The 576716-nt window shown below is 44.9% G+C and overlaps 3 protein-coding genes across 18 annotated transcripts; all 3 read left to right on the top strand.

Annotated features, from left to right (window-relative positions):
* The first annotated feature begins 109083 nt into the window (after positions 1 to 109083).
* On the top strand, positions 109084 to 194420 carry tmem39b (transmembrane protein 39B). 7 transcript variants are annotated; one of them, XM_068011027.1, is made up of 9 exons: positions 109084 to 109189; positions 128207 to 128389; positions 135162 to 135381; positions 148830 to 148913; positions 151784 to 151938; positions 153396 to 153732; positions 190720 to 190907; positions 191658 to 191778; positions 193934 to 194420. In XM_068011027.1, the coding sequence occupies exons 2-9, from the start codon at positions 128262 to 128264 to the stop codon at positions 194168 to 194170; spliced, it is 1470 nt and encodes a 489-aa protein (XP_067867128.1). In that variant the 5' UTR covers positions 109084 to 109189; positions 128207 to 128261; the 3' UTR covers positions 194171 to 194420. The 7 variants fall into 7 exon arrangements, with proteins under 7 accessions (XP_067867128.1, XP_067867131.1, XP_067867126.1 ...); XM_068011030.1 differs by lacking the exon at positions 109084 to 109189 and adding an exon at positions 109483 to 109507; XM_068011025.1 differs by lacking the exon at positions 109084 to 109189 and adding an exon at positions 109752 to 109866.
* An 11486-nt stretch (positions 194421 to 205906) lies between these two features.
* On the top strand, positions 205907 to 444718 carry LOC137347346 (importin subunit alpha-7). 9 transcript variants are annotated; one of them, XM_068011813.1, is made up of 15 exons: positions 205909 to 206009; positions 271981 to 272103; positions 288871 to 289004; positions 289785 to 289880; positions 290994 to 291093; positions 311977 to 312071; positions 323532 to 323663; positions 326817 to 326905; positions 327465 to 327564; positions 327774 to 327937; positions 330489 to 330567; positions 330866 to 330991; positions 334474 to 334601; positions 377673 to 377851; positions 377943 to 382739. In XM_068011813.1, exons 3-15 carry the CDS (start codon positions 288906 to 288908, stop codon positions 378128 to 378130), a joined length of 1575 nt encoding a protein of 524 aa, XP_067867914.1. In that variant the 5' UTR covers positions 205909 to 206009; positions 271981 to 272103; positions 288871 to 288905; the 3' UTR covers positions 378131 to 382739. The 9 variants fall into 9 exon arrangements, with proteins under 9 accessions (XP_067867916.1, XP_067867912.1, XP_067867917.1 ...); XM_068011812.1 differs by lacking the exon at positions 271981 to 272103 and adding an exon at positions 235786 to 235925; XM_068011815.1 differs by lacking the exons at positions 271981 to 272103; positions 377673 to 377851; positions 377943 to 382739 and adding exons at positions 390591 to 390688; positions 391237 to 391890 and having other exon boundaries at positions 205907 to 206009.
* Positions 413459 to 554792, top strand: LOC137347345 (alpha-taxilin-like). 2 transcript variants are annotated; one of them, XM_068011810.1, is made up of 9 exons: positions 413459 to 413915; positions 456311 to 456402; positions 456908 to 457078; positions 490939 to 491133; positions 493408 to 493527; positions 515465 to 515539; positions 530507 to 530599; positions 531439 to 531534; positions 548321 to 554792. In XM_068011810.1, the coding sequence occupies exons 2-9, from the start codon at positions 456331 to 456333 to the stop codon at positions 548726 to 548728; spliced, it is 1230 nt and encodes a 409-aa protein (XP_067867911.1). In that variant the 5' UTR covers positions 413459 to 413915; positions 456311 to 456330; the 3' UTR covers positions 548729 to 554792. The 2 variants fall into 2 exon arrangements, with proteins under 2 accessions (XP_067867911.1, XP_067867910.1); XM_068011809.1 differs by lacking the exon at positions 413459 to 413915 and adding an exon at positions 444655 to 445291.
* The last annotated feature ends 21924 nt before the right edge of the window (positions 554793 to 576716 follow it).

Below are 576716 nucleotides of genomic sequence, written 5' to 3'. Positions count from 1 at the left end.
ACCCTCGCCACACTCAGAACCCTCGCCACACTCAGAACCCTCGCCACACTCAGAACCCTCGCCACACTCAGAACCCTCGCCACACTCAGAACCCTCGCCACACTCAGAACCCTCGCCACACTCAGAACCCTCGCCACACTCAGAACCCTCGCCACACTCAGAACCCTCGCCACACTCAGAACCCTCGCCACACTCAGAACCCTCGCCACACTCAGAACCCTCGCCACACTCAGAACCCTCGCCACACTCAGAACCCTCGCCACACTCAGAACCCTCGCCACACTCAGAACCCTCGCCACACTCAGAACCCTCGCCACACTCAGAACCCTCGCCACACTCAGAACCCTCGCCACACTCAGAACCCTCGCCACACTCAGAACCCTCGCCACACTCAGAACCCTCGCCACACTCAGAACCCTCGCCACACTCAGAACCCTCGCCACACTCAGAACCCTCGCCACACTCAGAACCCTCGCCACACTCAGAACCCTCGCCACACTCAGAACCCTCGCCACACTCAGAACCCTCGCCACACTCAGAACCCTCGCCACACTCAGAACCCTCGCCACACTCAGAACCCTCGCCACACTCAGAACCCTCGCCACACTCAGAACCCTCGCCACACTCAGAACCCTCGCCACACTCAGAACCCTCGCCACACTCAGAACCCTCGCCACACTCAGAACCCTCGCCACACTCAGAACCCTCGCCACACTCAGAACCCTCGCCACACTCAGAACCCTCGCCACACTCAGAACCCTCGCCACACTCAGAACCCTCGCCACACTCAGAACCCTCGCCACACTCAGAACCCTCGCCACACTCAGAACCTCGCCACACACTCAGAACTCGCACCTCAGAACCCTCGCCACACTCAGAACCCTCGCCACACTCAGAACCCTCGCCACACTCAGAACCCTCGCCACACTCAGAACCCTCGCCACACTCAGAACCCTCGCCACACTCAGAAACCCTCGCCACACTCAGAACCCTCGCCACACTCAGAACCCTCGCCACACTCAGAACCCTCGCACACTCAGAACCCTCGCCACACTCAGAACCCTCGCCACACTCAGAACCCTCGCCACACTCAGAACCCTCGCCACACTCAGAACCCTCGCCACACTCAGAACCCTCGCCAACACTCAGAACCCTCGCCACACTCAGAACCCTCGCCACACTCAGAACCCTCGCCACACTCAGAACCCTCGCCACACTCAGAACCCTCGCCACACTCAGAACCCTCGCCACACTCAGAAACCCTCGCCACACTCAGAACCCTCGCCACAACTCAGAACCCTCGCCACACTCAGAACCCTCGCCACACTCAGAACCCTCGCCACACTCAGAACCCTCGCCACACTCAGAACCCTCGCCACACTCAGAACCCTCGCTCAACGACAACAGAACCCTCGCCACACTCAGAACCCTCGCCACACTCAGAACCCTCGCCACACTCAGAACGCGCTCGCCACACCTCAGAACCCTCGCCACACTCAGAACCCTCGCCACACTCAGAAACCCTCGCCACACTCAGAACCCTCGCCACACTCAGAACCCTCGCCACACTCAGAACCCTCGCCACACTCAGAACCCTCGCCACACTCAGAACCCTCGCCACACTCAGAACCCTCGCCACACTCAGAACCCTCGCCACACTCAGAACCCTCGCCACACTCAGAACCCTCGCCACACTCAGAACCCTCGCCACACTCAGAACCCTCGCCACACTCAGAAACCCTCGCCACACTCAGAACCCTCGCCACACTCAGAACCCTCGCCACACTCAGAACCCTCGCCACACTCAGAACCCTCGCCACACTCAGAACCCTCGCCACACTCAGAACCCTCGCCACACTCAGAACCCTCGCCACACTCAGAACCCTCGCCACACTCAGACCCTCGCCCACACCTCAGAACCCTCCGCCACACTCAGAACCTCGCCACACTCAGAACCTCGCCACAACTCAAGAACCCTCGCCACACTCAGAACCCTCGCCACACTCAGAACCCTCGCCACACTCAGAACCCTCGCCACACTCAGAACCCTCGCCACACTCAGAACCCTCGCCACACTCAGAACCCTCGCCACACTCAGAACCCTCGCCACACTCAGAACCCTCGCCACACTCAGAACCTCGCCACACTCAGAACCCTCGCCACACTCAGAACCCTCGCCACACTCAGAACCCTCGCCACACTCAGAACCTCGCCACACTCAGAACCCTCAGCCACACTCAGAACCCTCGCCACACTCAGAACCTCGCCACACTCAGAACCTCGCCACACTCAGAACCCTCGCCACACTCAGAACCCTCGCCACACTCAGAACCCTCGCCACACTCAGAACCCTCGCCACAACTCAGAAACCCCTCGCCACACTCAGAACCCTCGCCACACTCAGAACCCTCGCCACACTCAGAACCCTCGCCACACTCAGAACCCTCGCCACACTCAGAACCTCGCCACACTCAGAACCCTCGCAATCAGAACCTAGCACACTCAGAACCCTCGCCACACTCAGAACCCTCGCCACACTCAGAACCTCGCCACACTCAGAACCCTCGCCACACTCAGAACCGCACTAGAACCCTCGCACACTCAGAACCCTCGCCACACTCAGAACCCTCGCCACACTCAGAACCCTCGCCACACTCAGAACCCTCGCCACACTCAGAACCCTCGCCACACTCAGAACCCTCGCCACACTCAGAACCCTCGCCACACTCAGAACCCTCGCCACACTCAGAACCCTCGCCACACTCAGAACCCTCGCCACACTCAGAACCCCTCGCCACACTCAGAAACCCTCGCCACACTCAGAACCCTCGCCACACTCAGAACCCTCGCCACACTCAGAACCCCTCGCCACACTCAGAACCCTCGCCACACTCAGAACCCTCGCCACACTCAGAACCCTCGCCACACTCAGAACCCTCGCCACACTCAGAACCCTCGCCACACTCAGAACCCTCGCCACACTCAGAAACCCTCGCCACACACTCAGAACCCTCGCCACACTCAGAACCCTCGCCACACTCAGAAACCCTCGCCACACTCAGAACCCTCGCCACACTCAGAACCCTCGCCACACTCAGAGACCCTCGCCACACTCAGAACCCTCGCCACACTCAGAACCCTCGCCACACTCAGAACCCTCGCCACACTCAGAACCCTCGCCACACTCAGAACCCTCGCCACACTCAGAACCCTCGCCACACTCAGAACCCTCGCCACACTCAGAACCCTCGCCACACTCAGAACCCTCGCCACACTCAGACCCTCGCCACACTCAGAACCCTCGCCACACTCAGAACCCTCGCCACACTCAGAACCCTCGCCACACTCAGAACCCTCGCCACACTCAGAACCCTCGCCACACTCAGAACCCTCGCCACACTCAGAACCCTCGCCACACTCAGAACCCTCACAGACACGCACACTCAGAACCCTCGCCACACTCAGAACCCTCGCCACACTCAGAACCCTCGCCACACTCAGAACCCTCGCCACACTTCAGAACCCTCGCCACACTCAGAACCCTCGCCACACTCAGAACCCTCGCCACACTCAGAACCCCTCGCCACACTCAGAACCCTCGCCACACTCAGAACCCTCGCCACACTCAGAACCCTCGCCACACTCAGAACCCTCGCCACACTCAGAACCCTCGCCACACACTCAGAACCCTCGCACACTCAGAACCCTCGCCACACTCAGAACCCTCGCCACACTCAGAACCCTCGCCACACTCAGAACCCTCGCCACACTCAGAACCCTCGCCACACTCAGAACCCTCGCCACACTCAGAACCCTCGCCACACTCAGAACCCTCGCCACACTCAGAACCCTCGCCACACTCAGAACCCTCGCCACACTCAGAACCCTCGCCACACTCAGAACCCTCGCCACACTCAGAACCCTCGCCACACTCAGAACCCTCGCCACACTCAGAACCCTCGCCACACTCAGAACCTCGCCACACTCAGAACCCTCGCCAGCACTCAGAACCCTCGCCACATTCAGAACCCTCGCCACATCAGAACCCTCGCCACACTCAGAACCCTCGCCACATCAGAACCCTCGCCACACTCAGAACCCTCGCCACACTCAGAACCCTCGCCACACTCAGAACCCTCGCCACACTCAGAACCCTCGCCACACTCAGAACCCTCGCCACACTCAGAACCCTCGCCACACTCAGAACCCCTCGCCACACTCAGAACCCTCGCCACACTCAGAACCCTCGCCACACTCAGAAACCCTCGCCACACTCAGAACCCTCGCCACACTCAGAACCCTCGCCAAACTCAGAACCCTCGCCACACTCAGAACCCTCGCCACACTCAGAACCCTCGCCACACTCAGAACCCTCGCCACACTCAGAACCCTCGCCACACTCAGAACCCTCGCCACACTCAGAACCCTCGCCACACTCAGAACCCTCGCCACACTCAGAACCCTCGCCAACTCAGAACCCCGCCACACTCAGAACCCTCGCCACACTCAGAACCACTCGCCACACTCAGAACCCTCGCCACACTCAGAACCCTCGCCACACTCAGAACCCTCGCCACACTCAGAACCCTCGCCACACTCAGAACCCTCGCCACACTCAGAACCCTCGCCACACTCAGAACCCTATTTGTTCCTAGCTAGTTGTTGCACTTATAATTATGACAGTTACATATGCCTGGCAGACGTCTTAACTGCCAGAGTGTTTGGTAGGATCTGTAACCTTTGCACTGTTTGATATCATGTAGTCAATTCAGTTGGTTTGAAACTGCCACACACAATGCTTCATATTTCAGGCAGAGGATCCCCCACCACTCAGTGGCAATATTGGTACAGGCAGCTCTTTAGATGTTAATAAGAGTGGGACAATTCAAATAATGTGGCAGAATTGCCAAAGCTTAGATCTGATTTGTTACTTGCGGGATGCTTTCGCTCCGTCAGATGCTGCTTCTGCTCTAGGCATACTAATAGTCTGGAGTTGTTGCTTCAGGAGGTTGACAACTCATGGTGGTATTCCTGGCATGCGTCAAACTTAAATACACCAGAAGGACAAAAGTTCCAGGAGCTACAATGTACTGTACAACTCCAATGCAATTACTACTCTTGGCAGAGAACTATTTTGGGATATTTGAAGTTATTAGTTCCAGTCCTCCTGATGGCTAGTCAGGGCAGTCACCAGCCAATTCTCCCACACAACGTACTAATTAGTTTTGCTACTGGGGGCAATTGGATATATCAATTCATCCTTGTTTTACACTCCAAGTTGCCAGTACTACTCAAACTGTACTATCTCCTGGCAACACAATTTATGGCCTGCATTTTCCACTGGCAATGGTTGATGTGGTAGAGGAACTTCCAAAGAGTCCCTGCAACATTTGCATGAGGCTCCTCTTTACTTCTGGTCATCTCCATTCAAGACCAGCTTGGGCAGATGACTAGAGCCTATATGGGCAACATTACATGTCCAACAGTAAGCTTTGCAGGAGGATGGGCTTGATGCTCCTGTTAGTTTTTTCCATGAAAATTTTGTGATGCAGTCCTGCCAGCAGATCTTGAAACTGCCAAGGCAATGATGGGAGTGTTTCTTCAAAGTGTACACAGACAGCATTACAGGACACATTACTACCAGCCACATGAGCAGCAAGGACAATGGATTTGTCCCCTTCTGTCCACAGGTTAAGCCTGCCAATTTTTTTCTTTATCATTAAATATGTTAGACTAGGAAATAGACAATGCTGGCATCAAACTAGAGGGTACTCCCCAAATCAGTAAATTCTTTTAAAGCCTTCAGCTTGGTTAACTGACAATGTTTGGCTATCTGTATTCTGCTTAGATTGCTCCTTCAGCCCGACAGTTGTGCTGGCTCCAAAAATAAAAAAAGCATTGTATTTGACTGTGGGCAAACAAAGTGCTGTGAAATGACTGAACATTGTACAGAACAGTCTTTGTATTGAAGCCTGAAGACAAGTTTGAGAAGGGTTTCAGTCCAGCTGCTTACATAAACACCCTCCGTAAACTCTGGCATTGCCTGCTGCAGAATTATGCTCAAAAAGATGGTCAACATGGTTGGAGCCAGTCCATACCATTAGAGATACACAAGGGATGGAAGGTCACTTTTGCTGGACTTGAAGTTTACTTTCATGCAACTGTTTCACAGAAGCTAGGAATCTGGGTGGGAAAAAGTATATGAAATGTTTGAAGTCCATCTTATGACTGTCAAATGACTTTCTCAGGCACAGCAAATTAAAAACATACAGGCCTTTGTTTTGCTCTCCTATTACTAGTGTCAATTGAATGTTTTTGGTACCTGTTTGCTCTGAAGCTATACTGGCTCTAAAATGGTCTTAGACAAAATGGTAGGCAGAAACCCATTCTCAGAATTTCTCACCACAATCTTCCCAGCAATAAAAACACAAGGGTGAACCCATTGTCGATGGAACAGTCCAGATTTTTTTTTATTTTGGCTCCAGGGGCTTTGTTCTTTTTCAATCTGCTTGATGGCAGTTTACTGCAGAGTTGGGCTCTCATCCACTTATTTGAAAGGCTGTTTTGTGATTGATGGCAGTATCATGCACTGCACACTTAGGACCACAAAGAATTTCAAATCACTCAGACCAGCTTTCCACTGCTGATTCCTTGTCAGTGTGCAGATCTTTTGCCTTTGGTGTGTTGGTGAAACACCAGATTTTAGTGCTTCAGGGAAAGTTGTCAGTCTTGGTGTAAATTTCAGTTTTTTTTCCCACCTGAAAACCGACAGTCCTTTCAGATATTCAACTTCGATTGAAAGGTGCTGCAGGCTTTAGCCAGACAGTCTTTGCCCCTTGGCTTGTGAACCCAATGAGCATGAGCCTACAGTTTTATTCGCTCAACTTAAATTTCCTTGTCATTTTTTAATTAAACCAGTCCCCGGTTTTCTTTAAGTTTGATGTATCTAGTACTGCAGCTTTCCTGTGTTCACGGAATTCTTCTACAACAAAATCAATGAAGTCAGGATGTTCCAGTTTAGGCTTGAAGATCATTTAATATCTCACTCTAAGCCTGTTTCTTGGGTTTAGGCTTGAAGACAAACAGCTTAGAATGACAAAGCCAGTGGTCTGATGTGCACAGTGCAGACTGGGCACATCTCATGTGCAGGACATCCTTTAAGTCACACTTGCCCAAAGATGCAATCTCAGGTACCAGTATTAAGAGTGAGGATGCATCAATCTGTTCTTGAAGCAATCCAATTCTTCAAAAGAAAGCATTTGTTATGGACAGCTACTTTTCTGCAGAATTCCATCTGTAAGTAAAAACAAAGAAATGCTGCACTCCGGAAGCATCTGTGGAGAGAAGCAGAAATAACGCCACATTAGTGACCCTTCATTTGAACTCGCAATTGTTTATAATGTAACAGGTGAATCAAGTCAAGTGGGGTGGGGAAAGAAAAAATATATAAAGGCAAGGTGATTGGATACAGGGCCACAATACATGACTAGGTCATGCAGCAAAGCCAAACAGTATCTTAATGGTGTGCTGAAAAGACAAAGCCTTACTGCAGAAGTTTTTTTTTTTTTTAATATAAATTGATGCAAATGAAGAGCCCTGACTTAAAACACAAAACACAGGGAGCAGGCACCTTATTTTTTTTCCAAGTAACAAACCAAAGGGGGACAGTGATGCTCCGACATTGAAAATAATGTTCAGTCTGGCAGGCTGCTGAGTGACTAAAATCAATGATGCTGTTCAAGCTTGTGTTGATATTCACTGGAACACTACAGCAAGTCCAGGACAGGTATGGCTATGAGATTATGAGGGGGGTGCTGTTGCAATCGAAAGCAACTGGAAACTGTTAGGCTTTTGCACAAAGCCAAGCTGTTGTTCAAAGCAGTCACCGCATCAGCGCTTGGTCTCCAGTGAGCACATGACAACCAGCCGATACAGTATACTCATTAAAGTGCAGGTAAATTGGGCCGGCACAGTTGTTAGCACCTTCGCCTCAGCGCCAGCAACCCGGGTCCAGTTCTGGGTACCGCCTGTGTGGAGTTTATAAGTTCTCCTGGTGACCATGTGGATTTCTGCCAGGTGCTCTGGTTTCCTCCCACAGCCATAGACTTACAGGTTGATAGGTCAATTCTAATTTTCCCCTAGTGTAGGTAGGTGGTAGGAGAATGGTGGGATGGTGTTAAGTAATATGGGATTAATGCAAGATTAGTATAAATAGGTGGTTGTTGGTCAGCACAGACTCGTTGGGCCTGTTTCAGGGCTGTATCTTTTCGTGTCCAAGTCTGTCTAAATTGCTGCTAAACTTGAAAAGGAGTGCTTGGGCCATTGGATAGTGAAGAGAAGGGAAGTTTTAAAAAAAAGGCAGGCGTCACATTCTGCAATTGCATGAGAAGCTGCTGTGCAAAACGGGAAGTAGTGTTGGGATAATGGAGGAGTGGACCAGGGTGTCAGAGGGAATGATCCTTAGAAATGCTGACAGGGGAGGAGGAAATATGCTTTTGGCAGTGGCATCACACTGGATGTGGCAGTAATGGCAAGGCCGAATGCTTTGGATGGAGGCTTGAGGTGGAAAGGAGGACAAAAAGTAACCCTTGTATGTTAGTAGGAAGGAGGCAAAGGGGGCAGGGTAGAAGTGCCACTAACATGCTTGACACTGGTCAAGGACCCTGTTGAGCACAGTGGTGCTGAGCGAGGGGAATTTGTTGAGGGAGCGAGGGAGGGAGGGAGGATGGATGGAGTGAGATGTACCAGAAGCCTAGTTGTGGAGGGTTGCATCATCCTCAGAACATAATGGAATTAAATAAGTTTCCTGACTATGTAGATAGGCTGACTAGAAGGGAGACCAGGTTGGACTTGGTGCTTGGCAACGAATCAGGCCAGGTGGCAGATCTCAGTGGGAGAGCATTTCAGTGATGGTGACCATAACTCCCTGACCTTTATTATAGTCATGGAGGGGGACAGGAGCAGACAGGGTGGGATAATATTTAATTGGGGGAGGGGGAAATTACAGTGCTAATAGGCAGGAACTGGGTAGCATAAATTGAGAACAGATGTTCAAGGAAATGCACAACAGAAAGGAGGAGGTTTTTTAGGGAGCACTTGCTGCGACTGTGGAACAAACCTATCCAGATGAGGCAAGGAAGGGATGGTAGGGTAAAGGAACCTTGGATGACAAGAGATGTGGGGCAGCTAGTCAAGAGGAAGAAGGAAGCTTACTTAAGTTTGAGGAAGCAAGGATCAGACAGGGCTCTAAAGGGTTACAAGGTAGCCAGGAAGGAACTGAAGAATGGACTTAGGAGAGCTAGAAGGGGACATGAAAAAGTCTTGGCGGGTAGGATTAAGGAAAATTCCAAGGCCTTCTACACTTATGTGAGGAACAAGAGGATGGCCAGAGTGAGGGTAGGGCCAATCAGGGATAGTGGAGGGAACTGGTGCCTGGAGTCAGAAGAGGTAGGGGAGGTCCTTAATGAATACTTTGCTTCAGTATTCATTAGTGAAAGGGACCTGGTCATTTGTGAGGACAGCATGGAACAGGCTGAGGTTAAGAGGAAGGATGTGCCGGAAATTTTGAATGATATGAGGACAGATAAGTCCCTGGGCCCAGATGGGATTTACCCAAGGATATTACGGGAAGCGAGTGAGTGAAGAGATTGCCCCACCTTTGGTGATGATCTTTGCATCTTCATTGTCCACTGGAGTAGTGCCAGATGATTGGAGGGTGGCAAATGTTCCCTTGTTCAAGAAAGGGAATAGGGATAACCCTGGGAATTATAGACCAGTCAGTCTTACGTCGGTGGTGGGCAGATTATTGGAGAGCATTCTAAGACAGGATTTATGATTCTTTGGAAAAGCATGGTTTGATTAGAGACAGTCAGCATGGCTTTGTGAGGGGCAGGTCATGCCTCACAAGCCTTGTTGAATTCTTTGAAGATGTGACAAAACACATTGATGAAGGAAGAGCAGTGGATGTGGAGTATACAGATTTTAGCAAGGCGTTTGATGAAGGTTCCCCATGGTAGGCTCATTCAGAAAATGAGGCATGGGATTCAGGGAATTTGGCTGTCTGGATACAAAATTGGCTGGCCCATAGAAGTCAGAGGGTGGTAGTAGATGGAAAGTATTCAGCATGGAGCTCGGTAACCAGTGGTGTTCCGCAGGGATCTGTTCTGGGACCTCTGCTCTTTGTGATTTTTATAAATGACTTGGATGAGGAAGTGGAAGGCTGGATTAGCAAGTTTGCCGGTGACACGAAGGTTGGAGTTGTGGATAATGTGGAGAGCTGTTGTAGGTTGCAACGGGACATTGACAGGATGCAGAGCTGGGCTGAGAAGTGGCAGATGGAGTTCAACCTGGAAAAGTGCGAAGTGATTCATTTTGGAAGGTCGAACTTGAATGCAGAATACAGGCTTAAAGACAGGATTCTTGGTAGTGTGGAGGAACAGAGGGATCTTGGGGTCCATGTCCATAGATCGGTCAAAGTTGCCACCCAAGTTGATAGGGTTGTTAAGGCGGCATATGGTGTGTTGGCTTTCATTAACAGGGGGATTGAATTTAAGAGCCATGAGGTTATGCTGCAGCTCTAAAGGCCCTGGTTTGACCACACTTGGAATATTGTGTTCAGTTCTGGTCGCCTCATTATAGGAAGGATGTCGAAGCTTCAGAGAGGGTGCAGAAGAGATTTACCAGGATGCTGCCTGGACTTGAGGGCATGTCTTACGAAGAAATATTGAGGGAGCTGGGGTTTTTCCTCATTGGAGCGAAGAAGGATGAGGCGCAACTTGATGGAGGGGTACAAGATGAGAGGAATAGATAGAGTTGATAGCCAGAGACTTTTTCCCCAGGGTGGAAAGGGCCATCACCAGGGGGCATAATTTTAAGGTGACTGGAGGAAAGTTTTGGGCAGATGTCAGAGGTAGGTTCTTTACACAGTGGTGGGTCTGTGGAATGCACTGCCAGCAGTGGTAGTATAAGCAGATACATTAGGGGCATTTAAGCAACTCTTGGATAGGTACATGGATGATAGTAGAATGAAGGGTAGGTAATTAGTTTGATCTTAGAGTAGGTTAAAGGTTTGGCACACTGTGGGCCAAAGGGCCTGTACTGTGCAATGTTCTAATAGCAGTAGGCAATTCAGCCCCTTGAAACTGCTCTGCCATTCAAAACCATCATGACTGATCTCACCTCAGCATAAACTCTACTTTCCTGCCCATTCTTCATAACCCTTCAAGCCTTTAGTAAAAATCTGTCACATTTACTCAATGCCCTGGCATCCACCACACTCTGGAGTAGTGAATTCCACAGACCCTTTGAGAAGTAATTTCTCCTCATCTCTGGTTTAAATCTGCAACCCCTTATCCTAAAACTATGACTTCTCATTCTAGTTTGCCCCACCAGAGCAAACATCCTCTCTACATCTACTTTGTCAATTCCCTTAATCATTTATGTACCTCAATTAGATCTCCTCTCATTCTTCTAAACTCTGGAGTCAAGGCCGAAACTGCTCAATCTCTTAAACAAACCCCTCATCTCTGCAGGGTTAAGTAATATCCCAAAGCCTTTTATTCATATATAAAAGGAGCAAGAGGGTAACTAGAGCAAGGATTGGCCCACTCAAGGACAAAAGGAGGAAAGTTATGCGTGGAGTCAGTGAAAATGGGAGAGATTCTAAACGAGTACTCTGCATCAGTATTCACCAAGGAGAGGGACATGACGGATTTTGAGGTTAGGGACAGATGTTTGATTACTCTAGGTCAAGTCGGCATAAGGAGGGAGGAAGTGTTGGGTTTTCTAAAGGGCATTAAGGTGGACAAGTCCCCAGGTCTGGATGGGATCTATCCCAGGTTACTGAGGGAAGTGAGAGGGGAAATAGCTGGGGCCTTAACACATCTTTGCAGCATCCTTAAACACGGGTGAGGTCCCAGAGGACTGGAGAATTGCTAATGTTGTCCCCTTGTTTAAGAAGGGTAGCAGGGATAATCCAGGTAATTATAGACCGGTGAGCCTGACGTCAGTGGTAGGGAAGCTGCTGGAGAAGATACTGAGGGATAGGATCTATTCCCATTTGGAAGAAAATGGGCTTATCAGTGATAGGCATGGTTTTGTGCAGGGAAGGTCATGTCTTACCAACTTAATAGAATTCTTTGAGGAAGTGACAAAGTTGGTTGATGAGGGAAGGGCTGTAGATGTTGTATACATGGACTTCAGTAAGGCGTTTGATAAGGTTCCCCATGGTAGGCTGATGGAGAAAGTGAAGTCACATGGGGTCCACGGTGTACTAGCTAGATGGATAAAGAACTGGCTGGGCAACAGGAGACAGTAGCAGTGGAAGGGAGTTTCTCAAAATGGAGACGTGTGACCAGTGGTGTTCCACAGGGATCAGTGCTGGGTCCACTATGTGATATATACAAATGATTTGGAGGAAAGTATAGGTGGTCTGATTAGCAAGTTTGCAGACGACACTAAGATTGGTGGAGTAGCAGACAGTGAAGGGGACTGTCAGAATACAGCAGAATATAGATTGGAGAGTTGGGCAGAGAAATGGCAGATGGAGTTCAATCAGGGCAAATGCGAGGTGATGCATTTTGGAAGATCCAATTCAAGAGTGAACTATACAATAAATGGAAAAGTCCTGGGGAAAATTGATGTACAGAGAGATTTGGGTGTTCAGGTCCATTGTTCCCTGAAGGTGGCAACGCAGGTCAATAGAGTGGTCAAGAAGGCATACGGCATGCTTTCCTTCATCAGATGGGGTATTGAGTACAAGGGTTGGCAGGTCATGTTACAGTTGTATAAGACTTTGGCTCGGCCACATTTGGAATACCGCATGCAGTTTAGTGATACAGCACTGAAACAGGCCCTTCGGCCACATTACCAAAAGGATGTAGATGCTTTGGAGAGGGTGCAGAGGAGGTTCACTAGGATGTTGCCTGGTATGGAGGGCGCGAGCTATGAAGAGAGGTTGAGTAGATTAGGATTATTTTCATTAGAAAGGCGGAGGTTGAGGGGGGACCTGATTGAGGTGTACAAAATCATGAGGGGTATAGACAGGGTGGATAGCAAGAAGCTTCCCCCCCCCACCCCCGAGTGGGGGATTCAATTACTAGGGGTCACGAGTTCAAAGAGAGGGGAAAAGTTTAGGGGGATACGAGTGGAAAGTTCTTTACGCAGAGGGTGGTGGGTGCCTGGAATGTGTTTCCAGCAGAGGTGGTAGACGTGGGCACGATAGCATCTTTTAAGATGTAACTAGACAGATACATGAATGGGCAGGAAGTAGAGATTCAGACCCTTAGAAAATGGGCGACATGTTTAGATAGAGGATTTGGATCGGCGTAGGCTTGGAGGGCTGAAGGGCCTGTTCCTGTGCTGGAATTTTCTTTGCTCTCAGGAACCAATCTAGTGAACCTCATCTGAACTGCCTCCAAATCCAACTACTTCCCTTTTCAACTCAGGGGACCAAAACTGTACACAATACTCCAGATGCAGTCTCATTACTGCTTTGTATAGTTGCAGCAACACTTCCCTACTTTTATACTCTATTCCTTTAGTAATAAATGCCAACATTTCTTTGGCCTTCCTTTTTACTTGCTGCACCTGCATACTACATTGACAACTCATTTATCAGCACACTCCAATCCCTCGGCATCAAAGCTGAGTTTTCTCTTGTAGCTAATTTACCTTTCTAACCCTTCAACAAAAATGGATAACCTCACTTATCCACATCGAAATCCATCTGTAAAATTTAGGCACATTCACCTAACAAAGAACGAAGAAAATTACAGCACAGGAACAGGCCCTTCGGCCCTCCAAGCCTACGCCGATCCAAATCCTCTATCTAAACATACCGCCCATTTTCTAAAGGGTCTGTATCTCTACTTCCTGCCCATTCATGTATCTGTCTAGTTACATCTTAAAAGACGCTATCGTGCCCGCGTCTAACACCTCTGCTGGAAACACGTTCCAGGCACCCACCACCCTCTGCGTAAAGAACTTTCCACTCTTATCCCCCTAAACTTTTCCCCTTTCACTTTGAACTGGTGTCCTCTAGTAATTGAATCCCCACTCTGGGGAAAGAGCTTCTTGCTATCCACCCTGTCTATACTTCATGATTTTGTACACCTCAATCAGGTCTCCCCTCAACCTCCACCTTTCTAATCAATAATCCTAATCTACTCAACCTCTCTTCATAGCTAGCGCCCTCCATACCAGGCAACATCCTGGTGAACCTCCTCTGCACCCTCTCCAAAGCATCCACATCCTTTTGGTAATGTGGCGACCAGAACTGCACGCAGTATTCCAAATGTGGCCGAACCAAAGTCCTATACAACTGTAACATGACCTGCCAACTCTTGTACTCAATACCCCGTCCGATGAAGGAAAGCATGCCGTATGCCTTCTTGACCACTCTATTGACCTGCGTTGCCACCTTCAGGGAACAGTGGACCTGAACACCCAAATCTCTCTGTACATCAATTTTCCCCAGGACTTTTCCATTTACTGTATAGTTCACTCTTGAATTGGATCTTCCAAAATGCATCACCTCGCATTTGCCCTGATTGAACTCCATCTGCCATTTCTCTGCCCAACTCTCCAATCTCTATATTTTGCAGTATTCTTTGACAGTCCCCTTCACTATCTGCTACTCCACCAATCTTAGTGTCGTCTGCAAACTTGCTAATCAGACCACCTATATTTTCCTCCAAATCATTTATGTATATCACAAACAGTGGTCCCAGCACGGATCCCTGTGGAACACCACTGGTCACACGTCTCCATTTTGAGAAACTCCCTTCCACTGCTACTCTGTCTCCTGTTGCCCAGCCAGTTCTTTATCCATCTAGCTAGTACATCTTGGACCCCATGCGCTTATCCATAGCCATTTGTACATTTATTTATTGCAATTCAGTTTCACCATTTTAATGTTAGCTTACGATAGCAACATTTCAGAGGCATGTTGACAAATACAATGGGAATATAGGGATACAGTCCCCAGAAGGTTTTAGTTTAGACAGGCATCAAGATCAGTGCAGGCTTGGAGGGTCAAATGGCCTGTTCTTGTGCTGTTCTTTGCTCTTGTTAATCTGCAAATTTGGCAAAAGTACCTTCTATCCCTGCATCCAATTAGTGATAGATTGTAAACAGTTGGGGCCTCAAGGAACTAACCTTGTGGCACCCTACTAGTTACATCTTGCCAACCATAAAAAGGTCCCATCTATCCTATCCTCTATCCAAGGGGATAAGTTGTCCCTACCCACAGTTGATCTTAAGTTATGCAGCACCTTATCAAATGCCTTCTGGAAGTTCAGATATACTACATGTACAGGATCCCCATTATTCTCTTCACTTGTTACATCTGCAAAGAACTGTAGCAGATTAAACACAATTTACCCTTCATAAAACCATGCTGACTGACGGATTGTGTTTTGACTTTATAAGTGTCCTATTGCTTCCTTAATAATGGATCCCAACAACTTCACTGACCTGTTAAACTAATCTGTAGTTTCTGAATTTGTGCCTCCCTCCCTTTTGAATAAGAGCATTTTTCCAATGCACTGGAACCTTGCCCACATCCAGGGAATTTACAATTTGTTAACTACTGCCCCTGCCATATACTTCAAGACCCCAAGATGCAAGCCATCAGGCCTTGAGGACTTTTTGTCCTTCAATCCCAATAGTTTGCACAGTTCTTTTTCCCACCCCATGACATTCAGAGCAGATGACATTGGCAACAAACTAACAGAATTCTTCCAGGAGCCAAGGTGGGACGTCTAGTTGACAGCTGTTGGAGCATGTGGCCTTTAATATTTGTAGACAACCAATCCCTATTAGATGGAGGGAGAAGTCGAGAAAGGGATAGGTCAGATGATCGGTGTTTTAAAAAAAAAGTGATTTAAGGGGGGGGAGGGGGGGGAGAAATTGGAAGTCAAGTTCATCAAGTTTTCCAGTTCCTGGCAAGAGCAGGAAACTGCACTGTTAGTCAATGTACTGGAAAAAAGTTGGTAAGGGAACAGAGCAAGCCTAGAACATGTTTGACATATCCCACAAAAAAGACAAGCATTACTAGTACCCATGCAGGTACCCTTATCATTTATTTGAAAGTAAAGAGTGTAGTTGTCAAAGTGGTTCAATTTGAAAGCAGGTTCAGCCAGGGGGAGTGGGGCAGTGGCAGTGGTCAGGGTAGATGGGGACTGATCATGCTTCTTTAAAAGGAAGCAGAGAGCCCTCACACTGTCTTGGTGGGGCACGGAGGTGCAAAGGCATTGGACGTCCATAGTTTAGAGGCAGCAGTTTGGGGGGGGGGGGGGGGGGGGGGGGGGGGGGGGGGGAAGAGCAGCAAATTAGAAATTATCCTGATGAAATATGGTATCTGAAGAGTCACCGATGTACATGTTGGAGACTGGACCACGGAACAATCTATAGTGTCAGGATAGCAAAATAATAATAATTCAGTGGGACAGGAACATGCAGAGAACAATGCATCTATCATGATGGTCATGTTAGTGGATTTTATGCAAGAGGTGTAAGTGGGCTGTCTGGGGTTGCAGGATTCTGAGTTTGGAAGCTGCAAAGGGGGGTTGGGGAGGGGCAGCAGTTGGAGACAGTTTGTGAGCTGGTACTGAGCTTCTGCAAGTTGTAAGTCAGGACAACAGAGGAGAACAGTACTCTTGTCTGCAAGTTTGTTGACAAGGTCAGGGTTAGACTAGAGACAAAGTGAAAACAGGTTGAGTGAGCAAGGGTGTACAGGAATTTAGACAGCTGATCTCAGACAGAGACAGTCTTCAATGACAAGATAGAGAGCAGCTAAAGAGGCACAGCTTGAGAGAATGCTGGAGGTGGTGGAATGAGTCTGCTGGTCAGGGAGATGACACCAAGTCAAAAAAAAGAGAGCCTAGAGGCTAATTATGACTAACATTACTAAGTTCAAGCAGACTCTATCTTACCTAGTTATTGAAAACATGCCAGGTGGCTTTGCCTGCTGACACTTCAATGCTCAGACTATTTTAATTTTATACTACAGCTATGACAAGATACAAATTATTCCACAATAGATAACATTAAACTAAATACACTTTCACACAACTTGGTTGCTTTTTTATATTTCAGTTGTAATATTTTATGTCCAACCATACTTTTGTGCTTGTACATAATGATTATTACAGGATCCTTTACAGCATCATTGCCTTTGTGTTTTAAGGCTTTGTGATGAGCAGTGTCTGGTACCACTGTTTTCTTCATATTCAATCCTGCATGGTATGCAATAGATAACTATGCCCAACCCCTGAACAAAAGCATAAATGAAACCTGTAATAACCTACATTCTATACTGTTTACTGCAATAGGTGTTAAGTGCAAAAACATTGTTTTTGGATCTAATCTGTAATTTGACCATACATTAGACTTGAAGATTTATATCTATGGTAACATGGTCAAGTTAAGCTACATGCATCATTACTTCACATTTGCAGTCTGTGGGGAATTGGTCATTAACTAGTAATTTACTGATAGACCACATTCTATAGTAGCATCTACTTCATTTAGTCATTAGATACATAAAGTTCAATTTGATTGAAGTATAGTTTACCAAAGTGTACTTAATCCTCAGGTCCATTAGCAAAAAAATTAAATGGTTTTACCTACCTGGAATGTGTGTAACCCAATTGCACTACACACCCAAGCACCAATCTTTGACAATACAAGCTACCGAGATTAACTGCACTAAGAAATAGCAAGTTTCTGATAGCATTTGCAACATTGTAATTAATCAAACTATGACAAGTATCAGCAGGATTTAATCTCTCACCTTCACTTGGTTTTACCAAGCTTCAGCCCAGTAGCTTTTCACTGACTGAAGGTTATATGTTTGAGCATACCTTTGTCCCCAAAGAGGCCAGAAAATAAAAAAAGAGAACGGGCGGCACAGTGGCTAGCACCGCAGCCTCACAGCTCCAGTGATCCAGTTTCAATTCTGGGTACTGCCTGTGTGGAATAGAGTAGAATAAATCAAACTTCCTCGCATGAGTACTCGCAAACTACTTTATTAACTTGTGCACAAGGAGAACAAACACAGTAGAGCTCACACTGAGACTCAGTGCAATGTTCTAAAGAATTACAGTCAAACAGTGGCAATTATACTATTCTGCAACCAATAATCTTATTTTAATTAATTTGCATTCTAAAGCACCAATATTACAAATTAATTCTTGCTCTAAATGAACAGTCATTTTCAATCCTTCATTTACATATCTATCTCACCATTGGCCGTGCAGCTGGTACAGCGCAACAGAAAGACATCAGGCTTCAACACTCTTATCAGCCAGACATGATACATTCCTAAGGAGCAGTTTGCATGAGAAACATACTGACCAAGCAAACTCACCACTAGTCCAAGGATGGCTCACCTCAAGTTCCACACCAGTGTGGAGTTTGCAAGTTCTCCGTGGGTTTTCGCTGGGTACTCCGGTTTCCTCCCACCACCAAAAGACTTGCAGGTTGATAGGTGAATTGGCCATTATAAATTGCCCCTAGTATAGGTAAGTGGTAGAATATACGGACAAGTAGGGATGTGGTAGGAATGTAGGCTTTGTATAAATGGGTTGTTGGTCGGCACAGACTCGGTGGGCTGAAGGGCCTGTTTCAGTGCTGTATCTCTAAAGAGAAGAAAAAAGTACAAAACAGGATCAGGCCATTTGCAAGTTGACAAATCAAAGTTAATCCAGCTTCAAAAGGCTGCCTACTAATCTGGAGGACTGCAATATTTCCCTTTAGAAAAACATGTCTTTGCAAAACCAAGACCCACTTTTAATCTGGCAGCTTGAACTTAACAGAAATGTTAAAGTTTGGGCCTCTTAAAATGGCTACTTTCTTGCTCCAACTTTCAATTTTTTTTTTTTTTTTAAACCTTGTGCTTTGACTAACCTTAGAGCTCAACAGTTTCTTTAATAATGTTGGCAATGTTTTTTTCAGGTCCACTTTCTTATACAAACCTGTTACATCCTTTGGTAAAAGTAAGGTTTTTGCCTAATTTTTCTTCATCTCCATTTTGTACCAATTTTGAGCTCTGCAGCATTTGACTCCGATTGAGTAACAGCTGAAAAGGGAGGTTCAGATTTAGTCTGACCTATGTTACAGACCACATTTCATACCAGCTCACTGAACAAGGTTGCACCCTATCTAGTCTTAAAAATCGCACCAATTTTTTTTAAAAACTAGTGGTACCCCCAGTTTTTCAATTTGTGAACTGCTAGTTTTTCCTCATTCTTAAGAGCAAATTTGAACTGAGTTTATAAAGTTAGATTGTTAAATAAGGATGCTTGAGCACATCTTTCAAGAGACTTCAAAAATGCTGCCTCATTTTACAAAGCTATTCTGACCCATATAAGATTCTGGACCCAAGCTGCTTTTTACTGAGTATTGCAGATTACACTGATTTCTTTTTTCCATAATTAATAGTGCAGAATTAAATGCAGCAGCTTTTTACAAAGCAAGGTAAATGACTAAGTTTGAGCTCCCCTCTAATAGACAGCTTTAACAGATTTACCAAAGTTTCACACTACAGCTTTTCAAAACCTTAACACAGACCAAGCTGGATTTTCTCCAACCAAGCTTTAAACAGCAGCTATTCAGATACCTTCACATTTGCACCCCCAGCTCAATTTAAAGCCCTGATGCAGACTGATAGATATCTCATGGAAGCACAGCTTCCAGGCAGTATTGCCAGCTTTCCACATACCTGGATCATTTGACATTTGAACCAGACTAGACATTGCTATCTGCTTTTATTTGCCAAAGTGTTGCAAAGCTCAAGTTAAATGCAGCAGCTTTGCCAACAGGTTTAAAAATTAGACTTCTGACACCACGCTGGAGCCAAGCAGCTTTTCGAGACTAAAGTTACAAGCCAAACTTGAGCCTGCAGGCTGTCATTTTTAGTGACCTGAAATTATGAGTTCATGATACCCAGCTTTTATTGCAACTGCAGTTTGAGGCCAGCAGCTTTTTCATGACTAACATAACAAAATTGTTTTACTTTTATGTTAAAGAAACTTACAATGTTAGAGAAACTGCTGCTCTGTTAATTACCAGTTGCATACAAAAATGGTTACCACCTAGCCTTTTACTGTGCAGTAGAGAATTTTCAAACCTACGATTGTTCCTTTTAATGAGGAGTTTGCTACCCAGTGCTTTTGGGGCACTTACAGTTGTAAGTGACCAATTTCACAGCCTTTTGTTGAGTGCTATTTACACAGTGCTTGAGACCAAATTTGTAGCCTGCAGGTTTACACAAACTAATGTTGCAGACCAATGTTTGATACTAGATCGGAGGCCCACACTTGCATACATGAACACTCCAATTTTTCAGTCAAAATTGTTAAAGCTAAGCAGTGTTTTTCTTCAAGCCGCAAGACAAACTGCTTCCTCTACGCAAGTGTTGTAGACCATAAGACCGAAGTTTAAACCGGACTTAAAATTCAATTACAAAATGGTTCAGCTCGCAGCTTTGTGGTTTATTACTAAATTCATATTTAGACATTTGCAACCCACTGGCTTTCTACATACCAAGGATAGACTAGGGTTTTTAAAACCAGCAGCTTGTCCCAGATGGAACTATGCAACTTGGTAACCAACCGTGCAGATACAATTAGCTAAAACACACGGGCACAAGCTTCCAAGCCAAAAGGTCACATATGAAGCTCAAGTCACCCAGCTTCTTACTGACTAAAGTTGCATCTTGCTTTTATTCGCACCTCTGAAGACCAACGTTCAATCCAAACATCAATAGCTGGAGCTTTTTCACAGTCACATCAAACTGGTGACCCATGTTAAGGCCCCCTAGATTTTTAACCTTGGATTTGTGAAAGGACAGCTGAAGACTCAATTTGACCGCAGCAAATTTTTACTGCTCCAAATAATCAGGAGATGCCCTGGCTTTTTAATAAAAAACATAGCAAAGTTGAGCCCTGCAATTTATTTACAGACAAAGGTTGCATGCCCAGCTTGTTGCCAAAACTCATGTTACACATGAAGGTTGAAACCCCAACTGCTTTTCACAGCAAAGTTCCAGGCCCAGCTATTTTAACTGCAGTTTTTTTTTCTCCACGCCTCTTGAGTATCAATCTGACCAATGTTGATAAAAATATGAGGGCAGTTCTGACTGGAGAATCAAAGTGGAACTCCAGCATGGATTGATTTTTTTTTTTTTTTTTAAATATAAAAAAGTCACCAGACCCTGACATTTTGTCCACAATCCATCAACAGACCACATTTGAGCCTGGTAGCTTTGGTTAGACACAAGGTTGAATGCAGAGGTAGAAGCTGGTAGATTAGAACAAGGTTGCAGGCTAAAGTGTAACCTGGCTTACTTTCAAAATTACCACCATTATTTCACACCAAGTTTAAGCAAGCAAGCTTTGTAAAGCCATTGCACACCATGTTTGACAGGTACAGCTTTAACACACTAAGGGTTCACATCAGCTTCAGTGAAGTTACACCCCAGCCTTTTTTTTAAAAAAAAGTTAACATGCGAAGCTTCAGATTCCAGTTCATCCCACATTAATACAGACAAGAGTTGATCACTGCAAGTTCAGACCAAAACTGATTCTGGCAACTTTAAAAAATTGAAGTTGAAACCCTCATCTTCCGGCTGACAAATTCCAAACAAAATGCTCTTGACATTTTTGGTAGAAACATTTACATGCCAATGTTGACTTTCATGACCAGAGTTCTAGATAAATTTTGACCATTGCTGCTTTTGGAGTCATGATGCAGACCAAGTGATTCTCCATCCACTATATAATGACAACAGATGTACATACTTATTTACCTCAATATACTGGAGACACAATTATCTCATGTTAAAGGGAGGAGCTCCATACGCTCAACTGAGGCATGCTCTGGAGGTTTGCTACCAAATTTTATTATGCTTTGAAACATTTGCACTTCTGACTGTAGAGTGCCTTTTATTTAAGCTCCCATCATTAATGTGCTTTTTTCTCCTTGATCTTGTTTAAATCTTTTCCATACAACACGTGTAGTTTAACCCAACTCCACATTTAGCATGGTCAGCATCTTAATGTTAAGAATTTTATTGTTAAGCTCATGTTCTCTTCGAATTTGTTGACAAACGAACACTCTTGCTTGGTACCAACTCATTAAGCACGTTGTGTTTTACATTGAAAAGCACATTTACAGGCAAGATAAACGCAACATTTCACTGCATAACCTTTATAATCCAGAACATTTGTATGAATGACGAGATGCTGTGCAAATACTTAATACACTGGAAGCACATTTAAACTGCATGTGTCGAAGCTGGTTTATGATCGAATAGTGATGATACCAAAAAAAAAAGAGTTCTTGACACACCCAAATAAAGTCAATTAAATGCTCCGAAACATTGAAACGGTGTCCCGTTGGGCAGTACGCTACCGTGAGCTCTATTACTGACATACTCACATCTCCCAATCTGCGCTTCATGCTCTGCAGTTTACCATGATCATGCAGTTATATTTAAAATCATCCCTATTTGGATCAAGCTTGACAGCGCCAATAGAACAGTACTCAGCCAGTGCAGTTTAATGTGTTTCAACATCGCAAGTCCCTTCTCTGCTCACACCTTTAATGACCTTGGTCTCTAATTTAAATGAGATGACACTAAAAACACACTTTTCTTAACACTAAAAAATGCGACATTTTGCTACTACAAAAGGACCTCACTTAGTTAATTGGAAAGGCCTTTGCTGCACTCTTGTCGGATTATTATCTTCCAGACTGAACGTACAAACTAAAAACTTATGCCAGCAGGACTTACAGATGATTTGCACAAGCGAGCGGCATTATTTGAGTTTATAAAAACATTCACATGACTTCAATCTCAATTCAACATTGTCGAGTTAAGGATAGCCACCAAAGCCCCTCACATATCCACTACCTCCCGGTGTGCATCTTTCCACATTACCAAGATTGCAATATTTTGGTCTTTGTCATTAAGACCTTTGAACGAGTCATGAATTTTGCTCCTTTTCCCTCGTTTGTGGCATTGAGGAATTGATTGAACTCTCGTGACTGAGCTAACAAAGTAATAAACAATAAATATCCAAGTTAGAACTAAAAACGTGAACACTGCAGTTCTCCCGTTCTAATCTGCTGACTGCTCGATGTGAATTCTGCTTTGTCTTATTTTTGTCCAACCAATTCTGAATTCGCACCACCGCCGAATAGGACTTGCTGTTAATACCGTCTTTACCAAGTATTTGCAATGTACCAACCCTTAGGTTTCCTTAAAACATACTGGAAATTGAGCGTACCATTTCACTCAAGAACACGACAAATGCATCATTTCTGACTGAACCGTTTGAGGAACGAAGAGCATAACAGTTTTTTTCTGTAGTATTTAAGTAACCACTTGGCCTTCCAACCGTTTCAGGCGGTCAAATTAGATAAAAGTTTAATCCTGCGTTAGGCGATTCAATTTAACTGAACCGAACTGAAACATTGACGCTCAGGCTCAATTTCAGCCCTACCTCGTATCCGCAAACAATCTCCAAATCTAGAGTACGAACACTCAGACCAAGAGGCGGCGACTTAAACTATTTTTTGAGGGTGTTACTGCAGAACTAATAGTCACCTTTAGTAGAATACGTTATGAAAACCCCAATAGCATTTTAATTCAGCGTTACAAATTTCATGCTTGTTCCACCCCTTCAAACACTGTTGAATGAATGAGTTAGCTGGAACGACCGACGATGAGTGCGAGTTCCAGCTGTAGAAATGAAGACAGAGCTTGAATCGCAATTCCACGGTCATGAAGCAAGTCGGATCAACAGAAGTTAACCGTTTTTAACTATTACAGGCTTCAGTTCTCGCCTCTTTCTCCCCACTTCACACAAACAGTATAGCTAAGGAAATAAAACCTTTTCTTTCCAGATGCGTTTCTAATGACTACACAATACTTAACAGCATGGTGAAAATAAACATTTTGTATTTTTGGACGTTTCCGTGTATTCTCCAAACAAGATATTACTAAGGGTCGGTTGCCACGCTCTCCACTCAAGGTTCTTTACCTTGACTCTCATCGACATGAAGCACCAAGTACCAAACCAATTATTAACAAGGAGCCATTATGAAGGCTTTGGAGAATTCTATTTCAACCTTTAACATTTGTAATTAGAGTTGAATAAAACTTGACGAGTTATGTAATCGGCATAAAACAGGAGAATTAACACCGAAAAATGCCATGACAGAGACGCATACAATTGGGACTCTGGCTGGTGAGATCGCTTCAACCTTTAAATTACTCGCCACGAATACACAGAAGCACAAATTTGATCACAAACCCATTTTGCACACGAATGAGTTTCTGTAATCATTGACTTGCATTGTATTTACACAACGTCACTTCATAAACAGCAAGTTCAGATTTTTCTCACCTACTCCTAGGCAAAAAACGTTTACTGACTACATTTATTCCAAGAATAAAGTTTGGTTTCTAACTTCAAAGTGACGTACTTGACCATTAAAAACGTATCTATAAGCAAACAGAACAACCGTTTCTGTTTGAAACTGCAAATATTAGGATCAGGATTTCTTAAACCAAGTCTGAGGCATTAGACTAAAAACATATGCAGTGCGGTCCAGAGATAATTCTCATTAATTTGTGAAAACTAATGCCAAGTGAAAGACACCATCCCAACTACTTAAAAACTTGAATAGTCAAACGTATCACTATTAGATCTCCACCAACAGTAGTATCACTATTATTAACATTTACATAGCGCAGAGAAAAAAAAGCAGACTAGCATCAATTATTTGCAGAAATAAAACAAGCCGAAGCCACGGAAAAACAGAGCAACGTTATTGTTAATTCCAAGAAGCTGCACAAGTACTCAATAAACTAAATGACTTCATTAAAAACGCCTGAAAAAGCTGCAAACCATGAAATCATTCGAACTCAAACATAGAACATTATCAATCTTAAACGAACATTTCAACAAAACGCAGTAAAAAAAAAAGCAATCCTAGATATTTCTCGGTTAAAAACTCTTCAGTCCCCAAGACTTTAAAAGAACTATAACCCGGACACCTGCTTTACTCAATTTCAAAACCACTTTTGTACCTTTCAGAAAAAAAAGACGTCAATAACAAATATTTCAGAAACAATCAAAACGTTGCTGTTACAACACTCAGTCCTCACTTTCTCAGTCACTCAATCGTTCCCTCCCCCCACAAAAAAAAAAGCAAAAAACCTTAACTTTCAATTAAGGTCTGTCCAAAGTCTTCTAACACCAGTTCTGACTCCTCTCTCCGGCCTCCCGGAGTCCATTTAAATCACCCGCGCCCTGTCAATCATCCCCAGTCCCGCCCCGCCGGCACAAACGCAACAAAACATTTGTCTTTTTATATCTTATTTATCTTCTCCTTCTTTGGCCTCCTTATCTCGAGAGACAATGGGTAAGCGCCTGGAGGTGGTCAGTGGTTTGTGGAGCAGCGCCTGGAGTGGCTATAAAGGCCAATTCTAGAGTGACAGACTCTTCCACAGGTGCTGCAGAGAAATTTGTTTGTCGGAGCTGTTACACAGTTGGCTCTCTCCTTGCACTTCTGTCTTTTTTCCTGCCAACTGTTAAGTCTCTTCGACTCGCCATACTTTAGCCCCGCCTTTATGGCTGCCCGCCAGCTCTGGCGAACGCTGGCAACTGAGTCCCACGACTTGTGATCAATGTCACAGGACTTCATGTCGCGTTTGTAGACGTCTTTAAAGTGGAGACATGGACGGCTGGTGGGTCTGATACCAGTGGCGAGCTCGCTGTACAATATGTCTTTGGGGATCCTGCCATCTTCCATGCGGCTCACATGGCCAAGCCATCTCAAGCGCCGCTGACTCAGTAGTGTGCATAAGCTGGGGATGTTGGCCGCCTCGAGGACTTCTGTGTTGGAGATACGGTCCTGCCACCTGATGCCAAGTATTCTCCGGAGGCAGCGAAGATGGAATGAATTGAGACGTCGCTCTTGGCTGGCATACGTTGTCCAGGCCTCGCTGCCGTAGAGCAAGGTACTGAGGACACAGGCTTGATACACTCGGACTTTTGTGTTCCGTGTCAGTGTGCCATTTTCCCACACTCTCTTGGCCAGTCTGGACAAAGCAGTGGAAGCCTTTCCCATGCGCTTGTTGATTTCTGCATCGAGAGACAGGTTACTGGTGATAGTTGAGCCTAGGTAGGTGAACTCTTGAACCACTTCCAGAGCGTTGTCGCCAATATTGATGGATGGAGCATTTCTGACGTCCTGCCCCATGATGTTCGTTTTCTTGAAGCTGATGTTTAGGCCAAATTCGTTGCAGGCAGCCGCAAACCTGTCGATGAGACTCTGCAGGCACTCTTCAGTGTGAGATGTTAAAGCAGCATCGTCAGCAAAGAGGAGTTCCCTGATGAGGACTTTCCGTACTTTGGACTTCGCTCTTAGACGGGCAAGGTTGAACTGCTATTTATCTAAGATCAAAATAACATCAACAAAATCTCTTTGTAATAGCTAGAGAATATTGACAGAATATCTGAATAATATTTCACAGATCGAAGGTCTGATTGGCAGAAAGACACATAAGCACCAGCCCCGCCCCCTACGGGTTGCTCGCATCTGCCCCTGTCCCGCCCTTCTCGCCAATGGGTTAGTGCAGGCCCCGCCCCCTTTCAACCCCGGTTTACTGCCCCTCACCATCCCCTTCCCCCTCCCGCAATGATCACTCCGAACCTTGTGACATTCCTTTCTACATTTTAGACGCTGATATTCGCATTTAATTCTTCTTCTTAAAATCTCTAAATTAATTTAAGGTGACGTCATTTTATAATCAGTAAATGTCAATCGTTTCCGAATTTCATGTACTTTTGGCATTTTTTACTTTGAATTTGATCTCCAGTGAATTTCTTGATGTAAAGTGATGTTATATGACTTATTATTTGGAGTGAGATGTAAGAACTGTGAACTGTTACTAATTGAATGTTGTGTCAAATTCTTAGCTCACGAGTTTAATCTTAGTGTCATGCGAAGATTGAGTAAAGTGGTCATTTTATTTAAATTGAGCAATTATACTTATCAATTAAAGATAGTTACTTGTATTGTGTATAATTTGAATAATTGAGTTATTACATTTTGAGTGAAATGAAATCATTTGATCAATTTAATGTGCTTAATCTTATTTCTTCTTTTAATGTGATGTACCTTCACTAATTTCTTTTCTAAACTTTAATTCCAGCTGATCTAATTATATTCATGGTATGACGAATGTTCGGGATAGGACAATAAATACTGGAATAGCCGGCGACGCCCACATTTCCCGATAATAATTAAAAAGAAAAAAGGTCATTTATTTAGTTTAATGAAGTAATTTGATTAATGTTGAGTTAAAGTTATTTGTTAATTGACAATTACATTATATTGACTTGATGGAATATTATTTATGAATTGTATAAGTAATTTTACTTTAATGTGATCTCACATGATTAATTTCATGTCATTTCATTTAAGATGTTATTGCAATAACTTTCAACTAACTTTACTATTTCAATGCGATTTTAGGATTACTCAATTTATTGTGGTGTGATTAATGTAACCTGAGTTAATTTAATGAAATAATTTTATTGCTTGCAAATAGTCATTTGTTTAATGTTTCATTTTTTCAATGTGTTGCTATTCATTGAAAACGGAATAATTTTGTTTCCTCAATTAACGTGAAATAACTCTTCGGGACTTTGCAGTCAGGGTTCTGTACACGGAAGTTGGGTCAGGTTTTGGGTTGGGGTGAGATTTCATAGCAGCATTTTCTGCAGGTCATTTAATTTTACAGTCTAGCTGAAAGTTTTGCTGCCTTCTTTCTGATTGAGACGATCTGGGGGAAGGACATTTCGAACTTTGCAAACGAATCTCTGTCTCCTCTTGTCCACTTCATACTTGTTTCAAGCCCCATAATTTCCACGAATTAAACCCCACATTCCATTGAATTTCCAGTAATAGCTTGGTATTCATTATGGGGGCATGAGCCTGTTCCGTTTTCATTATATGTGACACAAGATGAGCTAACAGAAAGGGTTAATTACAGACTTCCGAAAAGCTTTTCATCCAAGTCCATTAACGTCAATAAAATGGACAGTGGAAACCAGGTACAAAAACAAGAAATGCTGGAATCACTCAGCAGGTCTGGCAGCATCTGTGGAAAGAGAAGCAGAGTTAACGTTTCGGCTCAGTGACCCTTCTTCGGAACCGGATGCTGCCAGACCTGCTGAGTGATTCCAGCATTTCTTGTTTTTGTTTCAGATTTCCAGCATCCGCAGTATTTTGCTTTTATTTTAGTGGAAACCAGGTACTAAGTTTGCTTCGAGAAGGGAAACAGAATCGTGATGAAAGCTTGTTTTTCACACTGGATGCCAGCCCCCAAGGGTGGGTCCGAGGACCTTTTGCTTTCCTTGCTATATATTAATGAATTAGACTTGCGTCAACAGGGCACAATTTCAAAAGTTGCAGTGCGACGGGATCGAGCGGCGGAATGGGAATGACTGAAGAGCTCCGTTGGAGACCCGGCATGGACTCGACGGGCCGAATGGCCTGCGTTTGTGGTGAAAATGAGTCTGAATCTGACACAAAACCTTGAAGTCGTGAGAATAGTGGCAGATTTCAAAAGTCCATAAATAGGCTGATGGAATGGAAGAGGTGACGAATTGAAATGTAACTCTGACCAGCGTGAAGTATGGTTGGAATAAGTCATCGAAACCAGTCCATTGCAACAGGCATGCAGAAACAGAAATCTGGATGGAGGTTTTTATGGACAAATTGTGGAAAGTGCCATGGCTGTTTCAGGAACTGGTGGAAAAGGCATTTCTGATCCTTACCATTATCAATGTGCGCATTGAGTCCAAAGTATAGTAAGTTACAATGAACCTTTGAATAAATTATTGCTTCAGCCGTTATTACGGTATTGTGTCCAATTCTGGTGCACAAATATTCAAGAGTTACATGGAGGAGGGATTCCCATTCATCACATGAACAGATTAACAAACTTTTTTTGCCTCTTTCAACCACAAAACGTGTATTGCACTTTTAAGTGAGTTTCAACTTATATAAACTTACCTTTTTGTTTCGGCAGTTTCTTTTTGCAGCAGCGACAGGGAGAGCGAGGTGGCAGCTGGGTAAGTAAGTCCTATATATTTGGGCAGCGGCTGAACCTGAGACACGACACCTGTAGTGTCTTCCACCCACCCTCCTCCTCTAACCAAAAAAAAAAGGACTCGGTGGTGTGTAGATAAGGTAAGACTTTTTCTATTTCTCTTTTTTTTCCCCGTGTGATTGGTAAAAACTTTTCGTTCCTTTTTCATTTAACTAAGTTAAGCTTAAGATTGAAAATGGCAGGAGAACTCAGACCCGTGTTATGCTCCTCATGCTCAATGTGGGAGCTCAGGGACACGGCTGATGTCCCTGACTCCTTCACGTGCTGGAAGTGTTTCCAGCTGCAGCTCTTGTTAGACCGCATGACGGCTCTGGAGCTGCAGATGGACTCACTTTGGAGCATCCGCGATGCTGAGGAGGTCATGGATAGCACGTTTAGCGAATTGGTCACACCGCAGATTAGGATTGCTGAGGGAGAAAGGAAATGGGTGACCAAAAGGCAGAGAAAGAGCAGGAAGGCAGCGCAGATGTCCCCTGCGGTCATCTCCCTTCAAAACAGGTATACCGTTTTGGATATTGTTGGGGGAGATGGCTCACCAGGGGAAGGCAGCAGTAGCCAGGTTCATGGCACCGTGGCTGGCTCTGCTGTTCAGAAGGGCGGGAAAAAGAGTGGAAGGGCTATAGTCATAGGGGATTCGATTGTAAGGGGAGTAGATAGGCGGTTCTGTGGTCGAAAACCAGACTCCCGAATGGTATGTTGCCTCCCAGGTGCACGGGTCAGGGATGTCTCAGATCAGCTGCAGAACATTCTGAAGGGGAAGGGTGAACAGCCAGTTGTCGTTGTGCACAGAGGCACCAATGATACAGGTAAAAAATGGGATGAGGTCCTACAAGCAGAATTTAGGGAGTTAGGAGCCAAGTTAAAAAGTAGGACCTCAGAGGTACTAATCTCAGGATGGCTACCAGTGCCACATGCTAGTCAGCGTAGAAATGAAAAAATAGTCAGGATGAATGCGTGGCTTGACAGATGGTGCAGGAGGGAGGGGTTCAGATTTTTGGGACATTGGGACCGGTTCTGGGGGAGCTGGGACTATTACAAATTGGACGGTCTACACCTGGGCCGGACTGGAACCAATGTCCTTGGGGGGGTTTAAACTAATGTGGCAGGGGGATGGGAACCAAATGAGGAGGTCAGTGGACAGTAAGGAGGTAGCAACTAAAGCCTGTAAGGAACTCGATAATGAAGTCAGCGTGACTAAGGGGAAGAGTAGGCAGGGAGCAGATGATGAACGCAAAGGGACTGGTGGTCTGAGGTGCATTTGTTTTAATGCAAGAAGTGGAGTAGGTAAGGCAGATGAACCTAGGGCTTGGATTAGTACCTGGGAGTATGATGTTATTGCTATTACTGAGACTTGGTTGAAGGAAGGGCACGATTGGCAACTAAATATCCCAGGGCATGAAAAATGCTTGGCGGGTAGGATAAAAGAAAACCCCAAGGCCTTTTACGCGTATGTCAGAAATATGAGGATGACTAGGGGGACCGTAGGTCCGGTCAAGGACAATAGCGGGAGACTGTGTGTTGAGCCGGAAGAGATAAGTGAGGTTTTGAATGAGTACTTCTCTTCGGTATTTACGAATGAGAAGGGGTGTATTACTGAAGAGGACGGTGTGAAACAGACTGGTAAGCTCGAGGAAGTGCTCGTTAGGAGGGAAGATGTGTTGGGGTTTTTGAATAACTTGAAGATAGACAAGTCTCCCGGGCCTGACGGGGTATATCCAAGGATGTTATGGGAAGCAAGGGATGAAATTGCAGAGCCGCTGGCAATGATCTTTTCATCTTCTCTGTTGACGGGGGTGGTACCAGGTGATTGGAGGGTGGCAAATGTTGTGCCCCTGTTCAAGAAAGGGAATAGGAACAACCCTGGGAATTACAGGCCAGTTAGTCTTACTTCGGTGGTAGGCAAGTTGATGGAAAAGGTGCTGAGGGATAGGATTTCTGAGCATCTGGAAAGACACTGCTTGATTCGGGACAGTCAGCACGGTTTTGTGAGGGGTAGGTCTTGCCTCACAAGCCTGATTGAATTCTTTGAGCAGGTGACCAAGCAAGTGGATGAGGGTAAACCAGTGGATGTGGTGTACATGGATTTTAGTAAGGCATTTGATAAGGTCCCCCATGGTAGACTTATGGAGAAAGTCAGGAGGCATGGGATAGTGGGGAATGTGGCCAGTTGGATTAAGAATTGGCTAACTGATAGAAGGCAGAGAGTGGTCTTAGATGGTAAATACTCAGCCTGGAGCCCAGTTACCAGTGGCGTGCCACAGGGATCAGTTCTGGGTCCTCTCCTGTTTGTGATTTTTATTAACGACTTGGATGAGGAAGTCGAAGGGTGGGTCAGTAAATTTGCAGATGATACAAAGGTTGGTGGAGTTGTGGATACCGAGGAGGGCTATTGTCGTCTGCAAAGGGACTTGGATAGGTTGCAGTGCTGGGCTGAAAAGTGGCAGATGGAGTTTAACCCTGAAAAGTGTGAGGTCGTCCATTTTGGAAGGACAAACACGAATGCAAAATACTGGGTTAACGGTAGGGTTCTTGGGCATGTGGAGGAGCAGAGAGACCTTGGGGTCTATGTGCATAGATCGTTGAAAGTTGCAACTCAAGTGGATAGGGCTGTGAAGAAGGCATATGGGGTGTTAGCGTTCATTAGCAGAGGGATTGAATTTAAGAGCCGTGAGGTGATGATGCAGCTGTACAGGACCTTGGTAAGGCCTCATTTGGAGTACTGTGTGCAGTTCTGGTCGCCTCATTTTAGGAAGGATGTGGAAGCCTTGGAGAGGGTGCAGAGGAGATTTACCAGGATGTTGCCTGGAATGGAGAATAAGTCTTACGAGGAAAGGCTGAACATTCTAGGCCTCTTCTCATTAGAACGGAGAAGGATGAGGGGTGACATGATAGAGGTTTATAAGATGATCAGGGGAATAGATAGGGTAGACAGTCAGAAACTTTTTCCCCGGGTGGAGCAAAGCGTTACAAGGGGTCATAAATTTAAGGTGAAGGGTGGGAGATATAAGGGGGATGTCAGGGGAAGGTTCTTTACCCAGAGAGTGGTCGGGGCATGGAATGCCTTGCCTGGGGAAGTTGTTGAGTCAGAAACTTTAGGGACTTTCAAACGGCTTTTAGATAGGTATATGGATAAAGGAGAATGATGGGGTATAGATTAAATTGTCCTTGACAGAGGACAAAGGATCGGCACAACATCGTGGGCCGAAGGGCCTGTTCTGTGCTGTATTTTTCTATGTTCTATCGATGCTTCAGGCGGGATAGAGAGGGAGGTAAAAGGGGTGGAGGAGTTGCATTACTGGTCAAAGAGGATATCACAGCTGTGCTGAAGGAGGGCACTGTGGAGGACTCGAGCAGTGAGGCAATATGGGCAGAACTCAGAAATAGGAAGGGTGCGGTAACAATGTTGGGGCTGTACTACAGGCCTCCCAACAGCGAGCGTGAGATAGAGGTACAAATATGTAAACAGATTATGGAAAGATGTAGGAGCAACAGGGTGGTGGTGATAGGAGATTTTAATTTTCCCAACATTGACTGGGATTCACTTAGTGTTAGAGGTCTAGATGGAGCAGAATTTGTAAGGAGCATCCAGGAGGGTTTTCTAGAGCAGTATGTAAATAGTCCAACTCGGGAAGGGGCCATACTGGAACTGGTGTTGGGGAATGAGCCCGGCCAGGTGGTTGAAGTTTCAGTCGGGGACTACTTTGGGAATAGTGATCACAATTCCGTAAGTTTTAGAATACCCATGGACAAAGACGAGAGTGGTCCTAAAGGAAGATTGGGGGAAGGCCAACGATACCAAAATTCGGCAGGAGCTGGGGAATGTAGATTGGGAGCAGCTGTTTGAAGATAAATCCACATTTGATATGTGGGAGGTTTTTAAAGAGAGGTTGATTAGCGTGCAGGAGAGACATGTTCCTGTGAAAATGAGGGATAGAAATGGCAAGATTAGGGAACCATGGATGACAGGTGAAATTGTGAGACCAGCTAAGAGGAAAAAGGAAGCATACATAAGGTCTAGGCGGCTGAAGAAAGACCAAGCTTTGGACCAATCTGAAACGAGCAATTAAGAGGGCTAAAAGGGGTCATGAAATATCTTTAGCAAACAGGGTTAAGGAAAATCCCAAAGCCTTTTATTCATATATAAGGAGCAAGAGGGTAACTAGAGAAAGGATTGGCCCACTCAAGGACAAAGGAGGAAAGTTATGCGTGGAGTCAGAGAAAATGGGTGAGATTCTAAAGGAGTACTTTGCATCGGTATTCACCAAGGAGAGGGACATGACGGATGTTGAGGTTAGGGACAGATGTTTGATTACTCTAGGTCAAGTCGGCATAAGGAGGGAAGAAGTGTTGGGTATTCTAAAAGGCATTAAGGTGGACAGGTCCCCAGGTCCAGATGGAATCTATCCCAGGTTTCTCAGGGAAGCGAGAGAGGAAATAGCTGGGGCCTTAACAGATATCTTTGCAGCATCCTTAAACACGGGTGAGGTCCCGGAGGACTGGAGAATTGCTCATGTTGTCCCCTTGTTTAAGAAGGGTAGCAGGGATAATCCAGGTAATTATAGACCGGTGAGCCTGACGTCAGTGGTACGGAAGCTGCTGGAGAAGATACTGAGGGATAGGATCTATTCCCATTTGGAAGAAAATGGGCTTATCAGTGATAGGCAACATGGTTTTGTGCAGGGAAGGTCATGTCTAACCAACTTAATAGAATTCTTTGAGGAAGTGACAAAGTTGATTGATGAGGGAAGGGCTGTAGATGTCGTATACATGGACTTCAGTAAGGCATTTGACAAGGTTCCCCATGGTAGGCTGATGGAGAAAGTGAAGGCGCATGGGATCCAGGGTGTACTAGCTAGATGGATAAAGAACTGGCTGGGCAACAGGAGACGGAGAGTAGCAGTGGAAGGGAGTTTCTCAAAATGGAGACGTGTGACCGGTGGTGTTCCACAGGGATCCGTGCTGGGACCACTGTTGCTTGTGATATACATAAATGATTTGGAGGAAAGTATAGGTGGTCTGATTAGCAAGTTTGCAGACGACATTAAGATTGGTGGAGTAGCAGATAGTGAAGTGGATTGTCAGAGAATACAGCAGAATATAGATAGGTTGGAGAGTTGGGCAGAGAAATGGCAGATGGAGTTCAATCAGGGTAAATGCGAGGTGATGCATTTTGGAAGATCCAATTCAAGAGTGAACTATGCAGTAAATGGAAAGGTCCTGGGGAAAATTGATGTACAGAGAGATTTGGGTGTTCAGGTCCATTGTTCCCTGAAGGTGGCAACGCAGTGGTCAAGAAGGCATACGGCATGCTTTCCTTCATCGGGCGGGGTATTGAGTACAAGAGTTGGCAGGTCATGTTACAGTTGTATAGGACTTTGGTTCGGCCACATTTGGAATACTGCGTGCAGTTCTGGTCGCCACATTACCAAAAGGATGTAGATGCTTTGGAGAGGGTGCAGAGGAGATTCACCAGGATGTTGCCTGGTATGGAGGGCGCTAGCTATGAAGAGAGGTTGAGCAGATTAGGATTATTTTCATTAGAAAGACGGAGGTTGAGGGGGGACCTGATTGAGGTGTACAAAATCATGAGAGGTATAGACAGGGTGGATAGCAAGAAGCTTTTTCCCAGAGTGGGGGATTCAAATACTAGGGGTCACGAGTTCAAAGTGAGAGGGGAAAAGTTTAGGGGGGATATGCGTGGAAAGTTCTTTACGCAGAGGGTGGTGGGTGCCTGGAACGCGTTGCCAGCGGAGGTGGTAGATGCGAACACGATAGCGTCTTATAAGATATATCTAGACAGATACATGAATGGGCAGGAAGCAAAGAGATACAGACCCTTAGAAAATAGGCGACACGTTTAGGTAGAGGATCTGGATCGGCGCAGGCTTGGAGGGCCGAAGTGCCTGTTCCTGTGCTGTAATTTTCTTGGTTCTTTGTTCTTCGTTTAATACTGATGGGACATGTCACCAGGTGAACAGTATAAGTGAGGCGAGTGTGGTTCCCTGATGGTTTAATGCACAATGGATTTGTCACCAAGAATCCAACCCCAGATCCTCTCTATCACCCAGACGACCTACTTCCACCTCCATAACATCACCGTCTCTGTCCCTGATTCCAAACCCTGATCCTCAAATCACCCAGACCACCTACTTCCATCTTCATAACATCACCGTCTCTGTCCCTGATTCCAAACCCCAGATCCTCAAATCACCCAGACCACCTACTTCCACCTCCATAACATCACCGTCTCTGACCATGATTCCAAACCCAGATCCTCAAATCACCCAGACCACCTACTTCCACCTCCATAACATCACCGTCTCTGTCCCTGATTCCAAAACCCCAGATCCACAAATCCCCCAGACCACCTACTTCCACCTCCATAACATCACCGTCTCTGTCCCTGATTCCAAACACGGATCCTCAAATCACCCAGACCACCTACTTCCACCTCCATAACATCACTGTCTCTGACCCTGATTCCAAACCCAGATCCTCAAATCACCCAGACCGTCTACTTCCACCTCCATAACATCACCGTCTCTGTGCCTGATTCTGAACCCCAGATCCTCAAATCACCCAGACCACCTACTTCCACCTCCATAACATCACCGTCTCTGTCTCTGATTCCAAACCGCAGATCCTCAAATCACCCAGACCACCTACTTCCACCTCCATAACATCACCGTCTCGGTCTCTGCCTCAGCTCCTCTGCTCCTGAGTCCTTCGTCTGTGTTTTTTTGGCTCCACACTCGACTATTCCAATTCTCTCCACCTTGTCCCTCCCATAAACTGAGCTCATCTGAACCTCTGCTGCCCGTATCCTACCTTGCACGAAGTCCCGTTCACCCATCACCCTGTGCTCCCTAACGTACATTGTCTCTAGGTCTCAGTTTTAAACTTTTCATCATCCTTTTCAGCCCCAGCTCATTGTCAATAGCCTAGAAAGTGAACTGCATCCCCAAATGTCAACCCTTTGTGTTTGGTATTTTACCATAAGTACTTTTCACGTGCAGGGTGACAGTAGGATTCCTACAATTGGCATAAAGGGGACAGGAGACAGAGGGGAGGGGGTGGAATTTGGCTCAGACTCAAATGAAACACCATCACCTCCATATTCCCTCCTCCAGGCCACACCCCATCTAGACTTGGACATGTATCACTGTTCCTGCATCATCACTCGGTCAAAAGCCTGAAATCCTTTCTGTTACAGTATTGTGGGAACACCTTCACAACAGGGACTGCAGTGGTTCAGGATGAAGACCCACCATTTTCTCACGGTAACACGGGAAAGTAATGCCATCCTTGACAGCGTCACCCATATCCTGAGAACAAATAGACATGAGATAAAATCAATGAGTTTATAATTGACTAACTGAAAGCAGGCGAGGGCTGCGATCACAGTGGGACGTCATAACCCCATAAACAAATTGTTAGCACAACTTGCCTCACCAGCATCTTGTGCTTGCCTTTCTGCTGTTGTCTTCATCACAAAACAAGCAACATTTAAACTCTGACTTAAAAAACTACTGAACGTCAATTGTACACACGAGATACATGCTCAATGGTTTCTGTTACCAGACAGTCAGAGAGTCTCCTCTGTGCTCACTGACCTACATTGGCTCCCCGTCTGTCAGCACCTTAATTTTCTCATTCTTGTGTTTGAATCTCTCCATGGTCTCACCCTCCCCCAATTCGTCCCATTGCCCTGTCCATTCCCCTATTCCTGTTAATCTTATGCCTTCGAGTCTTCTTTTCCCAACTCCCTTTTTAAAGTGAGTTGCTTTCCCTCTCTCTCTCTCCCAGCTGTAATTTTCACTCTATGGCACGACTGGTGCCAACCTTACAGAAACTTGGATCTATAAAGTGATGTGAACTGCACAGCTGGCCATTTCTGGTGCGGCCAGCACAGTGTCCTATGCTCGGCTGGGCTCTAGTGCGGGCATACCATGTATGTGCTGTTAGTGTGAGGAAGGGTTTGAAGTAAAGCCTGGTTACCCGACCAAACCCGTTCAAAGTGTTTTTAGTGTTTGATTCACTGCTACTTCTCTTCCAGGAATGCCTACCTTGAAGAGGTTCTGCTCTTCTCTCCGATGGGATTTTCGTTTGCGTTTGCATTTGCTTAAAGCCTGTTAACATTTCTAACATTTGCCTGTTCTGAGGAAGGGTCACTGAGCTGAAACGTTAACTCTGCTTCTCTCTCCGCAGATGCTGCCAGACCTGCGGAGTATTTCCAGCACGTTTTGGTTTTATTGCAGATTTCCAGCATCTGCAGCAATTTGCTTTTATGTTGCTGAGCTCTGATTGACGACTCCCACGTACGTCAGGTGGAGGGTGTAGGGCAGACCTGTGCCTGGCGGGCAGGGGGAAGGGGATTAGTCACTCTCTCTGACTGACAGGGGCTGCCCAGGTAGCGTTAGCGCTGATTGGTGGAATGCAGGACAGGTGTTGTGGGAGCAGCCGTCCCGACTGCTTTTGCACAGTTCAGTAAATCCTGCAAACTGGACAGGTCACCACCTCCACTCAACACAATTTAAATAATACAGGCATGGTAAGTGTCGGGTTGTGGAAATGGCTGCTGCAGGGAACACTGAACGGGGAATGGGGAACTCAGAAGACACAGGGGGTGGGGAGGTGGAGAAGGGGAGAGAGTGATAGAGGAGGGAGAGAGACAGAAACAGACAGAGAGGGGGGAGAGAGACTCCTCAGATACAGAAGCAGTCCGCATAGAAATGCAGCAAGACCTGGACAATATCCAGGCTTGGGCTGATAAGTGGCAAGTAACATTCGTGCCACACAAGTGCCAGGCAAATGACACTTGAACCGCTGCAGTCCATTTGGGGTAGGTACACCCACAGTGCTGTTAGGAAGGGAGTTCCAGGATTTTGACCCAGCGACAGTGAAGGAACGGCAATATAGTTCCAAGTCAGGATGGTGTGTGACTTGGAGGGGAACTTGCAGGTGTTGGTGTTCCCATGCGTCTGCTGCCCTTGTCCTTCTAGTTGGTAGAGGTCGTGGGTTTGGAAGGTGCTGTCTAAGAAGACTTGGTGCATTGCTGCAGTGCATCTTGTAGATGGTACACACTGCTGCCACTGTGCGTCGGTGGTGGAGGGAGTGAATGTTTGTAGATGGGGTGCCAATCAAGTGGGCTGCTTTGTCCCGGATGGTGTCGACCTTCTTGAGTGTTGTTGGAGCTGCACTCATCCAGGCAAGTGGAGAGTATTCCATCACACTCCTGACCTGTGCCTTGTAGATGGTGGACAGGCTTTGGGGAGTCAGGAGGTGAGTTACTCACCACACAATTCCCAGCCTCTGACCTGCTCTTGTAGCCACGGTATTTATGTGGCCGGTCTAGTTCAGTTTCTGGTCACTGGTAACCCCCAAGATGTTGATAGTGGGGGGATTCAGCGATCGTAATGCCATCAAACATCAAGGGGAGACGGTTAGATTCTCTCTTGTTTGAGATGGTCATTGCCTGGCACTTGCATGGGGTGAATGTTAACTGTGCTGACACTTGGAAGAAAACAGTCATGCTTAGGTTCACACCTGTTTCAAACCTGGAAGTTATTAATCCTCAGAAACACGACCAATTTCTGCATAACTCCTTAAATGAAAATAAAAATTCAGAAAATAAAATGAACTTTTAAACTCGACATATTAGCATAGCAGTGTTATTGTCACATAGTGCCAAAACAGGAAGGTAAACTATATCCAAACCTCTACTCTACTTTCCAGTTTGGAAAATTATTTTACACAGACCTGTAGGTACCTTGCAAAACAACTAGATGGCAGTGTTGTATTACCCTAAAACAAAATAGAAAATTTAACAAAGTCTAAAATGAAAGAAAACACTTTGTGAGTTCAACTAGCTTGGGGCAGGAGACAAAATAGTGAACAACAAAACGTCGGAGAGAATTATTCTCTGCGAGGATACCAACTGAATCAGGGAGATATATTTAGGTTAAGTGAGTGGGAAAAGACCTGGCAAATGGAATATTTTTTATTTATTTTATTTTAATTTTATTTAGAGATACAGCACTGAAACAGGCCCTTCGGCCCACCGAGTCTCTGCCGACCAACAACCACCCACTTATACTAATCCCATATTCGGTACCACATCCCCACCATCTACCTACACTAGGGGCAATTTACAATGGCCAATTTACCTATCAACCTGCAAGTCTTTGGGAGGAAACCGGAGCACCCAACGGAAACCCACGCAGTCACAGGAAGAACTTGCAAACTCCGCACAGGCAGTACCCAGAATCGAACCCGGGTCGCTGGAGCTGTGAGGCTATGGTGCTAACCACTGCGAAAGTGTGAAATTGTCCACTTTGGCAGGAAGAATAAAAAAGAAGCATATTATCTAAATGGTGAGAGGTTGCAGAGCTCTGAGACGCAGAGGGATCTGGGTGGTCCGAGTGCACGAATCACAAAAGGTCAGTATGCAGGTACAGCAGGTAATTAGGAAAGCTAATAGAATGTTATTGTTTATCACAAGGGGAATTGAATACAAAAGTAGGGAGGTTATGCTTCAGCTATACAGGGCATTGGTGAGACCACATCTGGAGTACTGTGTACAGTACTGGTCTCCTTATTTAAGGAAGGATGTGAATGCATTGGAAGCAATTCAGAGAAGGTTTACTAGACTAATACCTGGAATGGGTGGGTTGTCTTACAAGGAAAGATTGGACAGGCTAGGCTTGTATCCACTGGAATTTAGAAGAGTAAGAGGCGACTTGATTGACAGGGTGGATGTGGAAAGGATGTTTCCCCTTGTGGGAGAATCTCGAACTAGGGGTCACTGTTTAAAAATAAGGGGTCACCCATTTAAGACAGAGATGAGGAGAAATTGTTTTCTCTCCCAGGGTCGTGAGACTTTGGAATTCTCTTCCTCAAAAGGCAGTGGAAGCAGTCTTTGAATATTTTTAAGGCAGAGGTAGATAGAATTTTGATAAGCAAGGGGGTGGAAGTTATCAGGGGTAGGTGGAAACATGGAGCAATCAGTTCAGTCTTGAACTTATTGAATGCGGAGCAGGATCAAGGGGTTGAGTGGCCTACTCCTGCTCCTAATTCGTATATTCGACACATCAGTGGTAGGCTGGCGGGAATCCCATGGTAACATCTTTTCAACCTCTTTTTGCACTTTCTACACAGAGAGTGGACAATATAATGGACGTCATGCGGGCGTGAAGGTGTTCCAACTTTGGTACACACACATTTCCGTTAGCTAGACACAGCTTTCCTATCACAGTTGGACCAGTTTATAAAATGGCCCAGACAATTCACCATCTATTATTGGCAGAGAGTCAAAGCCAGCCTCATAAAGGCATTGTAAGACAGGCAGATACATTAACAATTTTCCTAAAACCAGAAAACCCCATCATGGAAAACACTGAGAAAAAAAAATGGCTTCAAATTCCCAAAACTGGGCAAAGCAGACAAAACAAATTTTAATTGACCATTACAAAACTAACCTTCAAAAAAAATTGGATGATTTTATTTTATTTTTATTTACAGATACAGCACTGAAACAGGCCCTTCGACCCACCGAGTCTGTGCCGACCATCAACCACCCATTTATACTAACCCTACACTAATCCCATGGTCCTACCACATCCCTACCTGTCCCTATATTCCCCTACTATCTACCTGCACTAGGGGCAATTTATTATGGCCAAGTTACCTATCAACCTGCAAGTCTTTGGTGGTTGGAGGAAACCGGAGTAACCGGCGAAAACCCATGGAGACACAGGGTGAACGTGCAAACTCCACACAGGCAGTACCCAGAATTGAACCCGGGTCGCTGGAGCTGTGAGGCTGCGGTTGATATCGGGCTGACCGCCTGCAAGAAGCTATTGCCAAAGCAAAAAGTTGGAACCCTAAAAAAAAACCTTTCAAGGCAAACTTAAAATAAAAACAATGGTTGAGGTTAAAGGGAGTCACAACAAACCACGGGAAACCGGATTACAAATAATCCAATCCTAACACCAGCCGTATTGGATGACGCTTGACCCCATTCCCTCAGATTAACAGAACACTCACATTGTCACTGCAATCCTGGACAAATTGGAATCACAGAAATGTGAAAAATCTTGCTCAATCCAGGAGTTAAATCAGTGATAAAAACCAGGAGCTACATTCCAGCACCAGCGGCCAAATCTTTCCAGGATTAGTTTCTGAACACATTCACTGGAGAGAGAATGCAGCAAGTATTATAGTTAATAAATGGATGAAATCCTTAAACAGCAAAAGAGTTTAACCCGAGGAAAGCAGAGCCTTGGCCGAGGGGAAATCTATCAAAGGCATTTCCCACCCTACAGGACCACAGGAGAAGGTTAAGATTAAACTGACAGATTACTTCAGTGACTCAGTTTCAGACAATCTTTCACACAAACGGGCAGACCGAGGTTTTAATTTCGACTAAAGAAAGTCAATCAGAAACAGAAAAAAAAATCCCTGCATCAAAAGACAAACAAAGTCTCACCGGAAGAGAAAGGCAGGTGATTAGGGAATTAAAAACTAACCCAAACGTCATTATAAAACCAGCAGATAAGGGCAGTAGAATAGTTCTCATGGACAAACAACAGTACCTGTTTGAAGCACACAGACAATTAAATAATACAGACCACTACATTAAATTAACAAAACCCATCTTTCACGAAACACAAGAAGAGATTGACAATATATTAGAATGACTCCAAAAGTCTAAATTTATTAAACGGAAACAGGTTGAATACCTGAGAGGGGAACAACCGCGGCCCAGAAAGTTTTACATACTGCCCAAAATACATAAACATCCAGAAACATGGACAATACCAGGGGAGATACCACCGGGAAGACCCATTGTGTCAGACTGTGGTAGTGAATCCTACAGGGTAGCTGAATACATTGATTCATTCCTGAACCCCTTGGCCCAGAAACATCCCAGTTATATCAAGGACACATATCACTTCACAGAAATAGTTAACTCGTTGACCGTACCCCCTAATGCCCTTCTTTTTACCATGGACATCGAAAGCCTATATACAAATATTGAAACAAACAGAGGTATACAGGCGGTTAAAAATGCCCTCGCTAAATTTCCCCACCCTAAAAGACCAGATGAAGCTATAATTCAGCTACTACATCTGGGTTTAACAAAAAATGACTTTGAATTCAATGGGGCATTTTACCTCCAAATTTAGGGCACAGCTATGGGCAAAAAGTTTGCCCCGGCCTATGCAAACATTTACATGGCAGACTGGGAGGAGAGTGTCTTCAAAAAGTGTCCCAAGCGCCCAATGAGCTATTATAGGTACTTGGATGATATATGGGGGGTTTGGACCCACACAGAATCAGAATTAGAAGATTTCATCAACACTCTCAATAATCATCACCCCTCCATTAAAATTAAAGCCACAACACACAAGGAAAGCATTAACTTTCTCGACACTACAGTTTTTAAGTTGCCACTAGAGAACAACAGTCACAAATTAGCAACAAAGGTATTCTTCAAAGTAACTGACACACATACACTCCTGCACACTAAAAGCCATCATCCCAGGCACACCTTTAGGGGACTGGTAAAGTCACAACTCATGCGGTTCCACCGCATATCCACAAAACTGGAGGATTTCAACAAAGCGGTCACTACCCTTTTCACCGCACTGAGACGGAGGGGGTACACAAAGAGATTCCTCAGACATATCAAGTCCAATTTCCTGAGGGAGATGGAGAACCCACAGCCACGGGATAGGCCAACTACAAGACTACCACTTGTTACAACATATGGCACAACAACTCAACAGATAAATAGGGTGGTGAGAAACCATTTTGAAAAGTTAAAAGGGGATGTTAACTCACTGAGCCAATATAGCATAACATCAGCTTTCAAAAGAGGCAAAAACCTAAAAGACCTATTGGTCACCAGTAGCGTAAAGGCAGAAGCCGTACCAAATTGCGGTGACAGACAATGTGGAACATGTAAACACCTAAAGGTCTTAAAAATCTTACAAAATGAGAACACAGGAAAAACTGCTTTAATAAATTCGATGTAAACAGTGCCACATTTTATATATCGGGGAAACAGGGAACACTTTAAGAACTAGATTTACGGGACACCTTAGTTCCATCCGGACAGGGAAGGAAGACAAGGCGATAACCAGACATTTTATGCAACATGGAATTCAGTCCCTGGAAATCATGGGGCTTGAAACTAACTTGAATTGTTTACCAATACAAAGGAAAAGGAAAGAGAGATGGTGGATCTTAACATTACAAACCCAGTTACCAAAGAGTCTGAACCAAATGTAGGACAGCAAATATTTCTTCACCCATACTTAAATAGTAACACATCCAAAACAATCCTGAACTCCACATACCCCTAATCCATGGGAACACAGCACACCATCCACAACCATCTCGGACAATAACACCAGCCTTAGAAGTAGCCCATCTACCCAAAGAAAACTGGTGCACTGGGGAACCCAATTAAACAATATTAATAATATAAAACCCAAAAGCCCAAATGGACTAGGCCGAAAATGACAAAAGTCATAATCGGTTGACCGCATTTGTTGACAACGCGAACGGTAGGTGGCGCTGTTTTGGCACATGCGCAAATACAGCATGTGCCACGAACACGTCACAGATTGCGACTGTAGCAGCTTCCAGGACTAAAGATGGCGCTGCTCAAAGAATCACACAGAGGCAACCTAACAAACACGTGGCAGTATACAATGGCCGGAGTGAGAGAGCAGCGGGGGGGCCGGGGAGAGCAGCGTTGAGGGTGTCAGGGGGGTGCGGGAAAGAGAGGAGGAAGGGGGGGGGAAAGAAAGGAGGGAGGGGGGGGGAAGAGAGGAGGGAGGGGGGGGAAGAGAGGGAGGGGTGGGGGTGAAGGGCAGGAGTGGGGGTGTGGGGGAGAGTGGGGGGGTGGGGGAGAGTGGTGGGGGAGCAGCGGAGCGGAAGAAGAGTGCCTTTTTCTGTGCATTCGCCAGAAACACAACAGCAAAAGACTTACCGGCCAGTCCCTGGACCCGGCGACACCGAGGTCTTCGCACACTCGCTCCCCGCAGCTCTCTATGGCCTCTCGCATCCGGCCCTCTCCATTCAGCCGTTCCCTCCAGCTGCGGATGCCCAATCCAGTTGCTTCTCCCCTACTTCTCCACAGTACTTCAGGCATTGCAACTGTCTGGTCCCTGCATTTTGCATGCTCCCTGTCCCCACCCCTCCCTGCTCTCCCCACCCCTCCCCCCCTCCATCTACCCCCCTACCTCCACCCCTCCACCACAGTTGAATATCTGAAGTGCAGTTGCAAAGTCGGGGAAATAGCATGTAAAACAAAGCCTCAACAATTCTGGGGATAATTATTGAGAAGTTTTATTAAGTTCATTAAGCATCTGAGGCACTGCTGTGCATGGATTCATGAGTGTTGTGTCCAGCATTCCCGTTAGACAGACAGGCCGAGTCTCTGCTATGCACAGCTAAAGAGATTGTTCCTGGAGAGCCTTGTGGTGAATGAATGCTTGGCTCTCTATTCCACTACTGTATTGTCCATGTGAAGAAGGCAAAGTCACAAGAGTCTGAGCTCAGTCTATTCTTGTTGAATGTTCCCCAAACGCATCCCAATGTGCACTCCCAATTCATCCATAAATGCAATGTTCCTTTCCACATCGTGACCAGCTCCGCAGCATGATCCAGTTGCCTTCGTTGCTTGAATGCTGATCTTAAGTCTCAAGGATTGTTTTCTCGACGGCATGTTTTACATGAAAAGAAATAAAGCAAATCAAAGTCAGAGCTTGCCTCCCTCCATCCACTGAAATTACTGTTGTGCACACCTTTTTAAGTTCTGCAGTGAAGGCACCAATTGATAACGTCGCCAATGAAGCACTTATTACCCACCTCAGATGCAGGAATCATCACATCCTTGCGTCCTCTCCTGCACTGCCTCCTTTGCTTGAATGCCGTCCTTAAGTGTCAAGGATTGTTTTCTCAAGGGCACGTTTTACATGAAAGGAAATAAGGAAAGAACATCAGTGTCAGAGCTTCCCTCCCTCCAATGAAATTACTGTTGAGCATGCTTTGTGTTCTGCGGTAAAGGCATGTACTGATAACACAGCCAATGAATCACTTAGTACCCACCTCAGCTGTAGGAGGCAGGATGATGTTACTGCCCCTATCTCGTGATGGTTCAATGCTGCTCTCAGGGAAAACATGAATGATGTGAGGGTGCTGGAAAAGAAGCACATTTCTTTTGGCCTATGAACATAAAGCTGGCCATTTAGCCCAGCAGTTCCCTGCTAGTGGTTATGTTACTCGTGCGTCTTCACATCCATTCCCATTTAATCCTGCCTACTACTATCACCAGTTGTGTTCACAGCAAGAGCATTCACATTTCTGCTACCACTGGACACAGCATGCTTGTTTCTTTTAGTGCTCAGTCTCTTCTTGCTGAATGTTCCCCAAGTGCTTGACCCCTTTGGACGCCCTCTCTGCTTGACAGGCAGCAGCTGGCAATTGCGGAGTCTCACAAGGCTCTGCATGGTTGTTTCAAAGGCGGATGGGTAAACAGGTGGCTGTGTGCCCATGTGCACTGCTCTGATGGGTGTAGGAGCAGGTAACTGTGTGTCCATGTGCACTGCTCTGATGGGTGTAGGAACAGGTGGCTGTGTGCCCATGTGCACTGCTCTGATGGGTGTAGGAGCAGGTGGCTGTGTGCCCATGTGCACTGCTCTGATGGGTGTAGGAGCAGGTGGCTGTGTGCCCATGTGCACTGCTCTGATGGGTGTAGGAGCAGGTAACTGTGTGCCCATGTGCACTGCTCTGATGGGTGTAGGAGCAGGTAACTGTGTGTCCATGTGCACTGCTCTGATGGGTGTAGGAACAGGTAACTGTGTGTCCATGTGCACTGCTCTGATGGGTGTAGGAGCAGGTGGCTGTGTGCCCATGTGCACTGCTCTGATGGGTGTAGGAGCAGGTAACTGTGTGCCCATGTGCACTGCTCTGATGGGTGTAGGAACAGGTGGCTGTGTGCCCATGTGCACTGCTCTGATGGGTGTAGGAGCAGGTAACTGTGTGTCCATGTGCACTGCTCTGATGGGTGTAGGAGCAGGTAACTGTGTGTCCATGTGCACTGCTCTGATGGGTGTAGGAGCAGGTGGCTGTGTGCCCATGTGCACTGCTCTGATGGGCGTAGGAACAGGTGGCTGTGTGCCCATGTGCACTGCTCTGATGGGTGTAGGAGCAGGTAACTGTGTGTCCATGTGCACTGCTCTGATGGGTGTAGGAACAGGTGGCTGTGTGCCCATGTGCACTGCTCTGATGGGTGTAGGAGCAGGTGGCTGTGTGCCCATGTGCACTGCTCTGATGGGTGTAGGAGCAGGTAACTGTGTGCCCATGTGCACTGCTCTGATGGGTGTAGGAGCAGGTAACTGTGTGTCCATGTGCACTGCTCTGATGGGTGTAGGAACAGGTAACTGTGTGTCCATGTGCACTGCTCTGATGGGTGTAGGAGCAGGTGGCTGTGTGCCCATGTGCACTGCTCTGATGGGCGTAGGAACAGGTGGCTGTGTGCCCATGTGCACTGCTCTGATGGGTGTAGGAGCAGGTAACTGTGTGTCCATGTGCACTGCTCTGATGGGTGTAGGAACAGGTGGCTGTGTGCCCATGTGCACTGCTCTGATGGGTGTAGGAGCAGGTGGCTGTGTGCCCATGTGCACTGCTCTGATGGGTGTAGGAGCAGGTAACTGTGTGCCCATGTGCACTGCTCTGATGGGTGTAGGAACAGGTGGCTGTGTGCCCATGTGCACTGCTCTGATGGATGTAGGAGCAGGTAACTGTGTGTCCATGTGCACTGCTCTGATGGGTGTAGGAGCAGGTAACTGTGTGTCCATGTGCACTGCTCTGATGGGTGTAGGAGCAGGTGGCTGTGTGCCCATGTGCACTGCTCTGATGGGCGTAGGAACAGGTGGCTATGTGCCCATGTGCACTGCTCTGATGGGTGTAGGAGCAGGTAACTGTGTGTCCATGTGCACTGCTCTGATGGGTGTAGGAACAGGTGGCTGTGTGCCCATGTGCACTGCTCTGATGGGCGTAGGAACAGGTGGCTGTGTGCCCATGTGCACTGCTCTGATGGGTGTAGGAGCAGGTAACTGTGTGTCCATGTGCACTGCTCTGATGGGTGTAGGAACAGGTGGCTGTGTGCCCATGTGCACTGCTCTGATGGGTGTAGGAGCAGGTAACTGTGTGTCCATGTGCAATGCTCTGATGGGTGTAGGAGCAGGTGGCTGTGTGCCCATGTGCACTGCTCTGATGGGTGTAGGAACAGGTGGCTGTGTGCCCATGTGCACTGCTCTGATGGGCGTAGGAGCAGGTAACTGTGTGTCCATGTGCACTGCCCTGATGGGTGTAGGAGCAGGTAACTGTGTGTCCATGTGCACTGCCCTGATGGGTGTAGGAGCAGGTAACTGTGTGTCCATGTGCACTGCTCTGATGGGTGCAGGAACAGGTGACTGTGTAACTGAGCAGCAAGGAGAGGGTATCGCAGGTAGGGGAAGTGGAGCTTTGAACAGGCAGGCATATATATGGTCCATCAGATCATTAGGCAAGGGGGTGAGACGCTCAGGATCCAGGGTTTGTGTCACGTGACTGATGTCCAGCGCGTTGCCACCTCCATCCGAAGGTGCTTCCGGGCAATTGTTGGGCATAGTAAATGGCTCCATCTCATCAGCCAGTCCTTGCTGCCAGCGGAGAGTCTGTTGCCGCAGCCAGTCCAGTCTCCTCAAGGGAAACATGAGATGAGATAAGAAATACAGAATGCACGCCATTAAAACGTAACAAAAACGAAAGTGACCGTTAAGACGGTAGGTTGCAGCACATGTACTGCCTGCACACAGCAACTCACAACAGGGACTGGAGAACATGCGGTGCCCAGACAATGGAAATGTTTTCAAAGCAACTTACAAAGGCAGAGCAACTTACCTTGGAACAATCTCCTGTGTCAAATAAAAATGAAGCAAGTCTCCAAAACGAATAAATAATTCAGATAAAATGCGAGAAAATGCCCGACGAAACCTCTCCTCCTTCCACTTTCAAAAACTCGCGCCGAAGCTTTGACGCATGCGCAGAGGTCAACCTGGCGCGTTGCCCGAGGAAGACGACGTAACGCGATGACGTCATCTGCGCATGCGCAAAACGGTCCTGGCAAGCCGGACCGCAGCGCATGCGCAGAGGGCATGAGACCATCTGCGCATGTGCGTACCGCGGCGCATACTGATGACGTCGGCGATGATGTAGCGTTGTCATGAATTACTTTGTAATCGGTTACACATACTATGGCAGAACCCTAGACAAACCCCTGTTGCCCAAATACCCTAATGCTAACCTAGAACTTAATGTAACCAAACCCTGAGGCTGGCCCGGATTCCTGACCCGCACCTGCGACCGTGACTGGCCCGCTGTGGCCCTCGCTCCCTAGACCCAGCCCTAACCTTAACGCCCCCAACCCTAAACCCAAAGACCGAAACCTAAGGCCCCGACCCCAGCCCCAGCCCTAGCCCTAACCCAAATCCCCACAACACTCATGTAACCCCCACCCCAGACCCATCCAGGACCCTAAAATCTAACCCCAAAACCAACGGCCCGACCCCAGCCCCAACCCGAGCCCAACCCCCCGTAACATCAATTCCCATCGAGACTTCCAGTTGTTTTATTTATGTGTCTGTAAAATATTTTACTCTTTTGTTTTATATTCCTTGATAATTTAATTTCACACTTCCTCTTTGCCCTCATTGGTTTTTTTTTAACCTTCCTTCTAATCTTTGTATTTGCCCTTGTCTTGCTGTCCCCTGCACTCCATGTATTTAGTGTATGTCTCTTTCCTTCCCACCAGTTTGTATTTGGGCAAGTTTTGGGTCAGGTGGGACTGACTGGGTGTGCGGCTCCAGTCAAGATCTATCACAGGCACGATGGGCCGAATGGTCTTCTGTGCTGTACCACTCCATCACTTGTCACAGGCTCGTCACCCTCCGGAACAAACATGTGTAACAGAGAGACCTTTAAAAGAGGAACTGGCTAAGTTCCTGAGAGGACATTGTGAGTTACATGGAGTTAGTGGCCAGGTTAGATTATGATGTGTCCTCCTGGAGTCTCAGGGTGTTGACAGAGCAGCTGCCCAGAGGATTTTCCTGAATTGGCGAGGGTCCTTTCCATTCCAAGAGATTACATTAATTTGTAAGGAGGGATGGGAGAGCGTGAGGTTCTACTGTCTACTGGATGGGGCGAGCTCGATGGATCTGATAGTCTTTATGTACGTTTGTATAGCTGACTGGGGATTCAGTTCAGGTCGTACCTGGTAAGTGGCTCAGAGAGTTCACCCAATCAGCAGCTCTGTCTAAGGGCAATAGACTGGCATCGTGGTCATATTACTGGACTAGTAATCCAGAGACACGAGTTCAAATCCCACCAAGACAGCTGGGGAATTGAAATTCAGTTAATCAAATCAGAATTTGGAACTAAAAATCTTGTATCAGTGATGGTGTTCATGAAAGTAGGGGATTGTTGTAGCAAACCATCTGGCTCACTAATGTCCTTCAGGGAAGGAAATCTGCCATCCTGGTTGAATCTAAGCAGCCCTCTGAAATAGCCTCACAAACCACACAGCTTTCTTCAAGAAGGGATGGGCAATAAGTGCTGGCCTTGCCAGCAATGCCCGCATCCCGTGAATGAATAAAACAAACTGAAGATGAAGAGAACTCTTCTTTTCTTCGCTTTTCTGGTCCTTATTCTAGCCCGAAAAAAACACAGAAAATTTGTCCAATTTGAATCCACGTTTATTTCCAGATTTCACATTGAAGTTGTTAAATTAACGTGACTTGATAGAGAATTGACGGATGGATAGGTTCCTGTCTGCTCCGTCCAGCACGTCCCACACAACTGCGATACCTTCTCATCACAACACAGATTGACTCCCCACCCCACCCTCGACCATGTGATCTCCTGAGAGAGGCGAAAAACCAGACATAAAAACCCAGGCCAATTTGGGAAAAAGATCTGGGAAATTCCTCTCCGACCCCCTTAGGCGATCGAAACGAGTCCAGGAGATCACTCTAGCCCTCTTCAGCCACTGCTTTCCAAGACAATAGCTTTCCCAGACACCATCTGAACACACTGCCTCAGAGCTTAGTCTCCAACTATCTGCACTCTAGCTCTGTACTAGCATGTCCAGGGTTCCCACTTCCCTGCTAACTGTGACATCTTTGAATTTGTTGGGAACTGATGCCATTCCTTTAGTCTGTGCTGGGCTCTCAGTGGATTGGAACTGAGTTACAGAACCAGCAATGTTTGGATGGAACATCAGCTCTGAAATATTGACGGCCAAATGGGGGGGAATGTGGATCTAATTATCGGGGTGCATCGGCACAATTTCCCTGGGGAAAACTTGGTAAGGCGTGACCTTTTTCAGCCATTTTTTCAATGCCTTATCCGTGGAGGGCACGCCCACATGCTTTTCGCCTCCCTCCGTCCCTCCCCGGCTCCTGTGCTGTGTTCAATTTTAGCACACCCCAGAACTCAGCTTGTTGACACCCAAAGACAACCCAGAACGAGGAAACTACATACCAAACACCCCCTCCAATTCCCAAGGGGGCACCCAGGTGGGTGGAAAAAGCCTCGTCACTCGGAAAATGAAGAGAACCTTACAAGGGAGCAGCTTGCAAAGGATCAGCTTCCAAGGGCGCTGATCATCATTCAGACATTCTAGACGCACTGCTGCCGACGAACCAAGTAGTGCTGAGGGCGAGGAGGGTGGAGGGGCCTGTCTGTGAACAGGGGCTAAAGAGACCAAGGACAGACATGATAAAAGTGAGCATCACAACCATGAGTGTCACATTGCTGCTCTACCCTAATCTGATGGGCATTCCATCTGAACAGCCAGACCGTCAATCAGAAGCTGGAGAGACCCAAATCTCCTTCAGCTTACTGTTTGGTTCTGGCGCTGGCTCCCACGAATAACACTCACTTTCATCAACTTGTCCTGGGAGCCGGAGTCTGTTCCCATGCAGGTTCCACCCTTCTAACCCTGAGCACCAGTTGGACAGTGTCCAGCCGTGTGTGGAGGACGCTGGAATGAAAACTGATGTTTCCCTTACTAAAAGTAGGGTCGTCTTTAATCTCCAAATAACTTGGCTTTCTCCGTGGGCTCCTGAAATCAGACCGGCAGTATTCAACACCAGGATGCAGAAGGAGGACGGTTTGTGAGGTCAATGAAGGGTTAACCAGAACCACCATCTGCTGTAAATTTGCCGAGCATCCTGGAGATCAGGCTATCCTGAGCAACAGAATCTCGAAACGAAAGAACCACAGACAGTTCAGCCTCCACCATGACTGCCTGAGGTCCCCCAGCAGATTGGGGATTGTCCGGTGATACGAGCAAGTCGATCGATCTGGTAAACCCCCCCCCCCCCCCCCCGCCAAGTCCTGAAGATATTCTGGACCACCTCAGTGTGGATCATCCACTCAGAAGGTGAACTACACAGCAGCTGAGTGTGTCGATTGTTGTGTTGTTCACCCCGGCCAAATGTGGCAGCAAAAGTGTCACCCCGTCCTACAAGCACCAATGGGAAGCAACGTATCTCCTTGACAGAGGGATCCAGGAGGGAGTCCCACCCTGTTGACATACCAGACTGCTGTCATATTGTCTGTCTGCAGACACACTGACTTACCCCGCCGTCCCGAGTCTGAAAGTGCACACTGTCCTAATATACCGTTCACACCCTGACCGAGCCTGTTAAAATGCCAAGTGAGCTCAAGCACGCCCACTGGCCTGGAAGCCCATTCATCCTGAATGTGACCTCCCCCAACATCACCCATTTGTCAAAGTATTTGCTGAAGAACCTGGAGAAGACAGTGTTCCCCAAGAGCATCAGCTCGAGTTCAGATGCTGTGACAAAGGCGAGCTGTGGAAACATTACTGGCAGTGGGGTTAGTTATCCAGAAGTTTCACCTGGAGAAATCTACCCAACAGTTCTCTTCTGGAGAATTATCCCTGACTCTCAGTCCCAATACTAAAAGACCATGGTGTCACCTGCCAGAATGGCCACTGGTAGATGGTTCCTCTGAGCATCAAAGCAAACCACATTGTGAGAAACATGGAGGCTCAAGCTGCCAATCCAGAGGATACTCACTACTTCTGGTCTCTTTAACCCAAGAGTGATCCCTCCCTTCCAACTGGCAAAGGCAGGATCACTGCTTGGGGGGGGTGCAGCCGGACAGGGTATCAAAGATGAAGTGTTGCTAGCTGCCTGAATTCCAGGTCCTAATCTGCAATGCAGGGAGCTAGCATGGTACAAAGGACATTCCGTTCCGGATACAGCCTGGGAAAGGCTGTTGGAGGTGAGTGTACTGGTGGGTTGATGGAAGGGGCCTACAGACTAAGTTCTAGAGTAAGCAGTGTCCACGTCTTAAAATGCCAATTGGGGAATGCCTGAAGGTTCTGCCGCAGCAGCTCCTCCACTTGCTCACCAAAGAAGGCCTCGGCACCAAGGGGCATCTGCAGTACCTGAAGAAAGCCCAAGGTGCTTGGCCATGCTAATCGGTGATGCAAGATCCACTGGGCGATAGACCCTGCTCCTACATTGAGGGCACCCACACAGCCAGCTGCTGCAGTCGATGTTCTCTGTAGGTGGTCCACACACCGTACCCACTCACCTGCCGGTGAGGCCGCCCCCCAGTGGATATGGTGGTAGGGAATTGGGGGAGATGTGCCAAACCCCGCAGGAAGCTGCGCCAGATCCCACTAGTGGGTGGAACCAGGCGATAACTTTCCTTCTGATACCTTCACGACTACAGTTGACCAGATACCAGTAAACTGCAAGGTGTGAAGCAGGGTGCTGGAGGTCCTATGGATATTGTCTAACTTGGCCTTAACTGGAGGACGCTTATCAAGGGAAAGAGAATCCAGCAAAGGTCGATGCTTGTGGCCTTTTGCAAAACCCCAAGCATGGACTCAAACCCCCAAGTGAAGGGACTTCCGGAAGCCACAGTTTCAGACTCTAGGTCACCCTCGTGTTAAATACATGAAAGCCTAAACGACTGGAGGTCGTGGTTCGACTCAGGCTCCCAACTGGGCTTCCGAGGCAGGATGCCTCCAGGAAGCTTTCAAGGGCTCAACCGACAGGGAAGGTTGATAATAGTAAATCTCAGGGAACAGAGTCGAGGGCGGCTGGATTAGCTACGAGCTCATGAACACGAGGGCCGATGGAGATAAACCCTCGAGACATGTTCCCCTGCCACTCGGGGGAGGTGCCAGTGAGGCACACATACCCTCCCTGCGTGAGAGAGCCCTTGGAACCTAGATACCCCTTAAGAATTGCAGGGAGTGGCTGAAGGTGAGTCCACAGAGGTGAGGAGGCAGACACAGATCTATAAATGTGAACGGAGACCTGCGACTGCTCTCACCAAAGTGGCAATCGCCCCCAACATAGGTGACCCTGAGTGGGGTCGAGTCCCCCAAGGGTGGTGTCCCCCAGATAAGCTGCCGCCAACTGGAGACCAATGTCCCAGGGCTGGGTTGGTGTCCACAGAGGATGGCTCTGGTGAAGGACCACCAACACTAGCTGGTGGCGCTTGGGGGAACCAGCCTTATACTGGCACCAGTCGGCACGGACTCCTCAGAGCCGGCTGGCGCCAGGGGAGGACTCTTCCTCATATTCTGGGAGGTCTCGGTACAAGTTGGTACCGGGGCCTCAACCGATTGTGCGGAGGGGATGGCAGCAACTGGCAGGCGAGTGGCCTGAACCAGCCGGTCCCACTCTACACAATCGAGGCAACAACCAGAGCGTTCCCCCCTCGAGACCTTCAACTTCAGTCCCAAGGTGGGGCTCCAGCCGATATTGGTCAGAGCTGACTGTACGGACTGGGTCCTAGCCAGTGCCAGTGCAGTTAGTCCTGAGCAATATCAAACTGAGCCTGGAGTTGGAGCAGGGTTACTGCTTGATGCCGATGCGGGGACATGAGGGCCAGACGTGAAGGTCCAGCCTGGGGGCTAAGATGGGGAAGAGGGTGTGGGGCAAATTTCCCAATGAACAATAAAAATAGATGTCAGAGTAAATCTAGGAGGAGCTGATGGGGATGATAGACCTGGTGGGGATGGGAAATAAACCAGAAGGGAGAGAGAGTCGGTTTCACACCATCTCCAGCCATCGGAGGAGTGTCTAGATGGACCAGTGGCTGGGTTGTTGTTGGCCGTCAAATTAAACCAACAAATGAACAGATGTGGAGTTGGCACTGAGAAATGGATGGGACACAGAGGGATGGGGTGAGGAGAATTTCAGGGACACGGCTCCCTCCTTTGTAGTATTTTGAGTTGATTTGGGGCAGGATGTGCTGCTTGTTGTGTGTCGTGCTGCACTTGTTCTTTGTGCTTTTGTTACTCATCCTTTAGTCTGTGGGTCATTTGATGGAAATTTCCTCTTGCTCATCCTGACACCAACCATGTATGTCTGGAAGAAGAAGCAAAAAGCAGATCAGAATCATTGGATTGTAACGAGACATCTCTCGGCATTTTCTAATTCCACTGCTAGTTAAACCATTTAACCTGGAAATGCTGAATGCAGATTCAGAGTGCACCATTACTTATGGACGTGTCTCTTTTCTGGTGATGTTCCTGGCCACAGATTCTGATGTTAGCTGAGTATTAAAGATTCTGGAATCAATCAGTTGATTCCTTCTCCAGAATCACAGTGAAGCTCCAGAATGGCTGCAATACCATCAGGTGATCCAGGGTCACTGGCACCAGGAGCTTGTCTGACACAATGAGAGGCTTTCAGAGGGCAGTACCTGTGGCATCTGACCTGGGAGGAGGGCCTTGGCATGGAGCGAGGGATTGATGAGGTCAGAGGACAGCAGAAATGCTTGGGACAAGTGTTTCTAACCGATTCCTTCAATATCATTGACTGAGGCCCAGACTGAGCTCCAGATTTTTTACAGTTTTAAATAAGATCTAAACTTTTTTGGAACGGAACTCGAGCAATATTTCCATGATCTGTTTAACAGGACCACTCCCTTCCCTCACCCCCTGGAAGACATGACTACCTACAGACCATGTTACCTACAGCTCCAAAGAATGGAAGGGATTGATAACGTACCTCTCTGCTCCAATAGCTGACTCTGTCAGTCGCACCATCTTGTGAAGGTTTTCTTCCTCTCTCCCTCTCTCAGCTCGCTGTCTTCTCCATCACAAAACTGCTCAGATCTTCTCCCCGACCACCTTCACTCCTAGACAGATCAGCCAGTTAGTTACAGTCAGTGCAGCTCCCTTTCCTTCACTCAAACTGCTCGTACAGCCTCCTGCCTCAAATTAACTCAGTTTACAAACCGATTGTGATGTCTGATCTCACTGTGATGTACAGTGTGAGGGTCAGACTTGCTCTGTGATGTCACGGTTTGACCCGTCCAGTTAAACAAGTCTCACCTTGATCAAACTGAGTGTTACAAAACCCTGTGAGTTTCCTTGGATTACAATAACTTGATATTTCAGAATGCACTAACACTTTCCCAGTTTCTGTAATCCACTGATTTTGAACTGTCTCTGGGATCCGTTCGTTTTCCAATGCCAGTTAAGTTTGGGGTGTGTTCAAAGCTGACAACTTCAGTTTTATTCTTTGGAACTGCAGTCTGAGTTGCTCATGAATCATTTTTTTGTTTGTGAAATATTTCATTAGAGAATAGGAATTATCATGGGAAACACCAAATTGTCTTTGAAAACTCTTTGATAAACCAGATTGCAGATGCTTAACACATTCATATGATGCTATTGCCAAAATATAATCCATGTTGAAATTCTTTTGCCAATTATATGCCCATTCTGAACGTTTGTTCATAGCTTCTTGCACTGTCGCAGTCTTGCACGATGTTGACACCCCTCTCTCCCTCCCTGTTTGGTGTAAACTGCATTCATATACGTTATGAACAGCACTGATTCTTGTGGAACATCACTTCCCACCTTCTGCTGCTCCAAATAACAACCCTTTACCCCGACAGTCTGTCTTGCAATTGGCTAACTAATTATTCTGCTACTTGTCCGCTGACTCCTCATTCTCTGAGTCTATTATGTGGTATCATATCCCAGATCTTTGAAAACTCACAGAATCACAGAATTGTTACAGTGCAGAAGGAGGCCACACAGCCCATCGTGTCTGCACGGTCTCTCCGAAAGAGCAATTCGCTCAGTTCCATTCCCCCGCCTTCTCCCGGTCACCCTGCACATTCTTCCTTTTCATATAACTGTCTGATTCCGTTTTGTATGCGTCAGTTGAACCTGTCTCCACCATGTTCTCAGGCAGTGCGTTCCAGACCTGAACCACTCACTTTGTGAAAAAGTTTTTCCTCGTGTCACTTTTGCTTCTCTTAGCGAATACTTGAAATCTGTGCCTCTCATTCTCGATCCTTTCACGAATGGGAACAGTTTCTCTCCATCTACTCTGTCCAGACCCCACATGGTTTGAATACCTCTATCAAATGACCTCTCAGCCTTCTCTTCTGCAAGGAAAATTGTCCTAACTTCTCCAATCTGAAGTTCCTCATCCCTGGAACCATTCTGATGAATCTTTTCTGTACTCTCTCCAATGCCCTCACATATACCCGAACGTGCGGTGCCCAGAACTGGACACAGCCTATATAATATATCTTCTTTATCAATTTTAAACCCCTCCAGTGTCTGAATACCTCCTCTTTCACCATTGCCTGGGTTGCAAGGAGGGAGACAGAAAGCAGGAAACTACAGGCCAGTTAGCTTAACATCTGTCTTAGGGAAAATGTTGGAAACTATTATTTAAGATGTAATAGCAAAAATTGGAGGATTAAGGTTATCTTGGAGAGTTGTGGGGCTGGACGAGATTACAGACGTAGCACCTGAACCACAAGGCTTTCACATCTGTCTCCATTCGCTAAAGTGGCAATGGTCCCACCGCAATATGGGCAGTCAATGTGAGAGGCTTGGTACCATCAGGAAGAATTGGTCATGTCCTGTATTCTCGTGAGTGTGTTTGACAAGTGCCTTCAGCTCCAAAATCAAGTAAGATATCTGACTAATCAGGTGCCATTTTCTCAGTGGTGGGAAAACCGCCGTTACATCTGGGCACATCCCCGACAACGGTCACAAATAAAATGCAGGGAACTAACAACCAAAGGAGCCTTACTGTGCTCTTTACGGCATTCATTGAAAACAATCTCAAAATTGCTTTTTCCTTTCAAAGCTTCATCTGTGAAAGTGGAGACCAATTTAGCCACCAGATGCTGAATCCCCAACAGTCCTCAGTGTTATCCTCTTGTGACATGCTAACAGTTAGAACATAGAACATAGAGGGCGGCACAGTGGCGTAGTGGTTAGCACCGCAGCCTCACAGCTCCAGCGACCCGGGTTCAATTCTGGGTACTGCCTGTGTGGAGTTTGCAAGTTCTCCCTGTGTCTGCGTGGGTTTCCTCCGGTTGCTCCAGTTTCCTCCCACATGCCAAAGACTTGCAGGTTGATAGGTAAATTGGCCATTATAAATTGTCCCTAGTATAGGTAGGTGGGAGGGAAATATAGGGACAGATGGAGATGTGGTAGGAATATGGGATTAGTGTAGGATTAGTATAAATGGGTGGTTGATGGTCGGCACAGGCTCGGTGGGCCGAAGGGCCTGTTTCAGTGCTGTATCTCTAAATAAAAAATAAATAAATAAAGTACAGCACAGTACAGGCCCTTCGGCCCACGATGTTGTGCCGACCCTTTAACCTACTCTAAGATCAAACTACCTACATACCCTTCATTCTACTATCATCCATGTATCATCCAGTTAGCTGGCATTGCCTGTGGGTTTCTACAGCTGAGGCATTTCGCACGGGTTTTGCGACCTCAGTACATTTTCGCAGAGCCACAGGACAGCTGGGCGGAAAGGAACGGAAGAAAGTAGTACAGTTACTCGCAACTGAACTCTGCAGGTTTTACCCAACCAGCCTGATCTTACATGTGCTGTGGTGTGAGGTTACATTCTCCATCCTCGACCATGAACGATACGCAAAGTTCTGGTGTTCTGCAAAACCTGCGAGGAGCTTCACTGCCTTCTTTAGCCAGTCTGTGTGATACTAAGAAACATGATTATCCCCTCAGCACGGAATAGTTTATTCTGGAACATTATTCGATGGAAACCACCTCCCAGATAAATGATGCATTCAGTAAGGCACCGGCATGTGTCCATAGTTTTACGACATACCTACACGATATATAGAAACTGTATAAGTGACTGTTCATCATTGTATCTCAATCCAAACATTCTACGTAGTGGTAATTTAACACAGTTTGAATTCTGATTGTGATTTTTCCATAGAATTTGCTGTGCGTAAACAGGCCATTTGGTCAGAATATGGGTATGGTAGCCTACTGCTGAAAGTAACCCAGAATGCCTGGACTAATGATTGGAAATTGTCAGCTCAAACCCCACCGTGACCACTGGGGAGTTCAAAATTCTGTTAATTAAATACATGATCCCTCAGACATATCAAGTCCAATTTCCTGAGGGAGATGGAGAACCCACAGCCACGGGATAGGCCAACTACAAGACTACCACTTGTTACAACATACTGCGCAACAACTCAACAGATAAATAGGGTCGTGAGAAACCATTTTGAAAAGTTAAAAGGGAATGTTAACTCACTGAGCCAATATAGTATAACATCAGCTTTCAAAAGAGGCAAAAACCTAAAGGATCTATTGGTCACTAGTAGCGTAAAGGCACAAGCCGTACCAAATTGCGGTGACAGACAATGTGGAACATGTAAACACCTAAAGCTCTGAAAATCTTGCAAAACGAGAACACTGGAAAAACCGCTTTAATAAAGCAAAGAATTACATGCGAGCAACAAAATGTAGTCTATGCAATTCGATGTAAACAGTGCCACATTTTATATATAGGGGAAACAGGGAACACTTTAAGAACTAGATTTACGGGACACCTTAGTTCCATCCGGACAGGGAAGGAAGAAAAAGGCGATAATCAGACATTTTATGCAACATGGAATTCAGTCCCTGGAAATCATGGGGCTTGAAACTAACTTGGATTGGGCACCAATACAAAGGAAAAGGAAAGAGAGATGGTGGATCTTAACATTACAAACCCAGTTACCAAAGGGTCTGAACCAAATGTAGGACAGCAAATATTTCTTCACCCATACTTAGAACGTAACACATCCAAAACAATCCTGAACTCCACATACCCCTAATCCATGGGAACACAGCACACCATCCACAACCATCTCGGACAATAACACCAGCCTTAGAAGTAGCCCATCTACCCAAAGAAAATTGGTGCACTGGAGAACCCAATTAAACAATTTAAATAATCTAAAACCCAAAAGTCTAAATGGACTAGGCCGAAAATGACAAAAGTCATAATCGGTTACGCATACTATGGCAGAACCCTAGACAAACCCCTGTGGCCCAAATACCCTAATACTAACCTAGAACTTAATGTAACCAAACACCGAGACTGGCCCGGATGCCTGACCCGCGCCTGCGACCGTGACTGACCCGTTGTGGCCCTTGATCCCATACCCAGCCCCAACTCTGACGCCCTCTGACCCTAAACCCAAAGACCTAGACCTAAGGCCCCACCCCTAGGCCCAAGGCCCCGACCCCAGCCTCAACCCCCTGTAATGTCAATGTAACTCTTGCCCCTGGACCTAGACCCAACCCTAAGGCTTCACCCCAAAGCCTAACGCCCCGACCACAGCCCCAACTCCAACTCCAACACGTAACCCTAAGCCTAACCCGAGACCTAACTTCAACACGTAACCCGATCCCTAACTTAACCCTGAGGCTGTCCCGGATGCCTGAACCGAGCCTGCGACCGTGACAGACCCGGGGTGGCCCTTGCCCCCCAGACCCAGCCCTAACCCTAACGCCCCCTAACCCAGAATCCAAAGACCTAAATCTAAGCCCCGCCCCAAGGCCCAAGGCCCTAATGCCCCCTAACCCTGAACCCAAAGTCTGAAACCTAAGGCCCTGCCCTTAGGCCCAAGGCCCCGAACCCAGCCCCAGCCCTCGCCCTAACCCCAATCCCCACCACACTCATGTAACCCCCGCCCCAGACCCATCCAGGATCCTAAAATCTAACCCCAAAACCAACGGACCGACCCCAGCCCCAACCCGAGCCCAACCCCCCGTAACATCAATGTAACTCTTGCCCCTGGATCCAGACCCAAACCTAAGGCTTAACTCCAAAGCCTAATGCCCTGACCACAGCCCCAACTCCAAGTCCAACACGTAACCCTAAGCCTAACTCCAACACGTAAACCTAGCCCTAACCCTAACCTGCCCCCAACCCTAAACTTAACCCTAAAACCCCCCCTAACCCTAACTCACCCCAACCTGAACCCTAACCCAAAATCCCCCCCATCCTAACCCTAACCCACCCCAACCCGAACCCAAACCCAAAACCCCCCCATCCTAACCCTAACCCGAAGCCTCATCCAAACCCCCCACCTAACCCTAAACCTAAACCCCTAACCCTAACGCCTAACCCTAACGTCTAACCCCGACCCTAACACCCCCAATCCTAAGCCTAAACCCCCCCAGCCCAAAACCCTAAACCCAAGCTAAGCCTCGTCCTCATTGACAAAACTGCCCCCTCCCCACCACCTATTCCTAACCTACCCAAAACACCCCCACCCCCGACCCGGATGCGGACCCTGACCTAACCGCTGAATCTTCTTGATGGACCCCGCCCTAAACTCCTAACTTTGTCCAGCCCTTAGACACGACTGATCCTTCAATTAGATATACTCATTGCAAGATTAATAGCACATGCTATTCATTGGCTTTTAATTTTGGTGACTGCAGCTTGACAGTAACGAAGGTGCGAGAGCGAGCTTACAGCTGGGAAGTCAATTTCAGTGGAAGTTTAAAAGTTAATTCCCTTTTGTTTTCGGAGGACCAGGGGACTGCTGGGTAAGTAAAAACTATATTTTTGGGTGGTGGCTGTGAGTACCCGAGACACTACACGTGTCTAACCAAAAAAAAAGGACTCTGTTGTGTTGATAAGGTAAGCTTTTTATTTAAGAAGTTCTGTCCGTTGGATTGATAACCTAACAAGTTGTGTCTTTTTTTTTTTGTTTTTTCAGTAGATTTGTTGGGAATTTAGAATAGAGGGAATGGAAGTTAAGGCAGTTGTATCTTCCTCCTGCAGAATGTGGGAGGTAAGGGTCACCAAGAGTGTCCCTGCTGACTGCATCTGCGGGAAGTGCACCCAGCTCCAGCTCCTCGAGGACCGCGTTAGGGAACTGGAGCTGGAGCTGGATGAACTTCGGATCATTCGGGAGGCGGAGGGGGTTATTGAGAGGAGTTATGGGGAGGTAGTCACACCTCAGGTAAAAGAAGTAGGTAGATGGGTTACCGTCAGGGGAAGGAGAGGGAACCAGCAGGCAGGGCAGGGATCCCCTGTGGCCGTTTCCCTCAACAACAGGTATACCGTTTTGGATACTGTTGCGGGGGATGACTTACCAGGGGTAAGCAATGGGGTACAGGTATCTGGCACAGAGTCTGTCCCTGTTGCTCAGAAGGGAAGGGGGAAGAGGAGCAGAGCATTAGTCATTGGGGACTCCATAGTTAGGGGAACAGATAGGAGGTTCTGTGGGAACGAGAGAGACTCACGGTTGGTGTGTTGCCTCCCAGGTGCCAGGGTTCGTGATGTCTCGGATCGTGTTTTTGGGATCCTTAAGGGGGAGGGGGAGCAGCCCCAAGTCCTGGTCCACATAGGCACCAACGACATAGGTAGGAAGACAGATGGGGATTTAAGACAGAAATTCAGGGAGCTAGGGTGGAAGCTTAGAGCGAGAACAAACAGAGTTGTTATCTCTGGGTTGTTGCCCGTGCCACGTGATAGCGAAGTGAGGAATAGGGAGAGAGAGGAGTTGAACACGTGGCTGCAGGGATGGTGCAGGAGGGAGGGTTTTGGTTTCCTGGATAATTGGGGCTCTTTCTGGGGTAGGTGGGACCTCTACAAACAGGATGGTCTTCACCTGAACCAGAGGGGTACCAATATCCTGGGGGGGAGATTTGCTAGTGCTCTTCGGGGGGGTTTAAACTAATTCAGCAGGGGAATGGGAACCTAAAATGTAGTGCCAGTGTACAGGATGTTGAGAGTAGTGAGGTCAGGGATAAGGTTACAAGGACGCAAGAGGGCACTGGCAAGCAAGAACCTGGTTTAAAGTGTGTCTACTTCAACGCCAGGAGCATCCGGAATAAGGTGGGTGAGCTTGCAGCATGGGTTGGTACCTGGGATCTCGATGTAGTGGCCATTTCGGAGACATGGGTAGTGCAGGGGCAGGAATGGATGTTGCAGGTTCCGGGATTTAGATGTTTCAGTAAGAACAGAGAAGATGGTAAAAGAGGGGGGGGTGTGGCATTGTTAATCAAGGAGAGTATTACAGCGACTGAAAGGATGTTTGAGGACTCGTCTACTGAGGTAGTATGGGCCGAGGTTAGAAACAGGAGAGGTGAGGTCACCCTGTTGGGAGTCTTTTATAGACCTCCAAATAGTTCCAGAGATGTAGAGGAAAGGATAGCAATGATGATTCTCGACAGGGGCGAGAGTAACAGGGTAGTTGTTATGGGAGACTTTAACTTTCCAAATATTGACTGGAAATACTATAGTTCGAGTACTTTAGATGGGTCAGTTTTTGTCCAGTGTGTGCAGCAGGGTTTTCTGACACAGTATGTAGACAGGCCAACCAGGGGCGATGCCACATTGGATTTGGTACTGGGTAATGAACCCGGCCAGGTGTTAGATTTAGATGTAGGTGAGCACTTTGGTGATAGTGATCACAATTCGGTTAGGTTTACCTTAGCGATGGGCAGGGACAGGTATATACCACAGGGCAAAAATTATAGCTGGGGGAAAGGAAATTATGATGCGATTAGGCAAGATTTAGGATGCGTAGGATGGTGAAGGAAACTGCAGGGGATGGGAACAATCGAAATGTGGAGCTTATTCAAGGAGCAGCTACTGCGTGTCCTTGATAAGTATGTACCTGTCAGGCAGGGAGGAAGTTGTCGAGCGAGGGAGCCGTGGTTTACCAAAGAAGTTGAAGCGCTTGTCAAGAGGAAGAAGAAGGCTTATGTTAGGATGAGACGTGAAGGCTCAGTTAGGGCGCTTGAGAGTTACAAGCTAGCCAGGAAGGATCTAAAGGGAGAGCTAAGAAGAGCAAGGAGAGGACACCAGAAGTCATTGGCGGATAGGATCAGGGAAAACCCTAAGGCTTTCTATAGGTATATCAGGAATAAAAGAATGACTAGAGTTAGATTAGGGCCAATCAAGGATAGTAGTGGGAAGTTGTGTGTGGAATCAGAGGAGGTAGGGGAAGTGTTAAATGAATATTTTGCGTCAGTATTTACAGTAGAGAAAGAAAATGTTGTCGAGGAGAATACTGAGATTCAGGCTACTAGGCTAGATGGGATTGAGGTTCACAAGGAGGAGGTGTTAGCAATTTTGGAAAGTGTGAAAATAGATAAGTCCCCTGGGCCAGATGGGATTTATCCTAGGATTCTCTGGGAAGCTAGGGAGGAGATTGCAGAGCCTTTGTCCTTGATCTTTATGTCGTCATTGTCGACAGGAATAGTGCCGGAAGACTGGACGATAGCAAATGTTGTCCCCTTGTTCAAGAAGGGGAGTAGAGACAGCCCTGGTAATTATAGACCTGTGAGCCTTACTTCGGTTGTGGGTAAAATGTTGGAAAAGGTTATAAGAGACAGGATTTATAATCATCTTGAAAAGAATAAGTTCATTAGAGATAGTCAGCACGGTTTTGTGAAGGGTAGGTCGTGCCTCACAAACCTTATTGAGTTTTTCGAGAAGGTGACCAAACAGGTGGATGAGGGTAAAGCAGTGGATGTGGTGTATATGGATTTCAGTAAGGCGTTTGATAAGGTTCCCCATGGTAGGCTATTGCAGAAAATACGGAAGTATGGGGTTGAAGGTGATTTAGAGCTTTGGATCAGAAATTGGCTAGCTGAAAGAAGACAGAGGGTGGTGGTTGATGGCAAATGTTCATCCTGGAGTTTAGTTACTAGTGGTGTACCGCAAGGATCTGTTTTGGGGCCACTGCTGTTTGTCATTTTTATAAATGACCTGGAAGAGGGTGTAGAAGGGTGGGTTAGTAAATTTGCGGATGACACTAAGGTCGGTGGAGTTGTGGATAGTGCCGAAGGATGTTGTAGGGTACAGAGGGACATAGATAGGCTGCAGAGCTGGGCTGAGAGATGGCAAATGGAGTTTAATGCGGAAAAGTGCGAGGTGATTCACTTTGGAAGGAGTAACAGGAATGCAGAGTACTGGGCTAATGGGAAGATTCTTGGTAGTGTAGATGAACAGAGAGATCTTGGTGTCCAGGTGCATAAATCCCTGAAGGTTGCTACCCAGGTTAATAGGGCTGTTAAGAAGGCATATGGTGTGTTAGCTTTTATTAGTAGGGGGATCGAGTTTCGGAGCCACGAGGTCATGCTGCAGCTGTACAAAACTCTGGTGAGACCGCACCTGGAGTATTGCGTGCAGTTCTGGTCACCGCATTATAGGAAGGATGTGGAAGCTATGGAAAGGGTGCAGAGGAGATTTACTAGGATGTTGCCTGGTATGGAGGGAAGGTCTTACGAGGAAAGGCTGAGGGACTTGAGGTTGTTTTCGTTGGAGAGAAGGAGGAGGAGAGGTGACTTAATAGAGACATATAAGATAATCAGAGGGTTAGATAGGGTGGATAGTGAGAGTCTTTTTCCTCGGATGGTGATGGCAAACACGAGGGGACATAGCTTTAAGTTGAGGGGTGATAGATATAGGACAGATGTCAGAGGTAGTTTCTTTACTCAGAGAGTAGTAGGGGCGTGGAACGCCCTGCCTGTAACAGTAGTAGACTCGCCAACTTTAAGGGCATTTAAGTGGTCATTGGATAGACATATGGATGAAAATGGAATAGTGTAGGTCAGATGGTTTCACAGGTCGGCGCAACATCGAGGGCCGAAGGGCCTGTACTGCGCTGTAATGTTCTAATTCTAATTCTAATTCTAATTGCAATCCCACTGATAATCCGAGCTAGAAAGGCAAGCGGACATGGATGGACACTAACTTAAGGCGTGAGCCGAATAAAAGTGGCAGCTGCTAGTGAAATTAAACTCAAGAAATGAGTATATAAACACAAGAGGGGAGGCTTTCCCACCCCTACTGCCCGTTCACCCTACCCTAACTTTAAAGTGACACGCCGTCCGTTGTGACTGTCCAAGCAGTGCCAAAAATAAATGCCTTACAGGCAACAGAATCCAAGTTCAGCTGGTCGATACACAGAAATGGCGCGTGCCATTAAACAAGACATAAGAAAATTAAATTCTGCACTTTCAAGGCCATCTGGCCTGTGCTGCCAGGGTCTCTACTGGGGAACAGTCGTGCCTAAGCTCACACCCCAATACCAAACTTGCAGGCCCTTCACCCCCAGGAATACATCCAATTCCCATTCCATTCCCAAATAATTATGTAACAAATAAACCAAAGTTTTAAATTAACACCTGAGTGTAATGGGTGTAGGGTTACAGACCTCTTAGATAGGCAGGTCAGTTTTAATTATAATTATAATTAAATCCCCCCTCTTAGATAGGCAGGTTAATATTAATTATCATTGAATCCCTCCTTTCTGCATTTTAAATTTAGAATATAAATGTATTGCTGTTACAAAGACCTACCACACAGTGGCGCTGGGGAGCTAAAGCAGCCCATTAATGTCCCAGGACTGGGTGATTTACTGTTTGTTTGTTTTTGATGGACTTGGGGTGACCCAGCTTGGGGTAGGGCTCTGTTACCATGGCAAACAGGTTATTTTGCAGGGCCACAAATGCACAGATCGGGCTTCCCATGGGACCATTTAAATTTAAACTTTAAAAACTTAAAAAAGGTGCAATTGACCCATCAAGAATTTAATTGACCCAGTGAGTCAAATAAAATTAAATTTAAAAGCAGCCTAATTGTTTCAGGACAAGGAGAATTTTCCCACCAATCACATTCAACATGGAAGGGGTCAGCCAACTCACTCACCTTTATTCCACAGATTCTGCAACGAATCGTCCATTTTCCCCTGATGAAGCTACAGTGAACAGCGAAACGTCGGGAAATACTGTTCCCAGCCGGAGCACTCATAGCGTCAAAGAGATTTTTTGTCCGCAGGTTGGAGAGAGAGAGAAAGGGAGAGAGAAGAAGCGACAGCGTAGAGGGACTTCGGGAAACCGGAGAACCTTCCCGGAGAAGGAGAGAGAGAGAAAGGGAGCGACCAGGTAGAGGGACTTCGGGAAACCGGAGAACCTCCCTGGAGAAGGAGAGAGAGAAGGAGTGACCGGGCAGAGGGACTTCGGGACACTGCAGAACCTTAGTGCGGTAGAGTATTGTTACGAGGGGACATCCCACAGTAACTTTTCTTGCACATTTTACACCCAAGACAATGCAACGTAATACACAAAGAAAACATGGGCCTTTCCCACCACGTCGGAATTACGCACACACGGTTCCAGTAGGTAGAGGTAATTTAATTAGAGATAGTTTTGCTACAACGGTTAGATTAATTTATCAAATAGCCCAGACAATTCACCATTTAGTGTTACTAGAGAGCCAAAGCGAGCCTCCAAAAGGCATTATAAGACAATCAGATAAATTAACATTTTTTATAAAGCCAGCAAACCCATCACGGGAAACGCTGAGAAAATTGGCTTTAAATTCAGAAAACTGGGCAAAACAAACAAGACAAATTCTAATTGAGCATTACCAAATTAACCTCAAGAAATTGGATGATGACTGGCAAACAACAGAAATTACTGACCGGCTCCAGGAAGCCATTGCCAAAGCAATAAATTGGAATTAAAAAAATCTTAAGAACAGATTCAAAGCTCAAACAATGGATGTGGTAAGAAAACACATCCGGCATCTGGCCACACGGGAAAACACAGGACAGCAGGTCAGCCCACAGACCAGGACTGCCTTTCCCCTTAGACCGGGTACCCGGACCTCCAATGTGGCCACCACCTTGAACCTCGACATCATGCCTGCTTCCCAAGAGTCCGAGCCTCAAAGGCCTCAGCAGAGCAAGGGCAACGACCGACAGCTGGCTATACCAAACCGGACTATGACTAATCGAACACACCAAGTCCCAACCTCCACCAAACCGAGCCATCCCCCTCCCCACCCCCCCAGACCATCGACGAGTCGCTCCCCCACACATTGCTTCCCTCAGACCGTGGTAGAAGAACAGCCCGTGCCACAGAGACAGGACCAAACCAAGCCAACCTCTCCAACTCCACTGTCAACCGCCTTAGTTAATTGGTACCCCGACATTACAGTGGTACGTGAACCCCTCCCTCAGAGACGGAGAGAAGGCCGGAATGAGCCGACGGCCTCCACTTCCACAACGGCCCCCTCCACTGGACAGATGAACCCCTCCCCCACGAGTTTACACCCTAGGGCTACAGGGATACCCCCACCACAGAGGCAAAGCAGGAGCCGAGCTCAGGCGGCATCCTCGACCTCACCGACAAATTCTGTGACTGCATCCGCAGGCCCTGCGCCTGTCAGGGTGGACCCCGAGACGGTGACGACACGCTCACCCCCGCTACAAGGACAGAGTGACGACCATTCTGAATCTGACACTGATAGGGACAATCCACAGCCAGTGACAAGGCATCCTAATACTTGCCAGAAAAACAGAAATTGGCAACTCAAACCTGTTAAACCAATCTTGATCATGGGGGACTCTAATCTCTCCCAAATAAAAAGCTGCCCAAACCCAATCACACAAATTGACAGCTTTCCAGGAGCTAAATTCATTCATGCCACGGCTGTCCTAAACAAGTTACAACCTTCCCCAGAAATTAAGAAAGTGGTGCTGGCAATTGGCATTAACCACCGCACGCAAAGACCACTGACTGCAATTAAGCAACTACAAATTCTCCTAAAAGTGGCTAAAACTAAATTCCCTAATGCTCAGATTTGGGTGCCCGAAATAAATTTCAGCCAATCACTCCCAGAAGGGGAGAAGGATACAATCCGTCAGTTAAATCAATTCATTAAAACCCAATCTTACATACCAGCCATAGCTGCCAGGTCCTTCAGGGTAAGCAGGGATCACATTCACTGGACGGAGAACACGGCACTGATCATGATCAATAAATGGATGAAACATTTAAACAACCGAAGTAAGGCTCACAGGTCTATAATTACCAGGGCTGTCTCTACTCCCCTTCTTGAACAAGGTGACAACATTTGCTATCCTCCAGTCTTCCGGCACTATTCCTGTCGACAATGACGACATAAAAATCAAGGACAAAGGCTCTGCAATCTCCTCCCTGGCTTCCCAGAGAATCCTAGGATAAAGCCCATCTGGCCCAGGGGACTTATCTATTTTCACACTTTCCAAAATTGCTAACACCTCCTCCTTGTGAACCTCAATCCCATCTAGCCTAGTAGTCTGTATCTCAGTATTCTCCTCGACAACATTTTCTTTCTCTACTGTAAATACTGACGAAAAATATTCATTTAATGCTTCCCCTATCTCCTCTGATTCCACACACAACTTCCCACTACTATCCTTGATTGGCCCTAACCTATCTCTAGTCATTCTTTTATTCCTGCTATACCTATAGAAAGCCTTAGGGTTTTCTTTGATCCTATCCGCCAATGACTTCTCGTGTCCTCTCCTTGCTCTTCTTAGCCCTCCCTTTAGATCCTTCCTGGCTAGCTTGTAACTCTCAAGCGCCCTAACTGAGCCTTCACGTCTCATCCTAACATAAGCCTTCTTCTTCCTCTTGACAAGCGCTTCAACTTCTTTATTAAACCACGGCTCCCTCACTCGACAACTTCCTCCCTGCCTGACAGGTACATACTTATCAAGGACACGCAGTAGCTGCTCCTTGAATAAGCTCCACATTTCGATTGTGCCCATCCCCTGCAGTTTCCTTCCCCATCCTACGCATCCTAAATCTTGCCTAATCGCATCATAATTTCCTTTCCCCCAGCTATAATTCTTGCCCTGCGGTATATACCTGTCCCTGCCCATCGCTAAGGTAAACCTAACCGAATTGTGATCACTATCGCCAAAGTGCTCACCTACATCTAAATCTAACACCTGGCCGGGTTCATTACCCAGTACCAAATCCAATGTGGCATCGCCCCTGGTTGGCCTGTCTACATACTGTGTCAGAAAACCCTCCTGCACACACTGGACAAAAACTGACCCATCTAAAGTACTCGAACTATAGTATTTCCAGTCAATATTTGGAAAATTAAAGTCCCCCATAACCACTACCCTGTTACTCTCGCTCCTGTCGAGAATCATCTTTGCTATCCTTTCCTCTACATCTCTGGAACTATTTGGAGGTCTATAGAAAACTCCCAACAGGGTGACCTCTCCTCTCCTGTTTCTAACCTCGGCCCATACTACCTCAGTAGACGAGTCCTCAAACGTCCTTTCTGCCGCTGTAATACTTTCCTTGATTAACAATGCCACACCCCCCCCTCTTTTAACATCTTCTCTGTTCTTAGTGAAACATCTAAATCCCGGAACCCGCAACATCCATTCCTGTCCCTGCTCTACCCATGTCTCTGAAATGGCCACAACATCGAGATCCCAGGTACCAACCCATGCTGCAAGCTCACCCACCTTATTCCGGATGCTCCTGGCGTTGAAGTAGACACATTTTAAACCAAGCTCTTGCTTGCCAGTGCCCTCTTGTGTCCTTATAACCTTATCCCTGACCTCACTACTCTCAACATCCTGCACACTGGAACTACAATTTAGGTTCCCATCCCCCTGCTGAATTAGTTTAAACCCCCCCGAAGAGCACTAGCAAATCTCCCCCCCCAGGATATTGGTACCCCTCTGGTTCAGGTGAAGACCATCCTGTTTGTAGAGGTCCCACCTACCCCAGAAAAAGCCCCAATTATCCAGGAAACCAAAACCCTCCCTCCAACACCATCCCTGCAGCCACGTGTTCAACTCCTCTCTCTCCCTATTCCTCACTTCGCTAGCACGTGGCACGGGCAACAACCCAGAGATAACAACTCTGTTTGTTCTCGCTCTAAGCTTCCACCCTAGATCCCTGAATTTCTGCCTTAAATCCCCATCTGTCTTCCTACCTATGTCGTTGGTGCCTATGTGTCCCACGACTTGGGGCTGCTCCCCCTCCCCCTTGAGGATCCCAAAAACACGATCCGAGACATCACGTACCCTGGCACCTGGGAGGCAACACACCAACCGTGAGTCTCTCTCGTTCCCACAGAACCTCCTATCTGTTCCCCTAACTATGGAGTCCCCAATGACTAATGCTCTGCTCCTCTTACCCCTTCCCTTCTGAGCAACAGGGACAGACTCTGCGCCAGTGACCTGTATCCCATTGCCTACTCCTGGTAAGTCATCTCCCCCAACAGTATCCAAAACGGTATACCTGTTGTTGAGGGAAACGGCCACAGGGGATCCCTGCCCTGCCTGCTGGTTCCCTCTCCTTCCCCTGACGGTAACCCATCTACCTACTTCTTTTACCTGAGGTGTGACTGCCTCCCGATAACTCCTCTCAATAATCCCCTCCGCCTCCCGAATGATCCGAAGTTCCTCCAGCTCCAGCTCCAGTTCCCTAACGCGGTCCTCGAGGAGCTGGAGCTGGGTGCACTTCCCGCAGATGCAGTCAGCAGGGACACCCTTGGCGACCCTTACCTCCCACATTCTGCAGGAGGAACATTCAACTGCCTTAACCTCCATTCCCACTATTCTAAATTCCCAAGTTTTTTACCAATCACACGATAAAACAAGAAGAGAAGATGAAGCTATAATTCAGCTACTACATCTGGGTTTAACAAAAAATGACTTTGAATTCGATGGGGCATCTTACCTCCAAATTAAGGGCACAGCTATGGGTAAAAAGTTTGCCCCGGCCTATGCAAACATTTACATGGCAGACTGGGAGGAGAGTGTCTTCAAAAAGTGTCCCAAGCGCCCAATGTGCTATTATAGGTACTTGGATGATATATGGGGTGTTTAGACCCACACAGAATCAGAATTAGAAGATTTCATCAACACTCTCAATAATCATCACCCCTCCATTAAAATTAAAGCCACAACACACAAGGAAAGCATTGACTTTCTCGACACTACAGTTTTTAAGTTGCCACTAGAGAACAACAGTCACAAATTAGCAACAAAGGTATTCTTCAAAGTAACTGACACACATACACTCCTGCACACTAAAAGCCATCATCCCAGGCACACCTTTAGGGGACTGGTAAAGTCACAACTCATGCGGTTCCACCGCATATCCACAAAACTAGAAGATTTCAACAAAGCGGTCACTACCCTTTTCACCGCACTGAGACGGAGGGGGTACACAAAGAGATTCCTCAGACATATCAAGTCCGATTTCCTGAGGGAGATGGAGAGCTCACAGCCACGTGATAGGCCAACTACAAGACTACCACTTGTTACAACATACGGCACAACAACTGAACAGGGCGGCACAGTGGCGCAGTGGTTAGCACCGCAGCCTCACAGCTCAAGTGACCCGGGTTCAATTCTGGGTACTGTCTGTGTGGAGTTTGCAAGTTCTCCCTGTGTCTACGTGGATTTCCTCCGGGTGCTCCGGTTTCCTCCCACAGCCTAAAAGACTTGCAGGTCGATAGGTGAATTGGCCATTATAAATTGTCACTAGTATAGGTCGGTGGTGAAGGAATATAGGGACAGGTGAGGATGTGGTAGGAATATGGGATTAGTATAAATGGGTGGTTAATGGTCGGCACAGACTAGGTGGGCCGAAGGGCCTGTTTCAGTGCTGTGTCTCTAAAATAAATAAATAGGGTAGTGAGAAACCATTTTGAAAAGTTAAAAGGGGATGTTAACTCACTGAGCCAATATAGCATAACATCAGCTTTCAAAAGAGGCAAAAACCTAAAAGACCTATTGGTCACCAGTAGCGTAAAGGCACAAACCGTACCAAATTGCGGTGACAGACAATGTGGAACATGTAAACACCTAAAGGTCTTAAAAATCTTGCAAAACGAGAACACTGGAAAAACCGCTTTAATAAAGCAAAGAATTACATGCGAGCAACAAAATGTAGTCTATGCAATTCGATGTAAACAGTGCCACATTTTATATATCGGGGAAACAGGGAACACTTTAAGAACTAGATTTACGGGACACCTTAGTTCCATCCGGACAGGGAAGGAAGACAAGGCGATAACCAGACATTTTATGCAACATGGAATTCAGTCCCTGGAAATCATGGGGCTTGAAACTAACTTGAATTGGACACTAATACAAAGGAAAAGGAAAGAGAGATGGTGGATCTTAACATTACAAACCCAGTTACCAAAGGGTCTGAACCAAATGTAGGACAGCAAATATTTCTTCACCCATACTTAAAACGTAACACATCCAAAACAATCCTGAACTCCACATACCCCTAATCCATGGGAACACAGCACACCATCCACAACCATCTCGGACAATAACACCAGCCTTAGAAGTAGCCCATCTACCCAAAGAAAATTGGTGCACTGGGGAACCCAATTAAACAATTTTAATAATCTAAAACCCAAAAGCCTAAATGGACTAGGCCGAAAATGACAAAAGTCATAATCGGTTACGCATACTATGGCAGAACCCTAGACAAACCCCTGTGGCCCAAATACCCTAATGCTAACCTAGAACTTAATGTAACCAAACACCGAGACTGGCCCGGATGCCCGACCCGCGCCTGCGACCGTGACTGACCCGTTGTGGCCCTCGCTCCCCAGACCCAGCCCCAACCCTGACGCCCACTAACCCTAAACCCAAAGATCTAATCCCTAAGGCCCACCCCTAGGCCCAAGGCCCGGACCCTAGCCTCAACCCCCCGTAACGTCAATGTAACTCTTGCCCCTGGACCCAGACGAAACCCTCAGGCTTCACCCAAAGCCTAACGCCCCGACCACAGCCCCAACTCCAACTCCAACACGTAACCCTAGCCCTAACGTAAGGTAACCAAACCCTGAGGCTGTCCCGGATGCCTGAACCGAGCCTGCGACTGTGACTGACCCGGGGTGGCCCTTGCCTCCCAGACCGTGCCCTAACCCTAACGCCCCCTAACCCTGAATCCAAAGACCTAAACCTAAGCCCCGCCCCGAGGCCCAAGGCCTCGACCCCAGCCCCAGCCCTAGCCCTAACCCAAAATCCCACAACACTCATGTAACCCCCACCCCAGACCCATCCAGGACCCTAAAATCTAACCCTAAAACCAATGGCCCGACCCCAGCCCCAACCCTAGCCCAACCCCCCGTAACATCAATGTAACTCTTGCCCCTGGATCCAGACCCAACCCTAAGGCTTAACTCCAAAAGCCTAACGCCCCGACCACAGCCCCAACTCCAACTCCAACACGTAACCCTAAGCCTAACTCCAACACGTAACCCTAATCCTAACCCTAAGCCTAACTGCAACACGTAACCCTAGCCCGAACCCTAACCCGCCCCCAAACCTAATCTTAACCCTAAAACCCCCCCTAACCCGAACCCAACCCAACCTGAACCGTAAACCAAAACCCCCCCACCCTAACTCTAACCCACCCTAACTCTAACTTACCCTAACCCCCAACCCTAAGCCTAATTCAAACCCCCGCCTAACCCTAAACCTAACCCCCTAACCGTAACCCCTAACTCTAACCCCTAACGCTAACGCCAACCCTAACCCTAACGCCTAACCCCTAATCCCCTAACCCTAATGCCTAACCCTATCACCAACCCTAACCCTAACACCTAACCCTAACGCCTAACCCCCAAACCCTTAACCCGAATGCCTAACCCTAATGCCTAACCCTAACGCCAACCCTAACGCCTAACCCTAACCCCTAACCTTAACCCCTAACCCTGACGCCTAACCCTAACACCTAACCTCTAACCCTAATGCCTAACCCTAATGCCTACCCCTAATGCCTAATCCTAACACCTAACCCCTAACTCTAATGCCAAACCCTAACGCCTAACCCTAACCCCTAACCCTAACGCCTAATCCTAAACCCTACCCTAAAACCCCCCAATCCTAAACCTAAACCCCCCCACCCCAAACACTAAACCCAAGCCTAAGCCTAGTCCTAATCGACCAAACTTCCCACCACCCCCCCCATCTATTCTTAACTGATCAAATCCCCCCCGCACCTATTCCTACCCTACCCAAAACACTCCCACCCCCGACCCGGATGCGGACCCTGACCAAACCTCTGAATCTTCTTGATGGCCCCCACCCTAAAATACAAACTTTGTCCAGCCCTTAGACACGATTGATCCTTCAATTCGATATACTCATTGCAAAATTAATAGCGCATGCTATTCATTGCAATCCCAATGATAATCCGAGCTGGAAAGGCAAGCGGACATGGATGGACACTAACTTAAGGCGTGAGCCGAATAAAATTGGCAGCTGCTAGTGAAATTAAACTCAAGAAATGAGTATATAAACACAAGAGGGGAGGCTTTCCCACCCCTACTGCCCATTCACCCTACCCTAACCCTAACCCTAACCCTAACCCGAACCCCAACTTTAAAGTGACACGCCTTCCGTTGTGCCTGGTCCAAGTGCTGCCATAACGCATTTCCCCTGATGAAGCTGTAGTTGACGGCGAAACGTTGGGAAGCATCTGTAATCCCGGTTGGCAAGGGAAGCGGACAGACACCAACTCAAGGCGTGGGCCAAATAAAACTGGCAGCTGCTAGTGAAAATGAACTCAAGAAATGAGTATATAAACACAAACCTGCCCGATTACCCGAACCTAAATTTAAAGTGATACGCCTTCTATTGTGCCTGGTCCAAGTGATGCCAGAACCCATTTCCCCTGATGAATCTGTAGTTGATAGCGAAACGTTCGGAAGCATCCGTAATCCCGATTGGCAAGGCAAGCGGACAGACACCAACTCAGGGTGTGGGCCAAATAACAGTGGCAGCTGCTAGTGAAATTAAACTCAAGAAATGAGTATATAAACACAAACCTGCCTGATTACCCTAACCTAACTGTAAAGTGACACGCCTTCCGTTGTGCCTGGTCCAAGTGATGCCAGAACCCATTTCCCCTGATGAATCTGTGGTGGACAGCGAAACGTTGGGAAGCATCCGTAATCCCAGTTGGCAAGGCAAGCGGACAGACATCAACACAACGCGTGGGCCAAATAAAAGTGGCAGCTGCTAGTGAAATTGAACTCAAGAAATGAGTATACAAACACAAACCTGCCTGATTACCCTAACCTAACTGTAAAGTGACACACCTTCCGTTGTGCCTGGTCCAAGTGCTGCCATAACGCAGTTCCCCTGATGAAGCTATAGTTGATAGCGAAACGTTGGGAAGCATCCGTAATCCTAGTTGGCAAGGCAAGCGGACAGACACCAACTCAAGGTGTGGCCCAAATAAAAATGGCAGCTTCTAGTGAAATTAAACTCAAGAAATGAGTATATAAACACAAGAGGGGAGGCTTTCCCACCCCCTACTGCCCGTTCACCCTACCCTAACTTTAAAGTGACACGCCTTCCATTGTGACTGTCCAAGCAGTGCCAAAAATAAATGCCTTACAGGCAACAGAATCCAAGTTCAGCTGGTCGATACACAGAAATGGCGCGTGCCATTAAACAAGACATAAGAAAATTAAATTCTGCACTTTCAAGGCCATCTGGCCTGTGCTGCCAGGGTCTCTACTGGGGAACAGTCGTGCCTAAGCTCACACCCCAATACGAAACTTGCGGGCCCTTCACCCCCAGGAATACATCCAACTCCCATTCCATTCCCAAATAATTATGTAACAAATAAACCAAAGTTTTAAATTAACACCTGAGTGTAATGGGTGTAGGGTTACAGATCTCTTAGATAGGCAGGTCAGTTTTAATTATAATTATAATCAAATCCCCCCTCTTAGATAGGCAGGTTAATATGAATTATCATTAAATCCCTCCTTACTTCTGCATTTTAAATTGAGAATATAAATGTATTGCTGTTACAAGGACCTACCACACAGTGGCGCTGGGGAGCTAAAGCAACCCATTAATGTCCCAGGACTGGGTGATTTACTGTTTGTTTGCTTTTGATGGACTTGGGGTGACCCAGCTTGGGGTAGGGCTCTGTTACCATGGCAAACAGGTTATTTTGCAGGGCCACAAATGCACAGATCGGGCTTCCCATGGGACCATTTAAATTTAAACTTCAAAAACTTAAAAAAGGTGCAATTGTTTCAAACCCAGTGGGTCAATTAAAATTAAATTTAAAAGCAGCCTAATTGTTCCCCTTTGTTTCAGGACTAGGTTTTTTTTGCAGAGGTTGTGGAGCACAGGTAAACCCAACGTGGTGGGGCTCTGCTACCATGGTAACCAGGATGTTTTTTTGCAGGGGCTCAATGCACAGACCACACTTCCCATTGGGTCAATTTAATTTTTTTAAAACAGCCCAATTGTTTCAGGACAAGGAGACTTTTCCAACCAATCACATTCAACATGGGAGGGGTCAGCCAGCTCACTCACATTTATCCAACAGATTTTGCAATGAATCGTCCATTTTCCCCTGATGAAGCTAGAGTAACAGCGAAACATCGGGAAATACTATTCCTAGCCGGAACACTCATTGAGTCAAAGAGAATTTTTTTCCGCAGGTTGGAGAGAGAGAGAAAGGGAGAGAGAAGGAGCGACTGGGTAGAGGGACTTCGGGAAACCGGAGAACCTTCCTGGAGAAGGAGAGAGAGAGGGAGTGACCGGGCAGAGGGACTTCGGGACACCGGAGAACCTTAGTGCGGTCGAGTATTGTTACGAGGGGACATCCCACAGTAACTTTTCTTGCATATTTTACACCCAGACAATGCAACGTAATACACAAAGCAAACGTGGGCCTTTCCCACCACGTAGGAATTACGCACACATGGTTCCAGTAGGTAGAGCTAACTTAATTAGAGATAGTTTGGCTACAACGGTTAGATTAATTTATAAAATAGCCCAGACCATTCATCGTCTAGTGTTACGAGAGAGCCAAAGCGAGCCCGAGCCTCAAAGGCCTCGGCAGAGCGAGGGGAACGACCGACAGCAGGCTATACCAAACCGGACTATGACTAATCGAACACACCAAGTCCCAACCTCCACCAGACCGAGCCATCCCCCTCCCCACCCCCCCAGACCATCGACGAGTTGCTCCCCCACACATTGCTTCCCTCAGACCGTGGTAGAAGAACAGCCCGTGCCACAGAGACAGGACCAAACCAAGCCAACCTCTCCAACTCCACTGCCAGCCCCCTTAGTTAATTGGTACCCCGACATTACAGTGGTACGTGAACCCCTCCCGCAGAGACTGAGAGAAGGCCGGAATGAGCCGACGGCCTCGACTTCCACAACGGCCCCCTCCACTGGACAGATGAATCCCTCCCCTACGAGTGTACACCCTAGGGCTACAGGGACACCCCCACCACAGAGGCAAAGCAGGAGCCGAGCTCAGGCGACATCCTCGACCTCACCGACAAATTCTGTGACTGCATCCGCAGGCCCTGCACCTGTCAGGGTGGCCCCCGAGACGGTGACGACACACTCACCCCCGCTACAAGGACAGAGTGACGACCATTCTGAATCTGACACTGATAGGGACAATCCACAGCCAGTGACAAGGCATCCTAATACTTGCCAGAAAAACAGAAATTGGCAAATCAAACCCTGTTAAACCAATGTTCAGCATGGGGGACTCTAATCTCTCCCAAATAAAAAGCTGCCCAAACCCAATCACACAAATTGACAGCTTTCCAGGAGCTAAATTCATTCATGCCACGGCTGTCCTAAACAAGTTACAACCTTCCCCAGAAATTAAAAAAGTGGTGCTGGCAATTGGCATTAACCACCGCACGCAAAGGCCACTGACTGCAATTAAGCAACTACAAATTCTCCTAAAAGTAGCTAAAACTAAATTCCCTAATGCACAGATTTGGGTGCCCGAAATAAATTTCAGCCAATCACTCCCAGAAGGGGAGAAGGATACAATCCGTCAGTTAAATCAATTCATTAAAACCCAATCTTACATACCAGCCATAGCTGCCAGGTCCTTCAGGGTAAGCAGGGATCACATTCACTGGACGGAGAACACGGCACTGATCATGATCAATAAATGGATGAAACATTTAAACTAAATAGTACTGCAACCCTAGAAAAGCGGTGCCTCAACTTAGGAGAAACTATTGTCAATATTTCCAAACTCTTTACCCCTACAGAAACACAGAAAGGGGTCCTAAACAAGGGTCTTACATTTGTGCCGGTCACAAAGCCATGTAAAAAGCAGATTCAGAATGACTTAGAAAGCTTTTACAGAAGAATTAAACTCTCAGATTACTTTAGGGACTCAATTACAGACAAACAACCCTTCATGTCGTCATCGGACTGGACCCCAGAAGACACTGAAATACACCCAGAGATAGTAAATTTTATGAGTGTAACTCAAAAGGAAATAGAAAAAATCCCCATATTAAAAGATAAACAGAATCTCACCAGAAGAGAAAGGCAGGCGATTAGGGAATTAAAAACTAACCCGAACATCGTTACAAAACCAGCAGATAAGGGCAGTAGTATAGTTCTCATGGACAAACAACAGTACCTGTTTGAAGCACACAGACAATTAAATAATACGGACCACTACATTAAATTAACAAAACCCATCTTTCAGGAAACACAAAAAGAGATTGACAATATATTAGAACGACTCCATAAGTCTAAATTTATTAAACAGAAACAGGTTGAATACCTGAGAGGGGAACAACCGCGGCCCAGAAAGTTTTACATACTGCCCAAAATACATAAACATCCAGATACATGGACAATTCCAGGGGAGATACCACCGGGAAGACCCATTGTGTCAGACTGTGGTAGTGAATCCTACAGGGTAGCTGAATACATTGATTCATTCCTGAACCCCTTGGCCCAGAAACATCCCAGTTATATCAAGGACACATATCACTTCACAGAAATAGTTAACTCATTGACTGTACCCCCTAATGCCCTTCTTTTTACCATGGACATCGAAAGCCTATATACAAATATAGAAACAAACAGAGGTATACAGGCGGTTAAAAGTGCCCTCGCTAAATTTCCCCACCCTAAAAGACCAGATGAAGCTATAATTCAGCTACTACATCTGGGTTTAACAAAAAATGACTTTGAATTCGATGGGGAATCGTACCTCCAAATTAAGGGCACAGCTATGGGTAAAAAGTTTGCCCCGGCCTATGCAAACATTTACATGGCAGACTGGGAGGAGAGTGTCTTCAAAAAGTGTCCCAAGCGCCCAATGTGCTATTATAGGTACTTGGATGATATATGGGGGGTTTGGACCCACACAGAATCAGAATTAGAAGATTTCATCAACACTCTCAATAATCATCACCCCTCCATTAAAATTAAAGCCACAACACACAAGGAAAGCATTGACTTTCTCGACACTACAGTTTTTCAGTTGCCACTAGAGAACAACAGTCACAAATTAGCAACAAAGGTATTCTTCAAAGTAACTGACACACATACACTCCTGCACCCGAAAAGCCATCATCCCAGGCACACCTTTAGGGGACTGGTAAAGTCACAACTCATGCGGTTCCACCGCATATCCACAAAACTAGAAGATTTCAACAAAGCGGTCACCACCCTTTTCACCGCACTGAGAGGGAGGGGGTACACAAAGAGATTCCTCAGACATATCAAGTCCAATTTCCTGAGGGAGATGGAGAACCCACAGCCACGGGATAGGCCAACTACAAGACTACCACTTGTTACAACATATGGCGCAACAACTCAACAGATAAATAGGGTAGTGAGAAACCATTTTGAAAAGTTAAAAGGGAATGTTAACTCACTGAGCCAATATAGCATAACATCAGCTTTCAAAAGAGGCAAAAACCTAAAGGATCTATTGGTCACAAGTAGCGTAAAGGCACAAGCCGTACCAAATTGCGGTGACAGACAATGTGGAACATGTAAGCACCTGAAGGTCTTAAAAATCTTGCAAAACGAGAACACTGGAAAAACCACTTTAATAAAGCAAAGAATTACATGTGAGCAACAAAATGTAGTCTATGCAATTCGACGTAAACAGTGCCACATTTTATATATAGGGGAAACAGGGAACACTTTAAGAACTAGATTTACGGGACACCTTAGTTCCATCCGGACAGAGAAGGAAGACAAGGCGATAATCAGACATTTTATGCAACATGGAATTCAGTCCCTGGAAATCATGGGGCTTGAAACTAACTTGAATTGGACACCAATACAAAGGAAAAGGAGAGATGGTGGATCTTAACATTACAAACCCAGTTACCAAAGGGTCTGAACCAAATGTAGGACAGCAAATATTTCTTCACCCATACTTAAAACGTAACACATCCAAAACAATCCTGAACTCCACATACCCCGAATCCGTGGGAACACAGCACACCATCCACAACCATCTCGGACAATAACACCAGCCTTAGAAGTAGCCCATCTACCCAAAGAAAATTGGTGCACTGGGGAACCCAATTAAACAATTTTAATAATCTAAAACCCAAAAGCCCAAATGGACTAGGCCGAAAATGACAAAAGTCATAATCGGTTACGCATACTATTGCAGAACCCTAGACAAACCCCTGTGGCCCAAATACCCTAATACTAACCTAGAACTTAAGGTAACCAAACCCAGAGGCTGTCCCGGATGCCTCAACCGAGCCTGCGACCGTGACTGACCCGGGGTGGCCCTTGCCCTCCAGACCCAGCCCTAACCCTAACGCCCCCTAACCCTGAATCCAAAGACCTAAACCTAAGCCCCGCCCCTAGGCCCAAGGCCCCGACCCCAGCCCCAGCCCTAGCCCTAACCCAAATCCCCACAACACTCATGTAACCTCCCACCCCAGACCCATCCAGGACCCTAAAATCTAACCCCAAAACCAACGGCCCGACCCCAGCCCCAACCCTAGCCCAACCCCCCGTAACATCAATTCCCATCGAGACTTCGTTGTTTTATGTATGTGTCTGTAAAATATTTTACTCTTTTGTTTTATATTCCTTTATAATTTAATTTCACACTTCCTCTTTGCCCTCATTGGTTTTTTTTAACCTTCCTTCTAATCTTTGTATTTGCCCTTGTCTTGTTGTCCCCTGCTCTCCATGTTTTTCGTGTATGTCTCTTTCCTTCCCACCAGTTTGTATTTGGGCAAGTTTTGGGTCAGGTGGGACTGACTGGGTGTGCGGCTCCAGTCAAGATCTGTCACAGGCACGATGGGCCGAATGGTCTTCTGTGCTGTACCACTCCATCACTTGTCACAGGCTCGTCACCCTCTGGAACAAACACGTGTAACAGAGAGACCTTTAAAAGAGGAACTGGCTAAGTTCCTGAGAGGACATTGTGAGTTACATGGAGTTAGTGGCCAGGTTAGATTATGATGTGTCCTCCTGGAGCCTCAGGGTGTTGACAGAACAGCTGCCCAGAGGATTTTCCTGAATTGGCGAGGGTCCTTTCCATTCCAAGAGATTACATAAATATGTAAGGAGGGATGGGAGAGCGTGAAGTTCTACTGTCTACTGGATGGGGCGAGCTCGATGGATCTGATAGTCTTTATGTACGTTTGTGTGGCTGACTGGGGATTCAGTTCAGGTCGTACCTGGTAAGTGGCTCAGAGAGTTCACCCAATCAGCAGCTCTGTCGAAGGGCAATAGACTGGCATCGTGGTCATATTACTGGACTAGTAATCCAGAGACATGAGTTCAAATCCCACCAAGACAGCTGGGGAATTGAAATTCAGTTAATCAAATCAGAATTTGGAATTAAAAATCTTGTATCAGTGATGGTGTTCATGAAAGTAGGGGATTGTTGTAGCAAACCATCTGGCTCACTAATGTCCTTCAGGGAAGGAAATCTGCCATCCTGGTTGACTCTAAGCAGCCCTCTGAAATAGCCTCACAAACCACACGGCTTTCTTCAAGAAGGGATGGGCAATAAGTGCTGGCCTTGCCAGCAACGCCCACATCCTGTGAATGAATAAAACAAACTGAAGATTAAGAGAACTCTTCTTTTCTTCGCTTTTCTGGTCCTTATTCTAGCCCGCGCACAAATCAGAAAAAAACACAGAAAGTTTGTCCAATTTGAATCCACGTTTATTTCCAGATTTCACATTGAAGTTGTTGAATTAACGTGACTTGATAGAGAATTGACGGATGGATAGGTTCCTGTCTGCTCCGTCCAGCACGTCCCACACAACTGCGATACCTTCTCATCACAACACAGATTGACTCCCCACCCCACCCTCGACCATGTGATCTCCTGAGAGAGGCGAAAAACCAGACATAAAAACCCAGGCCAATTTGGGAAAAAGATCTGGGAAATTCCTCTCCGACCCCCTTAGGCGATCGAAACGAGTCCAGGAGATCACTCTAGCCCTCTTCAGCCACTGCTTTCCAAGACAATAGCTTTCCCAGACACCATCTAAACACACTGCCTCAGAGCTTAGTCTCCAACCATCTGCACTCTAGCTCTGTACTAGCATGTCCAGGGTTCCCACTTCCCTGCTAACTGTGACATCTTTGAATTTGTTGGGAACTGATGCCATTCCTTTAGTCTGTGCTGGGCTCTCAGTGGATTGGAACTGAGTTACAGAACCAGCAATGTTTGGATGGAACATCAGCTCTGAAATATTGACGGCCAAATGGGGGGGAATGTGGATCTAATTATCGGGATGCATCGGCACAATTTCCCTGGGGAAAACTTGGTAAGGCGTGACATTTTTAAGCCATTTTTTCAATGCCTTATCCGTGGAGGGCACGCCCACATGCTTTTCCCCTCCCTCCGTCCCTCCCCGGCTCCCGTGCTGTGTTCAATTTTAGCACACCCCAGAACTCAGCTTGTTGACACCCAATGACAACCCAGAACGAGGAAACTACATACCAAACACCCCCTCCAATTCCCAAGGGGGCACCCAGGTGGGTGGAAAAAGCCTCGTCACTCGGAAAATGAAGAGAACCTTACAAGGGAGCAGCTTGCAAAGGATCAGCTTCCAAGGGCGCTGATCATCATTCAGACATTCTAGACGCACTGCTGCCGACGAACCAAGTAGTGCTGAGGGCGAGGAGGGTGGAGGGGCCTGTCTGTGAACAGGGGCTAAAGAGACCAAGGACAGACATGATAAAAGTGAGCATCACAACCATGAGTGTCACATTGCTGCTCTACCCTAATCTGATGGGCATTCCATCTGAACAGCCAGACCGTCAATCAGAAGCTGGAGAGACCCAAATCTCCTTCAGCTTACTGTTTGGTTCTGGCGCTGGCTCCCACGAATAACACTCACTTTCATCAACTTGTCCTGGGAGCCGGAGTCTGTTCCCATGCAGGTTCCACCCTTCTAACCCTGAGCACCAGTTGGACAGTGTCCAGCCGTGTGTGGAGGACGCTGGAATGAAAACTGATGTTTCCCTTACTAAAAGTAGGGTCGTCTTTAATCTCCAAATAACTTGGCTTTCTCCGTGGGCTCCTGAAATCAGACCGGCAGTATTCAACACCAGGATGCAGAAGGAGGACGGTTTGTGAGGTCAATGAAGGGTTAAGCAGAACCACCATCTGCTGTAAATTTCCCGAGCATCCTGGAGATCAGGCTACCCTGAGCAACAGAATCCCGAAACCAAAGAACCACAGACAGTCCAGCCTCCACCATGACTGCCTGAGGTCCCCCAGCAGATTGGGGATTGTCCGGTGATACGAGCAAGTCGATCGATCAGAATATAGGTATACAGCAGAATATAGATAGATTGGAGAGTTGGGCAGAAAAATGGCAGATGGAGTTCAATCAGGGCAAATGCGAGGTGATGCATTTTGGAAGATCCAATTCAAGAGTGAACTACACAGTAAATGGAAAAGTCCTGGGGAAAATTGATGTACAGAGAGATTTGGGTGATCACGTCCATTGTTCCCTGAAGGTGGCAACGCAGGTCAATAGAGTGGTCAAGAAGGCATACGGCATGCTTTCCTTCATCGGACGGGGTTTTGAGTACAAGAGTTGGCAGGTCATGTTACAGTTGTATAGGACTTTGGTTCGGCCACATTTGGAATACTGCGTGCAGCTCTGGTCGCCACATTACCAAAAGGATGTGGATGCTTTGGAGAGGGTGCAGAGGAGATTCACCAGGATGTTGCCTGATATGGAGGGCACTAGCTATGAAGAGAGGTTGAGTAGATTAGGATTATTTTCATTAGAAAGACGGAGGTTGAGGGGGGACCTGATTGAGGTGTACAAAATCATGAGAGGTATAGACAGAGTGGATAGCAAGAAGCTTTTTCCCAGAGTGGGGGATTCAATTACAAGGGGACACGAGTTCAAAGTGAAAGGGGAAACGTTTAGGGGGGATATGCGTGGAAATTTCTTTACGCAGAGGGTGGTGGGTGCATGGAACGCTTTGCCAGCGGAGGTGGTAGACGCGGGCACGATAGCGTCTTTTAAGATGTATCTAGACAGATATATGAATGGGCAGGAAGTAAAGAGATACAGACCCTTAGAAAATAGGCGACAGGTTTAGATAGAGGATTTGGATCGGCGTAGGCTTGGAGGGCCGAAGGGCCTGTCCCTGTGCTGTAATTTTCTTTGTTCTTTGTTCTTTGTTCTTTGATCTGGTAAACCCCCCCCCCCACCCCACCCCCCGCCAAGTCCTGAAGATATTCTGGACCACCTCAGTGTGGATCATCCACTCGGAAGGTGAACTACACAGCAGCTGAGTGTGTCGACTGTTGTGTTGTTCACCCCGGCCAAATGTGGCAGCAAAAGTGTCACCCCGTCCTACAAGCACCAATGGGAAGCAACGTATCTCCTTGACAGAGGGACCCAGGAGGGAGTCCCACCCTGTTGACATACCGGACTGCTGTCATATTGTCTGTCTGCAGACACACTGACTTACCCCGCCATCCCGAGTCTGAAAGTGCACACTGTCCTAATATACCGTTCACACCCTGACCGAGCCTGTTGAAATGCCAAGTGAGCTCAAGCACGCCCACTGGCCTGGAAGCCCATTCATCCTGAATGTGACCTCCCCCAACATCACCCATTTGTCAAAGCATTAGCTGAAGAACCTGGAGAAGACAGTGTTCCCCAAGAGCATCAGCTCGAGTTCAGATGCTGTGACAAAGGCGAGCTGTGGAAACATTACTGGCAGTGGGGATAGTTATCCAAAAGTTTCACCTGGAGAAATCTTCCCAACAGTTCTCTTCTGGAGAATTATCCCTGACTCTCAGTCCCAATACTAAAAGACCATGGTGTCACCTACCAGAATGGCCACTGGTAGATGGTTCCTCTGAGCTTCAAAGCAAACCACATGGTGAGAAACATGGAGGCTCAAGCTGCCAATCCAGAGGATACTCACTACTTCTGGTCTCTTTAACCCAAGAGTGATCCCCCCCTTCCAACTGGCAAAGGCAGGATCACTGCTTGGGGGGGGTGCAGCCGGACAGGGTATCAAAGATGAAGTGTTGCAAGCTGCCTGAATTCCAGGTCCTAATCTGCAATGCAGGGAGCTAGCATGGTATAAAGGACATTCCGTTCCGGATACCGCCTGGGAAAGGCTGTTGGATTGGTGACAGTGAGTGTATTGGTGGGTTGATGGAAGGGGCCTACAGACTAAGTTCTAGAGTAAGCAGTGTCCACGTCTTAAATGCCAATTGGGGAATGCCTGAAGGTTCTGCCGCAGCAGCTCCTCCACTTGCTCACCAAAGAAGGCCTCGGCACCAAGGGGCATCTGCAGTATCTGAAGAAAGCCCAAGGTGCTTGGCCATACTAATCGGTGATGCAAGATCCACTGGGCGATAGACCCTGCTCCTACATTGAGGGCACCCACACAGCCAGCTGCTGCAGTCGATGTTCTCTGTAGGTGGTCCACACTCTGTACCTACTCACCTGCCGGTGAGGCCGCCCCCCAGTGGATATGGTGGTAGGGAATTGGGGAGATGTGCCAAACCCCGCAGGAAGCTGCGCCAGATCCCACTTGTGGGTGGAACCAGGCGATAACTTTCCTTCTGATACCTTCACGACTACAGTTGACCAGATACCAGTAAACTGCAAGGTGTGAAGCAGGGTGCTGGAGGTCCTATGGATATTGTTTAACTTGGCCTTAACCGGAGGACGCTTATCAAGGGAAAAAGAATCCAGCAAAGGTCGATGCTTGTGGCCTTTTGCAAAACCCCAAGCATGGACTCAAACCCCCAAGTGAAGGGACTTCCGGAAGCCACAGTTTCAGACTCTAGGTCACCCTCATGTTAAATACATGAAAGCCTAAACGACTGGAGGTCGTGGTCCGACTCAGGCTCCCAACTGGGCTTCCGAGGCAGGATGCCTCCAGGAAGCTTCCAAGGGCTCAACCGACAGGGAAGGTTGATAATAGTAAATCTCGGGGAACAGAGTCGAGGGCGGCTGGATTAGCTACGAGCTCATGAACACGAGGGCCGATTGAGATAAACCCTCGAGACATGTTCCCCTGCCACTCGGGGGAGGTGCCAGTGAGGCACACGTACCCTCCCTGCGTGAGAGAGCCCTTGGAACCTAGATACCCCTTAAGAATTGCAGGGAGTGGCTGAAGGTGAGTCCACAGAGGTGAGGAGGCAGACACAGATCTATAAAATGTGAACGGAGACCTGCGACTGCTCTCACCAAAGTGGCAATCGCCCCCAACATAGGTGACCCTGAGTGGGGTCGAGTCCCCCAAGGGTGGTGTCCCCCAGATAAGCTGCCGCCAACTGGAGACCAATGTCCCAGGGCTGGGTTGGTGTCCACAGAGGATGGCTCTGGTGAAGGACCACAAACACTAGCTGGTGGCGCTTGGGGGAACCAGCCTTATACTGGCACCAGTCGGCACGGACTCCTCAGAGCCGGCTGATGCCAGGGGAGGACTCTTCCTCATATTCTGGGAGGTCTCGGTACCAGTTGGTCCCGGGGCCTCAACCGATTGTGCGGAGGGGATGGCAGCAACTGGCAGGCGAGTGGCCTGAACCAGCCGGTCCCACTCTACACAATCGAGGCAACAACCAGAGCGTTCCCCCCTCGAGACCTTCAACTTCAGTCCCAAGGTGGAGCTCCAGCCGATATTGGTCAGAGCTGACTGTACGGACTGGGTCCTAGCCAGTGCCAGTGCAGTTAGTCCTGAGCAATATCAAACTGAGCCTGGAGTTGGAGCAGGGTTACTGCTTGATGCCGATGCGGGGACATGAGGGCCAGACGTGAAGGTCCAGCCTGGGGGCTAAGATGGGGAAGAGGGTGTGGGGCAAATTTCCCAATGAACAATAAAAATAGATGTCAGAGTAAATCTAGGAGGAGCTGATGGGGATGATAGACCTGGTGGGGATGGGAAATAAACCAGAAGGGAGAGAGAGTCGGTTTCACACCATCTCCAGCCATCGGAGGAGTGTCTAGATGGACCAGTGGCTGGGTTGTTGTTGGCCGTCAAATTAAACCAACAAATGAACAGATGTGGAGTTGGCACTGAGAAATGGATGGGACACAGAGGGATGGGGTGAGGAGAATTTCAGGGACATGGCTCCCTCCTTTGTAGTATTTTGAGTTGATTTGGGGCAGGATGTGCTGCTTGTTGTGTGTCGTGCTGCACTTGTTCTTTGTGCTTTTGTTACTCATCCTTTAGTCTGTGGGTAATTTGATGGAAATTTCCTCTTGCTCATCCTGACACCAACCATGTATGTCTGGAAGAAGAAGCAAAAAACAGATCAGAATCACTGGATTGTAATGAGACATCTCTCGGCATTTTCTAATTCCACTGCTAGTTAAACCATTTAACCTGGAAATGCTGAATGCAGATTCAGAGTGCACCATTACTTATGGACGTGTCTCTTTTCTGGTGATGTTCCTGGCCACAGATTCTGATGTTAGCTGAGTATTAAAGATTCTGGAATCAATCAGTTGATTCCTTCTCCAGAATCACAGTGAAGCTCCAGAATGGCTGCAATACCATCAGGTGATCCAGGGTCACTGGCACCAGGAGCTTGTCTGACACAATGAGAGGCTTTTAGAGGGCAGTACCTGAGGCATCTGACCTGGGAGAAGGGGCTTGGCATGGAGCGAGGGATTGATGAGGTCAGAGGACAGCAGAAATGCTTGGGACAAGTGTTTCTAACCGATTCCTTCAATATCATTGACTGAGGCCCAGACTGAGCTCCAGATTTTTTACAGTTTTAAATAAGATCTAAACTTTTTCGGAACGGAACTCGAGCAATATTTCCATGATCTGTTTAACAGGACCACTCCCCTCCCTCACCCCCTGGAAGACATGACTACCTACAGACCATGTTACCTACCGCTCCAAAGAATGGAAGGGATTGATAACGTACCTCTCTGCTCCAATAGCTGGCTCTGTCAGTCGCACCATCTTGTGAAGGTTTTCTTCCTACCTCCCTCTCTCAGCTCGCTGTCTTCTCCATCACAAAACTGCTCAGATCTTCTCCCCGACCACCTTCACTCCTGGACAGATCAGCCAGTTAGTTACAGTCAGTGCAGCTCCCTTTCCTTCACTCAAACTGCTCGTACAGCCTCCTGCCTCAAATTAACTCAGTTTACAAACCGATTGCGATGTCTGATCTCACTGTGATGTACAGTGTGAGGGTCAGACTTGCTCTGTGATGTCACGGGTTGACCCGTCCAGTTAAACAAGTCTCACCTTGATCAGACAGAGTGTTACAAAACCCTGTGAGTTTCCTTGGATTACAATAACTTGATATTTTAGAATGCACTAACACTTTTCCAGTCTCTGTAATCCACTGATCGTGACCTGTCTCTGGGATCCGTTCGTTTTCCAATGCCAGTTAAGTTTGGGGTGTGTTCAAAGCTGACAACTTCAATTTTATTCTTTGGAACTGCAGTCTGAGTTACTCATGAATCATTTTTTTGTTTGTGAAATATTTCATTAGAGAATAGGAATTATCATGGGAAACACCAAATTGTCTTTGAAAACTCTTTGATAAACCAGATTGCAGATGCTTAACACATTCATATGATGCTGTTGCCAAAATATAATCCATGTTGAAATTCTTTTGCCAATTATATGCCCATTCTGAAGGTTTGTTCATAGCTTCTTGCACTGTGTCGCAGTCTTGCACGATGTTGACACCCTTCTCTCCCTCCCTGTTTGGTGTGAACTGCATTCATATATGTTATGAACAGCACTGATTCTTGTGGAACATCACTTCCCACCTTCTGCTGCTCCAAATAACAACCCTTTACCCGACAGTCTGTCTTGCAATTGGCTAACTAATTATTCTGCTACTTGTCCGCTGACTCCTCATTCTCTGAGTCTATTATGTGGTATCATATCCCAGATCTTTGAAAACTCACAGAATCACAGAATTGTTACAGTGCAGAAGGAGGCCACATAGCCCATCGTGTCTGCACGGTCTCTCCGAAAGAGCAATTCGCTCAGTTCCATTCCCCCGCCTTCTCCCAGTAACCCTGCACATTCTTCCTTTTCATATAACTGTCTGATTCCGTTTTGTATGCGTCAGTTGAACCTGTCTCCACCACGTTCTCAGGCAGTGCGTTCCAGACCTGAACCACTCACTTTGTGAAAAAGTTTTTCCTCGTGTCACTTTTGCTTCTCTTAGCGAATACTTGAAATCTGTGCCTCTCATTCTCGATCCTTTCATGAATGGGAACAGTTTCTCTCCATCTACTCTGTCCAGACCCCACATGGTTTGAATACCTCTATCAAATGACCTCTCAGCCTTCTCTTCTGCAAGGAAAATTGTCCTAACTTCTCCAATCTGAAGTTCCTCATCCCTGGAACCATTCTGATGAATCTTTTCTGTACTCTCTCCAATGCCCTCACATATACCCGAAAGTGCGGTGCCCAGAACTGGACACAATACTCCAGCTGAGGCCGAACTAGTGTCTTATACAAGTTCAACATAACCTCCTTGCTCTTGTACTCTATGCCCCTATTAATAAATCCCAGGATATTGTATGCTTTATTAACCGCACTCTCAACCTGTCCTGCTACCTTCAATGACTTATGCACAGATGCATGCAGGTCCCTCTGCTCCTGCAGCCTCTTTAGAATTGTACCCTTTGTTTTATGTTGTCTCTCCATGTCTTTCCTACCAAAATTAATCACTTCACATTTCTCTGCATTGAACTTCATCTTCCCATTCCACCAACCTACCCATGTCCTTTCGAAGTTCTACACTATCCTCCTCACAGTTCACAGTGCTTCCAAGTTTCATATCATCTGCAGACTTTGAATTTGTGCCCTGCACACCAGGGTCTCGGTCATTAATATATATCAGGAAAAGCAAGGCTCCCAACACTGACCCCTGGGAAACTCCATCACAAACCTTCCTCCAGCCTAAAATCATCCATTAACCACAACTCTCTGTTTCCTGTCACTCAGCCGGTCCATGCTGGCTTTCCTTAATTAACCCACATTTGTCCAAGTGACTAGTAATTATTCTTTTTAGCAATTTCCCCACCTGACTGGCCTGTAGTTGCAAATAAAATGCAGGGAACTAACAACAGAAAGGAGCCTTACTGTGCTCTTTACGGCATTCATTGAAAACCATCTCAAAATTGCTTTTTCCTTTCAAAGCCTCATCTGTTAAAGTGGAGACCAATTTAGCCACCAGATGCTGAATCCCCAACAGTCCTCAGTGTTATCCTCTTGTGACATGCTAACAGTTAGAACATAGAACATAGAAGGCGGCACAGTGGCGCAGTGGTTAGTACCGCAGCCTCACAGCTCCAGCGACCCGGGTTCAATTCTGGGCACTGCCTGTGTGGAGTTTGCAAGTTCTCCCTGTGTCTGCGTGGGTTTCCTCCAGTTACTCCAGTTTCTTCCCACATGCCAAAGACTTGCAGGTTGATAGGTAAATTGGCCATTATAAATTGTCCCTAGTATAGGTAGGTGGGAGGGAAATACAGGGATAGATGGGGATGTGGTAGGAATATGGGATTAGTGTAGGATTAGTATAAATGTGTGGTTGATGGTCGGCACAGGCTCGGTGGGCCGAAGGGCCTGTTTCAGTGCTGTATCTCTAAATAATAAATAAATAAATAAATAAAGTACAGCACAGTACAGGCCCTTCGGCCCACGATGTTGTGCCGACCCTTTAACCTACTCTAAGATCAAACTACCTACATACCCTTCATTCTACTATCATCCATGTATCATCCAGTTAGCTGGCGTTGCCTGTGGGTTTCTGCAGCTGAGGCATTTCGCACGGGTTTTGCGACCTCAGTACATTTTCGCAGAGCCACAGGACAGCTGGGCGGAAAGGAACGGAAGAAAGTAGTACAGTTACTCACAACTGAACTCTGCAGGTTTTACCCAACCAGCCTGATCTTACATGTGCTGTGGGTGTGAGGCTACATTCTCTATCCTCGACCATGAACGATATGCAAAGCTCTGGTGTTCTGCAAAGCCTGCGAGGAGCTTCACTGCCCTCTTTAGCCAGTCTGTGTGATACTAAGAAACATGATTATCCCCTCAGCACGGAATAGTTTATTCTGGAACATTATTCGATGGAAACCACCTCCCATATAAATGATGCATTCAGTAAGGCTCCTGCATGTATCCGTAGTTTTACGACATACCTACACGATATATAGAAACTGTATAAGTGACTGTTCATCATTGTATCTCAATCCAAACATTCTACGTAGCGGTAATTTAACGCAGTTTGAATTCTGATTGTGATTTTTCCATAGAATTTGCTGTGCGTAAACAGGCCATTTGGTCAGAATATGGGTATGGTAGCCTACTGCTGAAAGTAACCCAGAATGCCTGGACTAATGATTGGAAATTGTCAGTTCAAACCCCACCGTGACCACTGGGGAGTTCAAAATTCTGTTAATTAAATACATGATCCCTCAGACATATCAAGTCCAATTTCCTGAGGGAGATGGAGAACCCACAGCCACGGGATAGGCCAACTACAAGACTACCACTTGTTACAACATACTGCGCAACAACTCAACAGATAAATAGGGTCGTGAGAAATCATTTTGAAAAGTTAAAAGGGAATGTTAACTCACTGAGCCAATATAGTATAACATCAGCTTTCAAAAGAGGCAAAAACCTAAAGGATCTATTGGTCACTAGTAGCGTAAAGGCACAAGCCGTACCAAATTGCGGTGACAGACAATGTGGAACATGTAAGCACCTGAAGGTCTTAAAAATCTTGCAAAACGAGAACACAGGAAAAACCACTTTAATAAAGCAAAGAATCTATGCAATTCGATGTAAACAGTGCCACATTTTATATATCGGGGAAACAGGGAACACTTTAAGAACTAGATTTACGGGACACCTTAGTTCCATCCGGACAGGGGAGGAAGACAAGGCGATAACCAGACATTTTATGCAACATGGAATTCAGTCCCTGGAAATCATGGGGCTTGAAACTAACTTGAATTGGACACCAATACAAAGGAAAAGGAAAGAGAGATGGTGGATCTTAACATTACAAACCCAGTTACCAAAGGGTCTGAACCAAATGTAGGACAGCAAATATTTCTTCACCCATACTTAAAACGTAACACATCCAAAAATATAGATGAATTAAAAGAGAAACCAACAACCAATGCTCCCTTCCTTTAGGAACTGTGAGAGAAAAACAAAGATTGCTGGGAAGCAGAAATCTTAATGGGGGAAAAATAAAACCAACTTCAAGTTAGACACAAGAGCAGCAGTTTCTGTCATATCTGACAAAATACCATGGCTGAGGAAGAAAAGGCTCAGGAAAGCCAAGAAGAAATTATACAGGGCTGGGAAGAATTCAATTAAAGGTTGTAGGAAAAATACAAACAACCTTAACACACAGAAATAACACCATTCTGGAAACCCTGTATGTTGTAAAGAAGCAAACCTGTTTACTACTCAGTAAGAAAGCTTGTTTAGCCTTACAGCTGTTATGCAGTGTGGAAGAGATCAAGGGACAAGAGAAACAGCTCTGTGCTCTGAGCTGAATTCCTCAAACTATTTGAAGGTTTAGAAAAATTAAAAACAGAGTATCACATTATTCTCAACAGAGACAGAAGCAGTATGTCTGTTCACACCAAAAAAGGACCCACACCCACTCCTGGAAAAGGTAAAGAAGGAAATCGATGCCATGCTAAACCAAGGAATTACTTCCACAATAACTAAACCATTAGGTGGTGCTCTGGGATGATGCCAGTAAGGAAACCAAATGGGTCTATTAGGATTTGTGTGGACCTTATCCGACTCAATAAAGCTGGCGTCAGTCAACCTCAGCCTTGCCAAATTGGGGAAAAGCTCCATATTCACCAAGTTAGATGTAAATAGTGAATTCTGGCAGTTGCACATTTCAGTAAATTCTGTTTCAACAGACTGCCACTCGGTATTGCGTCAGCTCCAGAGATATTCCAGTGGACAATGTCCACAATCCTGGAAGGCTGAGTGGGAATCATCCGCCACATGGATGATGTTCTGACTCATGGAGCAAACCAAGAAGAACATGAAGCAAGGGTAAGAGAAGAATTACACAAATAGCAAGAGGCTGGTCTCACATTAAATGAGAAGTGTGTATTCTCAGTCGACAGTGAGGTTGCTTGGCCATATAATTGATGGATCTGGCATCAAGATAAATCTGCAGGAGACAAAGGCAATAAAGGATTACCCAGAGCCAAAGAACATAACAGATTTACAGCGATTCATGGGTATGGTTAACCAGGTAGGAAAATTCCTACCAAATCTAGCGACTATTAATGAGTCTTTACAACAACTACTAAACAGCAGCAACTACTGTTGCTGGGGAGACTGCTAGAAAATCCTTTCGGGAAGATCAAGGAAATGTTAACTTAATCAGAAGTATTGGCGCATTATGATCCAGAGCTAGAGATTATTATTGCAGCAGATGCGTCGGCAACAGGATTAGGTGCAGTCCTGTTCCAGGTTCAAAAAGATGGACGACACAGGCCAGTGTACTTTGCTTCTCATTAGCTGCCAGAGACAGAACGAAGATACGCAGTGATTGAAAAGGAAGCGTTAGCAGCAACATGGGCATGTGAGAAATTTTGGGACTATGTACTGGGCCTCAAGGTCAAAATCGAAACTGACCACAAGCTGCTAGTGGCGTTGCTTAATTCAAAACAGCTAGCTAAATTACCCCCAAGGGTACAAAGATTTCGACTATGACTCATGAGATATGACACAACAACTGAATATGTCCCAGGGAAACATCAAGTGACAGCTGATGTGTTACCAAGAGCATCAAGTGCTCAGGGAAATGCACGACAGAAATGTGGAGGTTGTTTAGGGAGCACTTGCTGCGACTGCTGGATAGGTTTGTCCCGATGAGGCAGGGAAGGGATGGTAGGGTGAAGGAACCTTGGATGACAAGAGATGTGGAACAGCGAGTCAAGAGGAAGAAGGAAGCTTACTTAAGGTTGAGGAAGCAGGCTTCAGAAACACCCCGTGTTGTTTGTAAATCTGTTTAAAATCTTACAGGGCTCTAGAGGGTTACAAGGTAGCCAGGAAGGAACAGAAGAATGGACTTAGGAGAGCTAGAAGGGGACATGAAAAAGTCTTGGCGGGTAGGATTAAGGAAAATCCCAAGGCATTCTACACTTAAGTGAGGAACAAGAGGATGGCCAGAGTGAGGGTAGGGCCAATCAGGGATAGTGGAGGGAACTTGTGCCTGGAGTCGGAGGAGGTAGGGGAGGTCCTAAATGAATACTTTGCTTCAGTATTCACTAGTGTGAGGGACCTGGTCGTTTGTGAGGACAGCGTGGAACAGGCTGATATGCTCGGACAGGTTGAGGTTAAGAGATGGATGTGCTGGAAATTTTGAATGATATGAGGACAGATAAGTCCCCGGGGCCAGACGGGATATACCCAAGGATATTACGGGAAGCGAGGAAAGAGATTGCTGCGCCTTTGGTGATGATCTTTGCGTCTTCACTGTCCACTGGAGTAGTACTGGATGATTGGAGGGTGGCAAATGTTGTTCCCTTGTTCAAGAAAGGGAATAGGGATAACCCTGGGAATTATAGACTAGTCAGTCTTACGTCAGTAGTGGGCAAATTATTGGAAAGGATTCTGAGAGACAGGATTTATGATGATTTGGAAAAGCATGGTTTGATTAGAGACAGTCAGCATGGCTTTGTAAGGGGCAGGTCATGCCTCACAAGCCTTATTGAATTCTTTGAAGATGTGACAAAACACATTGATGAAGGAAGAGCAGTGGATGTGGTGTATATGGATTTTAGCAAGGCGTTTGATAAGGTTCCCCATGGTAGGCTCATTCAGAAAGTAAGGAGGCATGGGATTCAGGGAACGTTGGCTGTCTGGATACGAAATTGGCTGGCCCATAGAAGTCAGAGGGTGGTAGTAGATGGAAAGTATTCAGCATGGAGCTCGGTGACCAGTGGTGTTCCACAAGGATCTGTTCTGGGACCTCTGCTCTTTGTGATTTTTATAAATTACTTGGATGAGGAAGTGGAAGGCTGGGTTAGCAAGTTCGCCGATGACACGAAGGTTGCTGGAGTTGTGGATGGTGTGGAAGGCTGTTGTAGGTTGCAACGGGACATTGACAGGATGCAGAGCTGGGCTGAAAAGCGGCAGATGGAGTTCAACCTGGAAAAATGTGAAGTGATTCATTTTGGAAGGTCGAATTTGAATGCGGAATACAGGCTGAAAGACAGGATTCTTGGTAGTGTGGAGGAACAGAGGGATCTTGGGGTCCATGTCCATAGATCGCTCAAAGTTGCCACCCAAGTTGATAGGGTTGTTAAGAAGGCGTATGGTGTGTTGGCTTTCATTAACAGGGGGATTGAGTTTAAGAGCCGCGAGGTTATGCTGCAGCTCTATAAGGCCCTGGTTCGACCACACTTGGAATATTGTCTTCAGTTCTGGTCGCCTCATTATAGGAAGGATGTGGAAGCTTTAGAGAGGGTGCAGAGGAGATTTACCAGGATGCTGCCTGGACTGGAGGGCATGTCCTACGAAGAAAGATTGAGGGAGCGAGGGCTTTTCTCATTGGAGCGAAGAAGGATGAGAGGTGACTTGGTAGAGGGGAACAAGATGATGAGAGGCATAGATAGAGTGGATAGCCAGAGACTTTTTCCCAGGGTGGAAAGGGCTATCACCAGGGGGCATAATTTTAAGGTGATTGGAGGAAGGTTTCGGGGAGATGTCAGAGGTAGGTTCTTTACACAGAGAGTGGTGGGTGCGTGGAATGTGCTGCCAGCGGTGGTAGTAGAAGCAGATACATTAGGGGCATTTAAGCGACTCTTGGATAGGTACATGGATGATAGTAGAATGAAGGGTATGTAGTTAGTTTGATCTTAGAGTAGGTTAAAGGTTCGGCACAACATCGTGGGCCGAAGGGCCTGTACTGTGCTGTACTGTTCTATGTTCTATATGTTCGATGTTCTAGACCTGAAGTGGGACATGTCTCATTCCTGAAGAAAGTGGAAGTCTTTGCTTTAGCTATAACCAAGGATTTGCCAGCAACTGCTCAAAGATAAAACCAAATTAGAAACCTACAGAAAGAGGATGAAGTCTGCGAAAAAGCAAGACAGTTTTGCCAAGAAGGTTGGCCAGAATATATGCTTAATAACACCGTTTTTACAAAATATCATGAGCAAAGAAACTATTGTGGACGACTTATTAGTCCATGATGAATGACTAGTTATTCCAAAGGCTTTAAAGTTGGTCATCCTAGAGAAACTATACCAAGGGCACTTAGGAATCACCAAGTGTACAATGAGAGTGAGAAACTCATTATGGTGGCCGGATGTTTCCACGGAGATTGAAAAGATGATTTCCAGGTGTATCACATGCACTAATAACAGACAAGACAGTGGAGAGCCACTGATGTCTTCTTTGTTTCTGTCCAGGCCATGGGAACACCTGCGAATGGACCGGTTTGAACATAAAGGGAAGATTTTCCTTATTGTCATTGACTATTATTCCAGATGGGTTAGAATTAGAATTAGAACATTACAGCGCAGTACAGGCCCTTCGGCCCTCGATGTTGCGCCGACCTGTGAAACCATCTGACCTACACTATTCCATTTTCATCCATGTGTCTATCCAATGTCCACTTAAATGCCCTTAAAGTTGGCGAATCTACTACTGCTGCAGGCAGGGCGTTCCACGCCCTTACTACTCTCTGAGTAAAGAAACTACCTCTCACATCTGTCCTATATCTATCACCCCTCAACTTGAAGCTATGTCCCCTCGTGTTTGCCATCACCATCCGAGGAAAAAGACGCTCACTATCCACCCTATCTAACCCTCTGATTATCTTATATGTCTCTATTAAGTCACCTCTCCTCCTCCTTCTCTCCAACGAAAACAACCTCAAGTCCCTCAGCCTTTCCTCGTAAGACCTTCCCTCCATACCAGGCAACATCCTAGTAAATCTCCTCTGCACCCTTTCCATAGCTTCCACTTCCTTCCTATAATGCGGTGACCAGAACTGCACGCAATACTCCAGGTGCGGTCTCACCAGAGTTTTGTACAGCTGCAGCATGACCTCGTGGCTCCGAAACTCGACCCCCCCTACTAATAAAAGCTAACACACCATATGCCTTCTTAACAGCCCTATTAACCTGGTTAGCAACCTTCAGGGATTTATGCACCTGGACACCAAGATCTCTCTGTTCATCTACACTACCAAGAATCTTCCCATTAGCCCAGTACTCTGCATTCCTGTTACTCCTTCCAAAGTGAATCACCTCACACTTTTCCGCATTAAACTCCATTTGCCATCTCTCAGCCCAGCTCTGCAGCCTATCTATGTCTCTCTGTACCCTGCAACATCCTTCGGCACTATCCACAACTCCACCGACCTTAGTGTCATCTGCAAATTTACTAACCCACCCGTCTACACCCTCTTCCAGGTCATTTATAAAAATGACAAACAGCAGTGGCCCCAAAACAGATCCTTGCGGTACACCACTAGTAACTAAACTCCAGGATGAACATTTGCCATCAACCACCACCCTCTGTCTTCTTTCAGCTAGCCAATTTCTGATCCAAAGCTCTAAATCGCCTTCAACCCCATACTTCTGTATTTTCTGCAATAGCCTACCGTGGGGAACCTTATCAAACGCCTTACTGAAATCCATATATACCACATCCACTGCTTTACCCTCATCCACCTGTTTGGTCACCTTCTCGAAAAACTCAATAAGGTTTGTGAGGCACGACCTACCCGTCACAAAACCGTGCTGACTATCTCTAATGTACTTATTCTTTTCAAGATGATTATAAATCCTGTCTCTTATAACCTTTTCCAACATTTTACCCACAACCGAAGTAAGGCTCACAGGTCTATAATTACCAGGGCTGTCTCTGCTCCCCTTCTTGAACAAGGGGACAACATTTGCAATCCTCCAGTCTTCCGGCACTATTCCTGTCGACAATGACGACATAAAGATCAAGGACAAAGGCTCTGCAATCTCCTCCCTAGCTTCCCAGAGAATCCTAGGATAAATCCCATCTGGCCCAGGGGACTTATCTATTTTCACACCTTCCAAAATTGCTAACACCTCCTCCTTGTGAACCTCAATCCCATCTAGCATCGTAGCCTGAATCTCAGTATTCTCAACAACATTTTCTTTCTCTACTGTAAATACTGACGCAAAATATTCATTTAACACTTCCCCTATCTCCTCTGATTCCACACACAACTTCCCACTACTATCCTTGATTGGCCCTAATCTAACTCTAGTCATTCTTTTATTCCTGATATACCTATAGAAAGCCTTAGGGTTTTCCCTGATCCGATCCACCAATGGCTTCTCGTGTCCTCTCCTTGCTCTTCTTAGCTCTCCCTTTAGATCCTTCCTGGCTAGCTTGTAGCTCTCAAGCGCCCTAACTGAGCCTTCACGTCTCATCCTAACATAAGCCTTCTTCTTCCTCTTGACAAGCTCTTCAACTTCTTTAGTAAACCACGGCTCCCTCGCACGACAACTTCCTCCCTGCCTCACAGGTACATACTTATCAAGGACACGCAGTAGCTGCTCCTTGAAGTCAAATGAACACATGACCAGAGCTCTGAAGCCGTAATCAAATGACTAAAAGAAATTTTCGCCATACATGGCATTCTGGACCTAGTGATTTCCGATCATGGTCCACAATTCGCGAATGAAGCCTTCAAAGATTTTGCAGAAACCTATGGGTTTGCCCATGTTACAAGTTCACCAAGGTATCCCCAGGAGAAGCGGAGAGAGGTGTTCGAACCACGAAAATGCTACTGAAAATGAATTAAGATTTTCAGCTGGCAATATTAAACTCCAAAACAGATTGTCTCCATGTGAGCTGCTAATAGGTAGGAGGTTGAGGACACAACTACCTACACTCCCAAGAACCCTTCAGCCAAAATTGGTGCAGGAGACCAGGAAAGGGTGAGGGTGAGAGAAGAGAAAGAGAGGTCAAACCAAACAGATAATCATAATAGACACTACAAAGCACAAAAAATCAATCAGACCTACAACCTGGAGGTTTGGTTTGGATTAAAGATCATATTGATATGGGGAAGTGATTTGATTTTGATTCAGAGATACAGCACTGAAACAGGCCCTTCAGCCCACCGAGTCTGTGCTGACCATCAACCACCCATTTATACTAATCCTACACTAATCCCATATTCCCACCACATCCTCACCTGTCCCTATATTCCCCTACCACCTACCTATACTGGGGGCAATTTTATAATGGCCAATTTACCAATCAACCTGCAAGTCTTTTTTGGCTGTGGGAGGAAACCGGAGCACCCGGAGGAAACCCACGCAGACACAGGGAGAACTTGCAAACTCCACACAGGCAGTACCCAGAATTGAGCCCGGGTCGCTGGAGCTGTGAGGCTGCGGTGCTAACCACTGCGCCACTGTGCCGCCCAATGATGGAGAAATCTCCATATCCTCGATCCTATATAGTCCAGACAGACCGGAGATGGATCAGGAGAAATAGAAGATCATTGGTACTGGCATCACAGAAAAAACAAATGGGAAAAAAATCAAGAGAATCAGCTACCAGAGCGCTGATGAACTGGTGATACATCCAACAACAGATCGCCCAGATGATAGTGAAAGCAGAGAACCTAAGTCATCCAATAGTTCCACTCACCCAGAGGAAAGTGAGGAAGAAGAACTGAAAGGCCCAATACCCCAAACAGTGAAAGAAGAACATGCTATGGCAGAGTCATGAGAACCCCACAGCGTTACAGACCTGATGAATGAAGTCAGAGACATGGGGGGAGATGTAGTAATATGTACATAAGCTGTGGCTCTGTAGATTATGTATATAAACCTTAAGCATCATCACAGGATGCAATGTCACGAGTCTGAACCTCCTGTTGCTCAGTGTTAATGTAGATGCCTTAGAGATAAGAACCCTGTAAATAAACTCCTGTTACTTTGACCCCAAAGTCTACTATCGTCATTTAATATTAACGGCACACTGACCAGTGTAGTACAATCCCCGAACCTGAAGCTAGTAGAACTTTCATATTTCCTGACCTTACTTCAATCCTTACTACTGAGTGAATCTAACATTTCAACCAATCCGTTCCACATACTGTGGATGTGCAACTACTGTCCAACACGGAGCAGATAGGGGAGGCGGTGGCACAGTGGTAATGTCATTGGGCTAGTAATCCAGAGTCCAGGCTAATGCTCTAGGATCATGGGTTCGAATCCCACCATGGCAGATGGTGAAATTTGAATTCAATTTGAAAAAATCTGGAATTAAGAAGCTATTCTAATGATGACCATAAAACCATTGTCGATTATTGTAAAGACCCATCTGGTTCATTAATGTCCTTTAGGGAAGGAAATCTGCTGTCCTTACCTGGTCTTGCCTACATGTGACTCCAGACCCACAGCAATGTGATTGGCTTGCTAGAGGCCATTTCAGAGTCATTCAGTTCAAGGGCAATTAGGGATGGGCAATAAATGCTGACATAGCGAGCGACGCCCACATCCCACAAAAACAACGAATAAAAAAAATTAAGTGAATCCGTGACAAGTAGACTCAGCACCAGACGGAAGCTTCTTGTGACCAGTACAATTCCCTCAGACTGATCAATATCATCTTCCATCTTCTGTGCCATGCGTCGCCTCAAAAACCCAATTGTTCCATTTTGGACAATTTACTGCATAATGATATTTCAAATCTAATCTGAAATACCTGTTAATAATTCCCTGGGGTTCATTCATCTGTTACTGTTCCTCCATTGCTGTCATCTGCCAGATCTGCCAAAAATGTTTCCATCTCCTTTTCTGTTGTCTGTGATTCTTTTACTGTATTGATGCCTTTGCCCCATATCTGAACAATCTCAAAATACCATGACCATTGAGTCCTCCATCTTCTACCACACTGCCCAATGTCCCAGTTGTGCCTTGCTGGAAAGGACTCCTTTCCCATGATTTTTTAAAAATGCATCAGACATTTGACACAAAAGCGTGTTTCTTTCTGAGAATCTCACTCCAGTTAGGACGAGGAACCTATCCATATGCGACACTTAAGCACAATCCAACAATTTGAAAGCGAGCGCTGAACAAGGAATTTCCAAACGGAATTTCTGCACTCTTCTATATAACTTGTTGAATTCCATTATATATTCCTCTACGGAAATAACTGTCCAACTTTCAAAATTTATCAAAGTCTGACCATGCCTAATATGCATTTAATAGATCATCTTTGTTATAAGTTTTATTCATAAAGCTCAATGGAAGCTCCAAATTGTCCTCAGTGTCCAACTCATGGGCCTCTAAATCACAAAGTACTTTGCAGCTGATCTTGCTTTTCTCAGGAAGCAACCTGAAATGACAATGCCATACCTTGTTTTCCCTTCGGCAAGGACATAACCTGTGTCCACATACCTACTTTATTTTTCCATTGGTCATAAGATGTAGATTCAGAGAATGTCATTTGGAAAATATACACTGACACTTTACACTTGGTTTCAGCCATTCTTCTCAAAAGTAACTCAAACTACAACTTTCTATCTTAAAAAAAAGTTCTTAGTTGCCAATCTTCACCTTGAGGCAACTACTCTCTGCTACAATGTTATCTGGATCCAAGCCAAATGAAGAATGAAACTAGACACAGATCCTTTTCTTGACAGTTGGTTTATTCACGGAATGCAGCAATCCATCTCTCTGCCTCCTGCAAACTCATACCTTATGTCCCAGCATGCTCTATTTATATCTTCTCTAAGTCCTTAATTGATCAATGCCCTTCACCTGTCTATAATAACAACATAATTAAATTGCCATAACACTCTTGAGGGGATAGTCCCAGGGGTTAAATGTGCTGACCGTGCATTTTGGGCTGTCCGGGGGGTGGGCAGGGGGTTGGCGACTACGTGTGGGTCCTGGGGGAAGGTCTGGTCACCGGGGAGATGCTCCTCTCTTGGCGCAGGGCCATCAATGTCCTGCTGCCCAAGAGGGGAGAACTTCACTTCCTGAAGAATTGGTGCTTGGTCTCCCTCCTCAGTACGGACTACAAAATCTTTGCCAAGGCCACACCTGTTCACCTTAGCACCATGCTGGCCTACATGATCCACCCTGATCAGTCCTACATGGTCCTGGGCCACCAATCTACAACAACATTCATTTGGTCCAAAACCTGGTCCACCATTCACAGAGGGCTCGGCTGTTGGTCTATTTCCTTTCCTTGGATCAGGAGAAGGCATTTGACAGGGTGGATCATCAATAGCTATTTGGGACTCTGTGGGTATTCAGATTCAGGATGCATTTTGTCGCCTAGATTCGACTTCTGTAAGCCACTGAGAAGTGTCTGATTAAGATTAATTGGTCTTTGACGGCACCACTTCGCTTTGGGAGAGGAGTGCATCAAGGGTGCTCCATATCCGGCCAGATATATGTCATGTGCCATCTGCGTGGAGCCTTTCCTGTGCCTCTTGTGGAGGAGGTCAATGGGACTGGCTCTGCATGGGCCAGGCATGGAGGTTATAGAGTCATAGAGTCGTACAGCACAGAAACAGGCCCTTCGGCCCACCGCGTCCGTGTCGACCATAATGCCTATCTATACTAATCCCACCTGCCTGCATTAATTCCATATCCCTCTATGCCTTTCTCATTCAAGTACCTGTCCAGATGCCTCTTAAATGTCGCTACTGTTCCTGCCTCCACCACCTCCTCTGGCAGCTCATTCCAGATACGCACTATTCTTTGTGTGAAAAATTTACCCCTTTGATCCCCTTTAAACCTCCCCCCCTCACCTTAAATCTATGCCGTCTAGTTTTAGTCACCCCTACCATGGGAAACAGACTCTGGCTATCTACTCTATCTATGCCTCTCATAATTTTATATACCTCTATTATGTCCCCTCTCAGCCTCCTTCGCTCCAGGGAAAACAGACCCAGCCTATCCAATCTCTCTTTATAACTCAAGTCCTCCAAACCAGGCAACATCCTTGTGAATCTTTTCTGCACCCTCTCTAGCTTAATCACATCTTTCCTGTAGTGCGGCAACCAGAACTGCACACAGTACTCCAAGTGTGGCCTAACCAACGCTATGTACAACTGTAACATGACGTCCCAACTCTTGTACTCAATGCCTCAGCCGATGAAGGCAAGCATGCCATACGCCTATAAGCCTTCTTCACCACCCTGTCTACCCGTGTTGCCACTTTCAGAGAACTATGTACTTGCACACCAAGGTCTCTCTGCTCAACAACACTCCCCAGGGCCCTGCCATTCACTGTATATGTCCTGCCCTGGTTTAACTTCCCAAAATGCATCACTTCGCACTTGTCTGCGTTAAATTCCATTTGCCAATCCCTTGCCCACTTTCTCAGTTGATCTATATCCTGTTGTAACCTTAGACAACCTTCTTCACTGTCCACTTTCCCACCAATTTTGGCATCATCTGCAAACTTACTAATCATGCCCCCTACATTCTCATCCGAGTCATTAATATATATGGCAAACAACATCCTCTTAGCTTATGCCAATGACGTGCTCCTCATGGCCACGGATCCTGCTGACCTGAGGAGGATGACCTCACTTACTTGAAGACAGGAGCAGCGGCGGCAGGTGGACCTGGGCGGAAGCTGATCCGGAGTGGGAGCTGTAAAAGAGAGCACGGGCCTCGAGGCCGTCACTTACCTGAAGACAGGAGTGGCGGCAGCTGGCGGACCTACTCTCTCTCTCGGCGCTCGCTGAGACTCGGAAAAAAAACTTACAGTGACATCACGGGAAATCTGCAAGTTCATTGGCTGGGTGAGTAGCAGCTGTTGGTGCATTTAAATAGCTTAAAAATATAAGGGGAAAGATTTTTTTGTTGGAAAAAACCTCTCGTGATAAGCTGAGTACGGCTAAAGTGTTTTTTTAAAATTCAGTATAACTTATTAAGGACTTTCGATTGTAGTGGGTAGAACAAGGCCCCTAGTGTAATTAGTATTTTTTAATTAAGGGAGTAACTAATTAATCTAAGGGTAAGTCATGGCAGGAGAGCTCTGCCCCGTGATCTGCTCCTCCTGCGCTCTGTGGGAAATCAGGGACACTTCCAGTGTCCCTGACGACCATGTGTGCTGGAAGTGTATCCATCTGCAGCTACTGGCTACCCACTGGAGCTGCGAGTGGATTCACTGTGGAGCATCCGCGATGCTGAGAACATCATGGATAGCACATTTAGTGAGGTGGTCACACCGCAGGTAATGGCTGCACTGGCAGAAAAGGGATTGGTGACCACCAGGCAGAGTAGTAGGCGCAGGCAGGTAGTGCAGGAGTCTCCTGTGGCCATCCCCCTCTCAAACAGATATACCACTTTGGATACTGTTAGGGGGATGACCTCCAAGGGGAAAGCAGCAACAGTCAAGTTCGTGGCAGCATGGAGGGCTCTGCGACACAGCAGGGCAGCAAAAGGGGTGGAAGAGCTATACTGATAGGGGATTCTATTGTAAGGGGTGCAGATAGGCGTTTCTGTGGCTGCAAACGTGACTCCAGGATGGTATGTTGCCTCCCTGGTGCTGGAGGTCAAGGATGTCATGGAGCGGCTGCAGGATATTCTGAAGGGGGAGGGTAAACAGTCAGAGGTCGTGATACACATTGGTAGCAATGACATAGGTAGAAAGAGGGATGAGGTCCTGCAACTAGAATTTAGGGATCTAGGTAGCAGATTAAAAAGCAGGACGTCAAAAGTTTTTATCTCTGGATTATTCCCTGTGCCACGTGCGAGCGAGTATAGGAATAGGATAATAGAGCAGATGAATGCGTGGCTGAGGAGATGGTGCAGGAGGGAGCGCTTTAGGTTCCTGGATCACTGGGTCTGTTTCTGGCAAAGGTGGGACCTGTACAAGTTGGACGGGTTGCACCTGAACCAGAATGGGACCAACATCCTTGCTGGGAGGTTTGCTAATGCTGTTGTGGGGGGGGGGGGGGGGGGTGGGATTTAAACTAATTTGGCAGAGGGAAGGGATACAGAGTGGAGGTACAGTAGGGGTGAAGCACAGCCAAATACAGAAGAGAAACTGTGTCAGTCTGGAAGGCAGAGCAAATATAGACCTGTTAAGGCACAAGTGAAAAATGCAAGGCTGGGTTGCGTTTACTTTAATGCAAGGAGTCTTACTAATAAGGCAGATGAATTGAGGGCATTGATTAGCACTTGGGATTATGATATTATTGCTATCACAGAGACATGGCTGAGGGAGGGGTTAATATTCCAGGGTATAGAATCTTCAGGCGTGACAGGGGAAGGGATAAAAGAGGAGGTGGCATTGCACTGTTGATCAAGGAGTCAATTACTGCAGTAAGGAGGGATGATAGAGTCATAGAGTCATACAGCATAGAAACAGGCCCTTCAGCCCACCACGTCCATGCCGACCATAATGCCTATCTACACTAATCCCACCTGTCTGCATTAATTCCATATCCCTCTATGCCTTTCTCATTCAAGTACCTGTCCAGATGCCTCTTAAATGTTGCTACTGTTCCTGCCTCCACCACCTCCTCTGGCAGCTCATTCCAGAAACCCACTATTATTTGTGTGAAAGATTTACCCCTTTGATCCCCTTTAAACCGCCTCCCTCTCACCTTAAATCTATGCCCTTTAGTTTTAGTCACCCCTACCATGGGAAACAGACTCTGGCTATCTACCCTATCTATGCCTCTCATAATTTTATATACCTCTATCATGTCCCCTCTCAGCCTCCTTCGTTCCAGGAAAAACGGACCCAGCCTATCCAATCTCTCTTTATAACTCAAGCTCTCCAAACCAGGCAACATCCTTGTGAATCTTTTCTGCACCCTCTCTAGCTTAATCACATCTTTCTTGTAGTGCGGCAACCAGACCTGCACACAGTACTCCAAATGCGGCCTAACCAACATTGTGTACAACTGTAACATGACGTCCCAACTCTTGTACTCAGTGCCTCGGCCGATGAAGGCAAGCATGCCATACGCCTTCTTCACCACCCTGTCTATCCGTGTTGCCACTTTCAGGGAACTATGTACTTGCACACCAAGGTCTCTCTGCTCAACAACACTCCCCAGGGCCCTGCCATTCACTGTATATGTCCTGCCCTGGTTTAACTTCCCAAAATGCATCACTTCGCACTTGTCTGCGTTAAATTCCATTTGCCAATCCCTTGCCCACTTTCCCAGTTGATCTATGTCCTGTTGTAACCTCAGACAACCTTCTTCACTGTCCACTATGCCACCAATTTTGGTGTCATCTGCAAACTTACTAATCATGCCCCCTACATTCACATCCAAGTCATTAATATATATGACAAACAACAGAGGGCCCAGCACCGATCCCTGCAGCACACCACTGGTCACTGGCCTCCAATCTGAAAAACAACCCTCCACTACCACCCTCTGCCTCCTGTCATCAAGCCAATTTTGTATCCAATTGCCTAGCTCACCCTGGATCCCATGTGTTCGAACCTTCCGGAACAGCCTACCATGCGAGACCTTGTCAAAGGCCTTGCTAAAGTCCATATGGACAACGTCCATCGCCCTGCCCTCATCAATCCTCTTGGTCACCTCCTCAAAAAACTCCATCAAATTCGTGAGACATGATTTCCCACGCACAAAGCCATGCTGACTATCCCTAATCAGACCTTGCCTTTCCAAATGCATATAAATCCTGTCTCTCAGAATCCCTTCCAATAACTTTCCCACCACTGATGTAAGGCTCACCGGCCTGTAGTTCCCTGGCTCATCCCTGCTGCCCTTCTTAAATAAAGGCACAACATTAGCTATCCTCCAGTCTTCTAGTACCTCACACGTGGCTAACGATGATACAAAAATTTCTGCCAGGGCCCAGCAATCTCCTCCCTTGCTTCCCATAGCATCCTAGGATACACCTGGTCAGGCCCTGGGGATTTATCCACCTTAATACGCTTCAGAACCTCCAACACCTCCTCCTTTGTAATGTTGATATGCTGGAGGCCAAGGTCAGCATTCGCCTAGGGCGCTGGACAGGTCTGCTCCGAGTCCTGTCTTACAGGGGTCGAGCACTGATTATAAACCAACTGGTGGCCCCTATGCTGTAGTTCTGGTTGGTCACTTTGATCTCTTGGGTTTGTCGCCAAGATACAGAAGAAGCTTGTTGAATTCTTCTCAGATGAAAGGACGCACTGGGTCTCTGCTATGGTGCTTAGTCTCTTGCTTAGGGAGGGCGGTCAGGTGCTGGTGTGCCTTCACCCCCAGGTGACGACCTTCCACCTTCATACCCTGCAGATTACTGTACAATGAGAATCCTCATAGATGGCATGTAGGCAATGGTGACATAATTCTTCTGCCAGCTACATGACATCAATTATGACGTGTAGCTCCTGTTTCTAAACCTAGGGGGCCTCTGCGCCTCCTTCTGGGAGCTGCTTTTTTTTTAACCAGCAACTGATCAGTGTCTGAAACGTGGTTGCCTCCAGCAAGAGTGGTGGCTATACTCTGGAAGCTGCTGTTCAAGAATCCGCACCTCCAATAGTACAGGTTCGTGTGACTGGCAGAGGAAAGGGCTCTGGGTGCCCTCTGGGATGTACTGGATGGCGGAGATGCGGGCTGAATGTCACCAGAAGAGCTGGCATGGCGCACATCCTTGGGTAATGTCTGGCTCGCGGCCAAAGCCATCAGGACGCTTAAAGTGTCACTCAGCTCTGACTGCGTTGGGAGTACTGAAGCGGTTCAAGCACAAGGAGCACTCCCATCCGAACTGACCCCCATTTGGACGATACTTCTCATTGGTGCCAGGCCCAAAAATCTCCCTTGGGAGCCTTCGCCCCACAACTTGAGTCGTCTCTTGGAAATTCCCTTCGTGCTGAATTTCCATGGGCTGCTCTTGCGCACTCTCCACTTCCTCGCTCACATCTGCAGTCTGGACACGTCGTGGCATTCCATCCTGCTATCTGGAAGAGGCGGGAGTCCCTGGTGGGAGGCTGTCTGTGTGGAATTCCTCCCCTTTTCTATTGGGGATTTGGCAGGGAGGGTATTGCATGCAGCAATAAATAAATATTTTAGTCAATTCACAGACTCCAGGGGGGCCTGTAATTTCTGTGGTCTGGAGGAGTCATCGAGCCATTTACGGCACAGAAGGAGGCCATTCGGCCCATCCAGTCAGTCCCACTCCCCCACTCAATCCCTATCGCCCCGAAAGTTTATTTTCTTCAAGTGTTCAAATGTCTTTCATTTTTATGTTATGTGTGAGAGATTGCAGCCTTGCTTCACTACTCCTTATTTTCTGACTGCAATCCAGCCCCACACTCCTGATTTTTGGGTACCAGGTGCAGAGGGGAGTGGGCAGATCAGAGGACCTCTTTGTGGGACAACTCCTGAGCCTGACCATCGTCCAGGAAGCGGGTGGTGGAGGGAGTTGTTCTATCTATCTCTCTTCGGTGGTTAGTCCGTGCCCAGGTGCCCCTGGAGACAGAGCATGAGGTGTCATCGGGTCGCCTGAGGCCTTCCGCGGCTGATGAGCACTGGAGGCGTCATCACCCTGGGTATATAATTTTAATTTGATTTGTTGTTTCCTTTAAATGTTTTGATTATGTTGCAGTTCATTAGTGTGTGCTCCTTTAAGAATGGGACACTTATTACCTTTAGTTAAATGTATTTAAAACCTGTCATCATTGAAAAATGAAAGATTTATAAATGCCAAGTATTTCTTGTGTTTTTGAAGTGTAAAGTGCCTTGGGGTCCTGAGCTCCTGAAAGGCGCTATATAAATGCAACTTGTTTTCTTTTGAAAAATATGCAAAAGGCAGGGAGCCAGGAATGAAAGGGTTTGTGTCGGCCCCGGATCCCCGCGACTATTACCGGGCAAGTTCCTCCGCTTCAGCGCCTCAGTTTGTTTGGTTGCAGCGTTTTCGGATTTACCGGGATCGCAGCCATTCATCAGGAATTAAAAGATCAGTTCTGACCGAGGCGCGCTCCCGGGGCGGGCGATGGCGGCGATTGCGCGCTCCCGGGGCGGGCGATGGCGGCGATTGCGCGCTCCCGGGGGGGGGGGGCGATGGCGGCGATTGCGCGCTCCCGTGGCGGGCGATGGCGGCGATTGCGCGCTCCCGTGGCGGGCGATGGCGGCGATTGCGCGCTCCCGGGGCGGGCGATGGCGGCGATTGCGCGCTCCCGCTCAGCGCTTCTCTTCAGTTAGCGGCCGGGCGGCGGCGGCGGGAAGGGTGAGTTTTGCTGCGCGAATATTTGGCGCTGTTCCCGGGCTGCGGCCTTGGTGTCTCGGGTTGGGAGCCGCTGTTGGGCGACGAGCGACCTGCCGTTTGCAGCAAACTGACTCCACTCCCGGATCCTCTCACTCCGACCTTACAGGTTTGAATGTGAATTTGTGGCAACAACCGCGACTCCAACGTTCCCCCCCCCCCCACCCCCAAACCCCCGAATCTCTTTCCCTCCCCCCCCCCAAACCCCCGAATCTCTTTCCCCCCCCCCAAACCTCTTTCCCCCCCCCAAACCTCTTTCTCTCCCCCCCCCCCCAAACCTCTTTCCCCCCCCCCCAAACCCCGAATCTCTTTCCCCCCCCAAACCTCTTTCCCCCCCCCCCAAACCTCTTTCCCCCCCCCCCAAACCTCTTTCCCCCCCCCCAAACCTCTTTCCCCCCCCCAAACCCCCGAATCTCTTTCCCCCCCCAAACCTCTTTCCCTCCCCCCCACCAAAACCCCGAATTTCTTCCCCCCCCCCCAAAACCCCCGAATCTCTTTCCCTCCCCCCCCAAACCCCCGAATCTCTTTCCCTCCCCCCCCCCAAACCCCCGAATCTCTTTCCCTCCCCCCCCCAAACCCCCGAATCTCTTTCCCTCCCCCCCCCAAACCCCCGAATCTCTTTCCCTCCCCCCCCCAAACCCCCGAATCTCTTTCCCTCCCCCCCCCAAACCCCCGAATCTCTTTCCCTCCCCCCCCCAAACCCCCGAATCTCTTTCCCTCCCCCCCCAACCCCCGAATCTCTTTCCCTCCCCCCCCCAAACCCCTGAATCTCTTTCCCCCCCCCAAACCCCTGAATCTCTTTCCCCCCCCCAAACCCCTGAATCTCTTTCCCCCCCCCCAAACCCCTGAATCTCTTTCCCCCCCCCCAAACCCCTGAATCTCTTCCCCCCCCCCCAAACCCCTGAATCTCTTCCCCCCCCCAAACCCCTGAATCTCTTTCCCCCCCCCCAAACCCCTGAATCTCTTTCCCCCCCCCCAAACCCCTGAATCTCTTTCCCCCCCCCAAACCCCTGAATCTCTTTTCCCCCCCCCCAAACCCCTGAATCTCTTTCCCCCCCCACCAACCCCCGAATCTCTTCCCCCCCCCACCAACCCCCGAATCTCTTTCCCTTCCCCCCCCCAAACCCCCGAATCTCTTTCCCTCCCCCCCCCCAAACCCCCGAATCTCTTTCCCTCCCCCCCAAACCCCCGAATCTCTTTCCCTCCCCCCAAACCCCCGAATCTCTTTCCCTCCCCCCCCAAACCCCGAATCTCTTGCCCTCCCCCCCCAAACCCCTGAATCTCTTTCCCTCCCCCCCCAAACCCCCGAATCTCTTTCCCTCCCCCCCCCCAAACCCCCGAATCTCTTTCCCTCCCCCCCCCAAACCCCCGAATCTCTTTCCCTCCCCCCCCCAAACCCCCGAATCTCTTTCCCTCCCCCCCCCCAAACCCCCGAATCTCTTTCCCCCCCCAAACCCCCGAATCTCTTTCCCCCCCAAACCCCCGAATCTCTTTCCCCCCCCCCCCCAAACCCCCGAATCTCTTTCCCCCCCCCCAAACCCCCGAATCTCTTTCCCCCCCCCAAACCCCCGAATCTCTTTCCCCCCCCCAAACCCCCGAATCTCTTTCCCCCCCCAAACCCCCGAATCTCTTTCCCCCCCCCAAACCCCCGAATCTCTTTCCCCCCCCAAACCCCCGAATCTCTTTCCCCCCCCCAAACCCCCGAATCTCTTTCCCCCCCCCAAACCCCCGAATCTCTTTCCCCCCCCAAACCCCCGAATCTCTTTCCCCCCCCCCAAACCCCCGAATCTCTTTTCCCCCCCCAAACCCCCGAATCTCTTTTCCCCCCCCAAACCCCCGAATCTCTTTCCCCCCCCCCAAACCCCCGAATCTCTTTCCCCCCCCAAACCCCCGAATCTCTTTCCCTCCCCCCCCCCACCAACCACCGAATCTCTTCTTTCCCCCCCACCAACCCCGAATCTCTTCCCCCCCCCCCACCAACCCCCGAATCTCTTCTTCCCCCCCCCCCACCAACCCCCGAACCTCTTCTTCCCCCCCCCACCAACCCCCGAATCTCCTCTTCCCCCCCCCCCACCAACCCCCGAATCTCTTCTTCCCCCCCCCACCAACCCCCGAATCTCTTCTTCCCCCCCCCCCACCAACCCCCGAATCTCTTCTTCCCCCCCCCCACCAACCCCCGAATCTCTTCTTCCCCCCCCCCACCAACCCCCGAATCTCTTCCCCCCCCCCCCCACCAACCCCCGAATCTCTTCTTCCCCCCCCCCCCACCAACCCCCGAATCTCTTCTTTCCCCCCCCCCAACCAACCCCGAATCTCTTCTTCCCCCCCCACCAACCCCCGAATCTCTTCTTCCCCCCCCCCACCAACCCCCGAATCTCTTCTTCCCCCCCCCACCAACCCCCGAATCTCTTCTTCCCCCCCCCCCCACCAACCCCCGAATCTCTTCTTCCCCACCCCCCCACCCCCGAATCTCTTCTTCCCCACCCCCCCCCACCCACCCCCGAATCTCTTCTTCCCCACCCCCCCCCCCACCCACCCCGAATCTCTTCTTCCCCACCCCCCCCCACCCACCCCGAATCTCTTCTTCCCCACCCCCCCCCCACCCCGAATCTCTTCTTCCCCACCCCCCCCCCCGAATCTCTTCTTCCCCACCCCCCCCCCGAATCTCTTCTTCCCCCCCCCCCCCGAATCTCTTCTTCCCCCCCCCCCGAATCTCTTCTTCCCCCCCCCCCCCCGAATCTCTTCTTCCCCACCCCCCCCCGAATCTCTTCTTCCCCCCCCCCCCCCGAATCTCTTCTTCCCCCCCCCCCCCCCGAATCTCTTCTTCCCCCCCCCCCCCGAATCTCTTCTTCCCCCCCCCCCCCGAATCTCTTCTTCCCCCCCCCCCCCCGAATCTCTTCTTCCCCCCCCCCCCCCGAATCTCTTCTTCCCCCCCCCCCCCGAATCTCTTCTTCCCCCCCCCCACCCCCGAATCTCTTCTTCCCCCCCCCCACCCCCGAATCTCTTCTTCCCCCCCCCACCCCCGAATCTCTTCTTCCCCCCCCCCACCCCCGAATCTCTTCTTCCCCCCCCCACCCCCGAATCTCTTCTTCCCCCCCCCCCCACCCACCCCCGAATCTCTTCTTCCCCCCCCCCCCACCCCCGAATCTCTTCTTCCCCCCCCCCCACCCCCGAATCTCTTCTTCTTCCCCCCCCCCCACCCCCGAATCTCTTCTTCTTCCCCCCCCCCCACCCCCGAATCTCTTCTTCTTCCCCCCCCCCCCACCCCCGAATCTCTTCTTCTTCCCCCCCCCCCCCCCCCGAATCTCCTCTTCTTCCCCCCCCCCCCCCCCAAACCCCTGAATCTCTTCTCCCCCCATTGATGCCAGTGTTGTAGCTGTACTGGAACAGCTTGGCTCGGGACACGGCTAGTTCTGGAGCACAATTCTTCAGTACAATTTCCGGAATGTCAGGGCCCAGAGCCTTTGCAGTATCCAGTGCCTTCAGCCGTTTCATGATATCACATGGAGTGAATCTGATTGGCTGAAGACTGGCATCTGTGATACTAGGGACCTCAGGAGAAGGCCGCGATAGACCATCTACTCAGCACTTCTGGCTGAAGATGGATGCAAATGCTTCAGGTTTATCTTTTGCACTAATGTTCTGGGTTGTCCCATTGTTGAGGATGGGGATATTTGTGGAGCCACCTCTCTTGGTTGTTTAATTATCCACCACGATTCACAACTGGATGTGGCAGGACTGTCGAACGTAGATCTGATCTGTTGGTTGTGGGATCTCTTAGCCCTATTGCATGCTGCCTCTGCTGTTTGGCACGCAAGTAGTCCTCTGTTGTAGCTTCATCAGGCTCATTTTTAGGTATGCCTCGTGCTGCTCCTGGCATGACCTCCTGCACTCTTCATTGAACATGTAAAAGATTCCATGACATTATTCAAAGAAGAGCATGTTGTCTTTGGCAATGTTTATCCCTCAACCGTCACTATCAAAAACAGATTATTTATGTCATTGCTATTTGAGACCTTGCTGTGCTCAAAATGGCAACGGCATTTTCCCTACGTTCCACTGCAAAATACTTAATGGACTGTGAAGTGCTTTGAGACACCCCGAGATCATGAAAGACACTATATAAATTTAAGTCTGTTCTTTTTTTCTCTTGTTTGATTTTGGGAAGTTAAAAATAAGTCAGTTTGACCTTTCTCTAAAAATAGTTCTAAAATGATAGGGCAAAAAGAACTTGCAATTATATTAGCACTTTATCATGTCATCAGGACATCCAAAAGCATTTCACAACCAGTGGATTTTGAATTGTATTCATTGTTAATAAATAATTGAATAAAATAATTAAGTAATTAATTAAAACACATTAAGGGTGGCAGGACAGGTGTGTCATGGCTGCAGCATGTGGGAGCTCCTGGATGCCAGTGTGATCCAGGGCAAACGTCTGCAGTAAGTGTTTGCGGCTCGAAGAGCTTCGACTCAGAGTCATTGAACTGGACTCCGAGCTGCAGACATTGCGACATGTCAGGCAGGGGGAAAGTTACCTGGACGTTTTGTACCAGGAGGTGGTCACGCCTCTTAGGATAGGGTCTTCTGATTTAGTCAGGGACAGGAGAATGTGGCTGCAGCTGAGGCAGGTAAGGGGACCCAGAGGGCAGGAGTGAGGAGTCTCAGCCTTTGCGATTGTCCAACAGGTTTGAGGTTCTTTCAGCTTGTTTTGGATGAGAGTGGGGGCTGCAGGGTAGATGAGCAACTTGACAATGGCACCATGATACAGGAAGCCATTCAGGTGGAGGGAGAAAAAAGGAATGTGGTGGTAGTAGGGGACAGTATAGTTAGGGGGATTGACACTGTTCTCTGCAGCAAAGAGTGAGAGTCCAGACGGCTGTGTTGCCTGCCCGGTGCCAGGGTTCGGGACATCTGCTCAGGGCTGGAGAGGAACTTACAGTGGGAGGGGGAGGATCCAGTCGTCGTGGACCATGTAGGTACCAACGATATAGGCAGGACAAGGAAAGAGGTTCTGCATCGTCAGCATGAGGAACTAGGCGCCAAATTAAGAAGCAGCACCTCAAAGGTAATAATCTCTAGATTATTACCTGAGCCACGTGCAAATTGGCATAGGGCAAATAAGATTAGAAAAATTAATGCGTGGCTCAAAGATTGGTGTGGTAGAAGTTGGTTCCGGTTCTTGGAGCACTGGCACCAGTACTGGGGAAAGTGGTGGCTGTACCGTTGGGATGGTCTACACCTGAACCGTGCTGGGGCTGGTGTTCTGGCAAGCCGCACAACTAGGGAAGTAGAGATGGTTTTAAACTGATTAGTGGGGGCAAGGGATCAAATTTGGGAAGTTATGGTAAATCAAGGAGTAGAGTCAAGGCAAAAGAGAAAGGTATTAATATGTGAAATGATAGACTGTGACAGGAAGGCACAGAGCGTACCAATGTAAGAGTAAATCAACAGATAAGGCTAGAGGTTACAAAAATAATAAAAGGACATAACTAAAGGCACGGTGGCGCAGTGGTTAGCACCGCAGCCTCACAGCTCCAGGGACCCGGGTTCGATTCCAGGTACTGCCTGTGTGGAGTTTGTAAGTTCTCCCTGTGTCTGCGTGGGTTTTCTCCGGGTGCTCCGGTTTCCTCCCACAAGCCAAAAGACTTGCAGGTTGATAGGTAAATTGGCCATTATAAATTGTCACTAGTGTAGGTAGGTAGGTGGTAGGGAAATATAGGGACAGGTGGGGATGTTTGGTAGGAATATGGGGTTAGTGTAGGATTAGTATAAATGGGTGGTTGATGTTCGGCACAGACTCGGTGGGCCGAAGGGCCTGTTTCAGTGCTGTATCTCTAATCTAAATCTAATCTAATCTAAAGGTGCTGTATCCGAATGCACATGGCATTTGAAACAAAACAGATGAACCAAGAGCACAAATAGAAATAAATAAGCACGATCTGATAGCCATTACAGAGGCATGGCTGCAGGACAAGATAGATTGGGACCTGAATATTGAAGGGTGTATGGCATTTAGGAAAGATAGGAAGCTAGGAAAAGTTGGAGGGGTAGCTCTGTTATAATGATGGTACTAGCACAATAGAGAGGGATGACCTAAGTTCTGGAGACCAGGATGTAGAAACAGTTGGGTAGTGATAAGTCACTTGTGGGAGTGGTGTACAGGTCACCTAACATTAACCGCACTGTAGGACAGGGTATAAAGGAAGAAATAATGGCAGCTTGTCAGAAAGGTACAGTGATAATTATGGGGATTTTAGCCTACATATAGACTGGAAAAATGAGATGGGCAGAGGTAGCCTAGATGAAGAGTACATAGAATGTTTTCGGGAAAATTTCTTGGAACAATACGTTCTGGAGCCAACCAGAGAGCAGGCTATACTAGACCTACTTTTGTATTCAATTCCCCTCGCAATAAACATTTACATTCTATTAGCTTTCCTAATTGCTGAACCTGCATACTAACCTTTTGCGATTTCATGCATGAGAACACCCAGATCCCTCTGCATCTCAGAGCTCTGCAACTTCTCATCATTCAGATGTTATGCTTCTTTTTTATTCTTCCTGCCAAAATGGACAGTTTCATATTTTCCAACATTATACTCCATTTGCCTGATCTTTGCCCACTCATTTAATCCACCTATATCCCTTTGTAGCCTCATTAGATCCTCTTCACAACTGAATTTCCTCTCTTTGTGTCATTTATTTTTAAGTGGTAGGGTTTATTGTATTATCAAGGTTTAAATTAGTACAGTAAGTGCTGGTGAGGCAAGGCATAATTTAAAAAAATTAAGAAAATAAGTTGTTAATTAAAACACCAAAGATGGCAGGGCAGGAGGTGTTGCAGCTGCAGTATGTGGGAGCTCGTGGACACCAGTGTGATCCACGGCAATCAGGTCTGCAGTAAGTGTCTATGGCTTGGAGTTTTGGCTCAGGGTAGATGAGCTGGAGGCTGAGCTACAGACACTATGATGCATCAGGGAGGGGGGAAGTTACCTGGACACTTTGTTCCAGAAGGCAGTCAGACCCCATAGGATAGTGTCTTCCGATTTGGTCAGTGGTCACAGACAGGAGAGTGTGACTGTGAGTGAGGTAGGTAAAGGAATAGAGAAGGCAGAAGTGAAGGCGCCTAAGCCCTTGCCATTGCCCAACAGGTTTCAGCTTGTATGGATGAGCGCGAGGGCTACAGGGTGGATGAGCAAACTGACCATGGCACCATAGTGCAGGAAGACATTCAAGTTGGGGAAGTAAATAAGAATGTAGTGGTAGTAGGAGATGGTATAGTCGGAGATAGGCACAGTTCTTTGCAGCCAAGAACGTGAGTTCAGAAGGCTGTGTTGCTTGCTTGGTGCCAGGGTTTGGGACATCTGCTCAGGGCTGGAGAGGAACTTGCAGTGGGAGGGAGAAGGATCTAGTTGTCATGGTCGACGTGGGTACCAATGACATAAATAGAAATAGGAAAGAGGTTCTGCATAGGGAGTATGAGCAACAAGGGGCTAAGTTAATACAATCTCAAAGGTGGTAATCTCTGGATTATTACTTGAGCCACAAGCAGTTGGCATAGGGTAAATAAGAATAGAGAGGTGAATGCATGGCTCAAAGACTGGTGTGGTAGAAATGGGTTTCGATTCATGGTGCACTGGCACCAGTACTGGGGAAAGTGGGAGCTGTAACATTGGGACAGTCTTCGCCTGAACCATGCTGGGACCAGTGTTCTGGCGAGTTGCATAACTAAGGCGGTAGAGAGAGCTTTAAACTGAATAGTGGAAGGAAGGGATCATTTCAGAGGAGACGTGGTAAATTGAAGGGAAACAACAAGGTAATGGAGCAAGGTAACTATTTGGGTAATGATAACCAGAGTGTGGCAGGAAAGCGTACAAACGTAAGACTACACCAGCAGATAAGGTCAAAGGTAGCAGAAATGGTAAAAAGACAGAGTTAAAGGCTCTGCATCTGCATGTAGCATTCGTAACAAAATGTGAATTGTTAGCGCAGATAGAAATTAATATGTATGACCTGGTAGCCATTGCAGAAACATGGTTGCAAGGTGACCAAGGCTGAAACCTGAATATTGAAGGGGATTCGACATTTTGAAAAGACGAGAAGCTAGGAAAAGATGGTGGGGTAGCTTTGTTAATTAAGGATGTCATTCATACAGTGGTGAGAGATGACCTTAGCTCAAAAGAACAAGATGCAGAATCAGATTGGACAGAGATAAGAAATAGGAAAGGTAAGAGGGCACTTGGAGTAGTTTATAGGCCCTTTAACAGTTGCTACACTGCAGGACAGCATATACAGGAAGAAATAAAAAATGGGGCATGCAAGAAAGGTACCACAATAGTCATGGGTGACGTTAATCTACATGTAGATTAGGCAAATCAGATTGGCAAAGGGAGCCTAAAAATGAGTTCATAGAGTGTATTCGGGACAATTTCTTAGAGCTGTACATTCTCGAGCCAACTAGCGAGAATTCTAGACTTGGTAACGTGCAATGAGACAGGATTAATCAATAACTGCATAGTAAATGAGCCTTTAGGTTACAGCGATCATAACATGATAGAATTTCATGTTCAGTTTGAAAGGAAGAAGTGTGGGTCCCGGACTAGTGTTTTTAACCTAAATAAAGGTAATTACTAGGGTATGAAGGCAGAGCTAGCTAAAGTGAACTGGGAAAGTAGGTAAAAAGGTAGGACAGTAGAGGTACAGTGGCAGGCTTTTAAGGAGATATTTAATAACTCTCAACAAAGATTTATCCCAGTGACTGAAAAGATTCTTTGAGAAGGATGCATTATCCGTGGCTAGCTAAAGGAGTTAAAGATAGTATAAAGTTAAAAATACTGTATAAGTCTGCAAAGATTAGTGGTAGGTCAGCAGATTGGACAGATTAAGAACCAGCAAAGAATTATGAAAAAAATTAAGAGGGAGAAAGTAGAGTATGACAGAAATCTAGCCAGTAATATAAAAACAAATAAGAAGAGTTTCTACAAGTACTTAAATAGGATAAGAGCAACTAAAGCTAGAGTTGGTCCTCTTGAGTTTCTGGGGAATTGATAATGGAAAGCAAGGAAATGGTGGAGGTGCGAACAGGTATTTTGTCTTTTCCCTGGAGAAGACTTGGGAAACCTGCCCAAGTTACTTAAATTAAGAGGTGAAAGGGAGGGAGGAACTTAAAACAATCGCAATCACCAGGGAAAAGGTGCTGGGAAAACTATTCGACCTAAAGGCTGACAAGTCCCCAAGACTAGATGGCCTGCATCCTAGGGTCTGAAAGAAGTGACTGCAAAGATGGTCGAGGCTTTGGTTATAATACAAAATTCCTTAGATTCTAGAAGGCTCCCAACGGAATGTAAAATAGCAAATGTAACACCTTTATTCAAGAAAGGAGGGAGACAGAAAGCAGGAAACAATAGGCCAGTTGGCCTAACATTTGTCAGAAGGAAATTAATGGAATCCATTACACTTTGAAAATCATAATGGGATCAGACAGAGTCGACATGGTTTTGTGAAAGGAAAATCGTGTTTAACTAATTAGAGTTCTTTAAGGCAGTAGCAAGTAAGGTGGATAAAAGGAAACCTGTAGATGTGGTGTACTTAGATTTCCAAAAGGCATTTGATAAGGTGCCACATCAAAGGTTACTACATGGGAGACGGTGGCGTAATGGTATTGTTACTGGACTAGTAACCCAGAGACCCAGGGTATTGCTCTGGAGGCATGGGTTTGAATCCCACCACAGCAGAAGGTGGAATTTGAAGTCAATTAATAAATCTGACATTAAAAGCTAGTCTAATGGCCATGAAACCATTGTCGTAAAAACCCATCTGGTTCACTACATGTGACTCCAGACCCACAGCAATGTGGTTGACTCTTAATGCCCTCTGAAATGGCCGAGCAAGCCACTCAGTTGTATCAAACTGCTACAAAGTCAATAAGGAATGAAACCGGACGGACCACCCGGCATCGACCTAGGCACTGGAAACGACAACGGCAAACCCAGCCCTGTCGACCCTGTCCTCCTTACTAACATCTGGGAGCAGGTGCCAAAGTTGGGAGAGCTGTCTCACAGACTAGTCAAGCAACAGTCTGACATTGTCATACTCACGGAATCATATCTTACAGACAATCTCCCAGATACTGCCATCACCATCCCTGGGTACGTCCTGTCCCACAGGCAGGGCAGACCCAGCAGAGGTGGTGACACAGTGGTATACAGTTGAGAGGGAGTTGCCCTGGGAGTCCTCAATGTCAACTCCAGACCCCATGAAGTCTCAGGGCAGAAGGTCAAACATGGGCAAGGAAACGTCCTGCTGATTACCACCTACTGCACCCCCACAGCTCAGCTGATGGATCAGTACTCCTCCATGTTGAAGGGTGGCAAGGGTGCAGAATGTACTCTGGGTGAGGTACTTCAATGTCCATCACCAAGAGTGGCTCAGTAGCACCATTAATGACCGAGCTGGCCGAGTCCTAAATGGCAAATTGGATCCAAAATTGGCTTAGTGGCAGGAAGCAGAGGGTGATGGTCGAGGGTTGTTTTTGCGAGTGGAAGCCTGTGACCAGTGGTGTACCACAGGGATCGGTGCTGGGACCCTTGCTGTTTGTAGTGTACATTAATGATTTGGACATGAATATAGGAGGTATGATCAGTAAGTTCGCAGATGACACGAAAATTGGTGGTGTCATAAATAGTGAGGAGGAAAGCCTTAGATTACAGGACGATATAGATGGGCTGGTAAGATGGGCGGAGCAGTGGCAAATGGAAATTAATCCTGAGAAGTGTGAGGTGATGCATTTTGGGAGGACTAACAAGGCAAGGGAATATACAATGGATGGTTGGACCCTAGCAAATACAGAAGGTCAGAGGGACCTTGGTGTACTTGTCCATAGATCACTGAAGGCAGCAGCACAGGTAGATAAGGTGATTTGGAAGGCATATGGGATACTTGCCTTTATTAGCCGAGGCATAGAATATCAGAGCAGGGAGGTTATGATGGAACTGTATAAAACGCTAGTCAGGCCACAGCTGGAGTACTGTGTGCAGTTCTGGTCGCCACACTATAGGAAGGATGTGATTGCACTGGAGAGGGTGCAGAGGAGATTCACCAGGATGTTGCCTGGGCTGGGCATTTCAGCTGTGAAGAGAGACTGAAAAGGCTAGGGTTGTTTTACTTAGAGCAGAAAAAGCTGAGGGGGGACATGTTTGAGGAGTACAAAATTATGAGGGGCATAGATAGGTTAGATAGGAAGAAACATTTTCCCTTAGTGGAAGGGTCAATAACCAGGGGGCATAGATTTAAGGTAAGGGGCAGGAGGTTTAGAGGTGATTTGAAGAAAAAAATTTTTACTCTGAGGGTGGTTGGAATCTGGAACGCACTGCCTGAAGGGGTGGTTGAGGCAAGAACCCTCACAACATTTAAAAAGTATTTAGATGAGCACTTGAAACGCCATAGCATACAAGGCTACGGGTCAAGTGCAGGAAAATGGGATTAGAATAGTTAGGTGCTTGATGGCCGGCACAGATATGATGGACCAAAGGGTCTGTTTGTGCTGTATAACTCTGACATATCTTCCAGTCTGGATCGGCAGCAGCTGGTGGAACCAACGAGGGAAAACATACTTGACCTTGTTCTCACCAATCTGTCTGTCGCAGATGCATCTGTCCATGACAGTATTGGTAGGAGTGACCACTGCACAGTCCTTGTGGAGACAAAGTCCTGTCTTCACATTGAAGATACCCTCCATCGTGTTGTGTGGCACTACCACCATGCGAAATGGGATAGATTTCGAACAGATATAGTAACTCAAAACTGGGCATCCATGAAGCGCTGTGGGCCATCAGCAGCAACAGAATTGTACTCAACCACAATCTATAACCTCATGGCCCAGCATATCCTCCACTCTACCATTACCATCAAGCCGGAGGATTAACCCTGGCTTAATGAAGAGTGCAAGAGGGCATGCCAGGAACAGCACCAGGGGCATACCTAAAAATGAGGTGTCAGCCTGGTGAAGCTACAACCCAGGACTATTTGTGTGCCAAACAGCGTAAGCAGCATGCGATAGACAGAGCTCAGCGATCCCACAGCTAACGGATCAGATCTAAGCTCTGCAGTCCTGCCACATCCAGTTGTGAATGGTGGACAATTAAACAACTAACAGGAGGTGGCGGCTTCACAAATATCCCCATCCTCAATGATCGGGGAGCTCAACACAGCAGTGCAAAAGGTAAGCCTGAAGCATTTGCAACAATCTTCAGCCAGAAGTGCCGAGTGGACGATCCATCTCAGCCTCCTCCTGAAGTCCACAGCATCACAGATGCCAGTCTTTAGCCAATTTGATTCACTCCACGTGGTATCAAGAAACGACTGAAGGCACTGGATACTGCAAAGGCTTCGGGCCCTGACAATATTCCGGCAGTAATACTGAAGGCCTGTGCTCCAGAACTTGCTGCGGCCCTAGCCAAGCTGTTCCAGTACAGCTACAACACTGGCATCTACCCTGCAATGTGGAAAATTGCCCAGGTATGTCCTGTACACAAAAAGCAGGACAAATCCAACCCGGCCAATTACCGCCCCATCAATCTACTCTCGATCATCAGTAAAGTGATGGAAGGTGTCGTTGACAGTGCTATCAAGCGGTACTTGCTTAGCAATAACCTGCTCGGTGATGCTCAGTTTGGGTGCTGCCAGGGCCATTCAGCTCCTGACCTCATTACAGCCTTGGTTCAAACATGGAAAGAAGAGCTGAGCTCAAGAGGTGAGGTGAGAGTGACTGCCCTTGACATCAAGGCAGCATTTGACGGAGTATGGCATCAAGGAGCCCTAGCAAAACTGAGGTCAATGGGAATCGGGGAAAGCATTCCGCTGGTTTGAGGCATACTTAGTGCAAAGGAAGATGGTTGTGGTTGTTGGAGGTCAATCATCCCAGCTCCAGGACATCACTGCAGGAGTTCCTCAGAGTGGTGTCCTAGGCCCAACCATCTTCAGCTGCTTCATCAATGACCTTCCCTCCATCATAAGGTCAGAAGTGGGAATGTTCACTGTTGTTAGCACAACATTCACCATTCGCGACTCCTCAGATACTAAAGCAGTCCGTGTAAAAACGCAGCAAAACCTGGCCAGTATCCAGGCTTGGGCTGATAAGTGGCAAGTAACATTCTCATCACACAAGTGCCAGGCAAGACTATCTCAAACAAGAGGGAATCTAACCATCTACCCTTGACATTCAATGGCATTACCATCACTCAATCCCCAACTATCAACATCCTGGGGGTTACCACTGACCAGAAACTGAACTGGAATAGTCATATAAATATCGTGGCTACGAGCAGGTCAGAGGCTAGGAATCCTGCGGTGAGTAACTCACCTCCTGACTCCCCAAAGCCTGTCCACCATCTACAAGGCACAAATCAGGAGTTTGATGGAATACTCTCCACTTGCCTGGATGAGTGCAACTCCAACAGCACTCAAGAAGCTCAACACCATCCAGGATAAAGCAGCCCACTTGATTGGCACCCCATCCACAAACATTCACTCCCTCCACCATCGACACACTGTGGCAGCAGTGTGTACCATCTACAAGATGCACTGCAGCAACACACCAAGGCTGCTTTGACAGCACCTTCCAAACCCACAGCCTCTACCACTTAGAAGGACAAGGGCAGCAGTTGCACAGGAACACCGCCACCTGCAAGTTCCCCTCCAAGTCACTCACCATCCTGACTTGGGTCAAAATCCTGGAACACCCTTCCTAACAGCACTGTGGGTGTACATACCTCACATGGACTGCAGCGGTTCAAGAGGTGGCTCACCACCACCTTCTCAAGGGCACTTAGGGATGGGCAATAACTGCTGTCCTCGCCAGTGATGCCCACATCCCATGAATGAATTTTAAAAAAAACAAAAGATAAGAGCACTTAGTGTAGTGGGTAACATATTAGCATGGATAAAGGACTGGTTATCTAACAGGAAGCAGACAGTCGTGATGAATGGGTCTTTTTCAGGTTGCAAAGCTGTAACTAGTGGAGTGTCACAGGGATCAGTGCTGGGGCCTCAAATATTTACAATTTATATCAATGACTTGGATGAAGGGACTGAATGTATGGTAGCTAAATCTGCCAATAATGCCAAGATAGGAAGGAAAGTAAGTTGTCAGTATGAAGTAAAGAGTCTACAAAAGGATATAGATAGGTTAAGTGAGTGGGCAAAAATTTGACAGATGGAGTATATTGTGGGAAAATGTGAACTTGTCCACTTTGGCCGGAAGAATAGAAAAGCTGTATACTATTTAAATTGAGAGAGATTACAGAACTCGGTGGTACAGAGGGATCGGGGTGTCCTGGTACATGAATCACCAAAGCCTGTATGTTGTGCAGGTCTTGCTGCATCAAATTCCGTCTGGCAATTGTTTTAACCTCACTCTTTGCCACACCTCCAAGTTTGGCATTGTTGGCAAATTTTTAAATTTTACTCTGTATTTCAATGTTAGTCATTTATATAAAATATAAAAAGCAGGACTCTCAGCACACACCCTTGGAACATCACTGTCTACCATCTGCCTAGTCTGAAAAAAAACAACCATTTACCGCAATTGTTTTTTGTCCTTAAGCCAATATTGTACCCAAGATGGCAACTGACCCTCCTATTCCATGAGACTTAATTTTGTTAACTAACCTTTTTATGTAATACTTTGTCAAAGGCTTTCTTAAAATTCATAAAGACAACAATGATTTGCATTCCCTTCATCTAAAGGCCTGCTACGGAACCGACGACATGTGTCGGGTTCGGGTCGGTCGCTCTTCTGGGTCTGGCTTTCGGACTCGGGTCCAGGTCGGGCCGGGCACACACAGTATTACCTTTTGCTCTGCTGGGAGGAAAAGGGAAGTTGAGTAAGTAAGCCTCAAAATTTGAAAAGCCTACCTGAGCTGGAAGTCCTGGATGTCGAAGAGGGAAACGTGCATCTCTGAAATGTACAGACTCTGAGTCTGCGCAGTGAGTGAGTGAACGTCTCTATGACGTCATCGCGCTCATGTTGTAGCTTCCTTCCATTTCATCCGAAAGTGGTTAAGTACAGTGAAGTGCACTATGGTCGGGTCGGGCTCGGGTCCGATGTGGTTCTGTTGAGTTTTTTTTTCCAGACACGAGCAGGCCTTTACCTTCATCAACCTTCTGTTACATCATCAAAAAATTCTTCGATTAATCAAGCACGATCTGCCTTTTAGTCGAGATACTAGATGGGCTAAAAATTAGTAGAGGAAATAAGAAAGGCTTTCTGTGCTTCAAGTTGATAAGTCACCGGGACCAGATGTGATTCATTCGAAGAAGCTGAAGGAAGTTAGGGAGGAAATTGTGGAGGCATTGACCATAATATTCCGATCCTTCATCGATACGATGTGCCAGAGGACTGGAGAATTGCAAATGTTGCATCCTTCAAAAAAGGTGTAAGGATAAACCCAGCAACTGCAGGCCAGTCAGTTTAACCTCTGGTGGGAAAGCTTCCAGAAACGATAATCTGGGACACCATTAACAGTCACTTGGACAAGTATGAATTCATTAAGGAAAGCCAGCATAAATTTGTTAAGGGCCAATCATGTTTAAGTAACATGATTAAATTTTTTGATTAGGTAACAGAGAGGATTGATGAGGGTAATGCTGTTGATGTGTATATGGATTTCCAAAAAGCATTGGATAAAGTGCCACATAATAGATCTGCCAGCAAGGTTAAATCCATGGAAAGTGGCAGCATGAATATGAATTAGGGTGGCGCAGTGGTTAGCACCGCAGCCTCACAGCTCCAGGGACCCGGGTTCAATTCTGGGTACTGCCTGTGCGAAGTTTGCAAGTTCTCCCTGTGACCGCATGGGTTTTCGCCGGGTGCTCTGGTTTCCTCCCACCGCCAAAGACTTGCAGGTGATAGGTAAATTGGCCATTGTAAATTGCCCCTAGTGTCGGTGGGGAATATGGGATTACTGTAGGGTTAGTATAAATGGGTGGTTGTTGGTCGGCACAGACTCGATGGGCCGAAGGGCCTGTTTCAGTGCTGTATCTCTAAATAAAATAAAAACTCTTACTGTCTTTTTTTATATTCCAGGCTAGTTTACACTCTATTTTTACCCTTTTTTCATCAACATTTTGGTCACCCTTTGCTGGTTTCCAAAACTCACCCAATCCTCAGGCTTGCTACTATTCTTTTCAACATTTTAAGCCTCTTTTTTAAAAAATCTAATGCTATCCTTAACTTCCCTAGTAAGCTATGGATGCATCTTTCTTGGAGTTTTTAATGCAATGTATTTTTGGTTGAACATTTTGAAGCATGTCTTTAAATATTTCCCACTGTTTATTTACCATGTCATACCTTTTAGTCTATTTATCCAATCAGCCTTAGCCAGTTCTCCATTCATACCTAAAGATTTTTGTTTGGTACTGGAGTGTGTCACACAAACCTGATATGGAATTCAATTGTATTATGGGATCTTTTACTTTGAAATTACTAATTTTACCTGCCTCATTGCACAATACAATATCTAAGATGGCTTTATCCCTTGGTTCCACATATTATTCCAAGAAACTGTTGCAAAAGCATTCTTAAAATTGATCATCCAGACTATCTTTGCCAATTTGGTCCAGTTTATAAAGATTGAGTTCCTTATGTAATTATTACATTGCATTTGTTACAAGCTCCAATTATTACTTGCTTAATACTCTGTTCAACAGTATAATTACTGCTAAGCACCCTATAAAGCACTCCCACCAGCGTTTTCTGACTCTTGTTATTCCTAATCTCCACCCATATTGATTCTAATTCCTGATCCTCTGAGCCAAGATCCTTTCTCACTACTGTCTTTATGCCATCCTTTACTATAAGGGCTCCTCCTCCTCCTTTTCCATTCTGTCTGTCTTTTCAGAATGGAATATTTATTTCCCAACCTTGTCACCTTGTTGTAGCTCTGCCTCTGTAATGGCGATTAGAACTAAACTATTTATCTCTGCACCGCTAGTTCAATAAATTACAACTGCTTTGCACATTCAGATAAAGAGCCTTTAATTTTATTCATTTGCTACAATTTTTGGCATGGAATTTTTTTATTTGCTGATGCACTATTACTGTTAAGCTCTCTGTCCCTTCCTTGTCTTTACCCAAATCACTACACTGTTCTATTGCCTCAATCTTTCTCTTGAGATTTCTAAATCTCCCTTCCCTGACTCCTCCCCTGCCCTCTTTTAGTTTAAAGCCCTGGTTATACAATTGGCCTCCTTCTGTGCTGTAACCATTCTATGACTTAACAGAATGTTGAATATTGTAGAGCCAAAAAAAACTTGCTCAAAGGTGACTCAATTAAAATGTTTTAATTGAATATTACTCTAGCTTGCAGCCTGTAAGGAGAACTGTTAAAATTAGAATTTAAATTGCCAATGTAATTTTAAAACTATACCATGAATTATTTTTGATAGGGTCCTGGCTGAAATTTTACTAAGCATAACATGTGATTGGGCAAACCTATATGAGATCATTAGCAGAGTAGTTCAAAGTACACTGAACATCAATAAGGACTGACCTTGGGGCTACAGCAGGTTTGCAGTAACCATTCTCCATTTTGTGTTTTGAATTGCATAGAAATTTTGTTATTTAATCATACTTGCCTTTTTTCCCCATTTCTTCAGTACTGTGCTGGTGGGGAGTATCATGCAATGCAAAACATACAATGTTAAAATGTAGTGTGTGCATTTTTGGGCTGCCTAGATATGTGGGACTGCCTCATGGGGAGGGGCTCAGGAAGGTAACCAGTTCCATCATCGGTTGTGCTGAATTAGATGACCTCCTTGGGAGGTAATAGGAGCACTGTATTCGTGACTTTGATGCTCTGGGCTTAGGGAGGAGTAAAGTCAACTAAGGATCCTGATTCTGATTACTATTCAGTAACCAGCACTGAAAAATGTTTATAAGTGAACTGGACTAAGTTCCACAGTAATGCTCAAAATATAACCCACTAATAGCTTTGTTGGTCTGTACATGTAGATGACAAAGGGGCCTACTTGTGGTAGGTACTGGAGGCAATTGACACCTGTGGAGCCAAATCCAAGTTGGTGTTTTCACAGACCAAGGTGGGGGTGGGAGGAGGGAAAATTGGATTCAATTTTTTAAATTCTATAACTTATTGTAGAATCTTCCTGTAGCTCATCTATGATATGGAAGTAACTTTTTTATACATTTACAATTTTTTCATATATATTGGTGGATTTTCTATCCATTTATAACCCAAGTTACACAAATGGTGGTGAACATTCATGTTGTTTTATTCAATTACAGCAAGCCCCCGTACCAAAGGTAAACTCCAAAGCTGAAATAAGTGCCTTTCTTTGGCATGGCAGGGGGCAGAAGAGGGCCAAGTAGGGCATCCTACTGCAGAACACCACTCAATGAATCTGGAACGTTAGGGGGCTCTAGCTATTCCACCAGCTCGCCCATTACAGGAGTGCGATCAAGGACCAGGTAAGGAGCTCCCGAAGGGGGAGAAAATTAGTATTTCTTTACTGTGGTCTCCTACCTAGCAAATAGCAACTGAGTCATTAATTTCTTCTTTAAAGATTTTGATCTCACATGTTTGGAAGTAAAGCACATGCAAAATCCTGCATTTGACTTCTAGAAGTAAAGGTTTTGCTACAATTTAAGTGCATTTTCCAAAATTATTTAATTTATAGAAGGAAATCAGCTTTTTAAAAAGAACTTCTCTTTGTGTGACCCCTTGCTAATTTTATCAGTCGCCAATGCAGAGGCCTGATAACTCCATTGTTAATTGAGTTCAACTGATTTTAAAATACTACTTTTTGTATTCTACCATTACTAAAATCTGCTGTTCTATTTTACATGTTCATGTGCGTAACAACAATTTTTCACTCAGCAGGTCTGGCAGCATCTGTGAAAAGAGAAGCAGAGTTAACGTTTCGGGTCAGTGACCCTTCATCGGAACTGACAAATATTAGAAAAGTCACAGGTTATAAGCAAGTGAGGTGGGGGTGGGGCAAGAGATAACAAAGGAGGTCTAGATTGGACCAGGCCACATCGCTGACCAAAAGGTCACAGAGCAAAGGCAAACAATATGTTAACGGTGTGTTGAAAGACAAAGCATTGGTACAGATTAGGTGTTAATACACTGAATATTGAACAGCAGCAAGTGCAAACCTGAAAAAAAACAGTGGGTAAGCAAACTGAACAAACTAAGATGAAATGAAATAAATGCAAAAAAAAAATTGTAAAAAATGTAAACAAAAGGAAGAAAAAATAACTAAAAATGAAAGTAAAATGGGGGGCTGTCATGCTCTGAAATTATTGAACTCAATGTTCAGTCCAGCAGGCTGTAGTGTGCCTAATCGGTAAATGAGATGCTGTTCCTCGAGCTTGCGTTGATGTTCACTGGACCACTGCAGCAATCCCAGGACAGAGATGTGAGCATGAGAGCAGGGGGGAGTGTTGAAATGGCAAGCAACCGGAAGCTCAGGGTCCTGCTTGCGGACTGAGCGGAGATGTTCCGCAAAGCGGTCACCCAGTCTGCGCTTGGTCTCCCCAATGTAGAGGAGACCACACTGTGAGCAGCGAATACAGTATACTACATTGAAAGAAGTACAAGTAAATCGCTGCTTCACCTGAAAGGAGTGTTTGGGGCCTGGGATAGTGAGGAGAGAGGAGGTAAATGGGCAGGTATTCCACCTCCTGCGATTGCAGGGGAAGGTGCCATGGGACGGGGACGAGATGGTGGGGGTAATGGAGGAGTGGACCAGGGTGTCGCGGAGGGAACGCTCCCTTCGGAATGCTGACAGGGGAAGGGAGGGGAAGATGCGACTGGTAGTGGCATCACGCTGGAGGTGGCGGAAATGGCGGAGGATGATCCTTTGGATATGGAGGCTGATGGGGTGAAAAGTGAGGACAAGGGGAACCCTGTCACGGTTCTGGGAGGGAGGGGAAGGGGTGAGGGTAGAGGTGCGGGGAATGGGCCGGACACGGTTGAGGGCCCTGTCAACCACAGTGGGGGGAAAACCTCGGTTGAGGAAAAAGGAGGTCATATCAGAAGCACCGTCACGGAAGGTAGCATCATCAGAGCAGATGCGTCGGAGACGGAGAAACTGGGAGAATGGAATGGAGTCCTTACAGGAGGTAGGGTGTGAAGAAGTGTAGTCCAGGTAGCTGTGGGAGTCGGTGGGCTTATAATGGATATTAGTAGACAACCTATCCCCAGAGATGGAGACAGAGAAGTCGAGGAAGGGAAGGGAAGTGTCAGAGATGGACCATGTAAAGATGAGAGAAGGTTGGAAATTGGAAGCAAAGTTGATAACGTTTTCCAGTTCGGGGCGGGAGCAGGAAACAGCACCGATACAGTCATCAATGTACTGGAAAAAGAGTTGGGGGAGGTGGCCTGAGTAGGACTGGAACAAAGAATGCTCGACATATCCCACAAAAAGACCGGCATAACTAGGACCCATGCGGGTTTGATGACCATGTCGGGGTTAGACCTGAGAGAACGGAGTGCCTCAAGTTCAGAGGGGGACAGGTTAGAGTGAGTGAGGTGGCAGAGAAATTGAGATGACCAATGTATCGCCGACAGTTTTCAATAAAGAGATCAAGAGCGGGTAAGAGGCCAGGGGGAGGGGTCCAGGTAGAGGGAGAATGCTGGAGGCGGGTAAATGGGTCTACTCTCGCCGCATCCTGAGATCCACACTCAGCGCTATGCGCCTCCCCCCGACCAGCAGGCACTCCGTTCTCTCAGTTCTAACCCCGACGTGGTCATCAAGCCTGCAGACAAGGGTGGTGCTGTTGTCGTATGGCGTACCGACCTCTACCTTGCAGAAGCTCAACGCCAACTCACGGACACTTCGTCCTACCTCCCTCTGGACCATGACCCCACCACCGAACATCAAGCCACCGTCCAAAGGGCTGTCACTGACCTCATCTCCTCTGGAGATCTTCCCTCTACAGCTTCCAACCTCATAGTCCCACAACCCCGGACAGCCCGCTTCTACCTCCTTCCCAAAATCCACAAACGGGACTGTCCCGGCAGACCCATTGTGTCAGCCTGCTCCTGCCCCACTGAACTTATCTCTTCCTATCTAGACTCTATCTTTTCTCCGCTGGTCCAGTCTCTTCCCACCTACATCCGTGACTCTTCTGACGCCCTACGTCATTTTGACAATTTCCAGTTTCCTGGTCTCAACCGCCTCCTCTTCACTATGGACGTCCAATCGCTCTACACCTCCATCCCCCACCAGGATGGTTTGAGGGCTCTCCGCTTCTTCCTGGAACAGAGGCCCAACCAGTCCCCATCCACCACCACCCTCCTCTGCCTGGCTGAACTTCTTCTCACATTGAACAACTTCTCCTTCAACTCCATGCACTTCCTTAAAGTAAAAGGTGTCGCTATGGGTACCCGCATGGGTCCTAGTTATGCCTGTCTTTTTGTGGGATATGTCGAGCATTCTTTGTTCCAGTCCTACTCAGGCCCTCTCCCCCAACTCTTTTTCCAGTACATTGATGACTGTATCGGTGCCGTTTCCTGCTCCCGTCCCGAACTGGAAAACGTTATCAACTTTGCTTCCAATTTCCAACCTTCTCTCATCTTTACATGGTCCATCTCTGACACTTCCCTTCCCTTCCTCGACTTCTCTTTCTCCATCTCTGGGGATAGGTTGTCTACTAATATCCATTATAAGCCCACCGACTCCCACAGCTACCTGGACTACACTTCTTCACACCCTACCTCCTGTAAGGACTCCATTCCATTCTCCCAGTTTCTCCGTCTCCGACGCATCTGCTCTGATGATGCTACCTTCCGTGACGGTGCTTCTGCTATGACCTCCTTTTTCCTCAACCGAGGTTTTCCCCCCACTGTGGTTGACAGGGCCCTCAACCGTGTCCAGCCCATTCCCCGCACCTCTACCCTCACCCCTTCCTTTCCCTCCCAGAACCGTGACAGGGTTCCCCTTGTCCTCACTTTTCACCCCATCAGCCTCCATATCCAAAGGATCATCTTCCGCCATTTCCGCCACCTCCAGCGTGATGCCACTACCAGTCGCATCTTCCCCTCCCTTCCCCTGTCAGCATTCCGAAGGGATCGTTCCCTCCGCGACACCCTGGTCCACTCCTCTATTACCACCACCACCTCGTCCCCGTCCCATGGCACCTTCCCCTGCAATCGCAGGAGGTGTAATACCTGCCCATTTACCTGCTCTCTCATCACTATCCCAGGCCCCAAACACTCCTTTCAGGTGAAGCAGCGATTTACTTGTACTTCTTTCAATGTAGTATACTGTATTCGCTGCTCACAGTGTGGTCTCCTCTACATTGGGGAGACCAAGTGCAGACTGGGTGACCGCTTTTCGGAACATCTCCGCTCAGTCCGCAAGCAGGACCCTGAGCTTCCGGTTGCTTGCCATTTCAACACTCCCCCCTGCTCTCATGCTCACATCTCTGTCCTGGGATTGCTGCAGTGTTCCAGTGAACATCAACGCAAGCTCGAGGAACAGCATCTCATTTACCGATTAGGCACACTACAGCCTGCCGGACTGAACTTTGAGTTCAATAATTTCAGAGCATGACAGCCCCCCATTTTACTTTCATTTTTAATTATTTTTTCTTCCTTTTTTTTAACATTCTTTTTTACATTTTTTACAGTCTTTTTTTTGCATTTATTTCATTTCATCTTTGTTTGTTCAGTTTGCTTACCCACTGTTTTTTTTCAGGTTTGCACTTGCTGCTGTTCAATATTCAGTGTATTAACACCTAATCTGTACTAATGCTTTGTCTTTCAACACACCATTAACATATTGTTTGCCTTTGCTCCGTGACCTTTTGGTCATCTATGTGGCCTGGTCCAATCTAGATCTCCTTTGTTATCTCTTGCCCCACCCCCACCTCACTTGCTTATAACCTGTGACTTTTCTAATATTTGTCAGTTCCGATGAAGGGTCACTGACCCGAAACGTTAACTCTGCTTCTCTTTTCACAGATGCTGCCAGACCTGCTAGTGGTTCCAGCATTTCTTGTTTTTATTTCAGATTTCCAGCATCTGCAGTATTTTGCTTTTATAACAATTTTTCACTAACTTATTGAAATAAACCTTGGATTTGAATGTCAAAATATTACTTCCCTTTTCTGGTCTACTCTCCTTTGGAAATCTATTACTGCTCATCTGAAGGCTGGTAAATACCATTTGCTTGAGTGTACGGGCTGCAAATCTTGTGTTATGTTCCGTTGAGGCTGCGTTATAAGAACTCCCAACATAGGGAATCTCTGGCCCTGCACTTATTCACATTGATGGACTTGCAGGAACGTGCGGAAGGTCTGCTCCCACAGGGCCATAGCTTCATGCAGCACAGAAGGGGGCCATTGTGCAGTGTGCCTCGTTGAAAGAACTATCCAATTCGTCCAACTACCTGCTCGTTCCTCCTAGCCCTGAAAATGTTTCTTTTTTTCTGTATATATCCAGTTCCCTTTTGAAAGTTAAAATTGAAATTGTTTCCATCACCCTTTTAGGCAATTCATTCAAGATCATCATAAAACACTGAATAAAATTTTCTCTCCTCTCTTCCATGGCTTTTAAGCCAACTATCTTAAATGTGTGTCCTCTGGTTACTGACTCTCTTGCCAATGTAAACAGTTTTTCCCCTAGGTATTCCATCAAAACAACTCAATTAAATCTCACCTTAACTTTTTCTGCTTTGAGGAGAACAAGCCAGCAACAAGAAAATCTCTGTATATAACTGATAATGGATTGGAATACAAAAGTGAGGATGTGGTGCTTCAGTAGTACAGGGCCTTGACCAGACCCCATCTGGAGTACTGCTTTCAGTTTTGGGCACTGAAAGATGTATTGACCTTGGAGGGAGCCTAGTTCAGATTCTATTCATGATACAGTAACAGAATTGTACCTAGTTTGTACAGTTGGGTAGCAGTCTGCATATACAAAGTTGAGGTCATTTCTTGCTGGATGGTGGCAGGCCAAACACAAGGATACAGAATCCTGAAAACTAGGCGCCACAGACTAGATCCAATATATCCAGCAGAGGCAATAGATTTTGGCCCCATTATCTCGGTTTAATAAAAGTAAACAGAGAGCTTTTGTCTTCTGTTATGCATCTCAGTTGATAATTTGACAAATGCTGCATTGTCTTCAGAAAAATACATTAATGAACCCCCTAAAAATTTATAATTTGCAAAGATCTCATTTATTTTCAATAAGTAAGAGAAGATGTTGCATTATTACATTCTGCAGGTGATGGGATGATATTGGTAGCATTCAGCAGGAATTCTTACTTTGTGTGTGTAAAAGAATGGTTGCAGAGAGCAATATTTGTGCTGTGTGCACATAAATGAACTTTTGGATCACTGCCATGGTGTCTTGAAGTACTGAACAAAGACTAGGTACTTGCCATCGCAAATGAGAGAAATTTACCCAGGGTCTTTCTTGTGCATCTCCCAGTGACTCTTCATACATTTCTTGCAACAGGCCAATTTTTCTCTCTGTGCTTTCGTCCAGAGATGATGCTTATCCCAGGGAGGCTAAAGTTAGATAAGCGGTTCTGTAAAATACTATCATTCAAACTGGCATTTATTTGGATGTTGCCAAGATCAGTTTAATGAAATGTTTATTAATATTAGGCAATTTGGACTATGGTAGCATATTGATTTAACTTTTACTTCTGAAACCTGGGACTGAATCTGCTAGCATGAAAGTCTTGTCTTTATAGGTGTAAGGGCCTACATGAAATGAATTTGGCAGCCTACGTTAAGTTCCACATGTCTACAATTCACTATGAATTGGGAGAAGACATGGTTGGTGTGGGAAACGGAAAAATTCCCACTTGTGCCCTTGAGTGGGGGGATGTGTAGGGAAGGGGGGTTGGTTTAAGAACATTCGGACAAAATAGAGGGAATTTGACTCTAGCCTAATATTAGAATGTTTGTTGACAGTGGGTATCCAAAACGGAGTGATGTTTTATTCGCCAGCAAAGACAACCAGACCCTTGACTAGGACTAAAATGTAATATAGCCAAAGTGTTTTCCTCATAATTGTTTGATTCATGCATTGATCCTCTGTGCCCCTCTGCCAACAGAGATTGGGTTTCTGGCCAGGTTGTAATACTTGCGGAACAATATTTTAATTAATTTACTTTTACTTCAAGGAGTGAAGAAACATGCCTTGACCGTTGTTTGTTTAAATAGTCTTTATATTATCATGACATTAGCAACTGCAGATTTTTGATTTTTTCATTAGGAGTGGCTCAGGAACTGGCTTGACAAGCCCTCCCCTGGCAACCCAGACTGTGATCCCTCTGAAACACAGTAAGATTCCTGAACTACCTCTTGACAAAGGCATTCTGTTTGAGCTTCACCTCCTCTTCTGCCACCTCATAGCTTTATTCGTTCATTACATCAACATCTATAAAACAGTATGGTGGTATCCTCCAGCTCATCCACCTTCACTTACATCACTGGTGAGTATCAATTTATTGCTCCTTGTGATCTAATAAGTGAGTACTTGTGGTAAAATGGTCCACTTTTCTTGGACTGTCTAAAATGCTACTCAAACTTAATGTTGATAGGTATATTTTCCCTTTACATTTGTTCATGTTTACTGTACACTGAAATGCATAGCATTGTGATGGTAAAATCTTATTTTTAGCCATGTAGTATGACTGCATCCTGAGCACTGCATAAAGTGTTTCCAGCATCTGGCCTGCTCCTGTTGTCCTCTGGCAATGGAAATTCTAGGCCAAGACATAAGAACGTAAGAAACTTAAAATGAGAAAAGGCTATTCACTATCAGGCCCACTTATATAACAAGCTTTTCCCTGATTGCCCTGCAAGTTCTCTATGCATATCTGAAAACTTGTGTATCAAAGTGCCTCTCTAATCCTCAATCCCCTTTTTTTTGACACGTGTAGATCCAGAATTCATTCTTAGTTGTCTGTTGCACACATCAGTAGTGTACACATCATTTAGTGTATCTTTTTCCAAAATAAATTGGAATATCTGGTAGTTTCCGTTTTTAAAGTGTTTCCTTTTGCACCTCTGACTTGTTTGTGTGTGTGTGTGGTTATGACCAAGGCGGGAGTAATGCACTGTTAATTCATTCCCTCTACTCCACAGGTCACAGCATATTAATAATGTTTCCCACCTACTGGAAAATAGCCAAATTAATCACTCTATTTGTCCCCCAGAATAAAGCACACCAAACCAGGTTTCTTTAAACAACAACAAAATTAACTATTTATTAATAAACTAAGTCTTAAACAATAATGCGATAACTCTATATGTGAAAGGATTCTTTTAAAACTTCTTATTCTTCCTAACCCTCATGCACAGACATACACATTCAAAAGAAAAATGGTGAATCAGTTTTAAAAGGATGTTTTGAATTACAACTGTTTCTTATAAATAATAAAATAATTAGGTTGTCACATTCTGGTAGGATATTTCTGGGTCGGTGAGGTGTCCCAGAGTCGAATAGTCGGATGCCACTTGAAATGTCTCCAGGCGAGGTTGATGAACAGTCTGTGATGGGTAGGCGTTCTGGCATTTCGTCTGCAGCAGACGACAAACGGATCTTTCAGCAAAGGGTGTAGCAAAAGGTCTACTTGAGTTTTGAAATAGCAGTCTAGCAAAAGAAGCTTTCTTGAGCTTTCAGGATCTCCCAAAACATAAGAAGCTACAGGAATCACTCCTGAGGCAGGGATTCTTCAGAGGCTGGAGGCAATAGGAATCTGCTGCCTTTAAAAATGCAGGGCTTCCTCTCAGTAAAGCAGCCTTCCTGCACAGAGAGCAGCAACTCCTCTTTTCCTGGGTCTTTTCCTCTCCAGGGGTCTTTTTCTCCTGGCAGGCCACAGCCACCACTTCAAATGTAGCATTTCTTTTTACAAGAGAGGCCAGTCAGGGAGAGGTCTTTTTCTCTGGTTTTCAAAAAACAGGTCCCAGCCAGTTTTTTCTGCCTCCTGCCTGTCCAGCTTACTGGTCTCCACAATGCAAAAGTGAAACCAAAACTCTTAATCAGGTCATATGCTCTGTCATTTCCCTTGCTGTTGTTTGGAACAGGTGTCTTGCAGTCTATCCCACTCAGTTCAAATACAAAGTTTCAGCATTCACAGAAAATCCTTTTGCTCAGTCTTTTTAAAACACACAGAATTCTAAGCTTTCAAATAAAAAACAATCTCTTGTGACACCTCAGCCCTTGGCGAAATGAAACGCCATTCTTGAATGCATTTCATTACAATGTAAAACAGAAATTGAAATAACATTTTATACATATTTTCGCATTCATACCCATCATTCACTCTACTGGTTTTTAACACAATTTTGCTTGTTCCATTGTTTCTAATGTAACTCAATAAGGTTAAATTCATGACAAAGCATTGGTGATAACATTGTACACATTTCAGGAAAAAAAACAATCTTCAAGTGATAAAGCTGTAACAATAAGGTTCATCTGAATATTCTGGCATTTTGTTTTTTAAATTTCTCCACAAAGTTTGTTCCCATCAGCCAATTGCAACCTTCCAAACATAGTCTCCCAGTTGTTTCATGTATTCCTTCCAAGTCATAAAGTCGTACAGCATAGAAACAGGCCCTTCGGCCCACCGCGACCATAATGCCTATCTATACTAATCCCACCTGCCTGCATTAATTCCATATCCCTCTATGCCTTGCTCATTCAAGTACCTCAATGGTCTCTATAGACCAGCACCTCTGCAAGGTGAACTGCACGTTTAGGAACACTGGCCACTATTGGGTTCACTAGACTCTGAGAAGTTTTTCGAGTATCCATTAACCTGTGTGGTATCACTTGACACTGTGACAAAAACTGATTCTTCCTTAGTTTGGGGTGTCAAAGGAATTTGCCAATATCCCTTTAACGAATCTATCTCTGTAACACACATGGCACTGCCGCTGTCAATACGGTCTTCTAAGTGAGGAAGTATTGGGTAGGAGTCTGCCTTCGTTACTGCATTGACTTTTTTGTAATAGGTTGACCCATCAGGTTTAGGCACTGGTACTATTAGTGAACTCCAGCTGTTTTGACTAGGTTCAATTAAGTTGTTTTCCAGCATGTATTGGATTTCTGCTTTTACTTGAGCCTGTTTCTCTGGACTTAAGCGGTAAGGATGCTGTTTTAAAGGAATGGATTCCCCGACATCCACATCATGTGTGGTTAAGGTTGTACATCCTGGCTTATCCCTACAGACTCTTTGAAATGCTGTGAGAAGCCTTGTTGGGTCTTCTTGTTGTTCTGCATCTAAGTACAAAAGCATGTTGTCCAATTTTCCTAGCCATTCTGTATTAGCTAACCGGATAGTTGGAGGTTGAATCTGAGAATTGCCCAGGCCTCCTTCTGCCTCATCCTCTCTATCCCTTTCATTCTCGACAGTCCCCATTACCTGACATAACTGTACTGGTTAACCTTCTCCCTGCGATAATATTGCTTTAACATATTGAAATGATACAGCAATTCTTTTTCCGATGATCAGGGCTGTCAATCAAGTAATTTACCTTACCAACTTTTTTGACCACTTTATACGGACCACTGATCCATGCTTTTAATGGTTTACCCTGTAACGGTAATAATACCAATACTTCATCCCCTGGTTGAAAATTTCAGATTTTTGCATTCTTGTCTGCCCATTTTTTCATATTGGCTTGGGATGCTTTAAGGTGTTTCTGAGCCACATTGCAAACTTTTGTGAGCCTTTCCCGGAACACAGATACATAGTCCAGTATCGAAGATTCATTCATTAGTTCTAAGAACCTGTCTTTGATGAATTTTAGAGGACCTTTTCCTTCATGTCCGTAAACCAATTCGAAAGGACGAAAGCCTGTCAACTCATTCTGTGAATTTCTCGTGGCAAATAAAAGAAAGTCTCGCCCTCTATCCCAATCATAGGGATATTCGTGACAGTGTGTTTTAATCATTGTCTTGAGAGTTTGATGGTACCTTTCCAAAGCTCCTTGTGTCTGTGGGTGATATGCTGAAGATTTTAACTGTTTGCTACCCAAATTACCCATGACTTCTTGAAATATCTTGGACGTGAAATTAGAACCTTGATCTGATCGACCTTCAAGTGGTAATCCATATCTCGTAAAGAATTGGGTTAACTTCTCTACTACTGTTTAAGCAGTAATTGTCCTCAAGGGAATGGCCTCTGGGAATCGAGTAGCCATATTCATGATAGTGAGTATATATTGGTGTCCTGCTTTTGTTTTTGGCAAGGGTCCTATGCAGTCTACCTATACCCTACTAAATAGTTCCTCAATAACTGGTCTGGGAATTAGGGATGTTGGTTTTATGGTAGGTTGCGGTTTTCCCACCATTTGGCCTATATGGCATGTCCTACGAAACTACCACTTCCTTTGTAAGGCCTGGCCAGTAATAATGTTGACTGATGTGATTTGGTCTTCTGGATCCTCATGTGTACTACTAGAGGAATGTCATGTGTTAACCTTAATAATTCCTGGCTATATTTAGGTGGTACCATTACCCATCGAACAATCGTCCAGTCTTCATCCGCAGGTCTGTGAGGCGGTCTCCATTTCCTCCTCAGAACACCATCTTCAACATAATAGCCTTCTGGAACTCCTTTTGTCTCAGCTTCTGTCAGAGCCATTGTGCTATTCTGAGTAACTCTGGATCAGCTTGTTGTGCTGCAATTAAAGAAGACTTGTCACACATCTCATTTGGATTATCTAAATCCTCAAGGAAAGTTTCAGATACTTGGCTATCTGTGGTGGCAATTGTACTTCCACCAATGGAACTTCCACCTGTGGCAATGATAACACTTCAGCTTGCAGACCTCACTTCTACCCTCAGCACCTTCCTTTCTGGCCTGAGGAGGGAATCCTGGAACATTTCCAGCTGTTCCTTCTTGTCTCCAGCTACTTGCCTTCCTTTCACTCTCTCACCTATCCTTCTATCCTTATATACACACACACACACACAGCGATCGGACCACAAACACTGAGGCAGACAGATATACAAACAAACACACACACACCGATCAGAACCCAAGCACTGAGGCAGAGAGATAGACAAACACACACACTCATCGATCGGACCCCAGGCACTGAGGCAGACAGATATACAAACACACACACACACACCGATCAGACCACAGCCATTGCTCGGTTTATTACGCACGCAGAAAATATTCCCGGAACTTGTTCCTGTAATTGTTCTGTTTCTTTAACTTCACTTGCTTTATTTCTGATGACGGGAGAAACTGATACTCTTGCTCCGGCCAAATCATTCCCGAGGAATAGGTCAATTCCCTCTACTGGCAAACTATGGGCAACTCCTACAGTTACCGTGCCAGACATTAGGTTACTCTCTAAGTGCGCTTGATACAAAAGTATGGGTATATACTCCCTGGCAATACCATTTAACTAAAACTTTAGCGTTCAGTGCACTGTCTGGTGGAAATGTTGTACTTTTCCCCAGCAAAAGATTTTGGGTTGCTCCTGTATCCCTAAGTATAACGATAGGTTTGCCTGCGTCACTTGAGGGATATGGAGTTACTTTTCCTTTCGACAAGAATTCTCTATAACTTTCAAGTATCTTATTCTCAAATCCTACACTCACTTTGGTTTTTGTGTCTGGTTTTACAGCTGCCGTCAATGCTACAGCCTGGTCTATTGTACTCTCAGTCAGAGCCCCTCTCTCTGCATTAGCTTTGTGTCCCCCAACAAGTTCCATGGGTTTACCTTGCAGCTTCCGGCATTCTGAACAAAGATGTCCCACCTGGTGGCAATGATAACACTTCAACTTGCAGACTTCACTTCTACCCTCAGCACCTTCCTTTCTGGCCTGAGGAGGGAATCCTGGAACATTTCCAGCTGTTCCTTCTTGTCTCCAGCTACTTACCTTCCTTTCACTCTCCCACCTTCTATCCTTCTTGGGTTTAAGGGGGTGACGGACAAAAGGTTTTGGCTTATTCACAAGCTCAAAATCATCAGTGATTTCCGCTGCTTGCCTGGCTTTTAAAACTTTCTGGTTCTTTACATGAGTTCTCACTACTGGGGGGATTGAATTTTTAAACTCTTACAAGAGTATTATTTTATTTTTTATTTTTTATTTAGAGATACAGCACTGAAACAGGCCCTTCAGCCCACTGAGTCTGTGCCGACCATCAACCATCCATTTATACTAATCCTACACTAATTCCATATTCCTACCACATCCCCACCTGTCCCTATATTTCCCTACCACCTACCTATACTAGGGGCAATTTATAATGCCCAATTTACCTATCAACCTGCAAGTCTTTGGCATGTGGGAGGAAACCGGAGCACCCGGAGGAAACCCACGCAGACACAGGGAGAACTTGCAAACTCCACACAGGCAGTACCCAGAATTGAACCTGGGTCGCTGGAGCTGTGAGGCTGCGGTGCTAACCACTGCACCACTGTGCCGCCCATAGTTCTCTAAGGTTCTCATACGTGGCTTCTACCTTTAGTGCTCGTACCCAATGATCAAAATTAATTTGCTTTACCCTCTCAAATTCTACATAAGTCTGCCCAACCAAACTCCATAGGTTCCGAAACTTTTGACGGTAAGATTCAGGGACTAACTCATATGCAGCAAGAAAAGCCTTTTTTGCCATCTCATAATTTGCAGAAGTCTCTTCAGGAAGCATGGCATAAAGTTCATGAGCACTGTCCCTTAACCTATTTTGCATAAGCAGTGTCCAGCTTTGCCTTTGGCCATTTCATTTGTTTGGCTATTTTTTCAAAAGAAATGAAAAATGCCTCTACGTCTCTTTCCTCAAACTTAGGGAGAGCTTGTATAAGTTTAAACAGCTTTTTGCTAGGTCCTGGGCTGGATTCAGATTCTTCCTGACCAGAATTTTTCCTGGAGTTAAGACTACCCCTTTGTCTTAGTTGCATCTCTCAACCTAAATACCCTGTCTTCTCTTTCACTTTCTCTCTGAAGTTCAAGTTTTCTTATTGCTATTTGTTTTTCTGCTTCCTGTTGAAGCCTAAGTTTTTTCCATTTCTAACTGAATCTTAGCCAATTCCACTGCTTCACTCTCTGACTTGCTATCTTCTAATTTTAAATGTTGGGCAATTTTGTCAATCATCTCTGCTTTTTTAGCACCTGATTTCAATCCAATTGTGCTGCCAATTCTTTCAATGTAACCTTGGTTAAAGTTGTCAAGTCAATGAGGGACCCATTCTCCTTTTCTCAGAAAAACTGCTGCAACTGCTAATGCCATTCCGATGATACAGCCTTTACCCTATTATACAAGAAACCTGATTCTTTTTTATTTTTTTCTCTTTCAATTATTTACTCCCCTGATCATTAATGTGATTAGCATTGGAAACAATCCCAACAAGAGCCCCCAATTAATATGTTATGACCAAGGCAGGAGTAATGCACTGTTAATTCTGTCCCACTACTCCACAGGTCACAGCATATTAGTAAAGTTTCTCGCCTATCGGAATATAGTCAAATTCATCACTCTATGGGCTGGATTTTAAAGCACCTCCACCATTGGGAACGTTGCGGGGGGGAAATGAAGATCGGTGTGGCAGAGGCCCGATGGCGACAGGCCCTGTTCTGATCTCGGTGGCGGCGAGGCCTCATGGCGGCTACCCCGTTGCTGAGCGACAGGACCCCCATTCAAATATGTAAACGAATTTACATAGCTGTTTTAATGAAGGTCCATCGCCTCCTTAATCACCGCGCCGATCTTCGTTCGGGCGCCGACAATGCCGCGCCTTCGAATCCCCTTTCAGGGAAATGTGGCGCGACACCTGTGGGGAGAGGGGAGGAGGATGTTTTTCTCTGTGCAGGAGGGGTAGAGCGGGTTAAAACACTGCAGATTGGTCGGGGGGGGGTTGATGGGAAGGGGCAAAGGTGTCGAACCTTGGTCGGGGGGGGTGCGGTAGTGGGGTGGGGGGGGGGGGGAGGTCAAATTTTAAATATCTGTATTCCGGGAGGATAAAAGGCAGGAATGTTGTGATTTACTGTTGTGGGATGGGAGAGTACATGGTACGTTTATTTTATTTAGTTTTAGGATACTTAAACTTGCCTGTCCCTTTAAATTTTACATGTGCATTGAGGGCTGAAATCCTTTTAAAAATGGTGCCTGCGCATTGGTGCCGGATGCCTTTGCCTGTGGTGGCTCGCCCTCGATGTCATCGTGGGGGCGGGCGCCGCGACCATGCAAGTGATCTGCCGCATTTGAAATCGCAGCGGCGCCGTGATGCGGCACCTGTGTGGGCGAGCCGAGTTTTTACATCAAATGCAGCCCTATTTGTCCCCCAGAATAAAGCACACCAAACCAGTTTTCTTTAAACAACAACAAAATTAACTATTTATGAATAAGCTAAGTTTTAAACAATAATGTGTGAAAGGATTCTTTTAAAACTTGTTATTTGTCCTAACTCCCATGCACAAACACATACATAAAAAAAAACGGTGAACCGATTTTCAAAGGATGTTTTGGAGTACAACTGTTTCTTAGGAATAATAATTAGGTTGTCACGTTTTGGTAGGATATTTCCGGGTCGGTGAGGTGTCCAGAGTCAAACAGTCGGATGCCACTCGCAGTCTCTCCAGGCAAAGTTGATAAACAGTCTGTGATGGGTAGGCGTTCCTGGCACTTCATCTGCAGCAGGCGTCACACACAGATCTTTCAGCAAAGGGTGTAGCAACAGATGTATTTGGGTTTTGAAATAGCAGTCTAGCAGTAGAAGCTTTCTTGAGCTTTCAGGATCTCCCAAAACATAAGAGGCAACAGGAATCACTCCTGAGGCAGGGAATCTTGAGAGGCTGAGGCAATAGGAATCTGCTGCCTTTAAAAATGCAGGGCTTCCTCTCAGTAAAGCAGCCTTCCTGCACAGAGAACAGCAACTCCTCTTTTCCTGGGTCTTTTCCTCTCCAGGGGTCTTTTTCTCCAGGCAGACTACAGCCACCACCTCAAATGTAGCATTTCTTTTTACAAGAGAGGCCAGTCAGGGAGAGGTCTTTTTCTCTGGTTTGCCAAAAAACAGATCCCAGCCAGTTTTTTCTGCCTCCTGCCTGTCCAGCTTACTGGTCTTCACATTGCAAAAGTGGAACCAAAACTCTTAACAATCAAATCATATGATCTGTCATTTCCCTTGTTGTTTGGAATAGGTGCCTTGCGGTCTGTCCCACTCGGTTCAAACACCAAGTTTCAGCTTTCAGTGTTCACAGAAAATCCTTTTTCTCAGTCTTTTTAAAACACAGAATTCTAAGCTTTCAAATAAAAAAAAAACTCTTATGACAGTGTGTGTGTATCACAAACAAATTGATGGTGATCCTGATGATACAGGATTTTATTAATTGAAGAAGAAAACAATAGTGTGATCAAATGCACAAAGCTCAAGTTCATCACAACACCACTTTGAGGGGACTTCGTGTCTTCCCATCCATCATTTATAGATGATGTGACAGCTAGTGGCTTCAATGAAAGGAGCTGATGTTACCATGTAGATTTTTCAATTCATTTTTCTTGTTCAACAGGGTTATAATTCCTGTCAGCAGATGTAATATGTTATGGGAACTCCCCCCCCCCCCCCCCCCCGCTTAAAGTTCTTGGGCCACTTCAAGCATCCTTACTACTAATGGGCAGCACAGTGGCGCAGTGGTTAGCACCGTAGCCTCACAGCACCAGCGACCCGGGTTCAATTCTGGGTACTGCCTGTGTGGAGTTTGCAAGTTCTCCCTGTGTCTGCGTGGGTTTCCTCCGGGTGCTCCGGTTTCCTCCCACATGCCAAAGACTTGCTGGTTGAGAGGTAAATTGGCCATTATAAATTGCCCCTAATATAGGTAGGTGGTAGGGAAATATAGGAACAGGTGGGGATGTGGTAGGAATATGGAATTAGTGTAGGATTAGTGTAAATGGGTGGTTGATGGTCGGCACAGACTCGGTGGGCCGAAGGGCCTGTTTCAGTGCTGTATCTCTAAGCTAAACTAAACTAATAAAGACTTGCATTTATGTAACACTTTTCACAACCTCAGGACATCTCAAAAAGGGCTTTACAGCCAATGAAGTACTTTGAATTGTAGTCACTGTTGTAATGTAAGAAACAATAATTAAGACAAGTTAACTTGGCTCAGACTGAGGAATCACAGCCAGGATCGTCCTGTATTCTATAGCTAGGACTTTACCACTGAGTGTCAGAACAGTCTGACAACTTTTAACGAACACACGGTAGCATGGGAAACAATTATGATTTGACAACACTGGACTGAGCTGTCATAACTGAGTGGTTAAGGTGTTGGATTTGAAATCCAGTGGGAATTCCCTGTGCAGGTTCAAACCCTGCTCACAGTGAATCTGATTCTGCTGTCTTTAATAAACCAGGCGGTGGTGTAGTGATAATGTCACTGAACAAGTAACCAAGGGACCTGGACTACTGCACTGAGGGCATGGGTTCAAATCCCACCATGGCAGGTGGTGAAATTTAATTAATAGCGGGGAAGGTGGTGGTGTAGTGGTATTGTCACTGGATTAGTAACTGAAAGACCCAGGGTATTTCTCTGGAGACAGGAGTTCAAATCTCACCACAGCAGAAGGTGAAATTTGAATTCAATTAATAACTGGAATTTTGGGTGGCGCAGTGGTTAGCACTGCAGCCTCACAGCTCCAGTGACCCAGGTTCGGTTCTGGGTACCGCCTGTGCGGAGTTTGCAAGTTCTCCCTGTGACTGTGCGGGTTTCCTCTGGGTGCTCCGGTTTCCTCCCACATGCCAAAAACTTGCGGGTTAATAGATAAAATTGGCCATTGTAAAAAAAAAAAAATTGCTTCTAGTGTAGGTAGGAGAATTGTGGGGATGTGATGGAAAAATGGGATTAATATAGGATTAGTATAAATGGGTGGTTGATGGTTGGCATGGACTTGGTGGGCTGAAGGGCCTGTTTCGGTGCTATATCTCTCAATGACTCTATAAGTGTGCCTCTTGGGGCTTCTCCGCTTAAAAAAATTAATTCCCACCCTGATGCCCAACCCTCCACTTCCCTCTGCTGAGCTTCTCCCCTTCACCTTTATGGGCGGCGCAGTGGTTAGCACCGCAGCCTCACAGCTCCAGGGACCCGGGTTCGATTATGGGTACTGCCTGTGTGGAATTTGCAAGTTCTCCCTGTGACCGCGTGGGTTTTAGCCGGGTGCTCCGGTTTCCTCCCACAGCCAAAGACTTGCAGGTTGATAGGTAAATTGGCCATTGTAAATTGCCCCTAGTGTAGATAGGTGGTAGAGAATATGGGATTAGTATAAATGGGTGGTTGTTGGTCGGCACAGACTCGGTGGGCCGAAGGGCCTGTTTCAGTGCTGTATCTCTAAATAAAAAATAGACTGAAAAAAAGGACTTGCATTTATATAGCACCTTTCATGACCTCAGAACATCCCAAAGTGTTTTACAGCATATTAAGTGCTTTGGAAGTGTAGTCACTGTTGTGATGTAGGGAATGCCACAGCCCATTTATGCACAGCAAGCTCCCACAAACAGCAATGTGATGATGACCAAATAATCTGTTTTACTGTTGCGGGATAAATATTGCCCAGGATACAGGGGATAACTTCCCTGCCCTTCTTCGAAGTTGCGCCATGGGATCTTTTATGCCGACCCGAGAAGGCAGACGAATGTCAGTTTAAAGCCTTGTCCGAAAGGCGGCACCTCCAACAATACAGCACTACTGCACTGGAGTGTCTGCCTAGATTTTTTTTTTTTGCTGTAGGCTGTGGAATAGGAAGTGACAACTGAAAGTGCTACCAACTGTGCAATATTCAGTCAGCCTTAACATCACAGATTTTATTCAAGACTTTAAATTTTCTGGTGATGATCAGCAGTCCATTTTGGTGTGCAAAGGTTTGTGTTAAATTTTTGAAGATAAAGGTTCCTTTTTTGCCAATTCGTGCCTTGTGCTCATTTGATGTCTAGTTGCTCCCTGATTAAGACTGAGATGAACGTCCTTCAATTACCACATGCCAATAGTATTTTTCTTTTAGATATACTTCTTGATATTAGACTTTAAGGTTTGATGTTGCTAATAATGGTCGTATATGAAGAGTAGACACTTGGATGAAGCACTGGAGGGTAATCGTTGCTGCATCCAGAATGAGAAACTGCTTTCAGGGAAGAACTGTGAGGAGAAAAAAAATGTTGCTAACATTTTTTAGTTTTAAAAGTTCATTTTATAAAAAAAAAAGGGGACAGTTGGTAGTTAATAACTAATCACAAGAACAATGTGGAGCTTTATGCTGGAATATGAATGAGGGTCTTAAATGTTAAATATTCTAATACTAGAGAAGCTTACCAGTGCAATGAAACCTTCGTGTGTGTGTTAAATTCTTCCTGAGTACACAAAAATTGTGTGGCTGCTATATAAAAATACATTCTACAATATTTTGCATCTATACACAACTGAATAGGACACAATGGCCAATGAAGTGCAATATTAGACTTGATGAAACATCTGTTTACAGTTCTTTTCATGATTTGAATTAACGTGACTGGAGACGAGAAAGGAGGGAGAGAGAAAACGGGGAACTACTCACCAGTTAACCTGACATCAGTCATTGAGAAAATGCTAGAATCTATTATTAAGGAAATCTTAAAAATGCACTTAGAAAATTATTGTATGGTCAGACAAAGTCAACATGGTTTTACAAAAAGGAAATGATGTTTGACAAATTTTAGTTTTGTGAAGATATAACTAGTAGGGTAGATAAAGGGGAACCAGTAGATGTAGTATACTTGATTTCCAAAAGGCATTCGACAAGGTGCCACACACAAGATTAATATGAAGGTAAGGGCTCATGGCATTGGGGTTAATATATTAGCATGGATAGAGGGTTGGTTAATGGACGGGAAGCAGAGAGTAGGGATAAACGGGGCATTTTCAAGTTGTCTGTCTGTAACGAGTGGAATGCCACAAGGATCAGTGCTGGGGCCTCAGCTATTACAATCTATATTAATGACTTAGACGAAGAGGCCGAGAGTAATATATCCAAGTTTGTTGATACAAAGCTAGGTAGGAATGTAAGCTGTGAGAAGGACGCAGGCTGCAAAGTTATCTAGACAGGTTAAGTGAGTGGGCAGCATGGTTGCAGATGGAGTATAATGTGAGGAAGCCTGAGGTTATTCACTTTGGTAGTAACAATAAGAAAGCAGAATATTTTGAAGGCATGAAGCTTTTAAATGTTCATGTTCAGAGGGACTTGGATGTACTCTTTCAAGGAACACAAAGTTAGAACGTAGGTGCAGCAAGCAATTAGGAAGGCAGATGGCATGTTGGCTTTTATTGCAAGGGGATTGGAATATAAGAAAGTCTTGCTATAATTGTACAGGGCTTTGGGGAGACTATACCTGTGTGCAGCTTTGGTCTCCATATTTAAGGAAGGATATACTTGCATTGGAGGTGGTACAATGAAGTTCACTAGATTGGTTCCTGAGATGAAAGTTGTCCTATGATGGGCTGGGTAAATTGGGTCTATACTTCTCTGGAGCTTAGAAGAATGAGAGGTGATTTCACTGAAATGTACAAGATTCTGAAGGGACTTATCAGTGTAGACACAGTTTTTTTTTTCTTGTTTGGGAACCTCGAACACTGAGGCACAGTCTCAGGATAAGGGGTCGATCACTTGGTAAGGAGATGAGAAATTTCTTCACTCTGAGGTTGTCTACCCCAGAAGATTGTGCCTGCTGAGCATATTTAAGGCTGAGACAAATTTTTGGTCACTAAGGGAATCAAGCGATATGGGGAGCAGGTGGGAAAGTGGAGTTGAGGCAGACGATCAGTCATGATTGTATTGAATGGTGGAGCAGGCTTGAAGGGCTGTATGGCCTACTGCTCTTCGGTTGTGTACGAATGACACCACAGCAGAATATTGGGTTATGTTGAAGTACTGGTTTTCTCTCCATTTTTTAGAATTTCCATCTGATTGACTACAATTTATTAGTCCTCACTAGTATTGTGTTGGCACGTCGTCTTATAATTGCAGTTGTGAAAGAGGTAAGTTCTATACATCTTTTGGCTTTGAGTAATGTTTGCATTTCCAGAAGGGTTTGGCTTGTATAAAAGCTTTTTTTCTGTTGAATATATTAAATATAATTTAACAAAGATTTCTACAATTTGCAGTATGAAGTGTACTTGATTATCTTTTTTTAAATACTTTCATCAGGCAATGTGGTCCATTGGATGAAAACAATTTCCTTCAACCTCCCATTCGGTCCATCCTAATAATATGAGCTTGATCAGTCTCCGCAGTCATGGTAGGCAGCATAAAGCTGTACATAATTGGGCACAATCTGCTCCAAACTGGGATCTTTTGGCTATGAAGACAGGTGGTGTGGAAAATGGATATTCTAAAAATAGAAGTGCAGGTTAAGATTTATAGCATTTTAGCTCATTGAATACTAAGTAGCAGTTTGAAGTTTTAAATTGATGGTGCACATATCTGGAAACTGGTCGATAGTTACAATTTTATTGAAATTATGTTACGACCTAGGCGGAAGGAGTGCACTGTTATTTCAGTCTCACTTCTCCGCGGGTCACAGCATATCAAATTTCCCACCTACCAAATAAACGGCCAATTACAAACTCTATTTGTCCCCCAGAATACAGCACACCGACCAGGTTTCTTTAATCAACAACAACATTAACTATTTATTACAAAAACAAGTCTTAATCATCATCATCATCTTTTTCTTTGGCCTCCTTGTCTCGAGAGACAATGGGTAAGCGCCTGGCGGTGGTCAGTGGTTAGTGAAGCAGCGCCTGGAGTGGCCCTAAAGGCCAATTCGAGAGTGACAGACTCTTCCACAGGTGCTGCAGATAAAATTGGTTGTCGGGGCTGTTACACAATTGGCTCTCCCCTTGCGCTTCTGTCTTTTTTCCTGCCAACTGCTAAGTCTCTTTGACTCGCCACACTTTAGCCCCGCCTTTATGGCTGACCCGCCAGCTCTGGCGATCACTGGCAACTGACTCCCATGACTCGTGATCAATGTCACAGGACTTCATGTCACGTTTGCAGACATCTTTAAAGCGGAGACATGGACTGTCGGTGGGTCTGATACCAGTGACGAGCTCGCTGTACAATGTGTCCTTGGGGATCCTGCCATCTTCCATGCGGCTCACATGGCCAAGCCATCTCAAGCGCTGCTGGCTCAGTAGGGTGTATATGCTGAGGATGTTGGCCGCCTTGAGGACTTCTATGTTGGAGATACGGTCCTGCCACCTGTTGCCAAGGATTCTCCGGAGGCAGCGCAGATGGAATGAATTGAGATGTCGCTCTTGGCTGACATACGTTGTCCAGGCCTCGCTGCCGTAGAGCAAGGTACTGAGGACACAGGCTTGATACACTCGGACTTTAGTGTTCCGTGTCAGTGCGCCATTTTCCCACACCCTCTTTGCCAGTCTGGACATAGCAGTGGAAGCCTTTCCCGTGCGCTTGTTGATTTCTGCATCGAGAGATGGGTTACTGGTGATAGTTGAGCCTAGGTAGGTGAACTCTTAAACCACTTCCAGAGCGTGGTCGCCGATATTGATGGATGGAGCATTTCTGATGTCCTGTCCCATGATGTTTGTTTTCTTGAGGCTGATGGTTGGGCCAAATTTGTTGCATGCAGCCGCAATCCTGTTGATGAGTCTCTGCAGACACTCTTCAGTGTGAGATGTTAATGCAGCATCGTCAGCAAAGAGGAGTTCCCTGATGAGGACTTTCCGTACTTTGGTCTTTGCTCTTAGACGGGCAAGGTTGAAAAATCTGCCATCTGATCTTGTGTGGAGGAAAATTCCTTCTTCTGAAGACTTGAACGCATGTGAGAGCAGCAGGGAGAAGAAGATCCCAAACAGTGTAGGTGCGAGAACACAGCCCTGTTTCACACCACTCTGGATAGGAAAGTCATAATCAATAGTGAGATAGATTTATATATAAAAAGCTCCTTATTTCCCTAGCCCTCATGCACACACATACATTCACAAAAAGCGGTTAACCGGGGAAGAAGGATTTTGGTTTACAGCTGTTTCTTCGGAATAGAAGGAACAATAAAATAACTTAGTTTGTCACGTTCCAGTAGGAAGTTCTTCAGTTTGGTGAGGTGTCCCAGAATCAAATGGTCGGATGTCACTCGAAGTGTCTCCAGGCGAGGTTGATGAACAGTCTGTGTTGGGTAGGCGTTCAAGGCAGTTCCATTGCAGCTGGCTTCACATAGGTCTTTCATCAGGGGTGCAGCAACAGGTCATCTTAGGTTTTACTGCAGCAGGATAGCATTAGAAGATTTCTTCAGATTTCAGGATTTCTTAAAACACGGGAGGCAACAGGAACCACACTTAATGCAGGGATTCTTCAGCGACAGGAGGCAATAGGAATCTGCCATCTTTGACAAACAGGATTTCTTAAGAGGTGCAGGATTCCTTTACAGAGAGAGGTAACACTTTTTCTGATCTGATCTCCAGGCAGATCAAAACCAAATTTCAAATGCCTGCTCTTTGTCCAACTCATTGGCTCTTTAAAGGGTCCAAAGTGAAAGCAAAACCTTCCTAAAGAGGTCACGTGTCCAGACAGCCTCCCTTGTCATTCAGAGAGTTGCTCTGAGGAGGTCAAATCCCTTGTTGGTTTCCGTGAAATTGCCTGCTTTCCTGTCCTTGTATACAAAGTCAGCTTCCTTTCAAAGCATCCAAAAATTTCAGCTTTTTGCAAGTGTCACTGTCCACTGAAAAATCCTTTTTTCAGTTTTTTAAAATGCACAGCATTCCAAGTTTTTAATACAAAACAAAAACCTTGTAACAATTGTCATGGTCAATAGGGGGGGGGAATGCAGCTAATGTACTATTTTTCAATTTCATTTTGCTTCACTGCTGCTTTCTGTTTTATTTCTCAGGCCTCCCATGGTGGTAAAATCTCAGTACCACAGTCTGTCATTTTTGTGACCACTCGATTTGCAGTTCTGACTGGAACGGGGTGGAGTCTGTGCCGATCACTCATTTACCTTTGCCGAACATATTCGTTTTTGAATTTATTGTTTCTGTGTTATCCGTAAGTTGCTGATTTCTCCAAGTGTAACCTTATTTGGTATAATCAAACAAAAACTGGCATTCATACAGCATTTATCATTCTGGAAAGAAGTCCTGGAGCAAGTAACAAATTAAAATATGAAATGGGCGCCAAGATGTTCGAAAAGAATACTTACTATGAAGTTGCGGGCATGGGGCTAAAACGGGTTGAAAGGAATAGTTGGACTTTCGTAAATTGCTAATCATGTTACAATAAGTGAATTTTTGTTTTTTCAGCACTTGTACTTACATAGTGTCTTCAATGTAGATGCTTTACAGGAAAGTTATCAAACAGAATTTGATTACATGGATGAATTACATTTAATATTTAAAATTCATGGTACTTTTTAAACTTGTAAGTAGTACAATGTACTCACACAAAGTATGTTTTGTTTTCATTTAAAAAAAATACAGCTGAGGCAAGGAAATACTGTGATTTTCCATATAATTTAAATAGGGAGTGATTGATCAGCTCTCCAGCAGTGGGTCATGTGTGAAATTGAATCTGAAATGAAGGAAAGCCAGGGGAGGTTGGATAATAACCACTGCATTGGAATGTAATTTAAAAAGATTTTGCCCTTATTAAGTGTTGGAATTTCATTTACCTGTGTTTCCAATTTGAGGTTCCACAAGTTGAAAATTGTCACTGCAATGTTTTACCTGAAAATTAGTATCATCTTTCTAGCTGATGTAGTTTGTAGAATTGCTCCAGTGCAAATTTGATTTGGGTGTGTGAGTGACCTGTACAGTAATTCAGATTTTCTCAAGTTATCCAGTTTTGACATTCTTAATCTGAATCCCTGCTTTAATGCCTAGATTTTTAAGTGTTTTCATGAGGCTTATTAAGTTTAATAACAGTACATTTCCAAATACTTTTTTAAAAATTTGATTTTCCTTTTTTACCTTGTTCTTCAGCAAAATGTGTATTTTGTGTTGCATAGAGCAGGAAGGTCTCTGGTTTGTGCTGAGTTAGGTGATCTCACCTAAGACAGCCACAAGTGAGCAACTACCTTCACCTATGTGTACACAGTGGAGCAGAAAGAAAAACCATAATTGCTGTCTGGAGCTAAGCACCTCCCTACCTATTTCTTCACTGCTTCACCTTTTTATCTCCTCCGTCTCCTCCCCTCATTTGCTCAGTTCAATTTTCTAGCCCCCACCGCTATTCCTTTTTCTTTCTTTACTATCTTAGGCTCTTATTCCCTGCTGGACTGGCTCACAACCTCCTAGTGCCTTAATTTGACCTACCATTGCTCACATCATTGACTGTACTCCAGAAGACATCATCACTCCATAATGCCCTATTCCATCTGCATGGTGTGAACAGGTCTCTGCCGTAAACTGATTTTCTTGGGTATGAATTAGTGAATAATTGTTGGTAAGAAATGTTATCATTTACTGACAGATTTGATATGTTTATTGTATTTTCTATGTTTGCAGGTTTGGAATGTACATATCTTTCTTCCGACTGAATTATGATCCAAAGAAGTCAAATCTCACAACATCTGTGACAAATATAGGCCCCAATGAGGCAGGAACAACTGTTGGAAGAAGTAAAGACTACTTAACAGTTTTAAAGGAAACTTGGAAACATCATACTAACCAGATGTACAGCATAAATGCTATGCCAACGCATGCATGCTGCTTGTCTCCAGACTTGATCAGAAATGAAGTGGAACACCTGAAAATGGACTTTAACTGGCGCATGAAGGAAGTTCTAGTCAATGCAATGCTGAGTGCATATTACATAGCCTTTGTTCCTGTTTGGTTTATAAAGGTAAGTAATAAATATAAAATGCAGTGGAGTCATTTTTAAAATTGTTTGATAGGCTGCTATTCCAGACAAGTTGCTCCACTCAGCATTTGTGAACAATGGCCCACAAGTTTTCTTAGGATTACAAAATGTTAGGATCTTGGACTTAAACATTGGTTTCATTTTCTGAAGTTAAGCTGCATTGTTGATGGGCAAATGCATGTTGCTTGCTAATGTTTCACCTGAGCCCTCCTGCACCTCAGCCAAGTGCCTATTCTCACTGTGTGTGTGTGGCTAATGACTCTTGGCAATGGGTGGTGTGCAATGTGGTGAGGGATAAGGGCCAGGACCATCACAGCCCAGCCAAATTCCATTCATGTTTACGGTGAGCAAGGACCAATGGATGGGAATCAGGAATGAAACCCTGTTACTCGTCTCTAGCCTTTGCTTCCTTGGAGGCGTTGAAGGTAGTTGCTCACTTGTGGCTGTCTTAGGTGAGATCACCTAACTCAGCACAAACCAGAGACCTTCCTGCTCTATGCAACACAAACGTATTGCTTTAACTAGTTGAGCTATTGGGTGACTCTCATTAAAATTAATGAGAAGAGTTGCTTATTGGCGCACATCAAAACTAAATAGTAAATACATAGAATTGCACTCTCTCATTCTTCTAAATTCTACTTGCACCATATATATCAGAAGGTAGTTGACAAAATCAAGTATGGACAACCTCTTTGCAATGTAACTTTCCTGCATTTTTTTGATTTATGCCTTCTGCAGCCTGATGGATTTGAGTTCAGTCATAAAGGCTTTTGACTGCTGTTAAAACAATGGTTCATAATCAGAATAGTTCAGCGCAGAAGGAGGCCATTCAGTCCATTTTCGAAAAGGAATCCAGTTTGTCCAACTCCCCTGCACTTTATGCTGTTTAATTTTCTTGAGTACTGAGAAATCCTTTCCGCTTTCAAAACATGTTTTTGTACTTAAATCCAATAATATAAAGCCTGATCATAAGCTTCTAATGTTGAATATTATGGAAAGAATTATCAGTAGATAAATGTGCAGAAAAATAGTATTTCCTTTCCCAACATTTGAGAAATACAGTAAATATTTCCCCAAATTTCAAATTTAAATAAGCTGTTCAGCACAGACTGAAATTCAAAGCTGTGTCCTCAAAAGATGTAATTTTCCTTGTAATCCTTGCTCTAAACTTTTTCTTCCTGTTCCAAATATGTTTAAGCAGTTAAAATAAGTCCTTTTTATTTCTTTAGTGAAGGGAATGCTTTTTCAGATGAAAATGTTGTGCTGTTTTACCCTGTGAAAATTCACACATCTGAAAGAGCATCCTAAAAGAATTTTTAGCATTACATATATTTCTGTAGCTATGGCAGCAGCATGCAGGTTTAACTATAGACTGTTTTTATTTTGCAACTGTAGTGATCTGCTCCAGGGCAGGTCCTCTGCTCATTTCTTCACGCCTCTTCCTCCTCTTCAGTTGCTCTTAAGAGCCTCTTTTTTAATTTCCATGAGAATTGAGCAATATGACGAGGGAGAAAAGTACATAGAATCATAGAATGGTTACAGCACAGAAGGAGGTCATTCAACCTGTCATGTCTGTGCCGGCTCTCTGCAAGAGCGACTCACCCGGTCCCACTCCCTGGTCTTTTTCCCCGTAGTCCTGCAAATTTTTACTGTTCAGATAATTATCCAGTTCTCTTTTGAAGGTCTCTATTTTTGAATCTGCTTCCACCAGACTCTCAGGCAGAGCATTCCAGATCCTAACTGCTTGCTGTGTTTATTTTTTAAAAAAAAGGTTTTTCTCATGTTGCAGTTGCTTCTCTTGATTCTGGAACCTTCAGCCAATGGGAATAGTTTCTCCCAATCTATTCTGTCCAGACTCCTCATGATTTTAGACACACCTTTCAAATCTCCGCTTAATCTTCTCTTTTCCAAGTAGAACAGGTCTCAGTCTGAAAACATGACCCCGGGCTTCTAGTTGCTTGCCATTTCAACACCCCCCCCCCCTGCTCCCGCCCCCCCACTGGTCTCATGTCCACATCTCTGTCCTGGGCTTGCTGCAGTGTTCCAGGAGCAGCACCTCATTTTCCGATGAGGCACGCTACAGCTTACTGGACTGAACATTGTGTTCAGTAATTTCAGAGCATGACTGGCCCTTTATTTTTATTTTTATTTTATTCCATCTTTTTTTTGTTTTTTTACCATGTGCCTGCCTACTGTTTTTTTTTATGTTTTGTGCTTTTGGCAGGGGCTGCTCATTATTCTGTCATTAAAACTCCCTTTGCACTAATGCTTTGTCTTTCACCACGCCATTAGCACACTCTCTTTGCCTATGCCGCATGAGCTCCTTGTCAGTTAATCTCTCCAGTAAAGGCCTGCTAGCCGAACTGAAGCCGACGGGACCCGACAACATGTGTCGGGGTCAGGTCAGGCCACTCTTCTGGGTCCGGCCTTCGGGGTCGGGGCGGGCTGGACACACGCTGTAAGAATTGCAGGTAAATATTAAAGGTTAAAAACTTACCTGAGCTGCGAGTCAGGAATGTCAAGCAGGGAAACTTGAGTCTGTGCAGTGAGCATGTAAGCGTCTCTGTTACGGCATAAAGCTCATGCTGCAGCTTCCTAAAGATTGGGAGTTGGAAGGTAAGTAAAGGGAACATTGTGGTGGTCGGTTCGGGCCGGGCTCGGGGGGAAAATGAAGGGATCCGGGCTGGGTTGGGCTCGGGTCCGATGATGGTTCCTTCGGGTTCGGGTCGGGGGGGTTTTTTTGCGACTTGAGCAGGCCTTTACTCTCCGGCCCTCTGTCCTTTTCACACACCTTCCCTTTTCTTCTCTTTCCCCCCCCCACCCCCGCTTTATTTGCTTAAAACCTATTACATTTCTAACCGTTGCCAGTTCTGATGAAAGGTCACTGACCTGAAACATTAACCCTGCTTCTCTCTCCACAGATGCTGCCAGACCTGCTGAGTATTTCCAGCACTTTGTTTTTATTCCAGGTCTCCAACCTATTCATGTAACTGAAGTTCCTTATCCCTGGAACCATTCTCTTGAATCTTTTCTGCACCCTCTCTAATGCTTTCACATACTTCGTAAAGTGTGGTGCCCAGAACTGGAAACAATACGCCCAGTTGAGGCTAAACGAGTATTAGAACGAAGAACAGTACAGCACAGGAACAGGCCATTCGGCCCTCCAGGCCTGTGCCGATCTTGATGCCTGCCTAAACTAAAACCTTCTGCACTTCCGGGGACCGTATCCCTCTATTCCCATCCTATTCATGTATTTGTCAAGATGCCTCTTAAACGTCACTATTGTACCTGCTTCCACCACCTCTGCCGGCAGTAAGTTCCAGGCACTCACAACCCTCTGTGTAAAGAACTTGCCTCGCACATCCCCTCTAAACTTTGCCCCTCTCACCTTAAACCTATGTCCACTAGTAACTGACTCTTCCACCCTGGGGAAAATGCTTTTGACTATCCATCTGTCCATGCCACTCATAACTTTGTAAACCTCTATCATGTCGCCCCTCCAGACCAGGCAACATCCTGGTAAACCTCTTCTGTACCCTCTGCAAAGCCTCCACGTCCTTCTGGTAGTGTGGCGACCAGAATTGCACGCAATATTCTAAGTGTGGCCTAACTAAAATTCTGTACAACTGCAGCATGACTTGCCTATTTTTATACTCTATGCCCCGGCCGTTGAAGGCAAGCATGCCGTATGCCTTCTTGACTACCTTATCCACCTGCGTTGCCACTTTCAGTGACCTGTGGACCTGTACGCCCAGATCTCTCTGCCTGTCAATACTCCTAAGGGTTCTGCCATTTACTGTATACTTCCCACCTGCATTAGACCTTCCAAAATGCATTACCTCACATTTGTCCGGATTAAACTCCATCTACCATTTCTCCGCCCAAGTCTCCAACCGATCAATATCCTGCTGTATCCTCTGACAATCCTCATCACTATCCGCAACTCCACTAACCTTTGTGTCGTCCGCAAACTTACTAATCAGACCAGCTACATTTTCCTCCAAATCATTTATATATACTACAGTGAGCAAAGTTCCCAGCACAGATCCCTGCGGAACACCACTAGTCACATCTCTCCATTCAGAAAAGCACCCTTCCACTGCTACCCTCTGTCTTCTATGACAGAGCCAGTTCTGTATCCATCTTGCCAGTTCACCTCTGATCCCGTGTGACTTCACCTTTTGCACCAGTCTGCCATGAGGGACCTTGTCAAAGACTTCACTGAAGTCCATATAGATAACATCCACTGCCCTTCCTTCATCAATCATCTTTGTCACTTCCTCAAAAAACTCAATCAAATTAGTGAGACACGACCTCCCCTTCACAAAACAATGCTGCTTCTCGCTATAAGTTCGTTTGTTTCCAAATGGGAGTAAATCCTGTCCTGTGAAAATGAGGGATAGAAATGGCAAGATTAGGGAACCATGGATGACAGGTGAAATTGTGAAACTAGCTAAGAGGAAAAAGGAAGCATACATAGGGTCCAGGCAGCTGAAGAAAGACGAAGCTTTGGAAGAATATCGGGAATGTAGGACCAATCTGAAACGAGGAATTAAGAGGGCTAAAAGGGGTCATGAAATATCTTTAGCAAACAGGGTTAAGGAAAATCCCAAAGCCTTTTATTCATATATAAGGAGCAAGAGGGTAACTAGAGAAAGGATTGGCCCACTCAAGGACAAAGGAGGAAAATTATGCGTGGAGTCAGAGAAAATGGGTGAGATTCTAAACGAGTACTTTGCATCGGTATTCACCGAGGAGAGGCACATGACGGATGTTGAGGTTAGGGATAGATGTTTGATTACTCTAGGTCAAGTCGGCATAAGGAGGGAGGAAGTGTTGGGTATTCTAAAAGGCATTAAGGTGGACAAGTCCCCAGGTCCGGATGGGATCTATCCCAGGTTACTGAGGGAAGTGAGAGAGGAAATAGCTGGGGCCTTAACAGATATCTTTGCAGCATCCTTAAACACGGGTGAGGTCCCGGAGGACTGGAGAATTGCTAATGTTGTCCCCTTGTTTAAGAAGGGTAGCAGGGATAATCCAGGTAATTATAGACCGGTGAGCCTGACGTCAGTGGTAGGGAAGCTGCTGGAGAAGATACTGAGGGATAGGATCTATTCCCATTTGGAAGAAAATGGGCTTATCAGTGATGGGCAACATGGTTTTGTGCAGGGAAGGTCATGTCTTACCAATTTAATAGAATTCTTTGAGGAAGTGACAAAGTTGATTGATGAGGGAAGGGCTGTAGATGTCATATACACGGACTTCAGTAAGGCGTTTGATAAGGTTCCCCATGGTAGGTTGATGGAGAAACTGAAGTCGCATGGGGTCCAGGGTGTACTAGCTAGATGGATAAAGAACTGGCAGGGCAACAGGAGACGGAGAGTAGCAGTGGAAGGGAGTTTCTCAAAATGGAGACGTGTGACCTGTGGTGTTCCACAGGGATCTGTGCTGGGACCACTGTTGTTTGTGATATACATAAATGATTTGGAGGAAAGTATAGGTGGTCTGATTAGCAAGTTTGCAGACGACACTAAGATTGGTGGAGTAGCAGATAGTGAAGGGGACTGTCAGAGAATACAGCAGAATATAGATAGATTGGAGAGTTGGGCAGAGAAATGGCCGATGGAGTTCAATCCGGGCAAATGCGAGGTGATGCATTTTGGAAGATCCAATTCAAGAGTGAACTATACAATAAATGGAAAAGTCCTGGGGAAAATTGATGTACAGAGAGATTTGGGTGTTCAGGTCCATTGTTCCCTGAAGGTGGCAACGCAGGTCAATAGAGTGGTCAAGAAGGCATACGGCATGCTTTCCTTCATCGGATGGGGTATTGAGTACAAGAGTTGGCAGGTCATGTTACAGTTGTATAAGACTTTGGTTCGGCCACATTTGGAATACTGCGTGCAGTTCTGGTCGCCACATTACCAAAAGGATGTGGATGCTTTGGAGAGGGTGCAGAGGAGGTTCACCAGGATGTTGCCTGGTATGGAGGGCGCTAGCTATGAAGAGAGGTTGAGTAGATTAGGATTATTTTCATTAGAAAGACGGAGGTTGAGGGGGGACCTGATTGAGGTGTACAAAATCATGAGAGGTATAGACAGAGTGGATAGCAAGAAGCTTTTTCCCAGAGTGGGGGATTCAATTACTCGGGGTCACGAGTTCAAAGTGAGAGGGGAAAAGTTTAGGGGGGATATGCGTGGAAATTTCTTTACGCAGAGAGTGGTGGGTGCCTGGAACGCGTTGCCAGCGGAGGAGGTAGTCGCGGGCACGATAGCGTCTTTTAAGATGTATCTAGACAGATACATGAATGGGCAGGAAGCAAAGAGATACAGACCCTTAGAAAATAGGCGACAGGTTTAGATAGAGGATCTGGATCGGCGCAGGCTTGGAGGGCCGAAGGGCCTGTTCCTGTGCTGTAATTTTCTTTGTTCTTTGAAGAATCCTCTCTAATAATTTCCCTACCACTGACGTAAGGCTCACCGGCCTATAATTTCCTGGATTATCCTTACCACCCTTCTGAAACAAAGGAACAACATTGGCTATTCTCCAGTCCTCTGGGACCTCACCTGTAGCCAATGAGGATGCAAAGTTTTCTGTCAAGGCCCCAGCAATTTCTTCCCTTGCCTCCCTCAGTATTCTGGGGTAGATCCCATCAGGCCCTGGGGACTTATCTACCTTAATGCTTTGCAAGACACCCAACACCACCTCCTTTTTGATAATGAGATGACTGAGACTATCTACACTCCCTTCCCTAGGCTCATCATCCACCAAGTCCTTCTCTTTGGTGAATACTGATGCAAAGTACTCATTTAGTACCTCGCCCATTTCCTCTGGCTCCACACATAGATTCCCTTCTCTGTCCTTGAGTGGGCCAACCCTTTCCCTAGTTACCCTCTTGCTCTTTATATACGTATAAAAAGCCTTGGGATTTTCCTTAATCCTGTTTGCCAATGACTTTTCATGACCCCTTTTAGCCTTCCTGACTCCTTGCTTAAGTTCCTTCCTACTGTCTTTATATTCCTCAAGGGATTCGTCTGTTCCTAGCCTTCCAGCCCTTACGAATGCTTCCTTTTTTTTTTGACTAGGCTCACAATATCCCGTGTTATCCAAGGTTCCCGAAACTTGCCAAACTTGTCTTTCTTCCTCACAGGAACATGCTGGTCCTGGATTCTAAACAGCTGACGTTTGAAAGACTCCCACATGTCAGATGTTGATCTACCCTCAAACAGCCGCCCCCAATCTAAATTCTTCAGTTACTGCCTAATATTGTTATAATTAGCCTTCCCCCAATTTAGCACCTTCACCCGAGGACTACTCTTATCCTTATCCACAAGTACCTTAAAACTTATGGAATTATGGTCACTGTTCCCGAAATGCTCCCCTACTGAAACTTCGACCACCTGGCCGGGCTCATTCCCCAATACCAGGTCCAGTACAGCCCTATCCCTAGTTGGGCTATCTACATATTGTTTCAAGAAACCCTCCTGGATGGTCCTTACAAATTCTGCCCCATCCAAGCCCCTAGCACTAAGTGAGTCCTAGTCAATATAAGGGAAGTTAAAATCACCCACCACTACAACCCTGTTAGCTGCACTATCTTCCTATTTCTAGCCTCACTGACACGTGGCACAGGGAGTAATCCCGAGATTACAACCCTCGAGGTCCTGTTTTTTAACTTTCTACCTAACTCCCTAAACTCCCCCTGCAGGACCTCATCACTCTTCCTGCCTATGTCATTGGTACCGATGTGTACCACAACCTATGGCTGTTCACCCTACCCCTTCAGAATCCCCCCCTGTCCATTCAGAGACATCCTTGATCCTGGCACCAGGGAGGCAACATACCATCCTGGAGTCTCTTTCACGTCCACAGAAGTGCCTATCTGTGCCCCTGACTATAGAGTCCCCTATAACTATTGCATTTCTGCGCTTTGTCCCTCCCTGCTGAACAACAGTGCCAGCCGTGGTGCCACTGCTCTGACTGCTGTTGTTTTCCCCTGATAGGCCATCCCCCCCCCAACAGTATCCAAAACGGTACACCTGTTAGAGAGGGGGATAGCCACAGGGGATTCCTGCACTGACTGCCTGCCCCTTCTAGTGGTCACCCATCTATCTGCCTGCACCTTGGGTGTCACCACTTCTCTAAAACTCCTGTCTATGACGCTTTCCGCCACCTGCATGCCCCTAAGTGCATCCAGTTGCCGCTCCAACCGATCCATGCGGTCTGTGAGGAGCTGCAACTGGGTACACTTCCTGCAGATGTAGTCGTCCGGAACGCTGGAAGCGTCACGGACCTTCACATCTCACAGGTGAAGCACTTCAACCCTCTAACTGACATTTCTAGCACTAATTAATTCTATGCAGGTTTATCATTAACCTCCTTGCTCTTGTACTCTATGCCCCTATTTATAAATCCCAGGGTTCTGTTTGCTTTGTTAATTGCACTGTCAACCTGCCCTGCAATCTTCAATGATTCATGCACATATATCCCCAAGTTCCTCTGTTTCTACACCCCCTTTAGAATTGTACCCTTTAATTTATATTGCCCCTCCTTGTTCTTCCTACCAAAATGAATCACTTCAGACTTCTCTACATTAAATTTCATCTGCCACTTGTTTGCCCATTCCACTAGCCTATCTATGTCCTTTTTTGAAGTTATCGCTATCCTCCTCACAGTTGACAATAGTTCTAAGTTTTGTGTCATCTGCAAATTTTGAATTTGTGCCCTGTACACCCAGGTCTCGGTCATTAATACATATCAAGAAAAGCAGGGTCCTAGCACTGTCCCCCTGGGGAACCCCACTATATACCTTTCTTCAGTCTGGAAAACAGCCATTCACCATTACTGTGTCCTCCTTTTCCTCAACCGAGGATTCCTCCGCACTGTAGTTGACAGGGCCCTCGACCGTGTCTGACCCATTTCCTGCACTTCTGCTCTCACCCCTTCCCCTCACTGAACTGCGACAGGGTTCTCCTTCTCCTCACTTTCCACCCCACCAGCCTCCACATCCAAGGATCATTTCTGCCATCACCAAACACATCTTCCCCTTCCCTCCCCTGTCAGCATTCCGAAGGGACCGTACCATCCGCGACACCCTGGTCCACTCCTCCATCACCCCCATCACCTCTTTCCTTTCTCACGGCACCTTCCCATGCAATCACAGGAGGTGTAATACCTGCCCTTTTACTTCTTCTCTCCTCACTATCCAATGCCCCAAACACTCCTTCCAGGTATAGCAGCTATTTACTTGTACTTTCAATTTAGTATACTGTATTCGCTGCTCACAGTGCGGTCTCTGCATTGGGGAGACCAAACGCAGATTGTGGAACGCCTCCATTTAATCCGCAAGCATGATCCCGAGCTTTCGGTTGCGTGCCATTTTAATTCACCACCTTGTTCCCATGCCCACATTTCTGTTCTCTGCCTGCTGCAGTGTTCCAGTGAACATCAACGCAAGCTCAAGGAATAGCACCTCTTCTTCCAATTCGGCACTCTGCAGCCTTCTGGACTCAATATTGAGTTCAATAATTTCAGACCATGAGCCACATTATTTTTTATTCATTTTATTTTTTAATATATATCTTTTAATTTTTTTAGCCACGTGCTAGTCTTAAATTTATTTTCCATGTTTTTGCTTTTGTACAGAGCTGTTCATTATTCTGCCATTAGCGCTCTCTACTCTCAGGCAGACTCTTGCTTTGTATTTCGCTACAACTATTTAGCGCTCCATTTGCATTCTGTTTCATAATATCTGTCATTTAATCTCTTTTCTCCCCCCACCTCATCAGATTCCTTCCTTCCTTGTTCTTCTTCTCCCAACCCCCTCCCCCACTTTCACTTGCTCAAAGACTGTTACATTTCTAGCTTTTGCCATTTCTGATGACGGGTCACAGACCTGAAGCGTTAACTCTGTTTCTCTCCACACAGATGCAGCCAGACCTGCTGAGTATTTCTAGTACTTTCTGTTATCATTTCAGAGTTCCAGCATCCACAGTATTTTGCTCTTATCTCATCTCATTTACGACTACTCTCTGTTTCCTGTCACTCAACCAATTTTGTATCCATGTTCGAATGTCCCTTTTATTCAATGGGCTGTAACTTTGCTGACAAGCCTGTTATCAAATGCCTTTTGGAAATCCATGTACACCACATCAACAGCATTATCCTGATGGACGTCATCCTAGGGTCCGAAAAGAAGTGGCTAGTGAGATAGTTGATGCGTTGGTTTTAATTTTCCAAAATTCTCTAGATTCGGGGAAGGTTCCATTAGATTGGAAAATAGCAAATGTAAATCCTTTATTCAAAAAGGGAGGGGAGGTAGAAAGCAGGAAACTACAGGCCAGTTAGCTTAACATCTGTCTTAGGGAAAATGTTAGAAACTATTATGAAAGACATTCTAGCAGGGCAGTTAGAAAAATTCAAGGTAATCAGGCAGAGTCAGAATGGTTTTCTGAAAGGGAAATCATGTTTAACCAATTTATTGATTGGATGTACTGTAGTTAGATTTCCAGAAGGCATTTGATAAGATGCCACATCAAAGGTTATTGTGGAAAATAAAAGCTAATGGTGTCGGGGGTAACATATTGGCATGGATAGAAGATTGGCTAGCTAACAGTAAACAGAGTAGCATAAATGGGTCATATTCTGGTTGGCAAGATGTAACGACTGGTGTGTCGCAGGGTTCAGTGCTGGGGCCTCAACATTTTACATTTCTATAAATGACTTGGATGAAGGAACCAAAGTTATGGTTGCTAAGTTTGCTGATGACACAAAGATAGGTAGGATATTAACTTGTGAAGAGGATGTAAGGAGGCTACAAAGGGGTGTGGATAGGTTAAGTAAGTGGGCAAAGATATGGCTAATGGAGTATAATGTGGGAAAATGTGAAGTTGTCCATTTTGGCTGGAAGAATATTATCTAAACATGTGAGAGATTGCAGAGCTCTAAGATGCAGAGGGATCTGGGTGTCCTAGTGCATTGTTAGGGCCAGGTGAGGAGGGGGGGTCACAGGCTCCCCTTTTGCCCTTCCTCTTGTTTGACCGCAACAGGGCTTATTCCTTTTTAAACCACCTCAGTGAGTGTTTACCTTTTACTTTTTAATGTGATCGTGAATGAACCAATCGGACAGGTTTTCTTGAGTTTAAACAAGAGGTGAGTTTATTATACTTAACAATCTAAATCCGATCTAAAAAAAAAAGAATACGTTACTCATTCACGCACACAGTCACACGAGAATCACACACACAAATAGGTTACAGAGTGAAAAGTAGATTTTGTGATTAGAGTCCAGAATAAATGGAAATTAAATACATAGTCTGTGAGGTTGGATTATTCAGTTGTCTTCTGCTGAAGTTGTATTCTTGAAGTCTTTGGCTGGTCGAAGTGCACTTTGTGGCAGGCCTGCTTGGCTCAGGATTTTCTTGGAGGCAGACTTGTTCCCTGGCTCTCTTTCCTTGGTGTCTGTCTGTAGCAATTGTAGGCTTGGAGGGTCCACAGTCGCAGATGGTTTTCAAACTTGTGTTAACTGGAGAGAGAGGGAGGGAGGCACCTCTGAGTTATTGGCTCGACTCTTTTTTCAAGGAAACTCTCAGATTTCACAGAGATGGACAGATGGTCACATGGCTGTCTCAATGTATTCTCTGGAACCTTCTAATGCGATTCAAGGTTCAGAATTGGCTCCCCAGGATGCCAAAATTTGCACCTTGGAGCGGTTTGCTCTTTCAAAGTCAGGGTGCTAGGATTGCCTTGAATTCCGTGCTAATGAAACAATCTTTGGTAGTTCAATCACTTAGAGCAAATTATTGTTCTGTGTCCATGCTCCTTACACCTTTGTCTCCGGTTGGAGCCTTGGAATGTGAAAAGGTGTTTCAGATGCAAATTGTTGTGGCCATCTTGGCTGCCATTCTTTTAAAAGTTAACTACAGTATTTTTTTCCGTTAAAACTTTTAATGTAAGTTTCCAAGCAATGAATTAATATTCCTTATTTGGCAAATCGTTTTTCTTGACCGCAAGAATCGCAAAAGGGTAGTATGCAGCTTCAGCAAGTAATTAGGAAAGCTAATAGAATGTTATCATTTATTGCAAGGGGAATTGAGTAGGGAGGTTATGCTTCAGTTATATAGGGCATTGGTGAGACTGTGTACAGTATTGGTCTCCTTGTTTAAGGAAAGATGTAAATGTGTTGGAAGTAGTTCAGAGAAGGTTTACTAGATTCATAACTGGACTCGGTGGGTTGTCTTATGAGGAAAGGTTGGACAGGCTAGGCTTGTATCCGCTGGAGTTAAGGAGAGTAAGAGGCGACTTGATTGAAACATATAAGATTCTGAGGGGTGTTGGCAGGGTGGATGTGGAAAGGATGTTTCCCCTTGTGGGAGTATCTAGAGCTAGGGGTCACTGTTTAAAAATAAAGGGTTGCCCATTTAAGACAGATGAGAAATTATTTTCTGAGGTTCATGAGTCTCGAACTCTCTTCCTCAAAAGGCAGTGGAAGCAGAGTATTTGAATATTTTTAAGGCAGAGGTAGATAGATTCTTGATAAGGGGGTGAAAGGTTATTGGGGGTAAGCAGGAATGTGGAGTCAAGGTTACAATCAGATCCACAGTGATCTTATTGAATGGCGGAGCAGGCTTGAAGGGCTGAGTGGCCTACTCTTGTTCATAATGCATATCTTCGTATGTACCCTCATCAACCATCTCTGTTATCTCATCAAAAAAACTCAAGCAAGTTAGTTAAACATGATTTGCCCTTAACAATTCTGTGCTGGCTTTCTTTAAGTAATCCACATTTGTCCAAGTGACTATTAATTTGTTCTGAATTATCGTTTCTTAAAGCTTTCCCACCACTGAGGTTTAACTATCTAGTCTGCAGTTACTGGGCTTGTCCTTCCACCCTGAAGAAGGGTGTAACATTTGCAATTTTCCAGTCCTCTGATACCACCCATGTATCTAAGGAGGATTGGAAGATTATGGTCAGTGCATCCACAATTTCCACCCTTCTCTCGTATTCTTGGATGCATCTCATCTGGTCCTGGTGACTTACCAACTTTAAGTACAGCCACCAATTCTAGTACCTCTTTATCAATTTTTAGCATGTGGTCGTTTCCCATTGCCTTCATATGTGCTCTAAAAGAAAAACAGATCCTCTTTCCGAAGGATCCTCTGCCTGTAAGCAGCCGTTGTCCCTTGAGGTTCTAGTTCTTACACCATCGCCAGTGCAAATTCGCTGGTTCTGTTGTTGGCCATGGCTTGTAATCCTGAGATGGGACCCTTACCTGGACCTAGGGCATCTCGCAAAAGGGTAGGGACGACCACCCCCTGAGGTCTCAAATGGCCCGGTCACCCTGATTTTTGCAACTGCATTGGAGAAAATACATCCTATCATGTCCCGTTGAATTGAATCACAGAATAATACAGCGCAGAAGAGGCCCTCCGGCCCATCGAGTCTGCACCGATGCATTAAAGACACACGACCTGTCTACCTAATCCCATTTGCCAGCATTTGGCCCATAGCCTTGAATGTTATGACGTGCCAAGTGCTCATCCAGGTACTTTTTAAAGGATGTGAGGCAACCCGCCTCTCCTACCCTCCCAGGCAGTGCATTCCAGACTGTCACAACCCTCTGAGTAAAAAAAGTTCTTCCTCAAATCCCCCTTAAACCTCCTGCCCCTCACCTTAAACATGTGTCCCCTAGTAACTGACCCTTCAACTAAGGGGAACAGCTGCTCCCTATCCACCCTGTCCATGCCCCTCATAATCTTGTACACCTCGATCAGGTCACCCCTCAGTCTTCTCTGCTCCAGCGAAAACAACCCAACCTCTCTTCATAGCTTAAATGTTCCATCCCAGGCACCATCCTGGTGAATCGCCTCTGCACCCCCTCCAGTGCAATCACATCCTTCCTATAATGTGGCGACCAGAATTGCACACAGTATTCCAGCTGTGGCCTTACCAAAGTTCTATACAACTCCAACATGACCTCCCTGCTTTTGTAATCTATGCCTCGATTGATAAAGGCAAGTGTCCCATATGCCTTTTTCACCACCCTATTAACCTGCCCTTCTGCCTTCAGGGATCTATGGACAAACACGCCAAGGTCCCTTTGTTCCTCGGAACTTCCCAGTGTCAGGCCGTTCATTGAATACTTACGTGTCACATTACTCCTTCCAAAGTAGGGAGTACTCCTTCACCTCACACTTTTCAGGGTTAAATTCCATCTGCCACTTTTCTGCCCATTTGACCATCCCGTCTATATCTTCCTGTAACCCAAGACACTCAACCTCACTGTTAACCACTCAGCCAATCTTTGTGTCATCCGCGAACTTACTGATCCTACCCCCCACATAGTCATCTATGTCGTTTATATAATTGACAAACAATAGGTGACCCAGCACAGATCCCTGTGGTATGCCACTGGACACTGGCTTCCAGTCACCAAAACAGCTGTCTGTCATCACTCTCTGTCTCCTACAGCTAAGCCAATTTTGAATCCACCTTATCAAGTTACCCTGTATCCCATGTGCATTTGCTTTCTTGATAAGTCTCCTATGTGGGACCTTGTCAAAGGCTTTGCTGAAATCCATGTAAACTACATCAACTGCACTACCCTCATCAACACACCTGGTCACCTGCTCAAAAAATTCAATCAAATTTGTTAGGCATGACCTCCCTCTGACAAAGCCATGTTGACTATTCCTAATCAAATTTTGCCTCTCCAAGTGGAGATAGATTCTCTCCTTCAGAATTTTCTCCAATAGTTTCCCTACCACTGACGTGAGACTCACTGGTGTATAGTTCCCTGGCTTATCTCTACAACCTTTCTTAAATAGTGGGACCACCTTAGCTGTTCTCCAGTCCTCTGGCACCTCCCTGGTGGCCAGAGAGGAATTAAAAATTTGGGTCAGAGCCCCTGCAATCTCCACCCTCGCCTCCCACAGCATCCTGGGACACAAATTGTCCAGACCTGGAGATTTGTCAACTTTTAAGCCTGCCAAAACTTCCAATACCTTGTCACCCCCGATGACAATTTGCTCAAGAGCTTCACAGTCTCTCTCTCTGAGTTCCATATCTACTTCCTCATTCTCTTGGGTGAAGACAGATGTGAGGTATTCATTCAACACCCTACCAGTGATTACAGGATTGCTTGATTACAGGAGTCACCCACTTTACCATATGGCAACTTTTTATTCCTTTGATCAAATATGAATGGCCTCCTGTGCTGTAACTGTTCTATGATTCTATAAAATATTCTATCAAGTGGGTTTGCCTCCATTTATATTCCTGATGCTGTATGTGATACAGTAAGAAGTACCATTGTGTAAAAGGTTAATTGTCCTGTCTTAAACCTAGTAGTGGGCCGAAAATAACTCATATATTCCATTCTTGCTGTCTCTCTGATTTTACTTTTTTTCATTCACACACTGTTAACTCTTTCAATGTCTCAGCCTTTTGTTTAGTTTGTCTGTTTCTCTCTCCTCTCTGTCTCCCACTCAAACCCCCTCTCACTCAAGTGTGTCCTGTTTTTTGATCTGTTTTACACTTTCCTCATAATCCCACTAATGGAGACCTGGAGTTGGACTGCACCTCTGACTATCTAACAGCTGCAAAAAAAAAGATCTTTCTTGTCCCTGGGTGAGCAAGGAACTATCCTCTTAGTAATTGCTGGGAATAGGGTATCAGGCATGCATGGGGGTAGGGGAGGGGGGATCTTTTACTGTAACGAGATGGAGTGCTTCCCCCGCCCCCCCAAACTCATGGAATATGGGCATTGCTGGCAAGGCCAGCATTTATTACCCATCACTTATTGTCTTGAGAAGGTGGTGGTAAGCCACCTTCTTGAACAGCTGCATTCCATGTGGGGTAGGTACATCCACAGTGCTGTTAGGGAGGGAGTTCCAGGATTTTGACCCAGCGACAACGAAGGCACAGCATTATAGTTCCAAGTCAGAAGGTGTGCATTTAAAGTTTTTGAAAAAAAAATCAAATAAACTAATCAAACTCAGGATTAAAGCCCCTGGTCCGGATGGATTGCATCCACACATTCTAAAAGAATCTAGGGAAGAGATAGCAGAGGCATTACTAAACATTTAATCATTTGTTAGGAAAAGCTGTAGTGTCAGAGAACTGACAGATAGCTAACATAATTCCCATATTTAAAAAGGGGGACAGAACATGCCCAAGGAACTACAGACTATTCAGCTTAACATCGGTGGTAGGAAAAATAATTGAATCTCTACTGAAGGAGAGGATAGAAGAACATCTAGAAGAAAGGAAAAATATAATAATTAGTCAGCATGGATTTCAAAAGGGAAAATCTGACTTGACTAACCTTGATTGAATTTTTTTGAGAAAGTGAGAGTGGACAATGGTAATGCAGTAGCTGAATGAAGTATCTGGATTTTCAAAAGGCCTACGACAAGGTGCCTTATAATAGACTAGTGAATAAGGTCAGAGAATGCGGAGTCGGGACAAGCGGTAGAATGGATTGCTAGCTGGCTTGAAGACAGAAAGCAGAGAGTGGGTGTAAGGGGTAGTTATTCAGAGTGGCAGAAGGTGGGAAGTGGTGTTCCACAAAGATCCGTGCTGGGACCACTGCTGTTTGCAATTTACATTCAAAGTTTGGACTTTGGAATCAGAACACAATTTATAAATTTGTGGATGACACCGTTTTGGGAGAGTTGTGGGGGGAAGAGACAGTCAATACTGAGGAGGACTGCAACAAATTACAGGAGGATATTAATAGACTTGCAGAATGGACCAATAATTGACAAATGTAGTTCAACACGGTTAAATGTGAGGTATTATATTTTGGTAGGAAGAATAGGGAGGTCAATTATTACTTGGAAGATGCAAGTCTAGATGGGGTAGAGGAACAAAGGGATCTCTGAGTACAAAAACACCAATTACTAAAAGTTGCAACACAGGTTAGCGAGGCTATTTTTTTTTTAAAAACCAAGCTAAGCACTAATCTTCATTTCTAGAGAGGTAGAATTGAAAAGTAGGGAAGCTATGCTAAACCTGTATCGTGCCTTGGTTCTGCATGCAGTTCTGGTCGCCATTATACGAAAAGAACATAGAGGCACTGGAGAAGGTGCAGAGAACATTTACAAGGATGATACCAGAAATGTGTGTTTGGGTATACGAACATATGAATTATGAGCAGGAGTAGGCCACTCGGCCCCTCGAGCCTGCTCTGCCATCCATAAGATCATGGTGGATCTGATTGTAACCTCGACTCCACATTCCCGCCTACCCCCAATAAACTTTCATCCCCTTGCTTATGAAGAATCTATCTACCTTTGCGTTAAAAAATATTCAAAGACTCTGCTTCCACTGCCTTTTGAGGAAGAGAGTTCCAAAGACTCATGACCCTCAGGAAAAAAATTCTCATCTGTCTTAAGTGGGCAACCTCTTAATTTTAAGTGACCCCTAGCTCTAGATACTCCCACAGGGGAAACATCCTTTCCATATCCACCCTGCCAACACCCATCAGAATCTTGTATGTTTCAATCAAGTCACCTCTTATTCTCCTAAACTCCAGCGGATACAAACCCAGGCTGTCCAACCTTTCCACACAAGACAACCCAATAATTCCACATATCAGGAAAGGCTGGATCTCTATCTCTTGCGAAAAGAAGGCTGAGGGGTGACCTAATTGAAGTCTTTAAAATTATGAAAGATTTTGAGAGAGAGTGAATACAGAGAATGTTTCCACTAGTGGGGAAGAGGATAACTAGACACTGTCAATATAAAAGTCACCAAGAAATTCATTAGGGAATTCAGAAGAAACTTCTTTACCACCAAAGAGTAGTGAAAATGTGGGACTTGCTGCCAGAGGGAGTGGTTGAAATTAATAGTATAGATAGACTTAAAGGGAAGCTAGACAAGCATATGAGGGAAAAAGGAAAAGAGGGTTACAATGATCGATTTAGATGGGAGGAAAATTGAGGAGAGCACCAGTACTGGCATGGACTGATTGGATCAAAAGGATATAAGGCACGGAAACAGGCCAGTTTGTGTGACTTGGAGGTGAATTTGGCAGGTGGTGGTGTTCCCATGCGCCTGCTGCCCTTCTTCTAGATGATAGAGGTCATAGGTTTGGAAGGTGCTGTCAAAGGAGCCTTGGTGAGTTGCAATAGATGGTACAATAGATGATGAAAAAAACGAACTCAACTAAAGGAAATAGTGGTCAAAATTTTTGTCAAAGGTGGGTTTTAAAGAAGGTCTTAAGAGAAGAGGGAGACAAATGAGTTGAGATTGAACTCCAGAGTTTGGGGGCCTAGGTCACTGAAGGCACAGCTACCAGTCAATGGTGGAGTGAAGAAAAGGAGCAGTGGGTAATGATGCACAAGTGGTCAGAGTTAGAAATGTAAACTTTTTAGAGGGGTGGAGGGAGGTGTTGTAGTAGTGAAGGTTGCAGAGATGGAGTAGGGGGAAGGCCATGGAGGGAATTAAACACAAGGATGAAAAGTTTAAATTTCGAGGCACTGGATTGGGAGTCAATCTAAGTTAGCAAAGATGGGGATATGGACAGATCAGGTCTTGATACAAAATAGAACATGTGAAACAAAGTATTGGATGAACTGAGGTTTTTGAAGGTGCAAGATGGAAGGTTGGCTAGGAGAGCATTGGAATAGTCAAGTTTGGAGATTACAAATGCGTACATGAGGTTTTCGTGACATTGGTCCATGACATCAAATGGATTTTGGACAATTAAATGAGACATGATCCATGGATAAAGCTTGCAGAGCAATGACAATGGGGGTGACTCAGTGGCAGCATTGCCTTACAGTTGGCACTTTAGGAACATAGGAGCAGGTGTAGGCCATTCAGCCCATGCTCTGCCATTCAATACGACCATGACTGATCATCCGCTTCAATGCCTTTTTCCCACTCTATCCCCATATTCCTTTGTCATTTGTATTTAGAAATCTGACGATCTCTGCTTTAAACATACTCAATGACTGAGCTTGCACAGCCCTCTGGGAATTCCAAAATTTCACAACCCTCTGAGTAAAGAAATTTCTCCCCATCTCGTTCCTAAATGGCTTCCCCCTTATTTTGAAATTGTGTCCCCTGGTTCTAGACTCCCCAACCAGGGGAAAAACCTTGCCTGCATCTACACTGTCTATCCCTTTAAGTATTTTGTAGGTTTCAATGAGATCACCTCTCATTCTTAGAACCTCGAGAGAATACAGACCCAGTTTCCCCAATCTCTCCATCTGACTGCCCCACCATCCTGGGAACAAGTCTGGTGAACCTTCGTTGCATTCCCTGTATGGCAATAATATCCTTCCTAAGGTAAGGGGACCAAAACTGCAGACAGTACTCCAGGTGCTGTCTAACCTAGGTTCTATACAATTGAAGCAAGACTTCACTACTCCTGCACTTAAATCCTCATGTGATAAAGGCTAACATACCATTAGCCTTCCGAATTGCTTGCTGCACTTGCATGTTAGCTTTCTGTGACTTATTGATGAGGACACCCGAGTCCCTTTGTACACCCACACTTTCTAATCTCTTACCATTTAAGAAATACTGTGCACATCTGTTCATCCTACCAAAGTGGAAAACCTCACATTTTTCCGCATTATATTCCATCTGCTATGTTCTTGCCCATTCACTTAGCCTGTCCAACTCATCTCGAAGCCGCTTTGCACCTTCCCCTCAACACACATACCCACCTAGGTTTGTGTCATCCGCGAACTTGGAAATATTACATTTGGTCCCCACATCCAAATCATATTTATGAATTAAAACAAGAAATGCTGGAATCACTCAGCAGGTCTGGCAGCATCTGTGGAAAGAGAAGCAGAGTTAACGTTTCGGGTCAGTGACCCTTCATCGGAACTGACAAATATTAGAAAAGTCACAGGTTTATAAGCAAGTGAGGTGGGGGTGCCACAAAAAGATATGGGATATGTCGAGCGAGCATTCTTTGTTCCAGTCCTACTCAGGCCCCCTCCCCCAACTCTTTTTCCAGTACATTGATGACTATCGGTGCTGTTTCCTGCTCCCGCCCCGAACTGGAAAACTTTATCAACTTTGCTTCCAATTTCCACCCTTCTCTCACCTTTACATGGTCCATCTCTGACACTTCCCTTCCCTTCCTCGACTTCTCTGTCTCCATCTCTGGGGATAGGTTGTCTACTAATATCCATTATAAGCCCACCGACTCCCACAGCTACCTGGACTACACTTCTTCACACCCTACCTCCTGTAAGGACTCCATTCCATTCTCCCAGTTTCTCCGTCTCCGACGCATCTGCTCTGATGATGCTACCTTCCGTGACGGTGCTTCTGATATGACCTTTTTCCTCAGCCGAGGTTTTCCCCCCACTGTGGTTGACAGGGCCCTCAACCGTGTCCGGCCCATTCCCCGCACCTCTACCCTCACCCCTTCCCCTCCCTCCCAGAACCGTGACAGGGTTCCCCTTGTCCTCACTTTTCACCCCATCAGCCTCCATATCCAAAGGATCATCCTCCGCCATTTCCGCCACCTCCAGCGTGATGCCACTACCAGTCGCATCTTCCCCTCCCTTCCCCTGTCAGCATTCCGAAGGGATCGTTCCCTCCGCGACACCCTGGTCCACTCCTCCATTACCCCCACCACCTCGTCCCCGTCCCATGACACCTTCCCCTGCAATTGCAGGAGGTGGAATACCTGCCCATTTACCTCCTCTCTCCTCACTATCCCAGGCCCCAAACACTCCTTTCAGGTGAAGCAGCGATTTACTTGTACTTCTTTCAATGTAGTATACTGTATTCGCTGTTCACAGTGTGGTCTCCTCTACATTGGGGAGACTAAGCGCAGACTGGGTGACCGCTTTGCGGAACATCTCCGCTCAGTCCGCAAGCAGGACCCTGAGCTTCCGGTTGCTTGCCATTTCAACACTCCCCCCTGCTCTCATGCTCACATCTCTGTCCTGGGATTGCTGCAGTGTTCCAGTGAACATCAACGCAAGCTCGAGGAACAGCATCTCATTTACCGATTAGGCACACTACAACCTGCTGGACTGAACATTGAGTTCAATAATTTCAGAGCATGACAGCCCCCAATTTTACTTTCATTTTTAATTATTTTTTCTTTTTTTTTAACATTCTTTTTTACATTTTTTACAATCTTTTTTTTGCATTTATTTCATTTCATCTTTGTTTGTTCAGTTTGCTTACCCACTGTTTTTTTTCAGGTTTGCACTTGCTGCTGTTCAATATTCAGTGTATTCACACCTAATCTGTACTAATGCTTTGTCTTTCAACACACTATTAACATATTGTTTGCCTTTGCTCCGTGACCTTTTGGTCAGCTATGTGGCCTGGTCCAATCTAGACCTCCTTTGTTATCTCTTGCCCCACCCCCACCTCACTTGATTATAACCTGTGACTTTTCTAATATTTGTCAGTTCCGATGAAGGGTCGCTGACCTGAAACGTTAACTCTGCTTCTCTTTCCACAGATGCTGTCAGACCTGCTGAGTGATTCCAGCATTTCTTGTTTTTATTTCAGATTTCCAGCATCTGCAGTATTTTGCTTTTATCATATTTATGAATAGCTGGGGCCTAAGCACTGATCCTTGTAGTTTTTTTTGTTCATTCATGGGATGTGGGCGTCGCGGGCCGGGCCAGGCCAGGCCAGCCTTTATTGCCCATCCCTAATTGCCCTTGAGAAGGTGCTGGTGAGCTGCCTTCTTGAACTGCTGCAGTCCATGTGGGGTAGGTACACCCACAGTGCTGTTAGGAAGGGAGTTCCAGGATTTTGACCCAGCGACAGTGAAGGAACAGCAATATAGTTCCAAGTCAGGATGGTGTGTGACTTGGAGGGGAACTTGCAGGTGGTGGTGTTCCCATGCATTTGCTGCCCTTGTCCTTTTAGTTGGTAGAGGTCGCAGGTTTGGAAGCTGCTGTATAAGGAGCCTTGGTGCGATGCTGCAGTGCATCTTGTAGATGGTACACACTGCTGCCTCTGTGCGTCGGTGGTGAAGGGAGTGAATGTTTTTAGATGGGGTGCTAATCAAGAGGGCTGCTTTGTCCTGGATGGTGTCGAGCTTCTTGAGTGTTGTTGGAGCTGCACCCATCCAGGCAAGTGGAGAATATTCCAACACACTCCTGACCTGTGCCTTGTAGATGGTGGACAGGCTTTGGGGCGTCAGGAGGTGAGTTACCCGCCGCAGGATTCCTAGCCTCTGACCTGCTTTTGTAGCCACGGTATTTATATGGCGACTCCAGTTCAGTTTCTGGTTAATGGTAGTGATCAATTGATAGTGGGGGATTCAGCAATGGCAATGCCATTGAATGTCAAGGGGAGATGGTTAGATTCTCTTTTGTTGGAGATGGTCATTGCCTGGCACTTGTGCGGCGCGAATATTACTTGCCACTTATCAGCCCAAGCCTGGATATTGTCCAAGTCTTGCTGCATTTCTACACGGACTGCTTCAGTATCTGAAGAGTCACGAATGGTGCTGAACATTGTGCAATCATCAGCGAACATCCCCACTTCTGACCTTATGATTGAAGGAAGGTCATTGATGAAGCAGCTGAAGGACATCACGGCAGTACTTAGAGAGGATATCCCGGGGGGAACGTCCACCGAGGCCATACAGGTAGAACTTAGAAATAAGAAAGGGGTGATCACTTTGAAGGGATTATACTATAGGCCACCCCAATAGTCAGAGGGAATTGGAGGAGCATATATGTAGGGAAATCACAGATAGGTGTAGGAATTATAGGGTTGTAATAGTAGGTGATTTTAACTTCCCTAATATTGACTGGGACTGCCTTAGTGCTAAGGAATCAGATGGGGAAGAATTTGTTAAGTGTGTCCAGGATAGTTCTCTGAAGCAGTATGTGGATGGCCCTACTAGAGAAGGGGCTACACTCGACCTCCTCTAAGAAAATGAGGCTGGACAGGTGGTTGATGTGTCAGTGGGGGAGCACTTTGGGACCAGTGACCATAACTCTATTAGCTTCAAGATAGTTATGGAAAAGGATGGGACTGGTCCTCAGGTTGAAGTCCTAAATTGGGGGAAGGCTAATTTCGATGGCATCAGACAGGAACACTCAAAAGTTGAATGGGAGAGGCTGTTTACAGGTAAAGGGACGTCTGGCAAGTGGGCGGCTTTTAAAAGTGAGATAGGAAGAGTTCAGGGCCGGCATGTTCCTGTTAGATGGAAGGGCAAGGCTGGCAAGTTTAGGGAACCTTGGTTGACGAGGGATATTGAGGGTCTGGTCAGGACAAAGAAGAAGGCATATGTCAGGCATAGGCAGCTGGGATCAAGTGAGTCCCTCGAGGAGTATAAGGGATGTAGGAGTACACTTAAGGAAATTAGGAGGGCGAAAAGGGATCAGAAGATTTCCCTGGCAGATAAGATAAAGGAGAATCCTAAAAGATTCTATAAGTATATTAAGAGTAAAAGGGTAGCTAGGGAGAGAGTAGGTCCCCTTAAGGATCAGTGTGGTAACCTATGTGTGGAGCCACGGGAAATGGGCGAAGTCTTAAATGAATACTTCTCGTCTGTATTTACCGTGGAGTAGGTCATGGAAGCTGGTGAGTTCAAGGGAGGGAACAGTGATATCCTGGAGAATATCAACATTACAAAGGAGGAGGTGTTGGAGGTTCTGAAGCGTATTAAGGTGGATAAATCCCCAGGACCTGACCAGCTGTATCCGAGGATGCTATGGGAAGCAAGGAAGGAGATTGCTGGGGCCCTGGCAGAGATTTTTGTATCATCGTTAGCCACGGGTGAGGTACCAGAAGACTAGAGGATAGCTAATGTTGTGCCTTTATTTAAGAAGGGCAGCAGGGATAAGCCAGGGAACTACAGGCCGGTGAGCCTTACATCAGTGGTGGGAAAGTTATTGGAAGGGATTCTGAGAGACAGGATTTATATGCATTTGGAAAGGCAAGGTCTGATTAGGGATAGTCAGCATGGCTTTGTGCGTGGGAAATCATGTCTCACGAATTTGATTGAGTTTTGGAGGAGGAGACCATGAGGATTGACGAGGGCAGGGCGATGGACGTTGTCCACATGGACTTCAGCAAGGCCTTTGACGAGGTCCCGCATGGTAGGCTGGTCCAGAAGGTTCGAACACATGGGATCCAGGGTGAGCGAGGCAATTGGATACAAAATTGGCTTGGTGATAGGAGGCAGAGGGTGGTAGTGGAGGGTTGTTTTTCACATTGGAGGCCGGTGACCAGAGATGTGCTGCAGGGATCGATGCTGGGCCCTCTGTTGTTTGTCATATAGATTAATGACTGTAGGGAGCATGATTCGTAAGTTTGCAGATGACACCAAAATTGGTGGCATAGTGGACAGTGAAGAAGGTTGTCTGAGGTTACAACAGGACATAGATCAACTGGGAAAGTGGGCAAGGGATTGGCAAATAGAATTTAACGCAGACCAGTGTGAAGTGATGCATTTTGGGAAGTTAAACCAGGGCAGGACATATACAGTGAATGGCAGGGCCCTGGGGAGTGTTGTTGAGCAGAGAGACCTTGGTGTGCAAGTACATAGTTCCCTGAAAGTGGCAACAGAGGTAGACAGGGTGGTGAAGAAGGCATGTGGCATGCTTGCCTTCATCGGCCGAGGCATTGAGTACAAGAACGAAGAACAGTACAGCACAGGAACAGGCCATTCGGCCCTCCAAGCCTGCGCCGATCTTGATACCTGCCTAAACTAAAACCTTCTGCACTTCCGGGGTCCGTATCCCTCTATTCCCTTCCTATTCATATATTTGTCAAGATGCCTCTTAAACGTCGCTATCGTATCTGCTTCCACCACCTCCCCGGCAGCAAGTTCCAGGCACTCACCACCCTCTGTGTAAAAATAACTTGCCTCGCACACCCCCTCTAAACTTTGCCCCTCGCACCTTAAACCTATGTCCCCTAGTAACTGACTCTTCCATCCTGGGAAAAAGCTTCTGACTATCCACTCTGTCTATGCCGCTCATAACTTTGTAAACCTCTGTCATGTCGCCCCTCCACCTCCGTCGTTCCAGTGAAAACAATCCGAGTTTTTCCAACCTCTCCTCATAGCTAATGCCCTCCAGACCGGGCAACATCCTGGTAACCCTCCCCTGTACCCTCTCCAGAGCCTCCACGTCCTTCTGGTAGTGTGGCGACCAGAATTGCGCGCAATATTCTAAGTGTGGTCGAACTAAGGTTCTGTACAGCTGCAACGTGACTTGCCAATTTTTATACTCTATGCCCCGACCGATGAAGGCAAGCATGCCGTATGCCTTCTTGACTACCTTATCCACCTGCGTTGCCACTTTCAGTGACCTGTGGACCTGTACGCCCAGATCTCTCTGCCTGTCAATACTCCTAAGGGTGCTGCCATTTACTGTATACCTCCCACCTCACCTGCATTAGACCTTCCAAAATGCATTACCTCACATTTGTCCAGATTAAACTCCATCTATGATTTCTCCGCCCAAGTCTCCAACTGATCTATATCCTGCTGTATCCTCTGACAATCCTCATCATTATCCGCAACTCCACCAACCTTTGAGTCGTCCGCAAACTTACTAATCAGACCAGCTACATTTTCCTCCAAATCATTTATATATACTACAAACAGCAAAGGTCCCAGCATTGATCCCTGCGGAATACCACTAGTCGCATCCCTCCATTCAGAAAAACACCCATCCACTGTTACCCTTTGTCTTCTGTGACTGAGCCAGTTCTGTATCCATCTTGCCAGCTCACGTCTGATCCCGTGTGACTTCACCTTTTGCACCAGTCTGCCATGCGGGACCTTGTCAAAGGCTTTACTAAAGTCAATTTAGATAACATCCACTGCCCTTCCTTCATCAATCATCTTTGTCACTTCCTCAAACAACTCAATCAAATTAGTAAGACACGACCTCCCCTTCACAAAACCTTGCTGTCTCTTGCTAATAAGTTAGTTTGTTTCCAAATGGGAGTAAATCCTGTCCCGAAGAATCCTCTCTAATAGTTTCCCTACCACTGACGTAAGGCTCACCGGCCTATAATTTCCTGGATTATCCTTACCACCCTTCTTAAACAAAGGAACAACATTGGCTATTCTCCAGTCCTCTGGGACCTCACCAGTAGCCAATGAGGATGCAAAGATTTCTGTCAAGGCCCCAGCAATTTCTTTCCTTGCCTCCCTCATCATTCTAGGATAGATCCCATCAGGCCCTGGGGACTTATCTACCTTAATAAAAGCAAAATACTGCGGATGCTGGAAATCGGAAACAAAAACAAGAAATGCTGGAATCACTCAGCAGGTCTGGCAGCATCTGTGGAAAGAGAAGCAGAGTTAACGTTTCGGGTCAGTGACCCTTCTTCGGAACTGACAAATATTAGAAAAGTCACAGATTATAAACAAGTGAGGTGGGGGTTGGGCAAGAGATAACAAAGGAGAAGGTGCAGATTGGACCAACCAGATAGCTGACCAAAAGGGCACGGAGCAAAGGCAAACAATATGTTAATGGTGTGTTGAAAGACAAAGCATTAGTACAGATTAGGTGTTGAATATACTGAATATTGAACAGCAGCAAGTGCAAACCTGAAGAAAAACAACCTGAAAAAAACAGTGGGTAAGCAAACGACTTATCTACCTTAATGCTTTGCAAAACACCCAACACCTCCTCCTTTTTGATAATGAGATGACTGGGACTATCTGCACTCTCTTCCCTCGGCTCATCATCCACCAAGTCCTTCTCCTTGGTGAATACTGATATAAAGTACTCATTTAGCACCTCACCCATTTCCTCTGGCTCCACGCATAGATTCCTATCTCTGTCCTTGAGTGGGCCAACCCTTTCCCTGGTTACCCTCTTGCTCTTTATATATTATAAAAAGCCTTGGGATTTTCCTTAATCCTGTTTGCCAATGACTTCTCATGACCCCTTTTAGCCCTCCTAACTCCTTGCTTAAGTTCCTTCCTACTGTCTTTATATTCCTCAAGTGCTTCATCTGTTCCTAGCCTTCCAGCCCTTACAAATGTTTCCTTTTTCTTTTTGACTAGGCTCACAATATCCCGTGTTATCCAAGCTTCCCGAAACTTGCCAAACTTGTCTTTCTTCCTCACAGGAACATGCTGGTCCTGGATTCTAAACAGCTGACGTTTGAAAGACTCCCACATGTCAGATGTTGATTTACCCTCAAACAGCCGCCCCCAATCTAAATTCTTCAGTTCCTGCCTAATATTGTTATAATTAGCCTTCCCCCAATTTAGCACCTTCACCCGAGGACTACTCTTATCCTTATCCACAAGAGTTGGGACGTCATGTTAGAGTGGTACATAACGTTGGTTAGGCCGCACTTGGGGAGTACTGTGTGCAGTTCTGGTTGCCGCACTACAGGAAAGATGTGATTAAGCTGGAGAGGGTGCAGAAAAGATTCACCAGGATGTTGCCTGGTTTGGAGGGCTTGAGTTATAAAGAGAGATTGGATAGGCTGGGTCTGTTTTCCCTGGAGCAAAGGAGGCTGAGAGGGGACATGATAGAAGTATATAAAATGATGAGAGGCATAGATAGGGTAGATAGCCAGAGTCTGTTTCCCATAGTAGGGGTGACTAAAACTAGAGGGCATAGATTTAAGGTGAGAGGGAGGAGGTTTAAAGGGGATCAAAGGGGTAAATTTTTCACACAAAGAATAGTGGGTATCTGGAATGAGCTGCCGGAGGAGGTGGTGGAGGCAGGAACAGTAGCAACATTTAAGAGGCATCTGGACAGGTACTTGAATGAGAAAGGCATAGAGGGATATGGAATTAATACAGGCAGGTGGGACTAGTATAGACAGGCATTATGGTTGGCATAGATGCGGTGGGCCGAAGGGCCTGTTTCTATGCTGTACGACTCTAGGACTCTATGACTCTAAGATGGTTGGGCCGAGGACACTACCCTGAGGAACTCCTGTAGTGATGTCCTGGAGCTCAGATGATTGACCTGCAATAACCACAACCATCTTCCTTTGCGCCAGCTATGACTCCGACCAGCGGAGGGTTTCCCCCCCTGATTCCCATTGACCAGTTTTACTAGGGCTCCTTGATGCCATACTAGTACCTCACTAGTCACAGCCTGCCAATGCGAGAATGACCTGTTTATTCCTCCTTTCTGTTTTCTGCCTGTTAACCAATCCTTAATCCATGCCAGTATATTACCTCCCATCCCATGTGCTTTAATTTTGCTAACCAACCTCCTGTGGGGGACTTTATCAAAAGCCTTCTGAAAATCCAAGCATACTACGTCCACCGACTCCCCTTTATCAATTCTGTTAGTAACACCCTCAAAAAACTCCAGGTTTGTCAAAGTTGATTTCCCATTCATAAATCCATGTTGACTTTGTCCAATCAGATCATTATTATCCAGGTGTCCATTTATCACATACTTTAGAATAGATTCTAGCATTTTCCCTACTACTGATATAAGGCTGACTGGTCTGTAGTTCCCTATTTTCTCTCTCCCTTCCTTCAGTAGTGAAGTGACATTTGCCACCTTCCAATCTGCAGGAACCATTCTCGAATCTATAGAACTTTGGAAGATGCTCACCAGTGCATCCACTATCTCCATAGCTCCCTCTTTCAGCACTCTGGGGTGTAGAATATCAGGTGCCTGGGACTTATCAACCTTCAGCACCATTAATTTCTCCAATACAACCTTCTTACTCATACTAATTTCCTTCAATTCCTCATTCTCCCTAGTCCCTTGGATCCCTAATTCTGGGAGATTTCTTGTATCTTCCTCAGTGAAGACAGACACAAAGTACTCAGTTAGCTTCTCTGCCATTTCTCTATTCTCCATTATAAATTCTCCTGACTGCCTAAAATGGACCCACATTTGTCTGAGCCAAATGTTTCCTTTTTACATACCTATACAAGCTTTTACAGTCCGTTTTTATGTTTTTCGCTAGTTTACATTCATATTCTATTCTCCCTTTCTTTATCAGTTTCTTGCTTTCTTTATCAGTTTCTTGGTCCTCCTTTGCTGTATTCTAAAGTCCTCGCAATCCTCAGGTTGACTACTATTTCTGGCAACTTTATAGGTCTTTTAATATTATATAATCCTTAATTTCCTTTAATAAAAGCAAAATACTGCAAAGAACAAAGAAAATTACAGCACAGGAACAGGCCCTTCGGCCCTCCAAGCCTACGCCGATCCAAATCCTCTATCTAAACCTGTCGCCTATTATCTAAGGGTCTGTATCTCTTTACTTCCTGCCCATTCATGTATCTGTCTAGATACATCTTAAAAGACGCTATCGTGCCCGCGTCTACCACCTCCGCTGGCAAAGCGTTACATGCACCCACCACCCTCTGCGTAAAGAAATTTCCACGCATATCCCCCCTAACTTTTCCCCTTTCACTTTGAACTCGTGTCCCCTTGTAATTGAATCCCCCACTCTGGGGAAAAAGCTTCTTGCTATCCACTCTGTCTATACCTCTCATAATTTTGTACACCTCAATCAGGTCCCCCCTCAACCTCCGTCTTTCTAATGAAAATAATCCTAATCTACTCAACCTCTCTTCATAGCTAGCGCCCTCCATACCAGGCAACATCCTGGTGAATCTCCTCTGCACCCTCTCCAAAGCATCCACATCCTTTTGGTAATGTGGCGACCAGAACTGCACGCAGTATTCCAAATGTGGCCGAACCAAAGTCCTATACAACTGTAACATGACCTGCCAACTCTTGTACTCAAAACCCCGTCCGATGAAGGAAAGCATGCCGTATGCCTTCTTGACCACTCTATTGACCTGCGTTGCCACCTTCAGGGAACAATGGACGTGAACACCCAAATCTCTCTGCACATCAATTTTCCCCAGGACTTTTCCATTTACTGTATAGTTCACTCTTGAATTGGATCTTCCAAAATGCATCACCTCGCATTTGCCCGGATTGATCTCCATCTGCCATTTTTCTGCCCAACTCTCCAATCTATCTATATTCTGCTGTATTCTCTGACAGTCCCCTTCAGTATCTGCTATTCCACCAATCTTAGTGTCGTCTGCAAACTTGCTAATCAGACCACCTATACGTTCCTCCAAATCATTTTTGTATATCACAAACAACAGTGGTCCCAGCACGGATCCCTGTGGAACACCACTGGTCACACGTCTCCATTTTGAGAAACTCCCTTCCACTGCTACTCTCTGTCTCCTGTTGCCCAGCCAGTTCTTTATCCATCTAGCTAGTACACCTTGGACCCCATGCGCCTTCACTTTCTCCATCAGCCTACCATGGGGAACCTTATCAAACGCCTTACTGAAGTCCATGTATATGACATATACAGCCCTTCCCTCATCAATCAACTTTGTCACTTCCTCAAAGAATTCTATTAAGTTGGTAAGACATGACCTTCCCTGCACAAAACCATGTTGCCGATCACTGATAAGCCCATTTTCTTCCAGATGGGAATAGATCCTATCCCTCAGTATCTTCTCCAGCAGCTTCCCTACCACTGACGTCAGGCTCACCGGTCTATAATTACCTGGATTATCCCTGCTACCCTTCTTCAACAAGGGGACAACATGAGCAATTCTCCAGTCCTCCGGGACCTCACCCGTGTTTAAGGATGTTGCAAAGATATCTGTTAAGGCCCCAACTATTTCCTCTCTCGCTTCCCTCAGTAACCTGGGATAGATTCCATCCGGACCTGGGGACTTGTCCACCTTAATGCCTTTTAGAATACCCAACACTTTCTGCCTCCTTATGCCGACTTGACCTAGAGTAATCAAACATCTGTCCCTAACCTCAACATCCGTCATGTGCCTCTCCTCGGTGAATACCGATGCAAAGTACTCGTTTAGAATCTCACCCATTTTCTCTGACTCTGCGCATAACTTTCCTCCTTTGTCCTTGAGTGGGCCAATCCTTTCTCCAGTTACTCTCTTGCTCCTTATATATGAATAAAAGGCTTTGGGATTTTCCTTAACCCTGTTTGCGAAAGATATTTCATGACCCCTTTTAGCCCTCTTAATTCCTCGTTTCAGATTGTGCCTACAATCCCGATATTCTTTCAAAGCTTCGTCTTTCTGCTGCCGCCTAGACCTTATGTATGCTTCCTTTTTCCTCTTAGCTAGTCTCACAATTTCACCTGTCATCCATGGTTCCCTAATCTTGCCATTTCTACCCCTCATTTTCACAGGAACATGTTTCTCCTGCACGCTAATCAACCTCTCTTTAAAAGCCTCCCACATATCAAATGTGGATTTACCTTCAAACAGCTGCTCCCAATCTACATTCCCCAGCTCCTGCTGAATTTTGGTATAGTTGGCCTTCCCCCAATTTAACACTCTTCCTTTAGGACCACTCTCGTCTTTGTCCATGAGTATTCTAAAACTTACGGAATTGTGATCACTATTCCCAAAGTAGCCCCTACTGAAACGTCAAGCACCTGGCCCGGCTCATTTCCCAACACCAGGTCCAGTATGGCCCCTTCCCGAGTTGGACTATTTAAATACTGCTCTAGAAAACCCTCCTGGATGCTCCTTACAAATTCTGCTCCATCTAGACCTCTAACACTAAGTGAATCCCAGTCAATGTTGGGAAAATTAATATCTCCTATCACCACCACCCTGTTGCTCCCACAGCTTTCCATAATCTGTTTACATATTTGTACCTCTATCTCACGCTCGCTGTTGGGAGGCCTGTAGTACAGCCCCAACATTGTTACCGCACCCTTCCTATTTCTGAGTTCTGCCCATATTGCCTCACAGCTCGAGTCCTCCATAGTGCCTTCCTTCAGCACAGCTGTGATATCCTCTTTGACCAGTAATGCAACTCCTCCACCCCTTTTACCTCCCTCTCTATCCCGCCTGAAGCATCGGTATCCTGGGATATTTAGTTGCCAATCATGCCCTTCCCTTAACCAAGTCTCAGTAATAGCAATAACATCATACTCCCAGGTACTAATCCAAGCCCTAAGTTCATCTGACTTACCTACTACACTTCTTGCATTAAAACAAATACACCTCAGACCACCAGTCCCTTTGCTTTCATCATCTGCTCCCTGCCTACTCTTTCCCTTAGTCACGCTGACTTCATTATCTAGTTCCTTACAGGCTTTAGTTACTACATCCTTACTCTCTACTGAACTATTTTGGTTCCCATCCCCCTGCCACATTAGTTTAAACCCTCCCCAACAGCGTTAGCAAAAGCACCCCCAAGGACATTGGTTCCAGTCCGGCCCAGGTGTAGACCGTCCAATTTGTAATAGTCCCACCTCCCCCAGAACCGGTCCCAATGTCCCAAAAATCTGAACCCCTCCCTCCTGCACCATCTCTCAAGCCACGCATTCATCCTGACTATTCTTTCATTTCTACTCTGACTATCACGTGGCACTGGTAGCAATCCGGAGATTACTACCTCTGAGGTCCTACTTTTTAACTTGGCTCCTAATTCCCTAAATTCTGCTTGTAGGACCTCATCCCGTTTTGTACCTATATCATTGGTGCCTATGTGCACAACGACAACTGGCTGTTCACCTTCCCCCTTCAGAATGTTCTGCAGCCGATCTGAGACATCCCTGAGCCGTGCACCTGGGAGGCAACATACCATTCGGGAGTCTCGTTTTCGACCACAGAACCGCCTATCTACTCCCCTTACAATCGAATCCCCTATGAATATAGCCCTTCCACTCTTTTTCCCGCCCTTCTGAACAGCAGAGCCAGCCACGGTGCCATGAACCTGGCTACTGCTGCCTTCCCCTGGTGAGCCATCTCCCTCAACAGTATCCAAAATGGTATACCTGTTGTGGAGGGAGATGACCGCAGGGGACACCTGCGCTGCCTTCCTGCTCTTTCTCTGCCTTTTGGTCACCCATTCCCTTTCTCCCTCAGCAATCCTAATCTGCGGTGTGACCAATTCGCTAAACATGCTATCCACGACCTCCTCAGCATCGCGGATGCTCCAAAGTGAGTCCACCTGCAGCTCCAGAGCCGTCATGCGGTCTAACAAGAGCTGCAGCTGGACACACTTCCTGCACGTGAAGGTGTCAGGGACATCAGCCATGTCCCTGAGCTCCCACATTGAGCAAGAGGAGCATGTCACGGGTCTGAGATCTCCTGCCATTTTTAATGTTAAGCTTAAACTTAGTTAAATGAAAAAGGAACGAAAAGTTTTTAACTAATCACACGATCAAACAAAAAGAGAAATAGAAAAAGCCTTACCTTTTCTACGCACCACCGAGTCCTTTTTTTTTGGTTAGAGGAGGAGGGCGGGTGGGAGACACTACAAGTGTAGTGTCTCGGGTTCAGAAAAGGCCCAAATATAGAGGGTTTTACTTACCCAGCAGCCCCCTGGTCTCCGCCGAAAACAAAAGGAAATTAAGTTTACTTTAAACTGACCTTCCCAGCTGCTCACTCGCTCGCACTCTCTGCTCCCGAAAAAGCTGCTGCAGTGAAAGGCAAGTTATTTGAAACGGCCCAAATATATAGGGTTTTACTTACCCAGCAGCCCCCTGGTCTCCGCCGAAAACAAAAGGAAATTAATTTACTTTAAACTGACCTTCCCAGCTGCTCACTCGCTCGCATTCTCTGCTCCCGAAAAAGCTGCTGCAGTGAAAGGCAAGTTATTTGAAATGGCCCAAATATATAGGGTTTTACTTACCCAGCAGCCCCCTGGTCTCCGCCGAAAACAAAAGGAAATTAAGTTTACTTTAAACTGACCTTCCCAGCTGCTCACTCGCTCGCACTCTCTGCTCCCGAAAAAGCTGCTGCAGTGAAAGGCAAGTTATTTGAAACGGCCCAAATATATAGGGTTTTACTTACCCAGCAGCCCCCTGGTCTCCGCCGAAAACAAAAGGAAATTAAGTTTACTTTAAACTGACCTTCCCAGCTGCTCACTCGCTTGCACTCTCTGCTCCCGAAAAAGCTGCTGCAGTGAAAGGCAAGTTATTTGAAACGGCCCAAATATTTAGGGTTTTACTTGCCCAGCAGCCCCCTGGTCTCCGCCGAAAACAAAAGGAAATTAAGTTTACTTTAAACTGACCTTCCCAGCTGCTCACTCGCTCGCACTCTCTGCTCCCGAAAAAGCTGCTGCAGTGAAAGGCAAGTTATTTGAAACGGCCCAAATATATAGGGTTTTACTTACCCAGCAGCCCCCTGGTCTCCGCCGAAAACAAAAGGAAATTAAGTTTACTTTAAACTGACCTTCCCAGCTGCTCACTCGCTCACAATCTCTGCTTCCGAAAAAACTGCTGCATTGAAAGGCAAGTTATTTGAAACGGCCCAAATATATAGGGTTTTACTTACCCAGCAGCCCCCTGGTCTCCGCCGAAAACAAAAGGAAATTAAGTTTACTTTAAACTGACCTTCCCAGCTGCTCACTCGCTCGCACTCTCTGCTCCCGAAAAAGCTGCTGCAGTGCAGATGCTGGAAATCTGAAATAAAACCAGTAAGTGCTGGAAATACTCAGCAGGTCAGGCAGCATCTGTGGAGAGAGAAGCGGAGTTAATGTTTCAGGTCTGTGACCTTTCATCAGCACTGGCAAAAGTTAGAAAAGAATTGGGTTTTAAGCAAGTGTAGGGGGTTGGGTGGGGGCGGGTGGGGGTGCGGTGATGGTGAAGCGAACAAAAGGAGAGGTGTGTGATAGGGCAGAGGGCAGGAGAGAAATCATGTTATGGTCACTCTTCCCAAAGGTTCTTTTAAGATTATTAATTAGCCCTTTCTCATTACATAATACTAGATCTAAAATAGCCTGTCCTCTAGTCGGTTCATCAACATACTGCTCTAGAAAACCATCCCTAACACACTCCAGAAACTCGTCCTCCACAGCATTAGTGCTTATTAGGTTTACCCAGTCTATATGCAGATTGACATCACCATGATTACTGTATTACCCATACTACATGCTTTTCTAATCTCTTGATTAATGGTAGTATGGGGCATGGTATTACTGTTTATTGGCCTATAAACAACTACCAATGTTTGCTGCTCCTTGCTGTTTCTTCGCTCCACCCAAACAGATTCCACATTTTGTTCTTCCGGTCTGAGATCCTCCGTTACTGATCCCATCCCTTATTATCAGTGCAACACCACCTCCTTTTCCTTTTTGCCTGTCCTTCCTAAATGTCGAATATCCTTGAATATTCAGTTCCCAGTCTTGTTTATGTTTAGTTTAGAGATACAGCGCTGAAACAGGCCCTTCGGCCCACCGAGTCTGTGCCAACCATCAACGACCCATTTATACTAATCCTACACTAATCCCATATTCCTACCACATCCCCACCTGTCCCTATATTTCCCTACCACCTACCTATACTAGGGGCAATTTATAATGGCCAATTTACTTACCAACCTGCAAGTCTTTTAGCTTGTGGGAGGAAACCGGAGCACCCGGAGGAAACCCACGCAGACACAGGGAGAACTTGCAAACTCCACACAGGCAGTACCCAGAATTGAACCCGGGTCGCTGGAGCTGTGAGGCTGCAGTGCTAACCACTGCGCCACTGTGCCGCCCCTTGGTCACCCTGTAGCCATGTTTCCGTAATGGCAATTAGATCATACCCATTTACCTCTATTTGTGCTTTTAAATCATCTACCTGGTTGCGAATGCAGTGTGCATTCAGGTAGAGTGCCCTTAACCTTGTCTTCGTGACATTCTGCATTCTAAGCCAAGTTGATGCTTGCCTTTGTTTTGCCTGCCTTCTAATGTCACTTGCTACTTTTCTACCTCCCATTACCAGCTTTACCTCCTTCCAATTTGAGCTACCCCTTAGGTTCCCATCCCCCTGACAAGCTAGTTTAAACTGTCCCCAACAGCACTAGCAAATGTCCCTGCGAGTATATTAGTTCAGGTCTTTATGTCATACAATAATCGCAATGGATGGAAATAAGTAGGAAAGTATACTGCTGAACTGGGAGTGGAGGTGGTAGGGGAGGGTGTAGAGCAGAGATCTTGTGTACTTAAGCAGAGAGAGAGTACTAAAGTGTTTGAAAGAATGATACCAGTGGTTCTGGACCACCTAAGGTTAAAGTGGGAAGCAGTTGGGGAGAAAAATGAGAAAAGAACAGCAGCCAATACTGATGGAAAGAAATCCACTGAAATTCAACTCTGTCCATGTGTTGGAACAAATCAGTCCAATTGCTAGAAGAAACCCAAGGACACCTGAATCAATTGATCTGAGAAGGAATCACATACTGCCTTCGATTGACAATTAGGGGTCCTGAAGTTTCCATTTCTAGTATATTGATCAGGAATGCCCTTTTTGTGTCCTTGTGGATTGCTTTGTGGACCTTGTGGGACATGTATCATTTTAAATTTATGTTCTCATTTGCATGCATCTAAACTTTTGATGTAAACAAATCTTGGCGCTCTGAGGATTTAGCCATCAATGGCCAACGGCCATTCACAAACCTGTCGGCCATGGAATTCAGTAACAGACAAATCTGTAATTAATAAATATATGCAGAAAGATAGCCTTGCATTTATATAGCACTTTTTGCAACCATTGGCTGTCTCAAAGCACTTTACAGCAAGCTCCCACAAACATAATGACCAGATAATCACTGTGATGTGTGTGGTGAAGGGATAAATAAATATTGGCCAGGACACTGACAATAACTCCCCTGCCCTTCTTCGAAATTGTGCCATAGGATCTTTTACATCCACCCAAGCAGGCACTTGGGGGCGCCTGTTCAACATCTGATCTGAAAGATGGCATCCTTCTTAGTGCAGCACTCCCTCAGTACTGCACTGGAATGTCAGCCTTGATATTTGTGCTTAAGCCCTGGAATGGGGCTTGAACCCGGAACCTGTGACTCAGAGGCAAGAGTGCTGCTACCCATTGAGTCACAGCTGACACACAAAAGACAGTTGCCTGGGTTTGGGAGCTGCATTTGGTCCACAGGCTGTAGTTTGGGCACCTCTAAAAGTAATGGTATATAATGGGCATTAGTATGTATTAAGTATTAGTATAGATATTTGCACGTACGGTATTTTGCTGTAGGTGGAAGGATCTGTTCTTAAATAACTTTTTGTTTCTCCTATCTTCTATATGTTTTAATAGAGTACACAATATTACGACAAAAGGTGGTCATGTGAACTTTTTATCTTAGTTTGGGTCAGCACTTGTGTAATACTAACAAGGCATCTCTTACCGCCACGGTATTGTGACCTGCTACATAAGGCAGCAGCACATCTGGGTTGCTGGCAAAAAGTAGATCCTGCACTCTGCTCCAATGTACTTCAGCATCCGTAAGTAACTTTGAAAAAATCTGCTTGTGTGTGTGCGTCCCATCTCGTGTTGCTTTTTCCATAAAGTCTCATAGAATGTTGATTAGGGTGAACAAAGACCATATTTATTTATTTTATTTTATTTATTTAGAGATACAGCACTGAAACAGGCCCTTCGGCCCACCGAGTCTGTGCCGACCAACAACCACCCATTTATACTAACCCTACAGTAATCCCATATTCCCTACCACTTACCTACACTAGGGGCAATTTACAATGGCCAATTTACCTATCACCTGCAAGTCTTTGGCTGTGGGAGGAAACCGGAGCACCCGGCGAAAACCCATTGTTACTGTGTACTTATGGCCATGGACTCAAGTCCTCGCCATCTTATTTAACATGATGGATAAAGGAAGTTTTTGTCATGCCTATATGAAAATCCATTTCAATGGGAAATAGAATGAATTATTGCCTTATTATCTTTAATATGTACCTTTTTAAAATCTACTTGAAATAGAAGCAGTTCAGCAAAAAAAATTACAAGAATTTTAGAGGGGGTATGACTCCAATAACAAAACTATTTTGCAGCCATTGAAACTGAATGCTATGAACTTTTGTACAAAATCATCACTGATTCAATGAAATAGATCAGTAATGAAACTCAAGTTCCTATCAGTCATTATAAATTGGAGAAGATGATTATTGTTGACTTTGAAAGTATATATATTTTTTAAAAGTACCAAAAGCATAGTTTTTTTTTCCTTCCACCAGATGGTCGGAAGAGTATATGTGGCCACAGGGCGTGTTAGTAAAACACAATAAGAATGTGTACAAAGCAATGGGAAATTACAATGTGGCAATTCCTTCAGATGTTTCACACTTCCGATTTTATGTAAGTATGAATGCACATTTTAAACCTTCAGTGTAAAAATAATTATATTCAAATCAAATGTTTACAAGTCTTTTTAAATGTGGAATATCAGTGACATTGGAACTGAGTGGCTTGGAGAATTGCTTAAATTGGGATGAAAAACGGTTAATTTTCCATGTTTTACATCTGGTATCTTTTTCGTCACGTTGTGATCCTTGTAACTACATTGTTTTAATGTTGTGGGTCAAAAACCTTCATGCAAAGGTGTGACTTTCAACTTCGATTTTATGGTAACTAGGAAGATCTCTGAAGGAGATAACCATTAACCATGGTAAGTTCAGCGTAGAAATGTTTTTCCAAGGCAATGCCCTTGATGCTTATTTAAACACATTTTTTAAAATCATCAAAGGGCAAAATTAAAGTGTCAAAATTGATTCTTTGTTTTTATATTTCAAAAAAACTTACAACGTACAAACTAGGAGCAGGAGTAGGCTATTTGGCTCCTCTGGCCTGCTCCGCCATTCTGTAAGATCATGGCTGATCTGTCTGTGGACACAACTCCACTTTCCTGCCTAACCCCCCACCCACACCCTGACCGATATCCTTTGACTCCCTCGTTTGTCAAGAATCTGTCTACCTTGCCTTAAAAACATTTAATGACCCTGCCTCCACCGCTCTCTGGGGAAGAGAGTTCCACAGACTCACGACCCTCTGAAAAAAAATTTATCCTCATCTGTCTTAAATGGGAGACCCCTTATTTTTAAATTGTACCCCTAGTTTTAGTCTCTCCCACAAGGGGAAATGACATTTCCACATCCACCCTGTCAAGTCCCCTCAGGATCTTGTGTGTTTCAATAAGATCACCTCTCTTCCTTCTAAACTCCAATGAATACAGACCCAACTTGTCCAGCCTTTCCTCATAAGATAACCCTCTCATCCCAGGAATCAGTCAAGTGAACCTTCTCTGAACTTCTTCCAGTGCAATTTATATCCTTTCTTAAGGAAAGAGACCAAAACTGTGCACAATACTCTAGATGTGGTCTCACCGATGCCCTGTGCAATGTTAGCAAAACATCTCTACTTTTATATTCCATTCCCCTTGCAATAAATGACAACATTGCATTTGCCGCCTTAATCACTTGCTATCCTGCATACTAACTTTTTGTGTTTTGTGCATGAGGACACCCAGATCCCTCTGCATCTGAGTTCAGCAATCTCTCTCAGTTTAAATATTATGTTGCTTTTCTATTTTTCTAGCCAAAGTGGACATGTTCACACTCTGCCACATTATACTCCATCTGCCAAATCATTGCCCACTCACTTAACCTATTATATCCCTTTGCAGACTTCTTATGTCCTCTTCACAACTTACTCTCCTACCTATCTTTGTGTTATCAGCAAATTTAGCAACCATACATTCTGTCCCTTCATCCAAGTCATTGATATAGATTGTAAATAGTTGAGGCCTCAGCATTGATCCCTGTGGCACTCCACTAGTTACAGCTTGCCAACCTGAAAATGACCCAATTATGCCTGCTGTCTGTTTCCTGTCAGTTAACCAATCCTCTATTCATGCTAGTATGTTACCCCTATACCATGGGCGCTTATTTTGTTTAGTGATCTTTGATATGGCACTTGTCAAATGCCTTGTGGAAATCCAAGTACACCACATCCACAGGTTCCCCTTTATCCACGTTGCTTGTTACTTCCTCAAAGAACTCTAATAAATTAGTCAAACAGGATTTCCCTTTCACAAAACTGCTGAGATTTTCTAAGTGACCTGCTATAACCTCCTCAGTAATAGATTCCAGTATTTTCCCAATGACAGATGTTAGGTTAACTGGCCTGTAGTTTCCTGCTTTCTGTCTTCCTCCTTTCTTGAATAACAGAGTCACATTTGCTGTCTTCCAATCTGATGGGACCTTTCCACAGCCTAGGGAATTTTGGAAAATTAAAACTAATGTATCCGCTGCAGAGACTGCAAGTTGGCTTCCCATGACAGTGCTGTAAGAAATGAATCGGATGGCTTGCTAATTTTGCTGTGAATTACTAAGGCACACCAATAGGAAAAGTGATTCAAATCAAAATTTTTTAGAGTAATTAAAGTAAAAGTAATGTACATGATTTGTGCTAGTTTTAGACAAGTTCTCTGATATTTGTTTTTATCTCTCTGCAGTTTTTCTTCAATAAACCATTGAGGATCTTGAACATTCTTATCATTATAGAAGGAGTCATCATAGTTTATCAATTGTACTCTTTAATATGTTCAGAAAAATGGCATCAAACAATATCTTTGGCATTAATTCTCTTCAGTAATTATTATGCCTTTTTTAAACTACTCCGGGACAGAATAGTCCTGGGTAAAGCATATTCATACTCTACAAGTGGAAATTCAGAGAGTAAAATTAATTAACTATTTTCTCTTTCCCTGTTCCCCAGTATCTGTTAAAATGATCAGCTTTGTATTTTTGTTACAATTGCTTTTTTTCATGTAACTTTCATTAAAATATTTTTATATCTCTGGAGCAGAGCCATTATTAATTGCCACTGATTGTTTTTGTATGATCGCTTTATGAAAAACATGCCCACTTGTGCTTTTTACATACTTTATTGTATAATTTGTCTGAAATGGTTTTCCATAAATGAAGGCTTTTTTGATTTTTTTGTATCATCCTTTTGATAATGAAAACACTTGCACTGGGAAGACTTACCAGACCCTACCGACTTTCCACTAAAGCTTAAGACAGTTTTCCATTAATTTCAGTCAGAATTGAGCTGAAGGGTTTTATTTTTGTTTCGGGTGTACATAATGACGTGTTTATCTAGCAAGTATATGACATTGTACCTCTAGTGTAGAATGGGATTTACCTGGGCATAGTGTTGGAGCAAATGAAAACAAGAAATGCTGGAAACACTCAGCAGGTCTGGCAGCATCTGTGGAGAGAGAAGCAGAGTTAACGTTTCAGGTCAGTGACCCTGCTTCAGACTGGCAAATATTAGGAATGTAAAAGGTCATAAGCAAGTAAAGTGGGGGTGGGCCAAGAGATAGCAAAGGAGAAGGTGTAGATAGGGCAAGGTCACAGAATAGCTGACCAGAAGGTCATGGAGTTAATGGTGTGTTGAAAGACAAAACATTAGTACAGAAAGGGTGTTAACGGACTGAAATAGTGTTGGAGCAGTTGTACTTTGTTCACTAAGAATTCATATTTTCCCATAATCTGCTCTCTGCTTAACTTTTTAATGTTGCCTTTTATATAGCAACTTAAAAGCATTGCATTTTTGGTTTTGAGCAGTAACATAGAGGGTGGATACAAAGCAGTTTGACAACTGGTCTTGGACTTTGCAAAATGCAAAGGCTTGCTGATGCTTTTACCAGAATATGGATTTGGATGCCATGTTCCTCTTTTTGAATTTTGTTTCTCTAAATAAAAGGCTGCAATTAACAGGAGGCAGCATAGGCAGATAGGATTGGTGTCACAGAAGTTACAATGCAGACGCCTTGGGAGGAAAGGGCCCTGGAGATTCTGGGTAGGAAGCAAGAGAGGGAGGTTATGATCTGTATTGTTTTCATTTATCTTGATGCACACACTGCAGCAAAACATATTAGAGTATCTTGCCATGCAAGTTCTGTTTCATGAGGTCACACTCCCATCCCAAATTATGTTGTTCTACTCTTCTAGGTGACCAACAGCAGGTACATTATAGTGACGACGTCCAATGTGCTGATTGAACCCAACTCCTGACAGCACCCTATGTCAAGCAGCAGCACAGATAAATAGAAACTATGTATTAACATTGTGGTAGAGAGCACTTGGTAAAGCATAAGAAAGTAGGGCAAAATGCATGCAGAATTAGAGGAAGAACCACCTACTGAGTGGCATGCTAGCTTGAGGGCTTCCTTACTCTCTAAGCCCAGAGGTTTAAACCTCGAGGTCAGCCTACACACACATTTGGAGCTCACCATCAGCAGTTCATGCAGTTATTTGGAAGGACCCAGAATCATACTGTGTCCATGGCTGGTTAAGAGAGGGAACCTTAATTTATTTTCTTCTTTCCCTTGCTTTAGGGTCACAAGCTAATTGTTCCAGCTGTATTCCCCCACCGACTGAGATCAACTCCATACAAACCAAGGATTGAACCTGCAGCTTCTTGGTCTGTAGGGTTCAATGTGTAGATTGCAAGTGATCCACCTGGGGATTAAATCTAGCAATCCTGGGCTGGGTTTTAAGTGGACCCGGGGATGGGAATGGAAGTCAGGGGGTGGGAGGGAATATAAAATAGGGATGGGACATGTTGGACAGGAAGTCCAACATCATGATGTCCCACCCCGATTTTACCGATGGTGGCAAAGATGGAGGGCGGAGTTCTGATGGCAATGCAATGGACAGGTAATTGAGATAGTTAAGAGGTCAATTGAAAGCTTTTTTATGGTTGGGTTTGAATTTTATAAACGGCGCACGGTTTTCGTGGGGCTTTGGAGGCTTGCCTCCCTCAAGATGACATGGAGGTGGGAGATTGTAGCTGGCTGCAAGAGGAGGCCAGCGGGAGGGCAACCATCAACTGCAGGTAAGGTGTGGAAGGGAGGGCATCATGCATTGTGGGAGCAGTGAGGGCAAGGGTATCTGAACTGTGGGGGCCATTGAAAGGGGGGGGACAATGGGCAAGTGCCACCTCAACAAAGCTCAAGTGGGGGCAAGAAGGAGGGGCCACTGGCAATGAAGGGCTAGCATTTGCATCTATATAGCACCTTTAAAGTATTAAACTAATGAAATCACTCCACATTTGAATGAGGTAAACTTAATGACGCCGCACTCTCCACCTTTGGACACAACTCCGACCACGCAATTGGTTGCATCCTGTGCCTCATTGCCCTTAATTGGCTGGCCACACCTGCAGCCTACGTGCCTTGTACCCGTTTCCAGTCACGATGGCGGGACAGATGTCTTGGCTCTAAAATCCGTCCCCCTATTTCTATTTTTCTGCCACTTTCCCTTTTCAGGATGCAGTGGAAGGATAGAATTCCTACACAATACCAGATACATACAATGATGATTAGTTTGTAGACCACATTACATCTTTTCTCTCTCTGTCTTGTTCAGGGCACCTATAGAGTGGAAACAACCAACAAAATTCACATACAACTCCATAGTATTTTCCCACTGTTTATGATTCTAACTAATAGCAGAAACACTCTCAAGATTCTACCATTTATAGGGCATCCAACTTGACTGTCAGGGACAAGGAGTGCCACATCTTTATTTCTGGTTTTCTTCAAAAAACGGAGATGTCACTGATGGTATGTATTTTTTAACAAACTACTCCTTTACCTCTTTGTAACTGGTTTCCGGGAGTGTGTAAGAAAGATTCAGGGTGATCACATTCTGAATTTCCAACCCATGAAAAGTGAAGGGAAAATACTCCTCCAAAATCCAACACATTGGAAATTATGGACCCAGACTATTCGTCTATTGTTTTTTGTGCAGCATGTTGGTACACTAAAACACTATGCCAACAGTTTTATGTTCTATTATAGCATTTTACCTTTCTATTTATATAAAGCAGTTAGCCCACAGAAAAAAGTAAAGACATTTTAAAGGAGCAACATCAAACCTAAAAGTTTATTCTGTAAAATGGCCTTTTTTGCTATGTAAGTTCATGGTGGAGGGGTTGACATATTGGCATGGGTACAAGATTGGTTAGCTAAGAGGAAGCAGAGTAGGTATAAATGGGTCATTTTTTGGTTGGCAAGATGTAACAAGTGGTGTGCCACGGATCAGTGCTGGGACCTCAACTTTTTACAATTTATATAAATGCTCTTCTCCATTTGAAATCCTATGGCTTAAGGTGTATTTCCTTTCCAATTCTTATTTGTAAAATGTATCAATTCACATTTTTCTGCATTGACCTCCATCTGTTTATCTATCTACATCCTCTTGCAGTCTTGCATAATCCTTGCCACAGTTTGCCACATATCCAAATTGGTGCCATTAGCAAATTTTGATGTAATTAAGAATGGGTCCAACACCAGTATCAGAGAAGACCAGTCACCATATCTTTGCAATCTGAGAAATTCCCTTTTTTGTTTTCTGTCTTCCAACCATCTCTGATTAAATCCAGGGATTAAAAAAAAAATGTTCTTGCAATGTGGGTAACACTGGCAAGGCCACATTTATTGTCCACTACCAACTGCCCTGAGAAGTTGATAGTGGGCCTCCTCCTTGGACTGCTGTCCTTTAGTAAAGATGCTCACAAAATGGCCTTATGTAGAAAATTTGAGGATTTTGCCCCAGTGACAATGAAAGAATGGCAGTATATGTCCAAATCAGGATGGTGTATGACTTGGAGGAGAACTTTGAAATGGTGGTTTTCCCATAATATTTGCTGCGATTATTCTTCTCGGTCGTAGTGTTCATGGAGCTGAGAGTGCTGTCAAAATAAGTTTGGTGAGTTGCTGCAGAACTGTGTAGATATGCATACTTGGCCACAGTGCACTGGAAAAAGATCATAAATAGAAGAAGGAGTAGGCCATTTGGCCCCTCGAGCCTACACCACCATTCAATAAGATCATGGCTGATCTGATTATGGCCTTAACTTCACTTTCCTGCTGGCCTACCAAAAACCTTGACTCCCTTGTAGATTTCTTTTTATTCATTCGTAGGATGTGGGTTTCACTGGCTAGCCCAACATTTATTGTCTGGATGTTGTCCAGGCCTTGCTGCATCTGGACACAAGCTGCTTCAGTATCTGAGGAGTCGTGAATGGTGCTGAACATTGTGCAATCATCAGCGAACATTCCCACGATGGAGGGAAGGTCATTGATGAAGCAGCTGAAGATGGTTGGACCTAGAACACTACCCTGAGGAACTTCCGCAGTGATGTCCTGGGACTGAGATGATTGACCTCCAAAAACCACAACCATCTTCCTTTGTGCTAGGTATGACTCCAACCAGTGGAGGGTTATCCCACTGATCCCCATTGACTCCAGTTTTGCGAGGGCTCCTTGATGCCACACTTGGTCAAATGCTGCCTTGATGTCAAGGGCAGTCACTCTCACCTCAGCTCAGATCAAAAATATGTTACTCAGACTTGAATATATTCAATGACTCAGTCTCCACTCTTCTCTGGGGAACAGAATTCCAAAGATTAACAACCCTCAGAGAAGAAATTCCTCCTTATCTCTGCCTTAAAAGGGAGAACCCTTATTTTGAAACTGTGCCCCCTAGTTCTAGATTCTCCCAGGAGGTGTTGGGGTAGATATTTAATTCAATGTGAGGGTTGCTGATTGAGTAGCTGGCTTTGTTTTGGGAGAAGGTGGTGTAGTGGTAATGTCACTGAACTAGTAATCCAGATGCCCAGGCTAACATGGGTTCAAATCTTACTATGGCAGCTGGTGGAATATTAATTCAATTAATAAAAATCTGGAATTGAAAGGTAAGAGCAGTGCCATGAAACTATCATTGATTGTTGTTAAAAACCCATTAATGCACTTTAAGGAAGGAAATCTGCTGTCTTTACTCCAGACCCACAGCAATGTGGCTCTGAAATGGCCTAGCAAGCCACTCAGTTGTCAAGGACAATTAGGGTAGGCCAACAATTTTTTTTTATTTCCGTTCATGGAATGTGGGCATCACTGGCTAGGCCAGCATTTGTTGCCCATACCTCCCTAATTGCCCTTGAACTGAGTGGCTTGCTAGGCCATTTCTGAGGGCATTTAAGAGTCAATCACATTGCTGTGGGTCTGGAGTCACATGTAGGCGTTTCACCATCTGCCGTGGTGGGATTCAAACTCATGTCCCCAGAACACTAACCTGGGCCTCTGGATTACTATCCAGTGACATTACCACTACGCCATCACCATGCCAGCGATGCCCACATCCCATGAAAGAATAAAATAAATTTGAGCTTCCCGAGTATGTGTCCATGCATACTTAGTAATGGTGATCCCATTAGAGGGCGGCAAGTTGTTTGTGCCTTCTCTTGTTGAAGATGGCCATTGCTTGTCATTGATATTGTGCAAATGTTACCACAGATCACATTTTTGGAAAAAAATTCAATTGTACTGTTAAGAGTGCCTTTATTATCGTTCATTTTGTAGATGACAAAAATGTTACATTTGCTAGCATTGTTGTCAAATCTCCAGTTACCATAAAATGTATTAAGTGGATGGTGAAGATGGAGAGAAGACTATTTGGGCAGTGGTCACTGGTGTAATGATGTGAAACGCAGTGATGAGAGCCTGGCGAATTGCTTTCGTGATTAGTAAATGTGGGTTATTTGCAGCATGTCCTCGCCCTTGAGGTTCAGGGCCCTTGTACTCTGAGTACTCCAAAGTTAATATTTGTTGCCTGCAGCAACCCATGATATGTCAGAATTATGATCGGGCTATATTGTTGGAGAGCTGAGTGAATCGTAAAGCATCATGACTGTTGTGGGGAAAGAATTCACTTGCGTGAACTTGTGCAAATGGTCACAGACTAGCTGCATGCTAATCGAGTAGAAGACATAATCTTTTTCTTTGGCCTCCTTGTCTCGAGAGACAATGGGTAAGCGCCTAGAGGTGGTCCGTGGTTTGTGGAGCAGTGCCTGGAGTGGCTATAAAGGCCAATTCTAGAGTGACAGACTCTCCTGCAGGCGCTGCAGATAAAATTGGTTGTCGGGCTGTTACACAGTTGGCTCTCTCCTTGCACTTCTGTCTTTTTTCCTGCCAACTGCTAAGTCTCTTCGACTCACCACTCTTTAGCCTCGCCTTTATGGCTGTCCGCCAGCTCTGGCGATCACTGGCAACTGACTCCCACAACTTGTGGTCAATGTCACAGGACTTCATGTCGCGTTTGCAGACGTCTTTAAAGTGGAGACATGGATGGCTGGTGGGTCTGATACCAGTGACGAGTTCGCTGTACAATGCATCCTTGGGGATCCTACCATCTTTCATGTGGCTCACATGGCCAAGACATCTCAAGCGCTGCTGGCTCAGTAGGGATGTTGGCCGCCTCGAGGACTTCTGCGTTGGAGATACGGTCCTGCCACCTGATGCCAAGGATTCTCTGGAGGCAGCGAAGATGGAATGAGTTGAAACGTCGCTCTTGGCTGACATACGTTGTCCAGGCCTCACTGCTATACAGCAAGGTACTGAGGACACAGGCTTGAAACACTTGGACTTTTGTGTTCCGTATCAGTGCACCATTTTCCCACACCCTCTTGGCCAGTCTGGACATAGCAGCAGACGCCTTTCCCATGCGTTTGTTGATTTCTACATCGAGAGACAGGTTACTGGTGATAGTTGAGCCTAGGTAGGTGAACTCTTGAACCACTTGCAGAGTGTGGTCGTCGATAATGATGGATGGAGCATTTCTGACATCCTGTCCCATGATGTTCATTTTCTTGAGGCTGATGGTTAGGCCAAATTCGTTGCAGGCAGCCGCAATCCTGTCGATAAGTCTTTGCAGACACTCTTCTGTGTGGGATGTTAATGCAGCATCGTCAGCAAAGAGGAGTTCCCTGATTAGGACCTTCCCTACTTTGCTCTTCGCTCTAAGACAGGCAAGGTTGAACAACCTGCCACCTGATCTTGTGTGGAGGAAAATTCCTTCTTCTGAAGACTTGAACGCAATTGAGCGCAGCAGTGAGAAGAAGATCCCAAACAGTGTAAGTGCGAGAACACAGCCCTGTTTCACGCCACTCAGGATAGGAAAGGGGTCTGATGAGGCACTGCTATGCTGAATTGTGCCTTACATATTGTCATGGAATGAGGTGATGATACTTAGTAGCTTTGGTGGACATTCGATCTTTGCCAGTAGTCTGAAGAGACCATGTCTGCTGATGAGGTCAAAGGCTTTGGTGAGATCTATGAAAGCAACATAGAGGGGCCTCTGTTGTTCGCGGCATTTCTCCTGTAGCTGGCGAAGGGAGAACAGCATGTCAATGGTGGATCTCTCTGCTCGAAAGCCGCACTGTGCCTCAGGCTAGACACACTCAGCCAGCTTCTGGAGTCAGTTTAAAATGGCTTGAGCGAAGACTTTCCCCGCTATGCTGAGCAGGAAGATTCCACGGTAGTTGTTGCAGTCACCGCGGTCACCCTTGTTCTTATAGAGGGTGATGATACTGGCATCGCGCATGTCCTGTGGTACTGCTCCCTCATCCCAGCACAGGTAAAGCAGTTCATGGAGTGTAGAGCGTATAGCAGGCTTGGCACTCTTGATTATTTCAGGGGTCATGCCGTCCTTTCCAGGGGCTTTTCCACTGGCTAGAGAATCAATGGCATCACTGAGTTCCGATTTTGTTGGCTGTTCGTCCAGCTCATCCATGACTGGCAGAAACTGGGCTGCATTTGGGTGGTAGCAGTGACAACATTTTCCCTGGAGTACAGTTCTAGGTAGTGCTCCACCCAGCGTTTCATTTGCTTGCGTTGGTCAGTGATTGTGTCCCCTGATTTAGACTTGGGGTGGGGGGGGGCGATCTTCTTGATGGTTGGCCCAAAAGCTCTCTTAATGCCATCATACATTCCTCTGATGTTTCCGGTGTCGGAGGCCAGCTGAATATGACTGCATAGGTGTTGCCAGTAATCATTTGCACAGCGCCTGGCTGTTCTTTGCACGGTGCTTCTGGCGGTTTTAAGTGCTACGGATGTTGACTCGCTGGGGGATTTTCTTGTAGTTCAACAGTGCAATGCGCTTAGTGGCTATGATAGTTTCCAGCTCTTCAAAGTGAGATTGAAACCAGTCTGCATTTGTAAATCTGAGTTCTTTTTGCCTTCAGTCTGGTTCAGTAAATATACCGAGTCGGATGTGTTGGTAAAATCAATTACTTTATTTGCGCATTTAGCCGGCTGACTTACTCTAATGCAACGACACTGACTCCACCCAGAGTCTGTCTGGTCCACTCGAGTAAGTGAAGTTTTTGATACAGGTACTACTGTTTATACATAAAGATTCATGCTACACCTCCTTGTTTAACCAATCAGTGCGATACAATTCAACTTCACCCACGTGGTGACATGCAGTACATCTGTTACTGAGGTTAACAATACACTCCATTCTCAATACATACTTGTTACTAATAATATATTGTTTTGTACCAGCAAGATAAAATAAAGCGGACAAGCAATCTAATTAGCAAGAGCGTAGGAATCATCAATAACCATGCTGGTCTAACTCCCTACATGGATCATGAGTCTGTCTCTACCTTGTGACAAGTAATTGCGGCGCATCCTGCTATCTCTATTAGGTGTACATTCCTGAGTGTTTCGTGCAGTCTGCAGCTACATCAAGTAATGGCAGTTCACGAAGATAGAGGGGCCTAGCACTCCTTATCACTCACACAGGGATGGACATCATTTGATTCACAGGAGTCCATTTGTTCCAAACGACAGGGAGTCACACAATCAGGCCATAAAGAACAGATGTCTTTGCAATTACCAGTGTCGGCTAGTCTTTACAGTCTCACACGCTCTGCCTTTACTTTTAACTATTTCATTGTGGTTTCTGCCACTTAAAATCAAAGCTCAGCAAAGCTACTATTTCTAACTTGGCTATATTTCCCATTAAGCATAGTGCCATGCCTTTCTGCTCACTTCCACACATTCTGCTTCTCACATTTGCCAAAGGTGGTCATTGCTGAGTCATAGATGGTGTCTCTGATGTGGGCCCACTTGGTCTCTGCATCCCCTGCAGGAGTGTTTTGAAGGGTTTTTTCAAGTGAATTTAGAAACTTATGTAACAGCTATGGATAAGAAATTCTGTGTTGATGCGCGGGCAGCCCTTCTGCTTGGAGTGATGTAGCTTCTTTGGTTTGAGTCTAACTTTGCTGCACACCAGGGAGTGGTCAGTGTCGCAGTCCACACTGTGGAAGTTGCGTGTGATTTGGACACTGTTTATAGAGGCTCGCCTTGTGACGATGAGGTCCAACTGGTTCTTAAAAGCAAAATCTTGGGTGTCTCCGTGAAACCTGGTGACAGGGTTTAGTATGAAAGAACGAGTTGGTGATGCAGAGGTTGTGATAGGTACACAACTCCAGCAGTCTCTGCCCATTCTCATTCATCCTTCCAATGCCATAGCGCCCATAGGCAGAAGGGCCATGAGTCATGGTCGGCCCCAACCCTGGCATTAAAGTCCCCCAGCAGGAACAAATGTTCGGTATTGGGGATGCTGCTAATGATATTATGGAGTTCCTCGTAGAACTGGTCTTTAACTTCAGATGGGGAGCAGAGTGTTGGAGCATAGATGCTGAGTAGGTGTACTGGACCAGAGGCAGTGAGCAGTCGGATGGACAGTATGCGTTCCGAGCCATTTGAAGGTGTCTCTATCATGCTGAGCAAAGAGTTTCTGATGGCGAAGCCCACTCCATGCTGTCTTGATTCTTCATGATCCCTACCCTGCCAGTAGAAGGTGTAGTCTTGCTCTCTTAGAGATTTGTTCACAGGGAGGCGTGTCTCCTGAAGTCCTGCAATGTCCACATTGAGTCTACTGAGCTCGTTGTTAATGATATAAAAGCAAAATACTGCGGATGCTGGAAATCTGAAATAAAAACAAGAAATGCTGGAACCACTCAGCAGGTCTGGCAGCATCTGTGGAAAGAGAAGAGGAGTTAACGTTTCGGGTCAGTGACCCTTCTTCGGAACTAGCAAATATTAGAAATGTCAAAGGTTATAAGCAAGTGAGGCGGGGGTGGGGCAAGAGATAACAAAGGAGAAGGTGTAGATTGGACAATGTCGTATACTGTATTCGCTGCTCACAATGTGGTCTCCTCTACTTTGGGGAGACCAAGCGCAGCCTGGGTGACCGCTTTGCGGAACACCTCCGCTCAGTCCGCAAGCAGGACCCTGAGCTTCCGGTTGCTTGCCATTTCAACACTCCCCCCTGCTCTCATGCTCACATCTCTATCCTGGGCATGCTGCAGTGTTCCAGTGAACATCAACGCAAGCTCGAGGAACAGCATCTCATTTACCAATTAGGCACACTACAGCCTGCCAGACTGAACATTGAGCTCAATAATTTCAGAGCATGACGGGCCCCCCATTTTACTTTTATTTTTAGTTATTTTTTCTTTTTTACGATTTTTTTTGTTTATTTCATTTCATCTTAGTTTGTTCAGTTTGCTTACCCACTGTTTTTTTCATGTTTGTACTTGCTGCTGTTCAATCCTCAGTCCGTTAACACCCTATCTGTACTAATGCTTTGTCTTTCAACACATCATTAACATATTGTTTGCCTTTGCTCTATGACCTTTTGGTCAGCTATGTGGCCTTGTCCAATCTACACCTTCTCCTTAGTTATCTCTTGCCCCACCCCCGCCTCACTTGCTTATAACCTTTGACATTTCTAATATTTGCTAGTTCCGAAGAAGGGTCACTGACCCGAAACGTTAACTCTGCTTCTCTTTCCACAGATGCTGAGTGGTTCCAGCATTTCTTGTTGTTAATGATGGTGGTCTTCCAAGAATTGTTGATTTGTGTAAGGTCTTCCGACAGGCCAGGACACATAGTTCTGACGTTCCATCTTGCAAAACGAAGGGCTGGCACCTTATTTCCTTTTTTTGTCGTGCTGTTTGGTGCAGTGTTACAGTCCACTTGTCGGGCAATGACCCTGAGCTCCAAGCATCCATTGAAGTAGTTGGACTGTGGCGGGACAGAACCTTACTGACCAGGGGCTGCCCAGTTTGAGGCGGCCGGTAACTGTTGTGGGGAAAGAATTCACTTGCGTGAACTTGTACAAATGGTCACAGACTAGTTGCATGTTAATCTAGTCAAAGACATAATGGATCTAGAGCAAACATAACAAAATGACTAACTGATTTTTGAAGTCCAGCTCACATTCTGTAACTAGTCACTGAACATTTCAAAACTAATCTGGGAATCCATAATGTGACTGGTGTAGTAGACAACCCACTAAATAATTTGAAATATTTCTCATGCACAAAGCTATAAACTATGATCATACAGGGGTGATTTCAAAACTCTAATTACATCATGATCTTTATAGCATTGCAACAGAAGTCATTAATTCACAAACAGTTACATTTTAATTTATATACATATAGGGAAATTAAAATAGAATATAAAATGGGAGAAACGGCGGTCCCTTGAAACGGGCGAAGGTTTTGAGTTAAGCGCAACCGCTGGCTGGCGCGCTGACGCGAGTGGGTTTCCGTGGGGCGGCCACCATTTTGGCTGTGGAGTCGTTTCTGGAAACTGGAGCTGTCACAACAACAACAACAGAACAAGAAGAAGAAGAAGTTCATCAACATTATCATCATGGGTGAGTAAAGACTCGAACCCCGGCACCCACAATACCGGCTGCAGCTACCTGAGTCTCGCTGGGGAATCGAGGCCAGTGGAGCTGCGAACTGAACCGGCGGGCATTGTGAGCAGAGGTGAGGGAAAGTGGGATGGGGGGTGGGGAGGGGAGAGGAGAGTGGGGGTGGGGGGGGAGAGGAGGGGAGAGTGGGGGTGGGGTGGGTGGGGGGGGGGGAGAGGTGAGTGGGGTGGTGGTAGGGGGGGGAGAGGTGAGTGGAGTGGTGGTAGGGGGGGGGAGAGGTGAGTGGGGTGGGGAGGGGAGAGGTGAGTGGGGGTGGGGGGGGGAGGTGAGTGGGGTGGGGGTAGGGGGGGAGAGGTGAGTGGGGGGGGAGAGGTGAGTGGGGTGGGGAGGGGAGAGGTGAGTGGGGTGGGGAGGGGGAGAGGTGAGTGGGATGGGGAGGGGGAGAGGTGAGTGGGGTGGGGAGGGGGAGAGGTGAGTGGGGTGGGAGAGGTGAGTTGGGTGGGGGTAGGGGGGGAGAGGTGAGTGGGGTGGGGGTGGGGGGGGGAGAGGTGAGTGGGGTGGGGGTGGGGAGGGGAGAGGTGAGTGGGGTGGGGGTGGGGGGGGGAGAGGTGAGTGTGGTGGGGGTGGGGAGGGGAGAGGTGAGTGGGATGGGGGTGGGGAGGGGAGAGGTGAGTGTGGTGGGGGAGGGGAGAGGTGAGTGGGATGGGGGTGGGGAGGGGAGAGGTGAGTGGGGTGGGGGTGGGGAGGGGAGAGGTGAGGTGAGTGGGGTTGGGGAGGGGAGAGGTGAGGTGAGTGGGGTTGGTGAGGTGTGGGGAGGGGAGAGGTGAGTGGGGAGAGGTGAGTGGGGAGGGGAGAGGTGAGTGGGGTGGGGGTGGGGTGGGGAGAGGTGAGTGGGGTGGGGGTGGGGAGGGGAGAGGTGAGTGGGGTGGGGGAGGGGAGGGGAGAGGTGAGTGGGGTGGGAGTGGGGGTGGGGAGGGGAGAGGTGAGTGGGGGTGGGGAGGGGAGAGGTGGGTGGGGGTGGGGAGGGGAGAGGTGAGTGGGGGTGAGTGGGGAGGGGGTGTGTGGGGGAGGGGGGAGGGGGTGTGTGGGGGAGATGGGTGTGTGGTTGGGGGGGGAGGGGTGCGTGTTGAGGGGGGAGGGTGAGGTGAGGTGAGGGGTGTGCGGGGAGGCAATGGGGGGGAGGTGAGGGGCGTGCGGGGGGGAGGGGTGTGGGATGGGTGTGTGCCGGGAGGAGGGAGCGGGGGAAGGTTCCTTGGCGTTCTGCGCGGGGAGGGGGCGCTGTGTGTGAGGAGGATGGGGGGTGTGGAGGAGGCAGGCGGGGCGAGGGAGTGGGCGTGTGGAGGAGGCAGGCGGGGTGAGGGGTTGTGTGGCGGAGGGTGGGATGGGGTGCTCCATCCCCAGGAGTGTGCGTCCTGCACTATGTGGGAACTCGTTCACTGGAACGACGGAGGTGGAGGGGCGACATGATAGAGGTTTACAAAGTTATGAGCGGCATGGACAGAGTGGATAGTCAGAAGCTTTTTCCCAGGGTGTAAGTCAGTTACTAGGGGACATAGGTTTAAGGTGAGAGGGGCAAAGTTTAGAGGGGAGGTGCGAGGTCAGTTCTTTACACAGAGGGTGGTGACTGCCTAGAACTTGCTGCCGGGGAAGGTGGTGGAAGCAGATACGATAGCGACGTTTAAGAGACATCTTGACAAATACATGAGTAGGAAGGGAATAGGGGGATATGGGCCCTGGAAGTGCAGAAGGTGTTAGTTTCGGCAGGCATCAAGATCGGCGCAGGCTTGGAGGGCCGAATGGCCTGTTCCTGTGCTGTACTGTTCTTTGTTCCTGGCTGCTTCTCAGGTCTTGGATAACCCTGTGTGCAGGAAGTATTGTCAGTTTTGGAACTTGAGCAACAGCTGGCATCACTGCACTGCATGCGTGAGAATGAGAGCTTTGCAGTTAGCATGCTTATAGATGTGGTCCCCCCTCTGCTTAAAAGTATGCAGGGAGTGAGGTGATGGGTGACTGCCAGTCAAGAAACAGGCAGGTGGTGCAGGAAGCCCTTGAGTGCATCTTGCTCTCCAACAGGTATTCAGTTCTGAATACTGAGGAAAATGATGGTTCATCTGGGGAATGCAGCCAGAGCCAAGGCCGTGGCATCACAAGTAGCCCAGCTGTACAGAGGGGTGGAGGGAAGTGTGGAAGAGTGATAGTGATAGGAGATTCAGTAGTCAGGAGAACAGACAGGTATTTATGCTGCAGCTGTGAATGCTGTGTGTTGCCTTCCTGGTGCCAGGGTTAAGGATGTCACTGAACGTCTGCAGAACACTCTGAGGGGGGAGGGTGAATAGCCAGCAGTCCTGGTCCACATCGGTACCAACGACTTCGGTGGAAAGAGGGTTGTGATCCTGCAGAAAACCCTAGCAAATCTCCCTGTGAGAATATTAATGCCAGTCTTGTTAGGGTGTAGCCCGTCCAGTTTGTACAGGTCTTGCCTGCCCCGGAACCGGTCCCAATGCCTTAGAAATCTGATGCCCTCCCTCCTACGCCAATTTTCCAGCCACGTGTTCAATCGATCAGTCCTCCTATTCGTATGCTCAGTAGCACATGGCACTGGGATTAATCCTGAGATAACTGCTAGTCAGGTCCTGCTTTTTAATTTCCTTCCTAACTGCCTAAAATCTGCTTCTGGGACTTCATCCCTCTCTCGACCTATGTCATTGGTACCAATGTGGACCACAACCTCTGGCTGTTCACCCTCCCCCAGAAGGATATCCTGCAGCTGCTCCGTGATATCCTTGACCCTGGCACCAGGGAGGCAACACACCATCTTGGAGTCATGTTTATTGCTGCAGAAACACCTGTCTGATCCCCTGACTATCGAATTCCCTATGACTATTGCTGTTCCACTCTCTTCCCTCCTGTGCAGCTGAGCCACCTGTGGTGCCACGGACTTTGTTCTGGCTTCACTCCCCTGAGGACCCATCGCCCTCACCAATATCCAAAATGGAAAACTGATTAGCAAGCAAGGTAGTGTCAGGGGACTCCTGCACTGCCTGTCTGGTTCTCTTAGACTGCCTGGCGACCATCCATTCCCTCTCTTCCTGCATGCTTCTAACCTGCGGTGTGACCACCTCCCTATATGTGCTATCCACGTAGTCCTCTGGCCCGCGGATGCACAGCAGTGACTCCAGCCGCCACTCGAGTTCGGAAACCCAGAGCTCAAGCCTCTGTAGCCAATGACACTTCCTGTAGATGTGCTCGTCTAGGACATGTGGTGCATCTATGATTTCTCACATACCGGGACGCACATTCCAGTTAGCCGAGCTGACCTGCCATACCGTAAACTATTTATTCCAATTAGAAGTAGAAAAACTTACCAGTTACCAGCTTCTTCCCTTGTACCGAAGAGAGACACAGTTACTGGAGGCTGAAAAAAGGTAGATAAAGAAAAGACCCCTTCCCTCACACACCAAACTCCCACTTTACAGTCTGCACACTCAAAGCAGATCTCAGTGCAGTCAAATTTATTTTTTTCTTAATTTATAGTTTCCATCCTGAGCGGCCTCCCTCACTTACCAAACTCCCTTCTTCATGCTCTGTGCCTTCCAGCAGCACTGAGAGTCCCCTGAATTTATACTCTGAAAACAGTGCTATGTCAGCTCTGCGAGAGCTCAGAAACCAGTTTAATCTAGCTACCTAATTAACTAGCGACAGCTACTCTGAGAGCTTGTGTATCCCTGTTTGAAACTAAGAAACCTAACATATCTCTTAACTTAAACAGGAATTTCAATTAATTGCTAAATGTAAACAAAACTAGACTTGAGAGAGATTAACCCTTCAAATCCACTCACTTACCAAACTCCCTTCTTCACACTCAGTGCTCCCCAGCAGCACTCAGTGCAGATAGGTTATATGAGTGGGCAAAGATCTGGCAAATGGAATATAATGTGGGAAAATGTGAAATTGTCCATTTTGGCAGGAAGAATGAAAAGCATATTATCTAAATGGCGAGAGATTGCAGAGCTCAGAGATGCAGAGGGATCTGGGTGTCCTAGTGCATGAATCACAAAAGGTTAGTATGCAGGTACAGCAAGTAATTAGGAAAGCTAATAGAATGTTATTGTTTATTGGGAGGGGAATTGAATACAAAAGTAGGGAGGTTACGCTTCAGTTACACAAGGCATTGGTGAGACCATATCTGGAGTACTGTGTACAGTATTGGTCTATTTATTTAAGGAAGGATGTAAATGCATTGGAAGCAGTTCAGAGAAGGTTTACTAGACTAATACCTGGGATGGGAGGGTTGTCTTTTATGAGGAAATGTTGGACTGGAATTTAGAAGACAAGAGGCGACTTGATTGAAACATATAAGATCACGAGGGGTCTTGACAGGATGGATGTGGAAAGGATGTGAGAGAATCTAGAACTCGGGGTCACAACTTAAAAATATGGGGTCACCCGTTTAAGACAGCGATGAGGAGAATTTTTTTCTGAGGGTCGTGAGTCTTTGGAACTCTGTTCCTCAAAAGGTGGTGGAGCAGTCTTTGTTTTTAAGGCAGAGGTAGATAGATTCTTGATGAGCAAGGGAGTGAAAGATTATTCAGGGGTAGGCGGGAATATGGATTTGAGGTTACAATCAGATCAGCCATGATCTTATTGAATGGCGGAGCAGGCTCGAGGGGCCAAGTGTCCTACTCCTAATTCGTATGTATCTTTGTATGATGCAGATATTGTGGTTAAGGAGGAGGAGTATAAAGTATTGGCTGTGATAAACATAGAGAGAGATGAAGTATTAATGGGATTAGCATCCTTGAAAGTGGATAAATCACCGGGGCTGGATGAAATGTACTCTAGGCTGTTAGAAGAATCCAGGGAGGAAATAGCGGAAGATCTGACCATCATTTTCCAGTCCTGAGTCCTCACTGGATACAGGTGTGGTGCTAGAGGATTGGAGGACTGCTAATATTTTACCTTTGTTTAGAAAGGGACCAAGGGATAGACTGAATAATTACAGCCCAGTCAGTCTAACCACAGTAGTGGGCAAATTATTGGAATCAATTCTGAGAGACAGGATAAACTGTCACTCAGAAGGGCACCGATTAATCAAGGATAGTCAGCATGGATTTGTTAAGGGAAAATTGAGTCTGACTAACTTGATTGAGTTTTTTGAAGAACTAACAAGGATGATTAATGAGGGTAGTGAAGTTGATGTGGTTTATGTGGATTTTGGTAAGGCAATTGACAAGGTCCCATGGAACCATAGAAAAGTAACAGCCCAGAAGGAGGCCATTCAGCCCACTGTGTCTGCGTTGGCTGAAAAAAGAACTAATCATCTAATCTAATCCCACCTTTCAGCACCTGGTCCATAGCCTTGCAGGTTGCAGCCCTTCAGGTCCATGTCCAGGTACCTTTTAAATGAGTTGAGGGTTTCTTTCTCCACCACCAATCCGGGCAGTGAATTCCAGATATCCACAACCCTCTGGGTGAAAAAGTTTTTCCTCATGTCCCCTCTAATCCTTCTACCAATCACCTTAAAACTCTGCCCCCTCTGCTAGAGGAAATGGGTCCTTCCTGTCTATTCTATCTAGGCTCCTCGTAATTTTGTACACCTCAGTTAAGTCACCCCTCAGCCCCCTCTGCTAAGGGAAACAACCCTAGCCGATCCAATCTTTCCTCATGGCTGTAACTTTCAAGCCCTGGCAACATTCTTGTAAATCCCCTCTGTACTCTCTGCAGAGCAATTATGTCCTTTCTGTAATGTGGTGACCAGAACTGTACGCAATACTTCAGCTGTGGCCCAAACAGCATTTTATACAGTTCCAGCATTACATCCCTGCTTTTGTATTCTATACCTTGGCCAATAAAGGAAACCATTCCACATGCCTTCTTCACCACTTTATCTACCTGTCCTGTCACCTTCAGGGACCTGTGGACATGCACTCCAAGGTGTCTCACTACTTCTACCCCTCTCAATATCCTGCTGTTTATTGTGTTTGCTTTGTTTGCCCTCTCCAAATGCATTATCTCACACTTAGAATCATAGAATCAAGGCACAGCAAGAGGCCACTTGAACGATTTGAGATTTCTGCCTCAACAACCTTTTCAGGCAGTGAGTTCCAGACCCCCACCACCCTCATGCTGATTATTCCTGATTAATTCGTGCCACAAGGATCGGTCCTAGGGCCTCAACTATTTACTATCTATATTAATGACTTGGAAGAAGGGACAGAATGTAGTGTATCCAGATTTGCTGACGATACAAAAATAAGTGGGAAGGCATGTTGTGATGAGGACACAAAGAATCTGCGAAGGGATATAGATAGGTTAAGTGAGTGGGCAAAAACTTGGCAAATGGAGTTCAATGTGGGAAAGTGTGAGGTCATCCACTTTGGTAGGAAGAATAATAAGGCAGATTATTATTTAGATGGAGAAAGACTACAAAATACTGCAGTGCAAAGGGATCTGGGTGTTCTTGTACATGAAACACAAAGTTAGCATGCAGGTGCAGCAAGTAATTAGGAAGGCAAATGGAATTTTGGCCTTTACTGCTAGAGGGTTAGAGTTTAAAAATAGGGAAGTCTTGTTACAACTGTACAGGGTGTTGGTGAGGCTACACCTGGAGTACTACGTACAGTTTTGGTCCCCGTATTTAAAGAAGTATATACTAGTGTTAGAGGCAGTTCAGAAAAGGTTGACTAGGCTGATTCCTGGGATGAAGGGGTTGTCTTATCAAGAATGGCTAAACAGGTCAGCCCTTTATTCATTGGAGCTTAGAAGAATGAGAGGTGATCTCATTGAAACATGTAAGATTCTAAGGGGGCTTGACAGGGTAGATGTTGAGAATATGTTTTCACTGGTAGGGGAATCTCGAACTCGGGGACATAATTACAGAATAAGGGGTCATACATTTAAAACTGAGATGCAAAGGAATTTCTTCTGAGGGTGGTGAGTCTCTGGAATTCTCCACCTCAGAGTTGTGGAGGCTAGATTAGTAAATGTATTTAAAGAGAAGGTAGATAGATTTTTGAAATCTCGGAGTTGAGGGTTATGCAGAGCAGGCACGAAAGAGGAGTTGAGGCCTGGGACAGATCAGTCATGATCGTATTGAATGGCGGGGCAGGCTTGAGGGGCTGAATGGCCTACTCCTGCTCTTTTATGTTCTTTCTAAGTGGCAGTTTATCCTGTCTCTCAGAATTGATTCCAATAATTTGTCCACCACTGAGGTCAGACTGACTGGCCTATAATTATTTGACCTATCCCTCGCACCTTTTTTAAACAATGGTACGACATTCGCAGACCTCCGATCCTCTGGTACATCGCCTGTATCTAATGAGGATTTGAAGATGATCCTCAGAACATCTGCTGTTTCCTCAATTTAACAACCTGGGATATAATCCATCTGGTCCTGGTGATTTATCCACTTTCAAGGATGTCAGACCCTCTAGTACTTCCTCTCTCATTATGCTTATCATCGCTAATATTTCACACTACTCTTTTACTACAATGTCTGCATCATCCCTCTCCTTTTGTGAAGGCAGAGACAAAAAAACCATTAAGAACCCTGCCCACATCTGCATCCACGCATAAGTTCCCTTGTACATCTCTGATGGACCCTACCCTTTCCTTAGTTATCCTATTGCCCTTAATGTACTGATAAAACATCTTTGTGTTTTCCTTGATTTTACCAGCCAATAATTTTTCATGTCCTCTCTTTGCTTTCTTAGTTTCCTTTTTCACTTTACCCCTGCACTTTCTGTACGCCTCTAAAGTATTAGGGTTTTTATGACCATCATAAGCTTTCTTTTTCTGCTTCATCTTACCCTGTATGCTTCTAGATAACCAGGGGCTCTAGATTTGGCCGTACCACCCTTATCTTTGTGGGGATGTGTCTACATGTGCCTGTGGAATCTCTTTGAATTGGCTTTTGAATGCCTCCCACTGGTTTGCTACTGATTTTCCTTCAAGTAGCTGTATCGCCAGATGACTTCTCAGCTTCGTAAAATTTGCCTTCCCCCAATTTAGAACTTTTACTCCTGTTTTATCTTTGTCCTTTTCCATGATTATGCTAAAACTAGCTGTATTATGGTCACTGTCACCAAAATGGTCACCCACTGCTACTTAATCCACTTGCCCAGCTTCATTACCGAAGACTAAATTCAGAATTGCACCCCCTCTCGTTGGGCTTTTTATGTGCTGGCTAAAAAGTTCTCTTGAATACAGGTCAAGAATTTTGTGCCCTCTGTGCCCTTTGCACTCTTTGTATCCCAGTTGATAGTCCCCAACTATTATTGCCCTGTTGTTTTTGCACTCAGAAATTTGCCTACATATTTGTTCTTCTATCTCCCTCTCACTGTTTGGGGGTCTATAGTACACTCCAAGTAGTGTGGCTGTCCCTTTTTTATTTTCTGAGCTTAACCCATATGGCCTCATTTGATTAAAAGCAAAATACTGCGGATGCTGGAAATCTGAAATAAAAACAAGAAATGCTGGAATCACTCAGCAGGTCTGGCAGCATCTGTGGAAAGAGAAGCAGAGTTAACGTTTAGGGTCAGTGACCCTTCATCGGAACTGACAAATATTAGAAAAGCCACAGGTTATAAGCAAGTGAGGTGGGGGTGGGGCAAGAGATAACAAAGGAGATCTAGATTGGACCAGGCCACATAGCTGACCAAAAGGTCACGGAGCAAAGGCAAACAATATGTTAATGGTGTGTTGAAAGACAAAGCATGAGTACAGATTAGGTGTAAATACACTGAATATTGAACAGCAGCAAGTGCAAACCTGAAAAAAAACAGTGGGTAAGCAAACTGAAGAAACAAAGATGAAATGAAATAAATGCAAAAAAAAATTGTAAAAAATGTAAAAAAGAATGTTTAAAAAAAAAGGAAGAAAAAATAATTAAAAATGAAAGTAAAATGGGGGGCTGTCATGCTCTGAAATTATTGAACTCAATGTTCAGTCCGGCAGGCTGTAGTGTGCCTAATCGGTAGATGAGATGCTGTTCCTCGAGCTTGCGTTGATGTTCACTGAACACTGCAGCAATCCCAGGACAGAGATGTGAGCATGAGAGCAGGGGGGAGTGTTGAAATGGCAAGCAACCGGAAGCTCAGGGTCCTGCTTGCGGACTGAGCGGAGGTGTTCCGCAAAAGCGGTCACCCAGTCTGCGCTTGGTCTCCCCAATGTGGAGGAGACCACACTGAGCAGCGAATACAGTATACTACATTGAAAGAAGTACAAGTAAATCGCTGCTTCACCTGAAAGGAGTGTTTGGGACCTGGGATAGTGAGGAGAGAGAAGGTAAATGGGCAGGTATTACACCTCCTGCGATTGCAGGGGAAGGTGCCATGGGACGGGGACGAGGTGGTGGGGGTAATAGAGGAGTGGACCACGGTGTCGCGGAGGGAACGATCCCTTCGGAATGCCGACAGGGGAAGGGAGGGGAAGATGCGACTGGTAGTGGCATCACGCTGGAGGTGGCGGAAATGGCGGAGGATGATCCTTTGGATATGGAGGCTGGTGGGGTGAAAAGTGAGGACAAGGGGAACCCTGTCACGGTTCTGGGAGGAAGGGGTGAGGGTCGAGGTGCGGGGAATGGGTCGGACACGGTTGAGGGCCCTGTCAACCACAGTGGGGGGAAATCCTCGGTTGAGGAAAAAGGAGGTCATATCAGAAGCACCGTCATGGAAGGTAGCATCATCAGAGCAGATGCGTCGGAGATGGAGAAACTGGGAGAATGGAATGGAGTCCTTACAGGAGGTAGGGTGTGAAGAAGTGTAGTCCAGGTAGTTGTGGGAGTCGGTGGGCTTATAATGGATATTAGTAGACAACCTATCTCCAGCGATGGAGACAGAGAAGTCGAGGAAGGGAAGGGAAGTGTCAGAGATGGACCATGTGAGAGAAGGGTGGAAATTGGAAGCAAAGTTGATAAAGTTTTCCAGTTCGGGGCGGGAGCAGGAAACGGCACCGATACAGTCATCAATGTACCGGAAAAAGACTGGGGGAGGGGGCGAGTAGGACTGGAACAAAGAATGCTCGACATATCCCACAAAAAGACAGGCATAACTAGGACCCATGCGGGTACCCATAGCGACACCTTTTACTTTAAGGAAATGCATGGAGTTGAAGGAGAAGTTGTTCAATGTGAGAAGAAGTTCAGCCAGGCAGAGGAGGGTGGTGGTGGATGGGGACTGGTTGGGCCTCTGTTCCAGGAAGAAGCGGAGAGCCCTCAAACCATCCTGGTGGGGGATGGAGGTGTAGAGCGATTGGACGTCCATAGTGAAGAGGAGGCGGTTGGGACCAGGAAACTGGAAATTGTCAAACTGACGTAGGGCGTCAGAAGAGTCACGGATGTAGGTGGGAAGAGACTGGACCAGTGGAGAAAAGATAGAGTCTAGATAGGAAGAGATAAGTTCAGTGGGGCAGGAGCAGGCTGACACAATGGGTCTGCCGGGACAGTCCCGTTTGTGGATTTTGGGAAGGAGGTAGAAGCGGGCTGTCCGGGGTTGTGGGACTATGAGGTTGGAAGCTGTAGAGGGAAGATCTCCAGAGGAGATGAGGTCAGTGACAGTCCTTTGGACGGTGGCTTGATGTTCGGTGGTGGGGTCATGGTCCAGAGGGAGGTAGGACGAAGTGTCCGTGAGTTGGCGTTGAGCTTCTGCAAGGTAGAGGTCGGTACGCCATACGACAACAGCACCACCCTTGTCTGCAGGTTTGATGACCATGTCGGGGTTAGACCTGAGAGAACACAGGGCGGCACAGTGGCGCAGTGGTTAGCACCGCAGCCTCACAGCTCCAGGGACCCGGGTTCGATTCCTGGTACTGCCTGTGTGGAGTTTGCAAGTTCTCCGTGTCTGCGTGGGTTTTCTCCGGGTGCTCCGGTTTCCTCCCACAAGCCAAAAGACTTGCAGGTTGATAGGTAAATTGGCCATTATAAATTGTCACTAGTATAGGTAGGTGGTAGGGAAATATAGGAACAGGTGGGGATGTTTGGTAGGAATATGGAATTAGTGTAGGATTAGTATAAATGGGTGGCTGATGTTCGGCACAGACTCGGGCCGAAGGGCCTGTTTCAGTGCTGTATCTCTAATCTAATCATAATCTAATCTAACAGATTGCCTCAAGTTCAGAGGGGGACAGGTTAGAGTGAGTGAGGGGGGCAGAGAAATTGAGACGACCAATGTCTCGCCGACAGTTTTCAATGAAGAGATCAAGAGCGGGTAAGAGGCCAGGGGGAGGGGTCCAGGTAGAGGGAGAATGCTGGAGGCAGGTGAATGGGTCTGCTGGTCGGGGGAGGACTCCTGGTCAAAGAAGTGAGCCCGGAGGTGGAGGCGACGGAAGAAGAGCTCAACGTCATGCCGAGCGTGAAATTCATTGAGGTGGGGCGTCAGGGGATAAAACTGAGACCTTTGCTGAGTACAGAACGCTCAGCGTCAGAGAGGGGGAGGTCAGAGGGTATAGTGAATACACGGCAAGGGGTCAGATCAGAAAGGTTGGGGTCAGAGGGAAGTGAAGGGGAAGGAGGATCTGGAGAGGCATTAGTCCCCATCAGCTGCTGGAGCTTGCATTCCTTAACACCCGAAAGGAAGAAAAAAGGTTTTTTGTTAATGCGTCGGATGAGACGTAAGATGAGATGAAACTGCGGAGTAGAACAGCTTTGAGATAAGGTGAGGCGGTGCTGCTGGAGAGAGAGGTCCAGTGTGTGCATGTGGCGGCGCATCGCACTGAGCGTGGATCTCAGGATCTCCCCTGTCAGCATTCCGAAGGGATCGTTCCCTCTGCGACACCCTGGTGGTCCACTCCTCCATTACCCCCACCACCTCGTCCCCGTCCCAGGGCACCTTCCCCTGCAATCGCAGGAGGTGTAATACCTGCCCATTTACCTCCTCTCTCCTCACTATCCCAGGCCCCAAACACTCCTTTCAGGTGAAGCAGCGATTTACTTGTACTTCTTTCAATGTAGTATACTGTATTCGCTGCTCACAATGTAGTCTCCTCTACATTGGGGAGACTAAGCGCAGACTGGGTGACCGCTTTGCGGAACATCTCCGCTCAGTCCGCAAGCAGGACCCTGAGCTTCCGGTTGCTTGCCATTTCAACACTCCCCCCTGCTCTCATGCTCACATCTTTGTCCTGGGATTGCTGCAGTGTTCCAGTGAACATCAACGCAAGCTCGAGGAACAGCATCTCATTTACTGATTAGGCACACTACAGCCTACCGGACTGAACATTGAGTTCAATAATTTCAGAGCATGACAGCCCCCCATTTTACTTTCATTTTTTAATTATTTTTTCTTCCTTTTTTTTTTAAACTTTCTTTTTTACATTTTTTACAATCTTTTTTTTGCATTTATTTCATTTCATCTTTGTTTCTTCAGTTTGCTTACCCACTGTTTTTTTTTTCAGGTTTGCACTTGCTGTTGTTCAATATTCAGTGTATTAACACCTAATCTGTACTAATGCTTTGTCTTTCAACACACCATTAACATATTGTTTGCCTTTGCTCCGTGACCTTTTGGTCAGCTATGTGGCCTGGTCCAATCTAGACCTCCTTTGTTATCTCTTGCCCCACCCCCACCTCACTTGCTTACAGCCTGTGACTTTTCTAATATTTGTCAGTTCCGATGAAGGGTCACTGACCCGAAACGTTAACTCTGCTTCTCTTTCCACAGATGCTGCCAGACCTGCTGAGTGATTCCAGCATTTCTTGTTTTTATTATGGCCTCATTTGATGATTCATTTAGCATATCATCCCTACTTATGACTTTTATTGATTCCTTAACCAATAATGCTACACCCCCTCCTTTTTTTTTTTTTATCCCCCTCTATCCCTCCTGAAAACTCTATATCCTGGGATGTTGAGCTGCCATTTTTGCCCCTCTTTAAGCCAAGTTTCCGTTCTAGCAATGATAGCGTGTTGCCCTCAGCTCATCGGCTTTATTTGTTATATTCCTTGCTTTTAAATAAATACCTTTTAACTGCCAAATTCCTGTACTGCTGCACACTTTTAACCTTTGCTTTCTCTGTCTTTGGGCCACTCACTAATTTTCTGCCTCCCGTTCCCTGCCCTGAATTTGTCCTATCTGAAACTGCCCTCAGGTTCCGATCCCCCTACCAAACTAGTTTAAACCATCCTCAACAGCAGTAGTAAACCTTCCTGCAAGGATATTCTTACCAGTCCTGTTCAGGTGTAGGCCATCCGGCTTGTACAGGTCCACCTTCCCCAGAATCAGTCCCAATATCCCAGAAATCTGACGTCCTCCCTTCTGCACCATCTCTCCAGCCACGCATTCATGTGGTGTATTCTCCTATTTCTATACTCTCTAGCACATGGCCTTGGGAGTAATCTGGAGATTACTACCTTTTTGAGGTCGTGCTTGCTAATCTCTTTCCTTACTCCCTAAACACAGCCTGAAGGACCTCATCCCTTTGTCTACGTAGATTGTTGGTACCAATGTGAACCACGACCTCTGGCTGTGCACCTTCATCCTCCAGAATGCCCTGTAGCCGCTCGGTGATATCCATGACCCTTGCACCAGCGAGGCAATATACCATCCTGGAATCACGTCTGCGACCACAGAAACACCTGTCTGTTTCCCTAACTATAGAATCCCCAACCACTGTTGCGCTCCTGTCTTTTCTCCTCCCTCCCTGCACAGCTGACCCACCCATGGCAGACTGGTTTTTTAAAAAAGCCCATGGGATCCAAGGAAATGTATCCACCTTGCTACAATATTGGCTATGGCAGGAAACAAAGGGTAATTTTTGACTGGTGATTTTGCAACTGGAGAGCTGTTTCCACTGGTGTTCCGCAGGGCTCAGTAGTGGGCCCCCTGCTTTTTGTGGTATATGTTAACGATTTGGACATAAATGTAGGGGGCATGATCATGAATTTTGCAGACGACACAAAAATTGGCAGTGTGGTTGATGGTGAGGAGAACAGCTGTAGACTGTCAGAAGATATCAGTGGACTGGTCAGGTGGGCAGAAAAGTGGCAAAAGGAATTCAACTTGGAGAAGTGTGAGGTGATGCTTTTGGGGAGGTCAAACAAGGCAAAGGAATACACAATTAATGGGAAAATACTGAGTGGTGTAGAGGAAATGAGGGACCTTGGAGTGAATGTTTACAGATCCCTGAAGATAGCAGGACAGGTCAATAAGGTGGTTCAGAAGGCATATGAAATCCTTTCTTTTATCAGCCAAGGTACAGAATATAAGAGCAGGGAGGTTATGCTGGAACTGTATAAATCATTAGTTAGGCCACAACTCAAGTACTGTGTGCAGTTCTGGTCACCGCATTACAGAAAGTATGTAATTGCATTAGAGAGAGTATAAAGGAAATTTAAAAGGATGTTTCTGGGACTGGAATAATGTAGCTATGAGGGAAGATTGGATAGGCTGGGGTTGTTCTCTTTGGAACAGAGGAGGCTGAGGGGAGATTTGACTGACGTACAAAATTGAGGGGCCTGGTTAGAATGGATGTGAAGGGTCTGTTTACCTAAGCAGAAAGGTCAGTGATTAGGGGGCATTGATTTAAAGTTATTGGTACAAAGATTAGAGGGGAGACGAGGAAAGTTTTTTCACCCGAGGGTGGTAGGAGTCTGGAACTCACTGCTGAAAGAGTAGTCAAGGCAGAAACCCTCAACTCATTTATAAGGTGTCTGGATATGCACCTCAAGTGCTGTAACCTGCAGGGCTACGGACCAAATGCTGGGAAGTGGGATTAGGCTGGGTGATTTGTTTTTCGGCTGGTGCAGAGACGATGGGCCTTAAACTTTCTGTGATTCAAAGTAGTGCCATGGGATCTTTTGCATCCATCCCAGCAGACAAATGGGGTCTAGATTTAACGTCTCATCGTAAAGAAGGCACCTCCGACAGTGCAGCACTTCCTCAGTACTGCACTGGAATGTTGGCCTTGGTTTTTTTTTTGTCTTCAAGTCCTGGATTGGGAATTGAATCCAGAACTGTTATTAAACAACCTCACACTGAACCATGAGATATTAGGCCAAAAGCTTGGTCAGAAGTTTGGTGCTTCTTAACCCTAATGCCTTTTTCTCTGCCTTAGAAAAACTGAAAAGCTTTTTTAATTCAGATAAGCTTTTTGGTTCAACGGCTGTTCCATTAGTGGCAGAAACATAGAAAAATAGGAGCAGGAATAGGCCATTCAGCCCTTCGAGCCTGCTCCGCCATTCATTATGATCATGGCTGATCATCCAACTCAGTAGCCTGTTCCTGCTTTCCGCCCATGTCCTTTGATCCCTTTAGACCCAAGAGCTATATCGAACTCCTTCTTGAAAACATACAATGTTTTGGTCTCAACTGCCTTCTGTGGTAGCGAATTCCACAGGTTCACCACTCTCTGGGTGAAGAAATTTCTCCTCATCTCAGTCCTGAAATGTTTACTCTGCATCCTTACACTATGACCCCTGGTTCTGGACTCCCCCCCCACCCCCCCCCCGCCCCCACTATCGGGAACATCCTCCTGCATCTATCCTGTCAAGTCTTGTTAGAATTTTATAGGTTTCTATGGGATTCCCCCCTCACTCTTCTGAACGCCAGCGAATATAGTCCTAACCGACTCAATCTCTCCTCATACGTCAGACCTGCTATCCCAGGAATCAGTCTGGTAAACCTTCGCTGCACTCCCTCTATAGCAAGAACATCCTTCCTCAAATAAGGAGACCAAAACTGCGCACAATATTCCAGGTGTGGCCTCACCAAGGCCCTGTATAATTGCAGCAAGACATCCCTGCTGCTGTACTCGAATCATCTCGCTTTGAAGGCCAACATACCATTTGCCTTTTTTACCGCCTGTTGCACCTGCATGCTTAACTTCAGCGACTGGTGTACGAGGACACCCAGGTCTCACTGCATATTCCCCTCTCTCAGTTTATAGCCGTTCAGATAATCTGCCTTCCTGTTTTTGCTACCAAAGTGGATAACCTCACATTTATCCACGTTATACTGCATCTGCCATGCATTTGCCCACTCACTTAACTTGTCCAAGTCACCCTGAAGCCTCTCTGCATCCTCCTCACGACTCACCCTCCCACCCAGTTTTGTGTCATCTGCAAATTTGGAGATGTTACATTTAGTTCCCTCATCTAAATCATTAATATATATTGTAAATAGCTGGGGTCCTAGCACCGATCCCTGCGGTACCCCACTAGTCACTGCCTGCCATTCGGAAAAAGACCTGTTTATTCCTACTCTTTGTTTACTGTCTGCCAAACAATTTTCTATCTCTCGCAATACACTACCCCCCCAAACCCATGCGCTTTAATTTTACATGCTAATCTCTTATGTGGGACTTTGTTGAAAGCCTTCTGAAAGTCCAAGTAAACCACATCCACTGGCTGCCCCTCCTCAACTCTACTAGTTACATCCTCGAAGAATTCTAGTAGATTTGTCTAGCATGATTTCCCTTTCGTAAATCCACACTGACACTGTCCGATTCTACCACTGTTCTCCAAGTGCTCTGCTATAAAATCTTTTATAATGGACTCTAGAATTTTCCCCATTACCGACGTCAGGCTGACTGGTCTATATTTCCCTGTTTTCTCTCTACCTCCCTTTTTAAATAGTGGGGTTACATTAGCTACCCTCCAATCTGTAGGAACTGTTCCAGAGTCTATAGAATCTTGGAAGATGACCACCAAGGCATCCACTATTTCTAGGGCCACTTCCTTACATACTCTGGGATGTAGATTATCAGGCCCTCGGGATTTACCGGCCTTCAACCCCATCAATTTCCCCTACACTATTTCTCTACTAATACTGATTTCCTTCACTTCCTCCCTCTCACTAAACCCTGTGTTCTCCAACATTTCTGGTATGATATTTGTGTCCTCCTTTGTGAAGACGGAATCAAAGTATGCATTTAGTTGGTCAGCCACTTCTTTGTTCCCCATAATAAATTCCCCTGTTTCTGACTGTAGGGGTCCTACATTTGTCTTCACCAATCTTTTTCTCCTCACATACCTGTAGAAACTATTAGTCCGTTTTTATGTTCCCCGCAAGTTTGCTCTCGTACTATTTTCCCCTTCTTAATCAATCCCTTGGTCTTCCTTTGCTGAATCCTAAACTGCTCCCAATCCTCAAGTCTGTTGTTTTTTCTGGCGAATTTGTATGCCTCTTCCTTGGATCTAATGCTATCTCTAATTTCCCTAGTAAGTCATGGTTTGGCTACCTTTCCTGTTTTACTTTTGCAACAGACAGGAGTAAACAATTGTTGCAGTTCATCCATGCACTCTTTGAATGTTTGCCATTGCCTATCCACCGTCATCCCTTTAAGTAACGTTTCCCAATCCGTCATAGCAAACTTGCGCCTCATACCTTCGTAGTTTATTAAGATTCAGGACCCTAGTCTCAGAATCAACTATGTCACTCTCCATCTTGATGAAGGAGGTCTAACACATCTTGGGATATTTTGTTAAAAATGGAATGTATTTGCATATTTTCATTTTTCTATAAATTGATTTTTATGCATTGCTAAATGCAACTACAGAAATGCAACAATAGCAAAAAGTGCAGTTTATTTTTGCATTAAGTAATATAATTTGAATTGGAAGCCATGTTTGCCAGATGATTCGAAAATATTTTCTTCAGTTTAATTTTGGTACATTTTTTAATTATTTAAAAAATTTTAGATGCTATTTTGAGAAAATTACTTACTTAAAAATTTATTTCTGCATTGTATTAAAGCACATTCAAAATTAAAAATCTTTTCTTAACCATTTTATCTTTTGTCTTTCCCCTACTCTGTGTAAACTTAAATGGGCAGCCGATAATGTATTTTGGGCTTTGAATAAAATTTGGAAGCCATAGGTTTCTGCTTTGTTCAGGAATCAAAAATGTTCACTGGTAACACTAAACTTTTTAAGCAAGTTGTTATTTTGGGATAGAACAATTGGATCTGTACAAAATTAGCAACTTTGTGGTTGAAATGCAAAGAGGAATCCACCAACAATTTGCTGTTCTATAATTTGAATTGATTACCTTGCTATAATTTCACTTAATTAAATTTAGTTGAGATTATTGAAGCTCTGAAGAAAATCATTGAAATTTACAGCATGGAAGGAGGCCATTCGATCCATGTGTCCACACGGCCAGACAAGTATCCACCCAGCCTAATCCCACTTTCTGGCTTTTGATCTGTAGCCTTGTTGGTTACAACACTTCAAGTGCATATCCAAGTACTTTTTAAATGCTATGAGGGTTTTTGTGTCTACCACCTTTTTTCAGGCAGTGAGTTCCAGATGGCCACCATCCTATGGGGGGCGGGGGGAAAGAGTTTCCCCTTGAATTCCCTTTAAACCTCCTACCTCTTGCCCTAAATCTACATCCCCTGCTAATGGACTTCTTAATCAAGGGGGATAGGGCCTTCCTATCCAGTATATCTTGGCTCCTCATAATTTTATATACTTCAATTAGGTCTCCCTCAGTCTGCTTTATTCCAAAGTAAACATCCCTAGCCTATCCAATCTTTCCTCATAACTAAAATTCACCAGTCCAGGCGCCATCCTCGTAAATCTCCTTTGTACCCTCTCTAGTGTAATCATGGATTTCCTATAATGGGGTGACCAGAAATGCACACAGCATTCCAGTTGTGGCCTAACCAGTGTTTTATACAGTTCCACTGTAATCTCCCTGCTGTCATATTCTGTGCCTCGGCTAATAAAGGTAAGTATCCCATTTGCCTACTTGATCACCTTATCTACCTGTCCAGCTTTCTTCAGGGATCTGTGGACGTGGACTCCGAGGTCCCTCTGTTCCTCTACACTTCTCCATATCCTACCATTTATTGTGTATTCCCTTTCTTTGTTAGCCTCCCCAAATGCATTACATCACACTGCTCTGGATTGAACTCCCTTTCCATCCACCTGATTTGTCCATTGATACCTTCCTGCAATCCACACTTTTTTTCCTTCTTTATCAATCACGGTCAATTTTTGTATCATCTACAAACATCTTAATCATACCCCCAATTATTGTTATATATACACCAAAAGCAAGGGACTTAATACTGAGTCCTGTGGAGCCCCTTCCAGGAACAGCCTTCCAGTCACAAAAACATCCATCAGTCATACCCTTTGCTTCCTGCCCTTGAGCCAAATTTAGATTCAACTTGTCACTTTGCCTTGGATCCCATGGGCTTTTACTTTTGTGACCAGTCTGCCATGTGGGATCTTATCAAAAGTCTTGCTAAAATCCATATAGAATATGTCAAATACACTACCCTTATCTCCTCAAAAAATTGTCATGTTATTCAGACACAACTTTCCCTTAACAAATCCGTGCTGACTTTCTTTGATATCTTTCTCGATAAAGATTTATCCGGTTCCTCAGAATTTCTTCCACTAATTTCTCCACCACTGAGGTTAGGCTGATTGGCCTTTAATTATTCATTCTGTCCCTTTCTCCCTTTTTAAACAATGGTACAATGTTAGCAGTCCTTTGGCACCACACCTGTAGCCAGAGAGGATTGGAAAATGATGGTCAGCACCTCTGTTATTTCTTTTCTTGCTTCCCTTAACATCCTAGGATGTGTTTCATCTGGGCCTGGGGATTTATCCACTTTCAGAGATGTTAAACCCCTCAATACTTCCTTTCTCACTATGTTAATTTCTCCTAATATCTTACACTCCTTCTGCAGGATTGCAATGTTTGTATCATCCCTCTCTTTTTTATGAAAACTGTCACATAGAATTCATTAAGAACCATACCCATGTCCTGTGTTTCACACACCGATTACCCTTATGGTCCATAATAGGTCCTAATCTTCCTTTTGTTATCCTCTTGTTTTCTATGTATTTATTAAAAATCTTTGTTTCCCTCAATTTTAATTGCCAACATTTTTTCATGTCCTCTTTTTGCTTTCCTAATTTTTTAAATTTCGCCCCTACACGTTTTATAACCCTCTAGGTTTTCTGCAGTATTGAGACCTCGGTATCTGTCATAAGTTTCCCTTTTATTCTTTATCCTCTCCTTTAAGCCTCTTAATATGCAGGGGACTCTGGATTTGTAAGTCTCACCCTTTTTCTTTAAGGGGACATGCTTCCTCTGAACCCTTGCTATCTCTTGAATGCCTCCCACAGATCTGGCACTGATTTACCTTCAAATAGCTGTTTCCAGTCCACTTTAGCTAAATCACATCCCTGTTTAGTAAAAATGAGCTTTTCCCCAATTGAGAGATGTTATTCCTGGACTGTCTTTATCCTTTTCCATAACTACCTTAAATATAACTGAATTAGGATCACTTCCACCAGAGTGCTCCCCAATTGAAACCCCTTTCACCTGCCCAGCTTCATTCCCTAAAACAAAGTCTAGAACAGCCCCCTCTCTTGTGCTTGCTACGCACTGGCAAATAAGTTCTCCTAACAGCTAAAATATCATACTCCCATGTGTCAATCTGTGCTCTCAGCTGATCTGCCTTATTTGCTAGACTTATTGCATTGAAGTAATACTATTTAGCACTGTCAAACTCCCTGTTGTCTATTTTCCAGCCTTTGTTTCCTTTGCCTTCCAAACACGCTTACTAATTTTCTGCGTTCTATTTCCAACTTTTCTGTCTTCTGAATTTACTGTCAGGTACTCGTTCCCTTTCCAAGCTAGTTTAAACCCCCCCCAACAGCGCTAGCAAAATCCCCTGTGAGTCCTGGTCCTGTTGAGGTACAACCTGTCTAGCTTGTATAGGTCCCACCTCCCCCAGAAGCAGTCCCAATGCTTCGGGAATCTAAAGCCTTCCCTCCTGCATCATCTTTCCGATCATGTATTCATCAGCTCTATCTTCCTATTTCAGTACTCACTAGCACATGGCATTGGAAATAATCCGGAGATTACTACCTTTTAACGCCCTGCTTTTCCATCTCTTTTTTTTAGTTCCCTAAACTTTGCCTGCAGGAACATCCCTCTTTCTGCCTATGTCATTGATGCTGATATGGACCATGACCTCTGGCTGTTCAGCACCCCCCCCCCACAACAGAATGTCCTGTAGCCGTTCAGTGACGCCCTTGGCCCTGGCACCAGGGAGGTGCCATTCTGGAGTCATGTCTGCGGCCGCAGAAGCGCCTGCCTGTTCCCCGCGCTATCGAATAGCCTACCACTATTGCTCTTACACGCTGCTTCCTCCCTGCTGTGCTACCCATGATGCTGGTGGACTTGGCTCTGCCTGCATTCCCCAGAGGAACCATCACATTTTTTTATTTGTTCGGGGGAATGTGGACATCGCTGGCTACGTCAGCATTTATTGCCCATCCCTAATTGCCCTTGTCAACATTCAGAACTGAATAGCAGTTGGAGAGCGCGATGCACCCCGGGGACTCCTGCACTACCTGCCTAGTCTTCCTTGACTAAAAGCAAAATACTGCGGATGCTGGAAATCTGAAACAAAAACAAGAAATGCTGGATTCACTCAGCAGGTCTGGCAGCATCTGTGGAAAGAGAAGCAGAGTTAACGTTTCGGGTCAGTGACCCTTCTTCGGAACCCTAACTCTGCTTCTCTTTCCACAGATGCTGCCAGACCTGCTGAGTGAATCCAGCATTTCTTGTTTTTGTAGTCTTCCTTGACTGCCTGGTGGTCACCCATTCCCTCTCTGCCTGCACTCTCCCAAGCTGTGGGGTGACCACCTCCAACAACGTGCTATCCACAAAACTCTCAACCTCATGGATGCACCGTAATGTCTCCAGCTGCTGCTCAATCTCTGCAGTTCGGAGCTTGAACTGCTCTACCTGACATTTCCTGTGCATGTGGTCATCCAGGCCGTGAGAAGCATCCAAGATTTCACATGGCACAGGATATGTATTCCGTAGGGCTGAGGTACCCTGCTGTGCCTTTACTTTCTAAAATGCAGGTTAAAAAACAAATTGTAAGAGGATTTGTTTTTTTTCCAAAATATACTTTATTCATAAAAATCTGTGAAAAATACTTTTCCAAACAGTTTCAAACAGCACCAAAAAATACAAATATTGCAAGGGAGATCAGGTTCCTTCATTACAATCATGAGTTGCTTCACAACCCTTCCATTTCACATTTGTCATGCCATATACATTTTTACATTTTTCAGCACGCAAAATTTTCCCGATACTGTTCGAGGGGTTCCCCATGGATCCAGCCCCTCAGTTCAGCTTGGTGGGGGGACCTTACACTGTGGTCTTTCCCCATTGAGCCTTTGATGCGGCTGCCCCAAGCTTTAGTGCGTCCCTCAGCACGTAGTCCTGGACTTTGGAATGTGCCAGTCTGCAACATTCGGTCGTGGACAACTCTTTGTGCTGGAACACCAGCAAGTTTCGGGCAGACCAAAGGGCGTCTTTCACCGAATTGATAGTCCTCCAGCAGCAGTTGATGTGTTTCTCGGTGTGCGTCCCTGGGAACAGCCCGTAGAGCACAGACTCCTGTGTTACAGAGCTGCTTGGGATGAACCTCGACAAAAACCACTGCATCTCTTTCCACACCTGCTTTGCAAAGACACATTCCAGGAGGAGGTGGGCAACCATCTCTTCCCCAACACAGCCACCGCGGGGGCATTGCGCGGAGGGGGCGAGACTTCGGGCGTGCAGGAAGGATCTGACGGGGAGGGCCCTTCTCACCACCAGCCAAGCTACATCTTGGTGCTTGTTTGAAAGTTCTGGTGATGAGGCATTCCGCCAAATGACTGGCGGTCTGCTCGGGGAACCATCCGATAGGATCCCCCGTCTCCTTTTCCCGTAGGGCCTTGAGGACATTCCGTGCAGACCACTGCCTGATGGACCGGTGGTCAAAGGTGTTTTCCCGCAGAAACTGCTCCACGAAGGATAGGTGGTACGGCACGGTCCAACTACATGGAGCGTTGGTCTAGGTAGCTCACTATCCACTTACTATTTGCAATGTAGGAGTATGAGCATAATCCATCAGGAGGCATAAGGATTGATGCTGTAGAGAGGTTACTTCAGTTCTAGTAGCTAATTTGATGATAACTGCCCTCTTCTCACTCTCAAAAAAACATTAAAAGTGTGCCGTAGAATTTGTATCTGTCAGCTATGGCTCAGTTAGTAGCTCCTCCTTTCACTGAAAACCAGTATTGTTTTCATGACTGAAATTGACATCGTTAAAGACAGATTAAAAATATAACTTGATTTTTCAGAGAATTGGTGTTAAATAATTAAAAATGAATCTGTTAATATTTGGTCCATTTAAGTTTTAAATGATCATGGCAAATTTAAATGCGTAAGGCTTTTTGAGGATCATTAATGGAGTCACTTGCAGTGGCCTACCATGATTTTCTTTGCAAAAGAGTGATTAAATTACATCACTTATGAAGTAATGCACACCTCGCTCTGGACTTGGGTTACGTTGGATTGTTGTTGCTATAGCAGAGTGACTGATTATTTAATCTGCTTGAATACCAAGAGAGTGGGACTTGGTTGATTGAAAATGTAAACTGTTAAAAAGAAAATTGGAACCTATTTGTGTAGTTTTATCAGGCTATTAATGTGTGTTTCAATGAATCACAATGCAAAGTACATTGGGAGGATAACATGATCTAGTTTATTTAAATAAAGCAAAACTTGCATTGTTTATGTCCTCATGACCTCACAAAGCACTTCACAGCCAATCAGTTGCTTTTGAAGTGTACTCTCTGTTATGTAGGCAAGTGCAAGCAGCCAGTTAACACAGTAAGGTCCCTGAGATGAATGACAGTTAACCTCTTTTTTTTTGATGTTGGTTGAGGAATGAATGTTGGCCAGGATACCAAAAGAATTTGCTTTTCTTTGGGAAAAAAGTGCCATGGAATATTTCATATCTACTTGATCATACAGACAGTTTCTTTATAGCAGTCTTTAGGAGTGGGCATCACTCAAAGGGCCAGAATTTATTGCCCATCCCTAGTTGCCCTCGATAGGGTGGCAGTGGGCCTTCTTGAACTGCTGCAGTCATGTGCTCAAGGTACACCCAAAATGCTGTTTGATAGGGATTTTGATCCAGTAACGATGAAGGGACCGTAATATGAATCCGATGGTAATATTAGTGCATGAGTAATTCTTCACAGCTAGGAGGACGCCTTATTTTCTATCTCTCTTATATTTGGAAAACCTGTGCATTAACACAGATGGGTTAAGAGCTCTGCTGGGTAAATCTGGCTGTATTTGAGGGGTGTTTAATGGTTTTATACACTTGTACATTTGATTGCATAAACTTGAACTTTTTCCTTCTGTCTTTGATAATATTCTGTTAGTTGCTCGAGTAGAATCTTTACCACAAAATCTAACCTCCCTGACATGATTAGATTAATTTCTGGGTAAATCATTGCTGCTTTCAAAACTGTACACGCCTTAAGCAAAAAAAGTGTGTATTAATTTGACATAACCTAATTCAGACTAATTGCAGTAACGCTACAGCATTTCTGACAAGGTTCAAGGGAAAATGATGGCCATTGACCTTGCACAGCATATAAATCTTCATTTAGAATGTGAGAACAAATGTGGCATTGGTGCATGGCTATTGGAAATATATTCCAGAGAACCTGGATAGACTAAATGTTCTTAGTTTTCTGTGTTGCTTCAAATAAATCGAAGCTAATCTAGATAACTAGAAACCTCAATTCTCTACTCAAAATCCGTAAGTTGTCAGCGTTAATTTTAAAAAAGCTGTCTGACTTGTATATCCTGATTTTAGCCGAGGAACTTGGTTACAGAAGAGATAAAGAATACCAAGTGCACCAACAACTACCTATTAAGATAACCTAGCTGAGTTGGTGATGGCAAGCCTCCAAACTGGTCATTTCATGGTTATGTTTTTGGTACTCTTCTGTATTATGCCACTTGGCTCCATATTAGATTACTAGTTTTGGTTAGTTTTTCATTGCGAAACCAATGTAAAGATCTACAGAACACAGACTAGGTAAGTCAGGAAGTTGAGTTTGGTTGCTTGTTTGGATATTAAAAACCTGTAGAATATTTCCCAGAACCTGAAAATTATGACAGTAATTTGAAGTAGGATACTAACTTTTGATTTCTGTATGCATAATTGGGACTTAAATGTGGTTGGCATCCTTCCATCTACGAAAGATGATGGACACGCAGCAAACAATCCATTTAAGTGGGGTGTCTTCTCTTGGTGCACCTTTGTTGATGGTTGTGAAGGCCAAACCTTGAGGGGCAGGTTCTGCCACAAGTGCTGCACATGAAGCTGCCAGGTGGCATTGAGTTGTTTTTGACGTTGGCACCTGTTGCCAAGCTGCTGTAGCATCTGGTCATCTTGGTACTGCATACAAGTCCACAGGATGTGTCACCATTTCCCTCTTTTGCCAGCTGGTGACCCACCAGTGCAATAGTTGACATTTAGGGCCCCTGTTTCACACTTGTAAGCATCCTTGAAGTGAAGCTTTGGGTGCCTCACTGGTTGTCTGGCCCTGGCTACCTCACCATACCCCCTTGATATTCAATGGAATTACAATCACTGACTCCCCCATGATCAACATCCTGGGGGTACCATCGACCAGAAACTGAACTGGAGTAGCCATATAAATACCGTGGCTACGAGAGCAGATCAGAGGCTAGGAATCCTGCGGCGAGTAACTCACCTCCTGACTCCCCAAAGCCTGTCCACCATCTACAAGGCACAAGTCAGGAGTTTGGTGGAATGCTGTCCACTTGCCTGGATGAGTGCAGCTCCAACAACACTCAAGAAGCTTGACACCATCCAGGAAAAGCAGCCTACTTGATTGGCACCCCATCCACAAACATTCACTCCCTTCCCCACCGACGCACAGTGGCAGCAGCATGTACCATCTACGAGATGCACTGCAGCAATGCACCAAGGCTCCTTTGACAGCATCTTCCAAACCCACAACCACTACCACCTAGAAGGACAAGGGCAGCAAATACATGGCAACACCACCACCTGCAAGTTCCCCTCCAAGCCCACACGATCCTGACTTGGAACTATATCGCCATTCCTTCACTGTTGTTGGGTCAAAATCCTGGAACTCCATTCCTAACAGCACTGTTGGTCTACTTACCCCACATGGACTGCAGTGGTTCAAGAAGGCAGCTCGCCACACCTTCTCGAGGACAATTGGGGATGGGCAATAAATGCTGGCCTTGTCAGCAATGTCCATATCCCATGAACGAATTTAAAAAAAAAATACAAAAGGTCCTTGGGTATGTGACCATCTTCCATCCTGTGGATGTGTCCTCCACCAAAGCCTGTTTGCTTAGTGCCAACGTACTTGGGAGCTCTGCCTTTGAGAGGGCTACCCCATTTGTGATTTTGTCCTGCCAGGATATACCCATAATGCACCGCAGACAGCAAAGATGGAAATTATTGAGCTGCTTTTCCTTGTAGCTGTATATTTCATATTTCACAGCCATACAGCAAGGTGCTGAGAACACAGGCCTTAAACAGTCAGCTTGATCCCAAGGGTCAGCTTGGTGTTATTACATGTGTGTTTCACAAGTCGGCCAGAGGGGGTAGCTGCTTTCTCCATGCATGTATTGAGCTATGCATCAAGGGACAGATTGTCTGTCACCGTGGGCCGAACGTAGCCGAATTTGCTAACTGTTTCCAGTGGGATGTTAGTGTGATCAGGGGCAGAGATGCAACACCTTGTCCCATGACTATGACGCTTATAGTCAAGGAGAACAAGTTACAGGCATGGGAGAGACGGTCCATGGGTCTGTAGCTGAGTTTCCATCTGAGCGCCTCGTGCAGCATCATCAGCATAGAGGCGTTCTCTGATCAGGATGTGATGGTAAAATATCTGAAAGGAACAATAATATATATACATGTAAAACAAAGCCAGCTTGGAGGCTGGAAATAAGAGGGGATTTTGTTTGGAATGCTAAATTTTTATTGCATTCCAGCATAGAAAATCATGGCTAAGCTGAGCTTTAATTCTTAAACATTTCATTGATTTGTGATCTAATTGATTGGAATGGAACTTGAAGCATCTCATCCATTTTTCATCTAATAATTGCCAATTTAATTTCTTTCTAAAATATGCTGAGAATGGTATCTCATTACTTTTGCTGTGCCTTATTTTGTATGAATAATTGTGTGGAATGTGGTTTATTGTCTTTACATACAAGTTGTGGACAAATTAAATTCAGCACTTTTTTTCAGAAATTCAGTAGTATTTGATAGGTTTATTCTAATATAGCACTTGAGTTAAAGAAATGGGAATCAAAGGAAGTTTCCTAATTAGTTTAGTTTCAGTGCCTGAGTTGTCAGTTGCACTATGCACTTTGAAATGCAGGAGAATTCTGCACAAAATAAATGTAGGGCATAAGTAATGCAGTTTAAGTGGCAAATTATACCTTTGGCTAACAATTGAGCATCAATTGCCATTTGCGGAAGAGTGTTCCAAACTTCTACCACCCTTTGTGTGAATTAGTGTTTCCTAATTACTCCCTGTTCCACGTGCTAGTGAGGGTAGGAATAGGGGGATAAGGCAAATGAATGCGTGGCTGAAGAGCTGGTGTGGGCGGGAGGGCTTTAGCTACTTGGATCATTGGGATCTCTTCTGGTACAGAGGTGACCTGTACAAGAGGGACGGGTCGCATCTGAACTGGAAGGGGACCAATATCCTTGCGGGGAGGTTTGCTAGTACTACTCGGGAGGGTTTAAACTAGTCTGGCAGGGGGGGTGGGACCCAAAGTAGTAGTCTTTCCGATGAGATAGTTGAGGCAAATGTAGAGGTTAAAGCAAGCAAGTCCAGTAGGCAGGCCGGGCAGGGGCAGAACAGAGAGCGTGGAAGGTCTGGTAGGCTAAACTGCATTTACGTTAATGCAAGATGCCTTACAGGCAAGGCAGATGAACTCAGAGCATGGATCGGTACATGGGATTGTGATAGATATAGCTTTTTTGGAAACGTGGTTGAGGGAAGGACAGGACTGGCAGCTCAATGTTCTGGGTTACCGATGCTTCCGGCATGATGGAGGTGGAGGTAAGAGAGGAGGGGGAGTTGCACTATTGATCAGGGAGGACATCACGGCAGTACGTAGAGAGGATATCCCGGAGGGAATGTCCAGCGAGGCCATATGGGTAGAACTTAGAAATAAGAAAGGGATGATCACTTTGATGGGATTATACTATAGGCCCCCCAATAGTCAGAGGAAATTGGAGGAGCATATATGTAGGGAAATCACAGATAGGTGTAGGAATTATAGAGTTGTAATGGTAGGTGATTTTAACTTCCCTAATATTGACTGGGACTGCCTTAGTGCTAAGGGATCAGATGGGGAAGAATTTGTTAAGTGTGTCCAGGATAGTTTTCTGAAGCAGTATGTGGATGGCCCTACTAGAGAAGGGGCGACACTCGACCTCCTCTAAGGAAATGAGGCTGGGCAGGTGGTTGATGTGTCAGTGGGGGAGCACTTTGGGACCAGTGACCATAACTCTATTAGCTTCAAGATCGTCATGGAAAAGGATAGGACTGGTCCTCGGGTTGAAATCCTAAATTGGGGGAAGGCTGATTTCGGTGGCATCCGACAGGAACACTCAAAAGTTGAATGGGAGAGGCTGTTTACAGGTAAAGGGACGTCTGGCAAGTGGGCGGCTTTTAAAAGTGAGATAGGAAGAGTTCAGGGCCGGCATGTTCCTGTTAGATGGAAGGGCAAGGCTGGCAAGTTTAGGGAACCTTGGTTGACTAGGGATATTGAGGGTCTGGTCAGGACAAAGAAGGAGGCATATGTCATGTTATCGGCAGCGGGGATCAAGCGAGTCCCTCGAGGAGTATAAGGGATGTAGGAGTACACTTAAGGAAATTAGGAGGGCGAAAAGGGGCCATGAGATTTCCCTGGCAGATAAGATAAAGGAGAATCCTAAAAGATTCTATAAGTATATTAAGAGTGAACAAGGATTCACCAACGGGGAGCTAAAAACATATGGTGTGTTTAAAATTAAACCCTGTTAAAGTGAGACTAGGTGAAGGCTGAAAGGGACCCCTAGACCTCTTTCTCAGCTGGTCGTAACAAAGGTAATACAGTAAACATGAGGGACCTCAATCTACATATAGACTAGGTAAACCTAATTAGCACTAATGCTGTGGAGGACAAATGTCTGGAATGTACACGCGATGCTTTTCTCGAACAGTATGTTGAGAAATTAGCTAGAGAACGGGCTATTTTAGATCTGGTATTGTGAAATGATAAAGCTGTAATTAATCTTGTAAATGACCCGCGAGGGATAAGTGACCATAATATGATAGATTTTTACATTTAAGTTTGAAAGTGATGTAATTCAATTTGAAACTAGGGTCTTAAATCTAAACAAAGGAAATTACGAAGGTATGAGGGGCAAGTTGGCTGTGGTAGATTGGGGAAACTGCATTAAAAGGTATGATGATGGACAGGCAATGGCTAGCATTTAAATAATTAATAATACTGTTATGACCAGGTGAGCAATGTGTCTAGGGGTCTCTTGATGTCTTCACCTGGTCTTCTTGTAACAGGGTTTAATTTTAAACACTGTTTTAAGCTTCCCATTTTTGTAAATCCTGTTCACAGTTTCCAATTATCAGGCAAATAACTGAGCACAAACAGGCTTTCCTTGGTTTAAAGCAGAAAGATGACATTTATTAAACCTTGAACTTAACTCTAATACGATATACGACGTGTTCACGATAGCATGCGATATAAACATGCAAGATGGGGACAGAAAAGAGTAGAAGAGATAAGTAGAACAGTTTGAGGCAAGATATTACTCTTTCTCAAGCTTGTTGCAGTCCTTGGTTGAAGTTATATTCTTGCGTTTCGTTGGGGCCCAGTAATCATCTTAACACTTTGTTCATGTGGCAAACTGTTCTCTCTTTTAGTTTCACGTGTCTTCAATGGTTTCAGTTCCCTGAGAGATAGGCAGGAGGTGTTCTTAGTTCCAGGAGAGCACATGGCGTTCTAACTGGCAAATCCTTTGCTTGGAAGTTCAAATTCAAAAACCTGCCAGGGTTCTCAGCAGGTTAGTGTTGTAACAAGTGCCTTATATGGAACAGTCTCTTCAACATCCAGTAGAACTGGTTTGACCACTTCTGTGTTTCCACATTGTCTTGTCCTTGTGCAAATGTTCTTCCAGTCAGAGATTGCAATTTTTAAAGTTTTAATGTTCATGTGGCAACATTAATGTGTGCCTCAGTCTTGGCAGGTGGGGTTTGCCTGACAATACATGGTTTACATCGAATTTACATTTGTTTGAGGCACAAAAACCCAAAGCGAAAGGTGATCCAACCATGGCTAACAAGAGAAGTTAAAGATTGTATTAGATCAAGTTGCCAAAAAACAAAGTAGTAAGCCTGAGGTTTGGGAGCATTTTAGCAAAGAGGACCAAGGAACTGATTTAAAGAGAAAATAGAATTTGAAAGTAAACTAACAAGAAACAAAAACTGATTGTAAAAGCTTTTATAGGTGTGTAAAAAGGAAAAGATTAGCAAAGGCAAATGACGGTCCATTACAGGCAGAGACAGTGGAATTTATAATGGGGAATAAGGAAATGGCAAAGAAACTAAACATACTTTGTGTCCCTCTGTGCAGAGGAAGATACAAAAAACCTTCCAGAAATACTGAAGAACCAAGGGACTAGCGAGAATGAGGAACTGAAAGAAATGAGTATTGGTGAAAAAAGTAGCACTGGAGAAATTAATGGGACTGAAAGTTGATTAATCCCCTAGACCTGGTGATGTATATCCCAGAGTTTTGAAAGAGGTGGCTGTAGAGATAGGGGCTGCATTAGTGATCATCTTCCAAAATTCTGTAGATTCTGGAAGTCATGTTTGACAAACCTCTTGGAGTTTTTTGAGGATGTAACTAACAGAATAGATAAGGGAGAACCAGTGGATGTGGTCTATTTGGATTTTCAGAAGGCTTTCGATAAGGTCCCACACAGGAGGTTAGTAAGCAAAATTAGAACACACGGGGTTGGGGGCAATGTACTGGCATGGATTGAGAATTGGTTAACAGACAAAGCAGAGAGTAGGAATAAATGGGTAATTCTCAGGTTGGCAGGCTGTGACTAGTGGGGTAGTGCAAGGATCAGTGCTTGGGCCCCAGCCATTCACAAACTGTATCAATGATTAGGATATGGGGACCAAATATAATATTTCCAAGTTTGCTGATGACACCAAACTAGTTGGGAATGTGAGGAAGATGCAAAGAGGCTTCCGGCGGATTTAGACAGGCTAAGTGAGTGGGCAAGAACATGGCAGATGGAATATAATATGTAAACAATGTGAAGTTATCTACTTTGGTAGGAAAAACAGAAATGCAGAGTATTTCTTAATGGTGAGATTGGCAAGTGTTGATGTCCAAAGGGACCTGAGTGTTCTTGTTCATAAGTCACTGAAAGCTAATATGCAGGTGCAGCAAGCAATTAAGGCAAATGGTATGTTAGCCTTTATTGCAAGAGGATCTGAGTACAGGAGTAAAGAAGTCTTGCTGCAATTCTGGGTACTGCCTGTGCGGAGTTTGCAAGTTCTCCCTGTGATCGCGTGGGTTTTCGCCGGGTGCTCCAGTTTCCTCCCACAGCCAAAGACTTGCAGGTGATAGGTAAATTGGCCATTGTAAATTGCCCCTAGTGTAGGTAGGTGGTAGGGAATTTGGGATTACTATAGGGTTAGTATAAATGGGTGGTTGTTGGTCGGCACAGACTCGGGCCGAAGGGCCTGTTTCAGTGCTGTATCTCTAAAATAAAAAAAATAAAAAATTGTATAGAGCCTTGGTGAGACTGTGCCTAGAGTATTGTATGCATTTCTGGTCTTGCCAAAGGAAGGATATTCTTGCCATAGAGGAAGTGCAACGAAGGTTCACCAGACTAATCCCTGGGATGGTGGGAATTTCCTATGTGGGGAGATTGAGCAAACTGGGCCTATATTCTGTAGTGTTTGGAAGAATGAGAGGTGATCTTGTTGAAGCATACAAAATTCTTACAGGGCTCAACAAGGTAGATACAGGAAGGATGTTTCCCTGGCTTGGGGGGGAGGGGGTGGTCTAGAACCAGGGGACACAGTCTCGAATAAGAGGCAGGCCATTTAGTACTGAGATGAGGAATTTCTTCAGAGGATGGTGAATCTTTGGAATTCTCTACCCCAGAGGGCTGTAGAGGTTTAGTCATTGAGAATGTTCAAGACAGAGATTGATAGATTTCTAGATATTAAAGATATCAAGGGATATGGGGATAGTGTGGGAAATTGGTGTTGAGGTAGAAGATCAACCATGATCTAGTTGAATGGTGGAGTAGGCTCGAGGGGCTGAATGGCCTACTACTGCTACTATTTCCTATGTCCTGTAGTTCTAGATTCCCCAACCAGCAGAAATAGTTTCTCTCAATCTACCCTCTCTTCTGCTTAGTATCTTGATAAACCTCAAACAAATCACTCTACCGTCTAAATTTTGGGGAATACAACCCTAGTTTGTGTAATCTCTCTTCATTTAACCCTTTGAATCAAGGTAGTATTCTGGTAGTAAAACTATGCTGTCTGTATCTGATCTCGCATCATCCTTGCCCTGGCTGACTTGCATTTACTCCCGGTTCCCTAAAGCCTCAAATTGAAAATTTTAATCCTCGTGTTTAAATTCTTGTTGACCTTGCCTCTCCTCATCTCTGTAACCCCCTCCAGCCCTGCATGCCTCCTCCCTGGTTTTGTAAAAAGGAAATTGTGCTCAACTAATTTATTAAGTTCTTTGATAAGTGACGAGCAAGGTGGATAAAGGGGAACCTGTAGATGTGGTGTACTTAGATTTCCATAAGGCATTTGATAAGGTGCCACATCAAAGGTTACTACACAAGATAAGAGCACATGGTGTAGGGGGTAACATATTGGCATGGATAAAGGATTGGTTAACTACAGGAAGCAGAGAGTAGGGATATATGGGTCTTTTTCGGGTTGGCAAGATGTAACTAGTGGAGTGCCACAGGGATCAGTGCTGGGGCCTCAACTATTTACAATCTACATCAATGACTTGGATGAATGTATGGTAGCTAAATTTGCTGATGACGCCAAGATAGGAAGGAAAGTAAGTTGTCAATATGAGGTAAAGAGTCTACAAAAGGACATAGATAGGTTAAGTGTGTGGGCAAAAATTTAGCAGATGGCATATATGTGAGAAAATATGAACGTGTCCACTTTGGCAGCAAGAATAGAAAAGCTGTATACTATTTGAATTGAGAGAGATTGCAGAACTCTGATATAGAGGGATCACTGGTACATGAATCACCAAAGGTTAGTATGCAGGTTCAGCAAGCGATTAGGAAGGCAAATGGAATGTTGGCGTTTTACTGCAAGGGCAATCGAGTATAAAAGTAGGGAAGTTTTACTCCAGCTGTACAGGACCTTGGCACGATCACATCTGAAGTACTGTGTACAATTTTTTGGTCTCCTAATATGAAAAAGGATATAATTACAATAGAAGCATTTTAGAGCAGGATCACTCGACTAATTCCGGGGATGAAGGGCTTATCTTGTGAAGAAAGGTTGAACAGGTTGGGCCTATATCCATCGGAGTTTAGAAGAATGAGAGATGATATTGAAACAATTTAGTAAGGATTTAATTAGTATTTTAGATCTGCAGGAAGTGTACCCAGTTGCAGCTCCTCACAGACCGCATGGATCGGTTGGAGCAGCAACTGGATGCACTTAGGAGCATGCAAGTGGCAGAAAGTGTCGTAGACAGGAGTTTTAGAGAAGTGGTTACACCCAAGGTGCAGGCAGATAGATGGGTGACCACTAGAAGGGGCAGGCAGTCAGTGCAGGAATCCCCTGTGGCTATCCCCCTCTCTAACAGGTGTACCGTTTTGGATACTGTTGGGGGGGATGGCCTATCAGGGGAAAACAACAGCAGTCAGAGCAGTGGCACCACGGCTGGCACTGTTGTTCAGGGAGGGACAAAGCGCAGAAGAGCAATAGTTATAGGGGACTCTATAGTCAGGGGCACAGATAGGTGCTTCTGTGGACGTGAAAGAGACTCCAGGATGGCATGTTGCCTCCCTGGTGCCAGGGTCAAGGATGTCTCTGAATGGACAGGGGGCATTCTGAAGGGGGAGGGTGAACAGCCAGAGGTTGTGGTACACATCGGTACCAACGACATAGGCAGGAAGAGTGATGATGTCCTGCAGGGGGAGTTGAAGGAGTTAGGTAGAAAGTTTAAAAAACAGGACCTCTAGGGTTGTAATCTCGGGATTACTCCCTGTGCCACGTGCCAGTGAGGCTAGAAATAGGAAGATAGTGCAGCTAAACATGTGGCTGAGCAACTGGTGTAGAAGGGAGGGTTTCAGATATCTGGACCATTGGGATCTCTTCAGGGACAGATGGGCCCTGTATAAGAAGGACGGGTTGCTTCTAAACTGGAGGGGCACAAATATCCTGGCTGCGAGGTTTGCTAGTGTCACTCGGGAGGGTTTAAACTAGTGTGGCAGGGATGTGGGAACCAGAGCAGTAGGACAGCAAGTGAAATAAATGAAGGGGAGCGAGAAAATTAAGGCCAGGAAGACTAAGCGGAATAGCAGGCAGGGAGATGTTGCGGAGAACAGCGGGACTGGTGGTCTGAAGTGCATTTGTTTCAATGCGAGAAGTATAACAGGTAAGGCAGATGAACTTGGAGCTTGGATTAGTACTTGGAACTATGATGTTGTTGCTATTACAGAGACTTGGTTGAGGGAAGGACAGGATTGGCAGCTAAATGTTCTTGGATTTAGAAGCTTCAGGCGGGATAGAGGGGGATGTAAAAGGGGTGGGGGAGTTGCATTACTGGTTAAGGAGAATATCTCAGCTGTACTGCGGGAGGACACCTCAGAGTTCATGCAGCGAGGCAATATGGGTGGAGCTCAGGAATAGGAAGGGTGCAGTCACGATGTTGGGGGTTTACTACAGGCCTCCCAACAGCCAGCGGGAGGTAGAGGAGCAGATATGTAGACAGATTTTGGAAAGATGTAAAGGTAACAGGGTTGTAGTGGTGGGTGATTTTAACTTCCCCTATATTGACTGGGACTCACTTAGTGCTAGGGGCTTGGATGGGGCAGAATTTGTAAGGAGCGTCCAGGAGGGCTTCTTGAAACAATACGTAGATAGTCCAACTAGGGATGGGGACGTACTGGACCTGGTATTGGGGAATGAGCCCGGCCAGGTGGTCGAAGTTTCAGTAGGGGAGAATTTCGGGAACAGTGACCATAATTCTATATGTTTTAAGGTACTTGTGGATAAGGATAAGAGTAGTCCTCGGGTGAAGGTGCTAAATTGGGGGAAGGCTAATTATAACCATGTTAGGCAGGAACTGAATTTAGTTTGGGGGCGGCTGTTTGAGGGTAAATCAACATCTGACATGTGGGAGTCTTTTAAATGTCAGTTGATTAGCATCCAGGCCCAGCATGTTCCTATGAGGAAGAATTATAAGTTTGGCAAGTTTCTGGAACCTTGGATAACACGGGATATTGTGAGCCTCGTCAAAAAGAAAAAGGAAGCATTCGTAAGGGCTGGAAGGCGAGGAACAGACGAATCCCTTGAGGAATATAAAGACAGTAAGAAGGAACTTAAGCAAGGAGTCAGGAGGGCTAAAAGGGGTTATGAGAAGTCATTGGCAAAAAGGATTAAGGAAAATCCCAAGGCTTTTTATACATATATAAAGAGCAAGAGGGTTCCTGTGCTGTAATTTTCTTTGTTCTTTGTAACCAGGGAAAGGGTTGGCCCACTCAAGGGAATCTATGTGTGGAGCCAGAGGAAATGGGCGAGGTACTAAATGAGTACTTTGCATCAGTATTTACCAAGGAGAAGGACTTGGTGGATGATGAGCATAGGGAAGGGAGTGCAGATAGTCTCCGTCATCTCATTATCAAAAAGGAGGAGGTGTTGGGTGTCTCGCAAAGCATTAAGGTAGATAAGTCCCCAGGGCCTGATGGGATCTACCCCAGAATACTGAGGAAGGCAAGGGAAGAAATTGCTGGGGCCTTGACAGAAATCTTTGCATCCTCATTGGTGACCGGTGAGGTCCCAGGGGACTGGAGAATAGCCAATGTTGTTCCTTTGTTGAAGAAGGGTAGCAAGGATAATCCAGGAAATTATAGGCCGGTGAGCCTTTGGTCAGTGGTAGGGAAATTATTAGAGAGGATTCTTCGGGACAGGATTTACTCCCATTTGGAAACAAATGGACTTGCTAGCGAGAGGCAGCATGGATTTGTGAAGGGGAGGTCGTGTCTCACTAATTTGATTGAGTTTTTTGAGGAAGTGACAAAGATGATTGATGAAGGAAGGGCAGTGGATGTTATCTATATGGACTTCAGTAAAGCCTTTGACAAGGTCCCTCATGGCAGACTGATACAAAAGGTGAAGTCACGTGCGATCAGAGGGGAGCTGGCAAGATGGATACAGAACTGGCTCTGTCATAGAAGACAGAGGGTAGCAGTGGAAGGGTGCTTTTCTGAATGGAGGGATGTGACTAGTGGTGTTCCGCAGGGATCAGTGCTGGGACCTTTGCTGTTTGTAGTATATATAAATGATTTGGAGGAAAATGTAGCTGGTCGGATCAGTAAGTTTGCGGATGACACAAAGGTTGGTGGAGTTGCGGACAGTGATGAGGATTGTCAGAGGATACAGCAGGATATAGATCGGTTGGAGACTTGGGCGGAGAAATGGTAGATGGAGTTTAATTCGGACAAATGTGAGGTAATGCATTTTGGAAGGTCTAATGCAGGTGGGAAGTATACAGTAAATGGCAGAACCCTTAGGAGTATTGACAGGCAGAGAGATCTGGGCGTACAGGTCCACAGGTCACTGAAAGTGGCAACGCAGGTGGATAAGGTAGTCAAGAAGGCATACGGCATGCTTTCCTTCATCGATCGGGGCATAGAGTATAAAAATAGGCAAGTCATGCTGCAGCTGTACAGAACTTTAGTTAGGCCACACTTAGAATATTGCCTGCAATTCTGGTCGCCACACTACCAGAAGGACGTGGAGGCTTTGGAGAGGGTACAGAAGAGGTTTACCAGGATGTTGCCTGGTCTGGAGGGCATTAGCTATGAGGAGAGGTTGGATAAACCTGGATTGTTTTCACTGGAACGACGGAGGTGGAGGGGCAACATGACAGAGGTTTACAAAGTTATGAGCGGCATGGACAGAGTGGATAGTCAGAAGCTTTTTCTCAGGGTGGAAGAGTCAGTCACTAGGGGACATAGGTTTAAGGTGAGAGGGGCAAAGTTTAGAGGGGATGTGCGAGGCAAGTTCTTTCCACAGAGGGTGGTGAGTGCCTGGAACCTGTTGCCGGGGGAGGTGGTGGAAGCAGGTACCATAGAGAAGTTTAAGAGGCATCTTGACAAATACATGAATAGGATGGGAATAGAGGGATACGGACCCCGGAAGTGCAGAAGGTTTTAGTTTAGGCAGGTATCAAGATCGGCGCAGGCTTGGAGGGCCGAATGGCCTGTTCCTGTGCTCGACTGTTCTTTGAAACATACAAGATCCTGAGGAGACTTGACAGGGTGGATGCTGCAAGGATGTTTCATCTACTGGGGGAGACTTGAACTAGGGGACACAGTTTAACAGTAAGAGGTCTCCCTTTTAAGGCAGATGAGAATATTTTTCCTCAAAGGATCGTTCGCTGTGGATATCTCTTCCCCAGCAAGCAGTGGAGGCTTGATCATTGAATTTATTCAAGGCTGAGTTAGATAGATTTTTGATAGACTACCGAGTCAAGGGTTAAGGGGGGCAGACAGGAAAGTGGAGTTGAGACCACAACCAGATCAGCCATGATCTTATTGAATGGCGGAGCAGGCTTGTTCTTCGCGTTCTGCCCGTTGCTCCGCCCAACCCCTGTGAATGCCCCTTACCTTTTGCTCCACTGTAGGCCATGCCATCAGCTGCCTCGATTCAACACTTCGGAATTGCCTGCCCTCTTTCCCCCCCTCTTTAATACCCTTTAAAAATCTACCTTTTTGAGCAAACTTTCGGTCGTCATTTCTGTTGATTCCTTGGGCTTGATACTCATTTTATTTGATGCCTTTTTGAAGCACTTTGTGATGTTTAACTCTGTTAAAGATGTTGTATAAATACAAGTTATTGTTGTACGTGATTGCATTTCCAAGATATTCTGCTGCTTGAAAGTTGCTTTGGGATGTCCTGAGGATAAAAAACACTATCAATACGGGTTCTTTTTATTTATCTAAAGCAAAATATCAGGTGTTAACAATAACATGCAGTTCTTTAGTGCCTTTAACATTATGCTTCCCTAGGTACTTAATAGGCATAAGGAAAAATGGATGCAAGCCAAGGAATGAAAGATTAGACTGAGTAGCCAGAAGCTTTGTCAAAGATATGGATTTTAAGGATGGTCTTGAAGGAGAAAAAGAAGGTAGGGAAGTGAATTTCAAAGTGTGGTGTGGGCAGCTGAAAGTATGTCAACCAGTGGTGGGGTGAAGGGTGGGGAAATACACAAGAGGCCAGAATCAGAGTAACAAAGTCTTTTTATTCATTTCATGGGATGTGGGAGTTGCTGGGTTGAAGTCATGAAATAATTTTAAAACCAGGTGGAGTAGCTTAACTTTGAGGCATTGGGACTAGTAGGTAACGCAAGTCAGCAAATACAAGTGTATTGGGTGGATAGAGCCTTTTTTCTTCTTTTAACTTCTTTTGGGCCTCCTTATCTCGAGAGACAATGGATACGCGCCTGGAGGTGGTCAGTGGTTTGTGAAGCAGCGCCTGGAGTGGCTATAAAGGCCAATTCTGGAGTGACGGGCTCTTCCACAGGTGCTGCAGAGAAATTTGTTTGTCGGGGCTGTTGCACAGTTGGCTCTCCCCTTGCGCCTCTGTCTTTTTTCCTGCCAACTACTAAGTCTCTTCGACTCACCACAATTTAGCCCTGTCTTTATGGCTGCCCGCCAACTCTGGCGAATGCTGGCAACTGACTCCCACGACTTGTGATCAATGTCACACGATTTCATGTCGCGTTTGCAGACGTCTTTATAGCGGAGACATGGACGGCCGGTGGGTCTGATACCAGTGGCGAGCTCGCTGTACAATGTGTCTTTGGGGATCCTGCCATCTTTCATGCGGCTCACATGGCCAAGGCATCTCAAGCGCCGCTGACTCAGTAGTGTGTATAAGCTGGGGGTGTTGGCCGCTTCAAGGACTTCTGTGTTGGAGATATAGTCCTGCCACCTGATGCCAAGTATTCTCTGAAGGCAGCGAAGATGGAATGAATTGAGACGTCGCTCTTGGCTGGCATACGTTGTCCAGGCCTCGCTGCCGTAGAGCAAGGTACTGAGGACACAGGCCTGATACACTCGGACTTTTGTGTTCCGTGTCAGTGCGCCATTTTCCCACACTCTCTTGGCCAGTCTGGACATAGCAGTGGAAGCCTTACCCATGCGCTTGTTGATTTCTGCATCTAGAGACAGGTTACTGGTGATAGTTGAGCCTAGGTAGGTGAACTCTTGAACCACTTCCAGAGCGTGGTCGCCAATATTGATGGATGGAGCATTTCTGACATCCTGCCCCATGATGTTCGTTTTCTTGAGGCTGATGGTTAGGCCAAATTCATTGCAGGCAGCCGCAAACCTGTCGATGAGACTCTGCAGGCACTCTTCAGTGTGAGATGTTAAAGCAGCATCGTCAGCAAAGAGGAGTTCTCTGATGAGGACTTTCCGTACTTTGGACTTCGCTCTTAGACGGGCAAGGTTGAACAACCTGCCCCCTGATCTTGTGTGGAGGAAAATTCCTTCTTCAGAGGATTTGAACGCATGTGAAAGCAGCAGGGAGAAGAAAATCCCAAAAAAGTGTGGGTGCGAGAACACAGCCCTGTTTCACACCACTCAGGATAGGAAACGGCTCTGATGAGGAGCCACCATGTTGAATTGTGCCTTTCATATTGTCATGGAATGAGGTGATGATACTTAGTAGCTTTGGTGGACATCCGATCTTTTCTAGTAGTCTGAAGAGACCACGTCTGCTGACGAGGTCAAAGGCTTTGGTGAGATCAATGAAAGCAATGTAGAGGGGCATCTGTTGTTCACGGCATTTCTCCTGTATCTGACGAAGGGAGAACAGCATGTCAGTGGTCGATCTCTCTGCACGAAAGCCACACTGTGCCTCAGGGTAGACGCGCTCGGCCAGCTTCTGGAGCCTGTTCAGAGCGACTCGAGCAAAGACTTTCCCCACTATGCTGAGCAGGGAGATTCCACGGTAGTTGTTGCAGTCACCGCGGTCACCTTTGTTTTTATAGAGGGTGATGATGTTGGCATCGCGCATGTCCTGGGGTACTGCTCCCTCGTCCCAGCACAGGCATAGCAGTTCATGCAGTGCTGAGAGTATAGCAGGCTTGGCACTCTTGATTATTTCAGGGGTAATGCTGTCCTTCCCAGGGGCTTTTCCGCTGGCTGGAGAATCAATGGCATCACTGAGTTCCGATTTGGTTGGCTGTATGTCCAGCTCATCCATGACTGGTGGAGGCTGGGCTGCATTGAGGGCAGTCTCAGTGACAGCATTCTCCCTGGAGTACAGTTCTATGTCAGAACTATGTGTCCTGGCCTGTCGGTGGATAGAGCCTGCTGCAGAATAAGATAGAGGCAGCAGAGATTTGTATGACTTGAAGCTTGAGGATGGAAGGATGGCCAAAGGGGTATTGGAGTGATCAGGTCTAGAGGGTACCAAAAGAACGTTCGGGGTTTCGATGACAGGCTACAGTAGCAGTTGAGGCAGCCACTGGTGAGATGTAGAAATATATGGTCTTTTGTGATGGAGAATACAGGGTCGGAAACTCAGCTGAGCGTCAAACTGAATGTGACGTTGCCAATATTCTGGCTAGGGAGGGAGATGCAGTTGGTCACCAAGGAGTTTGTGGCAGAGGCTGAAGATATTGACTTCAGTCTACTTAGTGTTTCGCTGGACCCTTTGACATTGCCATCTTTCATGACTTTGCTACTCCCATCATGTCGATCACGGATAAGGCCATCTCTGTTTACTCCCTTGTATCACTCTCCACCCATATCCTCTTTCCCAGTCCCAGCCCTACTTCTTTCTGTGCCTGCCCCGAAAAAGAAAATTATCCCCCAATTTACTTGCAACTACGCTTTCAAAATCACAACTGTCTAGCCTTTGGCCCTCTGTTCACCACCACATTTCTGCAGTGACTACTTTGCTCAACCACACTTTCACCTCCACCTTTGATTCCATATCCCCATTAAAACCATTGCTCTCTCTCGATCTAGCTATTCCTCCTGGTATGGCCTTCATCTTCACTCCCAAGGGGTGCAGATTTGATTTTCCCAACCAATAGAGATGATGTAGGAGGGAGAGCTTTAGATTCTTGGGACATTGGGACCAGTTCTGGGGGAGATGGAAACTGTACAGGTCGGATGAGTTGCACCTGAGCAGAGCTAGGACCAATGTCCTTGTGGGCTGATTTTGCTTGTTCTTTTGGGGAAGGTTTAACCTAACTTGGCAGGAGAGTGGGAACCAGGAGGTAATTGAATGAAAAATCAAGGTGCACAGGGAATTGGGAGAGACAGATAGCACTAGTGTAGGAAATAGTAAGGTATTAGGTGGGGTCAGAGTAAGAAGGAATGTAATAAGGTCTAAATTAGGTTTACTGTGCATATATGTGCACACAGTATGGTAAATAAGGTTGGTGAGTTGCAGGCAGAGATAACCATGTGGAAATATGATATTGGGGCAATAACAGATCTGGCTGAAAAAAAGGGCAGGACTAGGTACTAAATATTCCTAGATACAAGGTGTTCAGGAAAGTTCGGGAAGGAAAGAGGGGTAGCAGTATTGATTAAGGATAATACAGTGCTGGAGAGAGATGATCTAGAGGGGTCAAGAATATAATCTATTTGGTTAGAGGTACTATTACATTGCTGGGTGTATTGTATAGGTCACAAACTAATGGGAAAGATTTGGAGGAACCGATTTCCAAGGAAATTAGAGGTGCAAGAACTGTAGAGTAGTTTTAATGGGGGACTTTAATTATCTTAATATAGACTGGGTTAGTAATAGAAGGGCAAGAGTTTCAAGAGAGTGTTCTGGAGAATTTTCTACATCAGTATGTTTTTAGTTCAATGAGGAAGGAGGCATTCCTGGATCTGATTCTAGGGAATAAGGTAGATCAAGTGTCAGTAGGGTAATGTTTAGGGGACAGTGATCGTAGTATCATAAGGTTCAGGTTGGCTGTGGAAAAGGACAAGGAGCAATACAAAGTAAAAATAATGTAACTGAGGGAGGGCCAACTTCAATGGGGTAAGAATGGATCTGGCTCAGGTAAATTGGAATCAAAGATTGATGGGAAAAAATGTAATTGAACAATGGACTGCCTTTAAAGAGGAGATAGTTCGGGTACAGTCAAGTATATTCCCACAAGGAGGAAAGGTAGGACAAACAAATCCAGAGCTTCCTGAATGACACAAGAGATAGCAAATAAGATGAAGCAGTAAAAGGGTGCATATGACAGATGTCAGGTGGATAATACAGATGAGAACCAGGCTCAATATAGAAAGTTCAGAGGGGAAGTGAAAAAAGAAATGAGAAGCAAAAAGAGTATGAGAAGAGACTGGTAGCTAACGTAAAAGGAAATCTTAAAGTCGTCTTTAGGCATATAAATAGTAAAAGGAGGAGTGGAGCCAATTGGGGCCCAAAACGAAGATTTACGCATGGAGGCACAGGGCACGGCTGAAGTACTAAATGAGTACTTTGCATCTGTCTTTACCAAGGAAGTTACTGTCCAAGTCAGTGAAAGAGGAGGTAGTTGAGACAGTGGATGTGCTAAAATTTGATAGAGGAGGTATTAGATAGGCAGGCAGTACTTGATAAGTCACCAGAACCGGATGAGATGCATATAAGGATACTGAGGGAAGTAAGGGTGGAAATTGCGGAGGCACTGGCCACAGTCTTCCAGCCCTCCTTAGATGCAGGGATGGTGCCAGAGGACTGGAGAATTACAAGTGTTACACTCTTGTTTAAAAAAGTGTGCAAGGATAAGCCCAGCTACTAAAGGCCAGTCATTTTAACTTCAGTGGTGGGAAAGTTTTTATAAATGATAATTTGGGACAAAATTAACGGTCACTTTGAATGTGGGTTAAAAGTTGTTCAAAAATGTGGATTAATTAAGGAAAGCCAGCATGGATTGGTTAAGGGCATATCACGTTTAACCAATTTGATTTTTTTGATCAGCTAACGGAGAAGGTTGATGAGGGTAATGCGGTTGTGTACATGGACTTCCAAAAGGCATTTGATAAAGAGGCACATAACAGGCTTGTCGGCAAAGTTAAAGCCCATGGAATAAAAGGGACAGTGGTAGCATGGATGTGAAGTTGGCTGAGTGACAGGAAACCGAGTAGTGGTGAACAGTTGTTTTTTGAACTGGAGGAATGTATGTAGTGGGGTTCCCCCAGGGGTCGGTGTTGGGACCACTGCTTTTCTTGATGGCATCCATTTGTGGATGGCATAAAACTTGGAAGAGAGAGTGCAGAAAGATTTGCAAGAACGGTTTCAGGGATGAGGAACTTCAGTTATGTGCATAGATTGACGAAGCTGGAGATGTTCTTCAAGAGAAGATTTGATAGAGGTGTTCAAAATCATGAGGCATCTGAACAGAGTTGATAGGGAGAAACTGTTCAAGGACCAGAAGGCACCAATTGAAGGTGATTGTCAAAAGAAGCAATGGTGACATGAGGTAAAACTTTTTTTACACAGCTAGCAGTTAGGATCTAGAATGCACTGCCTGAGTGTGTGGTGAAGGCAGATTCAATCGAGGCTTTCGAAAGAGAATTGAATAATTGTCTGAAGAGAAAATTTGAAGGGCTATGGCGAAAAGGCGGCTGGGGGGGGGGTGTGCTCTTGCAAAGATCCATTAAGGGCATGACGGGCCAAATGGTCGCCTTCTGTGCTGTAACCATTCTATGATTGTTGTATATGCCCTCTTTTGGATGGGAAGCTAAACTGATGGCATGTCTTCCTGTTCAGATGGACATACCAGATCCCTTGCCACTTCTCCAAATATCCTGACCAACATTCATTCAAGCAATACCACCTAACAGATTAGCAGGTTGCTTGTCTCATTGCCATCTGTAGGAAATTGCTGTATGCAAGTAGGCTGCTATGTTTGAATCTATAAATGACTACACTTCAAAATAATTCATTGGTTGTGAAGAGCTTTGGGACATTCCGAGGTCTTGAAAGGAGCCATAAATGCATATGGTGTGTGTTTTTGATGCAGGTGCTAAATAGTACCCCTTGTAGGTGACAGAGGTAAATGGTCAGCTGCCTTAATGAGAGGCAATGTGATGTTCATGGCGGAAAGAACAACAGCTTTGATCAGATGAAGAATGGAAGTGATGGTGCTGTCGCAGAGTGGAAGCAAAATAATCTACCTGGAACATTGGTCAAGAAAATAGGTTTAAATAACTGCAAAGTTGTAGTAGTATTTGGTCCAAATGGTTGAATTGTGCTTGTATCATTACAGCTCACTAATGTAAAAACCCTATCTAATTTATCCAATCCATGTTAATTATCATTTGTAATTTCATCATCCAATATCCATCAGAGATTGACTTTGTTCCATGTCGCTGGCAATGCCAGGATTTGTTGCCCATCCCTAATTGCCCCTGAGAAGGTGGTGGTGGGCTGCCTTCTTGAACTGCTGCAGTCCAATTGGAGATTTGGGCCATTGAATTACTTGAATATTGTATAAAATTATCTACCCATTGTTAATATCTTAGTGAGATAGTCCGATATGTGTCCGAGAATGACCTGTTGCATTCAGAGACTACCTGGAAAGCTGTAGTAATTAGCCCTTAACTGAAATGTTACTCGTGACCTTTCATGCAACTAACCAACAAATATAGAAAATAAAAGCAAAGTACTGTAAATGCTGGAAATCTGAAATAAAAAACAATAAATGCTGGAAATACTCAGCAGGTCTGGCAGCATCTGTGGAGAGAGAAGCAGAATTAATGTTTCAGGTAGTGACCCTTCATCAGAATGGCAAATGTTAGAAATGTAATAGGTTTTACATAGGTGGGGCAAGAGATAACAAAAGCAAGGTGTTGATAGGACAGAGGGTTACAGAGAATAACTGACCAGAAGGTCATGGAGCAGAGGCAAACGGTATGTTAATGGTGTGCTGAAAGACAGTGTTAGTGCAGAGATGGTGGTAATTGACAGAAAAATGAACAGCCCTGGCTCAAAGCACAAACATGGAAAACAAAGTGAGTAGGCACATGGTAAAAAAATGAATGATGAAACAAAGTAAAATAAACAATAAAAAAAACTAAAAATAAAAAGGGTAGCCCTTCATGCTCTGAAATTATTGAACTCCATGATCAGTCCAGCAGGCTGTAGCGTGCCTCATCGATAGATTTCTGCAACACTGCAGCAAGCCCAGGACAGATATGTGGTTATGAGAGCAGGGGGTGTGCGTTGAAAAGGCAAGCAACCGGAAGCTCAGAGTCATGCTTTCGGACTGAGCGGAGGTGTTCCACAAAGCGGTCACCCAGTGACTGTGTTTGGTCTCCCCAATGACCACATTGTGAGCAGTGAATACAGTATACTAATTTGAAAGAAGTACAAGTAAATGGCTGCTTCAGCTAAAGGGAGTGTTTGGGGCTTTGGATAGTGAGGAAAGAGGAATTTTTAGAATTAGAACATTACAGCGCAGTTCAGGCCCTTCGGCCCTCGATGTTGCGCCGACCTGTGAAACCATCTGACCTACACTATTCCATTTTCATCCATGTGTCCATCCAATGACCACTTAAATGCCCTTAAAGTTGGCGAGTCTACTACTGTTGCAGGCAGAGCATTCCACGCCCCTACTACTCTCTGAGTAAAGAAACTACCTCTCACATCTGTCCTATATCTATCACCCCTCAACTTGAAGCTATGTCCCCTCGTGTTTGCCATCACCATCCGAGGAAAAAGACGCTCACTATCCACCCTATCTAACCCTCTGATTATCTTATATGTCTCTATTAAGTCACCTCTCCTCCTCCTCCTCTCCAACGAAAACAACCTCAAGTCCCTCAGCCTTTCCTCGCAAGACCTTCCCTCCATACCAGGCAACATCCTCGTAAATCTCCTCTGCACCCTTTCCATAGCTTCCACTTCCTTCCTATAATGCGGTGACCAGAACTGCACGCAATACTCCAGGTGCGGTCTCACCAGAGTTTTGTACAGCTGCAGCATGACCTCGTGGCTCCGAAACTCGACCCCCCTACTAATAAAAGCTAACACACCATATGCCTTCTTAACAGCCCTATTAACCTGGTTAGCAACCTTCAGGGATTTATGCACCTGGACACCAAGATCTCTCTGTTCATCTACACTACCAAGAATCTTCCCATTAGCCCAGTACTCTGCATTCCTGTTACTCCTTCCAAAGTGAATCACCTCACACTTTTCCGCATTAAACTCCATTTGCCATCTCTCAGCCCAGCTCTGCAGCCTATCTATGTCTCTCTGTACCCTACAACATCCTTCGGCACTATCCACAACTCCACCGACCTTAGTGTCATCTGCAAATTTACTAACCCACCCTTCTACACCCTCTTCCAGGTCATTTATAAAAATGACAAACAGCAGTGGCCCCAAAACAGATCCTTGCAGTACACCACTAGTAACTAAACTCCAGGATGAACATTTGCCATCAACCACCACCCCCTGTCTTCTTTCAGCTAGCCAATTTCTGATCCAAAGCTCTAAATCACCTTCAACCCCATACTTCCGTATTTTCTGCAATAGCCTACCGTGGGGAACCTTATCAAACGCCTTACTGAAATCCATATACACCACATCCACTGCTTTACCCTCATCCACCTGTTTGGTCACCTTCTCGAAAAACTCAATAAGGTTTGTGAGGCACGACCTACCCGTCACAAAACCGTGCTGACTATCTCTAATGTACTTATTCTTTTCAAGATGATTATAAATCCTGTCTCTTATAACCTTTTTCAACATTTTACCCACAACCGAAGTAAGGCTCACAGGTCTATAATTACCAGGGCTGTCTCTACTCCCCTTCTTGAACAAGGGGACAACATTTGCAATCCTCCAGTCTTCCGGCACTATTCCTGTTGACAATGACGACATAAAGATCAAGGACAAAGTCTCTGCAATCTCCTCCCTAGCTTCCCAGAGAATCCGAGGATAAATCCCATCTGGCCCAGGGGACTTATCTATTTTCACACTTTCCAAAATTGCTAACACCTCCTCCTTGTGAACCTCAATCCCATCTAGCCTCGTAGCCTGAATCTCAGTATTCTCAACAACATTTTCTTTCTCTACTGTAAATACTGACGCAAAATATTCATTTAACACTTCCCCTATCTCCTCTGATTCCACACACAACTTCCCACTACTATCCTTGATTGGCCCTAATCTAACTCTCGTCATTCTTTTATTCCTGATATACCGATAGAAAGCCTTAGGGTTTTCCCTGATCCGATCCACCAATGACTTCTCGTGTCCTCTCCTTGCTCTTCTTAGCTCTCCTTTTAGATCCTTCCTGGCTAGCTTGTAGCTCTCAAGCGCCCTAACTGAGCCTTCACGTCTCATCCTAACATAAGCCGCCTTCTTCCTCTTGACAAGCGCTTCAACTTCTTTAGTAAACCACGGCTCCCTCGCACGACAACTTCCTCCCTGCCTCACAGGTACATACTTAGCAAGGACACGCAGTAGCTGCTCCTTGAATAAGCTCCACAGTTCGATTGTTCCCATCCCCTGCAGTTTCCTTCCCCATCCTACGCATCCTAAATCTTGCCGAATCGCATCATAATTTCCTTTCCCCCAGTTATAATTCTTGCCCTGCGGTATATACCTGTCCCTGCCCATCGCTAAGGTAAACCTAACCGAATTGTGATCACTATCACCAAAGTGCTCACCTACATCTAAATCTAACACCTGGCCGGGTTCATTTCCCAGTACCAAATCCAATGTGGAGGTAAAGGGCTGTTGTTACAAAGAAGAACAAAGAACAGTACAGCACAGGAACAGGCCATTCGGCCCTCCAAGCCTGCGCCGATCTTGATGCCTGCCTAAACTAACACCTTCTGCACTTCCGGGGCCCATATCCCTCTATTCCCTTCCTATTCATATATTTGTCAAGATGTCTCTTAAACGTGGCTATTTTATCTGCTTCCACCACCTCCCCTGGCAGCAAGTTCCAGGCACTCACCACCCTCTGTGTAAAAAAACTTGCCTCGCACATCCCCTCTAAACTTTGCCCCTCGCACCTTAAACCTATGTCCCCCAGTAACTGACTCTTCCATCCTGGGGAAAAAGCTTCTGACTATCCACTCTGTCCATGCTGCTCATAATTTTGTAAACCTCTATCATGTCGCCCCTCCACCTCCGTCGTTCCAGTGAAAACAATCCGAGTTTTTCCAACCTCTCCTCATAGCTAATGCCCTCCAGACCAGGCAACATCCTGGTAAACCTCCTCTGTACCCTCTCCAAAGCCTCCACGTCCTTCTGGTAGTGTGGCGACCAGAATTGCACGCAATATTCTAAGTGTGGCCTAACTAAGGTTCTGTACAGCTGCAGCATGACATGCCAATTTTTATACTCTATGCCCCGACCGATGAAGGCAAGCATGCCGTATGCCTTCTTGACTACCTTATCCACCTGCGTTGCCACTTTGTGACCTGTGGACCTGTACGCCCAGATCTCTTTGCCTGTCAATACTCCTAAGGGTTCTGCCATTTACTGTATACTTCCCACCTGCATTAGACCTTCCAAAATACATTGCCTCACATTTGTCCGGATTAAACTACATCTGCCATTTCGAGGCCAAGTCTCCAACCGATCTATATCCTGCTGTATCCTCTGACAATCCTCATCATTATCCGCAACTCCACCAAACTTTGTGTCGTCCGCAAACTTACTAATCAGACCAGCTACATTTTCCTCCAAATCATTTATATATACTACAAACAGCAAAGGTCCCAGCACTGATCCCCGCGGAACACCACTAGTCACATCCCTCCATTCAGAAAAACACCCATCCACTGCTACCCTCTGTCTTCTGTGACTGAGCCAGTTCTGTATCCATCTTGCCAGCTCACCTCTGAACCCGCGTGACTTCACCTTTTGCACCAGTCTGCCATGCGGGACCTTGTTAAAGGCTTTACTAAAGTCCATATAGACAACATCCACCGCCCTTCCCTCATCAATCATCTTCGTCACTTCCTCAAAAACTCAATCAAATTAGTAAGACACGACCTCCCCTTCACAAAACCATGCTGTCTCTCGCTAATAAGTTTGTTTGTTTCCAAATGCAAGTAAATCCTGTCCCGAAGAATCCTCTCTTATAGTTTCCCTACCACTGACGTAAGGCTCACCGGCCTATAATTTCCTGGATTATCCTTACCACCCTTCTTAAACAAAGGAACAACATTGGCTATTCTCCAGTCCTCTGGGACCTCACCTGTAGCCAATGAGGATGCAAAGATTTCTGTCAAGGCCCCAGCAATTTCTTCCTTTGCCTCCCTCAGTATTCTAGGGTAGGTCCCATCAGGCCCTGGGGACTTATCTACCTTAATGCTTTGCAAGACACCCAACACCTCCTCCTTTTTGATAATGAGATGACTGGGACTATCTGCACTCTCTTCCCTCGGCTCATCATCCACCAAGTCCTTCTCCTTGGTGAATACTGATGCAAAGTACTCATTTAGCACCTCACCCATTTCCTCTGGCTCCACACATAGGTTCCCATCTCTGTCCTTGAGTGGGCCAACCCTTTCCCTGGTTACCCTCTTGCTCTTTATATATGTATAAAAAGCCTTGGGATTTTCCTTAATCCTGTTTGCCAATGACTTTTCATGACCCCTTTTAGCTCTCCTAACTCCTTGCTTAAATTCCTTCCTACTGTCTTTATCTTCCTCAAGTGCTTCATCTGTTCCTAGCCTTCCAGCACTTACAAATGCTTCCTTTTTCTTTTTGACTAGGCTCACAATATCCCGCGTTATCCAAGCTTCCCGAAACTTGCCAAACTTGTCTTTCTTCCTCACAGGAACATGCTGGTCCTGGATTCTAATCAGCTGACGTTTGAAAGACTCCCACGTGTCAGATGTTGATTTACCCTGAAACAGCTGCCCCCAATCTAAATTCTTCAGTTCCTGCCTAACATGGTTATAATTAGCCTTCCCCCAATTTAGCACCTTCACCCGAGGACTACTCTTATCCTTATCCACAAGTACCTTAAAACTCATGGAATTATGGTCACTGTTCCCGAAATGCTCCCCCACTGAAACTTCGACCACCTGGCCGGGCTCATTCCCCAATACCAGGTCCAGAATAGCCCCATCCCTAGTTGGACAATCTACATACTGTTTCAAGAAGCCCTCCTGGATGCTCCTCACAAATTCTGCCCCATCCAAGCCCCGAGCACTAAGTGAGTCCCAGTCAATATTGGGGAAGTTAAAATCACCCACCACTACAACCCTGTTACCTTTACATCTTTCCAAAATCTGTCTACATATCTGCTCCTCTACCTCCCGCTGGCTGTTGGGAGGCCTGTAGTAAACCCCCAACATCGTGACTGCACCATTCCTATTCCTGAGCTTCACCCATATTGCCTCGCTGCATGAACTCTCTGAGGTGTCCTCCCGCAGTACAGCTGTGATATTCTCCTTAACCAGTAATGCAGCTCCCTCACCCCTTTTACATCCTCCTCTATCCCGCCTGAAGCTTCTAAAGCCTGGAACATTTAGCTGCCAATCCTGCCCTTCCCTCAACCAAGTCTCTGTAATAGCAACAACATCATATTTCCAAGTACTAATCCAAGCTCTAAGTTCATCTGCCTTACCTGTTATACTTCTCGCATTGAAACAAATGCACTTCAGACCACCAGTCCCGCTGTGCTCAGCAACATCTCCCTGCCTGCTCCTCCTCTTAGTCCTACTGGCCTTATTTACTATGTCCTCCTCATTTACTTCACTAGCTGTCCTACTGCTCTGGTTCCCACCCCCCTGCCACACTAGTTTAAACCCTCCCGAGTGACGCTAGCAAACCTTGCAGCCAGGCTATTAGTGCCCTTCCAGTTTAGATGCAACCCGTTCTTCTTGTACAGGTCCCATCTGTCCCTGAAGAGATCCCAATGGTCCAGATATCTGAAACCCTCCCTTCTACACCAGCTGCTCAGCCACATGTTTAGCTGCACTATCTTCCTATTTCTAGCCTCACTGGCACGTGGCACAGGGAGTAATCCAGAGATTACAACCCTAGAGGTCCTGTTTTTTAACTTTCTACCTAACTCCCTAAACTCCCCCTGCAGGACCTCATCACTCTTCCTGCCCATGTCATTGGTATCGATGTGTACCACAACCTCTGGCTGTTCACCCTCCTCTTTCAGAATGCCCTCTGTCCGTTCAGAGACATCCTTGACCCTGGCACCAGGGAGGCAACATACCATCCTGGAGTCTCTTTCACGTCCACAGAAGCACCTATCTGTGCCCCTGACTATCGAGTCCCCTATAACTATTGCTCTTCTGCGCTTTGTCACTCCCTGCTGAACAACAGTGCCAGCCGTGGTGCCATTGCTCTGGCTGCTGCTGTTTTCCCCTGATAGGCCATCCCCCCCAACAGTATCCAAAACGGTATACTTGTTAGAGAGGGGGATAGCCACAGGGGATTCCTGCACTGACTGCCTGCCCCTTCTAGTGGTCACCCATCTATCTGCCTGCACCTTGGGTGTAACCACTTCTCTAAAACTCCTGTCTATGACGCTTTCCGCCACCTGCATGCTCCTAAGTGCATCCAGTTGCCGCTCCAACCGATCCATGCGGTCTGTGAGGAGCTGCAACTGGGTACACTTCCTGCAGATGTAGTCCTCCGGAACGCTGGAAGTGTCACGGACTTCCCACATCTCACAGGTGAAGCACTTCACCCCTGTAACTGACATTTCTATCACTAATTAGTTAATTGATATAAAATAAATAAATACTTATTAAATCCTTACTAAATTATGATGCACTTCACTATGTGGTCCCTCGTGCTAGATTTCTACAATAAATATTAAATGCTGTCTATGTAGAGTAATCTCCTCCCTCTGGTTTAGTTACTCTACTTATTAATTAGTTAGTTAGTGTTTTAATCAATTTTTATCATTTATTCAAATTTGGTACAGATTCCCTACCAGCCAATCAGATCACAGCTTTCCTGTGACGTCACTTTGTCAGTTTTTTTTTCCCACCCGAGGTAACTTACTCTGTAAACTCACCTCTCCGGAAATCCGCCCTCCGAGTCTGCTCCGAGAATCCCCGAGGTAAGTTTTTTTTTATATACTCGCCGCTCCGGAACTCCGCCCTCCGAGTCTGTTCCGAGAATCCCCGAGGCAAGTTTTTTTTTATATACTCATCGCTCTGGAACTCCGCCCTCCGAGTCTGCTGCTCCTGCAATTGCATGGGAAGGTGTCGTGGGAAGGGGACGAGATGTTGGGGGTAATGGAGTAGTGGACCAGGGTGTCGCGGAGGGAACGATCCCTTCGGAATGCTGATGGGAGGGGAAGATGCGTTTGGTCGTGGCATCACGCTGGACGTGGCAGAAATGGCGGAGGATATCCTTTGGATGTAGAGGCTGGTGCGGTGGAAAGTGAGGACAAGGGGAATGCTGTTGCGGATCTGGGAGGGAGGGGAAGGGGTGAGGGTAGAGGTGCGGGAAATGGGCGGGCACAGTCGAGGGCCCTGTCACCCACAGTGGGGGGGAATCCTCGGTGCAGGAAAAAGGACGTATCAGAAGAGCTGTCGTGGAAGGTTGTATCATCAGAGCAGATGCGTCTGAGACGGAGAAACTGGAAGAATGGAATGGAGTCCTTACAGGAGGCAGGTTGTGAAGAAGTGTAGTCGAGGTAGATGTTGGAGTCGGTGGGCTTGTAATGAATATTAGTAGACAGCCTGTCCCCAGAGATGGAGACAGAAGTTGAGGAATGGAAGGGAAGTGTCAGAGATGGACAAGTAAAGGTGAGAGAAGGGTGGAAATTAGAAGCAAAGTTGATAAAGTTTTCCAGTTTGGGATGGGAGCAGGAAACAGCACCGATACAGTCATCATGACCCATGCTGCATGACCTTCTGGTCAGTTATTCTCTGTGACCCTCTGTCCTATCAGCACCTTGCCTTTTGTTATTTCTTGCCCCACCCCTGCTTTATTTGCTTTAAGCCTGTTACATTTCTACCATTTGCCAGATTTGATGAAGGGTCACCGACTTGAAACGTTAACTCTGCTTCTCTCTCCACAGATGCTGCCAGACCTGCTGAGTATTTCTAGCATTAACCAACAAATACCTTGTTCAACCAGAAATTGGTTAGCATGTATGTACATTGTACAGGGCTTGACTTCCATGCAAAGTCAGAGGAGAATAAGCCTTTTGGCCCATCAAAGCTCATCCCTCTAGTATAATAGTGTTCCCATCATCTCATCTAATTGTAGTTTGAGTAATAGCAATACTGTTACCTGGATTACGATATATTTCCAACAGTCATTTAGTAAAGGTATCATTCCTGATCATTGTTGTAAGTTTATGTTTTATTAACTTGTATTTATGTTCACTAGTCCGACTTTCTTGACTTAGATTAAAACAATCTGTTTAACTTGCTTGTGTGCTATTAATTTTTATGTTCCTGCACCTTCCCAAAATCAATTTCCACATAATAAGTAAAATTTTGTGCAGTGCAGATGCTAAGTCCTCCCTCATTGCTCACTGTAATGTGCTCTACAACAGGCAAAATGATGTGTGCAACTTTATTGCTGGTACTCTGGACTTAAATTAGATAAGAAAGTTGAAGTGAGGCTGCAGCAGATACTGCATTCCTGGCTTAGATGTTAGCAGCATCTGACTTGAGGAAGCTGTGACATGGAGTACTTGGCATGGCTTTGGTTTAAGCTGAATCTGCAGTATTGTCACTCAGTGGGCAGAGATACAGGTGTTGTAGAGTACCAGGATGCTGGTGATGAGTTGAGCTAAGCATTATTGATGTACTATTTCATCTTTTCCATAAGTAATTGTGTATGTGAAGTTAATGTTTGTATAGTACCCTCAAATTACATCATTATCTGGTCTACATTAATAGATCTGTACTGTAGAGTTTCAAGCAACATTATACAGTGGGGCAGAAAATTTCAAAACCTCTCATCTGTTAAACTTCTGTTAATATTAGAGCAGGGACTTGCTCAAAGTAACTTCAAGCTATCAAGGTATACAACAGTGGCCATAGAATTGCATAGATCCCACATTGAATGTCAATGTGAACAATTGGTATATATTAAGATGTGTTTTCGCATTGGTTAACTACTTGTCATCTTTAGTCTGGTGTCAGACATCAACCAAGCAGACTCCAGATCAGTTATATAATGACATGGGTGACTTTTGCGGATCTGAATTGATTAATTTATTATTGAATGTTAAGTTTTTGTTTGCAACCTTCTATTATAACGTAGAAAGAGTCCTTTAATCCTATGAGATCTACATTTTTTTTCTTGTACATGGGGCACTTAGTCTATTTCCACTCTCTTCACTCCCCATAGCATTGCTTGAGCGGGAGAACATTTCAAGTTCTAACTGCTGTGCAAATTTTTTTCCAACCTCCCCTTCAATTCTTGCTGGTATTAAACTTTGCCCTCATTTCTACTGACTTTTGAGACTAATATCACTCTACTTCTAACGTCCTTCATTGAAGACCTCTATCAGATCAACTCTTCATTTTTGTTGACTGTTGAAAAATGCTATTTTATTCTCCCCCTCACGCGCGTTTCTTTTATTTTTCTCTGCCCCTCTATTCGCATTCAATGTTATTTTGTAGTGAATTCCGAGGCATTGAATTTAAATTATAATGCTTATTTTGTTAGCTAATTTATTAACTGTATTCTATTTGGGGTTTAATATGCTAGCTTATGAATGCTGGACTTTGTAACATTTTTTTTGAAAGTTTGTGATTTTTAAAAATTTAGGATGGAGTTGGGAAGGTCAAGTGACCTCCCATCCACTCTGCTAAAGGACAAGACAGAAATCTTGGTTGTCAGGACAGCAGAGAACACAGATCATAAACTTTTAAAAAAAAGACCGCAGGGGTAACACCTGAAGAATAATGGGTTTCACCCTCCAGACTTTCAGGTCATACACAAGAAGTCAGTGATTCTGAAACTGCAAATGTATGCAGCATCTATTAGCACCTGGGAACAATGGAAGGCCAAGGCGGCTCTGTGAAACCAAGCTTCTGGCCTTTGCATATTGGAAAAGGGGCAATAAGCTATTGACTTTTGAGCCCAGGTACATTTAACAGATTTTCTGAAGGCAGGCAGGTTGTAAGAAGGGAACCCAGTGGTTGCAGCCCCAGAGCAGGTAGTAAGGAAGACAACGAGCGGTGGCAGCCTCGAGAGGGAGCGCCTGCTCTTGGAAGCCTGAGGCAGCAAAAGGCTGCGAAAAGTTGAAGCTTGTGGAGACCAGCAGGAATCACCTGATTCATGGATGGCCAGGTCGGAAGTGCTCGGACAAGTGATTGAAGAGGACATTGATTTTTGAAAATGTCTGGGAGATCCAACACATTGCAACTGGGAGGACTTTGGGAGTTTTAACTGCAAAGGATTTCACCATTTAACAGGACAGTGTAATGTACAAACATATATCTGCAGAAAGTGTAAGCAGCTAGAGGAATTCTCTATCCGGATTATTGATTTGCATAGGGCAAATAAGATTAGAGAAATGAATGCCTGGCTCAAAGACTGGTTTGGTAGAAGTGGGTTCCGGTTTGTGAGGCACTGCCGCTAGTACTAGGGAAAGTGAGGGCTGTACCATTGGGACGGTCTACACCTGAACTGTGCTGGGACAGTGTTCTAGCGAGCCGCATAATTAGGGAAATAGAGTTTGGAACTAAATAGTGGGGTCAAGGGATCAAATTTGGGAAGATGTGGTAAATCAGAGTAGAGACAAGGCAAGAAAGAAAGGTATTAATATCAGAAAAGATAAACAGACCATGACAGAAAGGGACCGAGATTACAAATCTAAGAGTAAATGAACAGATAAGGCTAGAGGTTACAGAAATAATAAAAGGGCAAAACTAAAGGCTCTGTATCTGAATGCATGTAGCACTTGAAACAGATGAACTGATACCGCAAATTGAAATAAATAAGTACGATCTGATAACCATTACAGAGACATGGCTGCAGGATGACATAGATTGGGACCTGAATATTGAAGTATACATGACATTTAGGAAGGACAGGAAGCTTGGAAAAAGTGGAGGGGATGGCTCTGTTAATTAGCACAATAGAGAGGGATGACCTCGGTTCAGGAAACAACGATGTAGAAGCAGTTCAAGTCAAGATGAGAAGTTATAAAGGAAAGAAGTCACTTGTGGGAGTGGTGTACAGGCCCCCTAACAGTAACCACACAGTAGGACAGGGGATAAAGGAAGAAATAATAGGAGCTTGTCAGAAAGGTATGGCAATAATCATGGGGGAATTTTAATCTACATATGGACTGGAAAAGTCAGATGGGCAAAAGTAGCCTCGATGAGGAGTTCATAGAATGTTTTCAGGATAGTTTCTTGCAACAGCACATTCTGGAGCCAACCAGAGAGCAAGCTATACTAGACCTGGTATTGTGCAATGAGATAGGATTAATTAATGACCTCATTGTGAAGGTGCCCCGAGGGAGCAGTGATCATATGATGGAATTTTGCATTCAGTTTGAGGGAGAGAGAGTGGGTCTAAGACTAGTATTTTTAACTTAAATAAGGGCAATTATGAGGCCATAAAAGTAGAGCTAGCTAAAGTGAACTGGCACCTTGGGTGAAGGGATTGGTCAATAGAGATGAAGTGGCAGACATTTAAGGGGATATTTCAGAATACACAGAATAGATACATTCCAATGAGAGAGAAATTCCAAGGGGTGGACCCACCATCCGTGGTTAACTTTAAAAAAAAAAGTTAAAGATAGTATCAAACTTAAAGAAAAGCATGTAATTGCGCAAAGATGGGTGGCAGGTCAGAAGACTGGACAGAATATTTTTTTTAAAACGCAAAGAATGACAAAGATTAATGAGGGAAAATTTTGAGTACAAGAGAAAACTAGCTAGAAATAGAAAAAGATAACTTTTTTTTAAAATATCTATAGAAAACTAACAGTGAGCATTGTTCCTATAGAAAGTGGATCTGGGGAATTAATAAGGAAAAATAAAGAGATGGCAGATGAATTGAACAGATATTTTGCATCAGTCTTCATTATAGAGGATGCAAGTAACATCCCAGGAATAGCTGTAAATCAGGAAATGGAAAGGAGGAATGTGAAATGATTCATTTTGGTAGGTGGAACATGGAGACACAACATAAAATAAAGGGTACAATTCTAAAGGGGTTGCAGGAGCAGAGGGATCTTGGTGTGTATGTGCATAAGTCATTGAAGGTGGCAGACAGGTTGAGACAGCAGTTAATAAAGCATAAAGTATCCTGGGCTTTATTAGTGGGGATATAGAGTGCAAGAGCAAGGAGATTATGTTGAGTTTGTATTAGACACTAGTTCGGCCTCAGTTGGAGTATTGCACCCAGTTCTGGGTGCCGCACTGGAGGAAAGAGGTGAAAGCATTGGAGGGAGTGCAGAAAAGATTCACGAGAATGGTTCTAGGGTTGAGGTGAAGGACCTATTGACGTTCGCAGAGAGGTCAGTGATGAGGACATGCATTTAAAGTAAAGAAAATTAGAAGGGAGATGAGGGTGGGGCGGTGGGGGGAGGTCTGGAACTCACTGCCTGAAAGGGTGGTTGAGACAGAAACCTTCAATTAATTCAAAAGGAATCTGGATATGCACCTTAGGTGCTGTAATCTGCAGGGCTACGGACCAAATGCTGGAAGGTGGATTAGAATAGGTGGATCGTTTTTCGGCCAGCACAGACAGGATGGACCAAGTGGCCTCTTTCTGTGCCTTTTAACTTTCTATGATTATTCTATGAGGAACTTCAGTTATGAAATTAGATTGGAGAAATTAGGACTGTTTCCTTGGGGAAGAGAAGGCTGAGAGGTGATTTGATAGAGGTTTTCAAAATCAAGAAGGGTCTGGATAGAGTCGATAGAAACTGTTCCCACTTGTGAAAGGATCGAGAGCGAGAGGGCACAGATTTAAACTATTTGGTAAGAGAAGCAAAAGTGACATGAGGAAAAACTTTATCATGCAGCGAGTAGTTAAGGTCTGGAATGCGCTGCCTGAGAGTGTGGTAGAGGCAGGTTCAATTGAAGCATTCAAAAGGGAATTAGACTGTTAATTGAGAAGGAAGAATGTGCAGGGTTACTGGGCGAAGGCAGGGGAATGGAACCAAGTGATCTGCTCTTCCAGAGAACGGGTGCAGCCACAATGGGTCGAATGGCCTCCTTCTGCACTGTAACAATTCTGTGAATCTTTCTGTGAACTCAAGAAAATTACAATCCCCAGGAAAGTGGTACTGCACAAATTGGAGTTATGGGCTGAGTCCCTAGATCCTGATGGACTTCATCCTAGGGTCTTGAAAGAAGTGGTTAGTGAAATAGTTGATGCATTAGTTTTAATTTTCAAAACTGCCCTAGATCTGGGCAGGTTCCATTAGATTGGAAAATGGCGAATGTAACTCCTTTATTCAAAAAGGGAGGGAGGTAGAAAGCGGGAAACTATAAACCAGTTAGCTTAACGTCTGTCATAGGGAAAATGTAAGAAGCTATTGTGAAAGACTTTATAGCAGAGCACTTAGAAAACGTCAAGGTAATCAGGCCGAGTCAACATGGTTTTGTGAGAGGGAAATCCTGTTTAACTATTTATTGGAGTTCTTTGAAGAAGTAATGTGTGCTGTGGATAAAGAGGAACTGGTGAATGTACTGTACTTTGATTTCCAGAAGGTATTTGATAAGGTGCCAATCAAAGGTTATTGCTGAAAATAAAAGCTGTGGTGTCGGGGGTAACATATTGGCATGGATAGAAGATTGGCTAGCTAACAGGAAACAGTAGGATGAAGGGACTGAAGGTATGGTTGCTAAATTTTCTAATGAGACAAAGATAGGTAGGAAAGTAAGTTGTCAAGAGGTAGAGAGCCTACAAAAGCATATAGATAGGTTAAGTGAGTGGGCAAAGATCTGGAAAATGTGAAGTTGTCCATTTTGGCAGGAAGAATAAAAGAAGAAGCATATTATTTAAATAGAACCAAACGTTCCAACATAGAAGGAGGCCATTCAGGGCGGGCAAGATAAAGGAAAATCCTAAGGCATTTTCTAAGTATATTAAGGGTGAGAGGATAACCAGGGAAAGAGTAGGGCCCATTAGGGACCAAAGTGGCAATCTGTGTGTGGAGCTGGGGAGTGAGGTTTTAAATTATTTCTTTTCATCTGTGTTCACTATGCAGAAGGTTGATGTAGGTGTAGACATCAGGGAGGGGGGATTGCAATCTACTTGAACATATTAGCATTGAAAGGGAGGAAGTATTAGATGTTTTAGCCAGCTTAAAAGTGGATAAATCCCCAGGCCCAGATGAGATGTACCCAGGCTGTTATGTTAGGCAAGGGAGGAGATAGCAGGGGCTCTGACACAAATTTTCAGATCCTCCCTGGCCACGGGAGAGGTACCAGAGGACTGGAGGACAGTGAATGTGGTACCATTATTCAAGAAGGGTATCTGGGATAGACAAGGTAAATACAGGCTGATGAGTCTAACATCAGTGGTTGGGAAACTATTGGAAAAAATTCTGAGGGACAGGATTAATCTCCATTTGGAGAGGCTGGGATAGTCACTGCTTTGTCGGGGAGATCGTGTCTAACTAACTTGGTTGAATTTTTCGAGGAGGTGACTAGATGTGTAGATGAGGGTAAAGCAGTTGATGTAGTCTACATGGACTTCAGTTAGGCATTTGATAAGGTCCTGCATGGGAGATTGATTAAGAAGGTGTGAGCCCATGGGATCCAGGGCAATTTGGCATATTCGATCCAAAATTGGCTTAGTGGCAGGAAACAGAGGGTTGTTTTTGCGAGTGGATGCCTGTGACCAGTGGTGTACCACAGGGATCGGTGCTGGGATCCTTGCTGTTTGTAGTGTACATTAATGATTTAGATGTGAATATAGGAGGCATGATCAGTAAGTTTGCAGATGACACGAAAATTGGTGGTGTCGTAAATAGTGAGGAGGAAAGCCTTGTATTACAGGACGATATAAATGGGCTGGTAAGATGGGCAGAGCAGTGGCAAATGGAATTTAATCCTGATATGTGTGAGGTGATGCATTTTGGGAGGACTAACAAGGCAAGGGAATATACAATGGATGGTGGGATCCTAGGAAGTACAGAGAGTCAGAGGGACCTTTGTGTACTTGTCCATAGATCACTGAAAGCAGCAGCACAGGTAGATAAGGTGGTTAGGAAGGCACATGGGATACTTGCCTTTATTAGCTGAGGCATAGAATATCAGAGCAGGGAGGTTATGATGGAGCTGTATAAAATGCTAGTTAGGCTACAGTTGGAGTACTGTGTGCGGTTCTGGTCGCCACATTATAGGAAGGATGTGATTGCACTGGAGAGGGTACAGAGGAGATTCACCAGGATGTTGACTGGACTGGAGCATTTCAGCTATGAAGAGAGACTGGGTAGGCTAGGGTTGTTTTCCTTAGAGCAGGGAAGGCTGAGGGGGGACCTGATTAAGATATACAAAATTATGAGGGGCGTAGATAGGAAGAAACCTTTTCCCTTAGCGGAGGTGTCAATAACCAGGGGACATAGATTTCAGGTAAGGAGCGGGAGGTTTAGAGGGGATTTGAGGAAAAAAAATTTCACCGAGGGTGGTTGGAACCTGGAAGGCACTGCCTGAAGGGGTGGTAGAGGCAGGAACCCTTCCTCCCAACATTTAAGAAGTATTTAGATGAGCACTAGAAATGCCATAGCATACAAGGCTAAGTGCTGGAAAATGGGATTAGATTAGATAGGTGTTTTATGGCCGGTATGGACACGATGGGCCAAAGGGCCTGTTTCTGTGCTGTTTGACTCTGACTCAATCTAATCCCACCTTCCAGCACCTGGTCCATAGCCTTGCAGGTTACAGCACTTCAGGTGCATGTCCAGGTACCTTTTAAATGCGTTGAGGATTTCTGCCTCCACCACCAGGCAGTGAATTCCAGACACCCACCACTCTCTGGGTGAAAAAGTTTTTCCTCATGTCCCCTCTAATACATGGATTAATCACCTTAAACTGTTCCCCTGCTAATTGACACCTCCGCTCTAAATGATGAGAGATTGCAGAGCTCTGAGATGCAGTGGAGTCTGGGTGTCCGAGTGCATGAATCACAAAAGGTTAGTACGCAGGTACAGCACGTAATTAGGAGAGCTAATAGAATGTTGTCGTTTATTGCGAGGGGAATTGAATACAAAAGGGAGGTTATGCTTCAGTTACAGGACATTGGTGAGACCACATCTGGAGTATTGTGTACAGTATTGGTCTCCTTATGTAAGGAAGGATGTAAATTTATTGGAGGCAGTACAGTGAAGGTTTACTAGACTAATACTTGGAATGGGCGGGTTGACTTATGAGTAAGGGTTGGACAGGCTAGACTTGAATCTGCTGGAGTTTGGAAGAGTAAGAGGTGACTTGATTGAAACATGTAAAATTCTGAGGGGTCCTGACAGGATCAATATTGAAAGGATGATATTTCTTGTGGGAGAATCTAAACTAGAGGTCAATGTTTTTTTAAAAAAAGGGGTCGCCCATTTAAGACTGAGATGAGGGGTAAACTTTTCTGAGGGTTGTGAGTGTTTGGAACACTCTTCCGCAAAAGGCGGTGGAAGCAGAGTCTTTGAATATTTTTAAGGTAGAGGTTGATGCTTGATCAGCACAGAATCACAGAATAATACAGTGCAGAAGAGGCCCATCGTGTCTGCACCGATGCATTAAAGACACCTGACCTGTCTACCTAATCCCATTTGCCAGCACTTGGCCCATAGCCTTGAATGTTATGACGTGCCAAGTGCTCATCCAGGTACTTTTTAAAGGATGTGAGGCAACCCGCCTTTACCACCCTCCCAGGCAGGGCATTCCAGACCGTCACCACCCTCTGGGTAAAAAAGTTCTTCCTCAAATCCCCCTTAAACCTCCTGCCCCTCACCTTAAACTTGTGACCCTTCGTAACTGACCCTTCAACTAAGGGGAACAGCTGCTCCCTATCCACCCTGTCCGTGCCCCTCATAATCTTGTACACCTCAATCAGGTCACCCCTCAGTCTTCTCTACTCCAGCGAAAACAACCCAAGCCTATCCAACCTCTCTTCATAGCTTAAATGTTCCATCCCAGGCAACATCCTGGTGAATCGCCTCTGCACTCCCTCCAATGCAATCACATCCTTCCTATAACGTGGCGACCAGAATTGCACACAGTACTCCAGCTGTGGCCTTACCAAAGTGCTGTACAACTCCAACATGACCTCCCTGCTTTTGTAATCTATGCCTCGATTGATAAAGGCAAGTGTCCCACATGCCTTTTTCACCACCCTATTAACCTGCCCTTCTGCCTTCAGAGATCTATGGACAAACACGCCAAGGTCCCTTTGTTCCTCGGAACTTACCAGTATCAGGCCGTTCATTGAATACTTCCGTGTCACATTGGGCGGCACAGTGGCGCAGTGGTTAGCACCGCAGCCTCACAGCTCCAGCGACCCGGGTTCAATTCTGGGTACTGCCTGTGTGGAGTTTGCAAGTTCTCCCTGTGTCTGCGTGGGTTTCCTCCGGGTGCTCCGGTTTCCTCCCACAAGCCAAAGACTTGCAGGTTGATAGGTTAATTGGCCTTTATAAATTGCCCCTAGTATAGGTAGGTGGTAGGGAAATATAGGGACAGGTGGGGATGTGGTAGGAATATGGGATTAGTATAAATGGGTGGTTGGTGGTCGGCACAGACTCGGTGGGCCAAAGGGCCTGTTTCAGTGCTGTAGCTCTTAAAAAAAAAAATTACTCCTTCCAAAGTGTATCACCTCACGCTTTTCAGGGTGAAATTCCATCTGCCACTTTTCTGCCCATTTGACCATCCCGTCTATATCTTCCTGTAACCTAAGACACTCCACCTCACTCTTAACCACTCAGCCAATCTGTGTGTCATCCGCGAACTTACCGATCCTACCCCCCCACATAGTCATCTATGTCGTTTATATAAATGACAAACAATAGGGGACCCAGCACAGATCCCCGTGGTATGCCACTGGACACTGGCTTCCAGTCACTAAAAGCAAACGGGTGAAAGGTTATCGGGGTAGGTGGGATTGTGGATTTGAGGTTACAGTCAGATCAGCCATGATTTTATTGAATGGCGGAGCAAGCTCGAGGGGCGGAGTGGCCTACTCCTGCCCCTAATTCATGTGTACGTATATGTTCATTTAAATGTGTTGTGAGATTTTCAAGTATTTTAATAAGTAAAGAAAATACCTTTTCTTTGTAATTTGGGTTATCAGCTACTTACAAAGTATTATTTAGTTAATGGGAATTTCTTTTTAGTTAAAAAATTTTACATTTCAAGACTTATGTTGTGTAATTTGTTAAATTGGTCTGAGGATTCATATCTTGTATTTTAACGTTAATGGTCTCACTGAGTTCGTAACAAATTGGGGCTCTGGTCCAGGATGTGAAATCGGGTTGTAAAACTGGTTCATTTGAATTTGCTAGAATTTAAACAAAGAAGATGTCACAATTAGTTTTGCTACACTCGTAAGGAAAAGTCAGAATATCTACTTTTAATGCTCAAGCCTTTGTGGAGAGAGATTTGACACTCAATTTAACACTTAACAATGAATTTGTTAATGGCTGTAACAGAGCAAGTGGAGGCAAAAAAGCAGAAATTATTGACGTGTTGGCTCAGCATTTTGGCTGTTGTAAATTGCCCCTAGTGTAGGTAGGTGGTAGGGAATATGGGATTACTGTAGGGTTAGTATACATGGGTGGTTGTTGGTCGGCACAGACTCGCTGGGCCGAAGGGCCTGTTTCAGTGCTGTATCTCTAAATAAAATAAAAATTAAATAAAAGGATGATCCTGGTAGCTCTCAAATTGAGTTAGCTACAAATAAGGCAACTGGAACTCGAAAAAGATGAAGGAGGAAAGAAAAGGAGGAGGGACAGACAATTACACCTCAAAATGAGAGAGTTTGAATTTGAAGAGAAAGAAAGTTACAATAAGAAGCCAGGAAATTTACACTCTACAAAGAAAACTTAAATTACGCGAACAGGGTATGACAGGAAGGTTGGAGGATGAATCTGATTTAACTCCTGGTTTTGATTTGGCAAGGAATATTTGCTTAGTGCCTAACTTCAGTGAGATGGGAGTTGAAATGTACTTCGTGTCCTTTTGGAAAAATTGCAACAAAGTTGCGATGGCTGAAGGAAAGTTGGGACGATTTTATTGCAAAGTGTGTTGGTAGGAAAAGCGGTAGAGGTATAGTCAACACTTTCGGAGGAACAGTCAAGTGATTTATGAAGTGGTTAAAACTGCAGTTCTCATGCTTATGAATTGCTATCAGAGGCTTATAGGCACCAATTCAGGAATTTAAAAAAGAAATGTGGTCAGACATTTATGGAATTTGCTAGAGAGAGGGAAATGATATTTGATCATTCGTATCGGTCCATGAAGATTAAACAAGACTTTGAAAGCCTTAGGGAAGTAATCCTAATGGATAATAATATACCTTCAGGAATAAGGTCCCACCTGGAAGAACATAAAGTTAGTAAAATAAGGAATGCAATATAAGTAGTGGATGATTACTAATTAACTCACAAAAACAGTAGTTACAGGCCCCAGTTTGGAAACTTTCAGAGGAGTTGAGCTAGGAGGGTGGATAATGAGAAGAGATTTGGTTTTCGTGAAAGAAAGGATACAGGCAACTCTCAGTGGTAACAAAGAAAGACGACTAGGATTGAGTCAAAAGGACCAACATAAAGGGTGGTACTGCCAAATCTAGAGCCCCCTGGTTATCTAGAAGCTTACAGGGTAAGTGAAAGCAGAAAAAGAAAGCTTATGATCACAAAACTCTTAATACTTTAGAAAGCCTAGAGGAGTGTAGAAAGTGCAGGGGTGAAGTAAAAAAGGAAATTAGAAAAGCAAAGAGAGGACATGAAAAATTATTGGCAGGTGAAATCAAGGAAAACCCAAAGATGTTTTATCAGTATATTAACATAGAAACATAGAAAATAGGAGCAGGAGTAGGCCATTTGGCCCTTCGAGCCTGCTCCGCCATTCATTATGATCATGGCTGATCATCCAATTCAGTAGCCTGTTCCCGCTTTCGCCCCATACCCTTTGATCCCTTTAGACCCAAGAGCTATATCTAACTCCTCTTGAAAACGTACAATGTTTTGGCCTCAACTGCTTTCTGTGGTAGCGAATTCCACAGGCTCACCACTCTCTCTGGGTGAAGAAATTTCTCCTCATCTCAGTCCTGAAAGGTTTACCCCATATCCTTAGACTATGACCCCTGGTTCTGGACTCCCCCACCATCGGGAACATTCTTCCTGCATCTATCCTGTCAAGTCTTGTTAGAATTTAATAGGTTTCTATGAGATTCCCCCCTCACTCTCTGAAATCCATCGAATATAATCCTAACCGACTCAATCTCTCCTCATACATCAGTCCCGCCATCCCAGGCATCAGTCTGGTAAACCTTCGCTGCACTCCCTCTATTGCAAGAACATCCTTCCTCAGATAAGGAGACCAAAACTGCACCCAATATTCCAGGTGTGGCCTCACCAAGGCCCTGTATAATTACTGCAAGACATTCCTGCTCCTGTACTCAAATCCTCTCGCTATGAAGGCCAACATACCATTAAGAGCAAGAGGATAATGAAGGAAAGGGTAGGGCTTAACATATGTTCAAGGAACTTATGTGTGGATGCAGAAGATGTGGGCAGGGTTCTTGATGAGTTTTTTGTCTCTGCCTTCATAAAGGAGAGGGATGATGCAGACATTGTAGTAAAAGAGACGTGTAAAATATTAGATTTTGCAGCAGCTTATTCGGAAGCAGAGAGTGCTGAGCGAGTGATCAGCTGGGAAGGTCAGATTCAACTTAAACTTAATTTTCCTTTTGTTTTCGGTGGACCAGGGGGCTGCTGGGTAAGTAAATACCAAAATATTTGGGCTGTTTCTGAACCCGAGACACTACATGTGTCTCCCACCCGCCCTCCTCCTCTGACCAAAAAAAAGGACTTGGTGGTGTGTAGATAAGGTAAGGCTTTTTCTATTTCTCTTTTTTTTTTATCGTGAGATTGGTAAAAACTTTTCGTTCCTTTTTCATTTATCTAAGTTAAGCTTAAGATTAAAAATGGCAGGAGATCTCAGACCCGTGTTATGCTCCTCTTGCTCAATGTGGGAGCTCAGGGACACGGCTGATGACCCTGACTCCTTCACGTGCAGGAAGTGTGTCCAGCTGCAGCTCTTGTTAGACCGCATGACGGCTCTGGAGCTGCGGGTGGACTCACTTTGGAGCATCCGCGATGCTGAGGAGGTCGTGGATAGCACGTTTAGCGAATTGGTCACACCGCAGATTAGGATTGCTGAGGGAGAAAGGAAATGGGTGACCAAAAGGCAGAGAAAGAGCAGGAAGGCAGTGCAGGTGTCCCCTGCGGTCATCTCCCTCCAAAACAGGTATACCGTTTTGGATACTGTTGAGGGAGATGGCTCACCAGGGGAAGGCAGCAGTAGCCAGGTTCATGGCACCGTGGCTGGCTCTGCTGTTTCGGAAGGGCGGGAAAAAGAGTGGAAGGGCTATAGTCATAGGGGATTCGATTGTAAGGGGAGTAGATAGGCGGTTCTGTGGTCGAAAATGAGACTCCCGAATGGTATGTTGCCTCCCAGGTGCACGGGTCAGGGATGTCTCAGATCGGCTGCAGAACATTCTGAAGGGGGAGGGTGAACAGCCAGTTGTCGTTGTGCACATAGGCACCAATGATATAGGTAAAAAATGGGATGAGGTCCTACAAGCAGAATTTAGGGAGTTAGGAGCCAAGTTAAAAAGTAGGACCTCAGAGGTAGTAATCTCAGGATTGCTACCAGTGCCACGTGATAGTCAGAGTAGAAATGAAAGAATAGTCAGGATGAATGCGTGGCTTGAGAGATGGTGCAGGAGGGAGGGGTTCAGATTTTTGGGACATTGGGACCTGTTTTGGGGGAGGTGGGACTATTACAAATTGGACGGTTTACACCTGGGCCGGACTGGAACCAATGCCCTTGGGGGTGCTTTTGCTAACGCAGTTGGGGAGAGTTTAAACTAATGTGGCAGGGGGATGGGAACCAAATGAGGAGGTCAGTGGACAGTAAGGAGGTAGCAACTAAAGCCTGTAAGGAACTCGATAATGAAGTCAGCATGACTAAGGGAAAGAGTAGGCAGGGAGCAGATGATGTACGCAAAGGGACTGGTGATCTGAGGTGCATTTGTTTTAATGCAAGGAGTGTAGTAGGTAAGGCAGATGAACTTGGGGCTTGGATTAGTACCTGGGAGTATGATGTTATTGCTATTACTGAGACTTGGTTGAGGGAAGGGCACGATTGGCAACTAAATATCCCAGGATATCGATGCTTCAGGCGGGATAGAGAGGGAGGTAAAAGGGGTGGAGGAGTTGCATTACTGGTCAAAGAGGATATCACAGCTGTGCTGAAGGAGGGCACTATGGAGGACTCGAGCAGTGAGGCAATATGGGCAGAACTCAGAAATAGGAAGGGTGCGGTAACAATGTTGGGGCTGTACGACAGGCCTCCCAACAGCGAGCGTGAGATAGAGGTACAAATATGTAAACAGATTATGGAAAGATGTAGGAGCAACAGGGTGGTGGTGGTGGTGATAGGAGATTTTAATTTTCCCAACATTGACTGGGATTCACTTAGTGTTAGAGGTCTAGATGGAGCAGAATTTGTAAGGAGCATCCAGGAGGGTTTTCTAGAGCAGTATGCAAATAGTCCAACTCGGGAAGGGGCCATACTGGACCTGGTGTTGGGGAATGAGCCCGGCCAGGTGGTTGAAGTTTCAGTAGGGGACTAATTTGGGAATAGTGATAACAATTCCGTAAGTTTTAGAATACTCATGGACAAAGGTGAGAGTGGTCCTAAAGGAAGAGTGCTAAATTGGGGGAAGGCCAACTATACCAAAATTTGGCAGGAGCTGGGGAATGTAGATTGGGAGCAGCTGTTTGGAGATAAATCCACATTTGATATGTGGGAGGCTTTTAAAGAGAGGTTGATTAGCGTGCAGGAGAGACATGTTCCTGTGAAAATGAGGGATAGAAATGGCAAGATTAGGGAACCATGGATGACAGGTGAAATTGTGAGACTCGCTAAGAGGAAAAAGGAAGCATACATAAGATCTAGGAGGCTGAAGAAAGACGATGCTTTGAAAGAATATTGGGAATGTAGGACCAATCTAAAACGAGGAATCGAGGGCTAAAAGGGGTCGTGAAATATCTTTAGCAAACAGGGTTAAGGAAAATCCCAAAGCCTTTTATTCATATATAAGGAGCAAGAGGGTAACTAGAGAAAGGATTGGCCCACTCAAGGACAAAGGAGGAAAGTTATGCGTGGAGTCAGAGAAAATGGGTGAGATTCTAAACGAGTACTTTGCATCGGTATTCACCGAGGAGAGGGACATGACGGATGTTGAGGTTAGGGACAGATGTTTGATTTCTCTAGGTCAAGTCGGCATAAGGAGGGAGGAAGTGTTGGGTATTCTCAAAGGCACTAAGGTGGACAAGTCCTCAGGTCCGGATGGGATCTATCCCAGGTTACTGAGGGAAGCGAGAGAGGAAATAGCTGGGGCCTTAACAGATATCTTTGCAGCATCCTTCAACACGGGTGAGGTACCGGAGGACTGGAGAATTGCTAATATCCCCTTGTTTAAGAAAGGTAGCAGGGATAATCCAGGTAATTATAGACCGGTGAGCCTGACGTCAGTGGTAGGGAAGCTGCTGGAGAAGATACTGAGGGATAGGATCTATTCCCATTTGGAAGAAAATGGGCTTATCAGTGGTAGGCAACATGGTTTTGTGCAGGGAAGGTCATGTCTTACCAACTTAGTAGAATTCTTTGAGGAAGTAACAAAGTTGATTGATGAGGGAAGGGCTGTAGATGTCATATACATGGACTTCAGTAAGGCGTTTGATAAGGTTCCCCATGGTAGGCTGGTGGAGAAAGTGAAGGCGCATGGGGTCCAGGGTGTACTAGCTAGATGGATAAAGAACTGGCTGGGCAACAGGAGACAGAGAGTAGTAGTGGAAGGGAGTTTCTCAAAATGGAGACGTGTGACCAGTGGTGTTCCACAGGGATCCGTGCTGGGACCACTGTTGTTTGTGATATACATAAATGATTTGGAGGAAAATAGAGGTGGTCTGATCAGCAAGTTTGCAGACGACACTAAGATTGGTGGAGTAGCAGATAGTGAAGGGGACTGTCAGAGAATACAGCAGAATATAGATAGATTGGAGAGTTGGGCAGAGAAATGGCAGATGGAGTTCAATCAGGGCAAATGCGAGGTGATGCATTTTGGAAGATCCAATTCAAGAGTGAACTATACAGTAAGTGGAAAAGTCCTGGGGAAAATTGATGTACAGAGAGATTTGGGTGTTCAGGTCCATTGTTCCATGAAGGTGGCAATTCAGGTCAATAGAGTGGTCAAGAAGGCATATGGCATGCTTTCCTTCATCGGATGGGGTATTGAGTACAAGAGTTGGCAGGTCATGTTACAGTTGTATAGGACTTTGGTTCGGCCACATTTGGAATACTGCGTGCAGTTCTGGTCGCCACATTACCAAAAGGATGTAGATGCTTTGGAGAGGGTGCAGAGGAGGTTCACCAGGATGTTGCCTGGTATGGAGGGCGCTAGCTATGAAGAGAGGTTGAGTAGATTAGGATTATTTTCATTAGAAAGACGGAGGTTGAGGGGGGACCTGATTGAGGTGTACAGAATCATGAGAGGTATAGACAGGGTGGATAGCAAGAAGCTTTTTCCCAGAGTGGGGGATTCAATTACTAGGGGTCACGAGTTCAAAGTGAGAAGGGAAACGTTTAGGGGGGATATGCGTGGAAAGGTCTTTACGCAGAGGGTGGTGGGTGCCTGGAACGCGTTGCCAGTGGAGGTGGTGGACGCGGGCACGATAGCGTCTTTTAAGATGTGTCTAGACAGATACATGAATGGGCAGGAAGCAAAGAGATACAGACCCTTAGAAAATAGGCGACAGGTTTAGATAGAGGATCTGGATCGGCGCAGGGTTGGAGGGCCGAAGGGCCTGTTCCTGTGCTGTAATTTTCTTTGTTGTTTGTAGATATTATAAACATAATGAGAGAGGAAGTACTAGAGGGTCTGGCATCCTTGAAAGTGGATAAATCACCAGGGCTGGATGAATTGCATCCCAGGTTGTTAAAGGAAGCCAGGGAGAAAATAGCAGAAGTGCTGAAGATCAACTTCAAATCCACACTAGATACAGGAGAGGTACCAGATGATTGAAGGTCTGCGAACATTGTGCCATTGTTTAAAGAGGGTGCAAGGGATAGCTAAATAACTACAGGCCGGTCAGTCTGACCTCGGTGGTGGGTAAATTGCTCGAATCAATTCTGAGGGACAGGATAAACCGCCACTTGGCAAGGCACGGATTAATCAAGGATAGTCAGCATGGATTTGTTAGGGGTAGGTCATGTCTTACTAATTTAATTGAGTTTTTTGTGTTAGTAACAAGGAGGATTGATGAGGGTAGTGCATTGGATGTGGTCTCTATGGATTTTAGAGAGGCATTTGACAAGGTCCTGCATGACAGACTGGCCAGTAAAAAGAAAGCCCATGGGATACAGGGGAATGTGGCAGCTTAGATCCAGAATTGGCTCATGGACAAAAAACAAAGAGTAGTAGTCAGCGGATGTTTTTGCAAATGGAAAGCTGTTTCCAGTGGTGTTCCACAGGGCTCAGTGTTGGGTCCTGTGCTGTTTGTGGTATATATTAATGATTTGGACTTAAATGTGGGAGGCATGATTGGGAAATTTGCTGATGACACAAATTGGCCGTGTAGTTGATAGTGAAGAGGACAGCCGTAGACTCCAGAATGATACCAATGGTTTGGTTGGGCAGAAAAGTAGCAAATGGAATTCAGTCCGAAGAAGTGTGAGGTAATGCATTTGGGGAGGGCAAATAAAGCGAGGGAATACATAGTAAACGGGAGGATATTAAGAGGGGTAGAAGTAGTGAGAGACCGTGGAATGCATGTCCACAGGTCCCTGAAGGTGGCAGGATAGTTAGATAGATTGGTGAAGAAGGCATATGGAATGCTTTCCTTTATTGGCTGAGGTATAGAATACAAAAGCAGGGATGTAATGCTGGAACTGTATAAAACGCTGGTTAGGCCACAGCTGCAGTATTGCGTACAGTTCTGGTCACCACATTACAGAAAGGACATAATTACTCTGGAGAGAGTACAGAGGAGATTTACAAGAGCGTTACTAGGGCTTGAAAGTTGCAGCTATGAAGAAAAATTGGATTGGCTCGAGTTGTTTTCTTTAGAACAGAGGAGGCTGAGGGTGACTTAATTGAGGTGTACAAAATTATGAGGGGCCTAGATAGAGTAGACAGGAAGGACCTGTTTCCCCTAGCGGAGAGGTCAATTACCAGGGGGCACAGATTTAAGGTGATTGGTAGAAGGATTGGAGGGGACGTGAGGAAAAATGTTTTCACCCAGAGGGTGGTGGGTGCCTGGAATTCACTGCCAGGAACGGTGGTGGAGGCAGAAATCCTCAATTCTTTTAAAAGGTACCTGGACAGGCACCTGAAGGGCTGTAACCTGCAAAGCTATGGACCAGGTGCTGGAAGGTGGGATTAGATGGCGACTAGTTTGTTCGCCTGGCACGGACCCGATGGGCTGAATTGCCTCCTTTTTGTGCTGTAATTTTTCTATGGTTCTATGTTTTTATGATGAAGGAGGGCATATAAAATCAGAATGCTGGAAGTTAAAGGGCAAGCTAGTAGCTCTAGTAGGTTTACCGAAAGCCTGTCCTGAAAAGGATGCCCCAATGGGTGACGCCGTTGACAAGCCAGTGGCTTTCATGATGTTGCACAGTGAGCAGAAGTGTTCTCTCTTCTGTGCTAATGATTTAAGTCTGGTCCCAGAGGGTATAGAAGTTTTGTGTTCAGGGGTACGATATCCCCATATTTGTCAGATGAAGCAGGCAAGCTGATTGTGCTGCTTAGAGATACAGGGGCGGCTCAAACATTACTGGTAGTAAAGGATGTAGATCTTCCCCCAAAATAGTGCTGTGAATGCGAAAGTCATGATACGGGGCATTGGGGGTGTTATTTGTCTCTTCCGTTGCATAAAGTTAACTTGCAATGTGATTTAGTCACCAGTCAAGTTACAGTGGGAATATTGAAGAGGTGGATTTGTTGCTGGGAGTAAAGTTTTGATGTTTTCTGTAGTTTTGGAAAAGCCAGGCTGCTGAACCTGAATTTTTACAGGAGGAATTCCCTGGAATATTCCCAGATTATGTACTAATGAAATCCCAGGCTCATAAGATTGAACAAGGTGAGAAGGATTCAGTTGCTGTGGAGGACAATTCGGGTGTTTGGTTGGCTGAAACATTTTCAAGGATATGGTTGGGAATGTTAGTTAAAAAGGCTCCAAGGCTAACGATGGTAAATTATTTAGCAGGTAGTCTTTGAGGCACAACAGACAGGCCCTAATTTGAGAACTTTGCCTCAAGCATGTTCTGAGGCAGAAGCTGAAAATGTTCCTGAGTGCTATTGTATTAATATAATTCTAATGAGAAAGTGGAAACTTCCCCAGAGGCCCAGTGATGAGGATTGGGCTTTTGATCATCAGGTGGTTGTTCCTCTCCCCCCCCCCCCCCCCCCCCGGTACCATAGTGAAATTTTGAGAAATGTCCATGAGATCCCAGTGGCAGGTCCCATGGGCATTTGAAAGACTCAGGCCAGGTTAAGATAGCATTTTTATTGGCCAGGCATGTCAGGTAACTTGGAAGCCACAGCCTTCAGTTTAAACCAGCCCTATTGATTCTGATACCCTTTTTTATTCATTCAAGGATGTGGGCGTCACTGGCAAGGCCAGCATTTATTGCCGATCTCTAATTGCCCTTGAGAAACTGAGGCACTTGCTGGGCCATTTCAGAGGGCATTAAGGGTCAACCGCATTGCTGTGGATTTGGAGTCATATGTAGGCCAAATTAGGTAAGGATGGCAGATTTCCTTCCTTAAAGGACATTAGTGAACCAGATGGGTTTTTACAACAATTGACAATGATTTCATGGTCACCATTAGATTTTTATTGATTGAATTCAGATTTCACCATTTGCTGTGGTGGGCTTGGAACCCATGTCTCCAGGGCTTTAGCCTGGGCCTCTATTACTAGTCCAGTGACATTACCACTACTCCACCGTCTCCCTGATACCTGCTTTTGACAAACCGTTCTTGTGGATTGTATTGGACCATTACCCACAACTAAGTCAGGTCACAAGTTTCTCCTAACCGTCATGGATTTGTCCACTAGCTTTCCAGAGGCAATACCTTTGAAAAATATCTCCGTGAAAGTTGTGATTGAGGGGTTAATTCAATTTTTCTCTAGATATGGATTGTTAAAAGAAATTCAGTCAGACCAGTGGTCAAATTTCTTGTCGGGTATTTGAGGAGATCTTGAGAAATTTGGGAGTGAGACAGCTCAAATCTTCCACAGTCACAAGGTGCTTTGGAAAGCTATCACCAAACCCTCAAAAGTGTGATGAAGGCTTATTGTTTTGAGTGTCCTGTTGATTGGGATAAGGGGATATCATTTTTATTATTTGCCACCAGGGACACACCAAATGAATCTGCTGGTTTCAGTTCATTTGAATTGGTCTGTGGGCATGAGGATCAGGGTCCCCTTAAACTCATTAAGGAGAGATTTTTTAGCACAGGAAGAGGAAACTACCCTCCTAGATTATGCGTCAAAATTTCGAGACTCAAACACTTGTGAGATGGCCAGAAAACATCTCAAGATTTCTCAGCAAGTGATGAAATCCCAAGCAGATAGAATAGCTAAGGCACGCAGTTTGCAGCCTGGAGACGAGATGTTAGTTTTGTTGCCTTTGCCTGGGGAACCATTGAAAGCTAGGTTCATTGGATCTTGCTTCATTTAAGAGGAAATTTAGTGAGGTAAGCTATCTGGTTAGTACCCCAAATAGACAGAAAAGTCAAAGAGTGTGTCAGGTGAATATGCTGAAAAGATACTGTGACCATGAACCTTGTCAGCTAGTAAATGTATGTCAAATGACAAAAAAAGGTAGTTGAGGATAGTGTTAGGTTTTATGATCTGGAGGAAGAGGCAGAGACAGAACTCTGGTTCAAACTCCTGTGGTGAAATTGGGGCAAGCAGAAGTGTTAGAAAGTTTAGATGCAGTTCGACACTAGCATTCTGAACAGCATAAAAGCATTGAAAGGGAGGAAGTATTAGAAGTATTAGCTGTTTTAGTGGGCATAAAAGGGATAAATCCCCAGTCCCAGATGAGATGTATCCCAGGCTGTTATGTGAGGCAAGGGAGGAGATAGCAGGGGCTCTGACACAAATTTTCAAATCCTCTCTGGCCACAGGAGAGGTACCAGAGGTTTGGAGGACAGCGCATGTGGTACCATTATTCAAGAAGGGTAGTAGGGATAAACCAGATAATTACAGGCTGGTGAGTCTAACATCAGTGGTTGGGAAACTGTTGGAAAAATTCTGAGGGACAAGATTAATCTCCACTTGGAGAGGCAGGGATAGTCAGCATGGCTTTGTCAGGGGGAGATCGTGCCTAACTAACTTGGTTGAATTTTTCGAGGAGGTGACTAGATGTGTCGATGATAAAGCAGTTGATGTAGTCTACATGGACTTCAGTAAGGCTTTTGATGAGGTCCTGCATGGGCGATTGGTTAAGAAGGTAAGAGCCCATGTGATTCAGGGCAATTTGGCAAATTGGATCTAAAACTGGCTTAGTGGCAGGAGGCAGAAAGTGATGGTCAAGGGTTGTTTTTGCGAGTGGAAGCCGTGACCAGTGGTGTACCACAGGGATCTGTGCTGCAACCCTTGCTGTTTGTAGTGTACATTAATGATTTAGACGTGAATATAGGAGGCATGATCAGTAAGTTCGCAGATGACACGAAAATTGGTGGTGTCGTAAATAGTGAGGAGGAAATCCTTAGATTACAGGACGATATAGATGGGCTAAAAGATGGGCAGAGCAGTGGCAAATGGAATTTAATCCTGAAAAGTGTGAGGTGATGCATTTTGGGAGGACGAACAAGGCAAGGGAATATACAATGGATGGTGGGATCGTAGGAAGTACAGAGGTCAGAGGGACCTTTGTGTACTTGTCCATAGATCACTGAAGGTTAGCAGCACAGGTAGATAAGGTGGTTAGGAAGGCATATGGGATACTTGCCTTTATTTGCCGAGGCATAGAATATAAGAGCAGGGAGGTTATGATGAAACTGTATAAAATGCTATTTAGGCCACAGCTGGAATACTGTGTACAGTTCTGGGCACCACACCATAGGAAGGATGTGATTGCACTGGAGAGGGTGCAAAGGAGATTCACTAGGATGTTGCCTGGGCTGGAGCATTTCAGCTATGGTGAGAGACTGAAAAGGCTGGGGTTGTTTTCCTTAGAGCAGGGAAGGCTGAGGGGAGATATCATTGAGGTATACAGAATTATGAGGGGCATTGATTGATTAGATAGGAAGAAACTTTTTCCCTTAGTGGAGGGGTCAATAACCAGGGGGCATCGATTTAAGGTAAGGGGCAGGGGGTTTCGAGAGGATTTGAGGAAAAATTTTTCACCGAGGGTGGTTGGAATCTGGAACGCACTGCCTGAAGAGGTGGTAAAGGCAGGAACCCTCAACATTTCAGAAGTATTTAGATGAGCACTTGAGAAACGTCATAGCATACAAGGCTCCGGGCCAAGTGCTGGAAAATGGGATTAGAATAGTTAGGTGTTTGATGGCTGGTGCAGACACGATGGGCTGAAGAGCCTGTTTCTGTGCTGTATGACTTTATGATACGAAACTTGGAAGCATTGTGAACTGTGTGGAGGATAGTGTAGAATTTCAAAAGGACATAGACAAGTTGGTGGAATAGGCAGACAGGTGGCAGATGAAGTTCAATGCAAAGAAATGTAAAGTGATTCATTTTGGTCGGAAGAACATGGAGAGACAATATAGAATAAAGGGTACATTTCTAAGGGGGGTGCAGGAACAGAGGGACCTAGATGTTTTTGTGCATAAGTCATTGAAGATGGCAGGACAGGTTGAAAGAGCAGTTAATAAAGCATACAGTATGCTGGGCTTTATTAATGGGGGCATTGAGTACAAGAGCAAGGAAGTTATGTTGAACTTGTATAAGACACTAGCTCGTCCTCAGCTGGAGTATTGCGGTCCAATTCCGGGCGCCACACTTGACGAAAGACGTGAGGTAAAGGTGTGCAAAGGAAACCCGACCCCAGTCCGAATTCCGCCTCCTTTAAGCCTTTCGCGCTAAGACTATCCCAGTTGCTATTGGGGGAAGTTGAAATCCCCTACTATTATTACCCTATTATTTTTACACCCCTCTGAGTTTTGCCTCCATATCTGTTCCTCTATCTCTCCCTGACTGTTTGGAGGCCTATAGTACACTCCCAGCCAAGTGATTGCCGCCTTTTTGTTTTTAAGTTCTACCCATATGGCCTCATTTGAGAAACCTTCTAAGATATCATCCCTGCCACCACCTCTTTTACAGCACCCCCTGTCACACCTAAAGATTCTATACCCTGGAATATTGAGCTGTCAGACCTGCCCTTTTCTCAACCATCTCTCTGTGATAGCAATATCATATTCCCATGTGTTAATCAACTCCCTCAATTCATCTGCCTTACTAGTAAGACTCCTTGCGTTAAAATAGATGCAATCCAGCCTTGCGTTATTCGCTTGTGTCTTAATAGGTCTATATTTGCTCTGCCTTCCAGACTGACTCAGTTTCTCTTCTAAATTTACCATGCATCACCCACTCCTGTAACTCCACTCTGTATCCTATCCCCCTGCCAAATTAGTTTAAACCCTCCCCAACATCTGCAAACTTTAAAATTGTGCCCTCTACACCAAGTTCTAGGTCATTAATATATAGCAGGAAAAGCAAGGGTCCCAACACTGATCCCTGGGGAACTCCACTACAAAACTTCCTCCAGCCCCCCAAAAAATCCATTAACCACTTCTTTTTCCTGTCACTCAGCCAATTTTGTATCCATGTTGCAACTGTCCCTTTTATTCCACGAGGTACAAGTTTGCTCACAAGTCTGTTGTGTGGCACTGTATCAAATGTCTTTTGAAAGTCCATGTACACCTCATCAACAGCATTGCTCTCATCAACCCTCTGTGTTACCACCTCAAAAAAAAACTCCAGCAAGTTAGTTAAACACAATTTTCCCTGAAGAAATCCATGCTGGCTTTCCTTAATTAACTCGTCCTTTGTCCATGTGACGATTGATTTTGTCCTGAATTATTTTTTCTAGAAGTTTTCCCACCACCAAAGTTAAACTGACTGGCCTGTAGTTGCTGGGCTTATCTTTCCAACTTCTTTTGAACAAGGGTGTAACGTTTGCAATTCTCCAGTCCTCTGGCACCACCCCCGAGTCTGAGGAAGACTGAAAAATTATGGGCAATGCCTCTGCGATTTCCATCCTCACTTCCCTCAGTATCCTTGGGTGCATCTCATCCGCCCTTAGTGCTTCATCCACTTTAAGTACAGACAGCCTATCTAATACTTCCTCTTTATCAATTTTAATAAACCGCTCTTGTGCCTGACGTACCTCCTCTTTCAACATTGCATCTTCTTCCTTGGTAAAGACCAATGCAAAGTATTCATTTAATATCTCAGCTATGCCCTCTGCCTCCATGTGTAAATCCCCTTTCCGTGTTGAAACGGCAAGCAACCGGAAGCTTGGGGTCACGCTTTCGGACTGAGCGGAGCTGTTCAGCAAAGCGATCACCTAATCTGCGTTTGGTCTCCCAATGTAGAGACGACCAGGTCCCTGGGGACAGGAGTTCAAATCCCATCACAGCAGCCATTGGAACTTAACTTCAATTAATTAATTTAAAAAATCTGGAATTGAAAGCTAGTCTGAGTAATGCCATGAAACTATCATCGATTGTCATAAAAACCCATCTGGTTCACTAATGTCCTTTAAGGAAGGAAATCTGCCATCCTTACCTGGTCTGGCCTCCGTGCAACTCCAGACCCACAGCAATGTGGTTGACTCTGAAATGGCCTGGCAAGCCACTCCGTTGTCAAGGGCAGTTGGGGATGGCCAACAAATGCTGGCCTTTGCCAGAGACCCCCACATCCCTTGAAAGAATTTTAAAAAGCTATGTGGAGTTGTGAATGGTACTGAACATTGTACAATCATCAGCGAACATCCCCCCTTCTGACCTTATGATGGAGGGAAGGTCAGTGATGAAGCAGCTGAAGATGGTTGGACCTAGTACACTACACTGAGGAACTCCTGCAACAGTGTCCTGGGGCTGAGATGATTGACCTCCAACAACCACAACCATCTTCCTTTGTGCTAGGTATGACTCTAGCCAGTGGAGAGGTTTTGACTTCAATTTGGCTAGGGCTCTTTGATGCCACTCTCAGTCAAATGCTGCCTTGATATCCAGGGCAATCACTCTCACCTCAGCTCTTGAGTTGAGCTCTTTTGTCCATGTTTAAACCAAGTCTGTAATGGGGTCAGGAGCCGTGTGACCCTGGCAGAACTGAAACTGAGCATCGGTGAGCAGGTTATTGCTGTTTAAGTGGCGCTTGATATCGCTGTTGACGACATCTTCCATTGTTTTGATGATCAAGTGTAGACTGATGGGGCAGTAATTGGCCATATTGAATTTGTACTGCTTCTTGTGGACAGGACATACCTGGGCAATTTTCCACATTGTTGTGTAGATGCCAGTGTTGTAGCTGTACTGGAATAGCTTGGCTCGGGGCACAGCTGGTTCTGCAACACAGGTCTTCAAAACTACAGCTGGGATGTTGTCAGGATCCATAGACTTTTCAGTATCCAGTGGTTTCTTGATATCATGTGGAGTAAATCGAATTGGCTGAAGACTGGCATCTGTTATGCTGGGGACCTCCAGGAGGAGGCAGCAATGGATCATCCACTCGGCACTTCTAGCTGAAGATGGAGCAAATGCTTCAGCCTTTTCTTTTGCACTGATGTGCTGGGCTCCATCGTTGATGGACAGATGCATCTGCAACAGGTAAATTGGTGAGGACAAGGTCTAGTACGTTTTTCCCTCTTGGTTTCCTCACCATCTGCCACAGGCCCAGTTTGGCAGATTTGTGCTTCAGGACTCAGCCAGCACAGTCAGTAGTGGTGCTACTGAGCCACTGTTGTTGATGGACATTGAAGTCCCTCACCCAGAGTACATTCTGTGTCCTTGCCACCCTTAGTACCTCTTCGAACCCATTGAGGTTTCTAGAAAAGTTCAAAACCAAGAACGTCACATTATTTTGGTGGGGTTTAATGTTACAACCATTTACCCTAAGGATTGTGCATGTTGGAGGAAAGAGCAATGTAATTGCCGATGCCCTATTCAGAATTTAAAGAAAGGGTATAATGGAGGCCAACAACTCAAATATAAAATAAAAACAATAAATGCTGGAACCACTCAGCAGGTCTGGCAGCATCTGTGGAAAGAGAAGCAGAGTTAACATTTCGGGTCAGTGACCCTTCTTCGGAACTCCAATATAAAACCTATGTAAATTGTAAAATATTAGAGACTGTTTGCAATATATGTGATTATGTTGTAAGAAAAGTCATTATTACAGTAACAAATTTTCTATTTTTAGTGGGGGATGTGTTATGAACGCTGGACTTTGTAACATGATTATATTTAAAAGATTTAAGATGGAGTCGGGAAGGTCAAGTGACCTCACATCCACTCTCTTAAAGCACAAGATGGAAATCTTGGTTACCAGGACAACAGAGAATACAGATCAAAGGCTTTTTTTAAAGACTGCAGGGATAACAACTGAAGAATGATAGGTTTCACCCTGGCAGACTTTCGGGTCATAAACCAGGAGTCAGTGATTCTGAGGATGCAACTATACCAGGCAGCTGTTAACACCCGGGAACAATGGAAGGCCAGGGTGGCTCTGTGAAACCAGGCTTCTGGCCTTTGCATATTGAAAAGGGATAATAAACTATTGACTTTTGAGTCCAGATAAATTTAACAACTTTTCTGAAGGCAGGCAGGCTGTATGAAAGGAACCCAGTGGTTGCAGCCTCAGTAAGGAAGACAACAAGCGGTGGCAACCTCGAGGAAGAGGGGAATGCCTGAGTCAGCAAAAGGCTGTGAAGACTAGAACCTGTTTTGAAAGTTGAAGTTGGTAAAGGAGTAGAAGACCAGCAGGATCACCAGAAATCGCCTTATTCACAGACTTTCAGGTCGTTGGTACTCTGACAACTGAGTGAAGAGGACATTGATTTTTGAAAATGTCTGGGAGATCCAACCCATTGCAACTGGGAGGAGCTTGGGACTTTTAACTGCAAAGGATTTCACCATTAAAAGGACAGTGTAACTTATATGTGTGGTGTGAGATTTTTATGTATTTTAAGTCATTCCTAACACAAGGGAAGATGGTTGTGGTTGTTGGAGGTCAATCATCTCAGTCCGAGGACATCACTGCAGGAGTTCCTCAGGGTAGTGTCCTAGGCCCAACCATTTTCAGCTGTTTCATCAATGACCTTCCCTCCATCATAAGGTCAGAAATGAGGATGCTCGCTGATGATTGCACGATGTTCACCATTCAGGACTCCTCAGACACTGAGACAGTCTTTGTCCTTAGGCAGCAAGACCTGGACAACATTCAGGTTTGGGTTGATAAATGGTAACTAACATTTGCGCCACACAAGTGCCAGGCAATGACCATCTCAAACAAGAGAGAATCTAACCAGCTCCAGTTGATGTTCAATGGCATTGCCGTCACTGAATCCTCCACTATCAACATCCTGGGGGCTACCATTGACCAGAAACTGAACTGCACCAACTATATAAGTACTGTGGCTACAAGAGCAGGTCAGAGGCTGGGAATTCTGTGGCAATTAACTCTCCTCCTGACTCCCCAAAGCCTGTCCACCATCTACAAAGCACAAGTCAGGAGTGTGTTGGAATACTCTTCACTTGCCTGGATGAGTTCAGCTCCAACAGCACTTGAAGCTCGACACCATCCAGGACAAAGCAACCCACTTAATTGGCACCCCATCCACCACCTTCAACATTCACTCCCTTCACCACAGACTCTCAGTGGCAGCAGTGTGTACCATCTACAAGAGGTATTGCAGCAACTCACCACGCCTCCGTCGACAGCACCTTCCAAACCTGCGACCACCTAGAAGGACAAGGGCAGCAGATACATGGGAACACCACCATCTGCAAGTTCCCCTCCAAGCTACACACCATCCTGACTTGGAACTATGTCGCCATTCCTTCACTGTCGCTGGGTCAAAATGCTGGAACTCCCTCCGTAACAGCACTGTGGGTGCACCACATGGACTGCAGTGGTTCAAGAAGACAGCTCACCACCACCTTCTTGAGGGCAGTTAGGGATGGGCAATAAAAGCTGGCCTTGCCAGCGATGCCCAGACCCCGTGAAAGAATTAAAAAGTCTGTGTCCCTTGGACTTGAGAGTGGAGATAAGGGCCATACCAGGGAGATTGACCATGGTGAGAGAAGGTAATGGTTTTAGTGGGGGCAAGGGCATTAAATGCGGAGGTGAGGGTGCGCTTGAGTTGACCGGTAACTGCAGAAATGCCTTGGTGAATGGAGGGCCAAAGGTTAGACAGTTGGTAATTTGAAAGTCTTGAAAGTGTTTCCCTCTTGTTTTCTTATCTACATGCTGCCCTCTGGCGACATCATCTGAAAACACATCAGGTTCCACGTTTGCTGATGACACCCAGCTGTATTTCATCACACCTCTCAACCCCTCCACTGTGTCTGATTTGTCACACTGCTTGTCAAACATCCAGTCCTGGATGAGCAGAAACTTCTTTCAATTAAATATTGGGGAGACGGAAGCCATTATCTTTGGTCCCTGCCACATTCTATTTCCTAGCTGCTGACTCCTTGGTCACTGTCTGAACCAGTCACATGCCCAATTTGACCCCAAGATAATATCTGTTCCATCACCAAGCTGGTCTACTTCCACCTCCATAACATTGCCCATCTCTATCCCAACCTCAGCTCACATGCTGCTGAGACCCTTCTACGTGTCTGTTACTTCTAGACTTAATTGTTCCAATGCACTCCTGACCTGCCTGTCATCTTCCAGGCTCCAAAAACTTAAACACATCCAGAACTCTGCCCATATCCTAACTCATGCCAAATCCCTTTTCACCCATTTCCTCTGTCCTTGCTGGCCTACCATGCCTTCTGTTTCGGCAACACCTTGATTTTAAAATTCTCATTGTTTTCAACTCTCTCCATGATCTTTCCCCTCCCTGTTTCTAAACTCCAGCTCTGCACTCCTCTACGTCTGACTCTTGTGCACCTTTTGATTTTAATTGCTTCACCATTTTGTGGCTGTGCCTTCCATTGCCGAGGTCCTAAATTCTAGAAGTTCTTCACTGCTTTGTAGACACTCCTTAAAACCCACCTCTTTGTTCAAGCTTTTGGTCACCTGTCTTAATATTTCCTTATGTGGCTCAGCACTACATTTTGTTTGATATTGCTCCTGTGCAGCACTGTGGGATATTTTACTATGTTAAAGGTTGTATAATAAATGCAAGTTGTTGCTAAATTTCCACTATGTTCACTGTGGTGTATGATTGTTTTTCCAGCAAATTGTGATGTGAATTCACCACTGGAGAACTAGGAGTACAACAGTCAGACATTCTAACTTGTATTCATCAATGCCAATATTGTATTGTGATCGCTTTCACTATTTGTTTAAAAGTGATTTTTCCCCCCCCCCCCTAGAAACCACAGCTAGTCCAGCAAAAGAAAACTACAGAATGAATCGTTACAAGAACAAAGCATTAAATCCTGAGGAGATGCGTAGGAGAAGGGAGGAAGAAGGGATTCAGCTAAGGAAACAAAAACGAGAGCAGCAGGTATGCCACCATGGTTAGTTTAGGTCATTTAGTTTACGATTATTCCTGAAGTATAACAAACCAAATTGAGCACTGATACCGAATTGGGCGCTGGTCAATTCCTCACTTGACTCAAGTATGAGTTTCTATTTTTGTACAGTCCCAAATTGCTAATTTAGACTCTGCAACTAGTTTATCTTTCCACCGTGCGGCCCCACCCAAAAGAAACCTGAAGAATGAGCAAATTATATACTCTCGTGGTCATTCGTTTCCTGTTTGTGAAACCTTGTCTGCAAGTTGACTCCTGTTTTTGTATACATTGACTGATTCCAAAAGTAATCAGTTGGTTGTAAAGATGCCCTAAAATGTGATATGACAGTAATAAGTATAAGTTCATTAACTGCCAAAAAAATACTTGGAAGTCATGAGTGGAAATTTAATCTTCAATATTCAGTTTAAAAAAGCCAGCATTAAAAAAAAACGGATCATTAATCTGTTTAAAATTGGCATACTTATTGCCTAAAGTTTATTTACTAAATGAAATTGAAAAACCTTGCACATGATTGAGAGGTCCTTGGAACACGAGTTGCTCCATAAAACTGTTACACTATCATTCTTGGGAAGATTATCGCATCGTTTTACCTACCATCTCACCCTTGTGGATAAAGAAAGAGGTCCACATTATGGGAAGTCAGCAACTCCGTTTTTTGTTGTTGATCCTTCATATAATGATTCTTTTATGGAATAGTGTGCATTATTAGAAAGTCCTGAGATTTGATGCAAAGTATTATTCTTCCCCAGCTGTTTAAAAGGAGAAATGTGGAGCTTATCAATGAAGAATCAGCCATATTTGAAAGCCCTCTCATGGATTCATATGTCAGCTCAACTGCAGCAGGGGTAGGAGCTATATGATGGATGACTCCATGTTAATGAATCATTACAGTTTGTTTAATCAGTATCTTCATGATGTTGTAATTATGGTACTGAATTAACAACTTTGCGGTTCAGAGGTCAAATGGCAAGTTGTGAAATTGAATTCAATAAATCTTCTAACTTGTGGACTAACACCAGAGCAAATGACAGGGAAAGCTGTCGGGTTGTGTTAAGAATTTTTAAAAGCTAGGTGCTTCAAAGGAGGAAGCCTGCCAGTGTAATGTGTGGCCTACATGTGACTCTAGTTCACACCACAGGCTGGCTCCTCCTAAATAGCCTATCAAGGTGTTCAGTTCTACAAACAATCACTACTAGTTGTTCAAAAAGCATGGCCACACCATCATCATAAGGCAACAACTGATGGACAGTGTCACCCATATCTGAAGGACAAATATTTAAAGTTTAAAAATCTAACACTGACTAGAAAGTGCAACTTGATGTTTAATCTTAGAGTTATATAAAGGCTTTTCTTTGTATATGCATCTATTTTATTGAATAAAGACTGGCATTAAGAAATACTGACAATTTTGGTTAAACAGTTTTTAATTAATCTGGGAAGAGTCCTGGTTAAAATCATGACAGTATTAACAGATAATAAAGCATTGAATTATCTTGTATTATTTAGCTGCAAATGTTTCCTTTGCAGTTATTTTTAATCTAAACTGATGCAGTTGAGTTCAAATAAGTGGATAAAGCATTATCATAATTCAAACATCATGTTTCTTGAACAGTTTTATCCAGATTTTCAGTAGTTGTGTACTCTTGCAGTGCTAAGCTGGGTGCAGATCCAGACTTGTTAGGCTAACTATTTTTATAATTTTAAAAACAGAAAATGCTGGAAATACGCAGCAAGTCGGGTAGAATATGCGGAGAGGGAAACAGTTGAAATGCTGTTTCTCTCTCCTCAGATGCTGCCAAACCTACTGAATATTTCCAGCATTTTCCGCTTTTATTTCAGATTTCCAGCATCAGTATTTTGCTTTTGAATCTTTGTAATTTCTTTTCTGTAAAACATTTATGTCTTGATGGATTGTTACAAAAGAAATGGTGCTATTTTAAATTGTGTTTCCAATTCAGGAGGGTGTGATCACAAGGGAAATGGTACAGATGCTTTTCTCTGATGATACTGAGCAGCAGCTAGCTACCACTCAAAAATTTCGAAAATTGCTTTCCAAAGGTAATAAAATTTCAACTGAAAACTGAAGGAAACATAGATGTTAATTGCTAACTGAACAATAGTTGTCAGGACAATAGCTTCCGCAAAAAGACTTCATATCCTTTAAGGGTCTTAAAGTGGAAACCTGGCTAAGTTTAATTTAAAGGTGATTGTTCTTTGTGTTGACAGTCCACCCAATTAACCATGGCACTACATGGGAATCAGAACCAACATTGCTCATATTCAGAGAAGGCATGGACTTGATGGGCTGAATGGTTTCCTTCTGTGCCGTATGTGACTATGATGTATGCTATTATTGTCCAAAGAACTGTAAACAGGACTCCAAGTTTTCTGTGTAATTCCAACTTTCATAACCATAGAGGTTTACTGCAGAGGAGGAAGCCGTTCCAACCATTATTAGTGCTGGTTCTGAGTGCTAACAGTCCAAAACCAATCTCTCTATATTACTTTCTCTGAATTTATAAAACTTTGAAATGCGTCTTGTCATTTCTAATTATTTTTGAGTACAGTTTTTTTTTTTGCTTATCGAAGAAGTGAGTCATAAAGTCAAAACAAATAGTAGTTTGGTAGTACAGAACTTTGAATATTGCTGAAAAAGAGAGACATGTTGTCGAAGCTTTCGGTCTGGCACTCATCAGGACAATCCGCAAGAAGACCAATGTAAGGGAAAACGACGACTTTATACTGTATGAGCAGAGTGTGCTGATTGTTTGGCAAGTGAACTCTGGTAGAGGCGTTGCTATGGAGAATGCACCAGTTTATGGTGACTGACAGTTAACTGCCAAGCTTTGTTTGAAATTTAAACCAGACAGCTTGACTCTGGTCAAGGTATTGCCCGGAGGAACGAACCAGCTAATGGCTGTCCCTTATTTTGTTTAGCTGAAAGAGGCACAATGTTTGAACGTGTTCTTTCTGGCTGCAAAGAACAGAGCACTGTGTATTAATATATGTAGCTTCCAGTACATGCAAATGCGCCACACTGCGAGCCCTACTGACGATCTTAAATTGGCTGTCAGCGTAATTCTTATCCTGAGGAGTATTTAGCAAATGTTGTCCAATCGCGGAATCACATCTAACGGACACTGTTTTGAGTTTTGCAAGCACGAGCTAGTTGGGTACGGCCCTGTACCTTGCCCGTTGTGAACAGCGGAAGGGGCATGTTTGTTACGATCTGCCAGTCTTTGGGACATATGGCCTATATACCTAACATCACATTGGCATTGAAATTCATATATCACATTACTCATTTGTGTAATAGGCAGGGTGTCTTTCTGGCTCAACGAGAGCATCTTGTTAGTGGCGAATACCACGTGTGTTGCTACTGCATAGTAGCAGCGTGAAACAGCTAGCTTCACCTGTTATCCAAATTTTTGGGATACTTTACCCTTCCAGATATTTAGAGGTAGACTGGGCACTTTTCAGGGCCAATAATGACGGCCTTAGGCCTGTTCATAAGTTTGCACGATATGCAGCGAGAAATGATCTTATCAGGGTAGCCATTGTTATGCAGGATGTCTTTGATTCACCCTATTTCAGCATCAAGCTTGCAGCCAATCAGGCCAATTTTCTAGCGTGTGTAACTGTCAGAATCCCAACGTGTGCATTGACCAGTGAAGGTAGGTTTGTGGTAGACGGTGGTAGAGAACCCCTTAGCAGATTTCTCAACTAGTATGTCAAGAAAAGGGAGCTCATTTGACTGCTGCATTTCAAAGGTAAATTTGAGCACAGGATGGAGCCCATTAAGACGTATAAGGAAATTATTGCAAGCAGCTGCAGATTCAAATATAGCAAACTTATTATCTACATATCGGAAATATGCAAGAGGTTGGTTAGGTGTCATTCCCTCAAAGTCATGTTTCCTCATAAATAGGGCCCGAGCCATTTGCTCACCATGCAAGCTTGATGCTGAAATAGGGCGAATCAAAGACATCCAGTGTGACAATGGCTACCCTGATCACATTATTTCTCGTTGTACATTGAGCAAACTTATGAATGGGCTTATGGCCATCATTTTCGGCCCTGAAAAGTACCCAGTCTACCTCAAATTACCCTGAATGGGTAATGTATCTCAAAAATTTGTGCAACAGGTGAAGCTAGCTGTTTCACGCTGCTACTATGCAGTAGCAACATGTGTGGTGTTCGCCACGAAAAGGATGCTGCCGTCGGCCAAAAAGACGTCCTGCCTGTCAAGCAAATGAGTACTGTTATGTTTGAATTTGAATGCCAATGTGATGCCAGGTATATAGGCCGTACATCCCAAAGACTAGCGGATCGTATCATACAAGATGTCCCTTCTGCTGTTCGCAACGAGCAAGGTACAGGCCGTAACCAACCAGCCTGTGCTTGCAAAACTCAAAACAGTGTCCACCGTTGGATGTGATTCTGCGATTGAGCAACATTTGCTAAATGATCCTCAGAGTGCTAAGAATTATGCTGACAACCAATTTAAGTTTGTCAGTAGGGCTCGCAGTTTTTTTTAGATTAGATTAGAGATACAGCACTGAAACAGGCCCTTCGGCCCACCGAGTCTGTGCCGAACATCAACCACCCATTTATACTAATCCTACACTAATCCCACATTCCTACCAAACATCCCCACCTGTCCCTATATTTCCCTACCACCTACCTATACTAGTGACAATTTATAATGGCCAATTTACCTATCAACCTGCAAGTCTTTTGGCTTGTGGGAGGAAACCGGAGCACCCGGAGAAAACCCACGCAGACACAGGGAGAACTTGCAAACTCCACACAGGCAGTACCCGGAATCGAACCCGGGTCCCTGGAGCTGTGAGGCTACGGTGCTAACCACTGCGCCACTGCACACTGCAGTGTGGCACATTTGCGTGTATTGGAAGCTGCATATATTAATACACAGTGCCCTGTTCTTTGCAGACAGAAAGAACATGTACAAGCATTGTACCTGTTCCAGCTAAACAAAATAAGTGACAGCTATTCACTGGTTAATTCCTCAGGGCAATACCGTGACCAATCAGAGTAGAGCTGCCTGGTTTAAATTTCAAACAAAGCTTGGCAGTTAACTCAGTCACCGTAAACTGGTGCATTCTCCATAGCAAAGCCTCTACCAATCAGAATTCGCTTGCCAAAATCAGCATCCTCTTCTCATACAGTATAAAGTCGTTTTCCCTTTTTACATTGGTATTCTGGCAGGTTGGCCTGCTTAATGCAAGACAAAAAGCTTCAACAACATGTCTGTGTTCATAGAAATCATAGAAAGTTTATAGCACAGAAAGTGGGAGTCTGGAACTCACGGCCTGAAAGGGTAGTTGAGGCAGAGACCCTCAATTCATTCAAAAGGAGTCTGGCGAGCACATCAAGTGCCATAATCTGCAGGGCTACGGATAAATGCTGGAAGGTGGGTTTAGAATAGTTGGCTTGTTTTTCAGCTGGCACAGACATGATGGGCCAAGTGGCCTCTTTCTGTGCCTTAAACTTTCTATGATTTACTCCAAGGTCCTTCATTTCCTGTACACCTCTCAGTATTTTTCCATTAATCTTGTATTCCTTTGCCTTGTTCGACCTCCCTGAATACATCACCTCACACTTCTGAGTTGAATTCCATTTGCCACTCTTCTGCCCATCTGACCAGACCATCAATATCTTCCTACAGCTATCCTCCTCGCTATCTACCACATGATCAGTCTTTGTGTCGTCTGCAAACTTCTTGATCACGTCCCCACATTTACGACCAAATCGTTAATATATACCACAAAAAGCGGGGGGGCCCAGTACTACACCCTGCGGAATGCCACCAGAAATAGCCCTCCAGTCGTAAAACCCCCGTCAAAAATTACCCTTATTTTTAGCGCCATTCTTAACTTTATTAGTTAGCCATGGATAGTGCATCCTCCTCATTTTCTTTCTCAATGGAATATATCTTTGAAAGTTATGAAATATCTCCTTAAATGTCTGGCCTGCTTCTCTATGGTCTTAGCTTTTAACTTATTTTCCCAGTCCGCTTTAGCCAACTCTGTGTCTTCATACCCTTGTAATTGCCTTTATTTAAGTTTTAAGGCATTAGTTTCAGACCCAGGTTTCTCACCCTCAAACTGAATCTGAAATTCAATCATGTTATCATTTTGCTTGGAGGGTCCTTTACTATGAGGTCATATATTAATCCTGTCTCATTACACGTTACTAGGTCTAAAATAACCTGCTCCCAAGTTGTTTCCAGAATGTATTGTTCTAAGGAACTATCCCTGATGCACTCTATGAACTCATCCTCCAGGTGATATTTGCCAATTTGATTCATCCAATCCATATGAAGATTAAAATCGTCCACGATTATTGCAATACCTTTCCTACAAGGCCCCATAATATTTTGATTTTATATTCTGTCCTACAGTGCAGCTACTGTTAGGAGGCCTCTAAACTACTCCCACCAATGATTTCTTTCCTTTGCAATTTCTTATCTCCACCCAAACTGATTCATCATCTTGATCTTCTGAACCAAGATAATTTCTCACTATTGTACTGATTTCAACCTTTACTAACAGTGCCTCTCTACCTCTTTTTCCTTTCTTCCTATTCCAAAATGTCAAATACCCTTCAATATTTAGGTCCCAGTCTTATCCACCTTGCAGCCACGTCGCCGTAATGCCTATCATATCATATATACCCATTTATTTCTACTTGTGCTATCAATTCATCCATCTAGTTACAAATGCACTGTGTCTTTAATTCTGTCTTTTTACCATTTTTTCCCTATTCTGACCTTATTTGCTGGTGCACTCCTCTGTTTGTACTCTCTGTACATCTTGGTTATCATTACCTGTATCGCTAACCTGCACTAAAACTTCGTCCTTTCTCATTTAACTTTCTAAATTTTCCCCCACCCCAACCCCACTATTTAGTTTAAAGCCCTCTCTACAGCCCTAGATATACGATTCGCTAGGACACTGGTCCCTGCGCAGTTCAAGTGAAGGCCATCCCTCTTTCCCTAGTACTAGTGCCAGGGCCCCATGAATCAAAACCCATTTCTCCTGTACCAATCTTTCAGCCATGCACTCCGCTCCCTGATCCTATTTGCCCTTTGCTAATTTGCTCGTGGCTCAAGTATTAATCCAGCAATTACTAGTTTTGTGGTTCTGCTTTTTAATTCAGCCCCTAGCTTCTCATACTTTCTCAGCAGAACCTCTTTCTTAGTCCTAACTATGTCATTGGTACCCACATGGACCACAACAACTGGATTCTTTCCCTCCCGCTCCAAGTTCCTCCTCTTCCTGAGGAGATGTCCTTAACCTTGGCACTGGTCAGGCAACGCAGCCTTTGGGACTCGCGCTGTCGGCTGCAGCGAACAGTATTGTTGTGTTCTCCTCCCCCGCGGCCAACACCACCTCCGCGGCCTCACTTGAATTGCCCCCTGCACCATCGTGCTGTAGTCAGTTTGTTCGTCCTCCTTGCAAGTCCCTCTGTCCCTGATCGCTCTTTAGAACTGTGCCATCACCTCTCATTTCTCTATTAAATTCCATCTGCCACTTCTATGCCCATTCTGCTAGCCTATCTATCTCCTGTTGCTGTTGATTGGTATCATTCTCACTGTCAGCTACACCTCCAAATTTTTATATTTTACTCTGTATTCCAGTATCCAAGTCATTTATATATAAACAGTGGTCCTAACACTGACCCTTGGGGAACACCATTGGCTACCATCCTCAAGTCTGAAAAACAACTGTTTACCACCACTCTTTTTTTTTGTCCTTAAGCCCATTTTTTAATCCAAGCTGGCACTGACCCTCTTATTCCATGAGCTTCAATTTTGTTAACCAGCCTTTTTATGTAGTACTTTGTCAAAGGCTTTCTTAAAATTCATATAGACAACATCCATTGCTTTCCCTTCAGCTTTGGCGATGATCTTTGCATCCGCACTGTCCACTGGAGTAGTACCAGATGATTGGAGGGTGGCAAATGTTATTCCCTTGTTCAAGAAAGGGAATAGGGATAACCCTGGGAATTATAGACCAGTCAGTCTTACATCGGTAGTGGGCAAATTATTGGAGAGGATTCTGAGAGACAGGATTTATGATTATTTGGAAAAGCATAGTTTGATTAGAGACAGTCAGCAATGCTTTGTGAGGGGCAGGTCATGCCTCACAAGTCTTATTGAATTCTTTGAAGATGTGACAAAACACGTTGATGAAGGAAGAGCAGTGGATGTGGTGTATAAGGATTTTAGCAAGGCGTTTGATAAGGTTCCCCATGGTAGGCTCATTCAGAAAGTTAGGAGGCATAGGATACAGGGAAAGTTGGCTGTCTGGATACAGAATTGGCTGGCCCATAGAAGACAGAGGGTGGTAGTAGATGGAAAGTATTCAGCCTGGAGCTCGGTGAGCAGTGGTGTTCCGCAGGGATCTGTTCTGGGACCTCTGCTCTTTGTGATTTTTATAAATGACTTGGATGAGGGAGTGGAAGGCTGAGTTAGCAAGTTTGCCGATGACACGAAGGTTGCTGGAGTTGTGGATAGTGTGGAAGGCGTTGTAGGTTGCAACGGGACATTGACAGGATGCAGAGCTGGCCTGAGAAGTGGCAGATGGAGTTCAACCTGGAAAAGTGTGAAGTGATTCATTTTGGAAGGTCGAGTTTGAATGCAGAATACAGGCTTAAAGACAGGATTCTTGGCAGTGTGGAGGAGCAGAGGGATCTTGGGGTCCATGTCCATAGATCGCTCAAAGTTGCCACCCAAGTTGATAGGATTGTTAAGAAGGCGTATGGGGTGTTGGCTTTCATTAACAGGGGGATTGAGTTTCAGAGCCGCGAGGTTATGCTGCAGCTCTATAAAGCCCTGGTTAGAACACACTTGGAATATTGTGTTCAGTTCTGGTCGCCTCATTATAGGAAGGATGTGGAAGCTTTAGAGAGGGTGCAGAGGAGATTTACCAGGATGCTGCCTGGACTGGAGGGCATGTCTTACGAAGAAAGGTTGAGGGAGCTAGGGCTTTTCTCATTGGAGCGAAGAAGGATGAGAGGTGACTTGGTAGAGGGGTACAAGATGATGAGAGGCATAGATAGAGTGGATAGCCAGAGACTTTTTCCCAGGGTGGAAAGGGCTATCACCAGGGGGCATAATTTTAAGGTGATTGGAGGAAGGTTTCGGGGAGATGTCAGAGGTAGGTTCTTTACACAGAGAGTGGTGGGTGCGTGGAATGTGCTGCCAGCGGTGGTAGTAGAAGCAGATACATTAGGGACATTTAAGCGACTCTTGGATAGGTACATGGATGATAGTAGTATGAAGGGTATGTAGGTAGTTTGATCCTCGAGTAGGTTCAAGGTTCGGCACAACATCGTGGGCCTAAGGGCCTGTACTGTATGTTCTATGTTCTAACCTTCTTCGCTACTTCATCAAAAAATTAGATTAGTCGAGCACAATCTGCATTTTACGAATCTGTGCTGGCACTCCTTAATTAACTCAACTCAAAACTCTCCAACTGCCTGTTGACTTTTTATCCCCCTGATTATTGTTTCTAAAACCTTACCCACCGCTGATGTTAAACTGACCAGCCTGTAACTACTAGGAATGTCCTTGCATCCTTTCTTGAATGAATATCACATTTGTCATTCGACAATCCTCTGGCACCTCCCTGTATCTAGGGAATATTGGAAGATTATGGGCAATCCCTTCTACTATCTCCAGACCCACTTCCTTTAGGAACCTGGGGTGCAAGCCATCCGGACCAGGCAGCGTAACACTTGAACCATAGCCAGCCTTTCCAGTGCATCACGCCTATCAATTTTCACCCCATTGATTACCTCTACCATCTCCACTTCTACCAATATTTTGTCAGCATCCTCTTCCTTATACAAGGTACTCAATAATTATTCTAGCCTTGCCCTGCACCTCTGTAGCAAACACTCCAGTTTAATCTATTTTATTAAAACAATCCACAATTACTTCTGATAGTTTACTTGTTCATCTTCAGTTGAGAGAATTGGGATTGCTAACTTTTAAATATGTTACCAACAAGGTAGGAGGGGTGCACTGTTAATTCAGTCCCACTCCTCCACCTGTCACAACATATCAATAAATTTTCCCATTTAGTGAAACAGCCAATTAGATACTCTATTTGTCCCCAGAATAAAGCAGACCAACCACATTTCTCGAACAAACAACAAAATTATCTGTTTATTGCTTGAGACCTGGTTTGTAATAATGAAGTAAATATATAGACGACCTGAGATGTTAAAGCCCTGTATTTTTATCCTAGCTCTCTCTCACTTGGGCACGCACACACACACGCACACACACACACACACAACAAAAGGGATCTTTGTTTACATCTGTTACAAAGAAACAGAAGGAATAATAAAAAATAACTTAGTTTCCAATGATATGGAAGGAAGTCTTTTTGTAATGGTATGGTGTCCCAAAGTCGAATAGTTGGCTGCCACTAGGAATCTTTCCAGGCGAGGTTGATGAACAGTCTCTTTGGGGTAGGTGTTCAAAAAAGAAATTCAACTGCAGAAGGCTTTACATAGGTTTTACAGCAGATGTGCAGCAGCAAAGGTGCCAATTCTCTCACATTCGATGCAAAGTCCTTTTCAAGATGCAAGGTTTCTGCAAGCTTTCCAGATGCCTTCAAAATATAGGAGGCAAGAGTACAGCTTCATACAGGCTTTTGATTTTCAAGAGCAGGGATTCTTCAAAGAGAGGTAACGGGGGCCTGGATGTTCCTCTGTTTTCCAACAACTCCCTTTACTCCAAAAAAAAAAGCTGGCTTTTAACAGTTCAAAGTGAAACCAAAACTTTCCAGGCAAGTCCCATGCTAACCATAAATTCGGTCTTGTTAGAACACAAAATAGTTCTTACGTCAAACCCCCTCTATGTTTACTTGAAATCACATGCTTTCCAGTAAAAACTTCTTTACTAGTCAACCTTTTTGTTCACCTTCCCTTTAAAGAAGTTCAGCCATCTCCAGATGGTTCAAATTCCAGGAAATCCTTTTTAAGTTTATAAAAATATAGATTCCCAGGTTTTAACAGAAAAATTGAAACTTTTGTATCAGACGTCACAGCCTACATTCTCCCATTGATTTGTTGAATGTGCTTCTTAACCGACATTTGCTTTTGCTTACATTTAGTATTTGAAGTATGATACTTAGAAACCCAACTAAGAGATAGGGTGAGTTAACTGTCAGTTGTATTTAAATGGCAGTTAACTTTTCTAATTAGAATTCTGAGCTCTTTACTTTGTTGTGACCAAGGCAGGAGCAATGCACTGTCCGTTCAGTCCCATTACTCCACAGGTCATAGCATGTTATTAAAGTTTTCCCACCTACTGGAAATTAGCCAAATTAAACACTTTATTGACCCCCCCCAGAATAAAACACAACAAACCAGGTATCTTTATAAAAACAGCAAATTAACTATTTATTAATAAACTAAATCTTAAACGCTATTGAGATAAACCCATGTCTGAAAGACCTTATAACTTCTTATATATCCTGACCTTCATTAACACGCACACATGTTCAAAAACCAACAGTTAACTGGCTTAAAAATGATGTTTCTTAGGAATAAATAAGTAGCTGGGTTGCAAGTCCTGATGATTTATATTCCTGGTTGGTAAGGTGTCCCAGTGTGGAATAGTCAGATGCCACTCAAAGTCTCCAGACGAATTCGACAAACAGCCTTTGAGGGATAGGCGTTCAAAGCACTTTGTTTACAGCAGGCATCACACAGTTCTTCCAACAAGGAGTATAGCAACAGATTTATTTGGATTTTTACATTGGTGGTCTTTCAGTAGAAACTTTACTGAAAATTCCAACAAACACAAACAGGCAAGAGAATCACTCCTGAAACAGAGACTTCTTGGAGTAGGGAAGAAAAAGGGAATTTGCTACAATACAAAGATTTCTTTTACAGGGTTTTTTCCCTCTCCAGGCAAAACACAGCCTGTAGATCAATGTAGTTTTCCTGCTAAGAGAGAGGGATCCTTCCTTCAGTGAGCACGCTTCACTGGTCTCCAGATCAAAATGGTTTTAGCTGGTCTTTACACATAGTTAACTAATACAATACAGCAGGTGGCTTCTTCTCTCCTGTTGCCTAGGAAACAGGCTTACTACTGGCACACACTGTTCTTAAAGGGAGAGAACATCTCTGTCTTAAAGGCACACTGTTTTTAAACAGGAAAAAAAAACACTTCCATGACAACTTGTATGGAAGAACTAAAAATCCATGCTGCTTCTATCTGAACATTAACCTTCAATTGATTAATCTAACTGTGCTTTTTAAATACAAGTTACATAATGAGATCAAAGGTTTGCATAAAATAATGTGCTTTCAGGACTGAATGGCCAAGATACAAATAGTTTATCAGATATAAATGATCCTGTTGTGTACTCCGTTTTATAGAACACATGTAGTGCAATATGTAAAGTTAATGCATAATATGCAAAATTTATTTTTCTGTTTCTTAGGGCAAATAGTGAATTGGTAAGGTACAGAGCCCAAGAAAGACCTAGGTTCACTTTCTGTCTGAATTGACTGATTTTATTTGGGATGGGGTTAGCATCCTGCAGTTAGCTTCTGTTTCATTCTGCCTTCTCCTGACCTGCCTCTCATTCTCCAGCTTCTGCAAGCTTCAGCTCAACCAGAACTTTGTTGCCTACATCCTGTCCTACACATCTATTCTGCCCATCCTTGCTTTTGCTCCCAGACTCACGAGTCTTGGTTCCATGATCTCCTCTCCCTGACTCTAATTTCCTGTAGCCCTCCAATCACACCATCACATTCCTGGTTTGTGTCTCGTAGATGGTGGCAAGGCTTTGAGAAGTCGGGAGGTGAGTCACAATGCAGAATAACCAGTCTCTGATCTACTTTTGTAACCACATTATTTATATGGCTGGTCCAGTTAAGTTTCTGGTCAATGGTCACCTCTGGGAGGTCGATGGGGGATTTGGCAATGCTGTTGAATGTCAGCTGGAGGTGATTAGATTCTCTCCTGTTGGAGATGGTTATTGTCTGCCACTTATGTGGCGCAATTTTTATTTGCCATTTTTCAGCCCAAGATTGAATGTTGTCCAGGTCTTGTTTGCAGATGTAGACTGCTTCACTGTCTGTGGAGTTGCGAATGAACACTGCAATTGTCAGCTAGCATCCACACTTCTGACTTTATGAAGGGAAAATCATTGATGAAGCAGCTGAAGATAGTTGGGCCTAGGGCACTACCCTGAGATGCTCCTGCAGCGATGTTCTGGGGCTGAGATGATTGTCCTTCAACAACCACAACTATCTTCCTTTTGTGCTACATCTGACTTCAGGCAGTGGTGAACTTCCCCGTGGTTCCCATTGACTTTAGTTTTCTAGGTCAAATGCTGCCTTGATGTTAAGGACAGCCACTTGCACTTCACCTTTGGAATTCAGCGTTCTGTCCACATTTGGACCAATGAGAACTTGTGGAACCCAAACTGAGCATTGGTGAGCAGATTATTGGTGAGTAGGTGCTGCTTGATAGCACTGTCGACAACCCCATCCATCACTTGGTGATTGAGAGTAGTGTGATGGGGTGGTAATTGGCTGGATTGGATTTGTCCTGCTTTTTGTGGACAGGATATACCTGGGCAGTTTTCCACTTTGTCTGGTAAATGCCAGTGTTGACCTTGTGCTGGAACAGCTTGACTAGCGATGCAGCTAGTTCTGGATTACAAGCACTATAGCCAGGATCTGTTGGGGCCTGTAGCTTTTGTTTGCTGTGTTCAGTGCCCTCTGACATTTTTAGGTATCACATGGAATGAATCAGATTGGCTGAAGACTAGCATCTTTGATGTTGGGGACCTTCAGGAGAAGGCTGAGATGGAATATCCACTCGGCACCTGTGGCTGAAAGTGGTTGCAAACGCTTCAACTTTGTCTTTTGCACTCGTGCTGGGCTCCGCCATCATTGAGGATGTTCATGGAGCCTTTCTCCACTTTAATTGTCCACCACGATTCACAACAGTATGTGCTATGGATGAAGAGCTTTGATCTGGTCCATTGGTTGTAGGATTGTTTAGCTCTGTCTATTGTACGCTGCTTCTGCTGTTTAGCATGTATGTAATCCTATGTGTAGCTTCGTCAGGACTGCACCTAATTTTTTTTTTAGATATTCCTGGGATAGGAGGTATATAATTGAGTCAGATTTTTTTTTTCTTGATTAATGGGTGATATTGGAACCTTAGCACAGAAGATCAAACCAGACACTTGCCATTGTGCTAGTTATTACGTGATTGTTACTTGAAAAACATCGATTCTAAGATTGTGCAGCCTGGCTAGCCAGGTGCAAAGTTTAATGCCTCTTATATCTCGTAATCTCATCTTCTGTTCAAAAAAAAATCCACGTCCCTCAAGAATTTTCTAATGATTCCTCTGTCTCCTTGGGCAGTAATTTTACACAGTAATCACCCTCTTTGTGAAGTACTTAAGTCTAAATTGTCCACTTTCCTCTTGAGTATATGTCCCTTGATCATATTGTGATTTTTGTCAAACAGTTTATTGGGGCTCAGTTTATCCATACTTGGAATCTTGTAAAATGCTGTTTTCTCCAAGCCACATTTTCACATCTTACTTAGCCTTAGGTGCCTAACGTTCAGCATTAATCCAGTTGGCATTCTCTCTGCAGGAGTATCAAGATTGAAACGCTACTCAATTTTCCAGGTGTAGTAATTAGGTGGTGCAAGTCAATTAACACCTTTAACTTTTTCACTGTCAAGTTCTGAAATGATTCGAAGTGATAACCCTTAATGGTGACCGTAGTTATATTTTATTCAGTTTAAGTAAGACTTGACCCATGTTACTGTCTGAGCAGTAGTAAAGCACAACAGCATTACCATTGCACTCTGGGTAGAAGCGCGATCTCCATGTGCCTACGCCAAATGGCCATGCCCTAGGCACTGTTACGCCAGTCAATGTGTCATGTGCACGTGTGGCCCCTCCACCAGCCCATCCTTCTGCAGGCTGATTCCAAACTATTTCTTGCTGAGTACCTCTTCTCTCTCCTCAGGGAATGCCGCCTTATACTTTGTTTAGGTGACGAAACCTATGGAGTCCAGTTTAATTGCTACCTCGCTATTGATTGAAAAACCCACCTGAGCCAGGTCAGAGTCTCTGGATCTCTGACTTTCCACACTTGGCCTCCTATTAGCTCGTAAACATTCCAATGCCAAGCTGGACTAAAGCAAGAAGAACATGGTGGCCTTGGTACTTAGTTGTTTTGTCTCTGCCCGACCAGCATCTGGGCCTGGGATTCTGCTACGGTGTTTATCTGATTTTTTGTTCTCTCAAAGCAGGCTACCTGTTTTTGCACTCTGCTAGATTTCTACTACTTTTTGACCATTTGGTTCATTTCAAAATCTTCATGGCCTGTAAAACACTTGGTCAATAAAGGCCCACACCACAGTTTGTCACCTCTCAACTGCTTTTACCCAGGCCGTATTACAAACAGGAGTAAAAGAACAAGTTGTGTCAGTATTGTCATACCACTGCTAGTGCAGACTCTAATTTACAATATACTTAGTCATTTTAAAAGACCAAGTGTGAAGTCTCATACAATGAAATTGAAGAAGTTTAGTTATTCGTATTTAAGTTAGTTATTGTTAATTAGCAAGAAAACTCGATGTAGGGATTTCCCAGGATTCTTCCACAGCTGGGCAAATGGCAGTGCCCTATGCAAGTTCATTCTTATTCTTTGGGACTTCTGTTCCTCTAGCTTGCATCCCAAGATATCTCAGCTGTTCTGCTCCACAGTTTCATTTTCATCCTTCGTCTTATCCGACGCATTAACAAAAAACCTTTTTTCTTCCTTTCAGGTGTTAAGGAATGCAAGCTCCAGCAGCTGATGGGGACTAATGCCTCTCCAGATCCTCCTTCCCCTTCACTTCCCTCTGACCCCAACCTTTCTGATCTGACCCCTTGCCGTGTATTCACTATACCCTTTGACCTCCCCTTCTCTGCTGATCGTTCTGTATTCAGCAAAGGACTCAGTTTTATCCCTTTACGCCCCACCTCAATGAATTTCACGTTGGGCATGACGTTGAGCTCTTCTTGTGTCGCCTCCGGGAGTTGTCCCCTCAATCTTCAGACCCATTCACCTGCCTTCAGCATTCTCCCTCTACCTGGACCCCTCCCTCTGGCCTCTTACCCGCTCTTGATCTTTTCATTGAAAACTGTCGGCGAGACGTTGACCATCTCAACACCTCCCCACTCACTCTAACCTGTCCCCTTCTGATTTAAAAGCAAAATACTTCGGGTGTTGGAAATCTGAAATAAAAACAAGAAATGCTGGAAATACTCAGCAGGTCTGGCAGCATCTGTGGAGAGAGAAGCAGAGTTAACGTTTCAGGTCAGTGACCCTTCTTTAGAACTGTCCCCCTCTGAACGTGCCGCACTCCGTACTCTCAGGTCTAACCCGACATTGTCATCAAACCTGCAGTCAAGGGTGGTGCTGTTGTTGTATGGCGTACCGACCCTACCTTGTAGAGGCTCAGCGCCAACTCTCTGACACTAATTCCTACTTCCCCCTGGACCATGATCCTGCCACCGAACATCAAGTGACTGTCCACAGGATTGTCACTGACCTCATCTCCTCTGGAGATCTTCCCGCTACAGCTTCCAACCTCATAGTCCTGCAAGCCTCGACAGCCGGCTTCTACCTCCTTCCCAAAATCCACAAACAGGACTGTCCCGGCAGACCCATTGCTTCAGCCTGTTCCTGCACCATTGAACTTATTTCTTCCGATTTTGACTCTATCTTTTCTCCGCTGGTCCAGTCTCTTCCCACCTACATCCTTTACTCTTCTGATGCCCTAAATCATTTTGACAATTTCCTGTTTCCTGGCCCCAACCGCCTCCGCTTCACTATGGACGTCCAATCTCTCCACACCTCCATCCCCCACCAGGACGGTTTGAGGGCTCTCCACTTCTTCCTTGAACAGAATCCCAACCAGCCCCCCTCCACCGCCACCCTCCCCTGCTTGGCTGAACTTTTTCTCACATTGAACAACTTCTCCTTCAACTCCACTCACTTCCTTAAAGTAAAGCGTGTTACTATGGATACCGGCATGGACCCTAGTTATGCTTGTCTTTTGTGGGATATGTCGAACATTCCTTGTTCCAGTCCGACTCAGGCCCCCTTCCCCAACTCTCTTTCCGGTACATTGATGACTGGATCGGTGCTGTTTGCTGCTCCTGCCCCGAACTGGAAAAGTTTATCAACTCTGCTTCTAATTTCCGCCCTTCTGTCACCTTTTTATATGGTCCATTTCCAACACTTCCCTTTCCTTCCTCCACTTCTCTGTCTCCATCTCTGGGGATAGGCTGTCTACTAATAATCATTATGAGCCCACCAACTCCCACAGCTACCTCAACTACACCCTGCCTCCTGTAAGGACTTGATTCCACTCTCCCAGTTTCTCCATCTCCAACGCATCTGCTCTGATGATGCTACCTTCCATGACAGCGCTTCTGATATGTCTTCCTTTTTCTTCAACCGAGGATTCCCCCCCCACCCCCCACCCCCCCAACCAGGTCCGGCCCATTTCCTGCACCTTTCCCCTCCCACCCAGAACCACGACAGGAAGAAAGAACAAAGAACAGTACAGCACAGGAACAGGCCACTCGGCCCTCCAAGCCTGCGCCGATCTTGATGCCTGCCTGACTAAAACCTTCTGCACTATCGTACCTGCTTCCACCACCTCCCCCGGCAGCAAGTTCCAGGCACTCACCGCCCTCTGTGTAAAGAACTTTCCTCGCACATCCCCTCTAAACTTTGCCCCTCTCACCTTAAACCTATGTCCCCTACTAACTGACTCTTCCAACCTGGGAAAATGCTTCTGACTATCCACTCAGTCCATGCCGCTCATAATTTTGTAAACCTCTATCATGTCGCCCCTCCACCTCCGTCGTTCCAGTGAAAACAATCCGAGTTTATCCAACCTCTCCTCATAGCTAATGCCCTCCAGACCAGGCAACATCCTGGTAAACCTCTTCTGTACCCTCTCCAAAGCCTCCACGTCCTTCTGGTAATGTGGCGACCAGAATTGCACGCAATATTCTAACTAAAGTTCTGTACAACTGCAGCATGACTTGCCAATTTTTATACCCCAAAATGCATTACCTCACATTTGTCCGGATTAAACTCCATCTGCCATTTCTCCGCCCAAGTCTCCAACCAATCTATATCCTGCTGTATCCTCTGACAATCCTCATCACTGTCCGCAACTCCTCCAACCTTTGTGTCTTCCGCAAACTTGATAATCAGACCAGCTACATTTTCCTCCAAATCATTTATATATACTACAAACAACAAAGGTCCCAGCACTGATCCCTGCGGAACACCACTAGTCACATCCCTCCATTCAGAAAAGCACCCTTCCACTGCTACCCTCTGTCTTCTTTGACTGAGCCAGTTCTGTATCCATCTTGCCAGCTCATCTCTGATCCCGTGTGACTTCACCTTCTGTACCAGTCTGCCATGAGGGACCTTGTCAAAGGCTTTACTAAAGTCCATACAGACAACATCCATTGCCCTTCCTTCATCAATCATCTTCGTCACTTCCATCAAATTAGTGAGACACGACCTCCCCTTCACAAAACCATGCTGCCTCTCGCTAATAAATTCGTTTGTTTCCAAATGGGAGTAAATCCTGTCCCGAAGAATCCTCTCTAATAATTTCCCTGCCACTGAAGTAAGGCTCACCGGCCTATAATTTCCTGGATTATCCTTGCTACCCTTCTGAAACAAAGGAACAACATTGGCTATTCTCCAGTCATCTGGGACCTCACCTGTAGCCAGAGAGGATGCAAAGATTTCTGTCAAGGCCCCAGCTATTTCTTCCCTTGCCTCCCTCAGTATTCTGGGGTAGATCCCATCAGGCCCTGGGGACTTATCAACCTTGATGCTTTGCAAGACACCCAACACCACCTCCTTTTTGATACTGAGATGACTGAGACTATCTACACTCCCTTCCCTTGGCTCATCATCCACCAAGTCCTTTTCTTTGGTGAATACTGATGCAGTGTAGTCATTTAGTACCTCACCCATTTCCTCTGGCTTCACACATAGATTCCCTTCTCTGTCCCTGAGTGGGCCAACCTATCCCTAGTTACCCTCTTGCTCGTTATATACATATAAAAAGCCTTGGGATTTTCCTTAATCCTGTTTGCCAATGACTTTTCATGACCCCTTTTAGCCCTCCTGACTCCTTGCTTAAGTTCCTTCCTACTGTCTTTATATTCCTCAAGGGATTCGTCTGTTCCTAGCCTTCCAGCCTTTACGAATACTTCCTTTTTCTTTTTGACGAAGCTCACAATATCCCGCGTTATCCAAGGTTCCCGAAACTTGCCAAACTTATCCTTCTTCCTCACAGTCCTGGATTCTAATCAACTGACGTTTGAAAGAATCCCACATGTCAGATGTTGATTTATCCTCAAACAGCCGCCCGCAATCTAAATTCTTCAGTTCCTGCCTAATATTGTTATAATTAGCCTTCCCCCAATTTAGCACCTTCACCCGAGAACTACTCTTATCCTTATCCACAAGTACCTTAAAACTTATGGAATTATGGTCACTGTTCCCGAAATTCTCCCCTACTGAAACTTAGACCACCTGGCCGGGCTCATTCCCCAATACCAGGTCCAGTACGGCCCCATCCCTAGTTGGACTATCTACATATTGTTTCAAGAAGCCCTCCTGGATGCTCCTTACAAATTCTGCCCCATCCAAGCCCCTAGCACTAAGTGAGTCCCAGTCAATATAGGGGAAGTTAAAATCACCCACCACTGCAACCCTGTTACCTTTACATCTTTCCAAAATCTGTCTACATATCTGCTCCTCTACCTCCCGCTGGCTGTTGCGAGGCCTGTAGAAAACCCCCAACATCGTGACTGCACCCTTCCTATTCCTGAGCTCCACCCATATTGCCTCACTGCATGACCCCTCCGAGGTGTCCTCCCGCAGTACAGCTGTGATACTCTCCTTAACCAGTAATGCAACTCCCCCACCCCTTCTACATCCCCCTCTATCCTGTCTGAAGCTTCTAAATCCAGGAACATTTAGCTGCCAATCCTGTCCTTCCCTCAACCAAGTCTCTGTAATAGCAACAACATCATAGTTCCAAGTACTAATCCAAGCTCTAAGTTCATCTGCCTTACCTGTTATACTTCTCGCATTGAAACAAATGCACTTCAGACCACCAGTCCCACTGTGCTCCGCAACATCTCCCTGCCTGCTCTTCCTCTTAGTCCTACTGGCCTTATTTATTAGTTCCCCCTCATTTATTTCACTTGCTGTCCTACTGCTCTGGTTCCCACCCCCCTGCCACACTAGTTTAAACCCTCCCGAGTGACGCTCGCAAACCTCGCAGCCAGGATATTTGTGCCCCTCCAGTTTAGATGCAACCCGTCCTTCTTGTACGTTGTCCCATCTGTCCCTGAAGAGATCCCAATGGTCCAGAAATCTGAAACCCTCCCTTCTACACCAGCTGTTCAGCCACGTGTTTAGCTGCGCTATCTTCCTATTTCTCGCCTCACTGGCACGTGGCACAGGGAGTAATCCCGAGATTACAACCCTAGAGGTCCTGTCTTTTAACTTTCTACCTAACTCCCTAAACTTCCCCTGCAGGACCTCATCACTCTTCCTGCCTATGTCATTGGTACCAATGTGTACCACAACCTCTGGCTGTTCACCCTCTTCTTTCAGAATGCCCCCTGTCCGTTCAGAGACATCCTTGACCCTGGCACCAGGGAGGCAACATACCATCCTGGAGTCTCTTTCACGTCCACAGAAGCGCCTATCTGTGCCCCTGACTTTAGAGTCCCCTATAACGATTGCTCTTCTGCGCTTTGTCCCTCCCTGCTGAACAACAGTGCCAGCCATGGTGCCACTGCTCTGGCTGCTGCTGTTTTCCCCTGATAGGCCATCCCCCCCAACAGTATCCAAAATGGTATACTTGTTGGAGAGGGGGATAGCCACAGGGGATTCCTGCACTGACTGCCTGCCCTTCTAGCGGTCACCCATCTATGTGCCTGCACCTTGGGTGTAACCACTTCTCTAAAACTCCTGTCTATGACGCTTTCCGCCACCTGCATACTCCTAAGTGCTTCCAGTTGCCGATCCATGCGGTCTGTGAGGAGCTGCAAGTGGGTACTTTTCCTGCAGATGTAGTCGCCCGGAACGCTGGAAGCGTCACGGACCTCCCACATCTCACAGGTGAAGCACTTCACTCCTCTAACTGACATTTCTAGCACTAATTAATAAATTAATTTAAAATAAATAAATACTTATTAAATCCTTAATAAATTGTTATAATTAACTATCTGGTCCCTAGTGCTAGATTCCTACTCTAAATATTAAATGCTAACTAAATACAGTAATCTCCTCCCTCTGGTGTCGTTCCCCTTGTCCTCACTTTTCACCCCATCAGCCTCCATATCCAAAGGATCATCCTCTGCTATTTCCGCCACCTCCAGCGTGATGCCACTACCAAAGGCATCTTCCCCTCCTTTCTCGTGTCTGGATTCCGAAGGGATCATTCCCTTCGAGACACCCTGGTCCACTCCTCCATTATCCCCACCACCTTGTCCCCTTCCCAAGCCACCTTTCCCTGCAAGCGCAGGAGGTGTAATACCTGCCCATTTACCGCCTCTCTGCTCACTATCCAAGGCCCCAAACACTACTTTCAGGTGAAGCAGTGATTTACTTGTACTTCTTTCAATGTAGAATGCTGTATTTGCTGCTCACAATGTGGTCTCCTCTGCATTGGGGAGACCAAATGGAGACGAGGTGACCCGTTTGCAGAACACCTTCACTCAGTCCAAAAACATGACCCTGAGCTTCCGATTGCTGGCCATTTCAACACCCCCTCCCCCCACCTCCCCCTCCTGCTTGCATCTCTGTCCTGGGATTGCTGCAGTGTTTCAGTGAACATCAACACCAGCTCCAAGAACAGCATCTCATTTCCCGATTTAGGCACGCTTCAGCCTGCCGGACTGAACATTGAGTTCAATGCTTTCAGAGCATGACGGGCCCCCCATTTTACTTTTATCTTCAATTCTTTAGTTCTTTTATTTTTTGTGTTTATTTTGTTTTAGTTTGTTCAGTTTGTTTCTACTGTGCCTACCCACTGTTTTTTTTCATGTTTGTGCTTGTGGCTGTTCAGTTTTCAGTCCATCAACACCCTATCTGTACTAATGCTTTGTCTTTCAGTGCACCATTAGCATATTGTTTGCCTTTGCTCCATGACCTTCTGGTCAGCTATTCTGTGACCTTGTCCTATCAATACCTTCTCTTTTTTGTTATTTCTTGCCCCACCCCCGCTTTACTTGCTTAAAATCTTTTACATTTCTTATATCTGCCAGTTCTGAAGAAGGTTCACTGACCTGAAACGTTAACTCTGCTTCTCTCTCCACAGATGCTACCAGACCTGCTGAGTTTTTCCAGCACTTTGTTTTTATTTCAGATTTCCAGCATCCGCAGTATTTTGCTTTTATATTATCTTTACTGCTGTCTCACTCTTCGTTGACAGTTTGAGTGAGCTATCTACCAATACCTCAATATCCCTTTTCAGAAAATTAAAAATTACAAAGAATTAAGTATTGAAAAGAGTAGCAGTGTGATTACCAGGTCAGGCCCAAGTTCAATTCAAAGATTTTGGATTTGCCAAATCAAACACCCGACAGTGCATCTTGTATTTGGAGACCTAGCGTGCAAGATAAAAAATATGGATGTATTTTAAAATGCACAAATAGATTTTTCCATTTTCTTGCAAATGGACCACAAGTCCAATGTTGTATAAAGGCTGCTAAACAGTTCAAATTGCATGTACTTGCTTTAAAAAGAAACACCTGTTTAATCCTACAGCTTATTTTTTTCTTTGAAACCGTGTTTTTTTTGTAGAGCCAAATCCTCCTATTGATGAAGTAATCAACACCTCTGGTGTTGTAGAAAGATTTGTGGAATTCTTGAAAAGAAATGAAAATTGCACACTACAGGTAAATCTTTCAACGCCACTTTTGTTGATGTCAGCTAGTGTATTTGCTGATAGGAAGTGCCAAAGTGAAGGAGTAGTTTATTGCTGTGTTAATGCACTTCATTCTCTCAGAGTAGGTGAGTAGAGGGAGTTGAGATACAGATCAGCCATATTCTAATTGAATGATGGAACAAGCTCAAGGGGCTGAATGGTCTTGTCCTAGAGACGTCAAGTTATGCAGCAAGAAACAGGCCCTTCGGCCCATCGTGTCTGTGCTGGCCATCAAACACCTAACTATTCTAATCTCATTTTCCAGCACTTGGCCCGTAGGCTTGTATGCTATGGCGTTTCTAGTGCTCATCTAAATACTACTGAAATGTTGTGAGGGTTCCTGCCTCTACCACCCCTTTAGACAGTGCATTCCAGATTCCAACCACCCTCTCAGTGAAACAAAATTTCCTCAAATTCGCTCTAAACCTCCTGCACCTTACCTTAAATCAATGCCCCCTGGTTATTGACCCCTCCGCTAACCTATCAATGCCCCTCATAATTTTGTATACCTCAATCATATCTCCCCTCAGCCTTCTCTGCTCATCAACTGCTTTACCCTCATCGACACATCCCGTCATGGCCTAAAAATTCAATCAAGTTAGTCAGGCATGATCTACCCCTGACAAAGCCATGCTGACTATCCCTGATTAATCCCTGCCTCTCCAACTGGAGATTAATCCTGTCCCTCAGAATGTTTTCCAGTATTTTCCCTACCACTGATGTTAGACTCACCGGCCTACTTATCCCTGCGACCCTTCTTAAATAATGGTACCACATTTGCTGTCCTCCAATCCTCTGGTACCTCTCCTGTGGCCAGAGAGGATTTGAAAATTTGTGTCAGAACCCCTGCAAACTCCTCCCTTGCCCTTCATAACAGCCTGGGATACATTTCGTCTGGGCCTGGGGATTTATCCACTTTTAAGCCCGCTAAAACAGCTAATACTTTCTCCCTTTCAACGTTAATATGTTCAAGTATATCACAATCCCCCTCCCTGATCTCTGCACCTACATCGTCCTTCTCCATAGTGAACATAGATGAAAAGTAATCATTTAAAACCTCTCCTATATCCTCCGGCTCCCCACACAGATTGCCACTTTGGTCCTAATGGGCCCTACTCTTTCCCTGGTTATCCTCTTGCCCTTAATATACTTATAAAATGCCTTAGTGTTTTTTCATGTCCCCTCTTGGCTCTCCTAATTACTTTAAGTACACCCGCCCCCACACTTTCTATACTCTAGTGCCTCCACTGTTTTCAACACTCTGAATCTGCCTAGTCAAAAAGAAAAAGGAAGCATTCGTAAGGGCTAGAAGGCTGGGAACAGACAAAGCCCTTGAGGAATATAAAGTAGGAAGGAACCTAAGCAAGGAGTCAGGAGGGCTAAAAGGGGTCATGAAAAGTCATTGGCAAACAGGATTAAGGAGAATCCCAAGGCTTTTTATACGTATATAAAGAGCAGGAGAGAGGGTAGCCAGGAAAAGGGTTGGCCCATTCAAGGACAGAGGAGGGAATCTATGCGTGGAGCCAGAAGAAATGGGCGAGGTACTAAATGAGTACTTTGCATCTGTATTCACCCAAGAGAAGGACTTGGTGGATGATGAATCTAGGGAAGGGAGTGTAGATAGTCTGGGTCATGTCAATATCAAGAAGGAGGTGGTGTTGGGAGTCTTGAAAAACATTAAGGTAGATAAGTCCCCAGGGCCTGATGGGATCTACCCCAGAATACTGAGGGAGGCAAGGGAGGAAATTGCTGAGGCATTGACAGAAATCTTTGTATCCTCATTGGCTACAAGTGAGGTCCCAGAGGACTGGAGAATAGCCAATGTTCCTTTGTTTAAGAAGGGTAGCGAGGATAATCCAGGAAATTACAGGCCAGTGAGCCTTACGTCAGTGGTAGGGAAATTATTGGAGAGGATTCTTCGGAACAGGATTTACTCCTACTTGGAAACAAACAAACTTATTAGCGAGAGGCAGCATGGTTTTGTGAAGGGGAGTTCGTGTCTCACTAACTTGATTAAGTTTTTTGAGGAAGTGACAAAGATGATTGATGAAGGAAGGGCAGTGGATGTTGTCTACATGGACTTCAGTAAAGCCTTTGACAAGGTCCCTCATGGCAGACTGGTACAAAAGATGAAGTCACACGGGATCAGAGGTGATCTGGCAAGATGTATACGGAACTGGCTCTGTCATAGAAGACAGAGGGTAGCAGTGGAAGGGTGCTTTTCTGAATGGAGGGATGTGACTAGTGGTGTTCCGCAGGGATCAGTGCTGGGTCCTTTGTTGTTTGTAGTATATATAAATGATTTGGAGGAAAATGTAGCTGGTCTGATTAGTAAGTTTGCGGACGACACAAAGGTTGGTGGAGTTGCGGATGTGATGAGGATTGTCAGAGGATACAGCAGGATATAGATTGGTTGGAGACTTGGGCGGAGAAATGGCAGATGGAGTTTAATCCGGACAAATGTGAGGTAATGCATTTTGGAAGGTCTAATGCAGGTGGGAAGTATACAGTAAATGGCAGAACCCTTAGGAGTATTGACAGGCAGAGAGATCTGGGCGTACAGGTCCACAGGTCACTGAAGGTGGCAACGCAGGTGGATAAGGTAGTCAAGAAGGCATATGGTATGCTTGCCTTCATCGGTTGGGGCATAGAGTATAAAAATTGGCAAGTCATGCTGCAGCTGTTCGGAACCTTAGTTAGGCCACACTTGGAATATTGCGTACAATTCTGGTCGCCACACTACCAGAAGGACGTGGAGGCTTTGGAGAGGGTACAGAAGAGGTTTACCAGGATGTTGCCTGATCTGGAGGGTATTACCTATGAGGAGAGGTTGGATAAACTTGGATTGTTTTCACTGGAACGACGGAGGTGGAGGGGCGACATGATAGAGGTTTACAAAGTTATAAGCGGCATGGACAGAGTGGATAGTCAGAAGCTTTTTCCCAGGGTGGAAGAGTCAGTTACTAGGGGACATAGGTTTAAGGTGCGAGGGGCAAAGTTTAGAGGGGATGTGCGAGGAAAGTTCTTTCCACAGAGGGTGGTGAGTGCCTGGAACTTGCTGCCGGGGGAGGTGGTGGAAGCAGGTACGATAGCGACGTTTAAGAGACATCTTGACAAATACATGAATAGGATGAGAATAGAGGGATACGGTTCCCACAAGCACAGAAGGTTTTAGTTTAGGCAGGCATCAAGATCGGCGCAGGCTTGGAGGGCCGAATGGCCCTGTGCTGTACTGTTCTTTGTTCTTTGTCTCTTTTTCTTTTACTGATCCAATCCTCTATATCCCTCACCATCCAGGGTTCTGTGGACTTGTTGGTCCTACCCTTCACATTAATGGGTACATGTTGGCTCTGAGCTCTCACTATTTCCTCTTTGAGTCCCACTGATCTGATGTCCACTTTCCTGCAAGTAGTTGCTCCCAGTCTACTTTGGCCAGATCCTGTTTTATCGTCTTAAAATCGGTCTTTCCCAAATTCCAGTACCTTTATTTTTGGTCCATCTTTGTCCTTTTCCATAACTACCTTAAATCTTAGAGTTATGGTCACAATCCCCAAAATGTTCACCCACTGACACTTCTACCACTTGTCCAGCTTCATTCCCTAGGATTGGGTCCAGTACTGCCTCTTCTGTTATCGGACAATTACATACTGGCTCAAAAAGCTCTCCTGTATGCATATTAAGAATTCTGCCCCTTTTAAGCCTTTTGCACTAAGACTATCCCAGTTGATATTGGGGAAGTTGAAATCCCCTACTGTTGTTACCCTATTATTTTTACACGTCTCTGAGATTTGCCTACATATCTGCTCCTCTATATCTCCCTGACTGTTTGGCGGCCTGTAGGACACTCCCAGCCAACTGATTGCCCCCTTTTTGTTTTTAATGGCCTCATTTGAGAAGCCTTTTAAGATATCATCCCTCCTTACTGCAGTAATTGACTCCTTGGTCAACAGTGCAGTGCCACCTCCTCGTTTACCCCCTCCTGGTTTACCCACTCCCCTGTCATACCTGAAGATTCTATACCCTGGAATATTGAGCTGCCAGTCCTGCCCCTCCCTCAACCATGTCTCTGTGATAGCAATAATATCGTAATGCCTTGTGCTAATCAACGCCCTCAATTCATTTACGTTACTAGTAAGACTCCTTGCATTAAAATAGATGCAATCCAGCATTGCATTTTTCACTTGTGCCTTAACAGGTCTATATTTGCTCTGCCTTCCAGACTGGCTGATTTTCTCTTCTATATTTGACTGTGCATCACCCCCTACTGTAACTCCACTCTGTATCCCATCCCCCAGTTCCCCATGAACTTGGCTGTTGTTGCTTTCCCTGGGAGGCCATCCCCCCTCCAACAGTATCCAAAGTGGTATATCTGTTTGAAAGAGGGATGGCCATAGGGGACCCCTGCACTTCCTGCCTGCGCCTACTACTATTCCTGGTGGTCACTCCTCCATTTTCTGCCTCTGCAGCCATTACCTGTGGTGTGACCACCTCACTAAATGTGCTATCCACGACGTCCTCAACATCACGGGTGCTCCACAATGAGTCCATCCGCAGCTCCAACTGCGCTATGTGGTCAGCTAGTAGCTGCAGCTGGACACACTTCCTGCACACATGGTTGCCAGGGACACTAGAAGTGTCCCTGATTTCCCACATAGCGCAGGAGGAGCATGCCACAGAGCTGAGCTCTCCTGCCATGACTTAGCCTTAGATTAAGCTCCTACGTTACTCCCTTTAATTTTGAGTACTAATTACGATAGGGACCTTATTCTACTCCAAACACTACCTACTACAATCTAAATTCCCTACCTTTACTTTTACTTCAGCTATTGAAAGTCATTAAAAAAAAAAGGTAGAAATACTCACTTACTCCTACTTACCAATCAGCTGCCTCCCCTTACAACGCGTCACTTTCTGAACTGTGACATCAGTCCTGAAGCGCTCTCGCTGCCTCTGTGACAGTGGACCTCCCACTCGCTGGTGCCTGTCTCCTCACAGGTCCGCTCGGTCCTGTTCAAATGTAACAGCAAAGAAATGAGAAACATGCTGTTAAAAACCATTGCCTGATGTAGTAGATTCTGCATAGCATTTTGTAAGAACATATAAAGTTATGATTTGTACAATGCGTTCTATAGTAAAATGATCCATGCAGAGGTGGGCTGGCAACTCTACTTTGGCAAGAGTTGTGGGTTTCCAGTGTTTAAACACTCATTTCACTATTTGATTCTGGTTTATACAATGGAAGTTGTAGCAATTGTGCTTTTTAAAAAAAAAAACTCATCAGCTGTACAACAATTTGTATTTTGTTCTTTATATTTTGATTTTCTTGTATATTAATAAACATATTCATGTACTTTTGCAAACCAAGGGTTTTGTTGCATGATGGAGCATCTCCAAATATGTTCTGTAAATTAATGGAATAAATGGATAAACATGCAGGATATTTGATTTTTGATTGGATTGGAAATAGCATAGTTTGTAATAATACATGATTTTCTTTGCGTTACATTGGGCTAAATACATATTAATTTGTTTTAAGATATTTAATTGCTGCATAGCAAGTTGTGTGTTTGAATATATATGCGCATTTATAAAATACCTATTGAATTAGCTGAAATATATAAGATGTTCGTGTATTTAACAATTAAAAAAAATACATGCATCTGCCCCTTAGAGGTTTGTTTGTGGGGGTGGGAGGTGCATGTGTACCTTGTGTGTTGACTGAATTGAATCTTCCAACTTTATCCTGTGGATCAAAGTTATGGGCATCTTGATTATCTCAAGCATCTGCTTGCAAAGCAAGGTAAAGAAACCATAACCACTGTCTGTGCTGCTTCACATATCTGCAGAGGCATCTACTTGGGCACAAATTTCACATTTTCCAACCCTACTGCTTAGATAGAGCTATAGAGTTCTCTGTCATAGATTCCCCTCACTTCCATCTGAAACATTACTTGAGAAGAATTGCCCATAGATTTTCAGAAAATGATGAAGGGTAGTTTACTTGACTTTAGGTATTGTCATGACATCGATACTAAATTGTTCTTAATCAGTTAGAGTTTGAGCTGTTTCAGTATTTGTGGATTTAATGTTTAAGGTCTAACTAGCTTTTGAGTTGACTGCTTTTTGGATTTAACAAGTTGGTCTAAATTTTGTAAATGTTTTTTGTATTTGGTGTGGTACTCCTATTGAAATCTGTAACTTATGTGGAACTTTAATTCAGGAGGGGGCTGTTTCCCTCCCCCTCCCCCTCACATCCATTATAAGGAAAAGGGCAATTGACTTTGCAAAAGTACATAGATATATATTGTATATTCACATCTTATGAAGCCGCCTTGATTATATGGTGCTTGCAGGAATGAGTTAATATGTCAGATGAAGTGAAAGCCGCGAGGAGTATAGAAAGTGGAGGGGTGAAATCAAAAAGGAAATTAAGAAAGCAAAGAGAAGGCATGAAAGAATATTGGCAAGCAAAATCAAGGTGAACCCAAAGATGTTTTATCAATACATTCAGAGTAAGAGGATAACTAAGGAGACAGTAGGGCCCATAAAAGACCTAAAAGGTAACCTATGTGTAGAAGCGAAAGATGTTGGTATTGTTCTTAATGAGTACTTGGCGTCTGTTTTCACAAAAGAGGGGATGATGCAGATATTGTAGTTAAGGAAGAGGGGTGTAAAGTATTGGATGTGATAAACATAAGGAAAGAGGAAATATTAATGGGATTAGCATCCTTGAAAATTGATAAATCACCAGGGCCAGATGAAATGCACCTCAGGCTGTTAAAAGAAGCAAGAGAGGAAATAGCGGAAGGTCCAACCATCATTTTCCAGTCGTCACTAGATGCAGGTGTGCTGCCGGACAATTGGAGAACTGCTAACGTTGTACTTGCATTTAAAAAGGGAACGAGGGATAGACCAAATAATTACAGGCCAGTCAGTCTAACCTCAGTAGTGTGCAAATTATTGGAATCTATTCTGAGAGACAGGATAAACTGTAACTTAGAAAGGCACAGGATAACCAAGGATAGTCAGCATGGATTTGTTAGCTCTTGTTTGACCAACTTGATAACATTTTTTGTAGAAGTAACAAGGAAGATAGATGAGGGTAGTGCAGTTGATGTGGTCTACATGGATTTTAGCAAGGCTTTTGACAAGGTCTCACATGGCAGACTGGTTTAAAAAAAAATCCCATGGGATCCAGGGAAATGCAGCAAGGTGGATACAAAATTGGTTCAGTGGCAGGAAACAAAGGATAATTGTTGACAGGTGTTTTTGCGACTGGAAGGCTGTTTCCAGTGGCATTCCGCAGGGCTCAATACTGGGTCCCCTGCTTTTTGTGGTAATTATTAACGATTTGGATGTAAATGTAGGGGACATTGTCAAGAAGTTTGCAGGTGACACAAAGATTGGCCGTGTGGTAGATAGTGAGGAGGATAGCTGTAGGCTTCAGGAAGATGTTGATGGTCTGGTCAGATGGGCAGAAAAGTCGCAAATGGAATTCAACCCGGAGAAGTGTGAGGTGATGCATTTGGGGAAGTCAAACAAGGCAAAGGAATACACGTTTAATGGGAAATACAGAGCAGTGTAGAGGAAATGAGGGACCTTGGAGTAAATGTCCACAGGTCCCTGAAGGTAGCAGGACAGGTTGATAAGGTATATGGGATTCTTTCCTTTATTAGCTGAGGTATAGAATATAAGAGCAGGAGGTTATGCTGGAACTGTATAACTGATTGGTTAGGCCGCAACTTGAGTACTGTGTGCAGTTCTGGTCACCTCATTATAGAAAGGATGTAATTGCACTCGAGAGTGTACAGAAGAGATTTGAGGATGTTGCCAGAACTGGAAAAGTACAACTATGAGGAAAGATTGGATTGGCTGGGGTTGTTCTCCTTGGTACAGAGAAGGCTGAGGGGAGATCTGATTGAAATGTACAGCATTTTGAAGGGCCTATTTACCTTAGCAGAGAGGCCAGTGACTAGAGGGGCATAGATTTAAGGTGACTGGTAGAGAAATTAGAGGGGAGTTGAGGAAAAATCTTTTCACCAGAGGATGGTGGGGGTCTGGAGCGTACTGCCTGAAAGGGTAGTATAGGCAGAAACCCTAACTCATTCAAAAGAAGTCTGGATATGCACCTCAAGTGCCCTAATCTGCAGGGGTACGGACCAAATGCGAGAAGGTGGAATTAGAAGGGTGGATGGTTTTTCGGCCGGCACAGACATGATGGGCCAAGTGGCCTCTTTCTGTGCCTTAAACTTTCAATTATTCTACGATTCGAAGTGCCTTTTCTGGATTAGTGGGGGACTGGAGAAGGAAGGGGAAGAGTCAATGTGCCTAGTGTTACGACCAAGGCGGGAGTAATGCACTATTAATTCAGTCCCACTACTCCACAGGTCATAGCATGTGAGTAAAGTTTCCCACCTACTGGAGAACAGCTAAATTAATCAATGTATTTGTCCCCCAGAATAAAGCACACCAAACCAGGTTTCTTGACACAACAACAAAATTAACTATTTATTAATAAGCTAAGTCTTAAACAATGAGAGAACGCTATATGAAATGATTCTTTTCAAACTTCCTAACTCTCATGAACACTCACGTACATTCAAAAAAATCGGTTAACCAGGGAAAAAGTATGTTTTGGTTTACAGCTATTTCTTAGGAATAAAAAGAAAACAATAAAATGATTGAGTTTACCACGTTCTGGTCGGATGTTTCCGGTAAGGTGAGGTGTCCCAGAGTCGAATAGTCAGATGCCACTCAAAATCTCTCCAGACAAGGTCGATGAACAGTCTGTGATGGGTAGGCTTTCAAGGAAATTTGTCTGCAGCAGGCATCACACTGGTCTTTCAGCAAAGGTTATAGCAACAAGTCTGCTTGGGTTTTGAAGTAGCAGTCCAGCAACAGAAGCTTTCTTGAGATTTCAGGATCTCCCAAAACACACAAGGCAACAGGAATCACTCTTGAGTCAAGAATTCTTCAAAGACTGGAGGCAATAGGAATCTGCTACCTTGCAAATGCAGGGGCTTCCTCTCTGCAAAGCAGTTGGCCTCGACAGAGCAGCAACTCATCTTTTCCTGGGTCTTTTCTCCACTCCAGGGGTCTTTTCCCCTCTCCAGGCAGACCACAGTCACACCTCAAATGTAGGATTTCTTTCCAAGAGATGCAAGTCTTCCTTTACAGAGAGTAGGTCTTTTCTCTGGTCTGTAAGCAAGTCACAGCCAGATTTCACTGCATGCTGCTTGTCCAGGTCACTGGTCACAATGCAAATGTGAAACTAAAGTGCTTAACAATCAAGTCATGTGACCTGTCATTTTCCTTTGCTGTTTGAAAATAGTGCCTTGCAGTCTGTTTCCACATGGTTCAAACACCAAGTTCCAGCATTCAATGTTCACAGAAAAAGATCCTTTTTCTCAGTTTTTAAAAACACAGAATTCTAAGCTTTCATTAAAAAAAAAGCTGTTGTGACACTAGTTGAAAAATAGTTTGAGTAGTACGTAATCAAAAGAATCTCAGTTTTTTGCATTGTTTGATTGCAATACTTGCGCATTGTGGGCTGAATTTTACTAGCCCTCCGGTGCAGGGTCGCAGTGAGGGGGCCCGCAAATTCTTCTGGGAGAGGCCCACCATGACCCCCGACGCCAAGAAGGCCCCGCCGCATTTTACCTGCGGCGGCGAGGCCTTGGTGCAGCCCCTCCCACTGCCTTCATTTGTCTAATAAAATTTATGCAAATGCATGTTAATTAACCTAGCTGAACCGGATGGCCGTCCCACACCAATATTCCAGCTGGTGGACGAAAGTCTTCCGATCCCCGTTTGGGGATTCAAGGCGAGACACTGGTGGTGAGGGGGGAAGAGTTTAATTTTCAGGTCAGCGGGGTGGGTGGGGGGGGGGGGTGGCAACAGGTGGGGAGGGGGAACGGAGGAAACATATTCCATTGGCTAAGGGGATGGTGCGAACAGTGAAAGCGCAAAGATCATAGTTTGGGAGTGAAAGGTCAGGACTGACAAAAATGGTTTTACGAATATACATACGGATTAGGAGCAGGAGTAGACCACTCGGCCTTTGAGCCTGCTCCTCCGTTCAATAATTTCAAGGCTGAGCTGATTAATCCACATTTCCACCTACCCCCAATAACCTTCCACCCCCTTGCTTATCAAGAATCCATCTACCTCAACCTTTAAAATATTCAAAGACTCTGCTTCCACTGCCTTTTGAGGAAGCGAATTCCAAAGACTCACGACCCTCTGAGAAAAAATTTCTCCTCATCTCTGTCTTAAATGGGCGACGCCTTATTTTTAAACAGTGACCCCTAGTTCTAGATTCTCCCACAAGGGGAAACGTCCTTTCCACATCCACCCTGTCAAGACCTCTCATGTTTCAATCAAGTCGCCTTTTACTCTTCTAAATTCCAGCAGATACAAGCCTAGCCTGTCCAATCTTTCCGTGTAAGACGGCCACCCATTCCAAGTATTAGTCTAGTAAGCCTTCTCTGTACTGCCTCCAATGCATTTTCATCCTTCCTTAAACAAGGAGATCAGTACTGTACATAGTACTCCAGATGTGGTCTCACCAATGCCCGGTATAGCTGAAGCATAACCTCCCTACTTTTGTATTCAATTTCCCTCACGATAAACGATAACATTCTATTAGCTTTCCTAATTACGTGCTGTACCTGCATACTAACCTTTTGCGATTCATGCACTAGGACACCCAGATTCCTCTGCATTTCAGAGCTCTGCAATCTCTTACCATTTAGATAATGTGCTTTTTTTATTCTTCCTGCCAAAGTTGACAATTTCCCACTTTCCCACATTACACTCCATTTGCCAGGTCTAGGTTTAGGGGGGGAGAGGGAAATAAATTTATTGGTTGATGATTGGGGGGGTGGAAGAGGGGTTTTGATGTGTACTTTACTGTTTTTATTTAAATTAAAGGTAGTGTTCCCTTTCGAAATTAAAATTGCTGGTAAGAGCTTGCAGGCCTTTAAAAATGGCACCAGTGCCTGCACTGTGGCACTGGTCGCCATTGCCGGGTACGGATGGCTGCCCCCTCCACGTCATCGGGGGCGGCTGTTCCACCTCCTCCATTTAAATGAGCCCCCGCATGAAATATTTCAGGGTCTCATCAGCGACCGCTCCACTTGGCTGGACAGCCGACTTCAAAACGCGCTGCCATTATTTGCGGCGCGCTAATAAAATCCAGCCCTGTGTGTGGCTTGCACCCCTCTCCATGCAACTAATGCTGCAGCTACAAGTAAATAACCTGTGTATTTGCTATGCTTTGCAAATTACTTCGTGCATTGGTACAGGCTGGATCGTGGAGGAGAAGCTGTAACTCAGAAATTCTGTATGAAAGAGCTTTTTATTTTAGCCATCCAGAAGAAAATTTAATACCAAATGTTAGTTTGCACATTGATTTGTTCTTCTATTCCAGTTTGAAGCAGCATGGGCTTTGACAAATATAGCTTCAGGTACATCTCTCCAGACCAAAGTAGTAATAGAGGCTGGTGCCGTTCCAATTTTTATTGAGCTGTTAAACTCTGAGTTTGAGGATGTACAAGAACAGGTAAGATGCCATATTTCATTTTAACTGTTTACCTCTTTCCTGGAATTCTTGTAACATATGAGGTAGGTAGAAAATGGGGAGGGGGGGAAGTTTTTGAAATCTTTACGCCACAAAAACTATCTTCCTGTCTCATTTGAGGTGAGCAGTTGCTGGTGGAATGTACATTTTTATAGATAAATTATTCCCTGCTCCAGTTGAAGGAATATGTCTAATTGGAAACTCCATCTTGATAGGCACCTTTCCTGCAAATGGATTCTTAATGTAATTTGCATTACTTTTGGTGAGCTGCATAATGGAAATTAAAGTTATCCATCAATATTCAACAAACTTACTTTGATTGAGATCATAGAACCATGCAAAACAGAAGGAGGCCCATTCCCCCCCAGACCCACAGCAATGTGGTTGACTCTTATATGCCCTCTGAAATGGCCTAGCAAGCCACTCAATTGTATCTAACCGCTACGAAATCAATAAAAAAGAATGAAACCAGATGGACCACACGGAATCGCCCTAGGCACTGGAAACGACAGCGGCAAACCCAGCCCTGCCGAACCTGCAAAGTCCTCCTTACCAACGTCTGTGGACTTGTGCCAAAGTTGGGAGAGCTGTCCCACAGACTAGTCAAGCAACAGCCTGACATAGTCATACTCATGGAATCATACCTGACAGACAATGTCCCAGACACTGCCATCAACATCCCTGGGTATGTCCTGTCCCACCGGCAGGATAGACCCAGCAGAGGTGGCGGCACAGTGGTATACAGTTGAGAGGGGGTTGCCCTGGGAGTCCTCAACATCAACTCCGGACCCCATGAAGTCTCAAGGTATCAGGTCAAACATGGACAAGGAAACCTCCTGCTGATAACCACCTACCGCCCTCCCTCAGCTGATGAGTCAGTACTCCATGTTGAACAACACTTGGAGGAAGCATTGAAGGTGGCAAGGGCATAGAATGTACTCTGGGCGAGGGACTTCAATGTCCATCACCAAGAGTGGCTCGGTAGCACCACTACTGACCGAGCTGGCCGAATCCTAAAGGACATAGCTGCTAGACTGGGTATGCGGCAGATAGTGCGGGAACCATCAAGAGGGAAAAACATACTTGACCTTGTCCTCACCAATCTGATGCATCTGTCCATGACAGTATTGGTAGGAGTGACCACCGCACAGTCCTTGTGGAGACGAAGTCCCGCCTTCACAATGAGGATAGCCTCCATCGTGTTGTCTGACACTATCACCGTGCTAAATGGGATAGATTTTGAACAGATCTAGCAATGCAAAACTGGGCATCCATGAGGTGCTGTGGGCCATCAGCAGCAGCAGAATTGTACTCGACCACAATCTGTAACCTCATGGCCCGGCATATTCCCCACTCTACCATTACCATCCAGCCAGGAGACCAACCCTGGTTCAATGAAGAGTGCAGGAGGGCATGCCAGGAGCAGCATCAGGCATACCTCAAAATGAGGTGTCAACCTGGTGAAGCTACAATACAGGACGACTTGCATGCCAAACTGCGTAAGGAGCATGCGATAGACAGAACTAAGCGATCCCATAACCAACAGATCAGATCTAAGCTCTGTAGTCCTGCCACATCCAGCCATGAATGGTGGTGGACAATTAAACAACTAACTGGTGGAGGTGGCTCCATAAATATCCCCATCCTCCATGATGGGGGAGCCCAGCACATCAGTGCAAAAGATAAGGCTGAAGCATTTGCAACAATCTTCAGACAGAAGTGCCGAGTGGATGATTCATCTCAGCCTTCTCCTGAAATCCCCAGCATCACAGATGCCAGACTTCAGCCAATTTGATTCACTCCGCATGATATTAAGAAACGACTGAAGGCACTGGATACTGCAAAGGCTATGGGCCCTGACAATATTCCAGCAATAGTACTGAAGACCTGTGCTCCAGAACTTGCTGCGCCCCTAGCCAAGCTGTTCCAGTACAGTTACAACATTGGCATCTATCCCGCTTTGTGGAAAATTGCCCAGGTATGTCCTGTACACAAAAAGCAGGATACGTCCAACCCGGCCAATTACCGCCCCATCAGCCTACTCTCCTCCGTAAAGTGATGGAAGGTGTCATCAACAGTGCCATCAAGCTGCACTTGCTTAGCAACAACCTGCTCGGTGACGCTCATTTTGGGTTCTGCCAGGGCCACTCAGCTCCTGAACCCATTACAGCCTTAGTTGAAACATGGACGAAAGAGCTGAACTCGAGGTGAGGTGAGAGTAACTGCTCGTGACATCAAGGCAGCATTTGACCGAGTATGGCATCAAGGAGCCCTAGCAAAACTGAAGTCACTGGGAATCGTGGAAAACTCTCCGCTGGTTGGAGTAATACCTAGCACAAAGGGAGATGGTTGTGGTTGTTGGAGGTCAATCATCTGAGCTCCAGGACATCACTGTAGGAGTTCCTCAGGGTAGTGTCGTAGGCCCAACCATCTGCAGCTGCTTCATCAATGACCTTCCTTCAATCATAAGGTCAGAAGTGGGGATGTTTGCTGATGATTGCACAATGTTCAGCACCATTCGCAACTCCTCAGATACTGAAGCAGTCCATGTCGAAATGCAGCAAGACTTGGACAATATCCAGACTTGGGCTGATGAGTGGCGCGAATGTTACTTGCCACGCAAGTGCCAGGCAATGACCATCTCCAACAAAAGAGAATCTAACCATCTCCCCTTGACATTCAATGGCATTACCATCGTTGAATCCCCCAATATCAACATCCTAGAGGCTACCATTGACCAGAAACTGTAACCGTGGCTACAAGAGTAGGTCAGAGGCTAGGAATCCTGAGGTGAGCAACTCATCTCCTGACTCCCCAAAGCCTGTCCTTAACCTCTTCGGACAACAATTCCAGCTTCTCTAATCTTTTCAGCTAACTGAAATCCCTCATCCCTGGTACCATTCTAGTAAAACTCTTCTGCACCCTTGCCAAGGTCTTGACATCCTTCCTAAAGTGTGGTGACAAGAGATCTTGTGCTTGAAGGATAAGCTGTTTTAGGTATTCACTTCAGCCCTTTATATATTTTCTGAAAGGGACAACTGTCCCTAATGTTTTAGTTTCTACAACATTATAGAATCTGAGTGAATTTTATCTTGAATTTGTCTTTTGCTTTAAAGTTTATTTTATTTTTTTAAGGCTGTATGGGCCTTAGGAAACATTGCAGGTGATAGTGCAGTATGCAGGGATTTTGTCCTCCACTGTGGGATTCTTCCACCTTTGTTACAGTAAGTATTTGCATTTTCTGGAAATGTTCATAATTATATGAATGTGAATTTCATTAGCAGTGAAACAGGGGGAGAAAGGTAGTATATTCTCTTCAGGCCATTAGATCTCATTATAGGATCTATCCCACTGAGATGTCTTATTGCCTTATTGAAAGTTTGAGTGCAAAATTAGTCTATGGTATGTAGAATCGACTCAGTGGGCCGAATGGCTGCCTCCTGTGCTGTAAATGACTGACAGTTAACAGTTGTATTCTGTGCACTCAACTTTCTGTCTTTGACAAGGATTTAAGATACAGTAGCATGTGACAGGCAGAGGTGAAAATGAAAAAACATGTTAAAATATTAATGTTAATGCACAAAAAGCTGGTTAGTTATATATCAGTTTCTTAGTGCATTGGTTTTAGTGTGCTTGATGTGTAGTTTGCAAATTTGTTTTCCAGTTAAAACTGTACACATGGTCTTGTCTACAGCATGCAATTTTCTTGTAAACTGATTATGTATTGTACTAGGTGTAAGGTTCTGTGTAGTATTTTATGCTTGTTTTGTTTTTTCCCTGTAGGTTATTGACAAAATCTAATAGACTCACAATGACAAGAAATGCTGTCTGGGCACTGTCCAACTTGTGTAGAGGCAAAAATCCACCTCCTGATTTTGAGAAGGTAAATATGCTTTGCTACACTGTCTTTGCAATTGAGTAAAATGTATATCACTGTGATCTTTAGCCCCAATCAGTTGTCATATCCATGTTTTCCAGATGAGTTACTGTTTTGTAATTGTGCCTGAACACTATCCTGCATGGGTGGGTAGTTTCAATGTTAAGTTAATTTGTGAAGCAGCTAAAATAAAAAAAACTTATTTTTATTTGCAGGTATCCCCCTGTTTACCTGTGTTGTCCAGGCTACTGTTCAGTAGTGATCCTGACTTGCTTGCTGATGCTTGTTGGGCTTTATCTTACCTGTCAGATGGACCCAATGAAAAAATTCAGGCTGTTATCGACTCTGGTGTTTGCAGACGATTGGTGGAACTCTTAATGTAAGTTTATTTGCAGAGATAGTAATCTTAATATCTTTTGTGGTCGTGGATTTGAGTGCCAAGAGGTCAATTTTAACCCTTTTTAAGCCTTCTCAAAAATTTCAGGTATTTGGCTAATAGGCAAGCCAAAGATGATAAACTTTCAATGTTAAATGACCCACACAACTAGAAGTTGCAAGACAAAAAAAACACAATTGTCACAATTGTTCACTGATTTATTTTCCCTTTTATCAATTTAAAGTCGCAATGTATTCTGTTTATAACATTTATAAAGGTACATTGTGTGTGTTTTCTCACATTTGTCCCATTGATATCATCCCTTTCTGCATACGTGCACTGTCAAAGACGATCGTCTGCTTCTATGCCTTTACCACTGCCAGTTTTGATGAGATGTGGGTTACAATTACTTTACAGTGAAGCGTCTACCCTCTCTTCATCACCTCCCTCAATGTACAGGGATTGGGAGTTTCCTACCTCCTGAATTGAGCTATAGCTTGCTACTGTTTGCATTGTTGAAACACCAAACGGTTGTGCTCAACTCCCACTACTTTGGGCATTTCTTTTATATAATTAGCCCATGGAGGCTTGTTGAACAAATTGTTAACTTTTTTTTATTCTTTCGTGGGATGTGGGCATGCAAATGTGATAGCATTTGCTGCCCATCCCTAGTTGTCCTTGAGAAGGTTGTAGCGAACCACCTCCTTGAACCGCTGTAGTCCATTGTCTTTTCTATAGCGGTATGGTACAACTGAGTGGCTTGCTAGGTCATTTCAGAGGGCAGTTAATTGCTGTGGGTCTGGAGACCAGGTAAGGACAGCAGGTTTCCTTCCCTGAAGGACCAGATGGGTGTTTATGACAATCATAGAGTTATACAGCACAGAAACAGGCCCTTCGGTCCATCGTGTTGTGCCGGCCATCAAACACCTACCTATTCTAATCCCATTTTCCAGCACTTGGCCCATCGCCTTGTCTGCTATGGCGTTTCAAGTGCTCGTCTAAATATTTCTTAAATGTTGTGAGGGTTCCTGTCTCTACCACCCCTTCAGGCAATGTGTTCCAGAATCCAACCACCCTCTAGGTGAAAAGATTTTTTCTCAAATCCCCTCTAAACCTCCTGCCACGTACCTTAAATCTATCCCCCTGGTTATTGACACCTCCACTAAGGGAAAAAGTTTCTTCCTATCTTTGCCCCTCATAATCTTGTATACCTCAATCATGTCCCCCCTCTGTCCTCTCCACTCTGAAGAAAACAACCCTAGCCTATCCAGTCTTTCTTCATAGCTGAAATGCTCCAGCCCAGGCAACATCCTGGTGAATCTCCTCTGCACCCTCTCCAGTGCAATCACATTCATTCTATAGTGTGGTGACCAGAACTGTACACAATACTCCAGCTGTGGCCTAACTAGCATTTTATACAGCACAAGTGCCAGGCAATGACCATCTCCAACAAGAGAAAATCTAACCATCTCCCCTTGACATTCAATGGCATTACCATCGCTCAATCCCCCACTATCAACATCCTAGGAGTTGCCATTGACCAGAAACTGAACTGGAGCAACCATATAAATACCATGACGACTACAATAGCAGGTCAGAGGCTAGGAATCCTGCGGCGCGTAACTCGCCTCCTGAATCCCCAAAGCCTGTCCACCGTTTACAAGGCACAAGTCAGGAGTGCGATGCAATACTCTCCACTTGTTTGGATGGGTGCAGTTCCAACAACACTCAAGAAGCTCGACACCATCCAGGACAAAGCAGCCTGCTTGATTGACACCCCATCCACAAACATTCACTCCCTCCACCACCGACACACAGTGGCAGCAGTGTGTACCATCTACAAGATGCACTGCAGCCACGCAGCAAGGCTCCTTAGACAGCACCTTCCAAACTCTACCAACTAGAAGGATAAGGGCAGAAAATGCATGGGAACGCCACCACCTGCAAGTTCCCCTCCAAGTCACACACCATCCTGACTTGGAACTATATTGCCATTCCTTCACTGTCGCTGGGTCAAAATACTGGAACTCTCTTCCTAACAGCACTGTGGGTGTACCTATCTCACATGGACTGCTGCGGTTCAAGAAGGCAGCTCATCACCACCTTCTCAAGGGCAATTAGGGATGGGCAATAAATGCTGACCTAGACAGCAATGCCCGCATCCCATGAATGAATAAAAAGAGAAGCTCCATCATAACCTCCCTGCTCTTATATTCTATGCCTCGGCGAATAAAGGCAAGTATCCCATATGCCTTCCTAACCACCTTATCAATGATAGCCATGGCACCATTACTGAGACTAGCTTTGAATTCCAGTTTTTTATTAATTAATTGACTAATTAGTTGAATTTAAATTCCACCAATTGTCATGGTGGGGTTTGAACCTGTGTCCCCAGGGCATTAGCCTGGCCTCTGGATTACTAGTCCAGTGAATTAACCACTACGCCATTGTCTCCCCTAACATTGTCTTCTGTGACTTACATGAAATAACCATCAAATGTGATATGTTGGATGTATAATTTCTGACCAATCATTCTTTATGAATTTCTTCATAGGCATAATGATTACAAAGTTGCATCACCAGCATTAAGAGCTGTAGGTAACATAGTAACAGGTGATGATATCCAGACACAGGTATGTGCACCATTGGCTTGTGCCTTTGGAGTCTGTAGTAAATCAGTTATTGTCTCTATTGCCTTTAGTTTAAAATTTATGAAGTTTTCCAAGTTTAGGTAATATAACAGAAACACTCAAAAAAAAAAAGCAGTAGACATTTTATTGAAGTTGTCCCACCCAAGTTTTAGATTGCAGCAACTTTTTTCCCCTTAGAGATTGATTGTTTGACAATTTATTGAAGCAAAATAATTTAATGAAAGTTCAGTGAATTTATTTGCAAAATTTTGTTCAGAGGCTTAATTTTTGTTTTGTCCAGGTCATATTAAATTGTTCAGCCTTGCCATGTCTTCTACATTTACTAAGTAGTCCAAAAGAATCCATAAGGAAGGAGGCCTGTTGGACCATTTCAAACATTACAGCTGGAAATAGAGCACAGATTCAGGTAGAAGAAAAATAGTTTTCAGTTGAAATTAGTGAATATGCATAATTGCAATCAACATCTGTTTGATCCAGTTAATTTTAATTTGCATAATTGTTTGCAACTGCCATGCAATGTATTGCCAAGTGATAAGATTTAAGCGTTTTTGCTGGATCCCTAACATTCGAAAACATATTTACTTCCAATGGTTTTAAGTTTTAATGAGACTAAAGATACAGTTTGCTGATGAATCAGATTTTTCCAAAACCTGTCATTAACTTTTTATAAAAGCAGTAGCTGAAGTATTTCTCGGGAATATGCGAACAAACAGCACCACGTAGTCTGCAGTTCCCTAAAATTTGCAAAGGCTTTTTATGTGTTGTACTGGGCAGTTGCTAAGTGGAATGGGAATACTTTCTAGCCATTCAGAAGACACCACTGTATTTAATACCAAGTTCCTTCTGAATTTCTAAGTTGTTCCTACCTTGCTCCAAAAGTTCTATTTAAATTGCTGTTTGTTTTTTCCCAGGGATGATGATGATACAGGGACTTCTCTTTAATTAAGACTCTTTCAAATCTACGAATGATAACTTTGCAGTGTTAGCTGTGGCACAGTGATAGCACCCTCACCTCTTGAGTTGTCAGGTTGTAGGTTCAGGTCCCACTCCAGGATTTGAGCACAAAAATCAAGGCTGACCCTCCAGTTCGGTACTGAGTGAGTGCTAGCCTGTTGGAGGGTGCCATCTTTCTGATGAGATGTTAAACTGAGGTCCTGATGGCAGTCTGCCCGTTCAGGTGGACATAAAAGATCCCATGGCACTATTTTGAAGAAGAGCAGGGGAGTTATCCCCAATGTCCTGGCCATATTTATCCCTCAACCAACATGATTAAATGCAGATTATCTGATCATGATCACGTTGCTGTTTGTGGGAGCTTGCCGTGCAAAAATTGGCTGTTGAATTTCCTATATTACAACAGTGACTACACTTCAAAAGCTTAGTGCTAGGGGCTTGGATGGGGCAGAATTTTTAAGGAGCATCCAGGAGGGCTTCTTGAAACAATATGTAGATAGTCCAACTAGGGATGGGGCCGTATTGGACCTGGTATTGGGGAATGAGCCCGGACAGGTGGTCGAAGTTTCAGTAGTGGAGCATTTCAGGAACAGTGACCATAATTCCGTAAGTTTTAAGGTACTTGTGGATAAGGATAAGAGTAGTCCTCCGGTGAAGGTGCTAAATTGGGGGAAGGCTAATTATAACAATATTAGGCAGGAACTGAAGAATTTAGATTGGGGGCAGCTTTTTGAGGGTAAATCAACATCTGACATGTGGGATTCTTTCAAACGTCAGTTGATTAGAATCCAGGACTGTGAGGAAGAAGGATAAGTTTGGCAAGTTTCGGGAACCTTGGATAACGCGGGATATTGTGAGCCTCGTCAAAAAGAAAAAGGAAGCATTCGTAAGGGCTGGAAGGCTAGGAACAGACGAATCCCTTGAGGAATATAAAGACAGTAGGAAGGAACTTAAGCAAGGAGTCAGGAGGGCTAAAAGGGGTTATGAGAAGTCATTGGCAAACAGGATTAAGGAAAATCCCAAGGCTTTTTATACGTATATAAAGAGCAAGAGGGTAACCAGGGAAAGGGTTGGCCCACTCAAGGACAGAGAAAGGAATCTATGTGTGGAGCCAGAGGAAATGAGTACTTTGCATCAGTATTCACCAAGGAGAAGGACTTGGTGGATGATGAGCGTAGGGAAGGGAGTGTAGATAGTCTCAGTCATCTCATTATCAAAAAGGAGGAGGTGTTGGGTGTCTTGCAAAGCATTAAGGTAGATAAGTCCCCCAGGGCCTGATGAGATCTACCCCAGAATACTGAGGGAGGTAAGGGAAGAAATTGCTGGCGCCTTGACAGAAATCTTTGCATCCTCATTGGCTACAGGTGAGGTCCCAGAGGACTGGAGAATAGCCAATGTTGTTCCTTTGTTTAAGAAGGGTAGCAAGGATAATCCAGGAAATTATAGGCCGGTGAGCCTTACGTCAGTGGTAGGGAAATTATTAGAGAGGATTCTTCGGGACAGGATTTACTCCCATTTGGAAACAAATGGACTTACTAGCGAGAGGCAGCATGGATTTGTGAAGGGGAGGTCGTGTCTCACTAATTTGATTGAGTTTTTTGAGGAAGTGACAAAGATGATTGATGAAGGAAGGGCAGTGGATGTTATCTATCTGGACTTCAGTAAAGCCTTTGACAAGGTCCCTCATGGCAGACTAATACAAAAGGTGAAGTCACATGGGATCAGAGGGGAGCTGGCAAGATGGATACAGAACTGGCTCTGTCATAGAAGACAGAGGGTAGCAGTGGAAGGGTGCTTTTCTGAATGGAGGGATGTGACTAGTGGTATTCCGCAGGGATCAGTGCTGGGACCTTTGTTGTTTGTAGTATATATAAATGATTTGAAGGAAAATGTAGCTGGTCTGATTAGTAAGTTTGCGGAAGAGACAAAGGTTGGTGGAGTTGCGGACAGTGATGAGGATTGTCAGAGGATACAGCAGGATATAGATCGGTTGGAGACTTGGGCGGAGAAATGGCAGATGGAGTTTAATCCGGTCAAATGTGAGGTAATGCATTTTGGAAGGTCTAATGCAGGTGGGAAGTATACAGTAAATGGCAGAACCCTTAGGAGTATTGATAGGCAGAGAGATCTGGGCGTACAGGTCCACAGGTCACTGAAGGTGGCAACGCAGGTGGATAAGGTAGTCAAGAAGGCATACGGCATGCTTGCCTTCATCGGTCGGGGCATAGAGTATAAAAATTGGCAAGTCATGCTGCAGCTGTACAGAATCTTTGTTAGGCCACACTTAGAATATTGCGTGCAATTCTGGTCGCCACACTACCAGAAGGGCGTGGAGGCTTTGGAGAGGGTACAAAAGAGTTTTACCAGGATGTTGCCTGGTCTGGAGGGCATTAGCTATGAGGAGAGGTTGGATAAACTCGGATTGTTTTCACTGGAATGACGGAGGTGGAGGGGCGACAGGATAGAAGTTTACAAAGTTAAAAGTGGCATGGACAGAGTGGATAGTCAGAAGCTTTTTCCCAGGGTGGAAGAGTCAGTCACTAGGGGACATAGGTTTAAGGTGCGAGGGGCAAAGTTTAGAGGGGATGTGCGAGGCAAATTCTTTACACAGAGGGTGGTGAGTGCCTGGAACTTGTTGCCGGGGGAGGTGGTGGAAGCAGGCACCATAGAGACGTTTAAGAGGCATCTTGACAAATACATGAATAGGATGGGAATAGAGGGATACGGACCCTGCAAGTGCAGAAGGTTTTAGTTTAGCCAGGCATCAAGATCGGTGCAGGCTTGGAGGGCCGAATGGCCTGTTCCTGTGCTGTACTGTTCTTTGTAATTCTTTGGCTGTAAAGTGCTTTGGGCTTCCTGTGGCCATGAAAGGAAATATATAAATGCAAGGCTTTTTTGTTCACTTTTGTTTAAACTGCTTTTTTTGTTTTTAAGGCTGTAATAGATGCAAACATCTTTCCAGTGCTGATTGACCTTCTTCAGAAAGCAGAATTTCGGACAAGGAAAGAGGCAGCATGGGGTATCACAAATGCAACTTCTGGAGGAACGCCAGAGCAGATTAAGTGAGTGACAAACAGTTTATTTGTATCTCTCTCTTGCTCCCTTTCCACATTGCTCCTGATCATCTTTTCCTATTAAATAGTGAAATGCTTTTGATGTCCCTTGCTAGTTTCTTTGCAAGTTCTCATTTTGTAGATCTTACTATCTGTTTTGCTGTTCTTCGTATTTCTCCCATTCAGCAGGATCTGTGCTTTTTTCGCATTTTGTATGCTTTTTCTTTTCATTTTGTGTTGTTTCTTTCGTCATCCATTGCATTTTTTTGGCAAGTAGAGCTCTTGCCCCTTAGGGCAATATCACATTGAAAATTTTTTTTGAACACCTCCTATTGATCTTCTGTTATTTTACTCAACAGATTTTCCCAGTTCACTGTGGACAGTCTCAGTCTCATCACATTGAAGTCAGCCTGACCTAAACCTAGAATCTTAGCTGTATATTTAGTTGGTATATTTAGTTCCCAGTCTTAACCGTCATACAGCCATGTCTCAGTAATGGCTGCTATGTCATATCTTCCAAGTTGAATTTGCACTTGCAGTTCATTCAATTTGTTCTTTATACAAACGCATGGAGTATGAAGAATGCTTATTTGGGCCACACACCCTAACCTGCACTTCTGCTCTAATAATTTTACACACCTATTTTTTTTCTCTCCTGTTTTAATTGCTTCACATCTTTTAGTTTTCTGTTTACTTGTAGTAATGCGTTTGATGTAGCCTATACGAATTTTAGCAAGGTTTTTGACCAGGTCCCACATCTGGTCAGAAAATTAAAAACTCATGGGATCCAAGGGAAAGTGACAAGTTAGATCCAAAATTGGCTTGGTGGCAGGAAGCAAAGGGCAATGGCCAGGTATTTTTGTGACTGAAAGGCTGTTTTCAGCGGTGTTCCGCAGGGCTTAATATTGGTTCGCTTTTCATGTTATATGTCGATGATTTAGACTTAAATGTAGAGGACATGATTAAGAAGTTTGCAGATAATGTGAAAATTGGCCATGCGATTGATTGTGAGGAGGAAACCTGTAGACTGTATGACTGGTCAGGTGGGCAAAAAAAGTGACATGGAATTCATTCTGGAGAGGTGTGATGTAATGCACCTGGGGAGGGCAAGCAAGGAAAGGAAATACAGCTTGGGCTGATAAGTGACAGATAACATTTTTTTTTTTCTTTATTCGTTCCTGGGTTGTGGGCGTTGCTGGTTAGGCCAACATTTGTTGTCCGTCCCTAATTGCCCTTGAGAAGGTGGTGGTGAGCTGCCTTCTTGAAGCGCTGCGGTCACTGTGGGGTAGGTACATCCACAGTGGTGCTAGGAAGGGAGTTCCATGATTTTGACCCAGCGACAGTGAAGGAACGGCGATATAGTTCCAAGTCAGGATGGTGTGTGACTTGGAGGGGAACTTGCAGGTGGTGGTGTTCCCATGCATTTTCTGCCCTTGTCCTTCTAGTTGGTAGAGGTCGCGGGTTTGGAAGTTGCTGTCTAAGGAGCCTTGGTGCGTTGCTGCGGTGCATCTTGTAGATGGCACACACTGCTGTCGGTGGTGGAGGGAGTGAATGTTTGTGGATGGGATGCCAATCAAGCGGGCTGCTTTGTCCTGGATGGTGTCGAGCTTCTTGAGTGTTGTTGGAGCTGCACCCATCCAGGCAAGTGGAGAGTATTCCATCACACTCCTGACTTGTGCCTTGTAAATGGTGGACAGGCTTTGGGGAGTCAGGTGATGAGTTACTCGCCTCAGGATTCCTAGCCTCTGACCTGCTCTTACAGCCATGGTATTTATATGGCTACTGCAGTTCAGTTTCTGGTCAGTGGTAGTCCCTAGGATGTTGGGGGATTGAGCGATGGTAATGCCATTGAATGTCAAGGAGAGATGGTTAGATTCTCTCTTGTTGGAGATGCTCATTGCCTGGCACTTGTGTGGCGCAAATGTTACTTGCCACTTATCAGCCCAAGCCTGGCTATTGTCCAAGTCTTGCTGCGTTTCTACACTGACTGCTTCAGTATCTGAGGGGTCGCGAATGGTGCTGAACATTGTGCAATCATCAGCAAACATCCCCACTTCTGACCTTATGATTGAAGGAAGGTCATTGATGAAGCAGCTGAAGATGGTTGGGCCTAGGACACTACCCTGAGGAACTCCTGCAGTGATGTTCTGGAGCTCAGATGATTGACCTCCAACAACCACAACCATCTTCGTTGCGTTAGGTATGACTCCAACCAGTGGACAGTTGTCACCCTGATTCCCATTGACTCCAGTTTTGCTAGGGCTGCTTGATGCCATACTCGGTCAAATGTTGCCTTGATGTCGAGGGCAGTCAATCTCGCCTCACCTCTTGAGTACAGCCTTGGTTCAAACATGGACAAAACAGCTGAAATGAGGTCAGGAGCTGAGTGGCCCTGGCGGAACCCAAACTGAGCGTCACTGAGCAGGTTATTGCTAAGCAAGTGCTGTTTGATGGCACTATTGATGACACCTTCCATCACTTTACTGATGATTGAGAGTAGACTGATGGGGTGGTAATTGGCCGAGTTGGATGTATCCTGCTTTTTGTGTATAGGACATACCTGGGCAATTTTCCACATTGCTGAGTAGATGCCAGTGTTGTAGCTGTACTGGAACAGTTTGACTAGGGGCGCGGCAAGTTCTGGAGCACAGGTCTTCAGTACTATTGCCGGAATATTGTCAGGGCCCATAGCCTTTGCAGTATCCAGTGCCTTCAGTCGTTTCTTGATATCATGCCGGGTGAATCGAATTGGCTGAAGTCTGGCATCTGTGATGCTGGGGACGTCAGGAGGAGGCCGAGATGGATCATCAACTCGGCACTTCTGGCTGAAGATTGTTGCAAATGCTTCTGCCTTATCTTTTGCAGTAATATTCTACTCCCCCATCATGGAGGATGGGGATATTTGTGGAGCCACCTCCTCCTGTTAGTTATTTAATTGTCCACCACCATTCACAGCTAGATGTGGCAGGATTGCAGGGCTTCGATCTGATCTGTTGGTTATGGGATCGCTTAGCTCTGTCTGTTGCATGCGGCTTACGCAGTTTGGCGTGCAAGTAGTCCTGTGTTGTAGCATCACCAGGTTGACACCTCATTTTGAGGTCTGCCTGGTGCTGCTCCTGGCATGCCCTCCTGCACTCTTCATTGAACCAGGGTTGGTCTTCTGGCTTGATGGTAATGGTAGAGTGGGGGATATGCCAGGCCATGAGATTACAGATTGTGGTTGAGTACAATTCTGCTGCTGCTGATGGCCCACAGCGCCTCATGGATGCCCAGTTTTGCATTGTTAGATCTGTTTGAAATCTATCCCATTTAGCACTGTGATAGTGCCACACAACACGATGGACGGTATAAACAAAGAACAAAGAAAATTACAGCACAGGAACAGGCCCTTCGGCCCTCCAAGCCTGCGCCGATCCAGATCCTCTATCTAAACATGTCGCCTATTTTCTGAGAGTCTGTATCTCTTTGCTTCCTGCCCATTCATGTATCTGTCTAGATACATCTTAAAAGACGCTATCGTGCCCGCGTCTACCACCTCCGCTGGCAACGCGTTCCAGGCACCCACCACCCTTTGCGTAAAGAACTTTCCACGCATATCCCCCCTAAACCTTTCCCCTCTCACTTTGAACTCGTGACCCCTAGTAATTGAATCCCCCACTCTGGGGAAAAAGCTTCTTGCTATCCAGCTTGTCTATACCTCTCATAATTTTGTACACCTCAATCAGGTCCCCCCTCAACCTCCGCCTTTCTAATGAAAATAATCCTAATCTACTCAGCCTCTCTTCATAGCTAGCGCCCTCCATACCAGGCAACATCCTGGTGAACCTCCTCTGCACCCTCTCCAAAGCATCTACATCCTTTTGGTAATGTGGCGACCAGAACTGCACGCAGTATTCCAGATGTGGCCGAACCAAAGTCCTATACAACTGTAACATGACCTGCCAACTCTTGTACTCAATACCCCGTCCGATGAAGGAAAGCATGCCGTATGCCTTCTTGACCACTCTATTGACCTGCGTTGCCACCTTCAGGGAACAATGGACCTCAACACCCAAATCTCTCTGTACATCAATTTTCCCCAGGACTTTTCCATTTACTGTATAGTTCACTCCACAAGGACTGTGCGTTGGTCACTCCAACCAATACTGTCAAGGACAGATGCCTCTGCGGCAGGCAGATTGGTGAGGATGAGGTCAAGTATATTTTTCCCTCATTGGTTCCCTCACCACCTGCTGCAGACCTAGTCTAGCAGCTATGTCCTTTAGGACTCGGCCAGCTCGGTCTGTAGTGGTGCTACCGAGCCACTCTTGGTGATGGACATTGAAGTCCCCCACCCAGAATACATTCTGCGCTCTTGCCAACCACAGTGCTATTATTGTCTATTAGTTGTGTTTAATTATATGCAGGTGGAGGGCATTAATTGGGGTCTTGGGCACATCTGAAACTGTGAGGGTTTGTGTTAGGATGTAGGTGCTTGTAATGTTTCACTCTCTATAAATAAATACATGAATGAGTAATGATTGGCTGCAGTATGATCCTTCACCAACTGGCTTTCTTGAATATAACAGAGGGAAGATTTAACTGAGATGTCTAAAATTGAGCCTATATAGAGTGGATAGGAAGGACCTATTTCCATTAGGAGAGAGGTCAATAACCAGGAGTGTAGATTTAAATAATTGGTAGAAGGATTAGACGGGAGTTGAGTAATTCATTTCGCCCAGAGGGTGGTAGGGGTCTGGAATTGACTGCCTGAAAGGGTAGTAGAGGCAGAAACCCTCATCGCATTTAAAAACCAGTTGGTTATGCACTTGATGTGCTGTAATCTATAGGGCTGAGGACTAAGAGCTGGCAGGTGAGATTAGGTTGGATAACTTTTTTTTTTGGACAGCATGAAGATGATGGGCTGAATGGCCTCCTCCTGTGCCATACATTTTTCTGTTCCTAGTGCCCAAAGCCCTGAGCCGACCCTCCCTCTCTTTCTTTTCCCCCCCCCCCCCCCCCCATTTACTAGTTTAAAATCCTTGTGGCTGCCCTATTTATGGTGTGGGAAACAAGGATTTCATAGTCATATAGAGTCATACAGCATAGAAACAGGCCCTTCGGCCCACCGCGTCCATGCCGACCATAATGCCTATCTATACTAATCCCACCTGCCTGCATTAATTCCATATCCCTCTATGCCTTGCTCATTCAAGTACCTGTCCAGATGCCTCTTAAATGTTGCTACTGTTCCTGCCTCCACCACTTCCTCAGGCAGCTCATTTCAGATACCCACTATTCTTTGAGTGAAAAATCTACCCCTTTAAACCTCCTCCCTCTCACCTTAAATCTATGCCCTCTAGTTTTAGTCACCCCTACCATGGGAAACAGACTCTGGCTATCTACCCTATCTATGCCTCTCATAATTTTATATACCGCTTTCATGTCCCCTCTCAGCCTCATTTATTGGGACTCAGGTACCAGCTTGGTTCAGGTGGAACCTTTCCCAATGGTACAATTCCTTCCTGTTGCAGTACTGTCCCAATAAATGAAATCTTTCTTTCCCACATCACTCCTTTAGTCATGTGTTCACCTCCCTAATCTGTTTACCCATATGCCAATTTGCACCTGCTTCAGGTAACAATCCAACAATTATAACTCTTGAGGTCCTGTTGTTCAGTTTAGCTCCTAGAACAAAGGAGATTAAGGCGATAATTAATAGAAGTGTACAAGATTATGACAGTCTTGGATAAGTTAGACAAGGAAAAACTGTTCCCATTAACAAATGGTACAAGGACTAGGGGACACTGATTGAAAATTTTGGGCAAAAGATGCAGGGGGAATATGAGGACGCACTTTTTTTACGCAGTGGGTGGTAATGACCTACTGCCAACAAGGGTGATGGAAGTAGAGACGATCAATGACTTCAAGAGGAAGTTCGATGGTGACCTGAGAGAAATAGATTTGCAGGGCTGTGGGGATCAAGCCAGGGAGTGGGACTGACTGCATAGCTCCTAGAAGAGCCGGCATGGACTTGATGGGCCGAATGGCTGCCTTCTGTGCCGTAAATGACTCTGACTCTTCCTAGTACCTCCAAACAAGATCTTTTACCTACTCTTCCCTATCTTGTCGGTTTCAACATGAACCGCAAGGACTGGATCCTGCTCCTCCCTCTCTAATATCCTTTCAAGCTGGTTCCAGATATCACTCCACCTGACGCCAGATGGGCAATATACCACATGAGACTTTTGACTATGCTTACAAAGGATGCTATCTGTACCCCTAATTATAAAATTCCCTACAACCATCGCATTATGCTTCCCATCGTCTCCTTCCCCCTTTGGACAGCCTCCTGCTCTAAGATGCCATGGTCCACATACCAACCATCCTTCCGTCAATCTTTATCCTTATCCTCACAAATAGCAATTATATATAACCTGTTGTGTAGAATAAGTTTCTGCGGATCCTTGCTCTCTATCTCACCTGGGATCCAACCCAGTTCTGAACCTGCACCTCTCTGTGGTGTGATCAAAGTCTGGAGCAAACTGTCCAGATACTGCTGTCTTGCCCCTTATGTGTCGTCGTGTCTCCAAGATGCACTTCAACTCTATGATCCTGAGCTGGAGAGATTCAGGATTGAGGCATGTACTGCAGATGTGTTCGTAGGAGCAGTCTCACTGTCCACAAGCTCCCACATACTGCAGTAGAGACATAAAACCTGCTCTGTCATACCTTAGTCTAGATTATTTTTTCTACTTTTAGGTTTTTTTTCTTTTTCTAAACCCTAACTTGCAGTGCAATACTGGACAAAAATGTTAAATATTTATTGTCATAAGCTTACACAAATCACTGAGTATTGAAGGCAAAAAGAGCACCTCCTTCACCCTCTGCACCAAATTCCTATTCTGACTAAATTACCAACTTTTGCACTCTATTTACAATGCACTCCTTTTGCGACCATTCTGTGCAACCACCATTCCACTCTGTTGCCTCTTCCTCCCATCTCTTTAGACAACTTCCTGCTCCATGGTGTCAGCATTTTGGCTGCCCTTCCAACAGTCTTGATCCTTATCCTCACAGGTAGCACGTATGTCGTTCTTGAATAGGATCAGTTTCTGCGTATCCACGTTCCCAATCTCACCTGGGTTCCCCTTCTGTACATTATTGGTAATACCAATCCAGTTCTGAACCTGCACACCTCTGAGGTTTGATCAAGGTCTGGACCAGACTGTCCAGATACTTCTCCCCACCCTTGTGTGTCAGAATGTCTCCAACTCGCACCCTGACTCAGTGAATCTGAGTCTTAGAGATAAGAGATGGTGACATTTACTACAGGATGGTGTGATTCTGTGAGTATACAGTCAGCTTTTTGTTTAACTAGTCTGTGGGACAGCTTTCCCAATTTTGGCACAAGTCCCCAGATGTTGCTGAGGAAGACTTTGCAGGGTTGACTTGGTTGAGTGTCCCTTTGTTGTGTCCAGATCTGGTGTCTGGCTTGAAGCCAAGTGATGTCTTATTTTATTATAGTTTTTTGTAGCGGCCTGGTACAACAGAGTGGCTTGCAGGGGCATTTCAGAGGGAAGTTTGAGTTAACCACATTTATGTGGGTCTGGAGCTCAGTATTCCCAAGCTTGAGTGGCAGCTTTTTAAAAATTCTTTCATGGGATGTGAGCATTGCTGGAAAGGCCAGCATTTGTTGCCCATTCCTTGTTGCCCTTGAGAAGGTGGTGTTGAGCCACTTTCCTGGACCGCTGCAGTCCATGTAGTGTAGGTACCCACAGTGCTGTTCGGGAGGGAGTTCCAGGTTTTTGACCCAGCAACAGTGAAGGAATGGCGATATAGTTGCAGGTCAGGATGGTGTGTGACTTGGAGGGGAACTTGGGTATTCTCATGCACCTGCTGCCCTTGTTCTTTTAGGTGATAGAGGTTGCGGGTTTGGAAGGTGCTGTTGAAGGAGGCTTGGCGAGTTGCTGCCGTGCATCTTGTATATGGTACACACTGCTACCACTGTGTGTTGGCGGGGGAAAGAGTGAATGTTGAAGGTAGTGGATGGGGTACTAATCAAGTGGGTTACTTTGTCCTGGATAGTCTTGCACTTCTTGAGTTTTGTTGGAGCTGCACTCATCCAGGCAAGTGGAGAGTATTCCATCACACTCCTGATTTGTGCTTTATAGATGGTGGAAAGGTTTTGGGGAGTCAGGAAGAGTTACTCGTTGCAGAATTCCCAGCCTCTTGCCTGCTCTTGTAGCTACAGTATTTATAGTTAAGTTCTGATCAGTGATAACCCCCAGAATGTTGATGGTGAGGGATTCAGTGATCATAATGCTGTTGATTGTCAAGGGGAGTTGGTTAAATTCTCTCGTTGGCGATGGTCATTGCCTGCAATTGTGTAGTGTGAATGTTTCTTGCCACTTATCAGCCCAAGCCTGAATGTTGTCCAGGTCCTGCTGCAAATGGACACTGACTGCTTCAGTCTCTGAGGAGTCGCCAACAGTATTGAACAATGTGCGAACATCTGTGGGATTTAGGTTCAGGAGTCACAGATAAGCAAAGAAGGGGGTCGAACTCATAATGTGATTTTAAAGTAGTTTATTAAGCAGCAGCTTAAATATGATAATGCATAAGCTGAATAGACTGTAAAGATACACAATCTGTAACCGGTTGAATGGAGTACTGATCCCAGGTCATACATATGAGGCAGGCGATGTGTTGGTGGTCTCTTTGGTCCTTGGCATCCTCAGTCGTCTTGAGTGAACCAAAGTGTTGGGTCAAAGTGTTGAGTGAAAGCTTATCTGAAGATTTCTCTCCCGAGCACCTGTTTATACGCTTTATTTCTAGGGGCTGGTAGTTTGACACAGGGTAATCATTTGTTCAATTCCAATTGCTCAATCATCAAGGGACAAGTACTAAATGTGAACCCCTCCCATGCCCATAACTCTTTCTGCCCCCCACCCCACCCCAAAGTCACCTGATATCTTGTATTTGTAAACTTCTGCCAGACACGTCTACAGAGGATAAGAGGCTCCATCTTATCAGCTTTAGGAATGTCTTGTTTCAGAACCTGTGCTAGAGTTTTGTCCTTGGCAGACTGCGATAGAATATTTTTTAAGTGAGAGAGCGCTATTTGTATCATATTCAATTAACCTTATAAAATCTTAAAATTATTAGACAGCCATTTCTTACTCATCTCCATTTCTGACTTTATGATGGAGGGGAGTTCAAAGATAAAGCAGCTGCAGATGTTTGGGCCTAGGACACTGCCCTGAGGAACTCCTGCAGCAGTATCCTGGGCCTTAGATATTTGGGCTCCAACAACCTCAACCATCTTGCTTTGTGCGAGGTGTGACTCCAACCAATGGAGAGTTTTCCCCCAATTCCCATTGACTTCAGTTTTGCTGCGGCTTCTTGATGTCATACTCGGTCAACTGCTACCTGGTGTCCAGGACAGTTTCTGTCACTTCAGCTCTTTTCTCCATGTTTGGGCCAAAGCTGTAATGAGGTCAGGAGCTGAGTGGCCCTGGCAGAACCCAAACTGAGCATCAGTGAGCAGGTATTGCTGTGCATATGCCGCTTGATGGTACTGTCGACGACGCCTTCCATCACTTTGCTGATGATTGAGAGTAGAATGAAGGGGCTGTAATTGGCTGGATTCGATTTGTCCTGCTTTTTGTGGACAGGACATACCTGTATTAATGGCAGGTTAATTATGTTAAGAGACCAGTAAAGGGCATTATAAAATATAAACGGAAAGTGCTACATGTACTCAGCAGGTCTGGCAGCATCTATGGAGAGAAAAGCAGAGTTAATGTTTCAGGTCTGTGACCTTTCATCAGGTGAAGGGCATTGTTCAATTAAGGACTTGGAGGGGATATAAAGCCAGCCTGCTGCGACAGGAGGCAGAGATATGTAATGCTGCATTCTGTGAGTAAACCAAATATCAAGTAAAGAATCTGTCTGGATACATTCTTCACCATTTGGCTTGGATCCAGATAACATGGTAGAGAGTGGTTGTCTAAAGGTGAAGATTGGCAACTAAGAATTTTTTTTCAAGACAGAAGGTTGCAATTTGAGTTACTTTTGAGAAGAATGGCTGAAACCAAGTGTAAAGTGTCAGGGTATGATTTCCCACTGACATTCTATGAATCTGAACCTTGTGGCCAATGGAAAAATAGTCTGTATGTGGACACAGGTTATATCCTTGCCGAAGGGAAAACAAGGTATGGCATTGACACTGTCGCTTCTTGAAAAAAGCAAGATCAGCTGCAGAGTATTGTGAGCTAGAGGCCAGTCAGTTGGACACTGAGGATGGTTTGTAGCTTCCATAGAACCTCTTTTTTTCATTCTTTCACTGGATGTGGGCATCACTGGCTAGGCCAGCATTTATTGCCCATCCTTAATTGCTCTTGAGAAAGTGGTGAGTCACCGCCTTGAGCTGCTGCAGTCCATGTGGGGTAGGTACACCCACAGTGCTGTTAAGAAGGGAGTTACAGGCTTTTGATCCAGCAACAGTGAAGGAACGGCGATGTATTTCCAAGTCAGGATGGTGTGTGGCTTGGAGGGAAACTTGCAGGTGGTAGTGGTCCCATGCATCTGCTGTCCTTGTCCTTGTCCTTCTAGGTGGTAGAGGTTGTGGGTTTGAAAGGTACTGTGGAAGCAGCCTTGGTGAGTTGCTGCAGTGCATTGTGGATGGTACGCACTGCTGCTACTGTGCGTTGGTGGAGGAGGGAATGAATGTTGAAGGTGGTGGATTGGGTGCCAGTCAAGTGGGCCGCTTTGTCCTGGATGGTGTTGAGTTTCTTGAGTGTTGTTGGAGTTGCATTCATCCAGGCAAGTGGAGCGTCTTCTATCACACTCCTGACTTAGATGGTGGACAGGCTTTGGGGAATCAGGAGGTGAGTTACTCGCTGCAGAATTCCCAGCCTCTGACCTGCTCTTGTAGCCGCAGTATTTATATGGCTGCTCTTGTTCAGTTTCTGCTCAATGGTAACCCCCAGAATGTTAGTGGGGGATTCAGCGATGGTAAAGCTGTTGAATGTCATGGGGAGATGGTTGGATTCTCTTTTGTTGGAGATGATCATTTTGTGTGGTGCGAATGTAACTTGTCACTTGTCAGCCCAAGCCTGAAAGTTGTCCAGGACTTGCTGCATACGTACACAGACTGCTTCAGTATCTGAGGAGCCGCGAATGGTGCTGAACATTACGCAGTCATCAGTGAACATCCCCACTTCTGACCTTATGATGGAGGGAAGGTCATCCATAAAGCAGCTGAAGATGGTTGGGCCTATGAGATTACCGTGAGGAGCTCCTACAATGATGTCCTGGAGCTGAGATGATTGGCTTCCAACAACCACAGCCACCTTCCTTTGTGCTAGGTATGATTCCAACCAGCAGAGAGTTTTCCTCCTGATTCCCTTTGACTCCAGTTTTGCTAAGGCTCCTTGATGCCCTACTTGGTCAAATGCTGCCTTGATGTCAAGGGCAGTCACTCTCACCTCACCTCTTGAGTTCAGCTCTTTTGTCCATATTTGGCCAAGGCTATAATGAGGCCAGGAGCCAAGAGGCCCTGGCAGAACCCAAACTGAGCGTCAGTGAGCAGGTTATGGATAAAATCTGTAAGAAAGATGAGCTGTTCTATGTATACCAGCGTGGTCAGACTTTGATAAATTTAGAAAGACGGACTGTTATTCCATGGAGGAATAGATCATGGAATTCAACACGCTATTTAGAAGATTTCAGAAGTTCCGATTGGAAATTCCTTGTGCAGTGCTTGCTTTCAAATTGTTAGATTGTGCTAAAGTGTTGCACGTGGATAGGCTCCTGGTCTCAACTGGAATTAGATTCTCAAAGAGACACACTTATGGATCAAATGTCTGATTTTTTTTTAAGTCCTGGGAAAGCAGTCCTTTCCAGCAGCTTTCATGGCGCAAATAGGACATTTTGTAGTGTCACAGTAGATGGAGGACTTGTTCGCGGCATTTCAAAATTATTCAGAGATGGGGCGCAGGCATCAATACGGCAGAAGAATCACAGACAAAAGAAATGAGGATGGAAACATTTTTGGCAGATCTGGCAGATGACGGGAATGGAGGAAAAGGTTATAAGAGACAGGATTTATAATCATAAAAGCAAAATACTGCGGATGCTGGAAATCTGAAATAAAAACAAGAAATGCTGGAATCACTCAGCAGGTCTGGCAGCATCTGTGGAAAGAGAAGCAGAGTTAACGTTTCGGGTCAGTGACCCTTCTTCGGACCCTTCCGAAGAAGGGTCACTGACCCGAAACGTTAACTCTGCTTCTCTTTCCACAGATGCTGCCAGACCTGCTGAGTGATTTCAGGATTTATAATCATCTTGAAAAGAATAAGTTCATTAGCGATAGTCAGCACGGTTTTGTGAAGGGTAGGTCGTGCCTCACAAACCTTATTGAGTTTTTCGAGAAGGTGACCAAACAGGTGGATGAGGGTAAAGCCGTGGATGTGGTGTATATGGATTTCAGTAAGGCGTTTGATAAGGTTCCCCACGGTAGGCTATTGCAGAAAATACGGAAGTATGGGGTTGAAGGTGATTTAGAGCTTTGGATCAGAAATTGGCTAGCTGAAAGAAGACAGAGGGTGGTGGTTGATGGCAAATGTTCATCCTGGAGTTTAGTTACTAGTGGTGTACCGCAAGGATCTGTTTTGGGGCCACTGCTGTTTGTCATTTTTATAAATGACCTGGAAGAGGGTGTAGAAGGGTGGGTTAGTAAATTTGCGGATGACACGAAGGTCGGTGGAGTTGTGGATAGTGCCAAAGGATGCTGTAGGGTACAGAGGGACATAGATAGGCTGCAGAGCTGGGCTGAGAGATGGCAAATGGAGTTTAATGCGGAAAAGTGTGAGGTGATTCACTTTGGAAGGAGTAACAGGAATGCAGAGTACTGGGCTAATGGGAAGATTCTTGGTAGTGTAGATGAACAGAGAGATCTTGGTGTCCAGGTGCATAAATCCCTGAAGGTTGCTAACCAGGTTAAGAAGGCATATGGTGTGTGAGCTTTTATTAGTAGGGGGATCGCGTTTCGGAGCCATGAGGTCATGCTGCAGCTGTACAAAACTCTGGTGAGGCCGCACCTGGAGCATTGCGTGCAGTTCTGGTCACCGCATTATAGGAAGGATGTGGAAGCTTTGGAAAGGGTGCAGAGGAGATTTACTAGAATGTTGCCTAGTATGGAGGGAAGGTCTTACGAGGAAAGGCTGACGGACTTGAGGTTGTTTTCGTTGGAGAGAAGGAGGAGAGGTGACTTAATAGAGACATATAAGATAATCAGAGGGTTAGATAGGGTGGATAGTGAGAGTCTTTTTCCTCAGATGGTGATGGCAAACATGAGGGGACATAGCTTTAAGTTGAGGGGTGATAGATATAGGACAGATGTTAGAGGTAGTTTCTTTACTCAGAGAGTAGTAGGGGCGTGGAATGCCCTGCCTGCAACAGTAGTAGACTCGCCAACTTTAAGGGCATTTAAGTGGTCATTGGATAGACATATGGATGAAAATGGAATAGTGTAGGTCAGATGGTTTCACAGGTTGGCGCAACATCGAGGGCCGAAGGGCCTGTACTACGCTGTAATGTTCTAATTCTAATGTTCTAATTCTAATTCCATGACAATATGAAAGGCACAATTCAACATGGTGGCTCCTCATCAGAGCCCTTTCCTATCCTGAGTGGTGTGAAACAGGGCTGTGTTCTCGCACCCACACTTTTTGGGATTTTCTTCTCCCTGCTGCTTTCACATGCGTTCAAATCCTCTGAAGAAGGAATTTTCCTCCACACAAGATCAGGGGGCAGGTTGTTCAACCTTGCCCGTCTAAGAGTGAAGTCCAAAGTACGGAAAGTCCTCATCAGAGAACTCCTCTTTGCTGACGATGCTGCTTTAACATCTCACACTGAAGAATGCCTGCAGAGTCTCATCGACAGGTTTGCGTCTGCCTGCAATGAATTTGGCCTAACCATCAGCCTCAAGAAAACGAACATCATGGGGCAGGATGTCAGAAATGCTCCATCCATCAATATTGGCGACCACGCTCTGGAAGTGGTTCAAGAGTTCACCTACCTAGGCTCAACTATCACCAGTAACCTGTCTCTAGATGCAGAAATCAACAAGCGCATGGGTAAGGCTTCCACTGCTATGTTCAGACTGGCCAAGAGAGTGTGGGAAAATGGCGCACTGACACGGAACACAAAAGTCCGAGTGTATCAGGCCTGTGTCCTCAGTACCTTGCTCTACGGCAGCGAGGCCTGGACAACGTATGCCAGCCAAGAGCGACGTCTCAATTCATTCCATCTTCGCTGCCTTCGGAGAATACTTGGCATCAGGTGGCAGGACTATATCTCCAACACAGAAGTCCTTGAAGTGGCCAACATCCCCAGCTTATACACACTACTGAGTCAGCGGCGCTTGAGATGGCTTGGCCATGTGAGCCGCATGGAAGATGGCAGGATCCCCAAAGACACATTGTACAGCGAGCTCGCCACTGGTATCAGACCCACCGGCCGTCCATGTCTCCGTTATAAAGACGTCTGCAAACGCGACATGAAATCGTGTGACATTGATCACAAGTCGTGGGAGTCAGTTGCCAGCATTCGCCAGAGCTGGCGGGCAGCCATAAAGACAGGGCTAAATTGTGGCGAGTCGAAGAGACTTAGTAGTTGGCAGGAAAAAAGACAGAGGCGCAAGGGGAGAGCCAACTGTGCAACAGCCCCAACAAACAAATTTCTCTGCAGCACCTGTGGAAGAGCCTGTCACTCCAGAATTGGCCTTTATAGCCACTCCAGGCGCTGCTTCACAAACCACTGACCACCTCCAGGCGCGTATCCATTGTCTCTCGAGATAAGGAGGCCCAAAAGAAAAAGAAAGAAAAATTCTAACTCTAACAGATGAATAAACCCCGAAATGCCCGGGGAATTATTAACAGGTGCTACAGATGTGATTTGAAATATCATTATGTAGTAGTTTTGTCCAAAACACAACAATAGGGTTTTCAAGGCGACACATGGCACGGAAGGTTCGAAGATGGAAGATGGTATTGATCAGTCTGAGGGAACAAGAAGCTTCAGTCCAGTAATGAGTGTACCAGTCATGGATTCATTTAATTGCTCTGTGTTGGACAGTGGTTTACATCCATAATATGTGGAATGGATTGGTTGAAATGTTAGATTCAATTGGTATTGCAAGTCTGCAAATAACAGGGCCCTGTGTATTAATATATGTAGCTTCCAGTATGCGCAAATGCACCACACTGTGAGCCCTACTGACAATCTTTAAATTGGTTGTCAGTGTAATTCTTAGCACACTGAGGATTATTTAGCAAATGTTGTCCAGTCGTGGAATGTCTAATGTTGGACACTGTGTTTTGAGTTTTGAAAGCACGGGCTGGTTGGGTACGATCTGTACCTTGACCGTTGCAAACAGCGGAATGGACATGTTGTTTGATACGATACGCCAGTCTTTGGGACGTATGGCCTATATACCTAGCATCATGCTGGCATTGAAATTCATACATCATATTACTCATTTGTGTGGTAGGCAGGATGTCCTTTTGGCAGACAGAACACACACAAACATTGCTCCTGTTTCAGCTAAACAAAATAATTGATAGCCATTCGCTGGTTCATTCCTCAGGGCAATGCCTTAAATAATTAGAGTCAAGCTGCCTGGTTTAAATTTCAAACAGTGCTTGGCATAAACTAGTGCATTCTCCATGGCAACGCCTCTACCAATCAGCACTATCTTCCCATACAGTATAAAGTCATTATTTTCCCTTACATTGGTATTCTTGCAGATTGTCCTCATGAGTGCAAGATGAAAAGCTTCGACAGCATGTACCTATTTTCAGCAATACTAAGTAGTTTATAATTAAGTATGTTATAAAGTTTCTTTGTTTAAAGAAAGGGGAATCTGTTAATGGTAGTGTTATGAAAGTGATTTTTTGTTTACCATAAATTCCTTAAAAATTCTTCTTAAGCTGAAAATGCTGGACCAGGTTTTTTTTTTTAAAAAGAGAGAGCCATCAAGAGAAGTGATGGAGCCGAATTGGCAATAGTGTTGCTGTTTGTCACATGGCTCGGGTTCGGCTTAGAGCAGAAGCCCTGGTAATGGGCAGAAAAGTGACAAGTGTCCCTCTGATTGGACAAACCCAGTGGTAACAGAGAGCACCTGGATGGGCAGAAAAAAACTGTCAAGCTTTTTGGTTGTTAGTTAGTGTGTGTGTGTGTGGTTTCTCCTTCTGGAAGGAGATAAAAGTCAAGTGCTGCTGAAGTGTCAAAAAAGGACAGAAGAAGGAGAGAATTCCAAGGAAGAACAGAAGACTACAACCCAGATCGCTTTCCCGCAGTTCCCTAAAAGATTCTCTGAAATTCCCTGTGTCGATTCGTCTTGTTTCCTGCATTTGACAAAGGCCTGCTAAATTACTTTTCAATGCCGCCTGAAGAGGACTATTCTGGAAGAATCTCGTGACCTATTTGTGTGTGCTCGGAGGTTGGACTGTGTGCCAGTTTGGTGCAGCTTGTCTCATTTATTTTTTTCAGTGGTGGGCAAGTGATCTGCCCGGGTGTGTTTTTGTTGTCTGTAATAGAGCTCTAATCTAAAAATCCCTTTCTTTTCGGTTAACTGGTGTATGTGTGTGTGTGTGTGTGTATATGAAGGGACTAAGGTAAAAAGGGACTTTAAAATTTGGTTAAGGTAGAAAGGGGACTTTTTTTTTAAAAATGTTGGATTTTGAAAAGTTTGGTCTCTGATATTGTTTTACTTCATTACTTGTTTTATAATCTGGTAATTTTGTTCAGTTTTTTAAAAAAAACCTGGTTAGTGTATTCTATTCTGAGAAAATAGTGTATCTAACTTTCAGTAAGTGGGAAAATTAAAAAAAAAATTTACCTGTGGAGAAGTGGGACTGTATCAATAGTGCACTCCTCCTGCCATGGTTGTAACATTTAATTGGTGGCTCTCTTTTGCCGGGATTGAACCAGGTTTCTTATGCAAAAGAGTAAAGTTTACACAACCGGAATGTTTAACAGTTGCTGAGACTTTCCTGGGGGAGGAGGATGTAGCCCTCAGTGACTTGTGATACTTAACCAAGGTTAAACTAAAGGATTTGGCAGACCTGTTGGCATTAGAATTACAACCAGGGGCTAAGAAAGCAGACATAATTGAAGTAATAGCAAGACATTTGGAATTGGAAAAAGAAAAAGGTGGCAAATCAGAGGGTAGTGCAGTTGGATTAGCTAAAATTCGGTTACAGATGAGGCAGCTTGAACTTGACAAGGAAAAGGAAATAGAAATAAGAAAACTTGAGCTTGTGGAAAAATTGACAAAAAAAACTTGAACTAGAATTGCAAAGAGATAGAGAGAGAAGAAAGGAAAATTGAGATTAGAAAGCTGGAACTAAGTCAAAAGAGTGGCCCTGACTCCAGTGAAAGTTCTGGTGGAGCCCAGGACCTAGTGAAAAACTGTTTAAATTTAAACAAGCTGTCCCTAAGAGGAAAGGGACGTTAAGGCATTTTTAATGTCTTTTGAAAAGATAGCCAAACGGTTGAAATGGCCAAAGGAAAGCTTGACACTGCCTATGCAAAGCAGGTTAATGGGCAGAGTTCGTGAAGTTTATTCCATGCTTTCTGAGGAGGCTTCTGCAGATTGAGATGGCAAAAAAGGCTATTTTCGCTGTGTATGAGTTAGTCCCTGAAGTTTACCGACAGAAATTCTGGAACCTCCGGAGATTGGCTGGGCAGACTTTTATAGAATTTGAGGTGGTAAAGCAAATTAATTTTGTTGGATACGGGCACTAAAGATGGAAGACACGTAGGAGAACCTTGGGGAATTAATTCTCCTGGAATAATTTAAAAATTCACTCCCTCCAATAATGAGAACCCATGTAGAGAACAAGAAGGTTTCAAAGGCCAGACAGGCAGCGGAAATTGCTGATGATTATGAGCTTGTGCATAAGCCCAAGCCCTTTGACGTCACCCCCACAAACCTGTGAAGGATAGAATGTGGGAGAGTGAAAGGAAGTTAAGTAGCTGGGGACAAGGAGGGATAGCCGGGAATGCCCCAGGATCATCTCTTGGGTCCAGAAAGGAAGGTGCTGAGGGTGAAAGTGATGTCCGCAAGCCTAAATATTACCATTATCACAAGGTGGGACATCTTCGAGCAGAATGCTGGAAGTTGCGGGGTAAACCCTTGGGACTTATTGGGGTGCACAGAGCCAATGCACTGAAAGGGGGCCCTGACCGAGAGTACAGCAGATCAGACCGTAGCTCTGATTGCAACTGTCAGGCCAAGTACAAAAACCACTGAGTGTAGGGGTTGTGAATAAGCTATCTGAGAGTTATAGAGAATTCTTGTCAAAAGGAAAAGTAACTCCTTATCCCTAAAGTGAGGCAGGTAAACCCGTAGTTATTCTTGGGGATACAGGAGTCACCCAAACTCTTTTGCTGGGAAAGGCATAACATTTCCACCAGAGAGTGCATGCTGAAGTTTTAGTGAGTAGTATTAGCGGGGAGTATGTACCCATACCTTTGTATCAGGTGCACCTGGAGTGTGACCTAATGTCTGGAATGGTAATTTTAGGGTAGAAGGAGTTGACTTACTCCTGGGGAATGATTTGGCTGGAGTGAAAGTAGTAGCTTCGCCAGTAGTCACGGAAAAAGCAAATGAAGTTCAAGAGACAGAACAGTTACAGGAAAAGGTTCCAGCAATGGCTAAACAAGTTCCATTGTTGGAGGTAAAATTGGCACCACTGTCAGATCGTCGAATATCTGAAACTTTCTTTGGGGATTTGGATAATCCAAAGGAAATATTTAATAAGTCCTCTCTGATGACGGCTCAGCAAGTTGATCCAGAGTTGAAGAATGTGGCACAATCCGCTCTAACAGAAACTGAGGCAAAAGGAGTTCCAGAAGGCTGTTCTATTGAAAGTGGGGTTCTGATGAGGAAGTGGAGACCTCCACACACTTGCGGATGAAGACTGGACGGTTGTTCGTCAGATAGTGGTACTGCCCAAGTATTTCCGGGAACTATCAAGGTTAGCGCATGGGATTCCTTTAGCGGGACATGTGGGGATCCGGAAGACCAAAGTACATATAAATCAACATTATTACTGGCCAGGTCTTTCCAAGGGCGTGGTGCAGTTTTGTAAAACGTGCCATACATGCCAGATTGTGGGAAACCACAACCTGCCCCTCTAAAACTGGCACCTCTAATTCCCATTCCAGTTATTGGGGAACCATTTAGTAGGGTGTTAGTAGACTATGTAGGACCTTTACCAAAAACAAAAGTAGGACACAAATATATACTCGCTATCATGAATATGGCTACTTGGTTCCCAGAGGCCATTCCCTTAAGAACAATTTCTGCTAAGGTAGTGGTAGAGAAGTTAACCCAGCTCTTCACTAGATATGGATTACTGATTGAGGTTCAGTCGGATTAAGGTTCCAATTTCATGTCTAAAATTTTTCAGGAAGTTATAGGTAACTTAGGTATAACCCAGTTAAAGTCTTCAGCATACCACCCACAGAGACAGGGAGCTTTAGAAAGGTACCATCAGACCCGCAAAACAATGATTAGGGCAGACTGTCATGAATATCCCCATGATTGTGATAAAGGGCTAGAATTTCTTTTGTTTGCCACTGGGGATTCACCTGATGAATCTACTGGTTTTAGTCCTTTTGCATTAGTTTATGGACTTGAGATAAGAGGTCCTGTAAAACTAACTAAAGAAAGATTTTTGGAACAGAGGGATGAATCCTCTGTGCTAGATTATGTATCAGTGTTCCGGGAAAGGCTTGCAAGAGCGTGCAAAGTGGCTCAGGAATACCTTCAAGCTTCCCAAACCACTATGAAAAAATGGGCAGACAAGTGTGCTAAGACCCGAATGTTTTGGCCGGGGGATGAAGTGTTGGTATTGATGCCTTTACAAGGTGAACCATTAAAAGCACGGTTCAGTGGTCCATATAAAGTGTTCGAGAATTGGTGAAGTAAATTATTTGGCCCCCCCAGATCGGTGGAACAAGAATTGGCTGCGTCAGATCAATATGTTAAAACAATATTATCGTCTGGAAGAGGATAAGCAAGCACAGGTATGTCAGGCAGTAGGGACAGTGAAGGATGAAAGGGATAGTGAGGATGATGCAGAAGGAGGCCTAGACAATTCCCAAATTGAACCTCCTACTACCCGGTTAGCTAATACTGAATTGCGAGCGAGATTGGACACTATGCTTTCATATTTAGATACAGAACATCGAGAAGACCTAACAAGGCTACTCACAGCATTTAAGAGTCTGTAGGGATAAACCAGGATGTACAACCTTAGCCACACATGACGTAGATGTAGGAGAATTTGTTCCTATAAAACAACATTCTTACTGCTTAAGTCCAGAGAAACAGGCCCAGGTAAAAGCAGAAATCCAATACATGCTGGAGAACCACCTAATAGTGCCCAGTCAAAGCAGCTGGAGTTCACCAGTAGTATTAGTTCCTAAACCTGACTGTTTAACCAGACTTTGCATAGACTACAGAAAAGTTAATGCAGTAACAAAGGCAGACTCCGACCCAGTTCCTTGCTTGGAAGACTATATTGACAGAGTGGGCAGTGCCATGTTTCTTACAAAGATAGATTTGTTAAAGGGATAGTGACAAGTTCCTTTAACACCCCGAGCTAGAGAAAATATCAGCTTTTGTCACACCAGACAGTCCTTTCCAATGCTGAGTGGTGCCATTTGGGCTAAAAAATGCCCCAGCAACCTTTCAGAGAAAAATGAGCCAAGTGGTACCTAATGTTCCTAACTGTGTAGTTTACCTTGATGTGCTAGTCTGTAGTGACACTTGGAACAACTAGAAACTCTTCAAAAAAAATTTACAATCGACTAATTTAGTAATAAACCTTGCCAAAAGCGAGAGTGACCTCTTCTGGCATGTACGAAGAACAAAGAACAGCACAGGAACAGGCCATTCGGCCCTCCAAGCCTGCGCTGATCTTGATGCTTGCCTAAACTAAAACCTTCTGCACTTCCGGGGTCCGTATCCCTCTATTCCCATCCTATTCATATATTTGTCAAGATGTCTCTTAAACGTCTTTATGGTACCTGCTTCCACCACCTCCCCTGGCAACAAGTTCCAGGCACTCACCACCCTCTGTGTAAAGAACTTGCCTCGCATATCCCCTCTAAACTTTGCCCCTCTCACCTTAAACCTATGTCCCCTAGTAACTGACTCTTCCTCACTGGGAAAAAGCTTCTAACTACCCACTCTGTCCATGCCGCTCATAACTTTGTAAACCTCTATCATGTCGCCCCTCCACCTCCGTCGTTCCAGTGAAAACAATCCAAGTTTATCCAACCTCTCCTCATAGCTAATGTCCTCCAGCCCAGGAAACATCCTGGTAAACCTCTTCTGTACCCTCTCCAAAGCCTCCACGTCCTTCTGGTAGTGTGGCGACCAGAATTGCACGCAATATTCTAAGTATGGCCTAACTAAAGTTCTGTACAGCTGCAGCATGACTTGCCAATTTTTACTAGTAAGGCAAGGACAAGTGTTACCAAGAACTGTGAAAGTACAAGCATTGGTTGAGTTCCCTACCTTTAAGATTATGCGCGAAATCATGAGATTTCTGGAGATGTGTAGTTTTTACCTACAGTTTGTATCAAATTTCTTTACCATAGCTGCTCCACTGACAGATTTGGTACAGAAAAAGAAAACCAAGGTAGTGTGATCAGGGGAGTGCCAAGCATCCTTTGAAAGACTGAAAGCCATTTTGATTAATGAACCAGTGTTGGCTGCTCCAAATTTCACTAAGCCCTTCAAGGTAGCGATTGATGCTAGTGACCTGGGGGTCGGTGCAGCCCTGTTACAAGATGATGAAATGGGCATAGAAAGGCTAGTTGGGATACTTTTCCAAAAAACTAAATTTACATCAAAAAAGATATTCCACAGTGGAAAAAGAAATCTTGGTCTATTATCGGCTCTTGAGCATTTTGAAGTCTCTGTCCGCCACGACTACAGAGACACGCTGGTATATACTGATCATAACCCCCTAACCTTCGTTGAAAAATTTAAAAATCAGAATGCCAGACTATTCCAATGGAGTTTATAGTCTTATCACTTAAAGATTATCCACATTGCAGGTAAAAATATTGTTATTGCAGATGCTTTATCGAAGATCTACCTTTGTCCAAGTTTTGAATGAAAAGAGTGAATGAGTGTTTTCTATTTTCCCCATACTTTGTAATGAAAAATATTTAAAAATGGCATTTCATTCCACTGAGGGTGGCGGTGTTATGAAAGTGATTTTTTTTTTTAAGAATAATTTTTAAGGAATTTATGGTTAAGCTGAAAATGTTGGACCAGGAATTTCTTTTTTTTTTTAAAAGTAGAGAGAGAGCCATTGAGAACTGAGGGAGCTGGATTGGCAACAGTATTGTTTGTCACATGGCTCGGGTCAGGCTTGGAGCAGAAGCCCTGGTAATGAGCAGAAAAGTGACAAGCACTCCTCTGATTGTACAAACCCAGTAGTAACAGAGCACCTGGATGGGCAAAGCTTTTTGGTTGTTAGTCTGCGTCTGTATGTGTGTGCACGTGAGCGTGTGGTTATACCTTCTGGAAGGAGATAAAAGTCAAGTGCTGCTGAAGTGTCGCAGAGGGAGAGAATTCCAAGGAAGAACGGAAGACTACAACCCAGCTCACTTTCTCGCAATTCCCTAAAAGATTCTCTGAAGTTCACTGTCGATTCGTCTTGTTTCCTGTATTTCAGAGGCCTGCTAAATTACTTTTTAACACTGCCTGAAGAGAACTATTCTGGAAGATTCTAGTGACCTATCTTATCTGCGTGTGCTTGGAGGTTGGACTGTGTGCCAGTTTGGTGCAGTGTATATTTTTTCAGGGGTGGGCAAGTGACCTGCCTGGGTTTTTTATTTTGTCTGTAATAGAGCTCTAATCTAAAAATCCCTTTTTTATTTTTTCAGTTAACCAGTGTATGTACGTGTGTGTGCAGGGACTAAGGTTTAAAAAAAAAGGAATTTAAATTTGGTTAAGGTAGAAAGGGAACTTTAAAAAAATTTAATGTTGGATTTTTAAAAATATTGTTTTACTTCATTACTAGTTAAGACTTGTTTTATAATAAACTGTTAATCTTGTTCCGTAAAGAACCCTGGTTAGTGTGTTCTATTCTGGGGAAGAAAGTATATCTGCCTGTTTTCAGTAAATGGGAATTTTTTTTTAAAATGTTGTGACCTGTGGAGAAGTGGGACTGAATTAACAGTGCACTCTTCCTGCTTCGGTCATAACAGTAGGTTAATTATGTTCAGATAGACAGGTGAAGGGCATTGTTTAATTAAGGACTTAGAGGGGATATAAAGAAAGCCTGCTGGGACACAAGGTGTGGGTTTGCAGGAGGCAGAGAAATGTAATGCTGTATTCTGTGAAGAAACCAACGATTGAGAAAAGGATTTGTGTCTAGATTCATTCTTCACCATTTAGCTTGGATCCAGATAACAACCTGGGCAATTTTCCACATTGTTGGGTAGATGCCTGTGTTGTAGCGGTACTGGAACAGCTTGGCTCGGGGTGCAGCTAGTTCTGGCGCATAAGACTTCAGTACTACATCTGGATGTTGTCAAGGCCCATAGCCTTTGCTGTATTCACTGCCTCAGCTGTTTCTTGATATTGCGTGGAGTGAATCATATTGATTGAAGACTGGCATCTGTGATGCTGGGGACCTCAGGAGGAGGTGGAGTTTATTCATCCACTCGGCACTTCTGGCTGCAGATAGTTGCAAATGCTTCAGTCTTGTCTTTTGCACTGACATGCTGGGCTCCCCCGTTGTTGAGGATGGGGATAATAAAAGCAAAATACTGCAGATGCTGGAAATCTGAAATAAAAACAGAAAGTGCTGGCAATACTCAGCAGGTTTAGTGAGGTGGTCACACCGCAGGTAATGGCTGCACAGGCAGAAAAGAGATGGGTGACCACCAGAAGGAGTAGAAGGTGCAGGCAGGTAGTGCAGGAGTACCTTGTGGCCATTGCCCCTCTCAAACAGACATACCGCTTTGGATACTGTTGGGGGGATGACCTCCCAGGGGAAAGCAGCAACAGCCAAGTTTGTGGCACCACGGAGGACTCTGCTGCACAGCATGGGAGGAAAAGGGTTGGAAGAGCTATCTTTTCTTTCTTTCTTCTTTGGCCTCCTTGTCTCGAGAGACAATGAGTAAGCGCCTGGAGGTGGTCAATGGTTTGTGAAACAGTGCCTGGAGTGGCTATAAAGGCCAAGTCGAGAGTGACAGACTCTTCCACAGGTGCTGCAGATAAAATTGGTTGTCAGGGCTGTTGCACAGTTGGTCCTCCCCTTGCGCTTCTGTCTTTTTTTCCTGCCCACTGCTAAGTCTCTTCGACTCGCCACACTTTAGCCCCACCTTTATGGCTGTCCGCCAGCTCTGGCGATCACTGGCAACTGACTCCCACGACTTGTGATCATTGTCACAGGACTTCATGTCACATTTGCAGACGTCTTTAAAGCGGAGACATGGACGGCCGGTGGGTCTGATACCAGTGACGAGCTCACTGTACAATGTGTCCTTGGGGATCCTGCCATCTTCCATGCGGCTCACATGGCCAAGCCATCTCAAGCGTTGCTGGCTCAGTAGGGTGTATATGCTGGGGATGTTGGCCGCCTCAAGGACTTCTGTGTTGGAGATACGGTCCTGCTACCTGATGCCAAGGATTCTCCAGAGGCAGCGAAGATGGAATGAATTGAGACATCGCTCTTGGCTGACATACGTTGTCCAGGCCTCACTGCCGTAGAGCAAGGTACTGAGGACACAGGCTTGATACACTCTCTTGGCCAGTCTGGACATAGCAGTGGAAGCCTTTCCCATGCGCTTGTTGATTTCTGCATCGAGAGACAGGTTACTGGTGATAGTTGAGCCTTGGTAGGTGAACTCTTGAACCACTTCCAGAGCATGGTCGCCGATATTGATGGATGGAGCATTTCTGACGTCCTGCCCCATGATGTTCGTTTTCTTGAGGCTGATGGTAAGGCCAAATTCGTTGCAGGCAGCCGCAATCCTGTCGATGAGACTCTGCAGGCACTCTTCAGTGTGAGATGTTAATGCAGCATCGTCAGCAAAGGAAAGTTTTCTGATGAGGACTTTCCATACTTTGGTCTTCGCTCTTAAATGGGCAAGGCTGAACAACCTGCCACCTGATCTTGTGTGGAGGAAAATTCCTCCTTCTGAAGACTTGAACGCATGTGAGAGCAGCAGGGAGAAGAAGATCCCAAACAGTGTAGGTGCGAGAACACAGCCCTGTTTCACGCCACTCAGGATAGGAAACTGCTATAGTGATGGGGGATTCTATCGTAAAGGGTGCAGATAGGCGTTTCTGTGGCCACAAACGAGACTCCAGGATGGTATGCTGCCTCCCTGGTGCTAGGGTCAAGGATGTCTCGGAGCGGCTGCAGGACATTTGGAAAGGGGAGGGTGAGCAGCCAGAGGTCGTGGTCCATTTTGGTACGAACGACATAGGCAGGAAGAGAGATGAGGTCCTGCAAAGTGAATGTAGGGAGTTAGGCAGAAGCTTAAAAAGCAGGACCTCTAGGGTTGTAATCTCATGATTACTCACTGTGCCATGTGCAAGTGAGGGTAGGAATAGGAGGATTAGGCAAATGAATGCGTGGCTAAAGAGCTGGTGTAGGCGGGAGGGCTTCAGCTGCTTGGATTATTGGGATATTTTCTGGTGCAGAGGTGACCTGTACAAGAAGGACGGGTTGCATCTAAACTGGAGGGGGACCAATATCCTTGCGGGGAGGTTTGCTAGTACTACTCGGGAGGGTTTAAACTAGTCTTGCAGGGGGGTGGGACCCAAAGTAGTAGTCTCTCAGATGAGATAGTTGAGGCAAATGTTGAGGTTCAAGCAAGCAAGTCCAGTAGACAGGCTGGGCAGGGGCAGGACAGGGAGCGTGGAAGGTCTGATAGGCTAAACTGCATTTACTTTAATGCAAGAAGCCTTACAGGCAAGGCAGATGAACTCAGAGCATGGATCGGTACATGGGATTGTGATATTCTAGCTATTACGGAAACGTGATTGAGGGATGTTCTGGGGTACTGATCCTTCCGGTGTGACAGAGGTGGAGGTCGGAGAGGAGGGGGAGTTACACTATTGATTAGGGAGGACATCACAGCAGTACTTAGAGAGGATATCCCAGGGGGAATGTCCAGCGAGGCCATACGGGTAGAACTTAGAAATAAGAAAGGGGTGATCACTTTGATGGGATTATGCTATAGGCCCCCCAATAGTCAGAGGGAATTGGAGGATCATATATGGAGGGAAATCACAGATAGGTGTAAGAATTACAGGGTTGTAATAGTAGGTGATTTTAACTTCCCTAATATTGACTGGGACTGCCTTAGTGCTAAGGGATCAGATGGGGAAGAATTTGTTAAGTGTGTCCAGGATAGTTTTCTGAAGCAGTATGTGGATGGCCCTACTAAAGAAGGGGCTACACTCAACCTCCTCTTAGGAAATAAGGCTGGGCAGGTGGTTGATGTGTCAGTGGGGGAGCACTTTGGGACCAGTGACCATAACTCTATTAACTTCAAGATAGTTATGGAAAAGGATAGGACTGGTCCTCAGGTTGAAGTCTTAAATTGGGGGAAGGCTAATTTCGATGGCATCAGACAGGAACTCTCAAAAGTTGAATGGGAGAGGCTGTTAACAGGTAAAGGGATGTCTGGCAAGTGGGAGGCTTTTAAAAGTGAGATAGGAAGAGTTCAGGGCCAGCATGTTCCTGTTAGATGGAAGGGCAAGGCTGGCAAGTTTAGGGAACCTTGGTTGACGAGGGATATTGAGGGTCTGGTCAGGACAAAGAAGGAGGCATATGTCAGGTATAGGCAGCTGAGATCGAGCAAGTCCCTCGAGAACAAAGAACAGCACAGGAACAGGCCATTCGGCCCTCCAAGCCTGTGCCGATCTTGATGCCTGCCTAAACTAAAAACTTCTGCACTTCCGGGGACCGTGTCCCTCTATTCCCATCCTATTTATGTATTTGTCAAGATGCCTCTTAAACGTCGCTATCGTACCTGCTTCCACCACCTCCCCCGGCAGCAAGTTCCAGGCACTCACCACCCTCTGTGTGAAGAACGTGCGTCGCACATCCCCGCTAAAATTTGCCCCTCTCACCGTAAACCTATGTCCCCTAGTAACTGACTCTTCCATCCTGGGAAAAAGCTTCTGACTATCCACTCTGTCCATGCCGCTCATAACTTTGTTAACCCGTATCATGTCACCCCTCCACCTGCGTCGTTCCAGTGAAAACAATCCAAGTTTATCCAACCTCTCCTCATAGCTAATGCCCTCCAGACCAGGCAACATCCTGGTAAACCTCCTCTGTACCCTCTCCAAAGCCTCCACATCCTTCCGGTAGTGTGGCAGCTGGAATTGCACGCAATATTCTAAGTGTGGCCTAACTAAAGTTCTGTACAACTGCAGCATGACTTGCCTATTTTTATACTTTATGCCCCAACCGATGAAGGCAAGCATGCCGTATGCCTTCTTGACTACCTTATCCACCTGCGTTGCCACCTTCAGTGACCTGTGGACCTGTACGCCCAGATCTCTCTGCCTGTCAATACTCCTAAGGGTTCTGCCATTTACTGTATACGTCCCACCTGCATTAGACCTTCCAAAATGCATTACCTCACATTTGTCCGGATTAAACTCCATCTGCCATTTCTCCGCCCAAGTATTCAACCGATCTATATCCTGCTGTATCCTCTGACAATCCTCATCACTATCCGCAACTCCACCAACCTTTGTGTTGTCCGCAAACTTACTAATCAGACCAGCTACATTTTCCTCCAAATCATTTATATATACTACAAACAGCAAAGGTCCCAGCACTGAACCCTGCAGAACACCACTAGTCATAGCCCTCCATTCAGAAAAGCACCCTTCCACTGCTACCCTCTGAGGAGTATAGGGGATGTAGGAGTACACTTGAGAAGGAAATTAGGAGGGCAAAAAGGGGCCATGAGATCCTAAAAGATTCTATAAGTATATTAAGAGTAAAAGGGTAGCTCGGGAGAGAATAGGTCCCCTTAAAGATCAGTGTGGCAATCTACGTGTGGAGCCACGGGAAATGGGCGAGGTCTTAAATGAATATTTCTCGTCCGTATTTACTGTGGAGAAGGTCATGGAAGCTAGTGAATTCAAGGGGGGGAACAGCGATATCCTGGAGCATATCAACATTACAAAGGAGGAGGTGTTGGAGGTTCTGAAGCGTATTAAGGTGGATAAATCCCCAGGGCCTGACAAGGTGGATCCTAGGATGCTATGGGAAGCAAGGGACGAGATTGCTGGGGCCCTGGCAGAGATTTTTGTATCATTGTTAGCCACGGGTGAGGTACCGGAAGACTGGAGGATAGCTAATGTTGTGCCTTTATATAAGAAGGGCAGCAGGGATAAGCCAGGGAACTACAGGCCGGTGAGCCTTACATCAGTGGTGGGAAAGTTATTGGAAGGGATTCTGAGAGACAGGATTTATATGCATCTGGAAAGGCATGGTCTGAGTAGGGATAGTCAGCATGGCTTTGTGCGTGGGAAATCATGTCTCCCGAATTTGATTGAGTTTTTCGAGGATGTGACCATGAGGATTGACGAGGGCAGGGCGATGGACTTTGTCTATATGGACTTTAGCAAGGCCCTTGACAAGGTCCCGCATGGTAGGCTGGTCCAGAAGGTTCGAACACATGGGATCCAGGGTGAGCTAGCCAACTGGATACAAAATTGGCTTGGTGATAGGAGGCAGAAGGTGGTAGTGGAGGGTTGTTTTTCAGATTGGAGACCAGTGGTGTGCCGCAGGGATCGGTGCTGGGCCCTCTGTTGTTTGTCATATATATTAATGACTTGGATGTGAATGTAAGAGGCATGATTAATCAGTTTGCAGATGACACCAACATTGGTGGTATCGTGGACAGTGAAGAAGGTTGTCTGAGGTTACAACAGAATATAGATCAACTGGGAAAGTGGGCAAGGGATTGGCAAATGGAAATTAACGCAGACGTAGGGCGGTGCAGTGGTTAGCACCGCAGCCTCACCGCTCCAGCGACCCGGGTTCAATTCTGGGTACTGCCTGTGTGGAGTTTGCAAGTTCTCCCTGTGTCTGCGTGGGTTTTCGCCGGGTGCTCCGGTTTCCTCCCACCATCAAAAGACTTGCAGTTGATAGGTAAATTGGCCATTATAAATTGCCCCTAGTATAGGTAGGTGGTAGGGAAATATAGGGACAGGTGGGGATGTTGTAGGAATATGGGATTAGTGTCGGATTAGTATAAATGGGTGGTTGATGGTCGGCACAGACTCGGTGGGCCAAAGGGCCTGTTTCAGTGCTGTATCTCTAAATAGAATAAAACATAAAGTGTGAAGTGATGCATTTTGGCAAGTTAAACCAGGGCAGGGCATATACAGTGAATGGCAGGGCCCTGGGGAGTGTTGTTGAGCAGAGAGACCTTGGCGTGCACATACATAGTTCCCTGAAAGTGGCAACACAGGTAGACAGGGTGGTGAAGAAAGCGTATGGCATGCTTGCCTTCATCGGCCGAGGCATTGAGTACAAGAGTGGGACGTCATGTTCCAGTTGTACATAACGTTGGTTTGGCCGCATTTGGAGTACTGTGTGCAGTTCTGGTCGCCGCACTACTGGAAAGATGTGATTAAGCTGAAGAGGATGCAGAAAAGATTCACAAGGGTGTTGCCTGGTTTGGAGGGCTTGCGTTATAAAGAGAGATTTTAAGATCATAAGAACTAGGAGCAGGAGTAGGCCGTCCGGCCCCTCGATTGGTTAGGCTGGGTCTGTTTTCCCTGGAGTGAAGGAGACTGAGAGGAGACATGATAGAGGTATATAAAATTAATAGAGGCACAGATAGGGTAGATAGCCAGAGTCTGTTTCCCATGGTAGGGGTGACTAAAACTAGAGGGCATAGATTTAAGGTGAGAGGGAGGAGGTTTAAAGAGGATCAAAGGGGTAAATTTTTCTCACAAAGAATAGTGGGTATCTGGAATGAGCTGCCGGAGGAGGTGGTGGAGGCAGGAACAGTAGCAACATTTAAGAGGCATCTGGACAGGTACTTGAATGAGCAAGGCATTGAGGGATATGGAATTAATGCAGGCAGGTGGGATTAGTATAGATAGGCATTATGGTCGGCATGGACGTGGTGGGCCGAAGGGCCTGTTTCTATGCTGTACGACTTTATGACTTGGGTCTGGTAGCATCTGTGGAGAGAGAAGCAGAGTTTAAGTATGCCTGGTGCAGATCCTGGAATGCTCTCCTGCACTCCTCATTGAACCAGGTTTGATGCATTGACTTGATGGTAATAATGGTGAGGGATATGCTGGGACGATGAGGTTACAGATTGTGGTTGAATACAGTTCTGTTGCTGGCCCACAGCACCTCATGGATGTCCAGTTTCGAGCTGCAAGATCTGTTCTGAATCTATCCCATTTAGCACTGTGGTAGGGCCACATAACACGATGGATAGTATCCTTAGTGTGAAGACAGGACTTCATCACCACAAGGACTCTGCTGTGGAAACTCCTACCAGTACTATCAAGGACCGATGCATCTGCGACAGATAAATTGGTGAGGGTGAGATCAAGCAGGTTTTTCCTTCTTTTTGGTTCTCTTGCCACCTGCCGCAGGCCCAGTCTGTCAGATATGTCCTTTAGGATTCAGCCAGCTCAGTCAGCAATGGTGCTCCCAAGCCACTCTTGGTAATGGGCATTGAAGTCCCCCACCCAGAGTACATTCTGTGCCTTTGCTACCCTCTGAGCTTCTTTCAAGTGGTGGTCAAGATGGAGGAGTGCTGATTCATCAGCGGAGGGAGGGCAGTAGGTGCTAATCAGCAGTCGGTTTCCTTGCCCATGTTTGACGAGATGCCATAAGACTTCCATGGGGTCCAGAGTTGATGTTGAGGACTCTCAGGGCAACTCCCTCCCGACTGTACTAATGTGCTGTCACCTCTGGTGGGTCTGTCCTGCCTCTGGAGGAGTCTGGAACATTATCTGTAAGGTATGATTCAGTGAGTGTGACTGTCAGGCTGTTGCTTGACTAGCCTGGAACAGCTCTCCCAATTTTGGCACAAGTCCCCAGATGTTAGCAGGACTTTGCAGGGTCGACTGGGCAGGGTGTACCATTTTTGTTTCTGGTGTCTAGTTGCTCTTTGATTTTTCTGTACTGGTTTGGCACAACTAAGTGGCTGGAGTCACTGTGGTGTACCAGCAAGGATGAGAGTTTCTTGGATCATATGTTCCAGTAGGTGGTCACCCCACATGCAGTGAAAGTTCAGGATCGTCAATGGGTGGCCATCTGGAAGAGTAGGAAGTGCAGAAGTATTCAGGATGTGTGCCATCTCAAAGCGGTACTTAAGTTTTGGACACTGCTGAGAGATACGACACTTTGAAGTGCAGTCCAGACCATGGCACCAATGGGCAAGGGACGGCACAGCAAAGAGTAGAAATGCAATTGTTATAGGAGATTCCATAGTTGGGGGGGGGGGGGTGGGGGTGGTGGTGCAGAAAGGCATTTCTGTAACTGTCTTCGTGAGTCCTGCATGGTATATTGCCTCCCTGATGCCAGGGTAAAAAGGACATCATAGAGAGGGTGCATAATATTTTGCAGGGGGGAAAAGATTGGGCCAGAAGTTGTAGTACGCGTCCGTACCAATGATCTAGAGAGGGCAGGTATTGAGGTCCTATGGACAGATTTTCAGGAGCTAGGGAGGAAGTTTAAAAAGGAGAACCCCATAGTAATCTCTGGATTGCTCCCAGTGCCATGCAGTAGCGAGAGTAGAAATAGGAAGATGGGGTGCATCACTGCATGGCTTGAGGCATGGTGTAGGAGGAAGGGCTTCAGATTCTTGGGGCATTGGGACTGGTTTTTGGACAGGTGGCACCTATTCAAAAGGGATGGGTTGCACCTCAACAGGACTGGGATCCATGTCTTCATGGGGAGATTCACTTGCATTTTTGGGGAAGGTTTAAACTAAATTGGCATAGTGATGTGCACCAGCATACAGAAGCAGAAAAGAGGAATGAGGTGCATATTAAATGGGATCAGATAAAAAAGAAGGACCATGAGGAATGCAAAGACCAGTTTACAATGCATGTATGTAAATGAACAAAGTGTGGTGAATGAGATTGGTCAGCTACAAGCACAAATAGCCATGTGGGAATATGATGATGTGGCATTAATGAAAACGTGGCTTAAAAATGGTGGAAACTGGGCATTTAATATTCACGGATTAAAAGTTAGGGAAGAGATAAAGGGAGTTGGGGTGGCAGTACTGAAAGGGAAATCATGTTTAACCAGTTTATTGGAGTTCTTTGAAGGAGTAACATGCACTGTGGATAAAGGGGAGCCCGTTGACGTAAAATACTTGGATTTCCAGAAGCCATTTGACAAGGTGCCACATGAAAGGTTATTGTGCAAAGTTGGAGCTCGTGGTGTAGGGGGTAACATATTAGCATGGAGAGAAGATTGGCTGTCTGGCAGAAAACAGTATGCATAAATGGGTCCTTTTCTGATTGGCAGGATGTGACGAGTGGAGTCCCACAGGGGTCTTTGCTGGGGACTCACCTTTTACAATTTATATCAATGACTTAGATGAAGGGAGTGATGGCATGGTAGCTAACTTTGCTGATGACACAAAGATAGGTAGAAAACTATGTTGTGAAGAGGATATCAGGAGGTTGCAGACAGATATAGATAGGTTGAGTGAGTGGGCAGAAATCTGGCAGATGGTGTCTAGTGTGGGAAAATGTGAAGTTGTTCACTTTGGCAGGCAGAGTAAAAAAGCAGAGTATTACTTAAACGAAGAAGACTGCAGAATTCTGAGGTGTGGAGGGATCTAGGTGTTCTAGTGCATGAGTCACAAAAAGTTATTCAGGTACAGCAAGTAATAAAGAATGCTAATGGAATTCTATCCTTTATGAGAGGAATTGAAAATAAAAGTAAGGATGTTATGCTTTAGTTACACCGGGCATTAGTGAGACCATGGTCAGAATTTAACCCCACCCCAACGAGCCGGATGGTAGCTGGGGGTGACGTAAAATTGAGCGGGATGCTCCGGGAGGCCTTCTCGACCTGCTCCCGCCTCCGTCCCACTTTACGTGGGTCGGGGCGGGGGGGGGGACGTGAAACGGGCCGCCTGCCCCAGGCCAATCAAGGCTCTTAAGTAAAAACAAGAAATGCTGGAACCACTCAGCAGGTCTGGCAGCATCTGTGGAAAGAGAAGCAGAGTTAACGTTTTGGGTCAGTGACCCTTCTTCGGTTCCCGATTTGAGGACAACCTCTCCCCCCCCCACCCCCCCCCCCCACTCCCCAAAACGACCACCCTTGCCTTGCTGGGGCTCGACCAATTTCCCCGGCGAGGCAAACCAAACTTACCTGCCCTCCTGAATCCATGCCCTCGGCTGGGCTGCAGTCCCAGCAGTGGCCACCGCTCCCAGTGGCGCTGCTGGGACTAAGCTGCTGGCCGGATGATTGGCTGGCAGCTCAATGAGGCGGGACTTCCTCCCTCAAGCGGGTGGAAGTCCCGGCTCGGACCATTTAGAGCCTAGGGACCTGTAAAATGTGGAATTGTGCCCCAGGCTAGGTCGGAAGCGGGTTCGCCACTGACTTTTATGTCGGTGGTCAGCTCCCATCCGCCCGGCATAAAATCCAGCCCCACATCTCGAATACTGTGTACAGTTTTGGTCTCATTTAAGGAAGGATCTAAATGCGTTGGCAGTTCGGAGGAGGTTTACGAGGAGGTTTACGAGATTGATACCTGGAATGAGCAAGTGGGTGGAGGTTATCAGTTCAGCCATGAACTTATTGTATGGCGGAGCAGGCTCGAGGGGTCGCGTGGCCTACTCTGGCTCCTAATTTGTATGCTCACATGAGTGGGTTGTCTTATTCGGGAAGGTTGGACAGACTGGGCTTGTTTTTACTGGAGTTTAAAAGAGTGAGGGGAGATGTGATTGAATGCAAGATCCTAAATGGTCTTGACAAGGTGGATGTGGAAAGGATGTTTCATCTTGTGGGTGAGTCCAGAATTAGGGAGCGCTTTTTAAAAATTAGGGATCATCATTTTTAGGACAGTAAGAATTTTTTTCAGAGGATTGTGCAACTTTGGAACACTCTGCCTCAGTAGGTGGTGGAGGTGGGGCCATTGAATATTTTTGAGACGGAGATAGATTCTTGTTAGGCAAGGGAATCGAAGGTTATTGGGGGGAGATAAGAGTGTGGAATTTGAGGCACAAACAGATCAGCCATGATCTTACTGAATGGTGGAGCAGGCTTGAGGGGTCGAATGGCTACTTTGAAGGCCTGCTACCCGATGGGTTCGGGTCAGGTCAGGCCCATCTTCCGGGTCTGGCTTTGGGGTCGGGTCGGGCCGGACAAGCACGATAAGTGCTGTGCCGGTAAGTATTAAAAATAAAAAACTTATCTGAGCTTGCTGATCAGGATGAAACTGAGTCTGCGCAGTGAGCGAGTGACATCACTATGATGTCATCACGCATGTGCTGCAGCTTCCTGCAGGCTCGTTGTCAGGAAGGTAAGTAAAGGGATGGTCGGGTCCACTGTGGTTCGGTCGGGTTCTTTTTCCCAACCTGAGCAGGCCTTTAAGCTGCTTCTCCTAATTCATATGTTTGTATGTATTATGAGGTTTAGATTAGTAATGGAGAAGAGCAAGGAGCAATTTAAAGTAGAACTTCTGAATTGCAAGAGGGCTGACTTCAGTGGGGTGACAAGGGATCTAGCTAGGGTAAACTGGAACCAAAGACTGACAGGATAAACTGTAACAGAACCATACAACAACAACTTATAATGCCTTTAACATAATAAATTGTCCCAAGACGCTTTCACTGGAACATTATTTTAAAAATGACACAGAGCCACATAAGGAAATATTACGTCAAATGACCAAAAGCTTGGTCCACGAGGTAGGTTTTAAGGACTTTTATAAAGGAGAAAAGGAAAGTAGAGAGCCAGAGACTGCACGGAGCATATTCCAGACCTCGGCCTAGGCAATTGAAGGCGTAGCTGCCAATGATGGAGCAATTGAAATCGGGGATGCTCAAATGGACAGAATTAGAGGATCACAGATCTCAGGGTTGTGGGACTGGAGGAAATCAGAGATAGGGAGGGCATGGAGGGATTTGAAAACCAGGATGAGAATTTTTAAAATCAAGATATTGTTTGATTGGGAGCCAATACAGGTCAGCAAACACAGGGCTGATAGGTGAATGGGACTTGGTGCAAGTTAAGACAGAGTTTTGGATGACCTCAAGTTTACGAAGGGTGGACTGTGGGAGGACAGCCTGGAGTATGTTGTAATAGTCAAGTCTAGAGGTAATAAAGGGATGCATGAAGGTTTCAGCAGATGAGCTGTGATGGGTGAAGTTGGGCGATGTTACGGAGGTGGAAATGGACGGTCTTAGTGAGGGCCCGAATATGAAATTAGAAACTCATCTCTGGGTCAAATGTGACATTAAGGTTGCGAACAGACTAATTTAATCTGAGTATTGCCAAGGAGAGGGATGGAGTCGATAGCTAATGAGCAAAGTTTGAAGGGGGTCCTGTAAACAATGGCTTCAGTTTTCCCAATATTTAATTGGTGTAAATTTCTGCTCATCCAATATTGGATGTCAGGTAAGCAATGGAGGAATTGAGAGAGGTGGTGGTGAGACAGAGCTGGGTATCGTCGGCAAACGTGTGAAAACTAATGCTGTGTTTTCAGGTGTCGCTGAGAGCAGCATGTAGATGAGAAATTAGAGGGAGCCAAGGGTAGATTCTTGGGGGAGCACTAAAGGTAATGGTGTGGGAGCAGGAAGAGAAGCCATTGTAAGTGATGCTCTGGCTGTGATTAGATAAATAAGAATGGAACCTGGTGAGAGCAGTCCCACCCAGCTGGATAACAGTGGAGAGGCATCAGAGGAGGATGGTGTGGTCAATCTTGTCAAAGGCAGCAGACAGGTGGAGAAAGCTGAGGAGGGATATTTTACATTTGGCACAGTTGCATAAGATGTCATTTGGGACTTTGAGGCTGAGACAGTTTTTGGTGTTTCAGGGAATCGAAGGATATGGGGAGCGGGTGGGAAAGTGGAGTTGAAACCAAGGATCAGCCATGATCAAATTGAATGGCAAAGCAGGCTCAAAGGGCTGTATGGTCTACTCTTGCTCCAATTTATTTTATTATTCTGAGTGATCTTTAAGGAGGAGATGTTTCAGGTACAGGCTAGGTACATTCCAACAATGGCGAAAGGTAGGGGAACCAAAGCCAGGGCTCCTTGGATGAACAGGGTGATAGAGGATATGATGAAACAAAATAAAGAGGATGTATGATGCATGTCACGTGAATTCTTCATGCAAGAACCAGGCCAAATACAATAAATTGAGAGGGGAAGGGAAGAGGAAAGTAAGACTGACAGGATGTCTATGCTTAGAGTGGATAAGTCATCGGATCCGGATGGCTTGCATCGCATGTTGGAGAAGGAGGTGGGGATGGGATAGCAGAAACTTCCAATCTTCCCTCGATACGGGGAGATGCCAAAAGATTGCGGAATGGTAAATGTGGCGTCTTTATTTAAGAAATGGTGCAAGGACGTATTCCCAGTAACTACAAGCTGATCAGTTTAGCATCAGTGTTGAGTAAGGTTTTAGAAACAGTAATCCGAGGGGAAAAAAAGCAACAGGCACTTGTAGAGGTTTGAGTTAATTAAGGAGAGCCAGCACAGACTTGTAAAAGGCAGTTTATGCTCGACTAATCTAATTGAATATTTTGATGAAGTAACAAGGTTGATGAAGGGAATGTAATGAATTTTGTCTATGGATTTTAAGAAAGTGTTTGACAAAGTACTACATAAAGGTCTGGTTACCAAAATTGAGGCTAGTGGAATAGGAGGGTCAGTGTCCAATTGGATAAAAAAAATTGGCTTAAGTGCAGAAAAGAATGAGTTGTGGTAAATGGTTATTTTTCAGACTGGAATATGTTACAGTGGTGTTCCCCAAGGTCATTGCTGGGACTACTGTGTTTTTTATTTATTTATTATATATGTACGTGACTTGGATATTGGAATATGGAGCAAACTTGGAGGTGTGGCAAATAGTGAGGATGATGCAAATTGACTGCAACAGGACATAGGCTAGCAGAATGGGCGGACAAGTGTGAGGTGATGCATTTTGGCAGAAGAGATAGGGAGAGGTAACTTAGACTTAATGGTACAGTTCTAAAGAGTGTGCAGGGAAACAGGGACCTGGGAGTTTGTGTGCATAATTGATCTTTTGAAGTTGGCAGGATGTGTTGAGAGAGTAATTAGCAAAGCATATGGGATCTTGGGCTTCATAAATAGAAGTATTGAGTAGTATAGTGAAGTTATCTTGAACCTTTATAAAGCTCTAGTTAAGCCACAGCTAGAGTATTGCTTCCAGTTCTGGTGACCCCACTTTAAGAAGGATTTGAGGGCCCTTGAGAGGGTGTAGAGGAGATTTACCAGAATGGTTCCAGGGATTTTTAGCTGCAAGCTTAGATTGGAGAAGCTGGGGTTGTCCTACTTGGAGCAAAGGAGATGAAGGGGAGATTTGATGGAGGTGTACAAGATTATGACCAGGTTTAGATAAGGTAGACAAAGAAAAACTGTTCCCATTAACTGATGTTACAAGGACTCGGGGACACAGATTGAAGGTTTTGAGCAAGAGATGCCGGGGGGATGTGTGGAAGAACTTTTTTACGCAGTGAGTGGTAATGACCTGGAATTTGCTGCCTATGAGGATGGTGGAAGCAGAGACGATCAATGATTTCAAAAGGAAATTGGATGGGCACTTGGAAATAAACTTACAGGGTTACGGGGATGGAGTTGGGGCTGGGACTGACTGAATTGCTCTACAGAGAACCAGCATGGATTCGATGGGCCGAACGGCCTCTTGTGCCATAGTGACTCAACGTATGACTCAATGACGTATACGTCAGTCTCTGAAAGGACAGCAGATTTCCTTCCCTGAATAACATTAGTTAGTGAACTACATGATAGCCTGTTTGCACACAGCAAGTTCCCACAAATAGCAGCAAAAGAAATTTAAAAAAAAAGTTTGTGGGACTGAATGTTTGCTAGGACTTAATTTATTATGTCTCTCATCCATATTTTGGAAGGAAAAGCATGGAATGGGAGTGTATATACTCATTGGAAATGGTGTGGATGAACAGGCATACCTCAGTGTTCAAAAACATCATTCCTTTTAACTGAGTGCAGGGAAGATAAAACCATGAAGACCAATTGCATTTTGGATTTTAGAAATGGCATAATGCATTTGTACAAAACATCAGTTCAGCTGCAGGTAGAGTCTATCTGCTGTGGATATTAAAACCATAGAGTTGGTACAGTGTAGATTCACCAGAATGATGCTGTGGATGGGGAACTATGGTAATGAAGAGAAAATTTATGAAGGATTAATTTCAACTGGAGCAGTGAAGGCCAAGAGATTGAATAGAGTGTTATAAAGTTATGAAGGTTTTTGATATGGAATGGGCAAGTACTTGTGTTGAGATCATATTATTGAGGATACATAACATTGCAGTAAACCCTTGTGTGAAACAAAATTCTGCAATTAATGGCTTCTGGAACCTTTTAATGCTTCTTTCTCTGGCATCATAGTGCTAAGTAACACTGTGAAATCAGCTTCCTTCACACATATGAGATAATTTATGTTGAAGGGGGAAAAAGTTATAATTCTATGATCTGCACTTCATTTTCATCCTTTTTTCCTTCCTCTCCATCTATCCTCTGAATCCACTTTTCCCCGCCCTCTCAGAATTACAGAAGTGTTACAGCACAGAAGGAGGCCATTCAGCCTGTTGTGTCTGCGCTGGCTCTCCGAAAGAGTAGTTTACCTGGTGGCACTCCCTTGCCTTCTCCCCCATAGCCCTGCACATTCTTCTTTGTTAGATAACAATCCAATTCTCTCTTGAATGCCTTGATTTGAACCTGCCTCCATCACGCTCAGGCTGTGCATTCCACATCCTAACCTCTTGCTGCGTGAAAAAACTTTTTCTCATGTCACTATTGTTTCTTTTGCCAGTTACCTTAAATCTGTGCCCTCTTGTTCTTGATCCCTCCGCCAATGGGAACAATCTTTCCCTATCTACCCTTTCAGACCCCTCATGATTTTGAATACTGCTATCAAATCTCCTTTCAACCTTCTCTTCAAAGAAAACAGTCCCATCTTTTTATTTATTTTTTATTTATTTTATTTAGAGATACAGCACTGAAACAGGCCCTTCGGCCCACCGAGTCTGTGCCGACCATCAACCACCCATGTAGACTAATCCTACACTAATTCCTTATTCCTACCACATCCCCACCTGTCCCTATATTTCCCTACCACCTACCTATACTAGGGGCAATTTATAATGGCCAATTTACCTATCAACCTGCAAGTCTTTGGCATGTGGGAGGAAACCGGAGCACCCGGAGGAAACCCACGCAGACACAGGGAGAACTTGCAAACTCCACACAGGCAGTACCACTGCGCCACTGTGCTCCAGTCTATCCACGTAACTGAAGTTCCTCATTCCTGGAACCATTCTCGTCAATTTTTTTCTGCACAATCCCCATGCCTCACAACTTTTCTAAAGTGTGGTGCCCAGAACTGAACACACTACTGCAGTTGAGGCTGAACCAGTGTTGTATACAGGTTTAACATAACTTCCTTGCTTTTGTACTCTGTGCCCCTATTAATGAAGCCTAGGATGCTGTATGCTCTATTAACTGCTCTCTCAAACTGTTCTGTCACCTTCAGTGATTTCTGCACATATACACCCAGGTTCCTCTGCTCCTTTGCACCCTTTTTCTTTCCACGTTGTATTCTTCCTACCAAAATGAATCACTTCACACTTCTCTGCATTAAATTTCATCTGCCACTTGTCTGTCCATTCCACCAACCTGTCCTTTTGAAGTTCTACACTATCCTTCTCACAGTTTGAAATATTTCCAAGTTTCATATCATCTGCTAATTTTGAAATTGTGCTTTGTATACCAAGGTCTAGGCCATTAATATACATCAGGAACAGCAAGGGTCCTAACACTGACCCTTGGGGAACTCCACCACAAAACTTCCTCCAGTCTGAAAAACATCCATTAGCCACTACTCTGTTTCTGATCACTCAGCGAATTTCATGTCCATGTTGCTACTGTCCCTTTTATTCCATGAACTACAACTTTGTTCACAAGTCTGTTGTGTGACACTTTTATCAAATGCTCTTTGGAAGTCTATGTACACCACATCAACAGCATTGCCCTGATCAGCCTTCTCTGTTACCTCATCAAAAAAACTCCAAGTTAGTTAAACATGATTTGCCCTTCACAAATCCGTGCTGGCTTTCCCTAATTAACCAACAAAGAGAGGAAGCTGCACCATTCCTGGAAGCACTGTAATAGCAGGTCAGTGCGGACCTAGGTATGTTTTAAAAGCATTCACTGCACCTAAAAATAATGAATTTAAGAAGAAACTGACTGATGTACACAAATGAAACTATTCAATGGTTCAGTATAGTATTTTAATGTAATTTTCTGTGAATTTGTCGTTTTAACATAAGGAAAACTGGACATCCTCATTAAAATTGTTTATTTTTCCAATAAACCAATTTTCAGCTGTAACAATAAAATCTGCACCAGTACATAGTCATTTAAGGCACAGAGGGAGACCATTAGGCCTGTCCAGTCTGTGCCGGCTCTCCATGGAGCTATGCAGTCAGTCCCACTTTCCAGCTTTTTTTAAAAATTCATTCATGGAATGTGGGCATCGCTGGCTCGGCCAGCATTTATTGCCCATCCCTAATTGCCCTTGAGAAGGTGATGAGCTGCCTTCTTGAACCGCTGCAGTCCATGTGGGGTAGGTACACCCACAGTGCTGTTAGGAAGGGAGTTCCAGGATTTTGACCCAGCAACAGTGAAGGAACGGTGATATACTCAGTCTCCTTGGTTACAACTCATTAGATCCTGGTGCCTTAACTTTAAGTACAGCTAGCCTATCCAATACTTCCTCCCTATCAATTTTAAACCCGTCAAGTGTCTGAATTGCATCCTCTTTCACCATTACCTGTGCAGCATCTTCCTTGGTAAAGACAGATGCAAAGTATTCATTTAATACCTCAGCCATGCCCCCTGCCTCCCTGTGTAAATCCCTTTTGGTCTCTAATCGACCCCACTCCTCCTTTCCACCACCCTTTTACTATTAATATGCCTATAGAAGTCTTTTGGATTCTCTTTTATATTAACTGCCAGTCTCTTTTCATTCTCTCTTTGCTTTTTCACTTCCCCTGTGAACCTTCTATATTCCACCTGGTTCTCGGTTGTGTTATACACCTGACATCTGTTATAAGCACACTTTTTCTCGCTCTTACTCTCACAGTGAGAAATTCCAAGCCATCTTGTATAGATGCTGGCAATCCTTTTAATAGTTGGCATTGGTGACTATTCATGTAAGCCTTGACCTTGGTGTTAATAGCTATTCAGATGATTGTAGTATCCCTATGGTAGAATAGCCAACCCCCATTTAATTTCAAATTTCCAGTATGAACTACAGACTTGTGCAAGTTACAGGATGGCAGCCAATCCCTGTGGTGCCATATTTCAGCAAGCAGAGAGGAAAAACTGGAATAAAAATTTAGTGTAACCCATCTCACAGCTCTATGTTGTGACTACGTTGGTCAGCACTGTGGCTATAAATTAACATTGACTCCTTTGTCTAACATGATGGTCACCAGTGTGATAAATGCATGTTTGTAGCAGTCATAATTAATTGCTTAAGCTTTGCCTGATTTTGTTGCTGATTTAGTTCCCTACCAATATTCAGACTATTTCCTTTAATGCATAAAAGAGGTTTTAGAGCAGGGAAAGCGGGAAGAGGAGAGAATAACCTGTTTTAAGAATCTGTTAAAGGATGAGCGAGAGACACCTAGACACCGACAGTTAAACAGTTTAGAGTGTGAGGGAAGTGGAATTGCAATGCTGAACATCTGGATTGAACAGGAATTTTATTCTTTGATCTCATTTAGGCATTGAGTTATTTAATAATTAGAAATAGTTAATAAATGTTTGACACAATGAGATGTTGGGCTGAAATTTATGAACGCGCCACAAATTGCGGTGGCGTGCTCTGCTGTCAGAGGTCTTCAGGCATGGATGCGCTGTCGCTGAGCCCCCGTGATATTTTGTGCGAGGGCTCATTTAAATAGAGAGGCCAGAACGGCTGTCCCAATGACGTAGAGGGGGCGGCTGCACCGTTCCTGGCAATGGTATCTGGTGCCACCGCTCAGGCCTCAGCGCCATTTTTAAAGGAAGCCCTTACAGGAAATTTTAAATTAATATGATGGTTAATTGTGCTGAAAACATTCAATGAAAGCTGGAGGCCCTCCCTCCCCCCTCCCCAAATGGTTGATTTTGGGCCTACATCACCAAAAGTAACTTTATTCCCAACACGAACTCCCTCACCCCACCCCCCAACCTCGTAATATTTGCCATTCAACCCCTTTCCACCATCCCTACAGCCAATAAAAACTGTTTTTCCCGCTCGGTCCAGCCCTGATAATTTCACCCCTCCTCCTTCCCTGCCAGTGTCACGCCTTGGAACTCCAAACAGAGTTCACAAGGTGAGGGAGTTGCGGCCGTAATATTGGCGTGAGACAGCTGCCGGAACAAGGTAGGTTAATTTGAATGGTTTTACCTTAATTATAATAAAATAAGGCCCGCCACAGAGCAGGGGTGGGGGGGCGCACTGAGGCCTCATCGTCGCCGATAAAATGTGGCGGGGCCTTCTCTGCGTCGGGAATCATAGTGGGTCCCCCAGCCACGACCCCTGTGCTGGAGGCCTCATAAAATTCAGCCCGTCATGTCCCAACTAGACTTGCTTTGGAGTGAAGTGATTATATGGTGTGCGGTACTATTCTGGAGACCCCAATGAATGATCCACCTGTAACACCTATAGAAACTTTGTTAATTATACTGCAGAATGTCCTTGCATATTTTTAGGATTTTTATTTTTTATTTTAAAGGTATCTTGTGAACTTGGGTTGTATTAAGCCATTGTGTGATCTACTGACGGTTATGGACTCAAAAATAGTTCAAGTTTCCCTAAATGGGCTGGAAAATATTTTAAGACTTGGAGAGCAGGAGGCTAAACAGAATGGAACTGGGATCAATCCGTACTGTAGCCTTATTGAAGAAGCTTATGGTAGGAGAAGTGCTAAAAATTTGATTTTTTTCATAAAATTCTAATATTTATAAGATACCTAAACTAAACTTGTCCTATCCCTTCATCTCAGGTCTCGATAAAATTGAATTTTTGCAGAGCCACGAGAATCAGGAAATCTATCAAAAAGCCTTTGATCTCATTGAACATTACTTTGGTGTGGAGGAGGAGGACAGTAGTATTGCTCCACAAGTGGATGAAACTGCACAGCAGTTCCTCTTTCAGCAGCAGGAAGCCCCAATGGAGGGATTCCAATTGTAAAGTGTGCAAGAAATAATGAGCAACTACATTGCCCCATCCCCTGCCTCCCCTCCTCCCAACCACTCACGTTTAGTTGAATTAAGTGACAAGAAACATGTTCTTTTCAAACATTTTTTCCCTGAAGGAAAAATTAATTTGGTGCAAAACATTGTGCTCTCTAACTTTGAATGGTAGAGTTGTGGGGTAACTGTTGCACTTTCCCTTTTTGTTTAATGTTGCATTGGAACTCTATTTTTTCAGTTTGTGCAGCATACTTGGTGCACCTGTAAAAGGCATTCTCCCAGAAATAAAGCTAGAGAAAGTCCAGTATACATTAAACTTAATTCTGATAGATTGAAATATTCAAGAAATGCTTGCAATCTATTGTTCCACAGCAGTGTCAAATTTTAAGGTGGAAAGTATGAGTTAGCGGTCATCAATTAGTGTAATTAAGATTCATAAAAGATTGCTTATGTAGATAATTGAGGCAGCCCTCTAGCCATTTATGAATGACTGCTACCTTATTTGGGAAAACATGCTATTTGAACAATGAAATGGCAAAATGTACAGGTGTTGGAAAGAATTGGCCTTTGAATGGATTTGTATCTCTGGATTTTTTGGGGTGGGGTGGGGGGAAAGTGCTTAAAATATTTCAGTGAATATATAGAGAAGTCTATCTGTTTTCAAAGATTTAGTCCTAGAAGTTCCAGTGGGTCTTTATAATGAGCAGATGCAAACTTGTGCTAATTCAGTGAACTTGTAGCTCTAATGAGATAATTGCTTGCTTGCAATTGACATTAATCAAGGGTGGAGCCAAGATTCTGATTAGGAAGTTCAGAGCAGTGTATTTGGGAAGCAAGAGAGCATTCAGAATTGGCACAATCCATATTTTGAGGAGTTTATATGTATATTTACTACTGTTGAGTGTTGAAAAACTTAGGTTTGTTTGATTATGGCTTAATTTAAACATTCAGATTTGATTTCTGTATTTGATTTTCCTCTTTGGAAAGGGAGGGGAGGTTATGATTTTTGGTAATAGTTTGGGAAAAGGAGGAGACAGCTTGATGTAAGCTGATACATTAGTTGGGGAAAAATATAAGCTGTGTGCTGTGTTGAAAATTCAAGTGTCTGACCTTCTCGGGTATTGCATCACAACAGCTGCTGATCATGTATTAAAAAAAAATACAGACTTGATCTGTCTAGAAATTTGAGAGAATTGAATGTGTAAACTGGAAGCTGTAGAATGCAAACCTGTAAATGTCAGTCATTACTTATTTCATGTGTTACTTTAAAATAATAAAATGTATTTGTCCCTTGCCAAGCAGCTGGAGCAAAACCATTGCAACAATGGTTGCCAACATGCCAAGTCTGATAGCACAATTAGATAGCTATTTTCTATCTGTAAACTTGCTTAAGTTTCCTCTGCAGCTGCCTCGTAGATATCCAAACTCCACTTTTGTCTCCAGAAAATCTGCTACTGAAACCACTTGTAGTAATTGTAATTACCCACAATTTGTACCTTGTTTACCTGAGAGATCAAATTCAATTTGGATGTAGAATCTCCCTAATGTTTACATTTACCTCCTTCCTGAAACAACAGGAAATTACCTCTGCATGCAGTGCTTGGTTAGGCAGTTAGGCAATGTGCTATGGTTAAACCGAACTGCCTAGCAGCTAGATTTAGATTCAGTTTGCTTTTGAATCAATTTTTAAATGGACATGAGATGGAACTGTTCGCTCTAAAGTAAGAATAGAGACATCTATTTAATCACAAAATGACTTGGAAACGAGAATCTGAAATTACAGTGCAAGTGAAGATGTACTGCGAATTACTTAATTGCTTCACCCTTTAGGATGTAAAGTGCACTGGGGGTAAAAGGACACTGAAACTTGCTGGAGGGGATACAATAAGGAAACTGAACAAACTTGAAGCAAGTATACAGATCGAAACCAACTTTATTAAGTAAAAGGAAACAAATTTTGCTACGAGCACTTTTAAAAAATTTTACTAATAACCTCGTGTTTTGGCAAGGGAATATTTTGTCCACATTCTAACAGATTTGACATTATTTGCACATATTACTGCATACATACCAGCATACAGTTCTACACACTTTTACATCTACAATTTTAGAGGAAATGGCTTCCATAATGAATTCTGGTATACAAATCTTTATGAATGGTAGGGTTATATTTTATGAGCAAGGAGACTGTATTCATTAGACAAACTGTGAATCTTAATTATTGAATTCTATTGAATATTGAAAAATGAAGCCATTTTTCTTTACCTCTGCCACTGCGATTAGCTTTGCTGTAGAGGGCAGACGGATCACACGACAGACATTAGAGATCTTTGAAGTCGAACCACTATGAACTGAGCTCGGCTATTCTGAAAATGATTAGTTTTCATCCTCACTCTGAATTTGGGGATCCATGTGGCCTAACTTTGCTACTACTATAGTTGAAACCATTTTGGCATTCATGTTATAAAAGTGAATGTGCTGAATTATTCTTTTCAATTCATGAAAATGAGAGCAAGTCATATTTTAACAATTTACTATATGAGTAGGAGATAGAGCAAGGAACTCCTAGCTTCAAGCAATGAGTGCAATTGTTTTGAGAGCATTTAGGCATTGATATGTCGGATTGGGTGGTGTAATTCATTCTGTAAGTTCCAAGATGTAATGACTTTCAGTAGTTTTAAGTTGAACATACATTTGCTTTATTTGGAGGAAATGCTGGAGAGTTAAGCAACTCTAAAAACATTAGAGTAATGGGTATGTAGTGAAAAAATGTGCATCATTCTCTTACCCTCCCTTACTGAGAGCCACAACTTTTTAACCTGGCCAGCTCCAGTTCAGCTTGGTTTTGCTTTTGTATGTCCTTAATAGACTAGTGTGACACTGACTGACTGAACATGTGATGTGATGGAGAGTGAATTATACACTTTCCATTGCTTCAAAGATGACTGAGTTTCAATCTTTCTAATGTATACTTATTCTAAATAAGGAATGGCTCAGAACCAGACTTTCAAAAGCTGTATTCTCGTACTGAAAAACCATTCTGCAGTAGTACAATGACTACTACTGCAAAAAAGAAGATCTTTGGAGTCCAGTATTATATGGTTTGGGTATTTTTAATATTTTTGCAATAGTCCTCATTGTGCATCTCAAAATATTTTTACTAAATAGGTATGTTGTGCTTGCTTTGTTTTCAGTTTATTCTTTGCATAATTTTTTGAATTGGAGTTCTTTTTGCATCCAGGCCTGCTGGAGAGGTTTGTGTTTCCCTCTCCTCTTAGTTAGAATTAGTAAAAGTGAATTTTGCATCTTCACCTAGAGTGAAACGCTATGTTGATTTACTCCCTGCCGCTTGGCTGGTGGAGATTCTGGGAGAGCAAAGAAACCTATGGAAAGAAGAAAAAAGTCATGCAAGCTGGTATGAAAAGTTGGATTTTTTAAAAGCAAGTCCCTTGGGTACTGGTTGCAGCATTTCTGAATGAATCTAGAAATATTAAGGAACCTAAATGGTTTGTTGCACCATTGAATTTTCACATTTCTTTAGATTCTGTGAAGCGACCCTCACCCATAATCTTTACAGCAGAAATGCCTTTCACTACTGCTAACATTTAAAGATTTTTGATCCACGTAAACTGAAAAAAAGTTGCATAACATTCCTTTCATTAAAGCACCTTTATTATAGTAGGACATTGTGCTGGAAGCAAGACTGACTTTTAGGGAAGTTAAAGGAATAGTTTTTGAAGCAGCTGGATGGATCCTTTTGGAGGGCAAGAATTTTTTCCCCCAAAGAAGTCTTGCTTTCTTTTTGTAAGAATAGCTAGACCAGCAGTTAGTATTTCTAATCCCTTCACTGGCATAAGGTGAAATATAGGTTCAAACAAAATGGGTCCAAATTAATTTGGTATTGATTTCCTTACTCAGTGTTATCATAACTGCTTATAATTTGTGTTAGAAAAAAGTATGTAATGGATGTTGAGGATTAGCCTGAACAGTTTTTCCCGTACTTCATTATAGAAGACGAGCTTGTCCTAACAGTTAAAACATAGTGCTGTATTTGGAGCTTTAATAAAAGTCTGTGGATGAAGGGACTAAATGGCTTTTAACTATACAGTGCACTTTAGGCTTCAATTTCAGTAGTAAGCTATTTCACCAGAACTGGGAGAAAATTAACTTTTGTACTGCTGAACATACTTTTTGCTGGCAAATTATTTACTAACCTATCTGATGTCAATGCTGAATATATTTGAACCAGTGAAAGTGAAGGCAGCCTAGAGTATATTTCATAAGTATTTTGAAATATCCCATACCCTTTTGCTTCTAACAAGCAGCATGAAGAGGAAACATTTGAGGGAGTTTGGTTCTGTGCCCTTCACGAACCAATATGTTTGTGGCAGCTGTTAACCATTAGATGTTTTAGATTTTCCTATAATCTTTAGTGAACAGTACAGCAAATAATTTTCCTGAAGGATATGATGCATAATTTCCACACACACAAACCAGTAAATTAGTACTAATACAATTGCATGCTATTGCTATAATGCCATCAAAACTTTGAGCACTTCCATTTGCCAACTATGCAATCTTTTTCGCTTGAGGCCTTCTGACCAGGGTCCCCATCCTTAAATATTTCTAAATGTCTATAAAGCATCTTTTTTTTTTTGGTCTAGGGAATTTTTGTACAGTTTTTCTACTGATATTTTGATGTATAATACTGAAAAGAATTGTGCAATTTGGCTGGGAGAAAGTTTCAATTTGTATTCATTGAAGCTGTTATAATTTAAAACACTGTTGCTGGAAATTGCTGGGAATAATCCTGCAGTAGAGCAAGTACATGCCAGCAACAGTCTGTCTACAAGCAAAAAGTAATAAAGCTGCTACACCTTTTGAGAGTTAACTTCTGTATTTAAAACTTGTAATTTTGACTTTTACAGAAGTTATTTTTGCTTACTTTACTCCACTTTCCTTTGCAAAGTCACAGCATCAGACTTTCTGCAGAACAAAAAAGCAAAATTACAATGCACTCCTGTTCTTTATTCACACAAGTGCCAACCCAACCATGTGTCCATGAAGAGTTGTGTTTATCTTCTCGGTCTTTATCAATTTTATTTTACTTGAATGTGCACATTTTTTTCGTGGATACGTGCAAACATGCTGCTCTTTTTTTTTTCCTCCTTAACTGCTACAACCACGTTACTTAAGTCATGTTAACAGTGGCAATCATTAGTATTATATGCACTAATCCATTGATTAGATGGGGGTTGGAATATAGTTAATAATTGACCAGTAACTAGAAAATCCAACTCTGTATGCCCGTGGCCACAGTTTTTCATTTGTTTTGCAAACAAATGTAGGAGGATTAAAATTTTACAAGATTTTTTTCTTGAAAAGATATAGTTTTAAAAAAATGCATAACCAAAAAATGCATTCTATTTATTTTCATATGTGATATATTATAATAGATTTTTTTTTACTTGCTCTTCTACAGATGTTTGCAAATTTAAAGTCTGTCCAAATTGCTGTTCCTCCAAACGCGAATAAAATCAGTTATTTTTCCCCGTCTTTAACTTTGGGGCGGTACGTTACCACCCATCATGCTTTTGACAGCTGACGGACTTGACAGTTAACTGTATGAATGTGAGAGATGATGGAAGCAGACAGCACAAACACAACATGATACACAAACACAATACAAACAAAAGCAATTACAATTTCTGTTCCTTTCTTTAAAACACTGTAAATGTACAAGTATGAAATAAATCTTGTTGCAAATCTACATTTTGTGTGTTACCTACTGGGAATATTTAGCTTTACAGAATGTTGAGAGAAGCATTGTTTACAAAATTAAATAATTCAGTTCACATCTCACCAAAATAAGTTCATCATTTAAATTTACTCTGCTTGTAATGACAATGGTGGTAATAAAATTAAAGGGAAATCTAGCTTTTTTTTCCATAGGGAGCTGTAATCCAATGCTACAGCGATTACTGTTCATCTTGGAAATAAAGGGGAGCCATTTTTGAACAATTCATTGTGAGCTGCATCAAGTGGTATCATTTAACCAGAAAGATTTGACTCAAGTATGGATAGATTCAATGCATCTGTGTCATGTCTATGATTGTTAAGACAGCCAAGATGTTATAAAAGGGATATCAATTGTTTTACATCGAAACAATGTAATCTTACTACTTACATTCTGTAGTTCTCCAACCACACTCACTCACTCGCCTCTTTACTCATTCCCCCCAGAGATGGATTTGTGGTGACCTCACTACTGTCTTGGTGTTGTGGGCAGGAAACCTACTGAAGCCAGTTGAAAAAGTGAGAGCAAGATTAGATGGTTCTAACTTGTTCCATTACTTAGAGAGGATGGAGGGTATAAAAATGAAACAGTATTTGAGAAGATTGAAGGAGTGAGGGTCAGATTTTAAGGAGAGGGAATGTGCTTTGAAGTGGTGTTAGGAAATTGATAGGGAGATAACTTAATTGAGTTCTATCAAAATGAACCAAGTCTTTTCAGTGTAAAAAGTTTGGTAAGGTTTCTTCTATTTCATACGATTTGAGGTGAACATTAAGCTGTGATGACACATTCAAGAATCTTAATGAAGAAAAACAACTTGAATTTATACAGTACCAATAAACATTGTGAAATGACCCAAGTGTTGCACAGGAGCATTATCGATCAAAATTTGACGCACAGGTACACAGATATTAGGGCAGATGAGGTAGGTTTAAGGAACATCTTGGATGGCAGAGGCGTTTAGGGAAGGAATTCCAGAACTTAGGGTCTTGGCAGCTAAAGTCACGGTGCCAATGGTGCAGGATTGCAGAAAGCTCGGAGGGTTATAGGGTTGGAGGAGATTAGAGATGGGGAGGAGCACTGGAGTGATAGGTGACGGGACTTGATGCGAGTTAGGACACTGGCAGCTGAGTTTCAGATGCCTCAAGTTTACAGAACGTAGAATGTGGGAGACTCTCCAGAAGTGCATCTAAATAGTCAAGTCTAGAGATAGCAAAGGCATGGATGAAGGTTTCAGCAGCACATAAACTGAGGCAGGCAGTGTTACTGAGGTGGAAATAAGTGGACTTAGTGATGGCACGATATGTGGTCAGAAGCTCACTTCAGCGTCAAATATGACATTAGTAAGGGAGGATCTCAGATCGGAAGAACAAAATGTGGAATCTGTTTGGGCGGAGCTAAGAAACAGCAAGAGGCAGAAAACATTGGTAGGAGTTGTTTATAGGCCACAAACCAGTAGTGGTTGTGTGGGACATGGTATTAATCAGGAGATTAGAGAAGCATTTGGCATGGGTAATACAGTAATCATGGGTGACATCAATCTGCATATAGACTGGTTAAACCTAATGAGCACGAATGCTGTGGAGGATGAGTTTCTGGAGTGTGTTAGGAATGGTTTTCTAGAGCAATATGTTGAGGAACTGACTAGAGAACAGGCTATTTTAGGTCTAATATCATAGAGTCATACAGCACAGAAATAGGCCTTTCCGCCCATCGTGTCTGTGCTGGCCATCAAGCACCTACCTATTCTAATCCCATTTTCCAGCACTTGGCCTTTAGCCTTGTATGCTATGGCATTTCAAGTGCTCATCTAAATACTTAAATGTTGTGATGGTTCCTGCTTCTACCACCTCCTTCAGGCAGTGCGTTCCAGATTCCAACCACCCTCTGGGTGAAATTTCTTTTTCCTCAAATCCCCTCTAAACTTCCTGCCCCTTACCTTAAGTCTATGCCCCCTGGTTATTGACCCCTCCGCTAAGGGAAAAAGTTTCTTCCTATCTAATCTATCAATGCCCCTCATAATTTTGTATACCTCAATCATGTCCCCCCTTAGCCTTCTCTGCTCCAAGGAAAACAACCCTAGCCTTTTCAGTCTCTCTTCATAGCTGAAACGCTCCAACCCAGGCAACATCCTGTCCAGGGCAATCACATCCTTCTTATAATGTGGTGACCAGAACTGTACACAGTATTCCAGCTCTGGCCTAACTAGCGTTTTATACAGCGCCATCATAATCTCGCTGCTCTTCTATTCTATGCCTCGGCTAATAAAGGCAAGTATCCCATATGCCTTCCTGTGCTGCTGCCTTCAGTGATCTATAGACAAGGAAAGAATTGGCTGAGGTGGATTGGGAAAAATACATTAAAAGGTATGACAATACATAGGTAATGGATAGTCTTTAAAGAAATATATAGTTTAAAGCAACTATACATTCCTTCAAGGCACAAAAACCCCAACAGTAAAGGTGGTCAACCGTGGCTAACAAAGGAAGTTAAGGATTGCATAAGATTCAAAGAAAAGGCCTATAAAGTTGCCAGAAATAGTAGTAAACCTGAGGATTGGGAGGATTTTAGAATGTAGCAAAGGAGAACCAAAAAACTGATAAAGGGAAAATAGAATATGAATGTAAACTAGCAAAAAATATAAAAATACACTGTAAAAGCTTGTATAGGTATGTAAAAAAGAAACGTTTGGCTAAGACAAATGTGGGTCTATTACAAGCAGAGTCAGGAGAATTTATAATGGGGAATAGAGAAATGGCAGAGAAGCTAAATGATTACTTTGTGTCTGTCTTCACTGAGGAAGATGCAAGAAATCTCCCAGAATTAGAGATCCAAGGGATTAGGGGGAATGAGGAATTGAAGGAAATTAGTATTTGTAAGAAGGTTGTATTGGAGAAGTTAATGGGGCTGAAGGTTGATAAGTCCCCAGGACCTGATATTCTATATCCGAGTGTTGAAAGAGGTAGCTATGGAGATAGTGAATGCATTGATGATGATCATCCAAAATTCTATAGATTCTGCAGCAGTTCCTGCAGATTGGAAGGTCGCAAATGTCACCCCACTATTTAAGAAGGGAGGGAGAAAGAAAACAGGGAATTACAGACCTGTTAGCCTTACATCAGCCTTTGGGAAAATGCTTGAATCTCTTCTAAAGGGTGTGATATATGGACACTTGGATAATAATCTGGGCATAGTCAACATGGATTTATGAATGGGAAATCATGTTTGACAAACCTGTTGGAGCTTTTTGAGGATGTTACTGACAGAATTGGTAAAGGGGAGTCGGTGGACGTAGTATGCTTGGATTTTCAGAAGGCTTTCGATAAAGTCCCCCACAGGAGGTTGGTTAGCAAAATTAAAGCACATGGGATGGGAGGTAATATACTCGCATGGTTAACAGGCAGAAAGCAGAGAGTAAGAATAAATGGGTTATTCTCGCATTGGCAGGCTGTGACTAGTGGGATACTGCAGGGATCAGTGCTTAAGCCCCAGTTGTTCACAATATACATCAATGATTTGGATGTGGGGACCAAATGTAGTATTTCCAAGTTCGCGGATGACACAACTAAGTGGGAATATGTGTTGTGAGGAAGATGCAAAGTGGCTTCAAGGGGATTTGGACAGACTTAGTGAGTGGGCAAGAACGTGGCAGATGGAATATAATGTGTAAAAACGTGAGGTTATCCACTTTGGTCGGAGGAACACGTGCAGAGTATTTCTTAAATGGTAAGAGATTAGAAAGTGTAGATGTACAAAGGGACCTGGGTGTCCTTGTCAATAAGTCACTGAAAGCTAACATGCAGGTGGAGCAAGCAATTAGGAAAGCTAATGGTATATTGGCCTTTATCGCAAGAGGATTTGAGTGCAGGTTTAGATTAGAGATACAGCACTGAAACAGGCCCTTCGGCCCACCAAGTCTGTGCCGAACATCAACCACCCATTTATACTAATCCTACACTAACCCCATATTCCTACCAAACATCCCCACCTGTCCCTATATTTCCCTACCACCTACCTACACTAGTGACAATTTATAATGGCCAATTTACCTATCAACCTGTAAGTCTTTTGGCTTGTGGGAGGAAACCGGAGCACCCGGAGAAAACCCACGCAGACACAGGGAGAACTTGCAAACTCCACACTGGCAGTACCCGGAATCGAACCCGGGTCCCTGGAGCTGTGAGGTGTAGTGAAGTCTTGCTTCAATTGTATAGAACCTTGGTTAGACTGCACTTGGAGTAGTGTGTACAGTTTTGGTCCCCTTACCTTAGAAAGGATATTATTGCCATTGAGGGAGTGCAACGAAGGTTCACCAGACTTGTTCCCGGGATGGCGGGACTATACTATGAAGAGACATTGGGGAAACTGTGCCTGTATTCTCTCGAGTTTCGAAGAATGAGAAGTGATCTCGTTGAAATCTACAAAATAGACAGGGTAGATGCAGCTAGGATGTTTCTCCTGGTTGGGGAGCCTAGAACCAGAGACACAATTTCAAAATAAGGGGGAAGCCACTTAGGATAGAGATGAGGAGACATTTCTTTACTCGAAGGGTTGTGAATCTATGGAATTCTCTACCCCAGAATGCTGCGGAAGCTCAGTTTAAAGCAGAGTTTGATATTTTCAAATTCAAATGACGTAAGGGGGATAGTGTGGGATAAAGGCATTGAAGTGAATGATCAGCCATGATCATATTGAATGGCTGGGCAGGCTCGATGGTCTGAATAGTCTAGTGATCCTATGAAGGTTGTGAACAGTCTGGTTCAACCTCAAGGTAGTCATCGGGGAGAGAGATGGAGTTTGTGGCAAGGGAATGGAGTTTGTGGTGGGGACCAAAGACACTGGCTTCAGTCTTCCCAATGTTTAGTTGGAGGAAATTTCTGCTCTTCCAGTACTGGATGTCAGACAAGTGGTCTGATAATTTAGAGACGGTGGAGGGGTTAGAATTGGGGTGGTATTTTGATTGCCCAAAGATGAGGTTTTGGGGGAAGAGCTTAGTAGTACTTTCGAAGGAAGGCAGGCAGTAATGAGCTACGTAAACAATTGTTAGCCGTAATTTAAAAAAAAAGACTTGCATTTATATAGTGACTTACATGAGCATGGAACGTCCCAAAGTGCTTTACAGACCAAGTGCTGTTTGAAGTGTAGTCACTGTTGTAATTGCAGCAACCAGTTTGCACAGAGCAAGTTCCCAGAAACAGCAATGTGATAATGACCAGCTAATCGGTTTTTGGGAGGGATAGATGTTGGCTAAGACACCAGGGATAACTCCCCTGCTCCTCTTCAAAATAGTGCCATGGGATATTTTAGGTCTACCTGAGAAGGCAGGCAGGGCCTCAGTTTAACATCTCATTTGAAAAACCCCACCTCCAACATTGCAGCACTCCCTTGCTATTGCACTGGAGTGTCAGCCTTGACTTTTGTGCTCAGGTTCTGGAGTGAAACTTGAACCCACAACCTCTGACTCTGATGCGAGAGTGCCATCAACTGAACCATACCTTTCCTGGCCCCAATTTGCTAAGTGAGTTGGCAGTGCTATAGACAGGTGGGTGATGGCGTGGCTGGTTTCTACTATTCACCTCCCAACTGAACATAGCAATGTTATTTGTTTATATTAGTGTTTCAGACCCTGTTTTTTGTTTGCCAAATAAACATAGTGACAAGTTTTCTTGTAGGTTTAAAACAGAAGATTAAATATTTATTGAACAATGTTCATCACCCAAAATGTTCTCAACACCGCCCATGCACATATTCACTCATGCACACACAAGAGAAGATAGATAGGAACATAGGAAATAGAAGCAGGAGTAGGCCATTCGGCCTGTCAAGCCTGCTCCACCATTCAAACAGATCGTGGCTGATCATCTACCTCTATGCCATTTTCCCCCACTATCCCCATATCCCTTGATGTCATTAGTATCCAGAAATCTATTGATTTCTGTCTTGAACATGCTCAATGATGGAGCTTTCACAACCCTCTGGGGTAGAGAATTTCAAAGATTCATTACCCTCTGAGCAAAGAAATTCCTTCTCACCTCAGTCTTAAATGGCCTGCCCCTTATTCTGAGACTCTGTCCCCTGGTTCTGGTCTCACCAGCCAGAGGAAACATCCTATCCACATCTACCCTGTCATGCCCTGTAAGAATTTTGTAAGTTTCAATGAAATCACCTCTCATTCTTTGAAACTCTAGAGAATACAGGCCCAGTTTCCTCAATCTCTCCTCATAAGACAATACTGCCATCCCAGGGATTATTCTGGTGAACCTCCATTGCACTTCCTCAGTGGCAAGTATATTCTTCCTTAGATAAGGAAATCAAAACTGTACACAATACTCCAGGTGCGGTCTCAACAAGGCTTTATATAATTGCAGCAAGACATCTTTATTCCTGTACTCTCATCCTCTTGCAATGAAGGCCAACGTACCATTTTCCTTTCTAATTGCTTGCTGCACCTGCATACTAGCTTTTAGTGACTCGTGAACAAGGACACCCAGATCTCCTTGTACATCAACACTTCCCAACGTCTCACCATTTAAGAAATACTCTGCCTTTCTGTTTTTTTAACCACAGAAGGGTAAAGGTAAGATTTGTTACCTGTTCAAGGTGTAAAAGTCTGTTGTTTCAGGAAACCTGTGGGATCCTCTCATGGTGAGTTTTAATGTTGCAGGCCTATTTGCTGGTTGTCTTGTATTTGCTGGGTTGCTGAAGACTTCTGGTGGTTCCCTTCCGTTTGAAGACCGTGCTGATATTCTTCAGGTTTCACAGGTGGAGAATTTATTTCAAAGGCACTCTCTTTTCTCTGCTACAGTTGGCTGTCAGCTTGTCTCAGCAGGGTTCAATCGGTGTTAGCTGGAACTGCTCAGTCTCACTCAGTCTTGTGCTGGAATTCAAGATGGCTTTCGAAATTGACCATGTGGTTTGAGAGTCCAGACTGATGTGGATGACTTCAAAATGATTACCTTTAAAGTGTTAGTTTTGCCCATGTGACTTTAGGTTTCAGTTCCTAATGGGCTGTACAATAGCTTTTGATGGCCCATTATGATGAGGAGGACTGGTCACAATTTATTGTGGTGAAGGGTAGCTGGGTGTTTGTTTTAATGCGTTTTGTGTACAGCTCACATCCATGTGTGATAAGCTGTCTCATTTCCATGTAGATGGGGTTAATTGGTTTTAGTTCTAGTGGACATGAATAGTGGTATGGGTCATGTGACGTACTCCATTTTGTTGATAGCAGATGTACCAGTCTTAAAATTGTTCTAATTTTTATAACTTTTGTTTCTGTATTTTCATCGCTCACTTCTTGAACATGACAGCAGGAGGAGGTGGGCATGAGAAAAACTGCAGAGTAATGGAATTATTGAGCATCTTCAGGAATGGTTTGGGGATGGGTCCCATCTTTACATTCAAGTCCGAAGGCTGCAGACGAGAGTGTACCTCTTGCATGAATGGTCTTGTCTTATCCACCATAAAAACTGATGTAATCGGGTCAAGCATCACTGTGCCTTCCTGTCCTCCTCCATGATGAATTTCTACAAGATGGAAACCATCCATGCAGTTGCTTTCATTGTCGATGGTTTTTATTGCCTTTAGACTTGTGGTTTTCTCCTAACACCCTTCCTCCCATTCCATCCCTCAAAAACTCTTACACTGCCCAAAGCTCAGCTGATTGTCTTGCTCATTCATCATCACTGACCAGCACTACGTCCTTTTTCTCAACATATTGAATTTAAAATTCTTTTCTACAACTCCCTTCCTGGCCTTGTCTGACTCTACAGCCTTCTCTATATCTCATCTGATTTTCTGACTTGGCCTTCTGTGCATTCTCTACTTCACTCCCCACCTTTTAAATGCCTTCTGAGAAGTCATTTCTCTGATCAAGTTTATTTACCACGTACTCTCCTGTAAGGATCTGTAATCAGCTCCCTTTCCTCTTTTATGAAGAACCTTGTGCTCGTTTCCTGTATTAAATGTGCAACATAAATACAAGTTATCGTAAGTTTGAAGTATTTCCTTCATGTTGGTGTACTAAACTGCTACATATTTCAGATGTATTGTGACTTTGGATATAGTACTAAGTTCTGTATACTTTTAAGCAACTGTTTGGTGAGAGAGGAAACTAGGGAATTAGAGACCAGTTATCATAATATCTGTTGGAAAATTACTAAAGTCTATGAATTAAAGATGGGGTGGCTGAACACCTTGAAAATTTGCAGCTGATAGAGCCTCGTGTGGGTGGGGTGGGGGCCGTAAAATTCTGGCCAAAGTGTTCAGAAAAAAAGGGAGGTGGTTTGGCAGTCCTAATTAGGGAAGACGTTGTAGTGTTGTAACGAGAGGATGTCCTTGAGGGAGTAAAGACAGAATCCATTTAGTTAGAGTAGATAAACAAAAAGGGTGTGATCATGCTACTGAGGGTATTGTATAGACCTCCAAATAGTGAGAAAGTTAGAAGAGCAAATCTGCAGGGAAATCATAGATTTACAAGAACTATAGAGTGGTGATATTGGAGGACTTTAATTGCCCAAATATTGATTGAGATAATGTTGGAGTAAAGGTTAAGGATGGGGAGAAATTTCTGAAATGCATTCAGGAGAACTTCCTTTAAATTATGTACTCAGTCCAACTAGGAAGGAGGTATTGCTGGATCTGGTGCTGGAGAATGAGGTGGGCCAAGTGACCCAAGTGTCTGTGGGGGAAACACTTGGGTAAGAGTGATTATTTTATCATAAGGTTTAGATTGGTAATGGAGAAGAGCAAAGAACAATCTGAAGTAGAACTTCTAAATTATAGAAGCATAGCAAGTTTACAGCACAGAAAAAGGCCACTTGGCCCATTGTGTCTATGCTGAAAAATGAGCCACCCAGCCTAATCCCACCTGCCAACATTTGTCCATAGCCCTGCAGGTTATGGCACTTGAGGTGCATATCCAGACACCTTTGAAATGAGTTGAGAGCTTCTGCCTCTACTACCCTTTCAGGCAGTGAGTTCCAGACCCCTACCACCCTCTGGGTGGAAAAACGTATCCTTATCTCTCCTCTAATCTTTCTACCAATCACTTTAAATCTATGCCCCCTAGCCACTGACCTCTCTGTTAAGGTAAATAGGCCCTTCACATCCACTCTATCCAGGCCCCTCACAATTTTGTAGATTTCAATCAAATCTCCCCTCAGCCTTCTCTGTTCCAAGGAGAACAACCCCAGCTTATCCAATCTTTCCTCATAGCTGCATTTTTTCAGTCCCAGCAACATCATTGTAAATCTCTGTACCCTCTCTAGTGCAATTACATCCTCTTTGTAATGAGGTGACCAGACTGCACACATTACTCGAGTTGTGGCCTAACCAATGAGTTATACAGTTCCAGCATAACTTCCCTGCACTTATATTCTATACCTCAGCTAATAAAGGAAAGGATTCCATATGCCTTCTTAACCACCTTATCGACCTGTCCTGTTACCTTCAGGGATCTGTGGACATTCACTCCAAGGTCCCTCACTTCCTCTGCACTTCTCAGTATTTTCCCATTTATCGTGTATTCCTTTTCCTTGTTTGACCTCCCCAAATGCATCACCTCACACTTCTCCAGGTTGAATTCCATTTGCCACTTTTCTGCCCATCTGACTAGACCATCAATATCTTCCTGCAGCCTACAGCTATCCTCCTCGCTATCTACCACACGGCCAATCTTAGTGTCAAATGCAAAATTCTTGATCATGCCTCCTACATTTACATCCAAATCGTTAATATATACCACAACAAGCAGGAGACCCGGTGCTGAGCCCTGCGGAAAGCCACTGGAAATAGCGCTGCAGTCGCAAAACACCCGTCAACAATTACCCTTTGTTTCCTGCCACTGAACCAATTTTGTATCCACCTTGCTACATTTCCCTGGATCCCATGGGATTTAATTTTTTTAAGCATTTTGCCATGTGGGACCTTGTCAAAAGCCTTGCTAAAGTCCATGTAGACCACATCAACTGCACTACCCTCATCTATCTTCCTTGTTACGACTTCAAAAAATTGATCAAGTTGGTCAAACAAGAGCTTCCCTTAAATCCATGCTGACTATCCTTGATTAACCTGTGCTTTTCTAAGTGACAGTTTATCCTGTCTCAGAATAGATTCCAATAATTTTCCCACTACTGATGTGAGACTGGCCTGTAATTATTCGGTCTATCCTTCGCTCCCTTTTTAAACAGTGGTACAATGTTAGTAATTCTCCAATCCTCCGGCACCACACCTGTATCTAGTGAGGACTGGAAAATGATGGTCAGACCTTCTGCCATTTCCTCTCTTGCTTCTTTTAACAGCCTAAGGTACATTTCATCTGGCCCTGGTGATCTATCAACTTTCAAGGATGCTAATCCCATTAATACTTCCTCTCTCCCTTTGTTTATCACAGCCAATAATTCACACTCTTCCTCCTTAACTACAATATCTACATCATCCCCCTCTTTTGTTAAGACAAACGCAAACTATTCATTAAGAACCATACCAACATCTTCCACCCCGACACACAGGTTATCTTTTTGATATTTTATGGGCCCTACTCTCTTCTTAGTTATCCTCTTACTCTTAATGTATTGAAAAACATCTTTGGTTTCATCTTGAAATAAAAACAAGAAATGCTGGAAATACTCAGCAGGTCTGGCAGCATCTGTGGAGAGAGAAGCAGAGTTAACGTTTCAGATCAGTGACCCTTCTTCAGAACACTATTCTATTGAGTTCTCGGTGTTGGACATCAGCTTTCCTTTTCTGCCTTATCTTGCCCTGTGGGCTCCTTGACATCCATGGGGCTCTAGATTTTGCCGTTTCACCCTTTTTCTTTGTGGGAACATGTTTACTCTGAACCCCCAGAATCTCCCCTTTGAATACCTGCACTGCTCTGACACTGATTTACCTTCAAGTAGCTGTTTTCCAGTCCACTTTCGCTAAATCACTCCTCAGTTTAGTAAAATTGGCCTTTCCCCAATTGAGAATTCTGTGCTGAAGGAAGGCACTATGGAGGACTCGAGCTGTGAGGCAATATGGGCAGAACTCAGAAATAGGAAGGGTGCGGTAACAATGTTGGGGCTGTACTACAGGCCTCCCAACAGCGAGCGTGAGATAGAGGTACAAATATGTAAACAGATTATGGAAAGATGTAGGAGCAACAGGGTGGTGGTGATAGGAGATTTTAATTTTCCCAACATTGACTGGGATTCACTTAGTGTTAGAGGTCTAGATGGAGCAGAATTTGTAAGGAGCATCCAGGAGGGCTTTCTAGAGCAGTATGTAAATAGTCCAACTCGGGAAGGGGCCATACTGGACCTGGTGTTGGGGAACGAGCCGGGCCAGGTGGTTGACGTTTCAGTAGGGGACCACTTTGGGAATAGTGATCACAATTCCTTAAGTTTTAGAATACTCATGGACAAAGACGAGAGTGGTCCTAAAGGAAGAGTGCTAAATTGGGGGAAGGCCAACTATACCAAAATTCGGCAGGAGCTGGGGAATGTAGATTGGGAGCAGCTGTTTGAAGGTAAATCCACATTTGATATGTGGGAGGCTTTTAAAGAGAGGTTGATTAGCGTGCAGGAGAGACATGTTCCTGTGAAAATGAGGGGTAGAAATGGCAAGATTAGGGAACCATGGATGACAGGTGAAATTGTGAGACTAGCTAAGAGGAAAAAGGAAGCATACATAAGGTCCAGGCGGCTGAAGAAAGACGAAGCTTTGAAAGAATACCGGGATTGTAGGCGCAATCTGAAACGAGGAATTAAGAGGGCTAAAAGGGGTCATGAAATATCTTTGGCAAACAGGGTTAAGGAAAATCCCAAAGCCTTTTATTCATATACAAGGAGCAAGAGGGTAACTAGAGAAAGGATTGGCCCACTCAAGGACAAAGGAGGAAAGTTATGCGTGGAGTCAGAGAAAATGGGTGAGATTCTAAACGAGTCCTTTGCATCGGTATTCACCGAGGAGAGGGACATGACGGATGTTGAGGTTAGGGACAGATGTTTGATTACTCTAGGTCAAGTCAGCATAAGGAGGGAGGAAGTGTTGGGTATTCTAAAAGGCATTAAGGTGGACAAGTCCCCAGGTCCGGATGGGATCTATCCCAGGTTACTGAGGGAAGCGAGAGAGGAAATAGTTGGGGCCTTAACAGATATCTTTGCAACTTACTTAAACACGGGTGAGGTCCCAGAGGACTGGAGAATTGCTAATGTCCCCTTGTTTAAGAAGGGTAGCAGGGATAATCCAGGTAATTATAGACCGGTGAGCCTGACGTCAGTGGTCGGGAAGCTGCTGGAGAAGATACTGAGGGATAGGATCTATTCCCATCTGGAAGAAAATGGGCTTATCAGTGATGGGCAACATGGTTTTGTGCAGCGAAGGTCATGTCTTACCAACTTAATAGAATATTTTGAGGAAGTGACAAAGTTGATTGATGAGGGAAGGGCTGTAGATGTCGTATACATGGACTTCAGTAAGGCGTTTGATAAGGTTCCCCATGGTAGGCTGATGGAGAAAGTGAAGGCGCATGGGGTCCAAGGTGTACTAGCTAGATGGATAACGAACTGGCTGGGCAACAGGAGACAGAGAGCAGCAGTGGAAGGGAGTTTCTCAAAATGGAGATGTGTGACCAGTGGTGTTCCACAGGGATCCATGCTGGGACCACTGTTGTTTGTGATATACATAAATGATTTGGAGGAAAGTATAGGTGGTCTGATTAGCAAGTTTGCAGACGACACTAAGATTGGTGGAGTAGCAGATAGTGAAGGGGACTGTCGGAGAATACTGCAGAATATAGATAGATTGGAGAGTTGGGCAGAGAAATGGCAGATGGAGTTCAATCCGGGCAAATGCGAGGTGATGCATTTTGGAAGATCCAATTCAAGAGTGAACTATACAGTAAATGGAAAAGTCCTGGGGAAAATTGATGGACAGAGAGATTTGGGAGTTCAGGTCCATTGTTCCCTGAAGGTGGCAACGCAGGTCAATAGAGTGGTCAAGAAGGCATACGGCATGCTTTCCTTCACCGGACGGGGTATTGAGTACAAGAGTTGGCAGGTCATGTTACAGTTGTATAAGACTTTGTTTCGGCCACATTTGGAATACTGCGTGCAGTTCTGGTCGCCACATTACCAAAAGGATGTGGATGCTTTGGAGAGGGTGCAGAGGAGGTTCACCAGGATGTTGCCTGGTATGGAGGGCGCTAGCTATGAAGAGAGGTTGAGTAGATTAGGATTATTTTCATTAGAAAGACGGAGGTTGAGGGGTGACCTGATTGAGGTGTATAAAATCATGAGAGGTATAGACAGGGTGGATAGCAGGAAGCTTTTTCCCAGAGTGGGGGATTCAATTACAAGGGGACACGAGTTCAAAGTGAAAGGGGAAAAGTTTAGGGGGGATATGCGTGGAAAGTTCTTTACGCAGAGGGTGGTGGGTGCCTGGAACGCATTGCCAGCGGAGGTGGTAGACGCAGGCACGATAGCGTCTTTTAAGATGTATCTAGACAGATACATGAATGGGCAGGAAGTAAAGAGATACAGACCCTTAGAAAATAGGCGACAGGTTTAGATAGAGGATTTGGATTGGCGTAGGCTTGGAGGGCCGAAGAGCCTGTTCCTGTGCTGTAATTTTCTTTGTTCTTCTTTGTTCTTTGTTCCTGGTCTGTCTAAAAAGAACAAAGAAAATTACAGCACAAGAACAGGCCCTTCGGGCCTCCAAGCCTGCGCCAATCCAGATCCTCTATCTAAACCTGTCCTCTATTTTCCAAGGGTCTGTATCTCTTTACTTCCTGCCCATTCATGTATCTGTCTAGATACATCTTAAAAGACGCTATCGTGCCCGCGTCTACCACCTCCGCTGGCAACGCGTTCCAGGCACCCACCACCCTCTGCGTAAAGAACTTTCCACGCATATCCCCCCTAAACTTTTCCTCTCTCACTTTGAACTCGTGACCCCTTGTAATTGAATCTCCCACGCTGGGAAAAAGCTTCTTGCTATCCACCCTGTCTACACCTCTCATGATTTTGTACACCTCAATCAGGTCCCCCCTCAACCTCCGTCTTTCTAATGAAAATAATCCTAATCTACTCAACCTCTCTTCATAGCTAGCGCCCTCCATACCAGACAACATCCTGGTGAACCTCCTCTGCACCCTCTCCAAAGCATCTACATCCTTTTGGTAATGTGGCGACCAGAACTGCACGCAGTATTCCAAATGTGGCCGAACCAAAGTCTTATACAACTGTAACATGACCTGCCAACTCTTGTACTCAATACCCCATCCGATGAAGGAAAGCATGCCGTATGCCTTCTTGACCACTCTATTGACCTGCGTTGCCACCTTCAGGGAACAATGGACCTGAACACCCAAATCTCTCTGTACATCAATTTTCCCCAGGACTTTTCCATTTATTGTATGGTGCACTCTTGAATTGGATCTTCGAAAATGCATCACCTCGCATTTGCCCGGATTGAACTCCATCTGCCATTTCTCTGCCCAACTCTCCAATCTATCTATATTCTGCTGTATTCTGACAGTCCCCTTCACTATCTGCTACTCCACCAATCTTAGTGTCGTCTGCAAACTTTCTAATCAGACCACCTATACTTTCCTCCAAATCATTTATGTATATCACAAACAACAGTGGTCCCAGCACGGATCCCTGTGGAACACCATTGGTCACACGTCTCCATTTTGAGAAACTCCCTTCCACTACTACTCTCTGTCTCCTGTTGCCCAGCCAGTTCTTTATCCATCTAGCTAGTACACCCTGGACCCCATGCGACTATACTTTCTCCATCAACCTACCATGGGGAACCTCATCAAACGCCTTACTGAAGTCCATGGATATGACATCTACAGCCCTTCCCTCATCGATCAACTTTGTAACTTCCTCAAAGAATTCTATTAAGTTGGTAAGACATGACCTTCCCTGCACAAAACCATGTTGCCTATCACTGATAAGCCCATTTTCTTCCAAATGGGAATAGATCCTATCCCTCAGTATCTTCTCCAGCAGCTTCCCTACCACTGACGTCAGTCTCTGTCATTTTCCGTAATTATGTTAAAACTGACTGATTTATGATCACTATCACTAAAATGTTCGCCTGCTGCCACCCCTTCCACCTGCCCATCTTCATTTCCTAAAACTAGGTATAAAACTGCATGCTCTCTTGTTGGGCTTGCTACATACTGGCCAAAAAAGTTCTCATGAATGCACCTCATGAATTCTGCTCCCTCAATTCCTTTCACAGTTAAACTATCCCAGTTAATATTGGAGTAGTTAAAATCCCCTACTATTACTCCCCGATTGTTCTTGCGCTTCTCAGAGATTTGCCTACGTATCTGCTCTTCTATTTCCCTCTGACTGTTTGGGGGTCTATAGTACACTCCCAGCAGTGTCATTGCCCTTTTTTTGTTCCTTAGCCTAATCCATATGGCCTCATTTGACGAACCTTCCAACATAACATCCCTCCTCACAGCTGTAATAGTTTCCTTGATCAAAATTGCCGCTCCCCCTCCTTATTTAACCCCCATCACCGTCGCGTCTGAAAACCCTGTAACCAGGAACATTGAGCTGCCAGTCCTGTCCCTGCTTAAGCCATGTTTCTGTAATAGCTATGATATCATGCTGCCACCTGTCTATCTGTGCCCTCAGCTTATCTGCTTTATTTGCTATACTTGTTGCATTGAAATATATACCCTTGAGCACTGCCAAACTCACTCTCTCTCTCTCATTTTCTAACCTTTATTTCCTCTGTCATCCAGACTCATCCATTAATTTTCTTCTTCCCATTTTCATTTCTGATTTTGTCCTAACTGAGTTTACCCTCAGGTCCCCATCCCCCTGCCAAACTAGTTTAAACCTTCTGCAACAGCACAAGCAAAACATCCAGCAAGGAACTCTGTCCCAGCTCTGTTCAGGTGCAACCCACCTGGCCTGCACAGGTCCCATCTCCCCCAGAGCCTGTCCCAGGAATCTAACGCCCTCTCTCCATCACCATCTTTCCAGCCACGCATTCATCTGTCTTATTCTTCTATTTCTATACTTACTTGCGCGTGGCACTGGGAGTAATCCAGAGATTTCTACTTCTGAGCTCCTGCTTGCTAATTTCTTATCGGGCTCCCTAAATTTTGACTGCAGGACCACATCCCTCTTTCTACCTTTCTTGTTGGTTCCAATGTGGACCACGACTGCTGGCTGTTCACCATCCCCCTTCTGGATGTCCTGCAGCTGCTCACTAACGTCCTTGACTTTGGCACCAGGGAGGCAACACGCCACCTTGGATTCACATCTGTGGCCATGGAAACGCCTGTCTGTTCCCCTGACTATTGAAACACCTATCACTGTGGCTCTTCCAGTCTTCCCTGTACCCCCCTGTGCAGCTGAGCCACCCGTGGTGCCATGAACTTGGCTCTGGCTGTACTCCCCAGGTGAAGCATCACTTTCTTCAGTATTTGGAACGGAATACCTGTTGGAGAGTGAGATGCACTCAGGTCTCCTGTACTACCTGCCTGATTCTTTTTGACTGCCTGGTGGTCACCCATTCCCTCTATCCCTGCATGTTCTTAAGCTGTGGGGTGACCACATTTAGATTAGATTAGATTAGAGATACAGCACTGAAACAGGCCCTTCGGCCCACCGAGTCTGTGCCGACCATCAACCACCCATTTATACTAATCCTACACTAATCCCATATTCCTACCAAACATCCCCACCTGTCCCTATATTTCCCTACCACCTACCTATAGTAGTGACAATTTATAATGGTCAATTTACCTACCAACCTGCAAGTCTTTTGGCTTGTGGGAGGAAACCGGAGCACCCGGAGAAAACCCACGCAGACACAGGGAGAACTTGCAAACTCCACACAGGCAGTACCCAGAATCGAACCCGGGTCCCTGGAGCTGTGAGGCTGCAGTGCTAACCACTGCGCCACTGTGCACGTTTATAAACGTGCTATTCATGTAGCTGTCATCCTGCTGCTCAAGTTCCAAAACCCAGAGCTAAAGCTGCTGCAATTGACAACACTTCCTACACAAATGGTTCTCCAGGATACGGGAAGCATTCTGGAGCTCCCACAGAGCACAGGAGGTGCACTCTCGAGGTTGAAGCAACCCTGCCATTCCTTTATTTCGTAGTTGACCCTTTGCTACTCTGGAAAAAAAAACTTGCCAATACTACAACACCTTAGAATTATTAATAAAACCGTTTTACTACTGATAAATCCTACTATAAATCAATACAGATCACTCATTAAAATAAAACTTGCTCTAAAGAAATACTCACCAGCTACTCACTTGTTCCTTATTATTAATACTTACTTTATACTTTCTTTCAGTCTGCCAGTTGTTGAGACGCTATAACCCAGCTATTTACACACCCACTCTAACAGTGTACTAACCCAGCTATTTACTAATCCTCCGTAACAGCAGTTACTCACCAACCAATCACTTTGCAGCTTTTCTGTGATGTCACTGTTCACTTTGTTTTCAAACTCCGCTGCGCCTGGTCTCCTGTCCGGCTCCGCTCTCGTTTCCCGCTCACTGAGTCACAGAATAATACAGTGCAGAAGAGGCCCTTCGGCCCATCGAGTCTGCACCAATGCATTAAAGACACCTGACCTGTCTACCTAATCCCATTTGCCAGCACTTGGCCCATAGCCTTGAATGTTATGATGTGCCAAGTGCTCATCCAGGTACTTTTAAAGAATGTGAGGCAATCCGCCTCTACCACCCTCCCAGGCAGTGCATTCCAAACCGTCACCACCCTCTGGGTAAAAAAGTTCTTCCTCAAATCCCCCTTAAACCTCCCGCCCCTCACCTTAAACTTGTGTCCCCTCGTAACAGACCCTTCAACTAAGGGGAACAGCTGCTCCCTATCCACCCTGTCCATGCCCCTCATAATCTTGTACACCTCGATCACGTCACCCCTCAGTCTTCTCTGCTCCAGCGAAAACAACCCAAGCCTCTCCAACCTCTCTTCATAGTTTAAATGTTCCATCCCAGGCAACATCCTGGTGAATCGCCTCTGCACCCCCTCCAATGCAATCACATCCTTCCTATCATGTGGCGACCAGAATTGCACACAGTACTCCAGCTGTGGCCTTACCAAAGTTCTGTACAACTCCAACATGACCTCCCTGATTTTGTAATCTATGCCTCGATTGATAAAGGCAAGTGTCCCATATGCCTTTTTCACCACCCTATTAACCTGCCCTTCTGCCTTCAGAGATCTATGGACAAACACGCCAAGGTCCCTTTGTTCCTCGGAACTTCCCAGTGTCAGGCCGTTCATTGAATACTTCCGTGTCACATTACTCCTTCCAAAGTGTATCACCTCACTTTTCAGGGTTAAATTCCATCTGCCACTTTTCTGCCCATTTGACCATCCCATCTATATCTTCCTGTAACCTAAGACACTCCACCTCACTGTTAACCACTCAGCCAATCTTTGTGTCATCCGCGAACTTACTGATCCTACCCCCCACATAGTCATCTATGTCGTTTATATAATTGACAAACAATAGGTGACCCAGCACAGATCCCTGTGGTACGCCACTGGACACTGGCTTCCAGTCACTAAAACAACTGTCTGTCATCACTCTCTGTCTCCTGCAGCTCAGCCAATTTTGAATCGACCTTATCAAGTTACCTTGTATCCCATGTGCATTTGCTTTCTTGATAAGTCTCCCATGTGGGACCTTGTCAAAGGCTTTGATGAAATCCATGTAAACTACATCAACTGCACTACCCTCATCTACACACCTGGTCATATGCTCAAAAAATTCAATCAAATTGGTTAGGCATGACCTCCCTCTGACAAAGCCATGCTGACTATTCCTAATCAAATTTTGCCTCTCCAAGTGGAGATAGATTCTCTCCTTCAGAATTTTCTCCATTAGTTTCCCTACCACTGACGTGAGACTCACTGGTCTATAGTTCGCTGGCTTATCTCTACAACCTTTCTTAAATAGTGGGACCACCTTAGCTGTTCTCCTGTCCTCTGGCACCTCCCCCGTGGCCAGAGAGGAATTAAAAATTAGGGTCAGAGCCCCTGCAATCTCCACTCTCGCCTCCCACAGCATCATGGGACACAAATCGTCCGGACCTGGAGATTTGTCCACTTTTAAGCCTGCCAAAACCTCCAATACCTTGTCACTCCCGATGACAATTTACTCAAGAACCTCACAGTCTCTCTCTCAGTTCCATATCGTCATCCTCATTCTCTTGGGTGAAGACAGGTGTGAAGTATTCGTTCAACACCCTACCAATGTCCTCTGGCTCCACCCACAGATTTCCCCCTTGGTCCCTTTCCCTTGGTACTCTTTCCCTGGTTATCCTCTTCCCATTGATATACTTATAGAATATCTTGGGGGTTTTCCCTACTTTTACCAGCCAGAGCTTTCTCATATCCCCTCTTTGCTCTCCTAATTGCTTTCTTAAGCTCCATCCTACACTTTCTGTACTCCACTAATGCTTCTGTTGATTTGCTCTCCTTGTATTTGCTAAAAGCCTCTCTTTTCCTACTCATCATACCCTGAGTGTTTCTAGTCATCCATGGTTCTCTGGGCTTGTTGCTCCTACCTATTACCCTAGAGGGAACATGTTGGGCCTGTACCTTCCCCATTTCCTTTTTGAATGCCCCCCACTGCTCTTCTGTAGATTTCCTGACAAGTAACTCTTTCCAGTCTACCTTGGCCAGATCCTGCCTTATTTTACTAAAATTTGCTCTCCCCCAATCCAAAACCTTTTTTTACAACTTGTCTATTTCTTTCTCCATAATGAGCTTAAATTGTACCATGTTGTGGTCGCTATCACCAAAATGCACCCCCACCAACACATCAACCACCTGTCCGGCTTCATTCCCCAGAATTGGGTCCAGCACTGCATCCTCCCTTGTTGGATCCTCTACATATTGAGCTAAAAAGTTCTCCTGTATACATTTTAAGAACTCCACTCCATCTAAGCCCTTAACACGATGACTATCCCAATTAATGTTGGGAAAGTTGAAATCACTTAATATAATTACCCTATTATTTTTACTCCCCTTCTCGAATTGTGAACATATTTGCTCCTCAATTTCCCGCTGACTATCTGGGGGTCTATAATAAACACCTTGCAATGTGGCTGTCCCTTTTTTATTCCTAAACTCTACCCATAAAGCTTCGTTTGATGCCCCCTCCAAGATATCATCTCTCCTTACTGCAGTAACTGACTCCTTAACTAATATTGCAATGCCCCCTCCTCTTTTACCCCCTCCTCTGTCTTACCTGAAGATTCTATATCCCTGGATATTGAGCTGCCAATCCTGCCCCTCCCTCAACTATGTCTCCATGATGGCTACTATATCTCAATTCCATGTGTCAATCCTTGCCCTTAACTCATCCGTTTTACCTGTAATACACCTGGCATTAAAGTAGAGGCCATCCATCCTGGTCTTACTCCCTTGAAACTTACTTCCGCTGTATTCCCTCTGACTTGTTTGCTTTCCTGTGTTTAGCTGTGTCCCTATTCTGCTAGGAGTCTGCGTCCCCTCCCCCTGCCAAATTAGTTTAAACTCCTCCCAACAGCACTAGCAAACCCACCAGCAAGGATGTTGGTCCCCCTCTGGTTCAGATGTAGACAGTCCCGCTTGTACAGGTCCCATCTTCCCCAGAAACGGTCCCAGTGGTCCAGGAATCTAAAACCCTCCCTCCGGCACCAACACTTTAGCCACGCATTCATCTGTGCTATTCTCCTATTTCTATACTCGCTAGCACGTGGCACTGGGAGTAATCCAGAGATTACAACCCGAGAGGTCCTGCTTTTCAGTCCACTGCCTAACTCCCTGAATTCTTGATGCAAGACCTCATCCCTCTTTCTACCTATGTCATTGGTACCAACATGTACCATGACCTCTGCCTTATCACCCTCCCCTTTCAGGATGCCCTGCAGCCGTTCAGTGACATCCCGGACCCTGACAACAGGGAAGAAACACACCATCCTGGAGTCACGTTGACGGCCACAGTAGCGCCTATCTGTTCCCCTGACTATAGAATCCCCTATTACTATTGCTCTTCCTCTCTTTCCCCCTTCCTGTGCAGACAGGCTGTTTGTGCTAGAAGTTTCGCTCTGTCTGCACTCCCTGGAGGAACCAGCTCATCAGCCTCTGAAATGGAATACTGATTTGCAAGCGGGACCCCAGAAGACTCCTGAACTACCTGCCTGATTCTCTTGGACTGCCTGGTGGTCACCCATTCCCTTCCTTCCTCAAGTCCCTTCAGCTGCGGTGTGACCACCTCTCTAAATGTACTATCCACGATGCTCTCAGACTCGCAGATGCTCCACGGTGTTTCCAGCCGCCGTTCCAGCTCTGAAACCCGAGCTTCCAGGAGCTGCAGCTGGACACACTTCCTGCACACATGCTGGTCCCGGGAACTGGAAATGTTCCCGGATTCCCACATGCAGCAAGAGGAGCAAACGACGGCTTTAAGCTCTCCTCCTGCCATGACTAAACCCTTTAAATTCAGAACTTCAGAAGACTATTATAATAAAAAAAATAAATCAACTAAGTCTTTTATTTAGCGATACAGCACTGAAACAGGCCCTTTGGCCCACCAAGTCTGTGCCGACCAACAACCACCCATTTGTACTAATCCTACATTAATCCCATATTCCCTACTACATCCCCACCATTCTCCTACCACCTACCTACACTAGGGGCAATTTACAATGGCCAATTTACCTATCAACCTGCAAGTCTTTGGCTGTGGGAGGAAACTGGAGCACCCGGCGGAAACCCACGCGGTCACAGGGAGAACTTGAAAACTCCGCACAGGCAGTACCCAGAATTGAACCCGGGTCGCTGGAGCTGCGAGGCTGCGGTGCTAACCACTGCGCCACTGTGCCACCCCAAAAACAAAACAATGCTAAAACAATGACTTACAATTCAATCCAGTTTGGAAAATACCCACCAGGACTTACTCTTTGGAAACTCTTGGCTCCCCTCATGCTCTTTGAGGACAGGTAGGAAATGAAAGGAGCTCCTCGCTCCCTCCTGACCGAACTCCCTCAGTCACAAAACTCCCACTTTAGCACTCTAATGCAGCCCCAAGTCAGCACTCCAGTGCAAAGAAAAAAACTTTCACTCTTTCTATCTCCCGGTCTTTCTATACTCCGCTCAGCTCTTGCTGTTTCCTGCTCTGAGTGAAAAATAACCATTTACCATGACTCACTGTCTTCTGTCCTTAAGCCAATTTGTTTTATCCAATTGGACACTGACCCTCCTATTCCATTACTCTCAGTTTTGTTAACCAGCCTTTTATGTGGTACTTTATCAAACACTTTTGCTTAAAAAATTAATAGAGACAACATCCAACACATTCCCTTCATCAACCTTCTGTTCATCAAAAAAATTAATTAGATTAGTCAAGCATGATCTGCCGTTTACAAATCTGTGCTGGCTATTAAGTAACTCAAACCGCTGCAAGTGCCTGTTTAATTTTTCCCTGATTATTGTTTCTAAAACCTTACCCACCACTGATGTTAAACTAACTGGCCTGTGGTTGCTAGGACTGTCCTTGCACCCTTTCTTGAAAAAGAGTCACTTTTTAAAACTTATTTTCGTGGGATCTGGGCATCGCTAGCAAGGCCAGCATGTATTGTCCATCCCTAATTGCTCTTGACAACTGAGAGGCTTGCTCGGCCATTTCAGAGGGCAGTTAAGTGTCGACCACATTGTTATGGGTGTGGAGTCACATATAGGCCAGACCAGGTAAGGATGGGAGATTTCCTTCCCTAAAGGACATTAGTAAACCAGATGGGTTTTTGACAATCGATGATCGTTTCAAGGTACCATTACTGGGACTTGCTTTCACTTCTAGATTCTATTAATTAATTGAATTTAAATTCCACCAGCTGCCGTGCTGGGATTTGAACCCATGTCCCTACGGCATTTACCACTCTCCAATCTTCTGGCGTCTCCCCCAGGACATATTGAGAGAGTCGTTAGCAAAGCATATGTGATCTTGAATTTCATACATAGAGGTGAATTGTGAACTGTGAGGAAGATAATGTGGAACTTCAAAAGGACGTACAGGTTGGTGCAATGGATGGACAAGTGGCAGATTAAATTTAATGTAGAGAAGTGTGAAGTGATTTATTTTGGTAGGATAAACACAGGGAGACCGTGTAAAATAAAGGATTCAATTCTGAAGGGGATGTGGGAGCAGTGGGACTTGGGTGTATATGTGCATAAATCATTCAAGGTGACAGGACAAGTTGAAAATGTGGTTAATAAAACATTATGCATCCTAGGCTTCATTAATAGGGGTATAGATTGAAAAAGGAAGGAAGTTTTGTTAAACTTGTATAGAATGCTGGAATGGGCTCAACAGGAGTATTAGAGTAGGAAAGATGTGAAGGTGTTAGAGAGGTTGCAGAAAAGATTCATGAGAATGCTCCAAAGATGAAGGACTTCAGTTATGTAGATAGATTTGAGAAGTTGGGACTGTTTTTCCTTGGAGAAAAGAAGGTTGGGAGGAGATTTGTTAGAGGTATTCAAAATCATAAGGGGTCTGGACAGGGTTGATAGGGAGAAATTGTTCCCATTAGTAGAAGGATCAGGAGCAAGAGGGAACAGAATGGTTACAGTGCAGAAGGCGGCCATTCGGCCCATCGTGTCCACACCCGCTCTCCGAAACAGCAATTCACTTAGTTTCATTGCCCTGCCTTCTCCCTGTAACCCTGCACATTCTTCCTTTTCATATTAGTCCAATTCCCTTTTGAATGCTTCAATTGAACCTGCCTCCACCACACTCTCAGGCAGCACATTTCAGACCTTAACCACTCTCTGCTTGAAAAAGTATTTCCTCATGTCACTTTGGCTTCTCTTACCAAATCATTTAAATATGTGCCCTCTCATTCTCGATCCTTTCATGAGTGGGAACAGTTTCTCTCTATCTACTCTGTCCAGACCACGCATGATTTTGAATACCTCTATCAAATCACCTCTCAGCCTTCTCTTCTCCACAGAAAACAGTCCTAACTTCTCAAAACTATCTTCATAACTGAAATTCCTCATCCATGGAACCATTCTCATGAATCTTTTCTGTACTCTCCAGTGCCCTCACGTCTTTCCTAAAGTACGGTGCCCAGAACTGGACGCAATACTCCAGCTGAGGCTGAACTAATGTCTTATACAAGTTCAACATAACCTCCTTGTTCTTGTACTCTATGCCCCTGTTAATACATTAACTGCTCTCTCAACCTGCCCTGCCACCTTCAATGACTTATGCGCATATTCACCCAGGTCCCTCTGCTCCTGCACTCCCTTTAGAATTGTACCCTTTATTTTATATTGTCTCTCCATGTTCTTCCTACCAAAATGAACCACTTCACATTTCTCTGCATTGAACTTCATTTGCCACCAACTTGTCTATGTCCTTTTGGAGTTCTACACTATCCTCCTCACAGTTCACAATGCTTCCAAGTTTTGTATCATCTGCAAACTTTGAAATTGTGCCCTGTACACCAAGGTCTGGGTCATTAATATATATCAGGAAAAGCAAGGGTCCCAACACTGATCCCTGGGGAACTCCACTACAAACCTTCCTCCAGCCCGAAAAACATCCATTAACCATTACTTTGTTTCCTGTCGCTCAGCCAATTCCATATCCATGTTGCTACCATCCCTTTTATTCCATGAGCTACAAGTTTGCTCACAAGTCTGTTGTGTGGCACTGTATCAAATGCCTTTTGAATGTCCATGTACACCACATCAACAGCATTAACCTCATCAACCCTCTCTGTTACCTCCTCAAAAAAAAACTCCAGCAAGTTTGCTAAACATGATTTTCCCTTAAGAAATCCATGCTGGTTTTCCTTAATTAACCCACATGTGACTCTTAATTGTGTCCTGAACTATTTTTTCTGGAAGTTTCCCCACCACCGAAGTTAAACTGACTGGTCTGTAGTTGCTGGGCTTATCTTTACACAAGGGTGTAACATTTGCAATTCTCCTGTCCTCTGGTACCACCCCCAAGTCTAAGGAAGATGAAACATTATGGCCAGTGCCTCTGCGATTTCCAGCCTCACTTCCCTCAGTATCCTTGGATGCATCTCATCTGGTCCTGGTGCTTTATCCACTTAAGCCTATCTAATACATCCTCTTCATCAATTTTAAACCCTAGTGTCTGAATTACCTCCTTTTTCACCATTGCCTGGATTGCATCTTCCTTGGTTAAGACTGATGCAAAGTATTCATTTAATACCTCCACTATGCCCTCTGCCTCCATGTGTAAATCCCCTTGTTGGTCCCTAATCGGCCACACTCCTCCTTTTCCCACCTTTTTACTATTTATATGCCTACAGAAAACTTTGGGATTTCCGTTAATGCTAGCTGCCAGTCTCTTTTCATGCTCTCTCTTTGCTTCTCTTATTTGCTTTTACACTTCCCCTCTGGACCTTCTATATTCAGCCTGGTTCTCGATAATATTTTCTACCAGGCATCTGTCATAAGAACACTTTTTCTTCTTTATCTTAACCACTACCTCTTTTGTCATCCAGGGATCTCTTTTTTTTTTGTCCTACTTTTCTCCTTCAAGGGAACGTACCTTCACTGTGCCTGAACTATCTTTTCTTTGAAGGTAGTTCATTGTTCAGCTACTGGTTTTCCTGCCAATTTTTGACTCCAATTTATTCGCCCCAGCTCCATTCTTACCCATTGAAGTTGACCTGCCCCTAGTTAATTATTCTTACTCTGGATTGTTCTTTGTCCTTTGCCATTGTCAGCCTAAACCTTTATGATACAATGATCACTCTCCCCTAAATGCTCTCCTACTGATACTTGATCCACTTGGCCCACCTCATTCCCAAGAACCAGGTCTAGCAGTGCCTCCTTTCTCGTTGGACTAGCAACATACTGTTGTAGAAAATTTCCCTGGACACGCTCTACGACTCAGATTTAAGGTAGTTGGCAAAAGAAGCAATGGCGACATGAGAAAAAACTTCTTCATGCAGCGAGTGGTTAAGATCTGGAATGCACTGCTTGAGAATGTGATGGAGGCAGGTTCAATCAAGGCGGTCAAGGGGTGAATGGATTTGTTTTTGAAAAGGAAGAATGTGCAGGGCTACGGGGAGAAAGCAGGGTAGTGGTGCTCTTTTTTGGAGAGCCAGCATAGACATGATGGGCCGAATGGTGACCTGTGTGTAACAATTCTGTGATTGAGAGGTATTGAGTACAAAAGCAGGAAAGTTATGCTGAACTTTTATAAAGCTCTGGTTACACTACAACTGGAGTATTGTTTCCAGTTCAGGAAGGATGTGAGGGTCCTTGCGAGGGTGCAGAGGAAATTTACCAGAATGGTTCCAGGGATGAGGGATTTTAGCTACAAGGTTAGGTTAGAGAAGCTGGGGTTGTTCTCCTTGGAGCAAAGGAGATTGAGGGGAAATTTGCTAGAGGTGTACAAGATTATCTTGGGTTTAGATGAGGTAGACATAGGAAAGCTGTTCCCATTAGCTGATGCTACAAGGACGAGGGGACACATTTAAAGTTTTGGGCAAGAGAGGCAGAGGAAGAACTTTTTTTACACAGTAAATAGTAATGATTTTCTGCCTGTGAGGGTGGTGGAAGCGGAGACCATCTCGAATTTTGAAAGGAAATTGGATGGGCACTTGAATGAAATAAACTTGCAGGGCTACAGGGATCGTGCAGAGGAATGGGACTGACTGGATTGCTCTACAGAGAACTGGCATGGACTCGATGAGCCAAATAACCTCCTTCTGTGCCTTAATGACATGACTCTAGAAGTAGATACTAGCCTTTATTCTAGAACAGGTGTGTAGGCTGGCAGGACGGCTAGTTTGGAAGAGTCACATATAATGTAGATCAAGTAATACGCAGAAGATATGTAACCATGGATTTTCTTATGAAAGAAATAGAATAACAACATAAGTACGTAAGAAGTAGGAGCAGGAGTCGGCCATTCAGCCCCTCAAGCCCGCCCCACCATTCAATAAGATCATGGCTGATCTGTCCCAGGCCTCAATTCTTCTTTTGGGCCTGCTCTGCATAAGCCTTGACTCTCCAAGATTTCAAAAATCTATCTACCTCCTCCTTAAATACATTTAGTGATCTAGCCTCCACAACTCTCTGTGGTAGAGAATTCCAGACATTCACTACCCTCTGAGAGAAGAAATTCCTTTGCATCTCAGTTTTAAATGTGTGCCCCCTTATTCTGTAATTATGTCCCCTAGTTCGAGATTCCCCCACTAGTGGAAACATATTCTCAACATCTACCCTGTCAAGCCTGCTCAGAATCTTGTACATTTCAATAAGATCACCCCTCATTCTTCTAAACTCCAATGAATAAAGGCCTAACCTGTTTAGCCGTTCCTGATAAGTCAACTCCTTCATCCCAGGAATCAGCCTCGTGAACCTTTTCTGAACTGCCTCTAACACTAGTATATACTACTTTAAATACGGGGACCAAAACTGTACGTAGTACTCCAGGTGTGGCCTCACCAATACCCTGTACAGTTGTAACAAGACTACCCTATTTTTAAACTCTAACCCTCTAGCAATAAAGGCCAAAATTCCATTTGCCTTCCTAATTACTTTCTGCCCCTGCATACTAACTTTTTGTGTTTCATGTACAAGAACACCCAGATCCCTCTGTACTGCAGTATTTTGTAGTCTTTCTCCATCTAAATAATAATCTGCCTTTTTATTCTTCCTACCAAAGTGGATGACCTCACACTTTCCCACATTGAACACCATCTGCCAAGTTTTTGCCCACTCACTTAACCTATCGATATCCCTTTGCAGATTCTTTGTGTCCTCATCACAACATACCTTCCCACCTATTTTTGTATCGTCAGCAAATTTGGATACACTACATTCTGTCCCTTCCTCTAAGTCATTAATATATCCTTCATAAATCTGTGGTAGATTTGCCGTGCGTGGGCGGTTGCTTATGCAATGTATCAATTAGTTGGAGCGACAGATATGCAAGTTTCAATGCTGCGGAGTTGTACTTTCAGGATGTCTTCACAATTATTGGGAGTTTCAGATAGATATGTACGTGGACAAGGGAAGGGGTGGAAGGGCAGGCAGGATACGAGAACAATCAACTCCTTCGTGGTTCTGCATCTGATTTAATACTCTGATGCTGAACGTTTTGGAAGCTGCACTAATGCAGAGACTTCAAATTGAATTGGTAAATGGAAAAGTGAGTTGAGCGGGCAATGGCGGGGCTGTGGGCGGGGAGCGGGAGCGGGCAGTGGCGGGGCTGTGAGCGGGGCGGGGAGTGGGCAGTGGCGGGGAGCGGGACCGGGCAGTGGCGGGGCTGTGAGCGGGGAGTGGGCAGTGGCGGGGCTGTGAGCGGGGAGCGGGACCGGGCAGTGGCGGGGCGGGGAGCGGGACCGGGCAGTGGCGGGGCTGTGGGCGGGGAGCGGGACCGGGCAGTGGCGGGGCTGTGAGCGGGGAGCGGGACCGGGCAGTGGCGGGGCTGTGAGCGGGGAGCGGGACCGGGCAGTGGCGGGGCTGTGGGTGGGGAGCGGGACCGGGCAGTGGCGGGGCTGTGGGCGGGACCGGGCAGTGGCGGGGCTGTGGGCGGGGAGCGGGACCGGGCTGTGGGCGGGGCTGTGGGCGGGGAGCGGGACCGGGCAATGGCGGGGCTGTGGGTGGGGAGCGGGACCGGGCAGTGGCGGGGCTGTGGGCGGGGAGCGGGACCGGGCAGTGGCGGGGCGGGGAGCGGGACCGGGCAGTGGCGGGGCTGTGGGCGGGGAGCGGGACCGGGCAGTGGCGGGGCTGTGGGCAGTGGCGGGGCTGTGGGCGGGGAGCGGGACCGGGCAGTGGCGGGGCTGTGAGCGGGGAGCGGGCAGTGGCGGGGCTGTGAGCGGGGAGCGGGCAGTGGCGGGGCTGTGAGCGGGGAGCGGGACCGGGCAGTGGCGGGGCTGTGGGTGGGGAGCGGGACCGGGCGGGGAGCGGGACCGGGCAGTGGCGGGGCTGTGGGCGGGACCGGGCAGTGGCGGGGCTGTGGGCGGGACCGGGCAGTGGCGGGGCTGTGAGCGGGGAGCGGGCTGTGGGCGGGAGCGGGACCGGGCAATGGCGGGGCTGTGGGCGGGGAGCGGGACCGGGCAGTGGCGGGGCTGTGGGCGGGGAGCGGGACCGGGCAGTGGCGGCGCTGTGGGCGGGGAGCGGGACCGGGCAGTGGCGGGGCTGTGAGCGGGGAGCGGGCAGTGGCGGGGCTGTGAGCGGGGAGCGGGACCGGGCAGTGGCGGGGCGGGGAGCGGGACCGGGCAGTGGCGGGGCTGTGGGCGGGACCGGGCAGTGGCGGGGCTGTGGGCGGGGAGCGGGACCGGGCAGTGGCGGGGCTGTGAGCGGGCTGTGGGCGGGAGCGGGACCGGGCAATGGCGGGGCTGTGGGCGGGGAGCGGGACCGGGCAGTGGCGGGGCTGTGGGCGGGGAGCGGGACCGGGCAGTGGCGGGGCTGTGGGCGGGGAGCGGGACCGGGCAGTGGCGGGGCTGTGAGCGGGGCGGGATGAGAAATTTGCAGGGTTGTGGGGAACAGCAAAGTAAAGGGACTCATTGGAGAGCTCTTTCAAAGAGCCGGCACTGATATTATGGGCCGAATGGCCTTCATTTGTGCTGTAAGAGTCCATGGATTTTTGCATTGCAAATAGAGCCGAAAGGAAACCAGGAGACATGCGCCAATCTGTAGCCCCGCCCACTCAGCGGCTCGCCGTGGAGCATTCTGGGAATTGTGGTGGAACTACACTACCCACAGTCCACCGCGGTGTTGCTTCTCAATGACCATTGGTTGTCCGGCGTGACGTCAGGCGGTGACCGTCAGGCCTCGCGGCGCCTATTTGCCGTTTGGATGATGCAGAGGCACTTCCGGTTAATGTGGGCGAGGATCCGGAATTTGGGGCGAGGAAGGAGTGAAAGGACCGAGTGGCCGCATCGCTGGAGACTGGACAAAGCTGGCAATTATCGGCGGAACTCTGTGTGTCTGCTGCCCGGGTAAGTGTGCGGTGGCGGTGTGTTGGGTTGGCTGTGGGGCTCGGCTCGGGTTCCTGGGCCTGTGGCCGCGGGCCGGGCCGGGCCGGGGGGTGGGCAGCGGACCGGACTAGACTAGACCGGACCGGACTCTAATCTGCTCCAGTTGCCGCTCAGACTTGGTTAATGTTTGTTGCGTAACGGCGCCGTCACAAGGTGAAAATTTCTCCCTCCCGAGTTGCCGCCGTGACCGCCCTGAAATCACCTCCTTGTTGGTTAATATCTACTGAGCTTGGTTCGTGTTTGCACAGATCAGCCTGAGTTCATTACCTGGTAAATGTTGCTGTACTTTAAGGTTAAAATATTAGCGATTTGGGCAGTTAATCAGTTTTTAAAAAAAAAATTATAACTCAATTTTTTTCATCCTTTGCCAATAACAAAATAAAGCTTTCTTGGATTATTCTAACAGTGTCATATAATGGGATTAATATATTGATTTCCAATAAGTAGTTTGTAACTGTGTCACCTTTAGGGACTTGAGACGATTTTTGATCAATTCTACTCCTTCCATAAACATGTATCCTTTTACCTCCCATGATGTCTAATTCCCCCCCCCCCCCCCATTTAATCCTCAGGGAAAATTCTACATAAATACTCTCAGGCTCCCAAAGGTAATCAAGAAAAACACCAAAATATCTATCCACCCTCAAATCTCCACCCATCAACTGTTGCTTACTATCTTTCCACCTTCACCGATATCATTCTGTATGATGAACTACTTGACAATTTCAGTCTTCCTAGAATCATTCATAGAATCATAGAAAGTTTAAAGCACAGAAAGAGGCCACTTGGCCCATCATGTCTGTGCCAGCCAAAAAACAATCCGCCTATTCTAATCCCTCCTTCCAGCATTTGGTCCGTAGCCCTGCAGATTACGGCACTCGAGCTGCATATCCAGACTCCTTTTGAATGAGTTGAAGGTCTCTGCCTCAACTACCCTTTCAGGCAGTGAGTTCCAGACCCCCACCACCCTCTGGGTGAAAACGTTTTTCTTCAAGTTCCCCTCAATAATAAGTATACCGTTTTGGATACATTTGGGGGGGATGATCTACCAGGGGAAAGCCACAGCGGCCAGGTCTCTGGCACTGAGCCTGGCTCTGTGGCTCAGAAGGGAAGGGGGGAGAATAGGAGAGCGATAGTGATCGGAGATTCAATGGTTAGAAGAACAGACAGGAGATTCTGTGGTCGCGAACGAGACTCCCGGATGGTATGTTGCCTCCCGGGTGCCAGGGTCAGGGATGTCTCTGATCGAGTCTACAGGATTCTTAAGGGGGAGCAGCCAGAAGTCGTGGTACACATCGGTACCAATGACATAGCTAGGAAAAGGGATGAGGACCTGAAAAGCGAATATAGGGAGTTAGGTTGGAAGCTAAAAGGCAGGACGAGCAGAGTAGTAATCTCAGGATTGATACTGGTGCCACGTGCTAGTGAGGCTAGAAACGGAGCGAGTGCAGCTGAACACGTGGCTACAGAGCTGGTGTAGGAGGGAGGGCTTCAGATATGTGGATCATTGGGATACCTTCTGGGGAAGGTGGGACCTGTACAAGAAGGACGGGTTGCATCTGAACTGGAGGGGCACCAATATCCTGGGCGGGAGGTTTGCTAGAGCTCTTCGGGAGGGTTTAAACTAGTTTGGCAGGGGGATGGGAACCGGAGCCACGGATCAGTGGATGGGGTAGCTGTTTTGAACAGGCGGATACAGAGTGCAGAGAGCCTGTGAGGAAGGTTAGACAGTTGACAGGGCAAAGTTGCAGCCAGTATGATGGGTTGAAGTGTGTCTATTCTAACGCAAGAAATGTCAGGAATAAGGGTGATGAACTTAGAGCATGGATCAGTACTTGGAGCTATGATGTTGTGGCCATTACGGAGACGTGGATATCACAGGGGCAGGAATGGATGTTGGATGTTCCGGGGTTTAGAAGTTTCAAAAGGAATAGGGAGGGAGGTAAAAGAGGTGGGGGAGTGGCATTGCTAATCAGGGATAGTATCACAGCTGCAGAAAGGGAGGTCGTCGAGGAGGGTTTGTCTACTGAGTCAGTATGGATGGAAGTCAGAAACAGGAAAAGAGCAGTCACTTTATTGGGAGTTTTCTATAGACCCCCCAATAGCAACAGAGACACGGAGGAACAGATTGGGAGGCAGATTTTGGAAAGGTGCAGAAGTAACAGGGTTGTTGTCATGGGTGACTTCAACTTCCCTAATATTGATTGGAACCTCCTTAGTGCAAATAGTTTGGATGGAGCAGATTTTGTCAGGTGTGTCCAGGAAGGTTTCCTGACTCAATATGTAGATAGGCCGACTCGAGGGGAGGCTATGTTGGATTTGGTGCTTGACAACGAACCAGGCCAGGTGGCAGATCTCTCGGTGGGAGAGCATTTCGGTGATGGTGATCACAACTCCCTGACCTTTATTATAGTCATGGAGAGGGATAGGAGCAGACGGGATGGGAAAATATTTAATTGGGGGAGGGGGAATTACAATGCTATTAGGCAGGAACTGGGGCGCATAAATTGGGAACAGATGTTCTCAGGGAAATGCACGACAGAAATGTGGAGGTTGTTTAGGGAGCACTTGCTGCGACTGCTGGATAGGTTTGTCCCGATGAGGCAAGGAAAGGATGGTAGGGTGAAGGAACCTTGGATGACAAGAGATGTGGAACAGCTAATCAAGAGGAAGAAGGAAGCTTACTTCAGGTTGAGGAAGCAAGGATCAGAAAGGGCTCTAGAGGGTTACAAGGTAGCCAGGAAGGAACTAAAGAATGGACTGAGGAGAGCAAGAAGGGGACATGAAAAAGTCTTGGCTGGTAGGATTAAGGAAAATCCCAAGGCGTTCTACTCTTAAGTGAGGAACAAGAGGATGGCCAGAATGAGGGTAGGGCCGATCAGGGATAGCGGAGGGAACTTGTGCCTGGAGTCGGAGGAGGTAGGGGAGGTCCTTAATGAATACTTGTCGTTTGTGAGGACAGCGTGAAACAGGCTGATATGCTTGAACAGGTTGATGTTAAGAAGGAGGATGTGCTGGAAATTTTGAAAGACATGAGGATAGATAAGTCCCCGGGGCCAGACGGGATATACCTAAGGTTAATATGGGAAGCGAGGGAAGAGATTGCTGCGCCTTTGGCGATGATCTTTGCGTCCTCACTGTCCACTGGAGTGGTACCAGATGATTGGAGGGTGGCAAATGTTATTCCCTTGTTCAAGAAAGGGAATAGGGATGACCCTGGGAATTACAGACCAATCAGTCTTACGTCGGTGGTGGGCAAATTATTGGAGAGGATTCTGAGAGATAGGATTTATGATTATTTGGAAAAGCATGGTTTGATTCGAGATAGTCTGCATGGCTTTGTGAGGGGCAGGTCATGCCTCACAAGCCTTATTGAATTCTTTGAGGATGTGACAAAACACATTGAAGAAGGAAGAGCAGTGGATGTGGTGTATATGGATTTTAGCAAGGCGTTTGATAAGGTTCCCCATGGTAGGCTCATTCAGAAAGTAAGGAGGCATGGGATACAGGGAAATTTGGCTGTCTGGATACAGAATTGGCTGGCCCGTAAAAGACAGAGGGTGGTAGTAGATGGAAAGTATTCAGCCTGGAGCTCGGTGACCAGTGGTCTTCTGCAGGGATCTGTTCTGGGACCTCTGCTCTTTGTGATTTTTATAAATGGCTTGGATGAGGAAGTGGAAGGCTGGGTTAGCGAGTTTGCCGATGACACAAAGGTTGCTGGGGTTGCGGATAGTGTGGAGGGCTGTTGTAGGTTGCAACGGGACATTGACAGGATGCAGAGCTGGGCTGAGAAGTGACAGATGGAGTTCAACCTGGAAAAGTGTGAAGTGATTCATTTTGGAAGGTCGAGTTTGAATGCAGAATACAGTCTTAAAGACAGGATTCTTGGCAGTGTGGAGGAGCAGAGGGATCTTGGGGTCCACGTCCATAGATCCCTCAAAGTTGCCACCCAAGTTGATAGAGTTGTTAAGAAGGCGTATGGGGTGTTGGCTTTCATTAACAGGGGGATTGAGTTTAAGAGCCGCGAGGTTATGCTGCAGCTCTATAAAGCCCTGGTTCGACCACACTTGGAATATTGTGTTCAGTTCTGGTCGCCTCATTATAGGAAGGATGTGGAAGCTTTAGAGAGGGTGCAGAGGAGATTTACCAGGATGCTGCCTGGACTGGAGGGCATGTCTTACGAAGGAAGGTTGAGGGAGCTTGGGCTTTTCTCATTGGAGCGAAGAAGGATGAGAGGTGACTTGATAGAGGTGTACAAAATGATGAGCGGCATAGATAGAGTGGATAGCCAGAGACATTTTCCCAGGCGGAAAGGCTATCACCAGGGGGCATAATTTTAAGGTGATTGGAGGAAGGGTTCGGGGAGATGTCAGAGGTAGGTTCTTTACACAGAGAGTGGTGGGTGCGTGGAATGCACTGCCAGCGGTGGTGGTAGAAGCAGATACTTTAGGGACATTTAAGCGACTCTTGGATAGGTACATGGATGATAGTAGAATGAAGGGTATGTAGGTAGTTTGATCTTAGAGTAGGTTAAAGGTTCGGCACAATAACGTGGGCCGAAGGGCCTGTACTGTGCTGTACTGTTCTATGTTCATCTCCCATCTAATTTTTCGACCAATCACTTTAAATCTTTGCCCCCCTTGTCACTGAGAAGTGTGAGGTAATGCATTTTGGGAGGACTAACAAGGCAAGGGAATACACAATGGGTGGTAGGACCCTTGGAAGTACAGAGGGACTTTGGTGTACTTGTCCATAGATCACTGAAGGCAGCAGCACAGGTAGATAAGATGGTTAGAAAGGCATATGGGATACTTGCCTTTATTAGCTGAATATAAGAGCAGGGAGGTTATGATGGAGCTGTATAAAATGCTAGTTAGGCCACAGCTGGAATACTGTGTACAGTTCTGGGCACCACACTTTTGGAAGGATGTGATTGCACTGGAGAGAGTGCAGAGGAGATTAACCAGGATGTTGCCTGGGCTGGGGCATTTCAACTGTGAAGAGAGACTGAAAAGGCTAGGGTTGTTTTCCTTGGAACAGAGAAGGCTGAGGGCGGACATGATTGACGTATACAAGATTATGAGGGGTATTGATAGGTTAGATAGGAATAAACTTTTTCCCCTAGCGGAGGGGTCAGGAACCAGGGGGCATAGATTTAAGGTAAGGGGCAGGAGGTTTCGGGGGGGACTTGAGGAAACATTTTTTCACCCAGAGGGTGGTTGGAATCTGGAACGCACTGCCTGAAGAGGTGGTGGAGGCAGGAACCCTCACAGCATTTAAGAAGTATTTAGATGAGCACTTGAAATGCCATAGAATACAAGGCTACAGGCCAAGTGCTGGAAAATGGGATTAGAATAGTTGGGTGCTGTATGATGGGCCTAAGGGCCTGTTTCTGTGCTGTATGACTCTTTGACCTCTTTGCTAAGGTGAATAGACCCTTCACATCCACTCTTTCCAGGCCCCTCAAAATTTTGTACATTTCAATCAGATCTCCCTGCAGCCTTCTCTGTACCAAGGAGAACAACCCAGGCCTATGCAAACTTTCCTCATAGCTGCATTTTTCCAGTCCTGGCAACATCCTCATAAATCTGTGTAATTACATCCTTTCTGTAATGAGGTTACCAGAACTGCACACAGTATTCAAGTTGTGGCCTAACCAATGAGTTATACAGTTCCAGCATAACCTCCCTGCTCTTATATTCTCTACCTTGTCTAATAAAGGAAAGGATTCCATTAGCCGCCTTAACAACCTTATCGACCTATCCTGCCACCTTCAGGGATCTGTGGACATTCACTCCAAGGTCCCTTACTTCCTCTACACTTCTCAGTATTTTCCCATGAATCGTGTATTCCTTTTCCAGGTTTAACGTGCCCAAATGCATCACCTCACACTTCTTCAAGTTGAATTCCATTTGCCACTTTTCTGCCCATCTGACAAGACCATCAATATCTTCCTGCAGCCTACAGCTATCCTCCTCGCTATCTACCACACGGCGAATCTTTGTGTCGTCTGCAAACTTCTTGATCATGCCTCCTACATTTATGTCCAAATCGTTAATATATACCACAAAAAGCAGGGGACCCAGTACTGAGTCCTGCAGAATGCCACTGGAAACAGCCCTCCATCGCTAAAACACCCGTCAACAATTACCCTTTGTTTCCTGCCACTGAGCCAATTTTGTATCCACCTTGCGGCACTTCCCTGAATCCCATGGGATTTTTTTTTTTAGTAGTCTGCCATGTGGGACCTTGTCAAAAGCCTTGCTAAAATCCATGTAAACCACATCAGCTGCACTACCCTCCTCTATCTTCCTTGTTACGACTTCAAAAAAATTGATCAAGTTGGTTAAACAAGATCTTCCCTGAACAACTCCATGCAATCGCTCTACACCTCCATCCCCCACCAGGATGGTTTGAGGGCTCTCCGCTTCTTCCTGGAACAGAGGCCCAACCAGTCCCCATCCACCACCACCCTCCTCCGCCTGGCTGAACTTGTTCTCACATTGAACAACTTCTCCTTCAACTCCACTCACTTCCTTCAAGTAAAAGGTGTCGCTATGGGTACCCGCATGGGTCCTAGTTATGCCTGTCTTTTTGTGGGATATGTCGAGCATTCTTTGTTCCAGTGCTACTCAGGCCCCCTCCCCCAACTCTTTTTCCGGTACATTGATGACTGTATCGGTGCCGTTTCCTGCTCCCGCCCCGAACTAGAAAACTTTATCAACTTTGCTTCCAATTTCCACCCTTCTCTCACCTTTACATGGTCCATCTCTGACACTTCCCTTCCCTTCCTCGACTTCTCTGTCTCCATCTCTGGGGATAGGTTGTCTACCAATATCCATTATAAGCCCACTGACTCCCACAGCTACCTCGACTACACTTCTTCACACCCTACCTCCTGTAAGGACTGCATTCCATTCTCCCAGTTTCTCCGTCTCCGACGCATCTGCTCTGATGATGCTACCTTCCATGACGGTGCTTCTGATATGACCTCCTTTTTCCTCAACCGAGGATTTCCCCCCACTGTGGTTGACAGGGCCCTCAACCGTGTCCGACCCATTCCCCGCACCTCTACCCTCACCCCTTCCCCTCCCTCCCAGAACCATGACAGGGTTCCCCTTGTCCTCACTTTTCATCCCACCAGCCTCCATATCCAAAGGATCATCCTCCGCCATTTTCGCCACCTCCAGCGTGATGCCACTACCAGTCGCATCTTCCCCCTCCCTTCCCCTGTCAGCATTCCGAAGGGATCGTTCCCTCCGCGACACCCTGGTCCACTCCTCCATTACCCCCACCACCTCGTCCCTGTCCCAGGGCACCTTCCCTTGCAATCGCAGGAGGTGTAATACCTGCCCATTTACCTCCTCTCTCCTCACTCTCCCAGGCCCCAAACACTCCTTTCAGGTGAAGCAGCGATTTACTTGTACTTCTTTCAATGTAGTATACTGTATTCGCTGCTCACAGTGTGGTCTCCTCTACATTGGGGAGACCAAGCGCAGACTGGGTGACCGCTTTGCGGAACATCTCCGCTCAGTCCGCAAGCAGGACCCTGAGCTTCCGGTTGCTTGCCATTTCAACACTCCCCCCTGCTCTCATGCTCACATCTCTGTCCTGGGATTGCTGCAGTGTTCCAGTGAACATCAACGCAAGCTCGAGGAACAGCATCTCATCTACCGATTAGGCACACTACAGCCTGCCGGACTGAACATTGAGTTCAATAATTTCAGAGCATGACAGCCCCCCACTTTACTTTCATTTTTAGTCATTTTTAGTTATTTTTTCTTTTTTTTTGCATTCCTTTTTACATTTTTTACAATCTTTTTTTGCATTTATTTCATTTCATCTTAGTTTGTTCAGTTTGCTTGCCCACTTTTTTTCAGGTTGTTTTTCTTCAGGTTTGCACTTGCTGATGTTCAATATTCAGTATATTCACACCTAATCTGTACTAATGCTTTGTCTTTCAACACACCATTAACATATTGTTTGCCTTTGCTCCGTGACGTTTTGGTCAGCTATGTGGCCTGGTCCAATCTGCACCTTCTCCTTTGTTATCTCTTGCCCAACCCCCACCTCACTTGTTTATAATCTGTGACTTTTCTAATATTTGTCAGTTCCGAAGAAGGGTCACTGACCCGAAACGTTAACTCCGCTTATCTTTCCACAGATGCTGCCAGACCTGCTGAGTGAATCCAGCATTTCTTGTTTTTGTTCCATGACAACTATCCTTGATTAACCTGTGCCTTTCTAAGTGACAGTTTATCCTGTCTCTATGAATAGATTCCAATAATTTTCCCACTACTGAGGTGAGACTGACTGGCCTGTAATTATTCGGTCTATCCTTCGTTGCCTTTTTAAACAGAGGTACAACGTTAGTAATTCTCCAATCCTCCAGCACCACACCTGTATCCAGTGAGGACTGGAAAATGGTCAGAACTTCTGCTATATCCTCTCTTGCTTCTTTTAACAACCTAGGATGCCTTTCATTTGGCCCTGGTGATTTATCAACTTTCAAGGATGTTAATCCCATTAATACTTCCTCTTTCCCTATGTTTATCACATAAAATACTTCACACTCCTCCTCAACTACAATATCTCTTTTGTGAAGACTGACGCAAAGTATTCATTAAGAACCATACCAACATCTTCCGCCCCTACACATAGGTTACCTTTTTGGTCTTTTATGGGCCCTACTCTCTCCTTAGTTATCATCTTACTCTTAATGTATTGATAAAACATCTTTGGGTTCACCTTGATTTTGCTTGCCAATATTCTTTCATGCCCTCTTTGCTTTCCTAATTTCCTTTTTGATTTCACCCCTCCACTTTCTATACTCTCCTCGGCTTCTGGTTGCCAGTTTAGTTAAGGTGTTTTTGCTAGCTTCCTTTGCCTATTAGACTGTGATGTTTGGTAATTTTATTTCAAAGTTACATCCTGCTTTGGAATATCCCACTTCAGGTTTGAGTTTGTGGACCCTTCTTTGATTTTCATTTTTTTTTATTTATAGAGTTTTCTTATATTTCCCCAGTGTATGCATAGATGTTTGATGTATACAGACTAATGGATAGCAGGGAGTGATAGCTAATAGGAAAGTTCAAAGGGTTCTAAAAGTGTCCTAAACTGCAAAAGCAAATCTCGAAAAGTTGCTACCTACCACCTGAAGCTTGGGATCATATTACAATTTGGAAGTAATCAGTTTTTAAACAAGTTTGTTTTATTCTCTCTCCTGAAGGAGGTGGCTTATGCGAGCATACAATTCCAGGAGTGTGCTTATTTTTAACAAATCAAAATGAATATATCATTGCAGCAAGATTAAGGTTACATTGCTTACAAATATTTAATATTTCTGGACTAAAGCAACATGGTTCAGTCCACAATTTTTGGAGCTGTCATTCAAATGGTTGTCATTTAAGATTCAGCTTATCATTTCTGAACATTTTGAGTTGAGTGGGAAGTGAAGAAAAAAACATTTTTCAACAGTTTCAACCTACTGTGTTGCATCCCTTCATAATTTTAAACACCTCTATCAAGTTATCCTGTAAGGTTCTAACAGACATGGTCCCAATTTTTCAATAATTTCTGACTTATTTCATTGAGATGCTGCCTGGTATCAGGAATCTATGCTGTACCCTCTCCATTACCTCAACATCCTTTCGAGAATGTGGAGCTTGTTTTGCCATTGTATCTTGCTGTTTATATTCTATACCTCTTGTCATAAAGTCCATTATATAGTAAGCTGTTTTTAATGGCCTTATCACTTGAGGTGCTGTTTTTAATGTCTTGTAAACCACATCCCTGAATCTATCTATCTATTCCTCATTTCACAGCCTTCCCCTGTTCAAAATATAATTGCTTTTTATAAGCAAAATATAAAAATTCTCTCATTTACTAACATTGATATCTAACTGCCACTTTTCCCATTCCAACATATGAATACCCCCTTGCGCCATTCAGGTATTCGGCATTCCTTGCTATGCCTTTTATTTTAGGATTGTCTGCAAATTTGGCCGCCTTTCTTTAGACCTATATTTTAGTCTTTGTGAGCTGTAAACAGACCCCGTGGGGTGATGCGACTCACTTCCAACCCGTCTGAGAAACTGCCCTGAACTCCTATTCTGGTTATTTCCTTCTTTCCAATTTTTAATCCAAATAGCTACTTACCGCCAGTTCCATTTCTTCTAATATTTTCCAATGATCTTCTCTGTTGTAACTTCTCAAAGGTTTCTGAAAGTCCATATACATCACATCCAGTGACTTCTTCCCCCCCCCCCCTTTCAATCTTATCATCCTTCACCACCTCAAAATAATCATGTCAAACACCATCCTGACTTGGAACTATATCGCTGCTCCGTCACTGGGTCAAAATCCTGGAACTCCTTCCCTAACTGCACTGTGAGTGCACCTACACCACATGGACTGCAGCGGTTTAGGAAAGTGACTCACCTCCACCTTTTCGAGGACAGTTAGGGATGGGTAATAAATGCTGGTCTTCCCGATGAAGCTCGCATTGCGCAAATTAATTTTTAAAAGTTTGTTGCACGCAGTCATCTTTTCTGAAATCCCTGTTGGCTGCTTTTAATTATTTTCTCTTATCTAGATATTTACTAATTAAATTGATGGAGCTGCAGGCTCACAAGTCCCCCGGATCCTGATGGGTTTCATCCTAGGGTCTTTAGCCACCTCTTTTAATGAGGTAGTAGATGCGGTGGTGTTAATTTTTCAAAATTTGCTAGATTCTGGAAAGGTTCCATCAGACTGGAAAGTAGCAAATATAAACTCCATATTCAAGAAGGGAGGCAGAAAACGGGTAACTATAGGCCAGTTAGCTTGACGTCTGTTGTGGGGAAGGTGTAAGAATTGATCATTAAAGAGGATATAGCTGGGCACTTAGGAAAAGCTGAAGGTAATTGGGAATCGTCAGCATGGTTTTGTGAAAGGGAAATCATGTTTAATCAATTGGGAAGTGGGAGGTGGTAGCGTAGTGGTATTGTCACTGGACTAGTAACCCAGAGACCCAGGGTATTCCCCTGGGGACATGTGTTCAAATCCCACCTTGGCAGAAGGTAGAATTTGAATTCAATTAATAGAAAAAAAGTCTGGAATTAAAAAGTTAGTCTAATGATAGCCACATTGTCGATTGTCACAAAAAAACATCTGGTTCCCTAATGTCCTTTTGGAAAGGAAACCTGCTGTCCTTACCTGGTCCGGCCTACATGTGACTGCAATGTGGTTGACTCTTAAAATGCCCTTTGAAATGGCCTAGCAAGCCACTCAGTTGTACCTAACCGCTAAAAAGTCGAACAGCACTGTGGGTGTACCTACCCCACATGGACTGCAGCGGTTTAAGAAGGCAGCTCATCACAACCACCTTCTCAAGGGCAGTTAGGGATGAGCAATAATGATGCCCACATTGCATGAAACGAATAAAAAAAAAAAAAATTATTGGCGTTCTTTGAAGGAGTAGTATGCACTGTGGATAAAGGGGAGCCCGTTGACATACTGTACTTTCATTTCCGGAAGGCATTTGACAAAGTGCCGCATAAATGTTAGACAGAAATCACGCCTGCCAAATAGAAACATATTAATTCTGTCATATGGGACTTAAAAATGGCAGGAGATCTCAGACCCATGTTATGCTCCTCTTGCTCAATGTGGGAGCTCAGGGACACGGCTGATGTCCCTGACTCCTTCACGTGCTGGAAGTGTGTCCAGCTGCAGCTCTTGTTAGACCGCATGACGGCTCTGGAGCTGCGGATGGACTCACTTTGGAGCATCCACGATGCTGAGGAGGTTGTGGATAGCACGTTTAGCGAATTGGTCACACCGCAGATTAGGATTGCTGAGGGAGAAAGGAAATGGGTGACCAAAAGGCAGAGAAAGAGCAGGAAGGCAGCGCATGTGTCCCCTGCGGTCATCTCCCTCCAAAACAGGTATACCGTTTTGGATTCTGTTGGGGGAGATGGCTCACCAGGGGAAGGCAGCAGTAGCCAGGTTCATGGCACCGTGGCTGGCTCTGCTGTTCAGAAGGGCGGGAAAAAGAGTGGAAGGGCTATAGTCATAGGGGATTCGATTGTAAGGGGAGTAGATAGGCGGTTCTGTGGTCGAAAATGAGACTCCCGAATGGTATGTTGCCTCCCAGGTGCACGGGTCAGGGATGTCTCAGATCGGCTGCAGAACATTCTGAAGGGGGAGGGTGAACAGCCAGTTGTCGTTGTGCACATAGGCACCAATGATATAGGTAAAAAAAACAGGATGAGGTCCTACAAGCAGAATTTAGGGAGTTAGGAGCCGTTAAAAAGTAGGACCTCAGAGGTAGTAATCTCAGGATTGCTACCAGTGCCACATGCTAGTCAGCGTAGAAATGAAAGAATAGTCAGGATGAATGCGTGGCTTGAGAGATGGTGCAGGAGGGAGGGGTTCAGATTTTTGGGACATTGGGACCTGTTCTGGGGGAGGTGGGACTATTACAAATTGGACGGTCTACACCTGGGCCGGACTGGAACCAATGTCCTTGGGGATGCTTTTGCTAACGCTGTTGGGGAGGGTTTAAACTAATGTGGCGGGGGATGGGAACCAAATGAGGAGGTCAGTGGACAGTAAGGAGGTAGTAACTAAAGCCTGTAAGGAACTAGATAATGAAGTCAGCGTGACTAAGGGGAAGAGTAGGCAGGGAGCAGATGATGAACGCAAAGGGACTGGTGGTCTGAGGTGCATTTGTTTTAGTGCAAGAAGTGTAGTAGGTAAGGCAGATGAACTTAGGGCTTGGATTAGTACCTGGGAGTATGATATTGCTATTACTGAGACTTGGTTGAGGGAAGGGCACGATTGGCAACTAAATATCCCAGGATATCGATGCTTCAGGCGGGATAGAGAGGGAGGTAAAAGGGGTGGAGGAGTTGCATTACTGGTCAAAGAGGGTATCACAGCTGTGCTGAAGGAGGGCACTGTGGAGGACTCGAGCAGTGAGGCAATATGGGCAGAACTCAGAAATAGGAAGGGTGCGGTAACAATGTTGGGGCTGTACTACAGGCCTCCCAACAGCGAGCGTGAGATAGAGGTACAAATATGTAAACAGATTATGGAAAGATGTAGGAGCAACAGGGTGGTGGTGATAGGAGATTTTAATTTTCCCAACATTGACTGGGATTCACTTAGTGTTGGAGGTCTAGATGGAGCAGAATTTGTAAGGAGCATCCAGGAGGGTTTTCTAGAGCAGTATGTAAATAGTCCAACTCGGGAAGGGGCCATACTGGACCTGGTGTTGGGGAATGAGCCCGGCCAGGTGGTTGAAGTTTCAGTAGGGGACTACTTTGGGAATAGTGATCACAATTCCGTAAGTTTTAGAATACTCATGGACAAAGACGAGAGTGGTCCGAAAGGAAGAGTGCTAAATTGGGGGAAGGCCAACTATACCAAAATTTGGCAGGAGCTGGGGAATGTAGATTGGGAGCAGCTGTTTGGAGATAAATCCACATTTGATATGTGGGAGGCTTTTAAAGAGAGGTTGATTAGCGTTCAGGAGAGACATGTTCCTGTGAAAATGAGGGGTAGAAATGGCAAGATTAGGGAACCATGGATGACAGGTGAAATTGTGAAACTAGCCAAGAGGAAAAAGGAAGCATACATAAGGTCTAGGCAGCCTTGTTGGGTATTGCAGGAACCTTACTGATGGATTTGACTTAAAGCCAGCCCCTTTATATAATATCCTGCAAAGAACTACTATATGCCTGGCGGACAATTTAATCTGCTGAGTATTTCCAGCATTTCTTGTTTTTGTTTCGGATTTTCAGCATCTGCAGTATTTTGCTTTTACTTTAGTGGACAATTTAATCTACCAGGTGTGTCACATTTTGACAGCAAAGGCCCTCCAGGGACCTTTTGTGTCAAAATCATTGGGGGTGTACAAGGGAGGAGCCAGAAATCAAACCAGCACTCAAAATTTATTAAACGGACAACAAGCACCAGTCACCACGGTTAACCCCACATCCGAATTACTAACGAGTAAGGTTACGACCCAACTGCCACAAGTGACTGGTCTCCCTTGCCCGGCCTTGACTACAACACCAGAAAATGGACTTGCAATAATAAAAAGTAATAAAATTGTATATGATAATATAAAGCTTGAGTTGGTACCGGTAATATTGAATATCTCAGATATCCAGCTACCTGACTGGTGCCCTGAGAAGATCCGAGAGTTGTACAAGGTATTACTGCAACAATTGTTGAGACAGGTATTTGGTAATGAGAAAATAATAAAGGGAAAGAGCCATAAACGCAGCTTAGTGAATGATGCAGCCACAGTCCTTAATACAGGAACTTCAATTGTCAATACTATAGATTTGGAAAATGTGGACTAGAAGGTTAGAACTTTCAGTCAGCTAGTAAAGGATATTTTTTAAAAAAAAGGAACAAAAGGCACAGAAGTGGTGTAGCTAAAGTAGGACAGGATCTGTCAAAAACAGTGACAGGACTGGTGAGAGTACGGGAAGGTCATGCTCATACTATTAATGATATCATAGAAAAGGTAAAGGAGGTCCACGACATTTCAAATAATGAAAGTGTTTGTAGTACATATGGTTCGTGGATGTTAGAACAAACGAAGGAAAATCGGAGGCAAATTGATGCAGGACAGGTACCAGTTTGGATAAATTACACCCAGTTGGAGGACTTAGCTAGTCACACAAATGATAAAATTATCAGATGCCAACTCAGAAAACATAAGGTATGGAACGGTCAGGAATGTGTAAATACAGGATCTATGAGTATCGGAGTAGTGTTGGGAATACCTGTAATTCTGAGAGATAAGTTAGGGATACAATTACATGAAGTAGAAAATATAGGAGTGATAAGGGGAAAAGATTACATAGAATTCCATGATATTTTACCCTACGTTATGGAAATTGGAAAAGAGGTAGTTGGAACAACATTGTCTGAATGTAGTCTGGAAAACCTGGTGGTCATATGTCCTCATCCTATATATAAAACGGCAGAATCAAAATGTGGGTTTAATGCCACTAAATTACACCATGCAGACTAGGAAAGCATTGTCTGGGCTAACCCATGTGGCCTATATGGGAAAGGGGAGATATTGCTTAACCACCACAACGAAGGAGTACCAGTATGGACATAACGGAACTTGTCCGGTGAACAACAGTATGTTTTGTTTCAACCCACAAATACCAATGTTGGTAGACATACAAAAACGAAAGACAGAAAGTATTAAGGAGGGTTTGACAAATTACCTCCAGTAAAATAAATATACTATTGCGCAATTGCCCACACGCTTGGGTAAAGAGAGACAGCAGCTAGAAGCCACTGGTGTAGTGTACTACAATCTGGAACAACAGTTGAAGAAGCTACAAGATGAGATTGACGAGATAAACGATTCAACCTGGTGGGAGGACTTATGAAACTGGGGGTCAAACGTGCAGATGCACCCCTGGTTTAGAATTATCTCCCATGTCCTGATAGTGGTTTTGGGTATCATGGTGTGATATGTGACATACTTAATTCGGAAACTTAAGAAATTAATTAGGCGATGTGAGAGGATGTATGAATACAGGATGGACAGCTACCTTAAAGACGATCAGTTTTCAAACTTGCTCTATAAAAGATAGACAATTAGTTATGCCACACAAGGGTGATTGTGTAACCTATTCGTAAATACTTAAAATGAATTAATGAATGGTCAATTTGCTCTAAGAATGAAATTGCGGCTGTATTATGTTCGTACAATTGATTATGTAATGGTGATGATACAAATGCCTAAATGTATGGGATACAACTATGTGCTGCTATTACTGTAGCCAAGTTACTGTTACGTGAATATGGGCCGAGGTTTGGAATCCCTGAAATCATATCTAGCGACAATGGCCCTTCACTTCTTGCTGGCGGCACAAGGGGGGGTGGGGGTCTGTGCAGCTCATCCTGTACGTTGTCATCCAACTCTTCCTTTGTTGCATCCGCTCCGTTTGCCGATCACAGAATCTCCAGGGTCCTGGTGGCAATCCAACAACCCATCTCCTCCCTCTCCTTCTGAATCATGACCCCACGAAGGATGAAGCCCAACGGCTAGCAAATATAGAACTTGAGTGAGACCTGGCAGTTGTCCTTCCAGGACAAAAGGGGGGAAGTGTGGAACCTGAGGTGAGCCATCCTTGGACTAGGGGTGTGAGTTTGCTTGGTCAGTATGTTTCTCACGCAAACTGCTACTCAGGAATGTGCCATGTCTGGCTGATGAGATAAGAAGAGTGTTGTTGAAGCCTGATGTCTCTTTCTGTTGTTGCGCTGTACCAGCTGCAAGGCCAATGGTGAGATATATATGTAAACGAAGGATTGAAAATTACTGTATCTTATTCGTTTAGAGCAAGAATTAAATTGTAATATTATTGGTGCTTTAGAATGCAAATTAAGGATTGAAATATTGTTGTAAGATTATTGGTTGCAGAATAGTATAATTGCCACTGTTTGACTGTAATTCTTTAGAACATCGCACTGAGTCTCAATGTGAGCTCTACTGTGTTTGTTCTCCTTGTGCACAAGTTAATAAAGTAGTTTGCGAGTACTCATCCGAGGAAGTTTGATTTATTTTGCTCTAGTTTCTTCCACGATAGAAATGGCAAGATTAGGGAACCATGGATGACAGGTGAAATTATGAAACTAGCTAAGAGGAAAAAGGAAGCATACATAAGGTCTAGGCGGCTGAAGAAAGACGAAGCTTTGGAAGAATATCGGGAATGTAGGACCAATCTGAAACGAGGAATTAAGAGTGCTAAAAGGGGTCATGAAATATCTTTAGCAAACAGGGTTAAGGAAAATCCCAAAGCCTTTTATTCATATATAAGGAGCAATAGGGTAACTTGAGAAAGGATTGGCCCACTCAAGGACAAAGGAGGAAAATTATGTGTGGAGTCCGAGAAAATGGGTGAAATTCTAAACGAGTACTTTGCATCGGTATTCACCGAGGAGAGGGACATGACGGATGTTGAGGTTAGGGATAGATGTTTGATTACTCTAGGTCAAGTCAGCATAAGGAGGGAGGAAGTGTTGGGTATTCTAAAAGGCATTAAGGTGGACAAGTCCCCAGGTCCGGATGGGATCTATCCCAGGTTACTGAGGGAAGCGAGAGAGGAAATAGCTGGGGCCTTAACAGATATCTTTGCAGCATCCTTAAACACGGGTGAGGTCCCAGAGGACTGGAGAATTGCTAATGTCCCCTTGTTTAAGAAGGGTCGCAGGGATAATCCAGGTAATTATAGACCGGTGAGCCTGACGTCAGTGGTCGGGAAGCTGCTGGAGAAGATACTGAGGGATAGGATCTATTCCCATTTGGAAGAAAATGGGCTTATCAGTGATAGGCAACATGGTTTTGTGCAGGGAAGGTCATGTCTTACCAACTTAGTAAAATTCTTTGAGGAAGTGACAAAGTTGATTGATGGAAGGGCTGTAGATGTCATATACATGGACTTCAGTAAGGCGTTTGATGAGGTTCCCCATGGTAGGTTGATGGAGAAAGTGAAGTTGCATGGGGTCCAGGGTGTACTAGCTAGATGGATAAAGAACTGGCTGGGCAACAGGAGACAGAGAGTAGCAGTGGAAGGGAGTTTCTCAAAATGGAGACGTGTGACCAGTGGTGTTCCACAGGGATCCGTGCTGGGACCACTGTTGTTTGTGATATACATAAATGATTTGGAGGAAAGTATAGGTGGTCTGATTAGCAAGTTTGCAGACGACACTAAGATTGGTGGAGTAGCAGATAGTGAAGGGGACTGTCAGAGAATACAGCAGAATATAGATAGATTGGAGAGTTGGGCAGAGAAATGGCAGATGGAGTTCAATCCGGGCAAATGCGAGGTGATGCATTTTGTAAGATCCAATTCAAGAGTGAACTATACAATAAATGGAAAAGTCCTGGGGAAAATTGATGGACAGAGAGATTTGGGTGTTCAGGTCCATTGTTCCCTGAAGGTGGCAACGCAGGTCAATAGAGTGGTCAAGAAGGCATACGGCATGCTTTCCTTCATCGGATGGGGTATTGAGTACAAGGGTTGGCAGGTCATGTTACAGTTGTATAGGACTTTGGTTCGGCCACATTTGGAATACTGCGTGCAGTTCTGGTCGCCACATTACCAAAAGGATGTAGATGCTTTGGAGAGGGTGCAGAGGAGGTTCACCAGGATGTTGCCTGGTATGGAGGGCGCTAGCTATGAAGAGTGGTTGAGTCGATTCGGATTATTTTCATTGGAAAGACGGAGGTTGAGGGGGGACCTGATTGAGGTGTACAAAAGCATGAGAGGTATAGACAGGGTGGATAGCAAGAAGCTTTTTCCCAGAGTGGGGGATTCAATTACTGGGGGTCACGAGTTCAAAGTGAGAGGGGAAAAGTTTAGGGGGGATATGCGTGGAAAGTTCTTTTTGCAGAGGGTGGTGGGTGCCTGGAACGCGTTGCCAGCGGAGGTGGTAGACGCGGGAACATAGCGTCTTTTAAGGTGTATCTAGACAGATACATGAATGGGCAGGAAGCAAAGAGATACAGACCCTTCGAAAATAGGCGACAGGTTTTGATAGAGGATCTGGATCGGCGCAGGCTTGGAGGGCCTGTTCCTGTGCTGTAATTTTCTTTGTTCTTTGTTCTGTCATCGTGTTTTTTTCTCTCTGGGAAATATGTGGTGTGTCTTTAAGACAGCAAAGGATCAGTACCGCTTTAAGAATCAGCAAGCCTCAGGAGTTAGAGAAAGTGCATTTTGGTTGCCATTGGGTACAAGCATATGGAGAGGGAACCAACCAGCTTCAAAGAATGCATCCTGGTTACCTGGCAACAGCCATTCAGGGACCAAGGAGCAGATATACAATGTTGCAATTATTTTTTGAACTGGCTTTTTAGTTGAAGACAGTCTGTTCTAACAGAATACAGACAGACAGCTGGTGTTAGCACCTGAAAGAAGAGTTCTCAGCCATTTAAGCTGAAGGAAGAGAATTTAGTCTGTTTAATTATTATTTCTCAAAATTCTAAAGCCAAGCCAAAACGCAGATCTCTGATAATTTAGATTGAAAGAAGGGAAGTTAGACTGTGACCATCTTTTATCCATCAAAAACTCTAAAGTCAGGTGGCCTGCCGGACTGAACATTGAGTTCAATCATTTCAGAGCATGACAGCCCCCCATTTTACTTTAATTTTTAGTTATTTTTTCTTCCTTTTTTTTTTACATTCTTTTTTACATTTTTTACAATCCTTTTTTTTGCATTTATTTCATTTCATCTTAGTTTGTTCAGTTTGCTTACCCACTGTTTTTTTTCAGGTTTACACTTGCTGCTGTTCAATATTCAGTGTATTTACACCTAATCTTTACTAATGCTTTGTCTTTCAACACACCATTAACATATTGTTTGCCTTTGCTCCGTGACCTTTTGGTCAGCTATCTGGCCTGGTCCAATCTGCACCTTCTCCTTTTTTATCTCTTGCCCCACCCCCACCTCACTTGCTTATAACCTGTGACTTTTCTAATATTTGTCAGTTCCGATGAAGGGTCACTGGCCCGAAACGTTAACTCTGCTTCTCTTTCCACAGATGATGCCAGGCCTGCTGAGTGGTTCCAGCATTTCTTGTTTTTATTTCAGATTTCCAGCATCCGCAGTATTTTGCTTTTATTTTGATTCTATTGAAAGTGTTTGCAAGTTGTTAATTGTTGAAATCTATCACTGGAGAAGGACAGCTTACTGCTGCAATTAGATTATGGACTGTTCTAAAGTTGAATAACCTTGTTTCTCCATCGGATGACCGCAAGGACTTCAAGCAACATTGGACTGTAAATTTGCAAGAGCTCTAATTTTTTTCTATTTTAAATACTTTTTATATCATAGTGTTTACGAATTTAGTTTTTCTAATTAAACACTTAATTTCTTGATTTCAAGACACCTAGTTTGGTTCACCTCATTCGGGGGTTAATAGATGGTACAATTTGGCTGGGTCTTAACTTATTTAAAACTTTCTAAGTTAACAGCAGCTGCTGTTTTTCACGAGATGGTCACATGAACTACCTGCTGGCCGGACTAGGGACTTTTTGAATTGTGCCAGACAAAGGACAGACTGCAATTTGAGAAGGAAGGTCTCCCTCCCTCTCTCTCCCTGCTCTTCCCCCTTCCCCCCCCTGCTCTTCCCCCTTCCCCCCCCGCTCTTCCCCCTTCCCCCCCCTGCTCTTCCCCCTTCCCCCCCTGCTCTTCCCCCTTCCCCCCCCCTGCTCTTCCCCCTTCCCCCCTGCTCTTCCCCCTTCCCCCCTGCTCTTCCCCCTTCCCCCCCTGCTCTTCCCCCTTCCCCCCCTGCTCTTCCCCCTTCCCCCCCCTGCTCTTCCCCCTTCCCCCCCCTGCTCTTCCCCCTTCCCCCCCTGCTCTTCCCCCTTCCCCCCCTGCTCTTCCCCCTTCCCCCCCTGCTCTTCCCCCTTCCCCCCCTGCTCTTCCCCCTTCCCCCCCTGCTCTTCCCCCTTCCCCCCCTGCTCTTCCCCCTTCCCCCCCTGCTCTTCCCCCTTCCCCCCCTGCTCTTCCCCCTTCCCCCCCTGCTCTTCCCCCTTCCCCCCCTGCTCTTCCCCCTTCCCCCCCTGCTCTTCCCCCTTCCCCCCCTGCTCTTCCCCCTTCCCCCCCTGCTCTTCCCCCTTCCCCCCCTGCTCTTCCCCCTTCCCCCCCTGCTCTTCCCCCTTCCCCCCCTGCTCTTCCCCCTTCCCCCCCTGCTCTTCCCCCTTCCCCCCCTGCTCTTCCCCCTTCCCCCCCTGCTCTTCCCCCTTCCCCCCCTGCTCTTCCCCCTTCCCCCCCTGCTCTTCCCCCTTCCCCCCCTGCTCTTCCCCCTTCCCCCCCTGCTCTTCCCCCTTCCCCCCCTGCTCTTCCCCCTTCCCCCCCTGCTCTTCCCCCTTCCCCCCCTGCTCTTCCCCCTTCCCCCCCTGCTCTTCCCCCTTCCCCCCCTGCTCTTCCCCCTTCCCCCCCTGCTCTTCCCCCTTCCCCCCCTGCTCTTCCCCCTTCCCCCCCTGCTCTTCCCCCTTCCCCCCCTGCTCTTCCCCCTTCCCCCCCTGCTCTTCCCCCTTCCCCCCCTGCTCTTCCCCCTTCCCCCCCTGCTCTTCCCCCTTCCCCCCCTGCTCTTCCCCCTTCCCCCCCTGCTCTTCCCCCTTCCCCCCCTGCTCTTCCCCCTTCCCCCCCTGCTCTTCCCCCTTCCCCCCCTGCTCTTCCCCCTTCCCCCCCTGCTCTTCCCCCTTCCCCCCCTGCTCTTCCCCCTTCCCCCCCTGCTCTTCCCCCTTCCCCCCCTGCTCTTCCCCCTTCCCCCCCTGCTCTTCCCCCTTCCCCCCCTGCTCTTCCCCCTTCCCCCCCTGCTCTTCCCCCTTCCCCCCCTGCTCTTCCCCCTTCCCCCCCTGCTCTTCCCCCTTCCCCCCCTGCTCTTCCCCCTTCCCCCCCTGCTCTTCCCCCTTCCCCCCCTGCTCTTCCCCCTTCCCCCCCTGCTCTTCCCCCTTCCCCCCCTGCTCTTCCCCCTTCCCCCCCTGCTCTTCCCCCTTCCCCCCCTGCTCTTCCCCCTTCCCCCCCTGCTCTTCCCCCTTCCCCCCCTGCTCTTCCCCCTTCCCCCCCTGCTCTTCCCCCTTCCCCCCCTGCTCTTCCCCCTTCCCCCCCTGCTCTTCCCCCTTCCCCCCCTGCTCTTCCCCCTTCCCCCCCTGCTCTTCCCCCTTCCCCCCCTGCTCTTCCCCCTTCCCCCCCTGCTCTTCCCCCTTCCCCCCCTGCTCTTCCCCCTTCCCCCCCTGCTCTTCCCCCTTCCCCCCCTGCTCTTCCCCCTTCCCCCCCTGCTCTTCCCCCTTCCCCCCCTGCTCTTCCCCCTTCCCCCCCTGCTCTTCCCCCTTCCCCCCCTGCTCTTCCCCCTTCCCCCCCTGCTCTTCCCCCTTCCCCCCCTGCTCTTCCCCCTTCCCCCCCTGCTCTTCCCCCTTCCCCCCCTGCTCTTCCCCCTTCCCCCCCTGCTCTTCCCCCTTCCCCCCCTGCTCTTCCCCCTTCCCCCCCTGCTCTTCCCCCTTCCCCCCCTGCTCTTCCCCCTTCCCCCCCTGCTCTTCCCCCTTCCCCCCCTGCTCTTCCCCCTTCCCCCCCTGCTCTTCCCCCTTCCCCCCCTGCTCTTCCCCCTTCCCCCCCTGCTCTTCCCCCTTCCCCCCCTGCTCTTCCCCCTTCCCCCCCTGCTCTTCCCCCTTCCCCCCCTGCTCTTCCCCCTTCCCCCCCTGCTCTTCCCCCTTCCCCCCCTGCTCTTCCCCCTTCCCCCCCTGCTCTTCCCCCTTCCCCCCCTGCTCTTCCCCCTTCCCCCCCTGCTCTTCCCCCTTCCCCCCCTGCTCTTCCCCCTTCCCCCCCTGCTCTTCCCCCTTCCCCCCCTGCTCTTCCCCCTTCCCCCCCTGCTCTTCCCCTTCCCCCCCCTGCTCTTCCCCCTTCCCCCCCTGCTCTTCCCCCTTCCCCCCCTGCTCTTCCCCCTTCCCCCCCTGCTCTTCCCCCTTCCCCCCCTGCTCTTCCCCCTTCCCCCCCCTGCTCTCCCCCCTTCCCCCCCCTGCTCTCCCCCCTTCCCCCCCCTGCTCTCCCCCCTTCCCCCCCCTGCTCTCCCCCCTTCCCCCCCCTGCTCTCCCCCCTTCCCCCCCCTGCTCTCCCCCCTTCCCCCCCCTGCTCTCCCCCCTTCCCCCCCCTGCTCTCCCCCCTTCCCCCCCCTGCTCTCCCCCCTTCCCCCCCCTGCTCTTCCCCCTTCCCCCCCCTGCTCTTCCCCCTTCCCCCCCCCTGCTCTTCCCCCTTCCCCCCCCCTGCTCTTCCCCCTTCCCCCCCCCCTGCTCTTCCCCCTTCCCCCCCCCCTGCTCTTCCCCCTTCCCCCCCCTGCTCTTCCCCCTTCCCCCCCCCCTGCTCTTCCCCCTTCCCCCCCCCTGCTCTTCCCCCTTCCCCCCCCTGCTCTTCCCCCTTCCCCCCCCTGCTCTTCCCCCTTCCCCCCCCCTGCTCTTCCCCCTTCCCCCCCCCTGCTCTTCCCCCTTCCCCCCCCTGCTCTTCCCCCTTCCCCCCCCTGCTCTTCCCCCTTCCCCCCCCCGCTCTTCCCCCTTCCCCCCCCCTGCTCTTCCCCCTTCCCACCCCCCTGCTCTTCCCCCTTCCCCCCCCCCCCCTGCTCTTCCCCTCTTCCCCCCTTCCCCCCCTGCTCTTCTGGAGGAATTGGAAGTAAAAGTAAGAATATTATGCTTTTTTTTCTTTGCATATGCAATGTTATGCGTTTATTGCCCATCCCTAATTGTCCTTGAACTGAGTGGCTTGCTAGCTCATTTCAGCGGGCATGTAAGAGTCAAACACATTGCTGTGGGTCTGGAGTCACATGTAGGTCATACTAGGTCAGGACAGCAGATTTCTTTCTCTAAAGGACATTAGGGTTTTTACAGCAATCGACAGTGGTTTCATCGTCATCATTGGACTAGCTTTTTTAATTCCCAGATTAATTGCATTCACATTTCACCATCTGCCATGGTGCGATTTGAACTCGTCCCCAGAAACAATAGCCTCAGTCTCTGGGTTACTAGTCCAGTGACATTACCACTACACCACTGCCTCCCCTGCTTCAGTTGTACAGGGCATTGGTGAGACCACATCTCGAATACTTTGTGCAGTTTTGGTCTCCTTATTTAAGGAAGGATGGAAATGTGTTGGAGGTGGTTCAGAGGAGTTAAAGTTTATAAGATCCTGAAGGGTCTTGACACAGTGGATTTGGAAGGGATGTTTCCTCTTGTGCGTGAGTCCAGAACTAGGGGGCACTGTTTTAAAATTAGGGGTAACCCTTTTCGGACAGAGACGAAGTGAAATTTTTTTCTCTGAGGGTTGTGCGACTTTGCAACTCTCTGCCTCAAGGTGCTGGAGACGGGGGTCATTGAATATTTTTAAAGCGGAGGTAGATAGATTCTTGTTTGGCAAAGGAATCAAAGGTTATCGGGGCTAGATGGGAGCGTGGAATTCAAGACACAAGCAGATCAGCCATGATCTTATTGAATGGCGGAGCAGGCGAGAGGTGTGGAATGGCCTATGTCTGCTCTTAATTCGTATGTTCATAAATATGCTAGAAGTAACTACCACAGATATTAAACTAACGAATATTCACTCCCACCACCACCAACGCACAGTGGCAGCAGTATGTACCATCTACAAGATGCATTGCAGCAACGCACCAAGGCTCCTTAGACAGCACCTTCCAAACCCACGACCTCTACCACCTAAAAGGACAAAGCCAGCAGATGCATGGGAACGCCACCACCTGCAAGTTTCCCTCCAAGCTACACACCATCCTGACTTGGAACTATATCACCACTCCTTCACTGTTGCTGGGTCAAGATCCTGGAACTCCCTCCCTGACAGCACTGTGGGTGTACCTACCCCACATGAACTGCAGTGGTTCAAGAAGGCAGCTCACCACCACCTCAAGGGAAATTAGGGATGGGCAATAAATACTGGCCTAGCCAGCGATGTCCACATCCCATGAACAAATAAGAAAAAAAGTTCAAGTTTCTTCATTGTCAATTCTCTTTCAAGTTTTTTTTTTCAATTCTATTGCTTTTTCTTTTTCTTTGTCAAGTTCAAGGTGCCTCATCAGTAACTGAATTTTAGCTAATTCAACTGCACTACCCTCTGGTATACTACTTCCAGTTGTAAATATTATGCTATTATTCAATTGTGTCTGCTTTCATAGCTCCTGGCTTTAACTCTTACCCCAATTTTACTACCAATGCTATTAGCTTAACCTTGGTTAAGTTCCTCAAATCACTCAGGGATACCCCCACCTCCCAAGAAAGTCACAGCAATTGTTGAAGACATTCTGGTGGTGTAGACAAGAAACCTGGTACTTTTGATTTTTCCTTTTTTCCATTATTATTACCCACTTACAGTTGTGCATCGTCGGCATTGAGTTTATCCCACAAAGAGCCCCCAATTATATGTTACGACCGAGGTGGGAAGAGTGCACTGTTTATTCCAGTCCCATTTCTCCACCGGTCGCAACATGTATATTTAAATTTTCCCACTTATCGATATGGTCAATCATATACTCTATTCTTCCCAGCATAACACACCAACCACATTTCTTTAATAATCAACAAAATTATCAGTTTATTATAAAACAAGTCTTAACCAGTAATGAACTAAAGCATAAACACAGATTAAAATATTAAAGTTCCATTTTTTTTACTTTAGCCCCTCACTCACTCGGGACTGCGTTTTTGAGCCCTTACAGAAAGAAGACAGAAAACACTTGGGTGAAATACTTGCTAGTTCCTGAAGCAAAATGAAAAGATATGGGAAAATATCCTTTCTTTTTGGTTTGGCGTCCCAAATTCTGTCACTGGAATCTTCCTGGAACAGTTCTTTTCAGGCAACGTTGAAGATCAGTTTGGGTAGGCTTTCCAAGAAACTGCTGAAGCTTGTTGAAGCTTTTCGTCTTGCACTCATCAGGACAAATCGCAAGAATACCAATATAAGGGAAGCAACAAATTTATACTCTGAGGAGAGTGCTGATTGGTTGGCAAGTGTACTCTGGTAAAAGCGTTGCAGATTTCTCAACAGGTACATCAAGGAAAAAGAGATCACTTGACTGCTCCAGTTCAAGGGGAATTTGAGCGCAGGACGGAGCCCATTAAGACTTATAAAGAAATTATTACATGCAGCTGCGGATTCAAATATAGCAAACGTATCATCTACATATCGGAAATATGCAAGAGGTAGAAGGTTAGGTGTAATTCCCTCATTTCTCATGGAACCCAACAAATCTTTTTGTGAGAACCGGGCCTAGAGGGAATCCCATGTTAACACCATCTATTTGGGCACACATGATGTCGTTAAAACTGAATTCAACTGCGCGTGTTGCCAAGCTCATAAGTTAATTGAATACCAATTCACGCAATAATGACGGGTCTAGATCGCCATGATATAGTGCTGCAGCAAAAATATCTATGGCTTCCTTAAGTGTTACATTGGTAAATAGGCTAGCAATGTCAAATGAGCACATGGACACGGCATTGCTATCAATATGCAAGTCCTTTATGGTCTTCACTTTGTATGTGGAGAACTTGCTCAAAATTGGTTGTAACACTTCACCCAACCATTTGGCCAATTCATGTTGTGCAGAATACATGCTTTGGGATTCTTACAGTTCCAAGAGCTAGAAGAGGCCTTATCGGCAACCTCATAAATAGGGCCTGAGCCATTTGCTCACCATGCCAGCTTGATGCTGAAGTAGGGCGAATCAAAGGCTTCCTGCGTGACTATGGCTACCCCGATCAGACCATTTCTCGCTGTATATCGTGCAAACTTATGAACGGGCCTAAGGCCGTCATTTGCGGCCCTGAAAAATGTCCAGTCTACCTCAGATTATCCTGGAAGGGGTGAAGCTAGCTGTTTTCACATTGCTACTATGCAGTAGCAACACATGTGGTGTTTGCCACTAACAGGATGCTGCCGTCGAGCCAAAAAAGAGGTCCTGCCTTTCGCACAAATGAGTATTGTGATATATGAATTTCAATGTCAGTGTGATGCTAGGTATATAGGCCGTACGTCCCAAAGACTGACGGATTGTATCAAACATGTCCCTTCCGCTGTTCGCAACGGGCAAGGTGCAGGCCATACCCTACCAGCCTGTGATTGCAAAACACAAAGCACAGTGTCCAAAATTAGATGTGATTCCGCGACTGGACAACATTTGCTAAATAATCCTCAGTGTGCTAAGAGTTACGCTAACAACCAATTTAAGCTTCGTTTGGTCTCGCAGTGTGGCGCATTTGCACGTATTGGAAGCTACCTACATTAATACACAGGGCCATGTTAATTGCAGACAGAAAGAACATGTATACAGATTGCGCCTGTTTCAGCTGAACTAAATAAGTGACAGCCATTCGCTGGTTCATTGCTCAGGGCAATGCCTTGGCCAATCAGAATCAAGCTGCCTGGTTTAAATTTCAAACAGAGCTTGACAGTTAGCTTTCAGTCACCGTAAACTGGTGCATTCTCCATGTCAACGCCTCTAGCATTCAGAGTTTACTTGCCAACCAATCCGCACTCTCGTATGGAATAAATTTGTTACTTCCCTTACATTGGTGGTATTGCGGATTGTTCTGATGAGTGCAAGACGAAAAGCTTTGACAAACTGTCTCTGGTTTCAGCAATATGCAAGTTCTGTACGACCAAATGACTATTTCCAAGAAATGCGGCAACAGGGGTTTCAGTTCCCCCACATTCGATACGCAGCGTTTCTTCAAATACAGGAGGAAAGAGGTGACTGACACACCGGATACGCAGGGTTTCTTTCAAAGTGAGAGAAAGAGATGAGCTGGGTTTCCTTGGCAGGCAAAAAACAACTATCTTCCAAGCAGTTTACACTCCAACTCGTCGTCCAAAGTGAAACCATAACAATGTCACAAGAACCGAGCCTCCTGACCCCTATAAATCTTGACCTTTCACTTCTCTGTAAACATCATCTTCTCTAAGTCAAAACAACAAGCTCCCTGCTGGTATTTTATCTGAAAACAGGTGTCTTCCAATAAGGGCTTGTTTACAAGCCAAGTCCAGGAATCCTTGTGGTGACCTCTTTTTTTTTTTTAAAAACAAACAAAGTTCAGCATCTGTTCAAGCTTCCAGGTGAATCAATGCCCACAATTCAACCAGAAGTCCTTAAAAACACATTTTACAAATAATAGAAGCACTCGTAATGATAGGTCAATAGAGATACAGTGGCAGACATTTAAGGGGATATTTGAGAATACACAATAGATAAATTCCAACAAGGAAGAAAATGTACAAGGGGGCGGACCCTCCATCCATGGGTTAACTAAAAAAGCTAAAGGTAGTATCAAACTTGAAGAAAAAGCATATAATTGCGCAAAGATGGGTGGCAGGTCAGAAGATTGGACAGAATATCAAAAGCAGCAAAGAACGACTAAAAGATTAATGAGGGAAAAATTAGCGTATGAGAGAAAGCTGGCCAGAAATATAAAAACATAGTAAGAGTTTCTACAGATATTTAGAAAAGATGAGCATTGGTCCTATTGAAAGTGAGTCTGGGGAATTAATAAGAGAAAATAAGGCGATGGCAAAGGAATTGGACAGGTATTTTGCATTGGTCTTCACCATAGAGGATACAAGTAACATCCCAGAAATAGCTGTAAATCAGGAAATGGGAGAGAGGAACACAAGAAAATTACAATCACGAGGGACATGGTACTGAGCAAATTGTTGGAGCTGTGGACTGACAAGTCTGTGAGTCCTGATGGACTTCATCCTAGGGTCTTAAAAGAAGTGGCTGGTGCGATAGTTGATGCGTTGGTTTTGGGTTTCCAAAATTCCCCAGATTCGAAGAAGGTTCCATTAGATTGGAAAATAGCTTATGTAACTCCTTCATTCAAAAAGTGAGGGATACAGAAAGCGGGAAACTACAGGTCAGTTAGCTTAACGTCTGTCATAGGGAAAATGTTAGAAGCTATTAAAGATGTTATAGCAGGGCACTTAAAAAAAGAAATTAAGGTAATCAAACAGGGTCAACATGGTTTTGTGAAAGGAGTTGCAAGGTTTTTGTTTTTGTATTAACTTGGAATGCTGTGTTTTTTTCAAAAACCAAAAAAGAATTTTTCAGTGAACATTGACACCTGCAAACAGCTGAAATTTTTGCATGTTTTGAAAGGAAGCTGACTTTGTATGCAAGGACAGGAAAGGAGGCAATTTCAAGGAAACAGCAAGGGGTTTGACCTCCTCAGAGCAACTCTTTGACAAGGGAGACTCTGTCTGGACATGTGACCTGTTCAGGAAGCTTTGCTTTCACTTTGGACCTTTTAAAAAGGCAGTGAGTTGGACTAGGAGCAGTCATTTGAAATTTGGTTTTAACCTGCCTGGAGGTCAGAGAGGAAAACCCACAGAAAGTGTTACCTCTATCTGTAAAGGAATCCTGCATCCCTTGAGAAGAAACCCTGTATTTCAAAGGTTGCAGATTCCAATTGCCTGTTGTCTCTGAAAATTCCCTGCATCAAGTGGTTCCTGTTGCCTCCTGTGTTTTCAATCCTGAAATAATCATCTGCTAACCTGCTGCTGTAAAACCTAAGACGACCTGTTGCTACACCTCTGATGAACGACCTATGCTGTAGTTGAATTGCCTTGAACGCCCGTCCATCACAGACTGTTAATTAACCTCGCCTGGAGAGACTTCGTGGCATCCGACTATTCGACTCTGGGACACCTCACCAAAATGAAGAACTTCCTACCAGAACGTGATAACCTAAGTTATTCCTTTCATTCCTCTGATACAGCTGTAAACCAAACATTCTTTTTTCCCTGGTTAACCTTTTTTTTTAATGTATGTGTGTGTGCATGAGGGCTAGGGAAATAAGCAACTTTTCGTATATAGAGTTATCTCATTGGTTAAGACTTTGGTTAAGTAACGTGCTATGGATAAATGGGGAACCGGTGGATGTACTGTACTTAGATTTTCAGAAGGCATTTGATAAGGTGCCACATCAAAGGTTATTGCAGAAAATAAAAGCTCATGGTAACATGGTAGTGGGTAACATTTTGCATGGATAGAAGATTGACTAGCTAACAGGAAACAGTAGGCATAAATGGGTCATTTTCTGGTTGGCAAGATGCACCGAGTGGTGTGCCACAGGGATCAGTGCTTAGGTCTCAAACTTTTACAATTTCTCTAAATGACTTGGATGAAGGGACCGACGGTATGGTTGCTAAATTTGCTGATGACACAAAGATAGGTAGAAAAGTAAGTTGTGAAGAGGACATAAGGAGGCTACAAATGGATATAGATAGGTTAAGTGAGTGGGCAAAGATTCTGGCAAATGGAGTATTATGTGGGAAACTTTGAAATTGTCCATTTTGGCTGAAAGAATAAACAAGCATGTTACCTAAATGGTGAGAGATTGCAGAGCTCTGAGATACAGAGGCATCTGGGTGTCCTAGTGCATGAATCGCAAAAGGTTAGTATGCAGGTCCAGCACGTAATTAGGAAAGCTCAGAATGTTATCATTTATTGCAAGGGGAATTGAATACAAAAGTGTGGAGGTTATGCTTTAGTTATACAGGGCATTGGTGAGACCAAATCTGGAGTATTGTGTACAGTATTGGTCTCCTTATTTAAGGAAGGATGTAAATGCATTGGGTTTACTAGACTAATGCCTGGAATGTGCGGGTTGTCTTATGAGGAAAGGTCGAACAGGCTAGACTTGTATCTGCTGGAGTTTGGAAGAGTAACAGGTGACTTGATTGAAACATGTAAGATTCTGAGGGGTCTTGACATGGTGGATGTGGAAAGAATGTTTCCTCTTGTGGGTGAATCTTGAACTTGGGGTTACTGTTTAAAAATAAGGGGTTGCCCATTTAAGACCGAGATGAAGAAATTTTTCCTCTGAGGGTTGTGAGTCTATGGAACTCTCTTCCTCAAAAGGTGGTGGACGCAGTGTCTTTGAATATTTTTAAGTCAGAGGTAGATAGATTCTTGATGAGCAAGTGGGTGAAAGGTTATTGGGGGGTAGGCAGGAATGTGGAATTGGGGTTACCATCAGATCGGCCATGATCTTATTGAATGGCGGAGCAGGCTCGAAGGGCTGTGTGGCCGAATCCTGCATCTAATTTCTATCTTCATATGTATTGTACGGTAATCCCGATCCTTTTGTTTCTGTGCAGGTTTCTATTCAGTAAAATATAAGCCATGAAGAATCAAGATTCTGAAAGTAAGTTCATTCCACCTGCTGATGGTCATGAGACTACAGTGGTTGGTGGTGCAGCAGCAGAGAGGACCGACCCTGCTGGGAAAGAGGACAGTCTGACTGTTGCTCAGTCTACTGGACCTGAAGCCAGTCATCAAACCTGCAAAAAATCTGATGATCAGAACGGGCTTGCTCAAAGCCATGATAAGATAAGTACCAGTGAAAACATACTGAATGGAACAACTGCAGGAGATAGCAATGAGGAATCATTAGTTGTCCAAGAAACCTCTGCTGTAGGTGGCTTAGATACTCTCCAACCTGAATCTTCAACAGCTGATGTTTCAGATGAGCTCAGCAGACAGCTTGAGGACATACTGAACACGTATTGTTGTAACCTGCCTGAGCATGGGTCTGCTATGCAGCCAGAGGAATCTCCAGAAATGGAAGAAGCAGAGAAATGTGTTAACAGCGAGCCTCTGAGAAATGGTGTGCGGGAGATCGAATGTGGGGAGATGAATGAAGAGATTGAAAAGGTGGTGAAGGCAGAGGCTCGTCTAGGAGATGTGAAAGAGAATGGAGATGTTCCTAACAACAAAGATCAGAAGAAAGCTCCAGAAAAGAAGAAAGCCAAAGCTTTAGGTAAGCCAGACGTCTCTTGGATAAAGGACTATAAGGTGTTCAGTGAATGTGATTTTTTAAAAAACTTTTCTCTTTTTGTTTCTGGAATTAGTTTAACACATTTATAGTTTTGTTAGTGATGCAGTCAATTCTGTTCTAAATAATCCTGAAAATGTAGAATGATTATAGTTAAAGGACAGGGAAATAAGATTAGAGCAATTGGCGTCATTGAAGAGCCTGCACTGAGACAAGCCTGAGGACCAATAGACTTCCATCTGCTATAATACAGACACTTAAATGAAAGGGTACAGTTCGGGAAATTATGGGGGACGGAGGGAAAATCGCAACTGCTTTGGTGCTCTTTGGTCGTCATATTCCATGAGCAATTGGTGTTGAATTGGTTCCAAGCCAGTCTGAAGCACTGCCTCTCATTAGAAACAGAAGTTTCCTGCTTAACTTGCAATTGCTGGACTGACTTCAGAAGACAGCAGAGACCTGAAGTATTAACATTCAGTGGAAGCAAATGAAGATCATTTCAATTTCAACTTGTTGCTTTGAATGTTGAGCACTTAATTTTTGTTCACGTGTGCAAATCCAACTAGGTGTTTACATAATAAAAGCAAAATACTGCGGATGCTGGAAATCTGAAATAAAAAGAAGAAATGCTGGAACCACCAGGCAGGTCTGGCAGCATCTGTGGAAAGAGAAGCAGAGTTAACATTTCGGGTCAGTGACCCTTTTTCGGAACTAGCAAATATTAGAAATGTCAAAGGTTATAAGCAAGTGAGGTGTGGGTGGGGCAAGAGAAGGTGTAGATTGGACAAGGCCACATAGCTGACCAAGAGGTCATGGAGCAAAGGCAAACAATATGTTAATGGTGTGTTGAAAGACAAAGCATTAGTACAGATAGGGTGTTAACGAACTGAAGATTGAACAGCAGCAAGTACAAACATGAAAAAAAACAGTGGGTAAGCAAACTGAACAAACTACGATGAAATGAAATAAACAAAAGAGGAAAAAAAATTGTCAAATATGTAAAAAAGAAAAAATAACTAAAAATAAAAGTAAAATGGGGAGCCCGTCATGCTCTGAAATTATTGAACTCAATGTTCAGTCCGGCAGGCTGTAGTGTGCCTAATTGGTAAATGAGATGCTGTTCCTCGAGCTTGCGTTGTTGCTAAGTGGAACACTGCAGCAAGCCCAGGATAGAGATGTGAGCATGAGAGCAGGGGGGAGTGTTGAAATGGCAAGCAACTGGAAGCTCAGGGTCCTGCTTGCGGACTGAGCGGAGGTGTTCTGCAAAGCGGTCACCCAGTCTGCGTTTGGTCTCCCCAATTTAGAGGAGACTACATTGTGAGCAGCGAATACAGTATACTATATTGAAAGCAGTGGTTAGCACCGCAGCCTCACAGCTCCAGGGACCTGGGTTCGATTCCGGGTACTGCCTGTGCGGAGTTTGCAAGTTCTCCCTGTGTCTGCGTGGGTTTTCTCCGGGTGCTCTGGTTTCCTCCCACAAGCCAAAAGACTTGCAGGTTGATAGGTAAATTGGCCATTATAAATTGTCACTAGTATAGGTAGGTGGTAGGGAAATATAGGGACAGATGGGGATGTTTGGTAGGAATATGGGATTAGTATAAATGGGTGGTTGATGTTCGGCACAGACTCGATGGGCCGAAGGGTCTGTTTCAGTGCTGTATCTCTAATCTAATCTAAAAAAAGTACAAGTAAATCGCTGCATCACCTGAAAGGAGTGTTTGGGACCTGGGATAGTGAGGAGAGAGGAGGTAAATGGGCAGGCATTACACCACCTGCGATTGCAGGGGAAGGTGCCATGGGACGGGGACGAGGTGGTGGGGGTAATGGAAGAGTGGACCAGGGTGTCACGGAGGGAACGATCCCTTCGGAATGCTGACGGGAAGGGAGGGGAAGATGAATTTGGTGGTGGCGGAAATGGTGGAGGATGATCCTTTGGATATGGAGGCTGATGGGGTGGAAAGTGAGGACAAGGGGAACCCTATCACGGTTCTGGGAGGGAGGGGAAGGAGTGAGGGTAGAGGTGTGGGAAATGGGCCAGACACGGCTGAGGGCCCTGTCAACAACAGGGGGGGAAATCCTCGGTTGAGGAAAAAGGTCATATCAGAAGCACCGTCATGGAAGGTAGCATCATCAGAGCAGATGCGTCGGAGATGGAGAAACTGGGAGAATGGAATGGAGTCCTTACAGGAGGTAGGGTGTGAAGAAGTGTAGTCCAGGTAGCTGTGGGAGTCGGTGGGCTTATAATGGATATTAGTAGACAACCTATCCCCAGAGATGGAGACAGAGAAGTCGAGGAAGGGAAGTGTCAGAGATGGACCATGTAAAGGTGAGAGAAGGGTGGAAATTGGAAGCAAAGTTGATAAAGTTTTCCAGTTCGGGACGGGAGCAGGAAATGGCACCGATACAGTTATCAATGTACCGGAAAAAGGGTTGGGGGAGGGGGCCTGAGTAGGACTGGAACAAAGAATGCTCGACATATTCCACAAAAGGACAGGCATAACTAGGACCCATGCGGGTACCCATAGCAACACCTTTTACTTGAAGGAAGTGAGTGGAGTTGAAGGAGAAGTTATTCAATGTGAGAAGAAGTTCAGCCAGACGGAGGAAGGTGGTGGTGGATGGGGACTGGTTGGGCCTCTGTTCAAGTAAGAAGCGGAGAGCCCTCAAACCATCCTGGTGGCGGATGGAGGTGTAGAGAGATTGGATGTCCATAGTGAAGAGGAGACGGTTGGGACCGGGAAACTGGAAATTGTCAAAATGACGTAGGGCGTCAGAAGAGTCACGGATGTAGGTGGGAAGAGACCGGACCAGTGGAGAGAAGATAGAGTCAAGATAGAAAAAAATAAGTTCAGTGGGGCAGGAGCAGGCTGACACAATAGGTCTGCCGGGAGAGTCCCGTTTGTGGATTTTGGGAAGGAGGTGGAAGCGAGCGATCCGAGGTTGTGGGACTATGAGGTTGGAAGCTGTAGAGGGAAGATCTCCAGAAGAGATGAGGTCAGTGACAGTCCTTTGGACGGTGGCTTGATGTTCAGTGGTGGGGTCATGGTCCAGAGGGAGGTAGGAAGAAGTGTCTGTGAGTTGGCGTTGAGCTTCTGCAAGGTAGAGGTCGGTACGCCATACAACAACAGCGCCACCCTTGTCTGCAGGTTTGATGACCATGTCGGGGTTAGACCTGAGAGAACAGAGTGCCTCAAGTTCAGAGGGGGTCAGAGAAATTGAGATGACCAATGTCTCGCTGACAGTTTTCAATGAAGAGATCAAGAGCGGGTAAGAGGCCAGGGGGAGGGGTCCAGGTGGAGGGAGAATGCTGGAGGCGGGTGAATGGGTCTGCTGGTCGGGGGGAAGACTCCTGGTCAAAGAAGTGAGCCCGGAGACAGAGGCGACGGAAGAAGAGCTCAACGTCAGACCGCGAGCGAAATTCATTGAGGTGGGGACGTAAGGGGATAAAACTGAGACCTTTGCTGAGTACAGAACGTTCAGCATCAGAGAGGGGGAGGTCAGAGGGTATAGTGAATACACGGCAAGGGGTCAGATCAGAAGGGGTGCGGTCAGAGGGAAGTTAAGCGGAAGGAGGATCTGGAGGAGCATTCGTCCCCATCAGCTGCTGGAGCTTGCGTTCCTTGACATCTGAAAGGTAGAAAAAAAGTTTTTTGTTAATGCGTCGGATGAGATGAAAGATGAAATGAAACTGCGGAGTAGAACAGCTTTTCGATAAGGTGAGGTGGTTGTGCTGGAGAGAGAGGTTCAGTGTGTGCATGTGGCGGCGCATAGCGCTAAGTGTGGATCTCAGGATGCGGCGAGAGTAGCAGTCCGAGGAACGTTGTATTTCTTGGAGATACCTGTAATCCTGGGTGGATTCAAAACATGATGGGTGAAAATGCTGTTGGAATCCACGTGGAATAAGTCGGAGCTGGAGGCAGTCACTGGTGTTATCAAACACCAGGAGGGAAATAGAAAGCAATGAAGGTGAACAAGGTAAAAGAGACAAACGAAAATCCCGTCGGAGAGAAGAGCAGAACTTCAAGGTAGGCATTCCTGGAAGAGAAGTGGCAGTGAATTAAACACTAAAATAAACGCAAAATACTGCGGATGCTGGAAATCTGAAATATAAACAAGAAATGCTGGAGCCACTCAGCAGGTCTCTCAGCATCTGTGGAAAGAGAAGCAGAGTTAACGTTTCGGGTCAGTGACCCTTCTTCGGAACTAGCAAATATTAGAAATGTCAAAGGTTATAAGCAAGTGAGCCAGGGGTGGGGCAAGAGATAACAAAGGAGAAGGTGTAGATTGGACAAGGCCACATAGCTGACCAAGGTGTTTACATATCCTGTCTGTCTTGCTTACAATATTTAATGGCTCAACAGTAGCTGTAACTTTTAAAATTTAATTATAGCTAGTATAACTAGTAAATTTCTGTATAAATGGAAATTTAAACGGATAGTGTGTCGTTAATGCTTCAAGAACTCAAGTATAATTTGTTCAATTTTTTAAAAATCCACAATAATTATTTGGTTATGCATTCTATGGTTAAAGAGCAAACAAAACTCATTACAAATTTCATCTAAACTTTGTAGATTACAGCTTTGACCTACACCCTGTTATATGTTCTCTATTTAATCTGTTAAGATAGTAAAATAGTTCTCAGGAGAATTCCAGTACTTCAGTACATTGTTGAACAATCATACAAGGGTACATAATTACTGAAAGTTTACAAGTGTTTGCACTAAATGGAAAATTGTTGAGATACTTTTCTTGGGCAATAGATAGTCAAGAAATTTGGCTCCCATTTAGGGTTACTAAGACCAATTGTGGCACCCCAAATACTGCACCAACTGGCACAGATGACTTAAGCCTTGGTCTGTTATTTCACTTACTTTTTTTCTTTTTACTGGGAAAGCCATTGTTTAAATTTTTTTTAAAGGTCTTCAAATAATTAACTTTTAACAACTTCACCCAGGCAAACCTACATTTTAGCTTTGAATAAAGTTATCTGCGAACAATATCCTATATTTCCATTTCTATTCGTATCTTTTGTGTAACTAACATTTCACAACTCTGTACAGTTTTCTTAAGACATGCATGAGAAAATAATAATAAGGTAAGACCATTCGGCCCATCATTAATTGTCAGCCCTGGTAGAGTGGGTAGGACTGTCTTCTATAAATCTGAAGATTGTGCAATCCAGTCCCACTCCAGAGATTTGAACACAAAAATCCAGACTGACGCCCCAGAGCAGTATTGAGGGAGAGCTGCACTGTCGAGAGTTGCAGTCTTTCAGATGAGACGTTAAACTACCCTGCCTTTCCTCTCGGATGTAAAAGATCCCATGACACTATTTTGAAGAGCAGAGGAGTTATCCCCAGCATCCTGGGCCAATATTTATCCCTCAATCAACATTACATAAACAAATATCTGATTGTTGTCACATTGCTGTTTATGAGAGCTTGCTGCATACAAATAGGCTGCTGTATTTCCTACATTTGAACAGTGACTACACTTCAAAAGTACTTCATTGGCTGTAAAGCATGTTGAGGCACAGTGGGATTGTGAAAGATGTTATATAAATGCAAGTTCCTTCTTTCTCCTTTCCCCCCTCCTCCCTTGGCACTTTCAAAGTTTCCCTGTTCCCTTCCTTGTATACTTGTGTTGCTCATTCTTCTCCTAATATTCAATAATGGCAAAACATACATTTTATACAACGCCTTTAACCAGAATCATGTCCCAAAGTGCGTCACAGAATTGGTCAAACGTGACGCCAAGCCAAACACAGTTATTAGGAGGGTTGACTACAAACTTTGTCAAAGTGGTGGACTTTAAAGCGGAGAGAATTCGAGGTTGGAGTCTAGTTGGCCAAAGGCATGCCTGCCAGTGGTGTGGTAAAGGGAGTGGAAGAGGCCAGTTTCAGAGGAATGCAGTTTTTTATGGAAGGCGGTAGGGCTGGAGAAGGTTACAGCATTAGGGAGGGATAAGGCCATGAAAGAATTTAAACATGGGGATAAGAATTTTCAATTTGGGGCATGTAGCAAGTACAGGGCTGATGAATCAGTGGGTCTAAGTGGCCCAGGATACAGGCAGCAGAGCTTTGAATGAGTTGAAGTTTATTGAGAGGGAAGATGGAAAGTCAGCCTGGAGACAATTGGTATAGTCAGACCTGGTGGTGGCAAATTATTTCTAATTGTTAAATTTAATTTGCTGTTTATCTGTTGGATTGTACAACAAATTAAAATCCCTTTCCCTGAAACCTCCACTGCATTTCTGATTTTAGTGTCCTCTTCAAACAATACTTGCGTAAGGCCATTAATGTAAATGATAAATGACTGAAGTGTGATCCCTGCACAATTTCACTGATTATCTCCTCCTCGTAATATATCTAAATCCAGTGATGTGACTGCCTTTGCAACAGTTGCCAGTTTAGTGACTGCACAGAGGGAGGGTGAAAAGAAACAAAGCTTCCTTTTGAAGAAGTCATTTGCCAAGGTTGTACTCGATCGCAACCATTAGCACTTTAGCAAAGTTGATTTCTTTTAAACTGAAAATGACGCATGCAGGGAGTGCCTCTTGTATCTATGCCAGGCCCCCACCATCTTGATGAGGCAGTGGTGAGTCTCTAATGCTGAATGTGCTCCTAAATTGATGGATTCAGCATTTGAGGTGTGCTATACTATCTAGTTGTAAAATATTTTGTATTCGCAAGGCTTCCAGGAAGGCATCAGATTTTCTGTTTAATTAAGCAGATAGATCATATGGTTTAAAAAAAATGTAGTACCTTTTGTGATGGTGGGCTTCCAATAGTTCTTGGGTTCTCCCAGTGTTTCTAATTTCCCAACATGAGTTTCCAATTTCATCTATTAAAATGATTGGCTCGCAGTTGGAACCAAATGCTAATCAAGTTGCATTTAACATATAGCACCATAACAGCTGAGTATTACAGTTGAGTGCTTTCTCTTAGTTGTTGAGATTATTGTTGAAATTAGGGGAAGGCTAATTATAACAATATTAGGCAGGAACTGAAGAATTTAGATTGGGGGCGGCTGTTTGAGGGTAAATCAACATCTGGGGAGTCTTTCAAACGTCAGCTGATTAGAATCCAGGACCGGCAAGTTTCGGGAAGCTTGGATAACACAGGATATTGTGAGCCTCGTCAAAAAGAAAAAGGAAGCATTTGTAAGGGCTGGAAGGCTAGGAACAGATGAAGCACTTGTGGAATATAAAGACAGTAGGAAGGAACTTAAGCAAGGAGTTAGGAGGGCTAAAAGGGGTCATGAAAAGTCATTGGCAAACAGGATTAAGGAAAATCCCAAGGCTTTTTATACATATATAAAGAGCAAGAGGGTAACCAGGGAGAAAGGGTTGGCCCACTCGAGGACAGAGAAGGGAATCTATGCGTGGAGCCAGAGGAAATGGGTGAGGTGCTAAATGAGTACTTTGCATCAGTATTCACCAAGGAGAAGGACTTGGTGGATGATGATTCGAGGGAAGAGAGTGCAGATAGTCTCAGTCATCTCATTATCAAAAAGGAGGAGGTGTTGGGTGTCTTGCAAAGCATTAAGGTAGATAAGTCCCCAGGGCCTGATGGGATCTACCCTAGAATACTGAGGGAGGCAAGGGAAGAAATTGCTGGGGCCTTGATAGAAATCTTTGCATCCTCATTAGAGATACAGCACTGAAACAGGCCCTTCGGCCCACCGAGTCCGTGCCGACCATCAGCCACCCATTCATACTAATCCTACACTAATCCCATATTCCTACCAAACATCCCCACCTTTCCCTATATTTCCCTACCACCTACCTATACTAGTGACAATTTATAATGGCCAATTTACCTACCAACCTGCAAGTCTTTTGGCTTGTGGGAGGAAACCGGAGCACCCAGAGAAAACCCACGCAGACACAGGGAGAACTTGCAAACTCCACACAGGCAGTACCCAGAATCGAACCCGGGTTCCTGCAGCTGTGAGGCTGCAGTGCTAACCACTGCGCCACTGTGCCGCCCTACTGCACTACAGGTGAGGTCCCAGAGGACTGGAGAATAGCCAATATTGTTCCTTTGTTTAAGAAGGGTGGTAAGGATAATCCAGGAAATTATAGGCCGGTGAGCCTGACGTGGTAGGGAAATTATTAGAGAGGTTTCTTCGGGACAGGATTTACTCCTATTTGAAAACAAACGAACTTATTAGCGAGAGACAGCATGGTTTTGTGAAGGGGAGGTCGTGTCTTACTAATTTGATTGAGTTTTTTGAGGAAGTGACGAAGATGATTGATGAGGGAAGGGCGGTGGATGTTGTCTATATGGACTTTAGTAAAGCCTTTGACAAGGTCCCGCATGGCAGACTGGTGCAAAAGGTGAAGTCACACGGGATCAGAGGTGAGCTGGCAAGATGGATACAGAACTGGCTCAGTCACAGAAGACAGAGGGTAACAGTGGATGGGTGTTTTTCTGAATGGAGGGATGTGACTAGTGGTGTTCCGCAGGGATCAGTGCTGGGACCTTTGCTGTTTGTAGTATATATAAATGATTTGGAGGAAAATGTAGCTGGTCTGATTAGTAAGTTTGCGGACGACACAAAGGTTGGTGGAGTTGCGGATAGTGATGAGGATTGTCAGAGGATACAGCGGGATATAGATTGGTTGGAGACTTGGGCGGAGAAATGGCAGATGGAGTTTAATCCGGACAAATGTGAGGTAATGCATTTTGGAAGGTCTAATGCAGGTGGGAGGTATACAGTAAATGGCAGAACCCTTAGGAGTATTGACAGGCAGAGAGATCTGGGCGTACAGGTCACTGAAAGTGGCAACGTAGGTGGATAAGGTAGTCAAGAAGGCATACGGCATGTTTGCCTTCATCGGTCGGGGCATAGAGTGTAAAAATTGGCAAGTCATGCTGCAGTTGTACAGAACCTTAGTTCGGCCACACTTAGAATATTGCATGCAATTCTGGTCGCCACACTACCAGAAGGACGTGGAGGCTTTGGAGAGGGTACAGAGGAGGTTTACCAGGATGTTGCCCGGTCTGGAGGGCATTAGCTATGAGGAGAGGTTGGAAAAACTCGGATTGTTTTCACTGGAACGACGGAGGTGGAGGGGCGACATGATCGAGGTTTACAAAGTTATGAGCGGCATGGACAGAGTGGATGGTCAGAAGCTTTTTCCCAGGGTGGAAGAGTCAGTTACTAGGGGACATAGGTTTAAGGTGCGAGAGGCAAAGTTTAGAGGGGCTGTGCGAGGCAAGTTTTTTACACAGAGGGTGGTGAGTGCCTGGAACTTGCTGCCAGGGGAGGTGGTGGAAGCAGATACGATAGAGACGTTTAAGAGACATCTTGACAAATATATGAATAGGATGGGAAAAGAGGGATATGGGCCCTGGAAGTGCAGAAGGTGTTAGTTTCGGCAGGCATCAAGATCGGCGCAGGCTTGGAGGGCCGAATAGCCTGTTCCTGTGCTGTACTGTTCTTTGTTCAAGGCTGAGATTAATAGATTTTTGAACCCTAAGGGAATCAAGGTATATGGGGATTGGACAGGAAAGTGAAGTTGAGGTCAAAGATCATCCATGATATTGAGTGGCCTCCTGCTGTTTATGTTCTCTGGGTTTGAATTTGAGCCATGTGGTAAAAGAAACGGGAAGGGAATGATTTTTGGTGATTTAGTGTAACCAATTACTACACGACACAAATCAAAGCACAAAACTACCATAATTTAGCATTATTTGGATAACTCACCACCAAAGGCACGAGTTTGATTGATGGAGCAAATGAAGCTAACAATGCAGTGAAGGTCGGGGAGTTGCTTTAGCAAATGCTTAGTGATATGAGAAACATGTTCCTTTTTTCTCATGTTGATGACAACTATTTTGAATGAGTGCCCCACACAAAATTTAAAGGGAAAATAAAAGTTGTTTGGTAAATATTTCACCATTATACTGGTACTAATCAGTTCCTCAGCTGCCACAACTCAGTAAACATATTCATTTATTTTAATAGCAACCTTTATTAAACTTTCCTGCGATATGGCTTCAAACTTTGACCTTTTTAAATTTTTTTCATAATCTTTACTTAAAATATTAAATTGCCTATAATTGAATCAGAAAAAACTGTTTCAAATTCTGATTAGTTGGCACATTCTGTAATGCATGAAATGAAACTAAATTTGTGAAATTCAGTCGTGACTTGTAATGTTTTATGTTTCTCTGTGTATACTCTCTGTGCCCTTTTGCTTCACTGTAGCAAATATTGAAAAATACACACATAAATTCTCCTGTTTCTTGAGCAGTCTGTGGCCAGTTTCAAGTGGTGACTCTGGAAAGATGGTTTAAATATAAATACGAGCATTTTTAAAAATATACTTCTGATGGAAAATGAACTCCTGCAGTAAGTCATCTTTGTGGAAATCATCTTTCAACATCACTCTGCGCAGACTATTTAATTGGAATAGTCCAGAAATTGATGGACACACACAGCAGATCTATTAATCTTTTCTTTCACAGGTGTTGACTTATCTGCCCAACTACAGTTGGTTATTTCAGGTTTCTGTTACTAATTTTTTCTTTTTATCTCTAAAATGAGCATTTTATTTTATGTTAAGTGAAATGTATCCTAGCTCTTGTGCTGTGTAGTATGTTGTGCAGATATACTGAATAATTGCTCTAGATTCATCATGTGTGATTTAATTCCTGAAGAAAATATGGTTTGTATTTCATCTGATGTGCAGACATTTTAAATGTGGATCTCAAAGGGATAAAAGATAATAGGGGGCATGGCCTTGAAATTCTGTTCCATGGATTGTAGGTTATGGGCAAGCCATAAAGCTTATGCTGTTCCTGCTTTGCAGCTTTGAGTAGCATTAACAAGGCCTTCGGAAAAGATCTTCAGCCTGTTTTTGATCGTTTTCCTCATAATATATCTGTTAATCAATAATGAGGGAGGGAGGAAGAAGGCATTTGAAAATACTTCATAAATTGATCTGCTCTTGAAAAATGTGTTACATTTCTAGTCTGTGATCATCTTTTTCCAGGAAAGGAAATTACATTGCTGATGCAGACACTCAACACTTTGAGCACCCCAGAGGAGAAGCTTGCTGCACTCTGCAAGAAGTATGCAGATATGGTCAGTTAAAAAGGCTTAAAAGTTATGATCTTTATACAAGGCTGCTATCTAACCTGAAACTAAGATTCCGTTCTGCATTTCAAATTTTTTTTGAAAGCATAATTTTAAGGGTAGTAAACAGAGATGGATGACTTGGACATTTGAATACTCATAACACTAATGAATATTTTGTGTGCATTGATACAGAGGGGCTAGAAAATTACTTGGAAGAGTGCCTCTTTGCTTTATTAATCTTGTCCCAATCATATTATTGCCTCATAATAGCTTGTCCTAACCTGTACATTGTTATTGCTGACTGTACTGCGTTATGTGATCTTTACTTGAGTAAAATATTGCCCCACTGGTCTTGGTTGGGTTGTTTTATGATGTGGAAAGCTGAAGTTGCACTTGTTCAGCAAAATGGTTCTTATTTTGGCAGAAGTTAAGCCATGCAAAATTAGTTACCATCCATTAAACTGATTTAAAGTTTTGGCTTACCTGAATGACACATTTGATCTTTCTGCAGCTTGAAGAGCATCGAAATACTCAAAAGCAAATGAGACTATTACAAAAGAAACAAACTCAAATCATCCAAGAGAAGGATCACCTCCGGAATGAGCACAGCAAAGCCATTCTGGCACGCAGCAAACTAGAAAGTCTGTGCCGTGAGCTGCAACGCCACAATCGAACGCTCAAGGTAAAGTGATCACTTGTTACTCTACATGAGTGTACAGATATAATAAAAGCAAAATACTGCAGATGCTTGTAATCTGAAATAAAAACAAAAATTGCTGGAAATACTCAGCAGGTCTAGCAGCATCTGTGGAGAGAGAAGAGTTAACGTTTCAGGTCCGTGACCTTTCATCAGAACTGTTAAATCTATTTCTATAGTTTGAGATGCCTTTTACTCACTGGAACTTGCACAGTGCCCTTTTGAATGCTTGCATTGAATTCACATTCAGCACATTATTGCATCTTGTTCCAAGATTTGAGGATCTGTGAAAAGAACTACTTCCTTGCCTCTAACTGAACTCTGTTCTTGTGTAACTTGAAGTGATATCCCCTAGTCTCCCTGCCGCCCCCCGCCCCCCCCCCCCCCCCCTCACTCCCCCGTGCCGTATCTATAGCTTGTAACCTATTCACACGGACAGAATCTAACTCCTTAATTGCTTTAAAGACCTCAGTCATGCACCTTCAAAGTCTATACCATTCCAAAATAAAAAATCTTAACTCTCTAAGTTTTCTCTGATGATGGATAAGGGTCCTTAAATTAAGTGTTTATCAAATTACCCTTCTCTGAACTTTTTCCAGGGCCTTGTATCTCCCACCATGTGAGGAGACCAAATCTACTTATTGTAGATGAGGCTGGACTAAGCTTTGTACAAGGAAATGATTTACTTTGTTTTATATTTAGTTGTCCTAGTTATTCTTAACATCCTATTTGCTTTCATAACAGCCTCACAACACTGGTCATGGATCTTCAATGACTCTGGTCACCCTGACCCCCAGGTCTTTTTTACTCAGCTGCCTTACAATTTATGGTGTATGCGTATCTGAAATGTTTCCTCCCCAAGTGCATCGTGCTACATTTGCCTATATGAAAAAATTATTTGCCAGATACAGCTTCATTTTCTCTTGCAAATAGATCCATCTGCAATTTTTCATCAAAAGGTTCTTGCTCCCACACACGTGAGTCAAAATCAGATTTGGAGACGATTCCTCCAATGCCTTGATGTAGGTCATTAATAAAGATGATGAAGACAACACCTCTGATTTCTACAAACTCTATTTAAAATATTTCTGCTTTAGTTATATTTGTCTTGGCCTGTGATCAGTTACCATTTTTATTTTTTAACCGTGCTTTTATCTTCCTTTCCTAAGGAACTATGTGCTTCTTTCTGCATAAGAAGTGTTTTAATCGGATTCCATTTTTTGTAAACGATGCTATTATTCCTGTTTTAACCCCCCTATGGCCAGCAGTCTTAGCTGATCCATTGAACATTTTTACATATTTAGCCCTGGTAACCCACTGGGATTAAATTTTCAGCAGTACTGGCATGACTGATCAATTTGTCATAGAATAATACAGCACAGAAACGGGCCCTTCAGCCCATCATGTCCATGCCTGCCATCAAGCACCTGTCTATTCTAATCCCATCTTCCAGCACTTGGCCTGTAGCCTTGTAGGCTATGATGTTTCAAAAGCTCATCTAACTGCTACTTAAATGTTGTGAGGGTTCCTGCCTCTACCACCCCTTCAGGCAGTGCATTCCAGATTCCAACCACCCTCTGGGTGAAAACATTTTTCCTCAAATTCACTCTAAACCTCCTGCCCATCACCTTAAATCTATGCCCCCTGGTTATTGACACCTCCGCAAAGGGAAAATGTTTCGTCCTATCTATGCCCCTCATAATTTTGTATATCTGTATCAGGTCTCCCCTCAGCCTTCTCTGCTCTAAGGAAAACAACCCTAACCTATCCAGTCTCTCTTCATTGCTGAAATGCTCCAGCACAGGCAACATCCTTGTGAATCATCTCTGCACCCTCTCCAGGGCAATCATATCCTTGTACTATAATATATCTTATAGTATCGCTAACAGAGACTACTAAACATTTCCAGTGAAATTAGTATCTTTATTGCAATGGTTCTTTAAATCCTCGCCCCATGCCATTCCATCCTTCTCATTCATGCCATACCTATCCCATTCCTTATCATCCCTCATCATCATCCCCATCTCCTCCTCCATCCCACTTCTTCCTATGCCATCCCCATCCTCCATTCCACACCTCCAAGGCCATTTCCACCTCCCCTGCTGTCATAAGCGCCCAGTAACCGTGGCTGGGGAGGGCTGGGAGCGGAGCCCAGTAACCGAGGCTGGGGGAGTGGTGAGGGCTGAGGGCCAGAACCCAGTAACCAAGGCTGGGGAGTAGCGAGGGCTGGAGCCCAGTGACCAAGGCTGGGGAGCGATGAGGGTCGGGGGTAAGAGACCAGTAACCAAGCCCAGGCAGCTGTGAGGGCCAGGGTCCAGAACCCAGTAATCGAGGCTAGAGAGAGGCAAGGGCCGGAGCCCGGTGAATGGCAGGGGCTGGTAACTGAGGCTGGCGAGTGGTGGGGGCTGGTAAGTGGGGTTGTGGTGCTGGGGAGCCAAGAGTGCCATGGCTCTGCCCACCAGTTCAAACCACCGGCCAATCAGAATCTGGACAGGCAAAAACTGTATTATCTAATAGATGGTAGTTATTGGCACTTAACACTGAAAATCCAATATCATTACTAAGTAGGTCCAGCACCTATTATCACCTAGTATTTCAACTATCATTAGTCAGCTTTACTAATCGGTTTTCCCTTTTTCTGCTCCCTGCTTCCATATGCCAGTCATTCAGATTAGTAAAATACCACCAGAATAATGAAGGAAAATTAGTCAAAGAAGTGTTTTATTTTATTCATTCATGGGATGTGGGCGTCACTGGCTAGGCCAGCATTTATTGCCCATCCCTAATTGCCCTTGAGAAGGTGGTGGTGAACTGCCTTCTTGAACTGCTGCAATCCTTGGGGTGAAGGAAGGGAATTGCAGATTTTTGACCCAGTCACAATGAAGCAACGGTGATATGGTTCCAAGTCAGGATGGTGTGTGGCTTGCAGGGGAACTTTCAGGTGGTGGTGTTCCCATGCATCTGCTGTCCTTGGCCTTCTAGGTGGTAGAGGTTACTGGTTTGGAAGGTGTAGGAGCCTTGGCGAGTTGCTGCAGTGCATATTGAAGATCAGGGTTGTCCAACCTTTTTTGGCACAGGGCTGCATTACGATTTTTGCTCGGCCCAGGGGCCAGTGAGCAAATGCACATTTGTTGTTTTTATTAAGAAGCTTTAAATGAGAAGTCTAATTTATTGACTTACTTTCTTGTCACAATATTGAAAATTGATATAGTGACATACCAGGCATTATTGTTGCTTGCATAATTAGTCAAACACTGCCTGCACACGATGTAGCGATGCACAGTATTCTGGATAGATCTCCATCTTTTAGTCGAGCCTCCTCTCTGAGCCCGAATTTAAAAATGTGCTCGAAGTTCGGAGGCTGGAGTGGCAGAGCAGACTAGGGGAAAAAAAAATTTAAAAGTGACGTCATAATCATAGAGAGTAGCGAAACAGAAAGCCAGCCGGTGAGAGTATGCCAGTTAGGTTTTAACTTAATGTAAATCAAATATAAAATAAGACATGATCGATTCATTAGTATATAAACTAAAGGGGATTTTATAGTTTATCATAGAGTGAGAGAGAGACCAGCAAGGAGAGCACTAGTTCAAATTAGGACATCCTAATACATAAGCTGTATCAAGTATTAGCGTTTATCAGTATTTGTATGTTTTACTAATAGTAGGGTTTATTATTATTGGCAAAGCTTTATTGGCATTGGTAAGGTCTATTACCAGTAGGAAGGTCTACATATCTGTGTAATCAAGAAAAGTGTAACTTTAGTTGTAGGTGGTACCCGTATTTAATATGCACACTCAATTCTAATATATGTAGGAATTCTGTTAATTAAGTAATTAAAATAAATTAACTAATAGCATAGGTAACGATGGCAGGACCGATGTTATGTTGTAGCTGTGAGATGCGGGAGCTCCTGGATGCATAGCGATCCACGTCAGCAGGAAGCGTAAGCAGCTTGAGGAATTCCGGATCAGGATTATTGATCTGGAAGCATAACTGCAAATAGTGCGCAACGTGAGGGAGAAGGAATGTATGGACACTTTGTTCGGAAAACGGTTGCACCTCTTCGAACAGGGTCATCTGTTTGGTGAGCAGTGAGGGACAGGAGGATGTGACTGTGAGTGAGGCAGGCAAAGGGACCGAGCAGACAGTAGTGGAGGAGCCTCAGACTTTGCAATTATCAAACAGGTTTGAGGTGCTCTCAGCCTGTGTGGGTGAAAGTCAGGGCTGCAAGGTGGATGAGCAGATTAGCCATGGTATTCTGGTACAGGAAGCCATTCAAGTGGGGGGAGCAAAAAGGAATGTAGTGGTAGGGGATAGTATAGTGAGGGGGATTGACACTGTTCTATGCAGCCAAGAGCATGAGCCCTGAAGGCTGTGTTGCCTACCCAGTGCCAGGGTTCGGTACATCTGCTCAGGGCTGGACAAGAACTTGGAGTGGGAGGATCCAGTTGTCGTGGTCCATGTAGGTACCAACGACAAAGGTAGGACTAGGAAAGAGGTTCTGCTTAGACAGTATGAGGAGCTAGGCACCAAATTGAAGAGCAGAACCTCAAGGGTAATAATCTCGGGATTATTACCTGATCCACGTGTCAATTGGCAGAGGGTGCATAAGATTAGTGAGATGAATATGTGGCTCAAAGACTGGCGTGGGAGAAGTGGGTTTCAGTTTGTCGGGTACTGGCACCAGTACCAGTACTGGGGAAAGTGGGGACTATATCGTTGGGATGGTCTGCACCTGAACCGTGCTGGGGCCAGTATTCCAGCAGGCTGTATATAACTAGAAAATTAGAGGGCTTTAAACTAAACAAGCGGGGAGAGGGAACAAGCTTGCATGTACAAATCAAGGGGTAGCGACAAGGCAGGAGAGCAGAATAGTAATATGGGAAATGAAGGTCAAAGAATGGCAGGAAGGAACAGAAAAAAACTAAGACCACACTAACAGTCAACACTAGCTGTTACAAAGATAACAAAAAGACAAAACTAAAAGGCTGTATCTGAATGCATGTAGCATTCGTAAAGTAGGCAAACTGATAGCGCACATTGAACAAAGAACAAACAAAAAACAGTACAGCACAGGAACAGGCCATTCGGCCCTCCAAGCCTGCGCCGATCTTGATGCCTGTCTAAACTAAAACCTTCTGCACTTGCGGGGACCGTATCCCTCTATTCCTATCCTATTCATGTATTTGTCAAGATGTCTCTTAAATGTCGCTATCGTACCTGCTTGCACCACCCCCCCCAGCAGCAAGTTCCAGGCACTCACCACCCTCTGTAAAGAACTTGCCTCGCACATCCCCTCTAAACTTTACCCCTCGCACCTTAAACCTATGTCCCCTAGTAACTGACTCTTCCACCCTGGGAAAAAGCTTCTGACTATCCACTCTGTCCATGCCACTCATAACTCTGTAAACCTCTATCATGTGGCCCCTCCACCCCCGTCGTTACAGTGAAAACAATCAGAGTTTATCCAACCTCTCCTCATAGCTAATGCCCTCCAGACCAGGCAACATCCTGGTAAACCTCTTCTGTACCCTCTCCAAAGCCTCCACATCCTTCTGGTAGTGTGGTGACCAGAATTACATGCAATATTCTAAGTGTGGCCTAACTAAAGTTCTGTACAACTGCAGCATGACTTGCCAATTTCTATACTCTATGCCCCGACCGATGAAGGCAAGCATGCCGTATGCCTTCTTGACTACCTTATCCACCTGTGTTGCCACTTTCAGTGACCTGTGGACCTGTACGCCCAGATGGGTGCTCCGGTTTCCTCCCACATGCCAAAGACTTGCAGGTTGGTAGGTAAATTGGCCATTATAAATTGTCACCAGTATAGGTAGGTGGTAGTGAAATATAGGGACAGGTGGGGATGTTTGGTAGGAATATGGGATTGGTGTAGGATTAGTATAAATGGGTGGTTGATGTTCGGCACAGACTCGGTGGGCCGAAGGGCCTGTTTCAGTGCTGTATCTCTAATCTAATCTAATCTCTCTGCCTGTCAATACTCCTAAGGGTTTTGCCATTTACTGTATACTTCCCACCTGTATTAGATCTTCCAAAATGCATTACCTCACATTTGTCCGGATTAAACTCCATCTGCCATTTCTCTGCCCAAGTCTCCAACCGATCTATATCCTGCTGTATCCTCTGACAATCCTCATCACTATCCGCAACTCCACCACAGAATCACAATAATACAGTGCAGAAGAGGCCCTTTGGCCCATCGAGTCTGCACCGATGCATTCAAGACACCTGACCTGTCTACCTAATCCCATTTGCCAGCACTTGGCTCATAGCCTTGAATGTTATGATGTGCCAAGTGCTCATTCAGGTACTTTTTAAAGGATGTGAGGCAACCCGCCTCTACCATCCTCCCATGCAGGGCATTCCAGACCGTCACCACCCTCTGGGTAAAAAAGTTCTTCCTCAAATCCCTCTTAAACCTCCCGCCCCTCACCATAAACTTGTGACCCCTCATAACTGACCCTTCAACTAAGGGGAACAGCTGCTCCCTATCCACCCTGTCCATGCCCCTCAATCTTGTTCACATTGATCAGGTCACCCCCTCAGTCTTCTCTGCTCCAGTGAAACAATCCAAGCCTATCCAAAACAAAAACAAGAAATGCTGGAATCACTCAGCAGGTCTGGCAGCATCTGTGGAAAGAGAAGCAGAGTTAACGTTTCGGGTCAGTGACCCTTCTTCGGAACTGACAAATATTAGAAAAGTCACAGTTTATTAACAAGTGAGGTGGGGGTGGGGCAAGAGATAACAAAGGAGAAGGTGCAGATTGGACCAGGCCACATAGCTGACCAAAAGGTCACGGAGCAAAGGCAAACAATATGTTGATGGTGTGTTGAAAGACAAAGCATTAGTACAGATTAGGTGTGAATACACTGAATATTGAACAGCAGCAATTGCAAACCTGAAGAAAAAAAACCTGAAAAAAACAGTGGGTAAGCAAACTGAACAAACTAAGATGAAATGAAATAAATGCAAAAAAAGATTGTAAAAAATGTAAAAAGGAATGTAAAAAAAAAGAAGAAAAAATAACTAAAAATGAAAGTAAAATGGGGGGCTGTCATGCTCTGAAATTATTGAACTCAATGTTCAGTCCGGCAGGCTGTAGTGTGCCTAATCGGTAGATGAGATGCTGTTCCTCGAGCTTGCGTTGATGTTCACTGAACACTGCAGCAATCCCAGGACAGAGATGTGAGCATGAGAGCAGGGGGGAGTGTTGAAATGGCAAGCAACCGGAAGCTCAGGGTCCTGCTTGCGGACTGAGCGGAGATGTTCCGCAAAGCGGTCACCCAGTCTGCGCTTGGTCTCCCCAATGTGGAGGAGACCACACTGAGCAGCGAATACAGTATACTACATTGAAAGAAGTACAAATAAATCGCTGCTTCACCTGAAAGGAGTGTTTGGGGCCTGGGATAGTGAGGAGAGAGGAGGTAAATGGGCAGGTATTACACCTCCTGCGATTGCAGGGGAAGGTGCCCTGGGACGGGGACGAGGTGGTGGGGGTAATGGAGGAGTGGACCAGGGTGTCGCGGAGGGAACGATCCCTTGGGAATGCTGACAGGGGAAGGGAGGGGAAGATGCGACTGGTAGTGGCATCATGCTGGAGGTGGCGAAAATGGCGAAGGATGATCCTTTGGATATGGAGGCTGGTGGGATGAAAAGTGAGGACAAGGGGAACCCTGTCACGGTTCTGGGAGGGAGGGGAAGGGGTGAGGGTAGAGGTGCGGGGAATGGGTCGGACACGGTTGAGGGCCCTGTCAACCACAGTGGGGGGAAATCCTCGGTTGAGGAAAAAGGTCATATCAGAAGCACCGTCATGGAAGGTAGCATCATCAGAGCAGATGCGACGGAGAAACTGGGAGAATGGAATGCAGTCCTTACAGGAGGTAGGGTGTGAAGAAGTGTAGTCGAGGTAGCTGTGGGAGTCAGTGGGCTTATAATGGATATTGGTAGACAACCTATCCCCAGAGATGGAGACAGAGAAGTCGAGGAAGGGAAGGGAAGTGTCAGAGATAATCTCTGATTAGATAACCTATCCAACCTCTCTTCATAGCTTAAATGTTCCATCCCAGGCAACATCCTGGTGAATCGCCTCTGCACTCCCTCCAATGCAATCACATCCTTCCTATAACGTGGCGACCAGAATTGCACACAGTACTCCAGCTGTGGCCTTACCAAAGTTCTGTACAACTCCAACATGACCTCCCTGCTTTTGTAATCTATGCCTTGATTGATAAAGACAAGTGTCCCATATGCCTTTTTCACCATCCTATTAACCTGCCCTTCTGCCTTCAGGGATCTATGGACAAACACGCCAAGGTCCCTTTGTTCCTCGGAACTTCCCAGTGTCAGGCCATTCATTGAATACTTACGTGTCACATTACTCCTTCCAAAGTGTATCACCTCACACTTTTCAGGGTTAAATTCCATCTGCCACTTTTCTGCCCATTTGACCATCCCCTCCATATCTTCCTGTAACCCAAGACACTCAACCTCACTGTTAACCATTCGGCCAATCTTTGTGTCATCCGCGAACCTACTGATCTTCCCCCCCCCACATAGTCATCTATGTCGTTTATAGAAATAACAAACAATAGGGAGCCCAGCACAGATCCCTGGGGTACACCACTGGACACTGGCTTCCAGTCACTAAAACAGCCATCTGTCATCACTCTCTGTCTCCTACAGCTAAGCCAATTTTGAATCCACCTTATCAAGTTACCCTGAATACCATGCTCATTTGCTTTCTTGATAAGTCTCCCATGTGGGACCTTGTCAAAGGCTTTGCTGAAATCCATGTAAACTACATCAACTGCACTACCCTCATCTACACACCTGGTCATATGCTCAAAAAAGTCAATCAAATTTGTTAGGCATGACCTCCCTCTGACAAAGCCATGTTGACTATTCCTAATCAAATTTTGCCTCTCCAAATGGAGATAGATACTCTCCTTCAGAATCTTTTCCAATAGTTTCTCTACCACTGACGTGAGACTCACTGGTCTATAGTTCCCTGGCTTATCTCCACAACCTTTCTTAAATAGTGGGACCACATTAGCTGTTCTCCAGTCCTCTGGTACCTCCCCCGTGTCCAGAGAGGAATTAAAAATTAGGGTCCAAGCCCCTGCAATCTCCACCCTCACCTCCCACAGCATCCTGGGACACAAATCGTCCAGACCTGGAGATTTGTCCACTTTTAAGCCTTCCAAAGCCACCAATACTTTGTCCATCCCTATGACAATTTGCTCAAGAACCTCACCGTCTCTCTCTCGGTTCCATATCGACATCCTCATTCTCTTGGGTGAAGAGAAATGTGAAGTATTCATTCAACACCCTACCAATGTCCTCTGGCTCCACCCACAAATTTCCCCCTTGGTCCCTAATGGGTCCTACTCTTTCCCTGGTTATCCTCTTCCCATTGATATACTTATAGAATATCTTGGGATTTTCCCTACTTTTACCAGCCAGAGCTTTCTCATATCCCCTCTTTGCTCTCCTAATTGCTTTCTTAAGCTCCATCCTACACTTTCTGTACTCCACTAATGCTTCTGTTGATTTGCTCTCCTTGTATTTACTAAAAGCCTCTTTTCCTTCTCATCGTACCCTGAATGTTTCTGGTCATCCATGGTTCTCTGGGCTTGTTGCTCCTACCTATTACCCTAGAGGGAACATGTTGGACCTGTACCCTCCCCATTTCCTTTTTGAATACCCCCACTACTCTCCTGTAGATTTCCCGACAGGTAACTCTTTCCAGTCTACCTTGGCCAGATCCTGCCTTATTTTACTAAAATTCGCTCTCCTCCAATCCAAACCCTTTTTTTGCAAACTGTCTATTTCTTTCTCCATAACCAGCTTAAATTGTACCATGTTGTGGTCGCTATCACCAAAATGCACCCCCACCAACACATCAACCACTTCACGACCACAACCACGGCTTCATTCCCCAGAATTGGGTCCAGCACTGCATCCTCCCTTGTTGGATCCTCTACATATTGAGCTAAAAAGTTCTCCTGTATACATTTTAAGAACTCCACTCCATCTAAGCCCTTAACACGATGACGATTCCAATTAATGTTGGGAAAGTTGAAATCACCTAATATAATTACCCTATTATTTTTACACACCTCTACAAATTTCGCAGATATTTGCTCCTCAATTTCCTGCTGACCATCTGGGGGTCTCTAATAAACACCTAGCAATGTGGCTGTCCTTTTTTATTCCTAAACTCTACCCATAAAGCTTCATTTGATGCCCCCTCCAAGATATCATCTCTCCTTACTGCAGTAACTGACTCCTTAACTAATATTGCAATGCTCCCTCCTCTTTTACCCCCTCTAATGTCTTGCCTGAAGATTCTATATCCCGGGATATTGAGCTGCCAATCCTGCCCCTTCCTCAACCATGTCTCCATGATGGCTACGATATCACAATTCCATGTGTCAATCCTTGCCCTTAACTCATCCGTTTTACCTGCAATACTCCTGGCATTAAAGTAGAGACCTTCCATCCTGGTCCTACTCCCTTGAAACTTCCGCTGTATTCCCTCTGACTTGTTCGCTTTCCTGTGGCCCTATTCTGCAAGGATTCTGCATCCCCTCCCCCTGCCAATTTAGTTTCAACTCTTCCCAACAGCACTAGCAAACCCGCCAGCAAGGATGTTGGTCCCCCTCTGGTTGAGATGTAGACCGTCCCGCTTGTACAGGTCCCACCTTGCCCAGAAACATCCCGGACCCTGGCAACAGGGAAGCAACACACCATCCTGGAGTCACGTTGATGGTCACAGTAGCCCCGATCTGTTCCCCTGACTATAGAATCCCCTATTACTGTTGCTCTTCCTCTCTTTCCCCCTTCCTGTGCAGACAGGCTGCTTGCGATGCCAGAAGCTTGGCTCTGTTTGCACTCCCTGGAGGAACCAGCCCCATCAGCCTCCAGAATGGAATACCGATTTGCAAGCAGGACCCGAGGGGACTCCTGAACTACCTGCCTCTTTCTATTGGACTGCCTGGTGGTCACCCATTCCCTCCTTTCCTCAAGTCCCTTCAGCTGCGGTGTGACCACCTCTCTAAATGTACTATCCACGATGCTCTCAGACTCGCAGATGCTCCACGGTGTTTCCAGCCGCCGTTCCAGCTCTGAAACCCGAGCTTCCAGGAGCTGCAGCTGGACACACTTCCTGTACACATGCTGGTCCCGGGGACTGGAAATGTTCCCGGATTCCCACATGCAGCAAGAGGAGCAAACCACGGCTTTAAGCGCTCCTGCCATGACTAACCCCTTTAAATTTAAAACTTTAGAAGACTATTATTTAAAAAAAACTAAGTCTTGCTAAAACAATGACTTACAATTCAACCCAGTTTGAAAAATACCCACCAGGACTTACTCACCAGCCAGCTGTGCTCATTGGAAACTCTCGACTCCCCTCACGCTCTTTGAGGACAGGTAGGAAATGAAAGGAGCTCCTCTCTCCCTCCTCACCGAACTCCCTCAGTCACAAAACTTCCACTTTAGCACTGTACTGCAACCCAAGTCAGCAATCCAGTGCAAACAAAGTCAGCATTGTAAGATGGCCCACCTTTATACTGTCTGACTCTAGCCCCTGAAAACTGGTTTAAGCCAATTCTCTAATTAACAAGGTGCAGCTGCAAGCAGACCCTGAGTGAACTCTGTTTAAAGCTGGTCTAAAACTCACTTTCTCCAACCCAAACAGCAATAATCTGCTAAATAAAAGACAGACTAGACTTGAGACAAAATTAACCCGAATTACCCTCAGTCACAAAACTAACCTTTGTGTCGTCCGCAAACTTACTAATCAGAGCAGCTACATATTCCTCCAAATCATTTACATATATATATATATATATATATATATATATATATATATATATATAATACAAACAGCAAAGGTCCCAGCACTGATCCTTGCGGAACACCACTGGTCACAGCCCTCCATTCAGAAAAGCACCCTTCCACTGCTACCCTCTGTCTTCTATGACCAAGCCAATTCTGTATCCATCTTGTCAGCTCACCTCTGATCCCATGTGACTTCACCTTTTGTACCAGTCTGCCATGAGGGACCTTGTCAAAGGCTTTACTGAAGTCCATATAGAAAACATCCACTGCCCTTCCTTCATCAATCATCCTCGTCACTTCCTCAAAAAACTCCATCAAATTAGTGAGACACGACCTCCCCTTCACAAATTCATGCTGCCTCTCGCTAATAAGTTTATTTGTTTCCAAATGGAAGTAAATCCTGTCCCGAAGAAACCTCTCTAATAATTTCCCTACCACTGACGTAAGGCTCACCGGCCTATAATTTCCTGGATTATCCTTGCTACCCTTCTTAAACAACGGAACAACATTGGCTATTCTCCAGTCCTCTGGGACCTCACCTGTAGCCAATGAGGATGCAAAGATTTCTGTCAAGGCCCCAGCAATTTCTTCCCTTGCCTCCCTCAGTATTCTGGGGTAGATCCCATCAGGCCCTGGGGACTTATCTACCTTAATGCTTTGCAAGACACCCAACACCACCTCCTTTTTGATAATGAGATGACTGAGACTATCTGCACTCCCTTCCCTCGGCTCATCATCCACCAAGTCCTTCTCTTTGGTGAATACTGATGCAAAGTACTCATTTAGTACATAGAACATTACAGCGCAGTACAGGCCCTTCGGCCCTCGATGTTGCGCCGACCTGTGAAACCATCTGACCTACACTATTCCATTTTCATCCATATGTCTATCCAATGACCACTTAAATGCCCTTAAAGTTGGCGAGTCTACTACTGTTGCAGGCAGGGCGTTCCACGCCCCTACTACTCTCTGAGCAAAGAAACTACCTCTGACATCTGTCCCATATCTATCACCCCTCAACTTAAAGCTATGTCCCCTCGTGTTTGCCATCACCATCCGAGGAAAAAGACTTTCACTATCCACCCTATCTAACCCTCTGATTATCTTATATGTCTCTATTAAGTCACTTCTCCTCCTCCTCCTCTCTAACGAAAACAACCTCAAGTCCCTCAGCCTTTCCTCGTAAGACCTTCCCTCCATACCAGGCAACATCCTAGTAAATCTCCTCTGCACCCTTTCCAAAGCTTCCACATCCTTCCTATAATGCGGTGACCAGAACTGCACGCAATACTCCAGGTGCGGCCGCACCAGAGTTTTGTACAGCTGCAGCATGACCTCATGGCTCCGAAACTCGATCCCCCTACTAATAAAAGCTAACACACCATATGCCTTCTTAACAGCCCTATTAACCTGGGTGGCAACTTTCAGAGATTTATGTACCTGGACACCAAGATCACTCTGTTCATCTACACTACCAAGAATCTTCCCATTAGCCCAATACTCTGCATTCCTGTTACTCCTTCCAAAGTGAATCACCTCGCACTTTTCCGAACTCCATTTGCCATCTCTCAGCCCAGCTCTGCAGCCTATCTATGTCCCTCTGTACCCTACAACATCCTTCGGCACTATCCACAACTCCACCGACCTTCGTGTCATCCGCAAATTTACTAACCCACCCTTCTACACCCTCATCCAGGTCATTTATAAAAATGACAAACAGCAGTGGCCCCAAAACAGATCCTTGCGGTACACCACTAGTAACTAAACTCCAGGATGAACATTTGCCATCAACCACCACCCTCTGTCTTCTTTCAGCTAGCCAATTTCTGATCCAAAGCACGAAATCACCTTCAATCCCATACTTCCGTATTTTCTGCAATAGCCTACCGTGGGGAACCTTATCAAACGCCTTACTGAAATCCATATACACCACATCCACGGCTTTACCCTCATCCACCTGTTTGGTCACCTTCTCAAAAAACTCAATAAGGTTTGTGAGGCACGACCTACCCTTCACAAAACCGTGCTGACTATCTCTAATGAACTTATTCTTTTCAAGATGATTATAAATCCTGTCTCTTATAACCTTTTCCAACATTTTACCCACAACCGAAGTAAGGCTCACAGGTCTATAATTACCAGGGCTGTCTCTACTCCCCTTCTTGAACAAGGGGACAACATTTGCTATCGTCCAGTCTTCCGGCACTATTCCTGTCGACAATGACGACATAAAAATCAAGGTCAAAGGCACTGCAATCTCCTCCCTGGCTTCCCAGAGAATCCTGGGATAAATCACATCTGGCCCAGGGGACTTATCTATTTTCACACTTTCCAAAATTGCTAACACCTCCTCCTTGTGAACCTCAATCCTATCTACTTTAGTAGCCTGAATCTCAGTATTCTCCTCGACAACATTTTCTTTCTCTACTGTAAATACTGATGAAAAATATTCATTTAATGCTTCCCCTATCTCCTCTGATTCCACACACAACTTCCCACTACTATCCTTGATTGGCCCTAATCTAACTCTAGTCATTCTTTTATTCCTGATATACCTATAGAAAGCCTTAGGGTTTTCCTTGATCCTATCCGCCAATGACTTCTCGTGTCCTCTCCTCGCTCTTCTTAGCTCTCCCTTTAGCTCCTTCCTGGCTAGCTTGTAACTCTCAAGCGCCCTAACTGAGCCTTCACGTCTCATCCTAACATAAGCCTTCTTCTTCCTCTTGACAAGCGCTTCAACTTCTTTCGTAAACCATGGCTCCCTCGCTCGACAACTTCCTCCCTGCCTGACAGGTACATACTTATCAAGGACACGCAGTAGCTGCTCCCTGAATAAGCTCCACATTTCGATTGTGCCCATCCCCTGCAGTTTCCTTCCCCATCCTAAATCTTGCTTAATCGCATCATAATTTCCTTTCCCCCAGCTATAATTCTTGCCCTGCTGTATATACCTGTCCCTGCCCATTGCTAAGGTAAACCTAACCGAATTGTGATCACTATCACCAAAGTGCTCACCTACATCTAAATCTAACACCTGGCCGGGTTCATTACCCAGTACCAAATCCAATGTGGCATCGCCCCTGGTTGGCCTGTCTACATACTGTGTCAGAAAACCCTCCTGCACACACTGGACAAAAACTGACCCATCTAAAGTACTCGAACTATAGTATTTCCAGTCAATATTGGGAAAGTTAAAGTCCCCCATAACAACTACCCTGTTACTCTCGCTCCTGTCGGGAATCATCTTCGCTATCCTTTCCTCTACATCTCTGGAACTATTCGGAGTACCTCGCCCATTTCCTCTGGCTCCACACACAGATTCCCTTCTCTGTCCTTGAGTGGGCCAACCCTTTCCATAGTTACCCTCTTGCTCTTTATATACGTATAAAAAGCCTTGGGATTTTCCTTAATCTTGTTTGCCAATGACTTTTCATGACCCCTTTTAGCCCTCCTGACTCCTTGCTTAAGTTCCTTCCTACTTTATACTTCCTACCTATATTCCTCAAGGGCTTAGTCTGTTCCAAGCTTTCTAGCCCTTACGAATGCTTCCTTTTTCTTCTTGACTAGGCTCACAATATCCCTCGTTATCCAAGGTTTCCGAAACTTGCCAAACTTATCTATCTTCCTCACAGGAACATGCCGGTCCTGGATTCTAATTAACTGACATTTGAAAGACTCCCACTTGTCAGATGTTGATTTACCCTCAAATAGCTGCCCCCAATCTAAATTCTTCAGTTCCCGCCTAATATTGTTATAATTAGCCTTCCCCCAATTTAGCACCTTCACCTGAGGACTACTCTTATCCTTATCCACAAGTACCTTAAAACTTATGGAATTATGGTCACTGTTCCCGAAATTCTCCCCTACTGAGACTTCGACCACCTGGCCGGGCTCATTCCCCAATACCAGGTCCAGTACCGGCCCTTCCCTAGTTGGACTATCTACATATTGTTTCAAGAAGCTCTCCTGGATGCTCCTTACAAATTCTGCTCCATCCAAGCCCCTAGCACTAAGTGAGTCCCAGTCAATATAGGGGAAGTTAAAATCACGCACCATTACAACCCTGTTACCTTTACATCTTTCCAAAATCTGTCTACATATCTGCTCCTCTACCTCCCGCTGGCTGTTGCGAGGCCTGGAGTAAACCCCCAACATCATGACTGCACCCTTCCTATTCCTGAGCTTCACCCATATTGCCTCGCTGCATGACCCCTCCGAGGTTTCCTCCTGCAGTAGAGCTGCACGATATTCTCCTTAACCAGTAATGCAACTCCCCCTCCCCTTTTACATCCTCCCCTTTCCTGCCTGAAGCTTATAAATCCAGGAACATTTAGCTGCCAATCCTGTCCTTCCCTCAACCAAGTCTCTGTAATAGCAACAACATCATAGTTCCAAGTACTAATCCAAGCTCTAAGTTCATCTGCCTTACCTGTTATACTTCTCGCATTGAAACAAATGCACTTCAGACCACCAGTCCTGCTGTGCTCAGCAACATCTCCCTGCCTGCTCTTCCTCTTAATCTTACTGGCCCTATTTACTAGTTCCCCCTCAGTTATTTCACCAGCTGTCCTACTGCTCTGGTTCCCACCCCCCTGCCACACTAATTTAAACCCTTCCGAGTGACGCTCGCAAACCTTGCAGCCAGGATATTTGTGCCCCTCCAGTTTGGATGCAACCCGTCCTTCTTGTACAGGTCCCACCTATCCCTGAAGAGATCCCAATGATCCAGATATCTGAAACCCTCCCTCCTACACCAGCTGTTCAGCCACGTGTTTAGCTGCACTATCTTCCTATTTTTAGCCTCACTGGCACGTGGCACAGGGAGTAATCCCGAGATTACAACCCTAGAGATCCTGTCTTTTAACTTTCTACCTAACTCCCTAAACTCCCCCTGCAGGACCTCATCACTCTTCCTGCCTATGTCGTTAGTACCAATGTGTACCACAACCTCTGGCTGTTCACCCTTCCCCTTCAGAATGCCCCCTGTCCGTTCAGAGACATCCTTGACCCTGGCACCAGGGAGGCAACATACCATCCTGGAGTCTCTTTCACGTCCACAGAAGCGCCTATCTGTGCCCCTGACTATAGAGTCCCCTATAACTATTGCTCTTCTGCGTTTTGTCCCTCCCTGCTGAACAACAGTGCCAGCCGTGGTGCCACTGCCCTGGCTGCTGTTGTTTTCCCCGGATAGGCCATTCCCCCCCCCCCCAACAGTATCCAAAATGGTGTACTTGTTAGAGAGTGGGATAGCCACAGGGGATTCCTGCACTGACTGACTGCCCCTTCTAGCGGTCACCGATCTATCTTCCTGCACCTTGGGTGTAACCTCTTCTTTAAAACTCCTGTCTATGATGCTTTCTGCCACCTGCATGCTCCTAAGTGCCTCCAGTTGCTGCACCAACCGATCCATGCGGTCTGTGAGGAGCTGCAGCTGGGTACACTTCCTGCAGATGTCATCGTCCGGAACGCTGGCAGCGTCATGGACCTCCCACATCTCACAGATGAAGCACTTTACCCCTCTAACTGACATTTCTAGCACTAATTAATAAATTAATTTAAAATAAATACTTATTAAATCCTGAGTAAATTATGTTACAATTAACTATATGGTCCTTAGTGTTAGATTTCTACTATAAATATTCTCATCTTCTTTGGCCTCCTTATCTCGAGAGACATTGGGTAAGCGCCTGGAGGTGGTCAGTGGTGTGTGGAGCAGCACCTGGAGTGGCTATGAAGGCCAATTCCAGAGTGACAAGCTCTTCCACAGGTGCGGCAGAAAAATTTGCTTGTCGGGGCTGTTACACAGTTGGCTCTCCCCTTGCGCCTCTGTCTTTTTTCCAGCCAACTGCTCAGTCTCTTCGACTCACTGCACTTTAGTCCCGCCTTTATGGCTGCCCGCCTATAAATATTAAATGCTAACTAAATACAGTAATCTCCTCCCTCCGGTTTAGTTACTCTACATTTTAACTAATTAGTTAATTAGGGTTTTAATCAATTTTTATCAATGTTTTATTTTCAAATTCAGTAAATGAAGTAAACAAATATGATCTGATAGCCTTTATGGAGATATGGCTGCTGGATGACCATGATTGGGTCCTTAATACCGAGGGGTATATGACATTCAAGAAGAATAGGAAGCTAGGTAAGGGTGGAGGAGTAGTGTTGTTAAGCAAGGATGGCATTGGTGCAGTAGTTAGAGATGATCTTGGTTCAGGAGTTCAGGATATAGAATCGGTTTGGGTGGAGATGAGGAATAGTAGGGGACAGAAGTCACTAGTGGGCGTGGTCTAACAGTAATCACAATGTAGGATGAAGTACACAAGAAATATTGGGTGCTGGTGATAAAGGGACAGCAATAATCATGGGTGATTTTAATCTACGTATAAACTGGAAAAATCAGATTGGCAATAGCAGCCTGGATGAGGAGTTCAAAGAATGCTTTCGAGATACTTTCTTTGAGCAGCACGTTCTGGAACCAACCAGAGAGCAGGTTATGTTAGACTTGGTTTTGTGTAATGTGACAGGGTTAATTAATGACCTCAGAGTAAAGGGACCTCTAGGTAGCAACGACTACAATATGATTGAATTTTACATCCAGTTTGAAAGAGAGAAGAGTGGGTCTAAGTATTTTAAACTTGAACAAGGGCACCTATGTGGGCGTGAAAGCTGAGCTGGCTGAAATGAACTGGGTTACCAGGCGAGGAGATAGATCAATAGAGAAGCAGTGGCAGACATTTAATGGGATATTTCAGAATACTCGGGATAAGTATATTCATACTATGAAAGATTCAAAGGGGAGGACCCACCATCCGTGGTTAACTGAAGAAGTTAAGGAAAGCATCAAACTTAAGGAAAAAGCATATAATTGTGCAAAGATGAGTGGTGGGTCAGATTGGTCAGAGTATAAAGAACCGCAGAGAATGGCTAAAAGATTAATCAGGAGAAAATTAGAGTATATGAGGAAACTAGCTAGAGATGTAAAAACAGATATCAAGAGTTTCTACAGGTATTTAAAAAGGAAAAGAATAAGTTAAGTGAGTGTTGGTCTTCGAGGGAGTGAGAATGGGGAGTTATAAATAATCAAGAAATGGCAGATGAAATGAACAGATATTTTGCTTCTGTCTTCACTAGAGGATACAGAATAACATTCAGTAATAGCTGTAAATGAGGAGGTGGAAGGAAAAGAGGAACTTGGCGAAATTACAGTCACCAGGCAAGCGGAGAAAACTGATGGAGCTGTGGGCTGACAGGTACCCGGGTCCTGATGGACTTCATCCTAGGGTCTTAAAAGAGGTGGTTAATGAGGTAGTGGATGCATTGGTGTTAATTTTTCAAAATTCATTAGATTCTGGAAAGGTTCCATCAGACTGGAAAGTAGCAAATGTAACCCCTTTCTTCAAGAAGGGATGGGGAGGCAGGAATCAGTTAACTATAGGCCAGTTAGCTTGATGTCTGTCCTGGGGAAGGTGTTAGAATCGAACATTAAGGAGGCTATAGCTGGGCACTTAGAAAAACTCAAGGTAATTGGGAATAGTCAGCATGGTTTTATGAAAGGAAAATCATGTTTAACCAATTTATTGGAGTTCTTTGAAGGAGTACCATGCGCTGTGGATAAAGAGGAGCCATTGACATACTGTACTTGGATTTCCTGAAGCCATTTGACAAGGTGCCACACTAAAGGGTTATTGCGTAAAGTAGGAGCTCATGGTATCGGGGGTAACACATTAGCATGGATTAAAGATTGGCTGGCTGGCAGAAAACAGTATGCAGAAATGGGTCCTTTTCTCATCGGCAGGATGTGACGAGTGGAGACCCGCTGGGGCCTCAATATTTTACAATTTATATCAATGACTTAGATGAGGGGAGCGATGGCATGGTAGCTAAATTCGCAGATGATACAAAAATAGGTAGGAATGTATGTAGTGAAGAGGATTTAAAGAGGTTGCAGACCAATATAGATAGGTTGAGTGAGTGGGCAGAAATCTGACCAACGTTGCCAGGGCTTGAAAATAGCAGCTATGAGGAAAGATTGGATCGGGTAGGGTTGTTTTCCTTGAAACACAGGAGGCTGAGGGGTGACTTAATTGAGGTGTACAAAATTGAGGTGCCTAGATAGAGTAGACAGGAGGGACCTGTTTCTCCTGGCAGAGAGGTCAGTTACCAGGGGGCACAGATTTAAGGTGATTGGTAGAAGGATCAGAGGGGACTCTTTCATTGATTGAAATATATAAGTGCGTGTCTGGAATGCACTGCCAGGAACGGCGGTGGAGGCAGAAACCCTCAACACTTTCAAAAGGTATCTGGCCATGCACCTGAAGTGCTGTAACCTGCAAGGCTATGGACCAGGTGCTGGAAGGTGGGATTAGATTGGGTGACTAGATTTTCGGCCAGTGCAGACAAGACGGGCTGAATGACATCATATATACAAACATACGAATTAGGAGCAGGAGTAGGCCACTACATGGCTGAACTGATTACTCCACATTTCCACCTACCCCCAATAACCTTTCACCCCTTGTTTGTCAAGAATCTATCTACCTCTGCCCTAAAAATATTCAAGACTCTGCTTCCACCACCTTTTGAGGAAGAGAATTCCAAAGACTCACTACCCTCAGAGAAGAAGTTTCTCCTCAACTCTGTCTTAAATGGGCGACCGCTTATTTTTAAACAGTGACCCCTAGTTCCAGATTCCATTGAATGTCAAGGTGAGATGGTTAGATTCTGTTAGTGAAATTATCATTGCCCGCCACTTGTGTGGCGCGAATGTTATTTGCCACTTATCGGCCCAAGCCTGGATGTTGTCCACGTCTTGGCAGTGGGATGGGATACAGAGTAGAGGTACAGTAGGGGGAGATGCAAAGTCAAATATGGAAGAGAAACAAAGTCAGTCTGGAAGGCAGAGCAAATATAGAGCTGTTAAGGCACAAGCGAATAATACAAGGCTGGATTGCATCTATTTTAACGCAAAGAGTCTTACTAGTAAGGCAGATGAATTGAGGGTGTTGATTAACACATGGGAATATGATATTGTTATCACAGAGACATGGTTGAGGGAAGGGCAGGACTGGCAGCTCGGTATTACAGGGTATAGCATTTTCAGGCGTGACGGGAGTGGATAAAAGAGGAGGTGGCATTGCACTGTTGATCAAGGAGTCAATTACTGCAGTAAGGAGGGATGATATCTTAGAAGGTTCCTCATTTGAGGCCATATGGGTAGAACTTAAAAAGAAAAAGGGGGCAATCACTTGGCTGGGAGTGTCCTACAGGCCTCCAAACAGTCAGGAAGAGATAGAGGAGCAGATATGTAGGCAAATCTCGGGTGTAAAAATAATAGGGGATTTCAACTTCCCCAATATTAACTGGGATAGTCTTCGTGCAAAAGGCTTAAAGGGGCGGAACTCTTAAAGTACATACAGAGAGATTTTGAGCCAGCACATAGAAAAGCCCTACAAGAGAAGGGGCAGTACTGGACCCAATCCTAGGGAATGAAATCGGACAAGTGGTAGAAGTGTCAGTGGGGGACCATTTCAGGGATAGTGACCATAATTCTGTAAGATTTAAGGTAATTATGTAAAAGGACAAAGATGGACAGGAAATAAAGGTACTGAATTTGGGGAAGGCCGATTTCAATATGATAAAACAGGATCTGGCCAGAGTGGACTGGGATCAGTTACTTGTAGGAAAGTCCACATCAGACCAGTGGGCGTCATTCAAAAAGGAAATAGTGAGAGTTCAGAGCCACCATGCTCCCGTAAAGATGAAGGGTAGGACCAACAAGTCCAGGGAACCTGGATGTCAAGGATTGGATAAGGACAGAAAAGGAGGCTTATGGCAGATTCAGAGTGCTGTAAACAACGAAGGACCTCGAAGTGTATAGAAAGTGTAGGGGGGTATTTAAAGTAATTAGGAGAGCAAAGAGGGGACATGAGAAAACACAGGCAGGCAAGATAAAGGAAAATCCTTAGGCGTTTTATAAGTATATTAAGGGCAAGAGGATAACCAGGGAAAGAGTAGGGCCCATTGGGGACCAAAGTGACAGTCTGTGTGTGGAACCGGAAGACGTAGATGAGGTTTTAAATGATTACTTTTCATCTCTGTTCACTATGGAGAAGGACGATGTAGGTGTAGAGATCAGGGAGGGGGTTTGTGATATACTTGAACAAATTAGCATTGAAAGGGAGGAAGTATTAGCTGTTTTAATGGGCTTAAAAATGGATAAATCCCCAGGCCCAGGTGAGATGTATCCCAGGCTGTTATGTGAGGCAAGGGAGGAGATAGCAGGGGCTCTGACACAAATTTTTAAATCCTCTCTGGCCACAGGAGAGGTACCAGAGGACTGAATGTGGTATCATTTTTCAAGAAGGGTAGCAGAGATAAACCAGGTAATTACAGGCCAGTGAGTCTAACATCAGTGGTAGGGAAACTATTCGAAAAAATTCTGAGGGACAAGATTAATCTCCACTTGGGGAGGCAGGGATAGTCAGCATGGTTCTGTCGGGGTGAGATGATGTCTAATGAACTTGATTGAATTTTTCGAGGAAGTGACTAGATGTGTTCTTTCTTTCTTTCTTTTGGGCCTCCTTATCTCGAGAGACAATGGATACGCGCCTGGAGGTGGTCAGTGGTTTGTGAAGCAGCGCCTGGAGTGGCTATCAAGTCCAATTCTGGAGTGACAGGCTCTTCCACAGGTGCTGCAGAGAAATTTGTTTGTCGGGGCTGTTGCACAGTTGGCTCTCCCCTTGCGCCTCTGTCTTTTTTCCTGCCAACTACTAAGTCTCTTTGACTCGCCACAATTTAGCCCTGTCTTTATGGCTGCCCGCCAGCTCTGGCGAATGCTGGCAACTGACTCCCACGACTTGTGATCAATGTCACACGATTTCATGTCGCGTTTGCAGACGTCTTTATAGCGGAGACATGGACGGCCGGTGGGTCTGATACCAGTGGCGAGCTCGCTGTACAATGTGTCTTTGGGGATCCTGCCATCTTCCATGCGGCTCACATGGCCAAGCCATCTCAAGCGCCGCTGACTCAGTAGTGTGTATAAGCTGGGGGTGTTGGCCGCTTCAAGGACTTCTGTGTTGGAGATATAGTCCTGCCACCTGATGCCAAGTATTCTCCGAAGGCAGCGAAGATGGAATGAATTGAGACGTTGCTCTTGGCTGGCATACGTTGTCCAGGCCTCGCTGCCGTAGAGCAAGGTACTGAGGACACAGGCCTGATACACTCGGACTTTTGTGTTCCGTGTCAGTGCGCCATTTTCCCACACTCTCTTGGCCAGTCTGGACATAGCAGTGGAAGCCTTACCCATGCGCTTGTTGATTTCTGCATCTAGAGACAGGTTACTGGTGATAGTTGAGCCTAGGTAGGTGAACTCTTGAACCACTTCCAGAGCGTGGTCGCCAATATTGATGGATGGAGCATTTCTGACATCCTGCCCCATGATGTTCGTTTTCTTGAGGCTGATGGTTAGGCCAAATTCATTGCAGGCAGACGCAAACCTGTCGATGAGACTCTGCAGGCACTCTTCAGTGTGAGATGTTAAAGCAGCATCGTCAGCAAAGAGGAGTTCTCTGATGAGGACTTTCCGTACTTTGGACTTCGCTCTTAGACGGGCAAGGTTGAACAACCTGCCCCCTGATCTTGTGTGGAGGAAAATTCCTTCTTCAGAGGATTTGAACGCATGTGAAAGCAGCAGGGAGAAGAAAATCCCAAAAAGTGTGGGTGCGAGAACACAGCCCTGTTTCACACCACTCAGGATAGGAAAGGGCTCTGATGAGGAGCCACCATGTTGAATTGTGCCTTTCATATTGTCATGGAATGAGGTGATGATACTTAGTAGCTTTGGTGGACATCCAATCTTTTCTAGTAGTCTGAAGAGACCACGTCTGCTGACGAGGTCAAAGGCTTTGGTGAGATCAATGAAAGCAATGTAGAGGGGCATCTGTTGTTCACCGCATTTCTCCTGTATCTGACGAAGGGAGAACAGCATGTCAATGGTCGATCTCTCTGCACGAAAGCCACACTGTGCCTCAGGGTAGACGCGCTCGGCCAGCTTCTGGAGCCTGTTCAGAGCGACTCGAGCAAAGACTTTCCCCACTATGCTGAGCAGGGAGATTCCACGGTAGTTGTTGCAGTCACCGCGGTCACCTTTGTTTTTATAGAGGGTGATGATGTTGGCATCGCGCATGTCCTGGGGTACTGCTCCCTCGTCCCAGCACAGGCATAGCAGTTCATGTAGTGCTGAGAGTATAGCAGGCTTGGCACTCTTGATTATTTCAGGGGTAATGCTGTCCTTCCCAGGGGCTTTTCCGCTGGCTGGAGAATCATTGGCATCACTGAGTTCCGATTTGGTTGGCTGTATGTCCAGCTCATCCATGACTGGTAGGGGCTGGGCTGCATTGAGGGCAGTCTCAGTGACAACATTCTCACTGGAGTACAGTTCTAGGTAGTGCTCAACCCAGCGGTCCATCTGTTTGCGTTGGTCAGTGATTATGTCCCCCGATTTAGATTTGAGGGGGGCGATCTTCTTGATGGTTGGCCCAAGAGCTCTCTTCATGCCATCATACATTCCTCTGATGTTTCCGGTGTCTGAGGCCAGCTGAATATGACTGCATAGGTGTTGCCAGTAGTCGTTTACGCAACGCCTAGCTGTTCTTTGTGCAGTACTTCTGGCTGCTTTAAGTGCTGTGGATGTTAAATCGCTGGGGGCTTTCTTGTAGTTCAACAGTGCAATGCGCTTAGCGGCTATGACAGGTTCCAGTTCTTCATTATGAGATTGAAACCAGTCTGCATTTCTCTTCGCACTTTTGCCGTAGGTGGTCAAAGCTGACTCATAGATGGCGTCTCTGATGTGGGCCCACTTGGTCTCAGCATCCCCTGTGGGAGTGTTTTGAAGGGCTGTTACAAATGAATTTAGAAATTTTTGTAACAGCTGTGGGTGAGAAATTCTGCTCGTGTTGATGCGCGGGTGGCCCTTCTGCTTGGAATGATGCAACTTCTTTGGTCTGAGTCTAACCTTGCTGCACACCAGGGAGTGGTCGGTGTCGCAGTCCGCACTGTGGAAGCTGCGTGTGATTTGAACACTGTTTAAGGCGGCTCGCCTTGTGACAATGAGGTCTAGCTGGTGCCAACGACGTGATCTTGGGTGCCTCCATGAAACCTGGTGACAGGGTTTAGTGTGAAAGAACGAGTTGGTGATGCAGAGGTTATGATAGGTACACAACTCAAGCAGTCTCTGCCCGTTCTTCCTTCCAACGCCATAGCGCCCAAGGCAGGAGGGCCATGAGTCATGGTCGGCCCCAACCCTGGCATTAAAGTCCCCCGGCAGGAATAGGTGTTCGGTGTTGGGGATGCTGCTAATGATATGGAGTTGTTCATGGAACTGGTCTTTAGCTTCAGGTGGGGAGCAGAGTGTTGGAGCATAGATGCTGAGTAGGTGTACTGGATCAGAGGTGGTGAGCAGTCGGATGGACAGTATGCGTTCCGAGCCATTTGAGGGAGGCTCTATCATGCTGAGCAAGGAGTTTCTGATGGCGAAGCCCACTCCATGCTGTCTTGGTTCTTCAGGATCCCTGCCCTGCCAGAAGAAGGTGTAGTCTTGCTCTGCTAGAGAGCCACTCGAGGGGAGGCGAGTCTCCTGAAGTGCTGCAATGTCCACATTGAATCTACTGAGCTCGTTGTTAATGATGGCGGTCTTCCGAGAATCGTTGATTTGTGTGAGGTCTTCCGACAGGCCAGGACACATAGTTCTGACGTTCCAGCTTGCAAAGCGAAGGGCTGGTACCTTCTTTCCTTTTTTCATGTTGTTTGGTGCGGTGTTTCAGTCCACCTTTCGGGCAATGACCCTGAGCTCCAAGCACCCATTGAAGCAGGCAGACTGTGGCGGGACAGAACCTTATTGACCGGGGGCTGCCCGGTTTGAGGCGGGCGGTAGCTGTCAAGTGAGGTGCAATGACCTCTCCCACCGACAAAGGCAACCCGTGGCGCACAGTTTCTACGCCAATTTATCTGGACTTATAACCCGTAACTGCTGCCTTCCGTGTTGTTTTAGTCGCTGTGAGGCAACTATGGAGTGACCTCTCCATGGCGCATGCCTGTGCAAATCTATGGAGGTTGAGAGTTGCCCAGTCGTCAAAACCCCCCTCTCGGCCTTTCTGGTGGGGTCCAAAGGAGTACAGGACATGACGTTTGGCACCAGTATGGCTGCAGGAACTGCCGGAAACATGCCAAAGGTGACACATGACCGCCTACGGGGTTCCGCTCCGGATTATCTGTTAGGGTTTACTCCCTTAGCCTTGGTCTCTCCCGAGACGCCCACAAGGCAGTGGGGTTGTTGGGGCCCCTACACAGGTGTAGGATGGTGACTAGATGTGTAGATGAGGGTAAAGCAGTTGATCTAGTCTATATGGACTTCAGTAAGGCTTTTGATAAGGTCCCACATGGGAGATTGGTTAAGAAGGTAAGAGCCCATGGGATCCAGGGCAATTTGGCAAATTGGATCCAAAATTGGCTTAGTGGCAGGAGGCAGAGGGTGATGGTCGAGGGTTGTTTTTGCGAGTGGAAGCCTGTGACCAGTGATATACCGCAAGGATTGGTGCTGGGACCCTTGCTGTTTGTAGTGTCCAAAAATGATTTGGATGTGAATATAGGAGGCATGATCAGTAAGTTCACAGATGACACGAAAGTTGGTGGTGTCGTAAATAGTGAGGAGGAAAGCCTTGTATTACAGGACGATATAGATGGGCTGGTAAGATGGGCGGAGCAGTGGCAAATGGAATTTAATCCTGAGAAGTGTGAGGTGATGAATTTTGGGAGGACTATCATGGCAAGGGAATTGTATAATGGATGGTAGAAAGTACAGAGGGTCAGAGGAAGTACCCTAGAAAGTACAGAGGGACCTTTGTGTACTTGTCCATAGATCACTGAAGGCAGCAGCATTGGTAGATAAGGTAATTAGGAAGGCATATGGGATACTTGCCTTTATTAGCCAAGGCACAGAATATAAGAGCAGGGAGGTTATGGTGGAGCTGTATAAAACGCTAGTTCGGCCACAGCTGCAGTACTGTGTACAGTTCTGGTCACCACACTATAGGAAGGATGTGATTGCACTGGAGAGGGTGCAGAGGAGTTTCACCAGGATGTTGCCTGGGCTGGAGCATTTCAGCTGTGAGGAGAGACTGAAAAGGCTCGGGTTGTTTTCCTTCGGGCAGAGAAGGAACCTGATTGAGATATACAAAATTATGAGGGGCATTAATAGGATAGATAGGAAGAAACTCTTTCCATTAGCGGAGGTGTCAATAACCAGGGGGCATAGATTTAAGGTATGGGGCAGGAGGTTTAGAGGTGATTTGCGGAAAAGTTTTCTTCACCCAACCTGGGAATCTGGAACACACTGCCTGAAGGGGTGGTGGAAGAAAGAACCTCAACATTTAAGAAGTATTTAGATGAGCACTAGAAATGCCATAGCATCCAAGGCTATGGGCCAAGTGCTGGAAGATGGGTTTAGAATAGATAGGTGCTTGATGGCCAGCGCAGACACGATGGGCTGCATCTGGACATGGAGTGCTTCAGTATATGAGGAGTCACGAATGGTCCTTAACGGTGTGCAATCATCATTGAACATCCCATTTCTGATATGATGGAGGGAAGGTCATTGTTGAAGCAGCTAAAGATGGTTGGCCCTAGTACACTGTCCTGAGGAACTCCTGCAGTGATCTCCTGGGACTGATGATTGACCTCCAACAACCACACCCATCTTCCTTTTGTGCTAGGTCTGACTCCAACCAGTGGAAAGTTTTCACCCTGCTTCCCATTGACCCCAATTTTGCTAAGGCTCCTTGATGCCACACTCTGTCAAATGCTGCCTTGATGTCAAGGGCAGTCACTCTCGCCTCACCTCTGGATTTCAGCTCTTCTGGCCATGTTTGGACCAAGGCTGTAATCGGGTCAGGAACTGAGTGGCCCTGGCGGAACCCAAACTGAGCGTCACTGAGCAGGTTCTTGCTGAGCAAGTGTGGCTTGATAGCACTGTCGACGACTCCTTCCATCACTTTACTGCTGATCGACAGTAGACTGATCGGGGGTTAATTGGTCGGGTTGGACTTGTCCTGTTTTTTGTGGACATGACATACCTGGGAAATTTTCTACATTGCTGGGTAGATGCCAGTGTTGTAGCTGTACTGGAACAGCTCAGCTGGGGCGCGGCTAGTTCTGGACCACAGGTCTTCAGTACTATTGCCAGAATGTTATCAGGGCCTATAGCCTTTTCAGTATCCAGTGCCTTTACCTGTTTCTTGATATCATGTGGAGTGAATCAGTTTGGCTGAAGATTGTCATCTGTAATGCTGGGATCCTCAGGAAGAGGTTGAGATGGATCATCCACTCGGCACTTCTGGCTAAAGATGGATGCAAATTCTTCAGCCTTGTCTTTTGCACTGATGTGTTGGGCTCTCCCATCGTTGGGGAGGGGGCGGCTGATATTTGTGGAGCCGCCGCCTCCCGTGTAGTTGTTTAAATGTCCACCACCGTTCATGACTGGATGTGGCAGGACTGCAAAGCTTAGATCTGATCCATTGGGTGTGGGATCTCTTAGCCCTGTCTTTCGCTTGCTGCATCCTCTCTTTGGCACGCAAGTAATCCTGTGTTGTAGCTTCACCAGGCCCATACCGCATATTAGGTATGTCTAGTGCTGCTCTTGGCATGCCCTCCTGCGCGCTTCATTGAACCAGGGTTGGTCTCCCGGCTTGAAGGTAATGGTAGAGTGGGGATATGCTGGGCCATGAGGTTACAGATTGTGGTTGAATAGAATTCTGCTGCTGCTGATGGCTCTCAGCACCTCATGGATGCCCAGTTTTGAGTTGCAAGATCTGTTCAAAATCTATCCCATTTAGCACAGTGGTAGTGCGACACAACATGATGATGGGTATCCTCAGTGTGAAGACGGGACTTCTTCTCCAGAAAAACTGTGCGGTGGTCACTCCTACCAATACTGTCGTGGACCAGTGCATCTGTGACAGGTAAATTGGTGAGGATGAGGTCAAGAAGGTTTTTTCCTTCTTTTTGGTTTCCTCACCACCTGCCGCAGACTCAGTCCAGCAGCTATGTCCTTTAGGGCTTGGTCAGTAGTGGTGCCATCGAGCCACTCTTGGTGATGGACGTTGAAATCCCTCACCCAGAGTACGTTCTGTGCCCTTGCTACACTCAGTACTTCTTCCAGTTGGTGTTCAACATGCTGGTTCATCAGCTGAGATGAGGCTGTCCGTAATAATCTGCAGGAGGTTTCCTTGTCCGTGTTTGACCTGATCCCATGAGATTTCATGGGGTCTGAGAGTCAATGTTGAGGTCTCCCAAGGCAACTCCCTCCCAACTGTATACCACTGTGCTGCCACCTCTGGTGGAACAGGACATAACCAGGGATGGTGATGGTGGTGTCTGGGACATTGGAAGGTGTGATTCCATGAGTATGACCATGTCAGGCTATTGCTTGACTAGCCTGTTGGACAGCTCTCCCAAGTTTGGCATAAGCCCCCAGATATTAGTAAGGAGGACTTTGCAGGGTCGACAGGGTTGGGTTTGCTGTTGTCGTTTCCAGTGCCTAGGTCAATGCCAGGTGGTACAAAGAACAAAGATAATTACAGCACAGGAACAGGCCCTTCGGCCCTCCAAGCCTGCGCCGATCCAGATCCCCTCTCTAAACATGTCGCCTATTTTCTAAGCTTCTGTATCTCTTTTCTTCCTGCCCATTCATGTATCTGTCCAGATACATCTTAAAAGACTCCATCGTGCCCGCATCTACCACCTCCGCTGGCAATGCGTTCCAGGTGCCCACCACCCTCTGCGTAAAGAACTTTCCACGCATATCCCCCCTAAACTTTTCCCCTTTCACTTTGAACTCGTGTCCTCTAGTAATTGAAACCCCCACTCTGGGAAAAAGCTTCTTGCTATCCACCCTGTCTATACCTCTCATGATTTTGTACACCTCAATCAGGTCCCCCCTCAACCTCCGTCTTTCTAATGAAAATAATCCTAATCTACTCAACCTCTCTTCATAGCTAGCGCCCTCCATACCAGGCAACATCCTGGTGAACCTCCTCTGCACCCTCTCCAAAGCATCCACATCCTTTTGATAATGTGGCGACCAGAACTGTACGCAGTATTCCAAATGTGGCCGAACCAAAGTCCTATACAACTGTAACATGACCTGCCAACTCTTGTACTCAATGCCCCGTCCGATGAAGGAAAGCATGCCGTATGCCTTCTTGACCACTCTATTTACCTGCGTTGCCACCTTCAGGGAACAGTGGACCTGAACACCCAAATCTCTCTGGACATCAATTTTCCCCAGGACTTTTCCATTTACTGTATAGTTCACTCTTGAATTGGATCTTCCAAAATGCATCACCTCGCATTTGCCCTGATTGAACTCCATCTGCCATTTCTCTGCCCAACTCTCCAATCTATCTATATTCTGCTGTATTCTCTGACAGACCCCTTCACTATCTGCTACTCCACCAATCTTAGTGTCGTCTGCAAATTTGCTAATCAGTCCACCTATACTTTCCTCCAAATCATTAATGTATATCACAAACAACAGTGGTCCCAGCACGGATCCCTGTGGAACACCACTGGTCACACGTCTCCATTTTGAGAAACTCCCTTCTACTGCTACTCTCTGTCTCCTGTTGCCCAGCCAGTTCTTTATCCATCTAGCTAGTACACCTTGGACCCCAAGCGCCTTCACTTTCTCCATCAGCCTGCCATGGGGCACCTTATCAAACGCCTTACTGAAGTCCATGTATATGACATCGACAGCCCTTCCGTCATCAATCAACTTTGTCACTTCCTCAAAGAATTCTATTAAGTTGGTAAGACATGACCTTCCCTGCACAAAACCATGTTGCCTATCACTGATGAGCCCATTTTCTTCCAAATGGGAATAGATCCTATCCCTCAGTATCGTCTCCAGCAGCTTCCCTACCACTGACGTCAGGCTCACCGGTCTATAATTACCTGGATTATCCCTGCTACCCTTCTTAAACAAGGGGACAACATTAGCAATTCTCCAGTCCTCCGGGACCTCACCCGTGTTTAAGGATGCTGCAAAGATATCTGTTAAGGCCCCAGCTATTTCCTCTCTCGCTTCCTTCAGTAACCTGGGATAGATCCCATCCGGACCTGGGGACTTGTCCACCTTAATGCCCTTTAGAATACCCAACACTTCCTCCCTCCTTATGCTGACTTGACCTAGAGTAATCAAACATCTGTTCCTAACCTCAACATCCGTCATGTCCCTCTCCTCAGTGAATACCGATGCAAAGTACTCGTTTAGAATCTCACCCATTTTCTCTGAGTCCAAGCATTACATTCCTCCTTTGTCCTTTAGTGGGCCAATCCTTTCTCTAGATACCCTCTTTCTCCTTATATATGAATAAAAGGCTTTGGGATTTTCCTTAACCCTGTTTGCTAAAGATATTTCATGACCCCTTTTAGCCCTCTTAATTCCTCGTTTCAGATTGGTCCTACATTCCCGATATTCTTTCAAAGCTTCGTCTTTCATCAGCCGCCTAGACCTTATGTATGCTTCCTTTTTCCTCTTAGCTAGTCTCACAATTTCACCTGTCATCCATGGTTCCCTAATCTTGCCATTTCTATCCCTCATTTTCACAGGAACATGTCTCTCCTGCACGCTAATCAACCTCTCTTTAAAAGCCTCCCACATATCACATGTGGATTTACCTTCAAACAGCTGCTCCCAATCTACATTTCCCAGCTCCTGCCGAATTTTGGTATAGTTGGCCTTCCCCCAATTTAGCACTCTTCCTTTTGGACCACTCTCGTCTTTGTCCATGAGTATTTTAAAGCTTACGGAATTGTGATCACTATTCCCAAAGTAGTCCCCTACTGAAACTTCAACAACCTGGCCGGGCTCATTCCCCAACACCAGGTCCAGTATGGCCCCTTCCCGAGTTGGGACTATTTACATACTGCTCTAGAAAACCCTCCTGGATGCTCCTTACAAATTCTGCTCCATCTGGACCTCTAACATTAAGCGAATCCCAGTCAATGTTGGGAAAATTAAAATCTCCTATCACCACCACCCTGTTGCTCCTACATCTTTCCATAATCTGTTTACATATTTGTACATCTATCTCACGCTCGCTGTTGGGAGGCCTGTAGTACAGCCCCAACATTGTTACCGCACCCTTCCTATTTCTGAGTTCTGTCCATATTGCCTCACTGCTCGAGTCCTCCATAGTGCCCTCCTTCAGCACAGCTGTGATATCCTCTTTGACCAGTAATGCAACTCCTCCACCCCTTTTACCTCCCTCTCTATCCCGCCTGAAGCATCGATATCCTGGGATATTTAGTTGCCAATCATGCCCTTCCCTCAACCAAGTCTCAGTAATAGCAATAACATCATACTCCCAGGTACTAATCCAAGCCCGAACTTCATCTGCCTTACCAACTACACTTCTTGCATTAAAACAAATGCACCTCAGACCACCAGTCCCTTTATATTCATCATCTGCTCCCTGCCTGCTCTTCCCCTTAGTCACACTGACTTCATTATCTAGTTCCCTACAGGCTTTTGTTACTACCTCCTCACTGTCAACTGACCTCAATTGGTTCCCATCCGTCTGGTGTCATTCCTTTTCTTAGACTTCGTAGCAGTTTGATGCAGCTGGCTTTCTAGGCCGTTTCAGAGGGCAGTTAAAAGTCAACCATGTTGCTGTGGATCTGAAGTCACATGGAGGCTAGACCAGGTAAGGATGGCAGATTTCCTTCCCTAGAAACTGTGGTGGGTTTCGAACCCATGTCTCCAGAGCATTAGCCTGGGCCTCTGGATTACTAGTTCTGTGACATTGCCACTACAAAACCGCTTCCCCTAGTAGCATGGTTTAAAAAAAAAAAGGAATATGAACAACGGTCAAAATTTTGCTTAGTACAGGAGAAAGGTTAGCTTTTAAGATGAGGATTGGTTTTGTGCATGATTGGGTTGATATCCTTTAATGCCTTTCAATGGACATAGATTCATAATTGGTTGAGGCTGATGGTGTTTTAACATTTGTCCTCTCATATTGTGGGGCATTAAAACAAATGCTGCCATGACGTCTTTTTTGTATTAAATGTGTTGAGGCAAGTGCAGTGAATGTTTGAGATTGTGATATCACAGTTTTCCCAAAAAATGTATCATGTGGGTACTAATAAGTATTATCTTCAGTTGCAAAATGTTCACTTCAGTGTCTAGAGAATATTGATTTCAAGCCCTGGTGGGTCAATCTCAAACCTGTTCGTCTTTTTGTTGTGATGGGTTCATTCTTGGATGCGTGCAACATAACTGTTTTCCTTCAAACGAATTATGGAGTTGTTTGGGCAATGGTTGTATTCAAGTCTGTGATTTTAAATTCCTTCACTGTCAACCAAATAAATTCTTTTTAGGTCAACAGCATCTTTATCACATTTTTAAAAGAAAAACATAAAATCTCCTGCCTTTGGCATGGAGAGTAATGACTGGGCATGTGGTAACAATGACAATGCTAGTTATGATTCACTATCTCTGACATCGCCACCCCTGCAAAACATATGTGGACTCCCCTGCCCCACCCTCTTTTTTCATTTAAGTTCCATAACACAGATTCAGGAGCCATTCTGCTCCTATCTAAACAAGTAATGTACTACAAGTTGTAATTATGTAGCAATACCTTTTTTTTGGTGAGTTGCTCTTCTATTAACCTGAGATCTATGAAGAATTCCTCTGCTCTGCTTGATGACTGACAGCCCAGATGAGATTGGGATCTCTCCATATTAGAAACAATTTTGTTGGGCCTTGGGTCATTGACTGGATTTTGCGTTCTGTATGTCATAGAACATGAAATGTGCACTAAGTAAAACCAGATCATTCCTTTTTATATTTGTCATATCACTAAATGGCATAGTAGAATATTAGAATTCTAATCCATGCTGGGAAATATTCCCACAGGAAGAAGGTGTTCAACGTGGAAGAGACGAGGAAGAGAAGCGCAAAGAGATCACTTCTCACTTCCAGGTAACTCTCAATGATATCCAGGCACAAATGGAACAACATAATGAACGGAATTCAAAACTGCGCCAGGAGAACATGGAGTTGGCAGAGAAACTGAAGAAACTGATAGAGCAGTATGAACTGAGAGAGGAGGTAAGGAAATTGAAAAGTATCTGGAACTATAATGCTTACCATAACAGACTCAACTGCTTGGAAGTAAAATACCAAAAGTGGCCATCAGCCTATAGCTTTAATTGTTCAGAAGATGTCATTTTGATACTTAGTAATGTTACAGCTCATCAATTGAAGTTAAGGGAATTAGTTGCAGTATGTTTCAAAGCCATTATTGGGGATCAACAAACCCTGATCTGTGCCATTCCTTCCTTGGGAATTTAAGCATTGAATGCAAAGAAACCATTGTTCATTCTTCAGCATTGTTCACAGGCTAGATAGTCCACTTCCTTATGTTCCTGAAGTGTTGGATTATTGCCTGCCAAAACAGAGACCAAAGAAATAGGAGGCAAAAGAATCTGTATTGAAACGGTTAATAATTTCTACAGCAGTTACCTCAGTGGAATGTACAGCGTTGCTGTAGCTAGTGTAGAATAGCTTCGTTCTTTCTGTAACTGAGTTAAAAATCAGTTACTCAGATGATACAGTAGCCCCAGAAAACAGCCATACCTGTCCAGATGCCTGAAGGGTCAAGACATTTGATTCAAATACAAGTACATTTAAATTTGACTGACCCGTCTACTTGCAGTTGAAATGCATTTCAGATTTTCTTCGTCCCAGTCATATTCAATTCCCCTCGCAATAAATGCTAACATTCTATTAGCTTTCCTAATTACGTGCTGTACCTGCATACTAACCTTTTGTGATTCTTGCACTAGGACACCCAGTTCCCTCTGTATCTCAGAGTCCTGCAATCTCTCTCCATTTAGATAATATGCTTTTTTATTCTTCATGCCAAGATGGACAATTTCACATTTTCCCACATTATACTCCATTTGCCAGATCTTTGCCCACTCACTTAACCTATCTATATCCCTTGGTAGCCTCCTTATGTCCTCTTCACAAGTTACTTTCCCACCTATCTTTGTGTCATCAGCAAATTTAGCAACCATACCTTTGGTCCCTTCATCCAAGTCATTTAGAGAAATTGTAGAAAGTTGAGGCCCCAGCACTGATCCCTGTGGCGCACCACTCGTTGCATCTTGCCAACCAGAAAATGACTCATTTATGCCTACTCTGTTCCCTGTAAGCTAGCCAATCTTCTATCCATGCCAAACTGTTACCTCCTCCACCATGAGCTTTTGTTTTCTGCAATAACTTTTGATGTGGCACCTTATCAAATGCCTTCTGGAAATCTAAGTACAGTACATCCACCGGTTCCCCTTTATCCACAGCACAAGGTCAAAGAATTCCAATAAATTGGTTAAACATGATTTCCCTTTCACAAAACCATGTTGACTCTGCCTGATTACCTTGAATTTTTCTAAGTGCCCTGCAATAACGTCTTTAATAGCTTCTAACATTTTCCCTATGACAGATGTTAAGCTAACTGGCCTGTAATTTCCTGCTTTCTGCCTCCCTTTTTGAATAAAGGAGTTACATTGGCTATTTTCCAATCTAACGAAACCTTCCCCGAATCTAGGAAATTTTGGAAAATCTAAATCAATGCATCAACTATCTCAGTAGCCACTTCTTTTAACACCCTAGCATGAAGTCCATCAGGACCCGGGGACTTGTCAGCCCACAGCTCCAATAGTTTGATCAGTACCACTTCCCTGATGATTGCAATTTTCTTGAGTTCCTCCCTCCCTTCCATTTCCCGATTTTACAGCTATTTCTGGGATGTTACTTGTATCCTGTATGCCGGAGACACTCCATGATGGCCTGCAACAAACTATGTAGAGATTAATACTTGGGGACCTGTGTGCTTGTAGTTTATGTTATAATTTGGAAAAATAGCCATTAAGTCTAATGCACTGTCTTTGGCTGCTGTAAATCTTCATCATTGCAAATGTTAACCTATTCATTTACTGTTTGAAAATATGTTTGGCAATTTATTAGCTGAGCCACAGTCTAATGAACTTTGTACTGCATCACTTTTCAGGAAGAAGGAAGATCATGTGAGGGCACTTGATACGACCAATAAGCTAAAGTATAGCAACAACGATTTTCTGTTTATATATGGGTCTGGGGGCAGGAGTGGCTAATATCTAAAGTAAGAACTGAAATATAGCAGGGACGTTTGCCCAATGAAGCGTGCTCCCTACAGGTTTACGAGCCTAGTAGTCATCGAGCCTAGGAGCTGGTCACAGTAATGTGGAGATGAACAATGGAATGTCATATATATGGGAATTCATCAGTTGATTTCATGTCTTTATGGTTTCAATGTTTAACAAGAAAAATACCTGTTCACAGCATATTGACAAGGTATTTAAACACAAAGACCTGCAACAGCAACTCATTGATGCCAAACTCCAGCAAGCACAAGAGCTGCTGAAAGATGCAGAGGAGAGGCACCAGAAAGAAAAAGAATATGTGAGTTGTTACATTCTTTGATCTTTTTCCTCCATTCCTCCAACACCAGTATTCTTCATTCCCCTATTGAATGTGCTGATTCAACAACATAGTGCATTTATACAGTGTCTTTTTAAAGTAGAAAAATATTCCAAGGCAATTTACAGAAGTGTGATCAGCCAAAACCATTCATCAAACTGGAGAGGAAATATTTGGAAGGGTGACCGAAAGCTTGGTAAAAGAGTTAAGTTTAAAGGAGAATCTTTAGAGCAGGAAAGGTTTATGGATGGAATTCTAGAGCAAGGGGCATGGACAGTTTCAAACACAGCTGCAGGGCAATGCACAAGAGGTCAGCATCAGAGACATGGGGAGTTTGTGGGGGTGGAGGGGAAGGGTCCAGAGATTAGCAGGGGCAGGCTGGAAAAGATTTAAGCAGAATTTTAAATTGGAGATGTTGGGGGACCAGGACCCAAATGTAGGTCAGCAAGGGCAAGGGTGACTTCTGGACAGGCCTTGGTGCAGGACAGTGCACAGTCAGCAGTGTTTTAGGTGAGCTGAAGGTTAGAGTGTGGAGGATGGGAGTCTGGCCAGCAGAGCATTGGCATAGTCAAGTCTGGAGATGGTAAAAGCATGGATGATTTCAGCAGTAGATGGGCTGAGGCAGGGATGGAAGCTGGCAATGTTCTAGGTACACGTGGGCAGTCTTTGTGATGGAGAGAATATGGAGTCAAAAAAATTAGCTCAGTTTCAAATAGGATGCTGAAGTAACAGTTTTTTTTTGTTCAACCTGTGATTGTGGCCATGGAGGAATGGCAAGGATACAGTTTGTAGCAGGGTTGAAGTTGATTGTTTTGGTTTTCTCAAAGTTTACTGGAAGAAATCGTGCGTCATCCAAGAAAGATGGGAAAGGGGGAGGGGTGTCAGTTTTGATTAAGGAAAACGTTGCAGTGCTGGAGAGAGAGGATGTCCCAGAGTGGTCAAGGACAGAATCTATTTGACTAGAGCTGTGTAAAAAAAAAAAAACGGTGCAATTTCATTGCTTGGTGTTGTCTATAGGCCATAAACTAGCGGAAAGACATAGAGGGACAAATTTGCAAGAAAATTACAGAGAGGTGCAGGAGTTAGAGTGGTTATAATAGGGGATTTTATTATCCAAATTTAGACTAGGATAGTAGTATAAAGGGCAGAGAGGGCAAAAGTTCCTAGAGTGTGCTCAGGAGAATTTTCTACAGCAGTATGTTTCCAGTCCAACGAGAAAGGAGGCACTGCTGGACCTGGATCCACTTGTCCCACCTTCCCAAGAACAACTTTCAGTAGGGGAACAACTAAGGGACAGTGATCATTGTATCATAAGGTTTAAGTTGGCTATGGGAAAGGTCAAGAAACAATCTAGAGTAAGAATAAGTAACTAGGGGAAAACCAACTTCCATGGGATAAGAATGGATCTGATGCAGATAAATTGGCATCAAACGTTGGCAGGCACAACAGTAACTGAGCAATGGGCTGCCTTTAAAGAGAAGATAGTTCAGACACAGTCGAGGTATGTTCCTACGAAGGGGAAAGGTAGGGCAAACAAATCCAGAGCTCCCTGGATGACGAAAGAGATAGAGATTAAGATGCATAAAAAGTGTGCTTATGACAGAGGTCAGCTAGATAAATACAAACGAGAACCAGGCTGAATATCGAAGGTTCGGAGGGGAAGTGAAAAAGCAATAAGAGAAGCAAAGGGAAAGTATGAAAAGAGATCAGCAGCCAAAAGTCTGCTATAGGCATATAAACAGTAAAAGGGTGGTAGTAAAAGGAGTTAGGTCAATTAGGGGGCAAAAAAGGGATTTACGCATGGAGGCAGGAGGCATGGCTGAGGTATTAAATGAATGTTTTGCATCTGTGACTCTGACTGTCTTTGCCAAGGAACATAACATAAATAGGAGCAGGAGTAGGCCATTCAGCCCCTCAAGCCTGCCGTGCCATTCAGTACGATCATGGCTGATCTGTCCCAGGTCTCAACTCCTCTTTCGGGCCTGCTCTGCATAACCCTCGACTCCCCGAGATTTCAAAGCTCTATCTGCCTCCTCAAATACATTTATTGACCTAGCCTCCACAACTCTGAGGTAGAGAATTCCAGAGATTCATTACCCTCTGAGAGAAGAAATTCCTTCGCATCTCAATTTTAAATGTGTGACCCCTTATTCTGTAACTATGTCCCCTAGTTCGAGATTCCCCCACCAGTGAAAACATATTCTCAACATTGGAGTGCAGAAAAGATTCATGAGAATGGTTCCAGGGATGAGGAACTTCAGTTAAGTGGACAGATTGGAGTAGATGGGACTGTTTTCCTTGGAGAAGGTTGATAGGAGATTTGATAGAGGTTTTCAAACTCATGAGGGGTCTGGACAGAGTAGATAGGGAGAAACTGTTCCCATTGGTGGAAGGATCAAGAACAAGAGGGCACAGATTTAAGGTAATTGGTAAAAGAAGCAATGGCGACATGAGGAAAAACTTGTTCATGCAGTGTGTGTTTAGAATCTGGAATGCACTGCCTGAGTGTGTGATGGAGGCAGATTCAATTGAAGCATTCAAGAGGGAACTGGATTGTTACCTGAAAAGGAGGAATGTGCAGGGCTACAAGAAGAAGGCAGGGGAGTGGCACTAGGTAAATTGCTCTTTCGGAGAGTCAGAGTGGGCGTGACGGGCCAAATGGCCTCCTGTGCTGTAACAATTCTGTATCTCTGAGACTTTCAGGCAAGCAGTCTGACTGCACAGAAGCAGATGCATTCTGTCAGCATACATGTGGAAGCTGAGCCCATGTCTAGATGATGTTGCCAAGCAGAAACATGCAGATGAGGATTAGGAGGGGGGCCTGAGGTAAGATGCTTGAGGGACTAGAAGAAACATGTGGGAAGAGAAGCCATTGGTGGAGATGCTCTCTGATTAGATCAGTAAGACTGGAACAAAGCAAGGACTATCCTACTGTATTGGACAACAGAGGAACAGCACTGGAGAAGGATGGAATGGCTGTCAGTAAGGCTGTAGGGAGGATAGGGAAGCGAAAATGCATCACAGTGCGTCATAGCATATCATTTGCGATTTTGCAGTGGTGGGAAAGGAAACCTAAGTGGAGAGATTCAAGCATAGTGTTGCAAGAAAGTTGGGTTTAAGGAGATGGGGTTATCTCCTGCTCCAGGATGATCCGGGAGTCGTGGCCGGTTTCAGTAGAGGAAGGGGAGGTCAATAGTGTTTGTGCTGCAACTAGATTTGGAGTCACTTACGGAACCGAAGGCGGCCATTCGGCCTGTTGAGCCTATGCCGGCTCTCCCTAGAGCAATCCAATCAGTCCCATTCCCCCGCTGTATCCCCGTAGACCTGCAAGTTTATTTCCTTCAAGTGCCTATCCAATTTCCTTTGGATGCTTCCACCACCCTCACAGGCAGCAAGTTCCAGGTCATTACCACTTGCTGTGTTTATTTTTAAAAAAATTATTTCTCTCATCCCCCCCACATCTCTTGCCCAAAACCTTAAGTCTCTGTCCCCTAGTCATTTTACCATCAGCTAATGGAAGCGGTTCTTCCTTGTCTACCTTATCTAAATCTGTCATAATCTTGTACACCTCTATCAGATTTCCCATCAATCTCCTTTGCTCCAAGGAGAATAACTGCAGCTTACTCAGCCTAACTTTGTAGCTAAAATCCCCAATCCCTGTAACCATTCTGGAAAATCTTCTCTGCACCCTTTCAAGGACCCTCACATCCTTTCTGTGGTGACCAAAACTGGATACAATACTCTAGTTGTGGTCTAACCAGAGCTTTTATAAAGATTCAGCATAACCTCCCTGCTTTTTTACTCAATACCTCCTATTTATGAAGCCCAAGATCCTATATACTTTGCTATCTATTCTCTCTCTCACTTTGTCCTGCTACCCTCAAAGACCAATGCACATGAACCCTCAGGTCTCTCTGCCCTTGCACATTCTTTAGAAATGTGCCGCTGTCTATATTGCTTCTCCCTATTCTTTTGCCAAAATGCTTCACCTCACACTTCTCTGCATTAAACTCCATTTACCACTTTGTCTGCCCATTCTGCTAGCCTGTCTATGTCCTGCTACAGTCGAATTTTGTCATCCTCAGTTTGTCAGTCCTCCAAGCTTGGTATCATTGGGAAATCTCAAAAAAAAAGTGGTCCTATCATTGACCCTTGGGGCACACCACTGTACCATCCTCCAGTCTGAAAAATATCCATTTACCACATCTCTTTCTTTTCTGCCCTTCAGCCAATTTGTTATCCAAGCTGATGCAGACCCTCCCATTCCATGAGCCTCAATTTTGTTAACCAGCCTTTTATGTGATACTTTGTCAAAAGCTTTCTTAAAATCCATATGGACAGCATCCCTTGCTTTGCCTTCATCAACCCTTTCTGTTACTTCATCAAAAAGTTCAAATAGACTAGTCATGGATTGAGAACTGGTTGACGGACAGAAAACAGAGTAGGAATAAAGGGATCATTCTCAGGTTGGCAAGCTGTGACTAGTGGGGTACCGCAATGATCAGTACTTGGGCCCTGGCTATTCACGATCTCTATCAATGATTTGGATGTAGGGACCAAATGTAATATTTCCAAGTTTGCTGATTACACCGAACTAGGTGGGAATGTGAGTTGTGAGGAGGATGCAAAGAGGCTTCGGGAATTTAGACAGGCTAAGTGAGTGGGCAAGAACATGGCAGATGGAATATAATATGTAAAAATGTGAAATTATTCACTTTGGTCAGAAAAACAAAAATGCAGAGTATTTCTTAAATGGTGAGAGATGGGAAGTGTTGATGTCCAAAGGGACCTGGGTGTCCTTGTTCATAAGTCACTGAAAGCTAACATGGAGGTGCAGCAAGCAATTAGGAAGGCAAATGGTATGTTGGCCTTTATTGCAAGAGGATTTGAGTACAGGAGTAAAGAAGTCTTGCTGCAATTGTATAGAGCCTTGGTGAGACTGCACCTGGAGTATTGTGTACATTTTTGGTCTCCTTACCTAAGGAAGGATACTCTTGCCATAGAGGGTGTTCAATGAAGGTTCAGCAGACTGATTCTTGGGATGGCGGGATTGTCCTATGAGGAGAGATTGAGGAGGCTGGGCCTAAATTCTGTAGAAATTAGAACAAGAGGTGATCTAGTTGAAGCATACAAAATTCTTACAGGGATCGACAAGGAAGAATGTTTACCCTGGCTGGGGGAAGGGGTGCGGGTCTAGAACCAGGGGACACAATCTCAGGATAAGAAGTAGGCCATTTAGGACTGAGGTGAGGATGAATTTCTTCACTCGGGGTGGTGAATCTTTGGAATTCTCTACCCAGAGGGCTGCGGAGGCTGTCATTAAGTATATTCAAGACAGAGATCAATAGATTTCTAGATATTAAAAATAACAAGGGATATGGGGATAGTGTGGGAAAATGGCATTGAGGTAGAAGATCCGCCATGATCTAGTTGAATGGTGGAGCGGGCTCGAGGGGCCGAATGGCCTACTGCTACTTCCTATGTTCCTAAGCACGATATGCTTTTTACAGACCCCGTGCTGGCTCTCCTTAATTAACTCAAACTTAAGTGCCTGTTGATTTTTTTTCCCCCTGATTATTGTTTCTAAAACCTTATAACTGATAAACTGGCCTGTAGTTACGAGAACTGTGTTTACACCCATTCTTGAATAAGGGTGTCACATTTGTCACTCTCCAATCCTCTGGCACCTCCCCAGTATCTAGGGAAGATTGGAAGACTATGCCAAGCTCTTCTGCTATCTCCACTCCCACTTCCTTTAGCAACCTGGGGTGCAAGCCATCTGGTCCAGGCGATTTTATCTACCCTTAAGGCAAGCCTTTCCAGTATCTCCTGTCTCTCTGTTTTCACCCCATCCATTACCTCTATCATCTTCACTTCGACCGATTGCTTTTTAAGCATCCTCTTCCTTAGTAAACACTGATACAAAGTACTCAGTTAGTATTCTAGCCTTGCCCTGCACATCTAAGCATATATCACTATTTTTGTCCCTAATAGGACCCACTCTGCCTCTTCGTACCTGCTTACTATTTACATGCCGGTAGAAGATTTTTGGGTTCCCTTTTGTTTTTTGGCTGCCATTCTATACTCATTCTCGCTCTCTCTCTGTCTTATTTTCCTTTTCACTTCCCCTCTTATTTTATTTGTCCTAGTTCTCACTTGATGAATTCACCAGCTGTGCATCATACACCCTCTCTTGTTTTTTGTTTTATCAATCACTATCTCCCTCGTCATCCAAGGAGCCCTGCCTTTGGCTCCCCTACCTTTCACTGTTGGAATATACCTGAAACAGCACTTTAAAGATCACCCATTGTTCCATTAGTTTTCCTGTCAGCGTTTGGTTCCATTTTACCTTGGCTAGATACCCCCTCATCCCATTGAAATTAGCCCTCCTCCAATTTAGAAGTTCTACTTGATTGTTCATTGCTCTTCTGCATACCAGTCTAAACCTTATAATACAATGATCACTCTTACCCAAGTGCTCCCCCACAGACACTAGGTCTGCATGGCCCACCTCATTCCTAGCACCAGATCCGGTAATGCCGACTCCTGAACACATTTCATGAATTCCTCCTGTCCTTGCCCTTTACTCTTAACAATATCCCATTCAATGTTTGGGTAATTCAAGTCCCCCATTACAATCTGGAAAGTTGTTGCAAATCTCTGATTTCCCTGCAGATTTGCTTTTCTGTCTTTTTTTTTCTCTCTCTCTCTCTCTCTCTCTCTCTCTCTCTCTCTCTCTCTCTCTCTTTCTCTTTCTCTTTCTCTCTCTCTTTCTCTCTCTCTTTCTCTCTCTCTTTCTCTCTCTCTTTCTCTCTCTCTTTCTCTCTCTCTCTCTCTCTCTCAATTTGGAGGCCCATAGAACACCCCCAGTAGTGTAATCATACCCAGTTTGCTTTTTAACTCTAACCAAAGGGATTCTGCCTTTGCCTCCTCAAGGACATCTCTCTTTCCAACACGACAATGTCTTTCCTAATCAGTACTGCCATCCCACCTCCCCATTCTTCCTTCCCTATCTTTTCTGTACACTTCGTATCTCTGAATATTAAGCATCCAATCCTCACCATTGTTAAGCCATGTTTACGTTATTGCACTGCATCATATTCCCACACAGCTATTTGTGCTTGTAGCTCACTAACCTTACTCACCACGCTTTGTGCATTTACATACAGGCATTGTAAATATGCCTTTGTATTCCTCATATTTCATCTTAATCTGCTCCTATCCAATACGATACTAATTCCTTCTCCAGTACTATCCAACGCTCTCACTCCTTTATGCACCTTGTGCTTTTTTTTGTACTTGTATTTGCTGTTGCTCATCCCCCTGCCAATTTAGTTTAAACCCTCCCCAACCACACTAGTGATCCTCCCTGTGAGGACATTGGTCCCAGGCCTGTTGAGGTGCAACCTGTCCCTTTTGAATAGGTGTCTTCTGCCCCAGAACTGGTCCCAATGACCCAAGAATCTGAAGCCCTCTCTCCTACACCATGCCTCAAGCCACACATTGATTCTCCTTATTTTTCTGTTTCTACTCACAAGCATGTTGCACTGGTAGTAATCCAGAGATTACTACCTTTTGAGGTCCTACTTTTTAACTTCCTTCCTAACTCTTGAAAAACTGACTATAGGACCTTAATATTAGCCCTTTCTATGTCGTTGGTACTGATGTGTACACAACTTCTGGTTCACTCCCCCCTGCAGAATATTCTGCACCCTGTCTGTGATTTTCTTTACCCTGGCACCAGGGAGGCAACATACCATATGGGACTCACAATGACGGTTACAGAAATGCCTGTCTGACCCCCTACCTATGGAATCTCCTACAGTAACCGCATTTCTACTCTGTTGTTCCCTCCTGTGCAGTCCTTTGCCCATCGGTGCCATTGTCTGGAGTGCACTCCTTCAAGGTGTCGTAACTCCCAGCAGTCTCCAAAGTTGAATGTCAGTTTGAGAGTGGCACACATCCTGAAGACTCCTGTACCTCCTTCCTCCTACTCTTCTGGATGGCCACCCATCTGCTATCCTGAACTCTCACTGTGGGGTGACCACCTCCTGGGATGTACGATCCAGGAAACTCCTGCTTCCTGATGTTCTACAGTGACTCCAGCTGCCCCTCAAACTCAGAAATCCTGAGCTGGAGACACTTCCTACACATGTGGTCCCCCAAGACATGTGAAATGGCCTGAAGTTCCCACTTGGCACACAATTAAAGGTCTGCAAAGGAAACCCGACCGAGCCCGAATGCCGGGCCCTGTCGGGGTGGGGTCGGGTAGCAGGCCTTTACATCAGTACATGGGTAAAGGCCTGCTACCCGACCCCAACAGGACCCAATGATGTTTTGGGTCGGGAATTTCCCATATAAGGCTATCCAACAGGGCATTGCAGTGCTTTACCACGAATTGCAAGCAACAGGTCTCAGCTACCCATTCATGATCAAAAATAACCCAGTCCCTCTTTTGTAATCTAGTTAGTACCTTTAAACTATTAATTATAATTAATGCCTCTTGACCTACTTTGTGCTGATACTCTTATTAGTTCAATTACTGTTACTCTTACCCAGATTGAAGTTTTAATTTGCCAACTCAAACTTTGTACGATTGCCCTAGCTTAGAGAGAGAAAAGGAAATATTCACCAACCAATCACTTAGCTGCTTTCCTGTGATGTCACACTTTGATCTTATTTCGAAACCAGTTGGTTCACTCTGAATCCCCCTCTTCCCCCCCGCCCCACCCCTCGGTTCTTTAATCCCTGCTGCCGCTCTCGCTGTGTTCTCGCTCTCTGGCCTGCTGTTTTATTCGTGTTGCAGCTCTCGCAGATTTGGTAATAGATAGCTGAACATGTCTGCCAGATACGCTCAAGTCTGCATACCTTGGACTTGAGGGAGTGAAAATGGGACCAAATGGAATGACCAGAATATGATAATTTTACTGGGAACTAGGCATTAAAAGTTCATGTGGATATTCATTTTACAGAAACAGGCCACAGTCCTGGACTTTAATTGAGTGAATGTTCACCATCCGTTAGCTTGCACTGACTACTGGCATGCTGTTCAACTCTGACCTCATCAAGCTTGAACCAGTATCACTTGAGCTCTTTCCGAATGGGGACACAGGATTACCATCAGGAGCAAGAACTAGGGCAGATTTTCTCAATTCAGGGACGTAGATACCAATTGTGCCCTGACTGATGTCTCACACCACAGATTGGATCAATCCAAATGGCTCCGTTCTTCTGTGCAGTATATTCTTCAACTGAAGTATTTGAAACACTAAAGCTGCAAAATTGGACTGAGTAGAGCTGCTGGTGTCAGCACTACGAGAGCCTGGAGGTGCTGAAAATGGCGGCTGATCCACTTCTGGTGTGGCCTGTGTGGTACTGTGCTTGAAAGGGAACTAGCATGGGTGTGCAGAGCGGGCAGATCATGACATCCCTCAGTGCCGATGCTAATTTGGTGCCTGACCTGCCATTTTGGAACTTGCAGGTCCTATTAATGCCCTCTGTTAAACATTCTCAGCTGAGAAAAAAGGATCACCCCACTAGCGATATTTAAAGGCATCAGCCTGGGACATTCTGATGAGGTGCTTTTGACTTTCTTTTGTTGCTGTAAAGTGAGTGGAAGTACTTTGTACTGTGTTGTTAGAGGAGTTCACAAAAGTTGTTGGTCAGAAGGGAGTGGTGATGGGCAATTCCAAGAAGTTCAGTGGAGCAGAAATCCTGCTGTCACTCGATGCAGGGGAATACAGCTTTTGGCAGTTGATGTCTGTCCACGTTTTCTAACTTGAACAAGTCGTCTTGATGGATGTTTGAATTGTTGCTGCTTTTATGAATCTTGTATTAAGTGCTTCCCCCTCGCGCGCCCCCCCCCCCCCACCCAAATTATCTCCTGTGTCACATGATTGTTCTAAGAATGTTATCAGTGCTCAAATCCTTCCATGACACCCCTGCAAAATCAGATTCTAGATATCTGAATTTCTGGGTCTATTTAAATTGTTTTGGTGCAGCATTTATGGAATGTGTAATAAAAGCAAAATACTGCAGATGCTGGAAATCTGAAATAATAACAAAAAGTGCTGGGAATACTCAGCAGGTCTGGCAGCATCTGTGGAGAGAGAAACAGAGTTAACGTTTCAGGTCAGTGACCTTTCAACAGTTCTGATGAAAGGTCACTGACCTGAAACGTTAACTCTGTTTCTCTCTCCACAGTTAGTGCCAGACCTGCTAAGTATTTCCAGCATTTTTTGTTTTTATTTATGGAATGTGTGTAGGTTTGGGGACAAAACTTTTTTTTTTAAAGTGTTCCCAAGGAAATGTTTGTAATATCTACCTATATTGAATGCTAATTTTAAGATAAAACTGGAAACCCAATCATTGAGAGTTTTTAACACTTATATTTATGTGGTGGGAGTGGGTAGGATTTCTGTGTGCCTAGTGTAATATGCCTGAATTTAAACAGGGTCTACTGCAACCAATATGGTGAATATGTTGCATTTAGTCAAGAGTATAAAATGGGATGTTACACACTAGATATACAGCAAAACCATATGACCATGACAAGTAGCGAGTACTGATCCCGGTCAGGCAGGACGGCTGGTATGCACAAACAACTCTTTTTTCCTCTTGGTGCCTCACGTTTCTCGAACTACCCAAGAGTGTTAGACCGGAGTCATCCTTGAGCGTTCTTCTCCACTGCTTAACTGCACTGAGGCCTCCCAAAGTCTCTTTCTTTATACCTTCTTTCGGGGTGGACCTGGATGTCACATTGGCGGGACTTTATTATCCTATAAAGATTTCCTTTATTACAGAATGTCCGATAGTATATTGAGTTCTGTGTCTAAAACATGGGATAAAGGCCACCCTTAATGTTATCCGCCTGCCATGAGCTTCTGGAATCTTGGCACATACCTCTGCCCTTGACCAACCAGGCCTTTACATCATTCCTTACCTCATCTCATCTGATTCTCCTCTCCCTGCCCCCCCCTCCCCCCAATCAGTTTCATCCTTCCAAGAGACATTCCATCTCCAACCTTAGAACATAGAACATTACAGCGCAGTACAGGCCCTTCAGCCCTCAATGTTGCGCCGACCTGTGAAACCATCTGACCTACACTATTCCATTTTCATCCATATGTCTATCCAATGACCACTTAAATGCCCTTAAAGTTGGCGAGTCTACTACTGTTGCAGGCAGGGCGTTCCACGCCCCTACTACTCTCTGTGTAAAGGAACTACCTCTGACATCTGTCCTATATCTATCACCCCTCAACTTAAAGCTATGACCCCTCGTGTTTGCCATCACCATCCGAGGAAAAAGGCTCTCACTATCCACCCTGTCCAGCCCTCTGATTATCTTATATGTCTCTATTAAGTCACCTCTTCTCCTCCTCCTCTCTAACGAAAACAACCTCAAGTCCCTCAGCCTTTCCTCGTAAGACCTTCCCTCCATACCAGGCAACATCCTAGTAAATCTCCTCTGCACCTTTTCCAAAGCTTCCACATCCTTCCTATAATGCGGTGACCAGAACTGCACGCAATACTCCAGGTGCGGCCGCACCAGAGTTCTGTACAGCTGCAGCATGACCTCGTGGCTCCTAAACTCGATCCCCCTACTAATAAAAGCTAACACACCATATGCCTTCTTAACAGCTCTATTAACCTGGGTGGCAACTTTCAGGGATTTATGTACCTGGACACCAAGATCTCTCTGCTCATCTACACTACCAAGAATCTTCCCATTAGCCCAGTATTCTGCATTCCTGTTACTCCTTCCGAAGTGAATCACCTCATACTTTTCCGCATTAAACTCCATTTGCCATCTTTCAGCCCAGCTCTGCAGCCTATCTATGTCCCTCTGTAACCTACAACATCCTTCGGCACTATCCACAACTCCACCGACCTTCGTGTCATCCGCAAATTTACTAACCCACCCTTCTACACCCTCATCCAGGTCATTTATAAAAATGACAAACAGCAGTGGCCCCAAAACAGATCCTTGCGGTACACCACTAGAAACTATACTCCAGGATGAACATTTACCATCAACCACCACCCTCTGTCTTCTTTCAGCTAGCCAATTTCTGATCCAAAGCACTAATTCACCTTCAATCCCATACTTCTGTATTTTCTGCAATAGCCTACCGTGGGGAACTTTATCCAACGCCTTACTGAAATCCATATAGACCACATCCACGGCTTTACCCTTATCCACCTGTTTGGTCACCTTGTCAAAAAACTCAATAAGGTTTGTGAGGCACGACCTACCTTTCACAAAACCGTGCTGACTATCTCTAATGAACTTATTCTTTTCAAGATGATTATAAATCCTATCTCTTATAACCTTTTCCAACATTTTACCCACAACCGAAGTAAGGCTCACAGGTCTATAATTACCAGGGCTGTCTCTACTCCCCTTCTTGAACAAGGGGACAACATTTGCTATCCTCCAGTCTTCCGGCACTATTCCTGTCGACATTGACGGCATAAAAATCAAGGACAAGGACAAAGGCTCTGCAATCTCCTCCCTGGCTTCCCAGAGAATCCGAGGATAAATCCCATCTGGCCCAGGGGACTTATCTATTTTCACACTTTCCAAAATTGCTAACACCTCCTCCTTGTGAACCTCAATCCCATCTAGCCTAGTAGTCTGTATCTCAGTATTCTCCTCGACAACATTTTCTTTCTCCACTGTAAATACTGACGAAAAATATTCATTTAACACTTCCCCTATCTCCTCCGATTCCACACACAACTTCCCACTACTATCCTTGATTGGCCCTAATCTAACTCTAGTCATTCTTTTATTCCTGATATACCTATAGAAAGCCTTAGGGTTTTCTTTGATCCTATCCGCCAATGATTTCTCGTGTCCTCTCCTTGCTCTTCTTATCTCTCCCTTTAGATCCTTCCTGGCTAGCTTGTAACTCTCAAGCGCCCTAACTGAGCCTTCATGTCTCATCCTAACATAAGCCTTCTTCTTCCTCTTGACAAGCTCTTCAACTTCTTTAGTAAACCACGGCTCCCTCGCTCGACAACTTCCTCCCTGCCTGACAGGTACATACTTATCAAGGACACGCAGTAGCTGCTCCTTGAATAAGCTCCACATTTCGATTGTGCCCATCCCCTGCAGTTTCCTTCCCCATCCTACGCATCCTAAATCTTGCCTAATCGCATCATAATTTCCTTTCCCCCAGCTATAATTCTTGCCCTGCTGTATATACCTGTCCCTGCCCATCGCTAAGGTAAACCTAACCGAATTGTGATCACTATCACCAAAGTGCTCACCAACTTCTAAATCTAACACCTGGCCGGGTTCATTACCCAGTACCAAATCCAATGTGGCATCGCCCCTGGTTGGCCTGTCTACATACTGTGTCAGAAAACCCTCCTGCACACACTGGACAAAAACAGACCCATCTAAAGTACTCGAACTATAGTATTTCCAGTCAATATTTGGAAAGTTGAAGTCCCCCATAACCACTACCCTGTTACTCTCGCTCCTGTCAAGAATCATCTTTGCTATCCTTTCCTCTACATCTCTGGAACTATTTGGAGGTCTATAGAAAACTCCCAACAGGGTGACCTCTCCTCTCCTGTTTCTAACCTCGGCCCAGACTAAATTCAAACTAATATTCAGAAGTTTCATTATTCATATCTTACTCATCGATTATTCATACCCAGAGCTGACTGTAAGGCCTTTTAAGGAGCTGTTCCTAATGGCTATTCACTCCAACCGTTCTAATTCTTTATCAGACTATTAAACCATGGAGTGATTCACTAAGGTAACTCCTATTCTATTCTTACATACCAATTAACTTTTACATTCCAGGAAGCATCCTAATTAAGCAAGGTTAAATGAAAAGCCTAACACAGCTTTGAAGTATCATCTATTTATGCATGTACCTAGCTAGGGCCCTTTTCAGGCTAACTACCATTACCTAAGAATAATCATTCTACTAGTTTTTGCATCCAGCAGAACAAAACTCTCTTTAAGTAGTTTCCAGTAAACTGAAACTTATAGCACTAATCTATTCTTTTACCTGCTTCAGGCTGAGTACTAAATATATGTTTATTCTAAGCATATTTCTAATAGTCTCCCCACCTTGAGAGGATAAAACTTCATTTGGCCCCTCACTTTCAACCTTCTGTTAACCGTGCTAATTCCGGGTTATTGTTTCAAACAGCACGTGAGAAACCAAATAAAGCATTATTGCGATCAGGGCAATCACGACCAGGCACTGAGCAATTGCCAGTACCACTGAGGCCATTCTTGCCCAGAGATGTTGACTAGCATTGTAAGCTACTTTCCCATCATTGGTCTCTTTATTTGCCTACTGCTTTTTCAATTCGAGTGTTATCTTTTTGCATCTTAAATAGGTGGTGTTTCTGGGAAGTACTACTTATTTCAATGATAGATCTTAAACTATGAGATAGTCGTGGAATGAGTTGTCCAAATTTTACTACTGCTTCTTGGACCTCTTGTCGGGTAATATTCACTTGTACTTTGGTTACTTTGAGTTCTTGAGGGAAGTAAGTAGGCATTTCTTACTTGAGTCGTTTATAGGGACAGATGTATAGATACTCAGGTGTAGTTATGCAAGCCCTTTGGCATTTGAATTGCTGACAGATTAAATATTTAACATTATTGTACAGACTGCCATAGGTATGAGTTACTCCAAAACTATTCTCAGAATCTTCAGTTATCACAGGGCAAGGTCGTCTTCTCTCTTCTCGCGTCTCGTTCTTTCCTACTCTTTTTGTCAAGCACATGAGTGGGATGATCTGCAGAGAACTTATTTAACATATCTTTCATTGTTTTGTTTCCTCTTTCCACATCCCCAGATGACAGTGGGAGGTCAGAAATATGGAATTTGTGTTAGATAACTATCAGTTTTAGTTTGATGAAAATTTAGCCAGTAAAATGTGATCGCTAATCGCTGTCAACTTCGATTGACACTCCCCATCTGCTGATCACCTCACTCAATAATAATCTATATTATTAGCACATAAGTACATATTCAAGAAACAGATTCTCCAGCTTTACCATCTTGTGGATAGTTCTTGCTAAGAATTATTTCTCCCTAGTTACGACCCGGTGAGAAAGAGGTCTAGGGGTCTCTTTCAGCCTTTGCCTGGTCTTACTGTCACAGGATTTTATTTTTAAACACACTGTTTTTAGCTCCCCCTTGGTGAATCCTGGTTCACTGCTTTCCAATTATAAGGCAAAGAAACCAGCACACACACTCGGCTTTTCTTAGGCTTAAAGAAGAAAGATTGAAATTTTATTAAAACTTAAACTCTGATCCGGTCAAAGCCTATGGATACATGACGTACCCATTCTAGCATGCATATGCAATACACACACAAATAGAGACAGAAAAGAGAAGAAGAAATAAAGTGGAAAAGTTTGAGGTGATATCTGAAGAGTTTTTTTTGGTTACGGGTCTTTGAGCTCACTTTATAGTCCTTGCTTGTAGGTAGGTCTTGCTTTTCGTTGGGGCCCAGTATTCTTAAACCTTGTTCGCTGTAGGAGACTTTTCTCTCTTTGGGTTCATGTGTCTTCAGTGGATTCCGAAGCTGGTGAGAAAGAGATGGGAGCAGCCAGGAGAGAGATGTTTTCAGTCCAGAAGCAAACCTGGCTTCTACCAGTTCAAACACTGTCTCTACAATTTAAAACTCCCCAGGTTCGCCAGCAGGATGGTCATGTGACTGACTGGTTTGACCGGGTTTGTTCTGTGTATTGTATGGGAGCAGGGGATAGCTCCTTTGTTCCAACACCGTCTGCTAATTTGCAAAAATATCTTTCTGGCCAGGGGCCTGGCAATTCCTTGTAACAGACCTTCTCCTCCCAAGCAACAATTTGAAGTTTAATGTCCATGTGGTGAAATTAATGTGCCTCATTCTTGGCAGGTGGGGGCCTGTATGACACTCGCCCTCAATTTTCTGAATCCAAATTCCCTCCAAGTCCCTCTTTAATTTTACTCCCTCTGACAGGTATCAGTTTGTTTAATTCTATTCTGATTGTTTCAAAGTTAGTTTCCCTATGAAGTATATGTCAATGCCTTGATTATTTAAAATGTTGTATCACTCTATTGGCCATGTTAACCATTTTATAAAGTGCTGTTTGCAAGTAGCTGAACGTGTCTGGAACCCATTCTTCAGTGCAAATCACCATGCATTTCTGCATGTTAGTTGCTTCACATGTAATTTGTTTCATCTGCACACTTATTCCGGTATCCCAATATCATGCCACACATTCCATCTGATCCAAGCCATTTCTGGACTTTCAGGTGATCTCGTTTAAGGAGATATTTCATAACTCTCAGTAAAGATCTTTTCCAGTGAGAAAGAAAGACAGAAGCTTGCATCATCTGTGGCTAACTAAGGAAGTTAAGGATAGTATCCAATTGAAAGAAGAAACATGCATACTGTCAAGATTAGTGGTAGGTTAGAAAATTGGACAGATTTTAGAAACCAGGAAAGAATGACTTTTTTTTTTAAAAAGGGAGAAATTAGAGTATGAGAGAAGCTAGCTAGAAATATAAGAACAGATAGCAAGAGTTTCTACAAATATTTAAAAAGGAAAAGAGTAACTAAAGTGAGTGTTGGTCCTTTAGAGGGTGAGACTGGGGAATTAATAATGGGAAACAAGGAAATGACAGAAGCATTAAACAGGTATTTTGTGTCTGTCTTCAGTGTAGAAGACACAAAAATCCCAAGAATACTCGCAAATCAAGAAGTAAAAGAGTAAAACTTAAAAACAGTCGCAATCACTAGGGAAAAGGTACTGGGAAAACTATTAGAACTAAAAGCTGAGAAGTTCCCTGGACCTGATGGTTTGCATCCTAGGGTCTAAAAAGAAGTGGCTGAAGAGATAGTATATGCATTGGTTGTGATCTTCCAAAATTCCCTAGGTTCTAGAAGGGTCCCAGTAGGTTGGAAAATTGCAAATGTAACACCTCTATTCAAGAAAGGAGGCAGACAGAAAGCAGGAAATTATAGGCCAGTTAGCCGAACATCTGTCATGGGGAAAATGCTTGAATCCATATTAAGAGGGTAATAGGACATTTAGAAAATAATAATCAGGCAGAGTTACCTTGATTTTGTGAAAGGGAAATTGTATTTAACAAATTTATTAAAGTTCTTTGAAGAAGTCACAAACAATGTGGATAAAGGGGAACCCGTAGATGTGGTGTACTTGGATTTCCAAAAGGTATTTGCTAAGGTGCCACATCAAACGTTACTACACAAAACAAGAGTGTTTGGTGTAGGGGGTAACACACTAACATGGATAGAGGATTGGTTAGCTAACAGGAAGCAGAGAGTAAGGATAAATGGGTCATTTTCAAGTTGGCAAGCTGTTGCTAGTGGAGTGTCGCAAGGATCATTGAGGCCTCAATTATTTACAATCTATATCAATGACTTGGATGAAGGGACTGAATGTATGGTAGCTAAGTTTTTTGATGAAACAAAGTTAAGTAGAAAAGTAAACTGTCGAGGAGATCGAGTCTACAAAGAGATTTAGATAGGTTAAGTAAGCAGGCAAAAATTTGGCAGGTGAAATATAATGTGGGAAAAGGTGAACTTTCCACTTTGGCAAGAAGAATAGAAAAGCAGTGTATTATCTGAATGGAGAGAGATGGTCGAACTCTACAGTAGAGAGAGATCTGGGTGTCCTGGTACACAAATCACAAAGTTAGCATGCAGGTGCAGCAAGTGATTAGGAAGGCAAATTGAGTACTGGCATTTATTGTAAGGGGAATCAAATATAAAAGTATGGAAGTGTTGCTACAACTGTACAGGGCCTTAGTTAGACTGCACCTGGAGTACTGTGTACAGGTTTGGTCTCCTTAAAGGATATAATTGTATTAGAAGCAGTTCAGAGAAGGTTCACTTAACATTCCTGGTGTTATGACCGACCGCTCCAGTCAAAGCCCCCAATCAAAATATAAGATTCTGATTATAGTGGGAGAAACCCACTGTTAATTCAATCCCGTCCCTCCATAGGTCGCCTAACGTATCATTTTAGACTTTCCAAATTCAAGAAAGATCCAGCCTAATTGTACCATCTGTTAACCCCTGAATGAGGCTAACCACACCAGGTGTCTTTAAATCAACAAATTAACTGTTTAATTAGAAAAACTAAATTTTTAAACATTACGAAAATATAAACAACATTTAAAATAGAAAAAATTAGAGTCCTTGCAAATTTACGCTCCTGCCAGATGTGAAACATCCAATGTTGCTTGAAGTCCTCACAGCTGTCCGATGGGGGGGGGAGAAAAAGTTCTTCAACAGTATAACAGTCCGTAGTCTAATCCAGAAGTTGAAATTGTTGCTTTTCTTCTCCAGCGATGAATTTCTACAATTAACAACTTGCAAACACTTTAATGAATCAATTTGGCTTTAGAATTTTTGAGGGATAAAAGATTGTCACAGTCTAATTTCCCTTCCTTCAGTTTAAATTAGATCTCTGTTTTGGCTTGACATTTTAGAATTTTGAGAGCGAATAATAAATAAACAGACTAAATTCTCTTCCCTCAGTTTAAATGGTCTGAGAGCCCTCCTTTCAGGTGTTAACACAGCTGTCTCTGTTTCTCCTGTTAGAACAGGTTGTTTGCACTATAAGCCAGTTCAAAATTAAATTGTAACACATGTATCTCTCAATACTCAGTCCGAGTGGCTGTATCCAAGACAACGAGAATGCACCCTTTGAATCACAGTCTCCGAATGGCTGTATCCCGGGGGGATGAAGAGGTGATCTTGTTGAAACATATGAGATCCTAAGGGGACGTGACAGGGTGGATGCTGAGAGGATGTTTCCTCTTGTGGTGGAGTCTAGAACTAATAGTTTAATAGTACGGGGTCTCCCATTTAAGACTGAGATGTGGAGAATTTTTTTCTCTGACGTTCATTAGTCTGTGGAATTCTCTTCCCCAGCAAGCAGTAGAAGCTACGCCATTGCATATATTCAAGACTGAGTTAGGTAGATTTTTGATTGACAAGGGAGTTAAAGGTTATGAGGGGGGGCAGACAGGAAAGTGGAGATGAGGCCACAGTTAGATCAGCCATGATCTTATCGAAGGGTGGAGCAGGCTCGAGGGGCCGAATGGCCTACTCCGGCTCCTAATTCTTGTTATCACAAGATTGGAGGGTGTCTGAAGCTCTTTGCTTTCTTCGCCCTGCATGGTCCCCATGTCTTGGGTAGTGTCCAGATTATCAAATGTGGTTTTCTTTTTAAAAAAAAAAAATTCATAGGGAAGCATACAAATAGTTCTACGAGAAAACGTATCAATTTACAATTCGAAATGACACTTATAAAGTGTACATTGATAACAGATTGAATTACACCAAGGGCAATTTCCCCGCCCCCCAAATCCCATTTGGTGCTGTGATTTGCTGTCTCTATCTTCTATGCTAAATGGAGCATCCCAGTGGTTACCATTCTATCTTATTCATGAGTCCTGGAGGAACTATACTGCCTAATACAATATTCTCCTAATATTTTTTAAACAAATCAAATATTCCCATGTAATCCCAGTTATTAACGCATTTTACTTGTTTGTTTTTAGAAGGCCTATATTTCCCAAAAATAACCAGTTTATACTGTGCCAGAAATTTTATCATTTCAAAATTATCCCAAATTCAAGTAACAGTATTGTTGACTGACAGCTTTTTATCAATGTTCAATTTTATTGCTCCCCCACCCCCACCCTAAAGAAACTTACTTTCTTGATGCACAAGAACCACCTAGACTGCTTTTCATTAGTTTATTTTAAATGAAAACTTGATTGCCCCCTTAAATTTCAGGTAAATTTTCCCTCCGGTGTGTGAACAGCAACTTGTATCAATTTATTAATTCCAATCTCAGAAACAATGATGCCCAGTCTTGGTTTTTCATGGTGTTTTTACATTAGAGACAGAAGTCTCGCAATTAGTTTGGAGGTAGCTTCCATATCTCTCCTCTTAAGCACTACGTCTCGGAAGATAGCAAATGGCTTGAATGGGTTAAGTCCAGGTCTTTGAAAGGCAAAGCTTTTAGCACAGATTGTCACCATGATGCAAAATTTGCTGTCTGTAGATAAGTTCTTAGTGCAGTACGAGTTCCAGCAGTTATCAGTATTCATGCGGAACTGGAAACCATTGTCACTTATTAAAAGAGAAACACAGAATCCATTGTGGCTCTGGTTAACAGCCCAAAAGGTTAATTTGTCCAATCATATCCATCAATTTTAAAACTTAAAATGTAATAATGCTCAATTTATAGAAACATAAACTTTGAAAAAATCCACATTCAGCAATACAAAAGTTATGTGGTGAACAGAAATAAGCTGTCGGCAAAAAGGATTCTGTGCTTGTGTGCAAGAGGGCGGATTGAAACAATCCCCAGAAGCATGCAATTGCATCAATTCATGGACATTTTTGGAACAAAAGAACTTTCTCAATTGAAAAAGAACAAAGCTCCATTTTAATTTCTCCACCCACGCCCCCCCCCCCCCCCCCCCCCCACCCCCCAAAAAAAATCTTGTTTTTTTTTAAACTTTCACAAATGTTACCCTTAAATTAAAAACAACAGTTTATTAGTAGTTTTATCAACTGCAAAGGCAAACATTCTCATTAGGAAGACCGTATTCTAGATTAAGCTCCAATTGTTTCCAAACTGTTTTTCTTAAACTGATTTTTCAATCTCTGATTGCTACTTAATCTCATAAGACCACAGATCTTTATTTTAAACTGCATTAAGCAACAACAGTTTTTTTTAAAAAACTCTAGTCCAGTTAAAGCAAAGTGTTTTGGAAAGTTCAAATTGAATTTCTGCCAGACATCCTAGCAAACATCACTTCAAAGCTGAAGCTTGTCTTTTGTAAAACAAACTCTTTGGTGCCTTTCACAGCTGCACATGAAAATTTTGGCCAAAATAAATGCACACCAGCATCTTTAACTTAAAAATGTTCTCTTATCCCAATTCTGGGTGTGCACTCTTTAAAAATTGAAATGAACAGATTCAACAATTACATTCACTCTTTCATACCTTCATGCATCTTGGAAATATTGATTCCTTTAATGGGTTACGAATTCAAAGTGCCAAAATGTTTGAGAATTTCCCAGGTCTCAGGCCTGAGGAAAATTTTAGTTTCCGCTGTTTCAAAACCAAAAACCTGACTCAAGTTTCTCTCAAATACACACGTGTATACATAGCAAACACAATTAACGAACATAAACAGAACATGCCTGTACACTAACATTAAAAACAGCACTACAAAGGGTTAAATAACTTCTAGCTCTAATACACAGATGAATGGCACTGCAATCAAAACAATCTCTCACTTTTCAAAGACCGACTTCAGACAAAACTGTAGTAACTTATTTGTCACTCAGTAATTTTTATGTTTCATTTTATTTTGCATCGAAGCTGGTAGCATTTACTTTAAGCCTAAGTGACTGTTTCAACTTTAATTCTTTTTCTTTCGCCTTTTGAACTGCCATCTCAGCAGCTCATGTTGGTTCCCTAACTCTTGTTTCCTTCATCTGGGTTTCCAGAGCTTTTGCTGCAGCTAGCAACATAGAGCTTAAAACACCATTTCTGGTTTCTAGCTTCTGGCCTGCTTTTGCCCCCTCTCTCATCTGTCTGACAGTTGTTAAACCCTTATGTCACCACATAGTACGCAAATGTGAGCTGTGTAAACCTGTTTATATCTGGCTGCTTTAAGTTTAATTTTTTTCACGTGTACCTGAGACCCTACATCGCCCCAGAGCAGTGTAATTCTTCCTGTCATCCTGTATCAAACATTAACCCTTCCTCTCCACAGAAACCTCCTGACCTGCTGAAATTACTGTTTCCAGTATTCTTTGTATTTACCTTTAGCTGATGTTTAAAGGATTTCAAAATGTATTAAATAAATGTATTCTCTTGTCTGAACTTTAGCTGTTAAAGGAGACAGTAGAGAGCCAGAGGATGTGTGAGCTCATGAAACAGCAGGAAGTTCATCTGAAACAGCAGGTATGATCCTTGTTGAATTCTTTTTTAAATGTGGGTAAGGAAACGGCAGAGAAAATATTAGATTCTTGCATTGTGTCAAATGAGTGAAAGTCTGCTGTAAGGGAAGAAAATTAACAGTTGTACATTTTATGATCATGTGCACATTGCCAAACATGTATTCTGAGCCATCAACTGATGATTATGAAGGGTTAAGAACTCAATGCACTACATAAAAGACTCCTGAACTAGCCACCCAACCATTGTAGCATTGATGGTGGACTATATGCACGCTATATTTTGTTAGTATTCATCTTATTGATTAGGTAGTTAATTGCACGAATGTCAAAAACACCTTTGTCGCATGGTTTGCCATTTTGTGCACACGATAAAGGGCTTGAATTGGTGACTTTATGGAAAAATAAACCACAATGTCCAAACTCAACCATGTAGTCAAGTTGCCAACCCAAATTGTTGGTTTTGAACCATGGTAGAGTTGAGTAACTTGGTATATAGCACTTTTGGTGTGCGATGGAATCATTCTGTCTGGTTCAGTACTTCCACAGCCCTGTGTGCTGACTTGCTCAATTCAGCTTGCCTGGATAGGGAATGAAGAAATAGGAAAAATTGGAGTCTGTGTTTAACACCCATTGCTTTTACCCTCCTATTTGCTTGCAGCAGTGCTTTTGTGGGGACAGAGAACAGGTGCGCTACCTTCCTTTCTGATCAAGGAATAGCACCTGGTATGGGAAACACTACTTTTATTTGGTGCAGAGAGAAGTAAAAAGGCATTTTGGGACTTAAACTTACTTGAAGTAAGCTACATTTAAAATGCAAGTTTGATGGTGTGTACCTTAATTATTTAGTAACATGATAGTAGATCGTAGTTCCTTGAGTCATAGTCATAGAGAGATACAGCACCAAAACAGGCCCTTCGGCCCACCGAGTCCACACCATCAACAGCCCATTTTGACTTGAGATTGAGACAAGAAAGGAATAAACATCTCTAGATTTTTTGCTACTAGGATTGATGGCAGGGACCCATTTGTTGTCTCTTTCTAATTAATACAAACCCTTTCCAATATGGAGGTTAAACTACAGGCAATTGAAATGTGATCATTACAAAATACAATTTTGGATTCAACCTACAGTTAATTATGGAGCAGAATTACACTTGGTGTTGTAAATCATAAAAATCAACAGTCCCAAATACACCACACTTTTCACCTATTAATTAACCCAATCCTGCTTCCGTTTATCCCCTTTCTCCCCTCTGCTTTCCTACCACACTTAGTCCTCCCCTTCCTAGGTCCAGTTCAAATACCACTCTTACAGTTTGAACTAAAAGTAATAACTACTTGACAGTTTGAAGCAAGATAGACTATGTAATATTTTCTAGCCCCCACATGCAGCATATCGTTTCATGTGTTCCCTGTGCATATTATTTGGTATAAGGATGAAGTCACAGCCCTGGCCCTGTTGTATCCTATTATTGTGGGTGCCACGCTAGACAAAAGCAGAAAGATGATCAGTCTCAAATGAGAGGGTAAAGGAGTAAGATTAGACAGGCAAAAGTTGCAAACTTTGTATTAGAAGCAGCTCTCTGATACAATATAGTAGTTTTATGTGAATAACTTGATGACTTACTAAGGTCTGGATGGGGTGCCCTGGGCCCAGTTTTTTGAGCTGTTTGAGAGCTGCCCTTGCATAGCACAAAATGCAGGCCTCCATTCTGCTGTAGAATGATTACAGCACCAGAAGGAGGCCATTTGGCCCATCGTGTCCAGGCCAGCTTTCTGCAAGAGTAACCCAGTTAGTCCCACTCCCCTGCCCTTTCCCTGTGGGCCTGCAAATTTTTTCTCTTCAGATGCTTATCCAATTCCATTTTGAAAGCTGCGATTGAATCTGCCTCTACCACGTTCTCACGCAGTGTATTCCAGATCCTAACCACCTGCTGTGTAAAAGTTTTTCGTCATGTTGTTGTTGTTGTTGTTTCTTTTGCCATTCATCTTAGATCGGTGTCTTCTGGTTCTCGACCTTCCACCAGTGGGAGCAGTTTCGCCCAATCTCCTCTGTCTAGACCACTTATGATTTTGAACACATCTATCAAATCTCCTCTCAACCTTCCCTTCTCGAAGGAGAACAACTACAGTATCTCGAATCTACCCACATAACTGAAATCCTCATCCTTGAAACCATTTTTGTAGATCTTTTCTGTACCCTCTCTAAGCTTTTACGTCCTTCACACTGGACACAAAGCTCCAGTTGAGGCCAAACCAGTGTTTTATAAAGTTTCACCATAACTTCCTTGATTTTGTACTCTATGCCTCTATTTATGAAGCCCAGGATCCTTTGTCTTATTAACCACTTTCTCAACTTGCCTTCCCACCTTCAATGATTTGTGCACATATACGCCAGGTCTTTCTGTTCCTGCACCCGCTTTAGGATTGTATTCTTTATTATATATTGCCTCCTTGTTCTTCGTACCAAAATGTATCCCTTCACACTTCTCTCCTTTAAATTTCATCTGCCACATGTCTGTCCATTTCGCCAGTCTATCTATGCCCTCTTGAAGTCTATCGTTGTCTTCCTCATATCTTGCAATACGTCCAAGTTTTGTCATCTGCAAATTTTGAAATTGTGCCCTGTACACCCAAGTATAGCTCGTTAATACAAATCAAGAAAAGCACCCCCACTGTATACCTTCCTGCAGTACAGTAAACAACCATTCATCACTACTGTTTCCTTGTCACTCAGCCAACTTCATATCCATGCTGCCACTATCCCGTTTATTTCATGTTCTTCAACTTTGCTGGCAAGCCTATTATGTGCCACTTAGCAAATGCCTTTTGGAATTCCATGTACACCTCATCAACCATCTTTGTTCACCTCATCAAAAAACTCATCACATTAGTTAAACAAAATTTTCCTTTTAACAAATCCATGCTGGCTTTTCTTAATTAATCTACACTTGAATGGGTGATAATTTTTTCCCAGGTTATTGTTTTTAAAAGCTTTCCCATTACTGAGGTTAAACTGACTGGCCTGTAGTTGCTGGCTTATCCTTGCACCCTTTTTTGAAAAAGGGTGTAACTTTAGCAATTCTCCAGTCCTCTGGAACTACTCTTTATCGAAGGAGGATTGGAACATTGTGGCCAGTGCCTTCACAATTTCCACCCTTGCGTCCTTCAGTATCCTCGAATGCATCTCATCCAGCTCCTCGCAGACCGCGTTAGGGAGCTGGAGCTGGATGAACTTTGGATCATTTAGGATGCTGAGGGGGTGATAGCGAGCAGTTATAGTGAAGTAGTGACACCTAAGTTACAGGATAAAGGTAGCTGGGTGACCGTCAGGGGAGGGAAAGGGAATAGGCGCACAGTGCAGGGATCCCCTGTGGCCGTTCCCCTCAATAATACGTATACCGTTTTGGATACGGTTGGGGGGACGACCTACCAGAGGAAAGCCACAGTGGCCAGGTCTCTGGCACTGAGCCTGGCTCAGTGGCTCAGAAGGGGAGGGGGGAGAATAGGAGAGCGATAGTGATAGGAGATTCAATGGTTAGAGGAACAGACAGGAGATTCTGTGGTCGAGAACGAGACTCCCGGATGGTATGTTGCCTCCCGGGTGCCAGGGTCAGGGATGTGTCGGATCGAGTCTACAGGATTCTTAAGGGGAAGGGGGAGCAGCCAGAGGTCATGGTACATATCGATACCAATGACATAGCTAGGAAAAGGGATGAGGACCTGAAAAGCGAATATAGGGAGTTAGGTTGGAAGCTGAAAGGCAGGAAGAGCAGAGTAGTAATCTCAGGATTGTTACCGGTGCCACGTGCTAGTGAGACTAGAAACAGGGAGCGAGTGCAGCTGAACACGTGGTTACAGAACTGGTGTAGGAGGGAGGGATTCAGATATGTGGATCATTGGGATACCTTCTGGGGAAGGTGGGACCTGTACAAGAAGGACGGGTTGCATCTGAACTGGAGGGGCACCAATATCCTGGGCGGGAGGTTTGCTAGAGCTCTTCGGGAGGGTTTAAACTAGTTTGGCAGGGGGATGGGAACTGGAGCTACGGATCAGTGGATGGGGTAGCTGTTGAACAGGCAGATACCGAGTGCAGAGAGTCTGTGAGGAAGGTTAGACAATTGACACGACAAAGTTGCAGCCAGTATGATGGGTTGAAGTGTGTCTATTTTAACGCAAGAAGTGTCAGAAATAAGGGTGATTAACTTAGAGCATAGATCAGTACTTGGAGCTATGATGTTGTGGCCATTACGGAGACGTGGATATCATAGGGGCAGGAATGGATGTTGGATGTTCCGGGGTTTAGATGTTTCAAAAGGAATAGAGAGGGAGGTAAAAGAGGTGGGGGAGTGGCATTGCTAATCAGGGATAGTATCACAGCTGCAGAAAGGGAGGTCGTCGAGGAGGGTTTGTCTACTGAGTCATTATGGGTGGAAGTCAGAAACAGGAAAAGAGCAGTCACTTTATTGGGAGTTTTCTATAGACCCCCCCCAATAGCAACAGAGACACGGAGGAACAGATTGGGAGGCAGATTTTGGAAAGGTGCAGAAGTAACAAGTCATGGGTGACTTCAACTTCCCTAATATTGATTGGAACCTCCTTAGTGCAAATAGTTTGGATGGAGCAGTTTTTGTCAGGTGTGTCCAGGAAGGTTTCCTGACTCAATATGTAGATAGGCCGACTAGAGGGGAGGCTATGTTGGACTTGGTACTTGGCAACGAACCAGGCTAGGTGGCAGATCTCTCGGTGGGAGAGCATTTCGGTGATAGTGATCACAACTCCCTGACCTTTACTATAGTCATGGAGAGGGATAGGAGCAGACGGGATGGGAAAATATTTAATTGGGGGAGGGGGAATTACAATGCTATTAGGCAGGAACTGGGGAGCATAAACTGGGAACAGATGTTCTCAGGGAAATGCACGACAGAAATGTGGAGGTTGTTTAGGGAGCACTTGCTGCGACTGCTGGATAGGTTTGTCCCGTTGAGGCAAGGAAGGGATGGTAGGGTGAAGGAACCTTGGATGACAAGAGATGTGGAACAGCTAGTCAAGAGGAAGAAGGAAGCTTACTTAAGGTTGAGGAAGCAAGGATCAGAAAGGGCTCTAGAGGGTTACAAGGTAGCCAGGAAGGAACTGAAGAATGGACTTAGGAGAGCTAGAAGGGGACATGAAAAAGTCTTGGCTGGTAGGATTAAGGAAAGTCCCAAGGCCTTCTACACTTATTTGAGGAACAAGAGGATGGCCAGAGTGAGGGTAGGGCCGATCAGGGATAGTGGAGGGAACTTGTGCCTGGAGTCGGAGGAGGTAGGGGAGGTCCTAAATGAATACTTTACTTCAGTATTCATTAGTGAGAGGGACCTGGTCGTTTGTGAGGACAGCGTGGAACAGGCTGATATGCTCGGACAGGTTGAGGTTAAGAGGGAGGATGTGCTGGAAATTTTGAATGATATGAGGACAGATAAGTCCCCGGGGCCAGATGGGATATACCCAAGGATATTACGAGAAGCGAGGGAAGAGATTGCTGCGCCTTTGGCGATGATCTTTGCATCCTCACTGTCCACTGGAGTAGTACTGGATGATTGGAGGGTGGCAAATGTTGTTCCCTTGTTCAAGAAAGGGAATAGGGATAACCCTGGGAATTATAGACCAGTCAGTCTTACGTCGGTAGTGGGCAAATTATTGGAAAGGATTCTGAGAGACAGGATTTATGATTTTTTAGAAAAGCATGGTTTGATTAGAGACGGTCAGCATGGCTTTGTGAGGGGCAGGTCATGCCTCACGAGCCTTATTGAATTCTTTGAAGATGTGACAAAACACATTGATGAAGGAAGAGCAGTGGATGTGGTGTATATGGATTTTAGCAAGGCATTTGATAAGGTTCCCCATGGTAGGCTCATTCAGAAAGTGAGGAGGCATGGGATACAGGGGAAGTTGGCTGTCTGGATACAAAATTGGCTGGCCCATAGAAGACAGAGGGTGGTAGTAGATGGAAAGTATTCAGCATGGAGCTCGGTGACCAGTGGTGTTCCACAAGGATCTGTTCTGGGACCTCTGCTCTTTGTGATTTTTATAAATGGCTTGGATGAGGAAGTGGAAGGCTGGGTTAGCAATGACACGAAGGTTGCTGGAGTTGCGGATAGTGTGGAGGGCTGTTGTAGGTTGCAACGGGACATTGACAGGATGCAGAGCTGGGCTGAGAAATGGCAGATGGAAAAGTGTGAAGTGATTCATTTTGGAAGGTTGAATTTGAATGCTGAATACAGGCTTAAAGACAGGATTCTTGGTAGTGTGGAGGAACAGAGGGATCTTGGGGTCCATGTCCATAGATCGCTCAAAGTTGCCACCCAAGTTGATAGGGTTGTTAAGAAGGCGTATGGTGTGTTGGCTTTCATTAACGGGGATTGAGTTTAAGAGCCGCGAGGTTATGCTGCAGCTCTATAAGGCCCTGGTTCGACCACACTTGAAATATTGTGTTCAGTTCTGGTCCCCTCATCGGAAGGATGTGGAAGCTTTAGAGAGGGTGCAGAGGAAATTTACCAGGATGCTGCCTGGACTGGAGGGCATGTCTTACCAAGAAAGATTGAGGGAGCTAGGGCTTTTCTCATTGGAGCGAAGAAGGATGAGAGGTGACTTGATAGAGGGGTACAAAATGATGAGAGGCATAGATAGAGTGGATAGCCAGAGACTTTTTCCCAGGGTGGAAAGGGCTATCACCAGGGGGCAAAATTTTAAGGTGATTGGAGGAAGGTTTCGGGGAGATGTCAGAGGTAGGTTCTTTGCACAGAGAGTGGTGGGTGCGTGGAATGCGCTGCCAGCGGTGGTAGTAGAAGCAGATACATTAGGGACATGGATGATAGTAGAATGAAGGGTATGTAGTTAGTTTGATCTTAGAGTAGGTTAAAGGTTCGGCACAACATCGTGGGTCGAAGGGCCTGTACTGTGCTGTATTGTTCTATGTTCTATCCAGTCCTGGTGACCAATCAACTTTTAAGTACAGCCAGCCTATTTAATACCTCCTGTTTAGGAATTTTTTAGGCCATCCAGAGTCTCAACTACCTCCCTTTTTCACTGACTTTGACAGCATCATCTTCCTTGGTAAAGACAGATACAAGGCGCTCATTAAATACCTCAGCTATGCCCTTTGCCTCCATGTGTAGATCCCCTTTTTGGTCCCTAATCAGCCCAACCACCACCCACTCTTTCCCCCCCCCACCTTTACTGCTCTTTTACTGTTTATATGTCTATAGAAGACTTTTGGATTCCTTTTTATGTTAGCTGCTAGTCTCTTCTCATATTCTCTCTGCATCTCTTATTGCCTTCTCTTCCTGTCTGCAGTTTCTATATTCAGCCTGGTTCTCACTTGTAGTATCAACCTGACATCTGTCATACGCCCCCTTTTTCTGCTTCATGTTATTTCTCTATCTCTTGCCATCCAGGAAGCTCTGGTTTTGGGAATACCTTGATTGTACCCAAACTATCTCCTCTTGAAAGGCAGCCCGTTGTTCAATTACAGTTTTGCCAACCAATCTTTGATTGTAATTTACCTGTGCCAGATCTGTTCTCACCCCAATGAAATTGTCCGTCCAGTTAATTATTTTTTAACTCTAGATTGTTCCTTGCCCTTTTCTGTAGCTAACATAAACCAGGGTTGGGAAATAAATATTCCAGCATACGCAACATTTCGAAAAGACAAACGGAATGAAAAAGGAGGGGTGGCCCTGATAGTAACGGATGACATAAGGACAGTATTGAGAAAGGATCTTGGCTCAGCAGATCAGGAAGTAGAATCAGTATGGGTGAAGATTAGGAACAACAAGGGTCAGAAAACACTGGTAGTTTATAGGCCCCCTAACAGTAGTTATACCATTGGACAGAGCATTAAGGAAGAAATAATTGGAGCTTGTAACAAAGGCAATGCAGTAGGAACATAGGAGCAGGAGTAGGCCATTCAGCCTGCGGAGCCTGCTCTGCCATTCAATTAGATCATGGCTGATCAACACCACTTTCCCACGCTATCCCCATATCCCTTGATGATATTGTTGTGAGTGTTTCTATTTTTTCTTTGCAAAAAGCGCTTGAATTGTGGACTGAGTGAAGTGTGCACAGACTGCAAGGCACCTGTTTCCAAGTAAATAAAAGCAAAATACTGCGGATGCTGGAAATCTGAAATAAAAACAAGAAATGCTGGAACCACTCAGCAGGTCTGGCAGCATCTGTGGAAAGAGAAGCAGAGTTAACGTTTCGGGTCAGTGACCCTTCATCGGAACTGACAAATATTAGAAAAGTCACAGGTTATAAGCAAGTGAGGTGGGGGTGGGGCAAGAGATAACAAAGGAGGTCTAGATTGGACCAGGCCACATAGCTGACCAAAAGGTCACGGAGCAAAAGCAAACAATATGTTAATGGTGTGTTGAAAGACAAAGCATTAGTACAGATTAGCTGTTAATACACTGAATATTGAACAGCAGCAAGTGCAAACCTGAAAAAAAACAGTGGGTAAGCAAACTGAGCAAACTAAGATGAAATGAACTAAATGCAAAAAAAAAGATTGTAAAAAATGTGAAAAAGAATGTTTAAAAAAAAAAGGAAGAAAAAGATTACTAAAAATGGAAGTAAAATGGGGGGCTGTCATGCTCTGAAATTATTCAACTCAATGTTCAGTCCGGCAGGCTGTAGTGTGCCTAATCGGTAGATGAGATGCTGTTCCTCGAGCTTGCGTTGATGTTCACTGGAACACTGCAGCAATCCCAGGACGGAGATGTGAGCATGAGAGCAGGGGGGAGTGTTGAAATGGCAAGCAACCGGAAGCTCAGGGTCCTGCTTGCGGACTGAGCGGAGGTGTTCTGCAAAGCGGTCACCCAGTCTGCGCTTGGTCTCCCCAATGTAGAGGAGACCACACTGTTTCCAAGTGCTCAACAGGAAAATGACGGGAAGATTTATGACTGTCACATGACTTGATTGTGGGTTTTAGTTTCACTTTGCATTGTGAAAGAAGTGTGGGCTGGACCAGCAGCATGCAGTGAGCTGGCTGGGGCCTGTTTGCAGACCAGTGGAAAAGACTTGCCCCTCTTGGGAAAAGAAATCCTACGTTTGAGGTGGTGGCTGTGGTCTGCCTGGAGAGAGGAAAAGAGGAGTTGTTACTCTGTGGAGCAAAACTACTTTGCAGAGAGAATGTCACAGCAATTTGAAAGGTAATAAATTCCTGCTGTCTCCAGTCTCTGGAAAACCTCTGCCTCAAAAGTGATTCCTGTTGCCTTTTATGTTTTGGGAGATCCTGAAATCTCGAGAAAGCTTCGATTGCTAGACTGCTACTTCAAAACCCAAGTAGACCTGTTTATGCACCCTTTTGCTGAAAGATCTGTGTGATGCCTGCTACAGATGAATTGCCTTGAAAGCCTACCCATCACAGACTGTTCGTCAACCTCGCTTGGAGAGACTTCGAATGGCATCTGACTATTCGACTCGGACATCTCACTGACCCGGAAATATCCAACCAGACTGTGACAACATTATTATTTTATTATTCCTAAGAAACAGTTGTAAACTGAAAAAGCCTTTTTCTCTGATTAACCGTTTTTTTAATGTGTGTGTGCATGAGGGTTAGGAAGAATTTTAAAAGAATCTTTTTCATATATAGAATTATCTCATTATTGTTTAAGACTTTGTTTATTAATAAATAGTTAATTTTGTTGTTTAAAGAAACCTGGTTTGGTGTGCTTTATTCTGGGGGACAAATAGTTTGGCTACTTTCCGGTAGATGGGTAAATTTACTAATATGCTATGACCTGTGGAATAGTGGCAATGAATTAACAGTGCATTACTCCCACCTTGGTCTTAACAATATTAGTATCCAGATATCTGTTGATTTTCTGTCTTGAACCTGCTCAATGATTGAGCTTCCACAGCTGTCTGGGGTAGAGAATTCCAAAGATTCACCACCCTCTGAATGAAGAAATTCCTCCTCATCTCATTCTTAATTGGCCTCCCCCTTATTCTGAGACTCTGTCCCCTGTTTCTAGACTCACCAGCCAGGGAAAACATCCTATCTACGTCCACCCTGTCACGCCCTTAAAGAATTTTGTAAGATTTAATGAGATCACCTCTCATGCTTCAAAACTCTAAGAGAATACAGGCCCAGTTTCCTCAATCTCTCCTCATAAGGCAATCTCGCCATCCCAGGGGTGAGTATGGTGAACCTCCATTGCACTCCCTCTATGGCAAGTATATCCTTCCTTAGATGAGACCAAAGCTGTACACAATACTCCAGGTACAGTCTCACCAAGGCTCTATATAATAGCAGCAAGATTTCTTTACTCCAATACTCAAAAAAAAAAACCTTTGTGATGAAGGCCAACTGACCATTTGGCTTCCTAATTGCTTGCTGCACCTGCATGCGAGCTTTTTGTGACTCATGAACAAGAACACCCAGGTCCCTTTGGATTGCAACACTTCCCAACGTCTCACCATTTAAGAAATACTCTGTTTTATAACTTCACACATATACTTCACACTAATAATCATGGGGGTCTTTAATCTTCTTATAGACCAGACCAATCAAATTGGCAAAAGTGGTCCAGAAGATGAGTTGGTAAAATGCTTTTGTGACAGTTTCTTGGAACAATACATTGTGGAACCAACTAGGGACAAAGCTATTTTAGATCTAGTATTGTGCAAATGAGGCAGGGTTAACTGGTAATCTCACTAAAAGATCCGCTGGGAGAAAGTGACCTACTCCAGTCCCAAATAAGAATCTTAAACTTAGAAAAAGCCCTTTACACAGGTACAAGGGGAGAGCTGACTAAGATTGATTAGGTAAATAGACTAAAAGGTATGGCTGTAAATAAGTAGTGGGAAACATTTAAAGAAACATTTTTAATATGTTCAACAAAAATACATTCCATTAAAAAAAAAACTCAGCGAGAGAGAGCTGTCCTTGACTTACTAAGGAAGTTGAGGATAGTATTAGATTAAAAGAAGAGACTTGTATTGTGGCAAATAGTAGTAAGCCTGAGGATTGGGAGTGTTTTAGAAATCATCAATGGGCCACCAAGGAGTTAAGGGACAAAGAATGTGAGCGTAAACTAGCTAGGAATATAAAAACAGATTGTAAGAGCTTTTGCAAGTATATAAAAAGGAGAGTAGCTAAAGTAAGCGTTAGTCCCTTTAGAGGCAGAGACAGGAGAAATTATTGTGGAGAATAAGGAAATGGCAGAGTGTTTGAACAAATATTTTGTGACTGTCTTCACAGTAGATGACACAAATTACATATCAGAAATAGGGGGTAAGCAAGGGGCTAAGAAGAGTGCGAAACTTAATATCAGGAAAGAAAAAGTATTCGAGAAACTTGGACTAAAATTTGACAAATTCCAGGACCTGAAGGCCCAGGGCTCTAAAAGAGGCAGCTGCAGAGATAGTGGATGCACTGATTATGATTTTCCTAAGTACTCTAAATTCTAGAACGGGCCCAGCGGATTGGAAGTTAGCAAATGTAACGCCACTATTCAAAAAAGGAGGGAGCGAGAAAACCGAGAACTACAGGCCAGTTAACCTGATGTCAGTCGTCAGGAAAATGTTTGAATCTATTATTAACAATGTCTTAATAATGCACTGAGAAAATAATTGTTTGATCAGACAAAGTCAACATGGTTTTACGAAAGGGAAATAGTATTTGGCAAGTTTACTAGTTTTGTGAAGATGTAATTAACAGGGTAAATAAAGGGGAACCAGTAGTTATAGTATACTTGAATTTCCAAAAAGCATTTGATAAGGTGCCACACAAAAACTTAATACACAAGATAAAAGCTCATGGAGTTGGGGATAATATTAGCATGGATAGAGGATTGTTTAACAGACAGGAAGCAGAGTAGGGATAAACAGGACCTTTTCAAGTTGGCAGGTTGTGACTTGTTGAGTGCCCCAAGGATCAGTGCTGGGCCTCAGCTATTTACGATCTGTATTAATGACTTGGACAAAGAAACTGAGAGTAATGTACCCAAGTTTCCTGATGATACAAAGCTAGGTGGGAATGTAATCTGTGCGGAGGCTGCAAAGAGATGAAGACAGGCAGAGTGAGTGGGCAGCAAGGTGGCAGTTGGAGTGTAATGTGGGGAAGTGTGAGGTTATTAACTTTGGTAGTAAGAATAAAAAATCAGATTTTTTTTTAAAAGGAATGAAATTCCTAAATGTTGATATTCAGAGGGATTTGGTGTACTCAAACAAGGAACACAAAGTTGGCATACAGGTACAGCAAGCAATTAGGAAGGCAAATGGCATGTTGGCCTTTATTGCAAGGGGATTGGAGTCCAAGAATAGAGAGATCTTGCTGAAATTGTACTGGGGTTTGGTGAGACCACACCCGGGATACTGTGTACAGTTTTGGTCTCCATATTTAAGGAAGGACATGATTGCATTGGAGGCAGTACAGTGAAGGTTCACTAGAATAGTTTGAGGGTTGTCCTATGAAGAGAGGCTGAGGAAATTATGGCTGTATACTCTGGAGTTTAGAAGAATGAGAGGTGATCTCATTGAAACATATAAGATTCTGAAGGGGCTTGATAAGGTAGACACTGAGAGGTTGTTTCCCCTGGCAGGAGAATCTAGAATACGGGGGCACAGTCTCGGGATAAGAGTCCGATCATTTAGGACGGAGCTAAGGAGAAATTTCTTCACTCAAAGGTTTGTGAATCTTTGGAATTGTCTACCTCACAGGGCTGTGGATGCTCCATCATGAAATACATTTAAGGCTGAGATATAGTCAAGAGCCCTTTTATGGCACAGAAGGTGGTCATTCGGCCCATCAAGTCTATGCTGGCTCTCCATAGAGCAATCCAGTCAGTCCCATTTCCCTGCTCTATTCCCGTGGTAATCCAAGTTTATTTCCTTCAAGTGCCCATCCAGTTTCCTTTTGAAATTATTGATTGTCTCTGCTCCAACCACCCTGTAGGCAGTGTTTCACGTCATTACCACTCGCTGCATTTAAAAAAAAAAGTTATTCCTCATATGCCCCCTAAACCTTAAAACTATGTCCCCTAGTCCTTGCACCATCAACTAATGGGAACAATTTTTCTTTGTCTACCTTATCCAAACCTGTCGTAATCTTGTACACCTCTAGCAAATCTCCCTGCAATCTCCTTTGCTCCAAGGAGAACAAACCCAGTTTTCCCCGACCTAACCTTGTAGCTAAAATCCTTCATCCCTGGAACCATTCTGGCAAATATCCTTTGCACCCTCTCAAGGACCCTCACATCCTTCCTAAAGTTTGGTGGCCAGAACTGGATGCAATACTCTAGTTGTGGCCTAACCAGAGCTTTATAAAGGTTCATAACTTCTATGCTTCTGTACTCAATATTTCTATTTATGAAGCCCATGATCCCATATGCTTTGCTGACCACACTCTCAATATGTCCTGCGACCTTCAAAGATCGATGTACTTGCACCCCTCCCAGTCCCTCTGTCCCGTACAGTTTTTAGAACTGTGTCATTAAGCCTATATGGCCTCTCCTCACTCCTTTTGCTAAAATGTGTCACCTCACACTTGTGTTAAATTCCATTTGCCACTTGTCTGCCCATTCTGCTAGCCTATCTATGTTCTGTTGCAGTCAATTTGTATCATCCTCATTGTTTGCCACACCTACAAGTTTGAAATCATTGGCAAATTTTGAAATGTTACACTGTATTCCAATATCCAAGTCATTTATGTATTTCAAAAGAAGCAGCTGTCCTAGCACTGACCCTTGAGAAATGCCATTGTCTACCATCCTTCAGTCTGAAAAACAACCATTTACCACAACTCACTGTTTTCTGTTCTTAAACCAATTTTTTATCCAGTTGGACACTGACCCTCCTATTCCATGAGCCTCAGTTTTATTAACCAGCCTATTATGTGGTACTTTGTCAGATGCTTTCTTGACAGATTTCTGGTATCTCAGGGAATTGAGGAATATGGGCCGGAAAGTGGAGTTGAGGGAGAAGATCAATCATGATCGTATTGAATGGCAGAGCAGGCACGAGGGGCTATGTGGTCCTCTCTTCCTGTTTATTATGCTCTTAACCTTATGATATTATGATCACTGTCCCCTAAACGTTCCCCCACTGACATTTGATCCAACCCGCAAATGGAAACTGATATTCGTGAGTCTCTGCTTGAGTGCAGGTATTCGGTTATAGTGCCAATGTGGAAAGAAATAGGAACCACGCCTGTTTTGGCACCAATGAAGTGGATTTCTCCAAATTGCTTCATCCCTTTTCTTCTTTCCACCACACAAAGGATGACCGTGGTGTCGTGGTAATGTCACTGAACGAGTAATGCAGAGGCCTGGGCTAATGCCCTGAGGACATGGGTTCAAATGTCACCATGGCAGCTGGTGGAATTTATGTTCAATTAATTGTCAATTAATTAATACAAATCTGAAATTGAATGCAAGTCTTAGTAATGGTGCCATGAATCTATCATTGATTGGCATAAATACCCGTCTGGTTCACTAATGTCGTTTAGGGAAGGAAATCTGCTATCCTTACCTTGTCTGGCCTACATGTGACTCCAGGCCCACAGCAATGTAGTTGACTCTTAACTGCCCTCTGAAATGGCCGAGCAAGCCAGTCTGTTATCAAAGGTTATTAGGAATGGGCAACAAATGCTGGCCTTGCCCACATCCCATGAAAGAATCTTTTTAAAAAAAAACTCTCAACACCATCTGCAATAAATGATTGTATCCATTCTTTCTCTGTTCAGGTGTTATTGGACACTACATTTATTCTTTTCTAAGGAACTATTGAATTAATAAAATTAATGTGCATGCCTAAGATATTTTGGAAATTTCTTTGTAGGTTGAAGTTACTGTTGTGGAAATGCTGTGTCATTAAGAATATTCGTAGGCAAAGAGGAGGGATCTGAGAACCAATTCTATTTAGGTTGGCAGATCCTTGTTCCAGTGACTCTGTTTATACATTTTTTATTGCTTTATATTTTCAGCTGGCACTATACACAGGAAAGTTTGAAGAATTCCAAACTACACTTTCAAAAAGCAATGAAGTTTTTACAACCTTCAGACAAGAGATGGAAAAGGTATAGTTTACTTCCTTGAAGTTGTGTGCAGTGTACTCGATGATGCTTTATGTTGGAAGGAGCCATTTGACCGATTACATCTATGCTAATTTTCTTGTCTTTTCTGCAAACATAACATTCTGCATTTTTGAAAAATATTTTGCCTTCTAGTTCCAACTTACCTGCTAGTTTATTTGTCTTTTTGTTATTTTACCAAAGCCCCTTGTACTTCTGAACACCTCTGTTAAATCTGTCAAACTTCTCTGTCAACCTTTTGCAATTGACATTGCAAATGCTAACTTTTTTTACAAGCCTTCCTGGCCCAAGAGTGCTCGGGTGGATTGTAATACCTCCACTTGCACCCCATTTGAGATCCACTGACTGAGCACAGACTTGGGTTTGAATCGAGGAATCTTTCACTTCGTTGGACTTTGCCATCCATTACATTTACCCACTCAACTGGGGAGCTCACAATAAAATATTGTCTTTTGGCTTACAGAAATGGTCTTGAGGATGTCCAAACTTGGCATTCAGTCGCTATAGCATTCTTGTCTTCACATTCTCAATTAAGTTTGTATTTGTAACTTCTTACACAATGCTAATGTAAGGAAAAACTGCAACACAATGTGGTAAGTGTATGTTAATGAAATTGTCACCTTAACACTGATTACAACAATGCAGTATCAAACATGCAAGACATGTTAAAGGAAGAAAACTAATGTTTTAGCAGTTACAGCCTGCTTTGCATTAAATTACTACTTGCAGCTGAACACTAAATATTTTTAATGCGCAATATTTCAAATACTGAATCATGTGCATTCTCATTTATAAAACTTTTTTTCCTGGTTTCCTTTAATAAGATGACAAAAAAGATCAAAAAGCTGGAAAAAGAGACCACCATGTATCGTACTAGATGGGAGAGCAGTAATAAGGCTCTGCTGGATATGGCAGAGGAGGTAGGTAGTTGATCATTTCCAGTTTAGGCCAAGACTGGTAAATATTTGTTAAATCTTAATTCAAAACGGATTTATACCTGATCTAGTTAAATTGACAAATAAGTGTAAATTCTTTCCAAAAAAAGGTTACTATTCACTGTACAATTTGATCTGCAAGTATAGTCAAACTGGTAGATGTTGTCTCTTTATTTCTGCAACCTACATTTGAAACCAGCCAGACTGATGAAATCTCGGCACTAATTTGTGTTGAACGAATGAATGTGTGCAGTCTCAATTCAGTTCCTGGTGGCATAGGCACACTGCACTGCACAATACTGCTCTTAATTTTACATTAATTAGCAACATCACTTTATTTTTGCCTTTTCAATGTCCTTGTCACCTACTTTTCCCTCTTCTTCTTCACTCTCACTTCACAACAGATAAGTTTTGTTTTAGTATAGGGTTTTGGTGAGACTACATCTGCAGTTCTGTGTGTAGTTTTGGTCTCCACATTTAAGAAAGGGTATACTTCCATTGGAGGCAGTACAGCAAAGGTTCACTAAATTGGTCCCTGGGCTGAGGAGGTTGTCCTATGATAGGCTGAGTAAATTGGGCCTATACTGTCTAGAATTCAGAAGAATGAGAGGCGATCTCATTGAAACATACAAGATTTGGAAGAGACTTGACAGGGTAGACACAGATTATTTCCGCTGGTCGGGAATCTAAAACACGGGGGCACAGTCTCAGGATAAGGGGCCAATCATTTAGGACTGAGATGAGGCACAATTACTTCACTCAAAAGGTTGTGAATCTTTGGAATTCTCTACCCCAGAGGGTTGTGGAGTTAAAGCCCAAGATCAGCCATGATCGTATTGAATGGCGGAGCAGTCTTGATAGGCCATATGGTGTACTCCAGCTCCTATTTCCTGTGTATGTTCTTGTGCCACTCAATTCAGTTGAGAGCTAAGAAAGAAGGCGCCTGCATTTTGTGTTGCGTCTTTCATGACCTCACAACCTTGCAACCTCCCTCGACAATGATGTCCTTTTGAAGTGTAGTCACTGTCGTAATGTAAGAAACATGACAGCACAGCAAGGTCACACAAAAAGAAATATGATAATGACCAGATCTATTTCAGTAATAAAAACAAAAAATACTGGAAATACTCAGCAGTTCTGGCAGCATCTGTGAAGGGAGAAACAGTTAATGTTCCGGGTTCGATGACCTTTCGTCAGAACTGAAATGCTATGAACTATACAGTAAATGGAAAAGTCCTGGGGAAAATTGATGTGCAGAGAGATTTGGGTGTTCAGGTCCATTGTTCCCTGAAGGTGGCAACGCAAATCAATAGAGTGGTCAAGAAGGCATACGGCATGCTTTCCTTCATCGGACGGGGTATTGAGTACAAAAGTTGGCAGGTCATGTTACAGTTGTATAGGACTTTGGTTCGGCCACATTTGGAATACTGCGTGCAGTTCTGGTCGCCACATTACCAAAAGGATGTGGATGCTTTGGAGAGGGTGCAGAGGAGGTTCACCAGGATGTTGCCTGGTATGGAGGGCGCTAGCTATGAAGAGAGGTTGAGTAGATTAGGATTATTTTCATTAGAAAGACGGAGGTTGAGGGGGGGACCTGATTGAGGTGTACAAAATCATGAGAGGTATAGACAGGGTGGATAGCAAGAAGCTTTTTCCCAGAGTGGGGGTTTCAATTACAAGGGGACATGAGTTCAAAGTGAAAGGGGAAAAGTTTAGGGGGGATATGCGTGGAAAGTTCTTTACGCAGAGGGTGGTGGGTGCATGGAACGCATTGCCAGCAGAGGTGGTAGACGCAGGCACGATAGCGTCTTTTAAGATGTATCTAGACAGATACATGAATGGGCAGGAAGTAAAGAGATACAGACCCTTAGATAATAGGTGACAGGTTTAGATAGAGGATTTGGATCGGCGTAGGCTTGGAGGGCCGAAGGGCCTGTTCCTGTGCTGTAATTTTCTTTGTTCTTCGCTAACTCTGTTTCTTTCTCCACACATGCTCCAAACCTGCTCTGTATCTGCAGCATTTTCTGTTTTTAATTTCAGATTTCCAGCATCTTCAGTATTTTGCATTTGTATGTTTTAGTAATGTTACTTGAGGGTAAATATTGGCCAGGACACCAGGGAGGAATCCCCTCTCTCCAAAATAGTACCGAGGGATCTTTGACATCCATCTGCAAGTGCAGACAGGGATCCAGTTTAACATATCAGCCAAAAGATGGCACCTCTGATAGTGTAGCACTCCCTCAATACTGCACTGGAGTCCAGCCTAGGTTTTGTGCTCGCGTCTCTGGAATGGGACTTAAAGCCACGACTTTCTAAGTCGAGCAAGAGTGCTAACAGCTGAGAGCTGGCTGACTAGAAACACATTGGAAGCGTGTATTTTTAATTGATTTTCACCTTTTGTAAATATTCTTCTTTTCCAAATCTGTACATTAATTGCAACACAATTGTTGTGCAGCAATTACCTGGATTTAATGTTAAGATTTTCCTGTTTTAATCTCTTGTTTTTGTTTATTCTGTTTCAAGTTATGTTTCTTTTGGATGAATACTTGATCACAATTTTTTTTCTCTTTCCCTACAGGCATTGGTTTCTTAACATTGCTGCTTTGAAATCCCACTAGGTCATACTTTATTCCATAAGTGATATTGGTTTTCTCAGTACAAGAACATTTTTCAATACCCTACAACAGAGGACAAAATGTCTTAAGACGAGATCTTTTTTCCTAACAATAAATCACATGGATTCCAGTAGGGAACTTTTTTTGTTATTCATTCTTAGGATGTGAGCGCCCTAGCAAGGCCCATCCCTAATTGCCCTCGAGAAGGTGGTGGCGAGATGCTGCCTCAAAACACTGCAGTCCTTGGGGTGTAGGTACACACGCAGTGCTATTAAGAAGGGAGTTCCTAGATTTTGACTCAGCGACAGTGAAGAAACGATAATATAGTTCCAAGTCAGGATTATGTGTGACTTCGAGGGGAACTTGCAGTTAGTGGTGTTCCCATGCATCTGCTTCCCTTGTCCTTCTAGGGAGTAGAGGTCGTGGGTTTGGAAGGTGCTGTCGAAGGAGGCATGGTGAGTTGCTGCAATGTATCTTGTAGATGGTACACACTGTTGCCACTGTGCACTGGTGGTGGAAGGAGTGAATGTTTAAGGTGGTGGATGGGGTTCCGATCAAGCGGGCTCTTTTGATCCGGATAGTGTCGAGCTTCTTGAGTGGTGTTGGAGCTGCACTCATCCAGGCAAATGGACAGTATTCCATCACACTCCTGACTTGTGCCTTATAGTTCACTGACAGGCTTTGGTGTGTCGAGAGGTGAATTACACCCTGCAGAGTGCCCAGCCTCTGACCTGCTGTTGTAGCCACAGTGTTTATATGGCTGGTCCATTTAATTTCGGGTCAATGGTAGGGTTAGGGTGTTACAATGTTGATGTTGGGGATTCAGCGATTGGAATGCTGTTGAATGTCATGGGGAAATGGTTAGATTCTCTCTTGTTGGACATGGTCATTGCCCAGCACTTGTGTGAACTAAGAACAGTACAGCACAGGAGCAGGCCATTCGGCCCTCCAAGCCTGCGCCGATCTTGATGTCTGCCTAAACTAAAACCTTCTGTGCTTGTGGGAACCGTATCCCTCTATTCTCATCCTATTCATGTATTTGTCAAGATGTCTCTTAAACGTCGCTATCGTACCTGCTTCCACCACCTCCCCCGGCAGCAAGTTTCAGGCACTCACCACCCTCTGTGGAAAGAACTTTCCTCGCACATCCCCTCTAAACTTTGCCCCTCGCACCTTAAACCTATGTCCCCTACTAACTGACTCTTCCACCCTGGGAAAAAGCTTCTGACTATCCACTCTGTCCATGCCGCTCATAACTTTGTAAACCTCTATCATGTCGCCCCTCCACCTCCGTCGTTCCAGTGAAAACAATCCGCGTTTATCCAACCTCTCCTCATAGCTAATGCCCTTCAGACCAGGCAACATCCTGGTAAACCTCTTTTGTACCCTCTGCAAAGCCTCCACGTCCTTCTGGTAGTGTGACGACCAGAATTGCACGCAATATTCTAAGTGTAGCCTAACTAAAGTTCTGTACAACTGCAGCATGACTTGCCAATTTTTATACTCTATGCCCCGACCGATGAAGGCAAGCATGCGGTATGCTTTCTTGACTACCTTATCCACCTGCGTTGCCACTTTCAGTGACCTGTGGACCTGTACGCCCAGATCTCTCTGCCTGTCAATACTCCTAAGGGTTTTGCCATTTACTGTATACTTCCCACCTGCATCAGACCTTCCAAAATGCATTACCTCACATTTGTCCGGATTAAACTCCATCTGCCATTTCTCCGCCCAAGTCTCCAACCGACCTATATCCTGCTGTATCCTCTGACAATCCTCATCATTATCCGCAACTCCACCAACCTTAGTGTCGTCCGCAAATTTACTAATCAGACCAGCTACATTTTCCTCCAAATCATTTATATATACTACAAACAGCAAAGGTCCCAGCACTGATCCCTGCGGAACACCACTAGTCACATCCCTCCATTCAGAAAAGCACCCTTCCACTGCTACCCTCTGTCTTCTATGACCGAGCTAGTTCTGTATCCATCTTGCCAGCTCACCTCTGATCCCGTGTGACTTCACCTTTTGTACCAGTCTGCCATGAGGGACCTTGTCAAAGGCTTTACTGAAGTTCAAATAGACACCATCCACTGCCCTTCCTTCATCAATCATCTTCGTCACTTCCTCAAAAAACTCAGTCAAGTTAGTGAGACACGACCTCCCCTTCACAAAACCATACTGCCTCTCGCTAATAAGTTCGTTTGTTTCCAAATGGGAGTAAATCCTAACCCCAAGAATCCTCTCTAATAATTTCCCTACCACTGACGTAAGGCTCACCGGCCTATAATTTCCTGGATTATCCTTGCTACCCTTCTTAAACAAAGGAACAACATTGGCTATTCTCCAGTCCTCTGGGACCTCACCTGTAGCCAATGAGGATACAAAGATTTCTGTCAAGGCCCCAGCAATTTCTTCCCTTGCCTCCCTCAGTATTCTGGGGTAGATCCCATCAGGCTCTGGGGACTTACCTACCTTAATGCTTTGCAAGACGCCCAACACCTCCTCCTTTTTGATAACGACATGACCGAGACCATCTACACTCCCTTCCCTAGACTCATCATCCACCAAGTCCTTCTCTTTGGTGAATACTGATGCAAAGTACTCATTTAGTACCTCACCCATTTCCTCTGGCTCCCCACATAGATTCCCTCCTCTGTCCTTGAGTGGGCCAACCCTTTCCCTAGTCACCCTCTAGCTCTTTATATATGTATAAAAAGCATTGGGATTTTCCTTAATCCTGTTTGCCAATGACTTTTCATGACCCCTTTTAGCCCTCCTGACGCCTTGCTTAAGTTCCTTCCTATTTTCTTTATATTCCTCAAGGGCTTTGTCTGTTCCCAGCCTTCCAGCCCTTACGAATGCTTCCTTTTTCTTTTTGACGAGGCTTACAATATCCCGCGTTATCCAAGGTTCCCGAAACTTGCCAAACTTCTCCTTCTTCCTCACAGGAACATACAGGTCCTGGATTCTAATCAACTGACGTTTGAAAGACTCCCACATGTCAGATGTTGATTTACCCTCAAACAGTTGCCCCCAATCTAAATTCTTCCGTTCCTGCCTAATATTGTTATAATTAGCCTTCCCCCAATTTAGCATCTTCACCCGAGGACTACTCTTATCCTTATCCACAAGTACCTTAAAACGTATGGAATTATGGTCACTGTTCCCGAAATGCATTCCTACTGAAACTTCGACCACCTGGCCGGGCTCATTCCCCAATACCAGGTCCAGTACAGCCCCATCCCTAGTTGGACTTTCTACATATTGTTTCAAGAAGCCCTCCTGGATGCTCCTTACAAATTCTGCCCCATCCAAGCCCCTAGCACTAAGTGAGTCCCAGTCAATATAGGGGAAGTTAAAATCACCCACCACCACAACCCTGTTACCTTTACATCTTTCCAAAATCTGTCTACATATCTGCTCCTCTACCTCCCGCTGGCTGTTGGGAGGCCTGTAGTAAACCCCCAACATCGTAACTGCACCCTTCCTATTCCTGAGCTCCACCCATATTGCCTCGCTGCATGACCCCTCCGAGGTGTCCTCCCGCAGTGCAGCTGTGATATTCTCCTTAACCAGTAATGCAACTCCCCCACCCCTTTTACATCCCCCTCTATCCCGCCTGAAGTTTCTAAATCTTGGAATGTTTAGCTGCCAATCCTGTCCTTCCCTCAACCAAGTCTCTGTAATAGCAACAACATCATCGTTCCAAGTACTAATCCAAGCTCTAAGTTCATCTGCCTTACCTGTTATACTTCTTGCATTGAAACAAATGCACTTCAGACCACCAGTCCCGCTGTGCTCCGCAACATCTCCCTGCCTGCTCTTCCTCTTAGTCTTACTGGCCTTATTTACTAGTTCCCCCTCATTTATTTCACCTGCTGTCCTACTGCTCTGGTTCCCACCCCCCTGCCACACTAGTTTAAACCCTCCCGAGTGACGCTAGCAAACCTCGCAGCCCGGATATTTGTGCCCCTCCAGTTTAGATGCAACCCGTCCTTCTTGTACAGGTCCCATCTGTCTCTGAAGAGATCCCAGTGATGCAGATATCTGAAACCCTCCCTCCTACACCAACTGTTCAGCCAAGTGTTTAGCTGCACTATCTTCCTATTTCTAGCCTCACTGGCACGTGGCACAGGGAGAAATCCTGAGATTACAACCCTAGAGGTCCTGTCTTTTAACTTTCTACCTAACTCCCTAAACTCCCCCTGCAGGACCACGTCACTCTTCCTGCCTGTGTCGTTGGTACCGATGTGTACCACAACCTCTGGCTGTTCACCCACCGCCTTTAGAATGCCCCCTGTCCATTCAGAGACATCCTTGACCCTGGCACCAGGGAGGCAACATACCATCCTGGAGTCTCTTTCACATCCACAGAAGCGCCTATCTGTGCCTCTGACTCTCGAGTCCCCTATAGCTATTGCTCTTCTGCGCTTTGTCTCTCCCTGCTGAACAACAGTGCCAGCCGTGGTGCCACTGCTCTGGTGTACAAAACGGTATACTTGTTGGAGAGGGGGATAGCCACAGGGGATTCCTGCACTGACTGCCTGCCCCTTCTAGCGGTCACCCATCTATCTGCCTGCACCTTGGGTGTAACCACTTCTCTAAAACTCCTGTCTATGACGCTTTCTGCCACCTGCATGATCCTAAGTGCATCCAGTTGCTGCTCCAACCGATCCATGCGGTCTGTGAGGAGCTGCAACTGGGTACACTTCCTGCAGATGTAGTCGGCCGGAACGCTGGAAGCGTGTGGAGCGGATGTTACTTGCCACTTGTCAGCCCAAGCCTGAATGTTGTCCAGGTCTTGCTGCATGTGGGCACAGACTGCTTCAGTATCTGAGAGTTACGAATGGTACTAAACAATATGCAATCATCAGTGAATATCCCCACTTCTGACCTTATGGTGGAGGGAAGTTCATTGAAGCAGCTGAAGATGGTTGGGCTGAGGACAATTCCCTGAGGAACTCCTGCAGCGATGTCCTGGGACTGAGTTGATTGGCCTCTAACAACTTAGTGCTTTCCAACAGGAAAGGTGAATCAACTATGGCTAACAAAACAAGTTAAAGATTGCATAGGTCAAAGGAAGTGGCTTATAAAGTCGCCAGAAAAAGTGGTAAGCCCGAGGATTGGGAGCAATTTAGAATCCAACAAAGGCAGACCAAGAAACTGATAAAGGGAAAAGAGATTATGAATGTAAGCCAGCTAGAAACATAAAGGCGGACTGTAAAAGCTTCTTTAGGTATGTGAAAAGGAAACTATTAGCAAGGACGAATGTGGGTCCATTGCAGGTGGAGACAGGACAATTTGTGATGGAGAATCAGGAAATGGCAGGCACACTAAACAGTTACTTTGTGTCTGTCTTCACGGAGGAAGACACAGAAAATCTCCCAGAAATACGAGGGAACTAAGAGACTTGTAAAATGAGGAAATGAATGTAATTAGTATCAACAAAGATGTCGTACTCAAAATTAATTGGATTGAAAGTTGATACATCCCCAGGACCAGGTAAGCTACATCCCAGAGTATTGAAGGAGGTGGCTATAGAGATAGTGGATGCATTGGTGATTATCTTTCAAAACTCTATACATTCTGGAATGGTTCCTGCAAACTGGAAAGTAGCAAGTGTAACCTCAATACTTAAGTAGGGAGCGAGAGAGAAAACGGGGAACTACAGACCTGTTAGTTTGACATCAGTAGCAGGGAAAATGTTGGAACCTATTATAAAGGATGAGATAACTGGACACTTGGAAAATAATATGATTGGGCAGAGTCAACATGGATTTATGAAAGGGAAATCATGTTTGACAAACCTGTTGGAGTTTTTTGAGAACCAGTGGATGTGGTGTATTTGGATTTTCAGAAGGCTTTTGATAAGGTCCCTCACAGGAAGTTAGTAAACAAAGTTAGAACACATGGGATTAAGGGTAATATACTGCAGTGGATTGAGAATTGGTGAACAGACAGAAGGCAGAGAATAGAAATAAATGGGTCATTCTCAGGGTGGCAGGCTGTTACTAGTGGGGTACCCCAAGGATCAGTGCTTGGGCCACAGCTGTTCACAGTCTATATAAATGATTCGGATATGGGGACCAATTGTAATATTTCCAAATTTGCTGATGACACAAAACAAGGAGGGAATGTAAGTTGTGAGGAGGATGCAAGGAGGCTTCAAGGGGACTTGGACAGGCTAAGTGGATGGGCAAGAACATGGCAGTTGGAATATAATGTGAATAAGTGTAAGTTTATCGCTACCACAGAAAGCAGTTGAGGCCAAAACATTGTATGTTTTCAAGAAGGAGTTAGATATAGCTCTTGGGTCTAAAGGGATAAAAGGGTATGGGGCAAAAGCGGGAACAGGTTACTGAGTTGGATGATCAGCCATGATCATAATGAATGGCGGAGCAGACTTGAAGGGCCAAATGGCCTACTCCTGCTCCTACTTTCTATGTTTCTGTGTTTGGATCAAGGCTGTAATGAGGTCTGGAGCCCAGTGGCACTGGCGGAACCCAAACTGAGCATCGGTGAGCAAGTTATTGCTGTGTATGTGCCACTTGATAGAAGGCATCGTCGATAGTGCTATCACTTTGCTGATGATTGAGAGTAGACTGATGGGATGATAATTGCCAGGATTGGATTTGTCCTGGTTTCTCTGGACAGGATATAGCTAGGCAATTTCCCACATTGGCAGTTAGATGCAGCTAGTTTTAGAGCACAAGTCTTCGGTACTGCAGCCAGATGTTGTCAGGACCCATCGCCTTTGCTGTATCCAGTGCCTTCATGCATTTCTTGATACCACATTGAGTGAATCAAATAGACTGAAGTCTGACATCTTTGATGATGGGGACATCAGGAGGAGGCAGAGATAGATCATTCACTCAGCACTTCTGGCTGCAGATGGATGCAAATGCTTCAGCCTTGTCTTTTGCACCGACGTGTTGGGCTCCCCCATCATTGAGGATGGGGATGTTTTTGGAGCCTGCACTTCCATTTGGTTGTTCAATTATCCACCACCATTCACAACTGAATGTGGCAGGACTGCAGAGCTCTGATCTGATCCATTGGTTGTGGGATTGCTTAGCTCCGTCTATAGCATACTGCTTCCGCTGTTTGATCTGCATGTAGTCCCAAGAAGAATATAGACTACCAAGCATTATCATGAAGTGAACCAAGCTGAATGTCATCATGCAATTTACTTATTTGGAGGCAGCATCTTGTTTGATGCCACCATAGACAAGTAAGTGGACAATGGGCTCTCAAAAGCAAACAGTACATTTGGCAGACTCTCCAAACGAGTTTGGAGCAACCACAGCTTCAGCACAGACGAAACGCAAAGTGCACAAAGCCGTAGTCCTCACCACACTTCTGTATGGTGCAGAGTCATGGGTCCTATACCACCGTCATGTACGCCTTCTAGAGCGCTTCTATCAGCGCTGCCTCCGCAGCATCCTCAAGATCCGCTGGCAGGACTACATCACAAACATGAGGTCCTGGAAACAGCCAACATCACCAGCATCGAGGCCATCCTCCTGCAATGCCGACTGCGTTGGGTGGGTCACGTTGCCCGGATGGACAACAGTCGCCTGCTCAAGATCGTGTTGTATGGAGAGCTGACCACTGCTAAAAGGAACAGAGGGGCCCCATGCCAATGTTTCAAGAAGTCCCTCTCTGCCATATCGACCATTGCCAGTGGGAAGCAGAGGCAATAGATCGTGATGTTTGGAGATGCTACATCAGGAGGACTACAGACACCTTCTGAGACTGAGCGAAGAACCAGCATGAAAGAGAAAAGGAGGAGAAGGATAGATCCAATTACCCCCAGCAGCGACTACACCTTCACTTGTACCTGCCGTGGGAGAATCTGCCAGTCACAGACTGGCCTGATGAGCCACCAGCAGGCCTGCAACCGATGACTACAACCTTCCCAAAATCTTCGCCTGCGGAGAAAGTCCTGTGTTGTAGCATCACCACATTGGCACGTCATTTTTAGGTCTGCTTGATGTTGCTACTGGCATGCTCTCCTACACTCCTCATTGAACTAGGGTTGGTACCCTGGCTTGATGATGGTAGAGTGAGGGATATGCCAGGCCATGAAGTTACAGATTGTGTTTGGATACAATTCTGCTGCTGCTGATGGCTCACAGTGCCTTATGAATGCCCAGATTTGAGCTGCTACATCTGTTCTGAATCTATCCCATTTAGCACAGTGGTCGTGCCACACAGTGCGGCGCAGTAGTTAGCACCACAGCCTCACAGCTCCAGGGACCCGGGTTCAATTCTGGGTACTGACTGTGTGGAGTTTGCAAGTTCTCCCTGTGACTGCGTGGGTTTTCTCCGGGTGCTCCGGTTTCCTCCATTTATACTAATTCTACACTAATCCTATATTTCTCCAACATCCCCACCTGTCCCTATATTTCCCTACCACCTACCTATACTAGTGGCAATTTATAATGGCCAATTAAGCTATCAACCAGCAAGTCTTTGGCATGTGGGAGGAAACCGGAGCACCCGGAGGAAACCTACGCAGACACAGGGAGAACTTGCAAACTCCACACAGGCAGTACCCAGAATTGAACCCGGGTCGCTGGAGCTGTGAGGCTGCGGTGCTAACTACTGCTCCACTGTGCCGCCTAAGTATCTAAGGAGAATTGGAAGATTATGGCCAGTGCCTCTGCAATTTCCACCCTTGCGTTCCTCAGTATCCTTGGATGCATTTCATCCAGTCCTGATGACTGATCAATTTTTTTAAGTACAGCTAGCCTATCTAATGCCTCCTCTATCAATTTTTAGCCCATCCAGTGTGTCAACTACCTCCTCTTTCACCTATGACTTGGCAGCATCATCTTTCTTGGTAAAGACAGATGCAAAGTACTCATTTAGTACCTCAGGCATGGCCCCCGCCTCCATGTTTAAATCCCCTTTTAGGTCCCTAATAGGCCTCACTCCCCCTTTATCACTGTTTTACTACTTATATCCCTGCAGAAGACTTTTGGGTTCCCTTTTATGTTAGCTGCCAGTCTCTTCTCATGCTGTCTCTTTGCTTCTGTTACTTGTTTTCTTTTACTTCCCATATGGACCTTCTATATTCGGCCTGATTCTAAATTGTATTATCAACCTGACATTTGTCATATGCACCCTTTTTTCTGCTTCAATTTACTCTCTGTCTCTTTTGTCATCTAGGGAGTGCTGGGTTTCTTTGCCCTACCTTTCCCCTTCATGGGAATGTACCTTGAATGTAGACGAACTATCTCTTTAAAGGCAGCCCATGTTCCATTACAGTTTCTCATTCCAGTATTTGATTACAGTTTACCTGGGCCAGATCCCCATTGAAGGTGGCCTTTCTCCAATTAATTAATTTCACTCAGGATTGCTCCTTGTCTATTTCCATAGCAAATCTAAACCTTATGATACTATGATCACTGTTCCCTAAATGTTCCCTACTGTCACTTGATTCACTTGACCCACCTCATTCCCGAGAACCAGATCCAATAATGCCTTCTTCCTCAGCGGACTGGAAACATACTGATCTAGAAAATTCTCCTGAACACACTGTGGAAACTCTAGCCACTCTCTGCCTTTTGCATTATTACTAACGCAGTCTATATTCAAGTAATTAAAATTCCCCATTATAACTACTCTACAATTGTTGCACCTCTGTAATTTCCTTGCAAATTTATTCCTCTGTATCTTTCCCACTAATTGGTGGCCAAAAGAATAGACCAAGCAAGCTAATGGTACCTCTATTGTTTCTTAGCTCTAACCAAACTGATTCTGTCCTTGACATCCTTTCTGCAGTACTGTAATGTTCTCCTTAATCAATGCTGCTACCCTTCTTTCCTTCCCTATCTTTCCTGAACACTTTGTATCCAGGAATTTAGCACACAGTCCTGCTTTTCTTTGAGCTAGGTCTCTGTTATCACCACAACATCATATTTCCACATGTCTAATTGCACCTGCAGCTCACCAACCTTATTTACCATACTGTGCGCATTCGCAGACATCTGCAATGATCCTAATTTAGCCCTTGTTACATTCCATCTTACTCTGACCCCACTTAATACCTTACAATTTCCTACTGTGGTGCTATCTGTGTCTCCCAGTACTCTGCTTAGTTTTCCTCTCTAATGTTACCTCCTGGTTTCCACTCCCCTGCCAAGTTAGTTTAAACCCTCCCCAATAGCACTAGCAAATTATTGCACAGGGATATTCGTCCTGGCTCTGTTCAGGTGCAACCCGTTTGGCCTGTACAGGTCCCATCTCCCCTGGAATCTGAAGCCTTCCCTCCTGCACCGTCTCTTCAGCCACGCATTCATCTGCTCTATCCTGCTATTTCTATACTCTCAAATGGTACTGCGAGTCATCTGGGGATTGCTACCTTTGAGGTCTTGCTTCCTAGTTTCTGTCGTAGCTCTCTAAACTCTGCCTTCAGGGCATCATCCCTGTCTCTCCCTATACCGTTGGTACCAATATGGACCATGACTGCTGGCAGTTCACCCTCCCCCTCCCTGTTCCTCCCCATCGCACCACCCCCCGCCCCACTTTCAGGGGAGTGCTGTGTAGCCATTCAGTGACATCCTTGACTGTGGCACCAGGGTGAGGACGTACCAACCTGGATTCGCATCTGCGGCCACAGAATCACCTGTCTGAACCATAGAACAAAGAACAGTACAGCACAGGAACAGGCCATTCGGCCCTCCAAGCCTGTGCCGATCTTGATGCCTGTTTAAACTAAAACCTTCTGCACTTGCGGGGTCCGTATCCCTCTATTCCTATCCTATTCATGTATATGTCAAGATGTCTCTTAAACGTAGCTATCGTACCTGCTTCCACCACCTCCCCCGGCAGCAAGTTCCAGGCACTCACCACCCTCTGTGTAAATAACTTGCCTCGCACATCCCCTCTAAACTTTGCCCCTCGCACCTTAAACCTATGTCCCCTAGTAACTGACTCTTCCAGCCTGGGAAAAAGTTTCTGACTATCCACTCTGTCCATGCCACTCATAACTTTGTAAACCTCTATCATGTTGCCCCTCCACCTCCGTCGTTCCAGTGAAAACAATCCAAATTTATCCAACCTCTCATAGCTAATACCCTCCAGACCAGGCAACATCCTGGTAAACCTCTTCTGTACCCTCTGCAAAGCCTCCACGTCCTTCTGGTAGTGTGGCGACCAGAATTGCACGCAATATTCCAAGTGTGGCCTAACTAAGGTTCTGTACAGCTGCAGCATGACTTGCCAATTTTTATACTCTGTGCCCCGACCGATGAAGGCAAGCATGCGGTATGCCTTCTTGACTACCTTATCCACCTGCGTTGCCACTTTCAGTGACCTGTGGACCTATACGCCCCGATCTCTCTGCCTGTCAATACTCCTAAGGGTTCTGCCATTTACTGTATACTTACCACCACCTTAGATCTTCCAAAATGCATTACCTCACATTTGTCCGGATTAAACTCCATCTGCCATTTCTCTGCCCAAGTCTCCAACCGATCTATATCCTGCTGTATCCTCTGACGATCCTCATCACTATCCGCAACTCCACCAACCTTTGTGTCGTCCACAAACTTACTAATCAGACCAGCTACATTTTCCTCCAAATCATTTATATATACTACAAACAGCAAAGGTCCCAGCACTGATCCCTGCGGAACACCACTAGTCACATCCCTCCATTCAGAAAAGCACCCTTCCTCTGTTCCCCTATCGAATCCCCTATCACTGTTGCTTTTCCAAACTTCCTCTGCACCATGTCTGGAACATTGGCTGTAAGGTATTGTTCCGTGAGTATGAGTGTCAGGCTGTTGCTTGACTAGGCTGTGGAACAGCTCTCCCAATTTTGGCGCACATTCCCAGATGTTCGTGAGGAGGATTGGGCAGGGTGTGCCTTTGTCGTTTCTGATGCCTAGGTCGATGCCGGGTGATCCGTCCAGTTTGATTCTTTGACTTTTCTGTAGCGATTTGATACAACTAGCTTGCTCGGCTATTTCAGAGGGCAGTTATTAGTCAAGCTCGTTGCTGCGGGTTTGGAGTCACATGTATGCCAGACAGGGTAAGGATGGCAGATTTCCTTTCCTAAAGGGCATTAGTGAACCAGATGGGTATTTACGACAATTCGGTAGTATCGTGATCTGAGACTAACTTTTTATTTCACATTAAATTTAAATTCCCCAGCTGCCATGGTGGATTTTGAGTTCATGTCTCCAGAGCATTCATCCAGGCCTCTGGATTGCTAGTCCAGTAACATTATCATTATCGAGTGCCACTTAAACAGCAGTGATGTTTAGTTTAGTTTAGAGATACAGCACTGAAACAGGCCCTTCGGCCCACCGAGTCTGTGCCGACCATCAACCACCCATTTATACTAATCCTACACTAATCCCATATTCCTACCATATCCCCACCTGTCCCTATATTCCCCTACCACCTACCTATACTAGGGGCAATTTTTAATGGCCAATTAACCTATCAACCTGCAAGTCTTTGGCATGTGGGAGGAAACCGGAGCACCCGGAGGAAACCCACGCAGACACAGGGAGAACTTGCAAACTCCACACAGGCAGTACCCAGAATTGAACCCGGGTTGCTGGAGCTGTGAGGCTGCGGTGCTAACCACTGCGCCACTGTGCCGCCCCGATCTGCTCACCGATTGCACAGTTTGGGTTCAGCCAGGGACACTCGGCTCCTGACCTCATTACATCCTTGGTCCAAACATGGACTAAAGAACTGAACTCGAAGAAGTGAGTTGAGAGTGACTGCCCTTGATATCAAGGCAGCATTTGACTGAGTATGGCATCAAGGAGCCCTCGCAAAAATGTGGTCCATGGGAATCAGGGAGAAAACTCTCCACTAGCGCAAAGGAAGATGGTTGTGGTTGTTGGAGGTCAATCATCTGAGCTCTGGGACATCTTCGCAGGAGTTCCTCGGGATAGCGTCCTAGGTCCAACCATCTTCAACTGCTTCATCAATGGCCTTCCCTCCATTATAAGGTCAGAAGTGGGGATGTTCACTGGTGGTACAATGTTCAGTATAATTCGCAACTCCTCAGATACTGAAGCAGTCCGTGTCCATAAGCAGCAAGACCTGGACAACATTCAGGCTTGGGCTGATAATTAGCAAGTAACATTCACGGCACACAAGTGCCAGACAATGACCATCTCAAACAAGAGAGAATCTGGACATCTCCCCTTGATGTTCAATGGCATTATCATCGCTGAAACCCTCACTATCTACATCCTAGGGGTTACCATTGAGCAGACACATTAAGACTGTGGCTACAAGAGCAGGTGAGAGGCTAAAATTCTGTGGTGAGTAACCCACTTCCTGACTCCCAAAAGCCTGTCCACTATCGACAAGACGCAAGTCAGGAGTGTGATGGATGTACTCCGCCTGTCTGGATGAGTGAGAACACTCAAGAAGCTCGGCACCATCCAAGACAAAGCAGCCCGCTTGATCAGCACCCCATCCACCACCTTCAACATTCACTCCCTCCACCACCGACCCACAGTGGCAGCAGTGTGTACCACCTACAAGATGCACTGCAGCAACTCACCATGCCTCTTTGAACAGCATCTTCCAAACCCGTGACCCCTTCCACCTAGAAGGACAAGAGGCAGCAGATGCTTGGGAATGCCACCACCTGCAAGTTCCCCTCCAAGCCACAAACCATCCTGCCTTGGAATTATATCACTCTTCCTTTGCTGTCGCTGGGTCAAAATCCTGGAATTCCCTTCCTAACACCACTGTGGGTACATCCACACCAGATGGGCGGAAACAGTTCAAGAAGGCAGCTCACCACTACCACCTTCTCAAGGGCAATTAGGGATGGGCAATAAATGCTGGCTTGGCCAGCGATGCCCACATCCCACGAAATAATTTTTTAAAAAGATACCATCCCCGTGGTGGGGAGCTCTATGTGTAAAACCATGGTTTTGGGTTGAGACGTGGGATGTTGACCACTACAAGGATGGGACAGTTCAACTGTTGATAATGCTGTAGTTTGCTGCTGTTTCTGTTTATCCTGCTTGTGGGGTAAAGTATACTTGAGTTATGTGGGAATGAGTCTTTTATTGGCCTGAAGTAGCAAACCTGTTCTCTTGTGTAGATTTTTTTAAAAATAGCAACACAGTTAGATTTACTTAACTTTTTATTAAATCTAGAAAACGCTGCGTGACAAAGAATTTGAAAATCTTCAGGTAAAGATTCAGCGCTTGGAGAAGTTATGTCGTGCTCTTCAGACTGAAAGGAATGATCTGAACAAAAAAGTTCATGACCTGAGTGTTCAGTCAGCCCAACAAGATGGCAACATCAAAGAGGTTGGGGAAGAGGAAGAAGATAAACAATCCTTAAATAAAGTTTCCCAAGATAATCAAAGCGAAGATTCCACTGCAGATGTATCTGCAAAGGCTAATTGTCCTACCCAAGAGACACTACTTTCACCTGAAGTTTGTGCTTGTGTGACTGAGCAGATACAGTCACCCATGTTTACAGAGAATCGAGTGAAATCTGACGTCGAAGCTTCTGACATCCAGTCTGAATTATTACCATCAAACTGCTCCTTGGAGTAGTTTGCTACATCTATAGGGGTGTGTGAACAGAAGGGTACATCTGAATGTTGCTGTAGTCCAAAATGCCATGTACCAACTGAAGGAACTAAGGCTCATATAGCTAAGATAACTAGGTTTTGGATGAAATTATTATTCATAGTGACTTGATAAATAAGTTCCCTCTAAGGCTTGATCACATGGAGTCAGAATTTCTATTTTACTAGATAAAATGGAGCATCTAAGTATGAGTGGAAAGTGTTTGGATTACTTGCATGCATTAAAGTCATTTTGATTAAATAAGGAAAGTTAGAGCCCATATGAAAGAAAATAACCTAAAAGGGGTATTTCAAATTGAGTTCTTTGTTTTTTCTGGGAAAATTTCAAAAGTGCATTTACACATTTTTCAGGCCAATGATTAATTTGTTACCCTCTTTTATAAATACTTAATTGTTACTTTTTCCCCAGGGTATGAATTTTTCTTCAGTTCCCTTGGTTTTATTAACCTGTTTGCCTCCTTTAGTTGAGCTGACTGGCAATGTCCTGCTATTACTCCACCAGTGTTGCTCATCAGTCAGCTGTTAGAAGACATGCAACGGTGCATGGCAAAAACTGCCTTCCCCCTCTAATCATGGATAAGGAACTTGGCAGAGTGGAGGGGGAGAGGAAGAGTACTAATTGAATCTGTCTTTCTATTGTGGTTTAACAGCCTCTTTTTTTCACTGTTGCAGCAGATCAAGTTTCTATTACATATTTTATGGTGATTGGGGAGGATAAAAAGGTTGAAGAATAAACAACAGACCATGTCTGTAGAAAGATAGAAATGCGGGAAAAACTCAACAGGTTGGGCAGCATCTGTGGAGTGATGAACAGTTTACGCTTCAGGTCTGTGTGACCTTTCATCAGAGTAGATGAAACAGATCAGAATACGAGTTCTGATGAAAGGTCACACAGACCTGAAATGTTACCTGTTTTTCTCTCCCCAGATGCTGCCCCACCTGCTGAGTTTTTCCAGCATTTTCTGTTTTTGTTTTAGATTTCCAGCATCCGCAGTATTTTGTTTCTGTAGAAAAATACTTGGTGTTGAGGCAAATGTCATTTAAACATCAAATTAAACTTGTGCATATCACTATCTAAAAGCCTTTAAGAGACCATTCCCTCTTAATCTCACTTCATTTGCTGAATTAAAACAGCTGCATAATCAAATCAAATTTATTTTTAAAAACACACTTACCACTTTCCCTTTTTTCCCAGTCATATAAGCTTATTTCCATACACTTCCTTCATGCAATATCCTGCTTCGATGAAGGGTCAAACAAAAAAAAATAATGTCCATGTGTCTCAGGATACTGCTTAACTGAAGTCTCATGCTGAATCTTTTAATAGTGTTTATTTCTGTGATGTTTATAACTGAGGATGTTGCCATTGCATATCGTGTTTGACATTGACTTCTTGAAAGACCTTGATTGGTGATAACTGATGATGTAGCTTTGTGCCCTACAAATGCTCATAAACCTGTGAGTATTGAATAAAAACGTCACAAGCACTTTTTCACATGCCATCTTCACTTTGTTCTTAAGTCTTGATTTTTATAGATTCTTTTTCCAGGTTCTCCTTCATCTATAGTACAGTTGGTGGATGATGTTGGTTTTCCCTATTAATCACAATATTGGCTACCAAAGAAAATCTTTGATAACACTTGGCATCCAAAGTGCTAGTAACTTAATTGTATAGCATCGTGATGCAAGATCTATTGCATTGCACAAAACAGAGTTGTCATTATATTGAAGTGCTGTAACTTTTGAAACCTGTTATCTTATTTATGAATGTTTAGAGATTAATTTTGGAATTACCTTTCACACAAATGCACTGTTGGATTATTTGCTGTTGAATTATGCATTTAAGTTTTGTGGAATTGGGAGCATTTCCTGTCATTCCAACCTTTAACACTTTTTGGGACTGATGCAACTTAAAAACTCCAGACTGTTGAACATAAATTTCCTGTCAAAACATGAATAAACTTCTCCCAGTGGACACTGACTTCTTTGCATTTAGTGATAAATGCTACTAATTCATCTTCCCATTTCCCTCAAGTTTCTCTGTGTCCTTGTCATTTTGCTAGTGGAGGGGACGATAAAACCTCACCAGTACTTTCTGTCTGTAAAAATGCTGACCTTTAACTAACACAGGTTGCTGAGTAACAGAATGTGCCACTGCTGCCACAGTGACAATACTGTTATGTAAAAATGCTCTAAAGCAGGTCTCCAACAATTAGCTGTGTGATTAGTGATGAGCTGTTACAACTTTTTAACACTTTGATTTAGGATGGTTGCTAAAATGCATTTTGGAAGCAAATGAAAATCATGTCCATTTTTAGGATCTCCTTTAAAAGGATAGATAAAACCAAAACTGTAGAGACATTAGAGATTGAAAGGGAGAAGACCTACCACCTTCAGACCAACTTCTTCAGGACATATGCTTTTAATGATCTTGGTTCCAAGATGCAGTTTGATGGTCAGTATGGCAGAGAAATCAAAGAAGGTACTTGGTATTTACTACCATTTTGGCCTGTATACCACGCATTATTATTTGGTGAATGACCTGACATAAGTTCAAAATGTTACAAAACATCTCAAAGTGGTGGAAATTAATTAAAATAATACAGATGGAAAACTGATGTGAAAAAACATTCAGTTAGAAGCAGCAAGCAATACTGACTTAGTAATGCATTATAAAAGTGGAAGATAGATGGAATGCACTGCAGCACCAAGGTTTTCTGATATTTGTACATGTATTCAATTTGTATTTCATCAGAATCAGTCACAACATTGTAATGTAAGAAAATGCATGATACTTATCACATCTCTTGTAAGATACTGCATATATATATATATATATATACACACACACACACACACTTATTTTGTACCTTGTGCATGTATTACAATTGAGCAATCCACTTTCATGGCAGTGTTATGATTACTTTAACTTTGGCTAATGTGGTGGTGACATATTAAAATTGGCATTTTATATCAATCCAGCCACTATCATTAGTGTATTATGTCTGCATTATCTAGTGGTGAAAATCATTACAGTGTGTGTATATACCATTAAACTAGTCCATAAAACTAGAATATTTCCTCTTCACAGGAACCAAAAAGTAACATCCCTATTTTCAATATTCTTCAACAGTTTAAGGCCATCAGTGCTAATCTCCTCCCAATTACCTTCAGAATGTGATAAATTAATGATTGCATATTCAGAGCATTTCTGCCGTAATGTTGACATGTTTAGATTATGCATGTCCCAGTTTCTTTGCACTGTGCATAACAATGTGCAACAAAGACAGATTATTTGACTCATTGGCTCATCAACCTTTCATAGACCAAATGCAATTCTACAATCCCCATTACCTGAGAGGTTCTTCCCAGCATCCTTCAAAAAAAAAACTGATTTGAGTATTATTCAACAATACCCAAGCAGTGTTCCATCCTTCAGTATACTGTATCTCTTTGAATTGGTTGCTTTTGCTAATTGACAAGCCATTTTATTAGAGATCAAAATCCAATGTTCAGATGTTGCTTGATATTCATCTTTAATAGCAAGTGTTTAAACAGCAAAAAATAATCTGTGCTGTACTGTAGAAACCGATTTTGATTTTTGAAGTAATCTTTGGAAAATGTCCCTGTGTGTATTTAGATGTGAGAGAGTTTGGCTTAGATTTTAGTTCACTCATCTTAACAAGTGTGTAGAAAAGACAGGCAGAGCATGTAACTAATCTTGACCTTAAAGTGGATTCCATCTCTGCTATAGAATAGGGGCATCTCCAACAGTAGGATCATTGACCCTGCATTCATATTTTGCATTTTCATTAGTTTGAGTTATTTTTGTTCTCAGCATATGGGCAATGTCGGCATGGTTTCACTTATTGCCTGCCCCATTTGCTCTAAGATGGTGATGCTGTGCCTTAAATATGATTATACAAATAAGCGGGCACTAAATCAACCACATTGTATGGGTTAGAGTCACATTCAGGTCAGAGCTAGTAAAGGTGACGAGCTCCATTCTGTTCATTCCCAAAAGACTTGTGAACCAGTTGAATTTTTTGTTTTTAAAGTGGTCATTTTTTTCCCTCTGGTAGGTCACAAATGACCAGATTTATTGAATTCACTTTCAATGACTTTGCATGGTGGGATTTGACCTCTGCATCAGAGTTGCTAGCCCAATTCCAGTATCACTTACAGTATCATACCCATATCATTAGCAGCTGAACATTGAAACAATACTGTCCCACTTTGTTATGCCCTCCTCCTGTTTTGGGGGATACATAAAACTTCTTACGGTAGCACAGAGTTTTGAGATGTTCCCTGTACAAGATTGTTAAAGCATGTGAGCTCGAAGACAACTTAGTAATTGCTTTTTGTCCTGATTAAAGTTGCCGGTACTGAAGAATCCAAGTAGATCACAATATTTTGAAAATTAGACTGTGCCAATTTGTTGAAGGAAATGTGTTAACTGTAGAAAGGATGTTCCTTTTCCAAATTCTGTCAGGGTAAGAGAGGAATTCTAGCATTCCATTTGTAAAATAGTCCTTTTTCATGACGACTTGTTCTAAAAATTCTTTGTCCTTCACAGAGTAGATAATTAAACGTAATTTCCTGTCCTAATATCAATATCCCTCAAAAAAAAAAGTGATGACCTGGTTCCCAGAAACTGCATTTGTTTGGATACCAGGTGACCAAATATGATGTGTATACTTTTATTTTTTAAAACCACACTTTAATAACCTTTCACAGCCACAAATTAATTCCTGTTAAATGTAATCTGTTCTTTTAGAAATGTAACTATATGGTGTACTTCAACAGAAAACCCTCCGATTTTTGACTCTGCTTTACTCTTCCAGAGTAATCCATTGGCCCTTTTCATTGGAGGACTGCTACCAATCCAAACCCAATGCTATTCAAAGGCCACTTACCTGCCATACTAATTTTTTTCAATCTAATGGATTCTCAGTGATTCATAAAGGGTCATGTTTAAATATAATAATGTTGCATACCTGTGATGACTTTGGCCTATATGTTTTGGATAAACTAATCAAGCCACCTTTGGCTTCTGTGGGGCTAAACTCCAATACGTCTCTGGTTTTTTAGGGTTTTCATTTGAGGTTTTCACAACTTCATGGTCCTTCAAGTTCTGCTTTGATTTTTAGGTTGAAATAATTTTGACATGTCAATGCAGTGGAGGAAATGTCAGAATTAATTCACTCCATTCCATTGACTAGTGTTGTGCACAAGAGCCCAATGATTTGATTATTCAATTGATGTAAGCTGTGCCTATACCCTAACAAGGAAAAATGGCTGCAGTTGCCACCAGATCTTTTGGGGATTTGGTTAAAATGGGATAAAGACTCCCTCCCTAGCAGCTTGTTCAGTTTTATGCTCACTTATTTTATCAGCCTGGGCTGTGCAAGTATTATTAAAATCTTGTCATCAGATTGTGCTTCCCCACTGCAACATTTCTTCCGCGCACCCTCCACCCAAACCACCATGACTGCCCAAGCTCTCCAAGTTTATCCAGGAAATAGAGGCATAGAAAAGGAACATTCTAGGTTCAATAACTGGTTTACAATTGGCAATGCAAATTTCTCAGCCTATGGTGTAGTTCAAGGGGGAAGCAGCCCGAAGGCTAGTCTGAATGGAACTACATTCTCTGTAACTGACAGCACCAGAGAAACCTTGCAGGGAGAGACAATCAAAGTGCTTTTATCCATTTAGAAACTGGTCCCAAAATTGGAAGCTCAGTGGTCCGTGCAACATATAGTTGAATATTGTATGTTGATTGAAGAAGTCATATTCAATTTTAATTTTTTTTGGCAGCCCTCATGGGTACCCTCCACAGTAATTGCAAATAATCTACACAGTATTTCTGTTGTAATTACCCTGTCTTCTCAAAACAATTGCATGTATTCTTAAGGATAGAACTAGTTATTTGAAGTATTTTGTATAAGCCAGAAAAAGTGGCAATTCAGCTTTTGTAAATTCCATTATCTTTTGGTGTACATTAATACAATAAATATAGTGGTAGTCAACATGAGCTGTATCAGTGTTTGCCTTGATGTAGTTACAATGTTGAAACATTGACTAAATATTTCATGATGCACTAAAATAATTTGGTCTTTAAACTGTAATATACAAAGGTAAATAAAGGTGTATCTCATCGCAAGTTTAAAACTTTATTGCTAAGTGGAATGGAAGCAGATTGTACAGATTTGCTTTTTCCTTAACATTACATCTCCAATTGTATGAATTCAGTCCCATTAACCGATGGTACAAGGGCTAGGGAATGCAGATATAAGTTTTGGGCAAGACGTGCAGGGGCAATGTGAAGAAGTTTTTTACGCAGCGGGTGGTGATGACTTGGAATTCGGTGCCCACGACGGTTGTGGAAGTGGAGACGATTTCAAAAGGAAATTGGATAGGCACCTGAAGGAAATAAATTTGCAGGGCTACGGGGATCGAGCAGCGGAGTGGGACTGACTGCATTGCTCTGCGGAGAGCCGACGTGGGCTGACTGGGCACCTCCCCCGTAAATGACTAGTTGCCATCTCTGCTCTATTTTTAATATTTGTTGTGCAGTGGTTCCTACAGAGCTATTGAGATTTGCCAACAAATTGAATTTCTGAGATTTTTAACCACCCACTTACACACATTTTAAAAGAAAATAACTAACTGCCAATGCTAAACTAATGCCTTATATTCATTCATAAGGTAATGTGGCCTAACCTCCCAAATTATCCCCATGCAAGAGCTGGTTATTGCCATACAACTGAATGTAGTGGGAAGAATGCAATGATCTGAAGAAAGAGTACTGCACGGGCTATGATCCTATTTTTCTAAGATCTTACTCTTCTGCTCAAGATAAAAGCTATACTGCAGTAAGATGTTGAGTTCACCAACTGTGTTGAGAATTGCAGCTTCATTGAATAATGGAGAATCCTGGCATCTCAGTCACATTGGGCAATTTAATGCCTGCAAGTGGATCTTCATGCTGCTGTTCACAAGGAGTGATGATAGTTAACTGCACCTTCCACTCATGGTACCTATTGGCAGCAGTATGAGTGCTATGTACTGGGGGGGGCGGAGGGAGTCTGGGAATTTCATGTGGCAAGACCATTAGAGCAACATTAGGAAGAGCAGAGTTAATGTAATGAAGGTTAAGAACAGATCCAGGAACAGTGCAAAAAGTTGAGGTATTTGATAAAGTTGATGTCAAGAGGAAGTTGGATGGCCACTTGAGAGAAATAGACTTGCATGACTATGGAGATCAAGCTGGGGACTGGGACTGACTGCATAGCGCTGTGGAGAGCCTGCATGGACATGATGGGCTGAATGGCTGCCACCTGTATTGTAAATGACTCATGACGCTATGCAGGTGAAAAAAATGACTATTGGTAATTGAATTGGGCAGTCTTAGAATCATAGAATGGTTACAGCACAGAAGGAGGTCATTTGTCTCGTGTCCATGCTGGCTCTGCAGGAGCAACTCACCTGGTCCCACACCCCTGCCTTTTCCAGGGAGCCCTGCAAATGTTTTATCTTTGAATAATTATCCAATTCTCTTTTGAAGTCCTCGATTGAATCTGCCTCCACCACATTCTCAGGCAGTACATTCCAGATCCTAACTGCGCACTGTGTAAAAAGTTTTTCCTCATGATGCGATTGCTTCTTTTTGCCAATCACATTAAATCAGTGTCCTCTGCTTCTGGATCCATCTGCAAATGGGAACAGTTTCTCCCTATCTACTCTGTCCAGACCCCTCATGATTTTGAACACCTCTATCAAATCACAGAATTGTTACAGTGCAGAAGGGAGGCTATTCAGCACATCATGACTGCACCGGCTCTCCGAGTGAGCAATTCACTTGGTGCTATTCCCCCTACTTCTCCCCATAACCCTGTACATTCCTCCTTTTCAGGTAACTATCTAATTCCCTTTTGAATGCCTCGATTGAGCCTGATTCCACCGCACTCTCAGGCAGTGCATTTGAGATCCTAACCACTCACTGCGTGACAATGTTTTTCCTCAAGTCACTATTTTTTTTTTGCCAATTAGCTTAAATCTGTGCCCCCTCGTTCTCAATCCTTTCACAAGTGGAAACAGTTTCTCTCTATCTATTATGTCCAAACCCCTCATATTTTGAATACCTCTATCAAATCTCCTCTCAGCCTTCTCTTCTCCAAGGAAAACAGCTCCAACTTCTCCAATCTATCTTCACAAATGTATTTCCTCATCCCTGGAACCATTCTGATGAATCTTTTCTGCACTCTCTCCAATGCCTTCACATCTTTCCTTAAATGTGGTGCCCAGAACTGGGCACAATACTCCAGCTGAGGCTAAACTAGCGTCTTATACAAGTTCAACATAACCTTCTTGTTCTTGTACTCTATGCCCCTATTAATAAAGCCTAGGATACGGTATGCTTTATTGACTGCTCTCTCAACCTGTCCTGCCACCTTCAATGATTTATGCACATGTACACCCAGGTCCCTCTGTTCCTGCACCCCCTTTAGAGTTGTACTCTTTATGTTGTCCCTCCATGTTCTTCCTACCAAAATGAATCACTTCACATTTCTCCACATTGATCTTCATCTGCCACTTGTCCACCCATTCCACCAGCTTGTGTATGTCCATTTGGAGTTCTACACTACCCTCCTCACAGTTCACAATACTTCCAAGTTTTATATCATCCACAAACTTTGTAATTTTGCCCTGTACACCAAGGTCTAAGTTATTAATATATATCAGGAAAAGCAAGAGTCTCAACACTGACCCCTGGGGAACTCCACTACAAACCTTCCTCCAGCCCGAAAAACATCCATTAACCACAACTCTGTTTCCTGTAACTCGGCCAATTCTGTATCCATGTTGCTACCGTTCCTTTTATTCCATGAGCTATAACTTTGCTCACAAGTCTGTTGTGTGGCACTTTATCAGATGCCTTTTGGAAGTCCATGTACACCACATCAACAGCATTATCCTCATCAACTCTCTGTTACCCCTTCAAAAAACTCCAGCAAGTTAGTTAAACACAATTTTTTCTTAACAAATCCATGCAAGCTTTACTTAATTAACCTGTATTTGTCCATGTGACTGTTAATTTTGTCCTGAATTATTGTTTCTAGATGTTTCCCCACTACTGAAGTTAAACTGACTGGCCGATAGTCACCGGGCTTATCTTTACATCCTTTTTTGAACAAAGTTGTAACATTTGCAATTCTCCAGTCCTCTGGCACCAGCCCTGAGTATAAAGAAGATAGAAAAGTTATGGCCGGTGCCTCTGCAATTTCCACTCTCACGTCCCTCAATATCCTTGGATGCATCTCATCCAGTCCTGGTGCCTTATCAACTTTAAGTACAGTTTATCTAATACCTTCTCTTAATCTTCTCTTCTCCAAGGAGAACAGCCCCAGCTTCTCCAATCTATCCCTGTAACTCCCCACCTCCCCCGGAACCATTCTTGTGAATCTTTTCTGCACCCTTTTCAGTGGCAGTGGTGAGAGTTTAAAAAGCAGGCCTGCGAGGGAGAAGCTAGTCTGTGGGTTCAGAGCTGAACAAGCATTCTGAAGAGTATCAAGTGTGACATCAGTGGGAAACAGGTAAGTGATTGGTGTATATTTTTCCTTTTTTACTTTTTTTTTCTCAACTCAGGATATTCATTAGTAGTAGCAGGGTTAATTTGGAGTACCAAAGATTTAATTTAATAGAGGAATGGCAGGGCTGTTCCAGCCTCTGGAGTGCACATCTGTGCTATGTGGAGACTCCAGGACACTTCCCATGTCCTGGATAACCATATGTGCAGGAAGTGTCAGTTACAGCAGCTCGAGTTCTGGATTTTGGAACTTGAGCAGCAACTGGTGTTACTGCAGCACATCCTCGAGGTTGAGAGCTTTGTTCATAGCATGTTTATAGATGTGGCGCAGTGGTCAGCACTGCAGCCTCACAGCTCCAGTGACCCGGGTTTGGATCTTGGTACTGCCTGTGCGGAGTTTGCAAGTTCTCCCTGTGACCACGTGGGTTTCCGCCGGGTGCTCAGGTTTCCTCCCACAGCCAAAGACTTGCAGGTTGATAGGTAAATTGGCCATTGTAAATTGCCCCTAGTGTAGGAGGTGGTAGGAGAATGGTTGGGATGCGGTAGGGAATATAGGATTAGTATAAATGGGTGGTTGTTGGTTGGCACAGACTCGGTGGGCCGAAGGGCCTGTTTCAGTGCTGTATCTCTCTATGCGGCCATCTGATAGTTTAAGAGTATATAGGAAGAGAGGGAGTTGGTGACCACCAGATTGTTGAGTAGAAGCTGGCAGGTAGTGCAGGAGCCCCCGAGTGCATCTCACTGTCCAACCAGTATTCAGTTCTGAATACTGAGGGAAGTGATGGTTCATCTGGGGAATGCAACCAGAGCCAAGTCCATTACATCATGGGTGGCTCAGCTGTACAAGGGGCTACAAGGAAGACTGGAAGAGCAATAGCAATAGGTGATTCAAGGGGACTAGACAGGCGTTTCTGTCGCAGCAGATGTGAATCCAGAATGGTGCATTGCCTCCCTAGTGCCAGGAGGTCACTGAATGGTTGCAGAGCACCCGGGGTGGGTGACACCCAGCTGTCATGTACACATTGGTATGAACGACATAGGCAGAAAAAGGGATGTGGTTCTGCAGTCAGAATTTAGGGAGTTAAGTAGGAAATTAGCAAGCAGAGCCTCAAAAGTAGTAATCTCCAGATTATTCCTACTGCCACCTGCAAGTGAGTATCAAAATAGGGAGGATAAAGCAGACTTGCAGTGTTCCCAGGCATTTGCTGCCCTTGTCCTTTTAGTTGGTTAAGATCGGGGGTTTGGAAGGTGCTGTCGAAGGAGCCTTGGTGCATTGCTGCAGTGCATATTGTCGCTGTACAAACTGCTGCCACTGTGCGTCGGTGGTGGAGGGAATGAATGGCACCCTTATGCACAAACAATCAAGCAGGCTGCTTTGTCCTGGATGGTGTCGAGCTTCTTGAGTGTTGTTGGAGCTGTACCCATCCAGGCAAGTGGAGAGTATTCCATCACACTCCTGACTTGTGCCTTGTAGATGGTGCACAGGCTTTGGGGAGTGAGGAGGTGAGTTACTCACCGAGGATTCCTAGCCTCTGACCTGCTCTTGTAGCCATGGTATTTATATGGCTACTCCAGTTCAGTTTCTGGTCAATGGTAACCCCTAAGATGTTGATAGAGGGGGGATTCAGCAATCGTGATGCCATTGAACGTCAAGGGGAGATGGTTAGATTCTCTCTTGTTGGGGATGGTCATTGCCTGGCACTTGTGTGGCGGGAATAAGATTTGTAAATTACAGTTGCAGATTGACATGTGGAAATATGTTGCGGTTATAACAAAGACCTGGCTCAAAGAAGGGCAGGACTGTGTGTTAATTATTCCTGGATACAAGATGTACAGGAAAGATAGGAAAGGATAAAAGGAGGAGGAGTGACAGCAGTGATTAAGGAAAGCATTACAGTCCTGGAAAGTGTTGTATGTTTATTTGGAATGCTGCCACCTTTATTAGTCTAGCTTGGAGAGATACTTCAATATGGGGTAGTTTGAACATTGATATTTATTAGAACTATAACATCTTCACTCTAGTCTGAGTGACTCCACCAAAGTCATGCTGAATCTAGCTTCAAGTCTCTCTCACATGCGATCTCTTACATCATCATGGTAGGAGGTATTCTTTACACTCTCAAGATTAACTCTTATACTACATCTCAGATATACTACATCTACAAGATTAACTCTTATACTACATCTCCCCCCACGTTTTTATCCAAATATACACATTCACTTTTTATTTACATACAACCCCTTCGCGCCCCAAATCTCTGATTTCAGAGATTGAATCTATCAGGAGGCTTCACAACTCTCCCTGATCTTGTTCGTCAGATGTGGAAGATTGGTCGTCTTTCTCTGAACTCTTGTTGCTTGACTTGGACGGCCTTCATTAAGGTTTGTAGTATCTTGAGCTTTCTGAATTTCCAGTTCAACATCTGATTCATCCAATTGTATGACCAATTGACTTCTTTGAGGTAAAGGAATAAGGTTCCTTCTATTTCTTCACATAATACCTTCTGAAGTGCTTAGTAAATAAGATCACTGTTGATTCTCCTCTCTCTGGAGAATTACTCCTCTGTTTTGGGTCTAGTACCCATACTTTTGCCCTTCTCACAATGTCGGTAGGTTCCTGGTACAGTATTTCCTGTTCTAATTATGGGTTTGTTTCTTCCAGTAAGACTTTTCTATGTCTTGAACTCTCTGATAATCCTGGATTTGTATCCCTGGAAGTAACTTCTTAGGTAAAATTGGAAGTTGTGTCCCAAGTTTTCTTCCCATTAATATTTCGGATGGTACTAATCCGCATAACGATGAAATAGTTCTGTAGTTCAGAAATGCTGATTGGAATTCTTGATTCTTCTTTAACAGTGCTTTAATAGTTCTGACTTCTCGCTCAGCTTCCCTGTTAGATTGTGGATATCTAGGGAACTTTTTATAGAAAAAATCCACTGATTTTGCAATCAAGTAATCATTTACAAATAGTGGTCCATTATTGGACACTATCCGATCAGGTGCATATGTTGCGAAGATTTCTTGTAACACTCGAATGATTGCTTCAGTTGTTGTGTACATACGTTCAACCTCAATCCTTCTTGAAAAGCAATCTATGATTAGATAAGATTTTCCATGAAAGATAAATAGATTCATCGCCAAACGTTAGAGAGCTACAGCACTGAAACAGGCCCTCCGAGTCTGTGCTGACCAACAACCACCCGTTTATACTAATCCTACATTAATCCCATATTCCCTACCACATCCCCACCATTCTCCGACCTACACTAGGGGCAATTTACAATGGCCAAGTTACTTATCAACCTGCAAGTCTTTGGCTGTGGGAGAAAACCAGAGCACCCAGCAGTCACAGGGAGAACTTGCAAACGCCGCACAGGCAGTACCCAGAAGCGAACCCGGGTCGCTGGAGCTGTGAGGCTGCGGTGCTAACCACTGTGCCACTGTGCTGCCCTTTCCCATGGTCTGGTTGGGAATTGGGTTGAAATAAGAGGTTCTCTTTGATCCTGTTTGTCAACTGCACATATGTGACAATTTGAAATAATTTCTTCAATATCCTTTGATATTCTTGGCCACTGCACAGATGCATGAGCCCTTCTACATTTAGTTATGGCCATATGACTCTGGTGTATTTTCTCCAAGATCTCTACCTGGAGTGACCAGCAAATCATCCACTATAGTAAAGTGTCTTCTGTGTTTGAAGAAGATTTTATGAATATATGAATTAGGAGCAGGAGTAGGCCACTCGGCCCCTCGAGCCTGCTCTGCCATTCAATAAGATCATGGCTGATCTGATTGTAACCTCAACTCCACATTCCCACCTACTCCCAATAATCATTCACCCCTTATCAAGAATTTATCTCCCTTTGCCTTAAAATATTTAAAGACTCTACTTCCACTGCCTTTTGAAGAAGAGAGTTTCAAAGACTCACGACCCTCTGAGAGAAAAAATTTCTCCTCATCTCTGTCTTAAATGGGCGACCCCCCCTTATTTTTAAATCATGGCCCCTAGTTCTAGATTCTCCCACAAGGGGAAACATCCTTTCCGCATCCACCCCGTCAAGACCCCTCAGGATCTTATATGTTTCAATCAAGTCACCTATTACTCTTCTAAACTCCAGCGGATATAAGCCAAGCCTGTTCAACCTTTCCTCACAAGACAACCCGCCCATTCCAGGTATTAGTCTAATAAACCTTCTCTGAACTGCTTCCAACACATTCACATCCTCTTACCACTAGGACTCTGTTGTGGCCAACCTAAGCAACATAGATGCCTTATTCATCTTGCATCTGTGCCTGACCAATTGGTTGGACTGAAATAGGAAGTAGAAATTCGCTACTGGCTCTTGTCTTTTGAGTCTGCCATTATGCTGCTACTGCTGACTATGTGTCCTAGAAAATGAATGGATGTTTTTGAAAACTCACATTTCTCATTGAATGTTAGACCTTCATCCTGCACATTATTCAAAACCACTCTAACCCTGAGGTTATATTCTTCAATGGGTTCTCCATGAACTAAGATGTTGTCCATAGAGCATATTAAACCTTCGAGGCCCTGTAGAATATTCGACAGAGTTCTCTAGAATGTTTCCGGTGCTGACGTGATACCGAATGATAGATGGTTAAAACCAAATCTTCCAAACGGAGTAATGAAAGTTGTCAATAACCTTGACTTCTTATCTAATGGAACTTTCCAAAAGCCACTATTCACGTTAAGCTTCATGAACACGGAATATTTGAATAACTTTGCAAAGTTTTTGCCCACTGAGAACATTGGATGGACTTCTCGTGCCAGAGCATTATTAAGTTATAGAATCATAGAAAGTTTAAAGCACAGAAAGAGGCCACTTGACCCATCGTGTCTGTGCCAGCTGAAAAACGATCTGCCTATTCTAATCCCATCTTCCAGCATTTGGTCCGTAGCCCTGCAGATTACGGAATTTAAGGTGTATATCCAGAATCCTTTTGAATGAGTTGAGGGTTTCTGCCTCAACTACCCTTTCAGGCAGTGAGTTCCAGACCCCCACCACCCTCTGGGTGAAAAAGTTTTTCCTCATCTCCCCTCTAATCTTTCTAACAATCACTTTAAATCTATGCCCCCTCATCACTGACCTCTCTGCTAAGGTGAATAGACCCTTCACCTCCACTCTATCCAGGCCCCTCAATATTTTGTACCTTTCAATCAGATCTCCCCTCAGCCTGCTCTGTTCCAAGGAGAACAAGCCCAGCCTATCCAATCTTTCCTCATAGCTGCATTTTTCCAATCCTGGCAACATCCTTGTACATCTCCTCTGTACCCTCTCTAGTACAATTATATCCTGGATGTGGTGTACCTAGATTTCCAAAAGGCCTTCGACAAGGTGCCGCACAAGAGGCTGCTGCATAAGATAAGGATGCATGGCGTTAGGGGTAAAGTATTAGCATGGATAGAGGATTGGTTGACTGACAGGAAGCAGAGAGTGGGGATAAATGAGTGCTATTCTAGTTGGCAATCAGTCACTAGTGGTGTGCCTCAGGGATCGGTGTTGGGACCGCAATTATTTACAATTTATATAGATGATTTGGAGTTGGGGACCACGTGTAGGGTGTCAAAGTTTGCAGATGACACTAAGATGAGAGGCAGAGCAAAGTGTGCAGATGACTGTGAAACTTTGCAGAGGAACATAGATACATTGAGTGAGTGGGCAAAGGTCTGGCAGATGGAATACAATGTTAATAAATGTGAAGTCATTCATTTCGGTAGGAGTAACAGTAAAAAGGATTATTACTTGAATGGTAAAAAGTTGCAGCATGCTGCTATGCAGAGGGACCTGGGTGTCCTTGTGCATGAATTGCAGAAGGTTGGTCTGTAGGTACAGCAAGTAATTAGGAAGGCAAATGGAATTTTGTCCTTCATTGCTAAAGGGATTGAGTTTAAAAGCAGAGAGGTTATGTTGCAGCTGTATAAGGTACTGGTGAGGCCGCACCTGGAGTACTGTGTGCAGTTTTGGTCTCCTTACTTGAGAAAGGATGTACTGGCACTGGAGAGGGTGCAGAGGAGGTTCACTAGGTTGATTCCGGAGTTGAGGGGGTTGGCTTATGAGGAGAGACTGAGTAGATTGGGATTATATTCATTGGAGTTCAGAAGAATGAGGGGGGATCTTTTAGAAACATATAAAATTATGAAGGGAATAGATAAGATACAAGTGGAGAGTATGTTTCCACTAGCAGGTGAAGCTAGGACAAGAGGGCATGGCCTCAAGATTAGAGGGAGCAGATTTAGGACTGAATTAAGAAGGAACTTCTTCACCCAGAGGGTTGTTAATCTATGGAATTCCTTGCCCAGTGAAATAGTTGACGCTTCTTCAGTAAACGTTTCTAAAGCAAAGGTAGATATCTTTTCGAACAATAAAGGAATTAAGGGATATGGTGAGAGTGCGGGCTAAGTGGATCTGAGTCCACGAAAAGATCAGCCATGATCTTATTGAATGGCGGAGCAGGCTCGAGGGGCCGGACGGCCTACTCCTGCTCCTAGTTCTTATGATCTTATGATCCTTTCTGTAATGAGGTGACCAGAACTGCACACAGTACTCAAGTTGTGGTCTAACCAATGAGTTATACAGTTCCAGCATAACCTCCCTGCTCTTATATTCTATACCTTGGCTAATAAAGGAAAGGATTCTATAGGCCTTCTTAACCACCTTATCGACCTGTCCTGCTATCTTCAGGGACCTGCGGACATTCACTCCAAGGTCCCTTACACTATTTTCCCATTAATTGTGTATTCCTTTGCCTTGTTTGACTTCCCCAAATGCATCATCTCACACTTCTCCAGGTTGAATTCCATTTGCCACTTTTCTGCCCATCTGACCAGACCATCAATATCTTCCTGCAGCCTACAGCTATCCTCCTCGCTATCTACCACACGGCCAATCTTTGTGTTATCTGCAAACTTCTTGATCATGCCCCCCTACATTTATGTCCAAAACGTTCATATATACCACAAAAAGTAGGGGACCCAGTATTGAGCCCTGCGAAACACCACTGGAAACAGCCCTCCAGTCGCAAAAACACCCGTCAACAATTACTCTTTGTTTCCTGCCACTGAACCAATTTTGTATCCACCTTGCTGCATTTCCCTGGATCCCATGGGATTTTGTTTTTTTAACCTGTCTGCCATGTGAGACCTTGTCAAAAGCCTTGCTAAAATCCATGTAGACCACATCAACTGCACTACCCTCATCTATCTTCCTTGTCTTCAAAAAATTCTATCAGGTTGGTTAAACAAGATCTTCCTTTAACAAATCCATACTGACTATCCTTGATTAACCTGTGCCTTTCTAAGTGATAGTTTATCCTTTCTCTCAGAACAGATTCCAATAATTTGCCCACTACTGAGATTAGACTGACTGGTCTGTAATTATTCAGCCTATCCTTCTCTCCCTTTTTAAACAGAGGTACAATGTCAGCAATTCTCCAATCCTCCGGCACCACACCTGTATCCAGTGAGGACTGGAAAATGATGGTCAGAACTTCTGCTATTTCCTCTCTTGCTTCTTTTAACAGCCTCGGGTACATATCATTTGGCCCTGGTGATTTATCAACTTTCAAGGATGCTAATCCCATTAATACTTCCTCTCTCCCTATGTTTATCACATCCAATACTTCACACTCCTCCTCAACTACAATATCTGCATTGTCCCCCTCTTTTGTGACGACAGATGCAAAGTATTCATTAAGAACCATACCAACATCTTCCGCCCCTACACATAGGTTATCTTTTTGGTCTTTTATGGGCCCTACTCTCTCCTTAGTTATCATCTTACTCTTAATGTATTGATAAAACATCTTTGGGTTCACCTTGATTTTGCTTGCCAATATTCTTTCATGCCCTCTCTTTGCTTTCCTAATTTCCTTTTTTGATTTCACCCCTCCACTTTTAATACTCCTCTCAGCTTTCTGTAGTATTAAGTTCTTGGTATCGGACATAAGCTTTCCTTTTCTGCCTTATTTTACCCTGTAGGCTCCTTGACATCCATGGGGCTCTAGATTTGGCCTTCTCACCCTTTTTCTTTGTGAGAACATGTTTACTCTGAACCCCTTGAATCTCCCCTTTGAATGCCTCCCACTGTTTTGACACTGATTTACCTTCAAGTAGCTGTTTCCAGTCCAGAACAAAGAAAGAACAAAGAAAATTACAGCACAGGAACAGGCCCTTCGGCCCTCCAAGCCTGCGCCGATCCAGATCCTCTATCTAAACATGTCGCCTATTTTCTAAGGGTCTGTATCACTCCTCAGTTTAGTAAAATTGGCCTTGCCCCAATTGAGAACTCTAACTCCTGTTCTATCTCTGTCCTTTCCATAATTATGTTAAAACTGACTGAATTATGATCACGACCATCAAAATGCCCTCCCACTGCCACTCCTTCCACCTGCCCATCTTCATTTCCTAAAACTAAATCTAAAACTGCACCCTCTCTTGTTGGGCTTGCTACATACTGGGCAAAAAAGTTCTCCTGAATGCACCTCATGAATTCTGCTCCCTCAATTCCTTTCACACTTAAACTATCCCAGTTAATATTGGGGTAATTTAAATCACCTACTATTACTGCCCTATTGTTCTTGCACTTCTCAGAGATTTGTCAACACATCTGCTCTTCTATAAAAGCAAAGGAAATCTGAAATAAAAACAAGAAATGCTGGAAATACTCAGCAGGTCTGGCAGCATCTGTGGAGAGAGAAGCTGAATTAACGTTTCAGGTCAGTGATCCTTCTTCAGAACTGGCAAATATTAGAAATGTGAAAGGTTATAAGCAAGTAAAGTGAGGGTGTGGCAAGAGATAACAAAGGAGAAGGTGTAGATAGGACAAGGTCACACAATAGCTAACCAGAAGGTCAGGGAGCAAAGGCAAACAATATGTTAATGGTGTGTTGAAAGACAAAGCATGAGTACAGATAGGGTGTTAACGGACTGAAAATTGAACAGCCACAAGTACAAACATGAAAAAAAGTGGGTAAGCAAACTGAACAAACAAAGATGAAATAAAATAAAATAAACAAAAAAAAAAAAAAAAATAACTATAAATAAAAGTAAAACAGGGGGGCCCGCCATGCTCTGAAATTATTGAACTCAATGTTTAGTCTGGCAGGCTGCAGTGTGCCTAATTGGTAAATGAGATGCTGTTCCTCGAGCTTGTGTTGATGGTCACTGGAACACTGCAGCAATCCCAGGACAGAGATGTGAGCATGAGAGCAGGGGGGAGCATTGAAATGGCAAGCAACTGGAAGCTCGGGGTCATGCTTTCGGACTGAGCGGAGGTGTTCCGCAAAGCGGTCGCCCAGTCTGCATTTGGTCTCCCCAGTGTAGAGGAGACCACATTGTGATCAGCGAATACAGTATACTACATTGAAAGAAGTACAAGTAAATCGCTGCATCACCTGAAAGGAGTGTTTGGGGCCTGGGATAGTGAGGAGCGAGGAGGTAAATGGGCAGGTGTTACACCTCCTGCGATTGCAGGGGAAGGTGCCGTGGGAAGGAGACGAAGTGGTGGGGGTAATGGAGGAGTGGACCAGGGTGTCAAGGAGGGAACGATCCCTTTGGAATGCTGACAGGGGAAGAGAGGGGAAGATGCGTTTGGTAGTGGCATCACGCTGGAGGTGGCAGAAATGGCAGAGGATGATCCTTTGGGTATGGAGGCTGATGGGGTGGAAAGTGAGGACAAGGGGAACAATGTCGCAGTTCTGGGAGGGAGGGGAAGGGGTGAGGGTAAAGGTGCGGGAAATGGGCCGGACATGGTTGAGGGCCTTGTCAACCACAGTGGGGGGGGATCCTCGGTTGAGGAAAAAGGAAGATATATCAGAAGCGCTGTCATGGAAGGTAGCATCATCAGAGCAGATGCGTCGGAGACGGAGAAACTGGGAGAATGGAATGGAGTACTTACAGGAGGCAGGGTGTGAAGAAGTGTAGTCGAGGTAGCTGTGGGAGTAGGTGGGCTTATAATGGATATTAGTGGACAGCCTATCCCCAGAGATGGAGACAGAGAAGTCAAGGAAGGGAAGTGTCGGAGATGGACCATGTAAAGGTGAGAGAAGGGTGGAAATTAGAAGCAAAGTTGATAAAGTTTTCCAGTTCAGGGCGGGAGCAGGAAACGGCACCGATACAGTCATCAATGTACCGGAAAAAGAGTTGAGGGAGGGGGCCTAAGTAGTACTGGAACAAGGAAGGTTCGACATATCCCACAAAAAGACAGGCATAACTAGGACCCATGCGGGTACCTTTTACTTGAAGGAAGTGAGTGGAGTTGAAGGAGAAGTTATTCAATGTGAGAACAAGTTCAGCCAGGCAGAGGAGGGTGGTGGTGGATGGAGACTTGTTGGGCCTCTGTTCAAGGAAGAAGCAGAGAGCCCTCAAACCGTCCTGGTGGGGGATGGAGGTGTAGAGAGATTGGATGTCCATAGTGAAGAGGAGGCGGTTGGGGCCAGGAAACTGGAAATTGTCAAAATGACAGGGCGATAGAAGAGTCACGGATGTAGGTGGGAAGAGACTGGACCAGCGGAGAAAAGATAGAGTCAAGATAGGAAGAAATAAGTTCAGTGGGGCAGGAGCAGGCTGACACAATGGGTCTGAGGGGACAGTCCTGTTTGTAGATCTTGGGAAGGAGGTAGAAGCGGGCGGTCCGGGGTTGTGGGATGATGAGGGTGGAAGCTGTAGAGGGAAGATCTCCAGAGGAGATGAGGTCAGTGACAGTCCTGTGGACAGTAGATTGATGTTCGGTGGTGGGGTCATGGTCCAGAGGGAGGTAGGAAGAAGTGTCTGAGAGTTGCCGCTGAGCCTCTGCAAGGCAGAGGTCGGTACGCCATACGACAACAGCACCACCCTTGTCTGCAGGTTTGATGACCATGTCGGGGTTAGACCTGAGAGAACGGAGTGCCTCAAGTTCAGAGGGGGACAGGTTAGAGAGTGAGGGGGGCAGAGATAATTGAGATAACTAATGTCTCGCTGACAATTTTCAATGAAAAGATCAAGAGCGGGTAAGAGACCAGGGGGAGGGGTCCAGGTAGAGGGAGAATGCTGGAGGTGGATGAATGGGTCTACTGATGGGGGGGAGGACTCCTGGTCAAAGAAGTGAGCCCGGAGGTGAAGGCGACGGAAGAAGAGCTCAACGTCATGCCGAGCACGAAATTCATTGAGGTGGGGGCATAAGGGGATAAAACTGAGACCTTTGCTGAGTACAGAGCATTCAGCGTCAGAGAGCGGGAGGTCAGAGGGTAGAGTGAATACATGGCAAAGGGTCAGATCAGAAGGGTTGGGGTCAGAGGGAAGTGAAGCGGAAGGAGGATCTGGAGGGGCATTAGTCCCCATCAGCTGCTGGAGCTTGCGTTCCTTGACACCTGAAAGGAAGAAAAAAAGTTTTTTATTAATGCGTCGGATGAGACGAAGGATGAAATGAAAATGAGGAGTAGAACAGCTTTGAGATAAGGTGAGGCGGTGCTGCTGGAGAGAGAGATTCAGTGTGTACATGTGGCGGCACATAGCACTGAGTGTGGATCTCAGGATGCGGCGAGAATAGCAGTCCAAGGAATGTTGTATTTCTCGGAGATACCTGTAATCCTGGGTGGATTCAAAACATGATGGGTGAAACTGCAAGCTCGAGGAACAGCATCTCATTGACCGATTAGGTACACTGCAGCCTGCCGGACTGAACATTGATTTCAATAATTTCAGAGCATGACGGGCGCCCCCCCCCCCCCCCCACCCCGCTTTACTTTTATTTTTAGTTATTTTTTCTTTTTTATATATTTTATTGTTTATTTTATTTTATTTCATCTTAGTTTGTTCAGTTTGCTTACCCACTGTTTTTTTTCTTGTTTGTACTTGCAGCTGTTCAATTTTCAGTCCTTTAACACCCAATCTGTACTAATGCTTTGTCTTTCAACACGCCATTAACATATTGTTTGCCTTTGCTCCATGATCTTGTCCTATCTACACCTTCTCCTTTATTATCTCTTGCCCCACCCTCACTTTACTTGCTTATAACCTTTCACATTTCTAATATTTGCCAGTTCTGAAGAAGGGTCACTGACCTGAAACGTTAACTCTGCTTCTCTCTCCACAGATGCTGCCAGACCTGCTGAGCATTTCCAGCATTTCTTCTTTTTATTTCTGCTCTTCTATCTCCCTCTGACTGTTTGGGGGTCTATAGTACACTCCCAGCAGTGTGATTGCCCTTTTTTTGTTCTTTAGCTCAATCCATATGGCCTCATTTGATGAACCTTCCACCATATCATCCCTCCTCACAGCTATAATAGTTTTCTTGACCAAAATTGCCACTCCCCCTCCTTTCTTATCCCCCTCCCTATCGCATCTGAACACCCTGTAACCAGGAACGCTGAGCTGCCAGTCCTGTCCCTGCTTAAACTATGTTTCTTTAATAGCTATGATATCAAACTGCCACCTGTCTATCTGTGCCCTCAGCTCATCTGCTTTATTTGCTATACTTCTTGCATTGAAATAGATACCCTTAAGCACTGCCAAACTTTAAAAAAAAATTTCTAACCATTATTTTCTCTGACTTCCACACTCATCCATTAACTTCCTGCCTTCCATTTTCATTTCTGATTTTGGCAAAACTGAGTCTACCCTCAGGTCCCCATCCTCCTGCCAAACTAGTTTAAACCCTCCCCAACAGCACTGGCAAAGCGTCCCGCAAGGAACTCAGTCCTGGCTCTGTTCAGGTGCAACCTGTCTGGCCTGTATAGTTCCCATCTCCCCCAGAGGCGGTCCCAATGTCCCAGGAATCTAAAGCCCTCCCTCCTGCACCACCTTCCCAGCAATGCATTCATCTGTCTTATCCTTCTATTTCAAACTCACTTGCGTGTGGCACTGGGAGTAATCCGGAGATTACTACTTTTGAAGTCCTGCTTGCTAATTTCTTACCTAGCTCCCTAAATTCTGACTGCAGGACCACATCCCTCTTTCTACCTATGTTGTTGCTTCCAATGTGGACCATGACTGCTGGCTGTTCACCCTCCCCCATCAGGATGCTCTGCAGCCGCTCAGTGACATCCTTGACCCTGGCACCAGGGAGGCAACACACCATTCTGGATTCACATCTGCAGCCACAGAAATGCCTGGCTGTTCCCCTGACTATTGAAACACCTATCACTATGGCTCTTCCAGTCTTCCCTGTACCCACTGTGCAGCTGAGCCACCCATGGTGCCATGAAATTGGCTCTGGCTGCACTCCCCAGGTGAAGCATTATTTTCTTAGTATTCAGAACGGAATACCTGTTGGAGAGTGAGATGCACTCAGGGGTCTCCTGCACTACCTGCCTGATTCTTTTTGACTGCCTGGTGGTCACCCATTCCCTCTATCCCTGCATGTTCTTAAGCTGTGGGGTGACCACATCTATAAACGTACGATCCACCTAGCTCTCATCCTCATGAACGCACCGCAGTGGCGCCAACTGCTGCTCAAGTTCCAAAACCTGGAACTCAAGCTGCCGCAATTGACACTTCCTGCACAAATGGTTCTCCAGGATTCCTTGCCATTCCTTTATTTATTAGTTTTGTTATTGCTAAAAAAAACTTACCAATACTACAACAGCTTAGAATTATTAATAAAACCTTACTAGTACTGACGAATCCTACTAAAAATCAATACAGTTCACTAGTTAAAATAAACCTTAAAAAAAAACTCACCAGCTACTTACTTGTTCTAAAGTTATACTTTCTTGATTACATAGATATGTAGACTTTACCAATGGTAAGGGTAACAAGGATAATCCAGGAAATTATAGGCCGGTGAGCCTTACGTCAGTGGTAGGGAAATTATTAGAGAGGATTATTCGGGACAGGATTTACTCCCGTTTGGAAACAAACGAATTTATTAGCGAGAGGCAGCATGGTTTTCTGAAGGGGAGGTCGTGTCTCACTAATTTAATTGAGTTTTTTGAGGAAGTGACAAAGATGATTGATGAAGGAAGGGCAGTGGATGTTATCTATATGGACTTCAGTAAAGCCTTTGACAAGGTTCCCTCATGGCAGACTGGTACAAAAGGTGAAGTCACATGGGATCAGAGGTGAGCTGGCAAGATGGATACAGAACTGGCTCTGTCATAGAAGACAGAGGGTAACAGTGGAAAGGGTGCTTTTCTGACTGGAGGGATGTGACTAGTGGTGTTCCGCAGGGATCAGTGCTGGGACCTTTGCTCTTTGTAGTATATATAAATGATTTGGAGGAAAATGTAGCTGGTCTGATTAGTAAGTTTGCGGACGACACAAAGGTTGGTGGAGTTGCGGATACTGATGAGCATTGTCAGAGGATACAGCAGAATATAGATCGGTTGGAGACTTGGGCGGAGAAATGGCAGATGGAGTTTAATCTGGACAAATGTGAGGTAATGCATTTTGGAAGATCTAATGCAGGTGGGAAGTATACAGTAAATGGCAGAACCCTTAGGAGTATTGACAGGCAGAGAGATCTGGGCATACAGGTCCACAGGTCACTGAAAGTGGCAACGCAGGTGGATAAGGTAGTCAAGAAGGCATACAGCATGCTTGCCTTCATTGGTCGGGGCATAGAGTATAAAAATTGGCAAGTCATGCTGCAGCGGATCAGAACTTTAGTTAGGCCACACTTAGAATATTGCGTGCAATTCTGGTCGCCACACTACCAGAAAGACATGGAGGCTTTGGAGAGGGTACAGAAGAGGTTTACCAGGACGTTGCCTGGTCTGGAGGACATTGGCTATGAGGAGAGGTTGTTTTCACTGGAACGACGGAGGTGGAGGGGCGACATGATAGAGGTTTACAAAGTTATGAGCGGCGAGGACAGAGTGGATAGTCAGAAGCTTTTTTCCAGGGTGTAAGAGTCAGTTACTAGGGAACATAGGTTTAAGGTGCGAGGGGCAAAGTTTAGAGGAGATGTGCGAGGCAAGTTCTTTACACAGAGGGTGGTGAGTGCCTGGAACTTGCTGCAAGGGGAGGTGATGGAAGCAGGTACGATAATGACGTTTAAGAGGCATCTTGACAAATACATGAATAGGATGGAAATAGAGGGATACGGTCCCTGGAAGTGCAGAAGGTTTTAGTTTAGGCAGGCATCAAGATCGGCGCAGGCTTGGAGGGCCGAATGGCCTGTTCCTGTGCTGTACAGTTCTTTGTTCTAATAAAGCTTGCCAATTCTAATAAACCATACTACTATTAGTAAACCTTACAAATACTGATAAACGTTAATAATACTTAACCCAGCTTATGTATTAAGTTGTCTGAATTTGGGCGAATACACTCCCTGCTGGTCTCTCTCTTTCGTTCAGTATTATAAATTATAAAATTGGCTTTAGTTAAGTCTACACAAATGCGAAGATCACAGTTAGGTTTAGGAACTGGAACCATTCCTGAACACCACTCTGTAGGTTCAGTAACAGGAGAAGTGACTCTCATCCTTTAGTGGGCATGGAATCTTCCTAGGCGTGAAAAGACATACTGGTTTAGCATCAAAGTAATAATATATTTGGTCTTCAGTCTGCCTAGACCAGTCAACAATTTTGGGAATTCCTCTTGGAAGTGACTCCCAGATTCTTTTTGCTTAACTTTTTACTTTCTATATAAAATGAAGGTGAAGACAAACTCTTCTACTTAATAGTGAGAATTCCTGATTCTTTAGAACATACACTGTTTCTAATCTTGCTAACCCCTGCACTGCAGTGTTGCCTGAGGCTTCCCCTTTACTTAAAGTTCAACCCCTCCTGGGCCATGTAACTGGATTTCTGTTGGTTGCAGAAAATGTGTAGATAACCATGGCTCTTTGTCTGATATGACCATTACACTTGCTCAATGTTGAGTTTAAAATTAATGATATGTCTGTTGACATGTATCTCTGCAGACCAAAATACCTGATTGGGATTATTGATCTCACCAAGCAAGTGTATTGGCTGCTCTTCTGAAGAAGGTTGTTTAACTTAGTTAACTAGTCTATTCTTGAGTGATTTTTCTTTTGCACCTATGGGAGTAGATATTTTTGTCTGACACATTTACCAAAATGCCCTATTTTCTGACAGTGGAAGCATTCTGCTTTATTTGCAAGAAACTGTTCACAGCTGTGGGTACCTTTGGTGCTACATCGCCGGCAGGGTTTAATGGCATCTTTCACTCCATCCCCCACCACCCTCCCCCGCCACCACCACCTCCCGCCCCCCCCCCCACCAGTGTACCTATTTTTCTGGTGCCTCTTTCACAGTCCTCTGGTTAAGGAACTGTATAGTTGCTGGAGGTTTCCTGAACCAAGGTCTTTCTGGAATTGAGAATTTAAGCTCCATTGCTTCAATAATTTTGCTTTCACTTTTCTGTTCTTCCCTCCAGTATTGGAAATTTCCCGTGCTTTTTCAGCTCCGCGCTGATGCCTGCTATGGCCGTTTCAGCCTTCAAAATCTCACCACTGAACTAAGGATTACTTCCCTCCTTTATACTAAACTCTGTTTTATAGTGTTACTGCTACACTCCTTTAACTCTCTTCTCTTAGAGAATCAAGTATTTGCAGCCTTGTTGCTTATTTTGTTTTTCTCGCTCTGGATACCACAATGTAATGGCACTGACCTCGCATCAGCCCTCACCACAGACATTCCCAAAATCTGGACAGCAGAACAAGTTAACACTTTATTAAATTCTATTGGGGCTATAGCAGATGATGATATTGCAAGACAAGCTATTAATGAGACAATTGCCAAATTTGAAGAAGTTGTAAAAGCTTTTAATTCTTATTTCAACTTATGGAGCAATAAGATTTTAGAAAGAGCAAGGTTCAACAGAAGGGTCCAGAAACCAGGCGAAACAGTTCATGCTTTCATCACTGACCTATACAGGCTTGCAGAGGGATATGAATATGGAGACCTTAAAGCAGAATTGTAAAGAGACTGCATTACATACGAACATATGAATTATGGGCAGGCATAGACTACTCGACCCCTCGAGCCTGCTCCACCATTGAATAAGTTCATGGCTGAACTGATTGCTCCACATTTCCACCTACCATTGTAGTAGGCATTGCTGTTGAGCAATGTTGGCTTTCCTGATGCTGCCTTGCCTAGTACCATTATGGATGGATTTTTTACCCTCTTTCTGGGTTGCTTACCAGATCCTCGACCTTTGCTTGGTTCTCCGACCTGAAGCCTGCTGTCGCGATCCCCCAACTTTCTGTATCTGGAGCTCTGGAACTTTTCTACAGCCTCTTCTCAAGTCCTGCAGTTTTGGCTCTTTTTTCAGGGCAGCCCCCTTTAACTTCTTTCAAATTCTTCTTCTGGGTGCAGCCTGGTAAGAACCCCCATTAATCTAGATCCCACCACTATATTGTATGTTTATTTGGTACGCTGCCACCTTAATTAGTCTAGCTTAGAGAGATTCTTCAGTTGGGGGGTAGTTAGAACATTAATAGTTATTATATTAGAATTATATACATTGTTATGACTAGGTGAGGAAGGGGTCTCAGGCTCCCCTCTCGCCCCTTCTCTAGTTTGGCCATGACAGAGTTTATCTTTTTAAACACAGTGATTTTAGCTTACCACCTCAGTGAGCCCTTGCTCACTGTTCCTCGAATATATTTAAAATGAGCCAATCAGACAGGTTTTCTTGGGTTTAAACAAGAAAGATGTAAGTTTATTAACCTTATCACTCCAAACTGGTTAAAATTGTTAAAATACACGATGCATCCACGCTCACATGCTTACGAGAGACACACACACAAATAGATACAGAGGGGAAGAAAGAGTTGGGAGGTTGCAGTAAAGTCTGTAATAAATGGAATTCAGATACTGAGCTGCAATGTCCTTAATTGAAGTTAAAGTCTTGGAGTTCTCGCTGGGGGCCACGTGCACAATTCAGGCTTGCTTCTCCCGTTCCAGAAAACTGAAGAGAGGTTTTATCCGTCTTCTTGGTGGCCGCCTGTAAGGTCTTGTAGTCTTGAGGCTTAGTAGCTGCTACAGTGGTTTCCTTCCTTTGCTGGAGAGAGAGACAGAGAGAGAGAGATGCTTTCTCGTGGAGTTCAGTTGCAGTCTCCTTTTCACTCGCAGGCACAATTCACAAATTCAGTGCTACACCAGCAGGTATGTCATGTGACCACCTCTTTGTCTGAAAACAGGAGCTCCTGGAGGGTTGTTTGAACTTCAGAGTCCTTCAGACATATTCGGTGGGGGGACGTTTGGCTCTTTCTAACTGAAAGGGTGTTGAAGGCTTTTGATCACCCCTATTGACAAAACTAATCTCGCTAATTGAATCAGGGAGCACCCCCATTGTTCCAGCTAGACTGGGTAATTTTCCTCTATCTCTCAGCCAGCATTTTCATATGCAAATATGCATGGCCAACTTTAACTGTTCAGTTCTGCTTTTTAAAAG

The sequence above is a fragment of the Heterodontus francisci genome, chromosome 31 (genome assembly GCF_036365525.1).
Source record: "Heterodontus francisci isolate sHetFra1 chromosome 31, sHetFra1.hap1, whole genome shotgun sequence".
Taxonomy (NCBI): Eukaryota; Metazoa; Chordata; class Chondrichthyes; order Heterodontiformes; family Heterodontidae; genus Heterodontus; species Heterodontus francisci.
Note: the sequence above shows the minus strand (reverse complement) of the source record. Positions and strands in the feature narration are given on the sequence as shown.

Coding starts and splice junctions, on each gene's coding strand:
- LOC137347345 (XM_068011809.1), top strand. CDS start 444,655: ATGAAGAATCAAGATTCTGAAAGTAAGTTCATTCCACCTGCTGATGGT. Junction 456,403..456,907: donor GCAAGAAGTATGCAGATATG/GTCAGTTAAAAA, acceptor ATCTTTCTGCAG/CTTGAAGAGCATCGAAATAC. Junction 531,535..548,320: donor TGCTGGATATGGCAGAGGAG/GTAGGTAGTTGA, acceptor TATTAAATCTAG/AAAACGCTGCGTGACAAAGA.
- tmem39b (XM_068011027.1), top strand. CDS start 128,262: ATGGCAGGGGGCAGAAGAGGGCCAAGTAGGGCATCCTACTGCAGAACA. Junction 128,390..135,161: donor GGAGTGCGATCAAGGACCAG/GTAAGGAGCTCC, acceptor TTTTTTCATTAG/GAGTGGCTCAGGAACTGGCT. Junction 190,908..191,657: donor TCCAATGTACTTCAGCATCC/GTAAGTAACTTT, acceptor TCCTTCCACCAG/ATGGTCGGAAGAGTATATGT.
- LOC137347346 (XM_068011811.1), top strand. Junction 291,094..311,976: donor TCGAAAATTGCTTTCCAAAG/GTAATAAAATTT, acceptor TTTTTTTTGTAG/AGCCAAATCCTCCTATTGAT. Junction 312,072..323,531: donor ATGAAAATTGCACACTACAG/GTAAATCTTTCA, acceptor CTTCTATTCCAG/TTTGAAGCAGCATGGGCTTT.